Source organism: Sciurus carolinensis, chromosome 2 (genome assembly GCF_902686445.1).
Source record: "Sciurus carolinensis chromosome 2, mSciCar1.2, whole genome shotgun sequence".
NCBI lineage: Eukaryota > Metazoa > Chordata > Mammalia > Rodentia > Sciuridae > Sciurus > Sciurus carolinensis.
The window spans coordinates 173,771,327-174,348,042 of record NC_062214.1 but is presented as its reverse complement, the minus strand read 5'-3'; the positions used below and the strand labels follow the sequence as shown (position 1 = coordinate 174,348,042).

The following is a 576,716-nucleotide window of genomic DNA, read 5'->3' as shown; positions in this document are numbered from 1 at the left end:
AAATTCAGCCATCCTGTTGAGTATGTAGTAGTACCGCAAAGTCATTTTAATTTGCATTTTATTGATGGCTAATGATGTTTAAGCACATTTTCATATATTTATTGTCCACTTGGGTATTCTTTTTTGTGATGTTTTGTGCAGTTCATTTGCTCATTATTCTATTGAATTATCTGCTTCATTTGTAAGAGTTTGAAAAATAGATTCTGGATGAAAGTCCTTTGTCAGATAAATGTATTTGCAGATACAATCTCCTCCCTTAAGTTTTGTCTTTTAAATCTTAGAGGGGTTTTTGATAAATGAAAAAAAATTTAATTTCACTCTAATCCAAAGAATCAGTCTTTTCCTTTTTGGATAGTGCTTTTTGCACTTTAATCTTTACCTACCTCAAAAGTAATGGAGATCTTTTCCTGCCAGCTTTATTGTCTGCCCTTATTTACGCAACCTAGCAGACTTGCTCACGTTTAAGTTGTGAAGATAGGGATCAAGATTCATATTACAAATGAGTCTCCAACTGAGTGAGCGGAGCCCATGGGAAAGGTCACACATTCCTTACCACACCACATCATCACTTCCGTCCTTGGTCAAGTGACTACATGCGTGTGGGTCAGTTTCTGAACTCACTTTTCTACTCCATTAGGACATCTGTCTATCCTTGCACCCATACAACACTGGGTTAATTGCTATAACAAGAAGTTTTAATACCTGGCAGTGTAAATCTTCCAGCTTTGTTCCTGCAACACTTATCTTTTCTTGGTCTTTAACATTTTAATTAAATTTTAGAATCAACTTGTTAATTTCCCCTAAAATAGCTGCTGTGATTTTTACTGGGATTGCAGTTGCAATTTGGAAAGAACTGACATCTTCAGAATATTGAACTTTCCAATTAATTAATGAACCAGCAGATCTATTTATTTAGGTCATCTTTATTTTCTTTCCATAATTAAAAAAAGTTTTTTTCACATATTTTATTAGGTTTATTTCCAGTGTTTTATGTCTTGGATACTATTCTAAATAGTATTTAAATGTTTCATTGTAGAACTATTTATTGCAGATACAGAGGAATACAAATGATTTTGTATAATGACTGAAACTATTGGCCTTTTAAATTTACTTATTCCTAATAAGTATAGTAAGATTAGTTGTAGATACTTTTGGATTTTTTACCTAAACAATCATATCAGTTGTAAATCAGGACAGTTCCATTTCTCTTTTCAACATCTATTACTTTTTTTTCTTGCCTTATTGCAATGGAAGGATCTATAGTACAATGTTGAATATAAGTAGTATTAGGAGGCATTCCTATCCCAGGGAGAGAGCTTTTGATATGTCACTATCAACTATGATGTTTTTGTAATATTTTTATTGATTATCTTACCAGTTTAAGGAAGTTTCCATGTATTCCTAGTGTTTATCATTAATTATTTGTTTTTGTTGAAATATTTTTTTCTGCATCATTCTCTTGAGTTGACTTTTTCTTCTTATAATGCTAATTTAGTGAAATATAATTGTTTTAAGTTGAGATATAATTAATAGATCATAAAATTTATCTTTTCAGATTGTACAGTTCAGTACTTTTCAATATATTTGCAAAGTTGTCTGATCATCATAACTATTTAATTTCTGTACTGGGGTTTGAACCAAGAGGCACTCTACCACTGAGCTACATCCCCAGTCCTTTTTATTTTTATTTTGAGACAGGGTCTCACTAAGTTGTCCATGCTGGCATTGAACTTATTATCCTCCTGCCTCAGTCTCCTGAGTTGTTAGGATTATAGGCACGTGTCACCATGCCCAGTAGCAGAACCCAAACCCAACCCCCATTAGTATTCACTGTTCATTCACCTTGCCCCCTGCCCCTGGAAACTACTAGTATACTTTCTGTCTCTGTGAATTTGCCCATTCTGGATATTTCGTATAGGAGGAATTGTACAACATGGGCCCTTTTGAACCTCGCTGTTTTCAAAACTTAGCATACATAGCATACATATTCTCACTCTCTCTGTTGTCATATGAATCAGTACTCCATTCCTTTTTGTAACTGGGTAATGTTCTATTGAGTGTTCAGTAGTTGACAGACATTTGGGTTGTATTCATTTTTTGGCAATTATAAATAATACTGTTATAAACATTTGTGTACAATTTCCTATGGGGACATAGGCTTTCAATTCTCTTGAATATATACCTGGGAGTGGGTATAAAGAGGTATCTTCTGGTTTTGATGTGCATTTTTAATGATTAATAATACTGAGCATCTTTCATATGCTTATTGATCATTTGTAAATCTTCTTTGGAAAAATGTTTATTCAAGTCCTTTTCCTATTTTAAAATTGGTTTGTTTACCTTTTTTTTTTTTTTTTGCTGAGTCATGTTCTGTATGTGTTCTGGATTCTGGACCCTTACATGATTTGTCAATATTTGCTTCCATTGTGTGTGTGTGTGTTGTTTTTTCTTCTTCTCAGTACTGGAGATTGAACTGGGGGTGTTGGACCTGTTAGGCAAGTGGTCTACCACTGAATTACACCCTGAGTCCTAATTTTCTTGATAATGTCTTTTTGAGCACAAAGTTTTACATTTTGATGAAATTTGATAAAACTTTGGTAGCTTCTGCTTTTGGTGTCATATCTAAAAATCCACTGCACAGTGTCATAAAGATTTATGCCTATGTTTTCTTCTAAGAGTTTTATGGTATTAGCATTTGCATATAAGTCTTTGAACCACTTTGAATTAATTTTGCATATTGTGTCAGGAGGAATCTAACTTCATTATTTGCATGTGGATATCCGGTAGTCTCAACTGATCTGTTGAAAATATTGTATAATATTAAGTCAAAGTTACGTTCTTAAGATAAATCTTATCATTGGAACTTATTTGCCAATATTTTGTTTAGGATATTTAAAAGAATGATCACGAGAAATACTGGCCTATAGTTTCCTATCTTGTAACAGACTTGTCACACTTTGGTATTAAAATTAGGGTGGTCTCAAACGAAATTATTTTTCTTTTCCTGTTATTTGGAAGAGTTTGTATAAGATTGGTGTCATTTAAGTGTTGAAAAGAATTTACTAGTGAAGAATTCTGAATTTGAATGTTTGCGGGAAAGTTTTAGTTATAGATTTAACTTCTTAAATAAACCATTCAAATTTTCTACTTACTCTTGTATTGTTAAATTATTCTTTTCTAGAAATACAATTTACTTTGGATATTCAAATTTACTGGCATAAAGTTCTCTGTACCATCTTCTTATGGTAATTTGTGACTTCTTTCTTTCTTATTAACAGACTTTTTTTTTTTTTTTCCAGCGGCTGACAGATAAATTGAGATGAAATTTCTGAGTTCCGCATACGCCTTTCCTCATACACAAGACTCCTCCACTGTCAACCTTCCCCACCAGACTGGTATATTTGTTATAGTTGATGAACCTGTACTGATACTTCATTCCCACCTAGAGTTCATAGTTTATATTAGGGCTCACTCTTGGTGGTATACATTCTATGGGTTTTAAAAAATGTGATAATGACAATTCTCTACCATTACAGAATCATATGGGGGTATTTTCACTACCCTAAAATTCCTCTGTGTTCTACCTATTCATCCTTTCCACCTCCTAACCCCTGGCAAAAACAGTCTCCATAGCTTTGTCTTTTCTAGAATGTCATGGGGTTGGAGTCATACAGTATTCAGACTCTTCTAATTAGTTTCTCTCACTAAATAATATGCATTTAAATTTCCTCCATGTCTTTTCATGGCTTGGTAGCTTTTTTCTTCATAGCACCAAATAATATTCCATTGTGTGGATGTACCTACTGAAAGACATCTTAGTTGCTTCCAAGTCCTGGCAATTATGAATAAAGCAGTTATACATAACCTAAGTGCAAGTTTTCATGTGGACATAAGTTTTCAATTCATTTGAATAAATACCAAGGACTAAAACTGCCAGACCAAATGTAAGAGTACGCTTCATTTTATAAGAACTTGCCAACTGTGGAAGAAGCATAAGTGGCTATGCCATTTTGCATCTCCACAATGGAATGAGCATTCCTGTTGCTCCATATTCTCACCAGTGTTTGATTTTGTCAGTGTTTTTGGTATTCACCACTGTAATGGGATTTCATTGTTTTTATTTGCAATTTCCTAATGATAAGTGGTAACCATCTGTATGCCTTTTATCTTGAGGTATCTGTTTAGATCTTTTGCTCATTTTTACTGATTGATTGTTGGGTTTCAAGAGTTCTATCCCATCTTCTTCTTCTTCTTTTTTTTTTTTTTGTTTTAGGTTGCCCAGGCTAGACTTGAACTCATGATCCTCCTGCCTCAGTCTCTTAAGGAATAGCTGGGATTATAGGCATGTATCACTGTGCCCTGCTAAGAATTCTTTCTATATTTTGGATAATAGAGCTTTAAAAGATGTATCTTTTGCAAATATTTTCTACCAGTCTGTGGCTTGCTTTCTTATTTTCTTCACTGACTGCCTTTATTTTTTTTGATCAGTTGTTAGAGGTTTGCCAATTTTATTAGTCTACTCAAAGAATCAGTTACTGAATTTGCTGCTATTCTTTTCTTACTTCTTGAAACATACTTAGACTGATTTTTAGCCATTTTTAGTTGTTCAAGTCTTGTTATTTTTTTTTCTCTCATTCACAGTGCTGGGGATCAAAACACATGCTAGACCTCACACATGATTTAGTCACATGCTTGTCATTATATGTTTATCAAACTTTATTATTGTTAATAGGTAAAAAATTTTTACTTATTAGTAAACATTTTAATATGCTTAAGGTAATTTATATTATCTCTTCTATGAAATGTCTATTAATTTTATTGGCTCAATTTTATATTGGATTGCTTATCTATTTCTTTTTGATTTGCTGGGGCTCTTCTATGTTGGACAAGTTAGGTGCTCATCTTGGTGGAATTACAAATATCTTGCCCAGGTTCTCATTTGCATTTGCTTATAGTACTATTATCATGAAGAAATTTTTTATCACTATGAAATCTAATCCAGCTATCTCTTCTTTTATGGCTTCTGGGTTTTGTATCACAAAACCCAAATCTTAGGTTATAAAAAATTTTTTCCCCTAGTGCTTTTAGAATCTCATTTTTTTAATGCCTAAATCTCTGGTCTGTATGCAGTTTGTTGTAAGGAGTGAGGTATGGATCAAAATTGACTGTCTTCCAGAACACTACACCATGGTCCCTACCTCATTTACTGAATAATTTCCCACCCCATTGAAAAACTAACTTTATTATATCAATTCCCATATGTATTTAGATCTATTTCTGAACTGTTCTATTCTACTCATCAGTCTATTGACAAGTTATTACTACCCTGTTGCTATAGATGTATCAATTTAAATGTCTAGAAGAGTTATTCTATCAACCATCTCCATCTTTGTTATTCACACTTACTTATTTTTCCATAATAGTTTATGCAACTCTTTTTTAAAACTCTTAGTGGTATACTTTCTGGAGACCTCATTAAGTTTATAGATTAACTAAAGGAAAGTAATTACAATGCTGATAATTCCTATGTAAGAATATGGTATGTCTTTCTATATGTTTGGGTCTTGTTTTGTGTTCCTCATTTGCATTTTAAAGTTGTCCATAAATACTGTAAGTTTATTCTTAAGTATTTTATTTTTTAAGCTTTCTTCTGCTATTTTTAAAAGAATTTTTCTTCCCATACAGCATAGAATTGCATTTTATATATAAAGATTATTGATTTCTGAAAATTAATTATTAAATTTACTTTGTAAGGTTTTGGTTATTCTGATTATTCCGATTTAGTTTCTAGGTAAACAATCTAATCATGTCATCTGAAAATTATAATTTTATTCTCTCTTCCCTTCTAATTTCTTTATCTTTAATTTCTCTTGTCTAATTGTTTTAAGTCCTACAGAATGATTTTAAATAATAGTGATGATTAGTGGACATCTTTGTCTTGTTCCTGGCTTTAATGAAATTGCTTCTGGTATTCTCAATTAAGCACAACGTTGGCTTTTGATTGAGATAAATATATTTTATTATATTAAGGAAACACCCAGCTATTCGTAATATTAAATTATCCTTGCATTCCTGAAATAAACGTCACTTAGTCATGGTGAATTTCTTTTATCTAGAGCCTTCTGACTTGGTTCAGATCGTAGCACCACCATTTATTTGTGTTCAGGCAGAATACTTTACCGCTTATGACTCCATTTCTTCTAAAATAGGAATGATAAGAATATCTACTCATTAGGTTTTATACAAATTATATGGAAAGTTGAGCATCTTTTTAAGAATTATTTTGCATTTTTTTCCCATGAGTAGTCTGTTCACATCTCTTTCCCTTTTTTTTCTATAGACTATCCTCTTTTTTGGAAGTTCTTTTTAAACTGGATGTGGTGATGCACGCCTGTAATTCTAGTGATTCAGGAGGCAGAGGCAGGAAGATCCTAAGTTCCAGGTTAGCCTGGGCAACTTAGTGAAACCCTGACTCAAAATAAAAACCTAAAAGGACTGGGGATGTAGCTCAGAAGGCCCTGTTGGGTTCAATCCCCAGGACCACAAAAAGAATTCTTTATACATGAATAATTTGCCCATAATTTGTGACATGAATTGCAAACACGGTTAACAGTTATCACTTTTATTTTAGCTTGCTTACAGTATATTTGCATGTAAAAGTTGTTAGTTTTTTTTCCATGAAATAAATGTATCTGATTGCATCTGGATTTTAAATCGTATTTGGTGTAGAGGGTTACATTTTGGCCATAATCCTTCACCCTCCCTGCATCCCCACCCTTTGCCATATGAATTTACAATACATTCCACACCATAGCAGCAGAGCCCATTTCCTAACTGGCCCAAGGGGAAGGAGACCTGGGGCAGAGCTGCCTCAACTGAGCTGGGTGGCATTATTAGCCATAGCTCACAATAAGGAGGGGCTGTCCACTCCCAGGTTACAGAACCACGGGTCAACCATCTTTTTTGCAGGTCAGAAATATTAAATATTTTATAGCTTGCAATCACACAATGTCTCTGTCCCATGTCCTCCTCCTTTTCTTTTACTAAATCATTTAATTGTGCAAAAGTTGTTCTCAGATCACAGCAGTTCCCAATGTCCCTTTGGGGCCAATTTGGCCCACAGGCCATAGCTTATTGACCCGTTACCAAGGAATTCATTCTGCTTCTTTTCTATTAATTCTGTTGTACAAATTCTAATAATTCTGTGAAATTGCATAAATCTCTAATCAATTTGAAAATTATCCTGTGAGAAACAGATCCGTCTATATGGCTCTAGAACTCTATATAGCCATAGAATTAAATCCATTTACCTGAACACCATTGGCTCTCATAGCCCATCTTGTCCCCCATTAACTTTGGACTCCACTTTTATTTTATCCTGAATATTCACATGCAATTGGGCCTATTTTTGAATTGCTGCTTTTGATCCATTAATCTGTCTATATACTCACATGCCTCTACGACACTTTGAGCGTTATAGGTTTTATGTTTTAGTATGTTCTAGAACAAGACCTCCCCTTCCAGGACCTTTTCAGGTCCTGTGTGTGTGTGTGTACTAGTCTCACACATTTGTTCTACAAAATGAACCTTATCATCAATAAATGTTCAGCTTCAGAAAAAGAACTGATAGTATTTTTTCTGCACAGTCCCAGATTTTTAAACTACTGATTAGATTTGTTTAATGTTACAGGACTGATCAAGCTATTCCTTTCTCCTGATTGAATCTTGGTAAATTATATTTTTCCCTGGGAATCTGTCCCTTTCATCTAAGCTTCCAAATTTACTGGGTAAGGTTGATCAAGGTATTATTTTATTAATCTTTCAATCTCTGCTGTATCTATAATTATTTCCTTCTTTGGTTTGTGGTTTTTAACTGTTATTTATATGCTCTATGACTATCTGTGGAAGTTCTTTTTTTGTTTGCTGGTTTGTTTTTTGTGGTACTAGGGATCAAACCAAGGGTGTACACAGGCTAGGCAAGGGCTCCACCACTGAGCCACACTCCCAGCCTGTACTTGTTCATTTCTTGTCATTCTACTGTGTATTTAGAAAAAAAAAATTTTTTTAACAGTGGGTGATCAATGTTAAAACTAACCCAAACAGTAAAACAATTCAGTCAAGAGGCAGGGTATAAAATTAGATACAAAAATCAATACCATTCATATATAGAATAACCAGTTAGAAGACTTAATGGCAGAGAAAACCTCCCACTTACTAGAAATAAATAGACTTAAATAATCAGGAATAAACTTAACTAGACATGCATAACACCTATACAAGGAATATTTTAAAATACCACCAACAAGGCACCAAGCTAGAAATGAATAAATAGAAACACATCCCCTCCACATTGCAAAGGTGTCAGTTCTCCTTACTTAGTTAATGGTAAAACAACATCAATAAAAAACCAACATACTTTATTTGAGTCAGAGAAGTTGATACTAAACTTCACACGGAAAAATAAACATATAATAGACAGGAATACACAAAAAGAGAAAAATTATGAATGGGACAAGCCTTATCAGTCATTAAAACATAATATTGAAGTCTCTAAATTCAACAGTGTGATCCTGTCACAAGTAGACAAGTAGACCATGGAGCAGAATATAAACCCCAGAAAACACAAGCACATGTGGATCCTACTCTGAATCCTGAGCGAGAAAAAGAACATTAGTGAGAAAACTGGTAATTTTCATATAGTATGTAGTTTGGTTCATACCATTGTGTCAATGTTAATTTCCTGGGTTAGGTAATGGTACCAGGGGTAATTAACATGAGAAGCTGGGAGAAGGGCTGGGGGGGGGGGGTACTCTGTCACATTGATGCAGATACTAGAAGCAAGGACCATGAATTGTCACTACTCATGCTCCCTAAACTGTCCTTACTTCCAATTCTGACTGAACTTTTGCTTGGATTCTGTAAAATACATACTTTTAAAATAAATTCTGGTTCATGCTAAAATCTAATACACCAAAAGTTTTTTAAAATTCTCCAAATAAATATATGTTTGTTGAGAGGGTCTTTTGAGTATTTAGTCTGTCATATTATTACAAACAATACTTTTATTTCTTTCATGATAATCAGTACATTAGAATTCTCTTTTGAAGTTGTTTTTGGCAAATTATACTTTCCTTTAAAAAGTTATCAACTAACCCAAGTTTTCAAATTATTTTATTATTGTTGAGCAAAGTATAATTTATGACTCAATTCATTGCATCTGGTAGCTTTACCTTATTTCACCTGTGTTCTATTAAATTTGCTAAAATGTTATATATTTTACCACATATTCTTAAAATGTTTTTAGTAAATCTATTTCCCCATTTCGAAAATTAATTTATCTTTGTGTCTGCTTTTTAAAAATTTATTTGCTGTCTTTTTCCTAATATCTTTTATTTTTATTTTTGATATACAACATAAGGGCTATGAATTTTCCTCTGAGCACTACTTCATTTAAATCTGCTGAAACAAGTATATTTTTAGGTATAAAATAATGCTTTTTAATGCTTTGCAGTTCCTCTTCAATCCAAGAATAGTTCAAGAGCTTAAAAACACTTTAGATTGCAGATGGGCATTGCTTTCTGGTTATATTTTATTGCACTCGCATCACTAAATGCCATCATTACCATTTCTCCATTGTGGAATTTATGGATATGCAACAGACAATAAATTAGGAGGGTAGTTCATGAACACTTGAATATAAGGTGTAGCCATCATTTTAGGAAAAAGTCTAGTACATATAAAATAGATATACCTTATTTCAATGATCCCGTATTCTAATTTTTATCACTTATCTGTCATCAACTGATGGTTGCATTAAAATCTCCAACTAGCGTTGTATGCTTCTTCCGGTATCTCCTATAGTTGACAATATGTAAATGGCCATTCTGTTACTTGTGCGGGTATCTGTAACTATTACATTTTCACTGTTCAGGTGCCTTCTTTAGCATTATATAATGCTCCTTTATTCTTTTAATTCTTCTTCCTTTAGTTCAGCCTTCTCTGATATTAAGTCTACCACTCGTTTTCTTGTTGGTTTTGCTTGTTTTTTCTTGCTCAACCTTTCTGAACCATTCTGAATCTTAGAACATGGAATTCATGTTTGCTTGACATTTTTGTCTTCTACTTATTGGTAAGTTTACTTTTCTTAACATGACAGATTTGTTTGGACTTATTAGTTTTAAAAAATTACTTTTGTGGTTTGGTTGTGTATACATGTTTTTTTCTCATAACTTTTTTCTCATAAGTCTGAATTCTTCTTCAACAAGATCTCTTTTAATGTATTTTCACAGAATCCCCTAAAGTCCTCTATTTCTTTAGTCAATATATCTTAATTCCCTACTATAAGCAATGATTAGAAAATTTGTTCTCTCTACTGTCTTAAAAATGGGATGTAAAAGTCATTTTCCTATTTCTATATACAAAAGCTCCTGATTTAAATGCTGGTCAATCATTAGCAGTTCAGTAAAAATACTAACCAAAAACTCATACTTATTTCACTTTTAGTTCTAGAGGATTTAGAAAACTTTGTTCACAGCATGGTACTAATGAGGTGGAAATCATGGGATCAGAGTTTAGTGTGAGACAGCTGAATTGGTTTTACTATATGTCTTGGGTACTTTCTGCAGGCTTAAAATATCAATGACTGCAAAGGTGCTCAGTTCAAAAGGTGTGAATGGATCAACACAAATTTATTGTCACTATTGAGAAATAAACTAAAAATGCTTAACAGCAAGTTGGTAGTAACAAGTTTGCTACTGAAGAACAGTACAGAAAGGAGGATCATCACAATGTACATTAAACTCTACCAAGATAAGTAGGTGGTTCCAAGGAAATAACCTCAGACTGGTATCATGCTAGAACATATAAGGCAATCAGTCGGTCATGGGATAAATCTTATTTCCAGTGCACTTCAACCTATCTACACATCAGTGGCTCCTACCAGTAGGTGGGCCTGCTTCTGTCTCCCAGGGAAGGTGTTCAAGGGAATGAGTGCAAACCTGCTCGCTTCTTGGTTCCTGCCTTGCACAGTGGGTAGGCAGTAGTAGGTTTCCGTGACCACACCTGAGCTCAGCTGACCACCACAGCTCTCCAAACCCCACAAGCCATCCGCCTCTCCCTGCTGCATCTCTGCTCTCCGTATCAGCCATACCAGAACACGTGCCATGCTCTGAGCGAAGCACGCTTCCATCCTTGGAGGACTCCAGCCTCTCTTCTTCACTCACTGCCTGCTCATCGCTCAGGACTCAGAGCCATGTTTTTTGACACCTCCTTCTGCCTGGTTTTAATTAAAGTGCCTCAACTGTACTGCCAAAACACTGAGAATCTTCTCCCAAACACCCCCCACTGCAATACTTGTTTTTCCTGCCTCTTCCTCAGACAATGAACCTCATGAAAGTAGGAATTCCACAGTACCCCTCCTAGTTGGGTTTGGCATAAAATGTGTTCTATACACATCTATTGAACAAAGAGTATTCCTAAAAGCCAAGACTTCAAGACTGCTGGTTTGCTAGCAGAGATGTTTAGCAAGATGTTGAAGGGTCCACCACTACCATTAACAACTCAAAACACACGTCCTTCCGGCTGAGGAATCTGTTGAACCGTAGTACACAAAGGACAATAGGGCAATACCTTTTTTTTCCTATTTTTTTTTTGAGACAGTATTTCACTAAGTTGCTGAGGTTGGCTTTGAACCTGCGATCCTCTTGTCTAAGCCTCCCAAGCCACTAGGATTACAAGTGTGCGCAGCACAGGACAGTCGTTTTTTACTGCCACAGACTTGGAAGTTTTTATTGTCTTTTCCTTTGCTTATGTCACGTTTGAAACAAAAGTGGGTTGTATTAAGAGGATGTCACAGAAACTGGCTATTTCCTTTCAATGATGTAGACAGAGAGGATGAACCCACACACAGTTGCTAAATAAACAGCCTACCAGGAGCAATAAACCAAGGGTTTAAGGGTTCTCAAGAGATACCTGGCCCTGGGCCCAATGACCCACAGTTTATTTCTTCCATACAGGGCCCCCAACAGTTCATTTATATTGTGAAGAGGCAGCAGAGGTACTGGTTGGGATCAGTCACTCTAATATCAGTGAGTTTGAGTCTGGGTAGACACTAACTACAACTTTGAGCAAGTTAATCTGTACCTGTAAGCATATTTCCTTGCTTTAAAATGGACAAGTACCTACCTTGATTGTAGAGGAATAAATGAAATGAAATGCTGTTTATAGATGGCATATAATCATTTGGTAAATATTCTCCATCATTTACCAGATGGTGGAAAAGTCCCAGTGGTTTCAAAGGGTATATCTAAGGGGCCCTGGAATATTCTCTAGGGCAGCTACTCCTTTCCTTAAGAGATTCCCCAGGAGGACTGGATTAGTGTCAGTGTTCAGTAGATGTCTGTGAGCAAGGGACAAGGGCCATGGCTCTAGTGGAAGTGTTTTACTTTGGCTTTCCAGCATCTGAGGTACGTTCCTGTTTGCGCCATTCTTCCATCCCCAGTGGAAGTCAAACACTGGAGGTAGCCTCATCCTCACTTCCTACAGCTAGGGCATGACTACTAAGCAGACACACCTGCCCCAGATATTGAACTAGAAATTAGTAATTTAAAGGAGCCAGGTACACATAAGGTCCCTTCTGAGTGGAACCCCTACACATTCAGGTCAGGGTTGCATACAGTGATGGTGAAGTGGCAGGGTCAGTGCCTGTTTTAAACCCCCAATAAATCAGAGTGAAAAGAGCATATGATGGGGGAGGGCGTGGCCCAAGCCTGTCTCTTCATGAATAGCAGCTCTACCAGCTAGTGCATAGGGTGGCCTAGCTTAGATCCTAATCTGATTAGCTAATCCTCCTGTCTTAGTAGTTTGGAGGAACAGCAGAGAAGGAAGCAACAGAGACCCTGAACATGCGCTCCTCGAAATTTATAATGGTTATTAATGAATCTCAGTGCCTCACTCTAAGTTCATGCTTTAAGTCAATGCATTAAGGTGGTATAGCAAAGGAATTCAATGGCACACAGGCATCAGGTGAAGTAACAGGCGGAGGCAAGACAGACATCTAGGCTGCTGGACTCACCTAACGATCTGCCTCTCTCTGCGAATGGAGAAAGTGCAAACCACTTCTTTTTCTGAAATCCTTTCTTTTCTGATCCTGCTCCCCTGATAAGAGGAAGGGGTCTTACAACACTAGTATAATAAAGATCAACCCAAGGACTAAATACTGGCAGCTAGAAGTCACTACTGAACCCAGCAAGAACAACTTCAAAGGTGGCAAGTTAACAGGCAGGTTTTAGACTAGTGGTCCTCAGCCCTTGCTGCAGTTTTTAAAAGGAATGAACCTGTCGCCTCTTCCTCTTTTCGATATAATTGGTCTAGTTGGGGAATTCAGCTTTTTTTAATGCTCCCCAGGTGATCCTCATGTGCAGCTGGGGTTAAGAAACCACTGATTCAGTGGACTGCAGAACAAATGGGCTTGCAGGTAAGGGTGGTATACTCTAACGGTCTTTAATGGTAACAGGGGTTCAGAGCTGAGGAAGGGTAATCTGTTTGAAGAGGGTCTTTTAACACGTTGGGATGCAAAGCTGTGTGTGACCAGGCTGAGCAAAGCATCAATGAAGGGAGAGCAAGGGGTGCAGAAGGGCTCTCCCGGGCAGGACAGGCACCTGTAAGGAGAACGGGTTGGGGTATGTGCAAACAGGAAGTGCTGCCTGATGCTACTATCTGGCAGGGGTCACAAGGATTTGGAATGATTGCGCAAAAGCTGCTACTAACAGGAACAGAGTTGACTGAGATAAATACTGAGCAACTCAATCACCATCACTGTCATTTTGGGGTGGCATCAGTCTGCATGGTCATAAAATTTCTTTCAAGGACTACAGGGAGGGACAAGATATAGAATCTATACACAATGAAATGGGTTGATTTTAAGTTAAAGCTACCACAGCCGTTTTTAAATTCTCTAGTATTAGCTTTCACTTTTCAATTAAAAAATCTGGGTGAACACTGCAAGGGTCAGAACTTTCAGAGAATGAAATTTACATAATTCATGTCATAAAACGTTTCTTGATCATTTCTAGTAACACTTAAGTTTTTTGGTTAGAGGTCATTTTAACTGATCTTCAAGATGGAAAAGAAAAATTGGTGTTTAAAAAGACAGCAACAATTGAAAAGACAGTTAAACAATTTACATGAAAACACCTAAGGAGACATCCTCCAGAACTCCTAGTACGCCTCTGCAGACACAAGAACTCCCTAATCACATGGATTCTCTAAAAGGGAACTTGGTTTCCTAGGCTTTGGCAACAAGCTAGGACCCAGTCTAATTACTAAAAATAAAATACAAAAATGGTCATGTGTTTTCAAAGCTTTAAGATTACAGTATCATTTTGAAATGTTGAATCCAGAGTCAGACAACAAAAATAGCATATTGCTGTTAATGTCCAACCTCTGCATACTCAACTAGCTGCAGTGTAAAACTCAGACAAGAATGTTAATGGAATTGTGGAAAACTAATTTTTGTATGCTCTGAAGTACTGAGATTAAGCATTAACAGATTACCAAAAACTGGAGATATCGATTACCTATTCGCAATGTACCCTAGTTTTTTCCTTCCAATTTTTTTTTTTTGTGGGGGGAGCACCAAGGATTGAACCCAGGGGCACTTAACCAGTGAGCCACATCCTCAGTTCTTTTTACTTTTGGAGACAGGGTCTTGCTAAGTTGCTAAGGGTGGCTTTGAACTTGTGATCCTCCTGCCTCAGCATTCCAAGTCACTGGGATAAAGGCATGCATCACCATACCTAGCTGAGTTTTTCATTTTTATGAGCCACACTTAAAAGGATTCATAGTTACCATGCTGAGTATGTGATGTTCCCTTGGAACTAAGATTTAATGAACAAATATGTTAATCTAATAAGCGGTAGTATCTTACAGAAATGTTTTTATTGTCAAGAGTGAAAATAACTATCATTCAAAGACTAAATATCCACTGCTATATTTTTAAGCATTTAAAAAAAGTTATTTTCAACCATCTGAACATGGCCTTGATGGCATTTTCCTCCATATCATCCTTTCTCAGTATTTCCAATCTTTCAAGAGCTTGTGGGGGAAAAAATATGGGAAATAAAGACATTAATAGTTTCTGCAAAGAACCATATGCAAAACATCTCTTAGAGAGAGGAGTAAAGAGCACCTCTGAACTTAGGCACATATTGGAATATTAAAACATTTAATTGTGGCAAAGCCTGTGGTTCTCATATGTTGGCATGCACAGTAGTCCCCTGGAGGGCTTGCTAAAAGCTTGCTGGGCTAGTCTGATGATGAAAACATACTGCTGGTCTAGGGACCATACTTTGAGAACCTCTGCTCTATCTATGCATCTCTCCTTCTCCTTGTGCCTTCCCACATCTTCATCTCACCAAGGTGAGATGGTCAGAGAATATTAAATCTATATAAGGGTCTTTCTATACTATACTTTGGAAATTCCTTAGTCCCCAAATCTGACCATTGTATTAAGTGATTTTATCTATTTACAGGAAAATTTGTTCTTTTGACCATAATCTGTTTGCTGGGTTTATTACAAATCTTATAATCCACACTCCAATAATATTGCTCATCTTCTTAATTTCTCTATCATACTGATGTTTCCAGGCATCTGACATTCATCCTTTTGTGATCTTAACGAAGGATCTGCTTAACAAAGCATCTGTGTCCTTTGTTTAGTGCCTTGTGGTGGAACTTACAATTTTCCTCACCTTTGCCTTCTATTGTAGCTTTCTGATGGATTAGGAACTCCACTGACGGTTGCCAGCTAAGAGGAATAAAAGATAAGGAAATACTGACAAGTAAAATTGGCAGCTCAAGCATCAGCAAAGGAGGTAGCCAACAAGAGCAAACTACTTTGACCACCCCTGCCACCATCCCATGACCCATGACCCATCCTCTAAACTATGGCTCAACCAGACTGCACTCACAGCTGCTAGAGTAAGTCACTGTACTCACAGCTGCTAGAGTAAGCCACTGTGCTCTCAGCTCAGGTAAAGTTCACAAGACGCACAGGGCACTGCATACAGCTTCTAATGCGGAGACTTGCACACAGCCTTCTCCCCCAGGAAGTGGAGGAGGAAACTGTGGCTTGGAATGAAGCCCAAAGAAAGCAAAGATCTAAAATGAATCCTGCATCACCAGGAATCTTCACCTGAAGCCCAAGTGAAGAGCCCAGCACATTAGCAAAGACGAGCCAGTCTAGCTCCTTTGTTTCAACACTGGCTTTCTCAACTCCAAATGGCTTCGGGGATAAGTTGGCAGCATCAGGACTTCCTAGGCCAACGGAGGATGATATAAAACTATGTGCACAGTATCGCTAATCCTGAAATGCAAAGCTATGCCAGATTAAACCATTTTGGATTCATAACTGGTGTAATTACTATCCGAGGTGTTGAGTTTTACTCAACAAAGGATGCCAACCACAAGTATCGCAGTGTAAACTTCACTTGAGCTTTGGGTCATTTGGCAAGGACTATGTTGCTTGGAGCCTATTTCACAGCCCAGAAAAACAATATTATCTGAAATCTGTAACTGAAATTGATTTCAGTTACAGATTGATTTGTGGTCTATTTTCCAACCACCTACCACTCAGTATAAATTATATTCTGCCTCCTCCAAATTTGGAACCATGTAAACAAAACAGCTACTAATTTCCTCTTCTCAAGTCTTACCAAAAAGCAAAACAAGAGTTTTGATACAAATTAAGTTGTTCCTTTAAAATATTGCATCTGAGAAATAATCTCAAATTCCCTTAAATTCATAAGTAAAACTTACTTTTTATGAATGGTCCTCATGCAAGTAGATAATGTCTTGACTTCCATTGTGGAAAACCCACAAAAGTTGGGTTCAGAGAATTTGTGCAGCCAGAACCCAGAAATAAAAATCATGAAACTCAGCTTCAGTGACTCTTTTTTTTTTTTTTTTGGTGGTGGGGGAGGGGGAGGGATACCAGGGATTGAACTCAGGGGCACTCAACCACTGAGCCACATCCTCAGCCCTATTTTGTATTTTATTTAGAGACAGGGTTTCACTGAGTTGCTTAGCAACTCACTTTTGCTGAGGCTGACTCTGAACTCTCGATCCTCCTGTCTCAGCCTCCTGAGCCACTGGGATTACAGGTGTGCACCACCAGTGGCACCGGGCTTCAGTTATATTTTTGATCAGATCAAACATGTGAGCTCATGATTATCCTCAAAGTATATCATGCTATCAATTTTTTTTCAAAACTGATTACAAACTTGATTTTGAAACTATATCTCTTCTTGAAAGACAACAGATTTGTCTTAATTTATAACATTATACATTATATTAAAATTAAAGATTTAAAATACACTTGATGCAATGGTTAGCCTCTGGCACTGGTTAATACAAAAAACAAGCAGAATAATAAGTTGATTAATAATTTTGCATGCACATTCAGCACCTTAAAATAAAGAGCACAATTTACAACCCTGTGTTGGAAAGTATTTCTGTGCTTAATGTTCTATTCTCCCAGTCAACTAATTTTATCTTCCCACTTATTACAGGCAGATGTTGCATTCTTGATTGAGGGCTGTTGAAAGTGTTCAAAATGTATAGCAAAGCATGCCCAAGAAAGATGATAAACATTCATGGCAAACTGTCATAAACGTGGGTCTAAGACTGATTCAGATCTACAAAGGAAAAACAACAGATTAAAACCCAAGGGAGAAAAGTCTGAAACTCTGGAATTTTAGTCCTGGCTTAGTCATGTGATAGGCAAGTCACTCAACTCTGTTTTTCATCTCTGTAAAATGGCATAACTTCACAGAGATGTTTAAAATGTAAATAAGGTTGTATATATAAATTATTTTAAATCATAGGTAGAAAGATAGGCAACAGGTCATAAAGAAAAGATGCTAAATATCTCTGCAGCTGAACTGTAGAGGTCTTACTAGGCCATGACAGGACCAAGTCTCTGAATGAATCACAGAGCTTGGCACAAAGTAAAAAAGTTATGTCCACAGATTTCTCCCTTAAATCCAACTATGTATGTTAGAAACACATGACCTTGGTCACTGTGGGGACTAGGTGAGAATGCACGTGACAACAAAACTACCTTCATCACTAAGACAATTCAGTGGTGCCACTTTATATCTGACAGACATTACATTCCCTGTATTTCTTGAGTATAGTCTTGGACTCCCTGTCAGTATACTCATTCCTGCCTGAGAGCCAGGGATGTTCCCAAGGGTGCTGGCTGACTTCAGCATTACCCCCTCCCATTCCATGGGCCCCTCCCTCCACTGTTTTCCTTGTTATGGTTAACTGACATGTTCTCGGTCTTACATAAAGTGCTCTATAAACTGATCTCCAAGTTCCCCTTTCCAACCAGATTCCTACCCATCCACCAAGAAATTCTGGAGTTTCCATGATAAAAACAACACTTTTTAAAAGAAACACAATAAAACAACCCACCATTAATTACATTCTGCATGGGAGGAAGAGAGAATCACACTTTGGGCAAGGTGGTACTGTTCCACTCAGCACCTCTATAAGACAGAAAATATCCAGGTGCTGGGGTGGATGTTCCTCTCCTATGTGACCAGAGCAGGGAGCATGGAAACAGTTTCCATGCATTTCAGAGTAAAAGCACTCAATTTGTACAAAAAAAGAGCCCTTCTGTCAACCAGGCCCCTGAATGACGCTCTTGATAATACTTTTTGAGAAAGTGTGCCTTTCTCCAGCAGCTCCAGGCAGTTACTTATTCCTCACTTTGACAAAGTAGCATCCAACTTCAGGCACGACTGTATATCTACCTTTGCACGAAGCTGAGCCGACATAAACACGCCAACTATAAAGGCAAGTCAAAAAGACACGTCTTCTTACCAAAGCATGGCCCCAAGAAGCCATAATTATAATAGAGTATAAATTTCTGCTGCAAGTTACCAACTTTTAACACTAACAATCAAGTCCCACTTAGGACATAAAGGTTTACACTGTAACATGAAGTAGACATAATCCATGACTATTTTAAGTTTGCTGTATACCTAAACCATCTTTCTCATTATACCAATCTGTAAGTATAAATATGTCCTCTTTCACTAAAACATGAACTTTGAAGATAAGGTGAAGTACCATGCAGCTGCTGGTGATCCCATTAGATCATCTGCAGAAAAACTGAAGAAGTTCCCAACGGCCACACTGCTGGTGTCTCTTTTGAGAACTTGGTGGATATAGCTTATTGGCACTCTAAATGAATCAAGACCTGGCTCAACGCAGGCCTTATCTCCTTCAAACACAATTCCATTCAGGAATGTGGAACTGGCTGCAAATTTGGGACTTCATCAAGTGATACTAAAAGCTCTTCACAAAAAGGTATGCAAAAGCAGTTACTAGTTTTTCAAGAACAAAGACATACCTGCAAATAGGCAACAGCTCTGTAAACAGAGCTGCAGGTAAATGGTGGGACAGCAATAACGTAACAGATACAGCACAGGATGACCTTTTTTTTTTTTTTTTTCCTTTTAAAATTGTTGCCTCAATACTTTACTAGCTTAATAAAAAGATTCCCACAACATGATTTTCTAAGAGTCTGCCGCTGTGTGAAGAGGAGCCCGTCCCAGTGATAAAAGGACTGGGAAGGACTACACGATACGAAGTCTGTCGCTTCTTTCAACACCAAGTCAGCTCCAGGTGGGTAAACAGTGCTCTCTAGCTGCATCCAGGACTCTTTTCTTGTGGCATTTTAAAAAATGTAGCTGTAATTGAGTCAGTGGCTTTCTCTGTGGCAGAGGTCCTGACCAACCACTCAGAGTGTGAGGACTTCTGGGCTTGTGCTGCAGGTGTGGCTGGCTCCATCGAATCCAAGTGAACTGGTTGCAACAATAAAAGCAATGAGGAAAACAATCAAGGGGAGACAAATCAGAATGAGAAATTAGAATGAGAGACACTTGGAAATAAAATTTTTTGAATCCTTACATTCCATGTCCTATTAACCAAGTGGCCCATAGGTTTCTTCTTCACTCACTCACTCACTCACTCACTCACGCATGCATTCATTCATTTTGAGACACAGCCTAAGTTGCTGAGGCTGGTCTCAATCTTGTGATCCTTCTGCTTCAGCCTTTCAAGTAGCTGAGATTAAGGCATGTGCCAAGCTACCTGGCTCTTTATTCTTTATGGAAACCAAAAGGCAAATAAAATCTACAAAAAAAAAAAAAAAAAAAAAAAAAGGGTTCAACTGAACAAATTAATAAATTCCAGCAATACAGATTCATAATGTAGGAAATATCACTTACTGAGCACTTAGGTGCCAGGCACTGTACCACTAAATACTTTAACACTTGTGACCTGATTTCTTAATGCAAACTCTCAGAAGTAGATATGATTACCTCCAATTTCTGAATCAAGAAACGGAGGCATGGACAGACCAAATAACTTGTTCAGGGATGCAACAAAGCTGCTGAAGTAGCAACAGATTCTAGATCTACACCTTATACTCTTTATGCCACACCCCAGGCTGCCAATGTGACAGTGTCCCCAAAAAATACTATATAACAAGGAAAATGACATAAAAATAACACAATCAGACACAGTGCTTTTCAACAAAGTTACTAAAGACATTCTGGACAGAATAAGCATTGCTTATGCTTGGTTGTGCTGGCTGTTTTAGAACATTCAGCATTCTGAATCCTATCCACTGAATGCCAATAGCATTTCCCCACCTCCTACTATGACAACTATTTTCTTCACATTTCCAAGTCTCTGAATAGAGTAGTATGAACTACCGTCATCACCACTCACTCTATTGAAAATGAGTATACACATATAGCAAAACACAGTAAAGTTTAAATTTTACCCTGTCATCCAATAATCCGACTCCCAGAAATGTAATCTAACCTAGAATAGCAATTTCCAAATGTGGATCACAAAATTAATTTAATGGGTCATGATCAGTATTCCTTTTTTCCTCAGTGAAAAAAGAGAAAATATCAGAGCATACCCAGAATTTATTTCAGATTTACACGTACACCGCAAATATATTCAAACACAAATTTTTTACTATGGTTAACAAATACAAAACCATCTTGAAAACTATTATGCCATAGCACATACACAAAAGTTTTTAAAAGCAATGGGCTGTTTCAAATGTTTTGTAATCTTAACCACAGCAGCAAGAAATACATCTGACATTTTAAATCTCTCTCTCTCTCACATACACACTCACACAAATCCATGCATACATATTCATATTTAACAGAAAAAATTCATAAAACTGTACCTATCCTTTCTACATGGTCACCAAACCACAGTTAAACACTCAACCCTCAAAAAAATTGGTGCATTGTGTGTGTGTGTGTGTGTGTGTGTGTGTGTATGTGTTCCTTCTGAAAATTTTAATTTAAAATATTTTGCGGTGGTGGGGATTAAATTCAGGATCTCACCCAAGCTAGGCCAGAGCTCTACCACTGAGCTACATCCCCAGCACTATGACATTTCTTTATTATGATAAAATATTGATAAAATTTACTGTCTCAACTATTTTTTTAGGTAGGGGGTACTGGAATTGAACTCAGGGGCACTCGACCACTGATCCACAAACCTAGTCCTATTTTGTATTTTATTTAGAGACAGGGTCTCACTAAGTTGCTTAGGGCCTCTATTTTGCTGAGGCTGGCTTTGAACTCACAATCCTCCTGCCTCAGCCTCCAAAGCTGCTGGGATAACAGGCATGTACCACTGCGCTCAGCTGTCTTAACCATTTTTAAGCAGAGTTCAGTAGCATTACGTTCATTTCACACCATCGCCACCAGAAATTTTTCATCGTCTCAAATGGCAGCTCTGCACTCATTAAGCAATACCTTAATTCTCTTCCTCTCCTAGCACTGGAAAATGAGGGGGGCGGGGGGGCCATGTGTTTACTTTGTGAAAAACTGGAATTTGCATGCCAGTAGCTCTGATGTACTACTCTGATAAAGAAAATCATTTCAAGGAAATGAAGCCTGGTTTTCATCTGAGTTATGTTCCTTAGCTACTTAATCTCAAATTTAGGAGAAAATAATCATTTTTTTGTCTTTTCCAAGTATATTTTTAAGAGGATATTCAGGAGTTCACTTTAGCATGAGATGGAGACTTGCTGGGCAATCCCTGTCCTGGAGTATCAGTCCTGGAAGCAGGTTTGCATGCTTACTCACTAAAGTCCAGGGTGTGACTCTGTGTACTAGACACCTGCATGCAATAAAGGTGAGGGAAGATGTAAGAGAAGAAAATAAAGGTGCTGCCCTTTCAAGAAGGGTCTACTGAAGAGCACTATGAGAGGGGTCTTTTCTTGGCCCTTTGTTATTATTAGATAAAAAGACAAGAAAGACTCACTGTTCCTTCCTGCTTTTTACCTCTATAGCCTTATTAATATCTTTAAATTCAATTTCAACTCAAAACTTTCTACCAGTGGGGGAGGGAGGAAAGGGAAAAGATTTGTGGCTGCATGTTTAAGAAAGAAGCTGAATTCATCACAATGACAGGGGAGAGTGTTGGCAGAGATCTGAGCTATTTATTCTTTTAGGAAAATCCTATAAAGAATGACACAAGGAAGCCTCTATCTGCAGTCTTGTTCATCACACTGGTGAAGAGTCCGATAACAGATGTATGCAGGAGCGTGATTTAGTGCCAGGAGCTGGCCCCTGATGTGTATTAATACAGCGGCAAAGCAGGACGCACCTCTCTTCATCACTCATTTCTATAAAAGAGGTGGAATCCGAGATGGCCCGATGTTGGGCAGAGCAAGCCCATTTGTTCTACTGACTGATGGCGCAGGCTCGGGCTATGTCCTTCACCTCCATGGGGCACTCAGGTTGTGGGTAGAAAAAAAAAAGAAAATGCTCAGTGAAGCAGGGCTTAGTCAACAAGTGAGAGGAGAGCAGTTTGGTTCTGTAGGGGAAATGTTTAACGCTAAAGTCTTGTTTAACTCCCCCCAATATATTTCCTGATTTGAATATGGAATAAGCATTTTAAACTACTCCCAATGGTTCTCTTTTTATAAAGAATTAAAAACTAAAAACAGAAGTTGATATTAAGGAGGAAAAAAGGACAAGAAAGGAAGCTTTGTTTTAATACTTTGAATACCAGAGACTGGATGAGGACCCGAGTTTTGATGTAGGGTCACAGTATGGAACCAATTCTACTCTCCACAAAAAGCAAAACATCTGCAGTGTGTAGAGTGCGGCTCTGCAGGTCCTAGACTCTAATTTATTAATCATGTGAACTTGCAGAAGTGATTTAAGTCTCAGTTTTTTCATGTATAAATGAGAATAAAAATAGCATCTACCTTATAAAGCTGCTGCAAAGTTTAAGGAAATAATACATGCAAAGTATTCAGTGAAGGGCCTTGGCCATATGGCCATATGAAAAGCACTACATAAATTCATCATAATCATTAAACCTGTGATTAAGATTATCCTATACGAACCAGCAAGAGGCAATCATCTCAAACAGAAGCTCAAAGAAGATGATTCAAGAGTATGCTGAAACTCACAAAGTAAAGGGTAGAGTTTCATACCTGCCTGGACTTTACTCTTTATTTAGCTGTCAACTGTGCTGACCTGTATAATATATGGCACAGGCTGAATAACCCTTAATAAAAATGCTCAGGACCAGTTGTTTCAGATTTGGGTGCCCCCCCCCCATATTTTTGGAACATTTGCATATTAATAGTGATATCTTGAGGATGGAACCCAAGTCCCAATAGCAAAATTCATTTTTGTTTCATAAACACATTATATGCATAGCCTAAAAGTAATTTCATACAATATTTTTACTGGGTCTGCATTTTGACTACAACCTGTCATATGAGATTGGGTGTAGAATATTCCATTTAAGGCATATCATGTCAATGCTCAAAAATGTCTCAGATTTTGGAGCAGTTCAGATTTCATATTTTTGGATTAGGGGTGTTCAACCTGTATTTTCTAAGGAAAATAAAGCAATTTATGATGTGCCCAATATCCAATGTATATTTTTTAACAATACTGGGCTTGAACCCAGGTCCCTGCATATGGTAGGCAATGCTCTACCACTGAGCTACATTCCCAGCCCTTCTGTTAAACTTTATTTTGAGATAGGGTACCACTAAATTGCCCAGACTGGCCTTAAACTTGCAATCTTTCCACCTCAGTCTCCCAAGTAGCTTAAGATCCAATATTTTTGACAACGTGCATGCAGTAAAATATATAAATCTTAAGTGTCTAGTTCAATAATCTTTACAGAAATTATGCAGATATTTAAATACCATGTAACCCCTACCTGGTTCATGATATGTTGCATTTCCAGCACCCCAGGTTTTTTGGTATCCTCTCTTGGTCATTACCTCCCAACAAATACAACCAGTATTTTGGCTCCTACCAAGTAATATTAGTTTTGAACAGAAAACTAATAAGTTTTAACTTGAAAAATTGTTTTTTTATTAAAAATGTCATGACCTGTAAAATACTACCACTCTATTATACATAAAGATAGCAAGAATGTATCACACTGCACACCATATAAGAAAGTAAATGGAACCACATGATTCCCTGACTACTTACCAAACTGCCACCCCAAATGAATTTTCATTAACTTGAACCCAATTTCCTGCCTGTGAACAAAAGTCAGATGACTGAAGATTGCTAATAGTGGAATATAAGGTTTCAAAATCTAGAAAGCCATGTGACATGATGAAAGGCACAGACTTTGGGCTTAGAGAGAACTAGGCAGATTACTTCTCAATCTGTTTTCCTAAGTAAAATGGGAATAAAATAACCTATCTTATTGTAAAGATTACACAAAAAGGTTTATGAACCATATAATTTAGTGCCTGAAACACAGTAAGTGCTCAATAGCTGGTAACTACATATAATCACCTGCACTGGGGCTAGACAGAGATGCTGCAGCCACGGGTTTCCGTTTCCTCTTGATGTCACGTGAACATGGTGGTCCCCAATGTACATTTGGCTGCCTGCAGAAAGAAGAGAAAATGTGCTTTTAACTTTGTACTTCTTATTATAAGAAAGGCATTATGTTCAACCCAGATGAAATTCATGACCCGTTATAGACATATACTAACAAAGTGGGCACCACATGTCACCGAGTGTTGGCATAAGAGTATTCAGAAATTAATCAAAACTCACTCTTTACCCACAATGCACACCACTCTAAACATTTTTACCTGACCTCAGAGTAGCAGACATTCAAGATTAATTTCAATAACTATGTTTTATTATCACATGCTGATTTTTATACAATTATTTTTCAAGAAAATGATAACTGCAATTGTTCTAAATTCACTAATGAAATACCTACTCCCAAGTGATAATATATTGAAAAGTTTAATGCTGCATGAACACAGATATTTGCATAGAATTTTAATAGGAAGTTTAACCCTTCATCCACTATATATCTGGATTTTTAATTCTGTCTCTATCACAAGTTAAATAAGTTGGTTTCTGAGATTTTTAAAAATATGAATTATGTACCAATATTATGTCCCCTCATCTGAACATTTAGCTTATTTTTAAAAACAATAGACTGAGAACTTAAAATCTAGGGAAAAAAAAGATTCTCTGAAAGAGGATAGACTTCTGCAGTAGCTAGCTAAGATGCTATTTTAGTTCACCACTGTTTCCCACTCCACCTTTCTCTTAATCTAGACAGATCCTGACCCTGTTTAAGGACCAGGACTTTTATGTAAAGTTTCACCTTTACATAAACCTTTTGAACATCTAAGGTCTTACTGACCATGAATCATTAATTAACTGGTGTAAATATATCTCATTTTCCTAATGAGGCTTTATCTCCTTGAGATTAAGAACAGCAAGCCTGAGAACAAGATCCATATTTACACTTCTTTCAAAATTTTCTGATGATCTATCAACATCAGCACAAAGCACATACCTTGTCAGGTATGTACTGATTAGAACTGATAAGAATGAAAATTCCAGTGAGCTGGGGGTAATGGTTCAGTATAGAGCACTTTCTTAGTATGAATGAGTCCCCGAGTTCCACCCCAACATCTCGGGAAAAAAAAAGAAAAAGAATAAAAATTCTAAAAATCAAATGGCCAACAGAATACTTAAAAGTGGTTAAAATAGTAAATTTTATATATGTTTTACCACGATGTTAAAAAATAGCTGGGTGCAGTGCCATAAGCCTGTAATCCCAGCTGCTAGGGAGGCTGAGGCAAGAGGATCATGAGTTCAAAGCCAGCCTCAGCAACTTAGCAAGTCACCAAGCAACTTGTTGAGATCCTGTCTCTAAATAAAATACAAAAGGGCTGGGGATGTTAATTAATGATTCATGGTCAATAAGACCTTAGATGTTCAAAAGGTTTATGTAAAGGTGAAACTTTACATAAAAGTCCTGGTCCTTAAACAGGGTCAGGAGTGCTCCTGAGTACAATCCCTGGTACCAAAAAAAAAAAAAGCCAAAGTATAAAACATACAAGAAGGAATCTAATAAAATTACATAAGATGAACTCCTAATTGGCAATCCCAGCTGGGGATCAAGTCTCATGGCTTAATAGTCTTAAAACTGGAACCTCAAATCTAAGAGAACCTAGGTAGCAAGGCAGTAAGACAACAGTCAAATGGACAGATTTTCCTATTCAGCAGGTCCTCAATCTGGCAATTTCCATAGCACATGTATACAAATACATGTTTCTCTTAACATGTATTAAGCCAAAGCTTAAGAGTTGATTTACCTTAAACATGAAAATAAAAATTTGACTGGAATCCTAGGAAGTTTTCTTAGAATGCAAAAAAATGTTATAAGGTGAGATTTACAATATAAAGCTAGTGGTCTAGAAAATTCCATCCAAATCACTTTTTTTTTTTTTTTTTTTTTTTTTTTTTGCGGTGCTGGGGTTTGAATCCAGGGCCTTGTGCTTGCAAGGCAAGCACTTTACCAACTGAGCTATATCCCCAGTCCCCAAATCACTTTTTATTGATCACTCCTCCCTATATGGAAAAAGAGTTAATTTTAAGTTATATATTCCATGAGTAGTCAATTCTGAAAGCTGAAATAAATAATTCTGAATAAATGGGTAAAGTAAATAGTTCATTTCTCATACCCTATGTAGATCCAGAGAATGAGTCTAAAATCAGCATGTTGATTTAATAATAAATTAACATAGATGACAAAGCATCAAAGTTACTTCTGTCTGAACATAGAGGAGATAATTCCCCTTGAAGCCAGGAACAGGTAGAAAAGAAAGTGGCACTATGAAATTGTGTTCCTCAGCCAAAGAGAAACGTGTGCACAATCGTGCTTCCATTTTTCCATCAACAAGGTACTTGGGTACAAACTCCCAAGAGCTTTGACCTAATTCAACCATGCTTAGCTGCACATATTAAAGAAAGGGAAATAAAGTCAAAAGATAACTGTTTGTACTCCTGCTTCTTTCTTCTTTACCTAAGCTCATTAAAGAAACCGCCAGAACTCCTCAGAGTAAGTGTTAACAACACTCCTTCAACCTAAACTGTTATTAGACTTCGGAAGGTAGGGTGTGGGAGGGAAAGGACAGTGACTAGAATTAGTATGGGGAGATTTGGGGTTCTTTCTGATAATATTCACTTTTTTGATCTGGCTGCTGGTAACTTAGTTGTGACTTTGACAATTCATAGAGTGTATACATCTTTGTATATTTCTTTGTATATACGTAAAAATTTAAATAAAAATTGCTTCTTCAAGATCAAAATTCGCAATATTCTGAGTTTTATGAGAAAAGCACAAGCACAATGAGAAGCATAAGGAAAGTACTCAAAAGGACGTTAAGACACTAATTCCCGGAAGGTCACCTTGGACTGAACTCAGTCCTATCTTTTTTCACATTTGTTCCATCATCTTCCTGGCTTTGCAGGCTTCATCATGTCAGCAACAAGGTTCAGGGCCAAGTTCTCAAATCCTTTATGGATCTTACACTTTTAAGGAAGGACATATTTTGAATAAAAAGATGAAGCTACTAATGCACTAAAATGTTTATAAATTTTTGTATTTTAAAAAATATTTTAGCAAAATGAAAATAGCATTATTTACCTATTATTATGCACCAGGTTATTAAACTACACTTCCTTGTGTAACATCCTCTGGAGGCCACCTGTGGACTCACTGGTTCAGCCGGTCCTCACGCTTCTGTACCCTGAGGTGAAGGTTCTTTGGTGCCCTTTCCTGCTCTGCTCAGTAACTACACACTTTAGGGTTTAAATGACCCCTGACTGCTAAGCCACCAGCCTGTTATTTTTCTCGGCAGTAAATGGTTAACATTTACCATGCCATTCCTACTTCTAATTGTTGCCTTGAGCACACTAAATCCTCCAAATTTTGTAAATTCCTCTGGTTAAAATTTAGGAAAGAACTGTAGCTTCCTAAAGAAACCGAAGTAACAAGCTTGTTAAGACAATAACCTTATTTTGTTGAAAAAGTATATTCTTTTCATGTGGACTATCTTCTTTCTATTCAGCAGTTTTGGTACTTGTGTTATTCCCTGATTTTACTAAACACCTACTCTGTGCCAAGCACTGTACTAGACATGAGGATACAGTGACAAAACCGACAATCTCTGCCTTAAATGGGTCTTTTAACCAGTCCTATGTGCAGCGCACAGTTCTTCTGGTTACAGGAAACAAATAATGGAGGAACAGAGGCATCAACAGAAAGGCAAGTTCACTCCTAAAACTCAGCTGAAATATGTCTTTCCTCTTAAAACACTTCTCTCAAGACCCATCTCCAGGTTGGAGAGCTTTTCACAGGAGGCAGAACAGCAGCGTAGCTCTGGGCTGAGTATTTGAAGGACATTTTTTTGCTTTCTACATCCCTTACTTGGTTTGGAGAGGCAAGAAGAGAAACTATTAAACTGTCATAAAAGGACACTAAGCTATTTCTCTCCTTTTTTGATTTTAAGTAAATGCTTGTATTTAGGTTGTGTTTATAGCCCACGAGAGGACTCCATCTGCTTGGGAAGAACCTCATAGGACAAAGAAGGAAGCAGAACCAGAAAAAGCCTGGGGAAAGTAAGAAAGAAGCTGGGTGCTTGAAGCACAAGGATGTAAAGGTGAATGGAATTGGAACCAGCATGCTGTAGAGCACAGCGAGAACACCAAAATGGCCTGCTTGGGAGTAAAGAATATTAGGTGTGGGACTAGATGGGACCCTCATGTTATTTTGTAGAACCTGAGCATGTGGGTAGCAATTGCTGCAGCCTTCGCTTCCTATTCAAGAGGCAGTTCCAGGTTTATTTTAAATTCCCAAATAATTCCAAATCATCAAGTGTCTACACAAAAAAATTTAGGAAGGGGAAGATAAAAAGGTTGATGTTCTCCCCATACCCATTTTCATTTAGGGGTAGTCAACTACCTGGCTCCCTTTCTTTTTAATATATTACTTATTTAATGTGTGTAATTTTACTGTGACAGTACCACTCTTTACCCTCATGAAATGGAAACTGAAGAGGGATGATGCACAAATGAGGTAGCAGAAAAAATTAGGAAAAAGAGCTGAAGCTTCACCAACAGAGACCTTTCCTATAGGCAAAAAAGGCAGAAGATTTAACCAGATTTTTAAAAATTCTCTTGCAAGAGCAGTACATAGTTGTTCCTGTGTTGCAAACCAGGGAGGAGAAGGATCTTTCAGTTATTCGGGATACAACAGAAGCTAAGCAGAATAAGCTAACAGCTTTACCATCTAAAAACTTCACTTAATTAGCAGCAAATAGTTACCAGAATCATATAATATATGGAGAATTTACAAAATACACATGCCCCATCAAGATCCTTACTTAGTAGGCTGGAGTGGGAACAGAATGAGTGATATATTTATTTTGAAATTTGTCCTGAGATAATTCTGGTGCCTACTTACTGTAGAAATTACTGAGTTAAAAAAAATCTACAAACCATAAATATAAATTTAAAAAAAGAATAAAATGTCACCATAAAAATAAATTTAAAAAAAAAATCTACCAAATTCCCAAAGCCAACCTAGTCAATAACAAAGATCTAACTATTTAGCCTAAAGAACAAAAGAATGATTAAACGAATATAAATTTAGATAAAAATATTGCTCCCTGGTACACAAGCAATTAACCTAGAGAAAAGACAGGCTCCGCTTGCTCCATTTCATCTGATCAGGGCCTCAGGGACGATCTGCACTCAGGCCAGTGAACACTTGGGGCACAGGCTTCTTTTCCAGCGAGTGCTGGGACCACGCTTTCTCAGGGTTGCATTCTCCACTGCAGCAGCATTAGCCAGAAAGGATGCAGGGAAGGCAGAGGGAATGAGCATTAAAAGAGATAAATATATCTTTAAAAAAAATTCTTACTACTGAAATGGTCACTAAATTCTTATAAGTGTGAAGGTGAATGCTGAAGATTAACAATTAATTGAACGAGTATTCTTTACATCTACACATAAACACAACATTTCTACTTTATTTTTACTACAGGGAACTGAGAGATCAGGTGAGTTGTTTAAACTGCAGTGTTACTTAGGAAACGGGACAGATCACTATGTCCCTGGGGCAGGAATGTACTTTTAGGTGAAAAAAAAAAATACTTTGAGAAATACATGCATGTTTAATAGAACCAATGTTGGCAAAAAATAACTGAAGTGACTGCTTTCGGTTTAGAACAAAGATGTTGAATCACTCCTAAGGAGCAAAAGCAGTCTTTCTCTGCCAATGGCACGATAATTTAAGGAATAGTTCACCTTCAAAACTCACTTGTTCTTGAAAGCTACTGAGAAGTTCACTTTCGTATGAAACAGAAATAAAATTTAAAGTAAAGAAGTATTGCTGTACTTTTTCTTAAATACATACAAATAATTAATATCAAGGAAAAAAAATTAATGTTTCTAAGGACCAAAGGTCTATATATCATATGTCTCAACTCTTCTCTTTAATTACTATTCACCTCAATTATTATAATAAAAATTTATAGAGGCCCACCCTGATTGTAAAGTACTATGTTGGCCATGGAGAAGGTAGGCACATAATAACTGAGCCACGGCCCTGTTCCCAGGAGCCCTCAACATGGTGGGAAGATCTATTCATAAATACAGGACTAATAATCAGAGACACTGAGATGTAATCAAGGAACGAGTCAAGTGCTAGGGTAAAATGAGAGAGAGGATTAAACCTAGGGAAGAGACACCCCTCACTCAACTGTGACTCTGCCTTCAGGGTTAACTGTCATTTATTAAACACCAGCACAGGAAAGACTTTCATGGACTTGTGCGTGGGAAAAGATCCAGTCTAGGACACCAAGAGCAGCTAGAGAGAGAAAACTACTTCACAATTACCACAGGGAACAGAGGGGGTTTATTTCGTAGGAAGAGAGCCTGGTGATTCCTCTAATGGAATTTCACTCAAATCTAACTCTCAGCAGTCTGTGACAAACTGCTCACTAGCCCCTGAAAAGTCTCCTTAATCTACTTCCCACGGCTGGACTAAGGCAGGAAGGACATCATCAAGCTGGCTCCTTCCAGCCACAGGAGCAGAATCACTTCGCATCCAGTGGAAAGATGGCATAGCATAACGGAAAAATACAGGGAGAGAATTCCTTCATCACTCCACTTAGGCAGTAAGATGCCAGCCAGCTGAGAGCTGCTGTAAACAAGACCCTCCAACAGAGGACAAAAGACCTGGGGACTGCTTGCTATATTGGGAGGTTCCAAAAGGCTTGGATAGCCTTAAGGACAACATCATAGCAGAAGTACTTCCTCACACACAGCTAAAACTAAGGCACCAGAGGTGAGCAAGAGCTGCTGAGCATCCCAGCATCCCAGCATCCCAGCCTCCTGACAAAGGACTAACAAAAGGTTCCTTCCCCCAAGCCCTGGGGTAAAACCTGAGGCTGTTTATTATGGCTCCAAAGGTCAAAATTAATAGCATGAATTGAGTCGTCTTCTTGTTCTTTGAAACTCCTTGTCAAGTGGCACAGCCAGCTGGGCACACAACTCTGATATGCAGATCATAACGTTTGTGAACAGATAAAATGAATTACAATGAGCGCAGACTATCATATTTCAACTCTAATGGGCAGGAAGGTCTCTCTCTTTTTTACCCAACACTGTCCAAATACCTCCTTATGTAGTCTATTTGAGACCATTTACGGTTCTCAAGAATCTGTATTACATCTTATTAGCAAATGACTCTGGAAGCCAATTCAAAGTTCTTAAAATTGCAATTACCCTAAGGACAGGATAGGGGAGAAACTCTATAAGAAAAATAATGTTTGAGACCAGGATATTAAATATTTACATATATTATTTCATTTTGATCCTCACCAGTCCGGTAAGAAAAGTATTAGTATTTTCACTTTAAACATTAGTAAACTGGGGAATGAGGAAGTTGTCATTTGCCCAGGCAAAGCCAAGATTCTGACCTGGGTCTGCCTCACCTTCATATCCATACTGACTCTGCCAATAACTCATGGACAAAACAAAAAACCAAAAAAACAAAACCATAGAAGCTATGAAACTTTTCATTTGTTCATTAAAGGACATATATAACATTTGCATACCAAGCTGGTATCTGTCATTCTTACTGGAAATGAAAATGAGACTTCTCAAATGAAAAGCTGTCTACTTATGAAGGAACTGACCTATGAAAAGAAGATTAAAAAAACAACTGCTTTGCTATTTCAGAACTTAAGAAAGAAGAAATGGAAATGGTGGTGCATTACCAAATCACCACCCAAAGCAGAGGAAAAAGTCATGAAAGTTAGAGAAAAATCTAAACTGCCATGAAATACTAAAAAATGACAACTAGTGACTTGTGCATCATACAGAAAGCAGAGAGTAGCAATTGCTAAGTTCTAGTTAGTGTTTCCTATAGGCAATAATGGTAAGAAAAGCTATCTGTCACAATCAATCTCTCATTTTGGGAAAAGCTGCCTATAGTTATAGCTCTAGTCTCTTCACAAATCTGCAACTGTGTCCTTGACAACAATACCACTGCCTCTATCAGAGCACCAATCACACCATCTGCTGTTTGAGCAGCAGCAATTCTTAGCATCAAGTATTACTACTTTAATGACAAATCTCAGTACTAGCAACCAAAACAACAAAACCAAAACAATTTGTGAATTTTATCCACACATCCAAGCCAACTATGTAACTGTCCATCCATCCATCCATCCATACAACCATCCATCAAGCCTCTCCTCTTCCCATTTATCACTAAATACTGGCACTGTGCTAGATACTAACACTTTTCTTCATCTGCAGCTGCTTCTCCAAAGCTAGGGGAAGTCTACAGGTCTACCTCTCATGAGAGGTCATGTTCATGATGCCCAAGTACAGAGCTCGTGCCAATTCTGCAATGTGAGTCCTTATTAAGCAAACTACAAGGCACCAGTCATTCAAACCACATGAATTTGGGGTGACAGTTCTTAAACCTGGCTGCATCTTAGCCAGCTGAAGAGCTTTACAACAATGCCAATGCCTGGCCCTCATTCCAGACCAACCAAATCAGAATCTCTGGAGGTGGGGCCCAGCATGGATACATTTCTTAAAGCTTCTTAGGTGATTACCAAAGTGTAACCAGGGCTGAAAACCATCAAACTAAGTATTTCTAGAGTGGTATTTCTGAAAACCCCTTAATCCACAAATCTATCAGGTGGTACAAAGACCACAAAACTCCCCTGTACCCACTGCACTGCCACCTGAGCCACATTAAAATGATACATCCATAGTGTTATCTTAAAATTACACTCCCATTATTTTGTTTAAGCAATGAAATACTAAACAAGAGGTCATTCATCACCCACCAGATGCCCCTGGGCCTCTTGTGAGGACCCCTGAGCTGCATGTGGCTCTTGAGGTGGCCTGGCTCTCATGCAATGGTTAAGTGCTTGGCAGAGTGTAACTGACAGTGTCCAGGCACGAAGCAGCCTCAGCTCGGTTCCGGACAGGAGGAACCTGCATAGTGCAGGCATGACTATCAGCCTCTTTGTGCTCTTAAAGGAGAGTAATTATAGGCATGTGAAAAAAGGGAAGCTCTCCCCGAGGAACTCTTCCTCACATGCTTCCCAAGAGGCATGAGGGCCATTAAAAATTCCATGATGAAGAGGAAAAACAGCCTGGGAACAGCCAGGAGGCAATACAGCAAATTAATACACCAGCCCTCCTCGGGGAAAGCTGTGATAAAACAGGAAACACTTCTCTCTTTGCAAAATAAAATTATACCACTAATGATAACATAGTCACCACACACACACACGAATTGTTCTAATGATGGGTGTAAAATTCCCAATGCTGCCTAGATGCTTTGAAAGAAATATTTTCCTACTACAAATAAAATGGGACGAGAAAAAGAAAAAATTTCCATTCGAAACACTTTTTAACACCGTCACTCAGCTGCCTCTTCCCAGTCATCACTGCTCGTTTACATTCCTTCCTTGGTGTCAGGCTTTTGTTAAATGGCCAGCTCTTCACAAAACCCACTGCCCTGTTCCAAGTCTGATCTCCTCAGTCCCCTGCACTGGTGGTAGACTGCTCCTTCTCCACTGGTCCCTTGCTAGCAGGGACCCCACCTTTTCAAAGGAGTGAAAGGTAGCCCCAAGAAGTGTATTTCATCATTCACTTTTTCTCAAAACTGCAGAGAGGTCACCTGGGCTGTTCATTTCCCACAGAAAAGCTGTTGCCAAACTTGATGGACTGTGTACCCTCATTCAGTAAAAACTCTGAGGAAATAAGCATTATGTGGGTGCATATTACATATGTACACATTAAACATGTGCTACTACACTAGTAGGTGTACAGTTTAAAACAAAAGAAAAATTTCACAGATAAGCTAACAAATAAATGTTAAGTTTAAAAAAGTTTTCTTCCCCTACCTTCAAGAAACTTCATGCATGCAACTTAGAAACCACTACCCTGGGAATGCTATGTAGGAGTAAGGACAAAGATTATCCATAATTGTCCACGGTCTCTCGCCTTTGCTTTCAGCAATCGTCTAAAGCAACAGCAGTGTTTCCCTAGAGCCAAGTGTACCAAAGCTTGGCTGAGACTTCCTAATATTTCCCAGTCCAGCCACAAGCACTGCCAGGCTAAGAAATGAAGATAATGATGTGGATAATGATATACACAAAGAAACAAGAAGCTGCCGCCCACTCCAGCCAGAGGTTGAGGCTTTTAAAGGAAACAGAAAATCTGAGGCAAGTGCTGATATTGACTCCAACACAGCACAGCTCTAGGCAGCACAGGAAAAGGGAAGAGGGCAAAGTGATCTGCTTTGAGCACTGGATATGACAGGGTGAAGCTCATACCTTCTTCCCAGAGTATGCACAGTCATTAATTCATTTGGTATCAAGACAAAAAGCTAGAGGATAGATCTTGTATGGAGTGATTTTTTTTTTTTTTTTTTTTTTTTTTTTTTTTTGTGGTTCTGAGGAGTGAACCCAGGGGTACTCAACCACGAGTCACATTCTCAGTCCTTTTTATATTTTATTTAGAGACAGGGTCTTGCTAAGTTGCTTAGGGCCTCCCTAAGTTGCTGAGGCTGGCTTCGAACTCACGATCCTCCTGCCTCAGTCTCCTGAGCTGCTGGGATTATAGGTGTGTGCCATGGAACCTGGCTTCGAGTGAACTCTTGAGGCTTTCTGAGCACCACCACTATAAGAAAACCTTCCCTGAATCTCTAAGTTAGGGGCCCTCCACTGTACTTTGTATCATTCAGATACAAACTGCTATGCAACTGTCAGTTTCCATAACTGACTTTCCCACAAGAGTACAAGCTCCTGTGGGGTAGTGCCTGAAAAAGAGGCTGACATGTAGTAGGGAGTCAGCCATGTTGAAGGAACAAGTGATGAGGAAACAGATGCTCCTGAAGGCAGGCCTGTGGTGGCAGTTCCCACGGGCCCATGGTTTTCCACATTCTTATTAACCCCACTTATTGTGTCTCTTTTCAAAAGACTTCCCCTGCTGAATGCTACTTCTCCTAGCAGAAAGACCTGGCAGTAGGTCAGGGTGCACAGTTCTAACTACTTCCATAAAGAACAAATTCTTGGCATAGCCTGCACTCCAAATCTATGAACATATCTATTTAAGAATTTATTAGGAAGAAAGAAAATCATCAGAACTTGAAAAGAAATTTTTTATGCTACCAGAAATAATAATTCTATAGTCCAGTCAGTTAGCTGCTGTTTGGTGTACAATAACCTACTAAGGAAGTCTATAAAACTATATTTACTTTCCATGGCACCTAAAATAAGAAAATTCATAACGAGAGGCATAGGATTCATTCATTTTACAAACATATACTGAACAGCTAACAAGTGCCAGACACAGGTGCTAGGGGGAATTACGAGGGAACGAGGCAAGGTCCCTGCACTGTGAAGCTTATATTCTAGTGCAAGACACATGGGGAAGAAGAAAAGCAAATAAACTAATATATAAAATCATTACAGACTGTGTTAAAAGCTATAAAAGGAGGAAACACAATGAGCCGAGAGTGCTGCAGGTGGCCCCTACAGGAAGGTGGTCTGAGTGGACCTCCCTGAGGAGGTAACAGGTGAGGTGTGGTGAGCAGGACCTTGAAGAGGTTTCCAAGCAAAAGGAACAAGAGTGAAGGTCTGAGGCGGGTAAGGCCTGCTATTTTTGAAGAGCAAAATGAAGCTCTCCAGTGCAGCTGGTTCTCTCCCCCAGAGAGGGGGAAGAATTATATGAAAGGAGGCTGGACATGTAGGCAGAAATCAGATTATGCAGGGTTTTGCAGGTCATGGCAAGGAACATTAATAATGTTCTTTGAAGATGGGGCTTTTAGCAGCAGAAATAATATGAAATATGAGCCAGAAGACTGAGGTCACAGTTGAGACTTAATCACACACTAGCCATGTGACCACAGGAAAGACACCTCAGTCCTCAGCCTTAGTTTTTGCATCTGTAAAACATCTATTTATCTCTGAAGGTTGTTGCATGGATAAAACTGGATCCTATATACAAACAAACTTATAATCTGAAGTGTTATAAAAAGGAAAATTGTACTGTCCAGAAGAAAGTAAAAGCCACTGAACAATTACCTGGCAGAGCAGTGTGCTGGTGAACATCTTCGATGAGACGCATCAGCAAGAACATCCAGGGAGTAAAGGGGAGAAAGCGGGTTAAACTGTGGGGATAAATAAGATTTTTTTAGTAAGGCTGAAATGAAACATACCTATTCCCAAAGGGCCGCCTACTATTTACTTTTCTCTGACTCTTCAATTCTCCATCATATTAAACACAGACATCATTCCATAAGGTTGTGCACAGTTAATAGTGTGCCTAGGAATGTGGTATAACTCATCTAGAACACCTCAAAAAAAAAAAAAAAAGACTATTCCTTGTTAAATAATACTTCGACATACAATGAACATTTAAATGGCAGAAGAGAGTACTTTCCAAGTGGCATAATAGGAACTTACATCTAATGACTATCAACTGTGTATCAGTCTCTTTTTCCAAGAAGACTAGTGTGAAATTACCTTTTCATTCCCTTATTCTGGCAAATGTTTTTAACAATAATTGGTGAGCACAGATAAGCAGCACAGTACAGCAAAAAGAGATCAGACTATACTACTAGAATTGAAATACCTAATCCCAGTCCCTCAAGTTGCTCAGTGTTGAAAATTACAAAGTCTCTGAGTTTTACTATCCTCATATGCAGACCGCATGTTACAGTTTTTTGGGATTTTTTTGAGGGCTATTTGAAATATTGTTTTAAGATTTCCAAATAATTTTAACTTTCCATCTGTAAACATTTAATGACCTCAAAAAGTAGGCAAGCAACAGAGAACTAGTTCAGTAAAAGAGTGCATGCTCAGCATATACAAAGCCTTGGGTTCATCTCCAGCACAAAACCAGAAACAAAAACATAAAGGGGGCTATGAGGGTCAACTGGGACAGTATGTATAAAAGCACCTTGCTTTATGTTTGCTAGCTTTCTCTGGACTTCTCCCATAATAGTTCATTCCCCAAAAGTCAGTAACTTAACGTAACATCTTAAGACTAGAAGAACTTTAAACGATAACTTCAAAAGACCATAAGAATGCAAACTAAGCCACAGAGGTGCTAGGCCCAGTTTTACTAGCTGGATGACTTTGGGCAAACATTTGACATTTTAGGAACCTCCAGATTCCTCTTATGTACTTAACAGATCTGTAGTAGGTGATGGCCACAGGTCTCCTTCTGCCTTTGAATGCTCTGATGAACATGATCAGAGCTCTAACTTAAGAATATCTAAACAGCAGTCTGTCAACTGTCACCTTCACGACTTTTTCCTTATCTGATTCCCACATGCAGTACCGAAGATCTAATATTTTTCTTTATGCCAATTACTGTTACTTGGCTTTGTCCTAACTATGTTTCCAAGAAGTAACAAGTTTGATGTAATGATCACATTTTTTTAATACATAACTTAATATTGTGTGTCCATATACCACCTGAAATCATCTCATGAGATGATTACATCTTCCACTGCTTTAGTACATTTTGAAACAGCAACTTTACAATGGAAGTTCCAAGTCTCAAGTGTATGTCAACCTGGTAGGCTAGTAAGTAGTCTAAAAAACAAACCGACCACTGAGCAGCAGAAGCCTGAGAAATTTTAACCTATCAGTCTTCATCAATTCTACAACTCATTACTAAGATAAAGAAACCTCTATCCCCCCAAAAGCCAAAGAGCTTCAAACATGAATGAACCTAACAGTAGCCACTATGAGCAATTTTGTAGGTAGTGAATTCTACACAAAGGCCTAACCGTGCCAAGAACCCTCTCAAGAGGAAGCTAGGGAAAAAGACCAAGAGGACAAGGCTCTAAGGCCTTGATCCACTTCACCCAAGCAGCTCTACCGTCTTCTGCTGCAGATGTCAAGTCTTCAGTAAAGGACTTCACAGTACAAGATTCTGGTGCTGAACTTAAACCATAAACAGATGAGATTCACTCTACTTTCTTACTGCAAATTCAAAACTAAAATAAACACAGAATTCCCTTGACATATGTTATAAGTAAGAAACGGATGATCATGGGTAAACCTAAAACAGGGGAAGTGGCTACAGTTCTCATCAGCGAGCATCAGATATTCTTGGGGAATAGTCCTCTGAGAAAATCAGAATAACATAGGGAGAAGGGAACCTTACCTCCTGTGCACAAGCAGAAATGTGAGGAAAATCAGAAGCCAATGTTTTATTCTTTCTAAAGAAAAGGAAATCAAATGATAAAATAAAGATGACAAGGAAAAGAGATCTTACCTGATTTCGTTCTCTTTTCCCAGCTGATGGTAACCAGAAACTAAAGAGAGGGAGAGAATAACAGGGAAGAAAACAATAAAAGAAGTGGTAGAAAATTACAGAGGGGAGAAGATAAAAAGATGGAATAATGAAGTGAAGACCAAGAAAATGGGGAGAAGATGCAATTGAGGAGAAAAGACAAAGATGTATGTGAACATTTTTTTGCTGAAAGTAACTCTTCAAAGGAAAAAGCCCCATAATGGAATGTAAATGACTGGGCAGGCTACATTAAACCCAAGATCACAGTGTGACACCAACGTGCTCTCTGCTCTCTCTCAGCTCAAGAAGGGCATAAACCATCTTGCCTATTTTATAAATTAAAAATTAGACTGGGCTGAATGTGTACAAGATCGTAACTGGGTACTAACCATGAGGCATACAGGCAAGATACATGACAGAGCCAACCATGGTAGGGGACGAGGCTGTCAAAAGAATGAGTAGATGATTCTCTTATAGCTACATACAGGCTTCCCGTTGCACTTATTAAAGTGATTAGGACAAAAAGAGATTTCTCTATAAAGACCTCTGAAAATGGAAAAATAAAACAAAATGGAGAATATCACTCATTTTGAAAAAAAAAATTAAGAGATTAAAAAGTAAGTTTAAAATATCCACATTGGCAGGTATGAATGTAACACTAGGAACATAAAAGTCAAGAAAATAAAAACTAGTCTAGGAAGAAAATCACTGTCATGGTCTGACCATCTTAACTACTATTAAGTACATATCTTTTAGATCACCTTTCAGCTCTGTAGCCTGATACCTAGGGTGCATGATAAAACCCCCTCTGCTTCATTCTCCTAAGAACAGTCTGGACAGCCAGTAAATACTTCAGCACTTACTCTTTCTGCCGGGAGTCATTGATGATATGGCTTATCCTCTCAGTACCCAGAGTACTTATGCTAGACTCCTAAAAAGACAAGGAAAACAAGAGTAACATCCCACCACAAAAGCAAATATATAAAGTATAATCTGTTTCTAAGTTCACATTTTCCCATAATTGTGGCACCTGAAGCAACCTCAAATGCACAGGCCAAATGTCGATCATTTTTCTCTTTTTTTATAGTATTGGGGATTGAATGCAGGGTCTCACACATGCTAGGCAAGTGCTCTAACTATACCTCTAACCCTCTTTATTTTGAGATAAGGTCTTGCAAAATTGCACAGGTTAGCCTCAAATTTACAATCTCTTGTCTCAGCCTTGTGAGTAGCTGAAATTAGAGGTGTGTGCCACAGGACCCAATTCAAATGTTAACCTTAAAACCCAACAGTAACTGTTATTTCCTTTTATGGAAATCTATCTGAAAAGTGTTACATGTTATCCTTATTATTCTCTACTGATCCAAAGTCATTATAAACATTGTTTAATTTATGTGATTTTTTAAAAACAAATTTATTTCATTGATACATAAAACCTAAAAATTATACATATTATACATACTAAAAATTATACATAATTATACATACTAGTGGGTACCACAGTGATACTTCAATACATGCATACATCATTTATTTATGCATACTGTGGTTATTAAAGTATACTATAAACACTTTTGCAGAAAATGCAAAGGCAGCCAATATTTAACAGGCCAGCACACCAAGTTCAGTCAGCCATGTGAGTCTACCTTCATACTGGGAAAATGAATGGGTTCTCACTGGTAAAACCTACATAGCTGCTACCTAAATGTATACGCATCACAGGACTTTTGTGTATACACATCACAGAACTTTTGTGACTTACAAAAATTGTAACCCTGTACCTTGTTCTTTAAACAGCATCTCAAAGTAAAAACAGAAACTTGTAACTCAGACTTGTAAATTCAGGATTCTCAAAGAGTGTAATGTGAAAGCTTACCCATAACACTATAAGCAATTCAGAAACTAATCATCTCCAAAAAACTGGAAAGTGGAAAAAGGCACTCAACTAATCACTGAACTTGAGGTACATTTATAATGACTATCTATCACAGAATATCTAGAAAAGCACACCAACCCCTACATGAGTAACAGTTACACACAAGTGGGTAAGTGTTAGGAGAACATAAGTCACAGGCACGAATGTCAAGATGGCAAGCCTGTTACTCAGACACATTTGTTTCTGGGTAAGTATTATTATCTGTACTCATCTATGTGTATAGACTAGGCTAAACATTAGAACACATATTTTCACAGAACTGCTAGCTATAGAAAAATTAACCTGAGGTCAGATTCTGGACAATAGTGTAGCTAAATGACCAGGTTTTACACATGCATTTTTCATATTTCTTATTCCTACAGCTATGCCTCCTGCTTACAGACACAGAATGGTAGGGGGCCAAGGGAAAAGATGGGTGAAAAATGAGCTATTTGCTACGGCAGAAAAATTATTAACTTAAAATGCCGTAATGTTTAAATTTACAGTTTATTACTGTGTAAATTACAAGCAGTACTTTGCGTAATTAGCAGCTCGCTGGCAGGGAGCTGTGAATGAAACTCATTATTTATGATTACGATTTAGAAAAAGAGAAGAGAGAATGAGGAGGGGGGAAAAAGGGAGGGCAGAGCAGTGACCTCTGCTAGAAATGACAAATAACCCTTTAAGGTGATGAAGATGAATTAAACAAGTAAATATTATCCCATTCATTCAAAATCATTACAGGCTTGTCCAGCAGGCCCTAGTTCCCTCCCAGGCAAGCTGAAGGGAGACTTCAAGATGAACTGACTCACTTCTAAGGAAGTAGAAGGCTTTTATTTTATAAATGCTAAAAGAAAGAAAAAAGGGTGGTAGGGAGAACATCATCTGTCCAACCCAATCAATAAAGAGAAAAAGTAAACCCATCTCTCTGTTCCACTCCCAACCTCTTACCTCCCTCAACCATATATACTTCTATACTAGCTGTCCTAAAAACTCCCAGAATAGCAAAAGCAGCACACTATTGTCTAAAAAATGAATAATCCAAAGGATTGAGTTATCATTCTTCCAATAATCAAATCTTGCAACTTAGTGAGATCAAAATGGGAATTTAAAAGATAAAAGGGAATCTGTCTACAAATAAACAGCCTCACTTCTTTTGCATGCCTAAAACTTTAGAAGTTCCCTGAAGACTGGCACAGTGGCACACACCTATAATCCCAGCTACAAGGCCAAGGCAAAAGGATCGCAAGTTTGGGTGAGCCTGGGCAACTCAGTGAGACCCTGTCTTAAAAAAAAATTTAAAGAGGACAAGGAATGTAGCTCAGTGATAGAGCACCCCTGGGTTCAATCCCCAGTACTGGGGCAGGGCAGGGAGTCAGGGTGGTGGGGAATAGTTCCCTGAGTAGACTATAAAGCAGCAGTCCCTTAAGGGATGTCAGACTGTAGCTGATTGCTATATACCTAGCTCAGCACAGAGCCTGTATACAAGGCACATTACGTGACAAATCAACACTCTCAAACATCTCTCCTTTCTTATCCCTCACCTACCACCATCTTCAGTTGAATATTAGCCCCTCTCTTAGCCTATTTCTCAGTTTCAAGGCTGGAGTAAAAAATAAAATGAAAAAAGATAAAGTAGCCCTGGATTCCAATCTCTATTTTGTCACTAAGATCCAGGTAGAATCAGACATTACTTAGCTTCTTTGAACCTAAGTTTTCCTCATCTGTAAAAGGAACTATCAACATTTTGACAAGATTGTTGGGAGGAGAGAATAAGCTGAGTGCCTAGCACAGTCCCTGGTAAAGCAGAACTACAGAGACCATGGAGACTTCTCCCTCAAGGCCAAGGAGGGGATCTTATTAATTTGATAACAGAGGGGGTTTTTGTTTTTCTAAAATGAATTCTAGAATTAAAAAGTCCAAAGATGGAATATAACAAAGAAACATTCCTTAAGAACACAAGCTGTAAAAGAGCCAAGAGTATTTTAACTTAAACCATAATATTAATGATTAATCAAAAGTGCAGAGAGACAAGAGATCAGGCCTGTAGATTCATTCACAACAGAGGCTCTGAAGAGTGTCTGCTTTGTCAGAACTCCTGTGTGGAATAAATTTTTATCTTTTATGTGTGTATTCATTCAATTCCTACATAATGTTCACTCTTGTAAACTCCCAAAACATTCCAGTTGGCTTCACTAACACCAGGGAGTTCTGTGGCATCTTTGATCACCGGCAGGATAAACCAACCCCTAGGGAATTTCATCTTCCTATGGCACCCAGGAAACCATGAAAGCTGTCACCTTCCCAACCAGCCTTCTTCGCCCCTTTCTGAGGCATCGCGCTGCAGCTCCTGGCAGACGATTCAAACGAGCATGGTATCCTGAAAAAAGAAGATCTCAGTTACTAAATGTGGAAAATCCATATGCAGTGAGATGTTTCTAGTACACTGCAGCCCTTACACCCAGGATCTTCACAGAGCTATTTGACAAGCTGTGTCACTAGCTGAATGATCTTAGGCACACCATTTGCCTTTTACTTAGGCATCCTGACCTATATCACTTGGTCCTACTTTATAGAGTTGTTTTGAAGACCCAATGAAAGAGCATGTGGAAGGTTCTTTGTAAACTGCAAATGCTATGTAAATATAAGGTATGTTAACAATTTCTAATGTTAAATTAAATGCTAGTTACTACATAAAAAGCATTCTAATTTTGGGCTGGGGATATAGCTCAGTTGGTAGAGTGCTTGTCTCTATGCACAAGGCCCTAGGTTCAATACCTAGCACCACAAAAAAAAAAAAAAAAAAAAAAGCATTCTAATTTTATGAAGTAATGGTGAAAAGAGAATGCATAGTACAGTCCCATTTTCTTAACTGTCCTATATTCCATACAAAGGAAGAAGTAAAAGAGTTCACACAAAAATGTTATCTATGACATGGTTTCTGGATCTGGGATTGCAGGCCATTTGTTATTTTTACTTTTTTGTGCCTATTTTAAGTGGTCGGTAAAGAACTTATAGAAATGTTCACTGAAACGTTTGAAAGAATTTACTAAGGTAGCAAACGATGTGCCATAGCCCATCTTTACCAAGTAATCTTTACCAAGCATCCATGCTTTGAGAAAGTCTATCAAATTCTCAAATTCATCAAAATAAAATCCTACTTAATAGGTATTTATAGCTCTTAGTGTAACCCTGACCCTCTATAATACACAACAAATACTTGATAACTGACTAACAGGTTGATTATTGGTTACTGGGAATCCTAAAATTATAAATTTACAGAGATAAAAAACAGTTTTGTTCAATTTCACACATCTTAAGCAAAGTCCCTGACATTGAAGGAAATGAAACAATCTGATAATCACTACAGAGGTAACAGACATCTCCTTTTCCCTGTCCTGGGCTGGTTTCTTCATCCCACTGTGCTACCTCACAATTGAAAAAAAGCAAAAGGAAAGGATATATATTTATGCTAAAGTATGTAATAACAGAATCATTAAAATAAAAATCATCCATTTATGGTTCTGTAGAGATTTTCATACTTGAGGTTTTGCTGTCTGTAATACTGTGGTGGTATTTAATATGTTCTCCTATAATCTGTATGTCTATAAATTCACAATTAGATCTAGAGCCTTGATCAGATTACAGTTCACCTTTTTTTGAAATAATACATACCAGACAGATCAATAATTCTAATGTCCTAATGCTCATGCCTTTGCATAATCCCTTCCTCTTGGTATGCACAGGACTTGTGATTTGTTTCTAACCAAAGGAGTAAACAGCAAAGGTAGTGAGATATCACTACTGCAATTAAGTGACATTACAAAAAAGACTTCATAGCAGACTGAAGATTCTCCTTGCTACTTTAATGAAATAAGCAGTCATTTTGAGGATGTCTGTGTGTCAAGAAACAACAGGGGGACTTCTAGTAGCTGTAGGGTCCCAAAGGAAGACTCCAATCAACCACCAGTGAAAGCAGCCACTTATTCATAAAGCTAAAAGGAGATAAACTGTATCAGTCACCTGAACAATTTTGGAAGTAGATTCTTCTCTGGTCAAGTCTCCGGATAAAACCACAGTCCAAGCAGCACCATAATTATTGCAGCTTTGCAAAACTCTCAGCAAAAGTTCCAACTAAGTAGAAACCAACTCTTAGACTCTGATCCACAATGCTTTGAGAAAGTAAAATGTGTGTGTGTGTGTATGTGTGTTTATCCTGTTGGTATTTTAATTGGAATTGTGTTAAATCTTTCTATTAGTCTGAGGTAAAGTGTCAACACTGACTCTCACAATTCATGAACATAGTATATCTCTTCATTTATTTAGGCCTCCTCTGACTTCTTTTATTGTTTGATATTTCTCAATGTACAGATTCTGCACACATTTTGTTATATTTATCCTATGTCTTTTTTGTGTAGTTTTAATAATTTCAATTTCTAATTGTTCACTGATGATACATAAAAATAAACATGTTTTTTCTGAAAAATAAAAATAAAAATCATCCATTTAAAAAACATCAGTATACCTTGTATGTGGATGTTCTTACTGAAATCCATTCTTTTCCAAGAGACAGAGTTCCAATGAACACTCAGTAACCGTTCATTACAGCGGGGTAAGCGGCTTAGCACAAATAGCAATGGCAAGTTGAAGAAATGCCTTGTTAATATGTATTCTAAAAGTCTCCACAGATTGATTTAGTTAAGAATGGAGACTGAGATACCCTCAAGTTGAGACTCACCCTTGAATCCTCCAGAAAATCCTTGGGCTAACTCTACCACTCAGGTAGTAATGCATATTTATAGGCATGAGTATACTTGACTATGGGATGATTCCTCCCAAAAAGAATGATAAAGGCATTAATTATATCTTAGTTTTCTTCAAACTCACCTCTTTGAGCTGGTCGAGAAGGTAAAAGGAACGTGGAATCTGAAAGTTTATCCAGTCCAGAATCCATTCTTTCTACTTCAGTGCAATGATCAGGAGCCCACTTGGGCAGAATATTAGGGACAGTGAATCCTGGAACACATTCTCCTTCATAGAACCAATCACTCTGTTCATCATCCCCTAAAGTAAACAGACCATATATCATGAGCTGGAATTTTAACACCCATGAAAAAAAAAGATTATTGCTCAGCACTACAGTTTTTATAATATTTTTAAATAAATCAAAGTGCCAAAAAATTGTTCTGGAACACATTATGATGAAAACTGGGGCATTAAACTGTTTTCCCTGAATGCCATTATTGTGCTAGACAGACTGGTTTAATAATAAAAACTAATAAGACTTCCACTTACTACAACTTCACAGTCTATAAGAATCCATGCAAAGAATCTGTAAATACGTTATCTCTTCCAAGTCCTACACTAACTCCAAGTTACAATGAGAAGTCGTGGATGTTGGTAAATGAGGAAGTCTGAATTTGAACCAAAAGCCTGATTAACTCCAAAGTCTGAGGTCTTTTTCACAAAAAACAAAACAAACAAAAAAAAAAACTGCCCCCTTACCATGTTTTCGGCATAGACAAATCTAGAGCTCAAAATCCAATTTAAACTAGTTATTTCTAAGGGACTTTTCTTTTTGGTTCTCAAGTATTTGCTCAAGATTTCCAACACAAACACACAACCTCACTGAACTAGAAGTAACCTGTGAGATCATCCATAAACCAGTGGACTTCAGCCTGGGTTAACTAGGATGTCAGGCACAGGAGCTTCCTAAAAGAATGCAGACACGGCACAAGAAGAGGCTGAGTGGATCGGGCTCCCCACTTCCAGTTCCTCTGGAATCATGCTTCAACCAAAACAGACTCAGTTGTCTTATAATTTGAGATTCTATGTACAATTCTGTTTGGAGAAGAAAAAAGAGAATGCTCTTCTTATCTGGGTTCCTCAATAACCATTAAGAACTCCCTATCTGCCAGGCAATGCGCTAGGTATTATGGTTGCAAATAATCAAACAATTCCTCCCTTTGGAAAGCTTCAAAGGAAAGAATACTATAAATAATAATTAATATGGCAAATGATAAAAAAAGCAATAAGTCCAAGGAACCACAAGAGCATAAAGAAAGACTAAAGATTATCAGTTAGAATCCCTTTAGGAAGTATGCACATTTAAATCGGATGCCTGAGGACAATTTAATGAAGTGACTATTTACAAAGGTATAGATGTACAGATAAGAAAACAACAAGGGATGCTAAACCCCAGAGCCAGCACAGCAGGGCATTTTACCAATACTAGACATAGAGTGGCAAGGAAAAGAATGGTTGTCAAAGACCACAGAAAGAACTATAGCTATTGGTGCACACTGTCAAATGGAAGGGCTATTCTTCTGTAGAGGAACAAAACCAGTGCCAATAGGTCATCTAACAGAAAGGGAGTCGGGGAAAGCTATATCATGCAATGTGGTAGTTTTATAGGTCCTCACTGCCCCCTACAACAGATTTATCCACATTCTTTGCTCTTCACCACTGGAATCCACAGTGCCTTCCCCTGGGGCACAGCATGCTTCCTCAACCTGCTGACACTGGACTTGGTCAATTCACTTGCTGCAAGAAGCAAAACATTAGCAGATGTGATTCAAGCAAAGATTTTTTATTTTTTATTTATTTTTTTTTTGCAGTGCTAGGGATTGAACCCAGGGCCTTGTATATGCGAGGCAAACACTCTACTAACTGAGCTATATCCCCAATCCTGAAGCAAAGACTTTAACTACGCATGCATGGTCTGGTTTGGTCATTTGACATTGTCTTCTGCCATAACAAGTGAAGGATGCACACAGCCAGTTCCATCACCCTAAAAAGATGAGCCCAATCAAGATCAGCTGAACTACAGCCGAACCAAAAACCCACAGCAATAAATAAATACAAACCACTGAAATCTGGGGGCTGTTACGTAGCATTACCACAGTAAAAAGTTGATAAATAACAATAAATCTCATTTGCCTCTCTCCAATCTTCTGCGGATGCCCCTGACTGGCCAAACCCAACAAGAAATTGAAGGCAAAAAGCCCCACTGATACAGTCCATAACTATACCTGGAGGGGCAAAAGGAGTACTCTTTCTTGGTGGATGACCAGCCATTCAAGGAAAGGTGAGGGTGAGATTTCAGAAAGACCAGTGCAAACAAAGGTACAGAAGCAGGAGTGACATGGCTTTCTACTAAGAACTCGAACATCTAAGTATCATCAGAACGTGTAAAGTTGAGGAAGAAACAAAGTGGAGAGCAGGGCTATGGAACATTCTACATCTTTCATGATAAAATACACAATCCTTATTAATGGAAAGACTTTCAAAGGTTCCCAAACTTAATCTGCTATAATGGGTTCACACTTTCTTCTACCTCTGCATAATCATGTATCATAACCTTTGAAAGGTGTATTATGAATATTTTCTCACATTTTTGTTGACCATCTTCATTGCTTCTTTTGAGAAGTGTCTGTTTAGCTTGTATGTCCATTTATGAATTGGGGTTTTCTTTTTGGTGTTAAATTTTTAGAGTTCTTTATATATTCTGGATATTAATCCTCTGTCAGAGAAGCAACTAGCAAAGATTTTCTCCCATTCTGTAGGCCCTCTCTTCACATTCACTTCCTTTGCTGTGCAAGTTTTTAAATTTGATGCCATTCCACTCACTGATTCTTGGTTTTATTTCTTGCACTTTTGGTGGGATTGCAAATTAGTATAACTGCTCTGGAAAGCAGTGCAGAGATTCCCCAAAAGACTAGGAATGAAACCAGTTATACCACTCCTTGGTATTTGTCCTAAAGAATTAAAATCAGCATACTATAGTGACACAGGCACATCAATGTTTATTATAGCAGTGCAACTTAATGGTCAAGTTATGCAACCAGCTCAAGTGCCTATCAATAGATGAACAGATGAAGAAAACATGGAGTTAGTCTTAAAGAAGAATGAACTTACAGCATCTATTGATAAATGGATGGAACTGGACAACATACTAAGTGAAATAAGACAGACTCAAAGTCAAGGGTTCAATGTTTTCTGTCATATGTGGAAAATAGACTAAAATAAGGAAGAAAGGGGAGAGGGGAATTCCATGAAAAAGGAAGGGAAATCAGTGGAGCAGAGAAAGAGGACTGAGGGGGAAGAAGGAGGGCCAGGAAAAGGGAAGAAGGGTTGAATGAAATTGATTAAATTATGCTATATACATATATGAATACATAACAGTGAATTTCACCTTTATGTATATCTATAAAGCACTCATTTAAAAAACATATAAATAAATAAAAGAAAGACCACCAGTAGAGTAGAGGAAGGAGGACAGAGATAGGGAGGAGAGGAGGGAAAGAAGAAGTACCAGGTACTGAAGTGGAGGAAACTATATTCCATGCATATATGAACATGTCAAAATGAACCCTAATATTATACATAACTATAATGTACTACTAAAGCATAAAAAGGTATGTTACGCTACTTCACCACACCGTAGTAAAAGAGAAGAAAAAAGACACATATCAGTAACTCTGAATATTACCAAATCCTGCATGGAAAACAACTGGACTTTTCTCAGTATGAGATAAAAGAATTAGTACTCTAGCTAGAGCCAACCTGTACACACACACAGTTCCTAACAACACCTAGTTCCCTCAGAATGAGAGAGAAAGAAATGTACTCATCACAACCTCCTTTATAGTAGAAAGCTCAATAATTCCATAGGGATGAAACTGTTTCTATGTCAATAACTGAGGTGTGCATGAGATGCCGCCCCACGTAGTACCTTTTCAAAATCAAGACTTGGATGCTTGAGTTACTGGGAAGCCTAACTGGATTAATCTAGCAATGTGGCCAGCGTGCCTCTGTCCTTTAAACACAATACTTAGAGAAAAATTACTGGATTTCAGAGCTAAAAAGGACTTCAGAAATCTATGAATTCCTTATTGTAGATTAAGAAAACTAAAATTAAAAAAGTTATGTGAAATTTTTATTGGCATACTAAGCAAGTCTAAAGAACAAGAATTTTGTAAAATGCCCTTATACCAACCAAAGTCTCAAATTACTACTCAGGTAGCAAAAATAAAGAACTGGCAATTAACATAAACTAGTCTTATTCACAAGACTCTATATTAACCTTCAGGAGTTGAGAAAAGCATTATATATAATATCTTCACTCAGAACATTATAAACATCAGAACACTATAAAATAAGATAAAATTTTCCCTCTGTAATACGAGTATCTCATCCAGTAGTGCATGAGGACACTTCTTGGTTCTAAACCCCTGAACAATGATTCTCGAAATCTGAACTACCTGCATAAAAATTATTTCAGGTGCTTGTGGAAAATGCAGATTCCAGGGGCCAACTCTAGATCTACTTAATTTCTAGCTCAGGCATCTCCAATTTTAGTAGTAGCCCAAGGTGGCTCTCCAGGCCCTAAAGTTTGAGAACCACTGCCACAGACAATCATCATACTGTCAGTGAGTCTTCCCATCAACACAGAACCCATGTCCCAAAGCAGGGATCCAGATTACCTTGCCGTCCTTCATCATTGGTGAAGAGCCCAGTGTCACTGCTGCTACACACACTGCTGGTTTCACTGAAAAAGAGTAATAAGACACGGAGAATTCAATGACTCCAGTCAAAAATCACTATACATTCTTCTGATTTTCCAAAGGAAAGACCTCAAGCTTTCCTAATATCACTCCAGTCCATTAGTCAATCAGGTAGGTAAATTTCACAGGTAAATTTTCTTCCCCCCGCCAAAAAAAATATATAAGAAGAAAATGCTAAAACTTTTACTTGTACTTCAAAGTACTTAAAAATATATATCTAAAATCACCTACTTAGGATCTAAGGTATTTATTGAAGCTCATACAAGTAATCTCAACCTGGTTTGGCATATTAAACAACACAAATTTACCAATCAATTTTATTTTTAAATATAGTCAACTATTAATTTCAAATGAAGATATGCAAATTCAACATTTAACATATCTTAAATTTTTGACCACTTACAAAGCAGCAAACATTAATGAGCAGAAAATAAATTAATATGGTCAGTTATAGTTTCCAAAATTTCATGTCTTCCCTGATATCTAGTAGATACAAAAAGCTCATTTTGAAAAAAGGAGTTAAGATTAAAAATAAAAATATAAAAACAAACTCCATTCAGACTCACTGAAATAAAACTTGTCCTAACAACTGATTCTACTTCTTATGGCTATTTTCTTTCACCCAATCTTTATCAAATGTGATTTACTTGTTTCAAGAAAAATTTCTTTGTTCTTTATAATTTATAAGCTACTTTCTTGAGTATTTGCTTCCAAGTTAGTCAATTTTTTTTCACCTACTCTAGAAGATACAAGAAACCAAAGCAAGGAAAAGGCATTTTGACTATGTTGCAGAAAGAACAGGCTTGACAAAACCCAATCTACATTCCTGGATCAAAACTCTGAAAATATTTTGTATTTTGCAACATTTCCAAATATCTTGCCAACACTAAATCCTGAAAATGCTGGTTAAATTAGTAGCGATGCTTTTCCTCACAAGCTTAAGCTTGTCTCTGAATAACAGATGGCAAGAGACTTGTCGCAGCAAGAGCCAAAAAAAATACTTTAGTTCTATACAGGTTCTTTCATTTTATTTTCCTGTGTATTTAGTGGGAAGATTCTCAGGGATCATTTTAGGAATTGTCTCACAAAACCATACCACTGGACTCCTCAAAGGGTTCTATAGTGAAATCCAGAAGTGTTCACACAGAGGACTGCATTCTGAATCTAAGGAACTGTGCTTGTTCTTGAACTTAAGGGACTGGATATTTTTGTATTTTCAGCAAATCTGAAGAACACTAGTAGTCTAACTCCACCAAGACTTACTATACAGTCTCTCATATTACTACTTTAATGTTCTCATCTTACCTCAATGATAAAGTATATTTTATATTATTTTTTGTACTTCTCAGGATTTTAAGGAAAGATACAAAGCACATTAGGCCATGGGACAGATGCTATTTCACAATCATATTATATGCTTCATTGGTTACCATCACTACTAAGATTTAGGGACCAGCAAATAATGGTCTAACACCTGTTTTTTGTATGATCTATGAGTTAAGAATGGTTTTCACAGCACGTTGTTGGGGAACAAAAAAAAATCAAAAAAACAAATACTTTGTGATGTGTGGAAATGATGTGAAATTCAAATTTCAGTATATGTAAATAAAGTTTTATTGAAACTCAATCATACTCATGAACACATCCTTTGCGATTTCTTTTGCACTAATTTGCAAAGAAGAGTAGCTGCAACAGAGATTTTATAGCCCACAAAACCCTAAAATGTTTACTATCTAGCTCTTCATAGAAAAAATTTGTGGATCCCTGTTTAATGACTATGATTCCCTCTATTTGAATGTTTCCATTAAAAGGTTGAAACAATTTCTCTATCACAAAATCTATCAATTATCTTCCCCATTCATTTCCAGTCATTTGTAAGTACTACAAGATACAATGCTTCCTAGATCTTTTTAGGAGGAATTCAGTCTTTCCTCGTATTTTTTTTTTTTTTTTTTTGGGGGGGGGCAGGGCTTGAATTTTTTTTTTTTTTTTTTTTTTTTACCAGGGATTGAACTCAGGGGCACTCGTCCACTGAGCCACATCACCAGCTTATTTTGTATTTTATTTAGAGACAGGGTCTCACTGAGTTGCTTAGCACCTCACTTTTGCTGAGGATGGCTTTGAACCTGTGATCCTCCTGCCTCAGTCTCCCAAGTCACTGGGACTACAGGAGTGCACTACTGCTCTAGGCTTTCCTCATATTCTAAATAAAAGGGGCAGACTCAAAGAATATCTGCTGGATCAAGAAAGGTGATAGTACACTATCAGTGTACATTTTCTATTGTTTTATCAATAGCATTTCAAGAGTATCAAAGTTCTTGAGAATGAACTTGTCTCTTAGAGTTTTCTACATATAGTAATTAAATAATACCATGGAAATTAAAATAATACCATGGAAACATCCTCAGGACATTAAGACTATGATCAAGGGAGATGTGTATTTTTCTCATAAAAATTTTTATTTTTACAAGAACATTTATTATATACAAGTATCATCCTTTTACCAATGACTGGAAACAAATGTATTATCTGATGGCATTGCTAATTTTATTTACGCCCTCAGAATAACTTGTGAAAATGTAATCAATATGTAAAAAAATCATTAGCACAATTTGCTAAGAAAAAATATGGGGAGCTTCCTGGCATGCTTCCACATAAACACAATAATGCAGCCTGCAAAAGTGCAGTACTAAATAAAAATAAAGGTAAGTATTTTTCCTTCCAAGTTACAAGTCAGAGTTTCCCAGTCTTGCATCACTTACTCACTCCTGACTCAAAGACTATGATTAAAATATATATATGATCAATATGATTTTAATAAAGATTTAGTCAACTATAAAATATTAATTTAGCTAGTTCAATTAATATTCAGTTACAAATAAAGTCACATACTATCAATCTTCAGATATAAAGGAACACGATGAAGCCAACAAGAACAGCAGGTAATGAAAACCTGTCCTCTCTCAAAATTGCAGTAACTTTATTCCCTGTTCTCATGACTTCTAAGCTTCTAACCTACGAATAGTTTGCTTACAGAAATCTTCCTAAACTACTTCTAAAATATTCTGGAGAACTACATCTTACAAAAATGTGTACATTTCTTTTTTTTAAAATTCAATTTCAAACTGAGTGTGGTGGTGTATGCCTGTAATCAAAGTGGTTCAGGAAGCTGAAACAGGAGAATTACCAAGTTCAAGGGCAGTCTTAGCAACTTAGTGAGGCCCTAAGCAATTTAGTTAGACCTGTCTCAAAATAAAAAAACAAAAAGGCTGGTGATGTGGCTCAGTGGTAAAATGCCCCTGGGTTAGATCTCTACTATGAAAAATAATAATAATAAACAAGTAAACAGTCTAATGGGAAAGGAGGAGGAAAGATTTCCACCTATTTCTCCTCAACCACAATTCATTCATTTAGAAAGCATTTATTACTTGCTAAACACCAGACACTGCTATAACCAGCACTAAAACTAACAAAGAAACATTCATTCCCAATTTAAATGATGCATTTTGATTAAAAGTTTTGAAAATTAGTCAAGACAGTGGAAGAAAGATTATGAAGAGGTAGAGAGGAAAATGCTTTTCAATGACAAACACTCTGCAATTAATAAGGGGTGGTGCAAGCTTAGAATTTAACTTTACAAACCTGAGAAAAATCATCCCAATTTAGAAGCCAGAAAACTGTCCTGAAAATATTCATGTAAGATGTCCTCTACAATCCTGTTTTTTTGTTTTTTTGTTTGTTTTTTGCAGTGCTGGGGATTGAACCAGGGCCTTGTGCTTGCAAGGCAAGCACTCTACCAACTGAACTATCTCCCCAGCCCCTACAATCCTGTTTTAATCAATTGTTTAATTTTGTAATGTTGGATGCATTCAAAAGAATACGTGAAGCATTTGTCAAAGTTATAATGGAATATTACGGCATATAATATAATATGACAATAAAATAATAATATGTTATAACATCACTAATGCCATCTCTGCCTCTTACCCAGGAGTATTAATATCTTGAATTTTGTGGGGGTTTTTTGGTCTTGACTTTTAAAATATAATTCAATTATGTAAGAAAAAATATTCACATAAAAGTAGTATTAATACTTTACATTTCTATACAATGCTTATCACATTTGATAATATAAAATATTTCCACATTTTATTCAGCAACATTATCACCATTTTAAATAAGACACAAACAAAATGACAATCTGGTTTTTGGACCAACAATTCTATTACCTAATTACTATCATACTGTTAGAAAAGCAACTGAGCCACATCCAACTGAAATAGAAATGTAAACTTAACCAGCATTTCTAAAGGTTGATCCTCCCACTAATTTTTTATTATGAAAATTTTTGAACACACAAAATAGTTAATAGGAGTTAGATTCTCCAAGTAACATCCTGCTTTCTTTGCTTTACTACACATCTATCCATCTAACCTTCCCACCAGAGATTTTCTGTAATTAGAGGTGCTCTCAGTGGACTAGTTGATTGGGCACAGAATCCACTTCAACAGAAGTATATCATCATAGGAATCAAGCCCAATAAAACACTAGTGACACCCTTTGTCCACTAAAACAATTCCATCTGTATTTTTATAAGAAAAACCTGATACTACCTCTAATGTCTGTCACATTTGTGGTCCTTTAAGGCTCAGTCAGGAAGACAGAAAAGGAACAAGATGAAGCCAGTAAGGATAGCAGGTATAATGGTAGCCAAATTATAAACCTTGGCAAGAACTTGAAAATGCTTTTATCTAAAATGTTCTTCTAGTTTGGAAAATGAACTGTTTGCCCTTTAGAGGAGCAATTAAAGGGTCTCATTCTCAAATTAACCAAAAATCTAGTTTTAAAACTCTAATATACTTATTCTATAGAAGAAATCAATGTTTTGGTCTTACCAAGTTTTCTCAATTTGAAACACATACTTTTGGTAAAAGCAGTCAAAGAAGTAAAAACCCAAATTCAGTACCAGAAATACCTACAACTGTGGTTCTCAACTGGCGGTAATTTTGCATGCCTCCAACTTAGGGTCATTTGGCAATGTTTGGAAACATTTTTGATGGCCATGATTTAAGGAGGAGGGGGAGGGAGAGCTGGTGAACTACTGGCATCTAGTGGGTAGAGACTAGGGATGCTGTTAAATATCTTACAATGTACAGGGCAGTCTCACTGCAGAGAATGATGTGGCCCAAAATGTCAGTAGTGCCCAAGGTGAAAATCCTGACCTAGAATAGTAAATGAAATCTAAGAATTATCATAAGTATGTATGTACAGGAAAAATATATCAGGTTCAGTATTATTCATGGCTTTGGGTATCCACTGGGGGTCTTGGAAAATGTATACCGAGGATAAGGGGGATACTGTACTATTCCTTAATTTAGCATCATACTAGACTAGGAAAAAATTTTAGAATGCCAGTAGCATCTGTGGTAACCAGACTTCTGGACCCCAGTCCCCAGCTATTCTACACCCCGCTGCTCCTTCTCACACTGCACCAGGGTTTGTCTATGTTACTGATACCACACGGAAAAAGGCTACAGGATGTCTGAGATCAGACCCTATGTGGCTTCCATCTTGGACTCCCCTCCCATGCACACAACTCTCAGGTCACTCAGTCAAGGGGAAGCCAACACCATGTCTTGAGGACACTGACGGCATGGTGGAGGGGCCCACAAGAAAAGGAGCTGAGACTGTCAGCTCAAAGGCCTTAAAGGAAGTAAGATCTTCAGCCCCAGTCAAGCTGAGAGAACTGCAGCCTGGTCAACAGCCTGACTGCAACTTCATGAGACTCAACCAAAGCCACCCACCAAGCCACTCCCAGACTCCTGACCTCAGGAACTGAAGACAACGTATGTGTGCTGTTTAGAGCTACTAAGTCTTAGGACAACTGTCTCTCACAATAGGTAGGTAAAATGGTATAAATAATTCCCTTTTACTATTCCTAATGACAGTTTCTAGTTTCAACAAGATAAATCCGCTTGCCCTCTGACCTGAGAGCCTGCAAATTCTTTCATATTCCTAACCACAGAAGACTGTACACATTTAGAAATAAAAATAGTTTTTACCTTTGTTGATTACAACAAGGAAGCACAAAATTAGTTTATCACTTATAAACAAAAGTTGATACTGGGAAGCTAAGACCTGGCTTTGTTTCTTTCCTACTTAAAATTTATTCATCCAGTAGTTTAATAAGAAGTATGTTTTCATCTAATTTTTATATACTGAAAATAAATAAGATGAAGTTTATGACTTCCATCATCATTCCAAAATCTATGGTTTTTCAGGCTTAATTTCTTCATTAGATAATAATGCACTTAACAAATATTAAAAATTATTTTAAAATGTAGAAAAACAAAGAAAACTGTCACTCTTAGATCCACTGCCCGAGACATCTTTGCTTTTACTATCTACCCCCCACCCCCCGCCCCACATCTTTTCCTTGAGCGGAAGTAGTACATATGCCACCATATGTAATCAAGAGTTCTGAATCTGGTGGTAAACAGAGCTGAAGGAGAAGCTCTTCAGGGAAATCTCTCTCATCCAACTCCAAAATTATTCCATTAAGTTAAGGGAAGGGATAATGAAGGAGTTTGTTTTTCAGTTTCATTCAGATGGTGCCGTCAAAGAAGGCAACAACCTCTCCAGCCTACAGGTTCATCAAGGTGATGAGTACAATCACGTATACTTGGCTGAGATCATGAGCTTCCTCAGGCCTCTGCTGTGAGTTGGGGGCTGGGCCTCAGAGAAGTCCACCCATCTTTTTAAGACTTACAGTACTTAGAGCTAAAAATGATTCATCTTGAGGTGGATGAAGTATCTTTCAGAACAAATTTTTTAAAAGAATATTCTTAAGCCTTGTATCTCTAAGAATGTCCTTCTGCTGCCTTTTCACATGAAATATATCTTTACTACATAAATTTCAGGATGAGGTGAGAGAGCAACTCCTTTCCTCTCACAACTTTACAGACAAAGCCAAGCATGGTGGCATATGCCTGTAATCATAGCAATTCAGAAGGCTGAAGCAGGAGGATCACAAGTTTGAGGTTAGCCTCAGCAATTCAGACCCCGTCTCAAAATAAAAATAAAAAGAGCTAGAGATGTAGCTCAGGGGTAAAGCATCTCTGGACTCAATCTCTTGTACCAAAAAACAAAAACAAGAAGAATGAAAATAAAAACACCTCTATAGGCAAATGTAGCCCCTCACATTGAATGTAGCTCCTCACATTTAGTGCTATAAGGACGAATGCCAGTCATATTTTCATTCTTTTTAAGATTCTTCTTCAGACTTGCCCCAGTCCCACCACCAAGGCAGAATGTCAAACTATTGACAGGATATGTTCAGGCAGAGGTCTCTTTTCATTTGTTTTTCCTTTTAATCTTTGGGCTTAACTTCTTCAACATTTCTCTGCAGTTCATTCTTTTAAATTCTTTTCCAGTGCTTTGGTTTCTTCCTTGGGAATATTTACTTACTCAGACTGGGCCTCTATTCTCCATTCTTCAGACCTGATTTTCTCTCATTTTTATCACCTCCCTCTGCATTTTGGGAGGGCTTCCAAAGTTTACCACATCATCAACTTAATTTTCTGCAGAGTGATTTGTCTTTCATTTAATATTGTAATTATATCTTAAGTTTCCCTATAATTTTTTCTCCCAAACCACTGGATTTCTGAATAGCCATTTGTCTCTCCTACAACTTACTGATCCTATTTCAACATGATCATATCTTTTTATATCCCAATGAAGATTTTTCAAAGTATTCTTCTGGTTCCCATTGACAATCACCTTCAAAGATTTGTTCTTCCTCTGAAATTTCAGAATGCTCTTCCCTTGCTTATTCTGCAGAATGTGTTCAAAGACCTCTCTGTATTTGCCAACAAAAAGGGTGCACAGATTATTCTTGATTCCATTCTCTACTCCCTCAGACATGGGTAACACGCTCTTCTCAGATCTACAACTGGCTGAGACATTAACCTAATTCTCAGTGTTGCTAGTCAGCTTTTACCTTAGAGAGGTATGCCAGACTGTGACAGTACCTTCTCCTAACCCTCCCTGTCTGATTCTGACTCCACTTCAGGAGTTTGCAATAAATGGAGATATATAAAATACTATAATCTCAAAATCAGTACAACCAATACAGAAATCAGTATGGAGGTTCCTCAAAAAACTAGGACTGGAACCACCATATGACCTAGTTATATGACTCCTCAGTATTTACTCTAAAGAATAAATATTATCATACATAATAATTCCTAAAAGACAAAACTATGGAACAAGCCCAGGTATCTGTCAATGGATTAATGGATAGTGAAAATGTGATATATATACACAATGGAGTTTATTCAGTCATAAAGAAGAATGAAATTATGTCATTTACAGGAAAATGGGTGGAACTTGAGAGCATTATGTTAAGCAGAAGTCAAGGAATATAAACATATTCCCTCATATGTGAAAGCTAGAGAAGAAAAAGGAAAAGAAAGGTGAGGGGGGGTCTCATGGAAATTGAAGGGAGCCGGGTAGAAGAAAGGGACCACCGGGAAGGAAGAGGAGAGGGAAGGGGAAGTTCTGGGAAACAACATTAACCAAATTATATCGTTATGCCATGAGCATATATGAATATGTAGTAACAATAAATCTATTATGTATACTTATAGTGCACCAATAAAAATATGGAAAAATAAATAAATGAATAAATAAAACATTATACTCTCCATATTCACTACAAAGAGGGTTTTTTCCCCTCTCTGGCCAGGTCAACAGTAAACTTTATTCTTGGACTCAATATCCCAAAACTCAATACCCTGAAGCTGCTTGCTATACCCAAACACAAACATACACACAGAAAACATTAAACTTCCCTACTCAAGATATTCTGGGAGTCAGAGCCTCTAAACAAAAACTAAAAGACACAGATTGGGAAGTGAAGAATGGCACAAAAGTGTGCTACCGGATTTTCTGACTGAGACAGGCCTTGCATTTGTGAACCAAGGACTGACTGTGGAGAAGGACGCAGGGTCTCGCACCTTCAGGGCAGACTCCGCACTGCCAACATCAGCTTCTGACTAATTTTTCAGTGCAGTCCTATCAGCTAGTAATGGGTCAAGTAGTACTAGGTTTATGGTGATGTGAATGTGCAAATGTTTCATTTTTATTTTTTTCTAAGTCCTATCTGTAGGAGAAAGCTGAGGTTACTCATCAAGTGCCTGTTAAGAAGTCACAAAGGTGGGAATAAGTTGTGACTGTTAAGAATTACAGGATCTTGTGTTGCAAGGGTCCTGAGACGTGTTTCAGTTCAGCCTCTACAGTAACACTAAGGGGTCCTCAGGCCCATGCTTGACTCCCTCCAGTGATCTAGAACTCACGCTTGGTAGAACAGTTCCCTTTGTTTTTACAGAGTTCTAATTTTCAGAATGTTATATTTTATACTGAGGCAACATTTAAACTCTATGTACTTTTTACCACTGAGTCCTAGTTCTCTTGAATAATCCTAACATCTCTTCCAAGAGGGAAACCCTTTCAAGGGATAGACCTTTTTTCTCAAGAGAGACTTTCAAATACAGTAGTAGTATACCACTTCCCAAGTTGTCTTTTTCAGATGTTCCTTAGGATATACTAGCAGAACGCTGATTAAATCTAAATAAGCACACTAAACTAGCTATTCAATACTCTGAAATGAATACTACCACTAGCAACAATGGTAAATACACTCTTGGTCAGCATCCTTATTTACAGAAAAGAAAACAGAACATCTTCAACCTACCACATGTATTTTTTTCCACAGCTCCAGGAACCCCTGATTAATGACCTCCACTTGCAAAGGAGGCTACTTACCTTAACCATGAAATAATGAATGTTATTGATCCAACAAGCTACTGCTATAGAGTGTTATTGATCACCCAATCTTTGGTTAAAATGGTCCTCATTTAGCAATTTCACTGTCACAAACACCTGGAGCAAAGCATACTCATAATTAAAGAGTTTGGGGGAGTTAAAGTGAGAGGTGATGGACAGAGATCTCAGCTTTCTCCCATTTTTCTTGCTTCTGAGCTATTGTTTGTGTCAGAAGGGATATTGATTTTCTATAAAAATAAGAAAACAAGAGGCACCAAGGGGCCGCAGAAGGTCAGCTTGGGCTGTAGAAGGAGGGGGGAGGTTTAGCACTCTATCTCTGTCACTCGCCTTCCAAGAGAGGGGAATATTTTCTTTCCTGTGAGATCGGCCTCTAATACATCACCTAAGGAAGGCTTCTGAATGTGACTTCAGGCCATCACCCAACCAATGCACTTAAGAAAGGAAAAGAAGGTAAACTACATTTAAGGAAAACAAGTAATATGTTAGTGAAGAACAGAGCAAAAATAGACTCTAGTCACCTAATTAATTAACAGCTGCTATACAGACAATTTGAATAAGGATTAGTAAAAAATATTTTAAGAGTCATTCCATTTTAAGGTACTCACAAACATAAATACACCAAAAAAGATTCAAAGAATAATTTGATCTTTAGGCAAGCATGAAAAAAAAAACCTATTATATCATAACCACTTTCAATTCCTCAGAACCCATGAGGAATTGGTTGATACAGAAATGAAGGGAGAACAGAAAGAGAAAATACATCAAATATCCCAAACTTTATATATAAACTTAAAACTACTCTATGTTTAAAGGGAATTTAAGGGAATCAGAAATAAGCTGATTAAGATGGACATTTTCAAATCTAAAACACCTAACATATATTTTTTTGAAAACTCTACTGACCAAGCTAATGCTAATCTTTATGATCAACTTCATCTTAATAATTTTACAAAGTCAATCATGACTCTGACAACCCTCAACATCACTAATAAAAAGCAAAGGTCAACTCTTTGATCTTTATGTAAATTAACTGTGGCACATTCAAGAAGAGTTGTTAAAGAATAAGCAGAGGGTTCTTGAAAGTATTTCTTTTAATGCTAGAGAAAAAAAGTAGGAAATTTTTGACAGAATCAACTCATCAAGACAAAATAATCATATCCAAATCATAAACTATTTTCTACTTACATGCTAATGCTAGTCCTGTTTAGCCGGGCAGGGGTTGTAGCTCAGTGGTAGAAGAACACTTGCCTAGCATTCACAAAGCCCTAAGTTCAATCCTCAGCACCACAAAAAAAATAATAATAATAATAATAATTGAGGGCAGCTTGAAAATGAAAAGATTTTAGCTCCACTCTACTGCTGAAGAGAAGCTGAATATAATAAGAAATTAAAGAATAAGAAAGAATCACCCCTCTTTCCCTACAGAATGGATTTAGCGGAGGAAAATACAAAGCACTTCTGTTTTTTTAACTATAGACAGAAGGAGACAAGTTGAGGGGAATTTTGGCATCTTAAATAATTAGAAGAGTTAAAAGACTTTTTCTCAGATCATGTCTGCTACAACTCTACCCATTATTCCTTCATAGCTACAAGCACTCTGGCATCTGTAAAGAACTCTGAAGTCACGGACCAGGGAGATGGCCCAAAAGGGAGAATGAATTCTCCTTAATTTGAAGAGAGTAAGAATTTCATAAGAACTCCTGTCTACTTCAATTTCTCCAGCTCTCAGATAACTAGAATTTATATTATCACAACCTGACCACAGTTGATGATCCAGGGTCAGAGAAAGACTGAAGGATCTCACTGTTAGACCACAGGCTCTGCATTTGAAGCCATATCTTAGAGCAGACAGAGTTAAAAGTATCTAATACATATAATTATTTCACAGAGTAACAAGAAATTCAATAGCCAAAAGACTATTTTTTAAACCACCCTTTTCCTTTTTTGCAGCACTGGGGTAAAATTGCCATTTTCGATAGTAAGAAGATTACAAGTTATATATGCTTCATATTAGTACAAACTTGAATATCTCAACAGAGTTTCAATATCATGAAAGGCTGTAAGTTGACTAAGCAGTTCTTGTTTGATTAAAAATGACATGAAAAGCCAGGAGCAGAGGCACAGGCCTTTATTCCCAGCTTATTCAAGAAACTGAAGCAGGAGGACAGGCAAGTTCGAGGTAACTTAGCAAGACTCTGTGTAAAAATAAAAAAATAAAAAGATCTGGGGATGTAGCTCAATGGTAGAGCACTTGTCTTACATGGTGAGGTCCTGGGTTCAAATTCCCAGGAGAAAAAAATGAAAAACAGGAAGAAAAATACCTTCATAATCCAAAATTATACATCTAAATTGAGTAAATACAGCTAAAAAATTAGGGTTAGAGGAAAATGAGGAAAGTCAAACTCTAAGCCCAACTCAATGCAGTTAAACAGACTGACAAATATAAAGTGAGAAAAAGTTTGAAAGGTGGATCAAAACCACCCATAAAACATGGAGACAGACCTACATAGCTGCTTCACCTTAAGGTACCTGAGATTTACGTCTTTGTTTTTAAGACAAACTTCAGAAGAAGCCAAATCCTAAGAAAGGTCATAAGTTCTACAGTTATAAAAATTAACATGAGACAGAAAAGGGTCATGGAAAAGGCACAAACTCAGAGGGCCACAAAACATGGTGAAATATGAGCTTTGAAATCAGGTTTGATTCTCCATTTTGGCAGTGGGTGACCTTGGGCAAATTATCTAATCACTTAATCTCAGTTTCCTCTTCGACAAAATACAAATAGTTCAATTTTACTATACAGTAGAACTGTGAACAATGAAGAGAAATATTCACAAAGCATGAAGTACAGTGCCTGCCACACAAAGTCATTGCTTAATAAATGTTAACCAATATTAACAAGGATAGAAACAAAGGTCTCAACCTGGAGAACTCAACCCATTCGGGTTGATACAATGAAGACAGTAAGGATCAAAGTAGAGATGTTAAATATCCTGCAGTGCACCACAAAGAACCGTCACACCCGAAGGCCAGTAGCATTCTCATTGAGAAGCAGATATCACAGATTAATATTAAAGTAGCAAGGTGGAGAGTATTAACATTCCTACAACTATCTGAAATACAGGAAAATAAAGTTACCAAAAACCACACCAACCTTTTAAGCATGTACCAATGGAAACAAATTCCTCTAGCTTGACAAATTTAATCTAAGACTAATGGAACTCAGCACTATTATTTTCAAAGCCCACCATGTGTTTAGACAACCTGTACGTCTGCTATAAAAAAATGTACTCCATATAGTCAAATTATAAGCAGAGCCTAGAATTACACCCCGAGAATACCTAAAACCATGATCTTTAAAGGGGAAAAACAGCAAACCAGGAACATTTATAAAGTGCATTTGCCTGGCACCTGTGCATTTTCCCACATGCACATACATACTCCAGCCTTTGCTGAGACTCTGAAGCTAAAGGACAGTGTCTATGTATGAACTATGTGGCATAAACAGCAACCATGCAAGGGAGCTCACCATTCTGACATGTTCTCATCAGAGCCCTGTTTTTGTTCATCTGCTTCACACTCCATTCTTTCTTTCCTTCCTGTTTTGCTTAGGAAAGTTCTATTTTCTGCTGATTCACACAACCCATGGCTTGATGAGGTCCAGGGCGTATTCTCCTTCCAGCGGGACAGACGCTGCTTCTTAGCAGACTTGAACCTGCAGCCTCTCTCATAGCTCCAATCTGATACCTTCAGCTTCTGCTGAAGGCTGGCAGCCACCTCTGATGTCACTCGTTTCACCTTCCGCCGGCGCCTGAGTGGTCGACAAGGTGCATTTTCAGTAAAGGAGTCAGATTCATGCCAAGAATGTTGCTTACTCTTAACTAGGGCATTGAGAGCTGGGTGCCGTTTGGCTACCATTGTGTCATCAGAGTCACTGTAATTGGTAACTGGGGCCACTTCTCGACAATCCTTAATGGCCTCATCCAGACTTGACTCAGAGGCCTCACTGTAGCAGCAAGCATGTTCTGCCAGGTGAGCAAAGTCAGACCGGCGCTTCCGGCCCCTGCGTTTCCGGAGCTGCCGTCTCTGTTGCCGAGGGCTCAGGGCCATCTCCTCCCACAGTTCACCAAGTTTATTCTGCTCTGATGTCTGCTCCAAGGCTGAGGCTAAATCGTGTACCAGCTCATCCATGAGGCCACATCTGCAAAAAAAAAGTTCAAAATTGAAAAAAAAAGAAAAGAAATAAAGTCTGAATAGGGATCTGTTTTCAAATAATTTATAAAAAGATTATAGAAATTCAGAGTCCCACCTATATATAAAGAATAAAGATACCTTTCATCTAGCTACATTTAAGACTCAGTTCCTACCATTCATGCTCCTTTAAGGCATTAAAAATAGGTGTTTGCTTTTGTTAAATGCCAAGTCAACATGTTCTTAAATACAAAAACTTAATTACTCACCAAACAGCAACTAGGATAATAGCAAAAACAAGCAAAGTCAGGGGACTAGCTCTCTCTCTCCTTTCTCCCCAATTAAATTTGTCACTGAATTATCTGTTAAAGAGATCCAAAAAGATTAGAAAATGTTTCATCAGATAGGAACAGAACAACACACAACTTTAAAACCATGGTACAGTTGGGAGAACAAGGGTGGGACTCAGTCCCACCAAGATATTGAGAATGGATAAGTACTGCTCTGTGGTCTGGGAACACTGCTGAGGATGCATGTGGCAAGAATAGAGAAAGAACTTGGCGACACTTCAAGAAGACCATTTGTAGTTTCAGTGAACCAAGAAGTTGTAGTGACCCAGGTTTTTACTCAGAACAGAAAAAAGAACCTAAGTTTGGTACCATTCTGGTACCAAATGCCATCTGGAAGCTACGGTATAAAACTTACAGATGTCATATTTTTTACTATCTAGCAACTCTTAGGCTCCATTCCTCATCCTGATCATCCTAATTATGTGCTTAAATGCCACACAATCACACAAAAATGGGAAATAACTGAAAATGAAATGACAGGGATACAGAAGAGTCTCCTAAAATTTTTAGTTAACTGCTTTCCAAAATTTCCTACTTTTCTTCTCATTCTTGTCAAACTATCAGAGGCAAATCTTTCAAGGGATGAGAGGAGCAGAGGCAATTTTCAAAACTGCCTCTTAACATGGAATGTTTACTATAATCCATACAACACCTAATTAAATATATATTAAATTAGCACTTTCTCCTAGCCCTTGTTAATCCTGAAGTATTTCAAGACCATAATTAGAGCTTAAAACTCTGTGTGGCATCACTCTCAGACCATATTTCCATTCATGCAGTTTATATTTTCCCAAAAGGTTTTCTAAAACCTATTCTTCATTCCGTTCCTATTTGGACAAATGGCCAAAGAATTCAAAGGCAGGAAGTCTTCTGGTTTATATGACACATCTGTGGGAGGAAGGTAATTCCAAAACTACCACCCAGACAAAACTTCTCAAAGTGTCAAAAGTCATACACATATAAAGGCCATATACTTTCAAGCAATAAATTGTTTTAAACACCATGATTGGGATTTGGAAGACGACGGCCCCTACAATGAAAACAAACAAATGGGAAAAGCACATCTAAATCTCGTTCCCTAATAAAGAACTACTGCTTTAAAAACAGGCAAAACTGAGCAAATTTAAACGTGAAATAGTCGAAGGCTTGTACAGAATCCTACCCTACCTCATGGGTTGCAATTCGAATGCAGGTAATAGAAGAACCCTGAGACTCCCACACCTCCAATCGCGCTCAGGTGCCCAAGAGGACCCCGGGTCCAGGCACGCCCCGGGGAGAAGTAAGCCATCCAAGTCACACAGAGGAAGCTAGTGGACAGCAAGTCGGAAGAGGGCCAAGTGCTGAGACCAAGGGGTGGGAGGTGGGGAGGCAGGAAGGTAACTTCTCATTTCGACCTGGGACAGGGGAGTCGGCCTCCTAGGGCACAAAGTGACAAACAGCAAGTCCTGGCGACTGTGCTCCCTCCGACATCGAGGGTCGCAATAGAACCACATATGTGAGAAAAACCGTGTTTAGGGCTCTCCACTATGTCCCGGCCCGGCCCCGCGGGCTTGGGCAACCACGGCTTGGAACACCACGCCCACGCTGTCGCCGGCCCAACAGAAACAGAAATGAGAGCGAAGAGAGGGGAACTGTCGCCCGGAGGCCGCCGGCCCTCATCGCCCGGGATGGGGGCGATGGGCCCTGAAAAGCAAGGCCCCACCATCCTAGCGCCTCCCGCCGGCCACCGCGGCACCCTGGCGCCCTTAGCCGCCCAGTCGCATCCCAGAGCCCCGATCCCCTCCGTCGCTAGCCCGGTACCCCACCCCTCTCAGCCCACTCCTCCCCCTCACCGGCTGCCACAGCCACCTCCAACGGGCGCCGCTTTTCGGGCCGAGTCTCCCCGCCGGGGTTTCCCTGTCTGACCTCATTTCCGGTCTGGGCCGGAGGGGTGGGGCGAGGGCGTGGTGGGAGGGGCTGCCTGCTGGAAGGCCCGCCCCGACCCGCGCTTCCGTCCCTCGGCCGCGCCCACTTCCGCCCCTCGGTGGGCGGGGCCCCGGGGAAGCTGGGAGGTGGGGCAGGAAGCAAAGAGGTGGGCAAATAGGGTCGGCCGGGGGGGACGGGCGCACGAGTGGACCGGCGGGCGACGCCTCCGGAAAGACCCTGAGAGCTGCCTGGTCTCTCAGGGGCTGCAGAAGGTTGGGTGCCCAGGGTTTGTGCGGTTGAGAGGAGATGGATCTTCGTTGTTAACCGTAAATGTTAGTACAGCCTTTGGGAGGGAGCGATTTTGCATTGAATTACACAGCGTTAAGAATACTTGTCTTGAGCAATAAAACAAATATTGAATTATAGTAAAGTATAAAATAAATATTCATAATTCCATACGAATTTAAGTACGTGAAAAAGTACATGGGAAGGAGAAATCTCCAAAATCATTTATGTGGCTACCCCACCCTGAAGCATAACTCCCAACTCCTTAGGTGTGAGCTTTGCACAGTGACTTCTTCCAAAGGGTACAGTGTGGAAAAGCAGCAATAATGAGTAACTTTACCTTGGAGAACCTTGACAAACACTCTCACTCAGGTGATCGAGGTTAATGTCAGCAATGCTAAATCATCGCTAGTGAAGGAACGTGATATCTGATGAGAATGGCACTTTATGGCACTTCCCTTCCACGACCCATAACCCCAACCTAATCACAAGCTGAAAAACAAAATCAAACAAACCTCACCTGAGGGACAGCCTACAGAATGCTACAGATCTCAAAATTTTTAAGATCTTCAAAGACAAGGAAAGTCTTAGAAACTGTCACAGCCAAGTGGAGCCTGAGGAGACATGACAAGTAATTAATTCTACTTTAGACGTGCTGAATTTGTGACTCCCACAGGACAGAAGTATGGAAATATTCAACAGGTGTCCACCCTCTTTTCTACTTAAGTGAAAATTCTCTCCCACAAATCACATCAGTTCCCATGATGTCAGTCACCTCCATCAGCACTGAAAGTTCCCAAATTTCTTGAAATTCTGCTTTGATTATCTGGTCTCAGCTAGATGTCTCCATTTTGTGCTCCACCAGCCTCTCCAAAATTCATCAACATAAAGCTCAGTTTCTACTACAGTTCCTTATCAGATCTGCCCCTTCTCTGTTCCCTGTTTGAGAAACTTCACCACCGCCATGCAATGAGAAAATTCAAAACCATTTTTAAAAGATTCCTGCTTCTTCCTTATTCCCCTTTATTTAGTTCAATGTTAAGCCTAAGCTCACAGACCCTCTCCTACGCCTGCACCATCCTCTTTTTTTTTTGTCTGCCATTGGCCTCATCTGGAAAAGCAAACACTCTTCTGGATGATACAGCAACCTTAGGGGTCTTTCCACTTGTGGTTGTTCCCAGAAAAGACATTCTCCAAAAGCTTCCTAAACACAATCTGGATCATGTCACTTTGTCCATCTTTTTTCGATCATGCCACTTGAACACCCTTGGACTTTGAGATAATTTAAAGGTTCAGTGCTAATGTCACCTCCATGAAGACGTCCTCTTACTTGCCAGTCCTCTGACAAACTCTCTCTCTCTCTCTCTCTCTCTCTCTCTCTCTCTCTCTCTCTCTCTCTCTCTCCCTCTCTCTCTCAGCACTTGCCAGAATCTTCACTACAGCACTTTCTTCATTCAACTTTGAATTAGAGGCAATTACATGCAAGTTTGTCTCCCCAACGTAATCACTCATCCAACAGATATTTTCTGAGCACCTACCACATATCTGGTCCAGTGCTAAGCTCTAGTAGAGCTTCCTCCGTCGCACCAGGGGCCTTGTTCTATCACTTTCTCACCAATGCCAGACACAGTTCTTTGCACATGGCTCAGTAAATTAAAAACTAAATGCTTGTTTATGAAAAGCTGGATCCGGAAATTAGAAGTACTTGTCTCGATCCTAAAAGAAAATTTTAATGAAAGCTGCACCTTCATGGGACGTGGAAGCCATGGGCAGAGCTACTTGACAGAAGAGGGTGGAAAGAGAAGAAGTCTGCAAGAGATGGAGGACAGGGGCTGGGGAGATAGCTCAGTTGGTGGAGTGCTCGCCTCACAAGCACAAGGCCCTGGGTTTGATCCCCAGCACTGCAAAAAAAAAAAAAAAAAAAAAAAAAAAAAAAGAGAAAGAGAGAGATAGAGGACATGGCTCAAAAGGAAGAGTGAATTTGAAGATAACCATGGTATAAAATCCAGAGGAGGAGAGATTTAAGAAAAAGACCAAAAGGATCTTTGGGAATAAGTAGCTCAAAGAAAAGGCCAACGCATCGGCTGTTGGGAGGCCACCGATGAGATGAGTTTGAGCAGACTGCTAGCAGGCCACTGTGGAGAAGGGAGGTGAGCACTGACCAGCTGTATCTACAAATGGCTGCATAGCTTCTGAGCCTTCACCTCCTGGTCTGTCATATGGGGACTGTCTGGCACACACATCTCTCTTGGTTGGGAATACAATAACGACCGCAAATAATGTAGCGGAGAACCTGACACAAATGAACCACCCCAAAAGTGTTTATAGTTACTGAGAAGAGAAGATTGGAGTAGATGAGGCAATCAGTTGATGTGGAAAACCCCAGTTGAAAAGGGATCTGCTCTTGGGAGGAAATAATAGCTTTCTCCCTCCTCCCTCCTCCCCACCATAAAATATTTTTAAATTAGTTAATACAAATTTTCTGTTGCTCTATTAGATTCCCTGCACTTGTAACAAACCTAAAGTCCTCTCTATGGCCTGGATAACAAAATGTCTGCCCCCTGACTACCTCTCATCTTGAGCCTCTTTCCAGGGCTTGGTGGGTTCACAGTACCAGCCCACCAAGCTCTTTTCCCAACCTTCTCAGGGCCTTGACATGTGCCCTGCACCTTCAAGTATCCTTGAGCTCTTGTCTAAAATGTCACCTCCACAGAAAGGCCTCTCCTAATAGGATCTAAAGTACTTTCCATCCCATCGCTTTGTATCTTAAGTCATTCTATGGTGCTGTAACAAAATACCACTGACTGGTTAATATATAAAGAGGAGAATTTTTTTTCTTCACAATTTTGAAGACTGGGAAGTCCAAAATCAAGGTTCTGGAAGATTGGGTTGTCTGATGAGGCCTACTCTCTGCTTCTAAGATAGCAGCTTGTTGCTGTATCTTCCAGAGGGGGGAAGAGTATGTCTCTACATGGCAGAAGGTGAACAGATGAGTGAGCCAAAAACTCTGAGCTGCAGAACACCACTATTCTATGGGCTTAATCCCATTCATAAGGGGGCATCTTCATGACCTAATCACTTTTAAATTCTCCACCTTCTAAGACCATGACAGTGGCCGTTAAGTTTCAACACTGGATTTTGAAGGAGATACATTCAACCATAGCAGCTTGTTACTTGCCTGTGGCACAGATCACACCCAGCATTGTCTCAATGGTATTTGCTTATTTGTAGCCTGTTGCCTCCCACCACCATGTAGTTTCTTAGTAATAGGGACATTGCTATCCTTAAAAAGACCTTTGATCGCCAGGCACAGCGGTGCATGTCTATAATCCCAGCAGCTTGGGAGGCTGAGGCAGGAGGATCGCTAGTTCAAAACCAGCCTCAGGAAGTTAGTGAGGGCCTAAGCAACTCAGTAAGACCTTGTCTCTATATAAAATCTAAAAAGAAACTGGGGATGTAACTCAGTAGTTAAGTGCCCCCGGGTCCAAACCATAGGAAAAAAAAAAAAAAGACCTTTGATCCCTCTGGCACCTAAGAGTGCCTGTCACATAATAGGTGCTCAATAAACATTTGATGAATTCATTCCACATTCTGTCAGCTCCACGGTTTTGTTTTTCTCATTTTCCCCTTTTCCAGGCTCAGATTTTCTGTAAACGAATCCAAAACATCTTGGAATATTCCCAGAAATTCTTTCCAGCAGCCACTGAAGAGATGTTTCTAATAGAAGCAGCGTCTATCCATCAGGAGGACAGGAATGTCAGCATTTATTTGGAAAATGAGTGACTGTCAGCAATGTGCCCCCTCCCCTGCCCCGCACTCCTGGTCCTTCCTCTTTGGCTCTGTAGGAGCCGTCCATGGGAGCAGGGATCTAGGGATGGGGATGCTGAGCACTCACTGACAGCAGTGGCAACAGAAGCAGAGTTCCTCCCAATACAGCGCAGTGTGGGAGGCGCGTGCCGGGGTCCAGAGCACGCCAAGGGGCCGGTGGCAGCTGGCAGTTCTGCCAGACTCCTGGGCCACACATCGCCCCTCACCCTCCTCCACACTCTGTTGAATTGTGTTGAAGTAGCATTAATTAAAGTTCATCATAGGCCAGGCATCAGGCCAAAGGCTCAACTTTTTTCTCCTTCCTTCCTTCCTTCTTTCCTTCCTTCCTTCCTTCCCTTTCCTTTCCTTTCCTTTCCCCTCTCTCCCTCCCTCCCTCCCCGCTTTCTCTCTCTCTCTCTCTCTCTCTCTCTCTCTCTCTCTCTCTCTCTCGCTCTCGCTCTCTCTCTCTTTTTCTTTCTTTCTTTTCCCCCATGGTACTGGGGATAGAACGCAGGGCCTGACGCATGCTCTACCTCTGAGCTACATCCTCAGTCCTTTTTAAAATTTTTATTCTGAAACAGGGTCTCAACAAATTTCCCAGGCCAAGCTGACACTTGTGATTGTCCTGCCTTCGTCTCCCAGGTGCTGGGATTGCAGCTATGCACCTCCATATCCAGCTTCTAAACTTACTGTTTCGTTCGGTCTTCTCGACAACTGTTTGGACATAGGTGATTGTATTGGTTTCCTAGGCTACTAGTCCAAGTTACCACAAACTCTGTGGCTTAAAACAGCACAGACCGATTTTCTTATCATTCTGTACAAAATCTGTTGTAGCCTCACTGGTCTAAACTCCAAGTGTCAGTAGGGCTGCATTGCTTTCAGGAGTCTCTGGGGAGAGGCTCTGACTCCTTGGTCTCTAGTTTCTAGAAAGCACTCACATCCTCATCCTGTGGCCCCTTCCTCCATCTTCAGAGCCCACAATGTGGAATCGCTCTAACCCTTCTTCTATCCTCACATCTGTCTCTGACCACAGTTGGGAAAGGTTCTCAGCTTCCAGGAACCCATGTGCGTAGGGTGTGTCCACTTGGACACAGGATGACCATTCCCTCTCAAGGTCCTTAACCTCAATCACACTTGCAAAGTCACTTCTGCTGTGTCACATAATCACAGATTCAGTGGGGCCATTATTCTGCCTACTGCAATGTTTTCCCCATTTTGGAGATGAGAAAAGTGAAGCTTTGGAGAGGTTAAGTTTACCTCAAGTCCCAACCAGGAAATGAAAGAGCCCAGACTGAAATTTAACCCAATCTGACTCCATTACCTTATGTCTGTCTGCTATATTCAGCTATTCCTACTCTATCCTTCCTGTCACAACCGCTGTAGTGGACACTGTGGACTGTGTACCACCCTGCTTCCTTCTTCCTTCCGGGATCTTCCCACTGTCTTACTCTGAGAGAGTTATCATGACAAACCTGCTACAGACTGGGTGGCTTAACAAGAGAAATTTATTTCCTGATAGTTCTGAAGGGTGGAAGTTCAAGATCAAGTTTCTGGTAGGATTGGTCTCTTCCGGGGCCTCTCCGTGGTTTGTAGATGGTCACTTTCTGGCTGCCTCTTCTCATGGATGACTTTCTGTGTAGGCACACGCATGGTGTCTTATAAAGACACCAGTCAAATGGGATGAGGGCCCATCCTAACAGCTTCACTTGAACTCAGACACCTCTTTAAAGACTCTGTCTCCAAATTCAGCCACTTTCTGAGGTCTTGGTTCTGAGGTTAGAGGTTCAACCTATGAATGCAAAGAGACCTAATTCATCCTTAGTACCCCAAGAGTCCATGTGCTTAGCGACCGTGACCCAAAAGGGAGCAATAAGGCATGAGGGAGAGTCACTGGCACCTTTTGAGAGAAAATCAAGGAGAATTCTCCTAGAGAGAATCACAGGAAGAGGCCAGGTCTTCTTTCCCTGGAAACTGTCATACTAGGTGTGACACCTTCTTGCCAGCATCCTGAGGATGTTTTCAACACTGAGGGTGGCAGCTCGGAGAGGTGGAAAGAACCCAGGTCCCTGAGGAGGTCACTGAGCCCAGATCACCCAACTCTTTAGGATCTATTCCAGAATGTTCTGTTATGTGACATACTAATTATCCTTACTGTTCAACTTTGAGTTGTGATTTTTAATACTTGAGGCCAAGAGTACCCTAGTTTTTCCACCTGCCCCACATCCAGGCCACCTCCCATATCCACCACCATCTTCTTTCTCGCCCATCCTCAGGACCTGAAGACACCACTTACCTGGGCAAAACCTGTAGGTCCGCTACTCACGTCCCTCTTCCTATCCCTTTGCAGAAACGAGAATGAAATACAGACCCAGACTTCAACTGCAGATACCCAAATCGTTCTGCCATTAAAAGTTTGGAGATAGTCCTAGAGATCGGTGTGTGGAAGAGATGCTCAAAGGTACGGGAACATCTGGGTAGGTGGAGAGGGGCTGAAGTAACCGAGCACAGGTCACTCACCTTCTCTGCCTGGATGAGCTTGCTCTTACCTGGACATCACTGGAAATCAAGAAGATCAAGAAATGGGAGTGCTCGGGCTTCTAGGCCCAGACCGTTCCACTCTGGGGTGTGGAGGAAAGTGATCAGAGGACAGTTGGACCTGGCTTTCTGGATTGGCCAGAGGGGATGAGGGAAGGGAAATTAGTCTTTATGAGACACCAGTATGCCAGGAAATACCCCCAGAAACACACGGAAGATTAAGTTAAATGCTAATAAAATGCAGCCATGCATTGCTTAACAACATTCTGAGAAAAGTGTCACTAGGCAATTTCTTCATTCTGCAGACATCACAGAGAGCACTTACACAAACCCAGCTGGCATTGGCTGGTCACTAGATGTGGCTCCTGATGCTATCACGAGATGTGGTGGACATGCGATGCATGAGGCTGACGTCAGTGCAACAGGGCATTCTGTTACCATTGCTATTGCATTGGGGTTTGGGGTTGGTTTGGTTTTGTACCGGTAATTGAACCCAAGAGGCACTTTACCACTGAGCTACATCCCCAGCCCTTTTTCTTCTTTGTTTTCAGACAGGATCTTGCTAAGTTGCTTGAGGGCTTCACAAAGTTGCTGAGGCTGGCCTAGAACTCGTGATCCTCCTGCCTCAGCCTCCCTTCACTGGGATTACAGATGTGCCCCACACACCCAGCACAACACACTGTTTTACAACAAATCTTTTTATAAGTAGAGGCAATATACTCTAACAAAAAATAATGCAGTTTAGTAAGTACATAAACCAGTAACATTAGTCGTATGATCATTTAGTATTATATCCTGTACACAATTATATGTGCTAAATTTTCTATATGACCAGCAGTGCAGTAGCATCATCACACTCACGAGTAATGCATGGTGCTCTGCCATTATGATGGCTATCATGTCCCTGCTTAATCGGAATTGTTCAGCTTCAGGCGAATCTTATAATTCCACCATTACCTACGTGGCCCATTGTTGACCAAAGCATCATTATTTGGTGTATGAGTGTAACCGTCTGTAGCAACTATTGAGCACTCAGTAGTACAAGACACGATTCTAACCATTAAAATGGATTAACTCATGAATCCTCTGAGGATTAATCCTCATGGAAATATTATGGGGAGGTAGAATTATTATCTCCTTTTACAGATGAGAAAACTAAGGCAAAAGAGGTTCCTTAGCTTGCCTATGGCTATACAACTGGTAACTGCATGTCCAAGGAGAGCATGAGCCTAGTGTCTTGCACAGCATGAGCTTCACACGCAGGTGATGCACATTAACCGTTAGGCGTAGGTTGTTATGCAAAGAAATTTTCACCTCCCTTATCTACTGATGAGTGCTTAGTCAGCTTTTTAGCTGCTATGACTAAAGGACCTGAGCAGCACAATTGTAGAGGAGAAAAAGTTTATTTAGGGTCTCACCATTTAGAGGTCTCAATCCATGGGCAGCTGGCTCCATTCCTCAGGGCTCAAGGTGAGACAAAACATCATTTTGGAAGAGTGCAGCAGAAGAAAGCAGCTCACATGGTGATCAGGAAGCAGAGAGAAAGTCTCCACTTGCCAGATACAAATATATACCCCAATTCCCACCTCCTCCATCCACACCCTACCACTTCAGTTACCACTCAGTTAATCTCATCAGGGATTAATTCACTGATTAGGTTAATACTCTCACAACCTGATCATTTCTCCTCTGAACCTTCTTGCATTGTCTCACACATAAGCTGGTAGGGGACATCTCACACCCAAACTATAACATTGAGATTATTCAATCAATTCTCAAAATAACCCTTTAATCTAAGTGCTACCTACTGTCCTTCTACAGAAGTAGAAACTGAAGTTCAGAGAGGTTAAACAGGTCCCATGAAAGGTGTATGAAATAACCCTGATTTAAATTGGGCATCTGACTCCAGAAGGTACACTCGCTTGTCTCCCCTTTGGGGAGGTATTTGGCAGGAATTTCCTGCACTAACATTCATTCATACATTAACTCAATCTGCTAGGAAATAGTTACTCAGTACCTACCATGTCTTAGATACCAGAGACACACTCATGAACAAAATAGACCAAAGTCCCTGTCTTCAGGATTCTCCTCTTTCCGGGGAGGGAGAAAAACAATATGTGGATCAAAACATGAAAGGTCAGATGGTGGAAATGCTATGAAGTATAATTTGCACGATAAGGGAAAAGGTGTACTAGGAGGGAGACTTTGCTGCTACCTGTGATAGTATCTCTGAGCAGATACCTCGAAGAAGAGAGGAAGTGTGCCCTCCAGCCACAGCGGGGACATTCTAAGCAGGCGGAACCGTAGAAGCAAAAGCCAGGAGGTGGTGCACTGGTTTCCTGGGACACCATGACAAATACCACAGACTGGGTGATTTTAAGCAACATGAATTTATTCTTTCACAGCTCTGGAAGGTAAAAGTCCAAAATCAAGGTGTGAACAGGCTTATGCTCCCTCCAGAGGCTCTAGGGAAGGGTCTTCCTTGCCGGCTCCTGGCCTGGTGTTCCTTGGCTCATGAGTGCATCCCTCCCATCGGCCTCCATCTTTACGTGACAGTCTTCCTTTCTGTGTGACTGTCTCTGTCTCTTTTCCTCTTCTTGTTAAAACACTAGGCCTTGGATTAGGCCTCACTCTTATCCAGTATGACCTCATTTTAACTTGATTTTATCTTGGAAGGTTATTTCCAGATAAAGTCACCTTCATAGGTACCAGAGGTTAGTTTAGGACTTGAACATATATTTTGGGGGGAGACACATTAAAAATTGGGGTTATTAATGGCATCATCTTATCACAGGCCTCCCTCTGACTGCAGATTATTCATGTCCCTCCCACCTGTGAAGCCTGTACACCTGCTTCCTGGACACCCAGAAGTCTCATCCTACTACATCAGGCTATAGGTCTAGGGATGCTGGGGTCTACAGGAGGACCAAATGCAGTTCCTTACATGTGGTTCCTTTTGATCCAGAGATCTATGAATCAAAGGGACAAGTTGGCTCTGATCTGACTGGGCTGGTGGCATTGGTAGCGGGGCCACAAATAAAACATTTACATTTCATAAGAATATGGATACAGGTAATTGATATGGGTAATGTATTAGTTGGCCCAACCTACGATAACCAAGTACCACAGACTGGGTGACTTAAACAATAGAAATCTGCTTACAGTTCTGAAGGCTAGAAGTCCCACGTGTCATCAGGTTTGGTTTCCTCTGAGGCCTTTCTCTTTGACTGTAGATGGCTGTCTTCTTCCTGGGTCTTTGCACAGTCTTCCCTGTGTACATGTCTGTGTCCAAATTTCCTAGGCCAGATCATATAGGTTTAGGGCCCATCCTAATGACCTCATTTTGACTTAGTGACCTCTTTAAAGACCCTATCTCCAAACAGAGTCACATCCTGAGGCACTGGGAATTAGGACTTCCACATATTAATTTGGAGGAGATGCAACTCATCTCATAACAGGTAAGTTTCAATATCACCATGCTGTTTGTTTTCTTGTTGGTCCCATCTGCACTTTGTTCCCTTTTTCCTCTTTTTCTTCCTTCTTCTGGATTGTTTTTATGGTTTCCTTTTTCTCTCTTACTAGGTATACCGCTGCTTCATATTCTTAGTAGTTGTTCAGGGTTTACAATATACATTTTAAAACTTAATCTTAGTCTGCCTTCAAGTAACACCATGCCTCTTCATGCTTAGGATAAGAAGCTTATAACTGGGGCTGGGGATGTGGGGAAGCCTGGCACGGAACACGACCATTTCCTCTTGCGTAGGCTTCACGCCACTGTTGTGTAGGACAGAGGGATTTCTCAACCTGTTGCAAGGTTTGTGGCTGAGACACATGCAATAAAAGACATATTAACCAGAGAAAAGCATGCCTGTTTATTTTAAATCCGTTTCTTCAGAAATGAAGACCAAGGAAACAGAAATGTGTGTATTTTTATAGACAGTCACACAAAAGTGTGATTGGGGGACAAAAGGGTATGGTCTAATGGGAAGAAACTGGGGGAACTAGCCAGGCCCGTTTGTTCAGATTCTTCTTGACATTCCTGTGTCTCGGAGGACACGGATATTCTTTTCCTTCAGGGATAGGGAGGACCCCTCTGGAATAGGGATCTTTTGATCTATTTTCAGGGGAAGTTCAGTTAAATTTTATGGCCCACTTGAGAGGAAAAGGGACAAGAGGAATTCCTCTAGTTCCCATGGCCTGCTTCTGCTGTTTCCCTCATGGCCAATGAGTCATATTTTGGGGTAGCATGTCCCGAACCCATCAGTTGCCATACCACTTACTTCTACAAATGGTGGAAGTACTATATAATATGTTGGTTTTTTTTTTTTTTTTTTTTGGCCTTCAACAGCCAGTTATTGCTTGAAGAGATTTTTAAATAGAAATAATTTTACAGTTTCAAACATACCATTTTTGGTGCCTTTGATTCTTTTGTGCAGATTCAGATCTCCATTACGATTTTGCTTCCATCTGAAATTTTTCCTTTAACATTTCTCATAGTTCTGGTACATTTGTCATAATTCTTTAGTTTTACTTTCTCTGCAAAAGTCTTTATATTGTCTTCATTTTTATTTTTATTTTATTTTTTTGTTGTTGTTGTTTTTTTGTTTGTTTTTTTGTGGTGCTGGGGATTGAACCCAGGGCCTTGTGCTTGCAAGACAAGAACTCTACCAACTGAGCTATCTCCCCAGCCCCTGTCTTCATTTTTAGAAGATGGCTTTACAGAGCACTGGATGCCAGGTTGACAATGTTTTTCTTTCAGCATTTTAAAGATGTTGCTCCACTGTCTCCTGACTCGCATTATTCAAAGACTAAGTCTGCTGTTTTTCTTCTCTTCCCTCCGCTAGTCATGTGGTTTTCTGTACTTGCTGCTGTTAATATTTCCTCGTTACCTCTAGTTTTTAAAAATCTATCATGTGCCTTGGTGTTATTTTCATCTGAATTCTTGTCGTTGGGGATCGCTGGACTTCTTGAATCTGTGGGTTTATAGCTTTCATCTATTTTGAAAAACTTTTAGCTATTCTTTTAAAAAAAAAAAAACATTTATTTTGTGGTGCTGGGAATGGTACTCAGGGTCTTACACATGCTAGGCAAGTTCTCTGCCACTGCACCACATCCCCAGCCCTTTGGTTATTGTTTCTTAAAAATTTTTTTTTCCTCCCACTTTCCTTCTGCCTCTGGAACTCTAATTACAGCTATGCCTAACTGATGATGGTTCAACTTATGGTTTTTAAAATTTACAATGGTGTTAAAATCTTACCCATACTCCATTCTGTCTTTTTCATTTTCAATAAAGTATTCAATGAGCCACTTGAGATAGCCAACGTTTTATTATAAAATAGGCTCTCTGATGATTTTACTCAAATACAGGATAATGTAAGTGTTCAGAGCATGTTTAAGGTGACATAGGCTACGCATGTGCACCAGGTGAGGTGTATTAAATGCATTTTAGGCTTATGATATTTTCAGCTTAGGATGGGCTTATTAGGATGCAACTCCACACTAAATCAAGGAGCATCCATACACATATATTAGTTGTTCTGAGTTGTTCTTTTCAAAATCTTTCTCTCTTTTCTTTCTTTCTTCTCTCTGTCCTATATTCCTTTTTTTTTTTTCTTGGTATGTTTTATTTCAGATAGTTTATGTCGCTATATGTCTTCAAAATCACAAGTCTTTCCTCCCTCTCCTCCTCCTCCTCTTTCTCCTCCTCCTCTTCTTTTTGCAGTAGTAGGGATTAAACCCAAAGACTCAGACATGCTAGGCAAGCACTCTACCAGTGAGCTACATCCTCAGTTCTTTTATTCTTTTCCTTCTCCTCTTCCTCTTCTTCCTCTTCCCTCTCCTCCTCCTCCTTTTTCTTCTTCACAGGATCTCACAAGCTACTGAATCTGGCCTCAAACCTGCAATCCTGCAATCCTCCTGCCTCAGCCTCCAAGTAGCTAGAATTATAGACATACACCACTACACCCAGCTCTCCAATCATTTCTCTTTCCTGGCATTTAATCTACTGTTTATCTCATCCAATGTTTTTTTTTTTTTTTTTTTTTTTTTTTCATCTCAGGCTGTATTTGTACAGAAGTTAGATTTGGGGCTTTTTTTTTTTTTTTCTCCATGTCTTTCCTAAATACTCTCATTTTTTCTCTACTTTTCAAACCTACAGGATAAAGTTATAATAGCTGTTTAATTTCCTAAAAGTCAATTTTCTACTAGCCTCCTAGTAGACTACTATTCTTGTCTACTAGTTCTGTCATCTGTGCGATATCTGGCTGTATTTTATTGATTAATGTTTTTGTACATTATAATTGTATTTCCCCATTTCTCTTTTCTTCTAATTTCTTTACTGTTTTCCAGACACTGCTAATTTTACCTTGTTGGATGCCGGACAGTTTTTATTCCTTTAAGTGTTTAAGATGAGAGGATAAACATAGTTCCTGTTATTCCATTAAGAATAGAAGTAGAGTTTCAGGTATTATATTACATTGAGTATCTTTTACTGGGGGCAGCCAAAGATAAGGGATAGATTTTTTTTTTCTCCAATTTTTTTTTTCTAGCAAGTTCTGAGTTCTTTACATTCCCTCTAAATTCTGTTAACACTCTGTTCATTTCTTTCTTTAGCTCGCCTTACCTTATCAAATTCAGTCCATAAGAGCATCTAGCCCTTTACCATTCTACATGGGCTCTCATTACTCAAATCCATACGTCCGTTAAATACGTCTATCTTCCAAATTACCTCAGACCACAGTTGCACCAGTCACTTCACCTGGCATAGTCTGGGTCACCTTTTCTTCCAACCTTCTATAGCAGTTTCTTTACCACCTTTTCTAGCCACCACTTACTTTCTGATCCCAAAGGCCATGGTGTATATGTGAGGGTTGGTTTAGTTTATGTCAGCATCTGACATCTAGGCATCCATTTGTATGTCAGTTTGTTGTCACATGAAAGCTGAATAGCAAGTCACCCCCAGTCAGGCATGGTGGCACATACTCATAATCCCAGCTACTCAGGAGACTGAGGCAGGAGGATTATAAGTTTAAGGCTAACCTCAGTAACTTCGTGAGACTGTCTCAAAAAAAAATTTTTTTTAATTTTTTAAAGGGTGGAGGATATAGCTCAATGGTAGAGTGCCACTGGGCTCAATCCCCAGTACTACAAAGACAAGTTACCCCCAAATTCACTTGCTTAAACTATATTTACTTATTTCTGACACGTCCGTAGGCTGGCTAGGAAGTTCTGCCCATGCAGGCCAGGCTTGGCTGACCTTAGCTGGACTTGCTCACAAATCCACAGTCAGCTGAGGGTTGAATGTTCTAGGATGTTCTTGTCCTCCATGCCTCCCACATGCCTCTCCAGCAGGCTGGCCCAGTCGAGCTTTCATGATCAGAGGCCAGTGCTGACCCGTTCTCACAACCTAGCAGGATGCTAAAAGAAGAGGCAGAAACAGAGAGCACTTACACTTTTTCAGGTCCTTGCTTGAAACAAATTGCTAACTGACATTGACCAAAGCAAGCCAAGGGGCCAATCCCCAAATCAGTTTGAACAGGCACTGGCAAAGGGTATAGAAACAGGGAGGCATAAAAAACCAGGGACAGTAATGCCATCAGTTTATAGGTATTTATACAATAGGTATTGGTGATGATCATCACCATTTTCATTTTACAAATAGGAAACTGAGGCACAGAGAAGTGTCTTTCCCAAGGTCATGTGCTGATGCAAGGTGGAATTTGGCCTTGAGTCCAGGTGATTGGGCATCCCTACTGCCAATGCGGATAGGCCCTTTGCATTCTGGAAGCCTTCTGGAAACCTCCAACCATGGGGATAACAGGTCCCCTGGCTTCCTCTTGGAGCTCTCCAGGGAGGTTCCTCTCGGCCCCTCACCCTCCTCGTTGGGCCATTGTCCTCAGCAATCGAAGCCACAGACTTGCAAGGTCTGGCGGCCAGTGGTCCAAAGGGAACATCCCTACCTGTCCCTATCTCCGGGCCTCACATGCCCACGGCCGCACAGTGAAGCCTTGCAGGGGTTAAAAGCAAGGAAGAGAGAAACAAAAGAAGGAATAAAGTCAAGAAATGTGCCATGAAGCTTCTTGCAGCGCAAAGCAGAGAAAGTCATTTCCAACTTCTTTCATCTCGAAGATGAAGCCACTAAATAAAGGGGCAAAGCGGCGAACACAAGGGCTTTTAATCTGTCTCATCTCCTTCATAATAACTGCAAATTTTCCCTGGGCCCCTGGGAGTGAGCCTCTTCCCTCCGCTCGGCCTTATCTCCCCCTCCATATTTCGCGCGCGCTGCCCGGGCCGTCCCGGCGAGGCCTGGGGGAGCCGGCGCTCCCCGCCTCATTGTTCGGCGGCCCGGGGCTCGGAGGAGGGATGAAGGCCAGTCAAAGGGAAGCGGGTCCGCCGCGCCTTCATTAACGGCGGCCTTTCAGCGGCGCGCATATCAGAGCGAGGCCTTTTCAGAGGCGCTAATTAGCAATTTGGAGCCTTGCCCCCTCTGGAGAGGCGCCTTCAATCTAACAAGTGGGAACAGCGCTGCGCTCCCCCTTTCCCCTTGCACTTAATATTTATTGTTTTCCATTCTCTCCCTCTCCTTCCCTTCCCCTCCCCACCCGCCCCATTGTCCAGCTCAGGCGCCAGATAAGGCCCGGGGAGGGGGTGCATCATTAATCACTCTTTTAATTCTCGGCTAATGATAACTTTCTCTCTGGGAGAGAAGTTAATCTTTTCCTGGATATCGAGAGCGAGGGGAGAGTGCGGCCGGTGGGGGTGGGGTGAACACTGAAGGGTAGGCATGCCAGGAGGGGCTACTGTCATCCTCCTGGCCCCAGCCCGCTTCTCGAACTTTCCAGACTGACCTGTTGGCATTACTCTCATTCTTCCTGGCTCCTCTTCCCATCGGGGGCCTTTCCCAGCCGTGCAGGGTGGCACAGGTTTGTAGTCCCAGCAACTGGAGAGGCTGAGGCAGGAGGATCTCAAGTTCAAGGACAGCCTCAGCAACTCAGGGAGATGCTGTCTCAAAATAAAAAAATAAAAAGGGCTGGGGATGTAGCTCTGTGGTAAAGCACCCTGGGTTCAATCCCCAGTACAAAAAAAAATTTTTTTTCAACACATTCTTCAAATTTCAGCTCAGATGTCACCTCCTCTGTGAAACCAGCCCTCATTGTCCTGGCTGAATTCCACTTCCTCTCTCTGAACTCTCACTTATAGCCCCTTTCATACTCTACTATTATAGTGAACCCTTCACACCTTTTGGTTTTATACAATTCAAAGTATAAAGACTATCAAATCTTCAAAATGTCTGTATCCTAGCCAGGCACGGTGTTGCAGGTCTATAAGCCCAGCAACTTGGAGGCCAAGGCAGGAGGATTGCAAGTCTGAGGCCAGCTTGTGCAACTTCATGAGACCCTGACTCAAAATAAAAATTAACAAGGGCTGCGGATGTCACTCAGTGGAAGACATGCAAAAGTAGGGAGGGAGAAAAAGAAAGACCTACCTACTCTGTGCATGGATGGATCAACAAATTCCTGACTGCCACAGAAATACAGGCTTTTATTTTTCTCTACTAAACATTTAAATAGCACTTGCTACATGCCACAGACTATTTTAAACACTTACTAGTTGCCTTAGTTTGGGTATTGAATGTCCCCCAAAGTTTCTTGTCTTGGAGGCTTGGTCAGGAGTGGCACTATTGAAGGTGGTAGAACCTTTAGGAGGTGGGGATCCTCAGGTCATGGGGGGCATGTCCTCCCGTCCCCCTCTTTCTCTCCCCCCCCCTTCTGGGTTCATGATGTGAGCATTTGCTTTAACATGCTCTCCTGCCATGATGTGCTGCCCTCGCCAGAGGCCCAAGTCAGTGGGGCTACCTGATGATCCTGCACTTGAACCTCCAGAACCAGGAGTGAAAATAAACTCTTAAAGTGAATAACCTCAGGTATTTTGTGGCAGTAACATGAAGCTGTCTAATACACCAGCATTTACTCATTTACTCCTTATAGCAACCCTGTAAGACAGGCGAATTGACCTTTCACAGATGCAGAAATGAAGACACAGAGAGGTTAAGTAACTTGCCCATGATCACAGCGCTGTTAAGCAGCAGAACTGGGATTTGCACGCTGGCTGCCAGCCTCCGGCATCAGTGCTCTCAGGACCCGTTTGCTAGGATGTGATCTTGGCTTCCACTCAGTCCCTTGCCTCTCTACATGCTCGGAGGAACGTACTGGGAGGGAGGCCCATGTCAAAAGTCCAGACGATGCACAAGAGGTGGCACAGGTGGCAGATAGGCAGGTGCCACCTGGAGAGCCACACACCAGTCAGACCTTACACCTGGTGTTTGACACTTGATCACAAAGTAAGCACTATCGGTGGGCTAAGCCTGGGCCCTGGCCCGTGGCCGTGACCCCTGGGTAACCTGGTCTCCCTTCTCACCCTTGGTGGGGACGCTTCACTTACTGAGGCAGCAGAAGCAAAATTCCCAACCGACTCTGGATTCTGCCATGTAGAAGTGAGTGGAGTGGAGTGCCCCAGAGAGGGAGGGAGGGCAGGCGAGCCCCCGAAAATCCCCTCCGAATTATAAACATATCCTCTTTAAGTACATTTCTAAGGATAACATTTGTATTACTCTGTCCTGTGCCTGCAGATAGAGCCTGCTTATCTCCTCCATCTCCCTTCCTTTCTCTCCACTCTGCCGGGAGCAGTCCCTATCTGAAGCCACGCTGGCAATCCGCTTCCCTGCCATTGTTTCGATCGAGGGGAAAAATTAATTTCTGCCTATCGTTAATTGAGAGAATTGTGTGGAGGGCGAGGGAGGGGGAGGGGGGAGAAGAGGAAGGAAAGAGGCGGAGGGGAGCAATCGTGTTATTAACCGTGTCCCTTTCATAAGCAAATATTCTGATTGCCATCAGCCAGATGAGAGGCTCATTAATGCAGGAAGCAGAGAGGTGATTAGAGAACTTTTCAAGAGCTAGGAAGCTAAGCTGGAGGGAGAGTCGCAGGGATCTGCAGGCCCAGGGATTTGGGAAGGACTGAGCTGGGGAAAGCCGCTAGCCTTTAGATGGCCTTTCCTAATCTTCTCCAGTCTTAGTCCTTCTCCTCAGAACTCCCTTTCAGATTCCAACGCCCTGAGGCAGGGTTGGGAAGAATGCAAAAAAGTGAGTGAAACTTCACCTAGTCTCCTCCTTTCTAAAGTCTCCACCTGATACTAAACTGGGGGTCTGTGGGTCAAATTTTTCAGGACCCCAAACATGCTTGTCTAACGCCTGTTTTTTAATTATGAACTTGTCTTCACTCCGCGATTTGCCAATCCAGGCAAGTTCCTGATTATTGCCTGTTATAGTTTGGATGTGAGGTGTTCCCCCCAAAACTCACCTGTGAGACAACGCAAGAAGGTTTGGAGGAGAAATGATTGGGTTATGAGAGTCTTAACCCAATCAGTGAATGAATCACCCAATGGGATTAACTGAGTGGTAGCCGAAGGCAGGTAGGGTGTGGCTGGAGGAGGTGGTCATTGGGGGCGTGCCTTTGGGTTTTTTATTTTGTATCTGGCCAGTGGAGTCTCTCTCTCTGCTTCCTGATCATCACTTCCCTCTGCCACACTATTCCACCATGATGTTCTGCCTCATCTTGAGCCCTGAAGAATGGAGCCTATGGACAGAGACCTCGGAAATCGACTCCCTGAATAAACTTTTCCTCCTCTACAATTATTCGGGTCAGGTCTTTTACCCACAGCAGTGAAAAGGCTGAATAAAAACCTACCCTCTTCCTGCCTCGCTTGTTTCTGTCCTTGCCTGGGCTTTGTATGCAGCCCTGGTCAGACTAGGACTGCAAAGCTCAGAACTGCTGGAGGTGCTGAGGACTGAGGGGAGCGGAGGGGACTGTGTGGGGTGGTGGCAGGTGGGGTGCTGTTGGTGCAGTTCATCTCTTCCTGACCTGCCTCTCTGATTTCAGCCACAGCCATGCCGGTCAGCACCGTGTGAACCATCCTACCCCAGCCTGCTCCAACCACAGCCCCACCTTTCTCCCCCAGTTTTTGGCCCCAGGGGAAGTTGCTCAGCAGCAAATCTCCTCCTTCCCAACATCACACAAGGCACAGGGGAGGAGTAATTGGGTTATGAGAGTTTATGCCCCCTTAGCCCATGGTGGACAGAAGGCTCCTGGGGCATTCTGTACCCAGCTCAGAGGACCTTGCAGCGCCAAACCCCGCTGCCCACAGCAGCTCCAAAGCCTTTTATGAACTCTCCCTCCTTATCAGCCTCACTCTCTCCACCCTGCACTCCTGCTCCCTGGTGTCGCCTCTCAAACTATCTGGCCCCTCATCCGCTCAAGTTCTGCCTTCAGGAGAACAGAAAGGAAGACAGTGGTCATATGTGTCTTCTGTACAAAGGGTCAGAGAGGGCCACCAGGGAGAGTGGCAGCCACTGCCTCCAAGCAGGGCTCCATGTGGCTTTGGTGCCACAGACAAAGGCCTGTGTAAGGGTAAAAGAGCCCAGACCAGGAGCCAGGGAAGTTGTGGAAGCTACAGGTGAAGCTCAGGTGCCAAGACCAAGCCACATGAGGAGTCAAAGGTGAGAACACCTAGGAACAGACACCCTGCATGCTCTGGTTAGGAAGGGCTGTGCATGTGGTCGTAGGGTGGCCTGGCCCAATGGCCAACTCCCCAGGCCATGGCCAGCCTTTGCACCTGGGCTCAGGGTGCTTCAGACACTGCATGGCCATCTCTAGGTGCTTCTATGCCCCTCCCAACCTTTGCTCCCAACTGTGCACATGGGAAGTTCCCCATGGCAAATAGAAACCCTGCCCAGTTCTTCTTCACACTTGGGCCCGTTAGCTCCCAGAATCCGTCTTGAGGCCTGCTTTTTTTTTTTTTTTTTTTTTTTTTTTTTTTTTTTTTTTTTTTTTTTAGGTACGGGGGCACTCTACCTCTGAGCTACATCTCCATCCCTTTTTACTATTTATTCTGAGACAGGATCTCACTTGGTTGCCTAGGCTGGCCTTGAACTTGTGATCCTCCTGCCTCAGCGTCCCTAGTCACTGGGATTACAGGTGTGCACCACCATGCCTGGCTCCAAGGCTCCTTTCAAAGTAAGATGCTCCACTGGAGGCATGAAAAGGGACAGAGGTGGAGGCATCTGAGGGAGAGGTATCTGATGCAGGCCTCCAGGGACAGGACCAGAGCTGTCCTCTCCACCACACCCACACCCAATGGACAACTCAATTTCCTTCCAGAAACCAAATATTCCCTCCAATTGACTCCAAAACTAGGGGATTGACCAAGACCAAAAAGAGCTCAAAGAAAGAATAAGAAATAGGAAAAGAAGGAAAGAAAAGGAAGAAAAGAGAGGGAGAAGCTGATTTTCAGAACAATCTCCATTCTCTACGGTGCATTCTGTTTAAAAAAATGGAAAAGGAATGATGGAGAAGGGGAGAGAGTCAGACAAGTTTAATGATGTGTGTTCAAAGCTCAGATTGGAAAAATGACAGAGAAAAGCAGCCTGTTTCGGCACTAATAAATTGTTCTCTGCCGTAAGAGGCGCCTGTCGCGGCATTAATACAGGCCCCTAATACACGGGTCAGGGTTAAGTAATTCTCTCCGGCAACTTAAGCGAATAATGAAGCTGGCAGCGGCTGGTGGTGCGGTGGGAGAGATGGTCTCTGCCGCCGGCACTTTGTCTTCATTTATTATGCCAGCGGCGGCACCGACGGGAAGCCTCCGAGAGGAGATATCGCTTCATTTCGGCAAGGTAATGAAAGCCGGGCTGGGGGAGGATAAACCAATTTGCCGGCTGACACTGGAAGGAGTGATTTGCGGACCCAGGAAGGGGAGAGGAGGGCCCCGCACAAGGAGGCACAAGGCTAAACCAAAATGGGCCGAAGCCCTTCCCCAGGCAGAGACCTGGCCCAGGGGCCATTGAGTGCGGCAAGCTGGGAGGGGAAGGGTCAAGGCCAAAGACCCAGGTGAGTGCAAGGATCCTGGAGGAGCGAGGGGACCCGCAAGCCAAGAAAGGTCAAAGATGCATACTGACTGCGAGAGCAGAGGGCCAAGACCAGGGAAAGGAGTGGTGTGAAGAAGAGACCCGACATGAAAGTAATGGTCAAGAATAACAGTGGGGCCAGTCTCCGTGGTGCATCCAGGCAGCTCGGGAGGCTGAGGCAGGAGGGTGGCAAGTTCAAAGCCAGCCTCGGCAACTGAGTGAGGCCCTAAACAACTCAGTGAGACCCTGTCTGTAAATAAAATATAATAAAAGGGCTGGGGATGTAGCTCAATACCAGATACCAAAATAAAGAAAGAAAAGAAAAAGAACAGCAGCGGGGCAGAGGAAGTTGACTGGATTGCAGGGGATACCTGGTTGGCTGATAACAAGCTTCAAACATTTGGAACTTAACTGTTTTCAAATGGAGAGTCTTAGTTGTCCCAAAAGACCCTGGTGGTCAGATAGTTCGGTGATCACTTCCACTATGGACAGCCCAAGCAAGATGGCAGTCCGAATTGCCTCTGGCAGCTTCCGTCCTCCAGTGATAACCTCAGCAGCAACCTGAATTTTGGGGCAGAGAGCCCGAGTCTGCTTCTAAGGGAGTGAGGTGGAGTTGTGATGAGTCATGATACCTGGAGCAGCTCTTTCTTCAGGTCTCGTCTGAATCACTCGCTGCAGATGACTCTGCAATTCTCCCTTAAAAGTGAGGGGGACCCTCTGCTGTCCAGGTGCTCAGGTGAGTCTTCCCTGCAATTGAGTACCTGCGTCCAGTTACCACTCTTCTTTGTCACCTGGGAGGTAGCATAAAAGAAAGGAAGGACTGTTGAAGGGACCACACCTGCCAGTCCTTTCAGAATGTTGGTGACTATATTGTGTGTGTTCCAAGGTCACAACCGAACTAGGTGGCACACTCACAGGAGTAGGCAGAACCCCAGCGATGCAGGCAGGGGTACATAACTGCCCTACTACTTTCCTGAATACCATCACCTTTCTTCCTTCTCTTCAGAACTTTGGACAGCTCCAGCCCGAGGTGCAGCAGACTAATGGGACTTTCTTCCATCATGAAGTTCTCAAGTTCCCTAAGACCTATTCTGATGGCTTCCACCCCAGATCATGACAAGCAGATCTTTCATAGTCAATAAAGGGGGAACAGCCTCAACGTCCCCACCTTCCCTCTTGCCAACATTAACTTCTTTCCTGCACACGTGTGTTCAAGACGCACACACACACACACTCACTCACTCACTCCTAGTAACACAGTTACTTTTCTCCCCTGATGTGGGCTAAGGATTTCCAATAAGGACCAAATATTTGAAGCTTAACACTGCAGTCTCTAGAGGAGCCAGGCCAATTTCACACTAATCTAACCCATGAAGGGAGAGAGCATCGGAAGCAAAAATTACATCAAAGAGAAGTTAATGCCGAGAAGCAGGCAACATTAAAAGGAGCTGCTTTCAGTTTCAAATGACTACACCAATCTGGATTAAGAGATCAGCCTGCTGAATGCCTGTATCACCATTTCTGTGCCCGGGCACCAGGCAGAATGAAGCCTTATCCTCAGGGGCCAGTCTGAATGGGGGTCAGAGGAGAATACGAAGCTTCCGCCCCTAACTACACATTCATTGACATGGGATGTGCTCTGGGCTAAGGGCTTTTGAGAAAAAATGTTCAAGAGATAGAGGGAAAAAAAAGATTAGACAGGAGCACATCAAAATGTTAACTCTATATGTAGTGATTCTTTTTCCCTCTGTTGCTCCAAATGTTCTGTAATGAAGTTTTATTACTTTCAGGGTGATGAAAATAAAATAGATGTTCAAACAGCAATGGAACCTCAGTGGGGTTTTCCTCTCCATCTCAGATTTATATCTCTGGGCATTTTCTTTATGCACCACACTTAGCCCAGTTATGTCTATGGGCATGAGCACTTTTATCAATGATGGTGTTGAGGATTACCATGGTGTAGTGAGGGATGGAGAGTGGGAGGGTTGTAGGTTCATTCACTAATTGTAAGACAGTAGTAGATGGCAATCTGAGAAGTTTTTGACATCTGTATTCTCCCCTTTATCCAGATGTAATGATTCCGCGATGCCAAGTCCTCAGTAATAAAATGAATGAAAAGATCTTTTTGCATTTCATTTGACCACAGACTTGCTCCAAGTAGTCCATTTAAATCCATCTTTCCTTTTCCATAAGGCCGCCCTGCTCTCTCCAAACCCCTGACCTGCTGCTTGGGACAGAATTCTCTCTGCCCTCCTGTGCTCCCAGCGTGGAGAGGGCTGCTTGGGCAGTCAGTCCCCCTTATACTGAGACCACCCATCTTTCCCCAATCTGCCCATTGCTGGGCTTCTTCCCACCAGAGCCGGCGGTGAAAACCCATAGGGTAGAGAAGTAGAGGGGCGACAAGAGAGAGTGGCCAGCCTGCAGGACCCCTGGGAGAAGCCGCCAGTCATCCGGTTTTAAGTGGAGCTGAAGTGAGACCAGCCTCCTGTCCACCCCTCCTCCTGCCCACCCCCAGGCGGCAGCCTGACAAGTGTAAATCCCAGAATGAATGAAGGCGCCTGGGCCGGTGGAGCCGGTGTCTCCGCGCGCATCTCCGTGCTGATTGACTTGTCGCCTCTGCGAGGCTGACTCTATCAGCTCCTCGGTGCCTCCAATTCCAGGTGTGATTTAGTTTGGAGATGAGAGGTGACAGTTAACATTGGTACTCGTCACTGTAGATCAGACGCAGTCACGCTGTCTTCCCTTCCCTCCTCCCCAGCCCGCCCCCTCCTCCCAGGGCCCACTGGGCCCACCCACCTCCCTCTGGCTGGCGGTCCCCCAGCGCTCAGGCCCCTCTGCTTTCCACCCTCGGTGTGTCCATGTCTTTCACAATGCCCAACGCCTTCCTCCGGCGGGCCCTCCTATCTCTCAAAGCCCAAGCATCCTTGTCTTTCCTGGAAAGCCTTGAGGGGTCTTCCTTTCCCCTAGGTCTTGCCTCTCTCTTGATGAGCTCAGCCTCGTGGACCCTACTGGCCCCTGACTCAGGATCCCTTGCAGGAGTCACAGGGATAGCACTGGGAGACGGATTTCATTTTGTTGTTTCTTTTGCTTTTTCATTTCAGTGTGCGATTCTTAGGTGCGCAGCTTTGTGACATCTTACATATACAACATCCGTGGCATCACTGCGTCAAGTCATAGAGTAGCCTCGCACCCCAGCTGCCTCCCTCCTGCCCCTGCCAGTAAAGGAGATGTTTGAGAATAAAAATCCTCCTTGAAAGGAGACCTGGATTAGACTGGAACAAATCTCTTCCACCTGGAGGATCCAGAAAAATCTCGAATGTTGTGTATGGGCAAGGCAGTGCCTCTGTGCAGGATCTCAAGACGACCTACCCCAGGCAAAGGGCAGCCAGTGGTAGATGACTCCCGACCTTGTGTCCAGGATGCACAGCTCTCTCCTCTGCTTTAGTAGTGGAGAAGGATGGGAAGACTGCTTGGTCAGCCTCCACAGCTCAAAACCCACTAGCCTTTCTGGTTTCTGAAGTCACCTTGTTTCAGCAATGTGCCATCTTGTCAAAGGACTGGTTTATCCTTCCTCCAGATCTCTCTCAGGCTATCTTCTTGAAGCCCATTTTGCTCATTCCACAGTCCCCTGATCAGGGGGATGCAGCACTGCAGTGTTCTCCATGCAGAGACAAATAAAACGTGGTCTTTCTTCAGCAACCTCTAGTTCTGCAGGGGAAACATGGCCTCCGATCTCTACTCAACAGGGTTAAGTGCTCCTTAGAGAAATAAAGAGTCAGAAAGGAAATTGTAGCTAATGCTATCTATAGGGGTCAGGGGAGGCTGAAAAAGGAGCCAAAGTTTTCCAAAAATGTCAGGGTGGAGGCCATAAGAAGCTGTCTACACTGATAGTTCTGGGATGCAGAAGCAGCAATGGGGGACACCCAAGGGCTCCTTACCATAAACCTAGACAGGCACGCCCTTAGGATGGCTCAAGTTTCCTTGGAACCATGGAAGTTCTTCTTATCATCTAACCATTAATTGCTGGGTGGTAAATAAGGTGGATGAGGCTCTTGGCCTTCACAGAACTTAGGGGGAAAGGAAAGATAATAAATAATTGTATGTGTGTGTGTGTGTGTTTGTGTGTGTGTGGGTGTGTGGTGATGGGGAGCCACACTGCCTCCTGCATGGTGAGCAAGTGCTTTGCCACTGAGCTACATCTCCAGCCCTTGACAGCACATCCTTTGAGGTGCATCGTGGAACTTGGAATCGGAGATCCCAGCTCTCTTTATGAAGGAACAACATGCATGCAGGAAAAAACACAAATACTGGGGTACAGCTGAACACATATTTACATATGTCCACCCCAACAGTGTGCAGGTAAATATGTAAGGGGGTCGTCATGGGAGAAAAGATCTGAAGGTAACTTTTGCCCATTTCTGTGACATAAGTACCCCCACTATGGCTTATTTCCAGCCACCAGTAGGACATCACTGAATGCAGATTTGGGGAGGGATGCACAGATTGAGCTTCTGTGAGCTTCTGTGAGCCAGATCCAGCACCTCCCTGAGCTGCAGGCACAGTGCAGAACAGGGTCACGTAGCCACCAGTCTAAGCCAGACACATTCCAGACACATTCTAGTGACAACATTCTCTGCTGTGCCCATTCGCCATCTAAGGAAGCTTCTCATAGTAGAAATTTTGTCTGAACTCCTGAATGACATATAAGCAGACCCCCCTCAAGCCATGGAGAACCCATGGAAGGGACCAGAAGGTTGGTGGGGGACAGAGTTAGCTCCTTGGATGAAAAACTGCCCTTTTCTAGACTTCCAGAAAGTTCAATGTTCAGGGAGATGAAGGATTTTAGCCATGTTGCCCCAAGAGATCTACGGGTTCCCTGAGGATGCTTTAGGGGTCACTGATAAGGGGGCTCTTTCCTGGCTAATAGAATGCCTGCTGCTTCTTTACCAATGACAGTTTTAGCTTAGATCTAGTCTCTTCTTCTAGAGAAGAGTCCTAAAGATGCCAAATTATAGAATTGCCCACTTCCTGAAAGCATCCAACCAGAGCAAAGCCCCAAATTGAACCCTCCCCCAAATTGCCTACCACAAACCCAAATCCTTTAGGACTTTGTTTAAACTCCCCTCTTCCTGAGCCCAGCAGTCCCCATGGTTGCAACAGGTTGATAAGCCCAGCTTTGCCCCCCTCGGGAGTGCTCCTCATGGCTTTCTCTGGAGCACACTGTGCGTGTTCCCTGGGCCTCCCAGACACGGACACTCCTACAGGAGCCCAGGGACAGTAAGTCACGTGCAGGAGGTAAGGGAAATCGGGGAGGGCGGTTGGAGGGAGATGGGGTCTGCCGGGGAAACAGACCAGGGTTCAAGTCACCAGGAAGTGGAACTCACATTTATGAGACTTTAGAACTCACCACGATTCTGTAATGTAAAGAATGGGGAACCTCGTTTTTATAGCTGATTAAACAGAGTTCAAGAGAGAATAATAATTTGCCAAAGTCACACAGTAAGTGACTGGGATTCTAACTCAGGTCCTCTGAAACTCATATGGTGAAGCCCTAACACCCAAAGTGAGTATGTGCAGGTGACCTGGGCAGGGCCTTTTGGATGTAGTTAGACTGAGATGAGGTCATGTGGGAGGGGCCCCTGTGATGAGATGGGTTTCCATATAGAGGAGGGAGGCCCGCTCTTACTCATCGTTGGGGGATACATTGGTGAGCCAGGAAGAAAGCCCTTAGAAAGAATGGAATCTGCTGGGACCTTGACCTTGGACAACCCACCCTCCAGAACTGTTTTTTTAAACCACACTGTAGCATTTTGTTACGACAGCCTGAGTAGACTAAGACTTCATATTTGTCTGATTTCAAGGTCTACTACACAGAAAAACCACATTTCTTGATTTTTTCCCATTTTAGTATTAAATTTTAACTATAAAACCAATACAAAAATAAACTCTCACTGTAAAAAAAAAATCAGTAATGACCAACAAGTCTTGGTGTCTTTCTGCTCCCCTAGAGGTTATCACTGTAGCAATTTGGGATGTTTCTTCTCTGTGTACACACATACAGACACGTGTACCCTTAGGAAACACACATGCCCTCTGCCAGCTGCGGACAGAGCAGCAGGCCGCCATCTTTAAAGCAGAGAGCAACGAAGCACATCAGACACTGAAACTGCCACAGCAGCCCCCAGAACTGTGGCTAATAAACATATGTTGTATATCAAAAAAAGAGAGAGAATATATATTATTATTCTTTGGTGTGGTTTTGTGTTTGCATGTCTAGTCTGTCCACAGTTTTGTCCCTGGGACCTAGAACAGTGCCTGGCACCTAGAAGGTGCTCAGTAAATGCTTGCTGGTTGGATAAACGAATGAACACTCAATCTGAGGGTGCTTCCACACGAACACCTAGAGACTTACCACGTTCTTTTCACCATTGTGAGGTGCTCATAGCGGGTGTGGCTCTGTACTTGGTGTGACCCTTCCTGACCAGTGGACACCGAGGTTGTTCCTAGTTTATCCCCATCACGATGCAGAGTGGCACTCAGGCCCATGTTGCCGTGTGCACATGAACATGCCTTTCTCTGGGATGGACACCAAGAAGCAGCATTGGTGGATCATGGGAAAAACAGGGTTTTAACTTTAACCGTCCCTCCTCCAAGGAGGATTTACTGTTTATATTCCGCCGGCTTCCCCGTTCTTTCCACAATATCTGATATCACTATTCTTTTACATTTTGCTTATTTGGTGGGTGGAAGATGGTACCCGTCAACTTTTCTGCCTTTTCTTTTCCTGCGATGACTCATAGCAAAGGGCACCCACCATAATTTCTGTGGAAGAAAGGGGAGGGAAAGATAGAAGAAACTGGAAGTTTATTCAGGGAAACTGGGTAAAATTACCAGCTGCCACTTACTGAGCACAGCTCTGTGTACATGTCAAGCACATATCTGGGACATAAGCGTATTTGGGTTTGAGTCCTGTCATTTTCTAACTGTGTGACTCTGAGTGAGTCACTTAATCATCCTGTATCTTGGGTCCCCCATCTATTAAATGGGGGATAATAGTACTTACTTCATACGATTGCTGGAAGAATTAAATAAGCTAATATTGGTAACATTTTTAAAAGAGCCTGTCCACAGCAGTATAATAATATTTGTTAGATGATTTAAAATATTATGTGTCTGTTCTGATTTGAATACATGAGGTGTCCCCCAAAACTCCTATTTTAATACAGGAATTTTCAGAGGTAAAGTGATTAATTATGAGAGTTGTAACCTAATCCACCATGGTGTGAATGAACTAACTGGGTGGTAACTACAGGCAGGTGGGGCGTGGCTGGAGGAAGAGGGTCACTGGGGTCATGACCTAGAAGGGTTCATCAGCCCTGTGGCGCCCCCTCCTTTCTCTGCTTCCTGGCCACTGTGAGCAGAGCAGGTACCATACCTTCCACCATGATGGTCCGCCTCACCTCAGGCCCTAAGCAAGGGAGGAGCTGACTGGTATTGAACTAAACCTCTGAAACGGTGAGCCCAAAATAATCTTTTCATCCTCAGAGTTGTTCTGAGTGGGTATATTGGTCATAGCAAATAAAAAGTAGACTGATGCAATGCCAGAGTCTCATTCTTTGAGTATATTGACTCATTTGAGCTGCACATCAGTTTGAATGTGATAAATACTGTTGTTAATTCCATTTGTTGGAAAAAGAAATGGGGACTGAGATGTTTGTCCAAGGTCACAAAGCTATGCTGAGCACCTAAGATCTGAGTCCAGGTTGTCCAGCCCCATGTAACTTGGCACTGTATGCTGATGCGTGAAAGAGAGAGATTGTATCAGCCAGATTCCTTCTTAGGACAGCTGTGGAAGTTGGGGTAAAACTCTCTTGAGTTGCCTCTCAAGAAAGCATCAAGGAAGAGGCCCTCATAGCCTCTGTCAGAGGACACTCCAGCCTTTTCTAGGATGTCCCAGCCTGCGAGACCAGGGATCACTCTTCCCTTCAGCTTCGCCAGTCCTGGAGTCCAAAATCCAAAAGCCTTGTGTCCACACCCCAGCTCCACTACTTCCTTGCTCTGCAAACCAGCAAACTTCCTAACCCTGATGACCTATCTTGTTTTCCTCTGTCAAAATGCATGGAGGACTTCCAGAAGAATTATTGCCCCTGAGGACTAATGGCTACAAAAATCCCTGTACAACCCAGAGACCCCCAAACACTTCCAATACTTCCTTCCTTTGGTCTTTGGGCTGTTTGCAGATTTGACCCCTTTCCAATTTTCTCTGCTCAAAGTTCCTACCATCATGAGGAAGAACTAGGAGCTGTGGTATTCCAAGGACAGGCAGTGAGCAGTCTGCCCCAGGTGCTGTCAATGAGGGGTGTGTGTTGCCCCCTTGCATTATTTAGAAACAATGAAACTGACTAAAAGTCAATCTGCTTTTTATTATTTCCAAGCGTTAACCATTCTAGACATGCCAGTGACAAATGGTCCCTCCCAGTGGTGAGTTGGTCTAAGTTCTAACTGCCTGCACTCAGCCAGCCTGTTATCCAATCCCAGCAGGGACACCCCTGGAGGGATTTCTATTCGGTACAGGTGCATGTACTCCAATAAGGGTCCGGGCTTGAGTCTGGCCCCTGGCAGGAAGTGAACTGCAAGGGAGGGATGGCTCCAGGCATCCTAGCCCAGACTGTCAGCTCTTCCCACATAACAAAGCACCCCAAATAATGCAGTTTAAAAATGGTTTCGGTCACGTTCTTGCTTTTGATTCTGTGGGTCAGCAGGGCAGGGCTCAGCCAGGATGGCTCATCTCTGGTCTGTGAGGTCCAACTGGCTCTATCCATCTACAGTTTGGGCTCAGAGTTCCAAAATGGCCTCCCCCTCACACCTGGTCCCCCAGCCAGGAAGGTCAGAACACAGGACTGCCGTCTCTCCTCTCGAAGTTCTCATCCCCCGGGTCTTTCTCACTATGAAAGTTCTCTAGCAGGATGACGTGGACTTCTCCGCACAGTGACTCAGAACTCCAAGTTGGCACCCTAAGACCTCTTCAGACCCAGGCCTAGAACTCGCACACCTCACTCTGGTGCACATCCGTAGGCCAGTCCAGATTCAGAAGGGAGGTGACCACGGTGGGGTGTGCATTCAGAGCGGTGTGCTTCCCTGGGGACAACTGCGTAACCAGCTAGCCCACCAGCGGCCTCCTGAGCTGGCCCGGTCCAGGCCTTCCCCGACAGATCGCCTCAGATCCAAGGACAGTGAGGTCAGCGACGCGTGCTTCCTCTGTCCCAGCCTTTGTACCCAGGGCTCTGGGGAGCAGCTCAGGATGTGGAGGACACTCTCCCCAGCATGCCACAGAGGCTGCCCTGGGCCTGGTGCACCGGCCCACCTGGGAGACCCACTACACAAGGCCCCTTTGCTCAGGGGCTTCTGGCACCTCCTGGCATCACCGCCTCCTCCTCTCCGAGCGGCACCCAAGTGTGTCTATCTATTATGAGAAGGGAGAACAAGCCAGCAGTATGTCACGGGAGTGATAATTACATTCCAAACTCCCATCATGCCGTCTGCTGCTGACCTCTCACCCTTCCTCTCTTTTAATCACCCCCCAGCATCACTCACTCTGACAGAGCAGCAGCACAGGCCCTGTGACCTGTCAGCCCGGGGACATGACTTATAGGCCCTCGCAGGTGGACAAAGGGAAGGGAGATAGGCCACATAAATCTCCCGAGTGAATAAAAGAGAGTAATGGAGTGTGCTCCCCGGCCTGCGCTGGCCGAGTCCTGGGGTCTTGTTATTTGGCGCAGAGTTACGGTGATGAGGAGGTGGCCCACGCTGACATGCGGGTCCCCATCAACCTTGCCCAAGCCAGCGGCCTCCACACGAGTCCCAATGTCACGTCCACCCCGAGGTCCCTGGGGAGGACAGGCAGGGCAGGGGCTGAGGACCAGGCTGCTGGCTTCGGGGGCTGGTTATAGGAACCCCGGGAGGGAGCAAGGAGGGCCAGCCTCAAGCAAAGTGGCCCAGCCTGGCACCTCCCCAGGAGGGGACCAGTTGGGAGCTCCTAATGGGCAGGGTCAGGGTGTGAGTCTCTAGGGAGCCCCAAGTGGGGTCTCCTACGCGGTGACAGGCCACCTAGACACAGGGCGCACATGGGGGTGGCTTCACAGGTCTGTGCAGGGTCTGAGTCTCTCTGACTAGCATGAAGTCCCTCTAGGCCATCTGAGAAGAGGGAATCTGATGGTCTGAAACGCTGACCTGTCAGGCACGTCCCCCTTCCAGCCCTTGATTTGGGACGAGTTGATGATTCTCCCTCCTGAGACACCAGCCCGCTCCCAAGTCCTTCCTTACCTGCTCCCTGGGTCTAGCCTGGGGCTGCTGGTGGGTGCCCATAAGCCAATTACCATCTTTTATTTGGTTTGCATTATATTTTTGTCAAATTAGAATTTTCGGCCTCTGCAGTGCGTGCTCCACAGAGGGCTGCTGCCCGGCCCCTTCTAGACCCATCAAGGACGTCTCCCACCTCTTCTCCATAGGGAGTGCGAGCCCCCTGAAGGCCCTGTAGTCCAGGCCTGGCTTCTGGAAGGTTCCACGGAGACCTTCCATCCTTCTTGCATCTACTCCTCTATCTCACACCTCACTACCAGCCTCTTACCTCCACCTGGAGAGACACTGACTTCCTCAAAACTGTAGGGCTTTAGCTGGGCGTGTTGGTGCACGCTGGTAATCCCAGTGACTGGGGAGGCTGAGGCAGGAGGATCGCAAGTTCAAAGTCAGTCTTGGCAACTTAGTGAGGCCCTAAGCAACTCAGTGAGACCCTGTCTCTAAATAAAAAATAAGGAAGGACTGGAGATGTGGCTCAGGGGTTAAGCACCCCTGGGTTCAATCCCTGGAATCAAAATAAACACATAAAAGCCCTGTCCAGCTTTAGCTTACTGCACTTGAGCCTTGCAGGTGAGGCCCGCAGGCAGCACCACCCCAATGGGGACGGATGGAGCACGTGTCTGAGGGTTGACAGCTTGCCCTGGCCCACAGGGTGACCAGTGAGATGATGGCCCAGAGATTACAGACCGATCTCTCGCCAAGGTGAGGGAGGTTGGGCCAAAACAACCACTACCATCACGTCCCGGTGTGTCCAGGCCCAGCCCACCCTGGTCGATCTGACCACTCTGGGGTGTCCCTGTTTCTCTGTGGGGTGCAGTTCAGAGAGCTGAGTCCACGTGTGGTGTCGACAGTGAAGAGTGGCCCAGATCTACCCACCACACCCCCGGGCACCCCACTCTTTACAGGAGCGAGGGTCCCCCTGGACACTGCAGCCACACTGTGCTCAGACTCCCTGAGGCGACAGGCAACTCACACGCCTGCGTCTTCCTTCCCACGTTCCGCAGTGGGTCTCCAATGTCCCTTTTGGAGCGTGGTCAGCAGTTTCTTTAACGAAGGCCAATGGCCTCGTCCGTGACCCTATCCAACCTCAGCCTCACAGCATTAGCCGCCTCACTCCCGCTCACTGGGATCATCTCTCGGATGACAGCAGGGGCCTTTCTAAACCGTGGTCACGTGCCTTGTGTTTCCTCTCGGGGGCCTTGATTTAGAAAGGGCTGGCCAGTGGGGTAGGAGCAGAGCCCTGTGGGGTAGGAGCAGAGCCCTGTGGGGACCAGGCCCACATCTGTCTGAAGACTGAACCTCTCCAGTGAGAATAGCAGCTCCTACCTCACAAGATTGTCATGGTGGCTCGATGGGAAAGCTCCTCCCGGGGCCAGGCAGCAATAGGAACGGGTTCACTCAACAAGGTAGCAACCGAGAGACGGAGAGACCTGAACTAAACGGCGTTATGATTCAGCCTACATTTCCATATCAGTCCCCAAACCACCGTGACAGGTTTTATCCAGCACCCCGAGATACTCCTCGGTCTCAGCAGGAGAGTGAGGCGGCTGGTCTGAACGAGGCTGGCCCTGGGGCTCACACCCCCCTACGAGCTCCAAAGCCATCTGATGGCTCTAGAACGGGTTAGGGAGCACCGGTCTTACCAATCAAGAATGGGGGCACTACCTATTGGGGGGAAACATGCATTAATGCCTCTCTGTTGGCCGAAGTTACAACTTAACCAAGGAGAGTAGGGGCTGTAGCTGTAGCTCAGTGGTAGGGCACTTGCCTGGCGTTTGTGAGGCCCTGGGTTCGATCCTCAGCACTGCTTAAAATAAATAAATAAGAGTAAATTCAATTTCTTTGAAACCCATATCAACAATCCCCAAAGTCAGGACCCTAGATCACTCGCCACACTAAGTCTTGATACCTAGGAGTCGATAAGGGCATTTCTATCAATTAACAATGCTGTGACTTGCAAGTAACACGACTCAGTCATAGGAGCTTAGCCATAAGGATTTACATACTCTGCATGCCAAGGAGATCAGAGGCAGCAGGTTCTAGCAGTGGTTTAGCCGTTCAATCAAACTCAAAGTCCCAGTCTCTCTTTGTTTCTGTTCTGCCACCATTAGCCTATTGGTTTGTGCCGCATAGTCACAAGATTGCTGCTGTAGCTCCTGGCATCTTAGCCTTGCCTGAGGCACAAAGAAAGGAAAAGGATCAGCACCAGTGAATTCTCTCTCATCTTTTCCTAATGAAATATACGGGAAGAGAGAGATTTTAAGAACTGGTTCATGCAGTTGTGGGGGTTGGCATGTCTGAAACCTGTAGAACAGGTCAGCAGGCTGGAAGTTCCGGTAAGTTGACTGATGTCATAGTCCTGAGTGCAAATTCTGCAGGCAACAGGTTGGAAATACAGGCAGCAGGATTTCTATGTTGCTGGGAATTTCTTCTTTGGGAAACCTCAGTCCTAAGACCTTCAGTCGATTGGACCAGGCCCACCCACACTGTGGGTGGCAATCTGCCTCACTCTAGTGATGTAAATGCTAATCACACCTAAAAATATCTCCACATACCAGGAAATGAGATTGATCAAATCACGTCATGTGCGTATGCAAACGTGGCATAATGAGTCAATTATGTGTAGTTACAATGCACTGATAAAGCATTTTTTAGAAAAGACGTTCATAGCAACATCTAGACGGCTGCTTGACCAAACAACTCAGCGTGATAGGCTGACCAAGTCCGAACATAGAATCAACCATCACAGAATAATACCAGTCTCAGGGGTTGTTGGCATGGTCCCACAAGTTAGTGCTTCTGGAAGCTCTTGGAACAGAGTCGGTACATGAAAGTGTTAAAAAAGAAATTAATTAATATGTGAATAAGGAAATAAATAAACAGACTTGAACCCAGGTCTTCCACCACCATGGTTTCCAAAGTGTGTCCCAAGGTGCCCTGGGCACAGCAGCACACTCAGAGGGACCGTGGGGTATTGTCAATGTTCCAGGCAAACAGGACACTTGACATGCTTGGGAACCCCTAGCTCGAGGGCTCCTGGCTTCAACATGAGCTCTTGCTACAGTCTTTTTGGGAATCCCCTATTATCTTTGCGAAGCTGGGTGTTCAGTGGTTGCCACGATAACAGTTAGTGTGGAACCAGAAACGAGGGTGGCAGTGTCCTCTATAGGTTTGATCTGAAATGTCCCCCAAAGGCTTGTGTGTTAAAGTCTTGGCCCCCAACCTGTGGCTCTACAGGGAGGTAGTGCCTCTTTAAGAGGTGGGGCCTAATGGGAGGAAGTTAGGTCATCAGGGTCCTGCCCTGGCCTAGTCCCCCCACCATCTCCTGCTTCCCAGTAGTCATGAGGTGAGCAGACTTCCTGTTCCACAAGCTCCTGCCATGACATGCTTTCTTCCAAAGGCCCAAAGTCACAGAGCCAAGTGACCAAGGACTGAAACTTTCAAAACTGTGAACTAAAATAAACCTTATTTCCTTTTAAGTTGATTATCTCAGATATTTTGTCACAGTCACAGAAATCTGAATAACAGTATCCAACATGATCCAAGGTCTGGGAAGCTGTGCAGCACCCAACAGCTTCCTGACATCCCACTGGTATGAAATTGGGGGTAAGAAATTCAATTAAAATATTTTTTTAAAATAAATGTGTACTGTTGTACTGATTCGTCATTCAGACATGCATACTGAAGTTTAGACCTAGCTATTTAAAAAACAACTTTCAAGTGTTTAGACTTGGAGCGCCATGAAAAAATTACCCAGCCTAAGAACCTAGCAAGTTGAGCTACTCTGTCCTTTCTCCTCTGCAGTGCTCTTGTCCCTACTGCACACAGTGCTTGTCCACATGCAGATGCCCTGAACGACCCCAGGAAGGCGAAGGAGGGAGAAGCGCCTCATCATTAGGAGGTCGAGGACACAGTTCTGGAGGGACTTCTGAGTCACAGGCCCTGTTCCTGGCACTGGGGACCAAGCCCTGATGAGACCGAAGCGGCCCTTCTCCATGGAGTGTCCCCACCAGGATGGAGACAGACAGGAGGTGGATCCCACACCGGGGACAGGATGACAGAGACCCCACAAGGGGCTGAAGTAGGAGGACTCCCGGGAGCAACATTCCAGGCGGAGTCAGAGCTGGGCCTGCCGTTGGTGAACCTGGGACTGTTGGGCAGGGAGGCCACAAGGTCCCAAGAAGCAAGCTCAGACCCAGGGTCCCCTTTCCCTCTGGGGAAAGCACATGGACCCTGAGCAGAGGCCCCGAAGAATCCCCTGGCAGCCCGTCCTCCACCCCAAGCAGGGCCGGCTCGTGGAAGCTGCCTCCTCGCTTGGAAAGGGCTGGCCACGCAGCCCGGGGTAGGAGAGGGGGAGACGGACCCTCCCTCTCCACGTCGCCAGCTGGGCCCGGGCTCGGGAAGCTGCCGCGCGCAGCCCCCTACCCTCCCCCCATCTGCCGTTTAACGATGATGGAGGTTGCTGTCAGCGCGTGGCGACAGTAATAAACACTCTTCCTAATAACACAGGGTGTACCTCTTATTAAAATGAATGGACTCCCATGGCGCAGCCTGGGGCCGCTCGGCCGGCCGCCAGCCGGGGACAGCAGCCCTCAACCGGAGCAGTTTATCTGCTGTAATTACTGGCAGGACAATGCAGCGGGGGCTGCTGGGACCCGGGCTGGGCCCAGGCCAAGCTCAGAGACGTCCGCACACACCTGGAGAGCTCAGACCTCCCCCAGACGGACTCGGGACCCCAGACCTCCGAGGAGAGCTCGCCACCCCGTACCAGGGATGGCACACGCTCCTGGGGTAGTTGACACAGACCCCCTGGATGGAGCCCAGGCACGCCCGATGGGTACCGCAGCAGCAGGAGGAGCAAGGCCCCCATGCCGGCACGCCTGCGGGGTGGCCCAAGCCACCCCACGGTGCAGGCACAGGTGCCCATGCTCTGAGCACTCATGGGCTTGGACCCCACACGGTGGTGGACAGGAAGGTGTCCCATTATCTACTCTGATGGCCCCATGGCATTTAGCAAGATGATCACTCATCATTTTGTGATTAGTTTGTGATGAGTTAGGAATATCTGAGTGGGTGAGTGAGGGAATCGGTGAATGAAGGAAAAGTCCAGCAGAGGAGTGTGGCACGGCGTGAGGGCCTCCCCGGGAAGGCGCGCACACTCATGCACACGCGCACCCCCCCCCAACACACACACACACGAGGAGACAGCACTAGTACCTGCGGGTACTCCCAACACTCACCCACGCACATGCGGGGCCCGGGCACACACGCTCATTCACACACAGCTGACAACCCCTTTTCCATCTGGTTCAGTCACAGTGTTAGAACAAACACCCTGTCCTCACCTCATGTCGTTGACCCAAGAACCGCCATGAGAAACCTTGCTTTCCCAAGTTACGCTGCCTCTAAAAAGGGAGGGGAAAGGGTTTTGTGAGGATCTGAGAGAAGATGAGCCAAGGGTCATGGAGGTTCCCAGCATTTCTTCCTTCAGGCCATGAATCGGGGCTCTGGCAGCCCAGGATACTCATGGTGATGTTGAGGCCTCTCCCTGTGGGGCCTGCCTAATGGACAGGTTGGTCATGGGCACCCATGATGGGCCCAAGGACAGCCCTGGGTGAGGCTTAGGATAAATCTCCAATATTTGTGTGCAGGCGGTGTCAAGGCGAACTCTGAATGGGACAGTTTTGAAGCAAGACAAGGGCAGTGGTCAGGAGAGACAGCCTGAACTGTGTTGCATGGACCACAACAATGATGACGATCATGATAAAAATTAAAGTACCAAGCTTCGAGTACACATCACAAACCAGGCTCCTGCTTTGATCTTCTACATCTCCGCTCCTAAAATCGCCATCCCTCCACCAGCAGCAGCACCAGCAGCCCCGGGGAGCTGGTTAGACACTAGGACCTCAGGCCCCACCCAGACCTGCTGGGCGGGAATTCGCACTGGAAACCTCTCCTGGGAGACTCGGGGGAAGACCTGAGAAGCACCACGTCACAGTTTGTCTCTGTCGCTGTCTCTGGCCTTAGTTCCAGGAGGTGGTTATTTTTTCCTTTAGGTTTTACTGATGAGGAAACTGAGACCCACCCAAGCCACACTGAAGTGAAGGAGGGTTGGGAGCTGCTCCTCGGAGTCCAAGCTTTTGATTCTGTTTTACGCCTCCTGCCCCAGGCCCCCTGCACTGCCCCCCGCAGCGACCCGAGGGAGAGCAAGAATGAGGGTCAGGCGCTCCCCACAAGCTGGGCCGCGTGCGCCGGCGGGCGGCAGAGTCCCGGGTGACTGCCCACGGTGCCCCAGGAGTCCCTCTTGTCGCCCACCCGTGCAGCTCCTTCGCCTGGACCTCTGACACGCGCAGGCCACCAAGGCAGCCCAGGGCCTGCTGGGTCAGCCCGGCCAGAGGCCGCCTCCACCTGCGGGCGGCGGGGTGTCCCAGCCCGCCCCGCCCCCACCCCAGCAGGCGCAAGCCGCGCTGTTCCCGCAGCCTCTCGGCTCTGGGGTTGCGAGCCGCGCACGACGCGTCTCATTCTGAACCCCTCAATCTTTCCCATTAACTGAGATTGCAGGTTCAGAGCACAAACATCGCCGCCTGTCACTGCCGCCACACATCAGCCATCAGCCGGGAATGGTCTCGTCTCCTTCAATCCATCACACAGGGTTTCTATGGCACTCGCTGGAGATCTCTCGGAGCCCTTCCCCCAGCCCCAGGCCCAGGGGACCCACTGCATCTGGAGGTGGGAGAGAATAGCAGGCTGACAGGAGGGTGGAGGCTGTGGCCTAATCCCAGGGCAGGGACCTCTGAAGAGCTAAGCTCAGCAGCACCGAGGAGCCCAGGCTAGACCACAGAGCAGGCCTGCTACAGTATTTCAGAGGCAGAAGAGGCACAGAGGCCTCCCCCACTGCCCTCCAGGCCTGGGCGGTGCTGGCTGCCTCTGAAGATGCAGTTACTGCTGTTATCACTACAGATCCCAGGGCCTCACCCCTGGGCATTCTGAATCAGGGATTCTGTGTGGGGCCTGAAAAGCTGCATTTTTGGTTTAGAGGATTGAACCCAGAGGTACTTTACCACTGAGTCACATCTCCAGCTCTTTATGTTTTATTTTGAGTCAGGGTCTCACTAAGTTACTAAGCCTGGCTTTGAACTTGTGATCCTCCTGCCTCAGCCTCCCAAGTTGCTGGGATTACAGGTATGTGGCACTGCATTTTTTTTTTTTTTTTTTTTTTTTTTTTTTTTTTGATGCTGGGAATTGAACTCAGAGGCACTCAATCACTGAGCCACATCCCCAGCCCTTTTTTTGTATTTTTCAAGACGGGTCTCACTGAGCTGCTTAGCACATCACTGAATTGCTGAGGCTGGCTTTGAACTCGAGATCCTCCTGCCTCAGCCTCCCGAGCCCTGGGATTACAGGCATGTGCCACCGCACCTGGCAAGAAAATGCATTTTTAACAAAGCTGCTCCGTGGGAGTCTGAGGCAGTTGGTCCCTGAACACTAAAATTGGGAAACTTTGCTGATCGAGCTATCTGTTAGGTTAGGCGAGGTTGCGCTGTTGTAACAAAGAGCTCCCGAATCCCATGGCTTAAAACAGTGTCTATTCGTTTCTTGCTCAAGCTACATGCCCAGCACAAGTTGGTGGGGAAGCGCTGCTCACTGAGGTCAAACAGAGACCCTAGCTGACTGAACTCCACCTCAACCAAATTCCTGTGACTGCCATGCTGGGGGGGGTCTCACATCAGCAATTATAGACTCGAGCCTGGAAATCACCCACAACTTGCCAAAGATTGGAGAGTCCCACCCTCCTGCCCCCAGCCCCTGCCCCAGGCCCCTTCCCCACCATGGCACCCCTGAATCCCAGTCGCACCTCTCATTTGTCCCAAGGCATCCCACGGCCCTCGGATTGGAATCATGGCACATGCTCTGTTTGTCAGGAGTTTACCGCATGACCTTGCCTAACTTCCAGAGGGTAGAGAAAGATCATCTGCATGCCAGGTGCTTGTTGGGTCTTCAGTGTCCCCCAAAGTTTCACATGGTAGAGGCTTTGTCCCCAGCATGGTGCTATAAGGCAGAGGAACGTTAAAGAGGGGGGCCTCTGGGAGGTTTTCAGATCAAAGGGGATTGGGGAACCCTAGTTCCCTCCTCTTTTGCTTCTTAGCCAGCAGTGAGTTTTCCCTGCCACATTGTCTCATCTTGATGGACTGACTCACTACAGGCTTAAAAGCCACAGAGCCAACCAACCAGGGACAAGAACCTCTGAAACCAAGAGCCCCAAACAAACCTTTTCTCTTTATAAGTTGACTACCTCAGGTATTTGCTACAGTAACAAAAAACTGACTAACACACCAGGAAAGAGAGGAATGGGAATGTTGAACAGCTCGAATGCACATGTCGCCTAGCAAGACTTGTTCTGTTGACTACAGCAGATGTGACAGAAAACCGGACACCCAAAGGCAGGCTGGGCCTACCTGCCACCCCCACAACAACTTCAGAGTCTTCTAAACCTATGCACATGCACTATTAGCTCATTAATTATTCGCTGGAGCAGAATCATTTGTAAATGTGTATTATTTATATTCACTTTTTATTCATGTTATATTCATTCAGCTTTCAGAGCAGCTACAGGGATAACCTAAGGTCACAGTGAGGGACTCAATTCAGTACTCAGGTGCTCAGGTACTTATCTTAGTCTCAGGCCAAGGCAGGGCCAGGACAGGTTGGGTCTGGGAACTTTGTGTTTGTCAGCTTGTGCTGGGCTTCCCTCACTGAGCAGGGTCTCTGTGCCCCTTGGAAGTCTTAAGTTTGTCCTGCGTGGGTCTAACCTCTGTGAGGTTGCGGGTCACACAAGAGAAAACCCCTTTCTCCTCCAGCTACGAGCAGGGAGACTCCACCAGCCCCCAAGCACCGGGGGTCTCTCCTTTGCGCTCAGCCCACTCCCCAAGCCTGACAAACAGAGCATGTGCCATGATTCCAATCCGAGGGCCGTGGGATGCCTTGGGATAAATGAGAGGTGCGGCAGGGATTCAGGGGTGCTGTGGTGGGGGAGGGGCCTGGGGCAGGGGCTGGGGGCAGGTGGGTGGGACTCTCCAACCTTTGGCAAGTTAAGGGGACGGAACTGAGTCTAAGCTTGGCCCTTCTTCCCCCTCCAGGTTGTGCAGGACCGGCTGGGCGGGCAGGCCCCAGGTGGGGGTGCTGCGGCCCTCCGCAGCGAGGCACCTGCTGTGAACTGTGTTCACTCCACATTTTTCATCTTAAAAATGTTTGCATCCCACACAAGTTATCTTATTTTTTCCTGGAAAATATTCAGCATGGGGGTCCCGGAGTCTTCAAATCCACAGAGCAAGGCCTGTGCACCCCCACGCTCGATGTAGTCAAGGTGCGCTGTGGAGAACAGGGGGCTCTGGGCCTGCCACCCCACGCTAAGGTCACAAGGTCTCTGACCAGAGGTCGTGAAACTGCCCAGAGACTGGACAGGGTTGGGGACAGATTTCTAGTCTAAAGACCTGATAGAGTGCCTGAGAGAGCTACTTCCTCCCTACGGGGTCTTTGTAAATTCTTATTCTCACTGACTTATCTGTGAAGTAAGACAACATTAGCAGTCTGTTTTCTATTTATTGAGCACCTACTAGGTGTCAGGACTCTAGGAGACGGGAGCCAATGAGCGAACCAGACAGGCAGAGTCCCTGTGCTCACACGGCTTTAGTCAAGGCGGGGGCAGGGCAGGTGACAACAGCAAAGTGACCTAAGGAGGGACGATAGCGTGATCAGAGCCCTGCCGACATAGTCAAAATGACGAGATCCAGGGGAGCAGGTTGGAGCTGGGAGGCAGCCGCGAGGCCGAGACCATGGCTCTGAAGAGGCGATGTTTGAGTCGGGATAAAGGCGCGCGTGGAGATTTGGGCAGGGCAGTGCGTTCCGGCCGAGGGACGTGCACAGGCCCTGCGATGTGAGAGGGCTTGGCAAGCACGGGGCTGCCAGCGTGACTGGAGAAGAGACAGCGCTGATGAGGTCACCCGGGGGGGAGGGACGCAGCCTCCTCTCCAAACAGTCACACTGAGCAGGTTGAGGACCTACTGGATGCAAGTCAGAGTCTCCTGCCACTTAGCTCCCGCCCTCACACCTGTGCCCCCGCAGCTGGCTCAGGGGAAGCAGGAAGTGTGAAGCAGAACTGCAGGGCCGGCCAGGCTGCCTCGGGACCCAGAGCCCCTACGCTGCCCCAGGCAGGCGCAGGTCCTGGGCCTGGCTCAGTCCCCCTCAGGCCCAGGTTGGCAAGGGGTGGTGCCTGGGGTCCCAGCACATGCTGAAGCAGCCTCACTGCTGCCCTGGACTCCACACACAGAGGAAGGGTGACCTCCAGTGACGGCCACCCTGCAGGGAGCTGGCCAGAGGCCCCAGCCTCAGAAACACAAAGTGGAAGCAGGGTGGGTTGAGGCCAGGTGGGGACTGGAGGCCTGGAGGGTGAGGGCTGCAAGGGGACCTGGGCACCTGGAACAGGGTGGCAAGCGGCCTGGAGTGCTGGCCAGGACAGGTGGCAGGGCCAGGGGCCCAGGTTCCGCCTTGCATTGCCTGGGACACCAGCGAGCTCCCAGGCGTGGCCAGCCTCAGCGGCCCTGTCCGGAGCTGCGCATCCAGGAGGTGCGACCAGGACCAGCCTGCTGAGCACCAGCCCGTGTGCAGGGGCTGGCTTGGCCGGCACCTCCAGCCTGCAGAGAAGCTTCCAGAACCAACAAGAACTGGAGGACCCCAGGTCTGAGGGGAGGAGGTAGTGGGGACCTCGACTGCTCCCACCCACGTGGGCCCCACCTTCAGTCCCCACGAGAAGGAGGACTGCACGGGGGGAAAGGAACCTGAGGTCCTGGGCGCCCGCCCCCGATTGGAGTCCTCTCCACAAAGTCCAGGTTCAGGTGGGGGCCCTCCAGTGACTGGGACCTCACCGCAGCCACGGCCACCGTCCACTCCTGTTGGGGCATCCATTATCCACAGGAAGTGTTGACCCTCAGCTGCCATCTGCCCCACCGGCCTTGAGCAGCTGACTCTAAGCTTCCTCCAGAAGTGACACCAGGCAGAACCACGCAGCCCACTGGGTTCTCTGCAGGCCCTGCGCCCAGGCCCTTGGACCCTGCCACACGGAGCCCCCTCATCTGGTTCCCCTCCTGGAAACATGGGTCCACACAACTCTTTAAACACTTTGGAGAACTGCGTGCGATGGACTCGGAGACAGACATTTGGGAGAAGAACCCTCAGAACATCCCACAATTATACCATGTGAGCTAGAAAATTAAAAAAAAAAAAAAATGATTCAGATCAATCACTTTGGAAAGAGTTGGAGGAGTCGGCTCCTTGTTTCTGTTGGCTTAGCACTCCCAAACTTGCAAAAATAAAACAAAAATCTGCTATTTTCTCCAGCCAATATATAGGTGCTTAATAGACAGACAGGGCGAGGGAGGATGGGAGACGGAACCTTGTCACCTTGTCTTCCCCGTCCCCCCACAGCCAACGGAGTGGACGGCCAGGCGCACATGCAATTCCACAAGTACCTGTGGGGCATTTGGATTCCTCTGGGCTTTGGCTCACTCGTGGTCAGAGAATGAGCTCCTGAATTACCCGCATGTGGGCAATTGAAGTGCCTGGATTTTCGAAGCCAATCTCTGACTAAAGGACAATTTTTTCAAAAAGGAAATTTTTATTTCCTTTCTATTTTGGTATCTGCTGCAGTTCAAGTGTGTCCCGCAAAAGTTCAGAGGCTGGGAGTAATCTCCAAATGCAGAGGTTGCCTGCATTGGACGAGGGCTTGTGGGAGGTAATTAGCATTGGATGAGGTTATGGGGGTGTGACCCCCCCCATAATGGGATTAGAAGAGGAAGACAGACCCAGCACCTTGATATTGAACTTCCCAATTGTCAGAACTATGAGAAATAAGTTTCTTTTCTTTATAAATAACCCAGTCTGAGGCATTCTGTGATAGCAGTATTACCCCAATTCCCTTCTGGGGAAACAGTCCTCTCCTCATCTCAGGCACTGTGCATGGAGGGCTCCAATTCCATCTCAGAGCAGGTACTATTGACTCAAGTCAATCCCAGCCTCCATCGCCCTCAACCACCAATGGGTTCTTTAAGGAGCACATAGCCTAGTCAGAGCCAACAGGGCACCGAGTCTATTTTGAGGAATCCTGGAAATGAGGCTCTACCAATGGGTTTGAGGACTCTGGTTGGAGCAGCTGTGGCCACCTTGTGAAGAAGAGGGCATAGGGACTGTAGCACACCAGGAGAATCTCACAGTGACACCTTGGTGTGTTTTGGGATAAGGGATTATGAGGGGTGGTCTGCTCCCCCACCCAGCTCCCCCTCCCCATAGTCGCCTGCTGTGGAACCGTGGGGCTCCCAGGCTTACTATCCTTCTCCCATTGAAGGCCATTCCCTTCAGTACATTCCCCAGAGCCATCTTGTTCCCATGGTGGGCAGGGACACCAGACTTCTCTGATGCCCTTGAGCAAAACTTCCAGATCTAAAACCAGAGCCTGCATCTGCCTGACCTGGATGCCACAGTGACATAGGCAATGGAATCAGGTACTCATGATCGTCAGGGTCTGGAGCCAGGTCCTGATCCCTCAAAAGGCCCAGGGACAGGCCTCTGCGGGGGTGGACAGCTGATCCTGGTATGCTCGGCTTTGTGAAAGTCCCAGTCCCTGTTCTTAGCCCAGGAGACGGTGCCAGGCCAGAGAGAAGATAAGGCAGAACCTGAGGGGGCGGTGCAGGAGGGGCGCGTGGGCAGGCCCTGCTCCCTGCTGCCAGGATGTGGCAGACGAGGGGGGCTCTGGCGTGGGGCTGGCAGGCACTTTCCTCTGCAACCCCTCCTGCTCGGCTGGACCTCGGTCAGGGCTGGCCATGACCTCGCCTCGCCCTACGCTGGGTCTGATTCGCAGGGTCTTCTAGAGCAGGGCCCACACCTCGCGGTGCTTCTGGATTCCTGGGCCTTTCACCACGCCGAGCTCGCTAGCATCGACGGTCCCCAACAGTGACAGGGGCACTGAGGGAGATGTGGTTGTTGCCACTGTGTTTTAGGAGGGAATGGAGGACACTTTATGAGACATCCAGCATTTCCAGGGCTTTGCCACACAGGGGAACCTCTTCTTAGTGATTTCCCAGTGGGAAACACCTTCTGCCTGGCTGCCAAGGACCAGAATGGCCGCGGACATGGCGCCAGTCAGGTCGGCCACTCCCGGGCTGGAGGCTTAGACCAACGTTCACTTTATTTATTGCAATAAATTAGTTCCTGGCACCAACCACAGGCACCTTCCCGGGACTGAGAAGATAATGAACGAAGCAGACCCGAATCCCTGTCCTAATGAGGATGATACGCTGGGTGTGCGCTGGGGGGGGGGGGGGGGGGCTGCCAAACAACAAATTAAAAATACACAAGAAAAACCCAGGAACAATAATGTTACACAGAAGATTTAAATGGAGTGGGGTCAGCTGGGTGGCTGGGGGACAATTTTAGCCTGGGTGGTCAAAGAGTCTGAATGCAAGAGTTAACCTTAGGAAAATCGGGGCAAGAATGTTCCAGATCGAGGGGTGGGCTAATGCCAAGGCCCTGGGGTGGGAAGGTGCTTGCCACTTTGGAGGAGCAGGGTCAGGCAATGGAGCCTGGTATTTGCCACCTTTGCTCCAAGATGTGGCAGAAGGTGTTCTAATCACATCTCATTTAAAGCTCGCAGCCACCCTGTCAGAGAGGGGCTCGACACTCCCATTCCATGCACAGCAAGGAGGCAGGGAGAGGTCATCCAAGGTCACAGAACGAGGAAGTGGCAGCACCGAGATTAGAACCCAGGCAGCGTACACTGGAGCCTGAGCTCTTGACCTCAGTGAGAATCAGACCAAGGCAAGTGACGTGCCACAGAAACGGATCTGGGAGACTTGGGGACAGCTGGTGCTTGAAACCAGAACTAGAGGAGGCGACTCAGGCTGAGGGACAGAGAGCAGCGGAGGACAGGGCTGAGGTCTCCAGGCACTCAGATGAGAAGCCAAGAGCAGGAGAAGGAGCGGCAGGAGCAGGTTGCCATGGAAATGAGGAGCAGCTGCTCCAGGAAGAAAGGGGAGGCCAGCGGTCAGCGGTCACCTGTGTTGGACGCAGAGAGACCGAGTCAGGTGAGATCAGGACGCAGCACGAGGGCAGGGGTTCTGGGGCGGGCTGAGAGAAGAATCGGGGACAGGGAACGCCATCGGCTCCAGGTGAGTGGAGAGCCCTAGACCGCAGTCCAGAGGACTCGCCCAGGTGCTAGCCACCAGGGGCGGACGCGCCCCAGCCTCAGTTTCCTCATCTGTAAAATGGAGATGACAATAACTTCCTGGCACAGTGAGAAATCAAATGAAAAAAAAAAAAAGCTTTGAAAACCGCCAAGCCCCGCGAAGACATATTTTCAGGCTCTCGAGTGGTTCCTTCCGTGTCCGAGTCAGGATTCGCCCTCCTCCCTCTCTTCCTGCTTTAACCATCTGTCTCTCCAATCTGAAATCTGTTCCGCCTGACCCCTAGCTGACCAGAGCCTTCCCTCTCCCTCTGTCCTGCCACAGCCTCCCCCTCATAACCCTGGCCTGGCTCTGGGGGGCTTGGTTGAATATGCAAATGCCTCCCCAACCAGCTGGCGTCTGCCTCCCAGAAACACATGTTCCAAAGCCCTTGCGCCTCACCAGGGACGGGGGGCCAGAGCCTCCGCCACTCCAAAGCCCAGAGTGGACATAGTTCCGAGCAAGAAACAGCACAGCAAGCAGATGGGGAGGGGCTGCTGGGCACCGCGCGGAGGGCGGGGGAGGATCAGTTCCACGTGCAGGTGAGGGGACAGGGTGGGCGTGCTCAGGGCCTGGAGCGTCAGGCATGAGCCCGCACACCACCAGGGCACCATGCCCACCTGGGTGCATTCATCCCTACTGATCCGTCTTCGGGGACTCTGGGTAAAATGTGGAGGCCCCCTGAATTCTACTGGGTCTGCCTACACAAAATGTGCGTGTGTGGAGAGACATATTTCAAGGCACATAGACCCACAAAAAGGTTTCAAAAATCCTATTATAGAACTCTCCTGCATTCACCCTCCAGCCAGAGCAATTGCACATTTTTGTCCCCAATTCAGAAGGCCCTCTCACAGCCCTGGTCCCATCTCCCCTCCCTCTGGGGGACCCGCCTGAATTCCATGTGGATCTACCCCGCGCACCTCTTGAGTCTCGCCCTCTGGTAAGGTGCCGCTCACCAACCCCCAGTGTTGTCCTGCGAGTCTCAACGTCTCTGTCAAGGGCTACAGGGTTCCCCGCCTCTCGTCGCTCGCTCTTCTGGCTCTGTGTGGTGTTTACGGGGTCCCCATGCATGCATGCTTCCCATGTGCACCGCTGTTTTGCTGGTAGCTTTCATGGCAATCCAATCCCCAGACAGCCCTCGAGCCTGGCCTTGACCCTCTGGTGCCTGTAAGCCCCTCACTGCAGACACAGACTCTGGGGGAATCCGGCCCAGAATCCCAGTGCAAGACCACCGGCCAGTTTCTCCTGGCAGCCGATGGTCCTATAAGGTCCTTTGTTAGGGGGCCCTGGAGAAATCTCTGCTTTTGCCCGGTAATGAGTGAGGCCAAACAGGACTTTTAATGCTAGGCCATGGACTGGGGTTGGCGGTGTGTGGCTCAGCGGCAGAGCCATTGGGAGCGTGTAAGGCCTGGGTTCCAGTCCCAGCACCCGGGCGCTTGTGCACGCACACGCACGCACACACACACACAGAAATAATAATAGCAGTCATCGTCACCTACACAGCCCAGGCAGAACCAGGCGCCATTCCAAGCGCTTTATAAGCCCTGACTTATTTAACGCTCACGCAAACCCGTGGGGTAAGTTCCATGATGCTTCCCATTATCCAAGTAGGAAACCGAGGCACAGAATGTGAAGGGGACTCACCCAATCATAGTTACCCAAGACTTGAAGCTGCTGTGACCTCAGCTCCCATGGGACATCCCCATGTTTCAACTCGTTTCCCCACCTGTTGGCCAAGTGATGGTCCCTCTGGGCCCTGGTATTTGGTGCTTCCACAGGCTACAGCTTCCAAGCCTGAGGACTAACCCAAAGCCTAAGGAGCCGCGTGAGAGCCTCATGAACAGGTAGCAACAGAGCCAAGGTGTAAGGAGCTAAGCCCCGCCTTCCAGGCCTGGGGCAGGCCGTTAGCATGGAGGGGGAGCCGAGAGGGGCCCGGGTAGGCGGTGGGGTCTCACTCCACTTGGAATGGGTGAGGTAGAGTGAGAGGGAGTTGAGGTTTGGGGGCTAGAGGTGTCTAAGATCCATTCCACCTGCCAAGCTCTGGGACTAACCCAGACGCCGCGAAGCCTTTCTGAAGAGGCCCAGGAAGTGCAGGCTGTAGGCACCGAGGACCCGAAGTGTCTGTCCCAACCACTCCACCCTGCCATTGCAGCACGAGAGCGGATGGACAATCGGTAAGTGAAAGAGCCTGGCCGCGTGCCAGTCAAAGTCTATTTACCGACATTGAAATTTGAATTTCATATAATGTCCACTTGTCCTGAAATGTTATTTTCTTTTGATTTTTTTCCCCCAGCCATTTCAAAATGCAAAAACCTTTCTCAGTTCACAGGCCACATGAAAATGAGCTGTGGGCTCAATTTGGCCCGTGGGTCATAGCTTGCCAATCCTGTTTTAGAAAGAAATGCCGGGGATGGGAGTCTAGACGCCTGAGCTTTGAATTATTGTTCTGCTATTTTTTAGCTGTGCAATCGTGAGCAAGTATTCCACCTCTCTGAACTCCATCACCTCCTCTGTACAATGGAGATACCACCATCTTCCCTCCCAGCATGGCGGAACTACAATGAGAAGATTCCAAGTGCATACATCAGCTCTTGGCAGCAGGGGCAGTTCTCAGGAATCTTAGCAGGTCCATGGTTTCCGCTCCCTAAAGACCTTCTAAACAAATACCCAAGACCACTTGGCCTCTTTCCATCCTTGGCTATGGTGCTGCCTCCTCTGTCGCCCAGTGCCTGCTTCTCAGATGGTCCAAGTTATCCATGGTGGACAGCCAGATCCATGCACGCTGCCAGCTGCCCTGGGATCCTATCCTCATGGGCCTTGCCCCAGAGGGGCATGTGCCTCATGCCAGGGCCTGCAGGCAGGAGGAAGTTCGCACTGCTCACTCCACACATACCTTGGAAAGTTCTTTGCGCACACGCTTTCTTTTCTATAGAAGCTCTTTGTTCTGAACTGTGACTGACTGGTGGTTCTCAGATTCCAGAAGACGAGTTTGTGCCAGGACACTGACTTCTGCAAGGCCCGAGAAGACCTTTCCATCCCTAACATGGGATACCTTTTCTGATCAATGGCAAAAAGGAAAGAGGCTGAGAGTGGAGGAAGAGAGAGGAGTGGGGCATCACCCACCACGAGCATCCCAGCCCAGGGCCTGGCGTGGGCAACACTGACCCTCAAGAAAGAAGGAACCGTGAACAGTTCCTCTGCCATGTGCCACCTGGATTCTGGCCCCCTGGGGAAGGGGAGCAATCGGAGTTGCCCTCTTTGGAGCTTTTCCAGCACATCTGAGCAGGAGAGGGAAGGGGCCTGCCGATGAGGAGCAGCGAGGCAAATGTCTGCATGCAAAGCACCATGGGAGCAGCCTGCTGGGCAGTGAGCACAGGACCACAGACGGGCGCCTTCCACAACAGAAATTTATGTTCTCACACTTCTGTGGGTTAGAAGTCCAAGAGCAAGGTGTTGACAGCTTGGCTCTCCCGAGGCCCCTCTCTTGGCCTCAGATGGCTGCCTTCGCGCTGTGTCCTCACCTGCCTTTCCTCTAGCACGCACACCCACCCCTGTGTCTCTGCATCTCCAAGTTTCCTCTTCTTATAAGGACATCAGTTGTTGGAGGAGGGCCCAACCTATGACCTCATTTAACTTTATCACTTCTTTAAAGGCCCTCGTCCAACCGCAGCCACACTCAGGGGACTGGGAGTCAGAGCTTCAATACGTGAATCTCGGTGGGGACAGAGTCTAGTCCATGACACCATTGCTCCCCGACCCCACCAGGATGTGCCTGCACTGGGGAGCCCTTGAGATCTTAATTCCCCAGGGTCTTGGGGACAGGAAGGGGGATGTATGAGCAGTGGACAGTGTGCCTCTAGGGAGTGGCAGGTTGCAGGGCTCTGGGGGACACTTTGCAGAGCCCACACCCACGGCCTGCAAGTTGCATCTGCAGATCATCCGCACAGTCTCGCTGATGGGCGGGTCCTCCACCACCCTCCCTGGTGAGCACAACCGAGGGGTGGCAGGGTCCAGGGAGGGCGCCACTGCAGCCTGTGGAAATCACCACATCTGTCCCCTGCTGCCTTGCAGCTGTCACTTCACCTCCGCAGGCCCCGTGGGTGGAGGGTCTATGCAGAGCCGAGGAAGTGCTCCCTGCCTCACCCCGGATAGCAGCTCGGCTGGGCCCTGTCTCTGGTCACTGTCACTGCTGCTGGAGAGACCTCTCTCCCGCTGGTGCTTGCCTCCAGCGCCCCCTCCTCAGCTGCCCACCTGGGGTCCCCTCCCTCTCCCCCTCCCCCGCAGACCAGGGAGGGTGGCGGGCAGGCTGGGAGCTGCTCACAGGCCGCCTCTCCCTTTGTGCGCACCTCCTGGTACGATTATTAAACGCAAATTACAAAAGACGTGACCTAAACGATCTTTATTTCTTCTTTCAACAAGTGTTGCCTGCAGGGCCCTCATTCCGAATTCCATTTCAATTATCTCGGCCATTTTAGACACAAAGCAGCCCGTGTTTGTAATTACCAGTGAGGAAGGAGGCAGAGAGGCAGCCCAGGACTCCAGCTCAGGGCGGCCACCTCTCCAGACCCAACTGGCACTTGCAGCCCTGAAAGACACTCAAAGCAAAAGACGGGACCTGCCCGGTGATGCCTGTGGGTGAGGTCAGACCCACAGGCCCGGGGGCACATTCCCTGAAAGGGGTTCCAGAGGCTCTGCTGGCAACGGAATGAACTGGACCAGCCTCACCCTCCGCTTCTCCAGGTGGCGGCAGCTCCCGTTCCAGGGTCGATGGGGAACAGGAGCACGGCACCCCCAATTCTATCACTTGCTCTGGGAGAAGGAGCCACCAATGTCCTCCGTTGGGGGGCCCAGCAGTAGGCGCTTCATGAAATGCGGGTGCACGCCTGTGGGTGGCTCCATGGCCCCCGGTCCCCCAGCGCGAGGCCATCCCATCTAGAGACTGCAGGTCACGGCTTGCTCCCAGCGTGCCCGGCCTGGTGCCACCCACATAGGACGAGAAAGGAGAAGCCCTGACTTTAGAGCCCAGGAGACTTGCCCTGGTCTCAGTCAGGGCAGATGACCTTGGGCAAGTCGTGTGACCTTGTTGAGCCTCCATCAGGGTCCCCATCTGTGAAAGAGGGCCAGTCATCGTACCTCTGCCCCACAGGGTTGTGGCGAGGCCTCTAAAGTGAATGTAGAACCTCGGCATGGCGCCTGGCATGCTCGCCATCGAAGCTGTAGCCCAATAAACCAAGACGCCGAGCTGCTCCAACCAAAGCCAAAATCTAAACATTTCAGCGGTCCCAGCCTGCCACCCTGCCCCTCCTGGACACCCAGGGCCCTGGGAAAGGCCTCAGGGCCAGCCCTGCCTCCACCCAGGGGCCTCGGAGACCAGGCCGGCCAGCAGGAGGGTCGATTTACAGCCACGCTTAGCCAGGGCCGGGCAAGTCATTTGTCAGGCGGAGCCTGGGCACCTTGTTCTACCTGTGTTGAGTGTGTTTTATTGGTGTTGAGCAGAGTGAGGCCAGAGCGGAGTCAGGGCTAGGAAACCCACTCAAGTGAAAAATGAGGAAAGCCAGATGGGATTGAGGCGAAGGCAAGGGGGGAGAGATGGCAGGGAAGAGGTGAAGGGTGGATTGTAAAACACAAGACGATGTGCGCAGCAGCCCTGGGGTTACTAGAGAGAGGGGTGCGAGGCTTCTGTGGCCCCGGGGCCCTATCACGCACCCTGTGAGCGGCCCCTGCATCTGCAACGGCAGGTCGGGGAGGAGCTGCCGGCTCCAGAACAGAGGAAGCCCTGAGCCTCCAGGCTATGGGGCCAAAGAAGAAGGTGTTAAACCAGAAAGCCAACTTACCCCTCGGCCCGGCCTCCCAGGTCTCCCCCTCAGTTTCCCCTTCCGGGTCACTGTGAGGAGGCTAAACTGGCCAGCTTGGAATTCCACGCCCTTCCCTGGGCATCCCTCAGCACAGATGGTTCAAGTCCCAAATCAGGAGATGAGATGAGACTGTGGTGAGGTGGATTTGGAGATCTCCCTGTGAGGACCAAGAAAAGAGAGAGAAGCTGAGGAAGAGAGAGAGGAAGAGGGGAGAGAGGCAGATAGATAGAGAGATAGACCCTGGGCTTTGTGCCTGCAACAAGCCAGGAAAGGTGCATTTTTAATTAAATTTATACAAAATGTGTCAGTTTTATCTCTAGGTTTCAAACCTGCCTCTTTTCTATCAAAGGGAAGTATTGATCTCCATTGCCCCGGAGCTACCTGACTGAATTAAACAGAATAAATAGAAGGAGGAGGACCGAAAGGGCTCAGAAACAACCGCAGAGAGGCAAAATCTAATGGCTCCACAGTCATTTGCTGCAATTAAAAAACAAAACCATTTAGAGGGCCTGTTAACACCTTGAAGTCAGAAAACTCTGGCTTCAAAAAAAAAAAAAGGCTCCAAACAGCTCCCAGGCAAAACATTTTAATTGCTATAAATCCTTCCATCTTTGGCTGGCACTTGGGTATCCATGCATTTTCCTGCACAAAAGTGTGTGCCTGTCCACAGCACCCCCTCCCCACACACACCAGGCTCAGCAATTTCTGGTCCTTTGTACTCTAAGCCCAACCAAGGCAGAGTCTCCCAGCCCCAAACACACACCCAGGCCTGGTGGGCGGGCTGCCTCACTCACCCGGCAAGTTATTGTATTGCTTTCTACCTCAGTTTCCTGGTCTATAAAGGGGGACAATAATGCACACTTCAGGGAAGTAATTTATCAGGGTCTTGTGCAATAAGGGGTAGTAGAAAGAACTAAATGTTTGCCCACAGATGACATCTGATTTTCTCTTCCTGAAGGTGGGGACTCTGGTGAAAGGCAGGCCCTGGTTCCCTTCCCTGGACTTCACCAGCAACTCCTCTGAGAATCTTACCAATTGAGTCCTATTTGAGGCCCTTCCCCCATAAGTCTCTGACTTATGAATCTTGGGCCCTATGACTTTCCATTTTGTCTCTTATAGAATTAGAATTGGATGTGCCAATCACTGAAGGAACTGCAGAGTGAGCGACAGGCTGCCAAGGTGATCGCCCATTCTTCTCATCTTTCAGCAGGGGTCAACTTGATGGCATTAGACTGGTACAGGTACATGGGACCCTGCTCAGAGAAGGGCCCCAACATTGATTTCATGGTCTGTGGTTCCTGTCTTGAAATTCTCAATCATTTTTGAATGAGGGGCCTCACATTTTCCCCACTAAGCTGGATCAGCCTGTTAACGTAGAGCTACTCAAAGTGTGGTCCTTACACCATTAGCAGTAGCACTGCTTGGGTGCTCATGAGGGATGCAGATTCCTGGTCTTTCCCCAGACAGACCTACTGCGTCAGAATCACTTGGGGCAGGCTCAGGAACCTGGGTCCTAGGGTGCTCCCCTGGGCCATCCTCAGGCTCATTGAAGTTTGAGTGGCATTACTGTTCAATAGGTACTCATCATCAACTACCCAGCTCCCAGCCCTCCGGACCCCAAATGGCCCTCCTGGAACTCGTCCTGTCCTTGTGCCCCTCTGGGGAGGTGGCGTGCACAGGCTGCAGGACCAGCCCTCCTCTGCCTATCAGGAGAGTGATCATTCCTCATCTCCACCTGGGCCACAGTGGCCGACCAGCCCTGCTTAATTAAACAGGGAAAAGATCAGGTCAGTGCCAGATAAGTGGGCAGGAGTAGGACAGACAGAAAGAATGGACAGCAGGGACCTGTCAGCACCCTGGCCTGTGTAGAGTGATTATTAATAATGATAAGCAGGAGAACGGGAATAATAAAGGACTAATGAACTGGCTCTGAAAGTGACAGGAGATGGAGTCTGATAGGAGGCTGAGCCCGGGTCCTGCTGTGCCGGGAGGTGTGGTGTGGGAGAGGCCAGAGGAGCAGGCTCGAATTGTGATGGAGGCTCCCCCAGGGCCCTCTGCTTCCAGGGGGCTGACTTGGCTAGGAGCTCAATTAACCTACGTTTGGTTCCTCCCCAAGACCCTGGGTCCTCACAGCTGGAACATTTTAAATGTATATTCCCAGGGCCGGTCACAGAGATTCTTGTTCCCCAGGTCTGGAGTGGAGCCAGGCACCTGCATCTTGTGAGCCTCCCCTGGAGGTTGTGAACTGAACCAATTTTAAACCAGGGAGGGTATTCAACCTGGAGTTGGGGCACCTTTCATGAAAGTCCACGAGGCCGCAGCTGCCAAAGGACAGACAGTAGCAAGGTGGGGCTGTGCCTTCCCCAGAAGCTCCACGAGCTGGACCGAGATGCCATCTGCATACAGAAAGGAAGTGTGCACCAGAATTGTCCTTGTCTGTCACACTCTGGTCACCAGGCATCAGTGCTGATGGGGGTTAGCATTGCCATCTCCTTCAACCAGTGGTCCCACACTCAAAGCGTCCCAGAAGCCAGAAGGCAGAGTCCTGACAGGGACTGGAGGAAACCACAGAGCCCCGTCCCCGTCCCGGCTCCTGCAGTCAGTGCTAGGAGGAAAGGTAGGCACAGCATCGCTAGGTCCTTCCAAGAAGCAGAGGTCCACTTGTTGTTTGTGGTTTGTTTGTTTTAGTTTGCTGGTTTGGTACCAGGGATTGAACCCAGGGGCACTTAACCACTGAACCACACCCCCGCCCTTTTTTAATATTTTATCTAGAAACAGGGTCTCGCTGAGTTGCTGAGGCTGGCTTTGAACTCACCATCCTCCTGCCTCAGCCTCCTGAGCTGCAGGGGTTAAGCGTGCGCCTCTGCAGCAGGTCCACTTGTTTTTACCGCAAGTCTGCCATTTGCAACCTCTTCCCCAAAGTCCCCAATGGGGTCAGAAGTTTGGGAAGGTGCTTGTTAAATGCATATTCTCAGGTCTTTCAGGGCCAGCAGGTTGGGGGCCTGGAAACCCGTATGTTTACTAAGCTGTGCAGGAGATTCTGACATAGGCAGTCCATGGCCAGGTGGCCCTCTCTGGGGCCCCTGTCTTGCAGGTGATGTGATTTTGCCTCTATGCTCTAGGAGAACACCTTAACCAGCCCACCTGAGGCGGGTCAGAAGGAAAACCTGTTGATCTTGGTTCAAAGGCAGACTCCCTATAACCAAGGCTCCCCTGGAGTCAATGGGCAGAGGCTGTGGACCACTGGTCACTAAGAGGAGTCTGGGGAGGGGCAGAACCCTGCTGCACCTCCCGCATCAGGAAGAGGAACTGAGCACCGGCAGGTACACAAAACAGGGGCAGACCCTGCTCACCTGTCACCTGCTTCATGAAGATGGACTGAGAAAGGCCTGGGGTTAAGTCTTATCTCTCTTCTCTAAAATGGGTATGATTATGGCACTGGCTTCACAATTAAGAACACTGAGTGGCTGTACAGAGAGCACTCAGTGCCTGATTCCAGAAGGAGCTGGGGGAACATTGGTGGTTACTGTGATTGCAGGTGAGTAACGTGAGCTAGGACACGTGGCTAATAAGGGCACCTAACGCCATGTCTAGCCACAGAGCTCTCCCATTTCTGCTCCATAATCAAACAAATGTGCAAAACGGATTCCAACTATGATTTTCTCTAAGACTAAATACGACACCAGTCCCCACCTCCAGATACAGGCTGGTCTAGTTTTTCAATTCGGGCCTCTCTGTCTCCATCATGTACCTTCTGCCCTGTGACCTCACCCTCCCACCCACCTCAGCCCCCACTGCCCCGGATCAAGCCATCCCTGAGAGCTGCCATTCCCTCTGCCATTTTCTTACCCTGAAGGTGACTTGGAAGGAGAAGAGTGGTCTGTCCTTTCTGGGGCTTGGGGCTTGACGGTCATCTGGCAGGAAGAATTTTGAGGCGAGCCAGATCTGGGTGGAGTATGTTCCCTCAGAGGAGGGTATGAGGAAAAGGAGCCCTAGTTCAAGAAAGGGGCCCAAACTGAATGACATCCACGAGGAAGGGTTCATGGGAGATAATATTGTGGAATAGCGAAAGTAGGGAATAGTGTGCACCATTAGAAGGAACAAGGATGAGAGTTTTGGAAAGTCCTGCAAGATGGGCTGTCACAGGGAAAAAGCAAGATGTGGACATACTTGCAAGAATGGTCCCCATCACAGTGAAACTGAGTTCTGGGTCCCGACTGGTATAGCCATGCGTACGTCAATGTGTGGAATATTCTGGAAGGATACCCGATCACCTTGGGAGGAAGGCTGTGCAATGGGTAAAGGCAAGGCAGAGTGAAAAGGGAATTCCATCATGTATAAATAAATTGTTTTAAATTTGGTGAATATGTACTAATTGTGTAAGTAAACATAATACCTTAAAATAGGATCCTATGACCTTAAAAGTGGTTGATGTTATTTGTTTTTGAAGGATGTAACATCAAAAACTTATATTTCTGCTCATCCCCAAGTCAAAAGTGTGATTTCAGAGCACAGGATGGCACAGCCTGCCCTCTCTGGGTAACGCCTTTTGAAACCATCTTGGGTGTTCCCAGTGCCCTGCGTCCTTCCTGACTCTGGTCAACAAGCTTGTGGCTTCCAGAAGAATGTCAAAAACAACTCCCAAATGCCCGTGTTTTACAACAAATTGGACCATCTGCTCTCCCAATAGTCAAATATGCTGAATTTTCTTTTTTAAACAGAATCATAGAAAATTACACTGACGGTAAAACTAATAAGCTAGCTGTGGAGGTGGCACCGCAGTGACTCCCGCCTCCAGACCTGGTGCTCAGGGACAGCAAAGAAATCATGGGACACCCAGTATCCCCACCCCCAGTCACCTACCTGAGATGGGCGGGCTGAGGGGGAGAGGGCTTTTTTGGCCTGGGTCACTGAGGTTTGATCTACATACAATAAACTCACCTTACTTAAGGCGTATGGTTTGATAGGTTTTTTTCAAATATAAAAAATGAACATGTAAACCAGCCCCACGATCGAGATAGGAAGCATTCCTTCCTTCCCCAAAGTCCCCACCCTTCCCAGCCCAACTGGATCTGTTTTGCTTCTGTTCTCTCATTAAAGAACTGAACTATTTCTTTTTATCCTGACTTAGTGGAGAACATCCTTAGGGATCCCATCAGAACAAGTGTGGCCTGTCACGAAACCCTCAGTATCTGCCCCTCTACCCACAGAAGGCACGAAACCCTGGCCTGCTGTGTCACAGAGGTGGCCTTGTTGGTTGGTCCCTGCTCAGGAAAGGTCTGGGTTATGCTGGTTAAACTTTCTCTCTTCTCCCACCTCTGCAGGTGATTCCCGATCCTGCTGGGTGGCAGGTGTCACTCTGGAAGTCCCTCCTTATCTCCTACAGGCCCTGGTGTAGGTGTGCCAGGTCACCCCAATTCTCTGCCTATACAGCTGCTAACAGAGGCTCCCCAAGTCCTACTTCAGTGAGAAAGGGTGGAGCTGTTTTCTCCTCCCGCTGAGACACCATGTTATTTTGCCAAATGCCTGTGGCGAGGTGTGGTTCCTCCTTTTCAGTCCTCTTGGTTACCTTAGATTCTGGCTGGGCACTCACCACTTTGGGGGAGAGGCCACTAGCTGTACCTGTAAGGGGCTATGCCCTCTCAACCCTGCCTGCCCGAGGCTCTGCCCCATTTTCCACAGGTACACCCAAGGCCCACTGTTTGGATCCTCTGGGAAAAAGACCCCGGATGGAGTTGGAGGCACAAGAGATTTATTGTCTGTGAGAGACAGAGGGGAGAGGAAGCAGGAGTAGTAGGAAAAGGCTTCAGGTGACCTTGAAGGTCTGGGATCTGACAAAAGGGCTTTGAAGAAGGAGTGGATAGCAAGCAAGCAAGGTCCTGGCCTCTCAGCAGGGAGCTCTGGTGGAGAGATTGTCCTGCACTGACCAGAAGTGGTGAACTTGTGTAGCTCTGCCATGTCTGGAAACTGGCTAGGTGCCACCTGGGAAGTACATGGTGCCACCTGGGTACCAGGGCAGACCCCAAAGCCACCACAGTTGGTGTGATGTCTGCTAGTCACACTCCTTGCATAGATCGCTCTTGAGTGGCGCTCCCGTGGGGGACTACCCCTCCTCCTGACCCACCCTGCAGCCTGGCTGGCCAGGGTTTGGGTATGTGCTCTGGCTATGCCCATTTTCATGATAGCACTGCAGCATGACTGAGGCCCTGGCACCACTACAGAAGGAAGAAAGCAACCTCCCTACCTTCCGGCCACTGCTGAGCTGGAGATTCTTCTGGAGGAGAAGGGCAGCTCCAGGGCAGAGTGTCTTTCAACAGTGCAGCAGAGGGCAAATGGCTGAGGGTCCAGTTATCGGCTCTGGAAATGTCCCGTGACTCTGCTTAACCTCTTGTCAGATCTATGCAGACCTAGGGCTAGGTGTCCTGGTAAGCTGGACCTCCTACAGAGCTCACACGATTTCACTTGTCCATCAGGCTAAAGTCCTGGTCAGTGACAAAGGGCGCTGGCCTGCAAATCTGGACTCCAGGTTCAGGAACACGACTCCGGTTGGGTGTCCTAAGGGAACAGAATCCTCAAGTCTGACGCCTGCAGCGGCCAGGCAGGAACGTACCCAGGGGTGGCTGCTGAATCACCTCTGCTTCCTGGAGCTGTTGTTCCAATGCTCAAGTCATTGCCACCGTGAGGACCACGGTCCCAGGGTGGACACATCTCCTGCTTCTCTAAGACAAGCTGAGAATCCAAGTTTTAATAAGAAACCTTTCTGTTTGAAATGCCAGCAGGTAAGTCAACAGTTATGAGTGTGTAAGTCACATGGAATATGTTCTGTGGGTCAGGGTAAGCCAGTGGTTCTCCAGTTCATGACCTTGGGGTTGGTGCTCACTTGGCCTCTGTTGGTGCCTAATGTGCCAACACTCAGGAGCAATGGGTACCCATGGCCTACCCCTCCGGTGTGACCAGAACTAACCTTCAATGGGTGCTGACTGTGGGCCAGCAAGGTCAGGCCTATGAGCTAGAGACTATTTTCAGCCCCACTCTATAGAAAGAACACCAAGACTCAAGAGGTATGGGGACATGCCAAGGTCATCCTGCTATGGCGCAGAAGAGCAGAGAGCAAATGTGGCATCATCGGCACCCTCGGCCACAGCCTTCCTGCCTTCCGTCTTCCAGGTTGACCTCTGGCTCCCGAGGTGTACCAAGCACCCCAAATAGCTTGCCAGGGGGATTCTGGGACTGTATTAAGTTCCATGACTCCTGTGTCTTTCCATCCAGGGCAGGGGGTCCCCTCCCTGCTGCTCCTTGCCATCCACGGCTGAACATGTGGCCGCTGGGTTGCGTCCATGGCAGCTCGAGGTCTAGCAGGGAGCGTTGGGCAGGCCTCTTCCTGGGCTTCTCCCAGCCCCTCTGCAGACAGGTGTTTTCTTTCAGAGAGCACGCAGAGGGGACTCTGTCCCTCCTCTTCAAGGCAGGGCTGTGTACTGCAGCTGCAGCAGATGTTCCTGGGCGGGCTGGCCAGCCACCGTTCTGTGGGAGCCAAGAGCCCCTGCAGCCCGGGAATTCTGGGCTAATGCTCAGCCCTGGCAGAGTCCCCTCTCTCACTGACCCCTCCAGTCCAGGTCACCATGACAGATGCTGGGAACATATGCCGTGAATTAATTCACTCCGGCACAGCCACAGAGGACAGCCTCTTCCGTTGTCTGCCTCCACCACCCCTGCCTTCTGATTTCTATCTCGCCAGAAGAAAAAGTCAGGTTTTCCATGCCTGCCTCACTCCTAACACCTCCTCCGCGGGGCTTTCTCTTCATAATCCTCAGCCCACCGCCAGAGACGCTGGGCTCCTAGAGATTCCCCGACACTCCACATCTGGACTGAGAAGGAACCCAGAAGTTCCAGATAGATCACATCCCCATTTCTTGGAACAGATGAGTGACCATTTCCTTTTCCTAGGGAGTCTTTCCTTTTCCCAAGGGAAGTTCATCTCTCTTTCAGGGGGTGGAATCTCTCTACCCTTCCAGTCTTTTCTTCCATCTAACTCAAATCATTCCTGCTACAGTGGATTTTCTGGAGAGAAATAAACAACTACACTTTGGGAGCATGTGGATGCTGCTATTTCTCATTTTCATCTTTTTCCTCTAGTTGGCAACTTTTTCTGAAAGGGACTCTGCAGGCCAGATGGTCTATGTCGCAACTAAGTTCTGCCCATTCCACACAAAAGTAGCCACAGACCACATGTAAACAATGAGCAGAGCTGTGTTCCAGGAAAACTTCACCGAACAAGCCAGGGGCTGGATTTGGCCCACGGGCTGAAATTAACTGACTCCTGCCCAGAGCAAGCCAACCCACCTCTGGTATTTCTTGGTGTACGCATGAAGTTCCTTCGGTCTTTCCTTTCCTCTGCCCTTCGCCACAGATCCTTGGTCTCCACTTGCTATTCCTGCAGAAAGCTTCTCTCTGTCTACTCACTGTGAGCTCCTTGGGGTCAGAACCATATGTTATTTGGGACACTGACCTCTTCGAATGGAGCCTGATAGAAATGCACACAACACCCAGTCTTCTACCTAAAGAGTTTATAAGTTAGGGGTGAAAATGTTCTCAAAGCAGATAAATTCAATGACAGAAGGAGAAAAGGAGGGAGGATCAGGAGAATGTGCCCCCGACAAACCCAACAGTGACCTTTGAAAAACTTAAGGAGACAAGAAAACAAACTAAGTAAAAGATTAATCTTGATACCCTAAAGCAATGAAAAAGAAACAAATACATAAATAAAGCCCATGCCCTCGAAAAGTTTGGCAGTTTCTTTTTAAACCTGGAAAATAAACATGCCATGTCCTCCAGCAATTTCCCTTCCCAGAATCTGCCTAAAAGAAGTGACAGTTTCTGTCCATGTGAAAGCAGGCACCCAGAGATCAGAGCCCCAACTGAGGCCACCCAAATGTCCACCAATGAAGAAATGGTAGTGTACATCCGTACCAGGGAACACCACCCTCATCAGGAGGCTGAGGCAGGAGGATTGCAAGTTCAAAGCCAGCCTCAGCAACTTAGTGAGGCCCTGAGGGAGACCCTGTCTCAAAATAAAAAAATAAAAGACTGGGGATGTTGCTAAGTGGTTAGCAACCCTGGGTTTAATCCCTGGTATCAAAAAAAAAAAAAAAAAAAAGATCTACTATAAATGTCACAACGCGGGTGAGCCTTGAAAGCATGAGTGAAAGTCTCCAGACTCAGAAGACTATGTATGGTATGAGTCCCATTCTAGGAAACGTCCAGAGACAGCATGTTATAGAGACAGGAAGCACGTCAGTGGTTGCCTAGGGCTGGGGATGGGAGCAGGGATGAACTGTAAGTAGACACAAGGGACCGTTGGAGGTGATGGAAATGTTCGCCAGCAGCATTATGGTGATGGTGCACAACTGCCTGAATTTACTAAAATCACTGAATTGTGCACTTCAATTATATACTTTCAATTTTATGATATGCAAATTATATCTCAATAAAGATGCCACAAATAACAAAATGAAACAAAACCTGGTCCAAACCATTGTTCTGTGCAGGACTGAGAGAAGCTATTGGAGGGGAGACCAAGGTGGTTTCCCCTAGCAAAACGTGGGTGCCATTGCTATAAAAAATCCCAAGTGACTTTATCTAGATTCATTTTTCAATCACATTCAGTTCAAATGCCCAATAAGAGCAACCAGCACCACAATCCTAAGTGGGTGATAGCTACGTATTATCCCATTTTCCAGATAAGAAGACAGGATCAGAAAGGGAAAGCAACTCGCCCAAGGGCCCACAGTTCCTAAGTGGCAGAGCTGGGACTGGAACCTCACCCTGCCTGGTTCCAGAATCTGTGTTCTTTGCCAAGTTATTTGCTACCTACCTACCGCTGCCTGTCCTCTGCCCATCAACTCTTTTGTCCCAAGGGGAAAAGCATGCTGCTGCTGGGTTTGCAAGAAGTTTCCCTCTCTCTCTGTAGCTGATGTTGGCTTGCATGTAGATTTCCAGCAGCCATGTGCCCATGAGCCCTCCTAACCCCTGGGCAGAGTGGCCCCTTGAGTACGTGGCCATGATTCATCTAAATAGCACATTGTGGTCACTTGACACTGAACAGGAAGTAGCATTACCTTCTCTCTGGAGCACATAGTAGCAAAAGCCTGGCCGGACTTCAGTCAAGACCAACAGCCAGGGAGAGAGAGTCTCGGGTTCAGACGCAGGCCCGCCCAGTTGAATTTCTCTTGGGCTCTTCATCAGGAACGGCAAGGCTCCAGGGAACATTCATTCCAGGCAGGGGCTTTATAAGGACCCTGCTCTGCCTGCCCAGTGCACTGGGCACACCCGCCCTGGCAGGGAGCTGGCCACCACATCCTGATCTCGGCTGTGCAACAGAGTCCATTGTCCCCACACCCTCAATGAAGCATCAGTCGTCACTTCTGCTTCCCCAGGCTGAGGCATGCAGGACCATGAAGTTTGAGGAAAGTATTTGTAAGACTGCGTGGCAAGCCAGAGGCCCAAGAATGCCTGTGACACAGGAGGGAGGGGACTCCACACCCAAAGGCCCTTCCTCTGATAAACCCAGCTTGGACACAAAGAGGCAGAGCATCTCTTCTCCGCTGGTCCCTTAGATGCTGGGCACCATGAGCTACTGCTAGTCCCCAGACAGGCTGGGCCACGCCCCCTCCTGGCTTCCCAGGCGCTGCTCTTTCTACTCGGAACACCAGTGCCTGACGCCAGCCTTGCTCCTTCACGCTGTCCAGGTCTTTGCACAAACATCCCCCTCTCAGGGAGGCCTCTCTGGACTATCCATTTAAAATTGCAGCCCCCACCCCCAGTAACCCACCACCCCCGCTTTGCTCTTCTGCCCAGCATCTATTACCACCCACTCACCTGTGCTTTCCTTCGTCCACGCCCCTCTGGATCGTAAGCGTGATACGGGGAGTTTTGCATCTGCAGAGCCTTCGGCAGAGCCCGGCAGGTGGCAGGTGGCGATCATCTTTCATGAAGGCATGCACTTCCCCATCAGAGCCCAGCCTCTGAACAGCACCTCTGCAGCTACCAGCCAGCACCCAACACACCAGGGAGATTCCACTGAGCCCAGCAGAGACTAACCACGCCTACTTGGAGGAGACAGGAGCCAGTCTAGGGGAAGTAGGGAAGGAGCCAGTCAATGTGGCATATGGAGAAGCTGCACCCAGACTCACGTGGTACCTCCTCCACAGCCCAAGGACACCACAGGGCCGGTACCCATGGATGCTTGTCTAGTCTATCTTGCATCTTAAGGCCATCTGCTGGGAAGGTTCTCTGAAGTCTGGGCCATGTGACACTGCTGATTGTCACATAAGGAAGGGGTCTTAGGAGAAGGGGAAGGATTGGACAAATGTGGATTCTAGAATAGTTCTTTCCCAGGTGCTCTGAAAATCATGCTCAAGTGCTAAGTAAAGAATGAAGCCCAGACAGGGTACAGCTAGAGCAGGACAGGTGACAGGAGACTAGGTCATACGTGGCTTGAGCCTGACTGAAGAGCTGGGCCTCACCTGGTCTGCTGGCTGCATGTCAGCTACCTGGGGCCCAGCCCCCAGCTCAGCCACATGGACAGACTTCCCACTGCTGGCCTGGGTACCCTCCCGGGATGGGAACGCCGTCTGCTCTGGGGACGGTGGGGTGGTGGCATGGAGTTCCTCCTACAGAACTTCTGATTCTGCCCATTATGATCTGCAGTGCTTTCCTAAGCCAAAGGCAGCAGAGGGTGAATAAAAACGCAGGTGTTAAAAAGCGTGGTGGAGTCAGGCAACTTGGTTTTGAATTCCAGCTCTGGTCCAGTACTGAATAATCTTAGGCAATCTCTTCACCTCTCTGAACCTCAGTTTCCTCATCTGTCAAATGAGATAACCACAGTACCTGTTTCACTGGGTGACTGGGAGGATCAAGCTAGGAAATTCCTACATGCTGAGCCCAGAACCTGGATGTAGTAAGAGCTCAATAACAGATCTTGTTGCGGCTGCTGTTATAAAGGGAGGAAGGAGTCAACCCCTAGTCACTTGCTCCGGCTGGCTGAAGACCTCCAAGGTTATCAGAGCCCTGAGGCAGTGGAATTTGCCAGTAATTAAGAGACTAGCAATACAGCCTTTCTCCTTTGGGTTTCACAATGATGTAGGCTCAAGAAAAATCAGCCTGGATGGAAACTTCTCAGTGGCCATGGGAATTATGCCAAAAAGGGCCTGATGAGGCTGCAAGTTGACTCTGGAAAAGGAGGAAACAGGACCCCAAAGCCACTAAGTCCCTGAGTTTATTAATTAACAGACAAGCATTCGCTCTGCCTGCTCCAAGCACGTGGCTCACCAGGGAAGGGCACCTTAGTCACACAAAAATAACCCCCCAGTGGTTTTTTGATGTGTTGAGCCTCTTTGTTTTCCTGAATTTTAATGAAGGGCTTTCCAGGCAGGATAAGAGAAGCACTCAGGGCTCCCTGTCCCCAACGAGTGGGCCTTAGTCAGCTGAGGCCACCTGCATGGGCCTGAGCCAAAGCAGCGGCCTGTAGAGGCTGGCAGGGGAAGGTCCCTGTCCTCCAGGAGACATCTCTGGGAGAAAGCAAGAAAAACAACAAGAGCGCCCGCCCTTTAGGGGAAGGGTTGGGCTCTGCTCCACCTCAGCGCACGGTGGGTGAGCAGGGGTGATTCTGGGCGGAGCAGACCAGCAGCTGTGTGCCCAGCGGTCAGAGGCTCCTGCAACAGAGGGGAGGAGAAGGGGCCGCTCCCTGGGAGAATGTTCCGTGGTGTTCTCAGGGAGACTAGGTCTGCCTTTCCCTTGGAGAACCTGGAAAGGGGCTCTGGCACCCTGTGGCAGAAGGGAAGCACAGGCCTTGGGGCACAGGCGGGTGGGGAGGGAGGGTGCTATCCAACAGCCACCAGGCCCTGATGTGAACGGCAACTCATCACCACCCCTGCTTGCTCCTCAGTGCCAGCTGCCTGGAAGCACAACAGAGGCAACAGTGCCGCCACCAGGGCCCCTGGGTGCTGAAAGGCCCGTCAGAAGGCATCACGCCAGGCCAGGACCATGGTGGGCCGCTGTCCGCAACCTCCCGCAGCACAGCACTGCCCAGGTCCCATGCTCCAGGGAGCCTGGGGCCTCCTGAGAAGCGGTGACTGCCAGCACTCCCCCCACACCGAGCTCCCTCACACGCTTCAGCTCCTGGAGAGCTCAGCGCTGCCCTCCTCCAGTCACTAGTTTTTCCAGGAGAGTGCTGGAAAGAAACCAAAGAGGCACCCACAGAATAAAGTCATTTATTGCATGCAAATGACCCAATGTGGTCTACTGAAAATATTTTTATGACAAAATATTCCATACAAAAGTCCTAAACTGCTTGCATGTCTTCTTGGTTTGAGGCCTACTGCATTTTTCCAGGCCCGAGGCAGAGGTATGCGTTCAGGTGTTCCGAGGTGGTCCCACAGGGTCCTCCTTCTCGGTGTGCAGCAGGTCCCACTCGGTGAGGAGCTCCGAGGACACCTCCGTGTACAGATGGTCCCAGTCCCAACCAACATCCTCCTGCCAAGAGCACACTTGGTTGGTAAGACAAAGAATGTCCTTCCTCCTCAACGGCCACTTCCTACCCACCTGGGCCCCGGGGAGGCGCAGGCCGGCCTAGCAGGGCAATGGCGAGTGGCTCTTGCTACCGTACCTCTCGTACTTCGTGCTCCGGTGCCAACACTTTGGTGAGGAGCTTCAGGTCAATCTCGCCATCCTGTGAATGCACAAAAAGCCAGCTGAGAGGGCAGTCAGGCAAGGATGGGGCATTTGGAAGTGTTAGAATTCCCCAAACAGACCCAGAGACAACCCTCATCAGAGTCAACACCTGAGGGGGACACAGGGCCACTGAGAAAGGAGCGATGGCTATGTCCTCCATGCTGCGCAGCGTTGGCAGAGGGCCACACCAGGAGGACGGCACCTGTCCTCAGGTCCAGAGGGCCCACGTAGCAGCAGGTCTGGCCCTGGGCAACCCTGGAGTATGGTGGGTCCGTGCTGCGAGACACCCAAGGACACCCCGGCCCGGACTGTGGAGAAGGTGCTGCGGGGCTTTGGAGGAACTGAGAATCTGCAGGTGTCACGTGGAACCAGCCCCTCCATGCACAGCCTTTCACTCACCAAGGTCTGAAAGGCCGAGTACTTCATGAGGTCATTGTCCAGGTCGCGGTAGGTCATCACCCGGTTTACCTGGACGCTGGAGGACAGAAAGTGTGAGGAGGGACAGGCAGGGCGGGTTCCAGGACTGCTGCTGGCCTACTGTGCCCAGAGCCCCGTAAGCAGCTGGGGATGACCAGGGTGGGAACAAAATGAGTTAACAAGTTAGGAGCCCTGGGATGGAGCCCATCACCGGAAGGATCTGGACCTACTCTGGGGAGCAGGAGTCCTCTCTAGACCATACCTGGAGTGTATTAGTTCGTCTGTTCTGTTTTTGCCAGTTTCAGACCTAACTTAACCTACCTGGGAGGCGAGGCCACCTGCAAAACAAAGTCCTCTTCCTGCACTTCTTCCAGATCCGGGATGATGGGAATATCTGCAACGAGAGGCGGAGGCACGACTGTCCACAGCGGACAGGGATCTTGCCGGCTTCTCCATTTACTGCCGGTTCACCTTCCACACCCAGCTGGGGGGCTGGGGGCTGGGGGTTGCATGGAGTCTGTGGCCTCCAAAAGTTTCTGGCATAGGGCTGTGGTACCAAACTAGGGGTGCAACTGGAATCAGAAGTGGAGCTTCAGCAATTTCTGACCCCTAGGCCTTACCCAGAATGCACTGAGGGAGAACCCCCTGTTGGGGTTCATTCTTCTGTATTTCCCCCTAAGGTTTCTTCAATGACTCTGACGCAAGCAGCAGATTGGAAGCCTTGGAGTGGATCTCCAGAGAGAGGTAAAGAAGTGACAGAGACTCCATGCTGTCCCCAGACAGCATTTGGGGCTTAGAACAGAGGAAAGAGGAAAAGGAACAGGTGAATGAGCCTGGCACGGTCAGAGACAGAATTGAGGATATGTAGTGTCACAAAATGATGTCATCGGGAGTGACACCTGATCATGACCAATATTGACGCATGCATTCAGTCTAGAGAGCAATTGTCACAGTCCAGGTCTCAGCACTCAGCCTGCATCTGAAGGACGTTTTATACAGTGATGTAACCCGACTCTCCAACTGTGTTTTGGTGATCAGGGCTCCACCTACCAGGCCGGATATAACAACCACCACCCACTCTAATGACCACACTTCTCATTGCCTCATGGAGCTTCCTTCTCTGAGTCACAATTAGACATATGCGGAGACACGAGGCCAGTCCTTCTATCAGCCTAACAAAGCCACACACACAGACCGAGAGACTGTGCATCACTTCATTGAGGCATCAGGCTACAGTTCCCCAGAACTGCCCGCCTCATGGGGACAAATGACTCCCCTAAAGAAACAGCCATTACCCGTCTCCAAATGAGCATCACTGACTGGTTAGGGCTTTCACTTTAACCAATCAGGATAACATCAAAAAGAGGTGGGCGGGGAAAAAAGGTCAAGGTGGGAAGAAAGTCCTAGAATTCCCAAACCAACTGCAAACACCAAAATGAGGAACATTCCAGAGCAGACGAGTGAAGAAACCTTCATTTCTGCTTCTAAGGACTGAATTCAACTTTTACTTCTAAACGAGGCACATGATCATTCCAGCAACAGCTGGGAAGACGCCGGCCACTTTCAGCCCATTCGTTATTTAGACGTGGGACTGCTCCGGTCCAGCCAGGCCCGAGTATCCACACGTCACTTTGAAGCCTGCTGTCTTTATCATTACTTCTGACTGAGGACCCACAGATGTCGTACCTGGAAAGACAGAGAGTGGGCGAGAGAGAGACGGAGACACAGAAAATAAAACAAAAAGAGACAGAGAAAGAAAGTGGTGAAAAGGGATAAAAATAAAGAGAAATTGCTGATAGGGGACATAAAGAAGAGACACACACACCACCCCCAAAGCTTAGATCATATGCCCCTGTCCGGCTCCCGAATTAGAGATGGAATTAGCTAAGATTCTGTTTCTTATGCTGGTGGACATTTAGCTTCCGTTTTCACTCCCCTTCTGAGTGATGCACACAGTTCATTGTGTGGGCTGCTCGGTGCCACTCTGCTCCCTGAGCCCAGGCTGTGTGGGGCTCCCTGGCTGTGAGATGGCACAGGCCCTGCAGAGGGACGGGGGAAGCTGGCTGTGCCGTGTGCCATCAGCAGTGTGACAGTTTTGGAGTGAGCCAGCTAGCTGCCACTGGTGGCTCTCTTCGGTGTGCAGTCCAGCCTGAGATGAATATTCAGAAGTTGGTAAGAAAATGCCCCACGCTGAGTGTAGGGCCCAGGACAGGGTCTTCTCAAACTCCCCTTCCCTCGGCAACTTCAGCATTTGGGTCCTGTCAGCTCTGCCCCGCTTCCCTGAGCTCCGAGGAACTGCACTTCTGCCCAATGTCCACTCTCACTCCCCACGGACTTCCCTCTTGGTACCCACCCCCCTCCTCCAAATGTGCACAAAAGAATGCGGGGCTGGCCCATCTGTGACAGATCAGAGGTCAGCGCGGGCTTGGCAAAGGGGCCGCTCAGAGCGGCGCTGGCGGGGCTGGCCGCACAGTGGGATTTCTCTCTAATTGGAAAGCCCGGTGCCCAGCAGAACCCGGTGAACCGCCTGAGTGGGACAGAGCCAGCGATGACAGCCAGGCCAAGGCAAGCTGGAACATTCCGGTGCAGTGACAGCTTGAGCCATCGCAGCAGAGGCAGCCCATCCAATTCCCGGCCCCCAGTGGAACAGGTGGCCGTGGAGCAGGTTTTGGGCAAACTTCAAAGAACTTCGCAATTTTATGGTTTCTGATTTACAGTCGCAGACAAGTGTCTGCTTATGTGTACTTGAGATGGTCTGGGGACTGCTTCTCTCTGTCCCTTCCCCCTCCCCCATAAATACTATGAACAAACCTAGAAGAAAAGAAAATGGACTTGAGAAATCTGCTTCCTCACAGGGAATGAACGAGTCCTGCCTCCCAGCAGAGACAGTGACTTGATCTGCAAACGTGGCCGGATGACCAAGTCTCGCAGGTTGGGAAGCTTAACATGCAAAGCACATATTTTTTTAGGTGGGGGTGGGGTACCAGGGATTGAACTCAGGGGCACTAGGCCACTGGGCCACATCTCCAGCCCTATTTTGTATTTTATTTAGAGACAGGGTCTCACTGAGTTGCTTAGGGCCTCACTTTTGCTGAATCTTGCTTTGAACTCATAATCCTCCTGCCTCAACCTCCTGAGCCACTGGGATTATAGGTGTGCACCAGGCTAGCACACAGGTTTAACAGCGACACCTGAGTACTGTAGTACTGGTACTGTTGAAAAGCTATTTTTATTTTTCACAGTGCTGGGGACTGAACCTAGGGCCTGGAGCAAATTAGGCAAGTGCTCTTACCACGGAGTTACATCCCCAGCCCATCTGCTGCTATTTAAAAAATCCAATATTACATTAACTTTATTCTCATTCCCTCTATGCTGCTATTACTCGAAGAACATTAACAATAGCAACAAGATAAATAAAGCAGGTGCAAGATTCCTGTTGGTGGTGTAAGAGAGCAGCTGGAGGCAGGATGGCCTGCTTCAAATCCTGCCTCTGCCACGTAACTGTTGCATGACTTTAGTATCTTTGTGCTTCAGTTCTTTATCTGTAAAATGAAGATCATTACATCTACTTCGTATGTTTTTTCTAAATATCAAATGCAATGAACTTTATAAAATACTAAGCACTGTGTTCAGTGCCTAATAAATAGTCACTGCTCTTAACAAATATTATATTGTGCACACAGAAAAACTAGGTGGTCCTATCTTCACTTTCACATTTAATCCTGCCCAGTCCAGTCATTTTTAGATGGCAACACGACTAAAGCAAGATTAAGCACCTTGTGTGAGGTGAAACCTCTGAGGACACTATTAGTAACGCACTGGTCAGGGTGAGTGTCCCACTCCAAAGTGGCACCGGCCCTGCTTCGCTTTGTTTAAAATGCAAAGGGGCTTTGAAGGCACCTCCTCCCACAGTGGAGGGGCGAGACGCTGCCTAGAGTTGGGATACCTTTATTTTTGCCTAAGATTTAACATCTTTTGTTTTGGTATTTCTCTCCATTCCTGTAACTATAAACAAGCTAAGTCTTCTCTCTCACAAGCCCTGACGTTCTCCTTCCTTCAAGGTCAAATGGAACAGAAGGGTAAAAGTGCACTCACATCAGAGAACCTGGAAATGCCACCCGCCACCGCACCAGCCATGCCTTACTAACTAGCCCCAAGGAGGATGAGGTGGCCGGGTACCAGGAACAGACCCAGAGAAGGGGACGGCGAGGCAAGACAGCTGGAGTGCGCAGTGCCCTGGGGTGCAGGCTCCCATCTGGCTCAGTGCCGCTACAGGCCAGCGCCACCCTCACACCCAGCATCTGCTGTGTGGTCCCAGCTCAGACCAGTCCTTCTGTGCCCCACGCGCTCGCTCCCGGCCCCATCAGCTCTCCTGCACGCTGGTCCAGCGGCTCCTCCGCCCCACGAGGTGCCTGCCCCGCCACTCTGGGATGTGCTATTTGTCTGCTCGTTCACTCATTCGTTCGAGGAGCATCGACTGATGCAAGAAGCCACGAGAGGCGGTGCCAGAACTGCAGCAAACAACACAAGTTCTCCATCTTCAGGAGCGCCAGTCAGACAGGAGGATAAGACACACAAATAAACGTCCTGCTCAGGAATTAAAATACACAGAAATGCTATAGAAAAGCTTAACATGAAGTATTTTCCTTCCTTCTATGAGACCCAGCCTTCTCATCTCCCTAGAGGTAATCACTCAATTTCTTGTACATGTTTACCAAAAAACATTTATGCATATCATAGCATATGAGCCCCACCCCCCTTTTGGTACCAGGAATTGAATCCAGGGGCACTTAACCACTGAGCCACATCCCCAGCCCTTTTATATTTTTTATTTAGAGACAGTCTTGCTGAGTTGCTTAGGGTCTGGCTAAATTGCCGAGTTTGGCTTTGAACTCGGATTCTCCTGCCTCAGCCTCTAGAGCTGCTGGGATTACAGGCATGAGCCACCTGCCCAGTATCTATGTCCTTTTAAAAATGTCTGCAAATGGGATCAGGCTACATACGTGTTGCTCTGAAACCTCTGTCCTTGTCCATATGTAGATGTATCTCATGCTTTTCAATGACCACCTTGTTATCTATTGAATGAATGCTCCACAATGCATTCAATCCAGTCCAGAAAGGGTGTAATTCTGAATCTGGGGCATGGGGTGAGGATCCAGGCAAGGTCTCTGAATGAGAGACAGAGTAGCTGAGAGCTGAAGGAGAAGCAGGACTGAGCCAGGCAGGGGACAGCAGCTGCTATGGCACTAGGAGATGAGAAGTAACTTGCAGCACTGGGGGATCTGAAGGCAGGCTGGCGCGGCCCAGTGCACGGCCAGGAGTAGGAGCGAGCACGTAGCACCAGCTGAGGAAGGACCTGCACATCAGCCAGGGGACGGGCGAGGTGGTGCTGCTATGAGCAAGAGCCCGCCAAGGCACACTAGGGACAACCAAGGTAGACTCAGCATGGCAAGGTTGCAAAGGGAAGCTCTGTTCATAAAAAATAATAAATCAAGAGAATAAGGAAAATGCACATCCCTTCCTTGGTGAAGGGAATCTCTGAATCCAGGGTGCAGAATTAAGAGCTCACTATTGTGTCCATCTCTAATTTGTTCAGGGTGCACCTCACCACCGTGCAGGAGGTAGGGTAAGTGAAATTTGCCTCAGCCCCTTGGCTGAGACACATCCCAGTTACTTCTGCATTCCAAAGGGCTGGCCAAGTACAGGACAACTGAGCAGAACTGAACCAAAAGATGCACCTCCAATCTGAAAAGTCTCACGTGGGGAAGAGCCAAGTTCATCTGCTCTGTGCTGTTCCGGTTGTAGTATAGGAGACTCAGTAGGATTCACTCTCCAAGGTCAACTTAGAGGGATCCTTGGAGGCTTCCTGGATTTGATCACATCACAGCAAAGGCTTTGCCTCACTTGCAAGCTGCAAGGCCCATGGGAAACGTCAGTGAATATACAAGAAACAATGAATGAGTGGGGACAAAGGGGCGGAGAAAGAGTCATTCACATTTGGCGCACTCTGGACCATCTGGCTCCTTCCTGAGGTGGGGCCACATGCTCGCCACCAATCTCCACATTCTGGAAGCATACAACAGAGGCCTGCTAACACACAGCAACAGCTCTAAGATTCTCTCAAGGTGCGAGTTCGCCAAATAGGGACCTCATTTAAATACTGGAACACTGGCCTGCGGCCACCTAACAAATCAAACCAACACATGAAACCACAGAAATAAATAAGTGGTGCCCAAATAAACAGCAAATAGAAATGTACAGCAAAAGATCAATTACAACTGGTTTCAAAGATGTGAGAAGCTGCCATTTGCCCTGAAATACCTTCTTCAGGAATAGTATCATCACATGCCGGGACTAAAACGCTAACTACCCAGCAAAGTCCCAGAGGGATCCTGTTCTGCTCCCGTGATCTGACAGTAAAAAGCTGAGCCGCCTCTTCTGGTGAGGAGGCTCGAATCTCTGGGACATTCTGTGTGGCAGCCAGTCCTCTGGCCTATCTTGTTGGGGAACCACTAGAACAGAAGGGCTTTCTTAGGTGGACTCAGCTAGTCACAGGGCGCCTCCGACAAGCTCTTTGCCTGGCAGACAATGAAGTCCCACGGAAAGGAGCATCTGGTCCCAACCAGGCAAGGAGGTTTCAAGCAGGAAGCCCCCTCCTCTCTGTGTCCCCTTGGTTTCTATTCTTTGCTGATTTCCTTTTCTTCTTCTTCCTCCTCCTCCTCCTCTTTTCTTTCTCCCGAGCAGTGCTGGGGATGGAACGCAGGGCCTTGAACATGCCAAGCAGGCGCTCTACCACTGACCACATGGTTTCTATAGAGATGCATAAAGTCTCTTCAGTATCCCAACATGGTTTTTTTTTTTTTTGGTACCAGGGATTGAACCCAGGGGCTCTTAACCACTGGGCCACATCCTCAGCCCTTTTTATTTATTTATTTTTGTTTTTATTCGTTATACATGAAGTAGAATGAAGTCTGGCATATTACACAAACATGGAGTATAACTTCCCATTCTTCTGGTTGTACATGATGTGCATTAAATTGGTCATGTATTCATATATGAATATAGGAAAGTAAAGTCCGACTCATTCTATTACCTTTCCTATTCCCATTCCCCTTCCCTTTCCTTCATTCCCTTTTGTCTAATCCTATTCTTCCCTACCCACCTCCTCCCCCTTATTGTGAGTTAGCATCCACATATCAGCGAGAACATTTGGTCTTTGGTATTTTTGTCTTGCTGAGTTGCCTAGGACCTCAATAAGTTGCTGAGGCTGGCTCTGAACTTGTGATCCTCCTGCCTCAGACTCCTGAGTTGCTGGGATGGCAGGTGTACACCACGCCAAGCTCCCAGCACTTCCTCTCACCAGACGAGGGGCTGACCTACCTTTCCTTTACTGGGTCGCCCAGGTGTTTACTGATGCCATCTGCCCCTCTCACTTCACCTACTAACTCAGCTCCCAACCCCAAACACTCTTCTGGGTCACACAGTCTCCTCCCAAGCTCCTTCCCACTCTGCCTTGGCACTACAGGTCTCACGTCTACCATTCACAGCCAAGTTCAACAACCAATCCACATGAAAGGAATCTGGACATGCTGCCTCAGGACACCCCAAGAAGAGTGGTCCTGACAAACCCCTAATTCTGGACCAAAAGTCAACAGACATTAGCAGAGCTCACGAGTGAAAGAAAACAATGTCCGTATTTTTAGGAGATGGCAACTTTAAACCAGAGATCATTATGATTTTTCTCTGCAGCTGCAAAACTTTGTTTTACTGAATGCTGTTACCTTCTGCATCACGTATGGGGAATTTTAAACAGGCAAATGGAAGAAGGTCTGATTGAAGATGAAGTTAAGTGAAAGAAATTGGTCTCATTTAGCACATGACAGGATTCATCTGTGTTCCCAAGTCCACTGAGGTGGCATCATGGGCGTTTCATATTCATGAGCTGCTGCGACACTATGTCCCCTCATTTACAAAGAGCCGTGTTCAGCAAATTCTGTCCCTGTGGACACCCCGTGCATTTCATGGTCTTGTCAGAGAGACATCAAACGCTCCAGTAACCAAATACCAGAAAATGGCTTTAATTAGTGGATCTCAATCGTATAAATAATTTTTTTTCTAAGTGGAAAAAAAAAATGGAGAATTTTTGAAAAAGAAAAAGGGAGAGCAGCAGGCAACAGGCTTCAAACACGGAAGGAACAAGGGAAAGAGGCGGTCTCGGAGGAGCTCCTGAGCAGTCCCCTGTGCTCCTTGGATTAGGGGCGAGGGGCACAAACGCATCTCCAGGTCCTTGGCAGGTCCACCTTAGGAAGACGTGTCCCTTGTGCTTTTGGCTGAATAACACTTGGACCTGGCTACACCAATCTGGCAGGTGAGGGGAGAGTGTGAAAGCTGCGACAGTGGCCAGAGCGCCACACCGCCCAAGTGGAGGAACATGGCTGACCGAGCACCAGTCCCCAAGGCAGAGCTGATGGGGCCAGGAGCCGAGCATGGGCAGCTCCTCAGGGAGCTGCGATGGGGACCCGGAGGGCAGGTGCCCATCCTGCAGTGCCAGCTTGGGGTGGACGTGTTCATCTGCGTCACGTGCTGAGATGCTCTGCGTTCCTGCCTAAGTGAATCTCTCCTAATGCTGGGGAAGGAGACGCAGACCTTGAGAGGCGCAAGGTCAAGTGGCTGTTCCGCTCAGCCCCACGCTGGGAGGACTCTCCGTGGACGATGGGCTGAGAGGAAGGCTTGGGCTGGCTTGGCTCCTGCCAGGCCTCCCCAGAGTTGGGTTCTGGCTGAACTGTTGGCAGAGAACAGGGTCAGCGAACAGCGGCGAGTGGGCTTGGGTGGTGGGTGACCTTGTTACCTCACCCCCAGCGTGGCTGCAGCAGATTTCTAAAGGAGCCGCGGGCACCATGCCCTGGATGGAAATGCTCCCCATCCCCCAAGCCCACTGAAGCCCGCCAGTGTCCGACGCACAGCTGGTCCTCAGCCAGGGCAGAGTCTGCAAGCCAGTCACAGGCACTCAGGAGCGACGCGTGGGCCCCTCAGGGCTCTCTCCAGAGAGGGGCCCCGTTCACCCAGGAGCCTTAGGTGACCTGATTCTGAGAAGACCTCAGTGTCACCTGCCAGGGTGGCCTCTGGGGAACACCGTGAGTGACAACTGAAGGAAACAAGGAGCAAGGCCTCGCCGAGAGCTCCCGCAAAGCTCCGTGGCGGTTTTCTCCAGCTTTCATCTGCAGAGCTGCGTTAAGGACAAGGAGGGGTAAAGGACTTTAAATGGGATGAAGGAATGAAGGGGCTGGAAGGAACAGAAAGCTGTATCTCCCCACTGTTCAATGAGGCCCAGGATGAATGACACGGTACTAATGTGACAGAGCGCCTTCTTAGGGGCGCCAGCCCAAGCATGTTAGAAACGGGCATATCTGATTCCATTTCATCCTCTTCATGTTACACTGGAAAAAACAAGACAAACTACACTGCTTTCATTCCAAATCCTCAGGTTTTGTATTTTTCCTTATATATATTTATTAAAAAAATGCTCCTTTGATCGGTGCCACCCGTGACACCCCCACATGCGGAACGCTTCTGAGCGGTTCCCTCCGCGCAAGGCCACTGCTGGTGACAGCCAGCTGGTTTTGATCACAGCCATTCCGAATCGGATTTTCATAAGATAGATGAGGAGTCTTACTGCTGCTCTCTCTCTTATCAGATGAGAAATGGAGGGGGAGGGGGGGAAGGGTCCTGAGGGAACAGCGCAACAATCAAGGGCTGCGAGGTTCTTTCTCTGTCCCTCCGCTGCTGCAATTTTCAAAGGAGTCTGCCTCGGGCACTTTTAAATGATGGTGTCTCAATTCTGTAATCATCTTTCAAGAGCTTTCTCTTAAAGGGTCTTTTAGGTAAACCTAGTCCGTCAGCCACACTTATGGACTTGGGCATCACATTCCCAGCGTGTCCTCCTGTGTGTATACAGAGGAGTCCACACGCACATGCACAGTGAACGTCTGCGAAGCTGTAGAGCTGGCCGGACCTAAAGCTAGGAAGGAAGATCCACCATTTGGTCTTCAAATTTGCCCTAGAAGAGGATCCCGTTACCTTCTCCCCAGATTTCTGCCATCTTTAGGTTTTTCTGGCTCACGTCCTTCTTTAGAAACTAATCTCCATTCTGAGTGTCAGAAGAAAAGGGTTCTCCAACTGAGGGATGTCCTAAGTCCAACCTCAGATGCATAAGCATCCCTGTCCCCTGCCATCTCACCTGGGCTTCAACCTGTGGAGTGAACCACAGCTGTTGGTTTAGGAGTGCGTGAACAGTTGCCAGCCATCCAGGCTACACCTTGCTGCTTTTGGATAAAGACTTATTTGGAGCAAGTCCATAACCCCACCTGTCTTTTTTCATTGCAGACAGCATAAGGCTTTTTCTTTACACAGTTCCCATCACTTGAGACATCCTAGGACTGACCTCTATCTCCTTCCAGTCAAATAAAAATCTAAGGAGTCTAAGATCCCTGGGCAGTGGTTCTCCTCAATGTGGGCCTGTGCATTTAGTACGTCACCTGCTCTCATCTCTTAGCTGCCCCTCCCTTCACAACCACAAGAAGCGTCCCTGCCCTTCCCCAAAGGCTGAGACCGAGCTCACAGCCACACATGGACAGCCTCATGACACTAAATGGGAGTAACTCTGTCCTATCCTGATCCTGTCTTCTGAATTCATTGAGGACAGAAGTCAGGGAGTTACGGAACAAATACCCTGATCTCTCTAATGATCTCAGGGAGATATAACTCTGTACTTCTGTCGGCGTTTACTGTCACATGATTTGTTATTAATCACATTCCTCCAAACGGACCACAGCATGACAGGATGCTGATGGCGCGTTCCGAGGTCCTGGAGGAGCGTTATGCAACCTGCTCCATTTCAAACGCGCACGTGTGCGTAGCACAAGACTTTCACTTTGATTCTTGCCTGGCCACCTCTTCAGATAGGGACGTGCAAAGAACCTGCTCATGGAAACAAAGACAATGGAATCCCCAAGGAGGTTACTATCAACCATGTTTTGGGCAGAGATGTAATGATGGTGTCTCGCGGCGGCCAGGTGTGACCTTGAGATTCCAGGGCACCCCCCAGGCATAAAAGCACTCTCCTCCAGCTCCCATCAGTACACCAGGGAGTCTGGTCAGGACTCTGGGCTTTGTTGTACAGCCTAGAAAGGTAAGGAAGAATATGACTGAGTGGACAGAGATTAGGAACTGAAACCAAGCTTAACACAGTTCTCAAAACTGGAATTCTGCCTTTTGTAGCAGAGGGTGCCAAACGAACAGAGCAAACCAGTCTCTATCCTATTGGCTGAATCAGGTTATGCCAACATCCCTCCCTCCAGGGGACTTCTAGAAACCTACTCTGTGATGACGTAGGCACTTCTTAGGCTAGGGTCATGTTGCCTTGTGTCTCCTGAAAATCCAGAGTCAAGTGAAAACAACTTCTCTCACAATTCAGACACTCCTGGGAAGTCAAAGTAACTTCTGTGGTGTCTCAATCACTCTGGGGCCCGGCACTGGTTAAACCTGAGCCCTGGTGACCTCAAGGATCTACATCTATTAGAGTTCATTTTTCTTTTGCCACCAGGAACTTGGCTGTAACTGCCTATCGAGGAAGAACTAAATTCAGATTCCTGGTCTAGAGGGTGCACCCCACTGGGAATCAGGAATCTTGGGTCCTAGATCTGCCCCTAATTGGCTGACCTTATACCAATTACTTGTCAACTCTAGTCCTAAGATTCCTTATTTCTAAAATGAGTCTCTATGATATCTGGGTGTCCACGGGCATATATCAATGAGATTAAAAACAAGAAAACAAAGCAAGACCCTTTCTGATAGACTTATCTATGGCAGTCTTTCTAAATATTCCACAGTCACAATCATGGCCTGCAAATAAAGCACTATCCCTTTTGTACAGTATCAATATAATAAAAGATCCATTTTCTATGATTCAATCAACCAGCAGATTCCACCTCTGGCCCATTATGGACTCAGTCTGGTATTCCCACCATCACCTGGTACCAGTTCCTGGTGCCTGCTGGTAGTCTACTCAGTCTTTAAATGTCCCCGTCTCTGTGCTGCTGGTTTACTTCTGCTGTGTCTCAGAGGTGGGCTGGGGGAGAGCTACAACATGGTACTTCAGAGCCCAGGCAGTGCCCTGGGGAGCCTCTGGTTTCACCAAACTGCCCAAATTCCCCAGCACACACCACAACCTATTTTGCCTTTAAGTAGGTTCTCTCCTCTGAAAGACTTGCCACAGACACAGGAATTCATTATGCAAAAGCAATCTCGGTGGACTTGATGGAGAAGAAAGGATAACATGAAAGAGGGGAACGGTCAACCCTGAAAATTCTGCTTCATGTCACAAGAGCTTTAATGACCTGGCCTCTTCAGCTTTTCTCTGTTCAGCCCAGATATTGTTGTGGACAAGACTTCACAGTAAGAGGATCAGCAGAGATGAGGACATAGGCCAACGGGTGAATCTAAGAACCAGCAGAGGAGAACGAATGTGCAACAGGATGTAAGAGGAGCTGAAGAGCAAGCCTAAAGCCTGAAGCCGAGCGAGAGCAGAGGGATTAGGAGTCACAAGACCACATCAGAACCTCAGCTCTGCCTGCAGTTAGCACAAAACCACCTGCTGAATTTTTAGGAATTTTGCATTTGAGTTTGCTGTAGTTTATATCATAAACAGTTTCCCAAAGTCTGTGTCAAAGGCTTGGTGCCAGATTGGTGCTGTCAGGAGTTGGTGGAAACTTTAGGAGACAGGGTCGAGTAGAGGCAGTCCTTAGATCACTGGGGTCGTGTTCCTGAATGGGACTGTGGGATCTTGCTCTCTTCCTCTCTCTTTGGCTTCCTGGCTCATGAGGTAAAAGTTTGTTCAGCCATGAGCTTCTTGCAATTATCAACCAACACCCCCCTGGAGGCCTCATCTTGAATTGGAAATCCAAAATCATAAGCCCAAATAAACCTTTTCTCATTATATGTTAATTATCTCATGTATTTGGTTATAGTAATGGAAACTGAATGAAGTTTATGTCAAACATAAACATCAATAAAGATGTGGTTATATACCATTATAATTATATTAAAAACAAAAGGTAATACAGCCTCAAAACTCACCACTTTCTACATGCTATTACATTTACTTTACCTGTGTGCTCAAAATTATCTACATACGATGTTCTTACAGGGTGGAAATACGATGCCTCGGTGTGCTGCTGCCCCTCTTGTCCTAACTGTGGTCAGTGATGTCATGTTGGTAGCTTAAAACCAGCCATGGTGAGAATATCTGCACCACAGAAACTGGCAAGCACTAACAACCACAACTGTTTCTCCCCCTGGAAAGCTGGTTGGGGACTTGCCATCACATCCTGGCTTATGGGCCATGTGGCCTCCATGAGTTCTTTAACGTCACAAAGCTATCATTTCCTCCTCTAAGATGGTGAGAATCGCAGGGTCTCTCGGAATTGCTGGGGGGATTCACTGAAGTACTGCAGGCAAAGCATAATGCCTGGCTCAGGGTAAACACAAATGTTACTTATCAACACCGTTTCCTAAAAGAATGGCTTCTTTTACAAATTGCTTACCAGTATCCTGTAAATAGAACAAAGCACAAACACAAGAGAGGGCAACTTAGTCCATGAACAGGCGAGTAGAAACCCCCGGCCCTGCTGCCACTCCTGCCGTGTGTCCTGTGCTACGGAAGGAAGAAAGGCTAGTGACTTGGAACTTCGAAAAACAGACCTGTTTTAATAAAGCATCAGTGGTAGTTATAGTAGTTTAAATAAAAGCAGGGAGGCAAAGAAACTAGGTTTAGGAGCCACCTAGGAAGCTTCATGAGGGAGAATGGAGCTGAGACACCAGGGTTCCAATTCATGGGGTTTTGTTTGTTTTTTTTGGTACTGGGGATTGAACCCCGAGGTGCTTAACCACTGAACCACATCCCCTAGCCCTTTTATTTTTTATTTTGAGGCAGGGTCTCACTAAGTTGCTTAGGGCCTCGCTAAATTGCTGAGGCTGGCTTTGAACTTGTGATATTCCTGCCTCAGCCTCCCAAGTCGCTAGGATTATAGGTGTGCACCACTGTGCCTGGCTAACTGATCTGTTCTTACAGAATTCTTCTACTTTGCTTTCTCAAGATTGATGCTGTTGAGGCTCAGAGTGACTTTGATGTTTGCAAGAGAAGGGATGAAGAACATAACGAAAGGGTTAAGCAAGGAATGAAAAAGAGCCCAAAAGAGAATTAGAAAGCCCAAGACAGAGATGAACAGGCAGTGGAAGACGTGGCGGGTGACGGAGAGATGGTCCTCTAGAGATGGCGTCTTTCCAACCCCGCTGGCAGCCCAGCATCTCACATCTCCTCCAGCCTGGTGGCTTGGCTGTGTTCAGCCACTCTTACCTATTTTCCCTGTTGACATGGATAGAAAATTGAGCAATTACCCTTAAACTCAGCTCTCAGATCATCCAGATTGCTACACTTGCAGAATTAAGTCCCCAATCGCCCCTGGCTAGAAATGGCTTGCCTAGGCTTGTCCTTTAGGAATTAAATACTTTTTGGTTGGCCAGAAGAATTTATTGTTCCTAAGGCTTTGAGATATTCAATGCTGTCAAAACTATATCTTAGGATGCACAGGAGCCCCATCTCCAGCCGGGCCCAGGCACGCCCGAGAGCCAGGACTGCCCCGGAAGGACAGTCCCAGTTCTACTCGCAGCCCTGTGCGACAAGAAAAGGCCACGGTTAAACACAAGAATCACTGACTGCCTTTTTTTTTTTTTTTAATTTTAACTCCTGCTTTCAGAGACTTTCTACTTTTTAAGGACAGACTTTGGGGCTCACACAAATTCTCCTCTAATTTGAACTTAGCTCTGACATAATTTGAAAGTTGAGTCCTTGTGTAACTGGGCGTCACATTATTTCATCCTGAATATTCTTCATCCTTTTTTAAGATAAGGAATTTCCTTTCTTCTATCCACGGGCCTCTCAGTACATTGCTTTGCTTTCTGTAGTGCTGGGGATCAAACCCAGGGCTTCTGCCACTCTGGGCAAGGGCTCTGCCATGGAGCTACAGCCCCAGCCCTCGATGTTCTGTTTTTAAGGTTTCACATTCTGCCCAGAGTTCACTTTCTGTGAGCTGGTATTAGAGCTGGGGAGACAGACTGCAGGCCGGCACGAGGTTAGGGTGTGACATGACCTTGCCCTTGCTGCCTCCCTCCTCCAGCCCCACCGCCACCTCCCTATCCTGGCGACTCCTTTTCCATCACACTGAAGTTTGAAAAATCCCTATCTCAGAGTGGCTGTCCCTCCTCACCTACAGCAAACCAGTCTTTCCTTCTCATAGCACCCTGCATTCTTCCTTTGGGGTGTTCAATCACCATTGTGGGACAGTTTGTTTAGTCCCCACTTTCCAGACTGGAGTGTAAACTGTATGGGGCAAGGACAATAAATGTTTCATTCCCAGCACATTCCCAGAGTCCCTCTCCATGCATCACACGTAGGAATGTTCAACAAACAGCTGCTGAAAGAATCAACGAGTGATTTGCCCAAAGTCACCTGTACAGGCCGAGTTCAACCCTGTTCCAGATCTGGTCTTTCTCCAATGCCACACACTTTCCATGACACAAGTCCAAAGGCCTTAGAGCAAACCCGAAACTTGATTCTACGAATGGATGACTATGTCATTGAAGGATGGTGAGTTCAAGACCAGTACCATCCTATGATTTGGGGACTCTGGCGTCATTTTGAGTTCTGTCTGTCATCTTCCAGCTGTTCTCTGCTTCAAATTCCAATGTTCCTGAAGCACCGTGTTAGTGAGAGCTGGGAGCTAGAATCAGCAAGGTCGATGACTGCCAGTGTTTACAACGTTATTAAAGGCAGTGGGTGTAGCCAGGCTGAGAATGGATGAGACTCTGCTCGACTCGGCAGAACCAGTCTCTCTTCTGGTTATGCTGACCTCCTCCTTCACTCTCCAGCTGGAGTCTTCTCTTAGATCTGGCATCTTACCCTGGAGGTGTTTCCCATTCTCCTCTAACTAACCAAACCCCGTTCACCCTTCAGATCCCGGTGCAAGTTCTTCCTTCTTCCTGAAGTGCTCTCAGCCCACAGGGATCGCTTCCTCTTCTCGACTCGAGGCCATTAAGAATATAACCCACCGACACGGCACCACCGTGGGCTGCCTTTGCTCTTGGCTATTTGACTCTTGCAGTGCTTTTTATCTTTTATGTGTTGTCTTCCATCGAGGTTCTGTGCTCCTTTAGAGCAGAGGTCCATAAGATCTTGAAAAGGACTTCCATGCTACTCTCCAAAGGCCTATTCTGACTGGCAGATGCATTTCCTTCTGTTTACAAAATTCTCTCTTGGGTACTGGAGTGTGGCTCAGTGGTTGAGTGCCTGTTCACCTTGTGTGAGGCCCTGGGTTCGATCCCTGGGACCAAGAAAAGAAAAATCTGTCACTTTTTTTTTTTCCAGTTCTCACTTTTTGGTGCTGAGGACTAAACCCAGGGCTTCGTGCACGCTAAGCATATGCTCTGCCACTGAGCTACACTCCCGAACTATCACTTTTCAAAAGACACATTTGAAAACTTTGAGGATGTGCCACCTCCCCTCTGAGCTCATCCCAGTACCCCCACCTTCAGTCTTTTGCCGTGCTGTTTCACATGCTGGATCATCTGCCCGGCCCTACAGCCATCTGAGCTTGCAGCCTGGCCGTGCTCTTGCCAGAGTCCCCATGTAGGACATTCTTGTTTACCAACATATCCCAAAGCCACCTCTAATTCTCACTCACTCTTCCACTTCCAATTTGAAAACACACCTCATCCATCTTCAAAGTGCTTTTCTCTCTGATTTTCCCTTCTCTTCCCTGGGAAGCAGGAGGCATCAATGGAGGGAGGGAGTGCTTTTTCTTTCTCCTGAGGCATGGGGGGCTTGGAAGGAAGCGTGTGCCTTCCCCAAGGAAGAATGAGCAACACGTACCAAGAGTATAGCCAGGGAGTCCAACTGCTGAGAAGCGTGTCCAGACAGACAGGGCTCCTCAGATGAAAGGAAAGGAGCGAGGGGAACGTCCCGCTAGAGTAGAAGCTCCTAGAGGACGGGGACTGCATCACCCATCGCCAGCACCAGCACCTGGGACAATAAAACACTGATGGCTTTCCCCAGTGACACCTCCGAGGCTGCTGGTGGGAGGGGACCAGATAGCAGGAAGGAGGCCGGACCTCTGATCTTTCCTCCTTTCGAATGCCTCACCCATCACTCATCCTCACCAAGTGTAAGAAAACCATCAGCCCCTTCCCAGATCCTTGCACTGACAACCTCGAGGAACCTCGAGGACTTTTATTAAGGGAACCAGCAGGTTTCCTTACAGGTGTCCAAAGGGTGTTTAATGTCTCCGCTGAGTGAGCATCCATGGATGATTCAGGGGAATCACTTCTGGAGTCTCCTTACCCACCGATATTCTAAGTTCAAAGGAGCAGCCTTCACCAGCCAACCAAGTAATTCTCTGAGCAAAGATAATTCTAGAAACTAGTTATATGTAACATATGATTCTTACTGCAAAATGGATTCTAAACATTCACATAGAGTGAAATGGACTAAGTCAAGTGTGAAGTGTAACATATGAACTGATTTTCCATTAAAGGACGTAAGCATAACTGCATGGAAAACAGATTTATGCTAGAGAAGAGGCATTCCTCCAAGGGAAAAGTAACTGCACTCTGACAAGGGAGGGTTTCATGTTTCAAACCTCCAGGACCAAAACAAAGGCCAAAACACGAATTTCACATTGCAAGTTTATGAAGGGGAAAAAAACACTAGAGGTGTTCTCTGAAAATCAGTATTTTTCTTTTTTCCTTCCTTAGCGCAATTCTATCAAGCACCCCATCAATCATTCAAGACACTCTCTATTATAAATCTGGGAACCAACATCAATACAACTTAACCTGTGGAAGGAGACACCAGCATACCTGAGGGTCCCAGCATTCATTACAGAGACATAGCACAAGGGCTCTGGGGTCAAGATCTATCTACAAATCCTGGTGCTGCCATTAACTAGTTCTGTGACCTTGGAAAGAGTTCTCTTCATCTTAGTCTGCTCATCTTCAAAATGCGGATAATGCTCACTTTAGATGTCTACTGACAGGTGAACATACTGCGGTACACCCACACATGGAATACTACTCAACAATGAAAATGAGCAGGCTTACAACATACACAACCAGGATGAATTTCAAAATCATTGTGCTGAGTGAAAAAAGCCAGGCATGTATACTTATGCTTCCACTTAATTAAAATTCCAGAAAATGAAAATACTCTATTATGACAAAAAAAACCACATCAGTAGTTGTCTGAGGTCAGGGGCAGAGGAGGGATGGATAGGGGCATAAGGAAATTTTTTCTTATGATGGGGTGATGGGAATGTTCTGTATATTGATGGTGGTGGAGTCTACACAGGGCATGCATATCTGTCAAAACTCAGATTATTCACTTTGAATTGGAGGTTTACTATTTATAAATATCAACAAAGTTGATCAAAAATATTTTTCCCATGGATTTATTATTTTTTTATTTTTTTATTTTTTATTTTATTTTATTTTTTTGGGTGCTAGGGATACGAACCCAGGGCCTTGTGCTTGCAAGGCAAGCACTCTACCAACTGAGCTATCTCCCCAGCCCCCCATGGATTTATTTTGAGAATTAAATAAGAGAAAACATAAAACGCTAGGCCTGGCAGCTGGCACATGAGTGTTTGGTAATACATGTCGATGGTAATGCTAGTAGACACTGAGGTCTAAGAACAAGTGTTTTCTTGGGAGTCAGAAGACCAAAGTCTCTCTTCGAGTCCCACTCTTGTATAAAAATCAGTGAGCCTTAACTTCTTAACATGTGGAAAGGCAGGTTTGGCCAAGATGGCCTACAGAGTTCCTCGGAGCTCAACAATTTGCTTTTACAGTGACATCTCTGGTGGCAGCCTGAAAAACCTTCTAATACCATGCATTTATCACACACACAAACGACAGCATTCAGAAAGTTTTACTGTAACATTTAAAGGTTACTCCTTGAAATGTACCATTTTCCATGATGATAAAGGTGGAAAAAGTAGAATTTCAGAAGTTCTTTGCAGGGAGTTGGAAAAACAGAGTATTGAAGGCTGAGTAAACCTCCAATAGGACCATTAATTTAATTGTTTTCCTGAGTTTTCATTTGGAGGTTTTGACTGAAGAACTCTAAAACCTTCTTTCCTAAATTTAAAGTTTTCTTACCTAAATCACAAGTCTCTTGGTGTACTGACAAATATACAAGCAACTGGGGACTGAAGCTGTCCCAAGAAGACCCACTACAGGAAACAGCTTGCAGTGTGCTCACTCCTATGCACCATCCAGACTGGCCAAATCCTCTGCTATGAACTACCTGCCTTCAGCACCATCTCCTTCCCCGTTCAAATCGAGGCTCCAGAACCCTGATTCTAGCATTACAAACTTCCCTGCACACTGCTCCTTAACCTTCTAACACTTTTAGTAATATCTAGTGGAGGCCCTGTTTCCTTGAGTCCCTTGTCACATCCTCCTGGTCACCTTGCTGAAGTAGCTGACAATCCATGAGGACAAGGCATCAAAAGCAGGGCCAGCAACCACCAATCACTGAGCAGCCAGCTCAGTGCTGGCAGGACATCCCAGGTAGATATCTGGGAAAACAGACTTTGAGAACGGAAATGCACCGTATCTTAGTTACCAGGGTCATTGGCAATTATTAGTAGGTGAAGTCTGGCAGCTAAAAGGAGATTAGTGAGTAAGGCTAAGGAGGAAGATGTGGCAAAAAGAAACGAGCTTGTCAATAGGAGACACTGGAGAGCAGAGGTAAGTGCTGGGGAGTGGTGAGGGCGTCCGCAGGCTCTCACTACTCTCACATGGTAGGCTGCCGTCCTCACCTCTAGTGCTGACTCTTCTGCCTTGAAACCCCTTTGGGATGAGATGAGGTACAAGTACTTTTTCACATACTGCCATTCGCTTCAGTCCTCAGTTCTGATGTTCAGGGCACCACGGCAAGCAGGTTGGTGTCTTCAGAATGCCAAACACTTACCTGGGCAGCTTAGTTAACTTAATTCAGTTCTCTGGCCCCAGTTCCAGCTTGACTTGAGCATGGACAGGGAAGAGAAGCAGAGACTCAGGGCAGAGGAAAAGCTCCAGAAACCTGGACTTTCTGAATACAAGCCATGTCTCTGTGGGGGAAAGTCCACGAGGCCAGGTAAAGAATGAGCACCAGGAAGATGTGAGCTGAACAATCCCCAGAGTGGGTGGAAGTGGAAGAGGCTCAGCCCCATCCAGCCAGAGTGGAGAGACGGTGGTGAACAACCAGGCACTCAGCAGACACCTCAGTGTCTCGGTGTTCAGGGCTGACTCTAGACCTGCCCTGATAAGCTCCAAAACAATTCTTAAAATGAACAGATACATTAACAGATCAGTCATTAAAGAAGGACACAGAATCTGGCCATCCAGCACATTAACATCCACAACGTCCAGCATGCAGTCAAAAACTACTAATCGAGAGAAGCAGAAAAATATGACTTGTAACCAGAAGAAAAATCAGTCAGTAGAAACTGACTTAGAAAAGATAGAGATGATGAAATTAGCAGAAAAAGGACTTGAAAACAACTACTATAAAGACTACCGTCAGAAAAAAAGAAAAACAGCCCAGAGAGGGGTGCTCGCCTGTAATCTCAGCTACTCAGAAAGCTAAGGCAGGAGGATCCCAAGTCCAAGGCCAGCCTGGACAACTTAATGAGACTCTGTTTCAAAATAAAAATAAAAAAGGCTGGGGATGTAGCTTAGTGGTAGAGTGCTTCTTCATTTAATCACCAGTAACCACTCCTCAAAAGGAACAAATGAAGTTTTGAGAGCTGAAATAACAAAGTCACTGAATGGGCTATTTTAATGGTTGATTGGACATTGTAAAAGAAAAGGAGGGCTTAAATTTGCAAAGCCTTGGCAGGTTCAATCCCACGTTCAAAAAAAAAGAAAAAGAAAGAACCTCTCCCCCAAAAAAGAATTAAAAAAAAAAAAAAAACCAAGAAAAGAGCAGTTACACAGCAACGGAATCATCCAAATGAAAGAAAAGAGGGAAAAGTAGACTGAAGAACAAACAAACAGAAAAACCACAGCCTCAATGACCTGTGTGGACCATGGTGTGGACAAACATACTTATACTGCAAATCCCTGAAAGAATGGAAGGAAAAAAATACATAAAGGGATACTGGCTAAAATTTTCTGAATTTGATGACGATTATAAATCCACAGACTCCACAAGTTCAAATAGGATAAACATATACACACAAAAAACGACATTGCATACAGGGGAATGCAGATAAGAATGACTACTGACTTCTCACTAGAAACAACACAGGACAAAAGACAATGAAATGACTTAAGTGCTAGAAGTAAAAAAAAACATTAGCCTAGAGTTCTGGGTCTGGTGAAAAGTGAAGACATTTTCAATGAGCAAGGCAGGGAGACTGTGCTGCTAGAGGACCTGTTCTACCAAAAACGACAAAGTTCTGAAGGAAACTGACACCAGAGAGAAACTTGGATCTCCACAAAGGAGTAAGAAGTATGGAAACAGTAAATGTGTGGGTTTTTAAAAAGCTTTAGTAGGAGCAGCTGGTAGAGTGCTTGCCTCTCAAGCACAAGGCTCTGGGTTCAAACCCAGCACCGCAAAAAAAAAAAAAAAAAAGAAAAAAGCTTTAGTAATTTAGGTCCCAAGCATAACCTCCCCTCTAGTAGGCTTCTTTTTAGAGATACGCACAGATGTCATCTCTTCTCTTGAGTCTTGAACACAAGCTGATGCTGAGCCACAACTGCTGGCCCTTTTAGTCCTGCTTCCCCTGCATTCATACAGTCAGTATTAACCAACTATTATGTTTCAGGCTGGAGATGCCAAGATAAATAAGACATGGTGTCTGCATCAAGAAGCTCAGTGCCTGGGGTTGGTGAAAGGGGAGAGGGGCCAACCAAGTCAACAAAGAGTTAAAGACAGACCTCCTAACTGTTCTCAAATCCTAGCAGTCCGATCTCAGGCAACATAATCTCTCTGTGCCTTAGTTTTCATCACTGTAAAATGGGGATGATCATGGGACTATCTCTTAAGAGTCGTGCTAAGAATCAATGATGTAACATATAAACTGGCAGAACTGGCAGGGCTGGTGCCTGGTTTATACTAAGCCCTGGTCAGTTTTAGCTATTGCTATTACAGGGGTGGTTTGCCAAGGAGGCTGTAGGAGCACAGAGAACGTCTGAGACAGAGAGGGGCAGGGTGGGAAGGGGAGACATTTCAGAGGAGGTGACGCGGCTAGGTTTTCAAGGACAAGCAAGGTAAGTGGCTAACAATGGGGGTGAGGTCTCTGGGCAGAGGCAAGATCGTTCAGCATGGCATGGAAATGTGACTCTGTGCGTGAGCAGACCACTGCAAATGTGTTCGGTGAGGCTCTGGTCCCAGAACTGCCCAGGGCTCTGTGCCCTCTCTAGACGCCTTTCTGACTTCCTGCAAGGGCATCTTACCTCCTCCATCATCCAATCCATCCAGGCTCTGCCGTCTGAGGCGGTGACTGCCCCCAAAAAAGAGAGAGAAGAAGATGAGTTTTAAACTCAAAAAAGGAACTACCCACTTTTTTACTGCAGTCAAGTTTCTCCGAGGTAATGACGCCCCTAGACCAGCTTTCCTCCCGCCTCTTGGTCAAACCCAACTGGGCAACTGGCTCTGCCATGTATGGTTGAATAGGCTCCCCGATGCTCCGTTCTGAAGGCCGTCATCACGCACACTGTGACATGATGCTCCCCTGCCCCTGGGAGTGTGAAACGGGAGGCTCTGCTTTTACAGCCACATTTGTCTAGAAACTTCTTTTTCTTTTTGAGGGAAATCTTAGGAGAAGGTAAGGCTTAGGAAGCTGACATTGCTTCTGCCTGTTTCTATCAAAGCTTAGGTCAGCATCTGGTATCAAGGGATAACAATTCTAAGACCACTCAGTGGGCAATGTGATGTGGGCACCAATGCCAGAGTCCAGACTGTCCACCGGGGAGGAAGCACCGTCCACCCCTTGACTCAGTGTGCGTAAGACCAGCCCCAGTGCACAGCCAGGCTCGTGCTGTCTCATTTTTAAATGCTGTATTCAACACAGGCTGAAGAGACAATGACCACCGAGCTGTGCTGCTGACAAAGGCCACCATAGGATGCCACGAGAGAACTGGAAACATACTCTTCTATCTCTTCTGAAGCCTTCCTTCCAAACCTGAGAAAGAAAAGATGAGATTTCTGAGAATCCATGAGTCTCACATACTGGGGTAATGTTCTGGGAAAGGGTTTCAAAACTGGGGACAAATTAGTATATCTCAAGTGCTTTATTTGTCTGATTCCTCTATTTTTTTCCCCTTATGCTGGGGATTGGAATGAGGGGCAGTCTACCACTGGGTCACATTCATACCCCTTTTTATTTGGAGACAGGGTCTCTCTGAGTTGCTGAGGCTGGTCTTAAACTCCTGATCCTCCCTCCTTAGCCTACTGAGTACTGGGATTCCCAAGAGCCCCCCACACCTAGTTAGCCGAGTCCTCTTTCTAGACCTGCCCCATAATCAGCACAAGCAAACTGCAGGCACTACAGTGCCTTCCTGCCGCCTTGTCCAGCACAACTACAAGTCCAACTGTCCTGTGTAGGAGCAGGTTCAATGAGGAGCTCAAAACCCAAATGGACACAAATGGCATGGCACCCTACTGTCAACCAAAACTGGCCCACTGAAAATGAAAGCACTTTCTTGTGACTGAGGCTCTGGGTCTTATTTGGAGGTGTTAGTTGTCAGCATGTGGAGCTTCCTGGGGTGCAGAAGTTCAGGGTGTAGGCCCAGCCACCATTGTGTGTGTGTGTGTGTGTGTGTGTGTGTGTGTGTGTGTGTGTGATCCACACAGGAGTGTCCCCGTGACATTCCATGAGGAACAGGCTGCAAGGTAGACACACACACTGGTGGCACAGGAACCATCTCGGGAGACTGTTGGACATGCCTGCTGGTCTAGCAGTGGGAAGTCTCTAAATCAGCTAGTTTCGGGGAGGGAGGGCCTAGGACTATGCATTTTAAACAAAATTTCAGGTAATTCTAATCTAAGGAGGTCACTATTGACACTATTAAAGTCTTCTAAGCGAGGCTGGCAAAATACTGATGATGATCAAAGCTGGGTGCCAAGTGCACAGTCATACATATTTAGGGTCTGAAAATTCCCACGAAAAGAGCTGCATGTTGTTTAAATGAATTCTTGGTCAAAAATCTAGCATGACGAGCCAGGGTTCAAAAGAGGTGGTGGCAATGTCCCAACGGCCCAGAGGCAGGATGCCCAAGAAGGCCCTGGACAGGGTGGATCCATGGGCCTCACCAGGAAGAGCTGCCCTGGAGCCAACCACCAATTCCTGCAAGGTGCAAATGACTCTCCCAAGAGTCGAGCCATAATTTCATTTTTGTCAAAAAAAAAAAAAAGCCAAAAATAAAATATATACTAAGCCCAAGTTTAAATAGAGTAACCTCCATGAAATTTAGAATATGTCAACTGTACTGTTTAGAAAAGAAAAGGATGGCTGAGCCGGGAGGGAGAAAGCGAGTAGGAAAAGTAGGGGGAAAAGAGAGACTTCCCAGGTTGCAGAGGAGCCTGGGCAGCCAGGGCAGAAGGGAGGTGGGACACAGAGGGCAGCAGCAGGCAGCCAAGGCCAGCAGCAACAGGAGGCCCCAGCATCACCCCTGTGCTGGGTGACATGGGATATTCTAATGCCTGTTCCCCACCAGAGGACCACTTAACCAATGCTCCAAGCCCCCAAGGTCACCTTCTATGTGGGAGGACGAAGGCTCTTGTCCTAGCTCCTATCATGCCCAGAACCACTGCCTCTGACCCATTCAACCAACATGTCACCAAAGGTAAAAATGCCTGGAAGAAGACAGGTAATAAGAGAAGAACAGGTCGCGGAGGCTAGGTACACAAGAGACGGACTCCGTCCAATCACCTTCAGGAGTGTGGCTGAATTATTCCTTTCCTAAGCGATGTGCCTGGAAAAAGCAGGGGTGATTCTGTCTGAAGGAAATGGTAACAACAGCATAAATCTTTGCGGGGAGGCTGATTAATTGCCACTTACCCACTTAAACACCCAAAAAGGGGGTGAGTTTAATATTCATCTTAATTGCTGGAGAGCCCACATCCTGGTCTCTCTCCCTCTAGCGGGAGCCCAAGGACTCCCCATCAGAGGCAGAAGAGAGATCAAATGGAGTCCTCGGGGAGGGGCAGCAGAGATGACTTTGGGTGGCATGCTCTCTCTCTCACTTGCTCTCTCTCTCTCTTGCTCTCTCACTGCCAGAAATAACAGGTCTGAGTACTTTCTCCTTGTGGACAGGTAGTCTAATGGGATGGAGCCCCTGACTCTAATCTGCATCACAGATGGGAACTGGGCACCTCTCCAGTGTGTATGAGTTTGGTTTGTTTATTATTTTGTTTTCACATGAATTTGTTGCCAAAACTGGGAGACTGTCTTTATGAAGGTCCAGATTTCTGCCAACCCTGGTCCTGCCCTAGAGCCTGGGACTAGTTCTGAAGCACTGGGTCTTGCTGCTAGTTCTCTCACAAGAGTCAGGAGACGGGCAGAGAGGTTCCACAGCCCCAGGGATATCAAATGGGAGGGAAAAGGAGGCTGACAGAACGGCTGGGAGAGTTGCTCTACAGAAACGTGAACACACAAACAATCTGTGTGTGTGTCTCAGGAACAGAACCTGAAATAAAACCCACCTCACAGATTCACCTTATCTGCCCAGTCCCCAGAGGCACCTCAGGCCCGCACAATGACATAGGGCCTAGGAGACGCAGCATCTAAGCACAAGGTTTTCACACTACAGGTCATGCATTAGAGTCATGAGATCAACTTAGCGGATCACCCCAGTCTGCTGTGCTTCGCTTTCCTTCCTTCCTTTCTTCTTTTCTTTCTTTTAATTTTAATATTTTTTTTATTTTTTAGTTGTAGATGGACACAATGCCTTTATTTCATTTAGTTATTTATTTCCATGTGGTGCTGAGGATCAAACCCAGTGCCTCACATGTACCAGGGCAGCGCTCTACCACGAAGCCACAACCCCAGCCCTCTTCGTTTTTATAGCATAGAAAAGAACAGCATAAGCTTGCAAATAGCATATAGCATAAGCTTTTGTTTTTAGTTTTATAGACTCACAACCTGACATATGTAGGATATATTTTTAATTATTGGTGACAGGTTGAAAACAAACAAGCAAACAAATAAAAACCTAAAACAGCCCACCAGGGTGGGTAACCAGAAAAGGGTTTGGGGCTGATGTTCTGCACCCACAGACTGTGAGGACAGAGGCTGAGGCAAAAGACTCGTGGGTTCCGGGTCACCTCCTCCTCACGGATGCACTTCTTCTCCAACCTGAGGGAATGGAGGCTGTGGTTGAGGCTCGTGGGCTTCCTGTCCATTACTGCCCACAGGGGCCTCGTGCCTGGCTGCCCGGAAGTGGCTTCTAGAAGGGTTGGGGAGCTGACAACAGCCATAATGCTAGCGAGACCACCCTGCAGAGGTGGAGCACTCTTCAACACCCTCTAGACTGTCATGTCTACAACACTGTCAGCTGAGCGTGGAAAGGAAGCGAAGCAGGTTTCAGCAGAACCGTTTACACCCAGGGACGCTGGGCGCCGGGGAGGGGGCTTCACCCAAATCACAGAGCTAGTTAGTGATAAGGCTGAAACCAGACTCTGCACCTCCCGACTTTCACTCTAAGTCCCAAACACGCAGCCCCCAGCCTTTTCAAAAGGGGATCCCGCCTGATCTTTCAGTGTCCTGGGACACCCAGACATCTGTCTGGATTGACGGCAGCCACTCCGTTCTTGACTCACAGAGGGCAACAGAAGGCTGAGCCAACGTAAAGCTGGAGAGTCCTTTAAACAGGTAGTTCTTCACAGAATCACACCTGGGAAGCTTTTTCAATGAAGATGTGCTAACCACCCCCACCACATAGTAATTTCCAGAAATAGGCCCCAGGCACGACTGTGAGACTCAGTGCCCTAACCTTATTTCAGATATGAGGCTGAACGCTCCAGTTGCTAAGCAGCAATTGGAAAGCTACCTGCCCCCTCCTCCTGAGCTGCCTACTTTCTTTCCCCAGAAGTGTTAATGAACTTGGATTTGGCCTAAAGGCTGCGGTGAGGAGGGAATAGCCAGGGCCCCCAAGTGGTCAAGGGAGGGAAGGAAGCCTCTGTTCCTGGATCTGTCCTGAGAGTCACACGGGAGCCCATGTGCTCTCCCCACCTGGACCAGGGCAATTCAGACCTGATTACAGATGCTCATTCAATATGCAAAATGTATGGCCGGGAGGCTGCTGAACCAGCACTTTGAAAAGTTAATTAAATGCCAGGCTTCTTTTTAACAACTCCTCCATCACTTGCTAATCGCTGTGGCCCTTTTGCAGAGTGGAGCCTCACCTCTAGACTACGAGGGTAAACATCCTCCCTCACCTCCACCCACCAGCTGCCTTCCTCCTGTGAGTGAGACACCCACCTGGCCAGTGGACTAGCAAAGGGAAGTCACGGCCACCTCTGTGTGGTCCTTTCCAAACTGCCCCAAACACTCAGCCACCGTGTGCTTTAGCATCGGCTCCTTGGGCAGAGGTGCTTAAGGATGAGGGTGGTCTCTCTGTAGAGCGCGATCCTTCAGCCCAGCACTCAGCGAGTCCCCTCCTACTTTTCTGTTTAAAGGTGACACGTACTTCGAGTTTGTTTGTTTGTGGAGGTGGTGTTGGGGACTGAACCCAGGGCCTCAGTAGGCAAGCACTTGCTACTGAGCCACATCCTCAGCCCCCTTTCTTGCTTTTCACCCCAGCTTCCCTCTCCTTGGCCTGATGTAGTCACTCACTCTTAATTTGGGGGGAACCCACTCCCAGACTGCAGCCGGCTTCCCCACAAACCTGCCAGAGAAGGACGATGGCCAAGCACTTGGCGTTCACCAGCTTGCTGGGTGCCAGGCACTGTCATCACTGGCATCGTGCTGTTTATGTGTTCCTGTCACCACAGCTTATGTCGCGCACAGTCTCACACGTGGCGTTACTGAACGATCACACTATCTCACTTCATTTGCTGTTTTACAGGTGAGGAGACTGGGACTCAGAGAGGTTAACGTGCCTAAGGTCACCCAGCTAACAAGCAGCAGAATGCAGCCTCGGCCATCTGACCTGCAGGCCAGTGTTTGACCCCTGTGGGACAGAGGCAGGCCGGCAGTTCCACACCACCAAAACGCTCCTTCTAGACTCTGCTTCAATCCAATCAATATTTTCCAAGATGGGGACACATTTTCAACTACAGCTTCACCAGGCCTGACGATATGGTAGCTAATGCTGCTTATTATTCTGTGTGATTTATTATTATGTCTTATTTACAACATGACACCTTGCCTTATGGCAAAAAACAAGGGATCCTGGCTAGCTAAGTCACCTTCCCCTCCATGTTCCCTCCTTTTTGCGTTTCTTTTGCTTAAATTCAGTCTTCTTCCTTGGTACTCAGAGACCACACTGACATTCATTTGATTGGATGAGGACAAGCCTGTTCCAGAGGTGCACCCCATGACTATAGCCCCACAGACCCAGTGGACTCTTTTTGGTGTGTGATACTGGGAATTAAACCCAGGGGCAGTCTACCAGTGGGCTACATCCCCAGTCCTCTACATTTTCTATTTGAGACATGGTCTTGCTAAGTTCCTGAAGTTGGCCTTGAACTTGTGATCCTCCCACTTCAGCCTCCCAAGTAGCTGGGATCTCAGGTGTGTGCCACTGTGCCTGGTTCCTTGTGAACTCCCAACTCCTCACTGTTTCTTTCTGGGATTCAAGGGTAAAGATGTGAAAAAAATCCTCCCCTCTTGTGGAGTCTGTCCTTGTCATCCCCTTGCTATGTGAGGGGTCTGTCCTGGTCATCATGATCAAGAGACCACACTCAAAGGTCAACGTCTGTGAGACTTAGCAAGTGGTCATGACTCCAACCACAGGAACCCCACTAGCTTCTGGGGGACATGCCCTGAAGCACCCCAGACTCCCCTGCCACATAAGGCCTCAACTGCTACCACCCAGGTTACGTGCCAAAGGCTGAGAGGCAGCGCTAACGCAGACATCATCTCAGGTGAAATGTTCCTCTCGTGTCTAATGGAACACTGCAGAGATCTAAATGGAGATAAAGTACCATGGCTCAGAGGACAGCCGGGATGCTATCTTTATGCAGCATGACAATGTTCAGTGGTTAATTAGACACCGTTAACCTATTTTAGCAGGGGACATAACTGGGATAAATGGGGGGAAGTGTCCTTGAAGCCTCTTAATACCCACGGCACATACTGGACCCTAGACTCACCTTCCTACTGCAAGACAGAACAGGCTTCAAACAGACCCAAGTGCTGGGTCCCTGAGTGGCTCAGGAGAACGCCCTTCCTGGCCCACTCCTGAGAACCACCACCTCTGACCCCCGGAGAAATGTGAACATTGTTTGGACAAACAGGGACAACTGCAACCTGTTACAGGTGAGAACCTAAAGCCACTGCAGGGCATTCATGTGGCCCCATTGCAAAAAGAAGACATTCTCCAGCTGGGGGCCAAATTCATAAAGAAAATTTGATAAGGGCAAGATTAGAAGTAAGATTAACAACTAAACTGGCACCAAAACTACTTTACATTTTAAAAATGTATCACTCCTCTAGAGAAAAGAGAGATCAAAATGTAATTTTCTCAAAAAGTTTTCTACCTTCATGATTATAAAATGCCCAATAAAAATCTCAAGATACCCCTAAACCTTGTTAAGGTAACTGTTACCTAGGCCTAAGACAGAGAAGACAGTGTGCCCTAGATCACATCACTTAGCAAATCCAAAACCAAGGCTCTTAATAAACGGTGTGACCCACCAAACGAGCCTTTGCAAGGAAAAAAACGGAAAGAAGACACCTGCTGTTGTGGTGGTGGCTACACTGCCCCTTCAGTATCAGATGGTAAACAGGATGCTTGGGGACACTCAGCTCTAAGGTGTTCCCACACATACAGTACTGGTGAAAAGCCAGCTGATTCTCATGAACTGAAGTCTTCCTGGCCAACAGATTCCTCTTCATTCAAACCTCTCCTGAAAGCTAAAGCGCCCCTCCTCTTTCCTAGTTCTTGCCATTTACCTGTTTACTATCTAGTATGTATCAGGTATTATATTTTCTCCTTTCTTTTAAAGACAAGAATTCCTTAGCACCAATATTTTGGCACTCCGGGGTTTTAGAAGTGGACCACATTTAGCTCCTGCTGGCATAGTTCATCAATAAGGTATCTGGTAAAGAGATAAGAACTCCCGTCCGCAACCTGAATGTAGACCGCCAAGTCCTGACCTCTGGAAGGGATAGTGAATTACAAGGCAATTCCTGGGTGAAGTCTGCCCCCTGCTGGGTAGATTAAAAATAACATCTTTGTTTTGATTCAAACTCAGTGTTTATGGGGTGGGGGGGTTGAAACATACAGAAACCGTTTTAGTAGCTAAAAATAGTGATGTGCACATGCCTGCTATCATGAAAAGACAGCAGACAGAGTTAGACCTTAGGTCTCAAGTGAACATTATTTTATTCAGGAAATATTTATCGGATTGCTAATTATGTCTTAGGCACACATGGGAGGTGGGAGAATTGAGGACCTTTTGCTTAGGATTTTATAATCTGGTGGGAGAAAAAAAAAACATAGAAATAAACTACTACTCCCATAAACACACAAATTACAGGGTCTAAAAGACAACGACCACCATCCAAACTGGGTACCCGCTAGAGGTAGAAAGGGAGACTTGGATTCAGTAAAAGGACCTGAAGAAAGTCCCACCATCAGCTGGATGCAGAGCTGGGACTAAAAATTAAGGTTCACAGCTGGGCATGGTGGTGCATGCCTGTAATCCCAGCAGCTCCAGAAGATAAGGCAGGAGGATCACAAGTTTGAAGCCAGTCTCAGCAACTGAGCAAGGCCCTCAGCAACTTAGTAAAATACTGACTCAAAATAAAAAATAAAAAGAGATGGGGATGTGGCTCAGGGGTTAAGAGTCCTGGGTTCCATGCCCAGTACAAAAAGAAAAGAAATTAAGGTTCACACACACCCCTTGGTTTGTGTGCTGGTTCTACCACGCCCCTAATGTTAGCAACATGTCACAGGTTCCAGAGGGAACTAGCCTCTCCAGTTGGGGAATCTGGGGATACTTGTAAGACAGGCAGAAAAGCCACAGAGAGGAAGGAAACCACCTGAATAAAGGTCAGAGGCATAAAGGGGCCAGGTGTGCTCAGAAAGCACCAGGGTACCCTGGTGTGGTCAAACATGGGCAAGGTGGCGGCTGGGTAGGATGCGGATTCACACAGGTGCTGCTGCTCATGGGTCTCTACTGTGCATATACCAACTGATTAGGAATCGGGAGGGAGCTGCGCAGCTAGGAATTAATTTTCAATGGATTCTTTTTTTTCCCCATTCAAGTCATTGAAGCCAACAAACAAAAAGAATAACATGCAACTAATATGTAACTCGCCGTGTTATTCTGCAATGTAAAAGCAGCACAAGGGTTAAGTGTAAGAAGTTGTGTGTGCATACCGCCATCTCCCCAAGAAACAACAGGGAGGAAAAGCAGCTGACAGGCACAATGGGACAACGCATCCCAAACATCTGTGCTCAAGTGCCACCTTCAGGGATTCTGCTATGGTTGTGAACTTTCCTTTCTACACCTATTTTCATTAAATAGAGTCTTTACTTTTACTTTAATAAATGTAATTAAAGAAATTTTCTTGGGGGCAGGTAGACAGGAGATTTCACCCAGAGACGTTCTACCACTGAGCCAATCCCCAGTCCTTTTTAGTTATTTTGAGACAGAGTCTCACTAAGTTGCCCAGGCTGGCCTTGAGCTTGTGATCCCTTTGCCTCAGACTCTCAAAGCTGGGATTACAGGCAAGTGTCACGCATGGCACCTGGCTTCAGTTCATTCTTAATTGCTGGATGAGAAGGGTCTTCTACTTCTGGAGAGAATTTTCTGCTCAGTAATTGAGAAACCTGTGCAGATTTCTTCCTAGGTAGATTTCTTTCTACTCTGTTGTTTCTCTGCCCCTCTTTTACAACCTGTGGTCCCCCTACCCACAAAGCCCAAAGATACACTGAAATCGCCCAAGTGATGAGGGTGCAAAGAGAAGGTCTTGGGGGCTATTGGAGGATCCCACTTCCAGCTGCCACATGCAAGGCCAGGAATCAGGCAGGGACATATGGTGGCCTCCTGGAGGAAGGCTTATGGTTCCTGCTGGTGAATTTCTGGTAAATAGAACCAAGGACACTCCGGCACTTCTAAACATGGCCTCTTGCATAATGACCACTGTGACACCAGGAAACAATGGCACAGCCACCAGTAACCAGCTCTAGTCAGGGCAGCAAGGGTCAAAAAGTAAACTCACTCATTAAACCCACTAGGTCAGAGAAAACCCAGACTCTGCGAGAGGCCTCCATTCCCTGTGCATATTTATACCTACATATGCCCAAGTTGCTGCTGCTTATATTAAAACTGCTTTGGGTTATTTCTCGATAAAGGACCAAAAAGAAAAGGAAAGAAGTAGGTGTGATGTTCACAGATGCATTTTATTTTTGAGAGCGTGAATTCATCAAAGGAAGAACAAGGGGACCATTCTGTCGGGTGAATCTTAACCAGTGGCAGGCACCTCTCGTCCTTCCCTGCTGGCCTCCCACTGCTCAAGCTGCAAGGAGCCAGGCCCCCTCAGCAGCAGCTGGCTGGCTCAGGGGACACAACTTTTTTCCTTGGAAGTTTTTGTTCAATCAGATTGCTTCATATGATCAACACCTCATTTCTGCGAGGGTCCCAGAGGACTGCAGCAAAGACGCTTCTATTCTCAGCCTTGCTCTTACACAGACAGTTCAGTGCACAGCCCTTCATGAACTTGAGATGAATGGCCCGGCTCTCGAGGTCTGCAAAGGGGCACGGATGTGGGATGCAAGGTATTCGTCACTATACTAATTAGTTGTGTGACCTTGGGCAGTGGGGCAAGGTGACATTTAAGGGCCCTTTCTAACTCTAAGATTCTAGAATTTGGAGTCACTAAACCTCTCCAGGCCTCGTTTTCCCTGTCTGCAAACCGAAGGGGCCAGACTCCAGGACTGCTCAGGTCTCTGCCCAGCTCTGTGAATGATCACCAATCCTGCCTCCCTCAATCCTAACCCTACCCCATCTGTTCCCTGTTCTGACAGGCCCCTAGAAGCCTTCTCCCCACAATAGATGGTCTATCTGCCCTAAAATTTCAATCAAGCCAGGATAATGTGCTTCCCCAAGTCCACGTAGCAAGGGGGAACCAAAAATGAAAAAAGGGAGCAGAGAGAATCTAAGAGGAAACCCTCTTTCCTTTTTCTTTTCTTTTTTTGGTATAGGGGATTGAACCCAGGGGTGGTTTAACCACTGAGACACTTCTACAGCACCCCTTTTTACATATGTGTATGTGTGTGTATGTATTTTTTTTTTTTTTTGACAGGGCCTTGCTAAATTGCTAAGGCTGGCTTTGAACTTGAGATCCTCCTGCCTCAGCCGGGTTGACAGGCATGTGCCACCATGCCCAGCTCCTATTCCCTTTTTTAAGAGCTTTTAGGGACAACAAAGTTAACGTGAATTCTCTTCCTCCTTAAGAACTTACAGTCTTTTCCTCCCTGGACCATCCTCTTCTTTCTTAGCTGTGGTCAAAACTTGCTTCAATTTTCCCAACTACACTGAGAAATCCTGCTTTCCTGTCGCCTCTCCTAAACTGCTCACCTGCTCCTAACACTCTCAACTGATTCTTCCTGCTTAATGTCACTCTGGCTTCCTTTCCCACCAAGCAACTGGGAAGAGGGCACCTGCTAAACACTCCAAGCCTCCAGACACGGGCACCTCCAAACCAACCTGCCTGTGCCCTGGGTGGAGGGACTCGAAGAGCCCAGCGTAACACAGGGGTCAGGTCAGCCACGGTGTGTATGCCGAGCTCTGCTCTAACCAGCTTCAATTCAACCAATGGTTCAGGAGTGAGAGGCTGCTGTCGTTTGACCACCAAGTCTCCTCCACGGCTAATGATGAAACGTAATCCCCAAGGCAACACTGGCAAGAGGCGAGGCTTTCAGGGGCTAATTTGGTCATGAAAGCAGAGGGACTTACAGAAGGGCTGGACGGAACTCCTGAGGCACTTTTGCCCTGTCTTCCGCCACGTGAGGACACAGCAAGGAGGCGCCATCTGAGAAGCAGAGAAGAGTTCTCAGCAGACCACAGATCTGTGGGTGCCTCACCTTGCCCTTCTGGGCCTCCAGAACTGTGAGACGTCCATTTCCATTACTTAACAATTGCCCAGTCTGTGGTACTTTGTCACAGCAACGGGAACACGAATACCCAGGGGCTAGGTTCAGAAGAGTTTCACGATCCGAGCTGTGCACTCCTGGGCAAGTCACTTCAACTCTGCAAAACGGGTGAGGAGTCCACAATCGACTTCACAAGTTTTGTTCTAAGAATCAGGTAAGTTAATTCAGGCAAGACATTTAGGAGAGTGCAGCCGGTGTCACTTAATGACGGAGAACGTCCCGAGAGATGCGTCCTCAGGCAGCTTCGTCACTGGGGAACATCGCAGCGTGCTGACGCCGACTGAGTCGGCTCTGATGTTACCAGGTGATATGATCTTCAGGACCACTGTTAGTGGACTGTACCTGGCACACAGGAAGTGCTTGCCAACTGCAGCCGCTGCCACCATGGCTATCATGGGATCGTGGGTTCACACTCCCACGCTTGAGCCGCTCTTGCTCCGTGATCCTAACTGAAGACCAGCCCCAGGCGGATGCTGGCCACCTTCGTACCCTTTGCCTCCAGGGAGCACCATTCCCCTGGCTTCACATGCTCCCGCTACCCCCTGCTGAACTTGCCGGGTCACCGTGGGTCGCACGCCCAGCAGCCTGCCCTCACCTCGTTACCTGCCGGCTCCCACCTACAGCCTTCCTTCCTTCAGCTACTTGTGTTCCATCCCTGTTTAAAAGGCAGCTTTTCTGGCATTCCAATTCTTTCTGAAGGATCCTCCACCCCTAGAAAGCTTCCAGAATGAGGTGACATTGCTCCTGTGCTTGTCAGCACAACTAACCCTGTCATGTGACACGGTCGTTACTGCAGGACAGCATCGTCCAGAGACTTCTGAACCTTAGCTTGATGGAGCCAGATCACAGAAAAGTTTGCTACCTGGCCAAAAATCACTTCCCTGCCCTCTTAATCCAAACCCCAGTTGTGCTTGGAGTGACAATGAACCCAAGTAAAAATACACCCAAGTAAAAATACTCCATTCCCTTGCCACTCGCCTTGAGGGTCACGTGCTGCATTTCTGACCAAGGAGAACACAGCAGATGCAGCAGCCCCTGGAGTGCGCACCAGTGTCCCTTGCTGCCCCAAACCGAAGCCTTCCTAAGGAAGAGTCCTCCACTTTCACCTCCAGGTCATTGTCCCTTTTTCCCTCCTGGAAAACGGGGTGAGTGCTGGAGGGGCAGCAGCCATTGTGCAATCAAGACGAGAGCATGACAGAGCCACGCACCAAGGACAGTGGGCCCAGAGGAAAGAGGTGGCTCTGCTGGTGCGGGGCTGCCACTCCGTCCCTGGCGGCTGGGCCCTGGTCCTCCCCTGACTGAGGCAGATGCCTTCCGTGACAGCCTCTGCTGATGGGGCCTGTGGCTTGCAGACGTCGTGACCCACCCACAGCTCATCCAGTGCAAAGGAGAACCTGTGTCGCAGGGCAGGAACGGGCAGCTGGAGCACTCCAACCTCACACGAGCATCGTCGGCTGATCCACCGCGTCCCCGCAGGGAAAGCAGCGGTGTGAATCGGGCTCCAGGGAGGACAACGGCCAGGGCACGAGTGAGAGCCATCACCACGTGTGCAAGAGGAGAAAGACGAGGGACGCCTCCACACCTGCAGCCTCAAGAGAGCACGGCCGCAGGACAGTGGCCCCGAGAGAGCCCTTCAGAGGGCGCCACCGGGACTTGTAATAAGAAGAACGGATCTGGTCTCCTGGCACAGGGCTCCCCAAACCCTTGGATTTCTGAAGTGAAGACAGCCTCAGGATGGAGGGCTGGCCGCCAAAGGAACCAACTATGTGATTGAAAGGTTGGAACTTTCTTTCAGTCCCAGTTCCTGCTCTATCCCTGACAGCCAGACCTCTGAGCAAAGAGGTTGAGGGCTGAGTTAATCACCAATGGCCAATGACTTAATCAATCTTGGCTATGTAATGAAGCTTCCATAAAAAACACCCAAAAGGACTAGGTTCTGAGAGTGTCCAAGTTAGTGACAGGAGGACAGTATGCCTGATTCCATGGGGACTGAGATTCCCAAGCTCATGACCCTTCCTAGTCTCATGTTATGTATCCCTTTGTCTAACTGCTCATTTGTATCCTTTAAAATACTATGTTAGCCAGCTTTGTGTTACTATGACAAAACACCTGAGATAATAAACTTATAAGGAGTAAAGGTTTATTTTGGCTCACAGCTTCAGAGTTTTCTGTCCATGATCATTTGGCCCTGTTGCTTTGGGCCTGTGGCAGCACAGTATATCATGGCAGGAGCACGTGGCAGAGGCCTATTCACCTCAAGGTGGCCAAGAAGCAAAGACAGTGACCAAAAAGGACAGGGGACCCATTATCCTCTTCAAGAGCACACCCACAATGACTTAATCTCCTCCCACTAGAGCCCTACCTCTTAAAGGTTCTACTGCCTCCCAACAGGAATACGGGCAGCGCCAGGAACCAAGCCACGAGCACACGAACTTTCGGAGGACGTTCCAGATCAAAGCACAGCAAACATGCTTTGAAAAAAATCTGCAAAAGTAAGTACCTCCCCGAGTTCTGCAGCTGCTGTAGCCAATTAATCGAATCTGGAGGCTCTGATGTTACCTCCAGGTGGACAGTGTCAGGGCTGAGGTACACTGCAGGGCACCTACAGTGTCCACTCTGCTTGGTGTGGGGAAGCCCCACACACGTGGTGTCAGAGGGAAGTACCGAGAGTGCGAGGGCGTCGCAGCAGAAGAGGGATGTTTTCTCATTTGACAAAGAGGCTTCTACTGTGGGAGAAATGGATTTCCTTTTACATCTGCACATGCCCTAAGATGGTGCCACGTCAAAAAGACGTTCACAAGAGGAGTGACGAGGCGTCCCCGCATCACTGAGCAGACACCGCCAACACTTCGGAGGCTCTCCTTCCGTGAAAAATGAAGGAGTGCCTGTAGCTCAAGGCCCTGCCGCAGGCTCTCTCCACCCTGCCCCTCGGCCCTTCTGCTTCCCTCGCAAACCCTGGGCTCTGTCACGTGCACCACGCTGGCACACAGGTGTGCGGGCCCTCCGCTCACCTGGCCGAGCCTGGAGGCCTGTTCCGCCTCACGGTCAGCTCTTCGCTGCAAGGCTGCAGCTCACAGACAAAAACGACCCGTGGAGCACAGGCACGGGTGCGGGTCAGGGGCTCACACACGCACTTTCCGAGTTGGGGAGGGCCTGCGAAACCACTTGATTTTGGCCCAAGGGTGCTAAGCTGGCTGCTGGAGGCCGCCCTGGCCTCCGCCCTCTGCACATCCTACCCAGGGCTCTGCACCGTGCAACTGCCTTTCCATACCCCTCTTTTAAAGATGTCCTCCTCTGCTGAAAAGAAGGCTCAAAGTTCAACCTTGAACTTTCTTCCCTGTGAGGTGTGGATAACAGGGGACTCACTTCCCAGAATCCTAAGAGCCCACAGGTCAAAAGGGAACTTCCCGATCAAGTTCACACCCCTCAGGGAACTTCAGCCAGAGGGTGCGCAAGATATGCTCCGAGGTCATGCAGTCCTGACCTTGGGGACAAGCACACAGGCAGACGTGCGGCTCTGACTACAGGTGTGGGGAAAGGGTGACCCTGGCAAAGGAGGCTGGTCAGTAATGAGCTCAGGAAACAGCCTCGCAGGACCCAAGAGCAGAGGCAGAGGCCACCAAGGCCCAGAAACTAGTACCTGCCTCCCAAGCTGGCTGCCTGGGAATGGATCCAGTTCTTGGAGGGCACTGCAGGGTTAGAAGGGACAACCATTTCCAATGCCTAATTGAACTTAACGACCAGCCTAATTAAGCCCTTTAATGGCAGAGCTGGCATGGCCTTGGCTTGTGCCCCTAGGAGCAGGCGGCATCCTCTGCGCTGGCCTCCCTGCGGAGGCCCGGCAGCTGGCTGGAGCGCAGCGCTGCACAGTCGGCCAAGGGAGGTCAGGGGGGGCTCCGCCTGCCACTGCTCTCCCGCCTGGGCCATGTCCACACGTCCCGTGGGACTGTCTGCTGAGGCACCACCATGTGCAGGGACACTCCGACGCTAAGGGGAAAAAGTCAGGAGGTGGCAGAGCACCAGAGAGCATCAGACTCCCCTGGGTCCAGTTCTGGCTGGCGACTTACAGCCGTGTGACTGTGAGCAAGTCATTTCACCTTTCTGAACATCAGTTTCCTCATCTGAGAACAGAAATAATAACAGCACCTACCCACGGGCTGTTTCTAGGACCAAGTGACTGTGTCCAGCACGGGGTCCAGCACGGAGTCCAGCACTGGAGTCACGAGAGAGGAGGTGTCTGTGTACGAGTGCTACGCGTGTGTGGTGTGCGCAAGGTGTGGGTTCTGGTCATGCAACCACAGGGCTGGCAAGATGTGGGCTGTCCAGCTACAGCTTTGGGAGCACAGCCCCAAAGGCAGAATCCACTTCTACGGATGAAACTGTCAGTTCCCCAAAAAATAGAGCTGCTGGGGGGTTGATCATGAGGTGGATGGGGGCGTGACTGGACGCTTAGGTTAGAAACGTCCAGTCAGGGGAGTAGTGTCTCCTACTATTACAGGAGGGATTACTATAGAGCAGTTAGGAATAGGAAGTGTATCCAAAGGCACTGAAGCGCCCCCAGATGCACTTACTGTTAAGTGAAAAACAGAAAAAAATTTAAACTCAAGGTGCAAAACACTTAATATGATCTTGCTTATGTTAAAAAAATACCTATTTTTGTAAGTACAGATGCTACTTGGATTTACAGGGGTTAGATCCTGATAAACCCATTGTAAGTGGAAATGCATCTAACACACCTCACCTACTGAACACCGCAGCCTGGTGACACAGGCTGCGTAGAGTTTGGCTGTCTGTCCTGCACTCCAAGGCGGCAGGGGGTCCTGGCTGCCACAGCCCAGCATCACAAGAGAGGACTGTACACACATCCCCAGCCAGGAAAAGACCCAAATTCAAAACTCAAAGTACTGTTTCTACTGAATACCTATTGCTTTCACATCACTGCAAAGTTTAAAATCATAAGTCAAACCATCGTAAGGGCATGCTGTGCATGCTGGAGTGCGTAAAAGATACCAACAAGGAGGGAAAAGAGGTACCGGGGACCAAAACTGACCACATATACTGTTATATTGTGTGCACGTAGGAATTGTACCAATGAATCCCACTACGATGCAAAATTATAACGCGCCAATAAGACAATGGGGCTGGGGTTGTGGCTCAGTGGTAGAGCGCTCGCCTAGCATGTGGGAGGCACTGGGTTCCATCCTCAGCACCACATAAATAAATAAAGGTATCGTGTCCATCTACAGCAAAAAGAATTTTAAAAAGGTACCAACAAATGGTTCCAGGAGTGACTTTTAGGGAGATGGCTGAGAGTAGAGATGGCAGTTGCAGGTAAATTCAGTTTTATCTGTCTTGTTTGAATTTTGCATCATGAAAATTCTCAGTTGGCTTGAACAACTAAAAGAGACTTTATTTAAAAACAAAACAAAACAAAAAAACGAGGCTGCTCCTATGAGTCCCCCAGCAATGGAGGGTTCACACAGACCCCGACCAGCACTGCCAGCCACGCTCACATGGACAGTCTGGAAGAGCCCTGCACCACGCAGCAGTCCAGAGAAACAAATGGAATATTCCACCTCCGCGTTTTGGCTGCTGCTGGCTAAGAGAGTTCTGTGGGTTGTGCTTCCTTTCCTGACACCAGAGACCCTTCGAGCTCTACAATCCTACCCCTCGCTCCAAGAAACGACCAGCTCCGTCACCAGAGGGCTTTCGCTTTACAAAACCAGAGACCAAGGTCAAAGGCTTTGGGGTCCTGCGGATAACCCGCTCTAGACGCACCCGTTTTTCAACGCAGCAAAAGTCAAGGGCACCTTAATGAAGAGAAGCGAAGGGGAAAGAGGAAGCTGAGAGCAGGCTCTGGGAGGCAGGACGGGTGCCTGGAGCGGGCGGTGAGCTGGGCCTCCCCTCCGGTAACTGGAAGCAGTTCTGCTGCCTGGCCCCGTGGGCGCCAGCTGCCGTCCCGGTACACACGCGCAGGCAGGCGTGCATCATGGATGCCACTGTTCTCTCCACAACCCCCGCACCCTGTGCCTCAGGTGCTGCCTCTGCTCAAGGAGAGGAGTGACCAGGGCCACTTGTCAGGTAGACTGCTCCACTTTTCAGAGTGGCAAGCAAAGTATCCTAATGCTACTGGAAGCGGGAAGCGTTCAACAGAGTGCGATCGTTTCAGGCCTCGTCATCTGCATAAGCAAATCGCTTTGTGACACTACGCAAGCCATCCGAGGCCCTCAACTGCAATAAATATAACCTAGAACACCTGTCTGTTCTGCACCAAACATCCCCATGTCAACCCAAGGGGCGTGGCATGAAAGTACCTGCCAAATCACACTGAGAAGAAGGGGGATGCATATTTCCTACCTCTTCGCTAGTCTACGTGATCCCTAAGTACCACATCTAAAGCCTTTATGAAACTTTCCGAGGGCCCTGTTATGGCTATTCCGTGAGTAAGCACTGGAAGTCTGCTTTCTCAGACTGTAAAATATCATCCCTACTGTCTGCTTGTGGTCATCTTCATGGAGATAGGAAATTGTGGAATACTATGCAGCCCTTAAAAAGGAGGCAATTCTATCCTGTACAAAGATTCAGAAAGCTCAGTAAGAAATATTATTCTGAGATGAAAGAAAAATGCAGAATACATACACTGATTTGTGTGCATGGTGGGAGATAAGAAGATATTAACTTGTATTATTTTGCAAATGCATAGAGTGGAGAGAAACACACACACAAAACTGGTTAGCAGTAGCTGCCTCCAAGAAGGAAAGCAGGGAAGAGACTGACCTTTCACACCCTGCCCTTCTGTGCCTTGAATTCTATACTACATGTATTTCTTATTTATCTAAAAATTGAAATTCACCAAGACAAGATGACATGAAGTCATGCAACAACTCACATATAAGAGTTTGTACGATCTCTACATCTACTCCTTCTCTCTCTCAGGCCTCTGGGAATGATCATCTTTCTCAATCTAGTTGCACTTCAGCTTCAAGATCAAACAGACTTTCCTCCACAAAAAGGCAGATCTACTCCCAGCTAGACCTGGGTGCCTGAGCTGGCCAAGGGCCGTGCTCTGTGACACACCCACACAAGGAAGAAATGCTTCCTTTTCCTGCACCCAGGAACAGTGACTTTTGGTTAGTAGGACACACAGCTGTGCGGGTTTTGGGGACTGAAGGGGAGGACAGCTCAGCCAAGAGCTTTGCTGACACCCTGCTCCGCCGCTGCCACGCCTCCTCCCCTGCCAGCTACCAAAACAATCTACCAACGACTCAGGTGCCTGAAGGCGGGGAAGGCCTGAGGACAGATGGGTTCGCCAGACCACTCTTCCCTACTTAGCTGAAGTGGGATACTTACTTGTCATTTCAGGGTACACAGGCTGGGTATTAGGAATTTCACCTTCAAATCCTGAGCGCATAAGATTTCCCCAGTAAACAATGCAATTCAATTCTAGTTTTTAAAAACTACTGCCTGGAGTAGTGGTGCATGTCTGAAATCCCAGCAGCTCAGGAGGCTGAGGTAGGAGGATCACAAGTTTGAGACCAGCCTCTGCAACTTAGTGAGACTCTGTCTCAAAATAAAAAATAAAAAGGGTTGGGGATGTGGCTCAGTGGTACAACCCCTCTTGGTGCAATTCAGTATAAAAAAAAAATTACTATGGGTTTTCTAAATTCATTAAAATAAAAATGTATCTAGCTCTTCCTCCACCATCTTTCTATCCAGGCTCTGAATATAAATCAAGAGCAAAGTGGAAATTACTCTGAGGCACCTACATGGAATAGATTAATGTAAGGTGTACATTAAAAAGAAAGGATATTGCTTGGACCAAAAGCCATCCTTTCTGAACCTACAGTGTTGTGAAAGCTACCTGGAGGAAAAGCAGACACACGCACCACAGTGCATGATAAGTTGAGATGGACGTTCCAGCAGGGAGTTTACCCTGCATCTCCAAAACCCACAGAAATGGACACGGGTCCTGTGTGTTGGAAATGGATGTACAATTAGCTCCCTAGAGTCTTCCTTTCTCAGCCACCTCCCATGCTCCTTGCCCATCTGATTTCACCTGATCTTGGACACTCGGCTCTGCTACATGACTTTCCTTATTGAGAACCAAAGTGTCCCTGGGGACACTGAGGACCCCTGGTCATGCCATGCCAATTCTGGGTTCTTTTTGGCCAACAGTAACATGCGGTAAATAGATTCTCAATACTTTTAATCTTATGTCACTGAATGACAGTGGAGTGAAGCAGACATTATGACCTCATGTACATGTATGACTGCATGACTGATGTGATCCTGCAATATGTACAATCAGAGAAATGAGAGATTACACTCCATTTACATATGCTCTATCAAAAATGTATAAATGCATTCTGTCATGTACAACTAATTAGAATAAAAAAGTTGAAAATAAAATTAAGTGTAACTTACATGAAAAATAACAAATAAGCAAAATTGTGCTTATCAAGGAAAATCTGAAGATCAGAGATTAAGTTATTTTACTTCACTGGGACTAACGCACAGGGTCCCTTCCTAATGACTGGAGGCCTTAAGAAACACGCAGAATGCACTCCCTGATCACATATGCACTGTGTACCTGTGCGTGCCGAGCACTGCAGACCCAGAAGCAACGAGAGAGACACGTGGCCCTTGCGTAGTAACTATTAACTAGCTACCAGTCACGCGGAGGCAAAAGCAGCTACAGCTCCGAAGCACTCAGCAAAAATAAAGACAAAAACAAAATGAGAGACTGAGGAGGAGCCCCAGGCACACAAGGGCTCACGATGGTGGCTCAAGGCACAGGTGTGCGGGCGCTTGTGCTGATCCTGCAAATTTTTTTTTTTTTAATGGGTTTGAAGTTTTTTAAAAAAAAAGATTTGGGGCTATGGGGAGGGGCAGGCAGAAAGGCAAGCATAAATTGTATTTCACACCCACACGCTGATGAGAGGACGTTCTTTATAGAAAATCCTCCATTAATAAGTGAAGATCAGAAAATCGCCATTTGACAAGTTTTAATGAGATCATTTCTCTGGGCAGCTATGATCCCGGGACGCTCCGACCACTAGCCGGGAGTTAGACAGGAACGGTGAAGTGGAGGATCACACGCCACCGACTCAGCGCCAGTCACGGCCCACTTAAGTGGAATAACCCGACACCTGCGCTTTCAGGAGTGCTGCCCGGGACCCACAGGGCACCACCCACAAAGTCCTCCTGTCACAAAAAAGAGCCTAAACTGAACTGCCAGCCTGACTGGAGCTCAGCATCCGCGTACGAGGGGACACGAGAGACAGACAAGTTCAACATCTCAACTAGAAGAAATGGGCCACACCCACAATGGGCGACACTCCACGGACGAGTTTCTCACCAAGAAAAAAAAAATCCGTGTGGGGTGGGGGGAGGAGGCAGCGGTGAGGGCTGCAGACGGGAGGCCCGGAAGGCTGCGCGCAGCCAGAGCCAGCAGGGGGACCTCGACGTGTCCTTTCCACAGTCCCACTCTACACAGACATCGTTGAGACAATGAAAGTAACTGAATGTGACCTGGGTGTCAGATGACACGAAGGGATTCTTATTCATCTTGATAGGTATGATAAGGGCACAGTGGTTAATAAACAAAAACAGTCCTTATCAATTAACAGAAATCACGTCCAGCGTCAAAGCGGGGAGGAGATCAACGACAGGGTGAAACGCCGTCAGGCTCTGCGCTGGCCGTGGGCCTCCGAGGATGATGGATGGTCCACCTCCATCCGTACATCTTCTTAGGACTAAGTGACGATGAGATCTTACATACGGTTGGCCCACTGACTCCCACCTTTCAAGTCATGGCGCCCTTACAAATAACATTCGGACGGTGAACCAGGCTGCACCGGGCGAGGCTTCCCAGCCCGGGGTCCTGGCAGCACGGGTCCGACCAGGTGGGCCACGGCAGAGCACCCCCATGCAGCACACTCACGGCAGGGCATGGCTCTGCGAATGGGACGCTCCAGTGGGCCTCCCCTGGGGGCACTTCCTAAGAGACTGGCCTCTGTGAGGATGGACAGCCTGCAATGGTGCTGGTGGAGAGGACAAAGCATGTGGTAGCCACTGTGCTTCAGATCTGGGAGCCCCCTGCTCACTGAGGTTCTGCCTTTCACACTTTTGTAGCCTAATAAGAATTAACTACTCGCTGCTAATGAGAAGGTAAAGACTCTGACATGGCAATGACATAGATGGAGAGGACAGAAGCCCTTTAGTATTCTTGGAACATCTATGCCATTAAAAAAAGAGAGAGAGAAAGAGAGGAGGAGGAGGAGGGAAGGGGGGTAACCTCGGGACCAGCACACAGCAGTTCTCCCGCCATCTTGATGTCCTTGACACGTGCAGATGGTGTGGAAGTGGCTGGCACCAGAACAGCCCATGAGGAGGAATGAGCGGCCAATGGAGATTTATGTGAGGAGAGTGAGATGGACAAGGTAAAATTGTCAGGAGGAGTTGTTAGAAAGTAAAATATATTGTGACAATTCCACTCCTGCCGTTCATCAATAAACTGACAGATCATTTAGTGTCAATTAGGAGTGATAGATGGACAAGTCCCCATGATCCTGGGCCAAAATTAATGGCTGGGAGGGAGAGGGTGATTGAAAATGACGGCTGACATTGAGAGCAAAGTCCTCAAAGTCCCCGAGGGGCCATTACTTGCCTCATTCCCTTGCAGATCAATGCAGGGACAAACCCAAAAACAGACACTTTGAGACAAAACTTAATCAGACTACCTTTCCCTCCTCCTCTCTCTACGAAGTCTGGTTCCCTCTTCTTCAGCTCTAGTCCCCATGGCCAAGTCAGTGACCCATCAACTGTAAGTGTCCCAAAGCAGGCAACTTCAGTGCCAAGGACGGCTGGCTCCAAGACAGAATCTTTGGCACAGTTGTTACTCTGGTGCCAGGAGGAGGACAGTTGGTGATTCCAGGTCCTAAGCAATTCCTGAATTCAGCCCTTCTTTGTGTCTCAGGGGTGAACACAAGAGTTCTGGCACCCATTATCTCCAGCCAGTGAGATGGCTGACAAACACCCGGCTCTCTCTTGGAGAGTGTTACACAAATAAAATAAAGGTATCCCAGAAACTCGTATTTCTAGGTTATGAGCCTCTCAATCAGATCCATGACCAGTCTTCTACTTCCCACTGTGACAACACAGCTGAGGACCTCTATAAGCCTCACCTTCCTTTTAAGGGATACCTGACAGGCGAATGGGACCTACCTGCACGGGTGTAGCATGAATGTTGTATCTGGTCCCCCCTAAATCCTCATGTTGAAATCCTAACCCCCAATGTGATGGTGTTTGGAGATGGGGCTTCTGCGAAGTGATTAGGTTTAGATGAGGTCAAAAGCACACAGTTCCCACGAAGGGGAAGAGGAAGAGACACCAGATCCCTCTCCCTGTGTATAGGTACCAAGGGAAGACCATGTAAGGACAGAACAAGGACAAAATCTGTACCAAGATCACCACCGTGCTGGCACCACAATCTCAAACTTTCAGGCTTCAAAACTGTGAAAAGTAAATATTTGCTTTCTGAGCTTCCAGTATATGCTAATGTGTTATAGCAGCTAAGATGGGTGCTAAGCACAGAGTATTATCATCCAAAAAAGGTTTAAGGTGGGTACACTATTTTCAGTGTGCACTTTCTGCAACTGACAAGGTTACCGTCCCCCAAGACCAAATCTTAAACCAGAACGCTCTCCTGCTCCTCTCTGCTCGTCAGAATTCATGCAGCATGACTCCCATCTTCTTCTTGAGGTCCTCCTTGGCCTCAGTAATTACTGTCGCCTCAGAAGTCACCCTGCTAACCCATCCCATTTGTTTCTCACGGATGCTCCTTCTGTCTGTTGTTCCTGGGTTTTGTGAATGGCAATGCCTGAATGGACCCTTTGTGGGACAGGAGCACGTCTTTTGCTCTGGTACCCACAGGTGCTCAGGTGCCCAGTCTTCACAGGGAAGGTCCCCAGCATAGCTCAGCAACTGCCTCATCCACCCCGGGTCAGGAAGGGCCCATTGTGTGTGGTCTCAGTAACGAGACAGATGGAGTCACTGTTTACTGAGAGTTGGGAGACTTTGGAGGCACAGGTAGGGGTGAGGGTGCCAGGGGTGGAAATCAAGAGGACCAATCTTGATGCCTTAGGCGTAAATACATGTGGAAACATCACAAGTTTATTGAAAATACTAAAGTATTTTCCTAGATCAAATCAGTTTCCTCTTGGAGTACGATGCTTTTGATCCTCATGTGCCATTTCCAAGGTGTTCCCTCACCTGGCCCCTTGGTTTGTGGCCTGTTCTGATGAAACAAATTTTGGAACCATCAGAGTGAAGTTGACATTTAAAACTCAGACTGGCCAAAATCACACGGTGAGTGTTGAGAGAGAAGAGTGGTCTAAGGACCTGCCCCAAACAGGCAGGCTGAGACAAAACAGATGCAGACTACTCTCCCTTCTCTCCCTCCCAGGTCTGGTGTTCTCTCCTTCAGTCTATTCCCCAGGGCCTCCAATACTAGAGGGGACAGAACAGGCTGCAGACCGAGGTGCCAAACAAGGGAACACCTTGGGAAGGAGCACACACAGAAGAGAAGCATCTCACTCCAAGAGGAAACTGACTTGATGGAGAAAAATTTTTAATGTTTTCAATGAGGAATAAAAACTTGTGATGATCCTTCATTCTCTTAGACATGTAATTTGTCTTATTCCATATTTCAAAGTGAATTCTAGATATAAAATCTCCTAATAAGTTAGAAACATGCAGTTTCTAAGATTCTCGCTAGTATGAGAACTGCATTTGAAAGTTGTTTTTGTGGAACACTGAAAATCAGTTATGTTATATAAACAAATTAGTGGGGGACTCAATATATTGTATGAGTAGACAGAAAGACCACTGGAACAGAACAACAAGGCCCAAAGTAGACTCATCTACACACAGTGATTTAGAATAATATGGAGGTAGCTTCTCAGATCACTAAGGGAAAGATGGGTTACTAAAAAAAATCAGTGGTGCTGGGACGCAATCACTTAGAAAAAGATAAAAGTGGATCCACACCTCATACCACATACTAGAATAAATTCCGCATGGATAAGAAATCTGAATTTCAAAAATGAAAGGATGTGGCTGCCTTCCAATGAAACTTCACTGATAAAAACAGGCAGGTAGCCTTTGGGCTATAGTTTGTAATCTTGTGGTATGTAGAAACCAAAAAGGAAGAATTTGAAAGCTTACATATGTATATATGTTTACTTTTGCAAAAAGAAAAAAAAAAAAAAAGGTATAGGAAGATACACCAGAAACTCATAAAGAAAATACCCATAGGAGAAGGATGGGAAGAAGGGCGTGAGCAGGCCCTTGCTTAGGATGTCTCTGTACAAAATTTCAACTTCTGATCCACGTGTTTTATATATTCAAAAGTCATATTCTGGGACCCTTTCTAAAGTGACCTTTGTGCAAATAATATTTGCTGCTTCTGTCTAGATTTTAGTCATTGGTTGACTGTAAACATTTGGACTGACAGAACCAAGTGAGGATTGTGAATGTTTAAAATCACCAGAACCATCCCCAGTCTAATTTCTCCCAATATGAAGTTGTAAAACTAAGCATAATCTTGAGTAAATTTTTTTTCCAGTTGGTATTACTGAGAAAAAAAAAGAAATCAAAAATCAATGATGGACTATTGTCACAATTGAATATCTATTGCCATAATTAAAGATAAATGAGGTAGTAGTGAGAACCAGCTCCCAAGACTGCTGAAAATAACCCTTAAAATTGAAGCAAATTCTACAACAAGGAAAAAGTAGTCTATTAAAAAAGTAATACAGAAAGGACAGAAAATGAAAGTTTTTCTTTATTAAAAAAAAAAACACCAGGTAATTAATATAGAATAAATGATGGAATTAGAAAATTAACATTTTGTAAGACTTGACTGATTCACATGAATGGACACTAAAACCACTACGTGAAAGATTGTAAAGAACAGAATTCAAAGCAACACACCAAAGCAATTAGTAATTATTATAAAGGAGGGGAAAAAATAAAAAGGAACTTCACAATGAAGAGTTCTCAAGGTCACCACCTAAGCCAAGTTATCAAACTCAGTAACACCAATAAAGAACAAAACTGACATATTTGATATGCCAAGAAGTACGCAATATCACTCATTCTTGCCAAAAACATTCAACTTGGATCTGGTCATGAACAATTTAGAGAAATCCAGGGTGTGAAACATGCTACAAGACAACTGGCCTGCATTCCTCAAAAGGGCAATGTCATGGGCTGGGGTTGTGGCTCAGTGGTAGAGCTCTTGTCTTGCGTGTATGAGGCACTGGGTTCTTAGCACCACATATAAAGAATGAATGAAATAAAGGTCCATCAACAACTAAAAAAAAAAGTCAATTTTAAGATTGGGCAATAACTAAGAATGCTGCTTCCTGTCAAACAAGACAGATGACTTAATCAGCATGCATACCCTGCCCTGCTGAGGAGGAACGCAGGAAGGGTATGTGGCCTCAAGTCTGAGGACAAGACTGTCTTCTCCTCACTCAAAACAAGGTAACTGAAACCATTTGACAGGGATGCTCACTCTGGATGGCCCGAGAGGCTTGTGACTCTCAGTCACAAGCATTCCTAGATGCTGGTAAGCAACTCTAGAGGATCTCATTCTTAGTTATTGCCCAATCTTAATGCCAAAATGTTTAGAAAGCAATTCTGCCATTTTGGCAAAGTAACACTCCTTTTTTATTTATTTATTTATTTATTTATTGGGTACTTGTAGATGAACAGCATGACTTTATTTTATTTGTTTATTTTTTTATGTAGTGCTGAGGATCGAACCCTGTCCCTCCCAAGCACTCTGCCACTGAGCTACAGCCTCAGCCCCAACACTCCTATTCTTAAGGCTCTTAATGTAACTCACAATGATACTCAAAGTAACTTTTGCTTTTCTTGACCTGGAATTGCTTCTCCCAAACAGACCCTTCATGTAGATGCATGAACATCTCAAAGCTCCTGCAACTCACTGTATGAGAAAATTGAGGCCAGATAGGTTAAATCACTTGTTCAAAGTCTCTGAGATAACAAATGGCACAGATGAGATTATTCTTCCCAGGAGCTCTGAGGCAAGAGCATAGGTTGATAATACTGGATGGTCACGGCACCAATATTTGTGTCGCCTGCAGCAATGGCTTACGATAAACACAAGACACCTTCTAGGCAGGGCGATGGTATGCCTGAGCCATTCTCTGTGAATGAGCAGTGTGGGGCAGACAAACTACAGAGTTCATCCACAGTTACTAAGAGGCAATCCCATTCTGTTTAGAATGTCTAGAACATACAATGCTAAAATATGGATGAATTTTGAAAACATTATGCCCAGAGAGAGGCAAGGCATGATCAACCACAGAATGCACAATTCCATTGTTAAGAAATGTCCAGAATAGGTGAATCAGACAGACAGAAAGTTGACTATTGCTAGGGCTGGGGAGGTAAGGGGGACATGGAAACTGACTACTACTGGACACAGGGTTTCTTCGGTGGGTGTGATAAAAATGTTATAAAATTAACTGTTGTGATGATCGCACAACTCTAGGCCTCTACTAAGGATGATCACATTGCACACTGTGAATGTGTGGATGGTATGGTATTTGAATTGATAATATCTCAATAAAGCTGCTACAAAAACTAATGCAACCACACAGGACTGATGTCTCCCTTCCACCCTGCCCACTGCCACCCGACTCCCAGGAGTTGCTGACACTTACTTTGATGTCTTCATGGAATCATCTGCCCAGCCTCCTAGCCTTCGAGGGGGTTTTGGAGGAGGAGCCTGCGATGAAAGAGAAGCCAAAATGACAGTCACTCAATGTGCACATTTAAACATCATGGTGGCTGAGGTTCAGGTCACTTAAACAACAGTCAGCATATCAAAGCACCTCCCTGAGAAAAATACAAAAATAAAATGGATATGAAGAAAAACACAGAGTAAGCTTTCTAATTTACTATGAAAATCTCAGTGTTTTCACAGCCTCCTGTTGGATGGACAAACTGGCAGAATGTTCTTGGAGGGCAATTCCTCAGATGAGCATTGAAAGACTTAAAAATGCTCACACTTTTGGGTGTGTGTGTCTATGTGAACACACTAGGGATCAAACCCAGGGCCTTGTGTGTGCCAAGCACAAACCAACTGTGCCACTGAGCTCTGCTCCAGTCTGCTCCTGTTTTCTCAGTCAGTGATTCTAATCTCAGGAATTTATCCCAAGGAAATAATCAGAGAGGAACATAATGCTAATTTAATGAATAGTTGGAAAGAATAAAAATGGCCAGCAATAAGGAATTAAACAGCAGAATACACATGGAAATACTATGCAAATAATGCTAAACTACATTACAAAAATACTGGATTTGAGAAACCTCAACTATACCAATTTTCAAAAAACAGTGGGTATGATTCTGACTTTGTGGAAAGATCACAAACACATAATACACAGTGCTAATTAGCTGTATGTACATGACAGAAGGTGACTTCAATTATGGCAATTTTAGTTTTCCTTCCCTATGCTGCTGTGCATTCTCCCATTTTTAAGCAGTCAAGTTATATGACTTTTATAAACATAAAAGCAAGACAGATACAACTGAGTCTTGCTTAGAAGATATACACACTTAGTTGGTTAAAAGTCTGTTTGCCTGGAATGGACAAATTCAGGAACCCAAGTGCATGAATTCCTGCCCAGCATATCCTAATTGAACATGCCAAGGGCACAACCACCAATCCACCAAACCGTGTGAGGTGGATAAAACAAGATAGAACGCTGCCTAGTTTGAATTGCCCAGTATTCTCCCAAGACTGGTTTCTGATATCATCAATTTTCTTTTTCTAAGAACTTTATAGAATTATAACTGTGGCTCTCAGTCTAAGAAGGTACAATGATAAAAGGACTAAAGAGAGGTAGGGAAACTTTCTACACAAGGCTAGGTAGTAAACATTTTTTATTTTGTAGGTCTCATGGTTTCTGATTCAACTACTCAAACTCTGATACTGTACAAAAATCAATAGCCACAGGGAATAAACAGACAAATGAGTATAGCTGAATTTCAAGAAAACTTTACAAAAACAGGCAGCAGGGCAAATTTGGAGGCAAGGACATGGTCTGTTGACCCCTAGACTAAACTGTGTGTCACGGAGGTCTCCTTTTCTAAGTGGACTAAGTTGAACCTGAAACTTTTAAAGTGAATATCCCCTTCGAATTAACTGAATACCTTCATACTTTGGATATTTTTATTTTACACCAAGATATGTTTTCTTTCCTACTTCTCAAGGAGCCCTCCAGCCTGCCAAGGATGGGCTCCATGTCCTTGTGGGGCCTTTCTGCTGCCTAAGCCACAGACTGCTGGAATCACTGCCACAAATCCAAGTCCTGGGACGCCTGCATCCAGTTAGCCACTGGGATTCCAAGGAGCACTTCAGAGAAAACAAACTTAAGTTTTCTATGCCAGACGCAGGCAAGAGCTGCTTAAAGGCTCAGTACATCTCAGCAACAACACGGATATAAGTGGAAAACCAGCTACTGTGATTGCACCACGCTTCCCCAATCACTCCACGCTTCTCCATCCACAGCCTGGAAGGGGCAGCCTTGTATCCCAGGATCCCTCTTCCTGACTGAGCCAGGGCTGGGTGATACCCAATCAGAACCAAGTGGGTTCCCTGTCCCAATGATCTGGAACTGAAGAACAGAAGCTGAGTAGCTTGCACGGCACAGAGCCCTGGAACTATAAGGACCAGCTAGAATCAGAATAACCTGAGAACAACATAAGCCAAAGTTGGGAGTAGGCAAAAAAAAATAAGTGGCCAAACAAAGCAGTCTGGCCTGCAGTTATCTTTACTCAAGGATAGGACCCTCTTGGGATAATGTAATAAGGTCAAAAACTAATAGCCATGCTTTGTTTGGCCACTTATTTTTTTTTGCTTTTGTTTTAAATTTAAGCTACCATTAAAAATTGGAAGATTCCGACATTAAAAACTCACTTTCCACCTTCTTGTGAAAAACTGGAATATCCAGTAAGGCTGGGGTTGAGCAGAAGCTGCCTCCTCTAGGCAGGACATGTGTACTGCAGTTTGCCACAGGCCCCACCCTCCCTTTCTGTCTCCTTCCTGCTAAAGTGATAGCTGCCATCTCTTATTACTGCATTGTGCTGTTGTTTGTCTTTCAGTACAGAATTCTCTCCTTGTTACTATGAACACCTGAAATGGGAAAATGAAAACTATGCTACATGTTTTGAAAAAAATGGGAGATGAGAAAAATGGGAGTGCCTTGATCCTTCTTACATGTTCAGAGTGAGAACCGAAAGCACATCCGCCTTACCCCTAAGTCCCATTTGCTCAGTGACATCTGGGTATGTGGCTCCTGAACTGAACTCCCAGGGACAGGACCCGCTGCCTTCTTCTCTTTGCTTCTGTCCTTCTCTTTGGGAAGGACAGAGGAATCCAAGCAAAATCCATGGTGCCCCAAACTATACAATGCCAAGAAGCCACCACAGGGGAGACGGCACCTGTGTCTCCTAATACCACTTCTGCTTTCTGTCTGGGATGTGGTTTACAACGGCAACAGGAGGAGCAGAGACTGAACTGGGAAGGGATTGCAAAATATTAGGCAGCATGGAAGGGGAGCACTGAGCAACCCCTAAAATTGGGAAGGATTTAATCAGTGACTTAACGATAGCTTAAAACAGTGCCTGGCACATAAGAGCTCCAGCTTTCCCATGGTTATTACTCATGTCCACATGGGACGGGGTAGGCCGCATGTAGTAAAATGCACAATCATTTGGGGAAAAGACTCCTTTGTGCCTGGCCCGATCTTGTAGTCACTCTGACTACTAATGAGCATTGTATGACTAACAGAGCTCCCTAGGAGTCTAAAAGCCAAATGATCTGTTTTTCTCCTTGAACCAAACCCCAGGAAGTCATGGCTACTGGAGGGTGAGTGAAGGCCCTTTCTGCTTAAAAAAACACAAAACCACCTTTTCTCTCATTTTCTCCCCATTACAAAATGGTGCTAGCAGCTGCAAAAAGCTCATACAAGTCACTCCTTCATATCCAGTGCAGTTTAACAGCTGCTCTAAAATGAGAAGTTTTCTTTGCTGATGACAGAAGCCTTTAAGCGTTGACATAATACTATAAAAAGTGTAGGTTGCTGTTTTTCATTTCCCTCAAACATCAAGAGCTCCAGGGAGAGGACGCCCAGAGAAGGTACAAAGAAATCCTGAGCAAAACAGGTGAGGGGGCACAGGTCCTCCCTCCTCATCCCACCCCGCTGCCAGCAAGCCTCAGGAGAGCACTGAGGCAGATGGGAGAGGAGGAGGGACAGGCAGAACTCAGGTCTCTGCAGTGAGGCCTGGCCATCTAGGGGGAGATGTCAATCTCCTGATGGGGAATCCTTCCATTCATGGTTTAGTATTCTGGGCCCTAGAACTTGGAATGTTTCTGTCATGTCCACATACAGATACCCTGGCTGGATGACACAGGCTTAATTAACCACTATGGCCAAATTATAAAGGCTTTTCCCTAGAATTCAACTTTGTTCCCTTTGTGGGGAGCTGGGCACTACCCTAGGTACAATGAGACAGAAAAGGACGACTTCATCCCTGTCCCCAAATGTTACTCAGTAATGAAGCCAAGGAGAGGTAGAATTCAGGGAGTATCAGGTATGCGTGAAGTCTATGTGACTGGATGTCAAGATTAATCTGCAATCCAGGAGGCCACATGGAGGTGGCAGGTGGGAGTGAGGGAGGTCTGGAACTATTCCAGGGAGAGGCCATCAAGGGTCCAAAGATGAAGCTGAGGCAGAATCTCTCAGCCACAGGGCAGCTCTACTGATTTCTGCAGTTTTCGTGTCACCTGGAGGACTTTACTGGGCCTTCTCTTGGGGCATCATTAAGACTGTGCTCTGATGAGCATGTGCAAAGCTTGCAGTACATAACGCAAAGTTAAGCAGAACTCTACCCACCAAGGAAGTCCAGATGAGGAAGAGAGGTCAGGGAAGCTTCATGGGGAAAGTGGGGCTTGGCCTGGATTGGAAAGGTAAAGGAAAAAGCATTCCAAAAGCAACCAGATCCAAGGGTAGAGTGAGACCAGGGATAGCACGTACTTCTGGAGCAAATGCTGTTACATCATCACCATAATGGTGAGGGTCCATGGGAGAAACTGCTGGGGGCTCAGCCCTTCGACATCCATTACTTTTATAATATGGCCTTAAGTGGAAGCTGATGTAACAAGATCATAATGCAGCAGTTTGAAATTAAGTGCAAACGATCTGTTTGAAACAGAAGCGGATGGTTGCTCTTGGTCATATAATTGAAAAGGTCTGGGGGTTCCTTTTGCATGGACAGTCAGCCCCTGAAAGCCTTGGCTGCTCTCCCTAGGAACTCTGATGACATCTAGACACCCTGTTAGCTCTGTTCCCAAGAGAGTCCCAGGGCTCCCTCCCCAGTGTAATCTGAAGCACAGCACACCTAGATCAAACCACTGCGGTGGTTCCTTCTAGGACCAGCTGCCACAACTGATGTGCTTTCTGTTTCCAGAGGCGGCACACTGGATGCTAGAGACCTACAGGGCCTGAATGCCCTCACCAGCTTAAATGTTAAAGTTCCACTCCCTGTTTGGACTGGTGAGAAGTTGAAACCCTTTAGTCAGGGTCCTTCCCTTTCCTGATAGGGTCAGAGGAGACACAGACGCATGTCTTTTTTTTTTGAATCTGTGAGCTAACATTCTCTATGCACAATCTTTAGGCAGGCTACGACAGAGCATTTTCTTCCTGGAATCCAACTCCAGAACCAAACACTTGGGGAAACACTGCCAATCAGTTTCAGGTACTGTTTTGGAAGAAACTGGTTTGCTGTCCCTGTGATGGGGGGGGGGGGGGAGACAGGACACTGGATGAGAGAGATTAGAGCTCAAATAACCTTACATGTCATAAGTAAGAGAAGGCCCAACCCTAGAATTCAAAAGTCCTGGTGTATTCTTTAAATTGCTCTGCTTCTGAAATCCAGCTTCTAAGATATCAGCTGGAAAAACAATTTCCAATTCTGGCTGATTTACTGCCAGGTAACATTACCCAAACTTTTTAAAAAAAGAAAGAGTCTTAAAATATGCAACACCAAGAGGGACAGAAATAGGAACGGGTGACGTAGCCCTGGGCAGTGCATCCCTCAGTTCTCTTGAAAGCGCAGTCACGTCTCAGAGTGTGGGAAATGAGCACAGCCCGCTGGGGCTGCCGCCCAATGGACGGAGGGGGCAGGACCCTGCATAGCTCCTGAAGAGAAGCAAAAATGTGCCTGCTCCAAAAATAAACAAGGGGCGAGTAAAGAGCTGCGAGCACGTGACCAGAGTCCTGAAATACCAGCTGTCTACAAAAAGGAGCCTGTGAGAGGCAGCGAGCGGGAAATTCAGGAAACGGCCTCTTTATATGGTCCCATCCGAATGGGCCGAGATTCAACCAACTGGAATGACCATGTCAGAGGGAGCTTTTCAGGCCAGACTTATTTCTGATCTTTATATGGTTCCTCCAAATTCTTAAGATGCCTACACAAAAAAGATGCTGGCAGTGCCAAAAAAGGAGCCTTTTGAGTTTAGAAACTTCCCACACACTCTCAGGAGTCCTGGAGAAACCCCCCTCTCCACCCCCAAAATATGAATCAGTCCGAGAGCTCTGAATCCAAACAGCAACCTGTTTCAAAAAGCCAGTTCAAGTGCACGCATAAATTCCCAACAGAAAGACATTTAGTTAAGCAGGATCCAGTACAAACTTCACACCTAAACATCTTCCAGCTTCGAGGGACCAGACAACTCCCACGTTCAAACTTGGATTACTAACTAAAAACAAGCTTCCTTTCTTAATCCAACACACTTCATACGCTTGATGAGACAGAAGACAGATGCTTACTAATATGTGCATACCACACAGGGCTGGCACTGATTTCTCCCATCTGTCCTCTGTTCCATCTCTACTAGTCTCTTCATCCTGCCCAAACCCTGGATCTGGCAACTAATTCACTGGACCCAAGTTTTCCCATAGTAGATTTAAGGTTAAGGAAGGTAACGGATCATCTGAGTTTTCAATGAGTCCTTATGAGTAAATACAGTTCTCTTAAGCTGAAATGGATATATCTTAATGCAAAGTGATCACTGATGACTGCAAAACATTAGGTGAAAGATTGGGAAGAAGCAGGTATTCCAGTGGTTACAAAGAACTGCCCCATAGGTCACATATTAGGTGCATGGGAGAGAATTCTCCTAACAATGGAGATGTCTATCACCACCCAGCCCAGTGATCTAACTTGGCAGCATTAATGATGGGAAGTGACATCCACCCCTTGAAGTATACAGTACTACCGAGGAAAAACTTCCACCAAAAGCGTTCCACTGGAATCTAATTAATTAAAGTCTTCCAATCTGATTTCCAGCTTATAGGAAACCAGGTGAGAGGGGAATAAATTCAATGGCATGAAGAAGAAAAAAGAAATCCAGAATGTGGGAAATTTTATAGAATAATGCCCCAATCTCTTCAAAAGCTCAATGCCATTAAAAAGGGGGGGGGGGGCTACTCTAAAATAAAAGAGACAATAAGAGAGAAAAATGTAATGATGTGATTCTTGATTGAATCCTGGATTTTAAAAAAATACCTATAAAAGACATTTTGGATACAAATGGGGAAAATTAATATGAACTGCATAAGATGATGTTAGGAAACTGTTAATACTGTTAGGTGTAGCATTGTGGTTTTCTCAAAAAAAAAATGTCCATTTTTGGAGAAATATGCTCAAGTGTTTAAGTAACATGATATCTGAAATTTTTTTGGAAATAACTCAGAAAAAAATTATACATAAAATATAACAATTATATTTTTAAATATTATGTAAATTATAATTTAAGCTAATACAGCAAAATGTTAGTAACAGTCAAATCTGGGGGATGAATGCATGCTGTTCATTGTACTATTTTTTCCTCCTCTGCTAATGTTAGCGAAAAGAAGAGGTGAACAAGAAAGAAACTGGATGCATGGAGTTTAGGTTAACAAAAGAGAAAAAAAAGCAGGATTGGTGTGGAGGACACCATTTTGATGAGTGTATCACTTGACTAAAGAGCTGTGTTGAACAGGAAGAGAGAGACTTTCCGCTGAATGGTCAGGAATTCCTAACTGCCTAAGGACCAGAGAATAACTCTCTATGTAAAACATCAGGTCTTGAGATCCCTGCTATGCCAGGAGAGACGGGAAATGTGCCGAGATGGAAGTGGCTTGTGCCCATCCCCGCAATTAGCTGCAGATGGTATTTTAATTGTCTACGTAGGCATCTGTGAAGCTTTGGTAAGGAAAAAAATGTGGTAGAAAGAACACCAAGTAATGTGGCATCTAGTCCCAGCTTTCAACTGACTGGTACTGGGTTTTTCATGGTAGAAGTGATTCCTCCCAGTTATACAATTCTATAATTCTACAATCCTGTGCGACTGTAGTATTGTGAAAACAGGAGAGGGTACTTAAGTCAAAAAAAGACACATGAAGACGTGGAACACTTTTCATTTATCTGAATGGGTATAAAGGAGACAGGAACAAAAACGGAGAAAAGACAAGGCTAAAGAGAGAAATGAGAAAATGGAGACTTGATCAAAGGCCAGCAAGCCAATCTAGGCAATGAGACAGAGCATGTTAACTAATTCAGAGTTAATAATGATATGATGGCCAACACATATTGAGGGTTTGCTGTACACCAAAGCTCTGGAAAGACTTCTTTGCTGAATCCCATGACTCAAAGAAGAGGACACAACTACATACCAAGTTTACAGATGAGGAAACTGCAACTTAGAGGTTAACTCACCTAAAATCACTCCATTTGTAAACAGTAGAGCAAGGCCAGTCTGATGGTAGATCTTGACAAGACCAGCTGATATGTCATGACTTCCCAGCAGCTAGATATGTGCCAGCTAGAACAGGCTTGGAAGAACTCCACAGCCACAGAGGAGTCAATCTGGGTTGGAACAAAGTACTGGAGAATAAGAGAACCTAGAGCAGTACCATCTAGATCTAGAGAGAAGACTTGAGAAGTCCAAACCCAAAGGGCCATGTCCTTCATTTATTTTCTTGGGACAAAGTAAGGTGTATCTACTGATGCATAAATATATTCAGTAAGACAGGAGAATGAGAAAGCAGCTCGGGCTGGCTAACCCTTACCCTGTGGGTGAGGCTGACACTGAGGGAAGGGTTAAGGGCAGAGTCAGGATTAGAAAGTGATGCCAAAAATAAGCTGGAACAGCTGGAGCACTGTGCCACGCTGCGTGGGCTGGATGCAGTATAAATCTTTGCATTGAAAAGCTGTTGGGTCCTTACTGCCTGTCACAGGCAGTAGCTTTCAAGAATGAGGGACTAACTCGAGGGGGGGAAGTAAGTGGACAAGTGGGAAGCAAGTAGGGGAAAGCTGTAGTTCTAGAAGGTGCAGCAGTTGGGGACAGGAAGGAGGAACAGTCCTGGGTTCAAATTCTAAACTGCTCCTTTCTAGCTGCGTGGTTTTTGGGCTAGTCACATGTCCATTAAGGCTCTTTTTCCTCATTTGTAAAGTGAGAATGATCATAAGTCCCTTGGAGTTCTACTGTAAACCCTGGTGACACTTCCTGGCACAGAGGAGACATTTAATAAACAGAGATGATAGTGCTATTATTATTTGTCAGAAATAATAATAGTAATAACACGCAGACTTTGGAGGAGAAACCCTTAATGCCTAAGGTTGAGACGGAAGGAAAGTTCTGGTAGTCGAACATGGTGGAGTCTTTTATCTGGTGCCATCTTGTCCATGTTTCAGCCCAAGGATCTAATTTTTTTCTATCCTACCTTCCCTAAAGAGAGAGAAGCCCTTTAAAGTTCCCCAAGTCAAGAAGAGGAAACCACAGCCCCTGTGCTCACTGAGACAGACGTGTGATGCGTGGGACGGCCACAGTGTCTGGCAAATGCTCTGGTGAAGTCTCCCTTCCCGACAGTCACACACAGCAGAGTAAAATGACCTGCGCCCTGTGTCTCAGCGCAGACATGGAAATTCCTGCTCTACGTCACTCAGGGTATAGGGCTGCCGGCGGTTTCTAGAGAGGCCAAATTAAAGAGAACAGATTTCAGTCCTGAAAATCATCCTTAAAATTCATCCTGAATTTTCCCATCTTGGATGGCGTCCTCTTGATCTCAATTTCATCCCCTGGGCCCTCCTAAATCAGCTCTCCTTTCTTCCTCTTCTCAGGTCTACATACCTTCCAGACACTTCCAAAGAGGCGCCCTGTCCCCCACACTTTTTGCCATTCAGCCAACATAAACATTCTTTTCAACTTTCATCATAAATCAAAACCTATACATTTTTGTCATTCTCTTACCTCCTTTCTATTTGTTAAAATTAATCCAGCATGTGTGTAGCCAGAAATGTGCACGATGTCAGGGTGTGAATTCCCAACACCCTAAGCAGCAAGCCCTCCTGGCACCTGTGACTTCGTGACTTTGTATAAGCACAGTCTAGACTTGTTACTTCAACCAAATCCAGAGTGGAATAACTTGGAGCGAGTTGAGAGCAGCAGAAGAATGCTGTAACCCTGATGCTTTAAGAAACTGATCTCTTACGAGACGCCTCCAGGGTGATGATGAAGGATTGGGGCTAGCTCAAAGAACTGTTAATCCATGGGTGGCCCCCCATCATGTGAGACCTTGAGAGGAAGGCCCAGCTCCTTCCACTCTGTGCCACACTGTGGTGAGACCACGGACGCTGTGGTCTCACACTGCTGTTTTTAATCTTGCGTCAGGGCCCAAAGAGAAAACCCGATAAACACAGAGCATGGCTGGCGAATTATATACATTTCACTAGCCCTACTACGTACCATTTCAAAAGTGGCCCCAATGATCTTTAAAAAAGATTTTTTACACTTCTAGAACTGGTTCCAAACTTCTACGCTTCATGAAGTGTCAATATTTCAAAACATAAATTTTTATTTGCAGGGGTGGGCAGTAGGATGTAGTTAGCTGTTTAGGGTTAACAATTTTTAATTTTAAGAACCTCTTTTAAAACCACCATTTTAGGGCTGGGGATATAGCTCAGTTGGTAAAGTGTTTGCCTTGTATGTATAAGGCCTTGTGTTCAATCCCCAGCACCACACACACACACACAAAAATTCCAAAACCACATTTCAAGCCAGCCACATTGGCACACGCCTATAATCCCAGTGGCTCAGGAGGCTGAGGCAATAGGATCGTGAGTTCGCAGCCAGCCTCAGCAGCTTAGTGAGGCACTGACCAACTTAGCAAGAGCCTTTCTCAAAAAAAAAAACCTAAAAAGGTTGGGGATGTGGCTCAGGGATTAAGTGCCCCTGGGTTCAATCCCTGCTACCACAAAACAAAACAAAAAAACCACCATGTCCTTTCACCATCGCTTCACTAAAGAATGGACCTTCTCAATCTCCCCAAATTACAAAGGACATAATCAGGATAAGAAAAGGCCCTCTAAATCAAATACATTTAGCTCAAGAAAAACTTACTACATTGCCCTTGTTTACTTATTTTGGTAAAACTTTCTCATTTGCCAATGTTAAAACAGAGTAGAGTATCTTTTTTCAGCTTATCAGTCCAAACCAAAGACCTAATTTCTTAAGTAAGAGAGGCTGAAGGCCAGCTCTCCTTTACTACTGCCAGGTGACAATGGTCAGTCACAAAAGACATGGGCCACATTTAGTCACTTAAACCACAAATTTGCTACTCAGCAGGAGGCTGTCCAGGAAGAGCTCCTGCCATTAAAACTACACCACCAACCTGTCCAACACTAGAGGACTTTTTAGATTAACTTTTCACAGTGCTCAGCACAGCATCTGCCTGGATGGATGATTATATTCAGGGGACTTTTTCCTGGTCTCTGGGTCTCTTTTGTGTTTCTGATCATTACGTCCAAGGGCACCACTGATGTCAGAATACTTTCTGTCTCAGTAACTGATGTACCCAAATGTCTCTGTCATTAATCCCAAGAGAATGTTGATACCATTTGTCTGTAACATGTGACTCATTCTTTTCTCACCAATATTACAACTTGAAAAAACCACAGGGTATTTAGTGTATTTTGAAACAATCCAAAAGCAACTGGCAGGTAATGGGGACTTATTTAAACATACAATATCTGAAATGACAAACTAATTTCACACGGATTGGAATTATAAACTCTGGGTAAGAGATATAAAATCACTATTTTGAAGGCACTGAAGGACAAATAAAAGCAGGTAGAAACCCAAGGGAATTTGATCCTTGAAAGAAAAGTATTGCACAGATAAAAAATTGATGTTTAAATGAATTGTCCCCTGAGAGCATGCTCTAGTCTGGAGAGCCAGAAATCAAGCAGAAGAGCTGGGGTTGTAGCTCAGTGGTAAAGTATGTTTGAGGCCCTGAGTTTGATTCCCAACACTGGAAAAAAAAAAAAAAAAAAAAAAAAAAAAAAAAAAAAAAAGGGAAGAAGAAGAAGAAATCCTCAGTTTTAGAGGATTGAGAACAAAAGCTTCAGGCTACCAGAGAGGACAGAAAAAGGAGGAAATCCTGAGAGGTATAGAAGCCCCAAATCTGCACTTTAAAAAATCCCCTAAAACCCTTAGTCAACACTTATACTGCATATGCATGGAGAAGACTCCAAGAAACCCAGGGAAAGCAACTGCTGAAAAACCAACAAAACTGGAGTGGAGATTGAGATTTCAACTGCTGCTCACTGCAGGGGAGACAGGTTGGAGTCCGAGTCTCACCAAGTAAAGGCACTTGGTATGCATTCTGAATATTCCACTAAAATCCCAGCAGGAGCATACCTTAGTAGAAAAGATCATGTCCCAAGACTGCAGAATTTGCTCTAGGACCAAATGTAAAACAAAAGTGGACCTGACTTAATGAAACCTAAAACCAAGCCTCCAAAAATTCAAGGGATCCACAAATAATTTAACTACCTGCTAAAAGAAAGGTCAATACTTTTTGGAGGAAGGTAACATAATCTGATTTTCTTTCTACATGGTACCATCCACAACGCTTTGTGCACAAACAGAAAAATTACTAAACTTCTGAAGCAAAGAATAGTGTGATCCACAATCAAAATAAAAACTGATGTCAATTGACCCAGATGTTGGAATTAAGAGATAGGGCTTTAAAGAAGCTATTTTAAATATATTCAAGGACTTGAAGGAAAAGATAGTCACAATGAATAAACAGATGGGAAATCTGAACTTGAAGGAAAACATAGTATGCTGAAGGAACAGATGGGGAATCTAAGTGAGAAGTTCAATATAAAAGATGAAAGGAAAAATAAATGGATATTTAGAATTTAAACATATAGTATCTGAAATGACAAACTGAATGGGCTTAACAGTTGGTTAAAGACAGCAGAAGAAATAATCAAGACAGATCAACAGAAAATATTTAATCTGAAAGAAAAAAAAAGATAAAAGAGGGGACAAAATTAGCAATGCTACAGGAAAAAAACAGGACAAACCTACGGGACAATATCAAAACAGTCTAACTTTTATAAAATTGGCATCCCAGGAACAAGGAGAGAAAATGGGGCAAAAAGCTATTTGAAGAAATAATGACCTTTTCCCAAATCTGGTAAAAAGTAACAGAACCTTAGCAAATCCCAAAAGAATAAATACAAAGAAAACTATGACTAGGTATGTCATAGTGAAACTGCTGAAAACCAGAAACGGTAAATCTTTAAAGCAGTCAGAGGGATAAGAAAAGACTTATATATAGGTAAATAATCATCAGATACAGTGAAGGTCAGAGAACAAAGGAATGGCAATCTTTAAGGTTCTGAAACAAAAACGAGTCTCAATCTAGAATTCTATGTCCAAAGAAAATATTCTTCAGGATGAGGGAGAAATGAGAACATTTTCAGGTAAACCAAATAGTTGTTCTTGGCAAACCTATACTTTAAGAAAATCTAAGGTTAGTTCTTCAAACTAAAGAGAAATGATACCTGATAGAAATGGATCAACAATATCAATGGTAAAAGTTCTATATTTAAAGTGAAAGGACAAATTGTCAGAGAGGTGTTTATAACATAGGTATTTTTTAAATATATGACATCCAAAGCACAAAAGATGGGATGGGACAAGTGGACTGCTGTGCAAGATTCTCACGTTATGTGTGAAATGGTACACATGAGTAATGGGTAGTAAGTTAAGGATTCCTATGCTAATCCCTAGAGTAACCACTATAAAAATTACACAAGAAGCTATCCCAAAAAGCCAATGGAGAAATTAAAATGGGATGAAAAAGCAATCATTTAAACACAGTGGCATAATACTCTATTATACTGGGTAAAATTATGTGACCAGAAATGTTTTAGTCTATAATTGGTGACATTCAACCTTAGTTAGTACCTCTCTCCTGCAAAGCATCATTATTAAAAGAATATTTTACTATCATTCTGCTCCTTCTCAGTAATTATTGACATGAACAGAAGGAGAAATCCAGCCTAGCTAATGATTTCAATGAGGCTTTCTGTTTGCAATCTATGGTTCCGAAGCAGATGGCATTCACAGCACCTGTCTCCAGCTCCTTGCCTTCCCTTGGACGTCATTGTCCTTGTAGGTCTTTCAAGAAGCCTACTCATTCCTCATCCCCATAAACCCCCAGAGTCCAAAGACCATACTCCTGCCTCACTCCCTCAAGTCCCTCTAGACATTACTCTTCCAAACTATTACAGAACATTCCTTTTGAAATCCATACCATTCAGCTAAACCAATCCTCTTCTTCATTCCTGTCCCTAACAACTGTCTGAGCACATACCAGTCAAAAACATGGGTATCTGGCTCCCTCTGCACAGTCTCATCATCCTAAGATGAGTCACTGATCATGTGAACAATTTATCTGATATTGAGCTTCATGGGTCCTTGGACCTTTAAACCAATGACTGTGCTGTTTTTTCAAACCCAATTATAACCTGGAATTGTTTCATTTCTGAAATACCTATCACAATCTGTGAGTTCACTGACAAAGTTTCGTTTTAAAAATAAATGTCTTTAAGAATAAAAGGAGAGTTTTTTTTTTTGGTTGTTTTTTTTTTTTTTTTTTTTTTTTTAAGTTAGTAATAATGTAAGTGGTATGTGGATACCAAAAACTGCAAAAGGATGGCCTGGGAATGCCAAGTTTGGGAACACTGCCTTGGTCCATGCCACATCATCCCTCATGACTGCTCCAACTGCCTCCAACGATCTCTCTGCCAACAAGCTCTCCCGTTCTAGACTATTCTCCAAGATATTTGCCAGATTTATCTTCCTAGGAAAAAAAGACTCGATAATTATCAACCTCTGCTTTAAAATATTTGTAGGCTTCCTACAATGTACAAAATAAATCCCAACTTTTCTACCTTGAACATAGATCTATATGCAAATACATGACATTGTTCACCATACCCCGAATACACCAGGACCTGCTCTTGGTGTCACTTCTTTCCTGGCACCCTAGCCTACTCCAAGGTCCACCCCACTGTGCCTAACCCCATTGTCTTCACTCTCCCCTAGAATCCTCCAAACCCTGGATCCAGTCAGTCAAGTGCTCTGCAGGTATCAGCACCCAGCCTGCTGAGGGACATCGACATGCAGATGAAGGCTCTTCCTCCCCACCACTGGGGCTACCTTAGAACAGGCCTTGCCCACTGTCACAGATGTCCTTTGCCCTTCCCTCTCACTGGCAAATTCCTACCCATTCATTTCTACCCATCCCATGAGTCATCTCTTCTCCAACTCCAAGGCAGGGTCAGCTGCTCCCGCTATGTTCTCATTCTCTGTTCCAATTTTTAACCTAATGTGCAGATCCAGATGCAGTGGCACACACCCATAATCCTAGGGACTCAGGAGGATGACAAGTTTGAGGCCATTCTCAGCATCTTAGCAAGATCTCAGCAGCTTATGAGACCCTGTCTCAAAATATAAAATTTTAAAAAAGGACTGCTGATGTAGCTTGGTGGTACAGCTCCCCTGGGTAAATCCCCAGTATCAAATCAACAACATCAACATCATCATCATCTAAATGTGTGATATCTTAGCTAGAATATGAAGCTATCTTGGACATCTTTGTATTGGAAAGTATATATTAAATATAGGATAAATAAACAAATGAATAAAATTCTTTTTTTAAACTTTTTTAGTTGTAGATGGACATAATATCTTTATTTATTTTTATGTGATGCTGAGGATGGAACCCAGTACCTCAAGCATGCTAGGCAAGCGCTCCACCTCTGAGCAACAATCACAGTCCCAATAAAATTCTTATGTTGATAAAAATATATGTGAATGAATGAGCAAAATGAAGGATAGGGGTTTTAGTTCTCCATTATCACTGGTTAAAAGAAAATACAGACAGACATGCAAGAAAAAAAGAAATAAGGGAGGGACAAGGAAACCCAAAGGAAGGCTCAATAAAAGAGGAAAACCCAGAGAAAGATGCTGGAAGGAAGAGAAGTACTTTACATCTGGTAGAGAATGTACAGATATCATAACCTAATTGCTAGACTCTTCCAAGAAGCAATTACTGAGAACCCACTCACTCGGTGTGGCTCTGCGCCAGGTACACATGGTCCCCTCTCTGTTCCCTGGAAACTGCAGGAACTCCTGCCTCCCAATTGCTAAATACAATAAACTGCCTCCCTGGTCCCTCTAGGAGGCATCAAACATGGCTGACCCCTTCATCCACCTGGGCACTTACTTCCCTTGGCTTCTGCACACCACAGATGCCTGGCTTTCTCCTCCTGTCCGCCACTCCACCTCAGTTTCTTTCTATGAGCCATTCTCTGGCTGTGTGTTCTTGAATGTCAGTACACTTCAGCTCTGTCCAGTCCTCGGTTTCTGTCCAAAGTGCTCTTTTCTTACTCCCTTACAAACTCCTGTAGAGCACTGGGTCTGCACACACCTCAATGCTAATGACTTCCAAATCTCTAGGTCTGACCTGGAGCCCAGCACACCTGAGTCCCACACACTAAAGCCTCCTGGCCATGCCCCTGGATGCAACGTATCATGCCTTCTGCACCTGTTCCTCGTTCATTTTTGCCAGTACCTTCTAAAGACCTACCAAGCACCAGGCCCAGGGGAAGCAGAACAGTCACTTCTGGAGCTTGCGATCAGTGATGGAGATGGGCCTAAATAATTACACAAATGTAATCACACACTAGTTAGGGTGATGGAGAAAACACAACCAAACACTACAAGAGCATAATTAGGTGACCTAATTTAAATGACAGGGCAATATTTTTTTAAATTTTTCCCCATATTTTTTATTGGTGAATTATAATTATATATAATAGTGGAATTGTTATACATTCACACATGCACACAATACAACAATATAATTCAGTCAATATCATTTCCCAGTATTTCTCCTGTCCCCTACCTTCTCCCTCCCCTTGGTCTCTTTCCTCTCCTCTACTAGTCTCCCTTCCATATTCAGGATCCTGGCCCACAAATACCTTTATTTTACTTTTTTCTCTCTAGCTTCCACATGACAGAAAACATATGACCATTGATCAACTTTCTGAGTTTGGTTTATTTTGCTTAATGCCCTTAAAATAAATGACGTAATTTCATTCTTTATGGTTGAATAAAATTCCATGGTATATACACCACATTTTAATTTCCACTCATCTATTGACAGATACCTAGACTACTTCCATAATTTGGTTATTGTGAATTGTGCGGCTACAAAAATGGGTATACAGGTATCACTATAGTATGATGGCCCTAATTTTTTTAGGATAGTTCCTGAGGAGCGGTGTAGCTGGGTCATGTGGTGGTTTCTCACCTAGTCTTTTAAGGAACCTCCATACTGATTTCCATAGTGGTTGTACTAATTTGCAATCCCACCAACAATATAAAAGTGTTCCTTGGTCTCTTCAAGAGAGGGTAATGGTTTTGTTTTCTTTCTTTCTTTTAATTTTTTATTTGTTCTTTTTGGATACACAAGACAGTAGAGTATATTTTGTCATATTATGCATGCATGGAATATAACTTATTCTAGTTAGGATCCCATTCTTGCGGTTGTACATGATGTGGTTTCACTGGTAGTGTATTCATGTATGAACATAGGAAAGTGATGTCCAATTCATTCTACTGAGGGTGATGTTTTGAAAGTAAAGCTGAACCCAAAGAATAAGGAATCAGTCCAGCAAAGATGTGGGTATCTGGTGAACTCTTCTGTTCTATGGAATTATACTATTCTAGGGAACTAGGATAAGTACCAAAATATATGAACCAGGAAAAGAGCTCAGCTTGACAACAATATGGTAACAGCCATGAAATGAGGCTAGAGATATAGGGAAAGTCCATATCACACAGGATCAAGTTTAGGGTTTGAAATTTTTGGATCATACATACAATAAGCACCCATTAAAGAACTTTTTTTTGTGTGTGTGGTGCTGGGGACCCAGGTCCTCATGCATGCTAGGTAAGTGCTATACCACTGAGCTACATGCCCAGCTCCATCAAGGGATTTTGAATGTGAAATGGTTATAAGGTTACATTAGCTGCACCTCAGGAGGGAAGGAATTGAGAGGAGACACCAGTGATGAGGCCACTGCTGTGATCCAGGTGGGATTACAACACTCAAACCATTTTTCTAGTTCCAACTGATCCCCTTAATAGAATGCTATTTACAGTCATAGATTCTGAGACGTCTTTGCTCTGGGATCCTTGCCTAAATAGAAATCAATTTTCATCACAACTAAAGTATGATTACCATGAAACATTTCAAACCAAAAAAAAAAAAAAAAAAAACTCAAAGATTTCTCAACATAAGCCAGTAGTCTACTCACTCCAAACAGGAGTCACACTAAATTCTAGTATTACAATAGCATCTGAAATTCTTGAGAATTTCTCAGAGGTTTTCTTGACTAGCGAACACACACAGAGAGAGGAGGGTACTGGCCAAGGGGCTGGTTTCAAACACAAAGTCACTGACACCTCCGACTCCTGGATGGTCACCTGGATGGTCAGTTGTTCCAATGACGGATTCAGATTGCCATGCTCTCCTTGCCTCCAGAGTGTGGCACATGCTTGCCCCTCTACTCAGAACATTCTTTCCCCAACTCTTCTGTTTAATCTACTCATCTGTCAAGTTGCAGCTCCAGTGTGGTTTTATCCTGAACAGCCTTGTGGATGACCCTCACTGTGAGTCCTCCTTTATCTATGTGTTCCCTCCACCTGGCACTCACTTCTCTGCAGGCCCCGAGATCAAGGTTCTAGAAGGCAGAGAACATGTCTGGTTTATCACTCAATTGCTACCTTTCCAAGCACACAGAAAATTTTAAGTCTAGTTTCAAAGTGAATAAATGAATGAATGCCACCTTCTATCCAAAGTCACTAAGGTCACCAAGGTCTCTCCCGCCCTCCTCATTTTCTACTTATCTGTCCTCAGAACAACAGGAGGTTACAAGTCAACAATTAAGGGTTATGTTTTGGAAAGACTGCCAACCTCTACACAGACCAAGGGTTTTGAATGTAACTGGCTGATGCTAATAGAAGAGACAGGGCTCAAGTGGCCCAAAGAATTCTCACCAAAAGGATTCTTCATCTAAATGCTTCTTGGCCCTAAAGGCCAGTTAATTCTATGAAATACAAATATCTCTGTATCTTGAACAGAACTGCAAATTTAAGATAAACTGATAACATGTTTTGATTCTCATGTGTGACATGCATAATGACGATAATAGCTAGCATGTGTTGGGCACTGTTCTGTGAGCTTATACATTCTCTCATTTAATCCTCCAACAACCCTATGGGATAAGTACTACTATTATCTCCACTCAGCAGATATAGGCACCAGGCTTAGAGTGGTTGAGAAACTTCCCAGGAGATACACCTAGCAATTGGCAGAGCTTGGAATAAAGACAGAAAGATAAGCCTTTCTACTTATCAAATTACATAGGTAATAACAACAACAGTGACACACTGGCAACAGTGACTCCCTGGAGCACTGGGCTCAGCTCTTCATACATACAACCCTCATACAGGAAGAGACGCTTAAAGTGCTCCTAAGCATCAACTTTCACCCTGGCACAAGGAGGAAGCCAGCAAGAAAGTGCACTGTCCTGGGGCACCCAGCCCAAGCCAGAGCCAGAGTCAGTGGCTGAAAGAGAACCCTAAGATGCTGACTTAGAATTACAGGCTCTATCCTTGACATGACATTCCCTCCCACACAGTGGACGGCCGCAGGGCTGGGTCAGAGATGTACATCTGCCCACCCCAAGGGAGAGTTCAGAACTGAAGTACGCAAAGCTTGAAATAAATATGAAGTGTGGAAAACACATTCCTTATGAACAGCTCCATATCACATTCCCCACATCCCTCTTCAGTAACGTTATCAGAAGCATCATTCAATCAGACTGATTGGAGAGAAGCTACGAAAAAGGCTGAAAAATGTGGCCAATCAAGACAGTTATTTTTGTGAGAAAGAAGAAAAATGTCACCAAAAAGGGTCAGCAGATAACCCTATTGGGCTGAAAATAACTGCCCAGCTGGCAGACCAGTCAGGGAACAGGCAAAGGGAGAGGGACGTAACGCACAGCACCCAGGGAGCTCCGGCTGAGCGACGCTGCTGGGGGATGAGGAAGCTGGCCTAATTTGGGAACATGAGTCCAGCAGCATTTCTCAGATTCCTTCGAGAGAATCTGGCTAACTTTCAGTTCTGCGTCCTTGGAGGGAATGGGGGTAGGGGGGACAGTGTGACTCAAACACTGCTCTCCACCACTGGACGAATAAGGGTGATCAAGTGTGAACTAACCCCCAATGCAGCAGGTTCCAAGCAAGTAACCCCAAAGTCTCTCTGCTCTCTCCAAAATCCTCTCCACTGACAGCCTGTGCACTTACCTGGACAGTCAGAGACTGGCTGAGTGACAAATTACCCAACCCCTCGAAGTCCCAGGGTCCTCACAGGTAAAAGGACAATAGCACCTACTACAGGGGCTCCCATGAGGCTTTGCTAGGATGTTGCATGTGACTCACAGATAGAAGCACGGCTCCAAAGTAGACAATGGTTACTATTATCAACAAAAGGACAATCTACAAAATAAAAGAGAAACCAAAAAGGGATCTGGAGCCTAGTGAGGAATGCGCATTCAAATGGTAAGCGTGCCCTGGACAGGCTTTGCCCAAGATCACTTCTGTCCACATAAAGTGTGACGTAATGTTATGGTAGAGTGTCCAGGTCTTTTCCTGAAGAGTTACATAAGAGCAGAACCATCAGAATCAACGGAATCTCTAGCACAGGTAGAGAAACCCAGTTTAACTCTCAAAAGCTGCTTTCCCTGGAGAAAGTTTGATACTGTAGACATGTAGACAAGCTTTAACTATCTTCCAGAAAAATCCTCAATATCTTGGATTATTCACAACTTGAACTGCTAACTGATTATGCTTCTGATGATCCAAGTCGGACTTGTGACAGGTTCCCCTCACCACACCCATCACCACCACATACACAAAGGTACAGTCATAAGCTATCTTATGGCTTACCACTTTTTGGGGAGGGGTGGGGGTCCATTTGCTACACACTGTGCTAAGAACTTTACCTGCATCTCCAACTCTGAGCTATTAGAATAAACCACGGGGCTCATCTACCTGGTTCTTTGAAGTTTATAGAATGACCGACTAATCAAGAGATCTTTCATCCTCTCTCAAAGCAGAAGAACAGTTTAATTACCTGGATGGAACCACAAGTATCCTATAGACAGAAAGCACTAGCAGTTAGGGAGACGGTTGAAGGGAGGAAAAGATGGAGGAGAGTAACCTGGACAACTGCGTCAGGTATCCCGGAACCCAGGACATACAATTCTTCCACTAAACTCCACATAACTTTAAATTTAAAAACTGAAGAGGAATGTGATTTTTTTAAGCCACTAAAAACAAGTCCTTCCTTTCTTATCTGTAAAAACAAGTCCTTCCTTTCCTATCTATGGAAAAAGAAAAGACCCTACATATAAATTCTATTTTTAAAAATTTTTAAATTTTATTTGTTCTAATTAGTTGTACATTAAATTCTACTTTTTAAAAAAAAATTGTCAAGTCAGTTTTGTATTTTCTATTCAATGGCCATTCTTCCCTTATCAAGAAACCCTAATGATAGGGTATAGCAATAAGTCCAGTTAAAAACTCCCCTGTCCAGGTTGAGGATGTAGCCAGCAGTACAGTGCTTATCTAGAATGTGTGAGGCCCAGATTTAATCCCTAGTAATGCAAAAAACAAGCAAACAAAAACCTCCGCTGAAGCTTAAGAGTAGTAGTTAAAAACACAACTCTAACCTAATTACAAACTCCCTTGAAAGTTAGGGAAGTTGTAAAACTCAGTTCTGATGAGTGACATGCAACCAGATGTCTACCTACTGAGGTTTCTGGCTGCTGTTTTCCTGGTGAGAAGGGGCATGTTTAATTAGCATGCACCTTAAACTCTTCAACTATTCCCTCTCTTCTTGCCTAGAATGCAGATCTGATCCCTGGACAATCATCGCCACCTTGTAACCATGAGAACAAAAGTCACCAGCTCCAGATGGCAAAGCAGGAAGCTGAAGGCTAAGGTGGCACAGGACATCCTCCTCCAGTGACTGACTACACTCTGCTCTGCCCTCCTCTGGACTCCTTGCTGTGTGAGAAAGAAAACAACAACTCCTTTTTGAATCAAGTACTGGAATTAAGTTTCTGTTGCATATAGCCAAATTCAGTACTAACAGACAAAGAAGACACTTGAAATCAATCCATTCTAAAAGAGCAGGAGTTTTAAATTCAAGTGGAAATAGGAGCTGGGCAGATCAAAGGAGAAAATCTCACCAGGGGTATTAGAGAAAGAAGTGGTGAACTGAACACGGCTAGTGTGTGTAAATAACACCACCGAGACCTTCAACCAGCTGCCACCAAGCCCACCATTCCCACTGGGGCAGAACTCCAGATTTTCAAGAGAAGCCCCAAATCTGGATTTTTGTGTGAAATTTCCTGATTTAAAAATGTTAGCCAAATTTTTAAAATGTTTAACTCTGTACAAATAAAAAAAAAAAAAAATGACTGCAAGCTAACTTCAGCCTGAAGGCCAGCTTTCAACGTCAGTAGAGAGTTAGGACAGCATTAAAAGAACATGCAAGTTCTAGAGAAATAATAATGGTGAGCATCACACTGAGCACTTATGTGTCAGATTGTTAGGGGCTTTCCACATACTATCTCATTTTTCTTTTTAGCCACTCTATGAAATACATAATGTTATTATCCCTATTGTACCAATGAAGACACTGAGGCTTAGAGAGACTGCTCAGAGTTGGAGGACTAGCATGTAGCACAGCAGGATTTCAGGCCAGGTCTGTCTTGCATACTGTTCATAAGGAATACCTGGGGGGCTGGGGCTATAGCTCAGTGGTAGAGCGCTTGTCTAGCACATGAGAGGCCCTGGGTTCGATCCTCAGCACCACATAAAAATAAATAAAAATAAAGGAATACCTGGGTCACTGCTAAACAACCTAGGGATAAATGAGTGGCAGCCTCAAGACTTCCAAACCAGTTCTTGAAAAGACCTAGCTCACATTCTCTTTCTTTGCTGCCCTTTAATAAGAACAGCAAAGCTGTCCAAATACTCATTCACTAATGTATTGAATAAGTGAATGAATGCTTACACAGTGCTTTTCAGTTTATTAAAGTGCTGTTAAACACATATCTCCCTTAATCCCTACATCAACCCAGTGGTATTATTATCACCACATGACAGATAATGAAATGGAGGATTCAAGAGATTAGTGGATTTGTTTAAGATCCAGGCAATTAGCAGCGCCAAAACTCAGCCCTGGTCTCCTGATGCCAAGTCCTGTGTTCTCTCTGCTTCCTTCGCTAGAGTTCCCAATGCCACCACCTCACTTTAAAATAAGTATTTGTTTGAAACTAATTCCCACTTAATTCTACAGTAACTCCAGTATGTCTGACAGCTCCCAGGTACCACATTTACATTTTCATGGACATCTTCACAGAGAATTAAGTCAGCGAGAGGACAAAAATAAATACATCAAGTAGTATACTCAGAATTGGAATGTAAATGGCACACACACAAGTCCTGGGATCTAATTTTAGAAAGAAACAGTCCAAAAATCCCACAAAGTCCAGTGCATCTGGCCCCCTGGGAGGCTCCCTGTGCTGCCTTAAACCTTGATTAACCCAGGAAGAGAAGGGCTCCTGGAATCCTGGCTGGCAATTTGCTTTCAGGAGCACCAGTTGGATAAGGAACAGAATTATTTTCCATCATTCGCTCCCAGAGTCAAAAAAATAAAAAGGTAAATGTCTCTGGGGAAATAAGTAGGTTTTCCTGAAAGGTAGGAACACTGAAGGGCTCAGCCCATTCTGACTATGGATTTGCACTAATTCTCAACTGGGAAACCAGGGAAGGAGATTGTAGGTGAACAGTGGCCATGACCTCAGCCTTGGAGCTGACCTGGGACAAGGGTCACCTTCAAGGGCTCATCAAGACATTCCTGGACATCCTGGCCTGTTACAGGCTCTCTCACCTAACCGCAATAGTGCTTATAACCTCCTTCACAATAAAGTAGACTTTTAATTAGTCTTTCTGGTTGTCAGTGATCATGAGAATGTAAGTTCTGTTACAGCAAAGAATCTTAGGACTTCTGTTCCCTGAAGTATACCAAAGTCCTAAACTGATACCTGGCATACAATAAGCTCAATAAATACTTGTTGGAGAAATAAATGAAGGATCTGCTGTCAGAATGGGTCCTCCTAGACTCCTGTGCAACAGTGTAAAGAGGCCCCAGGCCAAGAAAAGGCTTCCTGCAACCCTGCCCTCTGCTTCCTCTTTTTCTCTCTGAAAGCATACACTCCTACAGTTCAAGCCCCCCGAGATCCAGGCTGGGATCTGACAAGTCTGCTTTCACCAGCTTCCTACTCTGTGCCACCGTCCCCCATTACTGTGCCCACCACGCTTCACTATCTGCCCACCCCCACCCTGTAACACTCCTGCTCAGCTTCTAAGGTGTAACACACCACACACCAGGAACTTCGCCCACCTCACGGACGGCAGTGTCAACTGCCAGGAACTATGACAAAGGGGTGTAGTGACAGGATACAACCCCTGCCTTCCAGAAGCTCACAACTTATGAGGGAGACAGGTAAACAATGAGAACACCACATAATACTGTAATAGGGGTACCATGGCCAAAGTCACAAACTGACAATCCTCAATCTAGAGCCAATATAGTAGGCCCAACCTAGAGTCCATAGGGTGACTTTATAGTTTCATAATTAGCTGCTAATTTCTAACACTTATTACTATCATGTAACACTTCAGACTGACAGCATCTCCTGGAAGATCTGGCAAGACTGACCTTGTATTCCCCACAACATCAACCAGCTTCAGCTACGCAGTGGTTACTCCTTTAGAAGAGACAAGTGGCCTGCAGATCCCAGTACCTGCATCTCAACCTGCTCCCGAGGGTCTTCCAGGCCAAGAGGCCAGGGGTCGGCTGCCAGTTCTTGTGTGCTACCATGGTTATCTTAAGGGTTCTCCCTGCCCACACTTCTCCAATAAGTGAGAGTCTGAGAGAGAAAGTGACAGGAGAGCTTAAGAGTGGACCTATTTATTATGCAAGTGAAGATTATTCCTGCAGATCTGACGCCACAGTGTGTTTGTGCTGTGTACCCAGCACGTTCTCATGTACCTGCCTGGCCCTCATTTGCTGTAAACCTACCTTCCGACTGCAAGTCAGACAACACGGAAGTCAGGTGTCCTACCATCTGGGAACTCTGTCTGGTGGGACAGAGAGACACATAAAAAGACAATTAGCATAGAGTGTGGTCTTCCCTAGAGGAGGTACTATGGAACTGAGAGAAAGGAGCCCTAACCTGCAGAAGTGAGGGGACAGCTAACAGAATGGAGGATTCTGGGCTGACTTGTGAAAGGCAAATAAATGGACAGAGGAAGATACAAAGGGTTGAGACTGCCCAAAATAGCTCTCGGACATTAAAAAGTCCCACTCCTCAGGAGTACCCACGCTCCACAAAGCAACTGGATAATTTCCCATAATCCCAGGCCACTGGGAAGAGTTTCCAGGAACCTAAGTCCAGTAAGTTATCCTCTCCCTGCCTGAAAACTGCAGAAAGTGTGGGTCACCACTGAGAGTAATGTCCAGTTTCGTCACTACCCTTATGTCACCAACATGCCTCACTAGCTTTCATTCAGGAGAAATAAAAACCTGTATTTCTACTGCATTTTGAAACTTCACAGTCCTCTGCTTCAGCTAACATAAAAAGTTCTATACCAAGAATATGAAGAAATGCACAGAAACTAGTCTGGCCTTAAAGAAAACTCTTCCTCCTTCATTTGCTAACAGGACAAATGTCAAGGATGGACATTCCCATATCCAGAATGAAGGAAGGGTTGGCACTCAAGAAGAAATATGGAATACAGAGTCCTTGCTATTAAGGACTCACTAACTCGTAACCAGTATTTCTTCTTTTCTTTCACATTTTTCTCTCTTTTTTAGCACTTACTTCTCCGGTCAGAGTCACTGAGGCATTTCTGTCACTGAAGTGATTCTCGGCCTGAGCTGACTCCTTTTGAGCTCGGCGACCCATCTTGGCCCCCTGTAAAGAGAGATGAAGGGCACTGTTGGCCAAATGTCATTTGAACCACTGTGAGGATGGCAATTCTGGGAAGATAAGCAAGGACTGGATTTAGGTTGATATAGCAGAGACCAGTATTTGACCTTAAAGCAAAGCAGCTGAGATCAATTCTACCTGATAAGAGAACAAGACATTCCTGGTTAAGGCTCAGGAGGTTTTCTTTTAATAACCATAAGAACTGCAAAAGCAAAATCACTTTTCTACACAAAGAAATGTAGTGAGAAATGCCTGTAGACTGGGCAGAGACCCCATGTCACAGCTCATAGAGGAGGTGGCCTCCTCGTTCCTAAGCAGAATTTTAGGAAGGCCTAATATCACAGCTGAAAATAATTATTAAACAGAATTTCAGAAAAACTTCCTAAATTCCATGGCAACTGGCACCAGAGAAATATAGGAAAAATTTGCTTTGATATATACACTAAATGGATTTGCACTTACAGACAGGAAGAGAAATCTACAAGAATGCTGAGACATCAATTTTGAAAATCACAGCACTTCAAAATTCTGAGTCATCAAATGCATCATTTGCAGGTGTTTCCCAAGGCCCACCTGGGGTGGAGGTTCTGTTCTCAAACACTTCCTAGCACACAAACAAGACTTAGAGACTCACTAGTGAGTGTTGAAATACATATAACTTTGGTTAACTAACAAAAAAAAAAAACAGTATTAATATAGGTACTTGTAGATCTCATTTAATGTGGCTTTTCTTGATTCTCACAATAATGTGGACAAGGGCTGGGACAGATTTTATAAACGAGGAAAACTGAGGCCCAGGAAGGTGATTAAGTGACAGATATAAATCTAAGAACAAAGTCTTCTGACTTCAAATCCTGGGTTCTTTTCACTGTGCCATGCTGAGATTCATGAGGATGTTCTAAGAACGAAGAAAGAAGTTTTAAGTTTCAAGTTGTTGAATCGGAACTCTCATGCAGGGTTCGTGTTTCAAATTATAATGTCAATGGTTTAGGTTCCAGGGAGGATGGAAACATTTTTCTGATAATAAGCAGCTCACTTTCTTCTCAAGGCAGACAATTCCATCCTTTCATACATGGTTGCCCTCTTCCATTTGTCTCGGTATCAGGTATCTGAATACTGTACACTACATAAATACAGGGATTGTGTAAAACAAAAATTCAATGATCTTGTCTCAAAATACTGTTTACAGATAGTCTCTCTAATAACTGGTAAATATTTTTTAAGATTTTGAACTTTTTGAAGATGCTTTATAAATCCATAGGGTAGAACACCACTTTATAACCTGAGTTTATATATTTTATATGTTGTCTGGGTTCCATCTTCCCCCACAAGGACATGAGTTTTAGTCACGTGGACAATACCTGTGATACAGTAGGATTTAGACATTTGTGGAAAGAATGAAAAAATAACTACATTCATAACCCCAGTTATTAAAAAATTTCATATATCAGAACGACCTAGTGACCTCAGAGTCTACTTAGTCAAGCAGGTTGCTTCACTCCAGATCAATTTGCTTCCCTTAGAAAAGTGCTCTGTGGCACTGAGGAGGACTTCCAATGATATCTTTTTACAACAGAAAGCAAAGACCTGAAGGTGTTCCATCTTTAAGGTACTAAGATCTTGACTAATTTTTAAAGGTATGCTGGGGGTCGTGATGGACTAAGAAAAACACTGTATTTAGGTCTTGATTGAAACTCTATTATTTACTGACTATACCCTTGGGTAAAGCACAGCTTCAGGCACCAGCTGCTAATCTCTTCTGATAACTTAGCACATGCCAGGCTGCAAGTGCTTATCATGGATGTTCATAGAAATTAACTGATTTTTTAAAAACCTACCAACGGCTTTACACTCCATCTGGCTTCAGGGCCTGAGCACCCCTAATCACCACCCGAACGTTATAAAGACTTGATTCCCAACAGTGAAAATCCCCGGGGGATTACAGGGAAGATCCCCGGCTTCCTCCACTGCGTGCAGAAAACGATGCGACTTTTATAAGAACTTCTGGGGAGAGAAGTTCCAAGGGAAAATTTGAGGATGGATCTAAGTGCGACCCTGGCCGGGACCCTCCTGTCACCCTCCGATCTGGGGGAGGTCACACTTGGGGCACGAGAGAGGCGCGGTGACTTCGCACGGTCCCCAAGGCAGCGGGCACAGGATCTGTTTTCTACTTGGAATTTTAAAGAACGCGAACCGCGCAGGCAGCGTGGAGCCCCTCGCGGCCCGGGGGGCGGGACAGAACAGGCCGCCTCCCCCGGGCCGCAGCCCGGCACGGCTCGCCTCGGCCCGCCCGCTCCGCCGCCTGCGCCAGGCCGGGCCGAGGCGCCTCAGCGGAGCCGGGCGGCGGGGCCGCTCCTCCCCACCCGCCGAATCTGGTCCCAAGCCCCCGCCTCGGTCCTCACGGAGAAGGCCGAGGTGCGACGCCGCTCCTCGCCCAGGTCCAGCACATCGTCCATCTCCACGGCCGCCTGACGTCACTTCCTGGAAACCCAGCGTCCCAGCCGCGTCCCTGACGACGACTCCGCACTTCCAATATTTAAAGGGCCCGCCGCGTTGTTCCTGGATTCTGCGTGCCACCCTCCAATTTATTTTATTTTTTTAAATAATTTTTTTTTTAGTTATAGATGGACACAATACCTTTATTTTATTTGTTCATTTTTATGTGGTGCTGAATATTGAACCCAGTGCCTCACATGTACAAGGCGAGCGCTCCACCTCTGAGCCACAACCTCAGCACCCCCACCCTCCAATTTAAAGCAAATTTTTCCTAAGCCTCCCTTGTTTGACTTCCAGAAGAAACCTCCAGATAGCAAAACCAGCTAAGACTGCTCCTGTGAGACAGTGAAAAAGTGTTAGTCCTTAGGGACTGTCCACATTTGTAGCTCTATTTAAATACATTGGTAAGTGCAAAGCATTACTGTTAAAAGTAGTAGTAACTCTGATCCCTCCCATTTGTATAGCTCACATGCAGGTACAGAGGACCTTCAGAGTTATTAACTCAAGTGAGGGGCATAACAACTTTCGAGGGAATCAAGATAAATTGTATTGTTTCCAGTTGACAGATGAGATCAAATGCAATAAATGATTTATAAAGAATTACAGGAAATTATATATACATATATATGTATATATATATGGTAATCTCTGTCTTCAAGAAGTTTATGGAGAGGCTGAACCAAAACATCAAGTCATCAAATGCCTGGGTGGTAATGACTTTCAATAGGATAAATATTTGGCTTCTCATTTAATTCCAACAACCCCACAAAGCAAGTAGGAATAAGATTTCTATTCAACAATGAAGGACACTGAGGCACAAAGAAGTGACTTGAGGAAAATAACCTGAATGCTGAGTAGCAGAACCAAATGTTATTGGAGTATTTTTCACCAGTACGAACTAGTGGGTGCCAGTCATTCTCCTAGGCCAACAGTTGAGTTGAGTCTTCACTGACTCACATTTCACTTAAGATCCCCAAGTCAACACTACTGGCCAGGTCCCTGGCACTGGTCTCTGGGAGTCACCAAAGATGGGCTCATGACCCTGAAAGTAAGCAATGTCCCCAGTATGCTGGGAGTAAGGCCTAGATGGCTTTGCCCTTAAAAAAGAGGACTTGGAAATGGAAGTAGCATCCTTAAAACTGAATTATGAGATTTCTTAAATACCCAGTAAATTACTAGATTCACTCATTTATTTCACATGTTTACTGGGTAGGATTGCGAGTTAGCATGCCTAGTAATGGCAAGAATACCGGCATGGACATTGAAGGATCAAGTTCTCATCCTAGCTCTGCTATTAACTATCTATGCAGTCAGGGCAGAGCCCTCCTGGACCTCAGTTTGCTCACTAATTACAGTGCCTCTAAGATCCTTTACTTACTGTGCTTCTTGGTGAGGATATTTTGTAAGATTCTAATCTGAAGCAACATTCAGTGCCAAAAATCTAAGACAGCCTGAGATATCTGCCAGTGAATCCCTTGTTCATTTCTTCCTTGGCACTAGGTGAGGAAGAAGGGATTCGCCTTTGGATTTTTCCATTTCTTGTCACCTCGCAGCTATCCCACCACCTTCTAGTCAGTCTCCAGAACTTCGTGCCCAACCCCAACTCCCTGAAAATAAAAGGGGACTAGCACTCACCCAGAATAGAGAGAAGCCTACTGTAGGACTTTCAAAACTTGCTGAGCACCTGAATCCAATGAGAGGGGTGTTTAGAAATAGATGCAAGGGCCCCATCTCTAGAGACTGACTTGGTAGTAATGAAATCTCTATATCCCATTAAGGTATAGCTTCAATAATTTTCTCTCCTATCTGCAAGAATTAACTCAAAGGCCTAGTAAGGCCTTCCCTGATCACCCTATTTAAAATTGTTACATTCCCCAACCAGGAATTCCTTATCCTCTTTGCTTTATTTTTCAATGTGCCACTTATCTTTTATCTGACTACATAATTTACATATTTATTTAGCTTATTGTCTCCCAACTGCCACAGCCCTGCCTCTAAAATATAAGCTTCATGAGAGTAAGGGCTTTGTTTTGTTCACTGACAAAAGTCACAGAAAAATGCCTGGCTTATTGTAAACATCAAAACTATTTTTCAAATTCCAGAGGCAGTGCAGCATAACTTTAGGTGCACAGATTCTAGCAATCAGTCTAAATCCCAGTGCTGACACCTAATAGCAAAGTGACCCTAGTTAGAAGGTGTCTACACCTAGGTTTCCTCATTGGTAATGCACATGAAGATCATGCCTGTCCATGAAATATCACCTCCACCACTCACAAGCAGCCTGACCTTTAAAACAACAACAACAAACAACAACTCCCTGTGCCTCAGTTTCCTCAACTGTAAAACCACCCACCACTGTCCTGGGGACACATTCACATCCCTTCAATTAGTGGTCTAGGAGCCAGACTCTCAGGAAGGGTCCAGGAAGGCCGGAGGGAGGGGGGGAGGGAGTGGCAGCACTAATTCTCAGGACAGTGATCAACTCAGACGCAAGCCCTGTGTTGGGAGGGAGAGGATGTGTCTTGCACTTCCTAAGCTGCTCGTGGGAAAAGAACCAGAAGCTCCAGGCTGAAAAGAGCCACGAAAGCGGAGCGCGAGCGTCCCCTCACCCATCTGGGAAATGGGCTCGAGCCAATTGCTGACTTCGCGCTCGCTGGCGCGGCTCCCCGCGGAACCCTCGGCGGGGCGGGAGGCTGCGAACATCTGGTTGACATTGCGGCGCGGAGCTGCTCGGGAGCCGCGCTCCGGCAGGGAGAGGTGCACTTGTACGCACGTGGGGCCGAGAGGGAGGCGATTCCCAGGGCGCCCGGGCTTGTTTTTCTCGCCCTCCCCGGCGGCCCCTTCTCCCGCCCCCGCCCTGGCCCTCCCGCCTGCCCGGCTCCGGGCCGGCCGAGCCTCCTTCACTGGCGGCCAGGCCTCGCCAGAGGGCACCCTCGGTCTTCCGGAAAACGCCACCATTTTTCCATGCCCCTGGAGAGTCTCCAAGCTTCAGCCGGCCGCCGACTCCAGGCTTGTCAATGAAGAATCGCGGCCAGGATCGCCGCAGAGCCCAGGCCCCCCTCCAGCCCCGCTCTCAGGCCGAGCGTCACCCCGATCGAGGATGGCACGGCCGCCCTGCCTGGTCCCGCTCCCCGTGCGGCCCCTGCCGGGTGTCCACCGGCGCAGGGGCGGCCGGGCACGGGGGACCGCGAGGGAGAGACGGGCGGAGAGCAGCGACTGACAGCTGGCCAGAGCGCGCAGGGGCTCGGGGAGAAGGAGGGAGGGGGCTCGGCGGAGTAACTTTCCAGAAAAACAGCCAACGTGTAGCAGAGTGACTCCAAGAGGGGGAAAAAAGTTCAGTTACCACGTCGAACGAGAGGACTCGCAAAGTATTTTTCAAATGGGCTCGGCTTTTCCTGTGCCTGTTTAAAACATTAAAATCGTGCAGCAGAAGAGGCTGCGTGCGCTGGTCCCTCCCTCCCTCCCCCACCCCAGACCCGAGACGTCATGGGAGGGAGGTATAAAATTTCAGCAGAGAGAAATAGAGAAAGCAGTGTGTGTGCATGTGTGTGTGTGAGAGAGAGGGAGAGGAGCGAGAGGGAGAGAGGGAGAAGAAGAGAGAGAGGAGAGAGAGAAAGGGAGGGAAGCAGAGAGTCAAGTCCAAGGGAATGAGCGAGAGAGGCGAGAGATAGGGGAAGAAGCGTGCAAAGCAAGAAATGACCGCTTTCCGGAGCAGGCTGCAGTGAACTGTCTTCTATTTTCTTTTCCTTTTGCTTTTGATTTTTTAAAGAGAAGCAGGGGACAGAAGCCATGGCCGAGGGAGAAGAGAAGCTGAGGTGCTGGTGACCGTGGGCGTCCAAGTGGATTATTGGGGCTGTTCTCCAGAGGCCTGTCCGCCCTGCCTTCCAGTGGCACATAACCCCACATGCCAGCCAATGAAGACAAGAGGCAGCGTGAACAAAGTCATTTAGAAAGCCCCTGAGGAAGTGTAAACAAAAGGCAAAGCATGAATGGAGGGCCCGAGAGACAAGTGTGTCCTGTCCTCCCCCACCTTTAGCTGGGCCAGCAACTGTGCGCCCTGCCTCTTCCCACCTACTCTCTGCTGATCTGACTTTGGTTTCTTTCTTTCTTTTTTTTTTTTTTTAACATTTTTTTTTTCTTTTCCAGTCTCTTTTCTCGTTCTCCCTCAGGGCAAGGCGAGGATTTTGATTTTGGGGCCCAGCCATGGTCCTTCTGCACCTTCTTTAAAATACCCACTTTCTCCCCATCGCCAAGCAGAGTTTGGCAATATCAGATATCCGCTCTATTTATTTTTACCTAAGGAAAAACTCCAGCTCCCTTCCCACTCCCAGCTGCCTTGCCACCCCTCCCAGCCCTCTGCTTGCCCTCCACCTGGCCTGCTGGAGTCAGAGCCCAGCAAAACCTGTTTAGACACATGGACAAGAATCGCAGCGCTACGAGGCCCACAGTCCGCTTCTTCGTCCTCAGGGTTGCCAGCGCTTCCTGGAAGTCCTGAAGCTCTCGCAGTGCAGTGAGTTCATGCACCCTCTTGCCAAGCCTCAGTCTTTGGGATCTGGGGAAGCCGCCTGGTTTTCCTCCCTCTTTCTGCACGTCTGCTGGGGTCTCCTCCTTGCCAGGCCTCGCCGCCCCCCTGGCCTCTCTCCCCAGCTCGCACATGAAGATGCACTTGCAGAGGGCTCTGGTGGTCCTGGCCCTGCTGAACTTTGCCTCGGTCAGCCTCTCTCTGTCCACTTGCACCACCTTGGACTTTGGCCACATCAAGAAGAAGAGGGTGGAAGCCATTAGGGGACAGATCTTGAGCAAGCTCAGGCTCACCAGCCCCCCTGAGCCATCGGTGATGACCCACGTCCCCTACCAGGTCCTGGCCCTTTACAACAGCACCCGGGAGCTGCTGGAGGAGATGCAGGGGGAGAGGGAGGAAGGCTGTACTCAGGAAAACACCGAGTCGGAATACTATGCTAAAGAGATCCATAAATTCGACATGATCCAGGGGCTGGCGGAGCACAGTAAGTCCAAATGCTTGCTGGGTGTCTGCTGTGGAGGGGGTGAATGCAAGTAGGGAGCCCCACGGAGGGGGCCTTGCAGTGGCCACCCAGCAGGATGCCCTGGGGTTCACCAGCATCCGCTTTAGGAGGTGTGATGAGCAGGTGGGGCTGGGGAAGTGGGTGGGGAAGGGGACAGCCATTCTGGTAAGAACGGAACCCTTCTGGGAGACCAGGAGCTCTGGAGCTAAGCGGTGTGCTGAACTCACATCGCATCCTTGACTGATTTTAATTTGGAATCACATGGTGCCGCCCAGGGGAACATATGTGTTCTCATGCATGTGACCGTATGGGTAACGGTAAGCATATGGGTGCCAGTGAGGGGCAGGCCGGCTCACTGTGTCCAGCCAGAGCCCTGATGATTCCAAGAGCCTGAGCACCTCAGCCTTCTCTCTGGTTTTCACAGCCCATTGTGACACGTCTCCGTTTCAGTTTTTCCAGCCCTTGGGAAGCAGAGTACCTGCTCCAAATGAAGGTCTGTCAAGTGTGTGGCAGCCCCGGCAGGAGACAGCTTCTTATTGCCTGGGCCTTTGGTCTACCCCACACACGTGACCCATGTGAACTGGGAGGGGGGTTTGCACGTCTGTTCACATGAACTTAGAGTTTAGGCAACGTGGACTCCATGCTGTACAGTAGACAGATTCATGTGTGGAAAGTGGGCCTTCTGGGCCAGTGGATATGGGACAGCAGGGTCACAGCTCTGGGCGTGCGGAGGAGGGCTGGTGGGCCTTTGTGTCTGCGTGTCACGGGGGAGCGTGTGGGAGGGGTGGCTGTGGGGGCAGTGGGGCCGTGTGTCTGGGAGTGTGTCTTCCCAGAGGCTCCTGTCTATGCGGAGGAGCTGGGAAGCTTCTGGTGAGACGCCTGTGTGTGTTTGTACACGTGTGGAAGTCATGTGTGTTTACTGAACGGGGATTTAAAAAACCTCAATACAAGAGAGAAATTTGGCAGATGTTGAGAAACTGACAGCCCAGGAAAGAGGAATGTGAGCCACTCTTGGGCCAGACTCGGGAGCAGCTCTGTTTGCTTTCCCTACCAGCAGGTGTCCTCGCTGCCCTGGCTACCTGGGCCCAGGCCCACCTGGGAGGTGGACAGTCCCCAGAGTGGGGATGGGAGGGTGGGATGGAGACTGCAGGGGGAGGGTACTCATAGGTGAGCAGCAGGGGTCGGAAGGAACCTGTCAGGAGAGAAGGAACAGGAGTGGGTGTCCTGGGTGGAACGGCTCTGGATGAAGGTGCAAAAGGCCCCTTTCCGAGCTGGCCCACAGCAAGCGGAGGAGCCTGTGGTTACTGGCGAGGGGTTCCCGCTGCAGTTTCCTGTGGCTGCCTGGAGCGCCCTTCCTTAGGATGTGGCTGCTGTTGGGGGGGTGGAGGCTGAGGCCGAGGCAGAGCCAGAGCTCCCTGCCCAGGGTCCTCTGGGTGGGGCTGGCTCTGGGTCTGCCAGTGGCCTGCAGTTCCCAAAGGCATCCAGGAGCTGGATGGCTGCTCCTTGGTCACACAAGGCAGGTCGTTGGCCACAAACTTCAGAGGGTGGAACTCTAAGGCCAGCAGGAAAAGTCTGAGGAGAATCCAGGGCAAGGGGGCAGGACTCAGACCTTCATGGGCCCCGTCAGGAGGAGGAGTCCAAGAGAGGAGGGATTCTGAGTCATAATGGCCCACCCAGCCTGGACCAGTGAATGGGTCGGATGGGTGCAAGGCTACCCAGGTGTGCATGTACACCAATTCCATGCTGAGACTCAAGGGCACAGAGGTGTCCTTAAAATGTACATTCTACGTGTACATTGGTGCTTAAAAGCAGGCATCGTATAGCTTCACAGAGCCTTGGGAGAAGCCAGGACAGGGCCCGCAATGCTGGGCAGCTTCCAGGCTGCAGCACCAACTGTACCACTGCTGTGGATGGGGTGGTTGCTGGTGGCAGAGCAGGAGCCTGGGGTGGCTCGGCACAGCGAGCAAGGTGCTGTTCGGTATGCTGAGGAAGAGCCAGTGCCCAGTGGGGCACAGGCAGGTCATGGAGGCTTGCAGGTGCAAACAGGAAACAGGCCCGATTCTCTGCAGCTGTTGGAGGTGACACAGAGGCTGAGCAGATGCAGACCTGGGGCCAGCTCTGCAGCTGATCAGGTGTTGAGCCTGCCCTGGATGCACAAGGCACACTAATTACATGGAAGGCAGTGGGCAGATGCAAATGCCCACCAGATGCCGAGCCAGAGGGAGCCGTCATCAGAGGTGTCAAGGGAGGAAAGACTGTTCTTAACTCCTGAGGGTGGACGGGGGTGGCTCTGGGTCTGTAGGATGGCACTGGCAGGGCCCCCATGCCAGAGCTTCTACTGGGGGACAGGGTAATGAGGTGACCTTCTCTTCCATGTTTTGTCACTCCCAGCCACTCCCTTACTTAGTGGGCAGGCACTTGGCGGGTAGTAACAGTCAGATCTAGGGCAAGGGGAGAGGGCTTCCTGGAGAGGAAAGTGAAAGAAGGACTCTTTTCCAGAAGAAAGAAGGACTATTTTACAGAAGAAGGGATACCACGGTAAGAGTGGAGAGGAGGGCTGGTTCTCTGGCTCTGCCATGTCCCAGATCTCATCTCCCTACTTTACAGATGAGGAGACTGAGATGTGGGTCAGTTAAGTGATCTATGCACAAAGAGCAGAGCCTCTAACCTAGATGTGCTGCATGCACACCACGTGCTGTTAAGCACAAATGTATATGTGAAATATACATTTTATGTCCACTTTTAACCTATAGGACCCAGTGAAACTTTGATGTATAACACAAATGAATCCCATGTTAGCCCATGTATAAGGGGACAGAAGATACTGCCTTAGTAACTGGCAGATTGCACAAGGACAATTAGATTTTCCAGTAGACTCAGGCTGTCACAAATGTTCTTCCAAATTCAATATAAGGGTTTCCTTTATTTAATGAAGAGTATAAAGCAGATTAAGCAAGTACAACTATGTAACAGTTGCTTCTCTGAGCCTCAGTTTCCTCATCTGTAATGCTCAAGTTGATTTCTAAACACCCTTTCACCTGACAGAGTTTTATAATTACATCTGGGTGATTTGCCTGAGTCTCTGCTGGGAAGTGTGGGCAAGACTAATCCTTTTATAATTCTTCAGGATTTTGCTATGGAAAGTGAGTAGGGTCTTGCTCTGACCCACCTTGTGGTGGGTGGGTGGGTGGGGGAAAGATAGGATGCAGCCTTTCCAGTTCCTTTATGGTCCTTCTTAAAAGATATCATCAGGGGAGCTGGGAATATAACTCAGTTGGTAGAGTGCTTACCTCACATGCACAAGGCCCTGGGTTCAATCCCTAGCACCACACACACATACACCCACCCACACACACACACACACAAAGGAGCCAGGCATGGTGATGCACGCCTGTAATCCCAGCGACTTGGAAGTGTGAGGCAGGAGGATCTCTAGTTCAAACCTAGCTGGGGGGGGGGGGGTATCATCATCATAGGTATTGTTTTATCTTCTAGCTTGGAATTCTTTGGGTCTGGGTAGAATTCAAGGGTCTTGTTTTCAGTCAAGGGTAGTGCTGAGACAGCCAGCAAACCCAGAATTCCTGAACAAAGAGAAATCATGGTATTTTAGCCTTTCTTTTCTGGCTGCTAACTATAGATTTTGTTCTTCTGGAAATTAAAAGACCTTTCATGTTGAAGGAACTCATGTGCCCTAAGTGCCCGTGTTCTGTGCACAGTAGGGCAACAGTTCTTCAAGGGTGACCCCAAGGCAGGTGAATGTGGACTCCCAGGTCTCACCTTGCCCTTATAGAATCAGAATCTCTGGGGGCAGGGGTGATCCTGGGGAATCCGTGTTGTCATTGGTGAACAAGGCAGTGCTTACAGAGAGGCAGGTAATGCAAATGATCTGGAAGAAAAGCCATGGCCCAGGCACCATGACAAAACGCACAGGACACTTGGCTTCAGGGTCATGGATAAAGTAGTTGTGTGTGGCCAGGGGAGGGAGGGACCTGGGCTCCCCAGTGTCCTGCTGAAAGAAGCAGCCACCGCTCAGCTCCTGCTGATTTTTGCACTCAGGAATGTGGGTCCAGCTTGACTCCATCTTACCACTTCCCAGAAGAGCAGAAAATCTGGATCTTTCTGTGAAATCTCTCAACTTTTAACATGGGCTTAAAATGTTTATGGGCTTCTAATTCAAAAAATTTAAACATGGTGCACTGGCTAAACAACACTTCTAATTCATTTAAAGGTTAATCCATTTAAAGCTTAAAAACCATTAATCCAGTGGTTTCTCCAACTTCCAGAACATCTGAAGCCATGGCACCCTTAGCAGAAAACTATACACTGTGCTTCTTCATCCTGGCTACACATTTAGAATCATCTGGAGAACATATTTTTTTTAAATGCCGCGGATCCACCCTGTGTAGTCGGAATTGCTGGGTAGTGACAGACTTCACCTGGTTTTAAAGCTCTCCAGGTAGTTCTGCTACACAGGCAGTAGGGAGAAGCACGTCCACACTGACATACCCGGGTCCTTCACTGGACCAGCAGGAGCGGTGTGCGCAAGCAAAGGCACACCTAGCAGCCTGGGGGGGCTGCAAACATTTTAAAAGGCAGTTAAGAAAACACGAATACGCCACCCAGTGTTTTTTGCTTGCTTATTCTTTTCTTGCCCCCCAAAGCAAAACAGGGAAAATGCCATCCATTGATATCTATATTTTTCTGTGCAATGGAAACAGTTGGTCATAATTTACTTTGTAAACATCGACTCCTCTAGTTCAGCTCTTCATGATGCTCATGTTCAGTGGAAAGTATGGCTTAAGAATCACAAAATGCACTGACTGGCTCTCATGTGGGGCACAGGCTGGTACTAGGTGCACTTCAAGGAATTCTACCACATTTTGTAGTTGACATCAGCTCTCCACTGGATGATCTCCCAGGTCCCCTCCAAGTTCCAGAGTCTCTGCTTCAATAACTGGGGAGAGGATGGAAGACCTGGGTTCAAATCCCACCTCTGCTGTCTACTAAAGGAATGGCTTTGGGAGTCATTTAACTTTTCTGATGTTCAGTTTTCTCACTTGTAGAATGATAAGTTTTATATATTCTCTTTATTCTCAAGGGTCATTGCAGGGTCATATAAGTTCATAAAAGCACTATAAAATGTATTGTGGTATTATTTACACTTATTTAGTTTGCTTATTTATTTATACTCATTCATTCCACAAATTGTTTAAAACATCATTATTATCCAGCATATGTATTTGTCAAGATCATATTTACATTATCTTTTCTCTCCCAGGTAGTTCTGTTTTTTAATCACTAACAATATGTCTGAGCATTGCTTACTAGTGCCAGTTCACTCATGTCAGCTAATTCACGTGTGACCCTGGCCAAGTCTGTTCTGGACATTGGTTACTTCATCTGAAGAGGGCCACACAGGATGATTCCTAATGTCCTTTCTAACTCTGTTGGAAATAGTGATAGAAAATGACCCTTCCTACCTCTTGAAATCGCCTTCATGTTCTCGGAAAGAAAGTCATCTCAGGCAGAGGTGTATGATTGATGGGCAGGAAGAAACCAAGGAGGGGTGGTCACTAGGGTGTCCTGAGACACCCAGCAATTCTGACTACACAGGGTGGATCCGCGGCATTTAAAAAAAATATGTTCTCCAGATGATTCTAAATGTGTAGCCAGGATGAAGAAGCACAGTGTATAGTTTTCTGCTAAGGGTGCCATGGCTTCAGATGTTCTGGAAGTTGGAGAAACCACTGGATTAATGGTTTTTAAGCTTTAAATGGATTAACCTTTAAATGAATTAGAAGTGTTGTTTAGCCAGTGCACCATGTTTAAATTTTTTGAATTAGAAGCCCATAAACATTTTAAGCCCATGTTAGCGCTGTCCCCCTCCCTACCGTCTGCCTTCCTGCTGCTTGGCTGCACTGGGTCTGCCCTCCCTGACAGGTGCCGATTTCTGCCTTCCCTTTCTGACAGCAAGGTGAGCTTTGCCCTGACTTGCCCTTGATTCTCTCCTGCAGACAGTACTGGAGCTGCTGTTATAACTGAGGCCAGACTGATGACGGCTCCTTCAAGACCCGCCTCTGTCAGTCCTTGAGAGGGTCAGCAGATCCAGTCGCTTATCACGGTCCAGTTACAAACCTGTGGCCCTAAAGGTTAAGTCGCCCTCCCTGGGGCTGGAGGTGCAGCTCAGGGGTCGAGTGTGTGCTCAGCATGTACCTGTACCTGCCCTCGGGTCGATCTCCAGAACCAAAAGAAAAAGATTGCTAACACAGATTCCTCTGTTTGGTCCTTGCTGCGATGGCTTAGGGAATACTTGGCAGTATTTGTTCTTTCAAGGCCACTTATTAATCAGGGCTTCATTAGCTGGCATTCACACATTTGTTTTCCTCACATCTGTTCCATTCATTTTCTAAGAACCAGTGTCAGGCCCACCAGATGGCAATTTCCAGAAACACTCACTCATCCTTTCCTAAAGATCAGTAGCACATTTGCTTGCTTCCAGCCTCTGATCCGTCCCGCCTTGTCCGTGACTTCCTAAACCACCCCTCGGGGTGATTATGAGCTCATTCCAGCCATGTCCATTATGTGTGGAATCTGGGTCCAGGAGCTTGAATTTCAAGTTCTGGCTGTGGTTACCAGTTGTGGAGAACGTTTTCTGTGGGTGTCGATGCCGCTCACATCCTGAGGTTGTCTAGTGCGCCAGAGCAGAGACAGGGGCTTTCTCTCTGTCGTCTCTCCGATCTGATGAAGATCTGGCTCTGAAGGGTGGGAAAGAGCATGTGCTGCCTTCTGTCTGGTGGGCAGGGGTGAGGAGGTCAGCAGGGTGACAGAGGCTGGCATGGAAGGTCCTGTCAAGGACAGAGACCCTTAAAGAGATTGGAGCCAATGGCAGCTGACCCCTGACACGTGTTTCTGCCAGGACCAAGACGGTCTCTTTGCCATACAGACCCTGCCTCACGAGGTCGAAACCACAGCATTGATTCTGTCCCTGTGCTGTTCAACTTGATTCTGCCCCGTTCCAAGCCTCCCTTGGAAAACCCAGCCTCTCAAACTGACACATGGGTCTCCCTACAGCAGGGCACAATCTGCTGTCTTGACTCACCGGCTGCAGCTGAACGGCTGTGGGTTCCTCCTCTCCTGGGTTTGCTCTCCTCCCTGCCTTTGCCTCCAGCAGTCCCCCATGCAAGGTTTCTTTCCTTCCCATCCTCACACCCTGCTGCTCCTGCCAGCCTCAGATACATGTCACCTCTTCCACAAATACGCCCTAGTCTCTCCCTCCTCCCATCCCCTGCACCTCTCCTTGGCATTTCCAAAGGCCCTTCCTCTCTGGTCCTGTAATCTGGGTTCGTGCATTAATGACCTCCCTTGGATGTTAATTCCCTGGGAGGCAGTGGCCACTGTCTGCTGTTCTTTGGTTCTTTGCGTCCCAGCGTTAGCATCTACAGGGCTTGGCATATAGCGTTGCTCTCCAGGGTTCAGCAGGTGAATGAATGCCCGAATGAACACACCTACGCATAGTCCATGAGCTGCGAGATAACTAAGCCACCAGGAGGGATTGCTGTTATCTTTTGAGAATCTGTATTTTCTAAAAGAGCTGCCAAGTCAGGCTGGAAAGCTTAGCAAATGCAGGATATCAAGGCGGTGGCGGGAGGGGAGATTGTGTGTCGCGATCCAGTCTTTGTGCCCGTCCAGGGGCTCTGAGGTCTCCCTGCTCCTCACTTAGGACTTTGTGGCTTGAGGATCACCAAGAACCTTCCTCCTGTCTCCACCGTCAGGCCTCAGGCCTCAGTCCTCTGTGGAGGTTGCAGGTAGGACTGTGGCCACTTGCCACGTCTGCTGGCAGCGCACTGTTCTCACAGGTATCACTCATGCTGTGCTTCTCCCCCGTTGCTTTATCCTCTAGACGAGCTGGCCGTCTGCCCCAAAGGAATTACCTCCAAGGTTTTCCGCTTCAACGTGTCCTCAGTGGAGAAAAATGGAACCAATCTTTTCCGGGCAGAATTCCGGGTCTTGCGGGTGCCTAATCCCAACTCCAAGCGCACTGAGCAGAGGATCGAGCTCTTCCAGGTACCCTTCCAGGACAGAACCCAGGCCAGCCAGTTCCTCGACTGTGTTTGGCTTTCCCCTGGGCTGAGTTCAGCAGGCCTGGGTCTGAATCCTGGCTCCCCTGACCCTTCGTTTCCATGTCACTAAGAAGACTGAAAATTCCCTGAGTACCCCAAGGACGTGGACTCAGAAGCCTTTGCTTTCTCGCTTGCCTGGTGACCTCTGCTCTGGCACCATGTCGCAGCCTCAGGTACTGATTCCCTTCTTTGCCCTGTAGATACTCCGACCAGATGAGCACATCGCCAAACAACGTTACATCGGAGGCAAAAATCTGCCCACACGGGGCACTGCTGAGTGGCTGTCTTTTGATGTCACCGACACTGTGCGCGAGTGGCTGTTGCGAAGAGGTGGGTGGACCCTTAGCATGAGCATCTCAGGAGTAACCCCAGTTCCCTTCGTCTGTCATGAGAGGGAAGAGGACAGAATTAGGGGAATCGCAGCTTTGGGTTCAAAGCCTGGATTTGCCTGTCCACCGTTTATCCACTCTACCACTTACTGAATGCTCGCTCTATGGCAGCCCTGGGGGTTCGGCAGTGAACTAGACGGGTGAGGTCCCAGATCTCATTCATTCTGGTGTCATAAACAAGTAAACGTATGGATGAGTAAGAGTTTCAAATAGAGAGCCATGTGGTGACCTCGGTGCTCCCACAGCAGCTGCTCAGGGAAGGTCCCTGTGAGGGAGGAGTTCCAATAGTGGGATCTGAGGGGTCACAGGGTCAGGATCAAGGAAGTCTCCAGCAAAGGAGACAGGAAGAAACCAGTTTGATTTGTTCCAGCCGCAGTGACAGACTGGTGTCCCAGAGCACAGTGATTTAGGACCTGTCAGGCCATGGTGAGGCTGTAGGAGGAGACGCCACGGGAATGCTAGAAGCAGGGCTGGAGACACGGGTGAGGTGATTTACCCACACTTTAAAAGATGGTTCTGGTTGCCATGAGGTCAAGGGAAGAAGCCGGAAAACCAGTAGGGGCCACTGCAGCACCTACACACAGACACCAGGGGCTCAGACTAGGGCAGAGGCCGTGGGAAGTGCATGGATTTGCTGCGTGTTTTGAAGGTAGAGCCAACAGGACAGGCTATTAGGTATGGGTTTAAGGACTCAGGAGCAGCTGCATAGTTGCATGTAACTTCTAGATTTTTGGACTGTGTTATCGTGTATGGGAATAGGAATTGGATTGGAAGAAGAGCAGGATTGGGCGTGAGTTGTCTTTTAGCCAATTAAGTTTGAAAGGCCTGGGAGTCATCCAGGTAGCAGCATTCAATAGGCATGTCAAACCTCACATGTCCCAAATACCTTACCTACTCCCATCTCCTCACCTGGAAAGTTAGGTAATGCCCCCTCCCCTGCATGCCTCACAGAGATGTTCGGTTCTTAGTACCAGGGATTGAACCCCGGGGTGCTTAACCACTGAGCCATATCCTCTGCCCTTCTCATTTGTTTTATTTATTTATTTAATTTTCTAAAAAATATTAAATATAGTTTTAGTCTTTAGGGTTTTTAAAATATATTTCTTAGTTGTAGGTGGACACAGTACCTTTATTTTATTTTTTTTATGTGGTGTTGAGGATCGAACCGAGGGCCTCACGCATGCTAGGCGGGTGCACTACCACTGAGCCACAACCCCAGTCCTTTGTTTTATTTAGACACAGGGTCTCACTAAGTTGCTTATGGCTTCACTAAGTTGCCAAGGCTTTCTTTAAGCCCCTGATCCTCCTGCCTTAGCCTCCCAAGCCTCTGGGATTACAGGCATGTGCCACTGTACCCAGCCTCACAGAGATGTTTTAAGGGTCAAATGTATTTGAGAGAACTTCAAGGTTTTCAACATGTTTTATGCAAAGTCTTTTTTTTTTTTTTTTTTTTTTTTTGGTGCTGGGGATTGAACCCAGGGCCTTGTGCTTGCAAGGCAAGCACACTACCAACTGAGCCATATCCCCAGCCCTCAACATGTTTTATAAGCTTTTATTGTGTCCGATAAGGAAAGTGAGGCCCAGAGTAGTTTAGTGACTTGACCAAGTCATCCAGCCTGGCTTAGAACTTGAGTTCCCTGAAGGACAGTACACATGTCTCTTGACACCTGTTCTGCTGTTTCTCTACCTTGACTTGGCTGGTACTCTTGGTTTGACTGCTCAATGGGTGGGGGTCACATGTGGCAGTCCCATCTGCTCCTTGTCTCCCTCTTATGATGAGTTTTCCACTATTCTTAGCTCCTATAAAACCACAGTCATCCACATGTTGATGGCCAGAGTCCCTGAGGCAGGTGGATCCTCCCGTGTCCTTGGTGTTTGAGGAATCTAGGGATTAAAGCTCAAAGGCAGAGACCAGAAACTACTTGACCAGCATATTGTTTTCAATCTCACTTGTGTTCAACAGTTTTAAGTTAGGAGATTTTACATAAAACATAAATTTCTGGCTTTTCTTGAAGAATTGAAATTTTTCCTCATAACAATCCACCAGAGATGAGTCGTGGCCGCCCCTGGGGATGGGGGTCCCCACGCTCCCACAGTGTTCCCCAGGAGTGAGGCTGGTAGTTCTGCTCAGCACCATCTGCTGGCATAAGTGGCTTGCTGGTGCCACCTGCCTGGGCTCTGCAGGCATCTGAGTTTCCAGTCTCCATCTAAGGGGCCTTATTTGGTGGCTGAGTTGGCAGATGGTGGGTTGGAGATCTTATCCCTGTCCTTGTCCCTCCTACCAAGCATGGAGGCAAAGCCTGCGAGAGCCCGTGTGCTCTGCCGACAGCAGCACTGTTGGGAATTCTGACTCAGACGGTGCTCTGCTTAGAGCCCAGAGCCCGCTTGGCTACAAAAAGGAGCCGGGGAAATTAATCTCTTAGCCTCCTTGTCTGATCTCGATCTGCGCCACCTGCATTCTTTGAAGCCCTGGGCACTTGGAGTTCTTATTTTCACAGCTGCAGAACTCCATGAGAAGTGTGCACTGAGAATGATTTCCATCTTCTTTGAGACATCAGAAAAGATAATTTCATAATAAAACCTATGAGTCCCCCACCCACCACTCCACTGCTGCCAATTCTGAGGTTAGTTCTTCACTGGAACCTTCAGTTCCCACTTAGGCGGATTCTGCCCAGCCCTCTCCTCCCACAGGGGAATCAGCAGAGGCTTTTGCATATTTGGAGCTCGTGAATCTCTTCAGAGTTCATGGCCCCAAACCAGGCTGCAAATGGACTCTGGGTTGAAGCAGTTGGTAGTACGGATTGATGAGGAACTGGGTCACACCTGTGGCCTTGGATTCATTTGGCAAGCATCTGAGAGCCTTCCAGCTATGCAGGCTGTGTTCTGGGTCCCAGAACTAGTTGGAGCCCAATCCAGGATGCAGGGCCCAGGTCCTCATTTCCTGTTACTCATGTAATCTGCAGCTTCTCAGTATGTGGAGCCAGGCTGCCCCTAGCAGGCTGGGCAGGGAGCACTCCCAGCATCCTGGCCCAGGACAGGTGGGACGCTAAGAAAGCAGTCATTTGGCGTCTCAATGTGTGGGCACGTTCCTCTGTGCTCTCTGCTGCCTGCTTTTCTCCCTTCCTGTCTCTAACAATTAGGAGTGTGGGATCTGGCATCAGAACACACAGGCTGTGTTTGAAACCTGGAACTACCACCTACGACTGGATACCTTGGGCAAGCCATTTAATTTCCTTAAGCCCTGGTATCCTTATCTGTACAATGAGGAATAATAATATCTCTTACTGGGATTATTAGGACTATTATAGAGATTGAGTCAATGCTTGTAAAGTCTTAGAGCAGCGTTTGATACATGTGTAATGTTAAAAGATGGTGATGATTGTCATCTGTGCTGAGCCCTCTACCTAGATAGAGCCTGTTGGCCAAGCCAAGCCACTGTCTTATGCTGACCACCCAGACCCCAACCCCTATTGTCCTCAACACACCTGTTACCAAAGCACCTTGGCTTTCTTACTTAGAGAATTGTAGAAATCACCCTGGCCACCTTGGACGGCCACCTCGAACAGGAAGTACATGTATCAAAGACAGCAAATTTTAACGACTCAGACTCCTTCTTCCAGGAAGAAGGCACTCCTTTGCTCCCCTCTGTGTTCATGTCCTCTCTAGCGGAGTCTCTGCTGCCTTATCAGAGTGGTCAGCCTCCCTACTCTAACCTTCTGGAACAGAGATTTTCAAGCTTAGTATGTGTCAATGTGTCCCAGAGGTAGCCCTGACTTGGTATGGAACAAGTCCAGCCGGGCTCTGGAGTTGTCAGAAGAAGTGAACTGTGTTTTGTCCAGTAGGTCTCGGATGTCCAAGTTGATAATGCTGATGAATCACTGAGCTTCCACCATCCTGCCCTTGAGAAGGGTGCTGAGCCACGCTGGACTCTGGGCTTTTCCCTGAGGACACCAGACTTGGGAAGACCTCAAGCTGGCCCCAAGGCCAGATGCTCACACACTGCTAGGGTGGCCTCAGGGAGCAGTAAATCCATTCACTGAGATGCTAGGTCTGAATCCAGAAGGGTCCATACCTCAGGATCTTTCCAACACCTGGCAACAACTGGCGGCTACCCAGGTTCAACAGAGCGTCCCTAATTGAGTCTTACTCACCCAAATGGATGCAATGCCAGATGGAATTTCATTTTCCCTGCACAAAACTACTTAATTCATTTAATTTTTTTTCCTATTGTGATACTGGGGGATTGCGTCACGTGTGTGAGGCAAATGCTCTGCCACTGACTACAGCCCCAGCCCTATTCACAGTTTTCATTCACTTCTCCCGCCCTTTTTAAATTCCCCTCCACTCATTCTCATTCCCTAACTTCCCTGCTTCCTTGATTTTGGTTGCCGAAACAGATGCTCCCACAACTACCATGAGAAAGAACGAGAATTGGCCTTCTTGCATTGGAATGTCATCACCAAGCTCTGGGCACCTCTGGGCTTCCTCATGCTCATTCTCTCTGAGCTCCTGTCATCTGGACCTTTGGTCATGGCCCTCTGTCATTGCCTCTGGTTTATTCTTTAATTTCACAACTGTCTTCCCAAGCTGTTCATCTTGGCAAGCCAACCAACTTTCCCATCATGGGAACAAGGAATTTCAAGGAAGAAACATCCAGGTTATTTTTACCTCATTATGCTCTTGTTCTTTAGGGAAAACATGACCAGTTGTAACCATGATTTTCATCCCATCGCCTCTGGATTCTACCACTTCCTCTCTACCCACAATCACAGCTCAGTAGAAGAGCTTGCATCTTCTACTTGGACTGGTTCTGCATCTCATTTGCAGGGGACCCCCCTCTAGCATGGATTCCTGAGAGTTGCTCAGTTTTCCATCTTGAGGTCCTTTGAATGGAACTGAATCACTGTCTCTCTGCTCTGAAGCTCTTCAATTACTCCCCTTCCCAGTCCCTTCCTGTCCCTGTCGCTTCCTTTCATCCATATTTAGTGGGTTAGCTTAAGTATCTCCTCTCCCAAAACTTAGGTGGTGTGAGTTTTTTCTTTCCTTTCTGTATACTTGTCCTTTTGCCCCTGAGTAGATAAGCTACAATTTTCTCTTAATGCCATCCTTTGAAAATGGATGGTTATTTCCATTCTCCTTCATGGTGCCCACTATTTACACCCGTTTGGTGGTTCATTACATAACAGGAGTATGTGGACCGTGGAAACGTGTGTAGAGCTGCACTCTGGGCTTTGGAAGGACTTCTTGTCTCCTGTGACCCTTCATATAACTCTGTTCCTTGTTTGGAGGTTCTAGCAGGGGAGCGCAGCTACTTGTATACCCTTGACCGAAGAACGGTCCTCCTCTATCGGGGAAGGTCGTCCTCTTCGACCGAGCGCGCAGCTTCGGGAGGGACGCACATGGAGCGGTGAGGGAGGAAGGGGACACCCGCCTAGCCAGCCGGATCAGCCGAATCAACCCTGGCGATCAATGGGGTGACAGATGTTGCAGCCAGATCGCCCTCACATCCATAACTCTGTTCCTGAGTGCCTATGGGAGCAGAGGCCCTGGCCCACCCTGGCAGAGTGGTGGGCACACTTTCCCATCATGCAAAGTGCTTTTCTCATGGGTGCTGTGTCTTATTTTACAGAGTCCAACCTGGGTCTGGAAATCAGCATTCACTGTCCATGTCACACCTTTCAGCCCAATGGAGATATCCTGGAAAACATTCACGAGGTGATGGAAATCAAATTCAAAGGTAATAAAGTGAATGTGTGTGGTAGGTTGGGGGAGGGTTATGGAAGAGCAGATGCCTACCAGACCCCAAGAAAAAGAACCAATCTCCTTCACAGAGACAGCCCCTATTTTTCACTTGAGTAATTCTGCTTTCCCCCCGAAGCCCTGAGGGTGACTGTTGGCTTAGGAGGACACATCAGCATGTGGAAGACCACAGGATGCTGAGAAAAGTGGAGAAGTCATGTAGGCTGCTGTTCATTCTTTCTGAGCCCAGTGAAAAGGGGTTCAAGGCTACCTCTCTCCCAGTTAAATGAGATGCAGAATGTGAAACACAAGGCCAGGCAGGCTCAACAAATGGGCTGTCTTTCCCTTCCCTAGAAGAAATGAACTTCGATGGCTCTGAACGTGCCCTAACTCCTGAGCTTTTCAGACACTGTGGCCCACCTGATTCCTGCCCAGGATCCACCTGGGTTTGGATGATTGCTTCATGGCTCAGGGCGTTTGGCCCCTCGTGTTTGTGTAGAGTTGGGATGTAGCTGAGAGTCACTTCTGGGTCTACGGTGTGTTCTCCAGGAACTTGGCCTGGGCAGTCTCTGGAGCTCAGGGAGGTGCTTTTCCTCCTGTACTCCCATTTTAGGTAATGGAGAGACCCCTGTGGTCAGACAGGCTGCTCTCGGCTCCTGGGCCCACGTGGTCCTCTTCACCTGCATGGCCTCCATTTCAGAACCATCCCCCATTTTTTTTTTTTTAAATGAAAGCCAAGGATTTGTCAACCTAACCCCAGAACCTTGTGCTCAGCCCTTCAGAGTCCTCCCCTCCAGCCAGGTCAGGCTGAAACTGTCCCACTGTGATGGACACTTACCTAGTTCATAAGGACTTTCAGAAAGGGACTTTGAGATCTAGATCTCCCATTTATCTTACAGACCAAGTTCCCCTTCCAGAGATCTAGGTCCCTGTGATGTAAATTAGGCTTCTCTTGTTCCCGCCCTGGTGAAGGTGGTCAACAGCTGACCACTGTCGTTTGCAGACTAGATCTCCAGCCGTGTTCAGCGTTTCAGATGAAACAAGCTCCAATGGACTCGGGCTTCCTTCCCAGAGTGTGTTTGATAAGCTGTTTATCACAGTCTTTATTATCTCGTCTGAATTTTATAGTGTAGTCACTTCCAGAACTATAAGCACAATGTGAATGCTAATGATCCAGACTCAGTCTTGTTTCTTTGGCTCCTAGTCAGGCTACCTAAATTGTGACACCTTAAGTTGACCAATTTAGATTGTAAGAGGAAACTGGTTCTAAGCCTCAGAATCTAAACTGACGTCCAGAAGGTATGTGTGAGGTACCTGCCTGGGGATAAGCATGCCTCCTGGATCCACCAAGCCTCCCAGGAAGCCTCCCATGCCCTTTGGAATATCCTCGTGCAGAGTGAACATGGCTTGTTGAGTGGCTTTCTTACATTGGGGTCTTTTGACATCAGAATGAAGCTACACTTCTTCCCTGTCCTTCCTAGCAGACAGCCCGGCTGTTCCTCTTGGGCTGAGCTGGGTTGGGGTGAGGAAGCAGCCTCCAAGGGCTCTGCTTTCCTTAGACAGGATATTGTCACCTTCCCTTCCTTCTGCAGGGGTGGACAATGAGGACGACCATGGCCGTGGAGACCTAGGGCGCCTCAAGAAGCAGAAGGATCACCACAACCCTCACCTGATCCTCATGATGATCCCTCCACACCGGCTCGACAACCCAGGCCAGGGGGGCCAGAGGAAGAAGCGGGCCCTGGACACCAACTATTGCTTCCGGTGAGCCTGGGCCCGCGTGGACCTAGATTTCCCTCCTGTGCACAGGCCTCCCACCTGAGCGCCCCTCAGCCCAGTGTCTCTGATGATGTTCACCAACTTCTCCAGGGAAAAAGACTGGAAATCTCTTACAAAAATTGTCCTGTTTTCCTGGGAGCTCCAGTGTTTTTCTGCAGTCTGACTCTGTAGGGGCCTGGATGAAGGGAAAGAGGGGAACTTCTAGGAGGAGAGTGTTGTGAGAATAGTTTGGACGGGGAACACTTGGCTGAAGCCCCTCCATGGTTTTCGTGTTCTAAGCATTTGCAGGGTGTGCTTGTGTGGGAGAGATTAAGGCAGGAGTTTCTGGTGAAGAAGTGCTGAGTTCCCTGTGCAGACCCCTGGCGGGCTGCAGGGTTGGGGAAATGGTGTCCATTTATAGGGGAAATCTGAGCTAAAGGAATCAACAAATTCAGAAATAACTGGGCAGCTCCCACATAGAGATGGGAGAGATGCGGCTTCTCCCCTTCTTTGGAAGCATGGGACTGCTCCTGTAGAAGAGAGGCATGAGGAAGCCTGCAGACTAGATATTAACAGGTAGGAAAAGTTCACAGCTAGAAGAGGGTCTGACGGATAAAGTACTTTCAAAATCGAGAGCAAAGGGTTCACGTGTGGATTCGGGAAAGGCTTCAGAAGGGTGTGAAGTTTGAGCTCACCTTTGAGGGTGGGTGGGGTTTGGGCAGGTGGGGATCTGGCAGGAGCAGGATGGGGTCAGTTTGACCGGAGAAGATGCCTGAATGGAGTGGGATCGGGGACCGATGGAGTGGAAGAATCTTTGATCTAGAAACTGCATCTTGCGAAAACAACTGAATAAACTGGGGATGTTGGACTCGGGAACAGAAGGCATGGGAGGTGTGATGGGGTGGCCACCACCTGTCTGAAGGCTGGCATGCAGGTCTGTCCTGTGCCTCACTTTGTCAATGAGGAATGAGTGCTTGTGCCTGCAAGCAACTGTGACTTAAGCTACAGGGGGTCTCTTGTGCGTGGGAGGCCTATGGCAGCAGGCTCAGGGCTGCTTAATTACGCTGCTGGGGACACAGGCGTTCCTCTCTGCTGGCCTGCTGTGCGTGGTACGTTGGCATTTCATCCTCTTGCCTGTGGCCACAGGGGATTGCTAGAGCTCCAGGTATCTTGTCCTGTTTAGGGCAAGAGAAGGGGAGACGGGGAAGAGCCAGCAGCTTTCCTTTTCCTTCTGTTACTTTTATAAATAATCACGTCTTTGTCAGAACTTCTTTTTACCCTCTGCATACTTCTTCCTGTGGCTGGTCATTATTGGGCCACAGGACCATCCATACCTGCAAGGAAGACCAGGACAGTGAGTATCTGGTGTTCCAGACTCCACGATGGGAGGTGGCAAGGGAGAGGGCACTAGGGGTGGTCACTGCATAGATAACCAATGGATTCTGCCATGGTTCATCTTTGGAACCCACAAGAAGCCAGATTTTGTCTCCTGGCTACCTTTGGAAGTAGCAAGGTCTAGATCACAGAAGAGACCTGTTAAAGTGGAGGCTAGATGCCCACGTGGCAAGGGGTGTTGCCAAATGGATTTCTGCAGACAACAGGATTGGAGGGGCCTGACACATTTGGGGGTCCTGAGGATCATAGTTCTAATAGGAAACTACACCTTGCTTTGGCTGAATGGCCTCTAGATTAGTCTGAGCAATCCTCTGTCGTAGGATACAAGCTGCATGATCTTTGAGTTTCTTTCTGGTTGGGTGCACCTTAGGAAGCCGTTCTCCACAAAGCTGACTTGGCTGATAATGTAAAGTGAGTGCTCATTTGTGTGTGGATCATTTTATGTCTGTTTTGATTTGTGATGCAAAAGGGGATAGAGTCACTTTTACCTCTTTACTTTTCCTTTGGTGGCATTTATATATACCTATTATATCGCTGAGATCCTGGTGTTCAACACAGGCAAATGTCTCCTGGTCTCTTCCACACCACACTCTTGAGCCTGGGATTCTGTTGGGAAGGCCCACCTCCTGAGGTAGCATGGAAGGAGGCCAAAGGGAACTATGAAGGCATCCGTGAAATTGCTTTTACTGGTGGTTTCCATTTAGGTTGATTTGTAAATGTTTTCTGTTGTAGTAACTTGGAGGAGAACTGCTGCGTGCGACCCCTCTACATTGACTTCCGACAGGACCTGGGCTGGAAGTGGGTCCATGAACCTAAGGGCTACTATGCCAACTTCTGCTCCGGCCCTTGCCCATATCTCCGCAGTGCAGACACGACCCACAGCACGGTAGGGAGCCCGGCGCACGCCATCTGGGCACTGGTGCTGAGCCGACCTGGCCACTCGTTAAAATGAATGAATGATTGAATGTTAAGTGAACAAATGATAATTTGGGGCAAGTAAAATCTCTTTGTTAAAGGTTTTGACCTTGTACCCTGGCCTAATTCTACTTGATAACATCCTGCCTTTTCAAATTCCTACGGGAGCCTGATGTGGTGGTGCAGGCCTGTAATCCCAGCAACACTGGGGGCTGAGGCAGGAGGATTGCAAGCTCAAGGTCAGTCTTGGCAACTTAGCAGGACCCTGTCTCAAAATAAAAAATAAAAAGGGCTGGGGATGCAGCTCAGTGGAGAGCACCCCTGGGTTCAATATCTATTACTGGAAAAAAAGATCCTCCCCCTGGGCTGGAGGGACACGGCTCAGTGGGAGAGTGCCATTCTTAGCTAGTGAGCATAGGACCTGGGTTGGATCTCAGCAGCAAAACCAAAGAGTCCCTACTGTGGTTTCAACCAGACTTTGTATTTGCTTTGTCTAAAACTTTTCTACCATGGAAGTTAATTATATGTCAGAGATGTGTGCACTGGGTGGCAGGGACTGTTGGGGCAGAAAGGTCACCACCACAAAAGAACTCTGACAGCTGCAGCCTCTCGAATGTGCAGAGGTCATTCTGAGAGACAACGTAAAGCATATTCTGAAGCAGCCATGAAACTCCAGGAAGGGAAAGTGAGCGGGAGTCCATACCTCTGAAGTGTGCCTTTCCTTAAGGGGAACGGGCAATAGGGCAGTCTTCGAGAAGTTTCCCTGTAGCTCATTAGCTCTGCATCCTATCTGGGGCCCCACACTGTGGCACTTCCTAAATGGCCCTCGGCAGTCATTAGTGAGACCGTGTTCCACCCAAGTGATCATTTATAGTAAGGAAGACCAATATAGGTGTGTTTTCTTACCAGCCAAGAGTTTCCTTATTCATTCAAAGTCCTTCAATAACTGTGATATGCTTAAACTGATAATCCTCAACAAGGCACGCTCTGCGTTTTGCCTTAGGGGATGACCACAACTAGTCACCCAAACTGTGTTCTGACAGATCCTCTTACATAACATCAATGGCCGTTAACACTTGCCCTGACTTCGAGTGGCCACCAGAGCTTGTAGTGTTCCTGGGCTGCGGGCCTGGGCTTGGCTCTCCCACCTCTAAATGCCGTTTCCCCAACTCCCAGGTGCTAGGACTCTACAACACCCTGAATCCGGAGGCATCGGCCTCGCCTTGCTGTGTGCCCCAGGACCTGGAGCCCCTGACCATTCTGTACTATGTTGGGAGGACCCCCAAGGTGGAGCAGCTCTCCAACATGGTGGTGAAGTCATGCAAGTGTAGCTGAGGCCTGCCTGCGACAGAGGAGGGAGAACTGCCACTGCCCGACTGCCCGCTCCTCAGGATACCAAGTGACAGACCTCACCTAGAGGCCTGGAGTCCACAATCCTCGGCTCCTGGCGCATGGCCGAGATGGAGGCTTCCTTCTGGAACATTTCCCCTTCTTGCTGGCTCTGAGAATCACTGTGGTAAAGAAAGTGTGGGTGGTTAGGGGAGGCAAACTCTTCGGAACACAGGTTTTCTGTGGTGCAGACAGAGGTGGTGGGCATAGAGAAAGAGGATGGCAAGTCGACATGTCATGTGGCAATGGGACTTGGGTACCATAGGGAGGAGGAAGGACAAAGGATGGACAAAGGATGGACAAAGGATGGCCGGGTTGGGCCCAGACTGGAAGACACTTTGGCTCTGAGGTCAGCTTTGCTCATTGCTGTACCACATCTGCTCTGGGGAATCTGGACGGTGTCATATGAGGCAAGCATTTCTCTTCAGACAGGTACTAAGACAAAGTCCCAGAATTGCATCTTGTACTACCTGGGATTAAGGACAATTTTTTTTTTTTTTCCCAAATTGTCCTTTCCACATCAATCAGCATCATGGGTCATTACAGGTAATGTAATATGGTTCCTGGGCCAGCAACTGTATTGTGCCCCTGGGGATGCTTAACTCAGAAGCAAAGGGTGGGAACTGGCCCTTTCCTGTCTGCCCTCTGGGTCCCTCCTCTTGCCTTCTTCCTTGATCACATTTCCCCTTGGACATTTGGCTAGACACCTTCCAGGCCAGGGTGCACATATCTGGGTCCTGGGTCCGTGCAGCCTCTGAGCATGAGGGGCTCCTCTCCTCTAAGTTCTCGAGACCTTGTGTCCACGCGGTCTTCCTGGAAGCCGGTGCCACACAGGAGGCATCTGGGGAGGCTACACTTGTGCCACGTGGTGACTTGGCCCAAGGTGCGTAGACTGAGGTAGAAAGACAAGTACAAATATTACTCTCAAATCTTTGTATGAATAAACATTTTTGGGGAATTGTGGATGATTTCATCTTCTGGAAGATTGTTTCTAGAACAGTAAAAGCCTTATTCTAAGGTATACGTCTGACTCCATTCATATCCTTAATGACCATTTTCTTAATTCCATGTCAGCATCTTCTAATTAGCAGTAACCAGAATCTGGGCAGAGAATCTCTCAAGCATCCATTGAATACATTGCTTCGCATGAATCTGTGGGACAGAGGGACACTGTGCTGCCTCCTGTCACCTGACAAAACGAAAACGGCATCATTGTTCATGTGCCCTTTTTCCTTGCACAGTGCGTTACCCTCAGACACACAGGCAGTGGCTCAGATTTGCAGAAAGTCTATGAATTTGACATCCAGGTAACTGGCACGTGAACCCTGGCATATGGAAATGTGGTTTCTACATTCAATCTAAATGAGCACCATCAGCATTTTTGGAAATCTCATCTCAGCCCCCAAATCAGCTGAGCATTAGAGAAATCGTCTGTGGGCAACGGCCTAAGAATGAGGCTGATTCTATTATTGGGTTGTCTAAACAAGCCAACCAGGACCTTTTGGACTACGTGCCTCTTGTTAAGGATCTAGAAAAGGCACCATTCCCCACTACGGCTCTTTTGAGGTCACAGATCCCAGAGCAAGGCAGAATTCTGCTGTGGCACTTGTGTCCACCTGAAGCAGCCATCTCTGAGTGAGCAGAGCAGGGAACCACCTGGTTAGTGGCCCCTGAAAACCACCTGCCCCTAGTGAGCTCAACTTAGCACTCAGAACAGAGTCTCTCTGAAGCACAGTTTGCTTGTCACAGGATGCGCAGAACAGGTTCATGCTGTGCATGGGTAGAGGTCTGGGCTTCCTGCTCCTTTTCAAGTTCTCTAAGACTGACCTCCTGACATTGGTCATGAGTTTTCTCCGGCTCCATCTGTGCCCAGCCAATTCTAAAGGCGTCTGTCTTCATCCTGTGTCTTCCATGTCCTTCAGAGGGGCTATGCTATGTTCCTGCCCTAAAATCCTGACTGGGAGTGAACTCCATCTCACCTCCGGAGCCAGCAGGTAGAGAGGGTGGCACAGGATGCCAGTACCTTAGCTGTAGCTGTTGTTATCCCAAGTGTCAGTGTGTATTCACTGTGGCAGCCATCCTCAAATTTCAGCAAGCCTGAGGGTCACCTTCGAGTTTGGGGAAAATGTCCGATTCCAGGCTGCCCCTCTAGAGCTGCTTTATGAATGGGGCAGGGCCCAGGATGCCTAAGAACTGCATTCTGCAAAGTGTGCATTGCAACCGACATTACTGGGCCTTACTTGGGGTTTCACTAAGGAAAAAGGCAATAAGTTCTTGGCCTTAGATTAAACCTTTCTTTTTATCCCACCTTACAGGACACCATTAGAACAGCTGGTGGTCCATCCTAATGAACCAAAGGCAACTAGATGTGTTTCCTGAAGTATCCCAAAGAAAACAGAGCATAATGCAATTCCAAATGTTTTTATTTTGGGGTACTAGGGATTGAACTCAGGGGCACTTTACCACTGAATTATATCCCTGACCCTTTTTATTTTAAGTCAGGGTCTTGCTAAGTTGCTGAGGCTGGTCTTGAACTTGAGATCTTCCTGCCTCAGCTTCCCAAGTAGCTGGAATTATAGGCATGTGCCACTGCGCCCGGCCAAAATATTCTTTGTATGTTAGAGTGCTACTCCTGCATTAAGCGGCTGATACGAATATGGGCAGGGGTCTGAACTCCAGCCCCGCCTTTCTACATTGTCACTTAGAGGCACTGCAGACACTTGGATCAATGTCTCCAAAAATACAAGCTGATTTTGGGGAAGGGTAGAGTGATATTGAAAATGACACCTCTATTGGAGGAAGGCTTCAGTAATCCGATTTGTTACCAAGACAAGTCCAGAACCAATAAAAACGAGAGCACTTAGGTATAGGAGGGAGAGCTCAGGAGGCTGGTCTTAGCACCTGGTCAGCACACAGCAAATGAAGAAAGATATTAACTTGAGGATTTAAGTCTGATTAGTTACCTAGGCAATTCCAAGCGTTATTGTTGCTCTGAGAGTTCTTTTATTAGACTCATACCCTCTTACCCCTTTCCGCAAGATTCATTTGGTGAGTTTCTCCAAACCCCTTATTTCTCAGCTCTATGCATCAGCAGAGGATTATGGAGGGAGGAATTCTAATTTGTCTCTTAACCAACTCACAACCAAGTGAGCACAATCAGGATGGTTCTCGAACCATCATCCAGGAGTCCCAGGAACATGTGGAATGAGACCTCAACCTTCATAAGTACAGTGCTTCAATGTGCCCAAGCCTGTTTTTAGTCACTGAGAAGGCAGTAAAGTCCCTTTTAATCTCTGTATGTCACTTTTCTCTTTGGATTTCAATGCTGAGTCTATAGGACCTTGCAGAAGCCCCAGATTCTGGATTCTCCCCAGCAGTTCCCCAGGACAGTGAGGTCAAGGCTCCATGGGCTCTGTGGCCCAGCCCTCAGCCTTTTCTCCAGCAGAAGCCAGAGCGAGGACCTAGGGAGTAAGCAGGACATTAGAGGGTCAAATGCAAACGGCTCAGGGCTGAGCTGCACCACTGATGTGGACTTTCAGGGAGGTGATGGGCAACTGAACAGTCACACACCACTGGAGGACCACAAGGGCGAGCCTCCTGCTGCAGGCGACTGTGGAGAATCTACAGACCAGCTCCCCAGGTGCAGGAGCTGCCCTCGGGGAACAGCCTGGACCCAACATCTGCAGAAACACAATTTCTTGAAAGTTGACATTTCCAACATGAAGTTGAAAAAATTGTCCAGCAATGGAATAAAATGAAAAGTTGGTTCTATTTCAATCTTGATTGTGAATACTGGTTGTTGGGGATTAGTAAATAAAAAAAAAAGAAAATAAAAATAGAATTAATTTATTAATCTTAGAAATCAGTAATTCCAAAGGGTGCCTTTACCCTGGCTCATGTAAACAGCGCGCCAACTAGCTTCCACGCTCTGGGAAAATGGTGATGTGCGCTCCCTTCCCCCAGGCCCTCGAAAAGAGCAGAACAACTCTGGTAGATGATTATATTGGAGTTTTAAGCTTGTACAAAGAAAACAGAGCTAATACTGCAATCTGGAAAAGAAGAGGAAGCGAGATCCAAATAGCCAAAGAGCCTCTTTTATATCATCTCTGTGCGGCAGCAGGAAAGGGACAGAGGAGACCTGAGTAGGCTGGGGAGGGGGTGAAGGGAAGGTGAAGATACACGTGTGCTCGGACGAATAGAGACTGCATCAGTTGGATGTCCCCACTGCCAAGTTCCACCCAAACCCAGAGGTTCTGTTCTGTCGTCCCAGCGTCTGGCTTGGCTGATGGCAACCATCTACTGCTACTTCTGCTTGAAGGCCTTGGGGACTCTGAGGCAGCAAAAAAATACTATGGACCCCTGGCAGCACTGGCGGATGCTTCACCCTCAGCCACGTGCCCAGGAGCAGTGGGCAGGTTCTTCCTCTGTGCTTCCGTGGTTCATCTGTTAGTGTGAGCAGGATCTGGAAAGAGAATGTCAACCACTGAGTGACGGAGGGAGAGAGCAGTTTTACATCTTCATAGCAATGGGTGGCTTACTTATTGTCACTGAAGAAAGAAGAAGTGCTGGCCTCAATAAGTGAAGTTCCCTGGAAGAATAAAACTTAAAACACTTTTGCTGGAAACCTTCCTAAAATGTCTGTGTTTTGCTGCTGCTGCTGCTTTGTTGGTAGTTTTCTTGGCTTTGTGTTTCTCATTCTCTTGGATAAAAACTGTATTTTAGTTTATCCATCTATTTATTTTTAAGAGTCCATGGGGTGGGGGTTGTAGCTCAGTGGTAGAGTGCTTGCCTAGCACTGGCTTCGATTCTTAGCACCACATAAGAAAATAAATAAAGATATTGTGTCCATTTACTACTACAAAAAACAAAACAACAAAAAAAGAGTCCAGGCCTAATTATGTTGTCCATGCTGGTCTAGAACCTGCTGGGCTCAAGCGATCCTCCTGCCTCAGCCTCCCAAGTAGCTGGGTCAAAGGAGCTTACCACCAGACCCATAACCTGGGCAACACAATCCATCAGTAAATAAACCCTCTTGATTTTCAAATATGTTTCTCTTTTCTAGAATCTCAGTCAGCATTAGCATTTGGAACTACATGGAAAAATGGTTCCATGTATGCTTTTGAGATATTCTAAATTTCCCCTCAATGTTAGGCTGTCAGATGATACTTTGTTGTTCCACTCCGGTCCCTATGTCCCCGAATGTACCCACCACCGAGTTTTAGGAAAGGAATATTGCTCCCCCACATCCCTGCTGGACCCTCTCTGTTCTTTCCCATTCCCACTATCCTTCCCGTATGTTTTAAAAAAAATGTTTGATTACCACATATATTTGTGTCTCTAGGTTTTAGTGAGTTTGGGTTTTAGCACTTCTGTGACTCTTTACATGTGGCCCAGTGAGCCACTGGGAAAACATCTTTGGGTGCATAGAAGGAGAGGAATTTCAGGGTCATAAATAGTTGCTTCTTCACGACAGTTCACACTCTCTGGGACAGGGGATGAGCTTCCCCCACTTCTCTGAGAAATGGCCCTGCCTCAATATAAATGTTTTGGTCACTCAAATGAGTTTCCATATTGTACTGCGTTTAGCTGTTTTCCTGCTAGGAACGAGGCTGAGCATCTTTTCAAGTGTCTACCATGCATACATGTTTCCTCTGTGACATGCCTGCATGTGCCTTTTGCTTATTTTCCTATTGAGTTGTTATTGCTTTTTAAAAAACAGCTTTATTGAGAGAATTCACATATCATAAAATGTGCTTACTTAATGTGTACAATTCAACAGCTTCTGCCATACTTTAGAGTTGTACCTTCATCACAGGTTTAGAACATCTCTTTACCCTCGAAGAAACCCGGATCTCTCAGCCATCACCCCCTGTACTTCTCATGCCCCAGACCTAGGTAACCACTTATCTACTTTCTGTCTGTGTAGAATTTGCCTATTCTGGACATTTTATATAAATGGAATCATACGACATACAGTTCTTTGTAACTACCAGCTTTCTCTTCTCCTAATATTTTTTTTTTTTTTTTTTTTTTTGGTACCAGGGTTTGAACACAGGGGCACTTAACCACTGAGCCACATCCCCAGCCCTTTCTATTTTTTATTTATTGACAGGGTCTCGCTAAGTTGCTTAGGGCCTCGTTAAGCTGAAGCTGGCTTTGAACTTGAGATCTTCCTGCCATAGCCTCCTGAGCTGCTGGGAATACAGGTGTACATCAACATGCCTAGCTTGCATATGTTTTAAAGGGGCTCCACACTTTAATAAACATTCATACTCTATTCCTTTTTATGGTTGAATAATATTCTGTTGTGCATATATGCTACATTTTATGTATCCATTCATCAGTTATGGGTTGTTTCTACCTCTTACCTATTATTAATTATGCTGCTACACTTATGTTCAAGTTTTTGTTTGAACATGTTTTCATTTCTTTTGAGTATAGGTCTAGGAGTGAAACTAATTGCTGGCTGGGTCTATGTTTAACTATCTGAAGAAATGCTGAACTTTTCAAAAGCACCATTTTATATCTCTGATATTTGTTATCGTCTCTTTTTGATTATGGTCATCCTAGCCGGTGTGAAGTGTATCCTGCTGTGGTTTTGATCTGCATTTCCCCAGTGGCTAATGATATTGAGAATCTTTTCATGTGCTTACTGGCATCGTATGTCTTCTTTGGATAAACATCTGTTCAGATCCTTTACTATTTAAAAAACTGAGTTGTCTTTTGTTATTGAATTGTGCAAGTACTCTAATGTCATGCATTCATGATTGTCACATACATGATTTGTACCTATTTTCTCCCATTCTGTTGTTGTTTCACTTCCTTTGAAGCACAGACTTAAACTTTTGATGATGACTGGTTTGTCTTTTTTATTCTGTTGACAATGCTTCATTTGAGGGGGAGGTACTGGGGATTGAACTCAGGGGCACTCGACCACTGAGCCACATCCCCAGCCCTATCTTGTATTTTATTTGGAGACAGGTTCTGACTGAGTTGCTTAGCACCTCACTTTTGCTGAGGCTGGCTTTGAACTTCAGATCCTTCTGCCTCAGCCTCCCCAGGTGCTGGGATTACAGGCCTGCACCTGGCTTGACAAGGCTTTCGATACCATCTCTAAGAACCTCCTTATTGACTCGCAGGGGTTCTTTGCTTAATATCTGTACTGATCTTTTGGTTCTATGTCTCTTCATTCTCTTTACAGTATTTTCAAAATATTGTTTTATGATTTATTAATTTGTAAGGCAAGTCCTACTCAGATTGTATTTAAATATATACTTAACAAGCAGTCTCTTCAGAAGACATTTTTTTGTGTGTGTAATACTGGGATTGAACCCAGGGAGGCTCTACCCTCAAGCTACATACTGAGCCCATTTAACATATTTTTAAAATTTTGAGACTGCGTCTTGTTAAGTTGCTCAGGCTGGCCCTGAACCTGTGATCCTCCTGCTCTAAATTTCCGGGATTATAGGCATGTGCCACTGTGCTGGGCTAGAAAATGATATTAAAAAAAATGTTTAGACTTTTGTACAATCTGGACATTACAATAAACCTAGGATGGTCACTTAAAAAAACATTTTTTAAAATATAAAATTTCAAATATACACATAGAAGAGAGAAGAGCATAATACATTTCCATGTTCCCATCCAGCTCTGAGGGTCTTGATCTGCTTAGACTGGCCTCCAGCTGTGAGCCTCTCCTGGCCTTTGGTGGAGGGCCCACCTTTGCAACTGGCTAACATTCTACCCTTTTTGTTTCATCATTCTCTTTACATTGTTTTCTGGAGCAATTTCAAAGCAGATGCAAGATCATATATTATTAAATATTTCAGAATGTGACCTGAAGGGATACAGACTTAAGGGGAAAAATCCACAATATCTTTGTGGTATCTTAGATGGTCTTAATTTTAATGAAGTTGAATTTGTCAATTTTTACCTTTATCGTCTGCACTTTCGGGGTATAATTTAAAAAATACTTTCATTATACTGTGGTAATAAAGATTCTGTACTATAATGTCTTCTAAAAGATTTATACTTTTGCTTTTTCACACACTTAAGTCTTTAATCCAACCTGAGATTATATATACTGTGTAAAGCACAGGACTAATTTCACTTTTCCTATATAATTACTAATTGTCCTAACATTATTCACTGAAAAATCTGTCTGTTCCTCCTTTAACTGTAACACCTCTCAGTCACATATTGCTTCCATTTAGGAGATTAGATTTAGATTTCTATTTTATGCCAACATCACACTCCCTTAAGTATTTTAGCTTGACAATTCTTTTTTAAAGAATTTTAGATTTTTTATTAGTTCATTTTATATATAATATTACAGTTCATTTTGATATTATTATACAAGCACAGAATATAATTTGCTCTAATTCCATCCCCATTACTTCCCTTTTCCCTCCCCTCCTCCTTGTTCCCTTTCCTCTACTTTATTTTCTATTTATTTATAGTTTTTAAAGAAGACAGTAGTTCTTCCTACTGTCTTTCCTATTCCCATCCCCACTCCTTTCCCATCATTCCCCTTGGTCTAATCCATGAACTTCAATTCTTCCCCTCTCCCCTTGTTGTGTGTTAGCATCCACATATCAAAGAGAACATTTGACCTTTGGTTTTTTGGGACTAGCTTATTTCACTTAGCATGATAGTCTCCAGTTCCATCCACTTACCGACAAAAGTCATAATAAAGTCATTCTTTTTTATGGCTAATATTCTGTTGTGTATATGTACCACATTTTCTTTAGCCATTCATCTATGGAACCTAGGCTGGTTCCATAGCTTGGCTATTGTGAATTGAGCTGCTATAAACATTGATGTGGCTGCGTCACTGTAGTGTGCTGATTTTAAGTCCTTTGGGTATAAACCAAGGAGTGGGATAACTGGATTAAATAGTGGGTCCATTCCAAGTTTTCTGAGGAATCTCCACACTGCTTTCCAGAGTGGCTGCACCAATTTGCAGTCCTACCAGCCATGTACGAGTGTGCCTTTTCCCCACATCCTCACCAGCACTTATTGTTGCTTGTATTCTGGATAGGTGCCATTCTGATTCTTCTCATTCAGTTAGGGCAAGTCACATATATCACCCTACTTCCATATAAATTTTAGAATCACTCTGTCAATTTCAAAAAAAACAACTAATAGTCTCCGGAAACTAGGTCACTTTGGGAAATAGCTACTCTATTCATTTTAGCGGTTGTATAAACCATGTAAAGTTGAGGTCAGCATCTTTACCCTTCCATTGTACAATACCACGTGAGACTACTTAACTCTGGTCATTCCTCCTCCGGATTTTCATGGCATTATTTGGATGATTATACTTCCTCATTCTTCTAATCCATGAGAACGTTATCATCATTTTATTGTCCATATCTTCCCACATTCTTTGCTCGTACTTCCGTCTGCATCAGACCTTTCTTCTGGTATCACTGTTTTCTAACTGAGATATGCTCTTCAGACTCAGCTTTGGTGACGGCCTACTGGTGGCAAATTCCTTTGAACCTTATATGTTACAAAATATATTTCATCCTCACTCCTGAAGGGTATTTCTGCTACAAACACAGTTCTGGTTTGGTAATGACACATGCCATGACATTTTCCTTTCTACTCTTGCTCTTGTGAAGTTAGCTGTCAATCAGAGGCAAACCCCTTGCGGATCCTCCTGCTTTCTCTATCTGCTCTGACATAATTTGGCTTTAGTGTTCTAAAGTTCCAGGATGATGTGTCTGAGTGTGGATTTTTGTGATTCACTGCAATAAGTATGTTTTGGGAAGTTTTTAGTCATTATCTTTTCAAATATTGCCCCTTTCCCATCTTTTCTTTCCAGAACTCCAATTAGATAGAAATTGGGCCTCAATTGGTTTTTTGCCTCCCCGTCAGATTGTGTTACACTTTCTTTAATTATATTTTTGAGTTTGTTAAATCTCTCTTCAGCTGAGTCTAATCTGCAGTTAGGTCCATCAACTATAATAATTATTGTATTTTTCAATTCTGAAAGTTACTTAGTTTTTTAAAAAATATGCATGGTCATAATCTTAATCTCTTAGTTTTACTCATATTTGTATTATAATTTCTCTAGTACATGATAAAATTAATTTTGCATTATTTGATAATTTTAGTATCTTAGTCTTTGCAAGTTCAATATTGTTATCTGTCATTTCTGCTGACTCATGAGTGTTATTTCCTTATTTGTTTTGTGATCTTAGAAGTATAACCTCACATTCCTTAGAACCTGTGGGAATTATGTGACGTTTGGGTTGAAGGATTCCTCCAGATAAAATATGCATTTGATTCTACTAGATGCCTGGGTCTCCTGTTATCTTGGGACCACCTTAAACTAAAATTTTAGTCTGAAGTGTTTCAGGATATCTAGAGAACATGAATTCATACCCCAGGCTACATGAAGGCCAACCTGTGGTTACAAATTATCACAGGTGGGTCTCCTAATCTCTCCACTGGGCACCAAGGTTCAAGACAGGTTAAGGTTATTTTCTTATAGTAAAATGGGGTGAAAGGGAGGCTTCATTCCTAGTTGACTTTTATGTGAAGATGGTAGCCCAGCCTTTGGGAGCCTAGCCTTAGGTGAGGGGTCTCCCATTTGACTCCACACATTGGGTTTATCTGCTGTTCCTCACACCCTGTGGTAATTCTGGTCCAGAGTCACTTCCATCCCCTCCCTTGCCTGATAATTCAGTGATGGGGCTTATAAGAGAAAAAACAAATATAAAACAATGTCTCACATACAGCCTTTCTCCCATGGTGGCCTCCAAGGCCATGATGGTAGACTGGTGTGTGTGCCTTCTCTCTCTCTCTCTCTCTCTCTTTCTCTTTGTAGGTCTTCAAAATACCAGGCACTGAAGTTACCCATCTTCTTCATTTTTTCCTTACAAGCCCTACCTGGAAATTCATTCATTCTTTTGTTTTTGGTCAGATGTATATGAATACTAGTCTTTGATAAGCTGAGTTGTATTTATCAAATATATGGAATTACATCTTATTACATTAGTTCTAAAGTCAACAAGCAACACAAACATAAAAATATATTCTGAATTACCATGAAAAATCTTAAAGGACCTATAAAATACATTATACCAGTTTGGCAAATATCAGAGTCCAATAAACTCAGTTTTTCTTCTAGCCTGCTGCTGTTCTCTTAACACCTGGCTTGTATTTAGGGCCACAGTGAGTGAAACTAATTTTAGACACTGTGATCAACATTTTGCCAAGGTGAACTACACCATGAGAATCACCTCAAAATGGAGGCCTGTGAGGGATGAGCAGATTCACACTTCACACTCAACAGGAAGAGGAAGTGCCCTGAGAGGAAAGGTGGAGAAGACTCTTCAAAATGATCAAAGTCATTGTTTTGGGTTTTTTTTTTTTTTCCCCACTTTTGGAGGGACAGTGGGAAAGATTTGTCTTGCCTGTGTCACTTAGTTCCCCTGCCACACTCTTTCAAGTGCAGAGACCACCTCTTTCAATTTTCACAAGACCTGGAGCACCAGTCTTTTGCTGTGTACATGTGAACAGGAGCTGCTTGGTAAACAGTTGATTGACAGACATGGGAAACGATCAATAGCAGTGCTGGCACATGGGCAGCAAAAGACCTCTAACAGTGCACACAATGTTTGTGTCACTGGTGTGACAACTGCCAATCCATACTGTGGAAGGGAAGGGAAGACAATTGTCATGAGCTCATCCCACTCACAGCTTTTCCTGTTCAGAAAAGGTAGAGATTTCACCATGACCACCATGCCAGTAAAGGTCCAGGCCCTCAAACCTTATGAACATACAGCTAGAATTATTTTTATCCCTCCTTTTAAGTAAATAAGAAATTTTTTAAAAAATTTATTTTAGATGGGCATGGTGACCCATGCTTGGGAGGCTAACGCAGGGGGATCACATGTTCAATGCCTGCCTGGCAACTTAAGGAGACCCTGTGTCAAAATAAAAAATAAAAAGGGTTGGGGATGTAGCTCACTAGCAGAGCGCTTGCCTAGTATGCACAAGGCTCTGGGTTTAAACCCAATATTGCATAAACAAAACAACTTGATTTTTAAAGTTAACCTAAATGCAAAGACTTTTGTTGCTCAAAATTGTCTCTAAGGCTTTCCCCACAGAAGGCCCTGGTAGTCTCTTCTGGTGACATTCTGGTTTGATGAGAAAGGAAGTGAATGAAGCAATTTATTTTTATCCTAAGTGACATTAGTAGAAAGGGACAGCTGGGGAGTGAGGGCCAACCTGCTGGCCTCTCACCTTCCTGGGCACCGCTCCAGTATGTAGGAATGAACAACACAGGGACAAGAACATCGGATGCATTTCACAAAACCCTGCCCGGGTGACACAAAGGCGCCGGGCACAGCTGCAAGGGGTTTGTTCAGAGCAAAGGCAGCCCCTGGGTGACTCTGAAATGCAGCTTCGGGGTAGGGAGTTGCTGACCACAGCAGCACCTTGGAGCATGGCTCACCGGTCTTTTCAAGGCGTGATGTCAAAATCAACTGAGTTCAAGATTCCAGCTTTCTATTTTGCAAATGAGTGTTGCTAATTTTAATAAAATGCTATTTTAAGGAATTCTGTTGTGGTTTTTACACAATAAGCTAATTCTTCTAAGAAAAATGCATATAACCTATTTCTGAAAACATATTTAACTCTTACAAACTTAAAAAACTACATTTCCCCTATTCTGGTTCATTTTCTTATTACAACAAACCAGTGAATGGGCAAGATAAAATTATATAATGGAACACAGGGAGGTCAACTTTTCAAAAATTAAAAAATTTTTCTTTTTCCCATGCTGGAGATTAAACTCAGGGCCTATGAATGCTAGGCAAGTCCTCTGTCACTGAACTACACCCCCAGACTTTAAAAAATTTTTGTTTTGAGACAGGGTGCCCAGTGGGGCTTTGAACTTGCCATTTTCTTGCCTCCCAAACAGCTGGCTTACACCATTCCACCCAGCTGAAACGTGTTTTCTTTTTCTAACTATATAGATAGCGACTATTCTAAGGACAGACCATCTATGTTTGACAGCTTTTTTGCATGAGGATATTTAATAACTACACGTAATGAAAATTTAAAAATTGCAAGGCTGATCTAGATCAAAGTTCTTGGGATCTCATTCTGTGATCTAAGAACCATGGTAGTTTTGAAGCATAATCCACATATCTATTATATTTGGTCAATATATAAGATCTAGATTTACAAAAGAAATTAATCATTATAAGGAAATGACTTATTTTATGAAAACTACTTTCTTAAGAAGATTAGTTTGCAGAGAGCTCTGGTAATGGAGTGTCACAGTAAACAATGCAACAGGCTTTAATCTGATTTCTGCCTTTCACCTGTCTCTCACCTTGGCTTTAATAATACTAATGATTACTGTTTTCTGCTCTTTGTAGGAAATCTTTGGGGTTGAAGAATGGAGTCTTACATAGTTTTGAGTTCAAAAGAACAAACTGAGATAGGCAGGGGTTTCATCTATTCTAGAACAATAACTTCTAGTCAGATAAAAATTTAGCCTCGGGCTGGGGATATAGCTTAGTTGGTAGAGTGCTTGCAGGTCAAGCACAAGGTCCCGGGTTTAATCCCCAGCATTACACACACAAATCCAGCCTGGTTGTCCTCCTAGAGGAGATGTGGCACTGGTGGGTCACAGGGTGCTGGCTGCCAGTTCTAAAGATCAGAAGAGCAAACTCTCAACTACTAAGGAAGAGCAGGAGTAAAGAAGGGACTCTAGACAGTGACTCTGAAACATTTTTTGGACTGTACAGTAAAAATACATCTTGCTTAGTCACTGAACAAAAGCTTAAATATCTGTATGACATAAATAGAATCCTCACAATACTCTATCATACACAGACCCTGGTTGTTTTCTTTCTATTTCATTCTGTTCCACGGGGAGGCGAGGCAATTGATAATTGGGACCCCTCGTGTGCTAGTACATATTTAAGGGGCTCTAGGTGGTGAAACAAAGTCCCAACTCCGTGTTGTTGGCTGATTTCCACTACAACTGAGTTCAAAAAACCAGTGTGATGCTTCTGAAGACACAGCTGAGCCTACAGGTGACCATTAAATTGATTTGATGGCTCACTAGTAGGTGGTAAACCAGAGTTTAAAACTCACCATTCTGGCACTAGATCATCAAATTCCTTACTGGTCCAAGGAAGCTGAGTAGGCAGGTAGGGCATGGTTGGAGAAGTAGGTCCCGGGGGGCCATGCTCTCAGGAAGACACCTTCTCCCGGGCTGGGCCCTTCCTCCCTCTCTATCTCTCTCTGCTTCCCTGCTTCCATGTGCTGAGAAACTTTCCTCTGCCATACTTTTTCTGTCATGTTTCTGTCTCAGAATCAGTTGACCACGGCCTTAAACCTCTGAAAATGTGAGCCAAAATAAACCTTTCCTTCTCTAAACTGTTCTTCTCAGGGCTGGGGTTGTGGCTCAGTAGCCATTCAGATCTTTGCTGGACCTAGTTGCTAGTACTAGTTGGCATTTGGTAGAAAATTAATTTTGGAACTATTTTTTTCAGGAATCACAGAAAGGAATATATAAGTCTCGAGTGAAAAATAAGTAAGAAGTATATTGCTCATGTGATTGTTGTGATGAATAACTAACAATTATGTAAAAAGTACAGCACCTGGGATATAGCAGGTGCTCAATGAAGAGGCTGCTGTCATGATAGTTTGATTTTTTTCAAACCGTAATGATAAAAAGGAGAGAGAAACACAAAACTCAAATCACCGTAAGAGACAATACAGCATGAGTTTAAAGGCTATATACAGCAACTTCAGTTTCATTTCTTCTAGGACCCTTAATATTCCTATTTGTGTTGTTTAAAAGTAATCCATGCATGATTTTTTTTAAAAAAGCCGAACAGTACCCGAGGGCATTCTTCCACCCTTACTCTGGTCTCCACAGACACAGACACTGTCTGGTACTAGGTTTGAGTATGTATGTGTACACACCTTTCTCAGGGCAGTCAATGCAGATATATGCACATATACATACGCATGTGTATATATACGTAGGTATGTGCATGTTCCTCCTCCCCTTTTTACTCAATGTCTACCTTGGGTTCTGTTTAGGCATCTTTTATTTAATAATGCATCTTGGAAATTACTTCTCCACAGAAACATTTACTTCACAAGAACTCTTCAGGTGGCCCATAGAAATAAGCAAACCCCAAGACACCTTCTTGGTGTGGGTCTGGTGCAACTCTCCCCTCTGGTTCCACAGCATTGTTTTGGTAGCGAAGGTTTAGCAATTTAGTAGGAAAGAAAACACTGTCCAGCGGAAGTGGGGTGGCGGGGAGAGGAGATGTCTCTAAGGAGGTGGAAACCACACGCCCGCTTTGTTCCATAGTTTTAATGGGGGTTCTACTGAAACGGACCCTAGAATCAGCCTGTCATCTTGCTATTGCAACTAGGAGATAATGGGAAATGACTTCTTCTTCTCTTAAAACAAGGCTCATCTTGGAGAGTTCCAACAGCAGAAGACAATTTATTGGAACTTAATATTTGGAGATGGAGTGGTCTAAAAAGAAAAGGTAAGATTTCCCCCCCATATTAGCATCACTTAAGAAACACAAAAGAGGGCTGGGCTCATAGCTCAGTGGTAGAGCGCTTGATTGGCATGTGTGAGGCACTGGGTTTGATCCTCGGCACCACGTAACAAAAAAACAAACAAAAATAAAATAAAGATATTGTATCCATCTACAACTAAAAAACAAAATTAAAAAACAAACACAAAAGAGCACCCCTGGTGAAAAGAAGTTTGACTCTGGTTGAGATCTGGCAGCTCAGCCACACAGATTCTGATGGTTAGACTAGACAATCAAACTGACAATGTTACTAATTTTAGAGGCCACAGCTATTGGGAACCCAGTGTACTTACTGGGGAATCAGATGTCAGCTTGCTATCTCCACAAAGCAGATGTCCTCTGGATCCTTTGAACTAAAGCTTGGGTTCAACGATCACCAATCTCTTGTCAAGTTCTTCCTACAAGTTCTCTAAAGGCTTCTGAATGTCTGCTATTTTATATTTATCGTTCAAACTAATCCACGCAGCCCCTTAATCATTTTTATTACTCTCCCCGGGGTTTCCTAAGCTGTCTCCGCTCTGGGGATTATGGAGCAGGGCTGCCCATCTCCCACCCTATCTCCTCTATCCCCCTTTATGTCCATGAGCCATGAGAATGATTAGGGTAGTTTGTCAACCTCTTCTGACCTGTGTTCCAACAGCTGAAAAGATTCTGTTCAGTTTTACTTTCTGTAGTTTGTTTTATGACAGCTATAAATTTCTTTCCACTCTCCATACATAAAATTGTATTCGAGTTTTGACTCCACTTTGTAAAACCTATGATACTCCTCTCCTCCCTCCCATCACCCTCTCGTGGCATGCACCACCCCTGGCTGAAAACCACCGTATTACACTTAAGACTTAAGGAGTCAATGTATCTCTTCAGTCTGGCCCATAAAATGCTCTTGTTCACCTTCAGAAAAGCTTGGCCTAAATGGTACGATGGTCTATAGATTCAGTCAGCCAGGGCAGCCCTGTATTTGGTGAGGTTGAATCTTGATCGTGTTAAAATTTCCAACCTGTTCATCTCTTTATGCTTTATTTTTAATTTATTAAAAAAACTAAAAAACAAGGCTGGTGTGAGAGGTAGTCTGTAAGAAGGCCTCTGGTAATTCCTGCCCCCTGATATTCACACCCTTAAGTCATCTCCTCCCCTTGAATGTGAACTGGACTGAATGACTCCCTTCTAAGAAAGAGAACACAGAAAAAGTTATAAAAAGATTATGGCTTCTGCCTTGGGTGCCTTCTCACCGTCTCATGGACGGCTTGCCCAGGGGAGGCAAGCTGCCATGTCACAAGGCAGCTGTATGAGTTTGCAAGGGCTGCTGTAACTATCACATCCTGAGTGGCTTATAACATCAATTCATTTTCTCATAGGTTCTGGAGGCTACAAGTCCAAGATCAAGGTGTTTGCAGGTTGGCTTTTGTCCTTGGCTTCCAGATAGCCACTTGCTCACTGTGTCCTTCTGTGGTTTCTTTCTCTGTGTCCCCACATTACTGGTGTTTCTGTGGGTCCACATTTCCTTTTCTCTTAAGAAATCAGATTGCATGCAGGCCCAGCCTAGTAGAGTACTTTGAACTCAATCACTTATTTAAAGGGGCATCTCTGAGTACTGAGGGCTAGGGGCTTTGAGATACGAATTTTGGGAGGACACAAATTCATTCCATAAAAGTGGCCTTTTGACAGGCCCAAGTGGAAAGGGGCTTGCCAACCATCATGCCAGTGAGCATGCAAGCGGATGCCCACTTCACTCAGATGAACTCACACTCCTGGCTGACAGCTGGACTGCAACCTGGAGAGAGACCTTGACCACAGAACCTGTGAGATGACAAGTGCTGACAAAGTTTTGGGGTAAAATTTGTTATGCAGCAATAGATAGCTAACACAACCAGTAACCTCACCTATCAACAAAGAAAACTGAAATTAACTGCAACACTGCACAAAGACGTGGCTTTATTTTTCATTAACTGGGATTAAGGTCAACTATGTCTTTATTTCAAACCTTGCTACAAATGAAATCAGTGTACTTCTCTGCCAGAAGTAACCGAGTCTTTGATGACTGAAGACTGAGACTGCTCTAGGTGTCACCTAACAGTAAAAAAGGCCAACAAGTTCACTGTCACACGCAAACAGGTTTCACAGTGACCCCATGAAAACAACACTGCAACTATTTTAATTCATGTGTAAGCAAAGCATCTAACATGTAGTCGGTATTAAAAATTATTTCTATTCTTTTTTTCTAGTAGTGCTGAGGATTGAACCCAGGACCTTGTGCTTGCAAGGCAAGCACTCTACCAACTGAGCTATATCCCCAGCCCTAAAAATTATTTCTAAAAGAAAGTATTTCTATTTTACAATGATAAAACTGAATCTAGAGAGGTTGGCTAACCTGTGTAACATTGCACAGCTGCTAAGTAACAGGTGGTGGAAGAGAGCCCAAGTCCAGGGAGTTTTCTACTCCAACCATCTCACCTTAGGTATTAGCTGTCTGCATCTCTCTTCCTTGAAGTTATGGATAAAAACATAATTTAAGAACATAATAAAAGGTTTGTTAACTGACATTTTACTTTTTTTTTACAACATGGGCTGTGCTAGGACGAATGAGAAGTACACAGAAGCAAACAACTACATTCTTTTTTCTTCAATTTTTTTTTTAATTTGTTCTTTTCAGTTCTACATGACAGGAGAGTGTATTTTGACAAACACCTACATGGAGTATAACTTCCCATTCTTGTGGTTGTACATGATGTGGATTTACCCTGGTCATGTATTCATATATGAACCCAGGAAAGTGATGTCCCATTCATTCTACTGTCTTTCCTACTCCCATTCCCCACTCCCTTCTCTTCATTCCTCCCTGTGCAATCTGGTGAACCCCCACTTCCCTCTCCCCTTGGTCCCCACCTATTGTGAGTCAGCATCTGAGTATCAGAGAGAACATTCTGCCTTGGTTTTTTGAAATTGCTTTATCTCACTGAGCATGATAGTCTCCAGTTCCATCCATTTATCAGCAAATGCCATAATTTCATCCTTCTTTATGGTTAATATTCCATTGTTATATATACAACATTTTCTTTATCCATTCATCGATTGAAGGGCACCTAGGCTGGTTCCATAGCTTGGCTATTGTGCATTAAGCTGCTATAAACATTGAAGTGGTCTTGTCACTGTAGTATGCTGATTTTAAGTCATTTGGGTATAAACCAAGGAGTGGGATAACAGGGTCAAATGGTGGGTCCATTCAAGTTTTCTGAGGAATCTCCATACTGCTTTCCAGAGTGGCTGCACCAATTTGCAGTCCCACCAGCAATGTATAAGCATGCCTTTTTCCCCATATCCTTGCCAACATTTATTGTTACTTGTATTCTTGATGATTGCCATTCTGACTGGAGTGAGATGGAATCTCAGTGTAGTTTTAATTGGATTTCTCTCATTGCTAGGGATGTTGACATTTTTTCATATATTTGTTGACTATTCATATTTCTTCTTCTGTGAAGTATCTCTTCAGTTCCTCAGTCCATTTATTGATTGGGTTATTTGTATTGGGTATGAACCCTGTGTAGATGATCTTAACACTAACCAGAGACTTATTTGGTGAATGGTTAATATTATAATAGCAATAAAATTTATCTTTTATCCTATATTCATTTACCAAAAATCTACTAAATGTCCAGCGCTGTGAAAAGCATTGATGCAGAGGTGAATAATGTAATTCCTGGTCCCTTTAGAAATTTGTATTATAGGTAAAGCCCAGCAAGTAAAAACACTAATGTTCAGTTTTTTGAGTTCTTTATATATCCTGGAGATTAATGCTCAATCTGAGGTGCAGGTGGCAAAGATTTTCTCCCATTCTGTATACTCTCTTTTCATGTTCTTGATTGTTCCCTTTGCTATGAAGAAGCTTTTTAGTTAAATACAATCCCACTTATTAATTCTTGATTTTACTTCTTATGCTTTAGAAGTCTTTTTGAGGAGATTGGTTCCTAAGCTGACATGGTGGAGATTTGGGCCTACCTTTGCTTGCAGTAGGTGCAGGGTCTCTGGTCTAATGCCAAGGTCCTTGATCCACTTTGAGTTGAGTTTTGTGCAGGGTGAGAGAGAGGGGTCTATAATTTCATTTTATTACACATGGATTTCCAGTTTTCCCAGCACCATTTGTGCAAACAACTATATTCTGAAAATATTCATATATGGGCACATATACTCTAGCTTGCTACTGAGTCAATCCTAGAACATTTGTACCTAACTCTCCTTATGTTTTTCACAGTCAGAGTACTGGACTTAACGCCTTTAGCTTATTAAAGACAGGAGCTTCACCATATACCTCATCATACATGAGTGAAGTAGCATAGCCTCTAAATACCAAGGATAATACCAAGTGACTGCAAAAATGAGCAGAGTTTCCTTTTCCTTTTAGAAGTCCAAGGGACAAAAAGAAGTATAGAAGCAGTTATTAAAACATTCACAGTAATTAACAGGGTATGAACCCTGTGTAGATGATCTTAACACTAACCAGAGACTTATTTGGTGAATGGTTAATATTATAATAGCAATAAGATTTATCTTTTATCCCATATTCATTTACCAAAAATCTACTAAATGTCCAGTGCTGTGAAAAGCATTGATGCAGAGGTGAATAACGTAATTCCCGGTCCCTTTTGAAATTTATATTATAGGTAAAGTCCAGCAAGTAAAAATAAAATAAACCAAATCAAATATTCTATTCCAGAGGAAGGGCAAGGTAAGGATGCTACAGGAGTGATAGTAAGAGACAGGATTTGTAGGAAAGCAAATATCTTTTGCAACAGTAGGGAAGTGGGAGACAGCGTGGTGAACAGTCTAGAATGATTGGAACTGAAGGGTACATGTTGGAGGAGTGGGCAAGATGGGTAGGGACAGAGCAGACCTTGAATGGTGTGGGAACCCTGGAAAGAGTCTGCGCTCTCAACAGAGGCTTGAAGGCTGCTCAGTGGGGAAGCATCACAGTCTCCATTGTTTTAAAGATCACTTGAAAGCAGCAAGAAGGAGAAGGTGGGTTAAGACTGAAGGTGAAGGGATTGCCTGGAAACCACTGTAGGAATTCAAAGGAAAGGGGATTATGTGGGCCAGGTAAGGTGCTGGCTATGAATGAGACCAGGTGTAACATTTCAGAGTTATTTAAGGGAAAAGTATAATAACTGATAACCATTTGGAGGTGTGGGGGAGGAGAGGAGCTGGAAAGACTCAGGTTTCTGGCTTCACCCCAGAAGGAGAGTCGGGAGAGGTCTCAGGAGGAGGAGGCCTCAGGGGATGACAAATTCAGCTGGGGACTCCACGATGAAGGGCCGGTGTGACCCAGGATAGATGCTAGAGGTAGCTGGCGTGGAGGTCTAAAAAGAAGTGCGGGCTGGAGCAGGGCTGCTGCGGACAGGTTTGGGAGCAGGGTGCCCCCAGTGTATGACCAGCCTGGCTGGAGGCTCAGGTTCAGGTTGTCTTCCATACAGGAGGTCACCTGGGGGGAAGGGAGGGGACCAGGGACAGGTGGGAATTTCCTAGAGAATATGAAAATTCACAAGTAAGCAAAGGATGAGAAGTTTTACAAGAGAGAAACGAAGAGCAGCCGGGGAGGGGCACAGGGTGATCGGCGTTTCTCCGCTGTCTGACTGCGAAGGCCCGAAGGCCTGTATGTTATGGATACACTTTGGGAAACAGGGCCCTAATTTGACAGCTGAGGACCCTGTGCCCACAGGGCTTTGGTGACTGGCCTAAGGACACACAAACAGTAGCACAGTAAAGAGAAGATTTTCACTTGGGTCCTACACTGCTGGTAGGCTATTTACTTTTTATTCTAAACCCTTCATGGAGAGCAGAGCACAACAATGATACCACTGATCCACAGAAATTCTCACTTCCCAGACCTAGCGATTCCCTCCTTCGGTAGCAATGACAAGATGATCTCTCTTCGAGCCTGTCAGCTGCTCTGTGGTTATAAAATAAACTGGGAGGGTGGGGAAGGGGGCAGGAGGAGGAGCTCCCGGGATGCCTTAGTCTGCTTAAAAGAAAAATGGATTTATGCCGAGGATAATTCCTAGAACAGATGTGAAACCAAATACTTCATATCACGATCCTGCCCTCGCTCTTTCTGAAAGGGAAACGAAATAGCAGGATTAACCTGCTCTTCATCTGACCATGCTTTGTTCCTTTCAGAACTCCCATGACCAGGGCAGATTCCATTTCCTGCTACTCCCTTCCTACAGCCACCAGGGGAGAGCCCCGGGTGGGGAAGAGGCTTCCCTTCTGTCCACTCCCCACCAAGCGCAGCACAACCCAGGCAGGGTTACATGCAATCGTCCGTTTACCCCGGGACAGGTTGGGAGCCTTGTCCATAGCCATCAGGAAGCAGTATTTACAAATGTCATTGAGCATACTGATATTGATCTGGGGAGAGGAAGAAATTAGAAAGGTTTAATCACAGTGCTCTCTGTTGTCATACAGATCAAAAAGTGACTCATAATGTTTTAATTTTTTTCTTCTCTTCATAAAAGCCAGGATTTGTGAAAGAGATGAATGAATTTTTAAATAAAACCCTAACATCTTGATCAGGTAATGACAAAGTAAAGTGGAAATACACACCCAGAATACAAATCCTGTATACTGTGTATGTGTGTGTATTTATTTATGTATTTAATATTTATATATATATATTTATATATTTTCCCATTCATCACAAAGCTGCTTGAGCCATGATTTAATAACTCAAGTGCCACAGCATAAACTCTTCAGTAAGAGCTGAAAAGGATTGAAGCTTCTCCTACCATTTTGGTTTAGCAAAGAAATGCTGTGTCCCTAGTGACACCAGCAGCAAGGCCAGGATTTGAGGGATCTGGGGAGCAGTTACCTCCTTTTTGGGACCAGGCTTGATTGGAAAGGGTTAGCCAGACACGACCTCTGGTGCTGCATGGAAATGAACACCAAGAGCATCCCGGTCAGCCAGGGGCTGGGTCACTTGAGGTGTCTCTCAGAGTCACCTTTCAAAGCCCAGACCACTTGTTCAATCATATCACAATCAGGCTAGAGGGCCGTGTAAAAGGAGGGGCGCCCAGGAGCTGCAGAATTAAAGGGATTAACAAAGGGAGAGAACAAGGCAGCAGCGCTGGCCCCATTCGCAGCTGCTCCTGTGGATTTGGAGCACCCTGGGAAGCTTAAGGGCCTGAAACTGTAGTCATGGTCCCCCTTGCTCTGTGCTGACTCAAGCAACATAAATGCCCTGGAGTCTGACACCTTTAGGCTGGGTTAGGGACAGCTGCTGTCCTCCAAGTGCACCACCTTCCTTGGCAGCATTAAATGCGAAGGACAACCTCGGACCCAGGTCTCTTCGGCTAAGGCCTTACAGCACACCTACTGCACAGGAGCTAAAAGTCAGACGCCTGAGGAACTTATGAGCAAGATACACGAAATAAGTGTTTCTTAAATAATTTGGCTGTGTAAGAAGTTGACTGCTTACACTGAAGGTGTTTTGTTTTGGACTTGTTAAATATTAGCCTTAAGATTGAGATACATTTTACATCTTTGAAAAAGTTTCCCCATTTAAAGCCTCTGAGTTGTGTCAATAACTGCTATCTAATTTTTGACCATTTTCACTATTCCAGAAAGAAACCGCACGCCCATCAGGAACCACTTCCCATTTTTCTTTCCCCAATCCCAGCCTGGGGCACTCATTAATCTACTTTCTGTTTTTATGGATTTTCCTATTCTGGACATTTTTACACAAAGAAAAATCACGTGGCCTTTGATGACTGGCATAGCCTAATGCTTTCAAGGTCCACGTGTCGGCACTTGACTCTCCTTCGTAGCTGAGTACTACTTCACGGTCTGTACACACCACACCGTTCGTCCATCGCCCTCTGGTTGACAGAGGTTGTTTCCATACTCTGGCTGTCACCAGGAATGCTGCTGTGCACATTCACACACCCATATGTATGTGTACATATGTTTGCATTTCTCTTAAATGTATATACACAGGTGCTGAATTGCTGGGTTGTAGGATAGCAGTATGTTTAATTGAGGAATTGCCAAACTGCTTTTCAAAGCAGCTATACCTTTTTTCACTCCTGCCATCAGTGTATGAAGATTCCAGTTTCTCTACATACTCACCAACACTTAGTACCTGTCTTTTGATCACAGCCGCCTTTACCACTCAGCTACATCCCCAGCCCCTTTAAACATTTTTTTTTTTTTTTTTTTTTTTTGGCAAGGTCCTTGGTTAGGTTGCTGAGGCTGGCCTCAAACCTGTGATCCTCCTGCCTCAGCCACCTAGCGCTGGAGTTAGATGTGTGCTACCATGCACCTGGCATCTTTTTAGGTGTCTAGTTGCCATTTCTACATCTGCTTTGCACAAATATCTATTGAAATCCTTTGTTCATTTACGAAATTGGGTTACTTATCTTTTTATTGTTGAGCTGTAGGAATCTGGAATATATTCTGGATACAAGTCCCTTGCAATACATATGATTTGCAATTATTTTTCTCTCATTCTGTAGGCTGTCTTGAAGCACACAATGCAAAGGTTCTGAAGAGCTCCAATCTCTCTAGTTGTGTTCTGCATGTGCTTTATGGTGTCAAATCTAAGAAACTGCTGCTGAATCCAAAGACATGTAGATTTACTGGTAGGTATTCTTCTAGGAATTTTATGGTTTCAATGCTTTAGATCTTTTATCAATTATGGGTTAACCTTTATGTATGGTGTGAGATAGGGGTTAAACTTCATTCTTTCTCATGTAGATAACCCGCTGTCCCAGTACCATTTGTACCACTGCTTAGTCTTGGTACCCTTGTTAAAAATCAGTGTCCACAGATGGGTTTATTTCTGAACACTTTAATTCTATTGATCTATTCCATGTCACACTGCCTTGATTACTGGAGCCTTTGTATTCACTATTAGTTTTCAATTCTGTTTAAATTCAGATTCAGTACTGCTCAGTAAATTCCTCTTTTGGATTATCCATGCTAATTCAGGTCTCAGTGCTATTCTTTTTTGAGAATCTCCATAAAGACCGGAGGACAAGGAAATTTTTCATTAAATGAAACGAAGTCATTAATGACCCCTCTCAGTCTTTTCTTTTTTTTCCTGTGGTGGTCCTAGGCCTTGAACCCAGGGGGTGCTCTACCACATGGCTACATCCCCAGTCTTTTTTTTTTTTTCTCAGTCGTTTTTTTAATTTTAAATTTGACACAAGGTGAGTTGCTAAGGCCGGCCTCAAACTAGGCAATTCTCCTGCTTCAGCCTCCTGGGTAGCTGGGATTAGAGGTGTGCAGCAATGTACCTGGCCTTCTGTTTTTAAAACAGTTGTACTATGTGCAAAATCTTGAGATAAAATTTGTGGAGAATTTCATAAAAAAATTATGCTTATGTTATAGTCCACATAATTTAAGAGTATACATAATCATTATTCTGTTGCAGGATAATCAAGAGCAAGTAGTAAATAACTTATGTAAATGGATGTGGTGTGTCGTAATTTTATGTCGTACCTAGAACAAACATCATTTTCATTAATAAACATGTTCAGTTTGTTTTTTCCTCTAGGGCTCATTTCTTCCATCTTCCTCATTTACAGCAGCCATTCTAAGTCTTCTAGGAAGATGGGAGCTCTCAAGTGTTTCTGAAACCTCCAGGTAATAGGGACCCCCAAAACCCTGTGTGCTAGGAGCTGGGGCTGGGGCAAAGTAGGATCAGGAAATGGCATTTGTCTCTGTAGCAGTCTGAAGCTTGTGGCAGAGGGGCAGTGCACCCCATCCACGGGGGAGGAGACTGGAAAGACAACATGCTGAAACAGATCCCAGGAGACGTCTTCCAACGTGACTTCTCCCCTTCTTGCTCAAGAAGAGAGCCTGGATTTGCTTGGGGAGGGAGTGTGCCCAGCTAACAGACCACCTCTCTGGTCTTCCCTGTTGCTAGGGAGAAGCAGGCAGGCGAGCCAGTGCTGGCCAATGACATTATGTTCATTAGAACTGCTAGGCTCCCAAGAAGCTTTTTAAAAGGAGGACAGATTGAGCTGGCATCTGTCTGTTGCCCTTCCCCTCTTCCTCCCTAGAACATGGACACAATGCCAGTAAAAGCAGTACCATCTTATGACCAAAAACCTGAAAGCTGATGCTTTAGGGTTAGTAGAGCAGAAAGAGAGGAGCCGGCTCGTCAGTGATGCGTCTGAAGAGCCGCACCAGCCCTGGACTTCCTGTCTCCAGCTTCTGGACATGTGAGAAAAACAAATCCCTGACTTCCAGACTGCCTTGGAGTTCTTGAGTGTCTGTCGCCTGCCTGCAAGGAATGCTCTCCTAACAACCCAGGGTGGTTCCCGAGCCCTCCTGCTTCTGCTCTGCCTTCCCCTCCCCCGCCTTCCCCTCCACTGCTGAGAGGCCTGGTTCCTTGCTTCATCCACATCCAAGTTCCTTCTCCAATCACAACTGCTGCCCCCTCGGAGGCGGCTTAGGAAGTGTGGGAGGATTACCACCTCCATTCGGGGCACTGAGGCAGAAGGCCCACCTCGTGCCATATCCTCCCTTTTCCAGGTCTGACTCCATCCAAATGAGGGAAAGTTATATGACTGGATTACAAGGCCAGCAGAGCCTCGCACAGCCAGGACTCCCTGGGGAGGACAGGAGATAAGGACCAGACACTGTGGGGAGGCGGAGGCTGCCGCCTGACCAGCAGCCACTTAGCTCCATTAGGAAAGGAAACTGATAAAGCAGAATCACCTCCGCTGGCCCAGAGTTCGGACATTAAGAGGCGGTTTAGCAGGATCTGGAATAAGCTGCCTGCGTTACAATTTCAGCTCCACCACAGACTGCGGCTTGGACAACAAGTTACTTAACTTCTCTCTGCTTTAGTCTCCTCAGAGGCAAAACTGAGATCATAACAACAATCACCCCCCCCCCCCATTTCTGTAGGGTGAAAGCATCACACACACAATCTGTAATCTTCTTATCCTTTTATTGCTGTGCTGGGGATGCTGGGGATGCTGAGTGAGTGCTCGGTCACAGAGCGACACCTCCAGCCCAACAATCTATAATCTGAAAAAATTCTGGCAAAACACACATAATGTAAAATTTGCCATCCTGACCATTTTTAATGCAGTTTAGTGGTACTGAGTGTAAGCTCTCTATAACTCCACAACGACCCAGTAAGTACAGGTTCTCCCTCTCCCCATCCCGCCACCATCCCTCTGCTTTCAGTCTCTAGGATTCCCACTACTCCAGGTACAACATGTTAGTGGAATCATGCAGGGTTTGTCTTTCGGTGACTCATTTCATTTTAATATAATGTCCTAAAGGTTCATTCACGCTGTAGCGCGTGTCGGAACCCGCTTCCTGCCAGGCCTGGGGATCCTCCGCTGCATAGGTACACGGCATCTGTTCACACCTTCGCTGCTGACGGACACTGGAGAGGCTGCTGGCCTCTGTGAGTAATGCTGCCAGGAGCACAGGGGTATATCTGTTTGTGTCCCTGCCTCCAGTTCTTCTGGATATATACCCAGAAGAGGAATTGTTGACTGCTATGCTAATTATACGCTTTTTTTTTTGTACTGGAGAATGAACCGAGGGAAACTTAATCATTATGCAACATCCCCAGCCCTTTTTATTTTGAGATGGGTTGTTTTTCTGCTCCTGAGATAATCCATAACCTTCATTAGTTTGTTTGTTTTGGTACTGGGGATTGAACACAGGGGTGATCTATCACTGAGCTACATACCCTTTTTATTTTATTTTTGAGACAGTTTTGCTAAGTTGTTTAGGACCTCCCTAAATTACTGAGGCTGGCTTTGAACTTGTGATCCTCCTGCCTCGGCCTCCCAAGTTGTTTGGATTATAGGCACGTGCCCATGGTACCTGGCAGAGGGAATCCATAATCTTTATATTAACCCTGCAAGATTGATATTTTCATGATTATTGTATAGATGAGGAAATCGAGGCTTAAAGAGGTTAACTGATTCACCCAAAGTTGCCCAATGGGAAGCGACAGAGCCCACGGGGGCAGGTCTAACTACAGAATTATGTCCTTTTCATCCTACAATCTTTTACAGAACTTAGGCATTGTTACTGACAATAGCTATATGGTCTTGAATCTGAAGTAAGAGTAAGCATATTGTGAAGTAAGAGGAAGGTAAGAGATTAAGGTTGAGAGAACATCAGTTTTGTTTCTGAGAACACCATAAAAATATAAATAAAAAGTATAACCTATGACTCCAGAACCATGATGACAAATTTTACACTGTTCTCAACACTAGTTAGATCTTTAATAATAGAATGAGGTGTTCAGTTTCAAGTAATATACAATTTAAGAGACATCTAAAAAACTGGAACGTTCACAAGGATTAAAAAAAAATTCAGTATGTTCTAAAGCAAAATTTCCTTTGTGTGATACAGTTAGAAGAGAAAAACAAGTTGAAGAATAGTCTTTCAAATAAACTGAACCTCATTTTAACCTCATTTCCTAATAGTGAGATCCTTGAAGGTGATCTAAAACAGAAGACCTTCATGCTGGAATCTGTATTGTAATGAATAGGTAAGGTGATGAATGCACATCAGAGGTTGTCATCTAAAGAGTAGGGACCAGTCAGTCATTCTTTTAGAGCAAGTGATTTTACAACACTACAATAAGCAAGATAGAAATATTAAGTAATTTATAGGAAAAGTTATTCTGATTTTGAAGATTGTTTAATAATAAAATGTAGTATTTAGAATTCTTCATTTGAAATTTTGTCTTCTGAGGTTAGAATTTTATTTGAAGTCAGAATAGAGAGAACAGACTATTTCATTTTGCATTTTTGAAAAAAAAGTATATATGTACATATATACAGTATATATGTACATGTATGTATGTAAGAAACACACAGAATGTAAACATGCTCTCAAAGAGTTCATTCTTATTGAAGAGACAATTTGCCCAAGAAGCAAATAATGATAAAAGATGACAAAATAAAATGAAATGTTAAACTTCATGGTCTAAATTCTAAGTCTTGAAGAATTTTAAAAAACAAGGCAAGATACATGTAATTATATGAGTAAAGATCAATGGAGGAGATAAATTCACTCAATTTCTCTCTCTCACTAGGCAATCCTCCTAGTACTGAGCTAGCCCTGAGGCAGAATTTCTTAAGCCCCTACTATATGGGGTTTCATAGTCAAATTACACCTTGACTTCCAGGGAATTACAGGGTCAAGCAACCCCTAAAGATCCCAGATTTGTCAGAAATGCCATGAAAGAGGTAATCACAGAGTTCTGATGGAGCAGTTAAAAACCATCTAATTAGATTGGGGCTGGGAATAGGATAGGGCTGGACAGGAGAAAAGGAGTTAAGGACAATTGGAATCAGCCATATTGGGGAGTCAGAGGTGCCCAGACCCCTGGAACTGTACATGTACGTAAAGGAGCAGAGAACAACAGGCCACACAACAGGGTGAGAATGCTGCGTGGTTCCCAGATGTTGACTCTCTCACCTGCTTCCCAAAGCATACAGATGCATCTTCAAACAGCAAGATAACATAACAGGTATCTGGGCTCTTGCCTAGGAAGACAACTAGTTCTTGTCAAGTAACCCATTGAGAGAAGTCATATTTAGGATGGTCTACGGCACACAATTCATCCAGTCCTCTAAGTAATTGTTATTTTGCCTGTGGATTGTATGGACTGCAAAGAGATTCAGACTACACTGGTTTTCCCCCTTGACACATGCACACTATTTATTAAGGTGTACTATACACTATTTTACCTTCTTGCGGATCAGGCTGAGAAGTAGTCATATGAAATACACTGCTCTGTTAGGTGGTTGAGGGCACTACTACCTCATTTGATGTACTCTATGTAAAATACGTCCTTAGATAAGAAATAGGAGCAAGCTGGATTTCCCCCCAGTATTTCTTCCTTCCTGATAGAGAACTATATAATCCGATTTATCATTTTCTTGTTTGTACTGGCTGTTAGGAGACTTGGAACTAAATTTTACGTTAATTACAGTACACTTTTATGGTCTTACATGTGAAAAACTTGAATTATTTTATTTTTTGGCCCCAAGCTTCCCTTTATGTTATTACTTTATCACGTGGTTTTATATTTTAAGACCTTATGCTAGAGATGAAAAGTCTATGTTGCACCCATCTGAAGAAAATTGCCAGAAATGCCCAAATTGGCATCTCTGAATTCCATAATCATGCTGCACTAGCACCTGGCTGGCCTGGGTCCTACCTTTTGGCCTAGGAGAGCAAGCTCCCTGCTCGCAAGCAGCACTCTGCTGGATGAATGAACGAACGAATGATGGGAAGTAGTCTGACTGTGTCCTCTGAAGACTGAAAGCAAAAAGTGAGAAACAAGCTCACTTAGAGATGGGGAGCCGTGGCACAGCAGTGCTGTTAACCTGGACGACTGCAGGAGCCAGCTGCTGAGGAGGCGACAGATGACCTGGTCAGAGGGATGGACTGACAGTTGCTTGCAGCCAGGAGAGCTGCTAATTACCCCAAATAAAGTCGCAGGTTTTCATGAGGTCTGGCTCTTGAGACTTTTTCTTCCCTGTGTTTATATACAATAACTTCCCTGGGCAGAGGTAAATGGAGGGTGTCTCTCTTCCTGATAATCAAAGGCTATTGTGGACAGTTCAAATCCTCTGCATAAAGAAGAGGGTAAGTATGTGTGCACGTGCACAACAGTGATTTATTTTAGAAAACAGTAAGAAGGATGACTAGATACAAAACAAAAGGCTTAAGAGGAGACATATTTCTTTTTCTTTTTTGTATTGGAGGTTGAGGCCATGGGTGCTCTACCACTGAACTATGTCCCTGGTCCTTTTTATTTTTTTATTTTGAGATAGGGTCTTGCTAAGTTGCTGAGGCTGGACTCAAACTTGTAATCTTCCTGCTTCAGCCTCCCAAGTCACTGGGAATACAAGTGTGTGTCACCATGCCTGGCTGAGGAGTCCATATTTCTAAGAAACAACTGCAGTTTTGAAAATTCCTTATTCCAATATCTGGCCAAAAACTATGAACGGCTCATTACCTAATAATATTTGCAGCTCAGCCATCACAAGCTAAAAACTCTGGTCAAATCCCCTGATATCTTCATTTGGGCTTGTCTCATGTCTTAATTTCCCTATGAAGCAAATCAGAAGTGCACGGAAGGGGGAATTTTTCTGTATACCAGAAATAAAAAACAGTGATTCTTCTACTTAATAGTAAGAAACAAGTAACAACACTAGAAGGACTTCCACCTTGCTGACTTTCTTCTTCACCTCATTGTCCTATAACTAGGTTGATTTCCCAACTTATAACCCCATATTATGCTGGGGGCATAGGTTATGTTTTATTGATGTAGCTAAAGGGGTATTTCACACATTCAAGCCGCTCCTCTCTGGAGTCACATAACTGGATTACTTAGACTTAGGTTTCAAGAGCAGAGAGCCCCTGGATACTTACGGTGCTAACTGGAAATACTGCATATTTGAAAGATGAGAACAGAGAAGTATAAGAGACTATTGTTTCAGTTTTACTAGTGATGTTCTTCAGTCTAAAACTTGAGGGAGACTGAGTCTTCTATTTATAATTTGAAAGATTAAAGGATACATATCAGTGCTGATCATGTCAACAGGGCAATATATACTTCAAGTCATCATTCCCTAAGCCCTGCAATTAAACACCTACACACCTTGGGCTTGGAGCAAATGCTACAGACCAGGTAAGCGGAGTTGTAAATATTTCCATGTGGAAAGCTTGCTTTTTCCAAAGACAGGCATGGCTTAGCATGCCATTTTCTTTCTGTAGAACTTTCAGGAACAATTATGTCCTGAGGACACAAGGATGGTAAAGGAAAGGTATGTGGCTATAACAAGCATCCCATTGAAACTATCAGGAAGGTGTGTGGATTCACAGGATAGGCAGCCACGGAGGATGCACTGATAACCTGGATTGATATGTATAAAGACTCACCGAGAGAACAATGTGACACTGGTTAGAGAACAATGTGACACTGGTTACTTGCCCAGCTCAGGGCTACAAGATAGGGCTGGCTCTTCTTTCACTCAAAGTGAGCGGATGCTATGCAGGACCACACAATTCTGCTACCAGATGCAGCGGTAGGTACAAGCCTAATAGTGCAGGTGCCAGGCATTTTTTCCAGGAGGTGTGTGTGCTTCTGTAATGTAAGTGTAATTTGAGAAAGCAGCCACTGCACATCCCTCGTCTCTTTTTAACAAAGTAGTAATTGTTAACAATTGGAGAATCATCACTCTTCTCTTGGGATTTCGCCAGCTCAGCAAGAGACAATATCAATTTTCAGATGTTATCTTTCTCAGTAGCCTATTTCTTAATCCATTTCAGAAACAGAGTTCCTTGGTTTTCTTTAAGGCACGCGAATCTCCTTTGGGTGGGTTCTTAGAAGTCCCCTCCCCACAAACTGAAAGCCAGGGTGTCTTCTCCCCAACTTGTAACCAGGTGGTTCCACTGTGCTGCAGTTTTGTTTCTGGACCTAGAAACAGTTAGTAAATGAAATGAAAGAGGCCTCAGGACAGGAAAGCATGAAATTTCAATGGCTGGCAGCCAGTGACTTTGCCATGTAGAAAGATCTACATCCTTCTTGTGTGGCTGCAGCCAGATCAAGGTTGGCAAAATACATATTGTTAAAATATCACTTGTGTAACCAGCCTATAATGAAGTGCTATGACAGTTGCTTAGAACTAGGTGACATAAACCTAATTCTTTTTTTTTTTCCTGGTTCCTGGTAATGCAAATTAAAGATAATCTTCCTATTAATGTTTGTTTTAATTATGTGCATGTTGGATGTGGTGGAGTGAAGTCGGTATGGATACAGGAGGAAAAGAGAAAGAAGCTTGGAAAGAAGTCGATTATACTCAAAAGTCCCAGAGTGGGGGCGGGGGTGGGGTGGAGTCACAATGCACGCCACACAGTCACTAGTCATGGGAAATCCGTGCTGGTCAAGAGGCAGAAGACAGAAGTGAGGGTAAAGTCTTGGCTGGGGTTTGCTGCGTAACATAAGGCATGACAAGCAAACAGGATAGGTGGATTTATCTGACTAATTCCAGGGTAGTCTCCAGTTGCCCCTGGGATGACTAGGGCAGGGGGAACTTTGGACTATTGGGGAGAAATAAATAAAGAGGTGGTGCGGTGTAGACTTGGGATTGGTTGGTTTCATATAAAGCCCATGCTCAGGGGCAAGTTGTTAGTGTCTCCAGGAATGAACGAGCTCTTCATGGTGCAGTCTCTCCCCGGTCTATAAAGTCCCCAAATGCCACAGCCTCAAGAACACAGAGAATATAGTAAAGATAATGAGTATGTATATGTAGTATATATAGTTAACATAATGCAGATGAACAGAAGTCAAATAATACAAATATAGAACCTGAATAAACAGAACCATGTCTGTATTTAAATGCAACACTTGCCTGAGGCAGCATATAGGGCCTCAGATAGGCTTTAGCTCCTAATATCCTTTAGCACTGTGCCCTCCATTCTTTGATAAGGACAAGTCATGTTTTCTCAGTACTATATGGCAGGTTATGCAAACACACTGCAAATCCTTTAATCTAACCTAACCATCTCCCTAAACCCATTTAAGAAAAGGTTCTAGGACTGTCATAACTGGCAAAGATATGATTATGGTTGTAAGGGACCTGTCATCTATACTGCGTTCACAACAAAAAGCAGCCTGCCTCAGGTGATGGGCTGCAGCCTCTTTGCAATTTTCCTCACTTTATAATTCCCCTGCCCCAGGAGAGGCAGCCCACTGCTATCCGCCGCATGCCAGGATAGCAGGCCTGCCATGGGTGCTTCCCAGTAGTGACTCTGTGCCATGGGAGGCTAGATCCTGAGGTGCTCTGGCCTGCTCAGCCCTCTGCATCCATGTGCATGGGGCCTCTTGTCTTCCGCCTCAGCCAATCACAAGGCCCAGCCTCCGCAGCCCAGCTATGCACGGCGCAGGCTCAGAGGGCTGCGCTTGCTACAGGGATTTCCAAGTTGAGAGAGAGGCTCTTTCCCCAGGCTTCTTTGCAAGGATCCTATGTTGCCATGTACTGTTCAGGGTGAACTGTAAGAGATATTCATGAGAGAGGTTCAAGGAAAGAGATATTAAACTGTGGCAGGTCCAACTCTCATAGCACTGGAAGTGGATGGACATGAGTACTTCTTGGCAGGCCATCAGTTTGGTTTGGAGCTTGATGTCACATTCATTCTTCTGGCTGCTAGTTTCCTGAAGGAAATATTGACCTTCTCACTTTAGCTTTCTATATCTTATGAGTTGTTCATCATGGAACAGGCTGCTTAGCATTAAAGGACCACTGGCTAAGTATCAATATAGGTTGTTTTCAGTTTCTCTGGTACCTTCTGGTAGATGATCAAGCCATGGATTTGGTGTTCCCATCTCTCTTCTCATTCCTTTCTGGAAAGAGTTTAGATGGGCTGGGGAAGGATATTTGAAGTTTTCTGATCCAATGTAAATGAACCCTGTGGTGGGTAAATAATTTTCCTCTTTCCTTTGTTCTCTTGGGTATTTTAATGAATAATGCTGCTCAAATAAGTGTATAAATATCCCCCAAGAGGTAAGAAGGATATTAAGCTCAAAGCATGTGTGCCATTAATGCTTTGTGTGTAGGGGAGTGCAAAGAGGAAAGGAATCATCACAGCCTTGAGGTTTCATAGAATTTTCTGGAAAGTTTTGAAGGCCACAGCTGGAAAGAAAATACTGAGGGCAGCATTAGTGAAGTGTGGATACAGCTTCACAAGATCAAGTTTGACAACTCCTTCAATGTATGAGTTTTTTTTGGATGGGTGTAGGATAGGGCTTACAGTTTGTTTTGCTGCCAATTATAGCATATGTGATTTAAAATAACTCAGCAAAAAGCATAATTAATCAACCTCACAAAGATTTTTTTTTTTAATTTTGTTCTCTCCTGCCTCCCATTATTTGAAGGTCCAGTTCATAAATTATCTAACTTTAGTATTAAAAAGCCTTCTTTAATAAATATCCATTCTCAATAGATTACAACTTGATTTTCAAAACATCATGTTTCCCAATGTATTCTGTTACACTTCACCAATGATAACTCAATTATGGCTTCAGTTTCTTTCTTTGATTTAACTCAAAGACCCCATATGTTGAAAAGAAAAACTTCTAGTAATAGTAGAGAAATTTCTTACTGCCACAGCGCCACCTACTGGTACATCATTATAGGAGCAAGCTATTTGTGTCTAAACTTTGACCTATGGTTTTGGAGAGTTCTGAGCTTTGGTTTTTATTAAGCCCCAACTTCACTGTCATTTTTCTTCTTTTGGAGGTGCTGGGGATGAAACCCAGGACCTCGTACATACTAAGCATGTACTCTACCACTGAGCTACATCACCATCGTCTTCACTGTCACTTTGAGAAGCCAACACTTCTCACTATGATGGCATAGTCAGAAAGTGATAATGATTAAAATATGCTCTTATTCTTACTATACCTTCAATTGGCCCTGACTTCACCGACTTTGTTTTTCTCTGTCCTATACCTGTAGCAAGGGCTCCAGATTGTGTGGGCAAGGGTTTGGATCTGGCGAAAATAACTTGGGGAGCTTCCAAAGATCCTGAAAAAATGGAAAAAAAAAAAATCCCTACTTAACAGTATATTTGATCTTGGCCCAAAAGACAAGAAGTAAAATCCAAAAGAAGGTTATGGGGATCATCATTCTCACAGATACTGCCACCCACTTCCTGCCAAACACCAGAGCTGTGGTCTCTCTTTTGCTTTCTAGCAGCGTGAGTGGGTCATCAACCCAAATTCTTGGGCCCTGGGCCTGGGGAGAAAAGAGCATCTGGGGAGCAATAAAGGGCACAGGATGTAGGGTAGTCACTGAAAGAGTTTTTTTTTTTCCTTTTTTTCATTCTAACCTCATACTCAGATCCACCGGGCTGCTCCACCAACTATACAACATGTAGTTAAAAGAATAAGAAACTGATATGAAAATAGGTCGTTGTCCTGAGAGCTGTCAGGCATAGAATTTCACTTGAAAGTTAAAGTAACTTCTAGATTCTTGAGGCTTAAACTCCACTGGCTTTACTTTAAAGTAAGTTCCTTTTTCTTCTTGTCTCAAGGTACAATGGGGAAGTGGGCAGGCAGTCAGGCTAGGTGCTGCTGTCCTATCTTCACACAAAGAGCACAAGCTCTGGTCAAGCTCTGGCGTATTTTACCAGGTCTCAAAACAATGGACATTTAGCAGGACACTGCTACTTATTTCTTATCAATGAAATCATCACTGATTTTCAAGAGCCTCTTAGGTTCCTTGCACAAACTACCAGCCAATAAGAGCTTAAAAATAAGAGGTAGGGGCACAGTCCAGGACTGTAGGGGGAACCTACACAGAAGCTAAGGGGCAGGGATGAGGGCAGCTGGTCTGGCTTCGAACTCCTACAATAATGGTGGTTGACATTATCAAATGAGCATGAGAGAAATGTCAGTTATCTAATCTGCTGCTGTCTTCTATTTTAGTTCACCATTAGCACTTCAGAACTCCAGAAGAATGCCACGGTTATAAAGAAGGAAAGCCAATGACTTTGGCTTTGGGCCAAGAGCCCTCTTTCACTCCAGTTTCCTTCTCGAATTTCTAAATTTGCTGACTTTACCCCTTCCCTTCCACAGCAAAATTAGAATATTCAGCTTGAGGTAAGGAAGTCAGAGGAAAGTAGCCTGCATGGGGCATCTGGGCACTCTGTTAGGAGCACCCACATGCACAATCTCAATTCATGTTTGCAATAAAAAGAATGTCATGAGCCCACCATCAGCTGCGAGTTGTTTTTTAATAGTGCCCTGGGATGAGCCACTGCCTGATTCAGACTGCCTGAGGAACAAGGTCACACATCAAGCCTGGCTAGCCAGATGTAGGGGAAGGGTCAAAGGCCAGGAAACAAAAACCTGCTATATTCATGGACTTGTTAGTACCATTGTTAACCAACTGAGTTAACTGGGTAAGACTGGGGCTAAATATCTTTTGAAGACAGTTCAGAGATTCCTAGACAGACACAAACTTCCCAGGTCCCTTCCTGACTTGTAATGGGGGTTCTTCTCCCTTCCTCTAAGTTTAAAGAAAAATGTGACTGCTAACTTAACCTTCCCATAGGACACCTTTGGAACCTCTAGAGTAACTGGTGAAATCTAACCGTACCACTGAAGACACAGGATCTGCAGCTGAACAATGAGGTGCTGGTTGTTAAATGACCACACCAGAGTTAGTTACTGACTCTGCGAAGGCAAGATGCTTCTTGGGAGGTATGGGAAACCCTGACCCTCGCTGCGTCATCCTCATCAGCGCTTCTTTGAACTTCCTGGTCAAGAATGCCAGGAAGTCACAGAGGACAAATCCAAGGGCATTTAGAGGCCCAGAGTCACCAGGTGACAAAAGCAGTCAATAACAGGCAACCTAAACAAGGTAGAATAATCTGCTTGTTACTGAAAGGTGGATGTAGGGGCAAAGGTCAAACTTAGAGTCCAGGGAGAAGTATAACCTCTCTTACGGTTTTACGCTGATACCAAATTCAGTAGACTAGGCCAAAACCTTCTAAGTAATGTCACTGAGCTTAAGTAGACCTGAGTTTCTGGTCAAGGTGCTACAAGCCTGACCCACGAGACCCCCCAACGTTTCTAACCTTCTCGGCTGGAGGGCGCACCTGCGTTCAGTTTAGTAACTGTCAACTACACCTATAAATCAAGTCTTTGAGTCTCCTGGAGCTTCTAAGCACGGTCAGTGTCACCAGTTCAAGCAAATTTGGAGAGCAGAAGCAGCCCTGAGCCTTTGTCTCATGAACACCTTCAAACTCGCCCATGAGTCTCAGGGCCAGCACTTTCCCCCACGGCAACTCCAGGTGGAAATTTTACTTCCTTAAACATGAGCACCACGTTCTCCAGGCTGGAGTATAGCTCTGGGGGAGACGCTTGCCTAGCAGGCACGAGGCCTGGGTTCCCCCGGCACCACAAAAACCGATCAACCAGCAAAAAACAACCACCAAAACCCCCGCTTATCATGTTCTAGCAATTCTATGGGGAGGGTCACGAGTACATACCTATGAAATATTTCTTAAATTCAGGTTTAAAATTTTAAAGGGAGAACAAATCTTTATATTCTTAGCATCATATTACTATTACCTGACCTGGGTGTAGGAATAGCGCCCTTCCAAATATAGTGCTTCATTTAATCCTCACAATAAGCCTATGAAGTTTATATAATTATCCTACGATGTAGCCAAGCAGCTAAGCTCCTTAGGCGGCGGTCACTTAAAGATGCATTATGTCAACCTCCCACTCACACTCCCTGGGCCTGTCCCCAGACTCCCCCAGGGCTCCTCACTGCTATCAGGACAACGGTTCCTTAAATGGCTCCTGATGGACCCTGCCACTTCATAGCCTTCTCTTGCCACTGCCTATGCATGCCACGTTGATTAGGGAGAGGTCACAGAACCCAGCCCACTTTCATGCGCCCTGGGTTTCTGCACACACTGCACCTTCTTCCTGGACCTCCATCCCTCTCCTGACTGACCTATCCACATTCAAGTCTTGGCTTGGATGTTTACTCCCCAATTCCAAAAGATGTGGGCCACTCCTTGGGTTCAAACACTGCCCCGTCACTAACTAGCTCTAACTTTTGACACATTTCATAATCTGTGCTTTTATTTCTTCAGTCATAAAATGCAGAATATAGTTCCTACACCACATGCCTGTTCAGTGAACAAATGAGTTAAGACCCATAAAGCATTCACAACTGAGCCCGGCACATAGCAAATGCTTATTCAAAGTTGTCCATGTGCCCCTAGTACTCAAAAAGACCCATGAGATTACCTGCAGCACAGTCCCTGAGGATGTTTCTATCTCCTTGAGTCTATCGTTCCCAGAGTGGACACTGTGTCCTTCACCCTGTCCCTCAGGGCCCAGCAAGTTACCTTCTCCATGGCAGGTGCTCAATAATCAAGAGTTGATGAATCGAATCAAAGTGATTTCATCCAATTTTCTGTCTACTTAGTGTGTTTTTACGAATTATTATTCATAGAACACTAACCCTGGACAACCACTGCTTAACTTACATATATGCTCTGGATCCACATGTGACCTCCCTCAAGCCCCTAAAGTCTCTGAGCTTCACATTCCTCATGTTCAGGGGACAAGAAGGTCCACCTCATGGACTGTTGTGAGGATTAAGTGAGAAATAGTAATAGTTAAATATAGGGCATTTTTGCTAAATGCAAATCCAATAGCATCCTACCAAAATTTCCAAAATTTTCCCAAAAACTGTCTAGGCTGCTGAACAATTTTAAAGGAGGACATAACAAAAATGCTAGGCTGCCAATCCGTTAGGAGTCTGGGCACTTTGTTATTTGAAACTGGAGCTCCAGTCAGAAGCAAAAGAGAGAACATGCCAAGCTGCCACCTTCCTGCTGCCCCACCTACTGAAGGGGGGCTGATCACTGACCTGTGGAGCTGGTGATGGGCATAAAGGCTGCAGAGTTAAGGCTGCTCTGGAGTCCGTTCAGCTGCCCTTCGGCGGAGGCCCCTCTGAAACACAAAGGAGCTGGGTCAGACCCGCAGACCGGAAGGCGAGGTCAAGTACGAACCAACCAGTGGCTCTGCCTCTTGCTCTTGGTGCTCCCTCTCATGCAGCTCATTCCTTTGCTTCTTTCAAGACTTTGTTCAAATGTCATCTAATTAGAACGATCATGTGGCAATGTCAAGGTATCTGTGGTGCTACCAGCAGCTAGTGAGAAGGGGCCAGGGATGCTGCCAAGCACCTTGCAGGACACGGGAAGCACCCAAGCAAAGAATTACCTGATACAAAATGTCAACTGTGCTGAGAGTGACCAAATATCATACAGCACACCTCTGCTCACACCAACTCTGACGGGAAGCCGGACACGGTGTCATTGGTTCTCTGCACAGAGGACCCTCAGCTACATGTCTCAGAAACTCTATGGCTGCTGTGACGCCGGCACTCATGTCCGATCTCCCTGGGGCTCTTACAGGTCTCTGGAATTCTTTCACTACATTTATTAAAATTATAATCATGAATTATGTAAAGAGTTGTTCCGTATCTGTCACCCACACTAGAATTAAGCTCCATAAAGACCCAGATTTAACTAGCACTTTTGTATCTACAGCTTTCTCATGCTGCACTTTGCATTTATCAGATATTTGATACGTGTTTTTTGAAGGAATCTGACTCATTGTGCTCATAAATGCATTTATGTGGTGGGCCCTGCCTTGATTTTTAGTTGACATGTTCAAGTTTTACCTGGGAGGTCAAAATACTCATCTCTTGTTTTTTTTTTTTGAGTCACATCCCCAATTCTTTTTATCATGTATATATTTCATTTAGGGACAGAGTCTCGCTGAATTGCTTTAGGACCTCACTAAGAAGCTTGCTTTGAACTCTCAGTCCTCCTGCCTCAGCCTCCACTGGGATCACAGAGCCAGGCTCTCTGTTTTTGTCGTTGGTGAAGCAACACTCAATCCAATTTTGCCTCTTCCAACATCATTTTCCCACTTCATTCATTCACATAAAAAATATGAAGCACTCCCTGTGTTTGGTACTAGGAGTGGGGGAGGGACAGACATTAAAGCAAATGTACGTCACAAACCGTGGGACAAACGCTAAGGAGAAAAAGCACAGGAAGTTAGGAGAGAATGACCCAGGACAGCGCAATCCGAACAGCGAGGAGAGAGGTCCAGGAGGGTCTTTCTGAGGGAATCACACTTCAGTTAAGTCAAGATGTTATGAGAAGAAGGCACCAGTCCAGAGCAGGGGGCAGGAAAGAGCTTCCTGTGAAGCACAGACCAGGTTTCTGAGCCAGCAAGGGGCCTAGAGTGTCCTGGAACCAGACGAAGGTGTGTGTATGTTGGATTGGGGGGGGGGGGGCAGGCAGTTTTTGCCAAAACTTCAACAGAAATTAACTGGAGTTACTTGCTTTCCAGGTTCTTCCTTTGGAGACACTGACTGGGTGGGTCTGGGACTGGGTCTGAGAACTTAGGCTTTTCATAGCACCACAGGGGATTCCTATCTCCAGCAAAGTTGGGGAGGCACCAGTGACTAGGCAAAGAGAAAACAGCTAAGAGCGGTGCTTTGGAGAGGTGGGTAGGGTTTTAGGTGACCAGGTGGCCCCTACACCCCTGAAAGAGACATGCCCTTTGAGGACACAGCCCACTGACTGTGGAAGATCATGCTGGCTTGTGGCCCTTCCCTCTGGCAAGCAGAAATCCGGGGCCCAGGTGTCTCCATTGTCGGCACCTAACAGTTACTTGGAGGAAGGGGGAACTGAAGAGGGAGGAGAGAAGCAGAGGGTTTCTGCCTTCTCCCAGGAGCCTCCCCTTGAGCTACATCTGAAATGCTCAAGCATTTTACTTTAGCCCCATATAGGCCCACAAACCACCCAAAGCACCTGCTGACTGACATTTACTTCCAGGTCCCAGAGAAAAAGGGAAAGCCCCGGAGGGCCTAGGATGGGCTCTTTCCTGTGTGGAAGTTCAAGTCCCTCAGGGCTGCTGTGCTGGTTTTCCCCCATGCTTTGAGGGAAAGCCAGGGACCTGTCTGTTTCACAGAGGAAGCATGTTAGCAGGAAAAAGAGAGAAGCAGGCCGCAAACTCCCTGGTTCAATAGCAGAAACAGGCAGTGAACAGGCAGCTGCCTGAGGAGAGGAGACTCGAGGGTCCTCAAACTCTCTAGCCTTCTCTCTCCTCTCTGGAACTCCCAACCCATTCGTCACCTTCACAGGCTTCATCCTCTCCTCACCTAAGATCTCCTGGCCCGGGTCTGCTCCCTCCTTCATCCTCCTTCCTCCCATAAGCTCCCATCCCAGGCCTTGAGAAGCGCAGAGTCAGAAGTTGAATCCAATGATTCTATTGTTTCTTTCTTCTTCTGGGGATTGCACCCAGGGGCACTACCACTGAGCTATCTCCCCAGCACCTACCTCCTCCTTCTTGAGACAGGGTCTCACTAAGTTGTCCAGGCTGGCCTTGAACTTGGGATCCTCTATCTCAGCCTCCTGAAATATCTGGGACTGCAGGTGTAAGCCACCGTGTCTGGTTTGATTCTATTGCTTCAAACAGAATTCCCTGCTTGGCAGGGTAATGTGCCCAAAGATGGTTTAGGTCTGTTGTTACTGCTTCATGCACAGTACTGTAAAGATGCCTTTGCTGTGATAATATCATTTCCTTGGGAAAATTCACTCTGACTTCTGGACAACCCCTCCTATATGAGAATGTCTGAAGCAGGCTTTTTTGGAACTGGTATATTACTTTGCACGTGACTACAATGACTCTTCACTGTTTTCCTGGGTACACCTGTTTTTCAGAACAGATTTCCAAGGGAAGGTATGGATCTATTTCTTGGATTGTCTTTTGGTCCCTTACTAATAGTATAACAGGACTACCTCATAGGGTTCTAGAGGATACCACAAGATGGTGAATAGGAAACACATCCTAGCGCAGTGACAGGTGTAAGGACTAAACAAACGTGAACTATTACCAGTGCTTCCATTTTTATGCTAATATCGATAGTGTTCTGCTATCACGATAAGCCTCTACACACAGAAATATCCAACCAGATGACTCACTGATTCCAATGTATGAAATATTAATGCTAAACTGTAGGAGAATGACCACCTTCCAAACTCGGACGTTAACAGCAATTTGCTATTAAAATCAAACTACAAGACAGAAAGCTCGTAGTCAAAATTACTCTTATAATCTGACAGGAAGAGAGGCCTCATTTGATTGACACTCTCTCTCTTTATAAATCTAATACATACATATTTTTCTCTGCCAACAAGAGAACAAATCACTGAGGCACTGGGCACTAAAGGAAATTGGTGTCTGGCCTTCAGGGGCCATGCTGTATAAGATATTTATCTTTGTGCTCGAGAACGGCAGTAGGGAAAGGCGGACAGGAGTTGACCGGAGGACAGCGCATCTCCTGTCCTAACTTGTGTGGAATATCACGTGGAATCAGCCACTTTACAGAGATTATAATTGCCCTTCTCCTGGAGTAGTTGCACAAAATTAAACGAGTATTTAATGTGGTGGTATTCATTACCTGATGCGTCCTGATCACGGCACTCGTGGGCTATGAAAAAGGGGCTAAAAGTGAACTCAGAAAAACTGGAATTATAAAAGTATCCAGAGTTCTACAGGCAGAGATACTGAAAAGTGATATTAACTTGAAATCACACCCAAGAAGAACACGAGATGTGAGTACCTAGCCTTTAGGAGTCCTTCCTGGAAATGGAACGGGTGTCTGGGAGAGGGACAAGTGTTAGATGCAGTCAAAGGTTAGGGTGATGTGCCCACAGCACCTGGGCTATGGTAATGGACTTAATTCAGGTCCTTCTCTGCCCATGATTTTTAAAAACTGCTTAAGGGCAAGCTGTCTGATTCACTTAGCCACTTAAGAACTATAACAAGAAATGTGTCCGTGTGTAGCAGCAACAAAGAATCTGAAAACCTCCTTTACTACTGACGCACGCCTTTCAACTAAGGTGCACGTTTTTTTGGGCCTGGCTGGCAGCCAGAATCTACAGTTCCCTTAAATATTAAATATACACATCCTAGCCCAGAATTTGATTCATTGGCTCCATGCCTATCTACTCCTGCCTTTCCAATTTTCTAAAGTCTAAGAAAAGTGCCTGAAATAGGCATTATTCCTACCATGAGAGAGCAGTTTTTCTGGTTCTTCAAAGAAATTATTCAACAATACATTACAAACAAATAATAACCCTATAGTGAAATATTGCCTGCATTTATCATTTTGGAAGATTTCTTCTGGTGAAAGTCTCCACTTAGAGAACACAAGCCATTTGAACAGCTGGTACCAGGGTCACACCACAGAGCCCATCTATACAACAGCCGAAGCAGCCAGGCCAGGAGGGTGCAAGGAACAATAGCCCCATGATCCATTTTGCCGGTAAGGCTTCTGATGTGCTTTTCTGTGCATCTTCATTTCCTCTATTTGTGGTTTCCTCTGTTTCTTCTCTGCCCACTATTTTGATCTGTGGAAACTTTCTGAAAGCGAAACACTTTCTTTAAGGGCTGGCTTGTTCATGACCTCGCCAGGTTGCCTGTGGTTTGGGGCTGTGCGGTTTCTCTTTGCGCTCTTTTTGAGGCTTTCCTCATCTCTAACCCAGGGTACTAGTTTTCTATTTCAATGGCTTAGTAAAAGTTTATCTTGGATTCATGCCACCACACCAGAGATGACCTTTCTGTGGACGGAAAGACCACAAAAGGAAAAGGCGCAATTGTACAGGAAGAGCAGAGGTAGAAATGCTGGCCTTGCCAGGGCTGAGGTGGAACAGAACTGCATTTGTGTTGGTTCCAAAACAATATCACTGAACATCGTCACTTTTATAAAATACTGGTGACAACCAGCCTCCTTCAATTCCCAAAGGAGAGAAGGAATACCAAGGGTGCAAGGTATACTTAAGAAACAAATGTCCAGAAAGGGAACACTCTGACTTTTCTTGGCAAATGTCTGCTTACTGATTAAGTATCATCCACCTTTCCTTCCTAAGCACCTGCATGCACACAGGTACATGAATCTCTTCCTCTTTTCTATCAGTCCAGGGATTCTATGTGCATCGGAAAAAGCAACCAACATGCTAATCCTTAGAAAATAACCATTGGAACATTATTAACTCAGGTCTGGTTTCAAAACCAATTCCAGAAACATTAAGTGGAGACCTGGTAGATAAAACTCTGTTTTATAAATACACAACACACTATCCATCCCATTGCATTTTTGGTTACATTTCTTTTTGTTCCTGAAATTATGTATGTGGGCCTTTTCTTCTTGTTAGTTAATCTTTCCAGAGGCAATACTCTCTGTTGCTTGTTGTCAGTTTCATTCATTCCTTCAACAGGTGTTTAATAAATACCTACCATGTACCGACAAGGTTTAAGGGGCTGTTCTCTCAAGTTCCACCATGTGCCAGGATGTTCTCGGCCATTTCTGTAGTTTTTTCCTTTATTTTCTTTAGTTTATTCTGTTGTCCTTTTATAGATCTTCAAATTAAATAATTAACTCACGAATGTTCAATCTTTCTTGCCTTTTTAAATAAATGTATTTAAGATTAAAAAGTTTACTTTCGAGGATTGTTTTGGCTAGCCCACAAATTTGATACATAGTACTTTCACAGACCTTCTGTTCTAGTTATTTTATAATTTTCACTGTGATTATCTCTAAAGGTAGTACTTTATTTCATGAAGTTTCTCAACTTCTCTGTCTTAAAAAATCATCTATTATATTATTTCAAATTTAAGTAAATTTTGCTTGAAGAGTGAACTGTTTGATACTGATATTTTGAAATGTACAGAGCTTTCACTTGTGATGCAGTATGTGCTGAATTTTTGTAAATGTTTCATGTTTAATTGAAAAGAACAGGAGAAGGAAAGATGGTGGAATGAGACAACATCATTACCCTGTGTACATGTAAGATTACACAAATGACGTGACTCTACATTGTGTACAACCAGAGAAATGATAAAGTTGTACCCCATTTGTGTGCAAAGAATCAAAATGCATTCTGCTTTCATGTATAACTAAATAGAACAAACAATAAAAAAAAGAAAGAAAAAAAAAGAATACATATTCTCCCCTTTTGGGTGCAGGAGTCTGTACATAGCTCTCAATGTTGGACTGTGAGCTGTGCCTCATAAGAGGGGTATAAAATCAATTTAGGCACTCACAATCAGCATCTAAAGCATGAATAGGAAACACTGCTTTATTTCACATGCACATACACGTAGGTATTTTTACTGGATTGCATATTAAATGTGGTTTTTCTTATTATGAGTGATGGCCAAAAAAATTAAAAGCCAATTCTGCATTTCAAATGTCCAAACGCTCAGTAGCACTTGTCTGAATTACCTGTCAGTTACTGATAGAAGTAGATTTAAATAAGTCACCCACTGACTGATGATTTGCCAATTGCTCCTTGTGTGTCAGTTTTTTTTTTTTTTTTTTTTTTTTTTTTGCGGTACTGGGGATCGAACTCAGGGCCTTGTGCTTATGAGGCAAGCACTCTACCAGCTGAGCTATCTCCCCAGCCCCGTGTGTCAGTTTTTGACTTAGGATATTTTGAATTTATGATATTAAGTGCATATAAGCACTTTTCTTTATCCCTCCTAGTGCCTTTTGCTGAATTCTATTTTATTTAATATTAATATTACTGTGCTAGTTTTCCTTCTAATTAGTATTTTGTGGTTTGTATTTCTCCAATCCTTTGTTTTCTATCCTCTTGTGAGATCTAACTTTAGGTATGTCTCTTTTAAGCAGCCTATAACTGAGATTTTTAAAAAGGAGCAACCTGTTAGTATTTATGGTGACAGTTCATATATTTCTACTACTAATTTCTTTTTCTCTTTACCATGCTTTTCTTTTGTTTCTTTCTCTTTGCCTCCTTCCCCTGGATTCACAGAATTTCTACATTTCCCTTTCCTCACTGTCGGGTTGAAAGCTATAGCTTGTATATCAATTATTTCATTATTTTTTCCCTTAATAAAGTGCAAAGTCATTCAATATTCCTGTTCTGCCCTTGAACTTTGCACAGACCCTGCTATACATCAACTACCCCTGAATACTCCTGCCTTTGTTGATATTACAGCTTTTTAAAAACTGATGATTTTCATAGTTGTTAACATTTACTGACATTTTAAAAACTTGTTACATTTCTGTTTCTTGTTATCCAATACTTCTGAGTTCACTTTTACCTGATAGTCTTTATTACTTAGATTATCTTAGTGAAGATCATGTGTAGTATTGACAGAGACTGAACAACTCAAAAAAAAAAAAAGCATCTTCAGCTCAAATAATTTTTATTTTGCCTTCACTTGAGAAGTTGGCTATGTGTGAAATTCTAGACTGAAAAATCACTTTACCTCAGTATTTTGAAGGCATTAGCCATTGTATTCCAGCAACTACTATTGTTAAGAATGTGGAACTCTGTGCTGCTTTGCAAATTTTCTCTCAGGTGGACTTTATTTATTTGTTTATTTCATTTTTTGCAGTAATAGGGATTGTCCTTTTGTTGAGCTCTAGAGTCTGGTCTTGAATTTGTGATCTTCCTGCCTCAGCCTCCTGAATAGTTGGGATTACAGACATGCGCCACTCTATTGGCTTCTCAAGAAGTCTTTAAGACTTATCATTTCCTCCCCTTAATGGCCTGGATTGAACCCAGGCCATTAAGCATGCAAGGCAAGCACTCTACCCTGAACTATGCCCCCACCCAAGACTTCTCTTTATGCTTAATGTTCTGAAGTTTCACTCTGGATGTGTCTGGAGGTGTACTGATTTTGGGTCCATGAATGTTTTTAGCTGAGGATTCATGTATTCTTCAATTCTGGAAAATCCTGTTATGACATTTTCAAGTATTGCTTATCTATGTATTCTGATAGTCCCATCAGAGACACATGCCACGATCCACAAGTTACTCCTATGAGACACATGACATAACATGTCTGACTATTCATAAACATTGACTTATCTAAGGAATATTCCAGCCATTGATTTTGTCGGTCATCATTTTTAGTATGACATTTATTCACGTTTGGAATTTGGGGCTGCAGGCTCATTTTGTTTGTTTTTATAGTGCTGGAGACTGAACTTGGGCCTCACACATGCTATCACTGAGCTACATCCCCAACCTGCTTATTTTGAATAGGAATCACCTGATTCTTCCTATTCGCTTATTCTTCCCGCTGAAGATTTTAGTGTTGCTTCCAAATATTACCCCAGTCCAGAATCAGGTTTTGTAGTGGCATTATGGAGGCCTTGCCTCAGTGGTAATTAGAAACCCAGTTCTGATGCGAGGCTGCCTCATTGTTTCCTGACTCTCTAGGTCCGCAGTCTCCCGGCATCCTAACATTTGGGGCTGCATAATTCTTTGTAGTACAACAAAAATGTGATTTTTTTTTTAAACTTTTCTCTTTTTTGGTGGTGGATATTGGTAATAGAACTCAAGGGTGTATTATCACTGAGCTATATACCTAGTCCTTTTTATTTTTTTTTTATTTTGAGACAGGGTCTTACTAAGTTGGTTAGGGCCTCACTAAGTTGATTTGAGTCTTGCTAAGTTGCTGAGGCTGACCTTGAACCTGTAATCCTCCTGCCTCAGCCTCCCCAGTTCTGGGACTATAGGTGTGCACCACAGCACCCAATTCTGATTTCTTTTAATAGAGAACAATAGCATCAGCAGAACTTTCAAGTCCACCAATACCATGTATTGGACATAAATGGAAGGGAAACACACTATTTCATTTAATCCTAAGAACAACCCTAAGATGTAGGATCTATATACATACATACTACATATAAATGTATGATATATAAAGTATGTATCTATTTATACATATATACTTATATGTGTGTGTGTGTGTGTGTGTGTGTGTGTGTGTTTATTTATTTATTTATTTATTTAGTACTAGGGATTAAACCCAGAGGTGCTTTGCTTGAAAACACTGAGTCACATCCCCGGTCCTTTTTGTTTTTGAGACAGGGTCTTTCTAAGAGCAGCTGAGGCTGGTCATGAACTTGAGATACTCCTGCCTCAGCCTCCAAAGCCTCTGGGATTACAGCATGTACCACTGTGATATTTAACAGGCAATGAAACAAAAGCTTAAATATTATCTCCAGATAAGTCAATTAAATAAAAGAGACAGAATTTCAAATTCTGGGTGATTAACAACTGTGTTCTACTGCCTCCCAGATGCTACTCTATATAGTATAAATAAATTATTTTTATTCATCCTTGAAGTATATACTTTGATTCAAAATGCTGTCACTGCTGCTGTCCCCCCCACCTCTGCCTCTGCCATCATCTCTTCTACCAGAACCATTTCCATCTCTATTACCACCCCTGCCATTTATTGAAAATTTGTGATAAATATAAGCTATGTCATGAATGGGGGGTTGAACTTATCTCCTTTCTCTCAAAAGTAAGTTTTCTGAAAGCAGAGATCTGTGTGCCTCGTCAATGGATGTTATCACCAGCACCTGGAGCACTGTAAAGCACAGGCACAGTCTATGTGGACGTGAGTGTGTATGACGAGAGGGTGAATCCAGCCATCTGTCCTTAAGGAGACAGCGGATACAGAACATTTGGAGAGGAGAAACCAAGCAAGGAGGTAAATGGAGAATCAGCACAGAAGCAATTGGGAGAGATGATCAAAATAGACTAAATCCCAATCCTGAACAAAAAGGCAGAACTCAGGTTCAAGAGGGCTGAGGGAACTGTGCTGGGGAGGTGACATGAGCACGCAGGAACCAAGAATGGGAAGCACGGGGCAAATTACCTGGCAGGCTCTCTGGAGACCTCCGAAAATTAAAAAAGGTTGAAGTACTATTTCAGAGATGATATTTAAAAATTGTGGCCTAGGCTGACTCATGTATCCTACCTCTTTTTTTTTTTTTTTAAAGAACCAATTTGGATAATTTTAAAACTTCCACCTTAATCTACTGAAGTTTGTTTTTCCTTCAAGAACAGCCAGTTTCAATACTTGCAGTCTTTCATCCAGGTTTTAAAATTTAGTGGCATATAGTTGTGCACAGTGTTCTCATAATTTTTCAATCTTCTCTATACTCACTTTTGAAGATTTTTTTCCTCGTTTTTAATTCTTGTGTTTTTCTGGCCAGAGGTATGCTTATTTTCTCCTTCCCTGTCCTCGTGCCCCAAACCCAATGAGGCTTTGCTTGCTCGTCACTTAATGTTGCATTTGCCTTGATTTCTTTTTGCCTGTTTTTTTTTTCTTTTCTTTTTTTCTTTTTGCCTGTTTCCTTAGCTTCATATCATTGTCCCTTGTTTAAATGTATGAGATGAAGGCTTGGTTAAGGTGTGGCGGTGTGTGGCATGCGCACTCACCACTCTCCTCTCATCTCCCTGACTAATCTCTTAAAGTTCCCTTTCTTGCTGAGATCAGAAAGGTTCTCACAGTTCCTTCCAACATGACACCCTGGGCCATCAGCTGCAGTCAGTCACTCTGTTGAAACCAATCTGCCATTTGCATCTTGGTTCATTTCAACCTTTCTATATCTTAACAAAAAAATGACTAAGGTTATGAATTTACCTTTGGATACGTCTTTGATTACATTTTGAATATAAATTTTGGTATGTACAATTCTTTTTTTTTTTTCTTTTTGGTACAGGAGTTGATACCAAGGGCTCTTAACCACTGAGCCACATTCCCAGCCCTTTTTGTTTTTTTATTTTGAGGCAGGGTCTTGCCAACTTGTTTAGGGCCTTGCTGGGTTGCTGAGGCTGACCTTGATCTTGTGATCTTCCCATCTCAGCCTCCATAACTGCTAGGAATACAGGTATTACCACCAGGGCCAACTACGATTTTTACTTTCAATATAGTGTGTCTTGATTTTTAAAAATTTTTATTTTTATTTGTTCTAATTAGTTGTAAATGGTATACTACCAAAAGCATTATACAAATTTAATGCAATTTGTATTAAAATCCCAATGACATTTTTCATAGAACTAGAAAAAGCAATCATGAAATTCATTTGGAAAAATAAGAGCCCCAGAATAGCCAAAGCAATCCTTAGAAAGAAGAGTGAAGCAGGAGGAATCACAATACCAGACCTCAAACTATACCACAGAGCTATAGTAATAAAAATAGCATGGTATTGGTACCAAAACAGACATGTAGACCAATGGTACAGAATAGAAGACACAGAGACAAATCCACATAAATACAGTTAGCTGCCTCATACTAGACATAGGTGCCAAAAACATTCACTGTAGAAAAGAGAGCTTATTCAACAAATGGTGCTAGGAAAAATGGAAAGCCACATGTAACAAAATGAAATTAAACCTTTATCTCTAACCCAGCACGACACTCAACTCACTGTGGATCAAAGACAGGCACTAGAACAGAGAACGTGCAGCTGCTAGAAGAAAATATAGGTTCAAATCTTCATCCTGTCTTGATTTTGATGTAAGTTATTTAAAAGAATGTTTTAAAATTCTCAAATTATTTGGGAATTAATATTCAGAGAATTATGCTTTCTATAATTTCTTCTTTTTGAGGATTTAATTGAAAAGTTTCAGTCTTAAAACCTATTCCATGGGAGCATGTAGGATACAAAGTCAGGCATCGATTAATTTATTAATTACATTGTTCGAACCCCTTTCTGTCCTTGTATTGGGTCTAATTTGCCTAGACTAGTGACTACACATCTCTTTTTGAAAGTCAGTTATTTAGGCTGAATCTATCTTTTCTCTCATCATTTTTACTTTTGTATATTTTTCCTTGGAATTTTTGACATTTGTCCTTTATTTCACAGGTTCAATGTTCTGAGTGTTCAGTTGCTATTAGTTTTCTTTGACTCAATATTTTCACGGAGGCAGTTATCTCGACAAAATCCTTCCTGGTCCCAGACTGCTAGTACTTTCTATCTGATAGTTTTGTTAGCTCTGCACATGAGATACTGTACTCTTAAATTCTATTAAGAATACAAGTTAAGTATTTCCTAAAATGTTATTTTATTTCTTAAGTTATTTCAGAGGTTGGCAGAACCTCTGAATCTTCTCCATGAAGCCTTCTTTTGATCTTTCAAGATTCTTCAATATCTGTTCATCCTTAGAGAAGAAAGTCTAAATTTGCCATTATGAACCTACATTTATGGAGAAACTGATATGGATTCTATAAAAAGTAGTATAAATTCCTGCCCAAATCTTTTTTTCTTTTTTCTGCACTTTTATTGGTGTATTATAGTTGTACATATTGAAAAGATTTGTTATTATGTATTCATACATACATACAATATAACAATACAATTTGACCAATTATAATATTATATTTCAGCAATCTTTCACTGACTGCTTCTCCACTCTTTCCCCGCCTTCCGCCCTTTGGTCCTTCTCCTCTCCTGATCTAGCTCCTTGATTTTTAGGAGATCCATCCTCACCTTTCTTTTCCTTTTTCCTCTCTAACTTCCACATATGTGAGAAAACCTGACCCTTGGCCTTCTGAGTTTGACTTATTTCGCTTAACATGACTGCCTAAATCTTTTAAAGAGAGATTTTCATACTCAGATAAGAAGGTAAGCAAGGGATAGGAAATATCCAGCAAGTATATTGCCAGTTCAACAACCATTTTAACATCTCAGCAGGCAGGGATGAGAAGAGTTTAACTTAAATGACACAAATATGAATCACTAGAGGAAGATCCATCATTCCATGACCCTCACGTACCTCTCCACCCTACTGACCCATACACAACCCTTGGCAACTGTGGCTTAGAAGTGGTGGCCAGTACCCATCTCTCTGATGTTACTGTCCACACCAAAAGCAAACCATAAGCCATCCTACTGCCATCACTGAGGTCCACATGGGAGAGCAGTAGAGGAAAGAAAGGATCAGAGTGGCAGCCTCCTGACAGGTGCTCACCGCCTCCCTGGTCCCAGCCTTGCCCCTTGGAGTGAGAAGCTGTTGTCTGGGGTACTCCAGATCTCCCACTCATTTCCCAGACTGTGCTCTCACAGGAAGCTGCTGCATAAAAGCCCTCCATTTAACCCAGTCCTTCCTGTGTAACACATAACAGGAATTCCCCCAATCCTTCCGGCTCGAGAGTGACACTAATTCTCCCTTCTTTTGACTACTTCATTGGTCATTTACGTGGTGAAATTTGTATGTGAAGAGAGAGGAGTAAGTTCCTAACTGCTTACTTTATATTTTTCCAAAAGCAATGTTTTAGGATAATTAATCTGCCATTTGCTGTACAGATGGATTGGAGTAGATTGGTAGGGACTTTTGAAAGCAGTAGTCTACTGGGAAGAGTCTGAAATTAGCATAATAGGTGGTGTGAATGACAGTTTGGGCTCAGTCATTGACCACCTGTCCCCAAACTGTGCCTCCTGATTCCTTTACCTTCCAGCATGGAAGTTTTATAATTACACATCTTAGAAATGTGTAAGTTAGAGAACCCTGTATCTAAGGATGGATATGCCATAGATTCAACCACATTTCTTCAAACAACACATCATAAAAGACTAAAAGGCTGACAGACAAGGTTAAACTACAGTATGGCATCTTCTATGCTCTCACCAACAACTTTTGGACCACTATGACTCCTGAGTACTTTGCCCTAGTTTAATGACTCATGTGTCAGAAGACGTAACACACAGCGATATTCACCTGATGCTTATTGGTCTATCCTGTGACAGCAGCCTCTGAGCATCTGTCCCCCATAATGCTGCTTTTAACAAAGGTTCAGGTCCCATTAATTGGTATTTGGTTTTCTTGGGCTGTGCAGCTCTTGATGCTTTCCTCCCTCCTAATCCCTGGTGGCCTTTGACAAACACCACTGTCCTGGGTGCTGACACAGAGCTCGGTTAGCTTCCATTTCCACTGAGAGCTCCCTGCAGAAGCTAAGATGTGGGCGAGAAAAGGCAATCCAAGCTCCACAAAGCAAGCACTGTCATTCAGTCTGAGTTCCTTTTATCTTTTCTTTTTCCTCTTTTGTTTGTGCTACGACTTGAAGCCAGGGACTTGCCCATGCTAAGCACACACACTACCAACAGAGCCGAACCCCCAGCCCTAGTCAGTGATTCTTAAACAGTTTCCTTTCTTTGGGGAAGCCTCCAAGTTACAACAGCCTTGACCTGGCCCTTCAACTTCGTCTCTAGTCTGAGTTTTGCCCAGCAAACTTCAATGTCCTCAGATTTCTTTCTCCACATTTCCTGGATAGTACGATGTATGATTCCAGTTCTGAGAAAAAAGGTCACTTCTGTGGAGGAGGAGGGAGTTAGGTGCACACAGGCTGTCATCCTAATTAGTGCAGCTGACTACTTGGAGGAAACACCAGAGAGTTTTGAAAGGAGGACTGAGGTGGCTTCTACACTATGAAGTGCTGCAAACATTATAGAGGAAACCTGAGCCAGGCTGCTGGCACTATGGAAATGGCTAAAAAAGGAAAAAAGAAGGACGGAGAGGGAGGAGGAAAAGAGAATCCAAAGCATTCTCTTCTCAGAATCGACAAATGAGCACACCTAAAAGAATTACAAATTTGAGAACAATAAGAAGAACTTCTGGGCTAAGAAGAGGTGAGGAAAATGGCCACGAAGCAACAGTATTAAGAGACAAATGTGCTCTCAAAGGTCATGAATGGAATCGACAGAAAACAAGTTATTTTGGCTGATTATTGAGCAGGGACAGTGGTTTTTGTTTTACAGTCGGGAAAATGAAACCTTTAGAGAGAAAGTGACTTGAATATTATCATAAAGAAATAAGACCCCACTGTTCTGAGTCTCAACTCCCTTTGCACAAAATTCAAGTGACATTCCATCTTTTATGTCCTATTGTTCTCCAAACTCAACCCTCTAAGATGTGGAAACTCTGATGCTCTTGGAAATTGCTTCTATATCTGTCTAATGCCAACTTCCGTGTTAGGAGAAGTCTGAAGTTCAACCCAAAAACACAGGGCTTGGCGTGGTCCAGAGCTCATTACAACTTCTCATTAGTTGTGTCTCCTGGGGCAACTAAGGCATTCCTGAGTGTGACTCAGTACCACCAGTCATAACTGAAGTTCCTGATAAATCTGAACAGAGCAGGATAAAGGCAATAATAAGATCCAAGCAAATGAAGCAACACATCTTATAAGAAGTAAAGAATTACAAGAAAATTTCTTGAAATGCCATTTTGATATTAAACATACTAATACCTAAAACTTATTTAACACATATTATGTGCCAAGCACTGTATTTGTACTTGATACTCATTAATTTATTTATTTTTCTTAATGACCCTAAGAAGTGTGTACTACTATTATTCCACTTTTAAAATAGGAAACAGAGTCACAGAGATGTTAGCTAAATTGTTATGCTGGCTAGGAATAAGAATTACTATAGAACAAGAAGAATATGTAAACTGAGATTAAGTATCCTGATTTCAGGAGCCATGGAAAGTTTCTCTAGATTAAAAATCACTTCATTGATCCAAATAATAAATGAAGTTCACTTCATAGTAATGTACCAATGACAGTTTCCTAGTATGGTAGGCTTCAAATGTCCCACGCTAACGCAAGACGTTAACAATGTGAAAAATTAGGTGAGGGGCGCCTGGGAACTCTACTGTTCTTACAACTTTCCTGTAAACGTAAAATTAATATAAAGTTTATTTAAAAATTTTTTATCTGAATATTTCATAAAGGGAGTTTTTCATTGAGTCAATGCAGATAGAAAACTTCTTTTTTTCCTGAAAGTCAAAGAATATTTGAAAATATTGGTGGGGCCTTCACGACACTTCACATGTAAGTGAGAGGACATTAAGGTCTCCGTTGGAGCTAACAGCCTTACCGACTTGTGCTGGAGTTTTAAAGGCAAATTGGAAACTATTTCCTGGAACACTGCCTCACAGCATGCCTTTTGATACTTGAATTATATTTCTTAAATTCTGAAGAAATCTTTGCTTTTCCCCACTTCGGTGCATTTTTGATGCTGAGCTGTTTCCGGTTTTCCCACACTCCTGCCTGTCACAGAGAAGAAACCACAAAAATGCAGAAAAGCAAAGTTTGTCCAGAGAGCTGCGATTTCACCTCGGGAGGCTGAAGAGCTCTCCTGTGAGCGGGGGCGGGGCTGGAGGCAGTGACAGTGCCTTCAGATGTCAGCCGCTGCCTAAGCCTCCTTTCCATAGCAGGCCAGCAGGCCACACAGGCCACCCAGGGCCCTCTGGGGGCAGGAGCAATAAGGAGAGGATGCACGAAGAGCACACTGGCAGATTCGACGTGCACTTCTGACCCGCTGCTTCAGCTGTGGCTCTGGGACCTGCAGGGCAGTGATGGTGGCGATGTGAGCCGGGCCCTGCAGTACTGCTTCACACGCAGGAGCTCTGTTAATACTTACCAACTCATCTAGGAAGCATATACTCCTATTGTCCCATTTTGTAAGTGGGGAAACTGAGGCCAAGAGATTAAGTATCTTGCCAAAGATGCCCAATCAGTCAAGTGTGGAGGGGGAAGGGAGCCAGGCAGCCTGCCTCTGCGGCTGCACCTTGAGGGCTCGGCTGTTCTCTCTGTTGAGAGGACACACAGCTTCCTTTTTATCCTGACACTGGCATTCAACCACAATCTGCGGCCTTCCTACTACCCTTTGCTACTGCTCCAGAGAGTTCTGCAGTCCTTAAAATGCCAATTATTCCTACAGCAGGGCTTTGTACTTAGCAGGCACTGTGTAAATATTTGTTGGATAGATGAATAATGGCAGCAATATGATTAAAACAGTCACAAGAGATGGTTTTCAATTCAAATCCAGAATTTGATTTACCCTCCAAGGGGGAGAAACACTAAGGCATTTTTCTTTATTCCACGATTCTTTCCTACAACTAAAATTGAGCTTGTGAAGGACAAACGAACGTGGAGCATTAATGAGAGTATGAGAAATGCACACAAGTTCAAGGTGTGAAAGCGAGGAAGGCCAGTCAGTGCCAGACATCTTTGAGAAGTTCCCCGATTTGAAACTGCAGAAGGGCTAGAACCAACACCATTTACCCACCGATTTCTAGTTCCCTAGCTAAAAAAGCATTGGAGGCAGAATGGAGGATGATGACCTACGACAATTTAATTCAGGCACAGAAATGTTTTTTATTATAAAACAGGTAGACCCCCCCATGGTACTAGAAATATTTTCGCTACCCTGTTTGTTGAATAATGTCAATGAAGTAACACTGACATTAATGAAATCTCAATGCTACATCTTCCCATTCCAGTGCCCAAACATGAACAAGCATCAGCAGGGAAGAAGGCGTTGACTTTTGTATGAAAATGAAATGATCCGATTGTGCAGAACAAGCAAGAGAAGATACAAAGAGAGAGAAATTTTCATTTCCTTTCTCCAAGCCCACAGTTCGGGACTCTTACCTGGGGCACTGACTGTAGCTCCAAAGGCCAGCAGAGTTGGTTAGCAATGACCTTGAACTGTGCAGGGAGCTCTCACCATAAGCTCCTGGTGGAGCTTCTCACCAGGGAAGCTGAAGGTGTAGGGGCACAGCCCAGCCACTGGCATGCTTTAATTACTCCCAAGTGATTCCAATTCGTAGCTATGGTTGAGTCTAGAGTTAGTCTCTATTCCCCATCGGGTGTTCCTGTGCCCCCACTGAGCTACAATCCTAGCCCTTTTAATTTACTTTTTTTATTTTGAGACAAGGTCTTGCTAAATTGCCAAGGCTAGCCTTGAACTTGGGATCCTCCTGCATCAGCCTATAGAGCTGCTGGGACTACAGATATGGGCCACGGAGCCCTGATGGTATTCTTGTTTTCAGTACTTTATGGAAGGTTTCAGAAGTTAAAAGTACTATTAGCTTAACATTGACATAACTTAGAAGAAACTGAAAAGTTTACAGTGAACTTACTTTGAGGCCCTCTGGGATGTGGCCTTTCTGAGCACTTGTTTGTGATTAGATGGGGGTTTGGGGACCAGGGAGGAGGAAGAACTTGGAGGTGGCACCACTTTCTGTGGCAGAGTGGTTGGCTTCTGGCCACTAGCTGTGGCACTTGAAATTCTGCAGCCTGCACCATTATTCATTGTCCATAAATTGGAGTTAGGTAGTGTCTGGCTGCCAAAGATCGCCTATAAGAAAAAGAAAAGAAAAAGATTGAAGGAGCTCCCTCTCACCACCCATTTGCTGTATATAACTGCTGTAATCCTAAGGCAGGGGCAAAGAGAAAAGGGAAATTGTTAAAGTCAGTTTTTAGGGCAAACTTCCCTGCCAGTGTAGGTCCAGATTCAGAGAAGGGGAGTCTCCTGCAGCAGAGCTGAGGTGCAAGCACCAGGGCTAGGAATCTGGGCACCTGGTACTAGGTGTTGGTCCCTATTCCGGAATTAGAAAAGCATTTGTTCTCTCTCAGTCTTGATTTCCTTCATGTTACAGTCAACAGATTTTTTTAATGAATGTCTCCTACTGAGGATTGAGTGCTAGAAATTTGACTCCAGCTCCCTCAGAAATCTGAAGGAGAAATTCACATCTCTCTGTAGATGGAGAAGTCACTTGGCTTGATGGAAAAAGAAAAGATGCTCTTAGGGCACATTCGCCTTCCAGACAGACCTCACCTGTACTATTTTTGACCTTTATGAATTTTTTTAAAATTCAAATTTAAAAGATGAGCTGGGTAGCTTTAGAAACTTGTCAACCAACCCTTCTCTACTCAGGCCTGGAGAGTCCCACTTCTGGGAAATGAGTCCAAAAGTCTGGCTCAGCAGGCCAGAGGGGTCTTGCATGGATCGAATGTGTTTGACTCAAACACTTGATACAGATCAAAGTGGTTTCTGAGGGAGAGGATCTGAGCATTTTCAAACTGACCAATCTGACTGAGATGTGCCTTTGCAAACCACTTGGGGGAGAAACTGAAGAACTGTGGATGCATGACACAAAGAGAAGAAAGGAAGACCCAAGGCCATGGGCCAAGCCAGCAGAGCAGCGCTGTCATGTGTGTGCACATGAGAAGGCCCTTCCGTGGCGCCAGAGGGCCGAGGGTCCCTGGTGCTCCAGTCAGCCTTCTGAGGGAAGGCACCAACTCTTCTAATTCCACAAGAGTTCTCAAACAAACCTTCTTTCAACTGCTGTGTCCATATCTGAGGGAGAGACTCAACTGGGAGAGGAAGGCAGGAAGGGGCAAACCTAGGCTGCTGTTTTCCCTACTCCATCCTAAAAAATGAGCTCGGCTGTGAAGAGTGTGTAGGAGAAGACCAGGACTCAGATGGGGACTGAAGAACTGGAATGAGGGCCACACTGAGCTATCCACAGACAACTTCAATGAATCAGCAGTCAAGGAAACAAATTGTTAATAAAGAACTCTTAGAAATAAAAATATTCTTTAGTGAGTTGTATTTTTTATGTTGCAGGGGAACTGCCATGGGTCAGAACATCTATTCAATAAATGTTCCCATGGTAACAACAACTGTATTACAGAATTCATCACGGTTTTCTTTTTATTTTCCAAATTCATCATATTTTTCTTTCCAAAGCTTTTCTGGGTCATCTAAATATATATAAAAGAATAAATGAAAACAGCAAATTCAGAACAGGGTGTATACTAAGCCCCTATTTGTGTGTTAAAAAGTGTACACACACACACACACACACACACACACATTAGTATTGCACAGAAAAATTCTGGGAGGACATACAAAAAGTTGGTAATTTCCATGAAGAAAGAACTGGTTAGCTAAGTGTCAAGTAAGAAGGACATTAACTTCACTACTATTTTTAAAATTTGGTGTGCAGTTATTACAAAAATAAATAAATTATTAAAAAGTCAAGTTCTACTAACATTAAGTGTGTAAAAAATTAGCTCTGAGTATAACTGAAAATATTCACATGAAGCCCAATGTCAACCAGTTAGGTACAGGACTCCCTATTAGACAGTCTTGAAGAAGGAACTGACTGTCCATCGCTGGCTTTGGAACCAGATGAGGTCATTGATGAAAAGCAGAGACAAGGCTGACTGGAAAAAACATGGCTTTTCAGTTAAATGCATGGGGCTCAAATGTCAGCCTTGTTACTCCCAAAGTGGGTTATCTTTTCAAGTTCCTTAACTTCTCTGAGCTTTGGCTTCCTCATAAGCAATTATATAACTACTTTGCTGGATTGTTGGAGATTAAATGAAGATTACTTATGTAATCAATAAGGGTTTCTTAAGACAAAATACTTGGCATACAATAGACACTTAGCAAATGCTCCATTCGTTTCCTTCTTCATTCTCTACTTCAGTTTATCAAGGGTTAGGGATGATATTCAAGTCTACCTATCAATAATCATTTGTGGATGGTAGTTGGTTATGCATATTTTCAACATATTTTTCTAGTCTTATGATGACGCTCACTTGCTGTGAAAGCAAACTCTTAAAATGAAAACATATGTTTAGGTTCCCAGATCATATTTATTCAATTCTCTCTGGCTGAAATGATCTTTTCCTCTTCTGAATGCTTATAAAAATTTATTTGTATGTCTTATTCTACCTGGTATTTATTCAGTCTTGTATTACAGCCACTTATCTGTGTACTTTTCCTCTCTTCTGAACAATACACACTGGAAATAGCTAGATTTGTATATGGTTATTAATTATGGTTTCACCCACAGAGGTTTGTAAAACGCCCAGGTACTTAATACACTTTTACTCCAGGAATGAACAAAACGAAATAGTACATTAACTATCTTTTTTTTTTTTTTTTAAGCAACAGCTAAATTTCTGTACAATAGGCATATGTGTATACACATAAGAGATGCAATCTTGTAATAAGACTAATTCTCTGAATTTGAATAATACCTAGTGTGCTGTGTCCAAAGTACAAGTAATTCCTCTTAAGATTTCCCCCAAAGTAAATTTACTTTCTTAGATGCAATTTTGTAGTAGGACTTGATACACTGATGTTCTATACAAGGTTAGATGAATCTTCAGAACAAAAAAAAACTTATTGCTTAGGACACTGCCACCTGCCTGGATATCGTCACCTTTCCCTTTCTTCCTAATAATACTGTTCTGATTCTGTCTGGATAATAATGTGTATTTAGCTTAGCCCCCCCCACCCGCCCTCCACCCCCCCCCACCTTACAGGTAACCACATGACAAGATATAAACAGAAGTTCCTGGGTGTGGTTTTTAGGAAAGTTCTTTGAACTTTCACACCTTTCGCCCTGACTATTCTTCCCACTAGCTAGCTAGAGGTGGACAGGCACAGGGTGTGATGGCAGGGGACAGAGACAGAAGGAACATGGGCTTCTGATGGCACCTGGTGTGTGGGAGCTCTTACCTCTAGAGTTCTAATTATAAGGGGGTAAAAACCCTTTCTGAGTTGAATGTGTGTGTGGGGTACGTGCAGCCAAACAAAATCCTGATATGAGAACTAATTCTCAGTCTACCACAAAGTCAAGCCAACTTAAGCCTCAGCAGGCATGGATTGCATCTCAAAGCAACTTATCTTTCCAAATACAGTAAAAAGCTTCTAGGTTGTGCTTCTTATGGTTTGGTGGCCATGCTGGAATACACTGAATGGACAACAAAGGAATCATAGTTGAATTCCATCTGAAATTGAAGAGTCAGTAATGAAGACAAATCCCTAGGTATCTCACCAAAGTGAAGGTTAATTGGGGTGGGACTGAAGCAATCAAATATGATAAGAAGCAGCCCAGGAAAACACTCAGGCAATATTAAAAGCAGATATGTAAGTGGGTATGTTTAGACTGCTTTCCCAGGCTCCTCATACCCTGTTATTGGCCTCAACCCTGCAACTCCACCAGCTAGAGATCATGTGAACTGTTTTGTCCCGACTTTTGAAAGGACAGAATTATATGATGTTCTCTGAATAAGTTCTAAGACATGTGAAGACTGAATACATAATATTAACAACATAGGGACACAGCTGTGCTGTTACCACTCAGTGCCTGGGCTTGGGAGCATTGGATAAGCAAGCACTGGCTTCTTCTTAAGAGCTGGTCAACATCTACATGACTCTTGCTGCTCCGCTGGGTGTGGGAAAAAGCCACAGGACAGCAAGGAGACGCAGAGCTCCAGTTTGAGGGTTGGCTTGGCCCCAGGTAAAAGACTGGAAAGGCCCTCCCTTGACAACAGAGGGATGCTCGTGGGTGGGAGGAGGGATTCCTGATAGAAAGAACACAGACTGCAACTTGGAAGGTTAAAAGGAAGCAAGATCTGGGCTCCCTAACTAGAAAGATAATACTATTCAGAGATTAAATTCTGGAAGGTTTTTTTTTTTTTAAATTCCTTCCAGAAAAACACTTCTTTTAGCCTTCACTTAGGCTTGCTGGTGATGGAACAGAGCTGGTAGGCTCTTTGTAATAAAATAACTGTAAATTCCATTTTTTGAGAATTAAGGGAGAGAAGGTAGCAAATGCTAGTCTCTGTTTGAGTAGGCCAATGTCTCTTTTACTCCGATTTCAGAGAAGCAAACGTTGCTGGGTATCACTCTCCCTTGAGAGGTTTTGTCCTAACTGCCACAGAGTTGCCATACACAGTATACAAATCCACCGCCAGTTTATCTCTCACTGGCAGCTGCAGTGTGGGGGCAGCACTTTTCTAGAATATGTGAGCCACCACCCACTCAACGGACCACAACCAGGGGGAGACTGCAGAGGGCAAAGAACACACTGCAACTTTTGTGCAACACTGTGATGCTGTAAAAACCTCAGCGCCAAGGTGAGGGTCAGAATAGCTGTTTCTATTTTGGCAAAAGAAAGCTTCCAAAGGGCCTTTGCATAACACATACAGAGCTCTTGGCTGTCTTCCATTCAGTGTTTGTCAGCTGGGACAGGAGTAGGGGCTGAGCAAAAGAAAGGGGTACAATTTCTGGTAGTGCTACCATAAGAAGTGCTATGACTTGGATAGGGATGGAGCAGAGACCAGCCAACTCCTGGGAAAAAAAAAGTAGAATGGCCGTTGCCAGAGGTCAGGAGAGAAGGAAATGTAGGGTTGTTCAACAAGGATAGTTTCGGTTATGTAATATGAGTAAGTTCTAGAGATGTTGTACAAAAATGTTCACATGATTAACAACACTGTGCACTGTATTTGGAGGGTAGATTTATGTTATGCTTTTTACCATAATGAAAGACCTGAAGTGTCCCACAATGGTCCACATGGTAAAGGGTTAGTCCCCAGCATGGCACTATCAGGAGGTGGTGGAACCTTTAAGAGATGGGGACTTGTGGGAGGCTTTTCATTGCTGAAGGTGTCTTCTTGACGGGGACAGTGGGACCCCAGACCCTTTCACTTCCTCTCTTTTGCTTCCTAGTGAGCAGTTTTCCTCTGCCATACACTTCTATCATGATCTGCTGCTTCACCCAAAGCAACCTATCATGGTAAGAACCTTTCAAAACCTTTGAAACTGTGAGCCAAAATAAACCTTTTCTCTTTATAAGATTTTTACATTTGTTACAGTAATGGAAGGCTAATATGCATCATGAATAATAAGAGCAACTAAGGTTTATTGAGCTTTTACCATGGGTCAGCATTGCTCTAAATCCTTTATTTGTTAACTCATTTAATCCTCCCTGTCATCTGAGGCAGGTTCTACCATCACCTCCATTTGAAGAGGAAACCAAGCACAAATATATAAGTACTGTGACCAGGACTGCCTATCTCTGAGCAGTAAGCTGGGATTTGCACCCCTGGGGTGTGATTTACTGCACTACTGCCCTGATTTATGTATTCTGACTACCTTTTAAGGCAAATGTATCTAAAGCAAAATCTGTTTAACTCTAATCTCCTTTCCAAAGAAAAACTAAAGCAAACCTAGCAATGTTAACAGCTTTCTTCAGGTGCATATAAAAACCAGAGATTTCATTCACTTTACCCCAAGATCACTCTTTTAGAGAAGACTGAGAAAATTTTGTCTCAAATCTTTTAAGCAAATATTTCTCACTAATATTATTTTATTTTTTTGTGTGTACTGGGGATTGAACTCAGGGGCACTCGACCACTGATCCACATCTCTCACCCTGTTTTATTTTCTATTTAGAGATAGGGTCTCACTGAGTTGCTTAGCACCTCACTTTTGCTGAAGCTGGCTTTGAACTCCTGTCTTCCAAGTCACTGGGATTACAGGTGTGAGCCACCACACCCAGTGTCCCACTAATTTTAAACATTACAGTGTGCACACGTGCCTACCTATGTATGTATGTCTGATTCAAAATGCTTAGTTGGATGGGACCAGAAGTGTTTCAGATTTAAATTTTTTTCAGATACTGGAATATTTACATATATATAATGAGGTATCTTGGGGAAGGGACTCAAGTTTAAATACAAAATCCACTTGTTTTATATACACCTTCTACACAGAACCCAAGGGAAATTTAAATAATATTTTTAAGAGTTTCATTTTCAATGTAGAATTTTCTAATTGTGGTGTCATGTCAGGGATCAAAAAATTTTGGACCATGGAACATTTTGGATTTTCAAATTAAGACTGCTCAACCAACCAAACAAACAAAAAATACCAAAACCAAACAAAATGCTCAACCTGTATACAGATAATTTCATAAAATAAAATAAAGGGTTGAGGATGTAGCTTGGTGGCAAAGTGATCCTGGTTCAATCCCCAATACCTCAAAGGAAAAAAAAAAAATCAGGAATGGCCCCAGATTGAGAACTCAACTGGTTAAAAAAAGAGGATTCAGTTTCATTTTTCAATCGTCTGTTTTATCATTTATTTGTTAGTGGATGTAGAGTATTATTTGTACATCACTGCTCATATTCTCCTAATAGTATCTATATTTTATGTCTCTTGATTAGTAAAATGAAATAGTTAGTAAAAGACATTCTCTATGTTCCCTTATAACTTTAAATTCCAAGTTTATAGACATCTAACTTGTTTCTGTCCTGAAATATATGGTTTGTTTTATTTGGCCCAGCACCTCATATGGTTGGCCTACTGCGCATATCTTCAACAGTATATTCGACCTTGCTGTCATACAGTCATTAAGTATTTTTCCTGTGGCTGCATCCATCTCAAATGGTTCTTGTATGTATGTACGTATGTACTTATGTTTTTTTCTTTTTACTGTTGCTTTTTTTAAAAAATAAATTTGCTTTTCCTTTTCCTTTTTTGGCTCTTCATGCTTTAAAGACATGTTTCATTATTTTACACAAAGCTATTGATTTGGGTCCTTCTTATGCCTACAGAGGAAAACAAACCACAGGTCACAGATTGAGGGAAGGGAGTGCAATCAGTCACTTGGTCCTATAACAAATGACATTTTAACAACAGATAACAAGTAAGATTGCTCCCCAGCAGCTGGCATGGGAACAGTTGCTTCTTTAGACAACCAAGCTGAGTTCTGGATTTTCACTGATTACACTGACCCTTTTTTTTATGTTTGTGAGAATGTTCGGTAGTGCAGCAGTCATAAAGCTGGAGTGGCTTAAGTGATTAGTGATAAACGTGTAAAACAAGGTGAAAAGAGTCAGCTCTGTCTAGGGGAGAGTGATAACCTAGAAAGGGCTCTAGAAGCCCTCTAACCTGGTTTCAATGTCATCTCTGCAATTGGGCAGTGGTGTGAACTCAGGGGCACAATTTGAGCATAGGTGTCCTCATCAGTAGGAGTTAACAGTGCGTTTGGCACACAGGACATGCCCACTGAAGTCCCAGATTTCAGAGGAACGTTATCTTAACAATGGCTTAGAAAACAACCTGCTGATAATCAGGGGACTTCTTTTGCTATCAGCTATGAATCAACATAACAAACTAATGCCTGAAGTGTCATAATACACTGGGATTCACATTTATATAGTATTGAAAAAGCAAGTCTAACATGAATTATACTGTCACCTGTGATATTCACATTTGTGGACACTTGCCCTATTCCCTGTTTGTCTTCTCAACAAAGCCTAACATAGAAATAAAATTATATAGTATTATCATGATTGATGATACTATTATAATATTATCATATTATATAATACTATTATATTAAAATACTATTAATAATAGTATTATCACTATTGATATTGATAAGGGTTGAAAGGACAAAGTCCTAACTGGAAAGGTAACATTCCACATAAGGCTCTGAATTGCTAAGCTGTAGGAACATATTTTAGGATCTTGTACGACTCATTAGCTCCTGACCATATTACTTAGTAATAAAAGTACAAGAGAGGTTTAATTATGAGCACTTCTAAGATTTTTGAACCCAGGAAACTTTCTTAAGATGTTTCTTTAATTAAGTATTTGAGGTAATTGAGATAATGTCTAGACCTAAGTTTATAGGCATTTAGTAAAACTTTTGAGATTGTGCATATGAATAGTAGGAGACTGGTTAAGACTCTTGAAAATAAATTTTCAAAGATAATTTCACAGGTGTCAATAAGTACTTGTTGAATTTATGAACGGCAATTTAAAATTTATGCAATAGTCCTCAATGACTACTATGTATTGAATGTCTTATGATCAGGAAGACAGGATACAGCCTAATAACCAAGAGCTCAGATGTGGAGGCTGACAAATCAAGTTCAAATCTGTTTATTAGTTATGTGACCCTGAGAAAGTTACATGAATGACTCTTCCCTTTTATCTGTAAACAGGGCTAATAAGAGGACAGCTGTAAAGATTCAGTGAAATGATACAAATAAAATGCTTGGTTTCATGATATCACATCTGGGGATTATAATCCTTATAACTCAGTTATCTGTTATCGTCTCCACATAGAGAGAAGGAAAATGAGGTTCAAAGAATGTCTAACAACCTTTCCCTGGTCATGGACTAGACATGGCCAAGATTTAAATCAAGAATTATCTGACTCCAAAGCCTGTCCAGAGTGCCTATGTTCAAAACAACTGAATGGAGTTTTATGAGTATTATTTCATGTATTTTCAATGTATTCTATTTAGGTAAGAAGAAAAAAAATGATTTGGCAAAATCAAATTAAATCATCCTAGAAAAATCAGTAATAATAATAATTAAAAGCTGGAAACTAAGCATTATGAGTTCCTGATAAAGGTTAGGAGAAAAAAAAAAAAAAAAAAAAAAAAAACAGGACAAAAGAACCAACCAGACAAACAATAGCAAAGAAGCAGGAGGTTATTGGCATTTGGGCCCACAGGTCCTGGGACTTCAGCATACGCATGTGTGCACAGGCACACACAAATTCCTCCCTTGCACGACCTTCTCCTCTGATACACCTCCTGCTCCTGTGCAGTGCCCAGTGGCTCCCATGCTCTTGCTGGTGCTTGGATAAAGCGCCTGCTGAGTTCCCCCTCCTTCCCCTCCTCTCCACAACCCAAACACACAGGGACCAATGGCTCAGAGAACAGTGTTCCTTCCTATAGGGGGTGCAGAAATATCTAGACACATGCAATGAACTTTTAGGAGCAAAATAACAGGACTTGGTTGGGTTTATATGGGAATCCCTTCCAGGTCTTTGAGGTTGTGCACGTACATACGCACCATTAGATGCTGCAGCATGCGGAAGGACCACTTGCAGGGAACGCTGACTGCTACCCCCTGCCCTGCCCTGCTTGTTAGAGGAGCAGTATCCTCCCTTAGCCTCACTGAATCTAGGCTGGTCCCCAAACCTGGGCATGGCAGGAAGGGAGAAGTAAAGAGCAGATGTGTGGAAGGATGAGCGAACTCGGGAGGCAGTCGTCTTCTACCTTGAGTCACCTTACTCATGTTGAAAATTAAGTCTACTAAAAACTGAAGGGCTTTGGAAAGAGAACGGAGCCACTGAAGAATTAGGATGTGTTTAAAAGCGCTCCTCTCCCCTCTCCCCTGCTGTTGTTCAAAGAGACTTCAGCAGTTTTGCCTTGGCCATCAAAATGTCCTAATTTTTTTTTTTTGCTTTCTGGGCTCTTTTTTGGGTCTGGATGAGGCAGAGAAGAGAGAGGGAGGGAAGGCAGGGGGGACTGGGTTGGGAGCACAAGTTTAACAAAGGATCACTTTAACAGAAACTACTGAGTAATCGCTCTGCCCCGCGCCAAGAATAACATCAGCTCAATGTCGGCAATTAGAATCAGGTCAGTCAGGCCTCACAGCCGGTGCAGCCCTCTCACAGACCCCAGCATGCAGAACTACTCATGCTGATGTCACTAGTAGTCACTGTTGCCCAAGCAGGTCCCCCAATTCAGCTGAAAGAAGAGTATTTTTGCCTTGTCCTTTGGGGCAGGAAGCCAGTATATAGAGGAAATGGGAAGCAGGGAGGCAAGCCAGAGAGGACACCAGCGGGTTGTATCGGTCAACAGCAGTCCCTTGTGGCCCTAGCTACCTCGAATTAATAATATGAACAACACCTAGATTAGAACAGTGCTGGGAACAACGTAAGTGCTTATGAAGTGCTGGCTATCACTAGTAAAACAGGGAGGAATCTGTCCTGCTATTTATCTCTTGCCCACCCTGAGACTTGAATCCTGGGAGCTGTGATTGCTGAGCAGAATGCACCCTGATAAGAATGAGTAAGGAGGTATTTTGATAATTTATTTATGAGGATACTGTGGTCGATGGGGTGAAAAAGACAGCAACAAAGTTCCTGTAAAAATTATTGCCTGATATTTTATAAAAGCAACATTAAGTTTTAACACATCCCATCTCTCTTCCAAAGGACAGAAAACAAATAACCAAGGGGAGAAAATTTAATCTGAAAATTTGATTTATTTTTTTTGCTATTGGGGATTTAACCCAGGGGCACTTAACCACTAGGCCACATTCCCAGCCCTTTTTATTTTGAGACAGGGTCTTGCTAAGCTGATTAGGGCCTTGCTAAGTTGCTGAGGCTGGCCTTGAACTTGCAATCATCCTGCCTCAGCTTCCTCAAGTAGCTGGGATTAGAGTTTTAACTAGCCCTTCAGGTAGATGTTGCTATAGACGAGGGGTCTGCAAAGCAGGGTCTGCAAGACAAATCCAGCCTGTTGTCTGTTTTGTAAATAAAGTTTTATTGGAAGACAGCCATATTCATTCATTGACCTACCGTGGATAGTTGTTTTCCCTCTGCCATGACAGAACTGAGTAGCTGCAATGGAGACCCTATGTCCTGCAAAGCCTAACATAATTTACTATCTGGTTATTTGCAGAAAAAGTCTGTGGACTCTACTTTGACTTAAAATGATGTTTTTCAAACTGCTGGAATTTCATCCATCAGGGCATAACAGCTCATAGTTTCAGTTCTGTCTTTTTTTCCTTTATCATGCTCTCCATCAAAAAGACTGGATCACACCCAATTTTCTTGTATCTGTCCTTAGATACCTCTGCCAATGGCTCAGCGTGACTTTCCTCTCACTTCCATGTCACAGGCTCAGTCTTCTTCAGGGGTGGATTCAGGTCATGATGAGTTCTACATTTCTGAGTAAACACAGGCTAGATAGAGATGAAGACCCAAACTCGCTCTGTGTGAATGGTTAGAGATGCCCATTTTCACACTCACAGCCTGAATCAGTGCCTTCTTGACATCGGCACAGCTGCATATCTAAGTGCTCTGGTTAGAGGGAGAAAAGGATAGAGAACCTTCTTTGCATATAATGGGAGAAAGGCCACATGATGTTTCCTCAAACATCTATTAGGAGATCACTATATGCAAGGTACTATGTATAAAAATAATGACTATATCATACCACACAATACCATTTCTTTCATATCCTCTTCCAAAAACCTGTTTCTTTTATAGATGAATGCTAGGTCAATTTGATTTTAATTCTGCCTACCAATCTCAAATGGGAAGTAAACCAAATTTTATAACCTATACTTAGGGAAAATGATTCCAAAGTGCAAAGAGTTTATTAGAGAAGTACTATCTCTATCTAAAGGATTAATTCAAGGACAGAAATACAGGACAGACTGAGAATGAAAACCATGCGTTAATTAACAATTTGGTGATAATTCTCAGTCGGGTCTAGCACTAAAACCAAAGGTATAAAAATCTGAAAGAGCTGTTTCTCCTGTGGAGTGATTCTAAATACCCTCTGAAATACAGCACTCTAAGTTACTAAATGTTCTTCATGTTAGATAGTTAATATCTTATTTGCTATTTTATTAGTTATAGACTCTTTATTTTATTAGTTATAGACTAAGCCCACAGAATTTAGTTTCTCTAGCTCTCTCAACAAACCTGAAACTTCACCCTTACTCATGCTTACCTAAACCAGTTGTGGTTTAGAAAAACAGGGAGAAGTTATAACAAAATGATGTTATATACATATATAAAATCATGATGAATGATTTTCTGTTCCTTCTCCAGGAGACACGAGATAACTCCCTTCTTGGGAGTTCTGCCTCCTCCCTAAGACAAATATTCTGACAGATTCTAAAAACCATATTTTCCATATACCTCATAATTCAGTGAAACTAAACCAGTGTAATCCTCAGTGAAAAAAATCCACACAAGAATAGCAGTACTCTAAATTTTCAAAGGAATGTGAGTTGCTGGAAGCTAATCAAAAGCAGGAGAGGGACTTAAAAGTGAAGCAGTTTCTCAAAGAGAAAATCAGCAAATCTGTCTCTCTTTCCCCAAAACTTCAATGTCCTGCAAACATCTCCTTTTATTAAAAAACAAAAACAAAAACAAAAAAAAAAACCTGTCCACCTTTTCAAGGTACTGAAGTGTAGCTTAAAAGGGACTACCTGTCTATATTCCCTGGCAACACATGAGAAAAGTAAGGTATACAGTGATGTCTCCACTATCCACCACCTGAGCAAGCTGGCATTCTCAAGGACTCAAAATGACAGGAAGCCTGGAGGTATAAAACACTTTAGGAAATTTATGCAGAGTTAAAAAAAATACCTAATACACATATTTATATCTGCAATTATGAAAATGCAAACAGGCTTACATGTATCTGCTGTCCCAAAGATTTTCTAAATGAGGAAATTTCTACATGACAAAGGATGATGTGATCAGAATGAGATGCTATATTCTATGCTTCCAGATTAAAAATGTCTGGGAATTTCTCCATTAAAAACAGTTTAAAGAACTATTTCACAAATGCTCGAATTTACCATTTCTTAATTATGATGTGTTAATTTCTAGAGTAAATACCAGAGATAAGGTGATCATGTGATGAACTATGTTAAAAAATAAAATAATCATATTTTATTCCGGGTAGTAGTTGAAAAGTAAAACTATAGGACATAATGATAATCATATTTTACTTAGAGGATGAGAGGATAAAAAACCTTGGGGAAACGCTGCCTTTATATTTGAATAAGTATTAGTTCAGCACTAACTCATGTATACCATGAACTGTATACATTTTTATAAAAAAGCAGCAAATAAGAGATCAAACTGAAAGAAGGTATTTTTTCATTAAAAAATAGGGAATATGGAAGCTTTAGAATCAGTATTAATTCAGTTCAGTATCTCTATTGTAGAACATGGTAAATGATTCTAATGATAATCCTGAATCACCAAGGCAAAGCTAACTCTTAGTGACCTGACCTTTTGTGAGGTCCTTCTTTCTCTAAGTAATTGGGGCCATCCTGATAGACTGGTGTGTCATACACAGCTCCTCTGACATATGCTCTGGTGTTTCTCTTATTTCACAGACAGTGGGCAGAGAATGAAGGTTTCACGCTGCCTAAGTTCCACAGTATGAGGATGCTTGCATGTAGGGTACTGTTAAAGCCTCACTGTTTAATAAAACATTGCCTAGCATGTGATAGGCACTCAACAAAACGTGTTGAATGAATAGCTGTCATTTACAGAAGGCTGGTAATCTAACATGTGACCACTTCCTATAGGAAGAACTTGCAAGTTATTTATTCCTTGATGGATCAATGAAGGATTCATATGTACATAGGTATACCAAGTCTATGGATGATAAGAAAGTACCTTTGGAAATAAAGATGCTCAACCTGCTTGCTTTTAGGTATTTTGGAAATAGACCCTCTGGGAAGTTACTGAACTAAGAGTATATAATGGAAAGGGTAAAGACTACAATAGGAATTTCTGTACATTCAAATGAAAGAAGCCTGTCAAGCATGGTTGCACATCACCTTCCTGGAAAGCCAATGTTAGGGTTCCAGAACAGTTCTGAGAGGAGACTCCCCACAAACCATCCAAGCCAGCTGCTGCTGGAAAACTTTTGGGATGTTAACCCTATACTGCCCATTCATGCAGGCTAACATTTTTTTTTTTTCCAACAGAAGGAAGAGCCCACGGAAAAGCTTATCTTGAATTACCTGGTGCCGGGCTCGACTCTGGTCCAGAAGCTGCCGGGACTGAAGTTTCTGTTGTTCAAGTTGCTGGAGAGCAAAATGGAGTTGGTAACTGCCCGCTGTGGGGTGGTACTTGTGCTGGGGAGCCACCCCTGTAGCCTTGCTATACGCGTTGTTCTCTACCTCGCCCTCCCAGGCAAAGCCACCTGTTTGGAGGCTCCTGAAGAGAAAAGAAAGCAGATTTCTTTGGTTGGGTGAACAATCCAATAGAAAACAGGGAAGTGTCTCAAGTATTTCTCCTTCACAGAATCAGATGCAGGTGGAATTACAAGTCTATTTGTGTGATAAATTATCTGACTCCTCCACTCAACCATGGCCCCACAAGGACAAGGACAGGGCTGCCCATGCTATTCTTAGCACTTGTTGCAAGGCCTGGCACACGAGCAGTGAACTCTATATATGTGCTGAATGCTAAACAATTCAAATAGTAATTTCGTTCCCCTGTGACTGCCACAGAACCTCCAAGAAGAGTCCAGAGAGCTTCAAATTCTTAATTTAAGGTAGAAACAGAGGTACACTCATCTCGGTTAACTTCAAAAGTAAAGAGGTAGACTGCACAGAATTCTCAATTTTTTAACCACCCATTAGTGAAGTATCCAAATTTATCTTAGAAGCTATTTACATCTGCGCTTGTGTACCCATCAAGAGAAAATGTAACTGAGTGAGAAGTCACTTTTTTCATCATTCCAAATTGACTGTAATGTGAACTCAGTATGGTCCCTATCCAGGCTGACATTCAGCCCATACACATGAGGAAGGCAAAGGACTGGTGGCCTCTGTGACTGGTCAGTACCTATACTACACCATTTAATACTCTGCCTCTCTTCCTTGCCCAAATTCTTTTTTTCCCCACTTGTTATTTTTAGATATACATGACAGTAAAGTGTATTTTGACATATTATACATGCATGGAGTATAACTTATTCTAATTAGGATCCCATTCTTGTGGCTGTACATGATTTGGAGTTTCACTGGTTCTTGCCCAAATTCTTAATTCCTAGATTCTGATGAACACATCTGTGTACATACGAGCAGATGTCTTCACAACTATACACAGTTAAATTTCCCCCTCAGTCTATTTCTGCAGGTAGAAAAGTCCCCATTGTACCACTTTACACCCATTAGGACAGCTATTATTAAGACCAGGACAAAACAAAAGAAAAACCAGAAAACAACAAGTGCTAGAGAGAATATGGAAAACTGGATCCTCTGTATACTGCTGGTGGAAATGTAAATTCGTACAGTCACCGTGGAAAAATTTTGGTGGTTCCTCAAAAAGGAACACAAGAGTCCCATATGATCCAGCAGTTTCATATCCCCAGCACCAAAAAAAAAAAAAAAAAAAAACTAAACTAAAATAAAATCATTGATTCAGTAATTCCACTTCTATATATATCCAAATGAATTTAAATCAAAACAGAGAACTGTACACCAATATTCAAAGCAGCATTAGTCACAGACTCAAAAAGTAAAAACAACTTAAATGTCCCTAACAGATGAATGGAAGAATAAAATGTACCATCTACATACACTGGGATATTACTTGGCTTTAAGGAAGGAGGGGCTGGGGTGTAGCTCAGTGGTGGAGCACCTACCCAGCCTGGGTTCAAGGAGGCCTGGGTTCAATCCCTAGCACAGCAAAAAAAAAAAAAAAAAAAAAAAAAAAAAAAAAAATGCTGGGAAAAAGATAGGAAATTCTGACACAGGTGACATGCCACAACGTGGACGAACCTTGAAGACACTGCACCAAGTGAAGAATTCAGCCGCAAAAGGACAAATACTATATGATTCTACCAATGTGACGAAGCTAGAAAAGTCAAACTGTAGAAATGAAGTAGGACGGTGGCTGCCAAGGGCAAGGGGACAGGGAGTTCTTGTTTAATAATACGGGGAGCTTCAGGTTGGGATAAAGAAAAACATCTGGAGATGGATGGAGGGCAGTGAAGGCCTAAGTGTGAAAGCAGCAAATGCCACTGAATCAGACACTTCAAATGGCTATAAAGAAAAACTTTGTTATACATCGTTTAATACACAGTGGTTTATTTATTTATTTAGTCCCTGCTTATTTTGACAACAGCCTTATCTGGCAGTCCTTGGACTCCTTACTACTTTTTGTTACTCTTCTTTGGATCCCCTTTATCTTTCTTCCTTCCTTCTTTCCTTCCTTCCTTCCTCCCTCCCTCCCTTCCTTCCCTCCCTCCCACCCCTCTCCCTTCCTCCCACCCCCCTCCCTTCCTCCCTCCTTTCTGTTTTTTTCTTTTTGGTATTGGGGATTAAACCCAGGGGCACTTTACCACTGAGCCATATCCCCAGACCTTTTAATTTTTTTTTCTTTAATTTTGAGACAGGGTCTCATTAAGTTGCTTAGGGCCTTGTTAAATTGCTGAGGCTGGCCTCAAACTTGCAATCCTCCTGCCTCAGTTTCCCAAGTGGTTGAGATTACAGGTGTGTGCCAACCATAACCAGGTTTGAACTTTCTTTGAACTACTCTCTCTCACATACACGTATATTTTCCCTTTTTGAGTTAGTGACCAGAAAACTATATAGATAAGAAACATTATAAAGACCCTCATAATGAACAACCTTAGACCAAATCTGGGCTTAGAGAAATAAGAATGTCTAAGTTGAGAGAAGTGTCTCCAATGATTTAAATTGTGTTATTGGGGCTTGGCATGCACAAGGCCCGGGGTTCAATCCCCAGCACCATTAAATACATAAATACATGAATAAATCATTCTTTTTCTTTCCTTCGGCCTTAATGATCGTTTCAATGGTGGAGGTCTATCAAAACTAGGGTGAGGTCATGCAGACCTCTCTGAGACCTGAGCTCAGAATCAGACTCCGAAGAATACTGTGGGGAGAGCAAGGCCTGTCTGCTGGGCCCAGGAGTCTGTGCTATTCTCTGCCTGTGACCTTATAACTTGGAAATTTCAGGTCTCTGCTTTGGTTTCCCAGTCTATGTCAAAGAGACTTCCAAATACCGAGGAAAGGGTGTGTCTGAGAAACGCGCTCTTCTCAAGTCCACGAATGAAAGGTTTATATAACGTAACCTCCGATGTGTCACATCCTCTGCTCAGGGAGGGGGTGCTCAGTCTGACTCCCACAGTTAGGTGTGCTGACTTATATACTATGGGTCAGTCTTCTTGGAGAACAGGACCCAACTGCTCAGAGTTGATTTGTTAATTTGGCATTTCATTTTCTGTGATACTCTGGAAATGTCTCAGTGTGCATGTTATAAGTCACCTTTCCTAAGGGGTTTCTGGAGGTATGAAAAACTGTGACCACTAATGGAATGCAAATAAGTGCCTAAGTATATTAATCAAATATAACATCACCAGTAGAGTGTTGAGTGGGAGTCAAATACAGTTAGGAAGGGAGGTGTCAGAGGAGCCTACTGCCTCTTTTCTCATTTCTGAGGGAAGCTAACTTAAAAGCAGATTCCATAGCAAAAAGCACTGTGTGAGCTGCAAGGGAAAAGAAGGCATGGACAATGGCACTAAGGCTTAAACCAAGAGAAGTGTCAAGGCAGGAGTGACCTGTCTACTGAACGAAGAAAGCACAAATGGAGGGGCAGGTGACAAGGCAGGACCTGCCTCGGCTGAGGGATCTTCACACTGCCATGCCAGTTAGGCTAGGGACCGCTCTGACTCTGAAACTAGACTGTAATACTATTTTTGATCACTGGACCAAAGATCAGAAAATTCATCAATAGTGGTTTTGCTTCCACTCCTGGCTTGCTGGTTATGGAAGCTGCTAGCCAGAGGCAGCAACACAGCCTCAGGGACTGGATGCTCGAGGAGGTATGCGAATTCATCTCACAGGGCAGCTAGATTGGTTTTATTTGGAAAAAAAAAAAAGTTTTAATAAGAAACATTCCCGGGGGCATTCGCTTCAGTACCTTCTTAGAACTGGCAGTCGGTAACTAGGTCCCCTTGTTTGGGGATGCTCACAGACAGGTTCTCAGGTATATGAACAAAGAAGGGGTCTATGGATGTACAGGGGGCAGGACAGTGGGCAAGAGAAGATCAAATAAGGGACTTCGGATAGGCAAAGTGTTCTTCCAACTGTACACACTGAACAGACTGGAACATCATAAACTTTTATAATGAAATCTGTTTTTAATCTCATCAGTAACATAAGCTTCATCTCCAAATCACAAAAGGAAGTTTCTCAAGCAAGTAGAGGCTTTTAGCAAAGAGGGAGGAATTTTTATAGTGCAACACTTGGTGGGGGTAAGGGATGCTTACCCCCACCATGTAATGTGGTAAGTGCCTAAGAAACTTGATTGTTTTTAATTTAAAAATTTTAAAGTTTAATTATTAATGCATAATAATTGTTCAAATTAATTAATGGGTTTCATCCTGACATTGCCATGTATGTGTACAATATGATTCAATTATAACCAGCTTCTCTACTGCCCCTTCCTTAAAAATTCCTCTTCTACTATCATGCTGTCTTTTCATTGTTAAGGTTACACCTATGAGAGAAAATATGTAATAGTTGTCTTTCTGGGTTTGGTTTGTTTAGTTTAATGTGATGATCTCCAGTTCCACCCATTTTCCTATAAATGATAAACTTCAGTTTTCTTTATGGCTGAACAGGACTCCATTGTGTATATATGTGGCATTTTCTTTATCCATTGATCTGTTGATGGGCATGTAGACTTACTCCACTACTTGGCTATTGTGAATATCGCCATGATAAATAAGGGTGTGTGGGTATCTCTTCTCTATGCCAGTTTGATTCCTTCTGTATGTACCCATAACTGGGATAGCTAGATCATACTGTAGTTCCACTTTTAGTTTTTTGAGGACCCTCCACAGTGTTTTCCATAGTGGCTGAACTAATTTAACATTCCCATCAATAGCATATAAGGGTTCCTTTTTGGCTGGCATTTTTTGTTTATTTTCTTGATAATAGCCATTCTGACTGATAGGAGATTGAATCTCAACGTGCCTTTTTTTTTTTTTTTTTTTCTTTGCAGTACTGGGGATTGAATCCAGTGGCACTCTACCACTTAGCTACATCTCTAGCCCTTTTATTTTTTGAGACAGAGCTTTGCTAAGTTACCCAGACTGGCCTTGAATTGCGGAGACCCTCCTGCTTCAGCCTCCCAAGTAACTGGGATTACAAGCATGTGCCATTGTGTGCTTCAAAGCAGTTTTGATTTGCATTTCCCTGAAGGCTAAAGATGTTGTGCATTCTCATATATTTACGGTGGCCATTTGTACTACTTCTTTTGAGAAGTGTCAGTTCAGTTCATTTGCCCACTTCTTAATTGGATTACTTTTCTTCTGGTGTTAACTTTTTTGATTCTTTATATGTCCTGGATATGAATGAATCCTCTGTCAGATGAATAGCTGGCTAAGATTTTTTTTCCATTTTGTAGAATGTCTCTTCACTCTCTTGACTGTTTCATTTGCTCTGAAGAAACTTTTTAGTTTGATGTAATCCTATTTGTCAATTCTTACTATTAATTCCTGAGTCATTAGAGTCCTACTCAGGAAATTGCTGCCTATACCAATATCTTGAAGTGCTTCCTTTGTTTGCTTCTAGTAGTTTCAAATCTTACATTATGGTCTTTGATCCACATTGAGTTGATTTTTATACAGGATGAGTCTAGAGATCTAGTTTCAGTCTTTTACAGGTAGATGTTCAGTTTTCCCAGCACCATCTATTGAAGCTTTCTCCAATGTATGTTTTTGGAACCTGTGTTGACAATCAGGTGGCTGCAGGTGGGTGGGTTTATTTCTAGGCCCCTGTTTCATTTAATTGGTCTACGTGTCTACTTTTATGCCAACACCATTCTGTTTTGTTACAATGGCTCTACAGTATATTCTGAAATCAGATTTTACAATGTTTCTAAGCATTCCTCTTTTTACTCAGTATTGCTTTGGCTATCTGGGGTTCCTTTTGTTTCCAAATGAAGTTTAGGATTGTTTTTTCCTAGTTCTGTGAGGAATGTCATTGGTATTCTGATGGGAACTGAGTGAACCTGCAGACTACTTTTGGTAATATGGGCAACTTAACAATATGAATTCTGCCCATCCATGAACATGGGAGGCCTTTCTATCTTCTGGTGTATTCTTCAATTTCTTACTTCAGTGTTTTATAATTTTCACTGTAGAATCTTTCACCTCCTTGGTTAAGTTTATTTTAGGAGCTTTTATTTGTTTGTTTGAATTCTCTGAGGCTACTGTGAAAGGGATTGTTTTCCTAGTTTCTTTCTCTGCAGGTTCACTATTGGTGTATAAGAAAGCTAGTGTTTTTGTACGTTGATTTGGTATCCTGCTATTTTGCTACATTTTTCATTTATAAGAACTTTTGGTGGATTTTTAGGGTTTTCTAGGTAGAGAACCATATCATCTACAAACAGGAATAATTTTACTTCTTCCTTTCCTATTTATATTTCTTTTTATTTATTTATTTCTTATTGTAAACAAATGGGTTACATCTTGTTTCTCTGTTTGTACATGAAGTACAGGGTAATGGTGTTTGATTCATTTATTTCTTTCTCTTGACTAACTGCTCTGGCTAAAGTCTCCAGAACTCTATTGAAAAAGAGCAGTAGAGGTAGACATCCTGGCTTCAGTCTTGATTTTAGAAAAAATGTTTCAGAAACCTGGTTGTTTTGAATTACAATGCAGTTGCTCGGGCACAAGTCTTGGTGACTTACACTGTGGTAGCACTACAATGACTGACACAGGAGGCTATGTGTACTAGAACTTGGGCTTTCCCTGATTTCTAGTGCCTGAGGGTTTTTTTGGTACCGAAGTTTAAACCCAGGGGTTCTTAACCACTGAGCCTCATCCCCAACCCTTTATATTTTTTGAGACAGTCTCACTAAATTGCTTAGGGCCTTGCTAAGTTGCTGAGGCTGACTTTGAACTTGTAATCCTCTTGCCTCAGCCTCCTGAGCTGTTGGGATTACAGATGTATGCTACTGTACCCAGTTAGTAACTGAGTTTACACATCTAAATGTTCCCTTCTATAGTATCTAATAGCTTTTATTTCTATCCAAAATTCATCCCATTTTCTTGAACCTAAATTCATTCTGTATTACTAGTAATACATTTTCTACTCCCACCAAAAATTTGAGATTCAATCATTTTATCTAAAATTTTATCACATCCCTTATCCAAAGTAGTTGGAACCAAAATGATTTTGGGCTTTTTATTTCTTTGAATGTTTCCATATTTGCATATCCATAATGAGACATTCTAGGGATGGAACCCAAGTTCAACATTTAAATTCATGTTTCATACATACTTCATACACATAACCCAAAGGTCATGTTATACAACAGTGCTATGTACTTGTGAGTTGACTATGACCTATCACATGAGGTGGGGTGCACAATTTTCCACTTGTGGCACCATGTCAGTGCTCAAAAGGTTTTAGGTTTGGAAGGATTTTGAATTTTCAGATTCAGGATATTCAACCTGCATTAGTATTTGCTCAACACTAAAATACAATATTGTATATATCTCTTATAAATAACTTCTAGTGGTTTTACATTATTTCTAGAACAAAATACAGAGAGCAAAAAGTAAGATGTGGGAGTACTCTGAATGTTTAACATCTGATTCAAAGTGAACTATGCCGTACTTCACCTTTAAAACATGTAGTATCTGGGCACAGTGCTACACACCTATAATCCTGGCTACTTGGGAGGCTGAGGCAGGAGGACTGTTTTGAGCCCAGGAGTTTGAGGCTAGCCTGGGCAAAGTCTCTTTTTGAGACTCTATCTCAAAAAGAAAAAAAAAAAAAATGTAGCTCATAGGCAATAATGTGGCATGTTTTCCTAAAGACTCTGAATAATATTCTCTTATTATAGCCTTATTCATTAAGTACTTCAACTATAGATGAAATGCTTCTCTCCACAACCACCCTTCCCGCTACACAAAACTCCAGCCAAGACACACTGAAGGGCTACACTTTTCCCTCTGGTTTAGTACCTTAATTAAAATATAGGGGTGAGTTCACATTTGTGTCCTAATCTTTTCATCTTTTTTTTTTTCTTTCTTTTCTTTTCTTCCTTCCTTCCTTTCTTTCTTTTTTTGATTCTAGGGATTGAACCCAGGGATACTTAATGCTAAATCACATCTCCAGTCCTTTTTATTTTTTATTTTGAGACAGGGTCTCACTAAGTTGCTTAGGGCCTTACTATGTTGCTAAGGCTAGCTTTGAACTTGTAATCCTCCTTCCCCAGCCTCCTGATTATCAATTTGAGGGAATATGGAGAGAAATCTGCAAAGTACAAAATCTCCTTAGCATGTGGCTGGACTTCCCATAAGGACAGGTTTTCATAAAGCTTCTAGAAGAAAATATGTGAGAATATCTTTGGAACCTTGGAGCTGGAAAAGATTTTGTAAACAGAACACAAAAAGTTCTACTCATCAAAGAAAAAACTAGGGCTGGGGAGATAGCTCAGTTGGTAGAGTGCCTGCCTCAGAAGCACAAGGCCCTGGTTCAATCCCCGCACTGCAGGGGGGAAAAAAGAAAGAAAGAAAGAAAGAAAGAGAAAACTGATAATCTGCACTTCACTGAAACTAAACATTCTGCGATGGGAGTGCAGCTCAGAGGTACAGCACTTACATGCCTGGGATGCACAAGGCCCTGGGCTGTATCCCTAGCATAAAACCAAGTCAAAAGGAATCAGATGGAAACAGTAACAACAGAAACATTTCTGCTCATTAAAAAATATCACTAAGAAAATGAATAAGCAGGCCATACCCTGGAGAAAAATATTTGTAATATATACATGTGACACAGAATTCCTATCGATATGTATAAAGAAGTCTTTGTTGTTAATTGTTGGTTTTAGTAATGACAATGCAGTTTAAAAACATGTACAAAATTTGAACAGACTTTTTACAAAAGAAAACAAATAAATGTCCAATAAGCACCTAAAAAGTTCTCAATAGCAATAGTCATCAGGGAAATGCAAACACCATTATGCATCTACTAAGAAGTCTAAAATCAAATGGATAGCAATACCAAATACTGGTGATCATGAGGAATGACTATAATAACTCTTATACATGACCGATAAGGGTATAAAATAATATAATTGTTTTAGAAAACTGTTTGTTATAATATTACTCCTAGGTAATTATCTAAAGAAGATGAAAACATGGCTACAAAAACAAAACAAAACAAAACAACTACAGTTGGCCCACACCTGTGATCCCAGCTACTCTGCAGGTGAGGCAGGAGGATTACATGTTCAAGGTCAACCTGGGTTACTTAACAAGACCCTATCTCAAACTAAGATTAAAAAAAAGAAGAAGAAGAATAAAAAGGGATGGGGATGTACCTGAGTGGTAAAGCATCCCCAAGTTCAATCCCCAGAATCAGGGGGAAAAGTTATACAAGAATTTTCATTGAATATGTATTCAGAATTGTGAACAATTGGAACCAATCCTAATGCCCATCATTAGACTAGATAAACAAACTGGCCTATTCACACAGCATAATACTACTCAAGGAAAAGGAATGAACTACTAATGTAAGCAACAAAATGACTGTCAGAAACATGTTGAATGAAAGAAGGCAGACACAAAAAAGTAAATACAGTATGATTCCCTTTATATGAAGTCCAAAGACTAGGCAAAAGGAACATATGGTGAGAGAAGTCAGAAGAGGATTATTGCAGGGAGGGGCAGTGTCGACTGAGAAGAGACACAGGGAGCTCTGAAGTGTGATGGACATGTTGGATGTGTGGTGTTAATGGTGTTATATGGACAAATAAAACTGTCAATGCATCAAATTGAACACTTAAAATATATGCATTTTAGTTTATGTTATTAAACTTCAATTTAAAAAGACAAATATGCAAGTTGTAACATTTTCATTTATCTTTCATTTAAACCTCACTTATTGTTTCCTGTTCTGTATATATGTTACTTCGCTTTCCTGATTTTAGCTATAACATTACCTTTGTGTACACTTTGCAATACTGGGATCCTACACCCAAGGAGTTGTTTCATTTCAGCACAATTGAACCCACATTTACTGGATACTATTCCGAGGTGCTCAGGGAATACCAAGGAGGTAAACACTTAGGACCTGCTCTCCATTAGCTCGCCGTCTGGAGGAGTAAAGTCAGGAACAAGAGGATTTGGGAATACATGGTGTCAACACAGGGGTTTAAAGCCTAGGAGCACAAGGGCTATGTGAAAGTCAAGGTGAACGCGCCTATATGATAATGATAGTGATGAAAATCACGTTGGTCTAAAGGATGAAACAACCTGGCCAGGTGTGCAGAAGTGAAGGGAACACAGGCAGAGTGATGACGATGTGAAGGAGCACTATGGATGAAAAGGAGGGAAGCTGGCTCTGAAACTGAACCTGAGGATATGACAGGGGAAGTCGGAAGCCAGCAGAGAGAGACTCCCATTCCAGGTAGTCAGAAAAGAGTGCAGCAGTCCTGATGCTCAAGTACAGTGGTAAGGTCACACAGTGTAGGCTCTGCGAGGAAGAAGCAAGGCTGCTTATAAAACGCACTCAATAAATGATTGAGAACCACTTTCCTTAGTGAAAGAATGAAAGTCAAATTGCATTTAGATATAAATCCAATAACAATAAAACCATATACTAACAGGTCTTAATTAATAAGGTAAATCACCAATTAACTGTAACTGTTAATTACTGTTGGTAACTGTTGACTGGGAACATGGATTTCTAGGCAAACAAAATTTGTGCCTTACATTATTTAAAAAGAATGAGTTAGACCTGCCAAGAGAGTTCATGCTCATGGTGATAGACGCTTTGGTTCTTAGAAAATTTGTGTGTTGGAATATCCTTTTAAAATGACCTCTAAAAATGCAGGTGTACTAAAGAAACTTTTTTTTTTTTTAACCTTTGACTCTCTCCTTGAGATAAGGTCATACTCTACCTTTTTCTGTATTGAATCTGTGGAGTTATATTGAAATTATTCTTCTGCAGGAAGAGTTAAAGTATTAAAAACACTGAAAAGCTCACAAATGATCTGGAAAAGCTATGTGAACTTGAACTTGATATATAATGTTAGGTCAAAAGCACAGACTTATATGCAATTATCAGTGCGAGCTGATCTTATTGCTTGACAACAGGATAAAAAGACTTTTAAAAACTTGAAATACTTTGCTTACTTGAGAGGATGAAAGGCTCTTGGGAAAGGATTAAAGAAATAATCCAAGAAAGGGGGTAGAGAGAGCGGGGAGAGAGAGAGAGCACGTGCACACACAAGCGAGAGCAAGTGAGCACAAATGTGTGAGTGTGATTTTGGTTGCTGGAAAAACATCAAAACCAAAGCCAGAGATGGTAAGTGAGAGAAATCTGGAGTAGTGGAGGCTTTGTGCCCTGGAGGCCACACCACAGGTTTTGAACTGGACCAAACCAGGCTGGGAGGCAGCATCTTAGTGACCTAGAGCTGGGATCAGGAACGAGACTGCCAAATTTGAATCCTGGTTGTACCAATTAAGAGCAACATATTTCACCTCTCTAGGCCTTGGTTTACTAATCTGTGAGATGGGAATGACAATCAATTCCACCTCTCACAGGCCTGGCCCAAGTATTAAATGTGAGAATCCTGTAAAGCATTTATACAATGCTGGCATGTGTAATAAATGTAAAGGACTATTATTAACATTCTTCCTATGGAAAGTGAATCCGAACCTTTGGGTGGGTGGGGGTGGAGTGAGGGCACTAAGGAACAGGGATGAGCAATTCTATTACTTCCTAGGAAGAAGAGGCAAAGAAGTATGTATAATCCCCTTACCAAATACTATGTCCATGTGAGATCACCAGGGTAATAAGTGAGGGGAGTAAAACTAATGGATGTGCATCAAGAGGGCAAAGTTCACTTGCCAGTCTCACGAACCAGGGACAGCTGTGGAATGGCAGCCCTGCAGGAGGGGACATCATGATGGAAGCCTGCTGCTACCAGTCAAGCCAACTGAAGAATAAACTTCAGGGTTCTGGCTCCTACAGGTAAGTGTCGGTTTACTAAAGATGTTGATCACCAGGGAGGAGCAACTACTGGGGCACTGGACTTGAGCACCGATGAATGAGAAGGATTGTCACACCCCCTCCTCTTTCTCCCCACCCCAAGCCTAAACTACCAGCAGTGGTCACACCCTCTTTCACATTTGCAAAATGAAAAACAAAAGTAATTTTTTAAGGAACAAAACCAATGTATTCTCAATGCCTTAAACCTTAGAAACACAAAAATATCTAGAACAAAAGTCATCTATGATCCAACAACTAAAGAAGCCTACTATAAACATTTGTCAATATTCTATTTATTTATTTTGATTCATTGTACACATATGAGGTACAACTGTTTTTTCTCTGGTTGTACATGAAGTAGAGTCGCACCATTTGTGTAATCATACATGTACACAGGATAATGATGTTTGTCTCATTGTTATTTTTCCTTCCCCCCACCCATATGTCAATATTCTGATGCATATAGCCTTCTTTTTTCCTCTAGTAATAGCTGCAAACGTTTTCCCACATCATAATATTGGGGTTTGACAGTTCTTATGCCATTGTTAATCTCTGTAACATTTACTAAACCCTTAAGCTAAACTCACAAGCCTTCTTCACACTTGAATTTTTGAACCCATGTGAAAGGTCATGTTCTTCCATAGATTCATCATGCTAGTCTTTAAATTACTGCAAACCTTGACATCATCCAAGGTTTATATTATTTCACCAAAATCTCACTTCTTGTCATCTGAAAACAGGATTTATGCCTCTTCTAGATACAGAAGTGTCCAACAAATTGTAGGCACCTAAATAAATATGAATGAAAAAATGAATTCATTGATAAAAATGGTGAACTAATGACAATGACAGGGACTTAATTCCCAAACTTACACTGATTCATGGTTTTGGTACAGATACCCATTTAGTTACCAAATATTCTTAATGATAGCATTATTCACTTTTCTCTCTTGTGCTCACAAGATTTTTTTATGCCTTGAGAAACTCAGTTACAGTCATTCTTTTTCAGTTCCCTGATCTTCTTTCACTAAAGTAATTCTACCATGAAGGCAAGTGAGATTAGTGCAGCGTGACTTATTTTTTTTCATTAATCAATGCTGTGTTTAAGTGATTCCCTTCTCCTTCTCTAAGGGCTGCCAAACCACTGGTTTGCTAATCTATTAGATTTGGGCCTGAAATTGACATCTCAATGATATATTCTGCATCTAATTTATCTCCAGCTCCTTCCTTCCTTTCCCAGTATATGAGCTCCTGCTTTGCACATTAAATAATCCCTGAATCACTATCACAAACACTAGAAACATAAATCAAGAATTAGCAACCATAGAAACTGCTCTTCTTTGGACACAGCAATTCAACAGAGAAAATAAGAAAGCTCAACTCTTGGTGAGTTTCAATTACCTTGATGAATTAAGAGGTTGGGACAGGACAACGATGTGGTCTGAAAACTAAAAACCTAAATAAGGAAAACATCGTACGTCAAATGGCACTTGAAAAATCGATCTGTCCCCTATTGTTTACTACACATCTTAGTACAAAAGCTGAAGGCAGAAGCAGAATGACAAATTAAAACAAGGTGACTCAAAATCAATAAAGGCAAAGAAAAAAAAAATCAGAAGATATTAAGAACATGAGCAGGAACCAAGTAAGATTTGGATTTGAAACTTAGACTTACAAGCAATTGTGAAGGAAAAATTCTACTTATTCATTTAATAAACAGATAAAAAAAGAAAAAGAAGCAGTAGTGTGGATGAAAAGATGACTGGGGGGCTATTTTGACTAACTGTATTTTGATTTTACTAAATAACTGTGTGACAAGGTCATAAATTTGGGAAGAACACACTGAGGTATGTCAAAAAGCTAGGATCTGATATGCCTGTCCTTTAAGAGTACAGTGAGATCCCAGCCAGCTGGGCTTGACAGTAGATACAGAATTTGAACCAGACTTATGCTGTCTCCACACCCCTACCACTCCATGATTGATGGAATGGTCCCCAGGAGGAGGAAATAAGGACAAAGTTGGATTTCTTAGTACATCTGGCAGAGACTCTGGGAGCTAGCTTTATGGAACACAAAGCTGGATATAAAACCAAACCTCTCCAAAGGTTAAGTTCACAGCACTGTTCTAGAAGGCAATTTTGGATCCTGGGAGACAGTCAGTTATGTAGATAGAGACTCTTGGTCTTTATCTATTCGTTTTCTGGATCTGAAAAAACAGACTGATCCTTAGCCTTATGAACGAGAAATGTCTTTGATCCAGCTCTTTATTTTGGCATAACCAGCATACCACATGAAGCCTGAAAAATGTAGCTGTGAACTAAAAAAGAAGTGAGCAAAGAGTGACCTTTAAGAAAGCCAAAGGAGAACTCCCTGACACCAGTTCATTCAACAACGAAGGCCGAGTCCAGCTCCGGAGGACTTTTCTCAAATGAAGGGAAAAGTCCGATGCCTTGGGACAATAATGGAGGCACACACAAGCGCAGCTGGCCCCTGTAAAACTGGACGGCCATCACCTTGCTTTCACAGCCTGCAGAGGCAAGCCAGGAAAAGCTTTTAGAGTGAAAGTTAATGTGCAGATTGTCCAGGGCAGTTGACGTGCCAGTTTCCAAGAACATCCGCACCGAGTCGTAGCTGGGTTCAAACCCAGTGCACACAAACAGCCTGCAAAGTGTCACGATTTAGAATTCCTGCCCCGTCACAGCAGCGGGGCTCCCTTCATTTCTCCCCTTTTCCCCAGGAAGCAAAACAGCAGGCAACTTGGCACAGTCAAGTCCACAGCTTTTCTGGCTCTGGTAACCCGCCTCTGCCCCCTTCCTTCAACCAGCCAAGGGAAATGAGAGACAACTCCAAAAACTCCACCCTTCTTCTTCTTTTTTTTTTTTTTTAAAACCTTTCCACCTGTGCTTTTTCTTTCTTTATAACTAAAGATGTTTTTATAACATAGGGACAATACGGGAAAAAAATCACAAAAATGGAGATTTTAGAAAAAAGTTGTATTGCCAAAGTAGGGAAAATAAAACGTTTATACTGGTCAAGCCTTTTTCTTAGGATAGTACAGATATAAACTGCTGTTAGGGCCCACTTCCAGGCCACCTTCACATATGACGATGCAAACAACCCTTCCCTATACTAGAAAGTGGCCTCTTACTCAAGTCCACGGCTTAGTTACAATGGCACATGCTTCTGCTAGGCCAAGAGACAAGTATACTGAAATTTTCTCAAGATGAACTAGAAGGGCCAGTTCAAGGTTACGGCTGGCATGAAATGGAGGATAGGATCAGACTGTGAAAACACACCATCCTGCTCCTCAGGGCTGGCACTGAACACCACATCACTGCCAGTCCCAGGAGAGGCAGCAGGGCAGGGGACAGTGTAAGTGTGGTCCTTGGACCACCACCAGCAGCAGCAGCACCCTGGAACTTGTTGAAAAATGAGAACTGAGTCTCTCTCCATGCTGCTCTGTGGTTGGGCCCAGCAAGCTCATCAGATGATTCTGATACCCCAGGAGAATCACTGGCAGGGTGGCACCACCGCAGACTCTGCCTCCACATTGCCGACTGTGAATCCTGAGTGCCATTCACCAACTGTGTCATCCTGGGAAAGTTATTTCATCTCATCTGGGCTTAGTTCCTTCATCTGTAAAATGGATGATAATAATTTTTCCCTCGAAGAGTATCTGTGAGCACAAAATCAGCTAATACATGTCAAAGTCTTAGAATCCTTGCTGGCAAGAGAACAAATTAGCTAATAAATGAGTTGGGAGCATAAAGCAATTAGTTACTATTATTTGGTTATTTTTAAGGTTTAATGGGACATAACACAAATTTCTCAAAACTGGTATAGATTCATATATACCAGTAAACTGTGCCCTCTTGGTATACAGGCAAAATCGTCTTTGGTATGAATATGATAAAAATAGAAATAGAGAATTTGCATTTTAGGGATTGAATTAAATATACATCTGTAACTGTAAAGCCAAAAATTCAGACATTACACTTGCTGATGAAGAAATGTATGATTCATCTGTATGTCTGTCTTGTGGCCTAATTTGCCACGCATCAAGTCCATAAATGATCTGGAGGCTAACAGGGACATCTTTTATTACCTATTCCTTTTCATGAAAAAATGGTTTTCATCTAAAATGTGACAGTTAGTAAACCAAATACAGTTACTAACCTAGAACTGAGATGACAGATGACAGTTAAGAGACATAATGACAAACACCTGTATGACCAGGCTATTGTAAGGAGCCAGAACAATCCAAGTTTCCAACCCCTAGAGTCAACAGAGCTCCACTGTATACCCATCATCTCAAATGGCCATCCTGATTAGCCTGACCTGCCGGGTTGAATCTATGAGAGAAAGTTATATCCAGGGTCAGCGCACAACGCAAGGAGAAACTTAATCCGAGCTGTAAATACAAGACAGATTTATGGTTAGGTTTTTCAGACTACCGATGTTTTCTGCCCCCACACAAAGCCTTCTGTGACACTGGTACTTATGAATGTGAACAACAGCACAAATCCACAGACTATGATGAAGACATTCGTGAGGTTGAATGATATTGCTCAGCTACTACATTTTCCTTCACTTTGGTCTATAGAAACATTGTTTCTCTTTCCACCAGGGCTGGTTTCAGAAATATTTCCATCTCCCTTCGAACATCATCCATGCACAGGTCCTGGAGGCCACTGTGAAGACAGACTAGCACTGATTCTCCTCCCTAATAGAGGAGGGACATTGAAAACCAGGAGGCTTCACATCAGAAACAGCCAGCCTCAAGTTCCTGCACCGTCACTCACCTGCTGAGTGACCATGACAAATGGCGACCTCTCTGATGATGTAATCACTCACACAGGGGCAGAACACTGTCCACGTTACAGCCATGTTTCCAGGAATAATAGGATAAATCGCACAAAGCACAGAATCTGGGTGCTCCATAGAGGTTAGTTTCTTTTCCCTTGCCTTCCTTTTGTTCCTCTCTTTAATGAAGAACCTGATCTTATAATTTCAAAATTAGGGAAATACTTATGAATGAATATCAGGTGGTAGGGCACTTTATTTTTTATTCAAAAAAAATCTTAATATATATTTTTTTGTTGGCAATGGAACTTTATTTTAATTATTTATATACAGTGCTGAGAATCGAACCCAGGGCCTTGCATGTGTTAGGCAAGTGCTCTACCACTGAGCCACAACCCCAGCCCGGCACTTTAAACAATATAAAAATTTAAAAACATGTGGACTCTGAAAATCTTTAAGTACAAAAACTGTAAAGAAGACGAAAAAATGCTACCCATGGGGCCATCTGCAACCATGGTACTTTACCACACTGTTTCAGTCTTGTCCCAGTATGTGGCGATTACATCCTTTGGCTTTTATCATTTAATAATAATGCCAACATATAATGGATATATTTCATTTATGTGTTTATAAGATGTGTGCACATTTTTTTAAATGAAGGATAAAAACTCCCACCACTCTCTAAATTCTGTCTGCCACTGTACTGGGAACAGGACGCTAGCTTTAGTTTTAGAGAGCAAGAGGAAGGGAACAACTTCCTAGGGAGGAAAATCAAGGAAGGCTTCGAAGCAGAAGAACATTTTACCTGGGTCTCAAAAGATGATTGGCATTTGTCAACTAGAAAGAAGTCCCAGGCAGAAGGAAAAGCATCTAGAAGAGCAGGGAACAACAGGAAAGCCAATGTGGCCAAATGGAGGGGGCACAGATGCTGTCGTTGAAGCTGGTAAGACAGAGCTCAAACACATTCTGAAATAGTAATGTCACAAAACTATTTTGGCCAAAACTGCCATTTAAGCTACGCACAGCACAGTAGCTTCAACTGGAATGCCCAACACTCATGATGAAGTTTCCAGTTAAAAGGATTAGAACTGTAAAGGTTTGGGGAACACAAAGGGCATGAGTGAGTGGGTGCGGGGTGGTGTCCAAGCGTGGAGGCAGCCAGGTCTCACCACCACCATTAATGCGAGGGCTTTCTAACGTCTGGTTCCAAGGTGAGCTCTTAAGATGCCTCATCTTTGTTCACCTCCAGAGCAACCTGCTGAGACAGGTATCATTATTCCATTTCAGATGAGAAAACTGAGGCCTAGGCTAAATAATTTCTGCAAGTTCACATACGAATTAAGCGAAAGAACTGCTTTTAAATCTAAGTCTGAAAAATGATAAATTATACTCCATTTATGATCTATCAAAATGCATAAATGCATTTTACTGTCATGCACAACTAATTAGAACATATAACAAATTAATTAAAAAAAAAACCCTAAGTCTGTATGCTTCCACAGTAACAATGAACAGAAAAATTAGAAGCTAAAACAGCCCCTGTAAAAGACTTTCTAACAAACTACTCTTGCTATAGGCCTTTATTTTAGAATACTAAAATCATTCAAAGATCTACACAAATATATCCAACTGATATTTATAAAGTTCCAAAACCAACAGAAAGGAGGAACAACAACCTTTTTAAGACATTCGTTTGTTAACAAATGGTGTTGGAAAAATTGCACGCCCCTCAGCACAAGATGAACCTCAACCTAAATCTCATACCACATATAAAAAATTAACTCCGAATGGTTCAAATGGTTCATAGACTTAAATGTAGAACACAAAACCACAAAATCAACTCAAAGATGACTTTTAAAAACATTACAGACCTAAGATGTTTCAGATTTAGCTGTATGTAATATGAGGATCCTGATACAGAAGGGTAGATGCTAGGCACTGTGTTAAATGTTTTTCTTGCTTTAATCTCAATAAAGGCTTTAACAAGCCAGGCAGTGACACATGCTTGTGATCCCAGCACATGGTTGGGAGGCTGAGGCAGGAAAATCGCATGTTCAAGGCCAGCCTGGACAACTTAGAGAGACTAAAACTAAAACTAACTAAACTAAAAAACAAAAAGGGCTGGAGATGTTAGAGCGACCCTGAATCCAATCTCCAGTACTTCAATAAAAACAAAACAAAAAAAAACAACCTTTAATCTTGCTAGAAGGTAAAGACAAATGAGCCAACTGGGTCATACAGAGGTAATGCAGTCTGCACAACTGACCACAGTCTGAGCATAACAGGCTCTGCAGTAGTCTGCTCTATTGCTACCATTGTTCTACGTTTGATGTCTGTCCCTCTGAAATGGGAAATATTTGACATGCACAAAAATAATCTTTTCTTTCCAGTACAAGATGAACTTTGAAAGCCATGTGGACAAAGTTTGAATCTAGATGGAAATGAAGAGCCAGTCGACCCAGGAGTTTCATTTAATACTCTCTCCTTGGATGGATGGATAGACCAAGAGGCAGACAACTATTCTTTACATGGAAGTCACAGGGCCAGGCAAAGCCCTTCAGCTCTGAACAGCCTTAACATCTCTGTTCCAGTGGCAAGAAAGGACAACCAAGAGAAACTAAGGCCCCAAACTTCAACTAAGGGAACACACTCCCCACCAGCATCAAAGAGCACCTCAGACTGGAGGGCTTTCAAATAATGGGATTATTACCAATGGAAAAAGACTGCCTGCCCGCCTGTCACACGAGGGTCCTCATCTCCTTTTGAGTTTCCCTGAAGACAGCAAGATGAGGAGATACCATCATGCTACCAAGGTAAGCTACTGCCAAGCAGGGGACTTGCTGTTCATAGGAGAGATTCAGGTGCACACAGAGGGATCTTAGCAGGCAGGTGCTTTTCTCTTCAGCCTTGGCCTTGGCCTGCTGCCTTCTACCCACATGGCACAAGGGCCACAGAACATGTCCATGCACCAGGACTTCTTCCCAGCAGCCACCACCTCTGAAGCTCAACTGAAGGAGCATCCAGGCAGGGAAGGGTTAAGGTGTGTCCTGGCTGCTGGCTCTCCATTATTATCACTTTGAAAAGCCGCAGCGTTTACAGGAAGAGTGTGAGAACGCCATGGCGTGCCCGGCCAACATTTGGTTCCCATTACTGTGAATAATCTCTTTCCTCCCTTCTCCCCAACCCCCACCTTTCTCTACTTTTTCCACATTTTATATTAAAAGTACATCAAACAGTTTTCTTCCTTTTTAATATTTTCCTTAAGCTTCTTTCACTCAGTTTTCTGGGTTCCATGACTCTTCTGGTTATTCATTACTGAGGGAGGGAGGAGGTGAAATTGGCAAAAAACAGAACCAGGAAAGAAAAGCACCTAAGAAGTGCAGGGGAAAGAAGATGCAGACTCGGGGATGCTGTCTAGCTTTAATGACATAAGAACAGGCTCCAGAGAACCCTCTACCCTCCTGGCTTCCCGGACCTCTCTCAGCTGTCTTCCTGTCCCAAACAAAACACCCTTAAGGTAACATATCTGAAGATAGGTTCTCCTCCCGTTGTCAGTAAAAATGGGAAGGAACTTATATAAAAAGAACAAGCAACAGTCCAGTGGAATAGCTGGAAGGATCAATGGTGGGCCATGCAGGCCAGGGCAGGGAAAGGATGTGCTTCTGTACTCCAGGTTAGAGGGGCTACTGGCCAGCCTCTCTGGAGGCCAAACTGACAGTATCTATAAAGATTCAAAGGGAACATGTTATCTGATCCAAATAAGTCCACTTCTAGGAAATTATTCTCTAGAAATACTTGCACATGTACACAAAGATATATGTACAAGGGATTCCCTACAAATGCCCCAACTGACTATATCTTAGTACTCTTTAATAGGAGAAAGGCAAAATAAATATGGTGCACTCAAACTCTCAAAAACGACATGGTGGTTAAAAATATTTAAGTATGTTTATTTGAACAAACAAAAAAGATGGGAAAAAAACACAAGAGAAGACATGACAAAATATACAAGTCAACCTTTTAATGTGGCTATGCAAAAAACATTCAAACCTCTTACATTCAGTATAGGTTTGTTAGACTACCATATGATGTGAATGTGTTATTTATGCAACTGATTTTTTAAAGGCATGGATGTAAATATTTCAGTCTATAGAACATAAGATAAAATAAACCTATATAACCCCACTTGTCCTTCTAGTCTTTAGCCTGTAAAAAATGTCCTGAACCAGAAGAAATCTGAAAGTTGGGAGATTTCTTAATTTCACAACATATACCAAGTCTGACTCAGGGAAGTAGAAGATACAGACGATGACTGGGGGAATCCCCAGAGAGTAAGACAGCGTGACAGTGAAGTGGATATACAGAGAGAAGAGATGATGACCTAAGAAGCCCCAAAGTTCCTGAGGACACAGCCATGATAATGATAACAGTGGTGGCACATACCTGTAATCCCAATAGCTTGGGAGGCTGAGGCAGGAGGATCGGGAGTTCAAAGCCAGCCTCAGCAAAAGCGAGGGGCTAAGCAACTCAGTGGGACCTTGTCTCTAAATAAAATACAAAATTGGGCTGGGGATGTGCCTCAGTGGCCGAGTGCCCCTGATTTCAATCCCTAGTAATGTCCCCCTCCAAAAAAACAACAGTGAGCACTGATCTACCAGAACATTCTACTGCCATCTTAGGAGGAAGGGCATGGTATTGAGGGAGGGGGTAGATCAATAAATTTTCTGATAGGAAAGAAAATAAAAAATCAAAAAATGGCAGAACCAGCAAGATTTTTAAAAAATGTAAGGTTTTACCAAGAAACAGGTAAAAGAAAGTTGAGAGTAGTTTTACCTGGAGCGTGGAAATTAAGGTTGGGTGGCATTGAGGAAAGAAGGGACAAGGGATTCCCATTTTCACTGTAAACATTCTAGAATTACTTCACTTTTAAAACTGTGCACCTGAATTATTGTGGGAGCCAGCCTTCATGATGGCTCCCGAAGATCCCCACCTCCTGGTGTCACATCCCTTGCCTCCTCTTCCATGCTGAATGGAGCTGGCCTAGGTTAACAGTAGGATGCTACACAAGGGCCACATCTGAGACCCAAACTGAAGAGCAAAAGCTATTAGAAGAACACACAGGGCAAAATCGTCATGACGTGGGGGCTGGCGGTAACTTCTTGGCCACAACACCAAAGACAAGGCAACAAGAGAAAACAATAGACGTGTACTCATCAAAATTAAAATCTTTGTGTATCAAAGGTCATGCTGTTGGCAGAGTAAGGAGGTGACCTGTGGAAAGGAAGAAAACATTTGCATGTCATATATCTGATAAGGGATGACATACAGAGAACACCTAAAACAGCAGCAACAATAAAATAGCCATTACAAAGCAGGCAAGGGAACCGAACAATTTTCCCAGAGAGGATATACAAATGGCTAATAAAACCATGAAAAGATGCTCCACATCACTTTCTAGTAGGGAAATACAAACCAAAACTGTGAGATGCCAACTCAAACCTATGCAGATGGTGACGATCAACAAGACAAAACAGTAAGTGTTGCTGAGGATGTGGTGAAATGGGCACTGCTGTGGGATGCAGAACGGACAGAAGCTAGGACAAGTGGTACAGTGGTTTCCCAAATTCAAAACTGGAATTGTCCTTCTTCCAGAAAGCACCAGTGGCAGATGCTGCCAGTGCTGTGGGAAGGCCAAGGTGTCCAGGAAGAAACCAGGGCAGCTTCTTGCTGGCATCTGGGGTCAGGGCTGCAGGTGCAAGTCTGAAGACAAGGAATGGCTACCTGCCACCTGCTGGGCTGCCTGGTCAAGGACGTGAAGATCGAGACTTGGAGGAGATCTATGCCTTCTCCCTAAGCATCAAGGCCTTTGAGATTATCTTCTTCCTGGCATGCCCTCTCCAAGCTGAGCTTCTGCAGACTATGCCTGTGCAAAAGCAGACCCGTGCTGGCCACTACACCAGGTTCAAGGCATCTGTCACCATGGGCACTCCAATCAGGGTAAATGCTCCCAGGAGGCAGCCACTGCCAGTCACAGGGCCATCATGCTGTGCAGCTTGATGGAAACAAGCTTGGTGAGGCCCACATCCTCCTGTGTAACATGACCAGGGGTTGCAGCTCTGTGCAGGTGATCCTTACTCCCACCCCTAAAGGCACCAGCAACATCTCAGCCCCTGTGCCCAGGAGTTGCTGCTGGTGGCCACTGCTGACAACTGTTGCACCTCAGCCAGAGGCTGTGCTGCTCCACCTGGCAACTGTGCCAGGGCCACCTGTGATGCCATCTCCCACAGGTACAGCTATGTGACCCCTGACCTCTGGAAAGTGACCACATGTACAAAGTCTTCCTTCCAGACCACAGAGAAAAGACCTATGACGGAGACTCTGGGCAAAGGGTTCAACTCCAGCCATTGCCAGCACAAAGAGTGTTTATGTAAGAAAAATAAAGTGAATTAATTAAGTCTGAGAAAAGTCAATTTTATTACATGATGCAGCACTTACACTTCTGGCTATGTGACCAAAATAACTGAAAACAAGGATACAGACACTTATGTACCTATATTCAACACAACAAAAAGACAGAAGCATCCCAAATGCCCATCCATGGATGATTAAGGAAACAAAGCATGGTACATACATACAGTGGGATATCATTTCCTTCATTTCCTTCTTAAAGAGGAAAAATTCTGACACTTTATTACATAGATGAACCTTGAAGACTTGATGCTGATTAAGTGAAATAAAGCCAGTTATGGACAGACAAAAGCTGTATGAGGTACCGAAAGTAGTCAAAATTATTAGGATAGAAAGTAGAACAATGAAACGATGAAATGTGACTTCCATGGCTAGGTCACATAACACATTATGGCACCACCTCCCTCCCTGTCCAATCATCATTCTGTGGGGGTGGACAGCTTCCCTGTCAAAAGGCCTCACATGCAGCATGGTGGTGAGGTCCATGTGGTGAGAAACCAAGGCCTCTGGCCAATGGTTAGTGTGAACTCACCATCCACGTGAAAATGACCCACCAAGGAAGAGGATCCTCCACCCTAAGTAACCTTTGACATCTTAACTGCAGTTTCTAGAGAGAACCTGAGCGGGAACCAACCAGCTAACCTGTTCAACTGCCAACCTGCAGGAATTGAGATAATAAATGTTGATTGTTTTAAGCCACTAAATGTAGGAATATCATATCCTGCAGCAACAGTTAACTGATGCAATTAGATAAAAATTTGAAAAGGGAAAGAAAAACCAGATTCAATGTATTATATCACAGTGGTCTGCTCTCCTACCAGGGCATTATTCAGGGTCCATTATCACAACAGTCTATTGCTGCATTATAATACAGCTCTTCACTAGTGTTTTAGGAAAGAGGCTCTCATTAGCTCTGGACTGAGAAAATTTCCCAAGCATGTAACATATGATCAGAGTGTAAAATGTATTTGACTACTCTTCTGGGGGTTGCCAGGGACTGAACCCCGGGCTTCCTGCATGCTAAGCATGTGCTCTACCCCTGAGATAGACCCCAGTCCTCTAACTACAGACCTTAATACATTGTTAGAGCCGTGCTTGTCAAACGAAATGCCCAGCTGACTGGCTCCTGTGGCATGGTGTGGAGCTGGGTATATCTGTGACATTTCAGGCAGGAAGTGTAGCATCAAGCTATTGTCATATACAGACCGTATGTTTATTAGAATGTGAAGACACCTTGATTCATGAGTGCAGTAGAGTCTAGTCAGAGCAGTCCTGAAGGACCAGCAAGTGAGGAGTAGAGCTGTAGATGTTCTCATGGGCACTAGAGAAAAAGCTCAGCCTTGATACTGATGCCACCAGGTAGAATTCACTGGGTCGAGTGTTGTTTCAAATCCTTTGGTCCCTCTGATTGTGCCGATCCAAGCTGAAGTATGTGAAAGGAGGACAACTGCTGCAATAGGCAGGCTGGAACCAGCAGAGCAGCAGGTGTCTTACCATGAAGCCAAAGCTCAGATTCAAAGGCACATAGGCTGAGCTGTGGTTCTCGTTAAAGGAGAAAGCCCAGACCTGATTTACATATCAAAGAAATAATTTTTTAAAAAGTGATGGTGCATGACTTCCTGTGGTGCCAAAGATGGGCTAGAGAGCTGCCCAGGGGGACGTGTGGTCAGTAATTATGGACCTAGGTATTTGAACTCATTCTTATATATAAAATTAGTGGATGCTGTGTGTTAGTCACTGCATCAAGGGTCAGGCAGAAGCAGGTATATAGCACATGTCCTGTGTACTATGTCCTCCAGAGGATGTGGTGGAGGAAAGGCATGTAGATCTACCTTTAACGTGTGACAGCCGCAGGCACACAGGCTGCCTCTGCCTGGGAAGACAGGAGAAGGCACACAGCTTCTGGGTCACAACTGGGCTAAATCCAGAATGACAGAGTTTGTCAGGTATGAACAGTAAATATATGAATATATTAAAAAACAACAACAACAACAAAAAAAAAAACAGAAAGCCAAAACACAAACCCTGATTTCATTTGAAACTAGTGAAAACGGGAAACTACAGGACAGAGCCAACCTGCTTGGCATGGCATGCTGGGCACTGAGTCTTTTTAATCTTCCCTCCTGGGGCTCATCCACCCTGTCCTACACATGAAGCCCACATAATATGCACCTCAGGCTCCCTCTTCCATGTCTCCCTTCCTCCCTGCAGTTCACCTAGGAAAAAACAATTCATCCTTTACAAAATCTGCCCTGGGCTTCCTCTAATACGGCTTGTTCTTCAAGGGTCCTTTTACTGGCATGCTTTTTGTACTGTGACCATCTTCAGAGTGACTATTTCTTACCCACTGGACTAACCATTAAGGCAATGAATTCCTTTGTACACCCAGAGTCTGGTTGTAAGATGTTTGCTAAATGAACAAATGGATGAATAATGAACATTCCTCCACCTGGAATAGTCTACATTCCATCTGAAGACAGGACTCTCAGCTAAGCATGGTGTTACATGCCTATAATCCCAGTGACTCAGGAAGCTGAGGCAGGAGGGCTGCAGATTCAAGGCCCTAATCAACTCAGTGAGATCCTGTCTTAAAATAAAAAAAAACAAAAAAGGGCTGGGGATGTGGCTCAGTGGTTAAGAGGCTCTGGCATCAATTCCCAGTACCCCCCCCCAAAAAAAAAAAAAAAGACAGGGAACCAGAAGCCCCTGTTCCAGTCCTTCCTTATCACTCAGTTGATGTGAGAAATTGCACAATATTCCTAACTTCTCAGGGTCCCACTTTTTAACATCTATAAAACATCTATAAAAATGTTAAAAATAATTCCTATTTACTGTTCAGAAGGGACTGCATAAAAGGGCTTTTCTCTTTTCTTTCTTTGTCCTGGGGATTGAACCTAGGGGTACTGTGCCACTGAGCTATATCCACAGACCTTTTAAAATCTTTTATTTTGAGATAATCTAAGTTGCCTAGAGTAGCCTTGAACTTGCAATCCTCCCACCTCAGCCTCCTGAGTGGCAGGGATTACAGGTGTGCGGCATTCCACCCAGCTAAAAGGGCTTTTCCTAGTCATGTCATTTTCATTTGCTCTTAGAACATCCCTAGGAAGTAGGTATTTTATTTTCATCTTACAGACAAGAATATGGGGCTTAAAGAGTTTACCCTGGGTGAAATAGCTAGTATGTAACAAAAAAGGAGGAATCTAAATAGGTCTGCCTCTAAAACACATGTCCTCAATTTGTAGGTCATAATATTTAAATGTGAGGTCTCTCATATCTTCATATAAAAAAACTGAGAGCTTCTCAAGCTATACAGTTGTGCTAAAAATGGCAGTGCTTCTTTATTCCCCTTTTTTCTAAAATGGAGGTGCTTTGAGGAGACAGGAGTATGAATATGCACCAAACAGCAGAGTCTTGAAATGGGAACAGCCTTTTTGAATAAAAGGCAAGATCTCAGAGAATGGACAGTCCACCAGAAGAACCACTGAAGCTGAAACTGTCCAATGGGATGGCTGGCTTGCTGCTCTAAGAACTGAGGGAGTTAAAAGACAGAGCTCAGCCTGGGCCTGAGAGGAGAGGAAGGGGGAGACACTAAGAAAACAACGACCCCACAGGTCTGAAAGGAGGGGCTTGTGTGCTGAAAGAGGGCGATGACAGGGAGTGCCTGGAATGGACTCAAACGCTTTAAACCTGTGCCAACCTACCTGAGCAACGTGAGACGGAACTGGTGACTCAACCGTGTGGGGAGATTAGCCTGGGTAGGTCGGCAACATAAACAGCTCTATTTGATAGTGATAAGCGTTAACAATACTGAAAACACCTCATGTGGTAGTGCTTTATAAAGAACGTTCATGAGTAGCATTCATCCAACATCCATGAAACCCAGGCGTTGTCACTTTCCACATGGCAAAATGAAGCTTAAGTTTTGTTCGACAATTTGTCCTGAGTTTAGAAGTGACAGGTAGAACTGAGGCCAACACCTAGGTCTTCCCATTCCTGTTCCAGGGTCCTTTATGTAGAAATAAAATATATTCTTTGTCTTTAACAGACTTACATCTCAGGAGTGGAAAAACAAGCATAAAAAGAGGGTTATTTACGCAAGGGAACATTATTAAAGTCCAAAAGAGAGGGGTTCAGAGGAAGAAACACACTTTAGGGAGTTGGAAAAGGCTTGAGGTGATGGGAGAACAAGCTGGAGAAAGGGGTTCCTAGGCAGGAGAGAAGGAAACAGAAGGCGCAGAGAGGGCTTTAAAGGGGTTCTCTACCCACCGTCCCCCACAGTGCACTGGTTACAGGTGCAGTCACCGCACACTTATTTCTTGTTGGCTCTGGTGAACAAGAGAGGGACTCCAAGACCAGCAGGATCAGAGTTACTTGCTGGGGTATGCAGGTCATCTCATCTTCTGAAAAAGGAAGGAGTTCTAATCTCAAGCGCGATATCCCAGTGTATCACAGAAGTGTAGCATTTCAATTTTTCAAACCTTACTCTGTTCCCCAAATAGATAAGGAATCTGCCTCTCCTTTGCCAGGTGATTGGAAAGGGACAGGGCTAAGAGGAAAAAGGGGACATTAAAGGGACCATTCCCAGCACAGTGAAAAGAGAAGGCCAAGAGGGCTCATTTGACCTCCTTCCTCCACAATTTCATATTTGTGCTCCCCAAGTCCAAGCTCCATCGTATATACTGTACACATATCATAAAGCAAAAATGTGATACGGGAACACAGGGAGAGAGTCTGCAAAGCGCTGAAGCAGCATACCTGGCAGCTGCTAAAACAAAACTTCAAAGATTTGGCTTCTTTGAAAAGCCATCAGGCAGGACCCCACCCACTCCCCCTGCTAGCCACAGCTTCCCTGGGAGCCAGTACACGTAACCACTTCCGCATGTTTGGCTGTTCCCCAGGGCTGGAGCAGCTCTAGAAGCCAGGCAGGACTGCCAGTCAGGCAGGTGGGGGCAAGGGTGGAGGGGGTGGGCAGGAGGCAAGACCTCCCCCAACATCCAGCCATGGAGCTCTTGGAAAATAAAGGGCTAACGATGGGATCAGCCTTACACACCCCTTCCTCTGAGGCACCCCAACCGATTGGTTAGGCACCAGTAAGAAATGCTCCCAACTTTTGAGATTTCCAAGGCATTAGAGTACACTCCTCCCAGCATCACAAATTAGTTCAAGATCAGCATCTGTGGTAAATCTTCAGATCTAAACAATAGAGGCTTGGGATCTACTGAAGATCCTAAGAGAATAATCAAGAAAATGCCATTAGAAATTTGTTTCGTTTTTATTTTTTAAACCTTTGACCAAGTTTGGGTCATTATCACATTAATTTATACAAGCCATCTAGTCCTGAGCTGCCCAATATGGTAACCACAAGCCATGTGTGGCTTTCAAATATTTGATTTGTGGCAAATGTGACTGAGAAACTGAATTTTTTTTCATTTTATTTCAATTTAATTAAATTTAATTTTTCTACATGTAGCTTGTGGTTGCCATATTGAACACTGATCTGTCTAGTCAGGCATCCACGAGGTACTCATTTGAGCCCTCTGTGTGGGGCACTACACACAGTAAGAAAGACTTGGTCTCTGCCCTCTGAGAGCTTATCATCTAATATGGGCAGCAAGACAAGTATACAAGCAACCAATGTCACAGCAGAGGTAAACAGAGGACATGGGACAAGGAGCTGGGGGACGGAAGCCTGACGCCATATAGCCCCTTCACATTGACCACTCAAGTAGGGGATGCCAGAAGGCATAGCCAATGAGGGCCAGGAGGAGAAACCACTAAAAAATAACAGCCACGAGCTGCACCTCAGAGGAACACCACTTCCAGGTCAACGAACATTCCAGGTCAATGAACATGAAAAGGTTAGGAGTAAACAAGGGCTGTCTTACATGGGGCTTCTCAAGATGGCAGGAGCCCCTCCACTCTCAAGTGTGTTCTAGAAGTGACTCTTAAAACTCCTATGGGTTGGGCAGAGTGGAGAGAAGGATGAGAAAAGAAAGGTTCTCTGCCTTTTTCTTTTCTTCCACACCCTAGAACCTCTGGTACTTTTGATTTTAGATGACTAGGAAGAACTGAAAAAGATTCAAAGGACCTAGTGACTTGGAAAAAGAGGGAAGGGAGGAGAGAGAGAGGAAGAGAGGGAGGATTTTAAGCTCAATGGATAAGCTCTCTGTGTTTAGTTCACTGATAGAAGGGCTGCAAAGGTCCTTTCCCTAGAAATTAAAATGCACACTTAGCAGAGTTTCTTTGGAGTGATGTCCCTTAGACGCACGAGTCCAGGAGATGAGGGACAAGGGAAATGTGGGAAATGTCAGTGTGATCTGCCTGGAGACCAGGAGGCTGAGCAGAGCCCTGCAGACGGCCTCCCTGGCTGGTGAGCCATTCATTCCCTTATTCACTGTGTTTCTTATGAAGTACCTACTGTTTACTACGGCACTAGGATACAATATCAAAAAAACTTACACTTTAGTGAGTGGCAGAAAGCAAACAAAAACTCATAGCTTAAGAGTTATGGAATGGTAGATGTGAGGATGTGACAGGAAAACATATTAGATTCATTCATTCATTCATTTTGTTTCAAATATTAACCTTTTAGTTTTTTTTCAGTAATTCTATTTATTTTTAACTGAGAAATAAAATGCATATATCTGTGATATACAATGTGAAGTGTGGAATAAATGTGCATTCTGGCAAGGTTAAATTGAGCTAATTAACTAATATGCCTCAACTTACATCTTTGTAGGTGTGTGGGTATGTGAGAACAGTTAAAATCTAGTCTTTTAGCAACTTTCAAGTATATAATACACTGTTATTAACTACAGTTATCATGCTGTACAATAAAATTTGCTTATTTTGTTTTTCAGACTGTGCCATGTTGTCTTTTTATTCCTGAAAATTTTTGTTTAAATTATCCAAGTAAACATAATATGCAGGAAATATTCAGAATAAATAGAGCAGACACTTCAGTTGAGAGGCAGAAACCATATTCCCATATGATGCCATATTCCCAAATTGTGTTTTCCAACTTCTCCTTGCCAGGAATACAGTCAATATTTTGCTTTTTCTCTGATTTCTCTATTAATCTCTCATTCAGCTGTGAATTCGGAGGAAGAGATTATATGATTAATGATACTTCCTAACCCCCAACACTAACCTTTAGTTATATGGACTAAAACATCTCCATTCTAGGTAAGGCCTGTTTGGTTTCAGTTTCTATCGCTTGACCCTCAAAGGGTTTTGACTAATAAATTATTTCAAACAGAAACACCATCCTCTTCCCTCCCCTCCTCCTCCCCACCTGTCTGGAGGCTGAACACAAGCCGGGACTGCCTGTGAACCCCAACTTTAACCCTTCCTCTGTAGAGCTTTGTCCTTCCACTCGGTGAAAGACCTTTTATGAATCGTGAGCTGCACTGAATTCCAATGCCCTTTAAGTCACTGGGTTTGCATTTTACATGTAGAAACGTTACGTACACATACAGCACAGGCTTCTCTACACTTCCCTGCGGACCCAACAACCCTAGCTTAGTATGAGCATGAATCAAATTTCTTTGATTCTTTCACAGTTCCTCACACAGTACCAGGCACCAGGTAAATGTGTCATTCTCTCTTAACTGAGGCATATCAGCCTCGTGGCTTCTCAAGCCCCATCCACCCTTCCAGATCAGCTCCCATCTTTTTTTCTTGGACTTTTTGCCGACTTCTCCAGCCAGAGTGATCACTTTCTCCTCTGAACACTGGCCCTGAGAGCATAATTCTTCTGTTCAACAATAAGGCACACATTCTGCTATATATACTCACATTAATAACTGATATAATTATTAATTTTCCTCCCAGAGGACAGGAACCTTATCTAAAAGCTCTTTCAGAGCCTGGCCCAACACTTTGCATTTTGGAGATATTCAATAATTGCACGTTAACTTTAAGGGGATACGTTATCTGAATAACTATCAGAAGAAACTTCCCCAGATGAAGAATATTTGCAGTTACACCGTCCCTCTTTATCCAAAAAGAAGACATTTTTTTTTTTCTGTAGCTTAAGAAAGTTTTTATTTCAAATTTAAGAGGTTTGGTGGAGCAGGCAAGGGCAAGACAAGTATATTTTAATGTGGAAAATTTTGAAAGAATACAGACAAGCATGAAAATAAAAACCAGCTTTCACAGGATGTGGCTCAGTGGTGGGGCACTTGCCCAGCATGGGCAAGGCCCTGGGTTCAAACCCCACTACCACTGAAGGAAAAAAATATCCAGTCTTCATCCCATCACATGAAGAAAAAGAGCCTTCCAACAGCAGAGCACTCCTGTCGTCTTGTCTACAGTCACATCACTCGTTCTAACAACTGGTAAAAACGTGGAGCTGAGGTCCTGTGTGCGTGCACTTGCACTCCGATAATTACTTTCTAGTCTCTTCTTAACAGTCCCCATATCACTGGGTTTTTATTATTTTGTGATAATTGTGCAGAATGGGTTTGATTGCATCTATGGGCTGGGAGAAGGGCCAGGGAACTGATGCTTCACACCCACATTCTACCTGTACAACAGCCAACTAGTCTTGCTCATGTGGAGACCTGTGGTGGGGGTGGGTTCATGGGGCCTGGGGTCCCCCGGGGTCCCCCCCCCCACCGTGCATCCCTGCAGGGAGGCCATTATGGTGGTAAATATCCTCCAGCAGCTTGGAGAGGCCCTTGAGACTCTGGTCTTCCCTGAGGAGGCTCGGCATCCCATTTCCAGGCCCAATCAGGGAACAACTGCCTCAGTGAATCTGGTGCAGTCCTCTCCCAGGCTGTGGGAACTGGCTTCTGTCTTTTTCAATTATTTCAATCTACTAAATATTTGAAAAAGTTGGGTTCAAGTAGCTAGTAAGGGGTTTGAGAGGGCCAAACAACGCAGGCAGGTCTTTCCATTGTCGTTGGTGTGACCCAGTGGCAGAACATAGCTTGAATTTTCCACCAACTGTTAGGTCCTAGCCCTTTATTAACCCCCTTTGGAGCTTCTTTACCTGCTGTCCTAGAAAACCTGCTTTGTCACCTAAGTTCTTCTAAATTACAGTCACATCATTGAGACACATCTGTATTTCACTCTCGTCACAGAAAGAGTAAAACTTTTTTTTAATTTGGTACTAGGGATTGAATCCAGGGGTGTTTAACCACAGAGTCACATCCCAGCCCTTTTTTATATTTTATTTTGAGAACACGGTTTTGCTCAGTTGCTTAGGGCCTTGCTAAGTTGCTGAGGCTGGCTTTGAACTCGTGATCCTCCTGCCTCAGCCTCCAGAGCTGCTGGGATTACAGGTATGCACACCACACCTAGCATGTAAACTTATTTTTAAGAAACAGTTCAAATGTGGTATCATTGTTTTTGAAGCCAAATTAATAGTCTTAGCCTGATAATTCATGAAAACCATGAATAATACCTTTACTGCTTCTGAAGCATAAGCACGGTTCAAGTAAGACAAGAGCTCTGTGCTTATCATGAACATCTGAGCCTGCCAGCTGGTGGGACAGTTGGAACCCCAAAGCTCTCTACTGCACTTCTCTTCCACCACCAGTCCTGCTGTCACCTCTCAAAGAAAGGTGGTTCCATATTCAAATAACTGTTTAAGTTTAGCTTCTTTTAGTTATCTTTATTTTAGGAGCACTTTAATGGTTTATAATCAAAATTTTAATATACAAACACTTGCTTCACATAATAAATATAAATATGATGAAACTCAGTCTTGAGATTCAGGATTACTGCTTTTTCTGCAATGATGCCGCATGAGTAGTGACCAGTTGATTCTAAAGTGGGTACTAAATTACACTGTGCAGCAAATGCTATATTCCAAGCAAGTCCAATTGAACATTTCTGTCCTTTAAGGAAGGGAACTAAGATTTATCAAGAACCTACATCAAAACTTTCATCCCCAGAGCAGCTGCAGGGAAGATTTGACTTTTATCCCTTTTCAGGTGCTACATTTCTGTTGTTTTCTTTTATTAAAACATAGATGCAAGGATTTTTTCTGAAACTCTAAAACTTTAGGGAAAAAAAGTTGTATTTTTTTAGCTGTACTTAGTAATATGCTGGCAGTCTTTTAAGAGAAAAAACGGCAGGAGGGTAGGATGAGATCTTTGGTTCAAGGTTCGGGAAAGTTGGCTGGTCTTCTTTCAAAATCTGTTCAGTCAACACCAGGTAAGCTTTAAAATGGCCCATCAGTGCTTCTCCCCAGGAGTGGGTAAGAAAGATATAGTATGTCCTCCCCAGTGTGATTCTTTCCAAGCTCTTTCAAAGGATGGTAAAACACCATTAACTTGGAAGGATAGAGGCAAATGAAGAAAAGTTTAAGAGGAGAATTAAGCTGAATTATAAATGAGGCAACTCTAATATATAGTAGGCTTTCTGTATCTGCAGGATTCAAGCAAATTTGGATCAAAAATATTTTTTAAAGTGTGTCTGTACTGAACATGTACAAACTTTTTCCCTTGTTGTTATTCCCTAAATAATTTAGGATGAGAGTTTATTAGACAGCACTTACATCATGTTAGGTATTTCAAGTAATCTGGAGATTCACAGTGCCCAGGGGATTGTGTAGGTCATATGTTAACTATAGCATTTCACACGAGGGACCTAAGTATCCATGATTTTGGGGTCTACAGGGATCCTGGAGCCAAGCCCCTTTGAATACTAAGGGATGGCTGTAATTTCTTATTCTAGAAAGAGTCTCCTTAAGCTCTGTACATGGTGCTTTGTCATCCAGGTCTCTTAACACGAAAATAATCATCAATTTTGGATGATATTAAAACTGTAAGGCAAACAGTTAAATAAGGTAGGCTCTTGCCTCTAACAATGACTTGTGCGCACACACACACACACACACACGCACACACACACGCACGCACACACGTGTATCTTTAGTACTTTGAAGTCGGTGGTGTGTGGTGAAGGAGGCAAACCAGAAAAACTGACCCTGGCAGTCTGCATTTTATTTTCACTTTGGATAAGAAAGATCCACTTCTTTCACTTCTGATACAAGGCCCCAAGTTCCCAACCTACATTGTCACAGTTCTGGAATGATGGCCAGCCAGCCTCTTGGGCCCACTTCCTAGGTTTATCAATACCGCCTCAACAGGCAGAAGCCACTCATTCTGGCCTTGGCACAAACACTGATGACACTCAGCTCCCTTGGTGAACGAGGAGCTGGGGAACCTGTGACAGAGCCTGATCTGGCCCGGAGCTCAGCCAGTGAGAGGTTACGTGGCTGGCTGCAGGAGAAAGCAGCGCAGGAATTCCAGACAGAACCGAACAAAAAGGGGAAGAAACGGTGAGAGTTAAGACTCACGAGGACGAAGGTCAGGCAAACTTTTATGGGAAAGGAAGAAGGAGAAGAAGGAGTGAAATATCACTTCTACAGAACTCTGAACATGAAAGAGCTGGGGTTCCCCCCACCCCTGTGGTTTCTTTTTGTGATTGTGCTCTTTGGCTCAAGAACACTGTTTATTTAACAGGATAAAGTACAAAATTATAAGCTCCAAACTCCTCCAGAGAAAAACTCTCCCAAAGCTCGACCCCCAGGATGGATGGAAAATATGAGTGTTTACTGGCTGGAACACAGAGCTGCGATGGAAATTTCAACAATCAGAAGATAGCAGAGAGGAAGGCCTGCTGTGCGGAAAGAAGCCACCCTTCCACAGAGGGCCAGAGCGAGGGAAGAGCCTCCGCGGCCTGCTCTGAAGCCTGCCCATCCCCAGCTGCACGGGCGCTCTCCGCCTACAGGCTGGTCCAGAATGGTGCTCAGGGGAGGGGCCCATGTTATCCAAACTGGGCGCTAAACTTAGGGTATGGCAACACCATAACCCAAGCAGGTCCAATTTTAAGTTTCTTTCCTTTTTTCTGGAAAGGGAACTAAGGGTCATCAATATCCTACACCAAAACCAGGCATCGTGCTGGCTACCTTCACACATACAACTCAATTTAATCTTCAACAGCATAAGGGGCAGGTTCTGTTGATGCACATTTTTTAAAAGATGGGGATATTTCACTCCTTCTCAGAGATGCCAAGCAGTGTACCCAAGGTGACACACTCAGTCCCGCAAACCCAGGTCTATCTGACTCCTGGTGAAGTCCTTTCCCCTCCACCTCACTACACACCTAGCAAGGGTCGCTGGTCACATGCTCTTTTTTAAAATTTTTCAGTTGCACTTATGTGGAATTGGTTCAAGTTGGGGTGGCATGCTGTTAAAGAAAGAAAAACCCCACAAGGACCGGTTCAGAAGAATGCCCTCGCACACAGGGAAGGAATGAACCTTGCCATTTGGGTCACTGTATGATTTTTGTGGAACTATGGGGCTCTCTTGGAAATTCTTCATTGTCAACTTTCTTTTTTTATAGTAAAAAAGCACATGATTTTATATTTACTATCTCATTTTTATGTGTACAGTCCAGGAGTGTGAAGTACATTCATTGTTCTACGACAGATCTCGAGAACATTTTCATCGTGCAATACTGAAACTCTACACTCATTAAACACTAAGTCCCCTCCCCTCTTCCCCAAGTCCTTGGCAACTACCTTCCTGTGTAGTCTCTATGATCTTGACTACTTTAGATATTTCACATGAGCAGACTCATACATTATTCTGCTCTCTTGCAAAAGGCTCATTTCATTTCATGTACAACCCAGTTGTAGTCTATCATGGGACAGGACTGAATTTTTACATACTCTTCTTGACAATCTTTCTTCTAATTGTACAATAAAACTGAGGTCTCTGTTACATGCTGCCAGACGCTGTTCTCTAATTGCTTCATATGTATAGGACTCCTTCTCCATGCCAGATGCTAACCAAACACCCTGTCTTAAAGCTCTTAGACCCTACCTAGCACCCAACCTTGTGTTGAGGACATGTAAATTCTGTGAGATCAGGAAATGCTCTGCTATTTATCGTTACTCCCCAGCAGCTAACAATGTCTGACATAGAGAAAATACACAGGACATATTTTTTAAAGAAATGAACAAATCCAACGTTCCTGAGGACTGACTGAGAAGTCAGAGACTAGAATCTTCAGCAACATTTGTAAGAAATAATCTAAAGAAAGGGACAAAAGTATTAGCTAAACTGGAGTCATAATCTCTGAAAAATGTCTTCCTAAAAATGATGTATGGCAGGACAGGAAGCTCTTCATGATTTATTACTAAAGAGCAGAAGGACAGGGTAACATCACAAAGGGCCTTCCAAGATTTCCCATTCCTCAGTAGAATTCAAAATTCTGGCTCGTAGATGGTCACTACAGAGTGGAAGCTGGCCAGGCCGGGCAGCCATGCCCACAGAGCCATGCCCTATCATGAAAAGCAGGAACCAACTCATGGCTGTGCTCTTTTGTCAACTTCCCCCACCTTTAATATCGAGGAACAGACAAATCCCCAGGATGCGTGTGTGAAAAAGCCAGAGATGGATAAAAATAATTCAATGACAAATGCTGGAAAAACATACAAAGGGGCAGAAGCCAGACATTCGTGGGATTCCCTGACAGCTCGATCCACAAGGAAGGGCTGGACTGGAAAAAACAGGGCCTCAGGTTCCTGCCAAGCTGTCTGAGGCCCTGTCCTTCCCAAATCATTCCAAGCAGCAGCCAAGACTTCACAGTAACCCTTCCAGGTCTCACAAAGAGAAATGCACTCTGAACCCACTGAGTGCTCCTAACCTAGGAAATTCTCCTCCCTGGCATGGTCCAATTCCATGGGAGGCTGGCAGTAATGAGGAGGTGCCTTGTACATCAGCTCTCAGCTCCTAATGACTCCCCATGTGCCCAGAAAACGGATAATTAAAAGGTAGCTCGAAAAATCCAAACTTTCTCATTGGCCAAAGAAAAGCTGAAATACCCAGGTATCAAAATCCAGAGACCGGAAACATGGCTTGAAGAAAAAAGGAGGTCATAAACGCGTGGTACCTGCCTCCTGGAGTCCCTGCTGTATAATTCTGAGCTGGCCTTGCTTGGAGGCACACCTCAGGTTTCTAAGCATGTGACTGCATTTGGCCCTAACTCCTCTCTTCTGGAGAATGGCCTGCAATTAATCTCACTTATTACCTCTGAAAGTAACAACAGAGGAATGGCTGGCCAAGTCCAGCTCCGGAGTGTCTAGGGAACTGCAGGCTGCATGGCCAGGCCTCAGACTGTCTGGGCAAGCTGTGGGCTCTCTGCCTTCCTCTCCCACAACAAAGCCTGAACAGGGACTCCAGACAGACCAAAGGAACCAGGGGATTTGAGGAGCTGGGCTGAGCTCACACTGACCCAATGGGAGACGACAGCCCTGAGGCTACGTTTGGGGTGGTTTCCAACAGCGGGGGAAGAACAAGGTTGTCTGGTGAAAACTTGTGTGATCCATAAAATTGAGAACAATGGCAACACCATGGGGAAATGAAAAATAACACTATTTGCAGAGTTCTCGTGAGTCACCAGTTTTCATTCCTGTGGCTACCAAGTCACTGAATTCTCCGACACGGAGAGATGAAAAGTACAGTCAGCCAGCAGTGGGGTTCTCTTTACATCTCATTACGCTTTACAGGCAGCCTGGAGTTTAGTGAATTAGCAGAGTTTATCAGCACTGGAATCCACTGCTGCTATTGTAGAAAAACTAGTAAGAGTACCTTTTATTTACCTAGCCCCCTCTTCAAGGAGATCAAAGTGCTTTAAAGGCGATCTAAAAGCTCTCAAAACAGGCCAGTTTACATGTAAGTATGCATATCCAATAAAAAGATTAAATGAATAGCTTAGGGTCACTTAGTGTATAAAACTCACATCTCTAAGCTGCAAGTCCCATATTCATCGAACTTAGTCACCCTTGCTACAAAGGAAAAACAATAAGAGACTAAATAAATATTCACAAAATAGTGACTTACCAGGTAAAAATGGAACTCAGAACTCGGCACTGTGCGGAACGCCTCTGGCCCAGGCCCACAACAGCCAGCTCTGGAAGGACTGAGAATTCACTTAGGGCCGCTAGAACTACAACTCCAAAGCAGAGCCTGTGGCTGTCCTGGCGAGCAGAGGTTACCTGGGGGCAGTGGAAGATTCCCCAAGGCTACGCTGGACTGGAATGGGATCTGACAACTGGCCCACCCTCTGCTTAAAGAGGAGGCAAAGAGAGGGCTGTTGTGGGTATGACTTAGTCAAAAAGGAAGAGCCTGGGGATTTCTTTGGGTTGTGTTTTGGCTGCAATGGCTCTGAGGGAAACCGGACAGTGCGCCATCCACCGCAGCCTAAGGAGCACTCTGGCTGGGAGACGGTCACTCCCGGTGCTGAACTCTGGGTCCCCGCTGACCTCCACAGATTCCACCACATTTCATGTCACCACCAGCAGGTGCTCCCGAGAAAGCTCTCCACCCAGACACAATTTTATTACCTCCCGTTTCTATCTATAAGTATAAAAAGTGCTGAAACTCTACTTTTCCAAAATATGCACTTTTGACATTCTGTTTACAGTATAGAAAATGCCTTGTAGCCCTGTCAAACAGAATATCCAAGATTGTACTGAAAGTGTTCTCCATAGGAACGAGGCTCTGACTTTTACATGAAAATGGAATATTTGGAAACATTTATATAGAAAATAAAGCTCTATGGTATAAACAGAACTTTTTTACAACTTCTGTTTCAGGAATGTAGATTGTAAATCACCAAATAAGACTTCTCCTGTGAAAAAAACTGTATATAGAGGATGTCCTGTCCCAGAAAGTCGCCCCTTGGTCTCCAACTCTTCATGAAAATTCTCAACCGAGATGATTCTTTTCACATAGACCACAATGACAGTGGGTCTCAGAGCCATCGACCCACGGCGTGACACAATGTGCTTGTGTTTATGGTGTTTATGTTGTATCCCGGGCAGTATCTGGTCCCAAATCAGTTCCTTAATAAGTAATTCTGATACCAACTGATACTTTAATATCAATCAAGTATTTCCTTCAAGCTCAGGTCTTTGGTCTCCCTTTCCAAGCTCAGAGCAAGGCAGCATAGAAGAGACAGAAGCTGGCGCAGGGCGAGGACTCAGTGGGTCACCTGGGCTAGAGCTTCTTTATTTGGAGGGAACAAAATCTCCATGGCCAGAGATGTCACTGTAATAGTCACATTTCTCTCTAGTTCATTTGACTCGGGGACTGATGCAATTTAATGCACTTAAAATGCAGTGGGAACTCACTTATTTTTTATACAGGAATACTTAAAATATATAGTGAGGTCAAAAAAATTTTTTTTAAATATTTGTATTAGTTGTTGGAGAATCTTTATTTATTTATTTGACTGTGGTGCTGAGAATCGAACCTAGTGCCTCCCACATGCTAGGCAAGTGCTTCACCACTGAGCCACAATCCTGGCCCCGAGGCCAGAATTTAATACAGTGATTTTTTTTTTTTAAATTCAGAAGGTTCTTGCCTTATGGCCAGAATCTATTTGTATTTCACAAATAGCTACTTCTCTCTACATAATGGACATTTCCTTCCCACTTCCCAAATGGAATCAGGAACCTGATTTGTGTTTAATTATATAACCTATGTGAAAACATAAAAAACAAATATGTCCTCCAAAGATTTTCAAAAAAAAAAAAAAAAGAGTCCAAAGTGATTGAAACACAATGTAGTACAAGGCATAAAAAAGAACGAGGCGGCGAGCATGGTGGCACATGCCTGTAATCCTACGGACTTGGGAAGCTGAGGCAGGAGGATTGTAAGTTCAAGGCCAGCCTCAGCAACTTAGTGAAATTCTATCTCAAGATAAAGAATTTGAAAAGGGCTAGGGTTGTGGCTCAGTTGTAGAGTCTCTGGGTTCAATCCCCAGTACCACAAAAACAAAAACAAACAAACAAATATCCAGGAGACAAGGATAAAATGCCAAAATTCAGAACATGAAAGTGTGACTGGAAGTAGCATCAATTGCTCTTTCATGCAGAAGTGATTTTCTTCACTACGTCAGAAATTTCCTGTTCATTTGATCTTCCTGAAAGTGGGAAGGGCCTGCTTGCTTGGGACGAAGTCCCTCCCGTGCAACCCAATGCTACTCCAGGGCCCTTCATGTACCTGCTTCCAGGGGGGCTGGAGCGGTTCTCTGGCGCGTGGGGGTCTGACTGCATGGACCATGTCGGACCACTAGGACTGATGGCAGGTCGGAGGCTGGGGGGCGTTGAAGCACTGCTTCTGTTTAGGACGCCACTTGCCAAATTCAGGTTTGTTACCTAGAAATGAAGTAAGGAAAATAACCTGATTTTACAGAGTTTTAGAAAAGAATCGTGAAAAACATATGGGAATAATCAAGTCAAGTCCAAGAGATGTTGACTCATCTGAGCTGAAGCAGTGGCTGTGACAAAGGCACAGGAGAGGGTAGCTTCTGTACACAAGAGCAGAGGCACAGGTGGCTATGGGCCCTGTAAGTGCACATGGGCTTATTCTGCTCCTACTTTGTGCAAGGCACTGGTCTGTACTAGGTGCTGCAAAAAACTAAGTTAAATAATGAAAACAATAAGGATTTACTGAGCATTGATTTACTCTGGCTCTTTATTCCTCATCTGAAAGCTTTAAATGCTCAACAGACATTAGTTACAAATAATGATTATTATCATAATATATAAGAACTCAGTGATTTATAAAAAATGAAGTCAATAAAAATGGACATTGACTTCCATAAATAATTCAAAAAAACATAATTTGCATAAATATGATTGGTCAATTAAACATTTTTAACTAATTTGCACTGGTAAATATAAATCATAAGAAAGAAACGCAAATTACAAAGATATGCAAGTTAAAAATACAATTTTTGTGTGTCACATTGCTAAAGATCATATACAATGACCACAAAGGGTGAAATTAGGTATTGTGTGATTATACATTGATAAAACTTTTCTAAAAATCAATTTCACAATATATTACTAAAGTCTAATATGTGTACACTTTGATGCCATAATCTAGCTCTTAGGAGTTATGAGAAAAAATGCTGATGATTAATGACAGTGAGTATTACAAAAGCAATTGATATTAGAATTTACTATGAGGCAATTTTTGTGTAAATGCATACATCACATACATCTCATAAATTAACTCAAGCATGGTGAAGAGTACTATTACAATCCTTGTTACAAAGAAGGAAGCTGAGGCTTAGGTTGCCTGAGGCCCGGGAATGAACTTGAGGAGCAGGATCTGAGCATGGTCTTTGGTCCAGGGCCCATGTTCTTTCTCACCACAGGCCACAGTAAACAGACAGGGCAAAGCAAGCTTTGCTTTTATTGTTGAAAAAGGAGATCTAAATAGCTAAGAATACTGTCCATGTAAAAAGGTATTATTTATCCATTAACATTTCTTTTGAAAAAAAAAATGATACGGGAATATGCTGACAACTCACACACAAAAAAATTGTGATATAAAACCACAATACAAAGCCAATAGAGGAGGTGCAAATTCCCAAATAGAGGAGGTGCAAATTCCTTAACCATAAACACACACACAAGGATACATGCTTCTAAAAATCCAGAAAAGACAGCATCTATCTCTGATTGGTGACATATTCTTTCTTATAACCTTTATATATTTTCTCCTAATTTTCTATACTGGGCATTTGTTACTTTTATAATCTAGAATGTTCTTTTTAGTAGTTATGACAAATTGAGATGTGAGGTGATAAGCTTAAAACCTGGGCAATGGTAGTGGAATCAGAGAAGAAAGGTTGGTTGTGAAAAGACTTTCAAAGTGAGATTCACGGGGGATGCTATAAGGAGGGAAGATGTAAAACTCAGTGGGTTCTGAGCAAGAACTCAGGAGAATGATCTAGATTTAAATTCCAATCAAAATGTTCTCCTATATAATATCCTAAGTTACTAATAATTTTGACATTCATAAATGAAAAGAATTCTAGATTTCTTAACGATCTGAAAATTCTGAAGAAAAGTCAAGTCATTTTTAGTAACAGTACAGTGTTTCCTTCCTAGTTAGAGAAGTTAGTGAGTGAAAGAAGCCCAGAACTACGTCTTCACACCAAAAAACTCAAAATACTTTTCTTGTCAGAATGCTGTTCTCCACAGGTCAGGAGCAGTCTCTGGCATCTGTGGAGGTGAGGAGTGGGGCGCTCTGGCTGTGCCCTCGAGTGGGCCAGGCTTTCGGAGAAGCCTCCTACAGCGACCTCTTAGCATTTCTGTCCTCCTGTCTACAGGTATCAGGTGCAGAGCTGATAGTCACAAATTACAGCCCCCAGTTTTCCTTTGAAGTATATTGTCTTTCTTCCTGGACCCTGGAGGCAACAGAGGTCAGGCCCTCAGACAAGGAGAAGGCCCCTGTGGGAGGGAACACACTCCTAACCCACGCTGGCCCCTCCTCCCTGGCCTGCCCTCTGGACTTAAACACCAGGCCTTTTAAATAAGATGCGATCTTGCTGCGTGGAGGAAAACTATAAAGTGAGAAAGGTCTTTATGATAACAGTTGTGCCAGAGGAGGCTTAATAATGATAAATAGTGGAATATCGATAGAACAGAATGTGTACACTTTATGATATTTGGTATAAATGGTATTGTCTGGAGATTAGTGAACAAAAAGGATAGGCGAGAACAGATTTGGTCATCTCCTATCTTTTGGCAGGGCTGCCCCTAATTTAAGCATCATCGTCTACATCTTCACAGTTAACACTTGTCAAACACTCATTATATGCCATGTAGTAGATGTCCTCACATTATCTTGATGTGCATTATCTCAGTTAATCCTAAGCAATGCCTCTGAAAACAGTTTTACTATTACTCCATTTTACCAAGGAAAACAAAAGTCTAGAGAGGCTGAACAACTAGACCCAAGTCACATACCGCTAAGTGGGAAGGCCAAGATCAGAACAGAGTGTTTGAATCCCAGTACATGGGGTATACTTTCCCCAAGTGACACAGTTTAACATTTAAGGCCCTACAGTAGTGGCTGTTACTCATGGATACCATTATACCCCATGTTACAGAGAAGAAACTAAGGCTCAGAGAGGTTACGGGAAGTAATTGACTCAAAGTCACATAACAGTTCTAGAACATGTACATTTGTTGGCTGTAGAACAACAATCCTAGTACCTCTGATACAGACCCCCAAATCTGAAAAGTGATTATACAAGGATCAGTAATGCCAACTTTTCCTTCTTTCCCTCAAATTTTATATCCCATTTTTCCTCTTCATCACAGGACACTAAAAGAAAACAAACAAAAAATCCTCATTGGCTTAGCGGGTAGAGTAAAAAGTGGCATGAACATGTAACAAGTTTTGGGTTACTGGGTTTTTTTTATTCATGTAACAACCATCCTTATTTCAGGTATAATCCAAGAACTGGCAGCCATAGTGCGATGCAGGAGACTGAGGCAGGAGGATCACAAGTTCTAGACCAACCTCAGGCAACTTAGCGAGACCTTGCCTCAAAGAATAAAAAGTGCTGGGGACGTAGCTTGACGCAGCATTCCTGGGTTCAATCCCTAGTCACACACACACACACACACAGTTGGCAGCTGATGTAATTTCTTTTTACAAAAAAAGCAAAGCACTACTATTAGTTTATTTTAAGAAGTAGCAAAAGTGACTGTTCCAATCAGCTTTTTTGCTGCTATGACTAAAGGACCTGGCCAGCACAATTATAAGGGAAGAAGAATTTATTTAAGGGTTCCTGGTTTCAGAGGTCTCAATCCACAGACAGCAGGCTCCATTCCTCAGGGTTCAAGGTGAGGCTGAACAACATGGCAGAAGTGTGTGGCAGAGGGAAGCAGCTCACGTGATGACCAGGAAGCAGAGAGAGACTCCGTTCTCCAGATACAAACACACACCCCAAAGCCACACGCATGGTTCCCACCTCCTCCAGCCACACCACACCACTTCCGTCACCACTCAGTGGATTAATTCACTGATTAGGTTACAGCTGTAACCCGACATTTCTCCTCCAAACCTTCTTGCATGGTCTCATATGTGAGCTTTTGGGGAAATCCCACATCTAAACTATAATAGTACCATTCATTACTTAGAAATGAGAAAACTTTACAGGATTCTCACCTCTCTGTCTACCGGATTCCTGTTTTCATTTTTTGGGTTTTCTTTTTTCAATCAAAACAAAATCAAAACAAAAGTGTTAACAGCCCACCTCTCTATTTAAATACCCTGTTCTTAGCCTAGAAGACACCAGCACATAAGCCAGCCTTCACACCAGCTCTGCCTCTGCTGATCTTGTGATTCAGGGCTGGCTTCAATGTGGCTTCAGAATCAGCATCTTTTTTTTTTTTGACAGTAGAATCCATTTTGATATCATTATAAAACAAGCATGGGATATATCTTGTTCTAATTCACATCCCAGTACCTCTCCTTTCCCTTCCCTCTCTCCACCCCTGTGTTCCCTTCCCTCTACTGATCTTTCAGTCATTTACCCATATTTTTTAAAAATTAATTTCTTATGGATGTACACGATGGTGAGATTCGCTGTGGTGCATTCATATAGGTACATGGGAAGGTTATATGAGATTCATTCCACTGTTTTTCCTTTTCCCATCTCCCTCCCTTCCCTTATTCCCCTTTGTCAAATCTCCTGAATTTCTTATTGCCCCCACCCCTGCCCTTGTTGTGGGTTAGCTTCCACATATCAGAGTAAACATTCAACCTTTGGTTTTTTAAGATTGGCTTATTTCACTTAGAATGATAATCTCCATATCTATCCATTGATGGCAAATGTCATAAAGTCATTCTTCTTTAAGGCTGAGTAATACTCCATTGTGTATACATACCACAATTTCTTTCTGCAGGTCCCTAAACAGCCATCACCAGTCTGTTTTCTATAGCTGCTTAGGGGAGCATCATATAACAGAAGGTTTACTGATAATGAAAATGTTCTGTAATCGGTACTGTCCAATACTGCAGCCATTAGCCACAGTACTTATTAGACACTTGAAATGTGGCTAAGAAACTGGATTCTGAGGGGTTACTTAAATTTTGAAAGTCAGGTGTAGTTAGAGACTATTTTATTGGACCATAAACCTCCAGAGCCTTGATCAAGATCTGGATAAATCTTATGGGTACAGGTTTACACCTGGTTAAAGTTTACCACACTGAAATCACCTCTAGATTAAACCAAGGTGACCTCTGGTCCTTCCTTCCAGTTCCCAGTCTATTCCAGAATGGGCAGAAGGAGCCACTGAACTAAAATGGATCCAAGGATTAATTTTGGCCCTAACACCACCTTGTCTAACCCAGTGAAGGCCCAAAGTCAAGGCAAACTTCCCAGCATTGCATCAAACCTAAAATTACACAGCCCATTAGGGTTCTCACCTGGAGGCTCCTTTCCTAACAGAACAAAGGAGGGATAAATGAGGGTATCTATGCTGCATCTGCCTCTTGTCCATCTACATTTGTCCACGTAACATTAATGAAAGCAGCTTTGATCAGAAGAAGAGAAAGTGATAAACAGCACTTATAGGTACTTGATATGGAACAATAATCAAGATTTCGTTGGTGCTGGGAGCAGTGGCGCACACCTGTGATCACAGCAGCTCAGGAGGCTAAGGCAGGAGGATCGCAAGTCCACAGCCAGCCTCAGCATCCTAGGGAGGTCCAGAAGCAACTCAGTGAGACCCTGTCTCTAAATAAAATATAAAAAAGAGCTGGGGATGTGGCTCACTGGTTAAGCATCATTGGGTTCAATCCCTGGCACCAAAAAAAAAAAAAGATTTCACTGGTACAGGACTGTTTAGAAGGACAGCCTTACAGCACATATGAAGACAGAAACACTCGCAAAATCAGTGGCTCATCATTTTTGTTAGTAGTATAGGCTATTAACATGGAGGTTACAGCCATGGGGATTGGTGGCTTTTCTGGGCTAATAACTAGAATTTAGGCTATTAAATCCAGACTGGCAAATGAAATGCATACCATTGGTCATAAACTTGTGCAATTGGTCACAATAGGTTCTGGTAGACAAAGGACAGTTTAAAATCCATTTTTATCATGGGGACTATGACTCAAAAGAACGTGCCCAGTTGATAACGCATACTGACATCTATGTGCAAAGTGCCGCATACACATAAAAGAACCTTATAAATTTGCATTTGGACCTTTAAGATGTTTTCCACGGTCAATGTTTAAGTAAATATGATACTTTTCAGATTCTATTACATTAACAGTAGTAATAACAAAATCATATTATCACTAACAATGGCTAAATTTAACAAATACTTAGTTTGTTGCAAGCATTACTCTAGGCCAATGATATGTATACTCACTTAAGTTTTAAGACAGCTAGATGGGGAAACTGAGAATGAGCAGTGAAATAACCTGCTCAAGAACAAACGTGTCAATCCCAGGTTCAACTGCTGGTCTTCCTATTGTGTGACCTCTCACCCTTGTAGTTTTGATCACGGTCCCACTCGCACTGTCTGGTACCACTGAGCCTTACTTCTTAAAGAGTTTCTTAGAGTTTCAGCCTGTGGACCAGCAGCAACTGCATTACTGGCAACTTGTTCAAAATGCAGAATCTCAGCCCAGCTTCAGCGAACCACATTTAACAAAATCCACAGGTAATTCATGTCTTGCAAAGCTGTCATTTTCTACAAGGTAGTAGAAAATGAAAGGAGAAAACAGGAAGGAGGAACCATTCACTGCTTCCTGTCCTCTATAAACCTCAAGGGATCTTCCAACAAATAGCACAAATGCCTTTGATAGGGTGAGGAGCAAGATATAAAACAACAAAGGGAACTGGGGTGAGAAAATTGTTCCATCAGGAACTCTCTCAACTTTGTTCAGATGCTTAACTTTAAAAGGAGTAGTCATTAAATATGTCCAGAATGCAAAAGTAGATAAACAGTTTAGAACAAACTTCAGAAAATTCTAAGACTGCTTATTATGCTGCCATGAAAAATGGCGACTATTAAAAAATAAATAAAAGACATTTAAGTCCCCAAACAATCTGCCTGTTTCCTATGCCTCCACTGGCGCCTCCCTCCAGCTGCTTCGCTGTGTGAATGGCTGCCTGTGGGAAAGCTGGCCACCGGGTCCATCTCCACCTCAGCCGTGGCCTGCCTGGCAGATGTCTCTCCCCTTGCTCTCCTCCTCCTCTTGCTCTGCTCCCACTCTCCTGGAGCAGCTTATCCAGATGTTCCACTCCCCTTCCCTGCCTCATGTCCATTGCCACGCTGACCTCACTGCATTTTTTCTTTTAGTACCAGAACACTGTTTATTTTAGAGGCAGCCTTCCGAATAAGGCAGGTGAGCAAATATCTAAATGTGTGGGGTAGGGACACATTGCATGCATTCCATCTAGACAGGTGTTTAAATTACAGCAGGAATAAATACAGGTGATGGATTGAAAGGGGGTAGGAGAAACAGAGGAGGAGGCCAATTTCCGGTGCCTGGCCCGCCCAAGTGTTACTGCTTGTTACTGCTGTATGCTAAAAGTAGTGCTGCAGCCAGCGCTATAATTAAAATAGCATGGCATTGCCCCTGATGGATTCCCAGAACATACCCCTATCCACTCAGATGCATACCATATTGGTATTCAAAGAAGGGCAGGAACAGGTCCAACTAGATCCCCTCTCTGAGGTTTCATGCTCTACGACACTGCAGTCTGGAATGCTCAAAAGAAGCTCAAAGGCAAAAATAATTTTAAAAAGAACTAGCATAATGTCTATCATAGGCAAGGCCTTGGGAGAAGTCCTAAGGTGTATATAAATAAAAATGTGGCCTCTGCCCTCAAGCCATGTAGGAATTTATAATCTAATGGGGGGGGGGGGGACAAGACCCTAAGACGAAAAGCAATATACGTTTCTAGAATAGAGCATTGCTAAGTAAGTGAAAGAAAGCCTTTCAGCTAGGCCTAAAAGGATAGGGAGAAGGAAAGAAGGAATTCAGAGACAGACAAGCAGGAAGGATGAGAAGTGAAAGCCTAATTTGGTGAAAAATAGGGTGACAGGGACAGAGAAACACCTTGAGACAGTCCTCGAGTGCCACACTGCTGGTTCTACTCTGGATCAGGTAGGTGAGAGTAAGCTCCTCAAAGACTCTCACACAACAGTGCCAGGTGAGAACTGTAGGAAAGGTAGGCACCACCAGTGCTGTGAGCCGGGATGGCTGCAAGGGTTGAGGTCGACTGAGTCACAACAGCCAGGTGAGCAAGGACGAGACTGGGATGCAGGGCAGCTCTTGGGGTCTCCTCTCCCTTCCAGCTAAGCTAGGGGAGGGAGCTGAGCCTCAGAACTGCAGATCCTGGTTTGTAATCTGATGGTAAAGGCTCTTGAGTTCACACGTTGACAGTTTTCTCTTCAGATCTGCCCTCTTTTGAATTATATCTTCTCACGTAGCTGGTAAGGCAAAACGGAGATGCCTGCCACTCAAGAAGTGAAGGTCAAAAAAGTGGGTGTCTGATACCAGTTTTGTTCTAGGGGCAAATGGGAAAATGTGTCTTTCCTTAGATTGACCTTTCTATACCTTTCTTTAACATCAAAATGATTTAAAAATCAAGATTAGAAGGTGAGCCTAGGAGGACAATTAGATATAGTTTTAGGCCTGATGGGAAAGGAAAATGTGGGATCATACGCTATGAAGCTTAAGTCACCAAAGCTAGTGATAATACTGGAGTCTGGAGCCAAAGAACTTACAGTAATTCACAGAAAGCTTTTTTCTTTTCTTTCTTTGTTTTTTTTTTTTTCTGGAAGATTCTCTCTGGGCATCTCCTCTTGAACCTCAAGGTAATGATTCTGGATTCTAGCCACAGTTCTCTCTGGATCAATGTTTAACAGCTATGTGTGTAATAACCTTCAAGCTCCACCATGGAAAAACAAATCCAAAGAAAGTGATATTTTGAGATGGTGAGGTTTTTAGTAAAGGTTGAAAAAGTAACATAAGTTAGTGAAAAAATAATGTGTCCAATATGAACCCTCAAGTCCTCCAGGAGAGAGCCCATTAAGCAGCATCTGCCTGTGTGTGTGTGTGTGTGTGCACTCTATCCTATGTGCTGTGGCAATTCCTAAAGGACAAGACACTCCACACAGCAGACAGAATTCCACACTTCTCTTAAGTATGGCCTGCCTACAAATGTATAGGCAAAGATCCCCCTCTGCCCAGGACTTGCAGGTTCACACATAACTTAACACAGTACCAAGGTTTATCATTGCTGCTTGTGTATCACTGCTGGGCCAAGAGAGGTAGAAATCAGCCCCCACCTGGAAATAGGAAAACCAGACGCTTTTGTGTGTTTGATCACTCCCATCTTATGTAAACTTTACATATTCTAATGTCAAATTTATTTCTCATAAAGAATCTCCCTCGACTGTGAACAATCTCTGCCACTAAAGTGCTTCAAGATAATAGTGGTAAGGTTGAAGATGGTTTATGTCATGTTTTGTATTATAATTGCAAATATATATATATATATTTTTTTTGGATTTCACCCCACAAATTACAAGCTGCTTTAGGACTGGGTCTGTATTTTATTCACTGTTTATATATCCAGAACTTGGCCTAGTAGGTGCAAATTCACTTACATTCCCTTTGTATCCACAGGGGATTAGTTATAGGACCTCAGATATCAAAATCTGAGTATGTTTAAGTCCCTTATATAAAATTTTGAGGGGCTGGGGTTACCACTCAGTGTACAGTACTTGTCTAGTATATGTGAGACTCTGAGTTCAACCCCCAGGGTGGGGGCAGGGCAGGGGAAGGTGAAATATCTACATATAATTTGTGCACAATCTCCTTAATTCATCTTTAGATTACCTATAATACCTAATACAATGTCAATGCCATGAGCATAGTTGTTATGCTGTACTGTTTAAGGAAAATGACAAGAAAAAATGTCTGTACATGTTCAGTACAGATTAATTTTTTCCCCAAATATTTTCAATCCATGGTTGGTTGAAACCAAGGATGCAGAACCCACAGATACAGAGGGCTAAATGAGTGGGTCTTGCCTCAAGATATTCCAGCAAAGCATCCTGGCAAAGACCCTTCTAGTCCTAAACACACACCCTTTTCTCCAGTTAGTCAGTTTCTCCAGTGAGCAGAAAAGTGGTTAATGTCACTGGAAGGCTAGAAAGGAAATTAGAGGTTCCAAATTACCTCTTTCTGCACAGACCACGAGGGAGAGACAGCTTTGAAATTAAAGGAAATAAAATAATCAGGGACTAGAGTGAGGGGTAAGTGTTGCTCTTGCTAGTGTCTGGCATAATTTTAGAGATGATTTTGGCCTGTTCCCGAAGCCTCGGGCAAGGTTCTCAAATGAGTGAAATAATAGCTTTGACATACAGATTTTGTCCCGTGTCTGTACAATGTGCATACTATATTTGTCTTCATGGCTCTGAAACTGAAAAGGCCTAGCGAACCATTTGTGATCACTCAAATGAAGTTCAAATTTCATCAAAATGGAGATGGAAATTCAACATCAAAGATTTAGTAAACAGTAGCTAAACATATTGGCAACTGGTGACATGGCATTTCCAAGGCAGCTTTTAACCTTCCTCTAGCTCAATTTCCTCATCAAAAAATGGTCCATAAAATCTTAAGGTATTGTTCTCTTTGTGGGAAGCGGGCACAGAGATTGAACATAGGATGCTGTTCCACTGAGCTATATCCCAGCACTTTTCATTTTTTATTTTAAGACAGAGTTTTACTAAGTTGCTGAGGCTGGCCTTGAACTTGCAATACCCCTGATTCAGCCTCCCAAGTACCTGGGATTACAGGTTTGCATGACTGCGCAGAGAAAAGTCTTAGATTTCTAGTCCAAAGAGATTTAAAGAGAGTGTTTACAAGATTATTCCAGGAACTAAAGCGAATATTTATCAGATAACAACTATGGATTTGGCATACTTTTGAGTAGTAAGGAAGAACAATAAAAATAATCCTTGTGTTTCTGGAGATTATAGCCTAATGAGGATATCACTGAAATACATAAAGAATGTGTAAGGCAAAAATGGTTTATAGGCTGAGTCTGGACCAATTTATTGCTATTAAAGGCCATATATTACCTTGAAGATTTCAGGGGTTCTAAACTTGGAGAGCAAGTGTCCATGGGGCATCAAGAGGGAGTCTGGGTGTGTATGTGGGGCTGTCTATAAACTCCTTGGGACTGAATACAAATTTCTAAGTTTGCACATTTTTTTCAGGAGGAAGAATGTAGCTTTAATTAGCTTTTTTTTTTTTCTGTTAATTTCTTTTTTGTTTTTTTTGCTTTCTCATTCTTTTTTTTTATTGTAAACAAATGGGATACATGTTGTTTCTCTGTTTGTACATGGAGTAAAGGCATACCATTTGTGTAATCATAAATTTACATAGGGTAATGTTGGTTGATTCATTCTGTTATTTTTTCCCTTCCCCTCACCCCTCCCAACCCTCTTTTCCCTCTATACAGTCCTTCCTTCCCCCATTCTTGTCCCCCTCCCTAACCCTAACTCTAACCCTAAAACTAACCCCTCCCACGCCCCATTATGTATCATCATCCGCTTATCAGCAAGATCATTCCTCCTTTGGTTTTTTGAGATTGGCTTATCTCACTTAGCATGATATTCTCCAATTTCATCCATTTGCCTGCAAATGCCAAAATTTTATCATTCTTTATGGCTGAGTAATATTCCATTGTATATATATGCCACAGTTTCTTTATCCATTCATCAACTGAAGGGCATCTAGGTTGGTTCCACAATCTGGCTATGGTGAATTGAGCAGCAATGAACACTGATGTGGCTGTATCTCTGTAGTATGCTGATTGTAAGTTCTTTGGGTATAGGCCAAGGAGTGGGATAAGCTGGGTCAAATGGTAGTTCCATTCCAAGTTTTAAGGAATCTCCATACTGCTTTCCAGAGTGGCTGCACTAATTTGCAACCCCACCAGCAATGTATGAGTGTACCTTTTTCCCCACATCCTCGCCAACACCTGTTGTTGCTTGTATTCTTTTTTTTTTTTTTTTTTTGCAGTGCTGGGGATCGAACTCAGGGCCTTGTGCTTGAGAGGCAAGCACTCTACCAACTGAGCTATCTCCCCAGCCCTGTTGCTTGTATTCTTGATAATCGCCATTCTAATTGGGGTGAGATGGAATCTTAGGGTGGTTTTGATTTGCATTTCTCTTATTACTAGAGATGTTGAACATTTTTCCATATGTTTGTTGATTGCTTGTAGGTCTTCTTCTGTGAAGTGTCTGTTCATTTCCTTAGACCATTTGTCGATTGGGTTATTGGTAGTCTTCGTGTTGAGTTTTTTGAGTTCTTTATAGATTCTGGAGATTAGTGCTCTATCTGAAGTATGATTGGCAAAGATTTTCTCCCACTCTGTAGGCTCTTTCTTCGCATTGCTGATAGTTTCCTTTGCTGAGAGAAAGCTTTTTAGTTTGAATCTATCCCAGTTGTTGATTCTTGCTTTTATTTCTTGTGCTATGGGAGTCCTGTTGAGGAAGTCTGGTCCTAAGCCGACATGTTGAAGCTCTGGACCTACTTTTTCTTCTATAAGATGCAGGGCTCTGGTCTGATTCCGAGGTCCTTAATCCATTTTGAGTTTAGTTTTGTGCACGGTGAGAGATATGGGTTTAGTTTCATTCTGTTGCATATGGATTTCCAATTTTCCCAGCACCATTTGTTGAAGAGGCTATCTTTTCTCCATTGCATATTTTTGGCACCTTTGTCTAGTATGAGAAAATTATATTTATTTGGGTTTGTGTCCGTGTCCTCTATTCTGTACTATTGATCTACCTGTCTATTTTGGTACCAATACCATGCCGTTTTTGTTACTATTGCTTTGTAGTATAGTTGAAGTTCTGGTATTGCAATACCCCCTGCTTCATTTTTCCTGCGAAGGATTGCTTTAGTTATTCTGGGATTTTTATTCTTCCAGATGAATTTCATGATTGCTTGTTCTATTTCTGTAAGGTACGTCATTGGGATTTTAATTGGAATTGCATTGAATCTGTATAGCACTTTTGGTAGTATGGCCATTTTGACAATATTAATTCTGCCTATCCAGGAACATGGGAGATCTGAAGAATGTAGCTTTAATTAGATTCTTAAAGTGACCACTTGAGCCAACATAAAGATAAATTTGTCTAGTTCTATATTCACATTATTTTCAGTAGCATTTGAGAATAATGCTCTCTGTGTTTATATAAAGGCTCATCAGAACATGACTGGATCAATTGAACTTGCCATGAAAGCTTCCATTCCACCAGTCAAGGGGCTCTCGATGATCTAGAACAGGAAATGCAACAGCTACTTTTCTGACGTGTTTCAGTGTGTCCCTAGAGCAAAGGGTAGCCCTTGAATGGGAAATACCAGTATCTATTCCACTCATTATCAAGGAAAAGGAAAACCCAAAGTGCCATGTCTGTTCTTCTCTGTTTTAAAGTTTTTTTGTAGTTGTAGATGGACAGAATGCCTTTATTTTGTTTGTTTATTTTTATGTGGTGCTAAGGATCAAACCCAGTGCCTCACACATGCTAGGCAAGTTCTCTGCCACAGAGCTACAGCCCCAGCCCAACATGTCTCCTCTTACTGTAAGAGTTCACCACTGGAGAAACACTAAAAAATATATTTAATCAATGTTATGAGAAGAATTGCCCTTAAACAGTTATACTTTGAGTACTTCTGCAAGGGCACTTCAAGAGCATTTATTAAATCACTGGTCACAACAACCAATAAACATGTTTTAAGGCAGTTTTAATTCCTTTCTGAATTCTTGGGTGCTAATAAAATGAACATCACATTTACACTCCCATAACCAGAAGACAAGGGCTACAACGTTAACTGTATTTTAAAAGGGGTTAGGAAACACAGGGGATCTGCAGTACGGACATGTTAGCACTAAACTTACAGCATGGCTTCCCCCTCCATCCTACTTCAACACTTTCATAATATACATAAGACATTCAGGGCTCCAAAATCCACTAAGAGTTCCAGATTAAGGGTTTCCAAAGACGTTACTGGGAAGTCAACCTGATAAAACGCCAGATCTCTTTCAGTTTTTGTGAGCTGATTGGGGCTACAGGTTGCTGTCACCGTAAGTAGATCCACACTTATTGCATCTCTGGGGCTTAACGAAGGTAGATTTTTGCCTGCTCAAAAGAATTAGGTGACCATCCCATTAAATAATCTGATAAGGACTGATAAGAAGTTCACACAATACGCAACTGATAATCTAGACAGAGCCACATGTTTCTCAACCTGCTTCAGGGTGAGCAATCATGAAAACAGGGAGGAAGTTCCATTCCCAGTCTCTGTACAGGCTCAAGCACAGGCTTGGCTACAACTCTGCAGCAATGTCACAGGAACAGCAGGCTGACAGCATTACACTCAGTTGTTTTAGTCTAATGAGAGGTTTGATTCTTGATCAAAGAGAAAAAGGCAGAAAAACATTGACGTACGAAGGACACGCAGTCCAGACAGACCTGAGTTTGAATCTTGCCATTTGTGGGACCAGTTTCTATTTCTTCATCTTCATAGGTTAAAAAAAAAAAAAAAAAGTACATTCCTCAGGGGGCTAGTCCCCAGTACACGCCTAATACAAAGTAGGTGTCTAATTAATGTCAGCTGCATTAGCATGAAGGGCAGGGGTGGTATTATCAATGGGGAGGGAAAAAAAGGAAAGCAGTAGTTTTAAAAGAGAATATAAAAGCTGACAAAAAGCAGAAGAGAAATTCTTTTCCATTTAGCAAGCCATGCAATTAATGTCTACCAAGTAAGGGCAAGGTGTTAGGTTAGAAAGAACTGCCATCGTGTGGTTTAAAGCCAAACCAGAAAGAAGAGATTCAAACCATTATAATAGACCTGTTACAGAGAGTGACTAACAAAGGTGTGTCATCCTTAAAGAAAAGGGGGACAAAGAAACATCCATTCCTAAAAATCTAGCCAAGTTAAAGGAACAATGAAAGTGGGTCTGGGCCTGAATGTCCAGATATTTACTGCCTTGAATAGAGCTTTCTTCTGGCGCATGCTGGGAATTAGAGCAACCTAGTGTTATCTGTAGAAAGCTACTTGGTTACTTCTGTGTCAGGACAGTTAGTCCTCGGGATACTGGTAGTACAAGCAAACTAAGCAAGCTAATGCTGACGATGCCACTGCTTCTGGAGCCTAACACAAAGCTCCTCTCTTGGTGGTGACTGGTGCAGAACTGACGGCCCTGTGGAAAGGACGTACCTACTGCTCATCCAGTCAGCTGTCCTGGACAAAATGCTGTGCAGGAGAGGAGATACCACCTGGGAAGCACTATGAGGGAGGAGGTGCTCTGTTCAGCCGGTGGCCACTGACCTTTCCTGGAAGCATTTCTCAATGAAGCCTTATGCCTCATATCCTGTCAGGTATTTTCTTTGGTCTTTTGGCAACCTACCCCACTGCCCTGGCACAAGCAGGCTACGGATTAACACAGGGCTAAAGGCGCACACAGAATAGGAAGAAGACTTCAGGCTGGGACATTAGGGGGTCCTTCATTTGATTCTTCAAAAATATCAGAACTCACAGATATAGAGGGCCAACTAAACTACCCACAAGTCATGTTCTGAGGCAGCAAAGGACACCGCCCTCAAGGAGTTCACTCCCAGCCATGCTGACACACACAGTGTGATGAAGAAACAGCCTGCATATGAGCACAGTGGCATCTATGCTGAGCCTGGACGGAAGTGAGCATCAGACGGCAACTGAGGGACATTTTTCGTGAGAGGATGGTGTAAACTAAGGCAGGAAAACTAACAGAAACTCTAGTTGAGCCACACAGAAACCTGGGATAGGAGGGAAACAGGCAACAGAAGCAGCCTGGAGCCAGATTCTAAATAAAGGCTTAGAATAACATTTAATAGCTTGGGCTTCACATCATAGACAACAGGAAGCCCCCTTGAGATTCCGGAGCAGAGGATTACCAAGATCAGACTGGTGGTTTACAAAGAGTCCTTCAGAGTAAAGATGAGGGTGAACAGGAGGAGATTGACCCAGAGACCATTAAGAGGTAATTACAGCTGTCCATCTGAGAGATAATGAAGGCCTTTAGCAGGACAGTGAATGTAAAAGTGAAACAGAGAAGATAGAGAGCAGAGATACGGTAGAGTCAGAATGTACAAGGCTTGGCAACTGGTTGGACACAGAGAGAATGAGGAAGCAGAGAGATAATCGCATCTCCATGCCCAAGTCCCTAGGACTGCACTGCCTCTAACACATAGAAGAGAGAATCGAGGACGGCTAACAGCTTAAGATATGCCAACTTTTTTTCAGTACTTTCAAAACATGTTTGAAACAAAAATACATCAAATATGTTGGATGCTGGGCAATACAAGTTAGGTGGAAATGTCTAGCAGGTAGCTGGAAATTTGGACCTGGCATTCAGCAAAGGGTTCAAACTAAAGATGCATATTTGGGAAAAATCAACTGAGAGATACGAAATGAAGCCATAGAAGAAGAACATTTACCCAGGAGAAACTACAGAGAGAAAAAATAAGAAAAGTTCTTAGAATTACAGACTGAAATCCACAGGTCTGGTGGAGGACAGTCACAGAGAATAAGGGGACACAGAGCTCAGTAGTCACCTCATCTTCAACCAGGGCCACTCTGCTATTATCAGTTCTGTACATTTAGGTCTACATACCAGTGGCTTTTAAAACACTGTTGAAAATGGAACCTAGTTTCCAGGGGGAAGAGCTTTGATAAAGGAATGAACTGTCAGAGAAACTATGGGAGGATTGGAGAAACTCAGAGAACATTTCACATAGGAGGTGGTCAATAATAGAGCCATAAGCTGAAGGAAGGAGAGGACTAAAGCCAGGTGACTAAATTTGGCAATTTCAAGGTCATCTGCAACCTCTGAGAGAGCTGAACAAATGTTAAAAGATAAAGTTGGTCTGCACAGGTAAGTGGGGGGTTGGCACCAAAGGGAAACTGGGGACAGCAAGTTACTTTAGGGAAGACAAGTTAAAAGAGGTGAAAAATAAAAGAAAGGTTATTTTCAAACAATAGCTAAGGAACTAAAGAACACTGGAGATTAAAGTCTCAAGAGACATAAAAGAATGAGGGAACAAGATAGGACCCTTCGGAGTTAGGCCCCAGGGAGAGAGGCGCAAGCCTCCAGGACCCTTCGGGGCTTGGTCAGAGAGCAAAGGCACAAACCTCCAGAAGGAAGACTTAGTCTTGATACTAAAATTACCCTTTTTTTTTTTTTTACAGATGAAGAAATCAAGGTCCAGTGAGGCCAAGTAACTTGCTGAAGATCTCACCAACTGAAAAGCTTCTGTTTTTTCTTTTTACCCTTTTCTCTTTCTAGAAATGGGAACAGGTAATGTATATGGTCTGAAAGAGTTCAACTTTCTCTACCAAGAAAGAAAACAAAACCAAAAGAACTAAAGTTAGTAAAGAATCACAAAAGCAAAGCACAAATGTGCAGTGTCCATACACGTCCAGATAAGCTTAGATAAGGAGGCATTATGAAAGTTTCCGTGGCCAGATGCTCACACTTGTGATACACTGGGCACCATTTCTAAGAGTTAGCTCTGTCTCTCCCAATTTCACCTTCACATTGCAATTTTGAAGTGGAGATTCTCTCGAGGTTCACTTTGGACCCTTATAATGGTAGCTGCTGAAACAGAAGGAACGATAAAGAATTCCTCTGTGAACGCAAGTGAGTCAGAACGCGCTGTGAACCAAACGTTCCGTGCCTCAGATACAGCTGCTCTAGGACTAGGCAGGAAGGCATCCCAGAAAGGAGCAAGAAAATGAAAGAAACCGAATGGTTTTCTGTTCCCTTCTCCATCTAAATGAAAAATGTGAAGAGCAAAGAGTGTCTCCTCCCTCCTCCGTATCTGTCAGCACATTTCCAGGAGGCCTGGCCACGTCGCGCATGGCTGGCTGGGGAGCAGAGACTGACACAGCACCGGGTTCGCAGTGGGCCCGCCTGGGTGGTCTGCTGCTATCCCTTTGATTAAACTCCAGGCTGGGAGAGCTGGAGCTGCTCCTAATGATAGCTGGGTCCTGAAATCTCACACTCGCCAGCACAGACAGGGCCAGCGCTCCCTCTGAGGCCTGCCTCCCACTCCTCACCACAGGGCCGGGCTAATTCACCACATTCTTCTGCGCTCTAACAGCATTAACCACAAAGGGCCACGTCTGCTTGAGCTCAGCGCTGCACTCTCTCGCGGCACCGAGTGAGATGGAGATAGGGAGACCTCACACCGACGCCATGCACCAGCACCCTAGAGCCTCCACAGGGGCCCCCACAGGCACGGATGCTTCTAGAAAACATTGCTTTCAGGAAAGAACACATAGGCTGCCACAAGATCCCATCCCACGGGACAGCCAGTCTCTCACATGCCAAGGGAAAAGATTAAATCTGAACTGCTCTCTGCTCAGATTTCTAAAATATCTGTTGAATAATAATAGGTTGAGAACATGCACCTCGTGTTATTTCAGATGTACATATGCTTGCATGAACATTTTTTAAATAGCCACTGCTCATGTGGCAGCAAAAGTCTGATATTCTTTCGTATTCTAGGTTTTATTAACAATTTGGGGGGTTGTCAGAGTACTCTTTGCCTTTGGTCCCTAGCCTCACCAGAGCACAGGGAGGGAAAAAAGGTAACACTGCCTCATCCTCCAGCCCACCTTCTCCCAGGTGCTTGAGTGATCCAGCTGAAGGGCAAGCAGTTGTCCCTCAGTGGTTCTGCATCATCCAAGAGAAGGCCAAGCTCCCGCATGGGGCCTCCAAAGCTCCCTGAGTCAGCCCTGCCTTCTAGGCACTTCAATCCCAGCTACCACTGCTGACTCCCCATCCTCCTACACACCTCTGGACACAGGCATGCTCATTGTCATTCTGGAAACTGCTCCTTCTCTTCCTCTGCTCCTACCTGCTTACCTCTAAGGCCCAGCTGATATTACGAAGACTGCTCTGGCCTCCTCCCACTCCACACAAGCTGGGCCAGGAACCCTTTGGTGGCTTCCTTGCACCTGTCACATGTGTTCATCTGGTCAGGTGGCTGCACCCTAGTGACACTGTGAGTTACTTCACACTGAGGACCACCTTTATGACTTAGTTCAAAGGCTGGAATACTCTTAAGAGCTGAGTTCAAATGTTTCTTAATAAATAAATAAAACATGGTGGAATAGAGTTTTATGGAAAATGCCACTAAATGCTTTAAAAGACTAAGTAGTTGAAATTAAAAGCAAAATAAAATGGTTTCTTAGAAATAAACAATAATTTCAATTTTTACATCCACTGTCCACAAAAAAGAACAAATAAAGTCTGCTTTCCTTATCTAGGTGGTCTCATAACTCCTTGCTGAGAAAACCAGTTGAAGGACAGAGTTTATGGACTATAACTAAAGCCATGCTCAGAGGAAAATTCATAGCTTTCAATAATTTAGTACCCAATTCAAGAAATAGGGGAGAAATAATAAAGAACTAAAGTAAATTAAAACAAAGAATAAAATAAGGAAAGCAGAAAGAAAGAATTAGTAAAGGTAAAACAAGAAAAAAATTAATTGGAATAGAATGAATAAAAATATCCAGAATAAAAATGAATAAAAATATCTTTTTGTGAAAAAAGGAGGGGGGTGGGTACCATTAAACCTATCAGAAACATTAAAAAAGAAAAGAAAGCACAGGCACAAAACAGGAATTGAAAAGAAGGAAAAGAAGTAAGAGGAAATCAAAAGCCTTTAAAGTGAGTTCTGGAAACAGTTCTCAGACGGCAAGTGCAGAGGGGCCAGAGCTCCGCGCCCTGTGTTTGCAGCCAGGAAAGGTGTTGCTCACCTCCATGGGTAAGAGACTAAGGCAACTTTCTTTGAAACACAGACAAAGGAAAGGAAATGACAGGTGAGCAAAGTGTACCAGAGCCCTATTAAATCGCTGTTAGGGGGTTCTTAACTATTTACCAGAAAAAGAACAGTAACAGACAGAATTTCCCAAATTCCAAATTAAGAAAATGCTTTCTATAAAGAAAAGGTACTGGATAACACACAACTGAGCCTTTTAATAACAAAGCTCATTTCATCCAACAGCTTCCTTTTCTCAAAACAAACCAGAAACCACTTATTGTCGAAACCCTTTATTGTTGAAACAAAAGATTCCGAGTATATGGCATTTAGACTTTACAAAGAGCCCTTTGCATCCTATCCTCCTGACCCTGCTGTGTTCTCCCTACCAACAAATGAAGATCCTGAGGTTGAGAGAAGTTGAGTGAAATGCCCAACGTCACACAGCAACAAGGGCTGAACCCAAGTCTGCAGAAGCTAATCCAACACCCTGCTTATAGACTGCAGCACCTCTCAGCCTGCACCAAGCACTAGCCACCCTATTACCAAGACTCTGAAAGTTAAGACTGACATCTAATGGCAGGCTCAGATTCCTACGAATAGGATGCTTGTGGGCTTTCAGTTCACTGACACTTAAGTTCTTTATAGATGAGAAAAATAGGCTCAAGGGGGATGACTTCCCAATAAGGACACTTAAACCTTAGAGTCCTACAGGATAAGGATCTTATCATTTTGCAGACGCTGCAGTATAGCAAATGGGAGGAACTAAAAATAAGTAAGCATAAAACTGGTTATATATGTTTTCTTACAATAATCACAAAGGAAATCTCTTCATGTCTTGGTGCTTCTAGTTGTTTATTTACAAACTGGAAACACAAATTGCAGTCTGTGACCCAACAATAAAAGCACAGCAGACCACAGGCTTTCACCCTTTCACAGCCATTTCACATCTCAAAATCCCTCCTTCCACCATGGTCCTCCCCTCGGTCTAGCCCGGAAGCCCAACTATCCAACTCCCATCAAGGCACACCACCCCTGTACGTTCCTCTGCTTCCTACTCCACACTGGGCCTCCTCTCTACTCCCTTCAAACTTCTAGGGATTTGAAAAAATAATTATTGCCTCATACACTGGGATAGGCTGAAGTAAACTAAGTTCTGCGAAGTGGTCCTAAAGTTTTTAGAGAACTATGGTAGCACCGGGGAGCAGGGTGCTGCCTACTGTTAGCAAGCACGTGAGGTCATTATCAGCTTCGTTTTTTTCCAGACTGATTACCATTTACAGAGTTAACACCAATTAAAGACTCTGACACAAAAGAGACAGAGCAAAATATAACTGTGGCGTTAAATTATAAATAAGTCCTTGGGAAGACTTTGATGCCATTTAGCATTAAGGAAAAGGAACAATATGGCTTCTACTTCTAATTAAAAACCATAGGGATAAAAAAGAGGAACAAAGAGAATCTACAAAGTTCTTAAGACAGTCATCTAACTTCACTGTGTTGTAAGCTTGTTTTGCTTGGTTTTAAAATTATATATACACAATACATATTTATGTATATATTTATTTATTTATTTGTGCTGGGGACCGAACTCAGGAGCACTCTACCACTAAGCCACATCCCCAGCCCTCTTTTTATCTAAGACAGAGTCTCACTAAGTTGTTCAAGCTGGCCTTGAACTTGAGATCCTCTTACTTCAGTCACCCAAGTTGCTGGGATTTCAGGTGTGCCTTACCGCACCCAGCTATAAGCTTCTCTTATATATATATGAAACGTAAAGTCAATAATCTGGCATTCAGCTTACTGAATGATCTTGATCATTTCACTTCTTTCAGCCTTAAGTTTACCCCTTCTGTAAAATGGGAAGAAAGATATGTAGTGGATAAGAGTACAATTGTTCATTAATTCATATCTTTATAGATCTGAGATCATGAAATAAAAGGCAGTACAGTAGGGAATAAAAAAGTGAAAGGTAATGCTACTCCATTCTGGTAGAAAGAGTGACAAAACCAAAACACACTGGAAAATTTTACAGTAGAAAAAAGTTATTTTAAAAAATTCTTTAACATTCTATTTATAGCTGAACTTATGCAAATCTGTCTGTCCAGGAAATAGGAACATCACAGTCAGCAGCAGATGTCACTTCCTTTACATTTACATGTTCCTTAGCTTGGTACCAACAACACTCATTTGAGAGGCAAACGCATGCGGTAAAGAGGAAAGTCAGGGGAGGGCTGAGTACCCTGCCGATCCCATCCCACCTCTGGGTGTGAGGAGCTCCTTGGCACTCCAGACGGTCGGTCCCTACCTGCTGGGTGAGGAGACTGATGTGGCTGGCTGGAGAATACTGCCTTGCTGCCTGCTTCTCGGCAAGTCGTTGAAGTTCAGCCGTCACCATACTTTGGCTGTACCGTTTGCCGTATGAAGAACCATCTTCTCCCTCTTTCTGCATTTTGGCTACTCCTGAATGATGCTTGTTTGGATGGCATGAACCTGCTGAAAAGGAAAAAAAAAAATTCATCGGCTTAGGGAAAAGCCCTGAAAAAAATTAGGATGATGACAGAGTGATATCAGGCCAGGAGAATCTTCACTGACCCCTAAGAATCTTTAACAATAAGGAGCAGTAAACTATCCTTAAATGATCACATACCCTGGAAGTCCTTCCTTATAGCCAACTTTCCACCCATTTATTAATGTGCTTTTGCTAACTATGAAAACTTCACAAAGAATTTTCATTGTAACTAGTGGGGAAGAGCCATTCCTAGAATTTACTAAGTTTAAAAAATATTTTGGGCTGCAGGTCTAGCTCAGTGGTCAAGAGCCTGCCCAGCATGCACAAGGGCCTCTGTTCCATCCCACCACCACAGGGAAAAAGTCTTTGAAACTCATAACTCTTTGTTTTGTTTTCTTGTTATGTAACTACACTCATCAGTAGTCTATGGCATCCACAGTCAAATCATCTACAATATTTCTCACAAAGCTCAAAGGGAAATGGGGATGAAAGAAAAACTGAGTGTACTTAGAAAAACAGCAATGATTACATATTCTCAAATGACTGTTCCCTCAGACTTAAACTTTCTTCTTTCAACTATTTTATCAGAGAGTTCTATTATTCTGAGCACTGAAATTCTGGCAAAAAGAAATTATTTAATACAAAATCAAAGTTGATATTTGCCTGATTATAAAATTTACACATTTCATTGAAAAAATTTAAAAACTGAGGAAAGTAGAAACACCATATTTTTCCTCCTGTCCATTTCTTCACTTGTTCATTTGATTCATCCATCCCTCTCATATTTGCGGTGCTGGGGTGTAGCTGAAATTGATATTTTATTTGCTGTCTGGTATTCCATTTTGCAAATACACCACAATTTATATCTCTGCCAGGCACGGTGGTGCACGCCTGTAATCCCAGTGGCTTGGGAGGCTGAGGCAGGTGAATAGTGCGTTCAAAGCCAGCCTCAGCAACAAAGTGAGGTGCCAAGCAACTCAGTGAAACCCTGTCTCTAAATAAAATATTAAAAAGGGCTGGGGATGTGGCTCAGTGGTTGAGTGTCTCTGGGTTCCAATCCCCGGTGCCAAAAACAAAACAACACTGATACCTCTATTCCATTCCACTACCCAGGATTTTTGGTTATTATGAACTTACTGCTCTTATAATAATGTAGCCACACAAACTCGGTATACCTGCTGGTGCACATGCAGAAGAGCTTCTCTCATGTCTATGCCTACAAGTGGGACTGTTAAGTCACAGTGAGTTTTCAAATTCATGTGATAAAACTAGAAAGGTATTTTTTAGATTCCCTTAAACACAAAGTAATTCCTGCTGATTCATGTACTCCTTCAACACTTAGTTTTGTCAAACATCCTAATTCTTTCTTCTTTATGAGGATATAAATATCACTGTAGTCTTCATTTACATATCCTGATCCATAATGATGTTAAGCATGTTTCTTTTCTGATAGCCTTTTATCAGTTTTCCATTGAGTTGTCTTTTCCTTTTTGCCTTATTGGAGTCATGCTTTTGTTTCTCCCATTTCTCCACACCAAAGATCTTAAAGATGGTCTCTTTTAGTTTATTGTAGAAGTTTAAAATTTTGCATGCATGCATGCATGATGTGAGGCAGGGATCTAATTTCACTTTACCCAGCACCATTTATTGAGCAATTCCCTCTTTTTCCACTGATCTACAATGCATCTCTATCATATATCAAAGTTCCATCTATCTGTGTGATTGTTTCTAACTTTCCACTGTTTCAGTCTTTACTTTTATCAATTCCACAGTCTTAAATATTATACCTTTTAATAAAGTTTTTCCTCTGCCTCAATTATCTTCTTCAGGGAGTTCTCACTATTCTTGGTCTTCCTGCCTTTCTATTATTATTTTAAAATAGGCTTATTAAGTTCACCATAAGCTTGAGATTTGATTATAAATTTTATTGAATTCAAAGATCAATTGATATTGAGTCTTCCTATGCATGTACTAGGTATATTTTATGCACTGATTTAATTTTCTCTGATGTCATTCGACAAAGTCTTACCAAATTTTTTTTTAAAAAGTCTTTTCTAGAACTGGGCATGATGGTGTACACTTGAAATCCCAGAGACTAGGGAGGCCGAGGTAGGAGGAACATAAGTTCAGGATCATCCTGGGAACTGAGTGGGATCCTGTCTTGAACATAAAATTTTAAAAGGGCTGAGGATGTAGCTCAGTAGTAGAGTGTTTGTTTGCCTAGCATGGAGGCCCTGGGCCCAATCCCTGGTACTGCCAAAATGACAGGCAAAAAAAAACAACCACCAAAAAACCCAACCATAAACGTCTTTTCTAAAATCTTCCCTAGATAGTCTATAGTTTTTTGTTTATTTTGTTTTTGCTATTATAAATAATGGTTTGTTATTGCTGTTATTTATTTTTGCAGTGCTAAGGATCAAACCCAAGGTCTTATACATGCCAGGCAAGCATTCTACCACTGAACTACATTCCCAGGCCTCAAATAATGTTTTTAAAAACATTTTTTTGTTGTTGTTATTGGTGGTGATGCTGCATAACAATGTGTATGTATTTAATGCTACTGAAAAAGTTTTTTTTTTTTTTTTTTTTTTTTTTTTTTGTGGTACTAGGGATTAAATCCAGGGACACTTTACCACTGAATCACATTCCCAGCCCTTTTTATTTTGAGACAGAGTCTTATTAAGTTACTTAGGGTCTCACTAAGTTGCTGAGGCTGGCCTTGAATTTGTAATCCTCCTGCTTCAGCCTCCCGAGTTGCTGGAATTACAGGTGTGTGCCACCACACCAGGCTTGAAAAACTTGTAGAAATAGTTAAAATGGTAAATTTTATGTTGTATATATTTTATCACAATGAAAAATTGTTTTCTAATGCTCTGTGGCTACTAATTTTAAAAACTATTGACTGTTAGTTTTGGTCTTTCTCAAAACTTGAAGCTGACACAGTTTTCAAACAGGTTAAATCCCACCCACTTGTTCATTTTATTGATACATTTGGGCTCAGTTATCAAGGTTTAAATTCCATTACTCTTGTTTTTCCTATATTTCTTGCTTATATACTCCAAGGGGCAGTTTTTTCCTTCAATTCATTTTATTTCTTCCCATAGAATTAAGATTTACATACTTTCATTCTTTTAGTGGTAACCATTGAATTTTGATACTGTATATTTAAATTTTAAAAGTCCATAGTTAAATAGTATCTTATTCCCATTCCCAAACTACTCAAACACTATAGAAAAATTTATCTTCAATCATTAACAGTCTATTATTATCTAATATGTATGTATTTTTATTTACATGTGGTCTATTGTTCTTTAACCTATTCAGAACATATTCTCTGATAACAGCAGAAATATGCTGAAAGCCAGTTACAAAATGTAAAGAATTCTAACTACCTGAAGATTAAACAATACACTTAAAAATAATCCATGGGTCAAAGATAAAGTCATAACAGACATTAGGAAATAATTTTGCTCTTCTTCTGTTCCCTGACTCACTCTCGGAAAAGACAGAAAAGGAAGGTTTTAAAAGTTTTCATGACGACACAGAGTACCGGAGACACTAATCTTACTGAATTTCTCATGCGGGAGAAAAGGTTTAAATGAGAACATTATTGATTACTATTATTATTGATTTTAGAAAACAAAGTCATAAGAACAATTACCTGGAATTAGCAAAGACACACATATGTATATATTCTTACTTGTAACTTATTAAGTATTCCACTTAATATTTATGATTCTTCAAGATACATATTACAATATCCTATTCATTTAAAATCAGGTATTAATGAACAAATATGGATTAGTTATTTATAAAGCAAGGCTTTTAGCTATAATTCACCTTCACATGTTTAATACTAAAGTGTTTAAAAACTTGGCCAATGTTAAGATACTCCCCAAACTGATCTGCAGATTCAATGCCAGCCTTGACAAAATCCCATTAGACTTTTTGGGCAGAATTTGACAAGCTAATCCTATAATCCATATGAAAATTCAAGAAATTCAGAACAGCTGAAACAACCTTAACAATGATGAATAAAACTAGAGGAATCATTGTTGGTGATGCTATACAGTAAGACAAAGTGGTCCTGGATGGACAGATCGAAATGGAGACTCCTGAATAAATCTTCATGCTTATATTCATTGGATTTTTTGATGAGAGTGCCAAGAAAATCCAATGGGGAAACAATCAATACTCTTTTCAACAGCTGGTGCTAAAACAACTGCATATCCACATGCAAAAGAATGAAGTTGGATCCTCATGTCAAATCATACATAAAAATGAACTGAAGATGGACAAGAGCTCTAAATGTGTGTCTAACCTATAAAACTCTTAAGAAAAAAATACAAAGAAATCTTTGTGACCTTGGGTTAGAAAATACTTTTTCAGATGTGACAACAAAAACACAATTGAAGGGAAAAAAAGACAACAAAATATTTAACTTCCTCAAAACTTAAAACTTTTATGCTTCAAGAAAGCAAAAAGACAACTAGCAGATTGGGTTAAAAAATATTTTTAAGTCATTTACCTGATAAGGGACTTATATATAGAATACATAAAGAACACTTACAATTCAACAAAAAGACAAACATCTCAACTTAAAAATAGGCAAAGAATCTGAATAGACATTTCTCCAAAGATTTACAAGTAGCCAAAAAGCATATGAAAAGATGCTCAAGTCATTAGTAAATGGGGAAATGGAAATCATAACCCCCTCCACACACACTCACAAAGAGTCGGGTGAAATTAAAAAGACATTAAATGCCAGCAAAGATGTAGAAAAACTGGAACTCCCATACATTGGTAGTGGTAAAATGGTACAGACACTTTGAAAAAGAGTTTGTTGTTCCTCAAAAAGAGGAAACATAAAATTAATATATGACCTGTCAATTCAATTCTAACTATATAACCAAGATTATGAAAACATATATCCACATAAAAACGTGTACACTACTGTTATTCATAATGGCCAAAAGGTGGGGAAAAAAAATCAAATGCACATCAACTGACAAATGGATAAGCAAAATGCATACAATGGATTATTATTCAGCTATAAAAAGGAATGAAGGGCAATACATGCCACAACACAGAGGAATTTGAAAACATGGTAAGTGAAAAGAAACCAGTCACCAAAGACTACCTATTACATGACTCCACTTATATGAAATGTCCAGAACAGACAAATCTGTAGAAACAGAAAGTAGAGCAGAGTTGAGAGGGGCTGGCAGAAGGAAGAAGTAGATAGTGACTAATAGGTGTGAAGTTTCTTCTAGGGACGATGAAAATGCTCAAAAATTAGAAAATGGTGTTGGCTGTTGGTTGCACTACTCTGTGGATATGCTAAAAATCACTGAATTGTACACTTTTTTAAAATGGGCAAATTTTGTAAATATGAATTAAATCTTAATAAAGTTATTTAAAACTGAGGAGGTTGGGGATATAGATCAGTGGTAGTGCTTCCTAGTATGTGTGAGGTCCTGGGTTTGATCCCCAGTACTGAAAAAAAATAGGAGAAGGGGAAACGACTGATAATATGTGTCTACTTCATTGAAGTTAAATACCAAAGAACTCTTAAAAGAGGGTATTTATTTGCGTCATTCCTGACTTTAAATGCGCTGAAAAATAAAGTGCTAATTTGTCTGAGGTCAGGAATGACTTCTTGAATCAGAAAAAATGCATATAGCACATTCACAGGTCTAAGCTTATCCGTGTGGGAAATGCCTGGACTAGATGTAAGCATCCAGTGAAGAGAAGCCTTGACCGATCTCCTCCTCGACAATACCTAGAAGAAGTCCTGTTTCGTTGTTCTCTCAGTGAATGAATACTAGTGGACAAAATGCAAGACTTTTCTTTAGTCACAGCACAATACTACAGTGTGTGTCCCTTTACCTTTCAATAAGAAAAGGCAAAGGGAAGAGATGGCATTCTTTCTCCAGGGGGCTGGGGAGGAGCTGGCATTTTCTCACTCACCTGCCTTGGCTGAAGAGGGACGAGACAGTTTCTGGCTATAGATGTGTGCAGCGCTTTGGAAAGAGGAAAAGGGGCCAATGGTGTAACTGCCTGATCGACAGCGCGGCAGGCCAGCGGGGCTTGGTATGTTCTGTGTCCCAGGATGTATGGAGGAAGAAGCATTGTCAGGGACTGGGTTCAGTAAAACTGCTGGCTGATGAGGCATGGTGGGGATGGCTTGAGGAATGTGAGATAAAGTAGAATGGTGGCCAGGCCCTGGCGAGAGGGCAGAGGTTGTCATAATAGATGACAGATGGGTGTTGGGAATTTTCTGCAGAAGAGTAGCAGCAGGGCCAGAGAAAGAAGCAGAGGTACAATTGGTATAGACTAATTTAGCCTCTTTTTCTGCTGAAGTGGTAAATCCTATTAAAACAAAAACAAAACAAAACAAAACAGATCATTTTAGGAAAAAATGAACACATCATCTTCATAAAACATAAACATTTTTAAAACATCAGAATAATCTTAGCATGAAACAGAAACCATGAAAAATACAGACGTTAATGAGTTTTTGTCATGAACATAATGAATTTTGCCTATCAGAGACAACCTAGCAAGAGGCATTTTAGTTTATTTTTAGTCCTTTCTAAAAACTGGAACTGGGAATACCTCCACAAAGCAGAGCAGACACGTTTTACAAATGTTAGGACAGTAGGACAAAGCTCCTGCAGGCCCTAGCTAATTCTTCTCCCTCTTGACCCTTCTAGGAGAAAAGAAAAGAAAGTGCTCAGGATTTCTAAAGAAAACGGAACAATTCCTAGGAAAGAAAATAGGTTAAGTGTATTTAAGAGGAAATTCTAGGGGAAGAGAAGAACAAAGAAAGGGAATGTCTCAGGGGTAATTTTCATGCTTTAGAAAAACTTGATATTTGATGACTCTAAGAGATTTATCAGAGCAAATCTATATAGGTTTGAAATCACTCACGAGATAATTTATCAGAGTGAATTTCTGTTGCCTGTTGCTGTTTGGGTTGCTTTATTTTCACTTCTTGTATTGTCTCAGGGTGATCTGAAAGAAGAAATAAAGAAAAATACTGAACTTAGGCTCTTTTACTAATCAAGTATAACAATTTTGTTTATAAAAATATAACACAAGTACTAATCCCTACGGGAGACACTGCACATCACAAGCTTTTCTGAGGATGGCCCCCCACAGTCCTGCTGAGTGGGCAACCAACTCAGTGATTCCCAGGTCTCGCCAACCCCAATTCTGCCTTATTGAACCAGGGAAAGATACCTAAACCCAGAGCAGCCATCCATGGACATGGCATGTGAGAGACCAAGTTGGGTGGTGGTGCCAACAGAAGCCAAGAGGTCACAATATGTATGGAGTAGGGCAGCGACCATGATACACAAAGAATGGTGCCATTATGTGCTGGCACAATACCTAGAGAATATGACGACTCTATACTTCAAGGTCAATGTCTCAGTTTTACTTGAGATAGGTTGATCAGTACATTGAATACCAAAATCACTAATGGTTCCACTGTAGCAAATTAGTTTTTCTCTACTACAGAGCTAATAATATACTTGGGGAAACATTTCAAAATTTTTGTCAAGGGTGAAGTTCATACAAAAATTTAACCTGGGGCAGAGGTGCATCCCTGTAATCCCAGTTACTCTGGAGGTTGGAGCAGGAGGATTCCAAGTTTGAGGCCAATATGGGCAACTTAGTGAGAACCTGTCTCAAAATAAAGTTTAGAAAAGTCTGAGGATGTGACTCAGTGGTAGAGGGCTTGCCTAGCATGCATGAGGCCCTGGGTTTTATCTCACTACCACGAAAATATACAAACTAACTTTCAGAGTAAAAGGATTAAGACGTAGGAACTTGGTCCTCTCCATCACCACCAGGGATGGTAATTCTGTCACTATACTTTTTTGCTCATGGTCACAATGAGGCAATGAGAAAATGTTATTTTCTTGATTGAGGCCTCCTTCCTCCTGTACCTCTAGATATTCTTAATAGGTACAGACAGGTACAGATCTTGTTTTATGAAAGTAGGTATTAATAAATGAACCACAGAATCTCAACTGACCCATTGGTATAAAGAGGTGCTGCCAGGCCATGCTGTGAAGGCTTCCCCACTACCACCCGGGAGGAGTCACTGAGGTGGGTCCACCTCCCCAGGTGAGCATGCTTTTCTCCCTTCTAACCTTATCACAAGCATTCCTTGGCTCCTTCCACAATACTGTGGTTACAGGAGCTTTTCAGAGCTTCCGACAACCTTCTGGTAATCTATCACTGAACTCCATTCACCAGACAATAAACTTTATAAAGTTAAGGACTGTGACGGTCCTGGTCACTGTACTGCTAGCAACTATCCAAGTGCCTAACACATGATGGGTGCTCAGTAAAATGCACAGAAGGAATGAATGGACAGGTGAACATGAAATTAGGAACACTCAATGAGGTGGGGCTCAGAAGGGCTGCTAGTGATATAATAATTCAATTACGCTGTGAGTTAAAGAGGCTTTTCTGGATTAGTTTATGAACCAATCAGCTTTTAAAACACTGGTTGAAGGTGTAATTCAGTAGGAAAAGGCTTGCCTACCATGTGTGAAACAAGCAACTAACCAATCAGAAAGAAAAACCCACTAACATTGTTTCTTTGGAAAAATTCATTTTGCAATATTTTTTTGGAGGGGTGCTATGGAGATTGAACCCAGGGGTGCTCTATCATGGGGCTACATTCCCAGTCCTTTTTATTTTTTGAGACAAGACCTTGCTGAGTTGCCCTGGCTAGCCTTGAACTTGTAGCCGGTATTACCATTCCCAGCTTTATTCCACATCTCAAGTAACCAATTTTTCTGGCTACTTCCACACCAGATTATGATAGCTTTAAGAGTAGGGAGGAAGTGTCCATGTTTGCATCTAATACTTAAAACACTAGCAAAATTAGAATGTTTATTATGTATTATACTTCCACCTAGGGTCTAAATGAATCTTACATTCAAAGCACAGAGCTTTGTTTATAACAGAATGTCACTGCTATTTTGATCACGATGATGTGGGCAAGATAGTTTGGTTCACATTCTATTTCAGAATCCCAATCATGGAGTTCACCAGCAGTGAGAACTTTTAGAAATGTATGGGAAAGTTCTGAGTTATCAATGCCTGAGGGCAGCCAATGGCATTTGGTGTTGGGGCCAACGAAATCAGATATTCCACCAGGTACAGAATAGCCCCGTACAACAAAGAATCCTCCCACCCCAAACGCCAGTGGTGTTGAGGAGTTTCACTTGACAGGAGAGAGAAACAAGCCCTTAGGGGAGGCAAAGGAGTGGAGACTGGGAGCACAAACTTGGAGCCAGGCAGACTAGGGGTCAAAGTCCTGCCTGTGCGTGGTGAAGTTTTACTCGGTTCTTTTAGCTCATTATCTCATCCGTAAAGAAGTTTAAAAACAGAACCTACTCCATGTGGTTTTGGGAAGTAAAAAAATAAAAGCATGTCCAACAGATTGTAAGATAAGTATTCACTAAATGTTAGCTAGCTATTATTAGCATTTCCTGAAAAGCTCTCTGTTATTAATTTTCATGAAAAAAAACAACAAACCCAGACCATGCCCCTCTTCTGCTCTGAGGACAGGACGTCTGTGGCCCATCTCCCACTCCAGCGCATGCTGCAGTCTCACCCCTGGATGCTCAGCCAGCCAGCCCATCGTTCCCACCTCTCCCTGCACCTCCACTTTTTCACCTGTTCTCATTTCATTCAACAGCCAGCACACTTACCACCTTTTGCCCCACTATCTGAATAACTGCTGCTGTTCTTAGAACTTTTAGAGTGGGTCCCCAGGAAGACACTTGCAGACTTGTTTTTTTGAGTATAAAAAGTCAATACCTCCTCCAACTCAGCCTCACTGAAATGAGAAAAAGTATGGTCAGCACAGGAAGCTGTTCTGGAAAATCTTTCCACTAGATTTTATTATGGAAACAGAATAAACTGCAGAAGGGAAAAACGAAAAGCACAAGCTGAAAATATGTCACTAATAGATGGTTAAAAATGAAGTACAAATGAAAACAATCTAAAAAATATAAAAAAATGTGGTAAGGTTTTATTCATCCCACATGGAATTTTCTAGATCTGCACCATCTGAAGGGGCAACCACTAGTCAGATGGGACATTTAAATTTAATTAAAATTAAATAAATATAGTTTTTTTTTTTAATTACACTAGTCACACTTCAAGTGCTCAGAAGTCACCACAGAAAGGTCTACTGGACAGTCATGCTCTTGGTCAGGAGTCAAATGTAGAAGTTTATATATTTATACATATAAATAAAATACACATGTATATTTTAAAAGAAAATGAGAAAAACACCATTTATAGCCACGAAGTCTGAAACATTTATTATCTGGCCCTTTGGTTTGCCTACCCCACTTCTAGAAAACTGATGCATCTTCACTGAAGGAAGCTACTTGTCATTTTAGTTGCCTGTGTCAGAATTAAGGAGACCCACCAGTGTGACCCCAGAAGAGCTCTCTAACCATCTGTATGGTGCAGGAGATTCAACTAGATGGTCTCTAAGGTCACTCTGAACTACTGAAATTACATGCAATTTATGACCATCCACAAAATGGAAGTTACTATAAAGAAACATGAGGCCTAAGGGATCCTTCTGGTCAACATATATGTGCATGAATTTGGTAACTTCTGTAGCAGCTTCTCGATGGACTTTTTCTTTTCTTTTTCCTGAAAACTAACTGTTCAATACCTGGTCTTCAAATAAGCAAAGCATGACTGCATTACTACAAAGGAACTACAGGCCATCTTCGAAATACACTAATAAGGACATAGGAAACCATTTCTATTTTTTTTTTATTTTTAGGTTTCATTTCTATCAATCTCAGAGTAAACCCCAAGGCTTCAGAAGTAGCCCAGTGCCACAAGATAAGTACCTCAAGTGACTACCATTGAGCTAAGGCTAGGGCAGCAAACAGGCAGCTGCCTTTGTGTGGCAGTGTCTTTTAACTGGCCTTTCACAGAATACTGAAAGGCTTGGTTGAAATACAAGCTGCCCCCTTCCTGTCTTATCCTCTATTCCCTGGCATTTGAATTTACTAGCCCTGACTAATGCATCTGTGTACTTGCAAAAACTCAATAAAAGAAGAACTGACACTACAACATATCCCCCAGTAATCAATGTTCAATCAACAATCAATAGTAAATATGACCCCACTTACTTCATTTTCAAATCTACAAAAGTTAATAGTATATATGATTCATTTTTAGTATTCAGTGAGACCTGCTAGGGAAATACATATTACTTTTTAAAAGTTTAGATTTTTTTTTTTTCTTATATTTTAGGGATATCTGAAGACCCCGAGGAGGAACCGGAATGAATTTTTAGCTTTAGGAATAGAGCTACTTTCTGGACCTAGTTTCTGCTCTACTCTTTTTCTGTTTTTATAATGTTAATGTAAGAAACTGTTTCTTGCTTTATTTCTATACCTGTTTTACTCAAAACCCAAGAATTGCAAAGTAGCAGCAAATAATAATTATGAAACTCCTACAAAATGATGTATTTGTTTGCTATGTTTAAGGGCATGGCAATAAGGCTACAGTGAAGTCTATACAAGATATTAAACAATGGTCATTCTGTGCTGGAGAGACTGATGGGCCCTCACCTAGTTTAACTTCACAAACAAGAGAGCTGATTTTCTACTGATTTTTCACCCCACTGTGATTTGATAATTGGAGCCTAATTAATGGGGTGTAGTTAGTTGCTTTAACCTTGCATTTCAATAGTCTGCACAACTGTCTAGTTAAAAAAGGTGCTCCAGTATGAGCTTCTACAAAATTTAAAACTACATGCTTTTATTATCTCATGCTTGGAAATAATGTCAAAGGACAAAACCAGGCTGATTTGTATCAAGATAGAGCTGAATACTGAGACTTTCAATTTCTAAAGGTTAACCTTAAGCATGAAAAACTTGTTCTATTTTATATAAATTAGGTGTATAATCCCAGAGTTGAAAAATTGTCAATTTCTCAATCCACTCAATGTAGGCAAAAGTTGGTCATCTCCACACATCAATAGGTCAGGGACAAGTTCAGACCCAGTAATCACTAGAAGCCTCTGACGTCAAGTTTCCAAAAGTCTCTCTCAGTTCTTTGAGTGGTATGTACTTTAAAAGCTGTCCAGACCTACAGACCAGACACCCAGAGGCAGTGTTTTGATAACGGAAACCATGACAACAGCAACATAATTGGCTGAGATATGGAAAGGCCGAGCCTATGAAATTTTTGCTCCTACTGAGAGTGATTTCATTCATATCTGTGTGTCAGAAACAAGGGAATTTTAGGTATTCAATGAACAGTATGGAAGAAAGAATCAGGTGACTTTTATTAATCAAAAATGTCTTCTACCTTGCTCGTCTGATGAAATCCTGAAAGTTTTCTGTATTCACCCCATCTTCCTCCTCTTCTTCAAGTTTCTTCTTTGATTTCTTTTCAGCCATTTGTTCTGTTTCCTATCCAAGCCCAACACCACAGAAAAATAACAAGATAAAACTGACTCCTGATAAATGCATACTTCATTACCCTTGGGTTAACTGTTCCTTATAGTAAAGACTTTTTATTCTTCCATGTGCTTTTGCCACCTTTAAACTCAATATCTTACTTTTGGTCACCATATTGTGAAATGTTTTGAAATTCCCAAGTAACAGTTGCTGAATAAATGTAAATTTTTCCAAGATTTTACTTTCTATTTGTATAGCCCATTATGAAAAGAGCTTTGGATGGCAGCTTAGTAATATCTGTGACCAGATTCATACCCTGAACAATATTATGGTATAGCACAGACAGCATTTTGCTGCAATTCAGAAAGAGAAGTTGTCTTGAAAGATTCACTTACACCAACTTCCACACTGAATGAATTCTTTTCTCCCCACTGGTGCTAGGGATCAAACCCAGGGCCTTGTGCTCTACCATGGAGTTACACCCCAGGCTTTTCTGTTTTGAAAAATGACCTCACTAAGTGGTGTAGGGCCTTGCTAAATTGCTGAGGCTGGCCTCAAACTTGTGATCCTTGTGCCTCAGACTCTGAAGCAGCTGGTTATAGGCATGTGCCACCACGCACAGCTCAACTTCAACAAATTATTTATGCAAGACACAATAATTTTCAGTAGAGCTGGGATAAATTGTGTATATGGGTATGGTGGGCTGATATTCTAAGATTCCATGTAACTTTAGAAAAGTCATTTACATTTTTAGGCCTCAGTTTTTGCTTCTGCAAACTGAACTATGTAACTATATACGTTTTTCTCTCACAAGTAATATTTTTAATATATTCAAAGACCCTTGGATATAAGACACTTTGTAGAAATTATAATTAAGTAGTGTATTTCTTGGGTTTGATTGTAAAATGTTTTGGAGAAGAAAAGCTTATTCTTTGAAAAAAAAAATGCCATCATATTAAATTAACAGTTCAAATTTTCTCTCTATAGTCAACTCACCATCGTCTACAGGCCAGTGACAATAATACAGATGCACATATGCCAGGATTCACCTCACGCATAACAGAACTCAAAAGGAACATGGCTTTTGATAAGAGTTAACTGTGGCCACTGGGTCGTCAGAAATAATAAGTAGCATTTCATTCCAGCCAGGTTAAAGTGTGGGATCCGCCCCCCCTGACAGCAAGGCGCCAGGAACGATGGGTCACAGAACAGAAGCTGGACAGCTATCCAGCCCATGTCTGATGATGTGTTACAACTCAATGCACAAGACCACCAGATTAATGACTTACCTTGTTGTACACAATGATAAAGTCACCTAGTTGGTGGGCGAGGATTCTTCTGCGTTCTAGAAGTGCCAATCGTCGACTAGGTAATACCATCCTCAGTGAATGCTGGAGGTTACTTGATGCTCGTTTAAGAAAACGAACAACCAGCTCCTATAAAGAATCAGGGAGGAAAAACGGAGGGCTTGTGTTAATCAATGGAAGACATGCTGTGAGGGTATTATACAACAGAGATGTTAGAAGAGGTATGTTATACACCCCGACAAACAAGATCCAGAGCAAACATGTTAGGTTTAAGAAGGAAACAGAAAGAAAACAAAAGAATCTTATTTTCTTCTTTCAATAAGTTGACAATCAGAAAATTAAATGTGTATGCAAATAACTCTGCAATAAGGTAGTGGTTGTAAAAATACACATATAAATGGTCCTGTCCTAAATCAAAGGGCAGAAAACACTATTAAGATGATCAAATAGAGCTATTGAGGGAAGGCAGCAAAGTCAGTCTTGGAGCAGATGAAATGACCAAAGGTGAGAAAGCAGAAAAAGGATACAGAAATATTCATACTTAGAGACAGAAAAAGAGGAGGAAGAATCGGGGTGGAGAAAACAGGGTACAAACGTTAGAAGGATAGAAAGAAACCCAGGTGAAAATGCCATGGGGGCCAAGGGAGAAAAGAGTCCCATGTCAGGACTTCTAAAAGTCTGGAACTGGAAAGGACCATGACGGAGCCATTGCCAGATAATTTCAAGAGGACATCTTTCAGTAAAGAGAGCAGAAGGAAGACAAGCAGATGTGCACAGGCAACAACAGATAGGAGTAAACAGCAGAAACAACCGATTTGAAGCCTGGTGATGAATACGGAGTGGGTAGAAAGGTGGTGACTTTCCCCCTCCCCAAAGACGAGGGAGCTTCCAGAATTGGGGATTGCCAAGGAGGGCACAGCAGGACGTCCTAAAGGGAAGGAAAGAATACACTGCACTTCAGATGCAGGCGAAGGACTGAAATCTGAACAGATACTAATCAGAGAACTCAGAACATCCCAAATATTGCAGAGATTTTATGGGACGAAGAGCCTTAAAAAGGTTGTTGCTCCGTAAACACAATAAAATTGCTTTCAAATCAAGGACCTGGAGACCTTCTGTTGCTGTGTCTTCTGTGAGTTATGAGATAAAGAATCTCAAACACTAACCAGGCAAGAGAGGGCAGCTCTACAACTATCTTCCTCATAACCAAAACCACTGTCACAATCGTCACAATGGTCTGGGTTTGCTCTCTGGATATATTTTCAAGAAAGAATTCATGGAACTGGAGTTAAGTTTGCAGAGTTGATCCTATATATTCTTATAGAAAGCCTCACAGAAGTCCCGTGTGACTTCTAAGCCAGCATTTCAGCAGTTACTTTCTTTTAAGCTATGTTTTTTTCTTCTTGAATTTGATTTTGGTTCATTGTCCTTCAGTGCCAATTTACTCCAGCTATAAGTGAACAGTCTTATAACCAGAGGGTTGGATTTCACAGTTCTACTCTGCTGTCTTTACTATAGGGTGGTTTAAGTTGCTATATTAAAACATGATTTTTTCACAGTGAAGCAGACAAACTGACTCTCAAAAAGGCAGTCTCAATTTTCCACTTGGAAAGAGCAGAGCTAACATTTTCCACTGATGGTTGAAGGATTATTCACAACACACAAGTTTTTATCTCTGAGTTGTACTGGCTACTTTAAATTCACAAGTTGTTTTCTGGAATAACTAACATGTTTTTATAACAAGCCTCACATAAAGACTTGCCTTTTGTATGCAAAAGACTAAAAATTAGAGTAGGGTCACCACTATGTGGGATAAAGGATGCAAGTTTCTCCGACTTAAAGGTCCCTCTCTTTTTGGTGACAGATCCCTGTTGTTAAAATGGCTATGTAAGGGTTGTGGCTTCTTTTATAAGTTCTGGCCTTAACGAAGAGTTTTAAGTTCCTTATCACTGTGATCCAAAAACAACAACGATGACAACAACAAAAACTTCCTAAAATGTTAAATCCCAACCTGTCCAAATGACTGATATTCAGTCAAAACCACCACACAAGGCAGATTTCAGATATCCAAGAATTTTATAAAGGTACAACTGGTAAAGAAAAAATGTTTAAGTCAGAGAGGATGATGTGTTCTGAGAGGGCCTATGACAAGGCGGCGACTTTTGAAGAGCTAAGGTGACTTCTTAGGACAAAAAATGAATGGTTTATGACACCTGAAAAAAGTGGAAGAGAGGTCAGGTACAGGTATAACACCTGGGCTCAAGTTCTAGCTTCACCACATAGAAGCTGGCGAACAACAAAGACCTAGAGAAGTCTGTTTCCTCATCCGTAAAATGGGGATGACCATGCCCACCTCAAAGAGTTAATAAAACATGAGGATGTTTGAGAAAAGACAGTAAATTGTTATTCTTCTTGAGGGCTATGCACAGGGCTTAACATCAAATGAGCAATCAATTTCCATTTTCAAATGAAATAAATCAGTGCTCTCCTTAAGTAGCATAATGAACACGACTCCAGGTCAAAGATTTGTGTCACATCACATTAAAGTTAAGAGTAATCTAGAAATTTTACTATGCAATAATGCTTTTACCAGAAGAATATACAAAAGAGATAGAAAAGGGGGGAAGGGAGGGAAAAGAAAGGAAAGGAGGAGGAGGGAAAACAAAAACAAAGAAAAAGGGCAAGTTGAAGGTTCCAAGGGGAAGAGCCTCACCATCTGTTCATCCTCTTTGGCAGCCCAACTGGCACTGAGGGTCTGACTTCCACTGTCCTTCGTCAGGCGAACTTGAACATGCTGGAGATAGGCAGAGAATGCTATTCGGGCCTGCACTTTGCTATAGAAATCCAAAACAATACACGGTTATGAGACAGAGTGGTGATTCTACCAAATGTGTACCTGTCTCTCTCAAAGTGGCCTCTGATGATCCTTCCATTAGGATGGCTAAGAAATATGAAGCCCATCATGTACTGAATAAAGAATCCCAGTTCTAAACAATACATGAGGTTTAAATTTTTTTCTTATTAAAAGAATCAGATATGGAGAATTCTATTTAAATTCTCATTACTGGCATGGGGGAAAAATTAAAAAACCAGATTTCCTACTCATTATGTTATCTATTTGAACTTTTTAACTCTATTCTTGGGAGAATGGACAAAAGTACTGAATTCTCCCAAGAAACATTGTAGTAAGTTTTTTGTTTGTTTAGGGTTTGAGGTTTGTTATTTTTTGTAGGTGTGTGTTTTGTTGTTTTTGTGTTGGAGGCCTTTGAGGACATATTTATCAGAGAGTGCAAAAGTATGGATTTTGTTATGCCAACTAAGATTTCTAGTGTGCTAAATCTCCCAAACAGGAAATTGATAGATCCTACAAAGGAACTTTTGAGACCATATTTTAAGGTCATGCTTTTCTCAACTACAAGAGAGGAGTGGCTGGAGCCCAGAACAAATGAATGCGGTCCAACAGAGTTTGGCATAGATAAACCAATGGGCCGGGACGAGCCCAGACGTTCAACGAGGAAAAAGCAAGCCTTAGCAGTGGTGACAAGCACCACAGCAACATTGCTGAAGAAGCCATCCATCTTCTGCCTGGACAAGGGGATCTGATCAGGCTATAGTAGGGAAGACCAAGGTACCAGGGAGACAGTGATGATTTTCACTTCGGCTGCTAATTGTGGCAGATCTGTTTTCTTTCAGGCAAGATTTTGGTTACTTCAGCTGATCGGCCTTCTGGCACTGTAGCCAAAATGACATCAGCGATGATTAGGGCCCAACACAAACTGTGTTTACAATCCTCACACATGCAGTCACTGGATGCTTTCTACTCACTGTTCCCCCAAGATTAGGATGAAGGGTTTGTCCAGTGCAAACTGGAAATCCTAAGAGGGTCCAGGTCTAGATTCTATGTGTTTGTTGCATGACTCCAGGGCAAGGGAGTTGGGCTGGGTAGTCCACTTGCTTTTTAGAGTTTCATACGTAAGAGTCTCAGAACATGAACTATAATATAAATAAGGCCAAATCTCTGTTACTGACAGGGATAGTTTATAGGAGCATGAGATGAATCTGAAACAATAAACCTGTATATCCAAATGTTCTCAACAATTATATTCTTGTTCACCTAGAGAGTGTGTCTACTATTTTCCCCTTCACCATCTCCATAACCTTTACCTCCACAACAAATGATTTTTAAGTCAAAATACATTAAAAAGATTGTTCACTGTGGGGAACAAATTCATATGCAACATAATAAGCAAAAAAGTGTTTTGGACATCTCCAAATGTAGCAGAATACTCAACTGCATTGACTGGTCCCTTTATACTAAAGTATGAAGGTCTTTTTTTTTTTTTTTTTTTTTTTTTTTTTTTTGCATGAAGGTCTTTTGAATAGGGAATTATTGCTCATAAGTTGGTATTTCAATCATTGTTTTCTTGAAAAGTCAAATGGAAAAGTACTGAGTTTTTCATTTCTATAAACCTTACTAAAGAGATGCCTGCAATGTTAATTCTAAGATTGTCTCAAAGTTGTTGATCAGCTAGTCATTTGTAGCACACCCTCCCCAAACACCAAAAAAGAAAAGAAAAGAAAGAATGAATGAATGAAAACCAGAATGAATCACACCAAAGGAACTTATTTTTAAAACCCAACGGGTTGTCTAGATGTCAGCATATGAAACATACAACAACAGGCTGTGCCTGCAATCTCAAGCCCTCGATGTCGCCCCTCCCCAGACCTCTTGCTAGCTACTGAGATGCCCCACAGGACAACAAGCAGCTTTGGGGAACACAGTCTGAAATCTACACTAATACACCCTGCAATTCTAACAGTTTACTTGTAAGAAGTGAGATCCCTAAGATTTATGAAGAAGTAATTTATTTCTATAACAGCTAAGGAGAATGTTATTGCTGGAAAGGAACTCAGGATACAGTCCAGTGGTTTTCAGATGTTCTATTTTCAATTCACTGGAATCTTTTTTTCCCCTCCAGAAAGCAGTTGGAAAAACCCTTGTCTAACCCCACACCTTGGCTTGACAGGAAAGGAAACTGAGGCCTATAGAAGCTCTTTGACTTGCCTCTGATCACATAACGAGTTGGGCACACTAGAAGACCAGTGCCCAGGTATGCTGATTGAGTTCATAAGACCTGAGCTCACTAATGAACTATTCTCATTCTCCATGACTCTGCTGCAAACATGAAATCTATGCCCCCACATGCCAATGTCACCCTTCAGCCTCTCAGTATGACATCTGGCCTATAACTAGAAAAAAAAGGTCGTCGTGCCAAACACCAACACCTCCCTGCTTTTTAGCTTCTATGTACTGCGCTCTTCCCACAGTCCTCTCCTTCTGACTTTCAGAGAGAGATACCCCTCCCCAGCCTCTTTCCACATTCCTTTAGGATCCTCCTTGGTCAATATATCCATTTCTGCATCTCTAATCCTCTGTCCATCAAACCTCCTTCTCTTAGCTGGTTCTCTCCCCGATGTGATCTTTATCTTCCTTTCATTGCCAATCCCTTTGAAAAAGTTCCTTTGCACTTGGAGTCCTGGTTCTTCAGCTCACAAATCCAGGAGTCTCTTTTCATTCCTTATCACCACTAGAGTGGCTAGGGCACCCTAGAGGCCTAACATCTCCCCTTAGAGCTTTTTTACATACTATGCCCTCCCACCTTTATGCCTCTCTCTAATTCTAGGTCTTTTTACTGACTTACTCATTTAACAGTGGTGTTCCCCAGGGCCCCATGCTCTTCCTTTTCTCCTTGGTGAATTACAGAATTGCCAGTTTCATCCACTTGGAAGGCCTTGCCCTACAAAGTTGTATTTTCACTGTCTTCACTGTGTCTCAAATGAAACCTGTTATTTCTTCATGAAATAATTCCTACGTCCCTAATGATGACTGATGGCATCACCAGGTTGACAAATGTGAACATAAATCTCTGCCACTTGTTACCTTGCAAATTCCACAGAGCCCGTCCTAGTCTCTCCATTCCTACAGCTACTGCTCTGGTCAATGCCTTCATCTTCCTGGTTCTGGACAATTCCCACTTCTCTAACCCACTTCTCTGACCCAAAAATGGTTGACCCAAAATGCAACCCAAATTTACTTTTTAAAATGAGACTAGACTATCATGCATCTGTTTAAAAATCATTCAGAAAATGCTCCCCTTAGGGTCCTAGTAATTGACCATCATCCAAATTGTTAGTCTCATTTCTTTCCACACTCTGTCCACACAACTCTCTACTACTCTAGTTGGTATCTCATAAACGCATCATGCTCCTCCCAATGTCGGGGCCTTGTATTTTCGGTTCTGCCTCAAGTATTCTGCCCCTTGACATTAACATGACTGACTCCTCATCATTCAAAACTCACCTCAAAGGTTGCCTCTTCATGCCTGACCACTATGGTCTGAGGAAGCCTCTGCCTCATCACTGGAACATGACACCAACTACTGTCTTCAGAGTATTTCTCACCACCTGGACCTGCCTGTTTATCTGGTCACTGTCAGTGTTCCCCATCAGACCAGACTACAAGCTCCAAAGTCTTGCCTTGGTCCCCACTGTAATGCCTAGCACAATTCTTGGCACAGGGCAGGTGCTCAGTAAACACGGGTTGAGGAACCAAATGAACGCCTACACAGTTCTATTTCGCCGTGCTTTCCTCTTCTCCATAGGGCTCCACACTTGGCTGGTGCTGCCCAAGCCTCCTGCAGTCCTACTTAGCAGCCAGGGCCTGGTGTAATACTGCCTCCTCCGGGCGCCTTTCTGGCCCTTCAAAGACTCACCATTATTCCTTTTTCTGTCTCCTAAGAGCAGTTTGTTCTTACAAGGGGACAGAGCCCCAGGTCCTTAAGGGGCTCCCAAACTCAACCTTGAACTGATTGAGCAACTTGAATGAAACCTTGTGCTCTTAGTGACTGACACTAATGCCCAGCAAATATCTGTTAAGCCCAATAAGACCTGGGATTGTGTCACAGCTCTACCATGGACAAGGCACTGAACCTAAGGCCCAGAGGCCTTCACAATAGCAATGTCCAATCACAGTCATGAGTTCACAGGACTTGTGTGAATATTGAATGAAAAATGACTGTCAGGCCGTTAAAAAAGTACCAGGTACACAAGTTAGCCACGATTAGTTTCACTATTACAATCACAAAAGGTAACTTGCCTTAGATTTCCATTATCTTGCAGAATCTGCATCAGGTTGAACTTAGGCTCTGGTTCCTGAGTATCGATTTTGCAGCACTGTTCACCTTTATTATTCCATTCGGAAACCTTCATGGAATTGTCTTTGGATGAATTTTCTACCATCACAGTTAATGAGGGTGAATATTTGGTTTGATTTTCTCCAAGAGACCCTGCAGACTCCTCCTGGGAAGCTTCCTGCTCTTCATCTTCATTGTCTAATGCAACTTCTTCCTCCTCTTCACTCTCTGTCTCAGTTTTAACATTCATTTCAGCTGGTTGGGTAATCACTAAATGCGAAGAATCACTAATGTTGCTGAAAAAAGGATTAAATTTTCCTCTCTCCCAATACCTTCCTTTTATCTTTGCAGTAAAGACCCACTTCTAAATAAAACCACAAACAAGGCACAAAATTAACAGCAACTACATGCCACTCTCTAATCTTATATATTGTAAAACAGATTATCTTCATTCAAATTGATATTTCTCATCATATCAACAGCTTAAGGCAACAAATGAAAACCTCCCCCCCAAAAAACCCCACACTCTTAACTGAGTAACCAATCAAAAAAGGCACCCAGCATAGAGGCATAAAGAATAGGGGAACACCTTCCTGTCATGTTTGTTCATTGTCCCTTTCCTCCATTGCCTGGCAGGCTCTGTAAGAACCATCTTTTTTATTTACCAATGAAAGTCCAATGACTAATATGCTACCTGACACAGGTGCTCTACAAAGGAGGGAAGCAGGGGAAAGAGGAAATCAGCCTCTTAGTCAATTAAAAATAGACCTGCAACACGGGAGAATATGAGAGAAGGAAATTCCCCTTTGTCTAACATAGTTACATCATTTTGCAATTTCAAAGGATGAACCGGACTTACCTACTCAAAAACCCAAGAGTAGTGTTCAGAATTCCATTAAACTCAAGGTAATATTATTTCTCAAGTATCAGGTATTTGTATGATGGTGGAATAGGGCAAGACCCAAAAGCTGTATACTTCGTATACTCTTCAATACAAATATTGTGGAATGGAAGGTTTAACACTCATTTTGAAATCAAGTTTCAGAGAGGAGGACTATAAAACAAAAATGAGTGCATGTGATGAGGAAAGTTCTGGCTCATTAAGTGCTGAGCAGGAAGCTGTGAACCTGCTGGCAGGACCCACTTTACATAGCTTGGGGAAAGCCCACAGGCAGGTACCTGGGTATTTTGGCCTCACTGCCCTCAATCTGCCACTCCGTCTTCTACGTTTTCGCACCTCCAGAGACAGGAGCTTTCTCTCGTAAAGAGCAGCATGCAGCTTGGCCTTTGAATTCACACTCTCTACCTTCAGTTCTGGTGCCCCATCCACAGTCATCCTAGGGGAAAAACAACAGAACAGCTACAGCCTTTGGAAAGTTCTCTCCTTCATCCACAGGTAAACTCAGAATTCTGTAAGGATAAGTGAATGGGTATGGTAACTACAGTGAATTCTAAAAGGTTTGACAGATAAAGGGGAATACAGGAATTCTATTAAAACCTCACTAGTGGTCTACCTGAAGTTGTTAAAAGGTTCTGAACAAAAATCTACCTAAAGAGAGTGTTTAAGGCTCACAGGGGAAGTGTCTCAGTGAAAAGTTAACAAGACTAAGGACCTCACCAAGTCTCAAGCATCCCAACATGAGGTCCTGCTGAGGCCACTGCACTCCTTTAGGTCCTGCTTAGCTCCAGGAGGAGGTGGGAGAGATAGCAGGACTTCTCCAGGTGTGCAGTGAAGGACAGAGTTACAGACAGAGGCACAGGAAAGGGAAGGCAGAAATGGAGGACAAGGCCAAACTCAGGTCATGAATGAGAAATGGGATGGGCAAAGGGGGCTGCTAGCAGTCACAGCAGTCATTAAACAGGACCAATTACAAATTAGGGAAGTGTTTGATTTCAGGTCCAATTCAGACAAGGACTGGCTGAAGTACTGGGCAGACAGAGATAAACAGGTCAGAAGAAGAGAGAGGGTGCTGGGTAATTGAGCCAGGAAAGCAGGATCCATGGCAGTGTCTGAAAACATGCAGCTAACTCACTCTGAATGCTAAGAACTCAAGATTTAACTGGTTATCTCTGAACTCTCTAGAACTCAAAATATATTCCCTTTGAGGTCAAGGAATCACCCTAATTCCTCTGGGAGTTTTTGGTTTCTAAGTACGATGGAGAGGCTGCTATCTTTTACACCCTTTAGAACTTTCGGGGTGGATGGAGAGGGCAGGGAATCTTTTGGAAGTGTTCTCTACAGAACAGGATATTGAGCCAAGAGCAAGGTCCTGACACTGGAAACAGGAATGGGAAGTGGGAAGCTAATTAATGAACTTTTTTTCTTCTTTCTTTTTTTGAGGCCAGTCTCACTATGTTGTCCAGGCTGGCCTCAAACTCCTGAGCTCAAACAATCCCCTTTTCAGCCTCCCAAATGGCTGTGATTATAGGCACTCATTCAACTCTATCTTCTTTCATAGTCCCAAAGACTGAAGCATGCAAACACAAAGGTATGAAAATAAATATTTAGGAAGTTAAAAAATAAAATAAGTAAAATCATCCAAAACCATTTATTTAATATTATCTGGCTAACTTGATTAAATCTAATAATTGTATAGGCAAACATTAACACAGGTAGACATGAATTTTCTATCCAATATGCTCATGAGTGTTTTTTTCCCAAAGACATGTCTTTTAAAAATTTAATGTGATTTAAAGTCCAGTAAGTTTATGCTCATAAACCAATGTCCACTAAATAAGTAAGACTGTTTCTGCCTACACTCCTACACTGCCAAAACACTTTTTTTTTTTTTTTTTTTTTTTGGTACCAGGGATTGAACACAGGGACACTTAACCACTGAGCCACATCCCTTTAAAAATTTTTTTTTGAGACAGGGTCTCATTAAGTCCTTAAGGCTTCACTAAGTTGTTGAGATTGGCTTTGAACTTGTGATACTCCTGCCTCAGCCTCCCAAGCCCCTGGGATTAAAGGCATGTGCCACCGGGCCCAGCAGAACACAATTCTTTAGGGGAAAAAAATGATTTTTTGGGGGGCAATTATCAATAAAAACCCAATAAAAAGACTCTGAAAACACAAATCCTAAAAGCTGAGAGATAAAGAAAAGCAGTAAGAATTTCCTTTTCTACGGGCATTTTTAAGTAATAATATGAACTAAAAGATCTTGGGTGGACAGATAAATCCTACTAGTACAAGGGATGGAGAAGATGGAATGTGGGGAAAGGTGTGAATCTAAGCTGCTCTGGGTGTTGATCACCGGCTAATTAGCAATTCAGTTCTCTATAAATAAGTTGTAATATCTTTTAGTTATATCTATTTCATTTTCTTTTTTCAATGTTTTATTATAAAAATATTGAAACAAAAGTTTAAAAGAATTACAAAGTGAACATCCATATACCTACCCATCATCCAGTCTACAATGACTACTTCACAGTATTGGTTTCATCATATCTATATGCAATCATACATTCCTCTATCCATCCACCAATCCATTTAATTTTCAAAGCATTTCCAAGTTTCAGACCAATAGTGCATTTCGCTCCTAAAACATTTCAACTTATAATCATCACTACTTGGAATTCAATATTTTGCTTTAAAGAATTTTCTTAGAGTAAAAACTTAAGAATGAAATAACCAAATATTAAATATCACGATAAATTTTAATAAATGCCTACAACTATATAATCCAAACTAATATTACTATCAACTCAGAAAGTTCTTGTGCCTGTTTCCAGTTAATTTCTCCCTAACACCTTAAAGGCAATTGGTGTTTGAGTTTTCATCATGTTCATTTTGCCTGTTTCAAAACTTCATACAAAAGGAACCACAGTCTGAACTCGTTTGTGTAAAGCTTCTTGTATTCAGCATGTATCTGGGCATCAGTATTCATCAACTTTTATTATAGAGTAGCAAGCACTAAGCAATCCAATTGATCTACTCTCTTGCTGTTGGACACCTGAATTCCTGTTTTGGAATATTATGAGTAAAGCTACTGGTATGATTCATTTTGTGATTACGTCTTTCCTTTCATCTGGGTGAAGATCTCAGAGAGAAATTTACTAGACTTTCTAAGAAGCCAGATGCTTTGTTTAAGATGCTTGTACCAGTTAAAATTACTAAAGGCACCCTATCAGAGTCGTTAGCTCCCTCTCCTCACTAACAGATGGTTCAATCAGACCTTCTACTAGGTGCTCAGTGGTACATCATGGTTTTAATTCACAATTCTCTGTGTTGTTAAGCACATTTTCATGAGCCTGTTGGCTACTCACATATCTTCAAGTATCTGTTCAAATATTTTACCCATTTGTAACGGAACTATCTTTTTATTCTTTAGTTGTAGTGTTTGATAGATTTTTCTAGATACTAATTCTTCAACAGATATAGTTGATGAATATCTCCGTTCAGTCCATAGCTTGCCTAATCATTTTCTTATGATGAAGTTTTAATTTCAAGGAAATCTAACTTTTTAAAATTTATTGCTGTTATGTCTAAAAACTTTTTCCAAATGCAAAGACAAAAATATTCTATATTTTCCTCGGCAAGTCTTATGTGAATAGCTTTTATGTTTATGTCTATGAATTGCCTCTTATTTCTGCAGCAGACAGGGGCTGAGGTTCATTTAAAAGATGATATCTAGTTGTTTCAACCCCATTTGTTAAAAAGAGTTCCCTCGCTAGGCATAGTGGTGTATGCCTATAATCCCAGCTACTCAGGAGGCCCAGGCAGGAGATTTTGAGTTCAAGGCCAGCCTGGGAAACTTAGCAACACCTGGTCTCAAAATTAACAATGAAAAAGGTTGGGAATGTAGTTCAGTAGTAGAGCACCCCTCACTGGGTTCCACCCTCAGTACTTAAAAAAAAAAAAGTTTCTTTTCCCTGCTGGACTACTTTCAGCCTTCTGCTGCAAATCTAATGACCATATAAATACGGGCCCATTTCTGGGCTGTATTCTGTTGCAATGACATGTGTGCCTCCATCTTGACTGCTATGGCATCAAATATCTAAGCCAGGTTCTCTAAATCTTACTCAAGATCACTTTGGATTTTCTAGATTCTTTGCATTTCCATATAAATTTTAAAAGTGGCTCAGTTTCTACAAAAAGAATGTACTAGAATAACGATTGAGTTTCTACTGGATCTTTAGACTCATCTTAGGAGAATGGATATTTCAACAATACTGCGTCTACCAATTCCAGGGCACAGCGGCTCTCTCCCTTCATGTCTTTCAGTACTAGTTTTTAGTTTATAGCTTTTGATTTGTAAGTATTAAACATATTTCATTATATTTATATCTAAGTATTTTATGTTTTCAAATGCTAGTACAAATAGAATTTTATGTTTCACTTTCAAATTATTATTAGCCAGTATATTAAAACTCAACAGGTTTTAGTATATTGATCATGTGTTCTAAGACCTCACTACACGCACCTATATGATCTTGTAGTTCTTCTGTGGATGCCTTTGGATTTGCTACTAACTTGATTATGTCATCCAAGAATGAAGACATTTTACTTCTTGCCTTCTAGTCTGTATGCCTTTTGCTTTTCTCTTCCTTGCTTCATCACACTGCATAGGGCCTCTGGCACAATGTGAATAAAAGTGGTGAGTGGACACCTTGCATCCTTACTCATCAACAGGAAAGGACTTCAATATTTTACGAGACATGATGTTAGTGACAGTTTCACATATGGTTTTATCGGATTGAAGACGCTCCTTGACGCTCCTTTCTGTTCCTGATTTGCTGAGTTTTTCTCATAAAATATGCTTTGAATTTCATCAGCTGTGGTTTTTCTTGGCAGGGTTATCTAATGAAATAATCATTTAGTTTTTCTCCTTTATGGCGAATTATATTGACATTTTTCCAATATTAAACCTGGGTTGGGGATGTAATTCAGAGGCAGAGTAGTTGCCTAGCTTATAAAGGGCCCTCAGTTCAGTCACCAGCACTACCAAAAACCAAAGTGAAATCATCCTTGAATCACTGGGGAAAATTTCACTTATTCATATGTAAATTTTACTTACTCATATTTCCTTTTCATATACTGTGGATTAGCCTGATCTAATTTTCTTCTCGCTCTCTCAGATAAGGCCAAGGCAGGCCTCAAACTACTGGCTCGAGTCATCCTCCTGCCTCAGTCTTCCAAGTCACTAGGATTGTAGATGTGCATCATCACATCCAGCTAGATTTATTACTCTTCTTAAAACAAATTTTGTGACTATTCTTGTGAAGGACATTAGCCTATAATTTTCTTCTTTTTTAATGTCAGGTTTTGGCATCAAGGTCATGTTGGTATCACAGAAAGAAGTGGGAAGGATCCCTTTATTTTTGAAGGAGTTTGTGTAAGACAGATCTTATTCTTTCCTCATAGGACTAACAGAATTTGTCAGTTAAACCAATGAGTCTGGAGTGCTCTTTACAGAAAGATTTTCCATTATAAAGTCAATATTCTGAAAAGATACAGTGCTCTTCAAAATGTGTTTTCAGTTTTTGTCAGTTTGGGTAAGTGCCCCCTCATCAAGGGAATTTAGTCATTTCATCTAAGATGTCAGAAAGTAACAGAATAAGGCTGTTAAATAATATTCCTTTAATTCATTTTATGTCCATAGAATCTGTAGTGAATCTGCTCTTCTCTCCCTGATATTGGCATTGTGTATTCTCCCTCTCTTGTTTTTCTAGATCAATTTATCTAAGGGCTTATCGAGGCTAGTAGCTTACCATCGAGTAAGTTTTGGATTTTGTTAATTTCTTTTTTGCTTGTCTTTTATTCAATTATCTGTGCTTTTTATTATTCCCCATCTTTTACTTCTATTTTTGGTTATTTTGCTTTTTCTAGTTTCTTTACGTGGACATTAGATCAGTGATTTAAGTCCTCAGTTTTCCAACATAAGCATTTTAAAGCTATACATTTCCTTCAAAGCATTACTTTACCTGCATCCCACATATTCTGATGCTATATTTTTATACTGAATTCAAATATTTCCTAGATTCCTTGTGATTTCTTCCTTGATCCACAGATTATTTAGAATGTATTGTTTCATTCTCAAATGTTTGGAGATTTTTCTGTTGTTACTGATATCAAATTCCATTGTGGTCAAAGAACATCCTTGGATCATTTCAATCCTTTTAAATATATTAACGCTATTTCATGCTCTGGTGTACGTACTGTATGCCAGCTTTCATTTGTTTATACCTCTATACCACCAAACCCCCTACTGATAGGGATACTAAATGAGTGCTAAACAATGAAGAACAGAACTCAGATCTCAAATATTCTTACTGTGTAAGATTTCTTCTTTTTGTTTCCACTGCCAATTTGATACTTCCTATACTCTAGGAAGTATATTCCTGGACTAAAAACTTGAGAAAATTGATAAACTAAGTGTGATTTTCCTTTGGAAACAAGCTACAAACTTGACTTACTTCAGTTTTCCCCTTAATTAAAAGACAATGTTAATGCTTTCCTTCTTTAAAGAAAAATTAGATTTATGCTTCAAAGGTTTCCTAGATGGAAACCAAATTTATTTTACCTCTTTGTTTTATCTTAACTCTTAGAGGCAATACAAAAAGCTATATATGGAAGGTTTCTTCCTTATTATTATAACACTGCCATTTTTAAAGATGTACAGCACCAACAGGGAATATGTAAAACCTCAAATTCTCCATAACCAGAAGATAATATGTTTACGTTAAAGAGTTTCTGTGGTAGTTGAAGTCTTTAGTAAGGCAAAATTATCTCTGACACATTTCTCTTTTCTGACCAAATGAAAAGTCCCAGGTATTTTGCACCCTTTCAGTTCTGGGGCAAACTGAAAGCAAGTTCGGCTCAGTCCTATAAGACATAGGGTCATAAGCCTCAGAATATCAAGACCAAAGCACAAACTCTTATTTAAATCTAACATGCAATGGTCTTGAAATCTCATTAATATTCTGGTCTCTCTCACTTAGCCATACAAGAATACAGTTATTATCAGTTCAAATGATATACATGTATTTATAAGAAAATAAATCTGTAAAAAGTGGCCACAGAATACCTTTTCAACAGAAAACATTTTTTTATGTTACTATTCATACTGAGCCAAACTAAAAATGATCATATAAAGTATTATGCTTAGTCTGTGCATGGTCACACCATTATGCACATGGAAAGAATTCTCAACTTTTAAAAATCAGTTACCGTGTTCTTCCTGTCAATAAGCTTCTTCTTGGGTTTCCCCTACAGAAGTAGAAAGGACAACTGGGTTAGAGAGTGCTATTCAGATATTCACTCTGGAGTTCACACACACAAACACTCCTCCTGAAATCTTCATTATGGACATTCAACATGAAATCAGAAGAGAAGACGCATTCTAGGGGTTGGGGAGTGGGACATGGATCAATTAGAAATATTCTCAGAGAAGAGCAGAATATTGTGCTGGAGGGAAGATCAATAAAAAACAGAAGGAAAAGAACAGAGATTCTAGAGAAAAATGGTAACAATAACTTGCATGTGTCCATTTGCTTACAAAGCAAATCACATTTATTCCTCTCCACAATCCTGTCAAGAAGGATGTTATTAGCTTTCTTTACATAAAGGAGAGTGATAAAAATAATTCTGCAACCTGCTCACAGTCAGAGCTTAAAGGTTTTACATCTCAACCCAGGACTTGGTTAGGTCTCTTTCTAACCTTCATTGAACTATTTTAGGAAAGGAAAACAAGTTCAATTCTTATGGGGTTCCAAAAAGATGTTCATCAGAAACAGACTTTTCACAACTTAAAATGTGTGTGTGTGTTAAAAAAAAAAAAAAAAAAAAAAAAAAAAAAAAAAAAAGGAGAGAGAGAGAGAGAGACCATGCACTGTCTCTAAACTAGGGTTAGGCTCTAACCACAGGAACTGAGTACCATTCACGTTTAAATAGGCTTTTGTTTCTCTTTCAAAACATTCTCTCATTTGTTTCATTTCATTTCATACATTTTATTTCTGAATGTGTATATTTAGTTCAGCACAATGTTATCACCCTTGAAGATTCTTGTCTTGTGAGCTGCTGAGCAAATTGTATCACCCACCATAAGCACCCCAGTGTTGCCCTTTCATAACGACACACACCTCCTACCTAACCCCCTCCCATTAACTGCTCATTCTAAAATTTTGTCATCTCAAAAAAGTCAGGTAAATAGAATCCCTCAGCATGTAATTTATGAGTTTTCTTTTATGAAGAGACAAATGCAATGCAGATTATATTTATTTTAAAAAGTAGAGTGAAAAGACTGTCTTCACCAAGATTTTTGTCTTTACTTTCCCACGTCTTTTATCCCTGATATTGTCACATTATCATCAAAAAGTCTCAAGGCAACTTTAACTTCTTCACCACATGAAAGTTTTCTCCAGTAATCTATAATCATGGCTTCACATTATAATCAGCAGGGCAGCTTTTAGTAAGGACTTCCTTCTGGGGATGGGCCAGCGCACGAATGTGATCTACAAGATGCCCAGGAGTTACAAATATGCAGCCAAGCTAAAACTAATGCCATACAATAAGACACTCATGTAAGATACTGTGTGCCTGGGAGACAGGCAGAGGAGCTGGTAGGGAAGGAAGGCAAACAAAACACACTTATAAGAAAAGTGGAGACTAGTCTGAAAGTGCTTCTGACAACAGTACACTTGGATTTATAAGAGGAAATACACTGATTCGGATTGAAGAGATTTACTAGAATATATCAGCACCTGGAAAAATGCAATTTCATTTTCTCAATGGCTGGTTTTGTGTGTTTGCCTACTATGTGGTAGGTAGGTTCTTGACACTAACAAAGATGACAAACTACCCACTCTAAAGGGCCAACTTGTAAAACACAAATTAGCAAAAAGGAAATTATAATACAACCTAGGAATTTAAACCAGACTTCAGGATAGAAGTCAAGGCTGGAGGGAGGACGAACATAGCTAGAGGAATTTAGTTATCAACCGAAGTCCATTGCAAGGGAAGGAAAGTTTGTAAGGATAAGGACTTGTAAAACAGGAAGTAAAGATGGCTTCATTGGCCATGGGTTGGTAAGTAGCAGGCAAGAGTAAATCACAAAGGCATTCTTTACTAACAGGGAAATTGATGTTTTCTTAATCAAAATTTATAGAATGCTTTATAAGTAGGAGTTGCTAACTGAGACATGAAGAAAGAATGCAGGGAGTATACCAAATTGTATAGAAAAAAATTTATATCCTCTAATGAAAAGGTAGCATTCCTCCATATAAATGTAGGAAACCATCCACAGTAGTGGATTAGTGTAACTTTAATACCAAAAGAAATACATCTTTTCTCATACTACTTAGAATTGTAACGATGATCTCAAAATACTGTCAATTCTTATCATTTTGTGAGGTTATGGTAGTTTTTAGAACTGCTGTTAGATTTTGCTATTTCATGTGTTAGCAAAGCATATACATTATTACAATCTCAAATTTTTTGATTGTTATACTACTCATAAGAGAATGCTTCCTAATTTTGTCTAGCATGATGGTTCCCAGCTAGTCTACTGAACCCTTCTTCTTCCTCAGGAAACCCAAGTATTGGAAGATCCAGCCTCAAGCAGAGACCATGTCAGTTCAGGAATATCCCTACAAAACCTGTAAGAAAGCCCATACAAACTACCAAACAGTCCATTCCTTCTCAATAGGACTTAACAGTCAGAGATCACCAGATAGTTGCGGATACGTGACAATAAAAATTAAAAGAACAAGATGAATAAACAAAATCAATACAGATGGATTATATAATGCAAAAGCTGAAAGGAACTTAAGTGAATGAAGACAGAGATCTGAAAAGATTCCATATCCATAAAATATGAAAACTAAATGAAAATAGTTCTTGGATATTGAAATCATACCCTCAAAATTAAAAGGAAATTAAACAGCTCTCTTCTGTGAGGGTAATGAATTAAAAAACAAACAAACAACAACAAAAAGATTCAAAAAAATCAAAACCCTGAGGACCAGTTTAGAATTTTAGAAGATAAGTTTCAAGAAATATCCTAGAGTGAAAAGCTACGAATCCAGGCGACACAGCCATAACAGCTGGAGTCTAGGTCTGTTTTCAGAATCATTCAAAAAAGGACACATATTCTCAAAATAATATGAATTTCTCCAAATGAGTAGGATACCTTGTTTTGATAATTACTGAACTGTGTTCAATGCACTTGTGTGTCAGCAACCACTAAATTATGTGGGACCATGCTATTTGAATTCCAGTGGTTGTTCTCCATCCTTTCCCTGTTTTCCCTGTGTCAAGATGACTGGCTATCATTTCCTACAAGTCTCGGTGAATTTATTTTGTAAATTACTTCCTCTTCTCTTTTTCTGATCTGATAATTCTAATCCCTTCTGGTCTAGAAAAACCACCAGGTCTATTAAAATTGTGCCTAAGGTAAAAAGATGATGAATAGGAACGGCATCTGTTAAGACTGCTTGGAGACCTTTATGGTTTAATTTTGGGTTTCTGAGAATGTTATGAAGTGCTGAGAGTTACTATAGATTCTGGAAAATGAAGTAGGCTGTGTCTCCTGCAGGGCTCCATCACAGATTTTACAAACACCTTTATAAGACATCTTCCTTTGACATACGCTTTTTCCTAACCTTGTGATCTAGTCCTACATTTAGAAGTCCAGCAAATTCCCACCTGTCCTGGAAGAGACGTGTTGCCAGCATGTAGTTCATGGAGGTTTTGTGCTCAAGGTAGGACCTGAAGGACAAAGAAAGAACCCAGTTAATCCATAAGCTTGGTTCAAGAGGAAAATATAGAAATAAAAACATGAACCAAGCCCAGAAGGGACACGTTACTTACATACTGTTTCTAAAGAAATACACTGTTTTTAAGTGGCAGATGAACAGACTGTTGCTCAAATTAAAATTGCAAAATACTAGAGTAGCAGCAAGTAGAAAAAATGAAAAGAATAAAGAAAAAGGACTTAATTTAGAAAATAAAAAGAAGAAAAAGACAATATTTCTTGGATTAATACTAAAATCAGAAAATAAAATTGAAAGATAATGTGATGTACAACTAATTAGAATAAAATTTAGAAATTAAAAATAGAAAAACAAAACTACTACATTACACATGTAGAAAATATTGAACGAAGTGAAGCACAGGAGATGCAGAAAGGGCATGAAAATACAGATAGGAAATCGTTTTAATCATGTTCTTCCTCCACGTTACAGCTCTCAGTGGCTCTGATGTCTGCTGCAGGAGGCACATGCTTTACCTCTAACCCTGAGTGGGAAAGCTGGATACTCCATACCACCAATTCCGCCACACTTTCTCCAGCAGTTATCCATCATTATTCTGCAGTGTGGTCAGACAAGTTTCCTTGCAGTCCTTCACACCACACTGCCAGGGGTCCTTTGCCTCTGACTGGACACCTTGCTCCCATACCAAGCTGCAGCTCAAGTCTACCCTGCTGCATGAAGCCTTCCCTGATAGGACTGCTCCAATACAGAAGTTTCCCTGTCAGAGTATGCTTGCAGAATCTGTCACACACGGATGGCCTTGCAGAGTACTTTTTCTTCTGGGAAAACTGCAGGATGCAATTCACTCCTAGATATACACTCAAGAGACATAGACCAGAATATTTATAGCACAGCTCTCTTGAGTAGCAAAAGACCAGAAAGAAGTCAAATGCCCATTCTCAACAGGATAATGGAAAAATCAACAGTAGTACAAACACACAGTAAAAGACAATAAAGCACTGAAAAGGAATGATGTATAGCTACAGCCAACACATGGAGCTCAGTACCATAATGCTTAATGAAAAAAGCAGGAGTACCTAAAGCATACTATTTTTTGTTTAGAAGAAGGTCCAAAGCATGTATAACTAAACAATAGAATTCTTCTATACATGAGAGGATAACTGCTACAGGACCTGCATTCCTAGCAAAGAACTAGAAAAGTGTACAACACATAAGAAACAACTGTCTTCAGATATCAAACAACTGGCAGCACAGAACTGTGATCCCTGATAGAGGGAAATAAAAATCTTCAAACTATGTAAGAAAGGGGAAGTCAAGTACATCCCAAGAGTCTCTGAGAGGAGATGGCAGAGATCTGAAATCCAGGAAGCAGCCAGAGTTTTCAGAGCAGTGAGCTGCAGAGGACTAAGCTGTGCCTAAGCAAAATTCAAAACAGGGGTCCCTGGAGTCTTCTGGTGAATACTAATCCACTCAGGAAAAGAGTAAAAGTCTGCAAGGCTAAGCAAAAAGCAACTGTCAGAACAAAGTACATTAAGAACAAAGCACAAGCCAAACTCCCAGAGTTCACACAAGCCTGCAAGTTGAGTTTCCCTAGTCAGAAGGAGAGATCTTTAAATATGGGAGTCATTTAGCAGACATCCAAAAAGAATCTAAAGTGGTGGAACTATCCAAGATCTAGAAAAAAGGTAGTCTCAATATACCAAATGATGTTTCAAAATATGCCTAAAAAATATTTAGCTGATCTACAAGTAACTTAAGTGCCTGAAGAAAACCAAACATGTACTTCACAGCTTTTAAGAAGGCAATAAAATCCAAACACTCAAGATAGGACATTTATAATGGTCAGTACCCAGGCTGAGAATGGAGATGCATATGCCTGCAATCCCAGCAACTCAGATTACAAGTTTGAGGCAGGAATGCAAGTCTGAGGCCAGCCTTGGCAACTTAGCCAGGCCCAAAGCAACTTAGTGAGACCCTGTCTCAAAATAAAAAATAAAAATAAAAATAAAAAGGGCTGGGGATGAGGCTCAGTGATTGAGTGCCATTGGGTTCAATCCCCAGTACCGAAAAAAAAAAAAAAAAAAAAGAAATACAAACACACACATACACAATGGTCAGTATCCAATCAAAAAATTACAGTACATAAGAAGAAATTGGAGAAATGTAAACCATATACAAAAGGAAAATCAGTCAACAGAAACAGACCCAGAAATGACAGAAATAACAGAATAAGGAAAAGATTTTAAAAGTTAACATAATTATATAATTATAAGCACAATGATCTAAAGGAAATAAAAAAAAAAAAAGGAGCAAAGGAAATCCTTAAAAAGAAACAGGAATTCTACGGATGAAAATAAATGTTCCGAAATAAAAATTTCACTGCAAGTAATAAATTAGCATTGCAGACATGATAAATGACCTAAGAGACACAGGGAAACAGAAAACCATTCAAAATGAAGGCAAGAAAGGGGAAAAAAAAAGTTTGAAAAAATATGAACACTGCTGAACTTGCAAAATATGAACCAATCTAACATGCAACCAGAGTCCCAGAAATAGAAAGGAAAGGAGGGAACTAGAAAAAAGTATTTGAAGAAATAATGGCCAAAATTTTTCGAAATTCAATGAAAAGTATGAGCCCACAACCCGGGAAGCTCAAAGAATCCCCAAGAGAAGAAACCTGTAGAAAACCAAATGTGCCACCTCATTTACACAGCAGACGTCTGAAGTAGGAATTATTTTAATTTGACAGAGTGGGAAGCAGGTCGCCTGACAGAGGGGACCAGAGACTTGCTTCTGCTAAAATACCGCTAGAAAGCCGAGATTTGAAGCTAGGACCTTCTCTCCCGGTAGAGCTCAGGGCAACATGTAAAAGACACCTCTCTCAGCACCAGGAGTATCTTTCCCTTGTGGGTGTCAGAAGCACTTACACCTGACAACAAGTAAAACAAGGAGGGAAAAATATCTGGGCTAACTGCTTGCTGAAAGTTCAAACTCAAGAATTGGGAATTTAATTCCATTCTTGGTGATGAAGGCCATTTCAAAGTTAGAGGTCTCAGTGAGTGTAGATCCAGCAGATGCAAATTGTCCCCAGTGCCCTGGTTGATTAGTTTGCTGGTTCCAGGCTGGTTCTTGGCATGGGGGTATCACATACAGCAGCTACAGAATCAAAGGATAAGCTTCCCTTGTCCACATCCAGCAGGAAGAAAGAGGCCCTCTCTCTCAGGCAGGATGCCAAGATGGCTCTGATTGGGCAGGACCTGGTCACATGTCCATCTCTGAACCTATCAGTAGCTCAAGAATGAGCTGTTCTGATTGTTTTACCCCAGGTTATCTTTGGAGGGAACTGCCCAGACCACCAATAGTCCACATGAATATGGGAATGCTGTAGAGTAGGGGAATATATGTTATGGAAGACAGTTAAAGAGGAAATCTACAAAAACAAAAAAGCAAGCTGAGGGAAAAAGAGGCACACAAAAGAACAAAGAGGTACACCAAAGAACAAAGAATTACTGCACATTTCTCATAAGAAAAATGCAAGCCAGAACAATGGAAACGCATTTTTAAAGTACCAGGGGAAAAGAATCAACCTTAATTCTATAACTAGTCAAACAATTCTCTCAAACATCAAAAACAAAGACTTGTTTAGATAAACAAAAGAGAGAATTTTGTTAACATTGGACCTGCAATATGACATATCCTAAAAGAAGTTCTTCAGATGGAAGAAAATGATACCAGGTAAACACCTGAATTGACATAAAAGAATGAATGACACTGAAAATGGTAATAAACGCTTCAATTTCCTTAAATTGTAACTCATATTCAAATCAAAAATAACAATGTACTGTGGAACTTGTATAGAAATAAAATATATGATAATGATAACTTAAACAACAGGAAGAGGAAATGGAAAGGATACTGGTTGTAAAGTTCTCACATTATACACAAACTACTATGATATTATTTGAAGGTGACACTGCAATAAGTTAAAAATGTACACTTTCACTAGGGTAATATCCCTAATAAAAGTAAAACAAAGAGGCAAGAGAAAACAATTAATCCAAAGACAACAGGAGAAAATCAAAAGGAAACAAAAACACGACAATTAAAAAACAAATAGTAACATGGCATATTTAAACCTAATCATATGAATAATTATGTTAAATGTAAATACATTTAACATTCCAAATAAAAGGCAGAGATTAAATTTTAAAGACCAAGATTAACCACAAACCGTCTATGAGAAGTCCACCTTAATTATAAAGATAGAGATAGAAAAAAGGTAAAACAAGGGGGAAAGATATACCATGCAAACACCTATATCAAAAAACAAGAAAGATCTCAAACAACCTAATGTTGCACCTCAAAGAACTGAAAAATCAAAAGCAAACTCAACCCAGAATTAGTAGAAGAAAGGAAACAATAAAGATCAGAGTTGATTCTCTGAAAAGACAAACAAAATCAATAAACCAGTAGTTAAAATAATGAAGACAGAAGACTCAAATCCATAAAATTAGGAAGAGGAGATATTACAACTGATATCAGAAATGCAGAGGATCCACCAGCAATGAATGACTGTATCTTTTCCCCCACATCCTTTTCCCCCACATCCTTGCCAACACTTATTATTGCTTGTATTCTTGATAATTGCCCTTCTGACTACAATGAGATGAAATCTTAGAGTAGTTTTGATTTGCATTTCTCTAATTACTAAAGATGTCGAACATCTTTTCATATATTTATTGATCAATTATATTTCTTCTGTGAAATGTCTATTCAGTTCCTTAGACCATTTATTGATTGGATTATTTGGTGTTTTCTTGTTTTGGGGTTTTTTTTTTTTTTTTTTTTTGGTGTTAAGTTTTTTGAGTACTTTATATATCCTGGAGATTAGTGCTCTATCTGATATGCAAATGATAAAAAGATTTTCTACGATTCTGTAGGCTCTATCTTCATGTTATTGATTGGAAAGCAGTATGGAGATTCCTCAGAAAATGTGGAATAGAACTACCATTTGACCCAGCTATCCTACTCTTCAGCTTCTACCCAAAGGACTTAAAATCAGCAGACTACAGTGACATAGCCACACCAATGTTTACAGCAGCTCAAATCACAATAGCTATGCTATGGAACCAACTCAGATGCCCTTCAACGGATGAATGGATAAAGAAAATGTGGCATATATACCCAATGTAATATTACTCAGTCTTAAAGAAGAATGAAATTATGGCATTTGCAGGTAAATGAATGGAGCTGGAGAATATCATGCTAAGTGAAATAAGCCAAACCCAAAAAACCAAAGGCCAATTGTTCTCTCTGACAAGCAGATGCTGAACCATAATGGGAGGGTGGGTAGGGAAGAATGGAGGAAGTTGGATTGGGCAGAGGGGAGGAAGTACCGGGGGTGGGAAGGATGGTGGAATGAGACCTTTTACCCATATACATGTATGATTACATGACCAATGTGGCTCTGCACCATGTACAGCCAGAGGAATGAGAAGTGGTGCTCCATTTGTATATAATGTATCAAAATGATTTCTACTGTCATGTATAACTAATTAGAACAAATTTTAAAAAAGAAATGCAAAGGATCATGAGAGTAGTATGGACAATTAGGAGCCATCAAACTGGGTGATCTAGAAGAAATGGGGGCTTTCCTGGACATGGATAGTTTATCAAGCTTAAATTATGAAGAAGCAAAAATGTGAACAGATCAGTAACAAGTAACAAGACTGAATCAGTAATAAAGTCTCCCAAGAAAAGAAAAAAGCCCAAAACCTCATATCTTCACTGCTGAATTACACCAAATATGTAAAGGATGAACACCAATTCTTCTCAAATCTTTCAAAAAAGATGAGGGAATACTTTCAAACTCATTCTACAAGGCCAGCATTATTATGATACCAAAACTAGATGAAGACACACAAACATACACACACACAGCCCATAGGTGAACACAGATGAACTTAGATGCAAAAATTCTCAATAAAATGCTAGCAAACTGAATTTAACAGCACATTAAAAATGATCATTTGCTATGATAAACTGGGATTCATCCCAGGAATGCAAGGATGGCTCAGCATACGCAAATCAACAACTAGAATACATTTCACTAACAATATGAAGGATAAACATTCTATGATAACTTCAACAGGGGCAGAAAATGCAACAATTTTTTATGACTAAAACTCCCAGAAAACTAAGTATAGAAGAAATATGTACACAGAAAAGGTCATAGCTAACATCCTACTGAACAAGGAAAAGTTGAAACCTTTCCCCTAAGATAAGGCTGCCCACTTTTTACCATTTCTGTTCACCATAGTAGTTAGTCCTAGTGAGAGCAACTAGGCAAGAGAAAGAAAGAAAAGGCATCTCAACCGGAAAGGAAGAAATTAAATTGTCCCTGTTTGTAGATGACATGATCTTATATATAGAAAACCCTAAAGGACTACACTAAAAAAACTGTTTGATCTAATGAACAAATTTAATTAACTGCAGGATTAAAAACATCAACATATAAAATCAGAAGCACTTCTATACACTAATAGTGAATTATTTGAAATACAAATCACAAAACATTTACAATAGCTACAAAAAAGATACTTAGGAATAAATTTAAGAGAAAAATCTCTATGTTGAAAACTATAAAGCACTGGTAAACAAAATTGAAGAAAACAAAAACAAATGGGAAGATATCTATATACTAAGGGATCAGAAAAGTAAATATTGTTAATATGTCCATACTACTGAAAGCAATCTACAAATTCAATGCAATCCCTATCAAAATAACAATGCCATTGTTCAAGAAACAGGAAACACATTCCTGAAATTTATGTGGATCTATAAAAAAACCCAAATAGACAAAGCAATTGAAGGAAGACCTAGTTGCTGACCTAATTAACTCCATTTTGTCTCTTGAATCCCTTTTCCCCCTTTTTCCCTTGAGTTCTCCTGTAGTTACCCTGAATTCCAGGAACAACAGGCCTCACCAAGAAACATCTTTATAACAAGGAACTGAGACTATCCCCAAGCAACAGCAAGCCTCATGACAGATAACCCCATGATGAGATGAGCCCTGCAAGTGGCAGCAATTACCCCAAGATAGAGCAGAGGGTGCCCCCCTAAGCAGGAGAAATCATCTCATGATGGGAATCAAACTGTCCCTCAAGCAAAGAAAACTTCCCCAGAACTTCATAAAACCAGTACTGAGATAATCATCAACCAGACCATGACTTGACCAAGGTTACCTGCTTTGCCAGATATGCACCAACCCCATACCCCATCCTGAGAAAGGTCTAGTGATCTAAGATTGGACTTTGAGGAACTGATAGGAACTTTGAGGTTTCATGAACAAAGGCTATGGAAACCCCTGGCCCTTGCCTTTGATCATAAAACCTCAAAGTGCCTGTCAGTTCCTCAAACACAGATCTTAGGTCACTAGACCTTTCTCTGTTCTTCCCAATGTGGCCACATTAATTACGGCTTCTTTCCTCCTTCACTACTGCTTGTCTCTTAAATTGGCATTTTGGAATGGGTAGACAAATCCAGTCTGTTGAAATCCCTGGAATCAGAGCCTTTACCCTAAAACTCTGATAACAAAATCTGAGCCAATGGAACAAAGTTGGAGGCATCAAACTACATGATCTCAAAGTTACAGTAACCAAAACAGCATGGTACTTGAATGAAAACAAGATACACAGACCAATGGAATGGACAGCAGAGCCCAGAAGTAAATCCACACACTTAATGGCTGACCAACCTTCAACAAAGCTGCTAAGAATATGATGGGGAAAAAATAGTCTGTTCAATAAATGGTGATGTATAAACTAGATATCCACATGGAGAAGGATGAACTTAGATCCTGACCTTTCACCATATTAAAAAATCAACTAAAAATGGATTGAAGACTTAAATGGAGGAGATCCAAGATGGTGGACTAGAGGGAGACTGCTCTCAAACTCGGGTTTCAAGCAGAGGATATTTGCTTTTCTGTGAGGCAGCCATTGCTACTTATTGATCCCCTGCTGTTTACCCCATTTGTCCACTGCAATCACCTGCAATCTGCCAGCATATCCACTATTCCTTGAGTGCAGATTGCTCACTGACTGGTGCCTATCATTTGCCATTTGCCCGTTTGCCTGCCTCTTGCCTACCCCTCGCCTGCCTTTCACCTACTTATCACCCACTGCCTGAGGTCCACCTTGCTGATTGTCTACCAGTAGCCCGCAGACCGACCACAGACTACCAGCAGGTTGCCAGTTGACTGCTGTTGCCTGGAAGTCCACTGTCACAGTATCAGCAGATTTGGTTACACGTGGCTGCCGCTATATTGAGAAAACAGTCAGGACCTGCAGGAACCCTGGCTGGACCACTGAGCCCCGTATCCAGGACCCCTCAGCCCAACTGACAGCACCCTGTTTCCAGGACCACCAGGCTGACTGACTGGGCTGCCAGGACCCTAGGCCGACAATGCGCCCGTCCCAAGCTGTAGCTCCCCATTTGCCAACATATTTGGAAGCCAGTGTGGCCATCTTGGAGTATCCTGGAAGCAGAAGCTCCCATCTTTAGGTGGGGCAAATCCCATCATGAGATGCCTGCTGGAGACTAGAAGCTCATTGTCAGGTACCTCTCATGCATCAGGCTACAGAAGACTGGGAAGTTTGAATACTATATGACTGTTATAGTGTAGATTTTTTTTCTTTTTTTTTTTTTCTCCTTTCTGAAAGTTTTTAAGTTTTTATTTCTTTATTTTCTTGCTGTTTTCCTTTTGTTTACCTGTTTCCTCAGAGTCTCTTTCTCCCTTTTCTCATGCTAACAACCAACTTCTTTTGATTACACTTTCACTTTCTATGATCTAGAATTTCTATATACTCTTTTCTTATCCCATTAACAGTTACATCCGGGGGTGATCCAAGATGGTGGCCTAGAGGGTGACTGCACCCCCAGTCGCTCCAGAACCCAGGAGTTAAGAAGGGGAGGCACTGAGAGACTCGGACTGAAACAGAGCCACAGGTGAGTCTGCCCACTGGGTAAAGCTCGGCCCGGGTGGCAGGCCCAGATAGAGGTGGCTTATTGGAGCCGGGCAGGGCAGCTAGAGTCTTCCACAGGCAGCCCTGCGCACTCCGGCGGTGGGCCCTGCCCACACTGCCAGCTTCTCCAGGTTCTCGGAGCAGGCCCCCTAGTGAGAGCCCTTTTGACTGGAACAAGCTCCAAGTCCCGGAGCCAGCGCAGCGCAGCATACTCCGGCACGCAAGCAGCTTCAGGGACCAGGATAGAGCTGCCAGAGACTTCTCCAAGTAGCCTGGACCCCTGCGGTGGGAGGTGCCTTTCAAGGCTAGCTTCTCGGACCAGACCGCCCAGTGAGAGGCTTTCTACATAGAACCAGCCCACAAGTCCCTGAACCTCCTGGTTCAGTTTGGGAGGAGCATATATCTCTAGAAATTTGTCGATGTCTTCGATATTTTCTATTTTATTGGTGTATAGATTTTCAAAGTAGCTTCTCATTATTTTATGTATTTCAGTGGTGTCTATCGTGATATTTCCTTTTTCATCACAAATTTTAGTGATTTGAGTTTTCTCTCTCCTTCTCTTTGTTAGTGTGGCTAAGGGTTTATCTATTTTGTTTACTTTTTCAAAGAACCAACATTTTGTTTTGTCAATTTTTTGAATTGTTTCTTTTGTTTCAATTTCATTGATTTCAGCTCTGATTTTAATTATTTCCTTATTTCTACTACTTTTTGTGTTGTTCTGTTCTTCTTTTTCTAGGACTTTGAGATGAAATGTTTGGTCATTTAGTTGTTGACTTTTTATTCTTTTCTTGAATGCGCTCCATGCAATGAATTTTCCTCTTAGTACTGCTTTCATAGTGTCCCAGAGAATTTAATACGTTGTATTGTCATTCTCATTAACCTCTAAGAAGTTTTTTATCTCCTCCCTGATGTTTTCTGTTATCCATGCTTCATTCAATAGCGTATTATTTAGTCTCTAGGTGTTTGAGTAATTTCTGTTTTTAATTTTGTCATTGATTTCTAATTTCATTCCATTATGATCTGATAGAACACAAGGCAGTATCTCTATTTTTTTTTTTTTTTTTTGCAGTTACTAAAGGCTGCTTTGTGGCATAACATATGGTTTATTTTAGAGAAGGATTCATGTGCTGCTGAGAAGAAAGGGTATTCGCTCATTGATGGACAGAATATTCTATATATGTCTGTTAAGTCTAAGTTATTGATTGTTATTGAGTTCTATGGTTTTTTTGTGTAGTTTTTGTTTGGAAGATCTATCCAGTGGTGAGTGATGTGTTAAAGTCACCCAGAATTATTGTGTTGTGGTCTATTTGATTCCTGGAATTGAGAAGGATTTGTTTGATGTACATGTATGTGGTATTGTTTGGTGCATAAATATTTATGATCATTATGTCTTCCAGTTTTATGGTTCCCTTAAGCAGTATGAAATGTCCTTCTTTATCCCTTCTGATTAACTTTGGCTTGAAATCCCCTTTATTTGATATAAGGATGGAATCCCTCGCTGTTTTACTGAGTTTGTGTGTGTGGTATGTTTTTTCCCATCCTTTCATTTTTAGTCTGTGGATGTCCTTTTCTATGAGATGAGTCTCTTGAAGGCAGCATATTGTTTGATCTTTCTTTTTAATCCAGTTTGCCAGTTTATGTCTTTTGATTGATGAGTTCAGGCCATTAACATTCAATTATCGAGATATAGATTTGTATTCCCAGTTATTTGGGCTTATATTTGGTTTTTAACTTGCCCTGATTTCTCATTTGATTGGTTTTTCCTTTAAGGTTGTTCCTCCCTTTGCTAACCTACATTGTTGTTTTTCATTTCCTCCTCATGGAATGTTTTGCTGAGAATGTTCTGTACCAGAGACTTTCTATTTGTAAATTCTTTTAACTTTTATTTATCATGGAAGAATTTTATTTTGTCTTCAAATCTGAAGGTTAGTTTTGCTGGGTATAAGATTCTTGGTTGACAACTATGTTCTTTCAGAGCTTGAAATATGTTGTTCCAGGCTCTTCTAGCTTTTAGGTCTGGGCTAAGAAGTCTGCTGATATCTGTATTCGTTTCCCCCTATATGTAATCTGATGCTTTTCTCTTATAGCCTTCAAAATCCTATCTTTATTTTGTTAGGCATTTTCATTGTAATGTGCCTTGGTGTGGATCTGTTGTAATTTTGTGCATTTGGTGTTCTGTAAACGTCTTGTATTTGATTTTCCATTTCATTCTTCAGGTTTGGGAAATTTTCTGATCTTATTCCATTGAATAGGTTGTTCATTCCTTTGGTTTGTATCTCTGTGCCTTCCTCAATCCTGATCATTCTTAAATTTGGACTTTTCATGATGTCCCATAGTTCTTGGAGGTTTTGCTCATGATTTCTTATCATCCTCTCTGTTTGGTCAACTTTATTTTCAAGATTAAATATTTTGTCTTCATTGTCTGAAGTTCTTCCTTCCAATTGATCTAGTCTGTGGTGATGCTTTCCATTTAGTTTTTTTTTTATTTGTTTTTTTGTTTCCTTCATTTGAAGCATTTGTGGTTTTTTTTTTTTTTTTTTGAGAATCTCTATCTCTTTGTTGAAATGGTCTTTTGCTTCCTGCTTTCAACTGCTTATTGGAGTGATCATTCATTACCTGCATTTGCTCTCTTATCTCTTCCTTTGCTTCATGCATCATTTTAATTATGTATATCGTGAACTCCTTTTCTGACATTTCTTCTACCATGTTATCACTGGATTCTATTAATATAGAATCTAGGTTTGTTTGGATCATTTTCTTCCCTTGTTTTTTTTTTCATGTTTTTCCCATACCTTCCCCTCTAACAGTGCAGATCTGGAGTACTAGAGTTTTCCCCTCTATAGGCTTATGGTGTCCCTATAGGTTTCCAAAACTACTTCTTTAAGGGGGAGATCAAAATTAGCAGCGCCCAGTACAGACAATATGCAGCCCTAAACCAACTAGCCCCAATGAAGACATTAATAATTTGAGGGTGAGTTCCATTATTATCTACAATATAACAAATAGATTTGCAATAAGGTCTGCAATTTCTAATGGAGGACAAAGAGGATGGGGGGGTGTAGGATGTAACTGTTTTTTTTTTTTATTATTGTATACAAATGGGATACATGTTGTTTCTCTATTTGTACATAGAGTCAAGGCATACCATTTGTGTAATCATACGTTTACATAGGGCAATGATGTTTATTTTTTTTCCTTCCCCCCCACCCCTCCCACCCCTCTTTCCCCTCTATACAGTCCTTCTTTCCTTCATTCTTACCGCTCTCCTTATCCCTAACCCTAAACCTAACCCTAAACCTAATGCTAACCCCTCCCACCCCCCATTATATGTCCTCATCCGCTTATCAGCGAGATCATTCGTCCTTTAGTTTTTTGAGTTTGGCTTATCTCACTTAGCATGATATTCTCCAATTTCATCCATTTGCCTGCAAATGCCATAATTTTATCATTCTTCATTGTGGAGTAATATTCCATTGTATATATATGCCACAGTTTCTTTATCCATTCATCAACTGAAGGGCATCTAGGTTGGTTCCACAATCTGACTATGGTGAATTGAGCAGCAATGAACATTGATGAGGCTGTATCTCTGTAGTATGCTGATTGTAAGTCCTTTGGGTATAGGCCAAGGAGTGGGATAGCTGGGTCAAATGGTGTTTCCATTCCAAGCTTTCTGAGGAATCTCCATACTGCTTTCCAGAGTGGCTGCACTAATTTGCAACCCCACCAGCAATGTATGAGTGTTCCTTTTTCACCACATCCTCGCCAACACCTATTGTTGCTTGTGCTCTTGATAATCGCCATTCTAATTGGGGTGAGATGAAATCTTAGGGTAGTTTTGATTTGCATTTCCCTTATTACTAGGGATGTTGAACATTTTTTCATATATCTGTTGATTCCTTGTAGATCTTCTTCTGTGAAGTGTCTGTTCATTTCCTTAGCCCATTTGTTGATTGGATTATTTGTATTCTTCGTGTAGAGTTTTTTGAGTTCTTTATAGATTCTGGAAATTAGCGCTCTATCTGAAGTATGGTTGGCAAAGATATTCTCCCACTCTGTAGGCTCTCTCTTCACATTACTGATAGATTCCTTTGCTGAGAGAAAGCTTTTTAGTTTGAATCTATCCCAGTTGTTGATTCTTGCTTTTATTTCTTGTGCTATGGGAGTCCTGTTAAGGAAGTCTGATCCTAAGCCAACAAGTTGAAGGTTTGGACCTACTTTTTCTTCTATAAGATGCAGGGTCTCTGGTCTGATTCCGAGGTCCTTGATCCATTTTGAGTTGAGTTCTGTGTAGGGTGAGAGATAGGGGTTTAACTTCATTCTGTTGCATATGGTTTTCCAGTTTTCCCAGCACCATTTGTTGAAGAGGCTATATTTTCTCCATTGCATATTTTTAGAACCTTTGTCTAGTATGAGAAAATTGTATTTATTTGGGTTTGTGTCCATGTCCTCTAGTCTGTACCATTGATCTACCTGTCTATTTCGGTACCAATACCATGCCGTTTTTGTTACTATTGCTTTGTAGTAGAGTTGAAGATCTGGTATTGCAATACCCCCTGCTTCGCTCTTGCTACTGAGGATTGCTTTAGCTATTCTAGATTTTTTATTCTTCCAGATGAATTTCATAATTGCTTGCTCTATTTCTGCACGGTACGTCATTGGGATTTTAATTGGAATTGCATTGAATCTGTATAGCACTTTAGGTAGTATGACCATTTTGACAATATTAATTCTGCCTATCCAGGAACATGGGAGATCTTTCCATCTTCTAAGGTTTTCTTTAATTTCTTTCTTTAGTGTTCTGTAGTTCTCATTGTAGAGGTCTTTCACCTCTTTTGTGAGATTGATTCCCAAGTATTTTATTTTTTTCGATGCTATTGTGAATGGGGTAGTTTTCCTAATTTCTCTTTCTGAAGATTCATCACTTATGTATAAAAATGCATTGGATTTATGAGCATTGATCTTGTAACCTGCTACTTTACTGAATTCACTTATGAGTTCTAAAAGTTTTCTGGTGGAATTTCCAGGTTCCTCTAAATATATAATCATGTCATCAGCGAACAGGGATAGTTTGAGTTCTTCTTTTCCTATTCGTATCCCTTTAATTTCTTTGGTTTGTCTAATTGCTCTGGCTAGAGTCTCAAGGACAATGTTGAATAGAAGTGGTGAAAGAGGGCATCCTTGCCTTGTTCCAGTTTTTAGGGGGAATGCTTTCAGTTTTTCACCATTTAGAATGATATTAGCCATGGGCTTAGCGTAGATGGCCTTTATAATGTTAAGGAATGTTCCCACTACCCCAATTTTTTCTAGTGTTTTGAGCATGAAGGGATGCTGTATTTTATCGAATGCTTTTTCTGCATCTATTGAAATAATCATGTGATTCTTGACTTTAATCTGTTGATATGGTGAATGACATTTATTGATTTCCTGATGTTGAACCAACCTTGCATCCCTGGGATAAAACCCACTTGATCGTGGTGCACTATCTTTTTAATATATATTTGTAAGCGATTTGCTAAAATTTTGTTGAGAATTTTTTCGTCGATGTTTAAACAGATCAATTTCAACAATGAAATAGAAGAAGCCATCAAAAGCTTACCAACCAAGAAAATCCCAGGACCAGATGGATTCTCAGTAAAGTTCTACAAGACCTTCAAAGAAAGACTCATTCTAAAACTGCTCAAAGTATTCCAGGAAATAGAAAAAGAGAGAACCCTTCCAAACTCATTCTATGAAGCTAGTATCACTCTGATACCAAAAGCAGACAAAGACACATCAAGGAAAGAAAATGTTAGACTGATATCACTGATGAATACAGACACAAAAATGCTTAACAAAATTCTGGCAAATTGCATACAAAAACATATTAATAAGATAGTGCACCACAATCAAGTGTTGTGCATCCCAGGGATGCAAGCTTGATTCAACATCCAGAAATCAATAAATGTAATTCATCACATCAATAGACTTAAGGTTAAGAATTATGATTATTTCAATAGACGCAAAGAAAGCATTTGACAAAATACAACACCCCTTCGTGCTCAAAACACAAGAAAAAAATAGGGATAGTAGGAACATACCTCAACATTGTAAAGGCTATTTATGCCAAGCCCATGGCCAACATCATTCTTAATGGAGAAAAACTGAAAGCAATCCCTTTAAAAACTGGAACAAGACAGGGATGCCCTCTTTCACCACTTCTATTCAATATTGTCCTTGAAATACTAGCCAGAGCAATTTGAGAGACCAAAGAAATTAAAGGGATATGAACAGGAAAAGAAGAACTCAAGCTGTCCCTATTTGCCAATAGCACAATTCTATATCTAGAGGATCCAAAAAATTCCACCAGAAATCTTCTAGATCTAAAAAATGAATTCAGCAAAATAGCAGGATATAAAATCAACAGGCATAAATCTAAAGCAATGAAATATCTGAAAGGGAAATAAGGAAAACAACTCCGTTCACAATAGCCTCAAAAAAAAAAAAAAAAAAATACGTGGGAATCAATCTAACCAAAGAGGTGAAAGATCTCTACAATGAAAACTACAGAACACTAAAGAAAAAAATTGAAGAAGACTTTAGAAGATGAAAAGATTTTCCATGTATTTGGATAGGCAGAATTAATATTATCAAAATGGCCATACTTCCAAAGGTGCTATACAGATTTGATGTAATTCCAATTAGAATCGCAATGACATTTCTCATAGAAATGAAGAAAGCAATCTTGAAATTCATCTGGAAGAACAAAAGACCCAGAATAGCCAAAGCAATCCTGGGCAGGAAGAGTGAGGCAGGAGGTATCACAATACCAGACCTTAAACTTGACTATAGAGCAATAGTAACAAAAAAGGCATGGTATTGGCACCAAAATAGACAGGTAGACCAATGGTACAGGATAGAAGACATGGAGACATACCCATGTAAGTGTAGTTATCCCATACTAGACAGAGGTGCCAAAAATTTACAATGGAGAAAAGATAGCCTCTTCAACAAATGGTGCTGGCAAAACTGGAAATCCATATGCAGTAAAATGAAATTAAACCCCTATCTCTCACCCAGTATAAAACTCAACTCAAAATGGATCAAGGATCTAGGAATTAGACCTGAGACCCTTCACCAACTAGAAGAAAAAGTAAGCCTGAATCTCTATCACGTTGACTTAGGACCAGACTTCCTTAACAAGACACTCATAGTGTAGAAATAAAAGCAAGAATCAATAAATGGGATAGATTAAACTAAAAATCTTTTTCTCAACAAAGGAAATAATCAATGTGAAAAGAGAGCCTACAAGGTGAGAGAAAATCTCTTCCACATACACTTAAGACAGAGCACTAATCTTCAAAGTTTATAAAGAACTTAAAAAACTTTATATCAAAAATACAAAGAACCCAATCAATAAATGGGCTAAGGAACTGAGCAGACACTTCACAGAAGAAGATATATAGGTGATCAACAAATATATGAAAAAGGGCTCATCATCTCTATAATTAGAGAAATGCAAATTAAAACCACCCTAAGATTTCATCTAACTCCAATTAAAATAGTTATTATCAAGAACACAAGCAATAATAAATGTTGGCATGGATGTGGGGGAAAAGGCTCGCTTGTACATTGCTGGTGGAGTTGCAAATTGGTGCAGTCACTCTGGAAAGCAGTATGGAGATCCTCAGAAAGCTTGGAATGGACCCACAATTTGACCCAGTTATCCCACTCCTCAGTTTATACCCAAAAGACTTAAAATCAGCATACTATAGTGACACAGTCACAGCAATGTTTACAGCAGCTCAATTCACAATAGCTATGCTATGGAACCAACTCAGATGCCCTTCAACAGAAAAACAGATAAAGAAAATGTGTTATATATACACAATGGAATATTACTCAGTCTTAAAGAAGAATGTAATTATGGCATTTGCAGGTAAATGAATGGAGATGGAGAACATCATGCTAAGTGAAATAAGCCAAACCCAAAAAACCAAAGGCCAAATAGTCTCTCTGATATGCAGATCCTAATTCACAATAAGGGGGGCGGTGCTATGGAAGAATAGAGGTACTTTGGATTGGGGAGAGGGGAGTGAAGTGAGGGAGGGGGAATGAGCATAGGAAGGACAGTAGAATGAATGGGACATATCACCCTATATGCATATATGACTTCACAACTGGTATAATTCCACATTATGTACAACCAGAAGAATGAGAAGTTATATTCCATTTATGTATGATAAGTCAAAATGCATTCTATTACCATGGTAACTAATTAGAACAAATTTTAAAAAAAACACAGTGTCAACTCATTCCTATTAGAATGGCTCTTACCAAAAAGACAAAAGATAGGTTAGCTCAGTAGTACAGCAAATGCTTATCATGCATGAGTTCGATCCCCAGCACCAAAGACTAAAACAAAAGACAAAAATTAACAATAGCTGGCAAAAATGTGGAGAAAAGGGAACCTTATATACTGTTGCTGGATATGTACATTAGTAGAAGAATTATGGAAAACAGTATGAGGGTTCTCCAAAAAACTCAACATAGATGTGTTTTCACCACAAATATGATAACTATGTGTAGTAGCACATTCATTAATGAACTAGACTTAACCATTCAACAACATAAATATATTTCAAAATATGTTGTACCTGACAATTAAACACAACTTTATCTGTCATTAAAAAAAATTTTAAGGTAAAATAATGGAAAAATATTTCAGGCAAACACTAGTCATAAGATAGTTGGAGTAAAAGATATAAACAGCAGATAAGCAGACTTCAGAGTAAAGAACAATAATCAGGGATAAGGAAGAACATTTAAGAACAATGAAGAAGTCAATTTATCAAGAAGATATAACAAACCTAATGTATATTTACCTAATCAGAGTTTTCAAACACATGAAAAGCAAAACTGATAGAATCAAAAAGAAATTGAAAGCTTCACCAATTATAGTTGAAGATTTCAACATTATTCTCTCAATAGTTGATGAAACCAGAACAGATAGAGAAGATATGAACAACACTGTCAGTCTCCACATGGCTATGGAACACTCCATCCAACAACAGACTATACTTTCTTTTCAATGTAATATTACATTTATCAAGATGAATGGTATGTGGTCCATAAGACAAATCTCAGTAAATTTGAAAAGATTTAAATTACATGAAATCTGTTCTCAATAGAAGTAAACTGGAAATAAATAACACAAAGATCTCTGGGAAAACCCCAAATATTTGAAAACTAAATAGTATACTTCTAAATAACCTGTGGGCCATAAAGGAAATCAACAGAGGAATTAGAAAGTATTTTAAATAGAATGAAAAAAAAAACCTCAAAACAATGAAAATGCATGGCATGTCACTAAAGAAGAACTCAAAAGGAAATTTATGCCCTAAACATTTAGTTCAAAACATATTATAGACCTGAAATAAAAAGCTGAAATTGCAAAACTCCAGAAGAAAATGTAACAGAAAAAAGCTTTGCAAAGCTGAGAATAGCAGATTTCTTTGACAGAAAATACAGAGCTTTAGTCTTAATAAAAGGCACTGCATCTTATTCAATTAAAAAGTTAGCTTCAACTTGGAGAAAATATGTATTTTTCCATGTATATATGGAAAGACTTGTCCCAGAAGTAGCCAAGTCCTTTTTAACATAACAAAAAATAAAAATGACAATAGCATCTGAATAGATGTTTCATATCATTAGACTTCAGAGGAAAGAAAATCAAAACCACAGAGATACACTCAACTGCCTAAAGTTTAAAAAGTCTGGCAATACTAAGTATTGACAAGGATGGGGACCAACCCAAGCTTTCCTAAGTCACTGATAAATGTAAAAGGATAGTGCAGCTCCTCATATAACCCATCAACCCCACTCCTAGGTATTTACTCAAGAGCAATGAGATCCTAAGAGCACACGGGGAATTGTATGTGAATGTTCACGGCATCTTTCTTCATAATAGCTGAACACTGGATACAACCCATGGGCTCACAATAGGTGAATGGATAGACTGACTACAGTATATTCACACAATCCAAGAGTACAAAGTAAGAAGAATGACTTATTTCTTCAGACAACACAAATCTCAAAAACACTACACCAAATAAAAGAATCAAGACATAAAAGAGTTCATATGATATGACTCCATTTATATGAAACTCTAGAGAAATGATAGTGAGAAAGCAGATCAGATGTCTGAGGTCCAGGGTCATGGGACAGATGACTATACAATGGGTACAAAGATACTGATGGAGATACGGGAATACCATATATCTTGACTGTGGGGAGAGAGCAAATCTATGTTCTTATTTGTCAAAAATATAATCATAATGTACACTTAAAATGGATGCATTTCACTGCATGTAAACTAGATCTCAGTGATGATTAAAAATAAACAATCTACTGCTTAGGCACATACATAGATGATAAAACAATTGTTAGAATCAAGATCATTAGAAATACAAAATTTAGGACTAGGTCTAACCCTGGGTTGGGGAACTAGTGAAGAGACAGTCTTGGGATTAAAAAAGGAGGGGTGGTGGGGAGGAATACACACAGGTGGATTAAATCACTGTGGATAACCCAGTCCTTATATTTTAAACAAACAGAATAACAAAGGCACTACAGGGGAGGAATGAAAACTGCTTCACAATGAATCTAACTCTACAACTGAAGTACGGATTAAAAAAAGGTAGTCACCTCACCCATATATTTCCCATGTCTCGGATGTAGGAAATATGCGAATAAATCCACCTCTCCGATCATTTTCTTCCTTTACCCTCCGTAAAACTTTGATCTAGATGGAGGAAGAGAAAATAAAACAAGCACCTGGGTTTTTTTTGTTTGTTTGTTTTGTGTTGTCTTGTTTGTTTTTTTGGTACCAGGGTTTGAATCCAGGGAAACTTAACCACTGAGCCACATCCCCAGCCCTTTTCACTGTTTATTTTGAGACAGGGTCTCATTAAGTCGCTCAGGGCCTCACTAAGTTGCTGAGGGTGGCCTCAAACTTGTGATCCTCCTGCCTCAGCCCCCAGAGTTGCTGGAATTACAGACGTGGGTTACCACGTCTGGCTCTAAGTACCTATTTTGAAAACTGAAATCCACGTGGTTATTGGACAAAGGAAGAGAGTTATGATCCAAGAAAATGACGAAAGCATGTAGGGAGAAATTAACTGCATTTAAAGTGTTTTCTGAGCAGCTTCTCCCATCTCGAATCTTTCTTTTCAATTTAAGAGCTTGTTGTGGATATGATGAATCACTCACTAATTTCCAGTGAGCCCTATGTTAACCACAAAGGACTGAACCAGAGTGATCCTTACCTCCTCCATTGATAAGCCAAGCACAGAACCACACAGCTTCCCTGGCAGCTTCTCCCGGGCTGAGCCCACAAGGTTTTTCATTTCCGCATCACTGGCAGAGAGTGGACGGGAACGCTAACAAGAAGAAAATAAAAGCAAATTAAAAAAAATAAAAAAACAACTTCTCTTTATCTGTCCTCATCTCCCTCTATTCATTTACTCAACATCATTATCCTTCCCAACGTGTATAAGCTCAAATCTATAGCCCAGTTTCTGTAATTAATCACTTGGCCTGAAACCTAGGGAAACAGATAAAAAACTAGCAAATTTAAAGGCCAGAAGAGAAAAGAGAACAGTAGAAAAACATTATGGGTAAGAGAAAAAAAGACCCAGGTAAAAGAAATGATGTCCATGAGTTTTGTAAGCTAGCATTTACTCCTAATCCCGGTCTTAAAATATATCCAATATGTCAAGGATATGGAAAAAGATTTGAAAATAGTCTCACAGAAAAGAAAGGAAAATGTGTATTTACTCCAGTTAGGAATTATATTCTTCTTAGCACTGGGGAAGGAGAGCTCAGGGAATGGGACACAGGACACAAAACCAAGGAACAGTCCATCAAGCCGCAGATGGACAAGCTGGGTGTGGCAGGTTTTAGAATGTCGGAGGGCACACTGAGACGGGCCTCGTCAGCGACACAGAGGAGCCATGATGGAAGCGCTGTGGCTGCCGGACTTCAGGAGAGCTGGACGAAGGCTCTGGTGCTTCAAGGAGGGATCATCACAGAGCCATGTCCATCAAGGATCCCAGCAAACAATCTGTACTATCTCAGCTTCTGCATGAGGATCAGGGAGGCCATCTGGGTATGAAAGTTTTAAGTAATTCTGATGCTGTGCAGGCAGAGGAACAGAAAGGCAGCAAGGGAAGTCAGACGGTTTGAAGCATGACCATAACTCTATATCCAAACAGATGAAGTGGCGGATAAAGTAAGAGAAATAAATCTGCCGAGTAGAAAAAATAAGAATGAACTCAGGGACTATGGATGCAAACTGCCTTTTTAGATTCCCAAAAGAAACTTCAACCAGGGAGAAGCAGCCCCATTGTATACATCCATGATTATGTCCATGTTTAGACTACCTATGGATGTTTGTGTCTCCAAATCCACATGGCAAGTCCTCTGGGGCCCTGGGGAGGTAATGTGAGTTAGACGAGGTCCTGAGGGTGAAGCCTTGGTCTAACAGAGGGAGCCTGCTCACCAAAGATGAGGTCCCGCGAGCATACAAAAAGGAACTACCTACAAGTCAAAGTCAGAATAAAATATGGGTTTTGTTAGGACCTTGACTTTGTACTTTCCATTCCCCAGAATTGTGAGAAATAAATTTTTGTTGTTTAAACCACGCAATCTATAGTATATTATTATGCCAGCCCCAACACACCAATATACCCAGGTATACACAAAAACATGAATGGTTTGGACACAGGGAGAGAAAGACATACTGATTTCAAAGCTAGCGAGGCAATTATAAAAACTAGATTTTTTAATAGAGAACTCTACAGGAGATACCTATGTAAAGAAAAACCTTGAAATCAACAGAAGTCAGCAACACATGATGGCAGGGACTTTTACCCGTCTAGCACTTACTGTGGTATCTCCAACACCTAGAGCAGTATTTGGCATGGACTAGATCAACAAATATTTGCAGAACAAATAAATGAATGAATGTGCTGACAAACAAATTAATCATATTTAGAATTAAAACTTGCAGAAAGCTTTGGGAAATACTTTAATTCAGTTCAGTCTCTAGGAATACATAAAACAGTATGTGTAGGAATGAGAAGGTAAAAAGGGGAAAGTTTAAAGATTTAAGAAGGGAACCAAGGTAAGTAATATAATCATGTTTTCAAAAATCCTTAAAGTATGATGCTTATTTAGTGCATTATTTTGAAAAGTCAAAATATTAAATGAGAAGCTTGAGAACTCCTTGTGTGATCACACCCTACTTACTGTTTATCAAAAAATACTTATCTAGGCCAGACGCGGTGGCGCGCTCCTGTATCCCAGCAGCTCAGGAGGCTGAGGCAGGAGGATCTCGAGTTCAAAGCCAGCCTCAGCAAAAGTGAGGTGCTAAGCAACTCAGTGAAACCCTGTCTCATGATAAAATATAAAACCGGTCTGGGGATGTGGCTCAGTGGTTGAGTGACCCTGGGTTCAATCCCAGTACCAGAAAAGCAAAACAAAAACTTATCTAGTTCACATGGGACAGGATGGCTCTGATCATAAACCACATAAAGTCACTCGTAGTGAATCCTCCAAAGTCAAGTAGCCATACTTGATGCTTTAAGGGTATTTTAAGTCATCTCAAATTATATAAGGCGAGAGCATTAATTCAAATGATATAATAAAATAAAGACCTTAAATAGTTTAGGATAAAAAGAACTCTATTTAAAAGTGTTAATAGGTTAACACCTATAGTAAAATGTTAATAAAAGTATTTTAGAAAATAGTTATTACACGAGAATAGTTTTAAGGAATCCATGTTTGTAATTATAAGAAGAAAGGTCGAATCACAATTAAATAATATCTAATAAGCACCTCCAGTTTGGGGAGTTTTAAAAATGATATTTAATATTCCTGGCTTCCACAAATTACAATAACATTATTGTAACTTTCTTCTAAAATAGTAACTTAAAGTCATCTTATAAACCATGAATTAGCATTCCAAAACTCTTACACTTCTTCAACCACTTTCAAAGAGGTGTCTCCCCCTCCCGTGTCTTCACTCCCAGCCACTCCTCTGATAGTCTACAACTCTAGCCAGCTACTGGGCACTCACAGGCGGACCATCTGGGGTGGGGCAGGACACAGGGCTTCAGGCCTGAGTATCTGACCAAGGTATTTGGGAGGTGTGAGAAACAAAAAGCTACCACCTGAGTCAGAGACAGATGAGAATGAGAAAAGGGGAGAAGAAAGAAAAGGAAAGAAAGGAGATGTTCACGAGTGTCAAAGAGACACAATTGGAGACAAAAAGCAAAAGGAATCAGATTGATTTGAAAGGTTTTCACGACTATCAGAAACAAGGACAAAACAACACAAATGTAAGCCATTCTGTGGTTTCAACTCTGGGGACCTCAAAGATAACAAACCACATGTTCCAATGGGTTGACAGACTGCAGTAAGGCAATGAGCCCCCTCTGAACTTAGAGAGACCCATTGCCACTGCTTAGATGACACATGATTTAGACTACCAGGTGCCCAGATAAATTTTAAACTGTTAAATTACTATTGAGGTAAGAATTCTACCTTGCAACATGGATCAAAGATGTTAAATTATCCTAAGCAAAACTTATGACTCAGAAATCTACCCAGAGAAGAAATGTTTATGTATCTAACCATTATTGCTAAGGAAGAATTGACCGAGAATGTTAAATTATTGAGACAAGGAACCCTGTGTCCCCACTCACACCAGTAAGAAACAGATGTTGATTCAGAAAAAGTATTCTCATCCTAAAGAAAGCTGGCAAGTATTAATAATAAGAACCTAACAAAGTATAGAACATGAAGAAAGGTGAGCTCTCCTAAAATATATCATAATTGAGGGGCAGAAAATAATCTGTTTGACAGAATTCAAATGTAAAGAATAAAAAATTCCAACAGTTTCACCGAGTTTGGAATTCATCATTAAAACCAAAGGAATAAGAAATAAGCTCAATTAATATGTGATACAATTTGACATCTAGAACATGAAAAGGTAAACTCAAGTTTAAAAAGCAAAATGAAGGACTACTATCAAATGAAAAAAATAAACAAAAAGAATGACTTATTAATAAATCTCGGTAGATATGGACCAAAAAATGTTTTCTAAGAGAAGGTTTAAATTTAATGATAACCAGAAATGGTGGAGGTAACTAAGTAAGTTAGCAAGTAGGCTTGTGTTACAATAAAAGAGGTAGGAAATGTATGGAACTTTGGAATAAATGTAAGTCAGCAGGCCTGAGAGACATGCATCTTATCCTTAAGGGAACTGGCTTTAAAAACAAAAAACTTAACAAAACCACTAGCCATTATGTCTGAAAACTCATGAAGAACTGAGGAGGTACCATAGGGTTAGAAAAAAAAAAAAATGATGTACCAATCTTCAAAAATGTAAGAAGTATGCTCCTGGTGATTACCACCTGGCAAGTCTAGCAAGAAAGCCTAGTAAAATAATGGAACAAATGTTAAAAGAAAAAAAATCCATAAACATTTGGAATTTAATAGTCTCATGAATAGTACTATGGAGACTGCTTTATTTATTTTAAAACATGCTTTCAAAGTTTGGCTTTTCGGGCAAAATTACAAAAATGGAGATTACAGAAGATACATTTGATGTCTTTGGATTTTAGAGAAGTGTCTGAAAAAATTATGTAAAATGTTTATTCTAAATTATATTTCCAGTCAAGGGTTACAGCCATGATATAATGAATACAATACATTGACAAAACTGAAAACAGTTTAAAAAAAACAACTCAAAGGGGATAGCAACAGCAGTAAATGAAGCTAAGAAGTAATTTTCAGAATGGATACTCATGAAGCATTATTGAGAACCTCCATTACTATCTGGAAGAAAAAAAAAGAAATGAACAAATAAATAACACTTGTAGATGACAGCAAATGTGTAAAATGTGATTAGAGATTGATGAATATCAAAATAACAATAGATATTAACAATGGAAAAAAGAAAATCAAAACAGGACTCAGACGTGTGACAAGCACTATGTCTTCTGAGTATGCCCGGAGTGAACAGCACTGTCCTAAGTATCCGACATGTTTTATCCTTACTCTCTCATCATACTTCCATGTGTGTATCATGCTCCCGTTTGGTGATGTGGGAACTGAGCCGCAGAGTTAAAGGAGGGTGCCAAGGTCCATCAGCAAGCTATGGCAGAGATCAAATCTGAATCCAGGTCTACCTGACTCTAAAGTCCAAGCTCTTTGTATACTACCATGCAATACAATTTCTGATGAGTGGAAAAATCTGACATAGAATTTTGAGGAAAAAGAAAAATGTAGATGGAGATAATAAATCAGAAAGGAAAAGGCAGTCAAGGGGCAAAAGTACTAAGACTTCATGATGAAAACGTGACAGTCTACATGGTCAAGAGCAGAGATTTCTTTTTTTCTTTTTCTCTTTCTTATTTAGTTCTGATGAACTCCTATAAGATTGAGTGCTTCATTAGTGACAAAATAGGACACTGCAAAGAACAAGAGTCAAAGAATAACATGTTTGATGGTGATTGAACAAAGGTTCTGTGGCAGGTAAACAGTGTTTAAAGACCCGAGAGAGAAGCCTGGCTCTCCAGCCTGGCATCAACAGAAAGAGGACTTGAAGTTCTAGCCTACTGCTTTAAAAAGATATCAAAAAACAAACAAACAAAAAAATCTGCTTAGAAGAAAGTGACAGCTAATCTGAAATACGACTTACAAGAACAGTAAGAGAGCAAATGCTGACCATTCAGACAGAAAGATGTTTGCCTTTGTTTTAAAGGTAGCATCTGAGACATTAATCATGGCAGGTTTCTAAGATTCAACTGCAAATCACTACATACATGAAATGTCATCTATCAAGAAACTCAAATACAGAACAATATCCAATGTGAGAACACTGTTAATATTAAGATGCTAACAAGTATATTTCATTAAGACATCTGAATCAAAGAAAGTTCATTTGTGAACTGAAATATTTCCTTTCTAGAATATTTTGGTCAAAGCAATATATATACCTCTATGGCCTTGTACATCATTTAAATTTAGCTGCCTCCACCACAGCAAAATCCATATCAGGAAGAGGACCCATACGTTCCTGCATCTTCTACTCTAATGTTCTATAACCAAGAGTACTTGTGTGCTTGTCTTTCTGTTTATTCCATCTGGTGTGACTAAACTATGCAAAAAAAGCAGATGCATAAAATATGTACCATGAAAGGTTAAAGCTGAAAGATTTTCCATCTGCAAATGGAAATTAAATTTGAATGAAGTCTCCAAATGATCCAGAACTTACCTGCTTGGTATATGATGACTGAAACTGTGCAGATACTGGGCGCTATAAAAGACAGAAAAATGGAATAAAGGCTTATCTTCTCCTAACATGCCTACATTTTCCATCTTCTACATCTATGATATAAAAAAGGAAAAAAAAAATCTCCAAGCACAGAACAGAGGCAAGAGGCCTACACTTTGTGGATAGAGAATTTATATTTTTCACACTTTTTCCTACACAATTTGCATTCCATCTTCAACTTCTCACCACTAAGGGCACAATTCTGCCAGGCACTAAAGATCATCATCACCTGACCATTGGTTTCAAACAGTACATGTAACTAGGCTATAGTTCTTTTAGCACCTGTATGTAAGTGTTCTATGGGCTACTTATGGATGACATAATGCCATTACCTACCAGTGAGCAAAACAAACATTAAGTAGATTGCGTACCACGTGCGAAGAATTGCCAATAAAAAAAAAAAATGACAGACAAGCCAAGAGAGGGATTCATTCATCCAAGCTTGCTATACAGCTTCCCCTAGAAGTGAAATTTGGCAGAAACTATGTTAAAACTGCACTGAAACATTCACAGTTCTTTCTATATCATTTTTGTGGCTCTTGCCAAAGATGCTGCAGGAAATAACCTGCAAAGGAATGTGATTGCTCAAATTAAGTTTTCCCAGTACACCTAAGTTAATTCTCTACTTTTTCTTATTAAAATTTAAAGAAAACCCTTTGATCTGCGATGATGCACTGATCAAGTACAACTCTGTTGCCTGGTTTTATTTGTAATCCAAGATAATACCTCTTAAAATACAGTACACCCTGTTCCACATCACAATAATACTTAGGAAGTCATTCCAGAGCAGGGGTCACAGATAGACAGCCGACAGACTGTATCTAGCTCAAAGACTGTTATGTTTGGCCTGCAAACCTGTTTTTTTTTTTTTTTTTTTCTTTTTAATGAACTAGTTGCTGATACTTAAAAGCAAGATTTCTGATTTCTCTTGACCCCAGGAAGTTCTCAGCCCCCTTGGCCCACACTGATGCGTGGCAGTGATCAGTTAGAGCACATTTGTTAAACAGACGCCCCTTTTCCATTAGGCCTGTGCTTTCCTACTAGCCCCTGTCACATCACTCTAGCTGTGTTACACCTGCCCTTCATACGCACAGCATCACCTGCCTGTAGGCAGATGAGTCTGAAAATCCTGTTCTAATGGAAAATTCTGTATTGAATAATAGTATATGAGCTTGGCAAACATAAACAGCATCACTCTAAATAAGATCAGCAAGCAAAAGGCAGGCGAGAAGGAAGAGGAATGGAAGAAAGAGAGATGAAAAAGGAAAGGAGTGGAGGGCTGAAGTAAGGGTGGGAGAAGGATCAAAAGGACAGGAGGAAAAAGAAAGAGAAGAGTGAAGGAGGAACACAGAAAAGAGCCAACACCTAGTAAAGGAGAACTGAACAATTTAAAAGCCACAAACTAACAAATGCAAAACCATACAATGCAGAATAAGTAAGTGATGTTGCCATGAAAAGTGAAGGTCACGGGAAGAGAGGAATGGATTTAATAAGACAATACCTCCAAAACTTCTGGGTAGGCAAGGTGATTAAACCCGATGGACAGAGGGGAAAGATGGAACTTTTAAATGAGAAGAAAAATTAAAAGCAAAGAAAACAGAAGTGAGGAAACAGAAAGGGACTCATGAGATGATGGAACGAGCAGACAGAAGGATTAGCCGATTGGTTTGTAGAACAAAATCTCAGCACACAAAGACAAGAGCAAAGTTTGATCAAATGTTGTTTTTGACAAGCCTACGTTTCTCTGGGCATTTATTTCATTTAGCTTCAATCAATAACTCATGATCATTCAGGGTCCTTCGAAGAGAATTTCAGGTAGAGAAGATGCTATTTCAAGGGAGCATCTTTGAAATTAGTCTGAAGATCAGAGAGAACGCAGTAATGACTAAGAATTAGTAGGCTCCCTCTCTGTGCTGTTTATGAGTATGCCCATTTGGGAGGCGGGAGGTACTTTTTGAAAAGAGAAAGAAAGGCAAAAGGAAAGGCATGAGAAAAAGAAGCCAAGAGAAAAGACAAAACAAAAGCAGGGAGTAAGCTGGTTGGAAAGCACTGAAAGCATAAGCTTTTGGCCACAGCTGAACATGACTGTCCCTGTCTAGACTGATCCCCAATTCTCCTCCCCTAAGCGACCTCACCTCCATGGTGCTTCAGCTCCCTCATTTACATCTGCTGCCACTTCCCTGTAGTCCTCCCCTGGACTCCCTGCTACTGAATTTGCTTACCTGAGATTTCTGGAAAGGGTTTCGCCTGGAAGACTCGAAGGTGGGATAAATTGGCCGAGTAGATGCCCGCTGGGCAGGATCTTGGCACACAAATCCTAAATGGGGAATGGGACACGTTAAAACCTGCCATTTTCTAAGATATTAGCAGATCTGGCTGCAACTTGAGATGCACAAACTCAGTTTCACGGTCATAAATATCATAGAGATCCATCCTCAAGATGAGTATGCTAGTTGGGTAGCTGAAATGTGATTATGATTGAGAAAGAGATGTAGGTTCTTGATGAATCCTGAATAAATGTGTACATGGCCATTTTAAAACACAGTTATTAATAAAAGCAAGTTATTTCAAAGTGCTTCCAGGAATCTGACTAGAAAATGATGTTGTTTTTACTGGGAATCCAAAAGCAAGAGAGAGATGTTGTGCTGCTATATGATCTACTTCTGGAATTGCCAAAGGTGGCCCACTGGCTACTCCCAAAATGGGCTTTGTATATTATCTATCACTTAAGAAATTGGACTTGAGCTAATTTCACTGACTTCCTAAAAAGAACTGGATTCCCATCCAAGAAGAATAGAGTAGCTAAGTTTTATAGCATTTGCTGGTACATCAAGTACTAGTTCATCTTGAATATGTTTTATTATGTCTTTTTAGAGAATTTTAAAAAACAACAATAAATCCACATCATATCCACCTGACTGCCCATCTCCATTTCAAAGTTTTGGCTTATCTACTTAAAATGAGATTTCTTCTTTGGGCTGCTTTGGTTATAACTACTATAGCAAGGATCATGTTGAGACCAGGAGAGACTGTCCAGCAGAAATACAGCCAGTCTCCTTTGTAACCGGCTTCGTCAGTGGGTTTCACTTTCTCAGTCCAGAGAAAAATAGACTTTCTGCAGATCTTTGCTTAATTCTCTGCCTCAGCTCATAATTCCTATGCCCCAGGTCTCAGCCTTAGTTGTGGTTCAGCCTCAGGACAGGATGGAGCCAGGGGGAGTAGAAACATATAAACACTTCCCTGAAAATATAATTTTTTAGTACAAAACATTCAGCATGGCTTAGGAACTGCCAGTTGGCAATACCTATGGAGCCTGACAAAATGGATGCTCTAGTTCATTTTTATGTGAGACTGCTTCAAAAAACACTACTACTCACCTACAACAGTGAACATATCTGAAATCATACTGGCTTTAATTTTTAGGTCCAGAGGTGCATCACTAACAAAATAGAGAAAGAAAAGAACAATCGATAATTTTATAGGTTAACAGAATAGCTGCTTTCTAATGGGCCCCAATATAGCAAAGTTTCCAAATGTTGATGAGAAGCAACACATAAAGCACATCAAATCCATGGAAAAAGAAAAGAACATCTGGGCAAAAGTACTAGAAATAAAAGCCTGGTGTTAAACTCACCCTCTGTAAGGCAGGCCCAGCACCAACACATTGATTCTCTAACATGTAATCTTTTTATTCCAGAAGGTCTTATGCAATTCAGATTTTGCACAAGTCAAGAATATTGCTTCATTATCACTGTGGGTTTTAAAGGCTTAGACTTTTAGTGTGCTCTTTTACGAGTGTGCCTATTATCCAAATTTCGTTTTACTGCTGCAATAGTTGAATCACATTCACATATAAGACAGGAAACTTTGGCCACCTTCATAGTTTCCTGTAAGTCTTCATTTTCTGTTCTAAATCAATCTTCTTAGGCTTGCAGGCTTGCAAATAATGCAGAAAGACACAAGCAAGCCATACCAGAGCTCACCAAATGATGCAGCAGGAACCCACACAGAAACAAGAGCAACATGATCAGGAAGCAAAAGGCCAGCTTTGGTGTTCCTCCATGCTGCACCTGATGCAACACCCTGGGGATCTCTACCAGTGTCTAAAGTGCTTTACTGGGCAATCTGCAGAAGGCTGACTCAACCAAAGTGCACATCACATCTGCAGCATCTGTAACATCTAACTCTACACCTTACTACTGAGGTGAAGCCAGACTCCCGCTCCACTGGCATTCCGCCAAACTTTCTCATCCTTAAAAACTCAACAGCTGGGTGGTCTTTGGCATAAATCTGTAGGGTTTTCTATTTAGTTAAGTGTATAGCTAATAGAAATTCTGGCTGCAGAGGTAAGAAGAATCTTCTCTGGTACTGAAAAATAAGTTTCTTTCCTTCTTCTAAACAAGAATTGGTATTTAAAAAAAAAAAAAAAAAAAAAAACTTAAAGGTTTTTTGAAGTTGTTAGACTTTAATTTTGGATGGATACCAGGACATGGAAGGGGCAAAAGAACCAGATATTACCTACACAGTCAGAGGTCCAGACCTGAGACTGCATAAACCTTTGGTAATAGAATACGATACCATATGTATTTCTTTATCCTTAACAGAATACCTACGAAGTTAAAAAAAAAAAAAAAAAAAAAATGCTTGGGTAAAAACAAATGCAGAAATCATACTCCAGAAGACCAATAAACAGTAAGCATATACTGCAAACTGACATGGAAGACAGGGATCCCTGGTTGCCATATGGACTTTGAAAACATGCCAAAAAATCATTTAAAAATTTAAGCCATCTCTATCTAATAATAAGGGGGAAAGTCTTCCAGTGTTAAGTGAAATGACCCAACCCTCCCCCCTAGAAAAGTGTTTTAGTGTCACTTGCAGGTTTGTCCTTTTATAGTTGATGGAAATGACTTACCAGGCCAAAGAAGGAGAGAGATTCACTTCCAACAACCATGGCTTCAGAGTAGAATCTATGAGCACATCAAAGCCATATAGTTCTAGGAATACAACACAACACACAAGATCATTTAACACATTAAAATTGCATAAAGATCTGAAAGGGCTGATCCAATCAACTCCCACCAGAAGCCTTAAAAACTCAAGAGTATAAGTAGTAAATGGAAACAGAAGCACAGAATCTTTTAAGTTCAAGACATTAATCAGGTTCTAAAGCTAATTTTAAAATATTATACAATTCCTGTTTATAGCACCAACTCTATTTGTGTTCCTAAGTTCCCCACAGAGAGCAACCTGACTCAACAAGAGCTAACAAGCAAGACTCTGCTGTGCTCACGGATAAAAAGCTGTTGAGAAAAGGAACGAAGCAAGTGCATCCAACATCAACTCTTCTCTGGGCTACCACAAACCTCCCTGCCATACCCTGAAAACAGAAAAATCTACTCAAGACTGTAGGGTCCTTCCATCACATTTTCTCAGACGTAAGATCTTGCTTTTGCAACCTAGGTCAAGAAGACATTTAAATGTAAAATATATTTATTATTTCCCCTCTCCTATGGTTTCAATCTCCCTTTGAACACAGAAGATAAAATACTTGGACTATAGACAGAGAGTCAGAAGAGAAAAGAGGAAGCCAGGAATGGTAGAGCAGGCCTGTGACAAACCATCTCACACCATGACCATTTAAGGAGCGGGACAGAAAAAGATCAAATTTCCACAGTTTCTGGATTCTTTCCTGATTCTCTTCTTCAACCTCCCACCCCAACTATGGCAAGGAGCAAAACAAGACCCATGAGTAGACTCTACTCCTAGATAGCCTGATTTTATTTAACAAACTCAGAGAAGAAAGGTTAACTTTGGAGCCCTTCATATTATTACTAGTGAGATCCTCTCTGTAGAAATCACAGTGGTGTACTGTCTTGAGGTGCACATATCAAACAAGTTTCATAAGTGCCGCAGATGCTCGAACTTCCCACCCCAGGTCACTCAAAAAAATTACTTACACCTTTTCTCCAAGAAAAAAGACTAGCTTCCTTACTGTGATTAGAGGTCATGCCCACAGAACACAACAGAAATTTTCCAGAAATCCATTCTGAAACAAATTTCCTTGTTTCAAGAAGGGTATTTTTTTTTCCTTTCATTTCTTAATCCTCTCAGAAAGAAAGAAAAGAAAAAGAAAAAATAAAATAAATGTAGACTTCTAAAAAGATGGCCTCAAAGACTCTCAGAACACAGGAAGTCTGAAGTTATATGATGTAGTCCCCAGAATCCTAGAAGGGGGATCTAGAGACCTGGTAGTCCTCATGACTCTGCACTGTGGAACCTGGGGAAGTCACTTCTCTCTCTGACACTTCTTTAGCAATCTTTGGTTTCCCTTGCCCTCTGTATTAATCACTGTTAATACCTGGATGCTCAGCAAATCTCTATCTTGTTTGTGCTGTGTGAAGACAAGAAGATGTTTGTATTCTAAACCCTCTAGGGCAAAGTTTTCATGCATGTATTGGCTTCCATAGCAATTATATAGGATTCCAATGAATTTGCAAACTAATAAAAAATTACATGAGTGTTTGAGATGATATCTACCTTCAGGTAACTATATAAAATGTATATATCATCTACACTTTAAAATGTAAAGAAAAGGAAACTCCTTTACCCATCTATTTTGGTAGCAAATTCATACCTTTTATAGCCACTAGAATCCTCTGAATATCTTGCCCAACCTTCAATAATGCCACAGGATATTCCCCCTTTATCCTGAGAAAAATCTTTTGGAATATAGCACCGACTAAGGCTAAAAAGGAAAAATTTGTACAACCTAGAAGTCCTTGTAGACGTTATACAAACAAGAAAGCACAATATCTGATTCAAGAAAATAACAGTCTCTTTAGTTTTAAAAGCTGAATTTAGTACAGGATTCAATTGTTTCATAAAGCAGTAATAATAATCATGGTATGAAGAACAGTGAAAATAATGATCGATGCATATATTAATCAGGTTTGTAGAATTAACCACAAATTAAGACATAGTTGGATTATCAATCCAGGAGAGCACTAAGCAAGCACCACATTTGCTTAACCATTTCCCCAAATCACAGGCAAATTACAGGAACCTCAGTGGAAAGGTTGAGAACAAATATTTTGGTTAAGTGAAAGAGAAAAAAATTGTCCTAAGAGAGAAAACTCCTTCACAGTGCTAAAGTAATTTTCACCCCCGTGAATAAAACCTGTTGGGGCTAAATGATGTCTATGGGGAGCGTGCCATAGTAAAAAAGCTAACTACACCGCGTCAGGCTTGAATCTGCAGTAACCAAAGAGTGGAGAAGAAATACATGTGGCTACGTGACACCATTACAACACCAGCTCACTTAAAAGGCTGGAATCAGGGAAGAGAAATGGGACAAAAAGACGCTGTGCATCTGCTATCTCTCTTGAATAATCAACTCAGCCTGTGACAAGAGACTAAGATGGCAGCAGGCTACGAAAGCCCTCCTAATTATCCTTTTAACGAGGGCTGAACTTTTCTACCAATGCTAAAGATTATAAAAGGTAAAGAGAGGGTTGTGCTGAGAATATCAAGCTTCCTCACCTTTTCATTTTTGTGTGTTTAAGCAGCCAGGTCTAGAATTTCAAAACTTCAGTATCCAAGATGGGATTCACTAGTGTCCCTGTCATCACTGGGTGCAGGCAAGCCAGGCTTTTCCTGTGCTGATAGTTCCTCTCTTTGTTCCTCTGTTCAGAGCCACTATTTTCCAAGACTGTTGATACAACCTTATTTAACATTTCCCCAGGACAATTTTTCTTGGTGAGAAAAATTTCCTTCAGCCCCTGGCCAAACCAAAGCAAACCTGAAAATGAGACTATTTGGGGTAAAAGGCTGCTTCACTGTACCTTCTGCTTCACATTTGCACCCCTTTCTCCCCATTGCTTTAAACATGGCTTCTTAAAACAGCACTCCACACTTAGCTGTCTGAACTCTCTTAACGCCTGTTCACTCCCCAACCCATAAAAATCTGTTTCTGCGTCAACCATCTAGTAATGGACTGTTCTCACTGTGATCGCCAAAGAAGGCCTTATGGCTAAACCCAAGTATCTGGAACTGTTGACACCTCCTACTTATAGGAACTTCCTTCCTCCTTGGGTTCCAGGACACTGCTCTCTTCTGATTCTCCTCTTAATCCTTCTCTTCAGACATCATCAGGTCTCTTTCTTGCTCAATTCTATTCTCTTATTCTCCTGGCTACAATTAATATTATGAGGATAACATTTAACTGTCTTTAGTCAAGTGTCTCCTAGATACCAAATCCATAATTCCAACTGCTATTTAGACATTGTCACCAGCACATCAGCACTTGGTATCTTTGCCCAAAATCATTTAGTTTCCTATCCTGGAAAATGGTGACCCCATTCGCCAGGTCTCAAAGCTAGAAACACTCTCCCTGCCACCTCCCAAACCAAGTCTCTCTCTCTCTTTCTCTTAAACCCAACAGATCTCCTCTATCCCTTCAAAGGTATCATTTACAATGGTGAAGTGAAAGACCTTAAGGTAAGTTTAATGAGTCTTGGTATCTGGATGCATCCATGTAACCCACACTCCCATCAGCCCATGCAGAATATTTCCATCACCCCACACAGATTCCCTGTGCCCTTTCCTGGTAAATACCTGGCCTATTACCCCTAATCCTGACAATCACAATTCCTATTTTTTTTTTTCACCATAGATTTGTTTTGCCTACCTAGAATTTCCTATAAATTGAATCATACGAAATATAATCTTCTGAGTCTGACATCTTTAGCACATTTTTGGGGTTCATCTACACTGTTTTTGGTCTTAACTGGTTTATTGAAGTATGACATATATAATAAAATTCACCCCTTTAAAGTGAACAGTTTGATAAGTTTTGATAAATGTATAGTTGTTTACTCAGTCAAGATACACAACAATTATCACAAAGTGTCCTCATGCCCCTTTGCAGTCAATCCCCATACTTCCCTCATCCCCCAGCAACCACTGATCTGATTTTTGTCTCCTTTTGACCTTTTCCAGATAATCAAATAAATGGAATCAATACAGCCTTCTGAGATTGGCTTATTTCACTGAGCATTGTGCTCTTGAGATTTATTTACACGTGCCAGTAGTATAATTCATTTCTTTTTTTGCTGAGTAGTATTCTACAATATGAACATGCCACATGACATCCATTCAGCATTTGATGGCTATTTGGGTTGTTTCCAATTGTAGGCCATTATGAATAAAGCTGCTGTAAATGTTTGTGCGGAGGTATCTGTGGGAGCGTACGGTTTCCTCTCTCCTGAGGAATCCTGAGTAGGAACGCCTGGTCACCTCGTGAAGATTAGCTATGCAGCTATAGCACCTACCATTAACCTCCCCACTGCCATCAGAATTACCCTTCTAAAAAACCAAATCTGGCCAGGTGTGGTGGAGCACGCCTGTAATCCCAGCAGCTTTGGAGGCTGAGGCAGGAGGATTACAAGTTCAAAGCCCTAAACAACTTAGCAAAACCCTGTTTCAAAAAATAAAAAGGGTTGGAGGTGTAGCTCAGTGCCCCTGGGTTCAATCTCTGGCACAAAAAAAAAAAAAAAAAATCAAATCTATCACATTGAGACAGTGAATTGGTCCAGCAATAAACACTAACGTCAGATTGGTTCCTGAAGGATTTTAAATTAGTCACTGCTAGTAATACTGTACAGTACTCCCCCTGTTATAACTGCCATCTTGAGCTCTGGTTTGAATTAAGATAAAAGTTAAAGAAAACAAAAATAATCCTATTACTCTTTGCTCAAAAGCTTCCAGTAGCTATCTATTACCTACAGATGAACTTAAACTTGTCAGTCTTTTACAATCTGGTATTAATCCACCTGTATGACCTTATCTTCTAAACCCCCATTCCATGCTGGCTACATCTAGTCACACTTCATACCATTTCAAAAAATGCCACATCGTGTCCTGACACTGTATCTTGCTATCATACTCCCGTCAGAAATGACTTTTTGTAGCCCTAGGTAGAGGTGGTAACTCTGTGTATTCCAAGAGCATTATGCTCATTCTACTACTTGCTCTGTCATTTATCGTTTCATGTTTGCTCTTCCCCATCCCGTGAGGGCAAAGGCCATGTTTCCTTCATCCTTATATACCAAGCAGCCTGCTCCATAACTAAAACACAGGAGAAGGAAGGAAGGAAAGAAGCAAGCGGGGGTGGGGGGGAGAAGGAAGGAAAGCAAGAAAAGAAAAGAAAAGAAAAGAAAAGAAAAGGAAGGAAGGAAAAAAAACTTAAGTTTAAAAAACCATACAGTTTTTGAGAAAGAAAATAATCTGTAGCTACTCCCCGCAAAATAACCTGATCCACATGACCTGAGAATAATACATACCACCAATCAAGAAGAAAATTAAAGAAATTCTCAATATAAATTTTACATATTAAAAATATATTAAGGAAAAACTGACAAAAGATGATCTAGGAAGAGAAAGGGGAAAAAAAAGATTTGACAGAAAATAGTTCATCCAAGGCCTAAGAGATTATTAAACATGTCACACCACTAATTTTGGAAACAGTCCACTAACCCTCCCCAGAAATAAAGTCCCAGTTGAAGTTATAGTCCCAGAGGCAATGGAAAGTGCTGACATTAGCCAGTACTCACTGTCACTGAAATCCTTTTGTATAAAGGAAATTCTTTTCACCTTGACTTTGGATTCAAGTGTAAAAGTGAAGAGAGGTCTTTATAATGGGGTCCATGAGAAGAGTTTTGGAAAAAAGCAGACCAAGATCCCACATGAAACTGAATGAAATTAAAGAAAAAGGCCACAGACAATTTACTAGCTAGTCCAACAGATCAATATGGTATCTGGCTACCAGACATAAAGGCAGATTTGAGAGGATTATCTAGGAGAGGGTACTCTTGACTAGAGGGTAAGAGTGCCCTTTCAGAGTCCTGATCTGCTAGAAAGGATGATATCAAAGGATGATATCATTTTTCCTGAGATCTAGTTACAAGAGAGCAGAGGAGAATCCAGGATATGAGGCATGCCAAAAGTGGCGGGCTCATCAGAACTTGTCTTTATGTGGGTGGAGAAAGAGTCAGAGACCTGGCTCCCAAACTTGGTTTTGCCATTTATTAGCTGCATGACCTAGGATAACTTATTTAACCTTTCTAAATCTTTTTTTTAACCCATTTTATGGTATATGGTATAGGGTAAAATAAATACCGATGACACTGCTAGAACTGGAGGAAATCACCTTTGTTTGCTTGACAAACGGTAGGTACTTCCTATAACCTACAAGTCCCTTCTAGGGTCAACTTCCCTTCCCATCTAAATAGAAGTAAGGAATAAACTGGAAAAGGAGATTATCTTGAAAAGTGAACACTTGACTTTCATTCTTTTTTAGTTGGAGGTCAAGTGGTTTACACTCTTGGAGAATGTGTACTACATACGTTCAGTCCTTCGATAGTCATTTATGGGCCTGCTCCCTTTAAGATCTTCAGTTTACCCTGAGGAAGCCATAGAAGGCCAAACCAGATTTCATTCAACAAAGAGATGTACTGGGCATGGGTGGCCCTGAGCTCATGCCTCACTGGTCTCTGATTAAAACAAGGCCAGGCTGTAAGTTCCCTAAGTGGTCTCACCTCTGATCCACAGGATCCCACTGGATCACAGTGCATCACTTTAGCCATCCTCACATACAAAGATAAAACCACTGTCAGCAGCAATATCTTTAAAGGACAGCTAACATCCTGTTGTTTTTGGCTGTTTTTCTTCAACTGGTCAAAAGGCTGTTCTCATAGTCAGTTATCTCACAGTGCCAAGTCCCTTAGCATATTTTAAAAAGCTGCTACTAAAGCATATTATTTCACATATGGTCATATTTTCACCATCTTGGAAGGCAGTAAAGAATAATCATCAAAAACCTGTTTTATTGAGGTGGGCATTGAACATTACATACATGAAATTTCATGATCAAGATACTACAATTGCCACGATATAACTTCTGACGCCCAGCTCTCTGAAGCCCAGCTCTTCAGGCTGTCTCTTTTTTCACTCACTAGCTCTAAAACCTGAGACATGTTAATTTTTCAAGCTCTCCCTTTGTATATATGAACTAATTATTTTCTAAAGTCCTTCTAGATGTACAAATCTATGAAAAAGCTTTAAATGACCATATTTACATCTGTACATAACACTGACAATATAACACAAGTATAGGTATGTACCACCCCATGTAAATTTTGGTTGGAGAGGGACAGATTGTTGATGGTAATGCACTACTGAAAGACAGCAAGAACTGTCTTCAAACAGCAAGAACTGGGGGAAGAAAGCTAAAATGTATAAATAAAGGAATGAAAGGGAATATTGAAGATACCTGGAAACAGAGTTAGACATCACAGGTGGTCGGGCAAGAAACAAACCACAGGACAGAAACAAGATGGTAATGGAGTGCTCTTGGCACAGAGCCACAGATGGAAGGTCAGGGACAACAACCAAATGAATATAGGGAACTCCATCTCTGGACTATTTGCTTCTCCTAAAAGCACCAACACTCTGTTGAAGCCAAAATCTTCTGGGAAGCTCTCAATTCCTGTTTATTCTAACACAAATGAAAGAGAGAAGGAAAAAAAAAAAAAAAAAAAAGCTTACTCCTTGTAACTTAAACCCCAAGGGAAGCTAAGAGTCAGAGGGAAGCAAGGAGACACAAATATACACACGTATACGAAATCATATCTGACAGTGGAGGGGGAGGTTAATGAAGCACACAAAATCCCAGGGCTGACAGGAAGTGGAATTAGAACCTCAGAAGCCAAGAAGACAGTCAACAACTTAAAAAAGTCCAGATGCACTTGGTTTATTGAAGCTGAACACAAGCAGGAAGGGGAAGGGAGACCCATGCTGATCAAATGGACTTGGGGGGATTTCACCAATCAGAGAAAGTCACTGCTTCTTTCACATTGAAATGTTCTCCTGACCTGAGGTTCAATAAATTCCTAAGCTTCCAAAAAATTAATCAGGTAATAAAACATGTTAGAAAAAGAAACATTCAGGGAAGTTGCCATGATTAACTGATCAGAACAAAGATTTTCACACCAACAACTATGTGAAATTTATCCTCAAGTAGATGTGGAAGAAATTTATTTATTACTTCAATCTGAGGTTTTGGAAGTTGACACTCATTCTATGCCCCCACTCCCATCCTCAAACAGACTGTGATAATTCTAAGGGTTCTAGGCCCTTACCAACCCAGGTACATTGGGAAATCTGCTGTCAAGTCACCAAAAAGCAATTAAAGCAAGTACCAATTGTTCGTTCAATGAACATCTCCACGTATCCTCTAAGAACAAAGGATGCTGCCTGGCACTGGAGGGGCAAAACCAATGGAGTCACTGTTACTGTCCTCAAGAAGCTTCCAGTTCAGTAGGAGAGACAGACACATAGATGACACCAGATGACACACAGGTACTACTGCAAAGTTATGAACAGAGTGCTGATTAGAGGATGGGAGAGTCTAACCCTGACTAGTAGAGTTGGAAAAAGGTCAGCAGAGAATTGACAACTGGGTTTGTCTTGAAGGATGTCACTGAGCTATTAGGTAAAGTAACATGAGAAATGGAGACCAGACACAGAATAAACAGCAGGTACAAAGGCAAAGGGGTAGAAAAAGTCCTCGGAGGCCCAGGGAAATGGCAGAAGATTTGGCTCGACCAATCCTTCAGTGACTGTTAAGAATTCAAGAATAAACTCGGAGACAACCGGGGAAGTATACACGTAAACAAAGCATTGCAACACAGAGGAGGGAAGACGAACAGGCGCTAGTTAGGCAAGGTTTCCAGAGGCAAGGTGGAGCTGAGTCTTAGACAAGAAATGAGTGTGCAAGGCAGACTGTAGGGTGCCCTAGCTGGAGAGCAGAACTGAGACACGAGACACGAAAGCTTGGTGTGCTCAAGAGATACAGTAGGGCACTGCTAAAGTATAAGGTACAAGAGGGAAAAGAGAATTCTAGAAAAGTCAGCTGTGATCAGATCCTTAGAGACCGCAAAGGTCATATAGTTTCTATTTTACTACTTAAGCTTTGGGAGTCACTTAGGAAGACATCAACATCTGGATACACACTTTAATAATATACTATGACCTCTTTTTTCCCTGTGCAACTGTAGGTCCTGATTTATCCACAGCTTCTATTCAGAGTTTCAATAGTATGTCTATTTTAGTGCTTCTTGAGTACAGGCTACAATGATAACCCATTAAAGAAATTAAGAAATATGATGTATAATTATAAAAAATAATTTAAAAAGAAGTTACTGAGTTTAGCATAAGGGCCTGACATGGTGCCAAACACTGCATACATGATTTCATTCCATCTTCATGATCCTCTTAGATGACAGATACCCTCGTTGCTGCCACCTTATAGTTGAGAAAGCAGGATTAGAAAAGCTTGCTGAAAGTCACCAAACTAGTAAAGGGTGCAAATGGATTTCAAATGAAGGCCATCAGACCACTGGGCATAGTGCCACATGCCTACAATCCCAGTGACTTGAGAGGCTAAAGCAGGACAATCACACGTTCAAGGCTAGCTTTGGCAATTTGGCAAAACTCTGTCTCAAAATAAAAAATAAAAAGGGGCAGGAAAGTAGCTCGGTGGCAGAGCACCCCTGGGTTCAATCCCAATACCAATAAATAAAAGAAAGAAAAAAAAAAATGAAGGCTGTCAGGATCTAAAGGCCATGTTCTTTTTTCTCCACGTTTTTACTGGTGCATCAGAGTTGTACATAATGGAGGGGTTTGTTCATACACACATACAATAAAAGACAATTTAGCCAATATCATTCCCCAGTATGTCCCCTTTCCTCCCTCTCCTCTCTCCCCTTTCTTCTCTGCCTCCTGAGCAAGCTGTACCTCTGATGTCCTTGCTGGCTATATTAGTCCACACCGCACTTAAGCATCCTCTGTACTGGTGGGTGACCCTGGCACACTTTACTAACCAGGCCTCATAGCTGCTGAAATCTTATGTGATTTTAGAGACATCCACACTGGCAGTTACTAACAAGTTCCTATCCACAAAGACAGCAAATATATACAGGCAGCCTCAGTGCCACCGTCATAGCTAGCGGGTTCGAAGGAAACAGGTTTGCTGTTTTGGTGCTTGTGAACTGTTTATTTCTCCTTCTCTGTGCCAGGTTGGGGGTGAAGTAAAAGGGGAGGGGGGAGGAGGAGGAAGAAGAAAAAGCAGGAGTAGGAGGAGGGGAAAGGAACCCACTAGAAAGAAGACTAAAACAAAAAGGAGGAGTCATCAGAAAATGGAAGAAAGCACACACTGGTACCAGCCAGAGCATTTTGGAACAGCTCCCAGTCTGGCTGCCAAAGAGCTCTGGAATATATTTGTTAGAGCTGGATTCCTGTACAGTCCGTTGCAGACTTTTTCTGACTGCATGACAGAGAGACCCACACTTCAGTTCTAATCCCTGCTTCCCACACAGAAAGTGAGTTACTCCCAGGGGGAATTCCAGCTAAGCTCACCACTGGCCTCTTAGCGGGATCTGCACACTACCTGATCTCAGAGAGAAAGTGCATCAAGGAACTCTCACTACCGAAAAATCACTAAGGTTCTCTACCCCAGAACTCATCCCAACTCCCCAAGACCCTCTTCACAAAACACACAAGACTCTTGCAGAGTGCCTTACCAAAACAGCTGCTGCGATGAGGGACAAAGGTTTTACAAGCTGTAGCAATAGCTAGCTCAGCAGAGATGATAGTCTTGATGATCAGGTCTTCCACGTGGGCCATCAATGCTGGGAAAAAAAATGTAAATCTGAAGAAAGACCTGGTTTCTAGCAGGACCAGATTCTAGGTCACAATCTAATTGGAAAAGCATGTGTGCTCAATCGGGAAAAAAAGAAAAAAAATAAAAGCAACAACTCTATACGGCAATATTCAGAATACACCCGACAGGGACAGTAATATCCATAAATAGGTTGATGCAGTCAAGAACGGAAGTGTCTGGGGATGCACTCAGGCAGCCTCCTTTGACAGAAGACAGACACGGAATGGAAAAGGAGCCTCTGTCTCTTCCCCTCCTCCCCATCACCCTTTCTCTTGTGAACTGAGGTAGTTTCTCTGCCCGGTGCTTCCCATCTGCTCAAGGCTTAGCAATGTGCCCATTTTGACTCTAAGTCTTGTATTCAGACTCCACTCTGCCCATTCATTCTCCAACTTAGCAACAGGAATGAGAGATAAACTCAGGGACAATGTAGTGGGAAGCAATATATTAAAAAGCTGACAATTTAGTGAATTTACCCTTCACTGAGGATTAAAGCAGAAAGTTACCTTCCAAACTAGAAACAAGAAAAAGGAAATGGGGTTACAGAAAAAGTAACACCAAGAACAATCAGCCCACTGGACACCTCAGCAATACACTGTAGTTAGGAGTGGAACTCCTGGCAAGAGGCCATGGTAAGGTTGTACAAAGTCAGGAAGGAAAACGATCTGGTACTACTCACCAGTTGTGTCTCTGCCTTCCTGTTTCAGGTACCTAAGCATAGCACTCATGCTCCATTTGTTCCCATAATCCTCCACTTCTGGATCATCACAACTGAAACAAAGTAATGAATAGAAGTCATATGCCCCCAGGCCTGGCTAAAAAAACAAGATTCTTTATGAACAGTTTTCTTGGTCCTTTGAAGTTTTTAGAAAAACACTCACTTTGTTGATTTCCTCTCACCCAATTTTTCTCAGTCCTTCTTGTCATGCTTATGTGGAAATTAAAACGCATATAGTGTCCCCTACTGAAAACGGTAAGGGACAAGGCGGCAAATTCTTCCTTAACCAAATAATTATGCATCATGAAAGAGTGGAAGAAACATGTGAAAGGATATAAGCAAATTTAAGAATGGTTGCAATAATTTTACAAAAATGGATTAACAATCGAGCCTTTAAAGTGAATGTCACTCGAGTGCACCGAGTCCACAAAACCACCCTGAGTGCCATTTTCAGACCAAACTGAGTTGGAATGGGTTAGTGAGCTAATTGAGCACAGCAATTTAATGAGCTCACCCTACACAGAAATGCTTTGGCATGTGAAGGAAGCTCCCTCCTCTCTGGTGGTGGATTGGGCCTTCTTCCTACCTTCCGAAGCACCAGGTAGGGAGAGTGCACTAGAGTGGCAGGAAGAGCAATGAAGCACCCACTGCTACAGTGCACGGAGGCAGTGACTCCCACGGAGACTGTGAGTCCTGCCACCTGCAACACATGCTCTGTGGCTGTGCCCCCTTCCCTCCCGCCGTCCTGCCTCACTGCACCTCTCTCATCTTCCAAGGGGAAGGATGTGATGTCTTTGACCAACTAACCCAGCCCACAGGACACTTGTGGGGCCTAAGAGCTTTAGCACCTATCCCAACACTTCCGGATTCCTTCCTTCTTTCTTTCCCTGAACCTACTGGGCACCTATTTTTAGCCTGAGGAGAAAGTGACTGTTTGGGTTTCTTTTCTGTTTTTTCACTTTTTGGCAAAATTACCAGCATGAAAGAAAATTAAGCAAAAAGAACATTTCGACACAGCAGGGTTGGTGCTCCCTTCTGCCACAATCTTTTCTGAGATGTCCTCATTTCTCTTTTAATTTTCTTCCTAATTTTTTTCCTGATCATATAAGTACTTGTTTTAGAAAAATACATAAGAGCACACAGAAAGAAAATAAAAATCACCCACCCACAATCCCACTCCCTATAGTTAAGTAGTACATATCCTTTTCTCTTTTCCACCTCTAGCAAAAATAAATAACTCTAGCTATCAGAAATATTCATGCAAGAAATTCAGTTCCATGTACTGCCTCATAATACGCTTTTCCACCTAACAATACACAGTAATGAACATTCTTTACTTCTGATCCTATGGGTAAAACCCTCATTTAAAGTTAAGTTTCTAGAAATGGAACTGCTGGGTCAAAGGGTACAGATATTTGTCAAGTTCTGGGTATGTTTTCCAAGTGCTGAAATGACCTCACTTGTTGACTTCCCAACGTTCTATATGCCTATGAAATTCCTACTCCTAAGTGAGGGGAAGACAATGAAGAACACAAAATGATGAAAGCACATTTTAGTAGAGAAAGGTGACCCTGCGGCAGGGCAAACAGTGGGGCAGCAGCACCAGGTACGCCTCACAACTGTCACATGACCCTGACAGCTTTCCATAAGTGTTACATGAACAGAAACCTCACATCGAGCCCCAGAGCAGCACTTTAACTTTCTACTATTAAACACCCATGTCTCAATCTGCTTTCCCTGCTTTCTGGCTCAGACACAGCCAGTACCTCACATAGTCTCCACTCTTCTTGTTCACGCTGTAGTTTGTCAGGTGCATGAACTGGTTCCGAATGTTCTTGGCTCCTTGGTCGTATCGCACAGTGGCAAACCTGAAAGGAGGGACACATGTTAAAAGCCAGGAACAGAGGTTCAAGGACACAGGCTAGGGCTGTGAGGGTCAGCCAGATCACAATGATAAAGGAAATGCTAAATGCCTCCCAACTCCCAACCCCAGGCTGCTTAATATATGTCACATATTAATTCAATCCTTGGAACAACTCTATGAAGTAGGGCTTATTATCTCTAATCTATAAAATAGATAGGAAAACTAAATGTGACTTGGAGAGATGAAGCAACTTGCCCCTGATCCAAAATCCATTATCTTAATCACTATGAGATGCTGCATCTCTTATACAAAACCTTGTATGAATAGGAAGGATATAAATGGAAAATAATTATGCCCAACCTGAAAAATTATGTAAAGGATGCTATGGATGATGGGACATTAGCTGGTAAAGAAGTATCTACTGAGTGTCCCCACAGTGCCTGATACTAAAACTCCATGGAGAAAAAGTACGCAAAAAGAAAACGGGAACAGCACAGAAATGTACAGACACAGAACTCACATCCACAGAAAGAACAGAACTGAACTGTAATATTCATTTAAAAAGAACAATAATGGTAACAGTAGACAAAGCAGAACAGCATAAATATGGGCACAGTGCAAGAGACTAATTCTTAAATTTGGAATGAAGGCATAGAGGGATTAAACATGGAACCCACTGAAAACAGGGAAGTAATGTGATATCCTGGACTACTCTCAAAGGAAAACCAAGGCATAAAATACATATGCCTCTGAAGAAACTAAGCAGGGAAAGAGAAAACTTTCCAGTGATGCTCAATATCAACAAAAGGCCATTCAAGGCAAATAATTATGGTAAATATCAATCCCTGTTTACATACCTCTATAACCATATCACCCTCCCCTCAAGGGGTTTTCCCAGGAGGTATATCCAAGTGTGTGAAAAAAACCTGGAAGGCCACAAGTTTATTTTCAGATGATTTACAAATTATTTACATATGCTTACCCAGACTATGAAGTCAACATGAATTTTTACCACATTAAAGGTCAGCATTTAAAAATTTTCCTCTTCTCTATTTCTTCTCACCCACCCACTATCTCCGCTCCCTAATTCCCTGCTCCAGAAATAAACAAGAGCCAAAGAAAGAAAAGTGAAAAGAAAAAAAAAAAAAAAGTACTTAACTCAAAAACTAAAATAAACAAACATGAGACCAGGAAAAAGGATGTGGACAAAGAAAATTCTGACCAGGCATATATGGCTCAAGGACAAGAGTTTGACAAGCATTATGTCTATGCTTGAGAGAGACTTCAGATTTTCCAGAAACTACTAGGAGTTATCACTACTGTCCATCGTGTCACTTGTGGTGGGTAAACTCACTTCTGCATCCCAGTCTTCTTCCTCCAAGTGGGAACAAGACAACAACTCTGAATTCTTATGAAATGCAAAGGGGCACAGCCTGGCCCCCAGAGGCTACCAGCCTTGACCAGACGTTTCCTCACAGTGACATCCTCCTCTCTCCCAAAAAAGTAATGAATTCCAGGGAGGAGAAAGGTCCTGCTTCAGGAAAAGAGGGTCTTCACCCTCTGACTCTGGGTATCTGATCTACCTTGGTCAACAGGGAAAGCCTGGTAAAAGCCCAGAGTAAGCTGCATCTGTTAAGCAAGACATCTGTCACTCCTGGCTCATTTTCTCAAGAGCATACCTTTTTACAAAACCATCTATCTTCTTTCTCATCTTTCTTTTGCTGGGGTGCTTCATTCTGAACCCTAGCAAAGAATATATTACTAATGTCACAGAATGAGCAAAAGTTCCACAGGACAAAGGCATTGCTATTTATTAATCCAGTGGACGGGGCAGAAGACCATATAGAGGAGAGGCAGGGATGTGTGCTCACCCCACCTCCCAACCAGTTAGATCTTATAGCTCTCACTAAAGTCAGATTAAACAGATCTTATGCATCTCGGATCACCAATTCTTTCAAATTGTCCAGACCAAAGTCACAGTAGTCTCAGATCTGGTCTACTAGTCAAGTTCTGATTATCTGATTAACCTGCAAAGGCTTCTGTTTTGTTTTTTAACTTGAATTACTTGACCAACATTCTTTCTTGCAGCCCAGTGGCAGCCAGGGCCCACACGAGTAAATGGTCTACGGTGTGGGAAGGGAGACCCCAGGCTGCACAGGAGGTTATCTAAGTAGGGCCATAGCCCCACGGGGCTCTAGATCCACACAGGAGAGTGTGTGAGTGGGGCGATGGACCGGCAAGGTCAGGAGACGGACTACATTAGAGGGAACTAAGTAAATAAATAAATATGTTGAAGATAATGGAACACAGATTTCTCACTGTTGGAGCTGACACACAAAAATACAGAAAGGGAGAAAGCTACTACATGCCCTGTAGTTTTGAACTTGAATTGGAAGTACTAATATGAACTCCTACTTTCAATGTATGGAGATAAAAAAATATAGATGTGAATGTGCATATGTACATAAACACACAGGCATGCTTTCTAGGGCTGTCCATTGCAAGGTCCTAGAGTGATGAATCCACCTAGCATCCACATCTTCATTTCTTTCTTTTTTTTTTTTTAATTTATTTTTATTGTAAACAAATGGGATACATGTTGTTTCTGTTTGTACATGGAGTAACAGCATACCATTTGCATAGTCAAACATTTACATAGGGTAATGGTGTTTGATTCATTCTGTTATTTTTTCCTTCCCCCCCCTTTTCCCTCTATATAGTCCCTTCTTCCTCCATTCTTGCCCCCCTCCCACCCCCCATTATGTGTCATCATCCGCTTATCAGCGAGACCATTTGTCCTTTGGTTTTTTGAGAATGTCTTATCTCACTTAGCATGATATTTCCAATTTCATCCATTTGCCTGCAAATGCCATAATTTTATTATTCTTTATAGCTGAGTAATATTCCATGGTGTATATATATATATATACCACAGTTTCTTTATCCATTCATCAATTGAAGGACATCTAGGTTGGTTCCACAATCTGGCTATGGTGAATTGAGCAGCTATGAACATTGATGTGGCTGTATCTCTGTAGTACGCTGATTTTAAGTCCTTTGGGTATAGGCCAAGGAGTGGGATAGCTGGGTCAAATGGTGGGTCCATTCCAAGTTTTCTAAGGAATCTCCACACTGCTTTCCAGAGTGGCTGCACTAATTTGCAACCCCACCAGCAATGTATGGATGTACCTTTTTCCCCACATCCTCGCCAACACCTATTGTTGCTTCACATCTTCATTTCTAAAGACTATTCTCCACAACAGAGCAACAAGTGCTCCTTAGAGATATGATTGATTCCAGGGCTAGATAAGAGAAGAACAAGATAAGCCTAAAAGATCTTGTGCTCAAAGAAAAATGGGGATAATCAAGAAGGCACAAAAAGCTAGCTTAAAGGGGCTCCCAGTGGCCAAATCTGAGAAAACTGGAGCACCAAAATAAATTGTAATAGTAAAGGAACCCATTCAATAACATAGGAATCTTTGAGTCTGCACTGGTATAAATAAATGAATAAACATAGGGAAGAAGAGAAAGCTTTTCCTTCAAGTAAAATACCAAATGATAAAAGCAAAAAGGATGATGTAATTAGAAAGCCATCATTGGACAACCACTACAGAAATAATTCATTCAGGCAAGAAATATCAGTAGGCATTAAAAGTACTGAATGAAAAGTTGGGGGTAGAGCACTTGCTTAGTATGTATGAGGCCCAAGCTTGATCCCCTGCACCACCAAAAAAAAAAAAAAAAAAAAAAAAACCTAGGTGAAATACAAAATGAGATTTTACATGGTTTCAAAGTATCTCCTCAGAAAATACTATGAAGGGAAAGACAAAGTAACTTTGCAGTGGATGAATCGGGTAGACACCACCCTCACCAAGCAGTCCACACTAAACAGTTACCATGTGCCTTCAGATATAATGCAATGAAACTACCATCACTTCTGTGGTATTCTGACCCCGAAGGCACAACCTAGGTTTAATCATGAGAAAATATAGACAAACCCAAATTGAGGGACAATCTACAAAATGACTGCCTGTAATCTTCAAAACTGCTGAGGTCGTGAAAGTCAAAGAAAGAAAGGCTGAGGAGCTGCCCCAGACTGAAGAAGACAAAAGCAACAACGATTAAACCTAATATGCAATCCTTGCTTGGGTCCTTTTGTTATGAATAACATTATTGAATAAGTGGCAGAATGTGAGATGGGGTCTCTGGACACAGAGTAAAAAGCAGTCCTTCACCCCATCCTACAAGTTCGAAACAGTTTCAAAATTCGAAGTCTAAAAAATTAAGTTTCACGAGAAAGAAATCTCCCTTTAAAAAAAAAAAAAAACACAGATCTGGTGATTCCATCGGTGACTTACTGGCACGACACCGCAAGCTCCCTTAAGTGGGACAGGTGCTCTCCTACTGTGCAGTCTCCACCTGGCCAACTATCTAGAGGCAATGTACTTATGAGCATTTAGTGTTGTGACCTTTAAACCAGATCTTCACAGATATTATTAAAGTTCATCCTATTTAGGTCTAAAAATTTCAGCACAGTTTCTATATTAGCAACAAAGTAAAAAAGATAACACTTTAATTGGCAACCCTGGGGCCAAATTTGCAAATACTTAATATAACGTAGGCTGAAATTTACAGGATGAATTGAGTTTTGAACCTCTCTTTTAATAAAATGAAAATTTAGGAAAACTCTCAGAACAGAATTTCACAGCCTTTACCTTTAAGCCAAGAAAAGGTGGCGGGGCAGGTGGGGGAGGAGGTATTGCTTTCTTGGCTAACTGAAACCCTGGATGCTACTGAGCAGCTATTGACAAAAACAGAACCATATGCCTTGTTATTTTGAATTTCTCTCTTCCCAGGCTAATGCTGTGCACCATGATGCCCTCTGGAGAGGCTGGGCTGCACAGAGAGCTGCAGCCTCGAGAAGCCTCGCCGATCGAGAGGTTAGCGACCAATACTCCATAGTGGGTCATGTGGTGAGCAGGGTACAAGTATTAATGCATTTTCAATTTATGACATTTTAAAAAATTTATGATGGATTTATCAGGACAAATACCATAATCAAGGAGTATCTATAGTAATTATAAGCATAAACCGAAAGTGCACCCGAGTTGCTTGTTCCAAGGTCTTTACCAATACAGAACCTAAATGGGAAAGCAAGCAGAGAGGGTCAGTGGGATCTCATCAACTCTCTTCCCCTATTCGAAATCTACTGTGTTCTTCTCAGACTCTGACACCATGTGCTCCTAAGGTCAGAGTCACAGAGGCTAGATGCAGGACAGTTAAGCCTCTTCTTTAGTAGTTGTTTTTCTACATTCACTACAAATGTACAGAAAGGAGGAGGCCAGGCCAAAGGAGACCCTGGCTGTGGCACATGAGTTATCGTTCAGCAGGTGTAGCCATTCTGAGCCAGAGAGGCCTGGACAAGGAAGGGACTGCACCTCAGGCAGCCTTGCCAGGAGCCACTGGGCTTCATCCTGGCTTGACCCAGAAAAATCTTATGGAAGAGAGCAAGAGGCCCAAGAGCTCTCTGATCTGCTGTCCACCAGCTGCAGCTCAGAGGCTGCCAAACGCTGCAGTGACTCGGCAGCGCCCAGCAGAGCCGTCTGGGAGGGGATTACCAGCCTGATCCTCTGTCCTCAGAGCCAGAAATGACTCAAACTTCACAAACAGCACGGGCCTGCCAGGGAGGGTGACAATGAGCACTGGAAAGGATTTCTCCCCCTTTCTGGTGTCTCTTCCCCCCCACTTGCTGCTGTGGCAGATTCTGGACAGTGTGCAGCCTGTGAGGTAATCTGAATTCCTTGGCAACCAGCAAGTACCTGAATTCTTTCAAAACCACAGGAATCCAACAGAGAAAAGGTAAATATCCCTGCGGAGCCAGTGTTAATTAGCAAGGAAGGCTACTGAAGAAGGAACTGGGGGTGGGGAGGGGGGAAGGCAGTACAAATGTTTGGGGTCTTTTCTGCATTTCTGCTGAATAATATGGCTGAGGTAGAAAAAGAAGCAGTTCTATTTGAGACCTACTCAGGGTCCCCTGGGTCCAACAGCGTGGGTGGAATGCTCTTGGTTCCCCACTGGACACTTTCATGTTCCCCAAAGTGTTACTGCTACCCATCACTGGGTCTCAGACAACACATATGTTTTTCAATTCAAATTCTGTTCAGATTTTTTTTTAACTTTTTATTTTCCCTGTTTAAGTACAAATTTGGATATAGATTTGTCTCCAAAAGTACTTTGTCAAATTATTTAAGCCCCATATTGGATCCACCAAAAGCTGTAAAATCCAGGACAAAGTCTTCTTAAGATTCCACTCCGAAAGGAAAAGGAATCTCCACCATTTTGGTGAGAACAGCACCCCTCCTTGGAAACCGAGTGTCCCCTGCTGGTGCAAAAGGGCAACGTGCATGGGGAATTGGAAAGCTGGGTGCAGCACTGGGGCGCCACACCAGACCACAAGACGCCGGACCCAAACTCCAGAAAGGCAATTCCATTTTCACATCTCTTCAATATTCTACCCACATAAAAGAAAACAGTGAGAGCTCTGCTTCCAGTGGGAATAAAACAAGGACAACTGAAAGCTCTAACTCATAAATAAACAAACCAGGATCTTCTTTTCAGTCAGTGTAAGAAGGTAAAGAATTTACACAAAATAACTTATTTCACAAAATTGTCTTGTGAAATGGACTTTCTGTCACCTAGCGTTAATGAAGCCCCAAACAGAAATGATCCACTATCAGAGCTTTCCTTTCTAAAGAAGGAAACTACTTTTGCCTCCAGTTCTGTCTCTAGGAAAAACTATGGTTTTTCTTGTTGAGCCTCAAAGTAAAAAGACCTAGAGATCTCATCCCAACCTGATTACCTTCAGTTATGTCTACATAAAGCACACGTCATCCAAGATTACCAGGAGTTGCAGACAGGACTAATGCAGAATGTAATGACACAGTAAGTAGTCCAGTGCACTCTGGGGGTGGAACAGAAGCAGGTGTGTGCCAAGGTACACAGTGAGGATGACACAGGAACTGAGCACGTTGAAATCACTGCACAGAACAATGTGCCCTCACAGGACTCTGGCAAACAGCTCCTTGTGCTGACCTGGACCAGAATTTTGTAAAGCTCTGATACTCACCTATACTTTCCTGTAAACCTAACAAATTCATGTTGCAAGGTCTTGCAAATTCATGTTGTTTTTTGGGCCAAGTGGTCTAAGTATTTACACAGCTATTTTCCTAATTATTCTAAGGAAAAGCATCCACTGATTAAACATACACATGTATAGACTTTATTATATATGTATATGTGTATATATACAATATACACACACAACACACATACACACACACATATACATTTTAATTTCTTTAAATTCGTACTAGAAGCAAGAGTTACTCCAATTCAGTGGGTTCTGATGTCCAACACACAAGCAGTAGTCAAAGCATTTGCATTTCTGTAGTAAATAATGCTATTATTATTCTCTATGTTAAATGTTAATACTGCTCTCATTTTGTCCTCTGAACCATAAAGGTCTTGAAACTATGCCACATTTTACCCACAGGCAGGGTCACTAATGTTGTGGGTGAAATATTTCCGGAATATTATGCAAAACATATTGGTACAATATTTGAGAAACAGTGCACATAAATAATCTTTATATCCTTTCTCTATTGCAGAAATCAATTTCTGGTAGGACACAATCAGTTTCCGAGTAGGACAAAGGAGACAGGTGGGGTTAGGGTGAGTGGAGGGACAGTGGAGAAGCTTCTGAGACAAGGAAGAGAGCACAGAAGTCTCAAATTACAAAACTGAAATCATGGACACCTTACACCCCTGCATGAAAGTTAGGGGGTGTACTTTACCTTCTTTTTGTTCGAGACAATATGGGAATGAGGCTCTCGAAACTACTCTGTCTGTCTGTCTATACTCAAATTGAGAGCACATTCTATAAATACTATAGAAAATTCCTTTCCTACGAAGACCTGATTAGCGCTACCAGTCAGCTCACGCTCAGATGCCTGGTTCAGACCTTTACCCAACAACTGGGAAATGTTTTAGTTTTCCAACCCTTCTTGATTTTCAAGGGATTGAGAGGTCAGACTATGGATTTCTCGTAGCCTCCAGTGTTCCCAGGACTCAAACTCATAAATCTTAGTCAAGAATATGACAGGCTTATAAATGCTGTCATTGCCACCTAGAGGTGAAGGGCAGACATGACTCAGCCAGCCAGGAGCTTTGGTTAGTCTTCCCCATTCTGATTCTAGTCAAGGGTACATCAAAGGAAATTAAGTTTATTAAATAATTAAAATATGACTCAGAAACAACAGTTGTCTGAGTTCAATAACATGCCAAAGCCACTAAACTAAACTTCAGTTGCTAAATCTTAAGTTCTATGAGGACAGAAATTCCACCTATTTTCTTTATCACCTGTATATAAATAGGCAGCATTCTTTTATCTGCGCTATTTAGCATCTTCAAAATGCACTTTCTAAATACAGAAACATGCACAGACTGTGATTTACAGCTTGTCATGACTGCTGGTAGATGCAAACCACATCCTAAACTGCTGTGTCCTACAACAGTGCACATAAGATGAACTTAAGGCAGACTAGTTGGTTTAAAAAAAAAAAGTTTTATGGGGGGAAAAGAACACAAATATAGCAAAGTCGTGTACTTATTTTAAACTATTTATGGAAACACTGCCACATATAAAAAATCCTATGGTTATGGAAAACAAAACTCCAAATTATTATAACTCATACTAATTTTGTAAGTTGCACTACCTTAAAACCTACAAGGCACCTGGAGAAAAAGATAATAATGTATATATGACCACTGCAAAGTATATGACTTGCATTTTAAGGGGGAAAGGCAGCATAGCACTAAACCTGAGAGAGCCTGGGCAGCCCAGTGAATAGATTCCCATCTCCACTCCACTACCACCCAGCTGGGCAATCTCAGAAAAGTGACTATAAGTTCCCTCACTTCTCAAAGTCTCAATTTCCTCAAGTGCAAAAAGGTATTAACTACAGGATTGTTATCAGGATTAAAATAAATGTCTGATATATGACAGGTAAATAAATGTGGGATTTCATCCTCCTTTTTGGATGTATTCTGAAGAACAATGACAAATTATCTTACTACTCTAAGATATTTCTAACAATTGTCATTGCAAGAAAATACCCCGTGGCCTCCATCCCTGCTGGGAAAGGTGTGCATTTACACACACTTTGTGTGGACATGCAAGGGGGGCTGAAATGTATTAGGATTGTTTTCTGTTATCGGAAGCCTGCCAGGGTATACTCTAATTTCCTGAGTTGAATATAACAGAAATAAACAGACTGATCTTGGAAAACTCCTCAGTGGATTTACTCCAATATGCCCACCTGACCCTTCCACCAAACACAAAGTGTCTCACCTGGCCAGCCCTTCTTCATAGAGATAGATGACCAGAGGATCATAGGAAGTCACGAGCACATAGAGGCGCACGTCGAACTTGAAATCTAGGAAAAAGGTTGGATGCACAGGAAAAAACATGTTCATTTGCTTTCTGCCACAGAAGGAACGGGACAAGGTAACCAAGAACTATAAAAGAAAGACCACACTCCACACTGCCCACACCTTGCCTGGTGAGAATGAATAATAACTGTACTACATTCCTATACTATAGATATTATGCCATAATATACACAGTGTATATATACATATGTATATATGTGTATATAAATAAATAGGCAGTTCTCATTGATTGATTGCTTTGTAGCTTATAAAGCACTTTTTCTTATCTCATTTTATCTTCAGAATAATCATTGGTGGTAGGTAAGGAACCAGTCTCATCTCTGGAGCCACAGGTTCCAAGAATTCCATACTAGCTTTAAAAAGATTTATTAGAGAAGGCCATGAGAAGGTTAAAACATTTAGCAATATCTAACCCAACTTAGTCTGGAGCTTAATCACAACTCACCATCTATGAGCAGGGGGTTGTTAATGTAACGGGAGACCAGGATGTTCTCTTCCAGGGAAATCTGGTTTGGCTATTGAGTAAAGAGAAAGAATGGAAGGGTACAAATGCACAGGAATTCTAATTTATAATAAACTTTTTAACCTTTCAAAAAGTGATCATGTGGAAAACTAAAACTCTAGGAAAAGTTTTCCTCCAAAAGTACCCATATATTCTCTTGGCCACATAACATACTACTTGTATAAACACTGTGGGTATTCAGTTGCAAAGGGGGGGAATAAATTTATATAGCACCTCTCACACAATACATAACCTAAAAAGCTTTAAAGATTTATATACATATTAAATAGCTACTTCAAAAGAAAAGATGAGCTACTTAAAAAATAAATAAAAGCTTGCTTTTTCCAAAATGTAAAAGTACAACGAAAATTTTAAAGCACTAGGACTATTTCTTTCCTTTTTTTTTTTTTTTTTTTTTTTGGATCAAGGATTGAACCCAAGGGCGTTTTAACACTGAGTCACATCCCTGTCCTTTTCGCTTTTTATTTTGAGACGGGGTCTTGCTAACCTGCGGAGGCTGGCCTCAAACTCACTATCCTCATGCCTCAGCCTCTCAAGTCACTGGGATTACAGGTGTATGCCAATAATGCATCAGGTGCACAAAGACTATCCTTAAGTGCAGGGTTCGTTAAGTTTTTTAGAGAACTTACAGATTCAAACTGGATCTCAGCATTTCCTCTGTGAAATGCAATGTTTCCTGGATTCTCTTAACAGCACCCAAGCAACTATATGCAAACACTAAATTAAAGCTTTCAAAGATTTCTTTAATTTAAAAAAAAAAAGTGTTTATATAATAAATAGCGAGTGCTGTATAAGGCACTGAGGTTACAGTGATGAAGAAAATAGATCAATCTTGCCCTCACAAAACTTAGGACTTCTTATTTCTACCCTCAAAGAGTTTGACTACCATATTACAATTATATTGTACAGAGACAGTGATATATATATATATACAAAGCAATAAAAAGCAATAAAAGAACAAAAAGCAATAATTTTGTAAACATAAGACATCAAAGTGGACCAAACCAGCAGGGCCACTCAGGCAGGGCTTGCCCTAGAAGAAGGTGCAGAAGTAAGTGCTGAAAGCTAATGGGCGCCAAGGGGGAGGAAAGGACGCCATCATAGGAAGATGGCACACGAAAGGTCCAGCAGACAGGAGGGCAGGCAGATTCATGGGCCTGGAGCTTAGAAGACTAAACTGAGAAATAACAGAAGGGATGATTAGAGAATGAGGAGGGAGGAACCCCAGAGGCAAAGGCAAAGGGGTTTGAACTCCTAGCAAGGGGCACTGAGGTTTAACATGGTGGGAAGTAAGAACACTGGATTCTAGGTTAAGGAAAGAGTAAGATTAAAATATGTGAAACAGAATGACTCCAAGTGTAATCAGATTAAGACAGAGTCAGTTGCAAATCAATCCATGCAGGACAAAAGAGTTCCAAAAGGGAAGTGGCAATGATAACAATTGCGATAAAAATAGCTATAGTAGCAGCTCAGAAATAACTAATAACCTTTGTAGAAACAATGAAAATTCAGTAACTGTACTGAGCATTTACTATGTGCCAAGCTGTTCTAAGTGTATCACACATATTATTGCATTCGATCTTCCCCCAACCCCATATTTCACAGATAAGCAAAGGATCAGAGAAGCTAGGAACCTGGCCCGAGCCATACAGCTAATAAGCAATACAGCAGCATTGGAACCCAGACAGTCTGCTTCAGAGGCACACTTTTAAGCACTACTCAATATTCTGACCCAAATAATTATCCCCAAATTCAAAAATTTGTCTATGTAACAAGGCATTTCCAATCCCAAATACTATTATTATTCATAAAAGAAGGATAATTTTATAACCCACTTTATTCACAACCAGTGAGCAACCCTGGAGTTAGAATAACTCATTTCCCACTGCTGCTACCTCAAAGTCAGAAGGCAGCCTTCACAGCCCATCTCTGTGTGTCCTATGAACACAATGACATCAGCACTGATTCATTCCCAGTGGACTCAACCACCCAACCACTTCCTGATTTCCTTACATTTCTTGATCAGTTTCTCACAAGTGCTATCTCCATTCTGAGTCAGCTTACTGAATAAGAATTGATGCAATCATTGTTCAAAGCAGTAATCTGCAGGCTGTGTTCCAAACCTAAAGCGTATCAATCTCAGCCGCCTTCCCTGAGTAACACCTACAGGCTGTAACAGACACATGCCTTACCCACCTGTGCTATGTACCAGAGAACACGCTGGTAGGGCCTCCATTCCACTCTCCTCCCGGCCTCATTGTACACGTTCATCCATTCAGTCGAGCTTAGCATAAATGCTTCAATTATCTAGGTGACTTAAATATTTGTTCTACTGTCTTTATCTCACATTTCTATCTGCATGAGGAATTAAATTGTGAATTCTCAGAATAAAAAGATAGCTGGGTTTGGTTTCTTTATTTGGTGGTGCACACTGAAGAGTAACATTGATGAAAGCATTTTGATGCCTTCAAACCTATTTCCTTTTCATCAATCCCCAATTAACTCATTTCAAATTATTTCAATTTCCAGCTAAAATTTCCTTCCAAAATAGGATAAAGCAGGAATCTGAATTATTGGGGAAGTTGGAAACAGTCATTTTTCTCACTAGACCTTAAGATGAAAGTTCTCGGCATCTGTTAAGTTACTGCAGAACAGAAGAGGATAGTGATGAAGAGTGAGCGCATACTCTGGAACTGACTGGATCCGAGTTACAAAATTTGACTCTACCACTTACCAAGACAATAACAATAACCACCCCACAGGGCTCTGACAAGACAAGATGAGATTGTATTTGGAAGGCACAAGGGCAGGCACATGTCAAATGCTCAAGAAACAGCAGTTGTCATTGTCATTGCTGCAAACTCAATGAAATCTGAGTGGTTCTATCCACCAAGTCCCAGTCTACAGCACTCATCAGCACATCACATGCCATTCTACTCAAAACAGGACACTGATCTATAACGAAGATAAACAAGAATTAGAATTCCTCAAAATGTTTTACGGAGCGACAGCACCTGGCAGGCAGCAGGCACTCTTGAAATACTTGTTGAGAAATGAGAAAAAGACAATAAGATTTAAAAAAAAAGTACAAAGTAATAGAAACAAGGGAGTTCAGGTTTATATTCACACGTATCAGAGTGAAAACAGTGACCTCAACCTCTCCTGACCCTTCAGAGTCTCAGGGATCACATTAATACTCATCTACCACGGGTAATGCGCCAGATAAGGATGGAGGAAGTGGACAGCCATAATTAAATTCAAACCTTCATCAGAAAACACCAGGTCTTTCCCCTCCTCGAGCCGAATATACTAAATTGGGAAAACATGGCATTTAGTCATGGTTACTGAGGGAGCTGGAGCAGACGGTTTTGCTCCTTATTCTGCACTTGGGGAGTTAAAGGGCATATCCTTGAGAGGCCACGCAAGCCAACCAGCCAAGACACTTCTATCCACAGGAGTCCACAATTGTCTCCTCAGTATTACATAAAAGTCATGCTTTTCCTGTCCTTTATCCTGTTCTAATTACGTTAAAAGTTGCTATTTGCAGATATTTTCCAAAAGGTTCTGACTAGTACTGGGAAGCTGAAATAAGAGTCTCTCTCCCAGGGGGGAGGCAGGGCAAGATGTTTTCCTCTGGCCCTCAGGCCTAAATCTGTGCCCCACCACAGTCCCTCACCCACTCAGGAGTTCTGCACACAGACCCTCCGTCTGAGCACACTCCCTCCCCTCAATCTGAAAGGAAAGCAGGCAGCAGTCTTGGAAAGAGTTACTTCATCCAGTTGGCTAATGGGTCACATATTCCATGGGAAAGGATCCAGGTATGGAAAAGAGGGGATGGGTAGGCCTTCTGTGTAAGGAAAGAGAGGCGCATTAACTACATGGCTGGTAGGTCTGGGTAGAAGGTGATCAAGTTCCAGTTGGGGGTGAAAGGGGAATCTGTTCCCATTAGGTGTACTCCTGCCAGCTCCCCTCCGGCCTGCTGGCACCCCCCCAGGCTTCTGTCTGGCACCTCCACTAAATACCTAAAAGAATCAGATTCATTCCAAAGCTTCACAGAGGGGGAGGGGCAAGACAAAGGTCCTGCCAAGTACTTTGATCTGTGCAGGGGGTCTCAAGGGATTCAGCCCAGTGAGGGGTGGGAGGGAGAAATACACTCCCACACAGCCTGCCAAGCCCACATTCTCTAAAGACATGTCATTCCCTTTATGAGCCTCAGCATCAGTGAAGAGTTAGGGCATGGGGCTCTCAGTTCCACCAAGGCAAGTTTAACTGTTCTATTCTTTATGATGTTAGCTTTAAAAGAACAAATCACTAGGGCAGAAGAGCATTCCAAAAGAAAAAAGTCCCAGATGAGCTGGGAATAGATCCTATTCTTTTTGACTCATGTCTAAGAAAATAAAAAGCAAACTTGTACCATAGTTGACTTTCAATAGCAATTCCATTTGGCAGCTAAAATCCAAACCCAAACTAGCGCCGTCTGAGATTCAAACAACACTGGAGCTCCTGGCGCAGAGCTGAAGGAAAGGCTGTCGGACAGGAGCCTTTGCGCCAAGGTCAGAAAGACAAGAGAACAGAAAGCCAAGACATATGACCAGGTTTTATGTCACATGAGAGCCAGGGTAAAAGGCCTCCAGAGTGACCCAGGTCAGGTAACAGGGCTCACAGCCGGGGCCTGGCACTGTGGTGGGTGCTGTCAAAACCAGATCATGTATTTATACAGCATGAAAGGTCTCGCCACCATTGTTTACTGTATAGTTTTGAGTTCAGACTGAATTTGAGGATTTTCCAGAGTGAAAGACCCCTCTGAAAGTTTGTTTCTGCACACATAGGAAATAGCTCACTGTGAAAAGATAAGTGGGGAATTTAAGATGGAGTACTGGCCACACACACGATGTATCTACCCCACCAATCCTCCCTTCCACTAGGACAGAAAGGATATTTTTAACAGAATGAATTGATAGCAAGGCTAGAAAAAAGCTAAAGGAGCCAGAACAGACCAAAAGTTTAAGGAAATCCTGAAAGATAGAAAGCAGATGGATCAGGTTGAAAAAAAACAGTGGAAGAAGCCTGAGCCCAAAATACCAGAGGGGAGCGAGCGCCCCAAGGAGGCCCCTGCAAAGTTCCAAGCTGGCAGCCAATAAACATGAAGAACAGGGTGGCCAAGGAACAAGAATCACATAATTAACTCACAAACAGCACTGGGAGCAGTGAGGCCAGCGGACCTTCACAGCAGCTTTGGTCCGAAGGGTCAAATCTACAGATGCTGCTTTCAGGAGAACATTTTCTGTGGGTGCAGAGAGCTCACAAAGGACAAGAGACCTGGAGGCCACTCTCCCCAACAGAGGCAAAAAGCAAAACAAAGAAAGGCAGCTTTGCCAAACAGGGGAATCACCAAAATCTCTACCAGAGCCACAACAAGGCCCACCCTGTTTTGGTGCAGGGAAGAGGCACGCCTTCCACCCACACCCTCAGCCACAGGCCCCAGGCAGAGCCTGACAGGCCCAGTGTTTTGCCCTCTGCAATCGCACAAGCAGTTCTCACCAGGGAGGAGCGACTAGGGAAAGCGTCCTGCAGAACCTAAGGAAACCCAGAGAGCCACCGATTTCAATTAGTCAAGTCTTTCTTCATAAATACAGTCGGACACCTAGGGATCATCAAAATTAGGAAAATTCAACAGCAAGAAAGACAATCCTAAGAAAACTCAACAACAAAAGAGAACTGTAAAGAAATTTCGACCCTCAGAAAGACAGATGGGTACACTGCATCCACTCAGCAACAGCAGGCTGTTATTTACAAAGAAAAAATAAAAAAATAAGTGTTTCTGGAAACAAGATAGCAAATATAAAAATACAATGGCTAAATAAGTAACAGTGAATAGTGCTAAAACCAGTAACCCAGAAGATAAAGAGATGGAGAAAAGACAAAATACTAAAAATGAGAAAAAAAATCTGACACAATGTTACCGAAAGCTTGGTCCTTATCCCTGACGCCAATCCAATAACGAGGACACAGTTTTTGGAAAAAGGAAAATGAAGGTTTATTGCTTTGCTAGCAAAGGAGAAACACAGGGAACTTTTATTCCAAAGGCTATGATTCTGCCCATCAGCAGGAACAGGGAGCTTTTATAGAGGTAGTTTGGAGAGAATAAGATTAAGGAGGAGAGATGAGGAAGGAAAAGATCAGAGAGAAGTTTAGGGAAAAGAAGATCAGGGAGGAGAAGGTTAGGGAAAAGAAGATCAAGGAAAAGGTCAGGAAAAAGAAAAAACCATGTAGCTTTCAAAGCAACAAGGGATATATATAGTCAAAGCATCAAGTGAACCCCTGTTACAACATGAAGACTGAAAATGCCTTGAAAAGGAGTTGTTAAAGTGGAAACAGACAATAAAAGGATAATTTTTCCCAAAATTAAAAGAAAAACACTATTTTCAGAATGAAAGTGTCCACCAAATGTCCAGGAGAAAAATGAAAAAAATTTTTAAAATATATAGACTTAAATACAGGTTAAGTTTCAGAATCCCAATTTGTAAAGTCTGTTTCTATTGAACGTAAAATTTCTACTTAACTTAAAAAGGAGAAAAACTGAATCATAGTTATTGAAGAGAATATATGTCACAACCCTATAAATATAAAAATAAAAACTAATCAAACTTAAGAGACATAACACAGAAGGGTGGGTAGTGGGTGATGCAGGTGCAACAGATGGCAACCCGGAAATAATCGAATGCTATGTAAAGCTGAGAAAAGAAGAAATGCAAATCACTACATTAAGTCTAAAGAGTGAGACTGGAATTGGGATTTTATTTACTCTATATGTGTATTAAATTTTAAAACAATATTTAATAAGAATTGTGTAAAGAATCAAGCAAGATACTGAAGATGCTGATGACTTATGAACAATGAAGAGAAGCCTAATATGCACAAGTCTCTAGGTTCAATCCCCAGTATCACAAAATAAAAGAGGATACAGAAGAAAAACAGGAGGTAAGGAGGAAGGAGCAGCAGCAGTGAGGATGCCACACCAAGGCAGGGTTCAGTGGCTGGGTAACTGAGAGCAGGAACCCACACGCTGCTCCACTGAAGGTTACGCTACCACTCATGCCTGGTGCGGAGGAAACATCATGACAATATGGTACTGAAAGCAGAAAAGGGAACTCTACTCCTACTCTGCTGCCCAAAAATCAATTAAAAAAAAAAAAACAAAAAACTGCCTTTCCCTATATTTGATGAAGCGACTTTTGGCCCTGGAATAGAATTCTGGCACAGGGGGAGGTTTCTACCAGCAGGGTGAACAACAGCTAGCTCACACCCGGCCTCACTCACTTCCAAATGCAGATTTCAGGAGGGAACCCCTGCCTCTAAAGAGAAGGAACCCCGTGAGTAAGTACTGGGTCTGCTGACTTCTGCATACTTACATTGTTGATCAGGTAGACGCCCCGCCCCCTAGAAGAGGCCACTGGTTTTACTATCCAAGGTCCCCGGTCCTTTGAATATGAATCTGCTCAAATATTGGGAGATAAAAAAAAAGGGGGAGAGAGAAACAAAGAGAAAGAAGGAACATGAGTTTATTATCTTAAATTTCCACAATGGTTATCTATTCAGGTACCCAAAGAATCTTCCAAATTTCTAGCTGGAATGTAGCAGCTAAAATTATCTGAATTTTGGACTAGCCTTAAAAAACAAAATAGCAGGAGGGAGAGGAGAAGAGGGGGAGCATAGAGGATAGCAAAATTACTCGCATAATTATTTCTTCTACCATTTCCCCTCTTTCTTAAATAAGAAGATAAAAACGAGGCCACATCTATATGTGCAAGTCTATTACTGTCACGAACCACCTTCAGGAATCTGAAATTCACCTCACCTTCAGCCAACAGTGACAATGTAAGTCAAAAGTCAGATCTCCTGGTAAAGTTACTTTCCTCAAATAATGTCTCAGAGCTTCCAAGAAAAATAATCCCCTTAAATCACACAAAGTGCAAGGGATGAGGAAATAGAGTAATTCACAAGTGAGTGCACAGTACATTGCTGCAGTCCTTCCCCAGGTTCAGGTGCACACTCTGAACACCTCTGGTCATGAGAAGAGAAAGCAGACAGCAGATACTAGGAACCCCAAAGGCTTGCACAGGGCTAGGGGGCAGATGGCTCTGTCTTGCACTTAGGGACTGTCAAAGGACAGGGGAGACGAGGACTGAGGGCTGGGTGCCGATGAGTTCTCATATCCCTGACTGGAGAGAGGGTGGACTAGCCCTCACTCTCCACTGGGGGTCAGGTGTGGGCAGTGAAAGATGAACATTAACAAGTTTATTGTTTCTTGATATTTTTCTTCTGTGAAAGAAGAGACAGGGAAAGGATATGTGAAGAAATAAATCAAGCAAATGCAACTGCTTCTGAGCAGATCACACAAAACTTCCTTTTTTCAAAGTACCTAGACTGCTTTGCATCAAGATGCTACTATTTTATCTAAAACACAACAGCATATTCCCAATAAAGTTCCCTAAAGTTTATGTTTCTCTGGTTTGGGTTATTTAAAGGCAAGTACTTCCCACTGTGTGCTTATTCCGCCCTCTCCGCCCCCAAATAAGCACACCCACATTCCCCTGTCCTGAACGAGGCCTATGGCAGGCATGCCACAGGACCAGCAACCCGGTACTGCTCTTCTCTTTGGCTCACTTGCCAGCAACTACTTGCCTCCTGTTCCTTCCTTTCCCTGCCAAATAGTCTCTTTGGGTCTCTCAACAGGAACTTGACTTTGTTAGTGCCACAAACCATTTCACCAGGAGAGAAGAAAAAGATCTCTGTCCACTTTAACCACCTTCCCCCGCCTTCCCCCCTTAATGCCATTTAACAGAATCAGAAAAAATGTGCCACACAGAATCTAAGACTCAGTCTGCTCTCAGAACTGAATCCTCTACTAGTCACACACATGTGACAGGCTGTATGGGGAAGATTACAGAATGCTGCATTATAATAGCAAAAGATTAATTAAATACACTACATCACATCTATGAGAGGGAGGCAAAGTGTTTTTATAAAAGCCAAGTGGTAAACATCTTGGGTTCTATGGATCATGCACACTTCGCCATTGTAGGCCAAAAACAGTCAAATGCGTAAACCATGGGACATGGCTATGTGCCCATATAACTTTATTTCAGGCAAACTGAATTTCATACAATTTCCACATCAAAAATTTTATTTGTCTTCTGATTTTTTTTCCCAACCACTTAACACTGTAAAAATCAGGGCTGGGTTGTAGCTCAGTGGTAGAGTGCTTGCCTAGCACATGTGAGACACTGGGTTTAATCCTCAATACTACATAAAAATAAATAAATAAGTAAACAAAACAGTCAAAAAAAAACCAAAAAAACCTTTTTTTTAGAAAAGGGTCCACTGTGTGGATGGACCACATTTAAAAAAAAAAAAAAAAAGGTGTGAAAATCACTCAGCTCATGGGATGCCCCAAAACAGGCACAGAACTATAGGACTATAGTTTGCAGAAACCTGTCTACACAACAGAACATTAAGCATGCAAAATGAGAACAGTATTTATTAATAGAACGATTGCAAAGATATTCTGCTAGTGAAAAAAGGAAAGTGCAAGACAATGTGAATTTTATGCTTCCCTCTGTTCATACGCAAGCTACTTGCTAGTAAATGCCAACAATCTCTCTAGAAAGACAGGATTAGAATTAGGGAGGAGAACTAGGTGACTAAGGAGGCTTTTCATTGATTGTCATTTTATATATTTTATACCATGAAACTATATTATCTTTTAAAAATATAATTCATATAATTTTGAAGTCCTGCTATAGAAGACAGGTTTATAGTTAGAGAAGACAGTCAAATCTCCATAAAATGAGGTCACTGAGTATATTTTTTTATTGTGCTATTTCCCCCAGATTTTTGAGACAATGGATTGTTTGAACAGGATAAGTTTTTGATATTAAAGCAAAAATTTAAAAATTTTCTAAGCTTCATTCATTAATTCAAGAGCTCTAAGTATCCAATCTGTATCAATCAGTTTGCTAGGCAAAAGGCATACAGTAGTCTTGTTCTCACACAAAGATACATTAGCAGGAAAGATAGCCATGAAATAAGTAATTAAAGCTACTCAAAGTGAAGAAATGTCAGGTGCTATAAAAATGGAGACAGCATGCTCCACAGTGACAACCAGAGAGAGAATTCATTTCCAGGTAGGGTAAAGTCTAGCTACATGCAATTTTTCTACCTAACATGTTGTATAATCAATCTTCTTTGTGAGCTAGCTTCATTATTATCATGTTGTGGAAATTCTAAATATCAAAGACTTTCTTCTATGCAAGGCTTTTCACCTTGGTTTGTGGTATTTCAGAACAAGGATCAATTTATTTCACAAGTGCTAAAAATGTGAGCAGGAAGCAAGAAACATTGGAGGCAAAGGCAGGGCAGAGGACTGGGCAGTCTGCCTGGATGAAGATGCTTTAGACAAGTTCTACAGCCCTTTCGAGTGCCTTCCGTTCCTGCAGAGGCAGCATGCTCCATGTAACAGAGAGAGAAATGAGGAAGGAGGAGAAAGATCATTCTACCACTAGTTTTTCAAGTACATGACAACACAGGTAATTTGTTTAAACTACCTACTCTAGTCTTTAATAGAAGGGGTTTCATCTGATTTTCCAAGATCTCTTATAACTCTAAAGTGATGATTTCATAAATTTACTCTTTGCTTTGAAATCCAAGCATCTGTAATGAACTGGCTGATATCAAAATTTTGCACATATCTTAAAATCATTTCTCAGCCTCTGTTCTAACAAGAGATGGCCACAGAGCATAATTTTGGGAAAGTTTTACTTCTTTACTGGTTCCACCCATCTCTGTTGCTTCCTGCATCTTTCTGGTTAAAAGCTGTCCTTTGGGGAAAGTGGCTGGAGTTGGTCAGGTCCTACAGGGTTATAGACCTTCAACTCTTCTAAACACCACCTATAACCGGCTAGGGGCCGCAGGAGCCTAAAGGCCTACTGTGTACTCCCATCCCGATGTTCCAATTACTGGGAACAGGTCAGGGAGTATGCAGGCTTCCACACCTCTGGACACAATGGCTGGCCTCTGAACTAGATCTCCGCAAAAACCTTAAGTTCATGAGATGCCCCTGGTGATATCCCCAGTGTCCCTGGGCAACCCTCACAGTCAACCCTCATGGGTTCTCATTCAAAGGTTCTTCAGGGCCTATTCCAATCCCTTTTTGCCCCTTTCAGACATCCAAATTCAGCCACAGGCCCTTCATTCTTGATTTCCCACCTCACTGTCCTCCTCACCAAGAGGAGGACATAAACCTACTTACCTGCGTTCTTCTTCCTTAAAATTTTATCTGGCTCAGCACTTGGCCTTCTTCCTTCCCTCCTTTTAGGAAAGCCATGCCCACCTTCTGCTCTACCGCTCACTCTTCTATTTGAGCTCCCCACATAACCCTCTCCTGCCCACTCCAGACCTCTATCCCTTGCTCTTCTTCCATCTTTCCCTCCTCCCTGGTTCTCTGTGGGGCTTCTTCTCTTTCTTTTCTATCCCTTAAGTAATTCCTTCCAACTGCAATCTTCAGAATCCATGTCTCTGGCCAAACTCAAAGTTGATTTAATGGCTGACTGCAAAACATGTCTGCCTTAGAGGCACTTCAAATCCATACTCGGTCCACATTTAACATGCCTCTTGCCCTGTAACTCCTCCCCCTTTATGTGCCTGACTATGTCCCCTTGTTAAAGACTTAATAATCCTCACTTAATAATCCTATGAGGATTATTAAGTCAACAGCACACACACACACACACAAAAAGACTTAATGATCCTAGCAGGACACAGCGGCACGAGCCTGTAGTCCCAGCTACTCTGGAGACTGTGGCAGTAGGAGGATCGCCTGAGGCCAAAAGTTTGAGGCCAGTCAGGGCAACCTGGCAATCACCTAGCTTCCCCAGAGTCCACCTCCAGAGGCATCCTGGGCCCTGCCTCGCCCTCACAATAATCAGCCCTGTCTGCCCAGCACTTTCTGCTTAGGCCCGCCAGCCCACGACACAGGAGTCCAACACACTGCTCATCCACAACGCCACATCACTGCACGGCTCTCAAAGCAAACGCCACTCTTCTTCTGCTTTCTCTAATTTGTTTCACACAGTTGTTTCTCTAAAAATCTCATCTGTTTACATCCCTTTCCTTCTCAAAAAATCTTCTACTGCCCACACTCAATTAAGTAGTAGAGACTCAGGAACACAAGAGTCATGGAAAAAATGGAATTTCCAAGTTGAACATACTAAATGGACACCAAAGGAAAGGAGGGGAATTCAAAACAGACTTTACAAAAAATGTCTCTGTGAAAGAGGAGGAGGTTTTCCCCTCTAATATGTAAAGTTAGTCACACATTCTGATGCTGTTGGATTTTTCTCAAATGGATTTAAGTGTAAAGGGCACAGATCGTGGACAAGTGACACAGAGTGGCTGGCATGCTGGGAAGACTGAAACCAAGAAGATTCTTCTTTCCTCGCACGTCTTCCTTGTCCCCGTCTTCCACGGGCACAGTGAGTCACCACCATAGTCTTTGGGTGGCAACAGCGGTGACTGATATATACTGGGAATGGAGGAACCTCAATCACTGGCCTGCACTTGCTGGCTTCAGGTCAGGGCTGTAATAATGCTATGTGTTCTATTGACCTTCTGAACTCGTTTTTGTTAAAAAGTAGAACACACGTGAGTTTGAATAACAGGTTGAAGAAGCCTCTCCACTGAGACCCTGGTCAGGCCTGAGCTGCTGGAGGAACTCCAACCCCATCCAGTCATCTGAAGGAATGATCCCTTCATCCCACCTCCACAAAGACCAGGGGAAGGCGAGGGGGACTTCATCTAAGACTCCTTTAGGCTTTCACAGAGAATTATTCTGGACTTGAATCTCTCCTTAGAAATTCAACAACAGGAGTTCATATCTGGAACTGTTTTAAACTGCTGACATGTTAGCTGAAGCCTATTTATACTGTAATGCTGGCTTATTTTTTTTACTTTTATTATATAACAATATAATTAAACATAACATGAAATAGGAAATAATATTACAAATTTACTAAGCACCTATCAGGTAATCAAGCAAAAGCGATCCTCCTACTTCAACCTCCTGAAAAGCTTGAATTCAAGCATGCACCACTGTACCCAACAAAAAAATTACTAATTACAAATGCTCAGCTCTGAGTGCACTATAGCTGGAAAGTTAACTTACTTAATTGGTGCTCTATATGACCCATTTCAGAGCCTTCCATGGGCCAACAATGAACTGCCAGCCAATGGTCCCCACTGGAGTCACAAGTGGAATCAGAGTTCCTGATGAACCACTGCTCTCTTCTTCCAAAGGATGAACACCCATCAGATGACCCAATCAGATTGGCAAGCTCGACAGGTCAAAAGAACCCAAAGTCAGGAAGACTCCCTAGAGTCTTGCTCTCCATGCCACTTCCTCCATTCGTAAAATAGGAAGTTTCTCTTTTGGACTTACTGAGAAGAAACTTTGTTTGTCCTGTCGGTGTGTCTCCCCTGACACTCCTCAAAGAAGAATCCTTTCTCACTAATCAAGCAAGGAGTGATCAGTGCTGGTATGCTGCCCAGGGTGTCTAGCAGTGTGGCACAGGGACAGCATGGCATTCCACCATGTGCAAGCTGAAGGATCCAGGGGAAATTCCTTAACCAATACGTACCTCGGTGTCCTCCTCTATAAAACTCCCTCAGAGTAGAGGTTCCACTTAAAAGAGTGCCTAACAGAGAGCTAATGTTCCTCAAGTGTCAGCTACTATCATGTTGACTATTTAGAGTCTCTCCACAGACCCACCTTAGACCCTCCCCATCTTCTGCATCTTCTGTGCATGAAGCCTACCCTTAAGAGTCAGGCTCTGTCCCCAAGGAGGGCCTGAAATAGCCCAGCTCCTCAGCCTGGGCCTGGGTAGGTAAGTTTACAATGAGGTACAAGAAATAAGAAGCCAATTTTAGACCTGGATCTAGGTCAGACATTCCTACATCACTTTACCAACAATACAGCTGACATTTAGATCCCTATTTGACTTCCACGTGTGTTTTTTTTATTAGTCTGAATTCAAAGTAGAGAGGGTGTGTCTAACTGGTACCTCCAAACCCTAACATCAAAAGATATATGATACCTGTGCCCCAAAGAAAAAAATCAGACAAGTCCAGAAATCAAGGTGGTAAGAACATTTCTTAGAGGGCAAGGGAAAAAGAGACCCCCAAAAGGAAGCAAATGTGGTTCACAGGGAGAAGTATCAAGTGTCTACACAGACGCTAACTCTCACTAATGAAGAGACAAGCAAAAGTCCCAAAACAGGGCATACCTATGACACCAAAATGTCCTTGCATACACAATACAGTCATCTTACCAAGAATAAATGTACAGGTGCACAGTCAGAATAAAAATAGTTTTAAAGTTATCTCTGCAACTGTTTTACTAGAGAACTAAATCCTTTAAAGAAAAAGCCCCAATTGGTTGATATCATGAGGTGTCTCTGGGGTAAATGTGCCCCAAGTTCAGGTGCTGGGGCTGGGCATTCTCAGTCAAGCACTTACTACAGAATTCCGCATACTCAGCTGGCAGGAGGAAGGTCTGAGGGAGGATGTGGAAAGCCTTGAATCCATGCGTATGCTGCATTCGAATGATGTTTTTGTACAGTCGGTCCTTCCGTGTTAGTTCATAAGACCTAAAAACCAGAAAAGAAACTCAGAGGTTTGCCTATGTTCATCCTGAAGAGGTAATAGTTCATGGTCCTAGAGCGTTACTACAGATATGTCCCAAATCTATTACTTTGTTAACCAAAAGGTGTATTATCATTGTCATTAAATGAATTTTGTTGATCAAATTTATTCATTAAGATAAAATTTATGGCCAGGTGAGGTGGCACACATCTGTAGTCCCAGCTACCTAGTAAGCTGAGGCAGGAGGTCACAAGTCTGAGACCAGCCTGGGAAACTTAAACCCTGTCTCAAGAATAAGGTCTGGGGATGTTAACTGAGTGGTAGAGCATTTGCCTAGCATGTGTGAGGCCCTGGGCTCAATCGCCAGTACAACAAAAAGAAAGAAAGAAGGAAAGAGATATAACGTATATACAACAAATTTCCCCCTTTTTGGTATATAATTCTGAGTTGGGACGAACATACCATTAGGTAACGATGACCACAGTCAAGCTATAGAACAGTTCTAACACCCCAAAATTGCCTCAAGTCCTCTGCAGTCAACCATTTCAGTCACTGCCAGACTCTGGGCTCATATTTTCTGTCACTGCATTTTCACCTATTCCAGAAAGTCATATGAATATGCTACATATCCTTTCAAGACCAGCTTCTTTCCCTGAGCACAGGAAAGAAGCTAATCTTGAAAGGATATGTATCCTTAACTGTTCCCAGTACTCTGGTTGGAACCCAGGGGTGCTCTACCTCTCAGCTACATCTCCAGTCCTTTATGTTTCTTTATTTTGAGACAAGGTCTTGCTAAGTTGATAAGGCTGGCCTCAAACCTGTGATTCTCCTGCCTCAGCCTCCCAGTCACTGGGATTACAGGCATGTGCCACTGTGCCAAATAAGTTTTTAGAAGTTTTTATGTGAGCATTTTCTTTTTCTTTTTTTTTTTTTTTGGAGTGAGACTTCTAAGTTGTTTAGTTATCTATTGTATTAGCTATCTACTGCTGCACAATAATCCCAAAACATAGCAGCTTAAAATAACAATATGCATTTTCTCAGGAACAAGAATATGGGATGACAGAGTTGGGTAGCTCTATCTCAGTAGTCCAGTGTCACAGTCATCAGGCCTGATGGCAGATGGAGGACCCACTTCCCAGGTGGCTCACTGGCACTGGAACTGGAACTCAGAGGCTACTTTTGCTAAAAAGCAATGACTCTTCACTTGGGCCTTCAGATGTCCAATGAGTATCTAAAAGTTTGATAAAAGCTTGGCATCTCTGCCTTCATTTCATATCTGTCTCCTTTGCTACCTTCAGCTTTGGATCAGATTCCTGCTCCAATCTGCCCATAGACATGTTTATCATTTAAGAAGTATCTGTCTAAAATCTGGTCATACAAGGTTAATTTACCTAGCCACTCAATCCCATTTCAAGGCTACAGACACCAAGCTAAGAACAACTAAGGTATTTTCAAGATTCCAGGAACAGCAAATCTTGCAGGTCGATTGCCCCAGGATGGGAACCGAAGCTGTCCCCCAGGTGTTCCATGATGGGAACAGAATCTCGCCGAGCCTGACCTGAGAGAAAGCTGAACAGACCACAGCATGACCAAGACTCCTTAACTATGCAAACCCCTTGCCCCCCACCACCCTGCTGCTTCTGTCCTTCCACAATATAGTCCTGAAGCACCCCAAGACAGGGCTTAAGACACAGGTCCCTGTTTCTTCCTGGTGTGGCCACTAAATAAAGAATTCCTTTCTTGCTTCACCGTGACTCTGAGAGGACTCTTGGGCAGCAGGTGGCTAAATCTGATCTGTTGGGACGCCCAGAGTCAGGCCTCAGCCTAGAACTCTGGTAACAGTATGGCACTGGCTGCTGGCAGGTGGCCTGGGCTCCCCCTATGTGAGTCCTTCCACAAGGCTGAGTGCCTTCCTGACATGACAACTGGCTTCTCCCAGACCCACAGATCCGAGAAAAAAGCTGTCATGTCTCTTATAACCTAGTCTCAGAAGTGACACACCGTCACTTCTATCACATTCCATTCATTAGAGGCAAGTCACCAAGTCCAGCTGACACTCAAGAACAGAAAAATTTAGCTCGACGTTTTACGGCAGTGTCAAAGAATTCGTGGACACATTTTACAATCATCACAGAAGTATGTTTACCTTTCTAAGAAACTGCCAAACGGTTATTCTGAGGATACTGGAAAAACAAGCTCAGTTTCTCCTTCCATACTCTGAGATACAGAGGAAATACCAAAGTGTTTTTTCCTATTCTCCACTCTTAATTCAATACGATTACTCAGCCAACACTTCTGATACCAGATGTGTGGGGGATTTTCCCCACAGACCAGCAAGCAGTCCCACAGCAGACCTAGCTGGGTGTCTGCTAATTCAATTCTATTCTGATTCTATCTACCTGGAGATAGCAACAGATCCCACAGGTTGAGGTCCCTGTCCCACAGACTGCTCCTCACTTCTGAGCTAGCTGCAAGTCCCAGACTGTTTTACCAGTGCTTCTGATTGTCTACAGAGGAGGATTCTCAAGCCCCTCTCCTTGAATTTAATTAATTTATCAAGAGTGGGTCAAAGAACTCAGTGAAGGACAGTTACTAGTTTTTATAAGGGATCGTATAAAGGATAAAGATGGAGAGATACACGGGGAAGGTATGGGCAAAGGAGCATTCCTCCATTCTCCTAGCATTCCATTCTCTAGGAACCTTCCTGTTCAGCTAAACAAAGCTCTTGAAACCCAGCCTTTGGGGCTTAAAGGAAGCTTATAAGGTAGCCATGACTGACCAAATCACTGGTGATTGATCAACTTAACCTCCAGCACCTTGCCCCTTCCTGGAGATTGAGGAGCACTCTGAACCTCCCAACTCTAACCATGCCTTGGGCTTCCTATGACCAGTTCCCATCCTGAAGCTACCTAAGGACTGCCAGTCACCAGTCAATTCTTTAGCATACAAAAAGGATTTTAGGAATTATACATCAAGAAATAAAGACTTAGGGGCTGGAGTTGTGGCTCAGTGGTAGAGCACTTGCCTAGCACATGTGAGGCACTGGGTTCCATCCTCAGTACCACATAAGAAAAAAATAAAATAAAGGTATTGTTTCTATTCACAACAGCAAATATTTATATATATTTTTTAAAAAGGAAATAAAAACTTAGATCAAATATATTTCAAAAGATCAGTTATCCAAAGTGGTGGTTGTACCATTTTGCATTCCCACTACTAACATGTTAGTGTTCCAGTTGCAACGTATCTTGCCCAGCACTTGGTTTTGTGGTTTTCAGTTTTATTTTTAGCCATTCTAACAGGTATATATTGGTACCTCACTGGTTTAATTTGTATTCCAATGACTAGACTAACAAGATACATGTATCTTCTTTGCAATATCCATTCCAATCTTTTGCCCATTTTGAAAAATAGAATTAATGGTTTGTTACTTTCTTATTCCTGGTGGATTGAATCCGCGACGCTTCATTACTGACCTACACCCTCAGTACTTTTTATTTTTTGAGATAGGGTCTTGCTAAGTTGCTCTACCAAGTGATCCTCCTGCCTCAGTCTCCCAAGTCCCTGAGATTACAGGTGTAAGTCACAATGCCTGGCTTTTATTGCTGAGTTTTGAGAATTCATTATATATTCTGGATACAAATTCTTTATCAGACATGTGTTTTACAAATATGTTCTCCAATGGTTTGTTTTTCCATTTGAAGAGTTTTTCAAAGAGCAGATTTTTAATTTTAATGAAGTTCAATTTACCCAATTTTTTTGCTTTTAAGTGTTGTGCTTCTATTGTTGTATCTGAGAAGTCTGCCTAACCCGAAGTGACAAAGATTTTCTCTCTACAGTTTATATTTTAAAAACTTTGGGGGTGGGAGTACTAGGGATTGAACCCAGAAGCACTTTACCACTCAGCCAAATCCCCAGTCCTTTTTATTTTTTATTTTGAGACAGAGTCTCTTCACGTTGCTAAGGCTGGCCTTGAAATCACAATCCTCCTGCCTCAGCCTTCCCAGTCACTGGGATTACAGATGCTGGGTGCCACCAAACCCAGCAAGTTTATGTCTTATATTTAGGTCTATAATCCTTATTCAAAATGGGCTTTTAAAAATTGATCTATGAGTATAAAAATCTATTCTAAAACAGATTTCAAATATGAATGCAAAAGATTGCATTCTTGACTTTTGATAAACATACTCAAAAATCTCAGGTTCTAAAAACCAAATATGTAAAAGAAAGTCTAGCTTTGTCAATAAAATCTATGCCTATTCACTTCTACAAATCATTATGAAATATTTTAGGAATGCTATGTGTTTTGTTTTAATTGAATCACAACTCCCTAACAGTACAAAAATATACGGTTTATTCAGATTATGAGGAAACACCAATATAGCAACCAACAATTTGCAAAATTAAAAAATTCTGGAAATTATTGTGCCACTGCTATCTATAGATGTGACCTGAGCAATACACCCTGACAAAAAAATTCTGGATTCATTGCAAGTGAAGATGCAAACTGAGAAAATTCAGACACTGAAATACTAGAATTTCTAAGAAGTTCCATTAATTTCTTCTTAGGAAAAAAAAAAAAAAGAGTTGAACATAACAGAAAAAAATAGGAAACAGGAAAATGAAATGTGGCTACCTAATCCATATTTACAGACCTAATGCCATGGCAATAATCACTCAACTTTTTATGACTATATGGAACTCATATCATCACCAGTACCGAGGGTCTGCTATATCCCTCCTGCATAAGGCCTAAGACAGACCTTAATTTTAGACTACAACGATCTTTAGAACAGTCAAGTTCCAGGTTAAAAGCCCCACTGAGAACTTAACTACATCACTGAGAGATGAATACATAAGAGGTAAAAGTATGAAGAAAAGCACAGATTTAATCAGAGCGATAACCACAACCTATACCAGGGGGTATATTCTTGAGTATTTCAAATAGGCACTTGCATTAGCCTCAATTCAGAAGTCTGCATTAGAGTGGTTTCCCTGGACCCCACAGCGCTGGGGATCAAAACCAGGCCTCATGCACACTAGGCAGGTGCTCTGCCACTGAGCCACATCTCCAGCCTGTTCCACTACTGTAAAACCATCTAGTAAATCTGTCATAACCATACAAAGTTTACACCTATCTGTTCCTCAGTTCAGAATTTTTCTAAATGATTTCAAAGACTGCTTAGTCAAACCTAGGTATCACAAATACTTTTTTTCTTACCCCTTGTCTTCTTCAGAAATCTAAGAACAGGCACTCAAATTTCAGTGTATGAAATAACCAAAAGAACTCCTTAAAAATCTATATCCTGGACCCTGCCTCAAAATACCGGAATGAAGCCTGGGATTCTGCACTTCAAACAAATACTCCAGGTGATTCTGAGGCCCCACACCACTGATTTAGTATACAATAGTAATTTCCAAACTTATCTGAAATTAACAATACTGCTTTTTAAAAAGATATAGATGTATTGGTTTCCATTTCCTAGGACGGTAAAGTACCCAGAAGATGATTCTTAAATACACACCTTCTCTGGAGATGACGATTTCCATGATCTGCAGTGGGATCTGAGAATGTACCATCTTAAAACGTACCCCAAGGGAGCAGAATGAATCTGACATAACCACAGTGAATCTCAACATTGTGTACAACCACAACACTGAGATCCCAATTAGAATAAGATATACTTCATGTTTGTATAAATATGTCAAAATAGACTCTACTGTCATGTATACCTAAAAAAACAAATAAAAATTTACACATCGATTTAAATAGATTTAAAAAAAAATTTTTTAAGTATCCCAGGTAATTCTTATAATTAAGGAATCAGAAACAGAACTAGAGGGTAAGGAAAACAAAAACAAAAACAAAAAACTTGCTCTTCTCCAAATGCCCAATATTGGTGGTGGTCAAATGCTCTGCTTGGTGCCTCCTGCACAGTTGGGAAACTGTGTATCATATCCTCTTGCCTGGTTATGTCAAGCATCTGGGATTCCTCATCACCAATTTTAAACTGTTCCCAAGACACTGATGAATGGTAAATAATTTTAAAGTAAAACTATTAGCACCACACTTTTAAGTGTATTCGAGGAAATCTAAATAACATCAGGATTCAATACCTCCCATAACAATTTAAAAATGTGATTAAAGAAAATGCTTAGTCAGCAGCTCTTTACTTTTTAAAATGACACTTTTTCCTTAAGTTAACTTATGTACAGGAAAGGACAGAAATTACAGGTGCAGCATGACAATGTTAGCAAAGTGAAAAACAGCTATGTAGTCACACTCACAGTGAGTAGGGGACACTCTGGCACGCCAGAGAACTCCCTCCCCCATTAGGCAGCATCTGACCTCTCAGTTTTCATTCTTCCACTCAATTCCTAACAAAAGATAAGTCAGCCTAACAGAACACATTTAATTCTTATATTTTACATTAGATCGAACTCTCTCTATAGCAAATATATAATTTTAAAATTAAAATCTCCTTTGGGCATAAGACTTTCTTGGGTTAAACACTAATCAGTGCCTAGATAAGAACTCTAAAGGGATGTGATAATGAAGGGAATGCAGAGGGGAAGCTGGCCACCTCCCTATGTCCAACCTTTAGGCGAGGATCAAAGCAGAGTGACCCTGGTTGTAAAGCACAGAATGTCCTCATAAACATCTGAAGAACTCCACCTGCACAGGGGGCTCGCCACCAGCCTAGGAGTTTCCCTGCCTCGAGGCGCCATGGCCTCCATTATACTTCAGCCTGTCTCCAAGGAAGAACGTACCACTAATAAAATGTCTAGAATCTCTCCCTTGAGTTTTCCAAGTTCTTTCTTTGGGATCAGTAAATATGTATGTGAGTGTGAGTGTGTGAGTGTGTGTGTGTGTGTGTGTGTGTGTGTGTGTGTGTGTAATGACTATCACTGAAAGTAATGAAGTGTACAATTCACCAAAATGTCCTAAATATTGAAAATTCTAAATTAAGTATATTACTGTAATATAATATAAAGCTGCTCCCCTGCCCTTTCCGCTGCAGTCATTGCCCCACCTCCCAACTTCTTGTCAGTCTGTGAACATCCTAGCTAGCTATTGGTTCATCAGTCAGCCAACAAGTATCCTTCTGCGTTATTAGTCCCCTGTTAGCCCGCGGAATTCGAATGCTTAAGAATAGCCCCCCACCATTTTCTCTCTCTCTTCTCCTCTCCTCACTTTCATGCTTCTCTCTCTCCTCCTCGTTTTCATGCTGTCTCCTCCATTTCTCTCTCTCCTACCCACGCACCCTTTCTCTTTTCCTCTCATTTTCTCTCTTACCCTGCAGGCAGACGCTCTGTGTTTAATAAACTCCCTTACGTGAGTTCCCATGTCTGGCGTGGTTTTCTGGGTTCTTACAGTTACAGGTTGAGCTTCCTTAATCTAAAATTCAAAATGCTCTAAAATCTGAAATTGTTAGAACACCAAACTAATGCCCAAGTGGAAAATTCCAAACCATGAAAATGGCTTGTAATACAAAACTGATACTCCGCCCTTTCAGGTGCAGCCATTTCTCCCTGCCTCCCAATCACTTGTCAATCTGTGCTCTGACGGCCTCTTACGTTACAGAAATTTCCAGCCTACGCTACAGCCATTTCCTGCTTCCCACGTTACATCCTAACATGCAAGCTAGCTATTGGTTCACCAGCCAGCTTGCAAGTATTCTCCTCTACTATTGGTTCCTTCCAGCCCGGGAGATTCCAATATCTGGGAGAAGCGTCCACGCCATCTTTCTCTTTTCCTTTCTTTTCACCCCGGAGCAGACGAGCTAGTCGTCCACATAATAAAGTCTCTTGCGTGAGGCCCTGTGTCAGTCGTGGATTTTTCTGGGAGCTATTGTCGAGCCACAACTGAGACCAGGCATATGGAGTGACAGTTCCCTCCGAGGGGCTGGAACTGCCGCGGGTCCCGAGCTGAGCTGCATTTTTCCTTACATGGCTCATATACAAAATTTATTGGTATTATCATCATCATCATTATCATCATCATCATCATTATTATTATTACTTAGGATGCTGGGGATCAAATCCAAGGCCTTGCACATGCTAGGCAAGTGCTCTATTACTGAGTTACATCCCCAGACCATATTCAAAATGTTTTAAAATACTGTATAAAATTACTTTTGGGTTATGTGTGTTTATTTATGAAACATAAATTCTGTGTTTAGACTTGGGTACTATCCCCAAGATATAATAAAAACAGAAATCTATAGGAAAATGATGAAACATTTAGGGATTGTCATAGATTGGGAGGAAGTCAAGGATACATGACAACAATAAGCTAATGTAAGATCCTTGAACAGAAAAAGAACAGTAGAAAAACTGGTAAAATAATAACATTTGAAGTATAGTCAATAATACCATACTAATGTTAATTTCTTAGTTTTGATAGTTACACTACTGTTACGCCAGATATTAACACAAGGGAATGAGGTTAAAGAAACAGCAACTCTTCATATTATATTTGCAACTTTTCTGGAAGTCTAAAATTAAAGTTGAAAAGTTTTATTAAGAAAGTTCACAATATTATTGTTAATATTAAAGTGTTTGAATTTCTCTTGAATGTGAGTTACAAGAATTTGGATTGAAACAGGAAGGATATAGCAGAAATCACAAAATTACTGCAATGAGAAAATGAATTATTAATGCATTCAAAGAGTAGTCAAGGAAAATAAAGGTTGGACTTTATTATTACTGAGTCCAAATCAAGATGTAATTTCTATATAAGTACAGAAATACTTCAAAAACTATTAAAATAAATAATGAACTACTAACATAAATTAGGAATGCAGACTCTAGCATGGACTATTTTAAAGACTGTTTAAATACCTTTTTTTAAATAGATGCACCTGCTTTACTTCAAGCATGCAGTCACACATTTAGAAAACCAAATCCAAGCACCAAGGAAGAAAATTTAAGGTTTAAATTATTTTCTGTCAATGAAGTTCAGACATAAAATAAAAATGGAACTTACTCTGAAGACACACAATTATCCAAGAGTATGAAGAAACCATCTGACAAGAAAGAGAGTACAGGCCAATATTTACACACATTGCGTGCACAATAATAGAACTGAAAAACCAAGAAACAGCTTCATTTCATGAAAATGAGGAGAAAAGCACATAAAGTAACTGAAAATAAAACTGGTTTTATTTGGGGTACAAGCCCTGGAGATAAAATAAAATGTAACCACTGACCCAATAAAAAATCTTTTATTAGATTTGCATCTCTTCATTAGATCAGCAAGACTGGCTTCCCTCTCTCCATTAGGCCACATATCTCTCCATGAACGCTGCTAGAATAAGTTAGGGTTGCAGCATCAATTTTCTTTTCCTTTCCTTCTCACAGATGTACACATTAAGAAACTTTGTTCACATAAATACAGCTTACCCAGAGGACACAACTAGGCGGCAGGCACCACTATAAACACTTCACATCTTGATATATTAAATCCACAGAACAGTATGTGCCTGCCATTAGCACCTGCTTTTTACCAGTGAAGAAACTGATGCCCAGAGAGCCCACTTGCTTAAGGTCACTTGGCAGATCTGGACCCACATAGGTGGTTATAGAACCTATGCTTCTAGCCACAAGGGAATATTGTCTCTGGAGGCTGCCTTAACAAATGCAACTGGCAAGAGCTTTCTATAGTAATAATAATTACTTGAATTTCTTACTAATTATATGTCCAAAAAAAAAACACAAAGTGATCTGTCCTTAAAAATTATTTAATGATCTATCAGTTGACAACTAGATAATGTCATCTTTCAATTTTGTTAAAAGCAAAGAAATGGAAACCACATCATGCAAGAAGAATTTGTCATGCTCTTACTAGAATTAGACATTAATTATTCTGTACCTTTGTTTGGAAGCCTGGACATTTTTACACCTACGGACAATGCATCATATTAAAATACTAGATGAACCGTTCTTTTATAAAAGGGGAAGGGGAGGAGAGAAATGAGAACCCACCCACCACAGGTGCTTTCAAGAAGCTCAATCTGCTCACTTGCTTTCTCTCTCTCTCTCTCTCTCTCTCTCTCTCTCTCTCTCTCTCTCTCTCTCTCTCTGCTCCCTGGTTCACAAGCTCACTACCATGATGTAAGTTTATAAAATAAAAGTTTATAAAATGGGTTATCCACGAAGAAGAAGAAAAAGAAGAAGAAGAAGAAGAAGAAGAAGAAGAAGAAGAAGAAGAAGAAGCAGAAGCAGCACCTGCTCAATTTTAGGAAAGACAACGAGAAACCTTCTTATTTAAAATTATCTATGCCTCCACATATGCCTCCACAGCCCTTGAAAAGTGTCTGTACCTGCCCAGGGACATAAACAGACTGCTGTCCTATGCCAGATTTCCCTTTTATTTATTTATTTATTTATTTATTTATTTATTTATTTATTTATTTATTTTTTGGTACTAGGGATTGAACCCAGGGATGCTTTGCCACTGAGCTCCATCTCTAGCTCTTTTTATTTTTTATTTTTAGGATCTCACAGTTACTCAGGATCTTACTAAGTTGGCTGGGGCTGGCCTCAAACTTGTGATCCTCCTGCCTCAGCATCCCAAGTCAATGGGATTAGAGGCAGGTACCACCAAACCTGGCCAATTGCTTCTTTTTTCCCCCCCAGCCCCCAAAGAATATAACTCTCTGCCAGTCACATATTCCAATGTCAACTACCTCTAAATGCAACAAAGCAGCTACAGGAGCATTACCTGGGAAAGTGATTAACCTTTTGTGCTTCAGAGAGGGTGCGAAGTAAGAAGGGCTTCAGGTGGGATCCTGTCCACATCAAGTTATAGTCAGTGCTGCTTGGGTGAACCTGTGGGCAGACAGAAACACAGAGGGAAAAATAAAAATCAGGAAGAATCCTTTCCAGAAAGAGCAAAGGTAGGAAAGTCATAGTGATTTTCATCCCCAGTGAATTCACAAGGTGACCCAATTAGAATGTGAGTTTAATGAGAAAAAAAGAGTATCATAAAACACAATTATATTTAATTATATTATATTTAATTATATTTAAAGAATGGGAGAATTGGGAAAATCCTAGATGCACAAAATAGAATATATTAAAACCTCTACAGAAGTTGATGCTATCTCATCATCCTTTGGCGTATCAAAGTCTGAGAGTAGGGCTCAACCCCAAAACTCCTTTCTCAGACTTTCCTTATGTCTTTGCAGATCCTGGGTATAAAGTGTTGACCAGAACTAAAACCTTACAATAGTAAACCAACTTAGACTTCATTCATTCATTCATTCACTCACTAAAATTCCTATGTCCATTCATTAAATAATTAAGAACTCAGTGCCTCTTATGCAATAGGACCATGATAACACTGGTGATAAAAGAGCAACAAGACTGAATATATAAATGGGTATCACAATGTCCCCAACCTAGAATAATATCTCATCCTAGAAAAAGGAGCTAGCAATCAGACTTCCATCAATATTCTCCAAGTATCTACAGTGGAAGTCCACTGAGCACTTTCACCTGTCCTTTTTGATGACAACATCCCAATTTTCCCATTTTTCTTTGGAGGAATAACTTACATTTCAAAGGACCTGCCAATAACCCACAAACCCTCTCCCCAAGGTAGTAGATTTGTGAACCAAGTCAGATCAATAATTCTACCTCCAGAGAAAGGTAGAAAGACTTCCATGGCCAGTCCCTGAGGAACTGAAGATTCCTGACCCTAGATCTCCAAGGCTGCCCTGGTCTCACTCTTTCCAAAGACTTGAATTTTGGCTTTTCTTCTGATTCCACTAGCCACCCTCTGCATACCTTTCCTATAAATTCCTTTGGGTTAAGATGCACAGAGTCTATTTCTGTTGCTTGCAATGAAAGAACCTTAACTGGGTAACAGACAATTTCTTATGGGCAGCTCTGCCTCTAGTTGAAGCCTAAGAACATAATGAGAAAAAAAAAATCCTGTGAAATACCTGTTTTCCAGGTATTAGAAGAAGAAACTGATAAAACCACTCAGAAATTCAATCAAGTTCTACTGTCATCACTAAGCATGAGAACCAAGTACTTTTCAGAGCTAGTTCTGGTAAATGGTAAGCTTGGGTGGCTAGAATTTTCAGCTTTTGAGCAGACCAGGTGAGGTAGTAAAATTGAGCTTACTTCATGAAATCCATGGGCTGTCAGAATGCTGCGTACCAGGCGACTGTCCGTTCGCACAATCTTATAAGACAAATGATAACGTTCTAAAGAAAAACAAAGTCAAGTTCAGAAAACTTTATATTAACTGTAAAAACAAACTGTAAGATGGTGGCTTGCTTAACTACACTCAATAACATTGTATTTCTACTCTTAAAACTACTATTAAAAAACAATGAAAGTATCTGGGATCAAAGGTCCTTACCCTGAGACTCTTCGGGATTCACTAACTTGATATGGGGGAAACGTCCATCTTTGTTTTTGCCAGTTTCTAGCTGAAATTTAGCAATGCCTTCATGAGGAACACGGGCAGCAAAGCAGATAGTATTGACAGTACCTGTGACCCTACCACCAACAGTATCAGGTATTCTAAAACTCCTTCACAGTTGTTACAGTTACCTCAAAATATTACTCATTGTCATTACAGTATTTATGAATTACAGAAGTGAACAAACCTTCCACTAGAGTGTGCTATTCAATGTACTGATTAAAAAAAGCATACACACAACAAATGTTTTAAAATATTTTCATTATTATATTTCAACACAACTGATTTCCTCTATAATCGTTTATACTTTTTTAATCGACTTAAAAACATTGTCCTTTGGTTTTTAGGGATTGGCTTATTTCACTCATCACAATAGTCTCCAGTTCCATCCACTTACTGGCAAATGCCATAATTTCACTTCTCTTTATGACTGAGTAGTATTCCATTATGTATATATACCACATTTTGTTTATCCATTCATCTGTTGTATATGTCAAAATACACTCAGTTATGTATAACTAATAAGAATAAATTTTAAAAAAGAATTCCAATCACCACATAAAGTCAATGTATGACTGTAATCTACTTAACTGAAGACACTATGTCTTATTCACGGTTGTTATCCTGAGTTACAGTTAAAAGAGTGCTAATTATGCTATAAATCACACAATAAATACCTACTGAACCACGAAAAACAAAAGTTATCTGAGGGCTGTGGGGGATATAGCTCAGTGGTAGAATGCTTGCCTAGCATTCTCAAGTTCCTAGATCCGATCCTCAGTACTGCAAAAAAGTTCTAAAATAAATAAAAACATTATCCTGAGAGGAGGTGCTTAGGTGTCTCCAGACTGCCAAAGGGCCTGCTATACCCAAAGACTAAGAATCCTGCTCCTGATGGTCCTGAGTCCAATGAAGCGGATTACCAGCATGTCTTAGGCCAGAGGTTAGAAGCTGGTGGCACAGTTGCCCTTTCAGGACCGGCCCACGCTCCCTGCTCGGCACAGGACCCTGCCTGCTTCACTCATGCGTATTTCCTGCCAGATCCCTGCGAGCATCTGGGCTTATAAACCCCATCTGGAAGGACAGTCTATGATCACGTGGGGTTTTGATATATCCTCAAAGACTAACATTTCCTCTGGACTATTGAATTCACTCTCTTTCTATGTGTAACTACAAACTGGGAAAGTCAGTCAAGAATTCTGCAGGACAATGTTTTTAAAGGAATGCATACTGAACAATTTCTGAATGCATATAGTACAGACATAGATTCTAGAATAATATTCAGCCTCTATAGTCAAAGATGACCATTTCGTTTTATAAATTTAGATGAAAATACTCATAAATCCTTTCTGCTCCTTGCCCAGCCCTGGCAAGAGGTCCATGCCAAGCACATACAGAAAGACTGGCACGAACAAGCCAACACTCTGGACTTCTCGTAGCAAGTTTCCAAAGCCCAGTCACAGGCTGCCCGATGATCCATCCCTGTTAATGTTGTCTTTACAGCATAAGAAAACCAGTGCAGTGATTTGTGTTTACTTCGCACAGAACGGGCTGCAAAAGCAGGTCAGGGCACAGCTTACCGAAACATGCTCTGATTCCAAGTTGGGGAAGGAAAGCACAAGATGGGCCTGCAACAGCTTACTTTTCAAAACTGAGAGAAATGCTCAAAAACTGATTGGGAACCTGCCATGGAGAGCTTGAAAGGGCTCCCAGTGACCAGAGTTGAGACAATTTCACATAAAAGTCTAAAGTGACAGACTGTTATCGTTTGGATGTGAGGTGACCTCCCCACTCCCCAGCAAAGGGCCTCTTAATGTAGGAACGCTTAGAGGTGAAGCGTTTGGGCTGGAGAGCCATAATCTAATCAGTCCATCCTAGTCTGAATGAACTGGCTGGGTGCAACTGTAGGCAGATGGGGTATGGCTGGAGGAAGTGGGTCACTGGGGGACTGAGGCACGTCCTAGAAGCTTCATCTTCCCCACCGCTCCTTGTCCCTTCTCTCCTGACTCCACCATGAGCTGCACAGTTTTCCTCCAGCAGGCCCTTCCCCATGATGTGATGCCTCATCTTGGGCCCAAAGCAATGCAATCTACCATGAATGGGCTGAGACCTCTAAACCGTAAGCCCCAAACAACTTTTCCTCCAAGTTGTTCCCGTCAAGTATTTTGGTCACAGCAATGCAAAAACAGAGATAGGTTATAACACACTTATAAAAGAATCCATGAATCCACATTGATAAGAAAGTGAGAAGGCACAATGGTTTTCTTTTGCTGCTATAACAAATCACCATACTTGGCAGCTTAAACAGAAATGTATCATTTCATAGCCCTGGAGGTCAAAAGTTGAACACGGTCTTAACAGGCTAACACTAAAGAAAGAGACACCTGTGTTCCCTTCTGCCGGTGGACTCAGGGCACCGTTTGTTTCTGTCCCTTTCCAGCTTCTAGTGGCCACCCGCTTCCATCCTTTGTGGCTTATGGTCTCCTCTTCTACTTCCAAGGCAACAACGGCAGGTCTGGTCTTTCTCACATCGTGTCCCTAACCTCTTCTACCTCCTTCCTCCATGCTGAAGAGCCCTTGTCATTATGGGGGGCATACTTGGACAATTCAGGATAATTTCCTTATCTTAAGGTCATCTGATTAGCAACTCCTCTTTGTCATGTAAGGTAATATATTCACAGGTTCCAGGGGTTAGGACATGAACATACTGAGTGGGGGGAAATTCATAGTTTACCTTCTGGACCCCAAAGATTCACATCTTTCTCACATGCAAAAGACATTCACCCTATCCTAACATCCTATCAACCCAAAGTCTAAAATCTCATCTAAATTTATCACCTCAAAATGTTCAAATTTCATCACCTAAATAAGTATAGCTGAGACTGGGTATGATTCAACCTGGGGCAGAACTGTTCTCCATCTTGTGGACCTGAAAAATAGGAACAAGTTATTTGCACCCAAATACAATGGTGGTACAGCACAGAACACCAGCTACAGATATTCTTGTTCAAAATAGGAGTAAACTATTGGGCACAATGGTGCCTTAGTATTTGAACATCTGCAAACTCAGCTCCTAAGGGGACGAAGGCAGGAGGTTCCCAAAGTTCAAGGTCAGCCTGGGTAACTTGGTGAGATGCTATCTCAAAATAAAAAATAAAAAGGACTGGGGAATGTAGCCAGGTGCAGTGGTGCATGCCTGTAATCCCAGCAGCTCAGGAGGATCAAGAGTTCAAAGCCAGTCTCAGCAAAAGCAAGGAACTAAGCAACTCAGTGAGACCCTGTCTCTAAATAAAATACAAAATAGGGCTGGAGATGTGGCTCAGTGGTTGAGTGCCTTGAGTTCAATCTCCAGTACCAAAAAAAAAAAAAAAAAAAAAAAAAATGACTGGGGAATGTAACTCACAGTTAAGCATCCTTAATTTAATCCTTAGTATTTGAACAAAAAAAAAATTTTTAAACAATAAATAAAAATAAAAAGTGCTGGGGACATAGCACCCTTGGGTTCAATTCTCAGGTACCACCAAAAAAAAAAAAAAAAAAGTGAGTGGAAAAATAAGGAATCACAGTTCTCAATAATTTGAAAATCTAGCCAGGTAGACACCAACAAATTTGAAGACCTCAGAATAATGTTCATGATTCACAGGTCTAGAGTTGAGGCTCCACCCTTGGATTCATCTTTCCTTTTCCATAAAAGTTGGCACATTTTTGCAGCTAAGTAATTTTGTCATCTTGCTTCTTGCCTACAGAATTATGGTGGTCCAACGGCCTTCTTTCATCTTATCCTTGGCCTCTCTCTTTCAGTCCAATCTGGCAGTGTATTTTTTTTTATAACATTCTAAACAACATTGTAGGTCTTTTGGGCATGGATTCACTCCATTAGACAGAGAGTCCTTCCCTGGATAATTTCATTTCTAGGTTCTCCATTCCCAACTTGTAACTCTCTTCCATCTTCAAATACAGCAATGGCTGCCTTCTCACATCACACCTCTCTGACTCCTCTGCTTCTCTCTTCCACTTTAAAGAACTCTTGAGATTACACAGGGCCCTGTTGGATAATCTCCTTATTTTAGGATCATCTGATTAAGAATCTTAATTCCTTCTACAAACCTCAATTGCCCTGTGCCAAATAAAGTATCATATCCACAGATTCTGGGAATTAGGAAGTGGACATCTTTGGAGGTCTATTATTCTGCCATCCTCAAAAGGGAAAGCTCTTATTTACCAAAAATCAAGCTAATAAATGGAGAAAGAAAGATCGAAATGGAAAATTACCCATTGACAAAAACTGTAAGAGTAAGGGATTCAAACAAGAATCAATGGATCCCAACAGGTAAGAGACTACTGGGGAATCGGTAACTCACAAAATATCACTACAGAGAATGCCTGTAGCAAAGGGACAACACACCTTTAATACGAACAATCTGACAACACTATCTTAACCAAATGCTCGAACCTGCCATCACCAATGATGCAACAGCATAACACCACAAGCTTCTAACAGTGAGAAGGATACAACTTCACTAAATGATATTCCTGTACATTTTTAAAAATCTGAACCTAACAGGGCAACAGTCAGAAAAGGGTAACAATCAAACTTCAGGATGTCTGTAAAATAACTTGCCAAGAATATTTTAAAAGGCTAATTTCATGAAATACACACAGAAAAAGTCTGGAAAATGGCTGTAGATTAAAGTAGATCAAAGAAATACAACAACTAAATGTAATCTCTGATTGAATCCTGGACAGAAAAACAAAACAAAAGCTACAAAGGACAAAACTGAAGCAATGTGAATATGCATGGGGACTGGATAGTAAAGAATGGTAGTTTACCAATGACAGATTACTATTGCTCTACAGAAGATGCCTTGTTCTCAGGAGATACCTACTGAGGAATGTCTGAGGCCAGGGAGTGGTTGAACTAATTTGCAAATGGTTCATTTTTTTTGGTACCAAGGATTGAATTTAGGGACACTTAACCACTGAGCCACATACCCAGCCCTTTTAATATTTTATTTAGAGTCAGAGTCTCACTGGGTTTCTTAAGAGCCTCACTGAGTTGCTGAGACTGGCTTTTAACTCACGATCCTCCTGCCTCAGCCTCCCAGGTTGCTGGGATTACAGGCATGCATTACCATGCCGGTCTCAAATGGTTCATTCTGCTAGCATGGCAAACTGTTCCTAGTTGGTGAACCTGCTTGTCTGAAGATTTGCAATTTTTCTAAATAAATCTTTAGAAAAATGAAAGAAAATCAGGTCCTTTCATTTTAATGTGATTACTAACATCTCCATTTTGGCACATGTAAACGCCAAAGCACCATCAACTACATGGCTCCTGCTGGAGGCTAGGAATGGCCCCGATTCTGTGTGTGTTCTGCAGTGCCTGCCACAGTGCCAGGTCATGGGGAAGGTAAGTGTGGGGGGAAAAGGGTAGCTACCTGAGGACTGGGAAGGGAGAGAAGGGGGAATAACAAGAGAAAGCATATGTCTATGGCCAAACTGCCAGGATTCAAATCTGGTTCTACAACTTCCTGCCTGTAATATTCTACAAGTTACTTAGTTTTTCTACATTTAATTTCCTCCCTGTAAAACAGAATTGATGATAACAGTATTTACTTCATAGGATACATGTAAAGTTTTAGAACAGTTATTGCTACATAGTAAAAGTTATTTTTATATAGTAAAAGTAAATATATATTAAAATAGCTATTGACGTACAGTGTCAAACATAGTAAATTACATATTTTACATAGCAAATAAAAAGTTAAAATGCCATTAATATTCTTTCACCCATTCATCCCAATATAGAAGAAAAATGCAAGCTCTACTATACTCAGTGGCAGACCTGATTCTTATAGTATGTAAGTACTATGCAGTGACCAACCACCTAACTAACCCATACCACTTAACATAACCCAACCCAGATAAGATGAATATACTCCAAAAGGAGAGTGCAAGAAGAAAGGGTGGAATGATAGGAGGCAACCATTGCTGGAGATTTTTAATTCACATTCATGTTCTGGGTCAATAGCCCTCTGTGTCCAATGCTGGTTAGTAATATATCAACAGAGGTTATAAAATGGTGACCTAAGAGACCCAGACTGCATCTACAGTCTGTTTATCACTTAATGTGGCTTTAAATAAAATTGAATTAGTAATTAGTTAATAACCTTTGAAAACTGGAAGAATTCATATAAAATCTAGATGTCTTAGCTTTTCTTGAAAAACCTGGCAACCTTCGTATGATGGCTAATTTTATATTTCATTTTAACTGAGCCACAGGAAGTTCCAATATATGCCTAAACATTATTTCCAGGTATGTCTGTGAGGGTGTCTTCCTAAGAGATTAGCATTTGAATTTGCTGAGCAAAGCAGACTTCCCTCCCCAGCGTGGACAGGCATTGTGTAATCCACTGAGGGCACGAACCCAACGTAAAGGTGGTTCAATCTGCTCTGCTCTCAGCCTGCCTGAGCTGAGACAAAGATCTTCCCTGCACTTCACTCCTGGTTCTCTGGCCTCAGACTCACTCTGGGATCTACACAATTGGCTCTTTACCTCTCAGGCCTTCAAACTGTGTCACCAGATATCCTGGATGTCCAGCTCACAGGCAGACGATCACAGGGCTTTTCGCTTTCCATAATTGTACGTACCAATAACCATATTAAATCCCTTCTCCTTCCCCCTCATCCCTCACCATGTTCTACTGTTTCCATGTCTCCAGAGAACCCTACAAATATCATGGCAAGGGCCAACTGAATTATTTCAAGTACAAACTGAACCTACCCAACTGCCCAAGGAAGAACTACCATATCCCACATAAAAACAAGAGACAGGGCATGGTCCTCCTCCATCATGAGCAAACTACTAATAATCCTGTTTTTGACCTCTGAACAAGAACCACATCAATTCTACCAGGGGACTGTAGAATTTCCTCTTCCCCAACCACTTGTATGTGCCTCAGGAGGCAACCTGCAGTGCTAAGTCCCGTGGCAAGTTTCAGGATTGATTTAGCAAAGCAAATAAAAATAAGGAACCAATAATCCAGTTGTCAGCACAGAAGAACCTAGGGAGTAGTCAAGGTACCTAAAGGATTTAGATAAAAACTGCATGGGAACCAGAATGAAGATCAAACTGAAACTGGACTTTCAGAATATAAGTATAACCTCTTAAGTGACAACATAGTATAGCTGTGCCCCAGTATCAGAAAAGTAAGTCTGTACCTAGTTATCCATTATAGTAGGCACTAGCCATATTTGGTTAATGAGCATAGAATTGTGACTAGTTTGACAGAGGACCAGAAATTTTTATTTTATTTAACCTTAATTAAAATTTAAATTTAAAAACTGATACTCAATTAAGTTCTTAGAAAACAAGGTCTGGAGGTGTAGCACAGTAGTAAAGTACATAATTACGTACATGCACAAAACCCTGGGTCCAGTCCCAGCACCCGAAAAAGAAAACAGCTATTAGAAAACATCTTTGAAACAACCTGACAATATTAATTTACTTTTTCAACTATAATCTTTATGAAATATAAACATAGGTCAAATATTTACAATAAAAATTTTGTACCAAATTAAGATATACTCTAAATGCAAAATACATACTAGCAATAAAATATCTTATTAATGATTTTTACTTTGAGTAAATATGGGAATAATATTTGGATATATTGGGTTAAATAAAACTATTAATTTCAACTTTCAAATTTACAATTACATAGCTTATATCATACTTCTATTGCTAATCTATAAAATGCAAACTTATTAAATAGACACAGAGACAAATTATAAAAAGATGCTTTGTTCTATGAAAAGCTTACTTTAAGTTAAAAATACCTCTGTGGCCTCTTAAATGCAATCTTAATTACATGTCTGAAGTACATACAATTTGCAGAAAAAAAGGTTATATTAAGGAAGGAGTCATGTTCTTAGAATATTTCACAAATAAAGCATGAGAAATCATATTATACCAAATTATTAACAGTGATTTCAATAAATATTTAATAGATAAAGAAAATGAAGTTGGCACCTAACATTATGAAATCAACAGAAGGTAACTAATGCCCCAAATAACTTCTCAAGGGATTTAGTTATAGGCTTAAGATCTGAGCAAATCTATGTTCTGTGTCAGGTAGTTAAGAGACAGAGAAAGGGGGAAAAGTTAAAGACCAAAAGTGTACAATTCAGAAAACTAAAGAAGCAAATAAGTCATTCAAAATGTCCTTTTCATAAAAGGTGAAAAAAATTATTAAACGGCAAGGAACTAGGAAAGGTAGAGAAAATTTAAAAGAAAAAAGAATTTGTGAAAAGTTTTGTGTCTTTTTTCCTTTAGCCATGGGAATGTGTAAAGAAAAAAAAGTAAAGATTTATAAATTGCAGAAAATAGTAATTGCTTGAATAGGAGGATGACAAAATTCATGGATACAATTTTCTAATAAATGATGGGTATTTTAAAAAAGAAGGTTCTGCTTACTGTCATGGGATACATAGATTATTTTATGTGACAGGAAACCAAAGAAAGCATGTACTGTAGGGATTATTAAATTCTGTTGTTTCTTCCCACCTTAGACATTTGGGCTCGAATTACATTCAGAGGGAGCTCCTTAGCAGAAGCTTCAGTTACTCAGGCTTCAGAGAACAAGAATGAGCCATGTCTCTTTAAATGGTAACCTAGCAACTTACTGAGAGGATTAGAACAGAAGGACCCTTGGGGAGGAGGAAGATTCAAATCCCAAAAGTAGGTTCACAGTTCTCTGAACTCCTGGATTATCATGGGGTAGCTGCAGACTTTAAAGTCATTTAAAAGTAGAGCAGATTCTATTATCAAGTAGAATGAGCAGCACAAGTTCTGAGTGCCCACTATGTGCCAGACATTAAGCGATCCCATTTGATCCTCACAATGCCTGCAAGTTATCCCATTTAACTAATAATGAAACTGATTCAGAGTTTAAGTGACTTGCCCAAGACTCATAGCTAGTAAATGCCATTTATTGAGAACCCAAGTATGGACTCTCTACTACACCAAATGACAGTCCTTATCCATACTGTGAGAACCTCTGAAAATAGTCTAACCCAAGGATTCAGCACAGCTTAGTGATTTACAGCTTCAGTGTACTCCTCACAAACATCCCAATAGCCAGTTCTGCAGAGATAAAGCTGATCCTAAAATTCTTATGGAATTGCAAGGGACCCTGAATGGCCAAAATAATCTTAAAAAAGAAGAAAAATATTCAAGGCCTCGAACTTCCCTACTTCAAAACTTAATACAAAGGAACAGTAACCACAAAGGGATGGTACTGGAATAGGGATAAATGCACAGAACGATGGCATATAAAGAGTCTAGAAATACATCCATAAATCTATGGCCAATTGACTTCTGATGACAGCGCCACAACCATTCAATGGGGAAAGAACAGACTCCTCAACTAACCATTCAGGGAAAACTGTACATCCACACACAAACGAAGGGAGGTGGATCTTTACAAAACACAATATTAAAAAAATAACTCAAAGTGAATCAAAGACGATTTAGCTTAAACTATAAAACTCTTAGAAAGATACCTAGTGATCAAGACCCGGGGTCAGGCAATGGTTTCTCATATAATGACACCAAGGGCATAAGCAGTAAAAGAAAAAGACAGATAAACTGGAAGTCAGCAAAATAACTTTTTATGCTCCATCTGTGTACAATGTGTCCAAACGCATTCTACTGCCACGTATAACCAATTAGAATTAAAAAATTGCTATAAAAAACACTTTGCTCATGAAAGAATAATCTACAGAATAAAAAGTGTGCAAGAACAATCCACAGAATAGGAAAAAAAAAATTTATAAATCATGTATCTGATTAAGGATCTAATATCCAGAATGTATAAAGAACTCATACAATCCAACAATTCCAATTTAAAAACTGGACAAAGACCTTGAAAAGACATTTCTCCAAAAAGGCATACAAATGGCCAAGCACGTGAAAACACACAAAAAGATGCTCATTGTCATTAGTCATTAGGGAAATGCAAATCCAAACCAAAATATCTCTTCACACCCACCAGATGACTATAATCTATAAAACAGAAAATAGCAAATGTCAGTGAGAATGTAGAAAAATAGGAACCCAATTGCAGTGTTGGTGAAAATGTAAAATGAAGCAGCTGCTGTGGAAAACAGTTTGACAACTCCTTAATAAGTTCAACAGAGGCTGGGCACAGGGGTTCACACCTGATCCCTGTTTCTCAGGAGGCTGAGGCAGGACACCAAGTTCAAGACCAGACTCGGCAACTTAGTGAGACCCTGTCTCCAAAGGGGTCAGAATGGTAAGAGTGCCCCTAGGTTTGACCCCCACTACCACAAAAAAAAAAAAAAAAAAAAAAAAAAAAAGAGAGAGAGAGAGAGAGAAAGAGAGAATATCTAATAATTCATTTCTTTCATTTCTGACTCATACTCAAAAGAATTGAAAATAGGTACCCGAACAAAACTTGTCCAAAACCTTCATAGCAGCACTATTCACTATAGCCAAAAGGTAGAAACACCACAAATATCTATCAACTGATAAATGGAAAAGTGAAATTGGTATATTCATTCAAAGGAATACTACCCAGTCATGAAAAGGAATGAAGGACTGATACATGCTCCAACATGGATAGACCCTGACAATATGCTAAGTGAAAGAACCAGACACAGAAGGCCACGTATTGTACGAGTCCATGCCTATGAAATAGCTAGAGTAGGCAAATCCATAGAGACAGAAAGTAGGTTATAAGTTTCTAGGGACCAGTGGCATGGAAAGTGACTGCTTAATGTGTGTGGGCTTTAACTTCTTTTTTATTTTTGTTTTGTTTTGTCTTTTGCAGAGCTGGGGGATTAAACCCAGGGCCTTCCCATGCTAGGCAAGCACTCTACCACTGAGCTCTACCTTACTTCTGGAATGAGGAGGTCTTGAAACTAGACAATGGTGATGGTGCACGACACTGAGAACATTACTAAATGCCAATGAAATGTGCACCCTAGAATGGTTAAAATGGCAAATTCCATCACACGTAATTTATCACAAACACACACACACACACACACACACAAACATGCATGCATATTTCTGAAAAAAAATTCAAAGAAAAGTCATGCAGAAAATAATTTAAGAAATTCTAAGAACTCTTTCAAGGAACAATAGATTTTTCTCATGGCCAAGGCCTTTTCTCTATCCATATGTCATACTAATTTTTTCCAAAGTTGTGAGGAAAGTTGACCAGCTCTGCTCCCTGTGGAAGAGGTTATACCTACCTCCAATTACTCGAATATTGTTGTCCTTTGTCAGAATAGCCTCAGCATGGAATACCAAAACTGGAATTCTCCTGCAGCCTCCAGTCCACATGATACATGGATGATCCCTATAACCATAACAAAAGCCTTCAATAATTTTCAGCTCAAAATCTGAATTAACTATTTAAGCAAATTGCTAGGGTTTGTTGCTTGGCAACTTCCCCCTTCCTTCTAGAATAAGAACCCCAAATATCCTGTGGAAAATCACTCATCTCCAATTCTTAGCCAGGATTTTAAAGATTGACCCTTGAGGAGAGGTGAACCTTGATTAGTTTCAGCCAATCAGGGAATGTGAGCATTCAGTTACAGTGCAATCACAAAGACGAATGAAAGATGGGCACAGAAAGCAATTATAGCCCATGAGAGGAAGGAGACATGTTCCCAGACCCCCTGAGAAAGCAATGCTTCCTTTCTCTTCTGCAGTGACTATAGGTGATGGCTTCTCTTTTGATGAGCAGATAAGAATGAGAAGTCTGGCACTGCAATGGTCATTTTGTGATACTGAGGGGACAGCCCAGAGCTGACAGTAAAGGAAATCAGTGAAGCCTGGGTGATAAAGTCAGAGCTGCAAAATCAAACCTTGCTTAAATATGAGTTATAAATCCCCTGTCTTCTTTAAGACAATTGGAGTTATATTGTAATTTCTTGCACATACAAGAAATCATAACTGATATATTCCCAATAATTTATATATCCCTTTAATACTCTATAGTCCCTTTTTAAGCCAATTTGATGACTCATCCTAAAATTCCAGGCTAGGAACTCGAAATTAAAACAAGTATCCCAATTAAAATCATATTTTAAAACAAACATAGTGAATGGAACAATATGTATTTTCCTCCAGTATAAAACCATAGGCTTTTTTTTCTCTTTCCCTATTCTCAGGAAAGCTCAATTTAATCATCTTAGACAGATGGATATTTACTCATGGATTAAGAAATTCTTTGGGGAATTTTGGAGGAAGGAAGGGGGCAAATATTAAAGGAACTGAATCCCTCCTCTGTGCCAGTGATTGAACTACAAACTTTCATGTTGTCTCACTTACTCCTCTTGCCCACACTATGAAGTAGAAAAAGTGTCTCCAAGGTCCAGTAACTTGCCCAAGGTCATACAGCTGCTTACATATATAGGTCTTTGAACCCAGTGTCTCTGGTTCTTAATGCCCTATTGCTGAAAAATCGTATCTCAGTGAAGGTCTGCGTATTAAACACCTGAACTCAACTCCTTCGGAATTTAAACAAATCAATTCCTTACATAGAATGAGACTCATTTAGCCAACACTCTATTCTTAAAACTCACATGACCACACCCCTTAACAAAAACCATATCACAAAATTCAGGGCCAAGACATATCCTCCCAGTCCAAGTTTTAGAAGTCCCACACTCTGAATGCACAGGTACCAGGCTACTAATCTTTGAGGTTTCAGCAGCTTGTAGACTTGGGTTGAGCTGCCCTCAGCTATTTAGTGAAAACAGCAAAGAACACCATATCTAGTTCATTTCCTGTTCTAGAAATGGAATGTGGATGCTGACTGTTCTTGTTCTTAGACTTAGTGATGGTACCTGTCTGTGAGAAATGGTGTTTATAGGGTCCTTTTTTTTTTTAAGCAAGGACGAGTTCTTGTGGTTTGCTTGCTTTTTAATCTTAAATACCTATAAGATATGGGTATGGGGTCAGATGATTCCTATGATCTCTTCCAACTATAATTTTTCCATTATATTTTCACATCAGTGGATAGATGGGAAAGATAGGCAGCCTATGGAGTCTTGGTCAAAAAAACTTTGGAAACTATCCAAAGTTCCTTTGCAATCTAGCACTAGCTACAAACTGGCACCACTGTGCCTTAGTATTTATGAACAATGGATGGCTGCTACAGTTAAAAATGTCAGACCAGACTCAGCAACACAATAGACAGACACACAGCTGGGAAGAGCCAAGGCCCTGACTATACTATGCAGGAAGCCAAATCCCTGACAAAGAAGTTTTCTCACTTACAACCTATAGAAAGATAAGAGTAGCAAATCATTAGTTCAGTAGAGTCAACTGAAAAACACTCAAGGCAGAAGGTAAACTGTTGGGTAGAGCACTTGCCTAGCATGTGTGAAGCACTGCATTCGATTCCCACCACCACATATAAACAAATGAATAAAATAAAGGTCCATCAACATCTTTTTAAAAATGCTCCTACCAGGTGATACTAACAGGGAATAAAATTTTAAATGATTAGGAAACTGAACAGTGGAACTTCCCATGTTCGTTCACATCAGAAACTGGTATATACTAAGAAAATTCATTCTTAGACATAAAGGACAAAGAATTTGAATGAAGACCAGTTCTAATGGCTCATTTTATTGAAAACCTAAGAATATTTTGGTTTTTAATTTATTTATGTATATATGTATGTATGTATTTAGGTGCCAAGGATTGAACCCAGGGGGCTTGACCAGTGAGCCACATCCCAGCCTTTTTATTTTTCATTTTGAAACAGGGTCTCACTAAGTTGCTGAGACTGGTCTCGAACTTGAAATCCTCCTGCCTCAGCCTCCAGAGCTGCTGGGATTACAGGCAGACACTGCTGTGCCCCACACATTCTGGTTTTTAAGAAGCAACTTCATGAGGAATAGAATATATACTGTTCCCTCCAGGGAGTCAGGCTGCATAATTCACAGATTCACAACCTCCTCCTCAGAACCCCTGCAGTGGTCACTGTGTTTACTGCTCACTTTTTAAACTGATTTAAAGTCACCTTTCATGACAGAAATTACGGTTACTACTTTTTTCAGTGACTAGAGAAACCTTACATTGAGTGCTTACATGAAAATTTCCAGTTCTATATATAAATACGTATTTGGGATCCCAGCAAAATACACTTACATTTCTTTACATTTCTTTACATTTATTATTTGAAATGTCATGCAAAACAAGGACTGCTAAGATGGTTTCCAACCCTAAAATCCAGAACTGCAAGGCGTTAATACTTTCATAAAGCCTAGGGATCTGAGCGGATCTAACAGATGTCCAAGGACACACATCTCTGGATCAAATCAACATCGTTACGTTGACTTAGGGTCTTTTACTTTCAAAACTTTCTCAAGGTAAACCTATTGTGAATAAAACTATTCACATACACGTGTCTGATAAACAAAAAGTAAGTTGATGGAAGAATATTAAAAGTTAAAAATCAACAGAAAGAATCTGAAAGAAAGAAGAGCAAAAGGTCCATAAATTTGGATGGGGGTAGAGAGAGATGACATCTGTATTTTCAATAAGTTTTATGGGCAGGAAACCACAGGAGTATGAGCATTGTCTGAGCCTATCCTCTAAGTCCACCAACAAGACAGTAATGAAGTAAAGGAACAATCTTTAAAACAGAAAGACCGATGCTTGCTGCAGAAGTTAAAAATTCTGTGGCAGCACACTGAAAGAAAAATGGCACAAGAAGGCAAAGTAACCAGAGGGAATTACCCATTTAATTATCCTGAAAGAGAATGACCCAAATATACTGTCAAATTCCTATTACTTTCTATGACCTAACAATGAGAAGCCTTTCCTCAAAGCTGTTTTAATACTTCAATAATTTTCTTCAAATGCTAGTAAGTAATGTAATTTTCTACCCTATAAAAATGTCTACTATAAATTCCATAAACCAGTTCGAATTATACCTTACATTTGTATGGTATTTTGTAATTACTTTTTGTGGGGGGAGGGGTTACCAGGGATTGAACTCAGGGGCACTCAGCCACTGAGCCACATCCCCAGCCCTATTTTGTATACTTAATTAGAGACAGGGTCTCTCTGAGTTGCTTAGTGCCTCGCTGTTGCTGAGGCTGGTTTTGAACTCAGGATCCTCCTGCCTCAGCCTTCCGAGCAGCTGGGATTATAGGCGTGTGCCACCGCACCTGGATGGTACTTTGTAATTTACCAAGTAATTTCTCACATGATTCTATTTGTTCCTAACCACACCCATACAAAATAGCCTGGGAGATACTATCCCTGTTTTTCAGGTTACAGGGCACACATATATCCAAAAGGACGCAGAGTATCTAAGAAAGAGAGAAAAAAAGTATCTTAACTTTAAGACAAATTCTCTCTATATTCTGTGTCAAGTAAAAATATTAAAGGAGGCAAAGAAGCAAAGCTCTTCAAATTCCAGGAAAGCCAAGCCCCTGAGTTCTTGATATTTGTAAGGCTGTGTTTAATAAAGTAGAACTAATAACATCTTCTAATTAAATAAGATACAACACTTTTATCTCCAGATTAAATGAGAAACAGATGAGATAAAGTCTTTATCATCTTCTACTTCTTTCTATCATTCATTTTTATTGAGGATCAATGATCAAGATATATGGACTCTTACTAAAAGAATTCAGGAAAGCAATTGTGGTTCAAAGGACATAGCACAGGCTATAGAATCTAATATCCTGCCCCAGAGTTGCTATGGTAAGTTATCCGACCTCTTTGCATTACCAACACTCTATCACTGTAAAGGCTTTTGAAAAAACTAGCATAACAATCAACATCACAGTCTGGAAACCTACTTTTCTTCAATATCTAAAAATTTCAGTCTCCTACACTGAATGCTCTGCTCAAAAGTACACCAAAAGCTACTACCTGCATTTTACAACATCTAGAGCTGATGTTCACTCATGAATCCAGAAACAAAGCCTTATCTCATTTCCAATACATGATGGGAATGAATAAAACCTTGATTATCTAATGATCATGGATAAAAGTTAAAACCAGAGCCAGATAATACCAATGGAAGAACACTGGATAGAATACATGAGTGAAAGAAACTATTTTCCCATACTAAAGGCAAAGGGTCAAAAGCAGGCTTGCTGTACTTACTCTTGGCTTACCACCTCCTCATCCTCTGAGGAAGATGCTGTTTCCTCCAGGTCCCGGGCCATCACGACTGGCATTTCCTTTAGAGTTTGTCATGCAGTCAGCAGACAGGGGCCTCAGAGACCTTTCCTTGCAGATTCACCGGATCAGACAATTTGGGTGGCACAGATTCCTGCAAGAAAATCAAGTGATCTGAAATATAATATAGCTGTCTGTTTCTTGATTTTGCAGATAATCTTCCAAATGATGAAAAGAAATATATTCCTAAAGAGTGCTCAACCTCTAGACTCTTACCTTCTACCACAATGCCTAAAATATGCTCCTAATCAAGATTTTTTCTCATACATACTGTCGATGCTATATGTACTTGAAGAGCTTTATTAAGTTTATGTCTCTCACTTGTCTTTTATATACTAAATCTAATGTATACCAAAAGGAAAAATTCATTTCGCTTTTTGCACAGTCGGAGGTAGGTGGCTGATTCCCTAAAACATAGATTCCTTGCCAGACAAATCCGACCTGGGTTAAAAATGAAAATTAAAACTCAAGTTCCAAGCCCCTTGTAAATATTTATTTAGACTATGACAAGCAAGCAGGCTAGCTGTTGTCATAGTTCTAGTAAAAACAATTCAACTGAACTGAAAGGTTTAAGATATATTCCTCCTAATCGAGGGTCAGATAAACAGGTGGGGGAAAATCAATGCTTTTCCAAACACTCTTAATCATTCTCACTTACTAAAAATCAAAAACTTTGATCTGAATCTTAAATAGGTTTTAAAATTAGGGAAATTCCCAACACTGCATTTCTAACTTAAAAATGTTTTTTAGAGGAAGGAACAGAAACTACAAAGACAATGAAAATGTTTAAATGACCATAATCCCAAGAGTCAGAGATAATAATCTTGTATCAATCGTTCTAAACTTTATTTTCCTACGCATTCAAATATACGATAAGATTGTGAATAAGACGAAAAACACCAACCCGGAAAAAGATCCCTACAGATTTTTCGCGGAAAAATGGGCGATATCTAACAACCTAGTGACTCTCTTCGGGGGATTCCCAAAGGGATTCCTCGATCTTTCCCCAAAAGGTTGAGAAGTCCATTAAGTTAAAACAAGCCAAAGCTGCAAGAGAGGAAGGCATGCCAACCTTTCCTGGGCTCCTGCAGAGCTAGGAGAGACTCCGCGCTCGGAAGAGTAAGGACTCTCGCTGAAAAGGAGTCCTGGCCCTGAAGGGATCTGCCTTCAGCCCCAACCCCAGATCATCCCAATCCCAGGTAGGACCGCAGGTGCTCCCCGCGGGGAAGGCGCGGCCACTCTGCCCGCAGCGATTCAGCCTGGCGCGCCCGGAAGCCAAGAGCTGCTCGGGACTCAGGGAAGTGCAGCGGACCGCGCCCGCCCAGACCTGGGAGCGCACCTCCCTCGGGAAGGGGAGCAAGCCGGCGCAGGCGTTTACCTGTCTCATCTTCCCATGGCTCGGAGCAGGCAGGCGGGGACCGCGCTCTGCGCCTACCTTCCTCCTCCTTCCCCAGCCAGGTTCACGGCAGTCGCCGACGGCTGCTTCCCCCGTTACTACAACAACCAACAAGCAACCGCCCGCTCGGAGCCACTGCGCAGGCGCCGCCACCGGGCGCTGACAACGCCCGGCTGCGGGCGCGGACGGATGACGTCACCGCGGCGCAGCGCGGGAGCTGAGCCCAGTTCCCGAAAGAAAGGTGTCTTGGCTCCTTTTTTCCACTCTTACTTTCTCCGCCCCTAAAAGGTTGACTCCAAATCCATAATTCCGCCACGCTCCACAGGAGGGTTTACTGCGTGAGCGGCGTAACAGAGGAGAGGCTTAGGCAGCGGCCACCGCTGATTGGCAGCAAGGGGGTTCACTCCCTATCTCCTGCTTGAGCATAACGGGCACAGCCAATCAAAGAGAGGGCTGACAGAAACGACCCAATCTTGAAGCCGGGCGGAGGACGGGGGCGGGGACAAATGGCTCAGGTGGACTTGCCGCTGGAGCAGTCCTGGGGGAGCGTGTTTACTGCTGGCTCTACGGTGCTGGGGGTCCGATCGCCAGGTAGGAAAATTTGGAGAAGGAGCTTGAAGGTGTCTGTGTGGCATCTGATTGAGAGGATTTGGAGAGTCTAGGAAAATGGAGGTTGCCTGGGAGGTACCTTTTGGGGGAACGGGGTTGGACAGAAGATGACAAGGAAGAGCCAGGAACATGGAGAGGTCTTGGGTGAAATCGGGGAATGAAGGAATGGATGGATGAATGAGCAGCCTCTGTGAATTTTGCACTGTGAAAGGAGCCTTCACTTTTCCTCTTTTAATTCCTGTAACCCTTGAGGCATATATTTTATCTCTATTTTGCGGATGAGGAGACCGAGGCTGCAAAGTGTAAATGACCAGGGGCCACATAATGATAGGGTTAAAATAGGAATTTCTCTCCTGACTCGTAACTTTTAACACAACATCTATGCTGGATTGGGCCAGGGCAGAATTTGAAGACAGATGTTTTATACTCTGGGAAACCCTAAAGCTTTAGGGAAATGGAGTTCAGTAATTGGTAGAGCAATTCAGAAGTGACCAGGCTCTTTTCCTCAGCTATCTGCTGGAATTTCTAAGACTTGTGAAATGGAAGTCATAATTTCTGAAAGAGGGTGGTGTGGGGACATCCATTCACTTTTTCTGGGAAGAGACCTGAGGCTCTAATTGAGAGGGGGTGAGGAAATAAAAAGTACAGGTGAACCTTGGCCCAGTTGTAAGTGTCAGTATTCTCTGGATTTTGATGAAGTCCTCCTTTGTAACCCACATTTCCCTGAAGAGCTCCCAAATTCACTTTTTCTTCTCTAGAGCTCTTTCTTGGTGGGGTTTTGGTACTTCACACTGACTCAGGATTGCTGACTTAAATAACTTAACTCAACTGAGTAGCATGGAACTGTACTGAAACTTCTGCCAAAGTGTCAAAGGAAACCTGACAGTTTATTGCCACCTCAGGCCTGAGCAGTTAACCAAACAGAGAAAATGTGGACCAAAAGATAATAATGAAGATGGGAACAAAGCTGTTCTTTTATTAGAACTAATTTATCTAGGATGCTTTTAAGTCAAACTGATTAAAATCACTATTCAACAAGGGTTGGTGTAAGCCTACACATATATATGTATGTATGTATATGTATATGTGTGTATATATATGTTAAATAATTGAATTATATATACTACTTGAAGACCGAAGTGGATGTTGTATGCTTGTCTTCATCAAAAACGGGAACATCATCAAAATTTTCTCAGTGAGATAGTTTAGCAACAGTCTACCAGACCTCCCTGCCATATGTTAGCTGTATAGCCTCAAGCAAATCACTTAACCTCTCTTCCAACCCTCATCTATAAAGTGGAAATATTAATAGTGCCTGCCTACCTGGTTGTAAGAATTAAATGAGATGATATATGTTAGATTCTTGGCACAGTGCATGGCACAAGTGCTAATAATTAATAACTATTATAAATTTTCTTGCAACCCAGTACCAAGATTGCTGTTTCTCTGTGTCCAACTAGTTCTAAAGTCACAGTGGTATTTTTTTTTTTCAGCTTTTAGATTGTTGTAGTATACCTGAGAAGCACAGTAGAGAAAAACCTAATGATATAAATGGTGCCATCATCCCACAGGTTCCACTCAATTGTATAAGGGTTTTATAGGCTTGAAAGGATCTGTCATCAATAATCAGGCAGGTCTCTGTGAGTGGACTTAAAAATCAATCACTTTTGAGCCACTTGCATTATAAAGAGGAATGGCATGAAAAGTTAAAAGATACAGAAGTACTGATTCTGCCTAAGAGAAAGAAGTTCTGATTTAGAGTAATCCTGTATTTTGTCTAAGTTACTTAGACAAAGATAAGTACCATGTAGCTTATTGAAAAGTATAGAGTTCATTCACCACTGTTAGTGTGACTAACTATTGGGACCAATTTCCAGAAGCCTCACACCGAAATCCATTGTTACTTTATAATAATATTTGTACACCTCCTTTTCTTCTGTTCTCTTTTTTCTCTCCATTTTATCCTGGCAAATTTGTCATGTCCACCATTGTATTACCAAAACTTTGTCACTTTGGCTTAGGTAAATAGCTTGCTAACCCTCTGAAGTAAGAGTAGTGTTTTAAGAAAACTGGGGGTAGATGGACAGAAAGAACTTGGAGAGGAATTTATGAAGCAATTGGTCAACTGAGCTCTGCACAGTCCTTGTGAGTCAGACACAGGCCGGCCACACAGGTGAGAGGGCTTATGGTTGAAGTAGACTGACCCTCATAGCCTCATGTCCTTTGCCTTTGTTTCCAAGGCAGAACACCCCCTTGAGTTTGGGGGAGTCATGAGCCGTTTCCTGAACGTGTTGCGAAGCTGGCTGGTTATGGTATCCATCATAGCCATTGGGAATACGCTCCAGAGCTTCCGAGACCACACCTTTCTCTATGAAAAGCTCTACACTGGCAAGCCAAACCTTGGTAAGAAATCAAAGAACTGCATCCTATGTGGAAGTGATCTAGCTGTGGTTCCCAAGCCAGGCTGTACATCAGAACAACCCAGGAAACTTCAAAACAAACCCAGGCACCCATTTCTCTCTCCAAATCTAATTAATGAGCCTGGGAGAAGCTCAGGAATCCAGTTTCTGAAAACCTCCAGGTACTTCTGATGCTGCCTTTTCTGGCCTTTGGTAGCCACTGCAGCTAACAGAAAGCACTTGACCCTTACTCCTCAAGCGTCTCTGGATACCTTTTCATTCATTTTATACTGCCCTGGACAATTAGGGTGTACAAAAAGCTTTATTAGGGAAAGTGAGGAAATAGAGTTGCTTGGTGACTCTGGAATGTTCCACTTGAAAGCCATAAAGAAGCTTCAGAATCCCAGAGTCCTTTTCAGGAATCACCTGGTTTGTATTCCATGTTACAGGTGGACTGTTAGTAATCCAAGGTCTTCCCAGGAAGTGACGTAGTCCCTGAGCAGATTCCCAAAATCCCTTCAAGATGGTCTTCCAGAATGAAACTTCAGAAGGCTCACAGTGGCTCTCTGGTCCCAACCTCTCTGTGGAGAGCATTTGTACACTACAGCTTGTACTTGACCACGTGGATGTGTGGGTACTTTGAGCTGCATGGTTTCACAGCAGCTGCCAGTTCTGTGTCCCACGAATAGCTAACCCAGATTCATGCTCTGACCTAGCTCATCTTTCTGCAACATCTGGGTAAAAAGTGAAATTAAGTAGGCTAAGGATTATTTTGAACAAAGCTCAGATATATTAGGAGTAAAGAACCTGCAAAAGCGAGGAGGATATTTCTGGTTTTTCACCTTTCAGTGCCGCCTCACAGAAGCCTGTATAAATGCCCAGGACTTTAGAGTTCGTATGGCTAGCCCTTTGAATTTAAAGTTGAGACTGAGAGGCCCAGGGGTCATGTGACTTGCTGTACAGCTGAGCAGAACCAGTATATGGCAGGAGAAGGAGTGGAGGGCAGGCGAAAAGTGGAGGCTGCCTGCCTCCTGGGATTTGGGGCTCTCTTGCTATTCTACTAATGGTAGCCGTGCTCTGGAGTGTCCCATAGAATTTTACCTGATCCTAATCTGGTTAGGCCTGGTGAAACACTCCACTTGAGTCTCTGACAAACTATAGTGAAATTTCCTCAGTCTTCTCTTTAGAAAAGCTATCAAATTGTTTTTTAAAGGATGTAGTCCTGGCCTGGGGTTATGGCTCAGTGGTAGAGCGCTTGCCAAGCACATCTGAGGCACTGGGTTTGATCCTTGGCATCACATTAAAATTAATTAATTAATTAAAGGTATTGTGTCAATCTATACAATATAAAGATTTAAATATATTAAAAAAAAAAAAAAAAAAAGGATGTAGTCCTTGGGCTGGGGATGTATCTCCGTGGTAAAGCAGTTGCCTAGTGTGTATTGAGGCCCTGAAACAAAAAGAAAAATGTAGCCCTTCAGGGCTAATGCTAGATATTTGGTTGGCCAATGGAATTTTTTGTTACTACCAACTGAAGGTATTCATTAATTGCTATGAATTTGGTAGAGCTATCTACCTTTCCAAAGGCTAGAAAATCCTTGAAGCCCAGTAACATGAAGAGATCTTTCAGTCATCAGTCTTGTCCCTTGAAATTTCTCTTGCACAGGAAGGGATAGAACAACAAAGGAAGTATCTTTGCCTTCATTGTTTGGGCATTTCCAAACTACCTGATGCCTCAAATCTGTGGCTATACATTTGTCACCCAAGCAGGGAGTTTGTAGAAAATACCTATGCAAGGGCCTACCTCTAGAGTGTTTGGTGTAATCTGTTACCTGACCCTCGTTAAGTTTATAAAACTCCCTCAGTTGATTCTGATAAGCAGCTAGGGTCAAGAACCATTGTTATGTTGGAATATGACCCATACTTTCAGGGAAAGATATTTAATGCAGAGTGCCAGAATGAAGCCATACAAAACCAAGTGCCCCCAGAAGAGCCCAAAGAAATAGCACTTTATTCCACTACCACATACACAGAAAAACAACCCTGTTTGGGTTTTGTTCAAATAATGTTGATCTGGATTCAGAGAGAGATCCAGGGGCATAGGTCTCTTAAAGATTGTATCTCTGAAATCTCTCCTGGATCAGCCTTGAAAGTCTGTGGGTCTGTGGTCTCCTAGGCACCTCATAGTAACAGACCCATCTCACACAGTCCTGTCCTGACAGTCTCTTTGGGCTTCCAGGCAGAGAAGATACAAACTGCTGTATCCAGGAGCTATTTGCCTAAGTGAGTTTTTGCTTGGGTGACCACTCTTGGCATTCCCCTTCTAACTGTAGACATCTGAAGAGGATCTGAGTAGTTCTCATTCTGGAATTCCTTCCCTTCCTTCTAGTCCCCAGGTATGGCACCAGAGCCTCCACTCTGCCCCGCCACAGGGAGGAGAGGCTCAGCCATCTCCTATGAATCTGCAGAGTGTGGAAGGCACCACCCGCTGCCCACCTCTTCTCAACATCCTTGCTTTTTTCTACCACACAGTGAATGGCCTCCAAGCTCGGACCTTTGGAATCTGGACATTGCTGTCATCGGTGATTCGCTGCCTCTGTGCCATTGACATCCACAACAAGACGTATGTAAGGGAAGGAAGAGCTTTAGCATCCTTTTGTTGGAAATCAGGCGGTAGGCATGCTGCCCCCTCTGTTGAGACCTGTTAATCCTTTTACTACATTAGCCTAGAGTCTGCATAATAAAAGATCAGTAGGATCCATTCCTTCCAGGCCTAAAAAAAAAATAATAGGCCTAACGGGTCTTCTTTAATATCTGAGAAATCTTTGGAACTGACATAGCAAACTGGCGGTGTTATACTCCACTGGTCTGCATCATATCCCTCAATTTCTTTACTAAAGAATCTGCCTTTCTTCTACTAAAGAAGTAGAATGTTGTGTTCTTGTAGCTTCAGTTTGTTGTTATTGTCTTCTTGATTATTTTGCAGTACTGGAGATCAGACCCAGGACCTGGTGCATGGCAGGCAAATGCTTTGCCACTGAGCTGCAATATGATCTTTTTAGAGTAACCACCTACACATAACATTCTCACATTCCTCTTTAAGAAGCAGGAATGACCAGAAATCTTGATTCATGAAAAAATAGGAACCCACAAAGTAAACTGGCATGCTTTTGCAGAGTCAGTAAGTAAGGGTGGAGAAGAACCTGCTTGCTGCCTCTTTGTAGGGACCAAGTGTGGAACAATATCACAGGCGGGCCTAGCCTCCTGTCTAGACAGTGCCATATCCCCCTCTGGCCACTGGAGGGGGCTCAAGCTTTCTTCAGCAATAATCATCCCAAGCTAGATGGAAAAGTTCTGCTCAGTTCTCTGGGTGAGGCGGGCGTTTTGACAGCCTCACTCGAAAATATTTTTGTCTTATCCAGGCTCTCAGCATCCGGGAAGAGAGAAGGCAATAATATTTTCTGAACCCCTCTAATTATGCCAGGAGCTTTCATGTACATGACCTTGATTAAGTCTCCTCCTAGCAGCCCTGGGAGGTAGTGATTTTCATTCCTGATTTTGCAGATCTGAATATTAGAGACGCAATTAATTTAAACTGAGGAAGATAGACTCAAGTGGGATTTGAATCAAGGGATTTGATCTCTCCAACTCCAATTTTTTTTTTTTTTTTTTTTTTTTTAACTTGAAACTGTGGTTTACTTGTCCTAGATTGACACATATTTTTGGAAGCAGTATGGTTTAGTGGAAACAGCCTGGGGCCAAATGAAAACAAGAAAATGTATTCTGGTCTCAGTTTTGTTGGCAATTAGTTTTATAGCAACAAGTTCATTGTTTACTTTTCTCTGCACCTTGGTCTCTTCATCTATAAAATGATAATAGATAGCTGTTTTACTTCTCAGGGTGACAGGGAGGGAGAATTGAATAATCATTTTAGAGACCTTTATCATGGCTGGGTATGGTGGCACACAACTGTAGTCTCAGCAACTGATGACATGGTCTCAAAATAAAAAAGGGCTGGGAATGTAGCTCAGTGGTAAGCGTCCCTGGGTTCAATTCCAAGTACCGAAAAAAAAAAGACCTTTACCACGATGAAGTAGTAGTGATAGGAAGAGGGGTCATCTTCTGTTTGCTGTGCTTGTGGAGTGAGCAGAGATAAGTCCCACTTATCCTTACCTCTGATCCCCAGGAACTTCTCCCCTTTTCCCAACATGGGAACTGCAAATGACTTGCTGTTTCTGGTCCTTTCTTGATCCTTGCACTTCCTACATGCACTGATACTGTTCCCTCACTCACTGGAAACTCAAAAGTCAATACACATGCATACATGTTTATTAATGTATAAAAGCACACACCAGAATGATAAAAATAAATTTTAAGGTATTGGCCACTTGTGGGGAAGGGAGAGGGGTGACAACAGGGTCACGGTAGGGTAAGGGTGCACAGGATGCAGTAACTGTTAGATGTAATATTTTATTTCTTAGCAAAAAAGTATCTGAAACAAAAATGTCCAAATGTTAAGATTTGATGGAGCTGCCTATTAGTTACCCTGGAGTTCATTATAGCATACTACCATTTTTTGTATATTTGAAGCATTTCCTAATTTTTTCCTTAATTTCGTACTTGAAGAAAGAATATCAGCAATCCAAGAGGTTCATCAGCCAGTTACTTGTCTCTTCTCACCTCAGGGTCAAAACTAAGGAACAGGTTCTCAGCCCATGGGGTTGTCCTTGCGTCCTCCCTCTAACCGCTTTTGGAGGCTAAGACACAAAATAACCAACTGAGAGTAAATCTAAAAGCCCCAGAGATGTCTTACTCCTTGCTCTCAATTCCAGACATTCATTCCGTGGCATCCATCATTTAAACCCTGACCTGCACAGGCCCGGACATCTGCCTGGTGGGCTTAGACTAGAGAGTCTGCTAATGGGACAAGCAGAACACGGCAGTGTGGTGGCCTGCACTGCCAAGGATTGCCATGACCCAGAGTCTGCCTCACGGTAGTTAGGTTCTCTACCTTGCTACAACTTGGGGTCCACTCTGGGTGCTTGGACCATTCTCCTCCCAGATGAGCCACTGAGCTACCTTTAGTTTCAAAACCTTTCATTTTGTCCTAGGTGAGAACAAATTGAGGTGATCAACCAGCCAGGTATTTGTCAGGAACAAGTGTCCTTACTCTGAAGCACAGTCACATGACTTGTGTATGTCAAGTCTGACTAATACTTTCTGCCATCCTGTACCAAACAGGCAGTAATTTTCGTTCCCATTTCTGTCTGCTCTCTTGTAGGCTCTATCACATCACACTCTGGACCTTCCTCCTCGCCCTGGGGCACTTCCTCTCCGAGTTGTTTGTATTTGGAACTGCAGCACCCACGATTGGCGTCCTGGCCCCCCTGATGGTGGCAAGTAAGCACCCTGCCACCCTAGGCCTCCCACAACAACTGCCCTAGCACCAGGGCTGGCGCAGGGGCAGGTGCACGGTAAGAAGGGCCCCGTGTTGACATCCCCACTTGTCTCGTCTCTGTTCAAGGTTTCTCGATCCTGGGTATGCTATTCGGGCTCCAGTACCTAGAAGCAGAGCCAGCATCCAGACAGAAGAAGAGGAACTGAGGCCGCAGGGCCACCTCCAGGATCCACCTCCTCCACCTCTACTATCTCGCCCTCCTCTGCTCTTTAATTTCTTCTTTTGGCTCCATCCTTAGCCCCTTTATCCACTTTCAGCCTTTTAAGTTGTTGAGGTTTTGCCTTTTTTTTTTTTTTAACATTTAAAAACATTTAAGACATAACATGCACACAGAAAAGTATATAACATGTATGTACAATTTAAAGAATCATTTTAAAGTGAACATCCTAATAAGCCACCCAAGTCAAGAAATGGCCAACCCCTCAAGAGCCCCCACCCCATGCGTCCTCCCCACCTACAGCCCCCTTCAGGCTCCCTCTTCCCGCTTCTGCTCTTGTTTTGCCTTTTTTTCCCCCCTTTATTTCCATTCCTTGATTTGACTTGGGATATGAGAACTGTGAAACTTGAAGCTGCTGCCCAACCTGAGCAGCTGTGACCAAGGGCTGCTTCAAGGGGCTGTCCACACACACTGGGCTCCTCTCTGCTGCTGGACTCTCGACTCTGAACCCTCCGAGGACAGGCAGTTCTTCTGAGAAGGGCTCCCCTCTGTGTGGGCAGGACTGTGGCTCTTCTTTTACCTACAGGTGGGTGAGGGTTGGAAGAGTCTGGGCTGTTTTTAGACCTTCTGGTCAGCTGTATTTGTGTAACGAATTTTGTAATAAATAGAAAAACCCTCTTGCTTTGATCAGTTCTTGTACTTTGACCGAGAGCACCACAGTTTTCTGCCTGATCAGGTCCACCTCAGCGAGGAGGACAGCTCGTGGCCTCCAGCTCCTTATTGTCACTTGCTCACATCTCTTACATTTTTAAGGTCAGATCATCTTTTTCTTGATCTTCAAGATTCTAAGTTCACAAGAGCGAGTGTGGCTCAGTGGCAGAGCACGTATGAGGCCCTGGGTTCAATCCCTAGCACCACCAAAAAAATAAAAACATGATTCTGAGTTCACATTTCAACCTCAGGACCCTTTCTTCCCTTTCTTATTCTTCTTCCTAAGAAGAAACAGATGTTTGAGAACACAGAAACAAAGTAGGATTAGGTACCACAGAAGAAATAGCTGCATGACCACGAAAAGGAGCCAGCTAGATCTGGAGGGTGATACACCAGAGTGGACAGTGGCCATCCAGGCCACCTGGCGAGCCTCCACTGGCTGGGCCCTCCACACGTTGTGTATGCCAGAAAGGCCACTCAGTATTTCAGCAAATATTAATTGAGTACTTTTCCACGCCAGACATGCAGGAAAGAGAAACAAGCAAGATGGCAGGGCCTCTGCTCCCGTGAGCTTATGCTGTAGTCAAGGTAACAGAGGCCAAGCCATCCCAGGAAGGAAGAACTTCAGATAGAAGAATTCTAGAGAAAATAAAGTGTTTTCATCAAGAAGGGGTGGCCGTGGTGGACGAGGGAGCATAACAGTCACCAGAAAGTTCCTCCCAAGGTGGGGGTTTCATCTCAGAGTTGAATGCTCAAGTCAGATGTCCTCAGGTAGGAAGCAAGCAGTGAGGGCAGAGGGAGCAGCAACTGGAAGGCAGGAAGAGCCTTGTTCAAGGAGTAAGATCTGACTAAGGACAGCATGGTAGATCAGAAAGATCCGTAAGAATAAGAAGGATGTTCAGTGTTTCCACCTAAATACTGTGGGACTCTCCATCCGCTCTTTAAGTAGAAGGAACAAAATCTACCTTCAACTACCTGAAACGGTAAAATTACCGTGACTGGCTGGGATTATAAGCTTCAGGAAGGGTTTGATCAGAACTCTAGCTACACTGCTCTGTCTTTCTGTTCTGCCCAGCTGTGCTGGCTTCCTTCATGGTACCGAAAGGGGGCGCAGTAATTCCAGGCTTCACATCCCCAGGACACCACATGTAGAGAAAATAACTGTGGTAAGAACTTCCTTATCCACTATTGTAAGGGGGCAGCAAGAAAAGCAGTAGAGACCCACCTGGAGACGAGCTAAGAGAGAACAAATGATTTAGGTCCTCTTACTGTATGTCTTAGAAATGTGATTCCATGTAAAGGTAAGATCCTAAAGAGATGATGAAGGTAGAGAATTTTTAAGGCACTGTGAATATGAGATTTTTTTTTTTTATTTTTTAGTTGTGGATGGACACAATACCTTTATTTTATTTTTTTTAATGTGGTGCTGAGGATCAAACCCAGTGACTCACGCATGCTAGGCAAGCGCTCTACCACTAAGCCACAGTCACAGCGCTGACATGAGATCTCTTAACAATGCCAACTTGAGTTCCTTCCCAGATGATTTAAAGTAGAATCTCCAGCTAAGAATTGTGGTGCCACAATGCCGGAAGTGCAGCGTTGGCAACTCTAGGGAACAAACGTTCAGAAAACAGAGGGCAGCAGCATCTCCAAGTAACGGTTGTAAGGTAACAACCGGGAAAGGAGTGGCAGTAAGTAGCACAGAAAAACAGTAAAACACAGCTAGAGATACTGGGCTCCAGCTGTGGACTCTGGCCAGAGCGAGCTGGTGTGCGGCCGGGGTGACTGTAGAACAAACACTTCAGCCATCCTTTGAGGCAGAGCCAGGAACAACAGTGGGCTGTCCCACCAGTGGTCACATTCCAGCATGGACACAGTAGGAAAAGAGGTCAGGGTCACAGGCTGGCCACTGAGTTGCAGTGTCACATGTAGGCTGACAGGAACCTTCATAATCTCATCTTTAAAAAAGCCACCAGGATAATAGCACCCAAGTTCAGAGAGGACACAGACGCAGCTCCTCCAGCCTCCACCCCCACCCTCTAGACTTCCCCACACCTCAGACTCAACACCCAGAAATGGGTGATGACCTCGTGGAACTCCCAAAAGCCTTCTCTGCCCCCACAAATGACCAGACAGATCACTCTGAGAATTCTTTATTGCCTTAAAACATCTGAAATTACAAATAGGAAATACAAATTGTTTTCTTTTAAAATACAGCAATGGATTCAGTAAACATGTTAATATATTTCGAGGGGTTAAAGAATACCCATATTTCTCCTGTCAAAAGAAGGCATACCTCCCTTCCACCCCAACCCTCCCTCCATCAAAAGTGTGAACTTTTTTTTAAATTACATATGCAGTGTTTTCCTCCTATCCATTGCTTGGATCTGTACACACACACAAACACACACACACACACACACACACACACACACGTCTGGCTCCCCTCCAGCAGTAGCTTAAGCACCCCAATACTGCAGCCAACCCAGGCTGCTCTGACATTCTGAGTCCAGGGCAGTGATTACGGTCATAGCTGCTAAATGCACAGGAGAAATTACCTAAATTTCTCTTATTTTCAGAAGACACTATTGAAGCCCATGAGAGAGCCAGACAGCAGGTGAGGCAGGAGAGAGGTCAGCTTGAATTGACTTGAAGGGACACCTTTTAAATGTAGACTGAGTTTATTGCCAGCAGGAGGTGAGAGAGAGGTTGGGTATGCTAACACTATCCCCACCAGAGGCGGAAATGTCATTCGGGCAGCTCAATGCCCACTTCAAGAAGCACCTTTCCTCCTTCCCTCTCATCTCAGAGTCAGTCTTGGATTTGTCAGAGTGGAAGGATCAAGATTAGTCTTCAGTAAAGGTTAGAGTCAGCTGCTCTGACCGCCTTCCCTCAAGATAAAACAAGCACAAGGGCTAATGGCTGCATTTCCCAGAGTGACATCCAGATGAAGGTAACTGTGACACACAGGAGTCCCTGCGTGAGCCCTTCTTTGATAGGAAAACCTCTCCCATCTCAGCTCTAGCTACTGGAGCTGCCACATCTGGGTCCCCACAAACCCCCTCGGAAGGTAGCCAGAGCACTGTCCCACCTAGGCAATCAGCTCTCCCAAATCAATTCCTCCTTTGTGTCCATGATAAAGTTTCTGTCCAGTTTATTGATGAGGTCTTAGGAAAGAGGGTTTGGAGACAGATCCCAACCCTGGGGCAGGAGAAGTGAGGCCAAGAGTCCTAACAGAGCTGCCTGGTGGAGCTGTTCAGATGGAGGTTGTTCACACGGTGCCCCCTCTCAGAGACCTTGAGTGGTCCATCTGATGACCCACAAATGACCCTCAGGCAGAGCAGCTTTCCCCTCCTTAGTAAAAACTGGGCTTCGTGGGAGGGTTTTGAGACACTAGAAAAAGTTAATATCCGGAATAAGCTTTCTTCTGTGATAATTTTGCAAGCATTCTCCATGAGGGATGAAGGCGATGAGGGAAAGCCAGGTCCAACACCCTCCATCAGCGCCTCCCAACCCAGCACCAGCACCCAGGATCTCAAAGGAGGGAGGAGGGATGGGAAACCCATGTGCATTTGGTGAAAGGTGTGCTTCCCCCGACTAAAGCGTGCAAGCTCTCGAGTGGGTTCCAGGAGGCAGAGGTGCCACCAACTGGTTCCCTCCATCAGTTTCTCCAGCGAAGACATTTGTTCTGGCAGTGAGAGCTGAGCTGAAGGAAGAGATGGGGCGTTTGTGATCCCTGAGTGGCTGCCACCTCTCTCTCTCTCAGAGATGATCCTCCGATAGGACAGTGGGTGCCTTGCTGGCGTTGCTCTCCTCCTCCTGGACTTTCTACAAAGGAAAGCAAGCAGGTAACCCTGTGGGTAAAAGGCACAGAACTCCACCCGTGGGTGACTAATCAGCGAGAGCCCAAGAGCCAGAGGCCACTTGGTGTATACCCTAGTGCCAACACAGGACAAGAAGAGAAGCTACCAGCCCCTACTACAAACGCTGCCCAAACACACCCAGGTTCCCATGAAGCCATGACCACCATAGAACACAGACTCACTCTCAGGACTGGGGCAGACAGTGCACTTTTTCTCCCTATTCTGACAGCCAAAAACTCACTTTCTCACTCCAAAAATCAGCTGTCCAAAGCGCCAGGTCTGCAATTCTCTCAGAATTTCCAACCGTCCCTGTTAGGAGGCCACCCCCAGGATGAGAGACATCATTATCATGTGCAGAGAATGGGTGGCACAAAGAGAATTTAAAAAGGCAGCATGCATAGCTGCATATATAAACTCAAGGTCTGTGTATTTATATTTCATGCCTAAAAAAGACTTCAAAGAAATTTGGCCTGGTTTTCTTGAGGAAGGAGAGCCCAGGGTCACTTATGGGGAAGAGTCTTCAGGTCCATGCTTGTTACACGGATTTGGAATTAAATATGGCCTGGAAATCATCCTGTGGGGTTCAAAATGCCAACTTGGGCATTTGTCTGCTCTTTGAAAAAAAAAGTGCTTTTCCTATTATCATCATCAAGCCTTGGACTTGGACACAGCATTGCACACTCAAGGCCCAGAGGAGCATGTGCAGGGGCAAGCTGGGCCAGGATCAATTGGGCAAATGGTGCTTTTCTTCTTCCCCAGAAGCGTCTCAGGGCCTGTCCAGAATCCACCCTTCCCATTCTTACTCTTGCTGTCCTATTGTGCCAGGCTAGTCCTGGCTTACGAAGCCTTCATTCAAACAAAGTAGTTGATCAGACTCGCTCCTCTTTCTCTGACACACAAAGGCATGCACACATACACACATACCTGCCTCTTCCAAATCTATCACCTTAGAATTACAACCAGAAGGAGTAACCACAGATGAATGGCTATTCAGTATGTGATGGAAGAAAAATGGACGCCCAAACCAAGAAGGTAGTCAGACCAAGGTCAGTCATCATCCCTGCCCCAGAAGTTCTATCACTGATGTATAGAGAGAACACGTGTGTCTAGATCCAACAACACGGGTCTGCAGGTGCCTGCGTTACACAGATCACCATGGGGTGTACAATGACAGGGTGCCAATGGACAGAGACAGCCATGGCTCCCCTGCTGGTGTCAGTACCAGCCTGACTGACCTCCCCTTCATACTCAGCAGTCGTGGATGCCAGTCAGGTCCAGAAACACAGCTCTTATATCCAGGAACACGAGATAATTGTGCATCCTTCCCAGAACCTATTCCTACCCTGTGCTCCTTCCCCTATTCAAGGAGACTGAGCCAAGAACTCCAACCTTGATGAACAAACCTGGACCATGTGCACAAGGATCTGGCTTCAAGGAGAATACAATATTGGAACAACTGAAATAGTAAACAAGATGGAAATAAATATAGTGCATGACCACGGGCCATTTCCCAAGGAAATACTATACACATAAGGACATGCAGAGAGAGGGAGAGATGAAGTTGTGATCAAGCGTATGTGCAGTCCGTCAAGTTCTATACAGCAAACAAGCAGAGTAGAAAAGGAAACACACAAGCAGACCCACAGATGACAGCATGGAAACTGACTAAAATGCTCCTAGGTTATCTCTGGGAAGTCAGGTCTTAGGTTATTTCTAATTTCTTCTTTCTAATTTTTCTGTATCTGCCAACATAAACACAGATTACAAAATAAGCAGCAAAATCTCATGTCAACACAATGTCACATTCCAAAGTGAAAACTCTTCACCAAAAAACCTATTATTTTATTATAATCATCTTCTCCCAGGTTTATTATGTATTCATTGACTAAAGTATTCTGAATCATTATGTTGCCTTGCACGCGGCACAGTGAAAGCCCGTATCCACAGTGGCCCTTTGTCCTCACGTGGGTCTAGAGAACAACCATTCCTGCTTTCCTTCTGTGTCTGCCAGTGAATGTCTTATTCTAGGCTCTTACTTCCACTCCTGCCTACCAACTTCATTTATTTATGTTCTTTGTTGTGGTTGTTTTGTTTTTTTGGTGTGTTCTCGTTTTTTACAGTAGTGGTGATTGGGAACCTGGGGTGCTTTACCTCTGAGCCTCATCCCAGTCCTTTTTATTTTTTGAGACAAGGTATTTTTACATTCCCCAGGGAGGCTTCAAAGTTACAGTCCTCCTGCCTTAGCTTCCCAAGCTGCTGGGATTACAAGTGCACCCCACTGTGCCTGCCAACTTCAGAATGTGATATCAGAAGACAAATAGTAAAGTACTGAAGATTCTCATCTATCTGCCAACACATATGCTAACATGCTAAAAACATCTCTTGCAGAAAACCATTTTGGCCCTAGAAAATTGGCAAAGATATTTCCAAATAACAAATGCTCAGTATTGGTACTCCTCTACATTGCTATAGCAATATACATTGGTAGTGTTGACAGAACCTTTTCAGAGAACAGTTTAATAACACATGTAAAATCTTAAAATTGTGCATGACCACTGGTCCATTTCCCAAGAAATACTGTACATACAAGAATATGCAGAGCCAGGCACGGTGGCGCATGCCTGTAACCCCAGTGGCTCGGGAAGCTGAGGCAGGAGGATCACAGGTTCAAAGCCAGCCTCAGCAATTTAGTGAAACTAAGCAACCTACTGAGACCTTGTCTCAAAATAAAAAATAAAAAAGGCTGGGGATGTAGCTCAGTGATTAAGCACCCCTATGTTCAATCCCTGGCACCAAAAAAAAAAAAAGAAAAGAAAAGAAAAAATGCAGGCTGGCAATGTAGCTCAGTGGTACAGCATTCGCCTACCATGCATGAGGCTCCAGGTTCAATCCCCAGCACCTCCAAAGAAAAAAATAATAAAAAAGAACATGCACAAAAATTCAGCTTCCAACATATTAATTACAATAGTGTGTATAACAACAATTCAAAAAAAAATTAATGTGCAGATAGGTAAACTGCTAAACATCATGGTTTATCTATACACAGAACACCGTGCAGACATTAAACATACGTTTTAGAAGACTAGTAGCCTGATAGTGCTTGCAGTAAGTAGAAAAAAGAGAATAGGTTTTGTTTATTTTAAAAAGGAAAAAAATTATATATAGATACATATATATGTATACATATATGCATATATACATACATATGTGGATACAGATGTGTAAATAAATACAAACAATAAGAACATCTCATCTCTAGATGATGGAATTATAGGGTGATTTTTTAAAGTTTTTCCTTTTTTTTAATGCTACCTCGATAATAGGTTGGGGTTTTTTTGTTTGTTTATTTTTAAAAGAAAAATCCTACTTTTATTCTTCCTCATATTTGAAATTCCTTTCAACCTTGCTGAGATTTGAGACCTAACATCTTGGTTTAAAGTGGTTCCCAGCTGATTAGAACAGGTAGGAAACACTCTTCTGTTCTAGATATTCTCCTGGTCCTCTCCTTTGCACCACCACCAGCTCCTCTTCCTGACTTCTCCTTGCAGAGCCTTACTGGCAACCTACTGGCTCCATCCTCACGGCCCTGCCTAAGGGCTGTCACAAGCCAGGAGCGCCACTGCCTTAGGGTGGATGTGGCCATGCCAGGCTCCTGCTTTTCCTCCCCAGTCACTGTCCCCAGGCTGACAGCAGCAGAAACAGGAACTCAGGACTTGGCTCAAAATCCAAGGGATGGGCACTGCTCAGCAAACTGTGACCACAGTGACATGCCCTGGGGACCACAGCAAGGGAGTCAGGAGGGTAGGAAGCCCAAGAGCCCTGGAAAGAATAGCAGAAAAGCAACACCAGGACACACAATGAGAACTCCTTTAAGATGCCATGTTTGTAAGAGGTGAGCTGGTTTCACAGCCACCACAATCTCAGTGCCCCTGGTAGCTCCTCTGGGCCCGCTATGTGGCCACATCTGGATCACAAGATCAGAACCCAGATCTCTGCCCTAAAAAGCTCCCACATACTCACAGTCTCAGGAATTTCTTTGTTTGCCTTCTGTCTCCGGAGGTCCGCCCTAATGAATGCTGAAACGGAAAAGAGTGACAGATGGATTCATGGAGATCGGGGGTCATTCATCCCACAGGGGGAAGCCTCCCTTTCGCCAGGGTCACAGGTATCCCAAACTATTTCAGATCTTCAAGGGAGCAAAGGTACCATCAGCTAATACCATGAAGCCCCCAAGGATCACTGCTGTCCCTGAGAAGCAGAAGTCCACAGTGACACTGGCCTTCACTTACAGGTCATTTATATTTGCAGGGATTGCACACATATTGCTCTAATCCCAGTGATCCTCAAGTTACAGATCAGGAAACTGAGACTCCTAGGGGTTGGTCCACTTGCCAAGGTTGGCAGCATGGACGTCGGAGTCAGTCTGAGATTTCAACATGGGTCTTCTAGCTCCCAAGTCCATGCTCATCCCAGCAAAGCATGTCACTGCCTCCCAGACAGCTTTCCTAATAAGCCCTTCCTGCATGCACATTCCCCATCTGCATAATTGGTCAAATTGGGGTCCCAAATTGCCAGTGGCCTTGTCCCCCAAACAGCCTGAGCCTCATCTTGCCCCAGACCCCAACTCACCAGTGAGGGCTGCTCCAACGGTGAGGAATACACACAGGAAGATGTTCCCGGGCATGGTTCCATAGTTGTCAATGATCTGACCCTGGGAGATGGTGAAGATGATCCCAAATACCTGGAAAAATACAAAGAAGATTGGAAACCAGGGTCCTGCCAACTAGCCCATGGAGAGACCTGAGCCACCATAATTTAACGTTCACACAGTCAGGCAGGGAACAGAGAGAAAATAGGAGCTTTACCTGTGCAGACACGTTGAGGAGGCCAGACGACATGCCCTCTGATTCTGGATACGTGAGCTCCACAGCAAATTCAAAGCCCAGCGGGAGATAGCCAGTCATAAAGAAGCTGGAGTCCAGATCAGAGAAACAGGTGATGGAGAAGCTCCAGAACAAGGACGGGGAACCCACGTCGCCCCTTAGACACCCTCTTCTGCTTTTTCCTTCCCATCGAGACATGCCAGGCTCTTGGGTGATCTGGCCATCCCCTAGATGGAAAGGAACACCCCTGCAGGCGGGAAGCCCATAGGTAGGCCTGTGCTCAGCAGGCCTGTAGTGTCTGGGGCTGCTTCTCTGTTCAGCATCAAGGACGGGGTCAGCATTTACAGAAGGACAAGGATGCCTGGTTTGTTTCACTTTCGTTGAGAGACCCTGTCCTGGGCACACAGGCTCTGTGTTGGAAGTGGGATGTCCCTGAACATTGGGCAGCATCTCTATGACTCTCTGGGATCTGGAAGGAGGAGAGCAGAGTCCTTCATATTTTCCTCCAAAGAGTAGCAGCTGAAATGACTGAGTCTGGAGGTGTCTCTGTCTCAAATGCATAACACACACACTGCTGTGCTGCGCAGAGGAGAGCGGGAGCGGGGACCGAGCACAGGCCCTGGGTAAGGCACTAGTCCATATTTCTTTCATATGACAGGCCTGGAAATTTCCAATTCTTATTCCCTATATCTGCACCACACTGCTTATTTTCATATCCATTCTCTCTCTATCCTTCCAACAACTCCAGGAGGCAGGCCACACCCATTTTCATTTACTGATAAGGACCCTGAAGGTCCAAACGGTCAAGTGAGGCACCTGTGGTCTAAGAGATGGTCCATGCATAACTGAGACCCAGACCCAGAGTTTCTGATTCCAGCTCCTGTGACCCCATGTCATCCCAGGAAAAGTTAAAACAGACTGTAGACACTTCCTAGCACCCCAGAGTCACTGAAGGGCATACTTCTTGCTTCCCTCCATCCCAATGGGACAGACAGGCTGCCTGGAGTGCTGGTTATCTTCTGAGGTCAGTGAGAAGGTAGCGAAAGGGACTATATTGCATCCTAGGAGTAGAAGGCATGGGATGGTGTTTTCCAGCTACACAGATCAGAGGTGAAACTTACCCCAGGGTGCCAGCGGTGATGAACACGACCCACAGGTGTCCCAGGCTCAAGGTCAACGTGTACACTACCATGCCCACCAGAGTCATGATATACACCACCAGGGTTGTCTCCCTTTGGACAGAAGCAAAGAAGTTGAGTCACATAGCTCCAGCTTTAGCAGGATCGATCATTCCACAGTATCTGTTGGGCACCACAGCTATACGTCAAGCTCTCTGCAGGGTGTGCAATGCACACAGAACCAAAGATCACACAAGTAATGATTCAATTACATCACAGTCGATGCTACAAAGGGTAACACCAGGCAAGTCTGAAGCCATCCTGCTGTAGGCTGGTCTCCTGCAGAACTCTGTCGACAAGCTGCTCCTCAACTTGTTGTTTCCTACTCTGCGGCAAGAGGAGCACAGCCCTTTTCTTTACCACTTCTCACCAAAAAAAGAAAAAAAAAAAAAAATCAGCGATGATCAGGGGGCAGTGATGTTCAGGACAATCCCCAAAGTAGATTTTTAGGTTTGTCCCAAGACCTCCTGGCAATGCTGGGCAGTGATCTGACTTTCAGGTGCTCTGTCATCAGGAAGTTCTTTCTGTTGGCATTCACACAACACAACAGAGCTTTTCCTGTTGAACCTGAAAGACTGTTCCAGACAGTGGAATTCAGAGAGAGGATTCTCCAGCTCTGAACTAAGCCAGTATGAGAAAGCCTCACCCACCCCGCTGTGATCTTTCCCTTTGAGGGGTCCCCTCAAAAAAATACCATCAGCAAGACTTGGTTCGGCTCTGCTGTGCCCCTCTAGCCCTTCTCTCCCCACATCTACCACCCAGGACTCTGCTGTGGCAGCCCCCGCAGGAGACCCCACTCGTCTCTCTGGACTATTTCCTGCAGACTCAGGCTCCACACAACTTCTGCCCTCTTGCCATGAACATCAGAAACCAGAGGAGGAAAGCTTACAGGCTTCATGTGTTTCTCCTGGAGTCAGAGACAAGGTGGGGCACCAGCGGGTACATTATGGTATGTCAAACTAATACCTACAATTATTGGACATCAAATTCTGTGAAATACTTTCCATATGTATATGATTTCAACCCTTACAAAAATCCTGCATGAAATGTATGACTCTCCCTAACTTTACCAAGGGGGAAAGAGTAACTTAACTTAAGTTACTTGTCCAAAGTCCTGGGTTGCGTAAATGCAGGGCTGGGATTTGAACCCAAAGCTGAGTGTGAAACGTCAGCACTTTCTACTGCTACATGCGGGAGTAACAATCTGCTAAGTAGTCGCGTCTTTGGAAAAGATTGAGGCCAGAGCCTCCAAAGGATGTCACTCCCACCTGGTGCTTGAAAGCACCTGCTGAGGTCAAGGAGCCTCGACCTCCCCTCACCCTGCTCCCCTTCTTCCATTCCCACCCATCCTGCGGAAAGCAACCTCACGGATACCAGTCTTTCTCAGTGATTCCACAAATTCACCAGATACCCAACTTCTTATTTGTTTATTTTTTTTGCTATGTTTGTTTAATCACAGATTCATCTTAAACCACTGACCAGTTTAGAAAGATTATTTGTAGGCCCAGTCTGAGTAAATGGGCTTCACTACCCAATGTCCAGCCTCCAAACCCAAGAGGACAAATCTGGGAGCCTTTGGGAGAAGAAAATGACCATTGAAAATACAGAGTCACAGAGCTCCCTCAGCCCGCAGACAGCTGTTCTTTCTCTGCCTGGTAGTAGAAGAGGACCAAGAAGGTCTGAGGCTGACCCCTGGATTTAGACATGAAAGGACACTAGGAGCTGACAATGGCTAATTTCTGAAGAGGGTTGAGAACGTGTCCTCCCTCCCCAGTCCTTTCGTCATATCGTCTGATTCCTGTGAATCATCTGGCTGCCCACACCCCACACCCAGCAGCATTCCATCCCCCACCCCCACTTCTCCTGCTGCAGAGCAAGTCCTGGAAGAAGGGACCCTGCCATTCACTGGCTTGGGGATGGCCAGTCCTCTCTGCTCTCGCTTCTGGAGGAAGCAAGCAGCTAACAGATGGCAGAGACGAGACGGCAGCCAAGTTCCACCAGTAGTAATTAAGCAGAGCCAGGCTCCTCGTCAGGGTGAGCCAGGCAGCCACATGCATCCCCGGGAGTGACCTCAATTGGCCTTTGACTAGGGCAGCCAGAGTGGGACCCGGTCTGACCAGAGCCTCACAGAAGCGGGTTTGTGTGGCAGAAAACAGGTCTGCCACTGTCTGTCGCCTCCAGACCCTGGGAACTTTGGAGGCTTTGAGAAAGCAGAATGCCCCACCCTGGCACAGGACACCTTAGCAGCTGCCCACCAGCAGTGGCTACTGAGCACCAATGCATGGGCCACTGAAAAGCCCCAAAAGGTTGGGAGAAGTGGTGGAGTGCTTGCCTGGCATGCCTGAGGCCCTGGTTCCACCCCCAGTACAGGAAGAAGAGGAGGAAGAAGAGGAGGAGGAGGAGGATATTGGGCTGCTGTTTGCTGTCAGGAGTACTTTGTCCCATTGAACTGGGGCACCCAGCTTGCTTCTGCTTTTTACAAATGCGGTTTCCTCTACTGTAATGGCAACCACAGGGTAGGGCCAGGAATCTGCATGGCACACATTTAAACCTTTTACAGCTCTGGGCTCTCAGAAAGACACTGGACATTCAGGTCCAAAGCATTTCAGGGTATTTACCAGCAAGGTATAAACAACTGCAAGATCATACTCTCTGCAAACTGGAGTATGCACAGAGCACCTTGAACCTCAGGGGAGCCATAAGGAGCTGAGTCGTGGGAACACCGTGGTAAAATCTCCTCCTCCTCTCCGCTCTTTTGAGAGTCCATCAACTTGCCAATGGCTGAGATTTTTTCATATTCATTTTCACTTCTGCCTTATCTGCCCCTTCCACAGAGCTACTTGGGGTTCAGAGGTGGGAAGATGACTGCGAGCCTTCATGTCTGCTGTCTCTAACCCTCCTAAGGCCCCCTGTGGGTCTGGTATCCCTCACTTTGTAAATGAGTAAACTAAGGCTCAGAGAAGGTAAGTTTCAATGGCTTGCTTGACCACTCAGACTCCCAGCTGCCACCCAAACATTCTGAGCAGCGTTGCTAGTGAAAGTGGGTTTTTTGCAGATGGGTCTCCAGTTCTCAGGCTAAGAGGAAAAGTCACCTACTTGTAGGTTTTGGACTTGTCCAGCCAAATGCCTGAGATCACAGCTCCCAGCATTCCTGCAATGACAATGGTCAGGCCGATTCTTCCAGCATTCACTTCTTCTCCCTGGGGAAACCCCAAAGATAACCCAGTGATAAGACACGAGATACGTGACAATGTGCAATCATCATGCAATAAGAGGGCAAAGCCAAGCAATTCGGGCTCCATTACAGCCAATATTCATAAAGTATCAGGACAAAGTCTCTTGTAAGAAGATGATCTGGGAGAAAAATCCTAGAAGAATTGTTCTTCCCAACGATATAAGCCCAGCTGTTACACTGGATGCATGGTACTGGCTGCTGGGGTGACACCATGAACCACATTCTGTCCTAAGAACAACTTCAAATCGGACTTTAAAATTTTTTGCTGGGCATGGTGGTACACGTTGGTAATCCCAGCAACTAGGGAGGTTGAGGCAGGAGGATACCAAGTTAGAGGTCAGTCTCAGCAACTTAACAAGGCCCTAAGGAATTAGTGAGACCCAGTCTCAAAAGGGGCTGAGGGGTTGGGGTTGTGGTTCAGTGGTAGAGCACTTGCCTAGCACATGCAAGGCACTGGGTTTGATCCTCAGCAGCACATAAAAATAAATAAATAAAATAAAGAGGTGTAATAAAAAGGGGGGAAAGGATGTAGTTCAGTGGTAGAGTGCTTTTCTTGCATGAGCAAGACGCAGGGTTCAATCCCCAGTACTGTAGGAGCGTGTGCATATGTGTGCACGTGCGTGTGCGTGCACACACACACACACACACACACACACAAAGAGAGAATTGAACCTTGGTATCCCTGACTCTGGGATACTCATTATCTCTTTCCCAACAACTAGCCCTCACTGGTTCTGGAAACATTTAAAATTTTTTTTCAGTTGAGCAACTAAAAGCTCAAAATTAAGCCTTGCCCATATATTACAAATTAAACATTTTGTGCACATGTGTGTATTTCTACCGACTGTGTTGCCAGGCGCCATGATACAGAATTTACACATATCATATGTAAAAAAAAAAATGATATGAATGTATATGCATATATAAATATACACAAATATTATTACTCTCTAATCCTAAAAATAATCTTACAAGAATTACACTTCTTTTGCAGAAAAGAGAGAGTTCAAAGATGCTAACTAGCTTGTCATACTCTTATACTGTCACCTATCTTGGTACCACCAAAGCCAGGGTCGAGGCAGAGGGCTGTGCCCCTTCAAATCCCATACACAGACCCCCACACCGGGCTGCTGAGAACTGGGGGGAACCTGGAGTTAAGCACTGCCCCAGCCTCTGCGGGCAGATTGGAAATCCTACCATCTCCAGGTCCAGCGTGCTTAGGGAAGTGCCTTACCGGGTAGTGCAGGATCACCATGCGATTCAGCAGAGTGGACAAGGCATAAAAAGCACCAGCGTTCAGACCTGAAGGAGGAAGAGAGGAACAGCATTAGGGCCAGCCTTCTCCAGGGGCCAGTGCTAACTTCTCCCACCTGCGATTAGGGAGGTCGGAAATCCTCTTCCCCAGGGCCACTGTGACTGGTGTCTGGAAGAAAAATTCAGGAGGGTATGAGGCTGCTCTGCAGTTTACCTCAAACACTTCGAAGCAAACAAAAGTCACAACTGCAACCTTCCCCTCAGCCTTCTCCCTCTGCTCCCTTTAATTTGGCCCAAAGTACAGGCTCTGCACAGAATGACTCCCGGGTCAGAATCATCTGTATTCTGCTCTTAGCTTTGGCCAGGCCCGTCAGGTCAGCAGGACTAGTGGCCACCCCCACCTCCTCCCGATGACCCTTTCTCCTCTCCACACTGCCCCAGGCCTCGCACCCCTGAAACCTCCTCCTCAGGTCGCTTATCTCCTCTTTCTTCATTCCTCCTCCAATTTCTTCTCTGATATGATGTCACACGAGATCTACTATGCGACACCAGAAGACACCCTAAAGAGCATTGAGTTGTCATTCTATGTTATCAATTTGTTCCATAAATAATAAGGACACATGGCGTATATTGTAAGAACCTGTGTTCTCAGAGAACAAGGTCATCTGACCAAAGTCACATACTGAGCCATCGCTACAATGAGACTGGAACCTTCCCTCAGTGGTGGTGGTGGTGGCGGCAGCACTTCCTTGTGCACTAGACACTGTACCAAGCACTCTGCAATCCTTACAACCACCCTAGAAAGTGGGGAGTATCAGCGCCCCCATTCTGTAGATGAGGAAACTGCACAGAGTCGAACAAACAAACAAACCCAGTCACCCCATAATGGCTACCAGGGGTCTTTTTAGCTTTAACAAAACACTGAGGCTTGCAGGACAAACCAGGGCACACTTGACATTCGATTCACATACAAGGGTGTAAGACAGGACACATAGCTTGTAGGCAGGGCAGCCTCAGGAGTTCCGCTTTGATGGAACCAGCCCACCGTGCTCAGTCCCCACAGACATCAGGAGCTATTCTCTTTGGCCCCCCAGGTTTTGGTTAAGGTGTAAGGAAGGTGGCTATGGCAACCTAGTTTACTGCCCCATAGGAGCCACTATTTCTTAACTCCACAAGCATAACTCCCAGGGTCCCCATAAGGGACAGGCCGATGGAAAGAGTCACTGTACTCAGGGAAGTACAAAGCATGGCCTCCCAGCAGAAATGACAAAGTGTCCCTGTCCACTGTTAGCACAGATAATTTCCCACAGTCTTATTGGTACTTTCTAGTTATACACAATGGTGGGATTTGTTGTCACGTATTCGTACATGCACACAATACAGCAATATAGTTTGGCCAATATCACTCCCCAGGACTTTCCCTCTCTCTCCTCTCCTCCCACCCCTGGTCCCTTTCCTACACTCTACTTATCTCCATTTGATTTTCATGAGAAAGCTCTGCTTTCTTTTTTTCTTTTTCCTCTTTAGCTTTCACTTATGAAAGAAAACATATGACCCTTGACTTTGTGAGTTTGGCTTACTTTGCTTAATGTTCTCAAGTTTCATCAAGGACATAATTTCATTTTTCTTTATGGCTGAATAAAATTCCATTGTGTACATATACCATATTTTCTTTACCCATTCATCTGTTGATGGACACCTGGGCTGGTTCCATAGTTTGGCTATTGTGAATTGTGCTGCTATAAACATGGGTATACGTGTAGTATGCTGACCTCCATTCTTCAGGAGTGGATGGCTGGGTCACGTGGTGGTTCCATGCCTAGTCTTTTGAGGAGTCTCCATACTGATTTCCACAGTGGTTATACTAATTTACAACCCCACCAAGAGTGTAAAAGTGTTCCTTGTTCTCATTTTTATCATAAGAAATGTTGCCTAAATGTAGCTGATATACTCCCTATATCAGTTTCCCAGGGGAATAGATACAGAGTTAAGTGAAGGTCAAATTCTCAAATTGTCTAAAAATTTGCTTTCCCACTCCCGCAATCACATGGGTATTACGTGGTGGGGATGGATTTGAACCCACACCCTCCCAGAGTCCTTGATCTTAATCATTCTACATCTTCTCAAAACTGATTTTCAAAATGAAGATTCCCCCAAGGCAGGTCACTGAACAATTTCCTCCTGTCCCAGCCTCTCCCAGCAGGTCATCCCACTAATCCAACAAGGTTGGGCTGGATGCAGCCTCCTGAACTGCACAGTGCCACAATGGGCCAAGAAACCCAGATGCGTCACCCAACGTCACAGTGTCCCTCAGCCTGGTTGGCAGTCGTGGTAACGGAGGCTCTCTTCGAGCACGCATGCCCAACTAACTTGACAGCACACACTCAGCCACTCAGAATTCCATTTCTGCATGAAGAGCACCCATGGGGAAACACACTCCCCAAAACTGGGGTGGGGTGGAATGTGGGAAAGAGAAGGGGGAAAACTGTCTCCACCGTTTCTTGCCCTTCCTCCTCCTCCCTTAGTCGCTTGTCCTTGCCTGACCCTGCAAGGATGTTGCAAGTGAGTCTCAGCTTCAGGTGGAACAGCTCTGGGCTTGAAGCCCCAGCTGGGATGAGCAAGGAGGGCAGAATCCACAGGAAGCAGAGGGTTGTTATCCAGGAAAAGCAAAACAAACAAACAAACAATACACCAACACTTTCACGACCCTGAAAAAGAGCATAGGAACCGAACCCTGAGCTCGCTGACCCACACTACTGAAGCTGAGTGGTTTGACTGAGGCTCTCTGGTTTAGTGAAATAGGTCCCTAAGCATGGCCCCTGGTCAACAGCAGCACCCGAGAAGCTTGCTAGTTGCTAGTTGCTAACTTACCCCAGACCTACTGCAGCAGAAATTCTGGGAGCAGAGCCCTGTGCTCTGTGTTTGAGCAAACCCTCTGGGTGGGTTTAACAGTGCTCAAGCACTGGTGGCTGGGCCAGTATGGTTTACCAAATGCCATTCCCACTCCCAGCCGGTCAGGACACTGAATCAGAGTAAGAGGGTGCATGCTGAAGAGCTGCCAGTCTTTCCTGTTGTCTCTACCACCCTGCCCTGGAGGAGTTAGAAGTGTGTGTGTGTGTGTGTGTGTGTGTTTTCTGAATCAATGTGTAGTCTAAATGTCCCTCCCCGTATTGTCAAGGACTGCTAGACACAGTTAAACAGCAAAAGCCCACTCGCCGGCCCCAGCCAAGGGGCTGGGCATGCCCCAAGGAAGATCAGGAAGAACAGGAAGGACACACGCTCTGCCATGCAGGCGCACCTGTTCCAGGAGTACAGGCGCCTGATATTCAGGTCCGACGACCCGTGGCAAAGTGAGCCTGCTGGGTCAGTCAGGGCAGGAAAACTGTGATCTCCCCTGAGAGGCCTAGCCATTCCTGCTGTCAGTCACTAGAAGTACCTGTTGTTGAGAAGAAGGTTTTTATTTAAAAAGAAAAAAAAAAAAAAACTTCATTCCTTTTTAAAAAAAAAATTTTAGATGCTGGTAGACCTTTATTTTATTCATTTATTTATATGTGGTGCTGAGACTTAAACCCAGTGCCTCACACATGCTAGGTAAGTGCTCTACCACTGAGCCACAACCCCGGCCCAAGCAGAAGGTTTTAAGGAGGCAAAAATGACTGTCATCACTCTGCATCTCTTTGTCAAGATCAGTTTTTTTTCTTTCTTTTCTTCTTCTTTTTTTTTTTTTTTTTTTTTTTCTCCAATTGTAACTATTCCAGAGATCACTGGCCTTGGAATTCCTTGAAATTCAAGGAACTTTGGTCCCCACTGTAGACCTACTGGATCAGAATCTCCTGGAATGGGGTTCAGGACCCTGCATGTCAATGACGAGAGAGAGAGAGAGAGAGAGAGAGAGAGAGAGAGAGAGAGAGAGAGAGAAAGAAAGAGAGAGAGAGAGAGAGAGAGAAGAAAAAAATAAGAAAAACCTGAGGCATTTTTTGAAGTCCCTGGAGTGTGGGAATAAGTGGCTTCACCAACACAGAAGGTCAAAGACCAGGGCCAGGCTCCCAGGTGGTGGGTTAACATGGAGGCAGCTGGGAGGGAAGGGGCTTTAAGACCATGAGCCTGACCCCAAAGTAGCTACTTCAGAGGCTCCCAACTCTGCCTCCAGACAGCATCTCCTGGAATGCTTATAAAGAGCAGGCTTCCAGCTGGACTTTGAATCTGAATTTCTAGAAGAAAAGCACGCACACATTCAATCAAGCACCCCCGGGGATTCTATCCTCAGGGAAGCTTGATGTGTTAGACAGCTTTGCTTCACTGTGACAACATGCCTGAGATAATCAACTTTTAAGGAGGAAAGGTTTATTTTGGCTCATGGTTTCAGAGGCTTCAGCCTATGATCTGTTGGCCTGTGGTTTGGGGGTCTGTGGTGGGATAGTACATCATGGCTGGGAGCAGCTGGTAGTGTAAAACTGCTCACTTCACAGTAGCCAAGAAGTGAAAGGGAGACAGGAAGGGGCCAGGACCCCAATATCCCCTTCAAGGGCACACCCCCAATGGCCTAACTTCCTCCTGCTAGGCTCCACCTGCTAAAGGTTCCAACACCTCCCCAAAGAGCTACTGGCTGGCAATCAAGCCTTCAATACATGGACCGCTGGTGGGCACCCCAGATCCAAACTATAGCACATGGGAAACATTAATTCCAGAACATACCTCCGAGTTCCATGCTTCCTTTTTGTTCTTCCTCAGCTAGCAGTAAACATTAGCTTTAAAAAGCTACCTGGACCTCAGCAAAGCTCCTGGGAATCTCAAGAAGGATTTTAGACCCATTCCTTCTTGTCAGTGTTTGCTTTCTGAGACAGGGTCTCATTAAGTTGCCTAGGCTGGCCTCCAACTTCTGCCTCAGCCTCCCAAGTATCTGGGATTAGGCATGCTCCACCATGCCTGGCTATCCCCATTCTTAAGGCAGGATCTTAGAGAGGACACAAAGGTCCCTTTCTAGGCCCATGTTGGTGGGACCATGGTAAAGTGCTGGAGAGCCCCAAGGGAAAGGGAACCTCAAGGAGAATTTCCAAGATCAGTGTCAGACACAATGGAGGTAAGGTGGGGACGGCAGGAAGACAGGAACATACTCCCTTTGAGGACATTCTCTCTAGGTGAGCCTTTTCACCTGGCAGTAACGCCACTGATGAAGACATGCAAGGAAGTCATGTGAGAGTAAGACCCAGAGATACAAGGAGAAGGCGGGTTATTCTCTTTAGCCCACCTCACGGCCCTGCCCCATCCCCACGTGCTGGTAAACATGGAATTTCTGGTGACAGCCCTGAGTTTTCTTGCATTGCCAGACTTGGAGGAGGGTAGGTGCTGAACTGAGCAGGGAGCAGTTTATCACCATGATGTTTCAGCCACTGAGCACAAACCCAGACTCTGCATCTCCTCCCCTCCAAGTTGTGGTGTCAGATTTAAGAAAAAAAAACACACAAACAGCACACCTAGTTTAATTTGGACTTCAAAGAACAAAATAATCTTCTAGGATAAGTATACCCAATATACAACATGGGAGATGCTATACTAGAAAGTATGTTATTTATCTGAAATTCAAATTTAACTGGATGGCCTTTATTTTACCTCTCTACCCTACATCAAAAGTTATCGTTAACAGTGTAGGGAAAAGTCCAACTCTTGGACTCTGGGGTTCCTCCAAAGCCTTTGATTGCTGTCACTGCACCCCTGTTCTGAACAGCTGACTCAGAGCTTGGAGAACCATTTTGAAAGCTACTGCAAACGCAATACTGGACATACCAGCAGCTGCAGGAGAGTTACTCCCCACTCAGTGAAACGTAGTTCAGCCCAAAGAAAGAATGTTGGAAGTCAGCAGATCAGATGCAGTGGTTTTACTCTTAACTGCCTTAAAAGTGTTCACTTCATCCACAGCACCCCAATGGGAAGAAGATCTTATTGCTATTTTCTGGAGGGGAGTGTTAGAGAGATGAAGGATGGGCATAAAGAAGGGGTGAAGGTGGTACGCTCAGCAATTGGTTAGATGACACCAAATCTCAGACTTCTCATTCCTGGGCCAACTCTGAACTCATATGTTGAGCCTTCAAGGCTCTTATCCCAAGACCTGTCCACCTCTGTCCAGCATAAGTGCTCACAAAATGCTATCGTCTGCTTGATTCCTAGCTACACACTTTTAAGTGTATAATTTAGAGCAAAGTGTCAACACTATATACATTTTGAACCATTTTGTTCTTCAAAGACTGACCTGAAACTGCAGGGGATATATTGGTTTGGGTCTTAAATATCCTATGGAGAGGTGGTGGGACTTGGGAAAGGTGGGGCCTAATGGAAGGAAGATAGGTCATTGGGGGCAGGCCCTTGAAGGGGATTTTTAGGACTGAAGCCCCTCCCCTCTCCTCTTCTTGCCTGTTATGAGGTAAACAACTTTGCTCCATCATGTGATCCCTACCATGATCTTCCTTGTCTCAGGTCCAAAAGCAATGCAGCCAGCCACCCATGAACTGAAACTTCTGAAGCTGTGAGGCAAAACAAATTTTTCCTCCATTTTTTTTCATCTCCCCATTTTTTTTAAATGGTAGTGAAGATCCCAGGGTCTCATGCATGCAAGGCAAGCACTCTGCCACTAAACTACACTCCCACCTCCTTCTTCCTTTTAAGTTGATTCCCTCAGGTATTTTATCACAGTGATGGAAAGTTAACACAGAGGGCTAGGAGGCCTGGGGCAATTGTGTTGTGAGAGATTTCAAAGCCTCTATTTGAGTTTAGGGAAGACCTGTCTTGTTGGTAATATTTGTCTTAATTTGGAGCTAATATAGTGGGAGAAGAAAGCAAAAATTCTCAGTGATTAATTGTCAAACACTGCCTTTATATGACCTATAAACCTTGGACCCACCTAGATTAGACCCCATCATCCCCAAATCCCAAAGACATAAGTTTGCTCCTGCTTTTGAGACCTAGAATTCCTGACCTTTTTCTAAGAGGTAATCAGCCTCTAGGCAACTGGCTGAGAGGACTGAATCTGAGGAGGGACCTTCTCTCCTAGATAGACCAAAAGGAAGACTGAGGCAAACAAGGCTAAGAGCAGAGCCCTGGTGCTGTCCCTAAGAGGTGCCTTTCTGTATGGGGAGGCAAAACAGGGTAATGGTTTGCATCAGACAGAGAAGTTTAAACCAAATCTCTGTTAACATGCTAGCTGTCCTATGACAGAGAAGGGACCAAATATCTCAGCCTGTTTTTTCATGTATAAAATGAAGTAAGGTATCTATATGTCATGAGTTTGTTTTGAAGATTAAATGAGATAATGCATACAAAGGACTGGCCATGATGCCTGACACCATGGCTTAATAAAAAAAAATATTTTCAAATCTCTGATTAAACCAAGGAATCATTTCCCTGTTGGCAAAGAACTCTGCCACCTAGTTCAATCCTCTTAGTATGGAAATAAGACTACAATGAAATACATACAAAATATCCCAATTCGTTTAACTTGCTCTCACTGGAATAATCCCAGGCCTTTGAGATATATGCTGATAAATTCAATCTATACACAGCAGAGTCAAATGCTTCCAGGCTCAGAGAAAATGTCTTTCTAGTTTACCACACTTCAGTTTACTTTCACTCCTTTCTTTCCTCCTTAATGATGTCTCACAATTCATTTTTCCTCACTCATGTATGTGTGTGTGTGTGTGTGTGTGTGTGGTATTTGAGGGCACACACAGGGGTATCAGGGACATTCTACAACTGAGCTCCCCAGACATTTGTTTGTTTGTTTGTTTTGAGATAGGATCTCACTAAGTTTCTGAAATTACAGGTATGTGTCACAGTACTTAGCACATTTTTCTTTATTCTTTTTCTTTCTGTTCCTGGACCAGATATCTCATTTGACTTATCTTCAAGTTTGTTGATTCTTTCTTCTTCCAGTTCAAATTCAAAAGCCCTCTAGAGCACTTTTTATTTCAGTTACTGTATTTTTCAACTCTGGAACTTCTATTTGATTCGTTTTTTATTTCAGTGACTTCACTGATATTTTCTATTTAGTGAGGAATCATTCTCACACTTCTATTTAATTCTTTTTAAAATTTGTTTTTTTTTACAGACTGCATTTCGATTCATTGTACACAAATGGGGTACATCATTTCATTTCTATGGTTGTATGCAATGCAGATTCGTACCATTCGTGTAATCATACATATACATAGGGTAATGATGTCTGTCTCATTCCACCACTTTTCATACCCCCTCCCTCTCATTTCCCTTGACATAATCTAATTCTTTAGACATGATTTCCATTAGTTCTTTGAATTTACTTATAATAGCTGATTTACAACATTTGTCTACTATGTTCAATGTCTGCACTTCCTTAGGGTTAGTTTCTGTTTTTTTTCTTTTTCCTATGTATAGGTCATACTTTCCTGTCTCTTTGAATGTCTTATGATATTCTGTTGAAAACTGGACATTGTAAGTAGTATGTCAGTTGTGAATATGAGATTCTCTTTCCTTCCTGGGCTTTGTTGCTTTTGCTGCTACTTGTTTAGTAACTTTTCTGTACTAATTTTGTAAAGTCTCTTCTGTTTTATGCAGTCCCTGAAATTTCTGCTCCATTAACTTAGTGATTAGCTAATGATTAGACAGAGATTTATTTAAATGCCTCAGATCAATAGGTTGCCCACCTTTACCAAGGAGCTCTGTGTATGTACTGGGCTCACCTTTAATTCTCCAGCAACCAATTGACAATTTTTTTTTCTTAGTATATGTGCTGCTAAAGTGAGCACAAATTGACAACTTTGTCTTAGCCTTTAATACCTGCTTATGTAGAGCCTCAAAGTCAGCCAGAGGTGAGAGTTTAGGACTTTATCACGTCTTTTCTGAGCATGAGCTCAGCATAAGCATGTGAACTTCCAAATTCCTAAGAACAAGTCAAAGCTTTTCAAAGCATTCTTTGGATATCTCTTTCTCAAGATTTTTGGCCAGATTCTTGTTAGCCACCACTTATATTATCACCTCATGAAGCTGCAAATTAAACAATACCATTGATTGTTTTCAACAAACAGCCTGGAAATAAGGCTTTTCCCACTGAGCAAGCGCCAAGTCAGATCAAATAAAGATAAGTCCTGTGAATGGGGTCTTTTCTATGGACCTGTTAAATAGGTTAACTACTGGTAATTCTTGGGGATGGGGCTCGTGAGGGTCCTCCAAACCTGTTTTGCTCCCTCAGTGGCTATAAGGCAGCTATGGTTGTTTTGTTTTGTTTTGTTTTGTTTTGTAGCTATGTAGTCATGAGACTGCTGGTTTTCACAGCTACCAGAGAACCTGGGAGAAGGGATTGGAATAGGACCCAGGAAGACACAAAACTCAATATTCTTACTAATATCTAGCCCTTTTTTTTTTCTGGCAAAATATCACTCACACCGTTGGAAGCCTTTAGTTAAGAATCCTAAAAAAAGTGATGTGACAATTTTTGCCAGTGTTCCTGCTGCTTTTATGGAAGAGCAGATTTTCTAAGCTCTTTACCCTACCATTTAAGAAGTGGTTCCCTATTTATTGGCTATGTTATAATTTAACTGATTAGATAAATAAGAGTTCCAGAAGTACAGAATTAAAATTTCTCTGCCAGATTAAAACCACATAAGCAGCCAGCCATGCAAGAGGGAAGCAGGAGGAGCTGCTGAGGTCCCCACGTGCAGCCCACAGTTGAGACTCTCAATGACCGGAGCAACACTATTCCTGGGACATTTTGTTTTTGTTTCTTGCTTTCATGGGTTAGTGACCTGGCCCTGCCATCAACAGCCTCCAGCAGTGAAGACCCTGAAATGGGACCACTGCCCATCTGGCATCATTATCATGATCTTCAACCACAGAAAACATTTATTAAGTGCTTATCTACCCTAGAATCCCAAGTAGGCCTCCAGTATCCTGTTGTCAGATTCAATAAGGCTTACGGCAGTCAAAGGTCAATATGCTCAAGATATTTAACTCTGTTCTTGGAGTCATTAAATCCTGTCTGGAAGGGACCCCAAAGGCCAATTGCTTTCACTCTCCAATGACAGCCTGCGATTCCTACTACATCCCCACACCAAGTGGTTGGTCCCTCTATGCCCGAACACTTCCCACTCATGGGCAAAACATACCTGCCTGAGTTGGATATCTCTAAGTGCTGGAACTATCTTATGGATGGATGCAAAGAATGGAGGAGACTGAGTTCTCTTAGAACTGAGAAATTTGAGAAAATGAGAACTGAGACTTTTAAGACTAAGCTGGTCATCTAGAGCTATTGCAAACGAGAAGTCACATGATTTTTGTGTATGCCTGAAAAACTTAGGAATATTTCTCTGCTGGGATGGCGACACCTCTTATCTAGTGTCTCAGCAGATGAATATGAGAGAAAGAGAATCGATAAGCCTAAAATGAGACTTGGGCACAGCTCTAGGAAGGAATACCTAGACAATTATGGACTAGGCATGAAGAATGCAGGTGTCAGAGTTACACAAACCTCTATACGAATTCTGGCTCTGCTGCTTAAAAGCTGTATGACCTTGATCTAGTCTTTCTGAATTTCAGTTTCCTTGTCTGTTAAATGGGGATAATTATAGTGAAACCAGAATTGGGGACAGGCAGTTAGTTTATGAAAGCCATCTGCTTCTGGAAGTTGGAGACTGCCCCTGTGAGAATGGAATGTCCAGAGCCCATTGATCACCAAATTTACCTGTCCTTGTCAGGAACTACAAGCAAGGAGCTGCTAATGAATGCCCCTTGGGTCCTTACCTGTCTGAGTCACTTTGGCCCTCCCCCTGCCCATGCTTCTTACTTTTTGCATCTCACCTGCAAAACCTGGCCTAGTCAAGTAGGCAGGAAGGAGAGATAAGGGGGGAGAGATGGAGAACAAAAGAGACCTTAACCTATAAAAGGTGCACTCACTTCTTGGGACTCTAGAACATCATCCATGGCCCCCTTCTCCCTCCTGGGAGAAGTCTGTATTTTTACCTTTAAATAAAACCTGCTTAACATGCTTGCCTTGGCGTGCTTCTCTGATGTTATACTTCTACAACTGAAGAAGCAGAATTCGTCACCGGTAAACGGCAGTATCAATAGTATCTACTTCACATGAGTGCAATGAGAGTAAAAGCAAAATCAAATGCTATTATTGTTATAAAATGATGATTTGTGAGCATAGAGAAAATATGACATCATAGCCAAATGGGGTTTCACTAAAAACAAAAGTCTTGCCAAACAATCTCATTTGTTTTATGGGTTACTGAACAAGTTGCTTAATTTTAAGTTTAACCAGTAAAGTAAATGGTCAATTGTAGGTTGGAGCATGGTTACCTGTAACCCCAGTGACTTAGGAGGTTGAGGCAGGAGGATCATAAGTTCGAGGCCAGCCTCAGAAACTTAGGACCTAAGCAATTTAGTGAGAGTTTGTCCCAAAATAAAAAATAAAATGGACTGGGATGTAACTTGGTGGCTCTGGGTTCAATCCTCAGTACAAAAAAAAAAAAAAAAAAAGCAGGGTGGATATCAATACAATTGGGTAGGATCTATACTTTTCTATAATTTTTTTTTGCAGTACTGGGATTAAACCTAGGGCCTCATGCATGCTAGGCAAGTGCGCTACCACCGAGCTGCATCCTCAGCCTTTTTCTTTTCTTTTTCTTTATTTCTTAATTTTTTTGTTGTTGCTATTTATTTGTTTGAAACAGGGTTTTGCTAAATTGTCCAGACTGGCCTTGAACCCAATATCCTCCTGCCTCAGCCTCCCTAGTAGATGTGCTCTCGTGTGAAGACAGACATTTTTTTTTTTTTTTTTTGCGGTGCTGGGGATTGAACCCAGGGCCTTGTGCTTGTGAGGCAAGCACTCTACCACCTCCCCAGCCCCAAGACAGACATTCTTTAATGGGATGAATGGGGCTCTCTGTGCTTGCCATTCTCTGATCCAACAGTCTCACTGAAGGTTGGAAAGAAGATACAGAAACTATCACGCTGGCAAGGCAAGGCAGTGGCCCGCATAAAGATTCAAATTTATCTCGCCAAAGACCAAGAAAATGAATTGAAAGAGGGATGCTGTCTTGCATTCAGGGGGAAAAAAAGGCACCAATGTCACAAGATGGCGAGGGGGAAGGGGCAGTTCATATGAAGACTCCGTGATGCAGGCACTCATTCGTTTATCCATTCATCCACAGGAGTCTGGTTATTACAGAGGAACTGCAAAAACAAAGACATAAATCCCCACTTGTAGAGTTCAATCTATTGAGGAAATAGACCTAGAAATATTCTTTTAGAAATTATTAGGTATTCATATTAAGTATTAAGATATAAAGTAACAGCATGATAAGAGAAGAAAGGTGAGCTATTACTGCTTTACAGAACTAATGCTGAGATGAGACCTGGAGGATCAACAGGCATTTGTCAGATAATCCAATATGGGAAGGAACTGAAGTAGATCGTTCAGCACATGCAAAGACCCTGGGGCACGGTTGACTCTTCTGGTCAACCTTGAGCAACATCACATGCACATTCAGGATTTGGGAAGAGTAAGACATGAAGGCACGTCAGGTCTTTCATCTCACGTTCCCAGTTGAAGGACACTCCTGCACCCACATGCACCTTACCATAGGTGATGATAAGCAGCACAAAGTTGAGGTTTTTGAAAAGTCGGACAATGGAACTGAAGTACGAGGCATCACAGGACGCCAAAGCATAGCTCAGGGACTGGGCCCTGCTCGGGGGATGTTTGGGCTTCTCTTTGAACACTGAAAGGAAAGAAACAGAGGTGAATGAAAATCCCTGTGGTCCCAACCCCGGAGAGATGGCTCACACTCATGGGCTCCATCATATGAAAAGAAGCCAAGGCCACCAAAGAAATTTCAATTCTTCAGTTAAACTTTACAGTTGCATCTCATCATCTGAGGCTTAGCACATAGTCCATTGATTACTTTTTCTTAATGGCCTCTGCAAAGCTGAAATCCCAGGCAGTGACTAAAGATCAGGAAGTCCCATAATAGCCAGCAAATAGCATAGCATGGAACACGGGTGGAAAAGAAACAAAAACTGAAGTTTTGGGATCAGTGAGCCCAGCTCCTCCCAAGGGACAGTGCAGCCCCTCACAGAGCCTGGCCCGTGGCAACCAAGGAAAATTCCCCCAATAACTGAAAGGGGTCTTCTTTCAAAGGCAAAACCTAGAGTCCGTTCCCAGTTTGGCCAACTCTGAATCAGGTATCTGAATCAGATATCTCATGTAGGAAACAAGAGATTAATGCCTCTTCTTCCAGGATAAGAACCTGGATAAGAAGGACTGGAGAGGGACAGTGGGAAAACCGTATCTCCATTGTGACCACACCGGGTGCCATTCAGTTCTTGGGGGGTGGGGGTCAGTGTAACTAGTTCTTTGGCTCAACTGGTTCTTGGGCTGAGTCTACTCAGGCAGCCTCCTTCACACCCTTGGGAACTCCCCTGAAAGATCTATAGACCCTCCTCTTAGAGGAAGCTTGGAAATGAGGTTTACTCTTTTGCAGATCAAAGGCCCCATCCGGAAAATACTCCAGCCCTGACCTCAAAGCCCTACTTCCTCCTTCTCTGGAATTAGTCCCAGATAACTTCCCCGCTGGGAACCCTTTATCCGTTGTCTTGCCCGCTCTGCCTGCTCACCTCCCCTTCCATGGGGAAGAAAGCAAAACCAGAAAGCTCTAGCCTCTGCATCAGCAGGATCAGGCAGGGAAACACCAGAATTCAGATAAGATTTTTCCATTCTTTACTTAATTAGCTACTGTCTGTGCTTGGTGATAAAACACCAAAACAGAGATGCCCTCCTCTCCAGGTTTTCAATCACACAGAATCAGACCCTCATCTGCTACAAACTCAAGAATTTGGACCCCAGCACATTAACAGTTTAAAATTTGTTAGCACAAAAGAACTGAGCCTGGCGCGGATTTCATGGATCATCTCAGCTGTTTCTTTAGGAACAGAGTTTCATCCTCTGATGGACCCACTCTCCTGGCAGAAAATGATCCACCGGACAAAGGAGGGGACTGGGCTTATATTGGTTACACTGAAAAGTGACTTAATTAATGAGTGTGTCAGTTCGGGCACTCAGGAATTTGGGGGCTGTTTTACTGGGCAGGGGTCTGGGGTCAGCAGCCAGTATCTGGGATTTATCTTTACTGGGCCTAATGGAGGGCCCGGGGTCAGTGGTTGGTATCTAGAAAAGGATTTGTTTAGGGAAGGATCAATGGTTTGGCTTCTTCCCAGAGATTGTCATTTCAGACTTGATGGCTATCTCCTCCCGGGGGCCGTCTTGTCCCTGGGAAAGGATCAATGTATTATTGCTTTTCCCTTATTCCCTTTCCCAGAGTCACACTATTTGGAGGCTTGTCATTTTCCATATCACTATCATTCCTCCTTGACCTCATCCAAAGTTCCTCTACTGCTCTCCTTCCCACGAGCAGCAAGGTCTCTATGAGCTTTTGTTTGTTTGTTTTTTAGTGCTGGGGATTGAACTCAGGGGTGCTTAACCACTGAACCACATTCCCAGCCCTTTTTATTTTTTATTTTGCAACAGGGTCTTGCTAAGTGGTTTAGAGCCTCGCTACGTTGCTGAGGCTGCTGATCCTCCTGCCTCAACCTCCTGAGCCACTGGGATTATAGGCAGGTACTAACCCACCTGGCTTTACCAACTTTTAAAAGTCACCAGGCAACCTGTCCTCATGCTGGATTCAAAAAATAGTTGAATGAGATGCACAATTATACAACTGTGTGACTGTGGAGGTAAGGCTAGTAGGCAGGAATGAACCTTTAACACATGGGTTGGAATTTGCAAGCATTGGGAAGGAAACTGATTAACCTTTAGACAGGTGACTAACTGGAATTGCAAACCTCTACTTTATTGTCTCTGCAATTATCACAGCCCAAGTAACATCACTCAGGAGAAAACGGAAGACACAAATTCTATTGATTAAATATCTCAATGATTAAATATATGTGCATATAAAACGTAACTGGTAGTTCTCAAAGATTGGTGGTTGGGTTTAACTTGTGTAAGGAAAAGTTAATGGTCATTTCCTACTTTACAATTTTGTGAATTTTCCAGATTTGGTGATAATAAGCATATGTGATATTCTTATAATTTTTAAAAGCATTAAAGAAATGTGATTCCCAAGTAGTCTCAGGTTCACCTCTGAGATTATTTGCGTTTGAGGATCAATTTCTGCTTCTTTTATCTTTTGGAAATTTAGAGAATGGCGTCAAACAAGCTTAGATTTGAACCCAATCTTTGCCACTTACTTGCCATCTCATCTTGAATTTATTTAGCCTTTCTCAAGTCTCATTTTCTTCTTTGTTAAATGGAACAGATAATAATACCTCCCCCCTGGGGCTGCTGAGGACTCGATGAGATCAGGCATTCTTGGCCTATGACACTGAGCATCCTCACTTGGGTTTCATCAGGGGATCAGCAGTCTACCCAAATCTTGCACTGAAGCAGGACTGGAGAACTGGCTAATTACAATGAAACTTTTACTGAGCCACTAATAAAATGCACAGGACCAGTTAGCACTGTATCAGGGGCAAGTGGTCAGGCGAAAACATTTGAAGACCACAAGAAGCCTGGCCTCTCGTGTCTGTAAGGGTCCATGGTAGTTAGGGTCATGTTCACAAGTGTCCCATCAAGGTCAACAGAACCTCCCTGTCCACCCCCCTTAGTCCACTAATGACCTTACCGATGATGACAAGGAGGAAAAGGAGGGTGGCCACACCTCCTATTATGTAGAACATGATGCTGATGTGGTAGGCCAGCTTGTCCCGGTCTTTGATGTTGGGTACCAAAACAGGAGGGACCAAGAACCCAATTGCAATTCCAAGCTAATGAAGACAGACACAATCAATCAGTTACCAAGGCCAAGAAAAGACAGCACAAATTTAAAGAGACTTCCAATAAGAAGCACAATTCCCAACTTCCAGTCCTTTCTAAAGCCCAAAGAGGGATTATTTCCCCACCTCAAGATGACAGAGAAGTCTCTCTTTTGGTTGACAACTCAACTCATTCATACTTCTGACCCTCACTATCAATATCTTTGGGAAAAAATTAGAATGGGGGGGGTGTCTGCAGGCTGGCTCTTCTCTGACTGCAAACTAATGAGTAAAGCTTTGTATACTCCCATTTCTGGAGTAGAAAGTAAAAATAATGTTGATTTTTTTTTCTGCTTCCACACTTAAATTTTTAGTTTCATTAAATCTGTTAACCTGAAGCTGAGAGATCAGCTGGGAAAAGTTCTATACCCTACAACCACAGGAACTTGCATTTAGTAAGAGTTGGAAGGCTGAAGTTATTGCCACTTTCATAAACACTTGAGTTCATTGTGTGACTAACTTAGCAGCTTTCAAAGCATCTGTAGTGTGAAGTCACACAGGACTGCAAAATGGCAGGTTCCTGAGCACGCGCACACACACACACACCCACACACACACTATTCATATTAGATGCAAACATCTCCTATCAGAGTTAGAGTCCAAGCTCCAGTGACCTGGTAGATAACATGACCTGGGTGTTTCTGAGGCCAGGAACGGCTGACTAGGATATAACACCCAAAAGTCCTTCTGGCACCCCAATACCAAGGCAGAAATGGAAAAATAGCTTGCCAACCGAGACCGGTTTCAGATCAGACTCCAAGAGTGCAGGAATATGAGTCCATTTTTTGTCTAAAAGTTTCCATTGTTGTACGGAAAGGAACTGCAGGTAGAAAGGAAACGTGCTTTCTGTCACACCACACCGTCACACCATTCAGCAACTGCCAGCCCACTGAGCATCTTGACTGGTTTTCCCATCTGTCAATCACTGCCACTCCTGATGGTTACACTGGGGATCTTATCTCCGGAATTTTCACAGAAGTCATCATCGGTTGACTGTAGGGCTCCTTACGCAGTATATAGTGAACAAATCAAGCACATCTTTAAAGTAACTACTATGTGAGAAGTACTCTGCTAGATATTTTAGGAGGTACCAAGATATATAAGGCAGGTGTCTTATATAAGGCCGGTTCCTTTCAAGGAACTCCTGTAATCTAGTGGAAGGCAGCAGTTTAAAAGTAAAACACAAAAGACAACCCCCACTCAGCCATGCTTGTGATTTGAAATGATTCGATGCTACAGTGTGGAAGTTCTCTAGTAACCCTCCATTCCAACCACGTTAGTTAGCAGAGGGACAAACAGAGGCTACGTGAGATTAAGTTCCAGAGGGTAAGGAGCTCAGGGTCACCCAGAGCTGAGGTGAGAACACAGCTCCCCTGGCCTCTCACCCAGAGCCGCCCCCACTGGGCCTGGCACTGAGGCCTTGAGAAAGGCCCGGGTGTGCAGGGGTCTGTCCCTGGACCTCCCTCTGGTCCTCAGTTCCACAAGAGTAGAGTCAGGCTTCTTAACTGCTTGCCTCTAACACTGGTAAAAACCAGCCAGAGGCAGAGGGCCGAGTACAGCCTCCTTCAGAGCTTCACCCCCACTCCGGGTCCGGACTGGCCTCCTAAGCATTTTGGATTAGAGACCGGAAGGTAAAGAGCATCTTGGAGGGTCCCCTTGGCAAGAGTGAAGAAAGATACTGACATCATCCAAGGCACCTGGACTCCATTTCCAAAAGGAAGATAAAAATTCTGATACCTTGATAGATGAGAACCTAATGCCCAGGAATCTTCTGCCCTGATAAATAAACCCTGCTTCCTCGGGACCCAAAACCAACACATCACACTCCATTCACTTCGTCTGCACCCTAGGACTGCGTAGTGCTATTCCACCTGGTGTGGATGGAGCAGAAGGCCTGGGGACCTTGGCAACTGTCACTGGTGGCAACACTGTTCAGGATAGCCTTTCTATAGGAGGAGCCTGGCTTGGGGGGGTCCTTTCATGCCCAGTATGGAAAATCAAAACATAGTGCCAGGTTGCCTCTTTTGTTTTCCAAAGACATTTTTTCCTGCTTCTTTAGATCAGCATTCAGGGAAAGCGCACAGCTCTGTTTCCAGTTGCTAGGTCCTAGACCTTTCCATAAAAGGTACTCAGTCATGCTGGATGCATGCATGGATGGATGGATGGATGGATGGACGGATGGATGAATGCAAGGATGGATGGATGGAAGGATGCATGGATGCATGGATGCAAGGATGCTTGGATGGATGGATGGATGGATGGATAGATGGATGGATGGATGGATGCAAGGATGCATGGATGGATAGACGAATGGATGGATGGATGCATACATGCATGTATGGATGGATAGATGGGCAGACTCATGGGTGGGACAGATAAAATTTGTGGAAAATCTTGTCTACATAAAGCTGGGAATATCATACACCTCTGCCTATTAGGATCCAGGATCTTTCTACAAACCACCTTGTACCCATGGTGGTAAGGGGGGAAATGCACGTATGGAAAAATTGTGTCCTTGCCAGCCCTCGAGCACGTACTAGGGGTCTAATGTACTTTATCTTTTATTTTAACCCTAATAACTTCACCAAAAAAAAGAAGAAAAAATGAGAAAAGTTGATGCTCAGTCCCCTGCTCAGAATCACACAGGGAGCTAGCAGGACAGGGATCCCAAACCAGTTTCATGTCACCCAGGGACCCAGGCTTGCCTCGCTGCTCCCATGAAACATCACGTGACACTAAAAGTCGACATATTCACCCACTTGAATTCTATCACATGTGGGATGGGATACCTCTGGGGTTGGAATCAGAGACCTGGGGCCACAACAACGTATCTGAAGGGCTGGAAGGAGGTTGGTCCTGGAGGGAGGTGCTGGCGCCTTTTCTGAGCCACAGAAACACCCAGACCCAGGTGGGAATGTAAACCCCTGTGTCACCACTAACCAGGTTTGAGGCGACTTGTGTCCTGGCTCTGGTTCGAGTTTTATCATTCTCAACAAAATACAAGGTCATATCTGGGTGCAGTGGCGCACGCCTGTCATCACCGTGACTTGGGAAGCTGAGGCAGGAGGGTCGAAAGTTCGAGGCCGGCCTCAGCACCTTCATGAGACCCCATCTCAAAATAAAAAATAAAAAGGGCTGGGGGTGTAGCTCAGTGGTAGTGCACCCCTAGGTTCAGTCCTTAGTACCAAAAGCAAAATGAAATAAAGTCATGGACAAAATACAAAATTCGGAATCAAACCAAGTCACAGTCCTAGCTCTTCAGGAACCTTTTTATTTTTATTTTTTTAAACTGTTTTTAAAGTGGAGCTGGACTCTCTTCCTTTATTGCAGGTCCCAGGGAGCAGTTTCCCAACCTTGCCTGGTGGCAAAGGTCACCGGCAGCACCTCCACCACCACGGTGGCTCAGGTAGGGGGTGGTCATGAGCCCCTGTATTTGCACAGGCAGGCCAGCCTTATCGCCCATCAAGGGCTCTAGGAGATGCGGCCTCAGAAAAAGTATTGCTCAGGCCTGCTAACAGCTTCCCCGGGGCTCTGCAGTCAGTGATCTCTGGGAAATGTGATTGGACCCTGTCCCTCCTCTGCTTCACGCCTGCAGTGACTGGCCTTTGTTTTTAAATTAGGGATAAAAAAATCCTAAACACAAATCCTAATCCACAAAGTTCTGCACAGGGGGGTCTATCTGCCCCTAGTCATCTGCTGGCTCCTTGGGACCCTGCCACATTGGTCTTCTTTCTGTCTTTCAATCATCCAAAGCCCCTTTGTACCTGAGGACCACAGGGACTTTGTACCAGAGCCTCTTCCTGGACTAGTAATGACTTCCTGATTCCTCCAGTAAATAAAGATCTTTCAGATTTGAGCCCAAGTCACACTTCCCCAGGAGTCCCTTGTCAGGTCCCTGCAGAGGTCGTTTTAGATTTGTATGACTGTTTAACTATCAGCAGACTAAGCACCATGACGGAAGGGCTCACGTTAAGTCTGGAATGTAGAACATATTTTTACTCACCATAGTAAAATGCATGGAAGTTTCCCTGAAAGGCCTCAATCTCACAATGATCCCAGAAAGAGGGGTCATTGTTCTAGTTTTGCAGAACCTTACTGAGGCACAGAAAGGTTAAGTAACTTGTCTAAGGTCACTCAGCTGGAGGCAGCAGAGCCAGAGTTTCAACTCATAGCAATTCTGAATCCTGAGCTTGCAAGCTTACTAACTATGGTTCATGTCTCCCACAAAGAAAAAGTTGAACAAAAGTGTGATGAACAAAGGAATGGAGAGGCAGCTTGGGATGCGTGACTTTCTTTTTCCATTTCTTTACTGGCTTTTCTGCAAATTCAAGGATGACAATCAAATTCTGTGGCCCTGTCGGTCATCACAAACATTTCTAGGACAAATGTCCCTGTTAAAAACACATCTGTGCAGCCCGAAGGCTTCAGGTGACAGGAAGGAGCCATGCTTCTCATTCTGGCTCATAAGAGGAAGAAAACCAAAAAACCATCAGACCGCACCAGGGGTAAGATTTTCTAAATCATTACACAGCACAACACACGTGACGTCAGCTCTGAGAGTCACAGAACCCCTGTCCCCATGGCCACCCTCTGTATACTATCCCCCTTCACCATCAACCAAGCCCCGAAGGAGTCACAGTTCAATCACAACCAAGGCACGAGGCTGCCCTCCCGCATCCTGGCTGGCCCTGGGGTCAGGATGTGGTCAGGCCATCGAGGGAGCGACACAGGGCTTCCACAAAAGGCACGGGGCTCTGCGAGGGCTTCGGTCTGAACAGAACAGGGAAAGAACCACTGGTCCCCTTCGGTCAGCGTCCCAGGTACTTCATCCTCCTGACCTAGGTGGACACGGCTCTTCTTGTTAGAAAACAACCTCAACAAGCAGGTTCTCACCTGCCAACTTCGTTCCACCGCTAGCCACCCTTCCTCCAGATATCCTCGGCTAGTCACGGAAAGATAAGCCCACCCTTAGCCCCGGGCTGGGCTCCGGTCGGCTCCTCCCTGTCCCCTGGACACAGTCACTGGGTCGGGCTGCACACATTACCTGGGATGCCAGGGCTCCCAGGTAGCTCTCTCTGCTGAGTCAAAAGCGTCAGCAGTTCTTGCAGCAGAGACCTGGGCTTGCGGTCTTCTTAGGAGTTCATCTGAGTTGCTTCTCCCTCTCCCACCCCAGCCTCTTTCTATCACCAGAGATTGAAACCAGGGGTGCTTGACCACTGAGTCACATCCTCAGCCCTTTTTATTTTTTATTTTGAGATCAGGTCTCACTAAGTTGCTTAGGGCCTCGCTAAGTTGCTGGCTTTGAACTTGCAATCCTCCTGCCTCGGCCTCCTGAGCTGTTGGGATTACATGCACCATGGTGTCCCGCTGCTATGCTATTTTTCCACAAAACCTACACTCCTCTTCCTTTCTACCTTAACATTCAGTGGAGGCAACGTCACACCAGTACAGTGGTTAAGGATGCAAACCCTGGAGTCAGAAAGATGACTTCAAACCCCAGCCCTACCAGTTACTAGTGGTCTGACCTTGGCAAATTAATTCGCCTGTCCATGCCTCTTTCCTTTTTCACAAAAGGAAGGAAACATGTAGCTTATAGGATTTGCACTCGCCCCCTATCTGCAAGCCTGGCTTTGCTGCGCTGCACGCTCCCACATGGCAGTGACCACCGCAGGAGAGGCTGGCAGATGCACAGACGTGCTTGGTTCATTTATGGCCATCCTACAAGCCATCTGGCCCTGGTTCTCCTCTTCTCCAGCTCCTTCTGCGTGATCTCTCCCGATTCCCTGCCATCCTGGGGGACTCACGGTCCTTCCCATCCACTCCACCCAGACCCTCCAGAGCCTTCCTTCTGTCCCCTTCACCTCTGCACCCTCCCCCTTCAGCCTCCCTGCCTCGCTCCCAGGCAACAGCAACCTCTCCTCCGACCAGGCTCCACAATGTTCAGGTTCCTCGGTGCCACACTGACCACGCTGTCCCTGCTCAAAGACCTCTAAGGAGCTGGACTCTCAGAGGAAGGAAGTTCAGGTTGCTGCTCTGGGCTTCCTCCATCACTTTCAACCCGCCGTCCAGGCCCGTCTCCTCCTGCCCCTGTGGATCTCCCATACTCCAGCCAGACGGGACGAATGGAGACACCAACCCCTCCATTCTCTGGTTTGTCCCTTTATCCAGAGCTCTTCCTACATAAAGGGTCATGTAAGCACATATGGAATTTATAGTTTTTGAAATGTGCTAAAATCTAGTACGCCTAATTTCTATTCCACACAAAAACTTCTGCAGCCATGAGACTTGGCTCCGGAGTCTCAGGCCACTAGAGCTCCATCTCCCAGGACCAAGTCCACATGGGACACTTCACAGAGGTGTGTCCCCCACTCTGTGCCTGTCCCCACACACTGCCATGTATGCTGAAACACCACAAAGACATTCTCCAGGTCAAAATTCTAGAGCTGTGACCGCCTAGCTCTACCCCTTGGTAAGAATCACTCAGATGTTAGCAAATAACTGGGGAAAGCAGAGCACAAACAGGGGCTCTGGAACCCCAATGCAAGGAACAGCCTAGAGGTCCTGGCACTGTCTGCAGATGCCCCAAAAAGAAGCAAAGGAGAAAGCCAGGGGTAGCTGCCGGAGCAGTGAACACAGGAGCTGAGCCCAGGGCTTGAGACAAATCGTACGAGGGGCCCAGCCAGGCAAGAATGCCAGGCGGCCCAGGAACACACCACAGCAAGGGGTGACGTGCACAGGAAGCCTGCTCATATGACTGCATTACTTAAATCCCCAAATGGAAGCCCCTGGCTGCTTTGACAAGGCCAATTTGGGATTAAGGAGGCGGCAGGCCTTCAGGAACAAAAATGATCCCATTGTTCAGGGGAAAATCACTCACAAAAGGAGTTTATGGATTTAAGCTCGGGTCTGTAAGAACCGGGGGCACAGAAACCCCAGCTGATCAACTCCAGACGTCCCTGGAGCTCCCTCCCCAGGCACAGGTTTGTCCTCCAAATTGTGATTCTGCTGATGGCTTATGCTGCCTTGGTACTTGTGGGTTCCCTCAATCCTTTGGGGGGAAAGAGGTTGAGGAAATGCAGGAAGCAGCAGCAGATTAGGACAGCCACGAATCATTGGCTCCCAGGAAGATGGTGACAGTGAGGATGGCTGATACTTTGGGCTCATCATGTGACCTGATCCGCATGTTCAAAGTGAGGAAACTGGCATTGAAGTAGCTTGCCCAAGGTCACCTAATAGTGACGAGGCTGGACTTCAGACTGCAGTCACCTGTTCAGGAGTCTGTATTCTCACCCATTAGACAAAATTCTCTGGCTTCACTGTCATTCAAACTAGGAGAAAGACGGATGTGCCCTGTGTGTCTACTTTGTGCGAGGCAGTGTGCCAAAGGCTTTTCACAGGTACTTCATTCAAGCCTTCACACCTGGCCCCTGCGGCCAGCAGCATCATCTCTAGTTGTGAATAGATGAGAAAATACCTGCAATGGGTCCAAGGTCACTCAGCTTTTGTGGATCAGTTGAGATTCAAATCCTTTGCTGATTCCAAAGACCTTGACGGTGAATGCCACAGAAGAGAGATGCCCTCAGAAAGCTGACATTCCAGCCAGCTGCAGGGGCGCACGCCTGTAATCCCAACTACTTGGGAGGCGGAGGCAGGAAGACTACAAATCCGAGGCCAGCCTCAGCACTTTAGTGAAACCCTCAGCAACTCAGCAAGACCTTGTCTCAAAATAAATGCTAGAAAGGGCTAGGATGTGGCTTCCTGGTCGAGGACCCCTGGGTTCAGACCCCAGCACCAAACAACCACCACCAAAGGCCTGACATTCCTGCAGGCTTACAATTCTATAGGTCAAGTGTCGCCTAAATCTAGCTGTCAGCAGAAGCCATGGTGAAAGGATCGTCAGGTGTCGTCTGCTTTGTTTTCCACGTGAACATTCCATATGGGATTCTTGTTCTTATGGGGTGCTTACCTCGGTTTTGTTTCTTATTGTGTGGGGTGTCCTCTCCCCAGATTAGGCTGTTTGCACCCTGATTAACATTCCCTTGTGTGACCTCTCCCCACACTGTGTCCAGTGCCATACCAAGAACAGATATGGCACTCAGAAAACATTTTCCAAATAAAGAAATGACTCTCAGAACACAGCACACCTACGTGTTCCCAGTGGAGGACCACAGCAGACAAGTAGCTCATGGTCCCAGCTTGCTGCACTGCGGGAGTTCACCAGCAAAAGCAAGCAGATGAGAGTTGAGATGACCCATAGAAGACCCAACATAAGAAGACCCCACAGTTGGGGCTCCCCAAGATCAGGCATGGAGGTCACAGAAATGTGGGCTGATCACTGTCTCACTCTTGAACCTACATTCAATATTCACTGAACACCTACTGCATTCTAAGCATCCGAATAAAAAATAAGGAAGGAGACAACAAATGTAAGACAAGAGCTCACTCTCCCCACGCTTACAATCTGTCTAAGATACCTTGATCTTGACCTACAGCCTTGGTGCTGGGTCTCCTCCTCATCTTTGGGGATGCAAGGTAGCTGAAGAGCAGATACCCTGGGCTGTAAACAGAGAAGATGCTAAGTTTAGGGGATAGGGTCTGAGTTCTACAGGGACACCTGCCTGATTAAAAATTAAAAAATGAACTTTATGAAGGGCTTCGTTTGATTTATTAGCTTTATTTATTAATTTTATCCATTTATTTTTCGCTGACCCTGATATTTATGCCTGCTTTCAATCATATCCCACTCTGGAGCTTCCTAGAACACACCTCCCTCCTTTTAAGGGTTGGGACTGTCCTCATGGGGAAATCCACAAAGTCTGGGTCTCCACCAAAAGCAGCAAACCTCCTCTGCCTCCTCTTTCACCAAGGTCACAAATCACTGTTGTTTTCAGCACTCAAAAGTCCCTCTAGTTGACCACGCTGACAGCCACTGGTCACAGGTTCACAGACCTTCCCCGCGACTCAGAGGAAATATGAGTGGGTCTTTTGAACCACCCAGCAGCCAGGGTCGCATCATGTCAATCTCACCCCACGCCTTTCACGTTTAAGTAGGCAACATGCGAAGCCCCATTCAAATGCAGCGGCGTTTCCCACCACCAGAGGCCACACTGCACAGCCCGTGACAGATCCTGCTCAACACCACCGCTCCCTGCCCCGAGACACACACCCAAAGGAGAGCTGTTTCTTTTGTCTGCCATGCAGTCACGTGACAGTCAAAATTGCCAATCCTTCCATTTTCTAAGTCTGGAAATGCTTTCTTGGTAAAAGCCCTCCCATTCCCATTTTCTCAGACCTGTTGCTTCATGAATCTCCTTAAATAAGACTAAGTTCCTCTTTTTGAGGCGCAGATGGGTACTGAGGATTGAATCCAGGGGGACTTAACCACTGAGCCACATCCCCAGCCTCTTTTATATTTTCTTTAGAGACAGGGTCTCACTAGGTTGCTTACAGCCTCACTAAATTCCTGAGGCTGGTTTTGAACTTTCAATCCTCCTGTCTCAGCCTCCGGAGCCGCTGTGATTACATGCACCACTGCACCTGGCCCCAGTTCCTCTTATTTGAATGTGCACCTCCAGAAATAGATTGGGTGGGTCCCATGTGGCTTTTTCCCGAGAAACTGATTTCATAAGTTGAACTAACTCTGTCTCATGACTGCAGAGAGAAATTTGGAAAGAAAATGAAAACTAGAAAAATATTAGTCCTTCATCTCTAATATCACCCCCAAGAGAGCAGCATCATGAGATCTGGCCTCGTTATTCGAGGAGTTACCCAGGGACCTCCTTAGGCAAAACCATCTCCCCATGTCCTGCTCTGAAGGTCCCTCCCCTCCTGCTTGACCTGACATCTCCACCATTGCTGATGCCTTCTCTTAAAAACTACCTCTGAGAGCAAGGACCTTTCCTTCCTCATTCATGGTTGAATTTCCAATGCTCAGATTGTTAGGCATGCAGTAGGTGCTCAGTATTTGTTCAATGAATAAAGTAGCCGGGCGTGGTGGGCACAGGCCTCTAATCCCAGCAGCTTGGGAGGCTGAGGCAGGAGGATTGTAGATTTGAGGGCAACCTCAGGAATTTAGTGAGGCTGTAAGCAACCTAGTGAGACCCTGTCTCAAAATAAAATAAAAAATAAAAAGGGCTGGGATGTGCCTCAGGGGCTTAGCATCCCTGAGTTCAATACTGGTACTTCCCCCCTCCCCCCACCCAAAAAAAGCCCACATCAGGCCAAGGGGAAGAAAACCTTTGCTCACTGGCTCTCATTTGTCACACTGATCTGTTGAGACACAGGGAAGCAATACAGGACAAACAGGGTTCACAGGAAGGATGGAGCAATGCCGAAGAATGGCTGGCCAAGGGCCTGTGGGTAGTGACTCCGCCCAGAATGGGGTGTCCTAACAGAGTCCATGGATTTTTGTGAGCTAGCATGGAAGCACAGGCCAGTCATACCTAGGGCAGATAATGGAGAAAGAGGAACTCTGGAGAGACTCCTCCCAAGGAGAAACCGAGACATCTTCAAAAGGGCTCCGACATGTTCACTAGGGCTGTCCAAGCCCCCTGCCCACCCTCACTCCCCAGTGATCATTACAACTGATCACTGCCACTTGTGCACTGTGAGGGGCTAGGAGGAGACTTGGTAAGACCAGATCCAACCTCAGCCCTTGGGAGGAACTTCTCACTCCTCGGCCCCATCTCCTGCGGGTGGGGACTAAATCAGTTCTGTGTGGTGGCACCTCAACCGTGTTCCTGGACAGCAGAGGGGGGCCATCCAAGGCACAGAGAGATGTAACAATGGCATCTTGGCATTCCTTGCAAGAGGCCCTTCTGCAGCCAGCTGTGAGCTTCTGGGAATCCCAAAGAACCAGAATGCTCTGCAAGATTATAGCAGAGCCAGAAGCCGGCTTTGCTCAAAAGAATCAAGCGCTGTCTCTTCCCTTTACTGAGGAGAGGGCTGCTCGGGAACCCAGCAACTCTGGGGGACCCTCCAACAACCAGAGCTTATTCTGAGCAAGGAGTCCATGGTAAAAGCAAGAGAGCCTTGCTCACTAGATGGAGGGAGTGGCACCTCGTCCAAGGTTGCACTTCCCAAGATAGATAGCACATGGTGTGTGCGCAGGGAAGCCCTTTTAGTTCCTGTCAAAGGGCAAGTCCAGAGTCTGTTTTATTTTTTTTTTCAAGAAAGGGCACTAAAAGTCAACATATGCACAACACTTCACTCTTTTCAAGACACCTGCACATCCAACCTGCTACTCTGGTCTCAGATCTATAGCAGGAGGCCCAAGGGGCAGCTGGGGTAGGAGAGTCCTGGGAGGACTGTTTCCACTTTGTAGCAGAGTTTAAGCAACTTGCTGAAGTCCCAGAGTTAACGGGGTCAAGGTCAACATCAAGATTTCTGATCTTGATTTTCTAATCCCAGCCCCGCTTCCTTCCCAGGGAACCTTACTGAGCTTCGACACGGCACTCGGCAGCTGCATATTCCAGGAAGACACAAATCTGAGCCTTCAGAGGGTCCAGAGGCTGATGGGGTCATGGAACGTGCCGCTCTGTGACTTGACCGTGGAACGTCTGGGTCATCACACACAGATATCATATTTACCATATGCCTCTTATCAAAGTTCTTTCTGAACAGTGAGTCAGAGAGCAGCCCAGTGAGAGGAGAGGATGAAGTGCCTCCTGACGTCCCTGAACAATCTTCCACCAGAGATCCAGGCCCTGAGAACGCAACGTCCTTTCTCCCTCAGCAACAACCTTGAGAACCAAACATTAGCGAGGAGGGTCCTCCTTACTCCACAAACATAAAAAGAAGCTGTTGGCGGGCCTGTTCCAAGGCCACACAACAGGCCCAAGGCTGAGGGTGTCTCGTGGGAACAGGACAGCCACACACAAGATGCGTGAGGCTGGCGAAGGGTTAGAGGAGGGGAAGTGGCTCCGGAGAACCAAGGAGCCCAAGTCTTCCCAGGCCCCAAATGCTCCCAGTTCTGCCAGCCCCAAGCAGGGAGGGGCTTGATCATCTCTGCTCTTCCCAGGACTACTTCAAAGGCTTTAGAAATTGAGGAGGTGGTACAGGGGATGTTCTCGGGGGGGGCCTAGCCACACGCAAAAGGTGAGGAAGATCAATTCATGAGTGGGCTGGGCCTACCTGTTCTCCCTCTACCCAGCTCCCATCTGCCTGGGGCCGTGGTTGACTTATCAAGTTACAGAAAATGCTCCGGAATTTTCTTTCCACAATGAGGAGAGCCAGTCTCCAATGTTGAAGCAAGAGACGCTGGAGGTAGAGAAAAGAATGCTCTGCAGTCAGCATTCTTTCCCTCCCGGTACTCCTGGTCCCTCCTGGTGCCAGGCATGACCTCATCAGGCCTGTATCTCCAGGATCCAGCTGCTGACAGGGCTGAGCTCTGTCTAGAAGCATGTGATGCTGGCCCCGCCCCTAATTCGCCTGCAGAGTGGACAGGTGGGTCTGCTAATGTTCCCACCTATGACACCTGCGATGAGGATCCGTTCACAAGAATTTCAGGGAGAGCAGCGGAGATGCCCTGTGTGCAGACAGCAGCTGGAAGCTGATACTGGAAAGAAGACTGTGGAACAGGAGTCAGGGCGAGAGGGGGAGATGGGCATGGATGTGGATGTGGGAAATGTCTTCCGAAGGCACGTTTGGTCCCGGACACTGCCTCCCCTGACCCTGCAACACTGAGGCAGGTGTTCCTGTTCCGGGTACCAAAACTCTGCCCAAGGAGGACAGGTGTGCTGCTGGAGGCCAAGGGCACCTCTGCCAACAGCCCTGGTCCAGCTTCCTGGGCTTCTACAGAAGCCCTCAAACTTCTGTGAACATCAGAGTCCCTGGAGGAGAATCAAAAACACAGATCCCTGGGTCCTACCCAGAGAGGCAAATTCTCTGGTCCACCCTTGTGCCTAGCAATCGGCATTTTAATGAACACCCCAGGTGGTTCTGATTCGGGGGTTCATGGACTACACCAAGAGACAACTGCTGTCCATGGCCCAAAAGAAGGAATCCAAGAGACACTTCTCAGTTGGTGGCTTCCCCAGGTGCCCCAGGCAGAGAAGGCAGGAGAGGCCCGTGCTTCCCACAAGTTCCTCAGGAGAGAATGGTTCCAAGGGCACTCAAATGGGTGGCTTCATAAACATGTCCAGCAACAAACAGGACACCCAGGACAAAGGTCTAAGGAGGTCTGGATGGCTCAAGGGGCAGCCACTACCCCGGACAAACAGCCCATGGGAATAGGCCTGTTCTACCATGAGTGACTCATGGCTACTCCTTACATTTTTTCAGGGAAGATGGACACAGCAGATAGCTTTAATACGCAGGTGGCAGTAGTCTCCAGAGCCAGAAGGGAGAGCCAACCCTGCCAACCCCAACATTTGAGGCAGAAACCAGGAATTTCCAGGAAAGGGGAGAAAGCACAAAAGCAACCCCCCACCTTGTTTCTGTACCTCTCCTTACAAGACCCACAGGACTGTCCAATCCAAAGCCATTTCTGGGGCTGAACGGAACTTGTGTTCTCCTCTCTGAAGGAGTTGGATGGAAGTCAAAGCCAACGCGGTTCCATCACAAGGCCTGGACACACACACACTCATCCCCACAGTAGGTAAGGAAGTGACATCCAGTCCCCTCCCCACTCTGCAAACACAGATGGCACCGGCTGCAGTGCTCCTCCTGCGTGGCAAGGCGTCACCTTGAGCTGTGGGGGTTGGGCCACAGGCTGAGTTCCGATGCCTGTAACAAGGCAGCCAGGTCACCAAAGCCCGAGGGTGCCCCCCACGGCTTAATGTCTCACCACAGGGAAAATTTTGAAAAAGGCCTCCAGTTCTGCAGGATCATGGGATGGAGATGGACTGCTGAATGAAGTTTGGGAATGGTGCTAGGTGCGGGGTGGGAGGCAGAGAACAAAGAAAGGAGAGGAAACTCCAGCTGTCCCCTTGAGCCCCTGGGTCCTATCATCCGCGGACGCCAACCTCCGTCCTGCAATCCACAGGAGCTGATTGATGTTGGTGGTGGGGGAGTGGAAGTCAAAGGAAGGACATCCTGTTAGCGCTGCTGGAAAAAGATCAGGAACCAGGCGGTGGCAAGCAGCTGCCTACACCTGATAAGCCCGGGCGCCCCCATCCTTCAGCAGGGTCTTAGACTCCTGGCGCTACGATCTGCCCCGCAGGCTCCGGGCTGACCCTGGGTCTGTGTCAGCCCAGAGTCTCCAAAGTCCCTCACAAACAGCTCTCGTCACCACAGTCTGGGGAAGTAACCCCCTCTCCCAGCACCTGCTGGGCTTGTGGTTTGAGTGGCTCTGGAGAGGAACAAGTCCCCATCAGCATAGGGCTGGGAAGCTTTCAGGACCGCCCTCCACTCTGCACCAACTCCAGGTCACTTCACTCATCAATCATCAGGTCAACCTTGACCTCCTCAGGCACGCTGTCTTGTTTGCTCCTGGTTGGCATTCACACTGGGGTCACATTGCCCACATCCCTTAACTCCTTGGCACATCTGACCCCAAACCTCCCATGGAGAGGACAGGTTTATGGGATCCACCTCCGCTTCTAGATCGGGAGCCCACAGACATGGGAAGAGACTACCTTTATCGATTGCCTTCATTTGACATTTCTTATCTTTCTTATCTTCATTTAACATTTCTTTATTTCTTAATAAACTCCACTAGCTCATTGCCCTTCAGGAATCGATCCATTTAATCCTCTCCAGCACCTTTTGCCGTAGCCAGCAGGATCTCCATTCTACAGAAGCCAAGACGTAGGACAGTGGGGTACACCGCAGAGATAAAGGAGGTGTCATATGCAATCCACACAGTAAGGGCTTACCAGCTCCTTCCAGGGCAAGAGTAAGATGGAGAAGTCAAGGCTCACATGATCAGCCTTTCCTCCTCGAACCTGACGCTGGGTTACCTGCCTGCTCGCCTTGATACCTTCCAGGAAGATGAAACCTGCTAACTCATGCATCCAAGTGTAAACACTGGTCATGCCTAAAACCCTGCTCCTAGCAGGAAGGTTCTGGCTCTCTGGTAAGAGGAGGAGGGGAAGAGGGAACCGAAGAAGAGATAAGAAAGAGGGAAAGACACCAGCCACCAGGAACCAAAGGTCATCAAGTCCACAGGTGCAGGGAGTGCATTCCTCCAGCATGAAGGCTCCTGTGGATGATGGAAGAGGTGGGCTGAACTAGAAAAGGCTGTGTAGGGAGCTGACTTTTTTTATTTTTATGTTTTTGTCCCAAAACCCCCCAGAGATGTGTGAAGCTGAGGTGGGAGGATGGAAAGTTAGAGGCCAGTCACAGGAATTTGGTGAGGTCCTCAGCAACTCAGCAAGACCCTGTCTCTAAATGAAAAAATAAAAAGGGATGGGGATATAGCACAGTGGTAGAGTCTGGGGATACAGCACAGTGGTAGAGTCTCTGGGTTCAATTCCCAGTTTTTTTTAATGGCTAAAATATTAAAATTGTTTACTGTGTATATTTAACTACCATAACAAAAAAAATTTTTTTTTTGGTACTGGGGATTGAACCCAGGGGCGCTCTACCACTGGGCTATATCCCCAGTCCTTTTTATTTTTCATTTAGAGACAGGGTCTTGCTGAGTTCCTCACTAAGTTCCTGAGGCTGGTCTTGAATTTTCCATCCTCCTGCCTCAGCCTCCCCAGTTGCTGGAATTACAGGCACCCAGCTTAAGTGTGCTCTTTAGTAGCATTAAATACATTCACATCATTATGCCATCATAACTTCCAACTCCAGAATTATTTTTATCTTCTCAAACCGAAACTTTATATTTTGTTATTTTTAGATATGTATGAGAGTAGAGTATATTTTGACATATCATACATACATGGAGTATAATTTCCCATTCTTGTAGCTGTACATGATGTGGAGTTACACTGGTCATGTATTCATATATGAACACAGGAAAGTTATGTCTGATTCATTTCACTGTCTTTCCTATTCCCAATCCTCCATCTAATCTACTGAACTTCTATTTTCCCTACCCCTGCCCCCGCCTTATTGTGTTAGAATCCACATATCAGAGAAAACATTCAACCTTTGGTTTGGGGGAATAGGCTTATTTCACTTAGCATGATAGTCTCCATTCATATAGATGCAAAAGTCATAAAGTCACTCTTTTTATGACTGAGTAATATTCCGTTGGGTATATACATCACATTTTCTTTCCATTCATCTGTTGAAGGGCACCTAGGTTGATTCCATAGCTTAACTATTGTGAATTGAGCTGCTATAAACAGTGATGTGGCTGCATCACTATAGTATGCTGATTTTAAGTTCTTTTGGTATAAACCGAGGAGTGGGATAGCTGGGTCAAATGGTGGTTCCATTCCAAGTTTTCTGAGGAATCTCCATACTGCTTTCCAGAGTGGCTGTACCAATTTTCAGTCCCACCAGCAATGTATGAGTATACCTTTTTCCCCACATCCTTACCAACATTTATTTTTACTCGTATTCTTCATAAATTGTCATTCTGTCTGGAGTGAGATGGAATCTCAGTGTAGTTTTGATTTGCATTTCTCTCATTGCTAGAGATGTTGGACATTTTTTCATAAGTTTGTTGATGAACTGTATTTCTTCCTCTGTGAAGTGCCTGTTCAGTTCTTTTGCCCATTTATTGATTGGGTTATTTGATTTTTTGGTGTTAAGCTTTTTGAGTTCTTTATATTTCCTGGAGATTAACGCTCTATCTGAGGTGCAGATGGCGAAGATTTTCTCCCATTCTGTAGGCTCTCTCTTCATGTTCTTGATTATTTCCTTGCTGTGAAGAAGCTTTTTAGTTTGATTCCATCCTATTTGTTGATTCTTGATTTTGCTTCTTGTGCTGTAGGAGTCTTGTTGAGGAAGTTGATTCTTTAGCCGACATGTGGAAAGTTGGGCCTACCTTTTCTTCTAGTAGGCACAGGGTCCCTGGTCTAATGCCTACGTCCTTGATCCACTTGGAGTTGAGTGTTGTGCAGGGTGAGAGAAAGGGGTTCAATTTTAACCTGCTACACACAGATTTCCTCAGAATGAAACTTTATACTCATTAAACATCACCTCTTCCCCCAGTCCCTTAGCGACCTTCACTCTACCTTCTGTCTCTATGAATTTTACTACGTAGTTGCAGTATAATAAAAATATTGTTTGACCTTTGTCCCCATTTCTGGCACAGAGTTCCAAAAATCCTTGGAATTTCCTGAGTGATAGGAATGTCTTATTATTCCTGAACAGAACCTTTTCCAAGAGACCTGAGTTTATGCTACTGAGGTGACTTAGGTTAAAGCCCCTAGGTAGCCTGGGGATAGGGCAATTACCTTTAAAGAAAGAGGCCAATCCATTAGCGTGGGAACTTCTGGTCCCACCCTAGCCCCTCCGACCTGGGAGGGGTGCTGGAGACTGAACTGGATAAGAACTCTTGACAGGGGAGCTAACCGGTTAGGGAACTCACAGAGGTGCTGGGAGGGTGTACCAGGATGCAGCCGGAAGCTCCACACACATCCTCTCCCCATACCTTGCCCCACAAGGTTTGAGGCCAGCCTCGGCCACTGTTCCTGAGTTGCACCCTTCATAATAAACTGGTAAATATAAGTCAAGTATTTTCCTTAGCTCTGTGAGCTGCTGTAGCAAATCAACTTGTGGGCACCCCCAATTTATAGCTGGCAGGTCAGAAATATCGGTGGCTCCTAGAACTTGCAACAGAGCCTGAAGTGGGAGAAGTCTTGTGAAATTGAACCCTCAACTAACTCCAGTTAGTTAGTGTCAGAGTGAATTGAATTGAATTGAACTAATTTGAAGTGAAATGTAGGACACCCAGATGGCATCCAGAGAATTGGAGAATTGGTGGGTGTCAGATTAAAAAAAAAATCAACACCTCACGTGCAGAACAATACAGTATTTTTTGTGACTGGCTTATTTAACAATGTTATCAAAGTTTATAGCATATATAAGAATTTCCTTCTTTTTTAAGACTAAATAATATCCAATTGTGTGTATGCACCACATTTTACTTATTCATCTGTGGAAGGATGGACCCTTGGGTGGCTTCTACCTTTCAGCTGTTGTGAAGACTGCTGCTGCAAACATGGGTATACAAATATCTGTTGAACTTCCTGCTTTCAATTCTTTGGGGTACATATGCCCAGAAGTAGAACTGCTGAATCATATATTCAACTTGTGTGTGTGTGTGTGTGTGTGTGTGTGTGAGTGCGTGGTGCTGAGATCAAATCCAGGGGCTCACACATGCTAGGCAAGTGCTGTCCCACTGAGTTACACCCCCAGCCCTGGTTATTAAACTTTTAATTAGTCTTGAAGAACCCTCCGCTGCTTTCCATAGTGGCTGCGATTCAGCATTTTACATTCCCATCAGCGATGCGCGAGAGTTCCAGTTTCCTCACATCCTTGCCGATCCTTTTTTGTAAATAACAGCAGCCCTAATGGGGTGAAATAGTACTTCACTGTGGTCTGATCTGTATTTCCCTAACACTGAGCATCTTTTCTTGTAATTGATAAGCATTTATATATCTTCTTCAGAGAAATATCTATTCAGGTCTTTTGCCAGCGGTGGTACTGGGGACTGAATCCAGGAGTACTCTACCACTGAGCTATATCCCCAGACCTTTTTATTTTTTTATTTTGAGACAGGGTCTTGCTAAGTTGCTGAGGCTGGCCTCAAACCTGCAATCCTCCTGCCTCGTCCTCCCGAGTCACTGGGATTATATATGTGTACCACTGTGGCTAGCTTCCTTTGCCCATTTAAAAACTGAGTTTTGTTTTGGACTTGTTTTTGAATTGTAGAAGTTCTTCATACATTCTGGATATTAACCTCTTATCAGATGTGAAACTGGGGGAAAGCCTGAACAAATCTGTTAGGGAGAACTTGACACAGGCAAGGCCATTTTTAAACATATCCTCTGTCTTAGAACAGTCACCCCGTGGTCACTCTGAGTCAGCCTGACCTAACCTTAGGCAATACTCCATCATGACACAAGAAAGGAAATTTTTATCTGGGACTGAAACCTTGAGAAACACCTTGTCCAACATGGAACAGTGACCACCACAAAGGATGGAGGGACCACACAAGGACCCTCCCCTGATAACCCCCTAGCCTAAACACAAATCTCCCCACTCTCTCACTCCCCTGTAATGTCCCCTGGAAGACAGGTTCCAGCCTCTGCTGGGACCCTCCTCTGCAGGCTGTCCCAAATACACCTGTGTCCTGTTGAGCCACCTCTCCTCTTTATTTCCTTCACTCGGCTCTTTGCTTACAAAACCCTCCAGTTTCGCTCGCTTTTATCACCAGCTTTAGAGGTCCCACAGTGATCTCAAGATCACTCCTCTGATGCACAGGTCCTCATGGTAATGCTTGTCTGATTTGCTTTCCAGGAACTTGGAGGTAGCCCAAGCTGGTTAGAACCTCTGACATTTACTTCACTCTGGCCCGCACAAAGGGTCCAATGGGTGACTTTTGACATAAGAGTCAAAACTCCACCCTGGAAGCAGGCTAAGGTTGCCATTTTCTGAATACACGTCCTCTGAAGGGACATGAATTTTGGTTGCGCATTGGCAGGTCACTGATCACGTCCCCTCCTCTAATTACCCTTCCTGTGCCTCAGACCACCCCACTTCTTTGTCCCACGAATACCCCTAAGCCCAGCTGTTGGGGAGGTAGAATTGAGACTTGGGCTCCTGCCTCCTCCTGTCTGGCCATCTCATGAATCAACACTTTCTCTTCTGTGATTCTTGTTTCGGTGATTGGCATGCTGTGTGGCAGACAAAAGGGGCCTGGCTGCACTGTAGCAAATAAATGGTTTGCAAGTATTTTCTCCTATTATCTTGTCTTTTCATTCTGTTGATAGTATCCTTCAATATGCAAAACTTTTTCAGTTTTGTTATAGTCCAATTATCCATTTTTTTCTCTTGATACCTGCTTTTAATATCCAAGAAATCATGCCCAAATCCATCATCAGAGTTTTCACCATTGTTTCCTACACTTTTATAGTTTTAGCTTTTGTGTTTAAGTCTTTGATCCACATAGTTACATTTTGAATATGATAAAAGGGTCAAATTTCATTCTTTTGCATGTGGATATCCAGTTTTCCCAGCACTGGTTTTTGAAAACACTGTCCCTCCCACTCGCATTGAGTGGACTTGACAGTTCTGTCAAAAATAACTTGATCAGATGGACAGGGTGGTGCATACCTGTAATCCCAGAGATTTGGGAGGCTGAGGCAGGAGGATCACAAGTTGTAGGTAAGCCTCAGCAACTAAGCAAGACCTTATCTCAAAAGAAAAAACCAAAAGGGTTGGGGATGTGGCTTAGCATTTAAGCACCCCAGGTTCAATCCCCAGTTCAAAAAAATTTTTTTTTGATGAAGTAGAGAATTTAGTTTCATCTCAAACTCTGGTTTCTGGGTTCAATATGAATTTGAGGATAGATTTTTCAATTTCTGTAAAAAAGTTCATTGGGAATTTGGCAGGGATTGGACTGAATCCATAGATCACTTTGGGTAGTGCTGACCTCTTAACTAAGTTTTCTAAATTGATGGAAGCAGAATGCCTTTCCATTTCTGAATGTCATCATCAATTTCTTTCAGCACCATTTTGTAGTTTTCAGCATACATATAAGTTTTCCACCTTCTTGGTTTATTCCTAAGTTTTTGGTTTTTTCCTGCCACTATGGTAAATAGCATTGTTTTCTGTTTCCTTGTTGGGTTGTTCATTGTAGTGCACAGAAACACTATTGCATTAAAACAGGTTTAAATGTTGCAAATTCAGTCTTTCAACTCTCTCCATTTTGCAGAAGGGAACTGGGTGCTGAGCAGTGCAGTGTGGGAGAGACATGGGACACTGGGGAGTAAAGAGGTGGGACATTTCTACCATTTTGAATTTTGAATTTCTACCAAACAATTTTTTTTTTTTTTCCTGGTTGTGTGGGCTTGGTTACTATAGCTCTCTGATTTCCAGAACTCCTCTCGTTATTTAAGTCAGTTCCTGGCGTTTAGTTAATGTCTCTGTGGGTGAGGGAAGAGCCTGGAGTGTCCTAGTCCACCATCTTGCTTGATCACTGTGTCTTTTTCCACAAATAGCATATCTTTAAGGAGGTTATGAAGCCAGAATGATCAGAGCAGAGACAAGGCTGGGAGGTAATGAGAAGCAGGCTGAATAGGATTAGGGAGGGAGTAGGTGTCCTGGAATCCAAACTGAAGATTTAGACTGGATTAACAGGCACTGCCCCAAAGCCAACACAGAGGCCAAGAACAACCTCCCCTGATTTTCAAGCTCCCCACTTCCACCTGGACACCAGACATAGCATACAGCAAGCACATAGTAAATCAGCCCTAACCAGACTGTAGCTCCAAGCAGGAGAGTCCCTACCCCTGTGCAGATCTTCTTTCCCATTGGTATCAAACAAAAGTGCCTGATCACTAACTTCCCCAGGGGAGCTATTTGGAAATATAGGAACCTGGGCCCCAGCCCTAGAGAGTTGATCAAGGAAGTCCTGGTGGGGGCCCACACATCTGTATTTTCACCCAGCCCCAGCGGGGAGGCAGATCCCAGCCACTGACATGCAGTCCTGGACCGTTTCCTCCCACAGCTGCTAACCCTGGGTTGATTTCTCCCTGCTCACATCTTTGGTGAGGGCTTCCTGAGGCAGGAAAAAGCAGAACTAGAATTCAGTTCCATATTACCCTCCAAAGAAATCTCAAATCAGCAATTTTATCTGATCCATAGTTTTAAGATATATAGAACATAATTTTTTTAAAACAATAATAATGTTTGAATTAGTTACCAGCATTTAAAAAACCAACTTCATAAACCAGACACAAAGGGACACGTATCACATGAACACATTCTTATAAGGCACCTAGAAGAGGCAAATTCACAGAGGCAGAAAGAATAGAGGCCACCCCCCCACCACCACCGGGCTGAAGGGAGTGGGCAAGGAGGTACCGTTCAAGGAGTACAGAGTTTTTGTTGAGGCTATGAAAACATTTTAGGTATGGACAGTGATGATGGTTGTTCATGTCACAGAACCACACACTTGTAAATAGTTAAAACGATATTATGTTTTATCTAGTTCATCATGATCTACAGAACGATTTCACCAAAAAATCTGGGTTTCTGGTTTCTCTTTAAAGGAAAAACAAAAAAGTGTAACAACACTAGGTACGATTGGTGGGAGCTGAGGCGACGCTGCCTTTGAATGGGACACGGGTCTCACATTTGCTGGGGCCACACGACACTCCCAAGTCCCCTTTACTCACTCACTCTCATCACCTGGCTGACTCCCATGAGCACTCAGAGGCTGGTCCCCAACATACTCCACTTCCCTGGGTCTCCCCAGGCTTCTTCAGTTCTCCCAGCCCCTGCCTTTTTCTGTCTTCCAATACATACCGGGAGTCCAGAAAGCAGTCAGTCAAGCGGGTAAGTACCTTAGTGCCATTGATAGGAGACAGACAGATGTGAGTGGTGGGAACAAGAGATTAAATGAATAATTCTATAAAAAACTGGGCCCACTGTGCTGAACCCCACCAGTTTTCTTTTCTAAGAAGCTATTCGCCTGCAGCCCTGTCTGGTTTAAATGGACGGGATATGTCACATTCCTTGGCAAACTACCTGTTATCTGCAGGAGAAATGCAGGCTCAAAATAATGTCAATAAGAGGAACCTAGGTTACTCTGAAGGGGGAGACTCTTGCAGTCCTTTTCACAGATCAGATTCCAGAGCTCAGGGCGATAACAAGCATTCCTTCTAACCATAAAATCCACATGAATGTATGAGTAAGAATCCAATTAGAACCAGTCAGCATGGGCCAAGTGACCTACAGTTGTCATGGCAGTGGGGACTTGAAAGTCTGATGTCATCCTGCTGTTGTTAGTCAAAAGTCAAGAGGTGGACCTGGGCAGGACTCTCTGGAAACTTCTCTGGGATCCCCAATAAAACCAGAGTGCAAGAGAGACACACTGTCCCTCTTTTCTCTGAGAGGACCCACTACCCCTTAAGAGTATCCCCTTTTCTTTACTTATTCCTTGTCCCTTTTCTTATTCCTTCAATAAACTCATGCCGGTGACTCTGAGCAACATGTCTGAAATTCTTCTAACTTGATTTCAAGAATCAGGGTTTGAAGGAGGAGGCCTCCACACTGCCTCAGTTTCCTGGAAGGACCCAGCTCCCTAACATCATCATAATGACAATCAATGAACATGAACAAGAGTTTGCTTTCACCTCTCCCAACTTCACTAAGACCATGAAAGACCTCTGATATGCAGAGATCCAAGAAAGATAAGCCTGGAATTAAACATACCCAAGTGGTCATGATTTTGAACAAACACTTGCCTCATGACCCTGGCTCCTGAGCCAGCCTCGGAACCTCTCAGCTGCTTGGTGATACCATGTGACTGGCCAGTCCAGCAACCACAACTTCCTCAAGGCTGGAGGCACTTGCCTGGAGCCCATTCTTATCTGCCAGAAGCTGATTCCCACTGCTGAAATACCATGATCGTTTTGAACCTGCGCATCCAGTTGGTTATGGGGCCAGCACATACATTGCTTACCGTGAAAGGCGGCCAGTCTGTAAATTTCCAAAGACTTAGTAATGCAAAAAATGTACAAGAGCACATTAGTAATTTTATTATACTGATAACATGTTGAAATGACATTTTGGGTATACTGAGTTAAGTATGTCACTAAAACTAATTTCCTTTGTTCTTTTTTTACTTTTTTTACATTTACATTTTTAATGTAGCTTACACGTGTGGCTGGCATTATATTTACTAGCCAGTGCTATTTTAGACAGCCAGCTGTGGCTTCTACAAGACAGGTTCTGTAATGTTACTGTATTTTTGTTACCTTTAAAAGCAAATTGAGTCTCTCCTATTTTATTTCTGGGTGGTACTATGCTGTGCTGCCCAAGGGTCCTTGGGGATGTCCCTTCCTCTCTCATGCTATGGGCACCTCATCTGGGCAGAAGCTGACCTTGAAGATCTCTTGTAACTCCTACATGTCCTGGGCCACCAAGCTCTCAAGACTCTAGCACAGGGTTTCCTTTCAGCCCTGTGAACAACAATGTGTGCTTGTCACTCAAAACCCCACACAGATTATTTCCCCTTGGAACAATGCTACAAGTGTTGCTAAAAAATGTCAAGCTGTTACCACCTGGGAACAACTGGTCAGAGCTTACCAAGAAAAGGGAGGAGCCTCAGCTGAGGTCTGGAGGCTCCCCTGCCCTCTCTGCCCCAGAGCATCAGGATTCACTAGCTGCTTCTTCCCAGAGACTGCAGCCCCACCTTCTTGACTATGAGGTGCCACTGAGCTAGGTCAAAAGAGCCAAGAGCAGTCCTCTAGCAGTGACTGTAAAAGGGGACGCAAGTTTGAGGGGTTAGGCCCTCAAACTTGGAAGAAAACTGCTAGAAAGTGTCACCCTGACAATCCTCTACACTCAAGGGGCAAAATTAGAAATTCAGAATCCCACTTTTAATACTTTTAATTAAAAATTTTTTTTTCTGAGGTGCTGGGGATGGAACTCAGGGTCTCAGGCATGCTAGGCAAGGGCTCTACCACTGAGCTACACCCCCCACACACATCACTTAATGCCACTATTTTATCCACTTGAAGACCCAATATTGGTTTCCTGAGGGTTGGGGATACAGCTCAGTGACATAGCTCTTGCCTGGCCTGTGTGAGGCCCTGGGTTAGATCCTTAGCACTGCAAAACCAACAAAACATTGGCTTCCTGACATGAATTTTGGAGGTTCAAATCTCCCCTTTACTCTTTGGTAACTACAGGCCCTGGGATGAGGTTACTCCATTTATTTGGGTCCTGATTCCTACATATGTAGCAATGGGGACAATTTCACCTATGTCAGAGAATTGTTGAAAAGATTAAATAAGGGATACAAAAATACCCTGTGTATTGTAAAAGTTCAATAGCTATTAGCTTCCTTCTGCCTTCTTCATTCTTTCCCAAGCAATTGGGCAAAGAAAATACTAAAAAATCTCGAAGGTCGGGGGAGCGGGGGAGAACCAAAAAAGAAATTTTCTATACTATGACTCTTTTGTTTTTACTTGTTTACTTTTAAAAATTCTTTTATTTTTTGATACTGGGGTTGAATCCAGGGGTTCAGTTTTAGTACTATCCCCAGTCCTTTTTATGTTTTATTTTGAGACAGGGTCTTGTTAAATTGCTAAGGCTGGCCTTGAACTTGTGATCCTCCTCCTCCCCAGTTCCTGGGATTACAGATGTGTGCCAGAGCACCCAGCCTGTTGTTATTTTAATCCGATTCCTGAGGCATGGTATAAATTGTAAACCTGGAAGAGGAACTCTGTGGGGGCAGAGATTATCTTTACAGCCCTTGCAGAACATTTGGAAAGAGATAGGTGCTAGGTAAGTGCTGCTTGAATGAATGAATGTTGGATTTCATAGAATCCACATGTGGAATATATAAGAAACATTAGGTCAGAATTACCAGGATGTGAAAGTTGTCAGAATCAAAATGGAGTCACTTGGGTCATTCCTAACAAAATAAAGTAAATAAAGCCAGGCGATTAGGAAGGAAGGGTTCTTTTGCAGGATTGCCCGATAGTAAGTATACCAAAAGACTCTGGAGGACTACAACCTTACACAGAAACCACCACAGCCTTACACAAAAACTACTTCTACAAGGACATTTGCCTAGCAACTGTTGGTTCAGCCTCAGACTGATGCCACTCTTGTTAATAATGATTGTAGCGGAGGACTATTATAAAATATCTGATGTTATTTTCATTTTTATCTTTAAAAACTCCTCCTGTCTCAATCTCTTTGAGTATGCCCATAGTTCATTATATGCCCAAACTGTGTGCCCATGGTTTGGTATGAATGTTTCCATGGCAATGCTCTCCTGTTCCCATAAAAGTACCTCTCCCAAGTAAACTGTCCTTGGACAATCTCCCTCTGACTTTTTAAAAATTTAGATTGACAACAGTACAGGGTTAGGGTGATCTGCACCAGCAGGGTCAAAGCAAAGATTGCAGACCACACTACTCTGCGGAATGACTTGTGAATCTGTTTAGACAACTTTTTTCTAAGTTGCAAAGCTCAAGTTACTCTATCCAAATACTTCTCCCCTACCCAGAGGTGGTTTACTCAGTAAAAGGCTGAAATGTCCACAGAGAGACAAACACACTCATACGTCGTGAGGAAGCATAAACAATCATAATGCTGAATTGAGCACAGAGGATTAAGAAGAAAAGAACAAACAAAATAAATGTTTGCTTGATGAAAATAATACACCCTGTCAGGGTGTTTTAAAATGTAAAATTCTTAGCATTTCCTGACCCTGGTGGGGGAGTTGGGGGGGGGGCGGCTGGGCTGGGGAATGAATAACTATTTCTATTAAATTTTAAAGACACAACTAAGTATTAAGTTTCTTCACAGGTGTGCACGAAAGAATGTGAAAACCCATTCCTTGGTATTTATGGTTGACAGAAGTGTTAGAATCTCTAATACAGAGCGTCTCCCAGTTAGCAATCCTGCCATTCCCAAACAGTAGGCCAGGGATTGTGGTGACCTTGTATGATTCCCATTCTGCCGCTGACAGGGTGATTTAACTCTCTGGAAGGTTGAAAGCTCCCATCTGTCTTCCCCTAACTTTATTCTCTGATGAAGGAAAAATCCAAGAGTGCTGAAGACACCATCAAGACTGTGAATGGGAGGTTAAAATCCACAGTCACCTGGCTGAGGGGACAGGAGATCAGTATGTATCATTCTCAATACCTACTTTTAAATTGCCCTGAGTAAAAGAGTTATCTGGCTCACCTCCAGGCCTGAAACCAAGCCAATCTTCAAAACATTCAACCCCACAGGTGAAAAGTAGGTTGTGGGTTAAAGGTGGCCTGCTTGCTTTCATTGATCTGTTGTGCTATTACCGAGTGGCAGAACTCACTGGTTTTGGGAAATGGAGCTCAACTCACCTTCCTGCTACTGAAGATAAACAGAATGGAGATTTGCCAGGAGAGAAATGTTAGAAAACTTCTGTCCCAAATGAACATTTTCTAAATGAAGGGTTACATTCTCTGAATGAGAGGAACAGGCCTGAGAACTGAGGCTTTCAAATCGCTTGTTAAACAACAGCCAGGGCTGCACGTGCTCAGGAAGAAGCGAGAGCGCGAAGCAGTGGTCCTGCTGAAGAAGGACCCCCTGTAAGTATTTGCTTCAAGTATTTGGAGAAGACAATCAGATTCATAACATGCCCAACAGTCTGGATTAGAACTGCACAGAGATGGAGAGAACTGGGAATAATTCTTCCAAAAAGAAGGAAAGAAAAGGGATTCCGATATGAGTTATTTATACCAGGAGACTTCTTGGAAATTCAGAGCAAGATTTCTGGTCCATCCTGCTGGACTTGGCTCTAAACCCCAGGGAAGGAGTTTGGCACAAAGCATTGTCCCTATTGTCCCGGCTTCAGCTGTGTGTAAAAGAAGGTAAGAAAAGTGCCAAGCACCACCAGGCATGGCCCTGCAAGTCTATACAGCACAGAGGATGCAGCACTCTAGGAAAGCTTGTTGTTCCAGCTACAAACCTGCCAAATTCTGACACTAAAATAGTCTGATGCCCAGGGCCTGTGCCAGAGAGAAAGAGCAGCATTCCTGAAATCATGGGGGGAAATTGGTGAACTGACACAGACAGGTTCAAGAGTGACACCATCAAAGCAGAGTGTCACCCACAGTCACAATCACCCAAACACACTGCCAGGCATATCCAGCAACAAAACTACCCAGAGTCATAAAGGCCCATTGGTCAGAAAACAACAGCCTCCCGCACAGGTGAGTACAGTTAGATACAATCTAACAGGCTCAATCCAGTCATGGAAAGATGCCCTGTCTGACAATCCATCCACTCACCTGATTGCCAAAGACAGCCACCGAGCAGGCTGTAGAAACCTCATTAGCCCCGAACCAGACTGAAGCGATGCGGGAGGGCATGCCCAGGATGAAGACCTGGGCCACGGAGCAGATGACCTGGCCCAGCACAGTGACCGGGAAGAGGTGCGGCTTCAGGCTGCCCAGCTTCACCCAGGCCCCCAGGCAGTTGAGAGCAGAGCCGGTGAGGGCGATGGTGCGGAGACCAAATTTCTCCAGCAGCCAGGTCACGGGCAGGAGCAGCGGGATGTAGGTCAGCATGTAGCACATGGAGAGCCAGTCGATGGCAAAGGCACTCACCCCGTAGAAGTTCATGAAGATGTTACTGATGGAGCTGTACTGGATCCACTGAAAGGCGTTGCACATGGAGTAGCAGCTAAACACCAGCACCACCGCCCAACGGCGTCGGCTCACCTTGATCACTCCGAGCCCCTCGGGACAAGAGCTACTGGGTTGGTTCAAACCACCAGGTTGCGCCAAGGTACTGGGGTGGGCCGAGACACTGGGGTGGATGGAGACGCTGGGGTGGATGGAGACGCTGGGGTGGATGGAGACGATGGGATGGGCCGAGACGCTGGCATCTGCTTGGAGTGAGGACTCCGGCACAGGGGTGTCATTGAGCTCCTCCAGGTTGGGACTTTCATTCACCATGACCACAGCCTCCAGGGGAGCACTGGACAGGTACTGCCTCCGGCACGCCTGAGGGATAGTGGCTGATGGGACACTTGCCCAGGAGCGCGACCGTGCACCAGAAGAAACGGAGACCCAAGCTGCGTAAAAGCAGTGAATCCGGGGCTTCCTGCACTCACCCCCAAACTCCTGCTCTCACTTTTTCTTGGATCTTTGTCCCCACCCGCGGCAGCTGCTGTCCCTAGGCCGGCCTCAGACGCGCCAGCCCGCTGCCGGCTGTTCCTGCCTTGGGTTCCCCTAGTCGTTCTTGGTCCGAGAAAAAGTTGGCTCCTCCGACAGCCACTTCGCCGGTTCTGTTCACTCCGGGGCCGATCGGGGCCTCGCCCCCTTGGGCGCACGTGACCGCCCCGCCCCCGTTCTGCCCGGCTTCCCCCACCCCGCTAACTCCCTCCCACCCAGTGTCCCCTGCCTTCTCGAGCCTGGCCCGCAGGGCCGCGCAGTTGTTTCGCCACAACTTGCGGGGTGCATTCCTCCCCCACGCCCCGGGCGCCATGGAAACCGCCCGGTTAACTCCCACCCCTCGGCACAGCCTCTTAAATTCATTCGTCCCCCTCCGGGTGAACCCCGCAAGGACATCCCCAGCGCGCTTCCGAGGTGAGAGGCTCGGTGCGAGTCGCACGCCCCGCTCGCGTGCACTGAGACCGGGCGTCCCCAAAGTGCTCTGGGGAATCCAAGACGATTCCCGACTTTCTCCCTCTTGGCTGGGCTCCCACCCCGCTGCTGAGCTCCCGGTGTAAAGGGACGTTTGTAGCGTTCTAGGTCTGGCTGCGCTCCTGGAATAAAGGCGAGATGCAGAAAACTCGCTTTTCTCGCTGCTTTCCCTGAGGACACGGTCTTATCTTGGGGACCTCATATGTGAACTTAAGTAGGGCTATCATTTCCTGATGGGTCTCTGCGACCTCCGACGTGGGGACCTAGGGTGGAAGGGAGAGGAGACGTCGGCGAAGGCGAGGAAGCTACCGGCGGTTGCGTGGTGAAACGCGTCGTTCCGCGCTGGCTCTGGGCGTGGTGTTGGAAGTGGTCTTTGCCCCCACGTAGCCCTAGGCTGCCACCTGCCGGTGCCAGACCAGTCCCGAAAGTAAACCCTCACTTCGTCACTGCCAGAAAGACAGGCCTGTAGGGTTGAGGTGCAGGCCCGCAGCCTTTGTCCATTTCAGCCAAGGGATAGTGGTAGAGGCCCGGTTCTCCCTGGCTGGAACTCCGACTCAAGGACTTTAAGTATGCAGCTGCGGATCAGGTACGCTCCATCTGCACCTCAGTTTTTCGCCTGTACAATGGGGATGATGAAATACTGCCTACCTCAAAGTGTTGCTTAAGACTTGGATGAGTTAATACAGGAATGTGTTTAGAAAATTCCTGGCTGATAAGCATTCTGTGAATCTTGGCTATTCTAGCAAAAAGCTAGTATTTGTTACACTGCTGAACATTAGTGCATTATCTCATTTAAGCATCACAAGGATAGGTCATTATTATTGCTTACCTCTTTTTCTCCCCACTTTGGGTGCTGGGAATTGAAACCAGTGCGGGTGGAACACAGGCTCTACCACAAAGCCAAACCCCCAGCCTCCATGACTCATTAGACAGATAAGAAAACTGAAGCTCTTAGAAGTGACGTCACTTCTTACTTAAGGTCCCGGCTGGCCTCAAGAGCCATCATTCTCTGTCAAGTCTGTAATCATTCAAGCTATAGGCCAGGTATTCGGGTTTGGTCTGTAGGCAGTGGCCTGGGCATTCCCAGGAACTTGCTAGAAGGGGGAACTTCCTGGGGACCCCAGATCTCCTAAATCAGAGTCTGAGGTTTAACAAGACCCCCCAGGTTATTGGTTCAAACATTAAAGTTTGGGAACCCCTGGGTGTCATTTCATTTTTGTTTTCTTTTTAAAACTTCCGGCCGAATATGAATAATTTAAAGCTCTGAACCAGTGGTTCCAACATGGGTTGCACATTAAAAATCACACAGGAAAGGGCTCTGGACATAATGGGTGCCAAATCAGAAGGCTCTCTGAGGGTGGACAGGTCATCCAAATCTGCAGCCAAGTTGGCCCCAAGTTTGGTGGGTTAGAACCACTAGTTCCCCAGAGAATGAGATTCACTATTCCAGGGAAACCCTCAAACTCCCTGCTGGGAGGACTTTCCCCAATCACTTTTTGGTAGAAATTATAGTCTTTAATTATAATGGGATATTTGAAGAGGAAATTTATACCCTTTTAAGAATTTCTACACTAATTTAACAGTGCGTATTCTCAGAATTCCCATCCTTTTCTAGGGAGCACAGAACCTGTGTTCTCTTGAGACCACTCACTACTTTTCTTTTTTCCCTAAGTCATATGATCCCCTCCCAAACTCAGGAAAAAAAATATATATATACATATATATATATATATATATATATATATATATTTTTTTTTTAACCAGGGATTGGATCCAGAGGCACTTAACCACTGAGCCGCACCCCCAGACCCTTTTTTATATTTTATCTTGAGACAGGGTCTTGCTAAATTACTGAGGCTGGGTTTGAACCTGAAGTCCTCCTGCCTCAGCCTCCCAAGCCACTAGGATTACAGGCATGCACCATCACACCTGGCCCAGAATAGATGCTTTTTTTTGGTACTGGGGATTGAACTCAGGGGTGCCACATCCCCAGCCCTTTTTTGTATTTTATTTAGAGACAGGGTCTCACTGAGTTGCTTAGGGCCTCACTAAATTGCTGAGGCTAGGTTTGAACTCCTGGTTCTCCTGTCTCTGCCTCCCGAGCTGCTGGGATTACAGGCGTGTGCCACCATGCCTGGTTTCAGAATATACTCTTAACGCCACTTTTACAGATTGAGAAACTGAGGCTCAGAGAGGGGGACTGGGTTCCTCCGAGTTCTACAGCTAATTAGCATCAGAACAAACTAGAAGAGTAAGGCAGCTTGTCCATCCATGTCTCCTCTGTGCTCTCTTCCAGAAAAGTGCTTCAGTTTGGTGGCAAATCCCAAGAATCTAACCTGGGCTTCAAGAAGTATTTGGGGTCACTGTTGTGGTGGAGTGGATTGGATTCACTGTGAGCACTGGGTTGTGTCTACTCAGATTTGAAGCTCTCTTCTGCCATTATTATTAGCTTTGGGATCTTGAGCAAGTTACTTAATCTCTCTGTTCTTCAGTTATTGAAGATTTAAAGTATGTCTCATAGAGTTGCTGTAAGCATTAAATAAGATAATGTGTATAAGTTGTTTTTAGTAATAATGATGATATTCCAGCAGCCACCAGAATTGTGCAGACTCTTGACTGGTTCCCACAATAAGGTGGACAGCTATATAAGTATTAGGAAGAGCTGGGCACAGTGGCGCATGCCTGTAATCCCAGCAGCTCGGGAGGCTGAGGCAGGAGGATCACAGATTTGAGGTCAGCCTCAGCAATTTAGGGAGATCCTATCTCAAAATTAAAAATAAAGAAGGCTAGGATGTAACTTAGTATAGAGCACTCCTGGGTTCAAACCCCAGTGACAAAGGAGAAAAAAAATTAGGAAGATATTACTAACGTTCTGATAAAGAAATATTCTGTATTCATCCAATGAGAAAACATTTATTGAGTGCTTACTATATGTTCTATTTGTGTATTTGTTCTGTGGGTATCTATAGGTACACCTTGAGAGAACCTCAGGCATTGAACTCCAACCTTCCTGGCCCTCTGCGGGATGGTTGCCAAGTCTGCCCCCTCGTGGCTAACATCTTGGCCCTAAAAGCAGGACTTGAGGTCAAAAATGGCTCACCCTTATTATTTGTTTACCACAAGCAAACCAGAGGCTGCAGATTCGGGAGACATGGAGCTTATCAAGTGCATAGAAAGGGTAAATTTTCAATGAACTGAATCAAGTGGAGAGACAGGCGTTTTCTAACAGTTGCAGCCTGTTATGTTGCCCTTATTAGTTTTACACGTGTAGTTTATGTTTGTAATACTACATGCTCATCAGTATTCCATTTGCCTTGTCTCCCACACTTTCCACAGATTTCTAGTTCTCTAAGGACTCACGCATGTCTTTGTATACCCTGGAGCATTTAGGGAGATAAATTAGATAGCTCATGTCCTCTATATATGTCTGTAGTACTGAGTTGAATTCCACATCACCATGAAATTTCAGAAAACTGTACACAAAGAGGAGATCCAACAAACTTTCAGAGGGATAAGAAAAGCTGGTTTTACAAAATAGTATTTGAAAAAATTTAAAAAGAGAAAAAAAATAGGTGCAAAATTTCATTAGTTATCAAACCTAGAAATTGTCAGTCAGTGGAACGGTGCCTTCTGAGGGAAGAGTACGTCCTGCCTATCATTCTGTACCCAAGCTACCAAAAAATTAGTATGAAAAAGAATCAAACATGTTCAGACACACAGAGTTTCAAAAATGGGGACTCTCTTATCACCCCTCTCAGAAAGCTACTGAAGGATGTGCTCCACTAAAACAATGGAGGAAACCTAGAAAGAGGAAGATTGAAACAGGGATTCTAGCACATGAAGCAGGCAGAGGGGAGCGCCAAGCTAAAGGACAGTCGCAGGTGGACATCCAGCACTGCGCCAAGCAGAAGAGGCAGCCTGTTTGCATTGAAGCTGGCCTGAAGACTTGAGGTAAGATTTATTCAAGATGATACTGGCAGTATTATTTTTTTTTAATATTAATAAGAGGTTTACACCTTTGGGGGAGAGTGAGGGATTGAACTAGTGATCAAGAGCCATACATATAACTGAATAAGTGACAGAAAGGATTATTAATTTTGGTGGAGCTATGGCGGAAAGAAGGAAAAAAAATCATGGTATACTTTCTGTGATTCAGCATTTCATAGTATGTACACAATCAAAATCACATGAACACTGCGAGTCACATTATATAACCATCATCTTGGGTGATCTAACTTTATTGGGAGGGTGGGAGAATGGAAGTGGGCACCTGTGTGTGGTTATTGTCTGCCATGTTGGAAAGGCTGTGTCTTGTAAATATCTAACATGGCAAAAATCAGGAAGTGTCAATATACGCATGCTATTTAGAACTTGGGGGTAAATACCCGAAGAATCATCCAATATGAGCTGAAAGCAACTGCCTTGGGAAAGCAGAAAAGGGAGATAGGCAACTTGTATTATTTTAAATATTTTTTAGTTGTCAATGGACCCTTATTTTATTTATTTATATGTGGTACTGAGAATCTAACCCAGTGCTTCACACCTGCTAGGTAAGTGCTCTGCCACTGAGTCACAACCCCAACCCCTGGCAACTGGTATTTTTGATAGGTGATTCTATTTCTTTAAACTGTATAATTCTCATTTTTAAAACACAAAATAACCCCCAAAATTTAAAAGTTGAATAAGATCAGATGGGGATCTAGCTGCTTCACCAAGATGTCTGGGAATGTGGTCAACTCCACCCTGGGTTTGATAATATTTTTGCTAAGATGAATACCAAGGCTCTGACCCTTGGAGTCCTCAGAGGAGTGGATGTCCTCTTAGCGAACTGTGCCCCACAAGGCTGCACCAGGATATCACCACCTCAGAGAAACCGATGTTCAGAGGCCCTAGTACCCACATCCTCGTCTTGTTTGGCCCTTCTGTGACCTTTTTGTTTTAAATATCTTTTACACCTTGAAGAGTCTAGACAGTCTTATCTCTTTCACTTACAACTCAAGTCTGTCTGGTCATCCAAAGAACCACGCTGCGGCCTGCTCCCCTGGAATCCTGTGGATGAGTAGTGGTGCTGGCCCACAGTCATGGAAACCCAAAGCCTGAGAACTACCCAGAACTTCCCTACTCACTTTTGGCATCCGCTGAAGGAGTACCCCTTCCTGCCTTCCCTCCTCGCCCTTCTCATCACCGCCATCTTGGTTCACTCTCATGGCTTCTCACCTTGGCCCGGTCACCACCTCCTCCTTGTTCTTACTCCTCGCAGTTCACCACCATGTGCTCCTCAGGACTTTCCAGTTCTCCTCAGGTCTCTCCTGCTCTAGCTCTAGAGGGCTCACACTCCTCAGCTTAGCACACAAGGCCTTTGTGACGTCGCTCTGGCCACATCTCCGACCACCACCCACAACCCGCTTTTGCTTCAGACAGGTAGAACCACCTGTAGCTCCGCCAGCATTAGGAACCCACCGCTTGGTGTGTGCTTCTCAGTGCGGGGCCAGCCCATCTCCCCCAGGAAGCCAACCCCATGCCCTAAGCGTGATCTAGGGGCTTCTTCCCCACCCTGCATGTGCACCTGATACGAGCTCCTATCATGCTTTCTCATAAATGCTTCTCGACTTCAACTCACCCACCTCCTGTGAATTCCTCGAGTTTGTGAATCACGTCTATTCATATTTAAACGCCAACCTTAGCTCCAATCTGGCCCATAGGAGGGACATGAAGGACTGACTTCACTTCTCTGGTGTGTTTCCTAGGGGAGTTCCACCCCCAGGTGGCCTCAAATAGACAAAAACATGACCCACTTGTTCCGGACATTCATGACTCCTTTCTTCCTTTTGTTTCCCCTTTTCTTTTTTAAGGTGCCTCCCCCATGGTATTTGGGCCCCACAATCACCCCTCACACAGCCCAAAGGGTAGGACTGTTGGAAGGGTGTCCCTGTGCCAAGTGGACGTCTGGATGCCTTCCTTGATCAGGTCCTCTCAGTTCAGGGCTTTTCTGAGTCTATCCTTGAGGGATGTGCCTAGGGCCTACCCAGGCCCAAGGACAGAGGAAGACCACTCTCCTTAGGAGAAAGTCAAGATTGAGGACTCCTTCCTGGACAGAAGACACCAGGCTCTGTCCAGGACACACGGTTTGAAGTCGATTTCTCAGTTCCCTGGAAATACAAGAGATTCTGGAAAGGCCTTAGATGGTATTAGTCCTTCTTTAAAGAAAAGGCCCACAGATGTGGGTCCCATTTTATTTCCTCAAGCTGTATGTTCTTGAGTGTTTATGACTGTCCACTTTGATTCTTCTTATCTTTTATGTATTTTAAATACTTCTTAATTAGAAG

At 43.2% G+C, this 576,716-nt stretch overlaps 6 protein-coding genes and 1 long non-coding RNA gene across 38 annotated transcripts; 2 read left to right on the top strand and 5 right to left on the bottom strand.

The window, feature by feature from the left end:
- Positions 1 to 19,492: 19,492 nt before the first annotated feature.
- Positions 19,493 to 67,055, bottom strand: Gpatch2l (G-patch domain containing 2 like). Of its 6 annotated transcripts, none has more exons than XM_047538284.1 (10): positions 66,967 to 67,055; positions 64,123 to 64,794; positions 50,667 to 50,731; positions 46,069 to 46,245; positions 43,482 to 43,561; positions 40,130 to 40,197; positions 39,249 to 39,288; positions 37,043 to 37,128; positions 24,897 to 24,991; positions 19,493 to 19,874 (listed from the first exon to the last, which is right to left on the bottom strand). In XM_047538284.1, the coding sequence occupies exons 2-10, from the start codon at positions 64,782 to 64,784 to the stop codon at positions 19,714 to 19,716; spliced, it is 1,434 nt and encodes a 477-aa protein (XP_047394240.1). In that variant the 5' UTR covers positions 64,785 to 64,794; positions 66,967 to 67,055; the 3' UTR covers positions 19,493 to 19,713. The 6 variants fall into 6 exon arrangements, with proteins under 6 accessions (XP_047394240.1, XP_047394225.1, XP_047394234.1 ...); XM_047538269.1 differs by lacking the exon at positions 39,249 to 39,288 and adding an exon at positions 39,138 to 39,192; XM_047538278.1 differs by lacking the exon at positions 39,249 to 39,288 and adding an exon at positions 39,138 to 39,192 and having other exon boundaries at positions 66,983 to 67,026.
- Positions 67,056 to 116,828: 49,773 nt separating this feature from the next.
- Positions 116,829 to 124,470, bottom strand: LOC124978160 (uncharacterized). Its single transcript, XR_007107329.1, has 3 exons — positions 124,350 to 124,470; positions 118,085 to 118,262; positions 116,829 to 117,223 (listed from the first exon to the last, which is right to left on the bottom strand). It is a non-coding gene; the product is annotated as an uncharacterized LOC124978160 (long non-coding RNA).
- Positions 124,471 to 131,359: 6,889 nt separating this feature from the next.
- Positions 131,360 to 210,855, bottom strand: Ift43 (intraflagellar transport 43). 2 transcript variants are annotated; one of them, XM_047541324.1, is made up of 9 exons: positions 210,727 to 210,855; positions 208,217 to 208,309; positions 182,437 to 182,501; positions 155,500 to 155,532; positions 154,805 to 154,851; positions 132,572 to 132,644; positions 132,233 to 132,308; positions 131,769 to 131,831; positions 131,360 to 131,635 (listed from the first exon to the last, which is right to left on the bottom strand). In XM_047541324.1, the coding sequence occupies exons 1-9, from the start codon at positions 210,778 to 210,780 to the stop codon at positions 131,516 to 131,518; spliced, it is 624 nt and encodes a 207-aa protein (XP_047397280.1). In that variant the 5' UTR covers positions 210,781 to 210,855; the 3' UTR covers positions 131,360 to 131,515. The 2 variants fall into 2 exon arrangements, with proteins under 2 accessions (XP_047397280.1, XP_047397281.1); XM_047541325.1 differs by lacking the exon at positions 210,727 to 210,855 and adding an exon at positions 210,163 to 210,218.
- Positions 210,856 to 213,851: 2,996 nt separating this feature from the next.
- Tgfb3 (transforming growth factor beta 3) lies at positions 213,852 to 236,512 on the top strand. Its single transcript, XM_047540837.1, has 7 exons — positions 213,852 to 215,826; positions 223,745 to 223,908; positions 224,165 to 224,294; positions 229,983 to 230,090; positions 231,685 to 231,856; positions 233,978 to 234,131; positions 235,337 to 236,512. Exons 1-7 carry the CDS (start codon positions 215,475 to 215,477, stop codon positions 235,493 to 235,495), a joined length of 1,239 nt encoding a protein of 412 aa, XP_047396793.1. The 5' UTR covers positions 213,852 to 215,474; the 3' UTR covers positions 235,496 to 236,512.
- On the bottom strand, positions 235,559 to 501,802 carry Ttll5 (tubulin tyrosine ligase like 5). 20 transcript variants are annotated; one of them, XM_047540818.1, is made up of 35 exons: positions 501,504 to 501,793; positions 500,051 to 500,219; positions 495,163 to 495,269; positions 483,582 to 483,664; positions 482,173 to 482,279; positions 471,321 to 471,451; positions 464,162 to 464,244; positions 456,672 to 456,741; positions 456,126 to 456,210; positions 446,619 to 446,720; positions 444,814 to 444,905; positions 443,998 to 444,105; positions 433,272 to 433,353; positions 431,734 to 431,795; positions 430,579 to 430,673; positions 428,297 to 428,338; positions 422,280 to 422,393; positions 421,665 to 421,756; positions 401,880 to 401,942; positions 398,406 to 398,444; positions 391,415 to 391,572; positions 390,199 to 390,505; positions 385,756 to 385,876; positions 383,025 to 383,171; positions 381,644 to 381,747; positions 379,006 to 379,133; positions 376,202 to 376,285; positions 375,239 to 375,640; positions 369,065 to 369,249; positions 347,099 to 347,253; positions 306,768 to 306,963; positions 292,507 to 292,724; positions 274,590 to 274,672; positions 270,597 to 270,719; positions 239,380 to 240,011 (listed from the first exon to the last, which is right to left on the bottom strand). In XM_047540818.1, exons 2-35 carry the CDS (start codon positions 500,122 to 500,124, stop codon positions 239,989 to 239,991), a joined length of 4,065 nt encoding a protein of 1,354 aa, XP_047396774.1. In that variant the 5' UTR covers positions 500,125 to 500,219; positions 501,504 to 501,793; the 3' UTR covers positions 239,380 to 239,988. The 20 variants fall into 20 exon arrangements, 19 of the variants coding, with proteins under 19 accessions (XP_047396779.1, XP_047396788.1, XP_047396774.1 ...); XM_047540817.1 differs by having other exon boundaries at positions 369,065 to 369,252; positions 500,051 to 500,239; positions 501,504 to 501,792; XM_047540816.1 differs by having other exon boundaries at positions 369,065 to 369,252; positions 501,504 to 501,792.
- Positions 501,718 to 510,824, top strand: Erg28 (ergosterol biosynthesis 28 homolog). Of its 5 annotated transcripts, none has more exons than XM_047540841.1 (5): positions 501,718 to 501,762; positions 504,371 to 504,533; positions 507,062 to 507,156; positions 509,811 to 509,929; positions 510,054 to 510,824. In XM_047540841.1, exons 2-5 carry the CDS (start codon positions 504,401 to 504,403, stop codon positions 510,223 to 510,225), a joined length of 519 nt encoding a protein of 172 aa, XP_047396797.1. In that variant the 5' UTR covers positions 501,718 to 501,762; positions 504,371 to 504,400; the 3' UTR covers positions 510,226 to 510,824. The 5 variants fall into 5 exon arrangements, with proteins under 5 accessions (XP_047396797.1, XP_047396798.1, XP_047396794.1 ...); XM_047540842.1 differs by lacking the exon at positions 501,718 to 501,762 and adding an exon at positions 501,827 to 502,112 and having other exon boundaries at positions 504,375 to 504,533; positions 507,062 to 507,202; positions 510,054 to 510,195; XM_047540838.1 differs by lacking the exon at positions 501,718 to 501,762 and adding an exon at positions 501,848 to 502,112 and having other exon boundaries at positions 504,375 to 504,533.
- A 2,168-nt stretch (positions 510,825 to 512,992) lies between these two features.
- Positions 512,993 to 570,059, bottom strand: Flvcr2 (FLVCR heme transporter 2). Of its 3 annotated transcripts, none has more exons than XM_047541450.1 (10): positions 569,032 to 570,057; positions 540,979 to 541,120; positions 537,877 to 538,017; positions 525,249 to 525,316; positions 523,876 to 523,979; positions 520,723 to 520,833; positions 519,584 to 519,689; positions 519,348 to 519,459; positions 518,739 to 518,794; positions 512,993 to 514,683 (listed from the first exon to the last, which is right to left on the bottom strand). In XM_047541450.1, exons 1-10 carry the CDS (start codon positions 569,698 to 569,700, stop codon positions 514,618 to 514,620), a joined length of 1,575 nt encoding a protein of 524 aa, XP_047397406.1. In that variant the 5' UTR covers positions 569,701 to 570,057; the 3' UTR covers positions 512,993 to 514,617. The 3 variants fall into 3 exon arrangements, with proteins under 3 accessions (XP_047397406.1, XP_047397405.1, XP_047397404.1); XM_047541449.1 differs by lacking the exon at positions 512,993 to 514,683 and adding an exon at positions 514,691 to 515,027 and having other exon boundaries at positions 569,032 to 570,058; XM_047541448.1 differs by lacking the exon at positions 512,993 to 514,683 and adding an exon at positions 515,035 to 516,174 and having other exon boundaries at positions 569,032 to 570,059.
- Positions 570,060 to 576,716: the final 6,657 nt, after the last annotated feature.

Coding starts and splice junctions, on each gene's coding strand:
- Ttll5 (XM_047540817.1), bottom strand. CDS start 500,124: ATGCCAGTCGTGATGGCCCGGGACCTGGAGGAAACAGCATCTTCCTCA. Junction 422,394..428,296: donor AGTCATCATATACCAAGCAG/GTAAGTTCTGGA, acceptor TCTTCTTGTTAG/CGTTCCCGTCCACTCTCTGC. Junction 240,012..270,596: donor GAAGTCAGGGCCAATTGAAG/GTATAGTAAGAA, acceptor TTCTCTTTCCAG/ATCCTGCTCACACTAACAGA.
- Ift43 (XM_047541324.1), bottom strand. CDS start 210,780: ATGGACGATGTGCTGGACCTGGGCGAGGAGCGGCGTCGCACCTCGGCC. Junction 182,502..208,216: donor CAGTGACTCTGACCGGAGAA/GTAAGTGCTAAA, acceptor CTTTCATCGCAG/GCTCCTCCTCCAAAACCCCC. Junction 132,645..154,804: donor TGGATTGGATGATGGAGGAG/GTAAGATGCCCT, acceptor CTCTCGTTGCAG/ATATTCCCATCATCCCGGAT.
- Flvcr2 (XM_047541448.1), bottom strand. CDS start 569,700: ATGGTGAATGAAAGTCCCAACCTGGAGGAGCTCAATGACACCCCTGTG. Junction 523,980..525,248: donor TGGTGATCCTGCACTACCCG/GTAAGGCACTTC, acceptor GGGTTTCCCCAG/GGAGAAGAAGTGAATGCTGG. Junction 518,795..519,347: donor CGTTGGAGCAGCCCTCACTG/GTGAGTTGGGGT, acceptor TTTCCGTTTCAG/CATTCATTAGGGCGGACCTC.
- Erg28 (XM_047540838.1), top strand. CDS start 502,028: ATGGCTCAGGTGGACTTGCCGCTGGAGCAGTCCTGGGGGAGCGTGTTT. Junction 502,113..504,374: donor GCTGGGGGTCCGATCGCCAG/GTAGGAAAATTT, acceptor TTTCCAAGGCAG/AACACCCCCTTGAGTTTGGG. Junction 507,157..509,810: donor ACATCCACAACAAGACGTAT/GTAAGGGAAGGA, acceptor GCTCTCTTGTAG/GCTCTATCACATCACACTCT.
- Tgfb3 (XM_047540837.1), top strand. CDS start 215,475: ATGAAGATGCACTTGCAGAGGGCTCTGGTGGTCCTGGCCCTGCTGAAC. Junction 215,827..223,744: donor CCAGGGGCTGGCGGAGCACA/GTAAGTCCAAAT, acceptor TTTATCCTCTAG/ACGAGCTGGCCGTCTGCCCC. Junction 230,091..231,684: donor GATGGAAATCAAATTCAAAG/GTAATAAAGTGA, acceptor TTCCTTCTGCAG/GGGTGGACAATGAGGACGAC.
- Gpatch2l (XM_047538269.1), bottom strand. CDS start 64,784: ATGGATGAGCTGGTACACGATTTAGCCTCAGCCTTGGAGCAGACATCA. Junction 40,198..43,481: donor GAAGAAGGCTGGTTGGGAAG/GTGACAGCTTTC, acceptor TTGTCTTTTTAG/GAGTCTAGCATAAGTACTCT. Junction 39,193..40,129: donor AATGACTCCCGGCAGAAAGA/GTAAGTGCTGAA, acceptor CCTTTTCTTTAG/AAAGAATAAAACATTGGCTT.